Source organism: Antechinus flavipes, chromosome 3 (assembly GCF_016432865.1).
Source record: "Antechinus flavipes isolate AdamAnt ecotype Samford, QLD, Australia chromosome 3, AdamAnt_v2, whole genome shotgun sequence".
NCBI classification, from domain to species: domain Eukaryota; kingdom Metazoa; phylum Chordata; class Mammalia; order Dasyuromorphia; family Dasyuridae; genus Antechinus; species Antechinus flavipes.
Window position 1 is genome coordinate 306,265,941 of NC_067400.1, and position 491,397 is coordinate 306,757,337.

The following is a 491,397-nucleotide window of genomic DNA, read 5'->3' on the forward strand; positions in this document are numbered from 1 at the left end:
TGATTTTTTTTGGTCTTTTTTATCTAATTTCTTAATTACCCCAACATAGCACCTCTCCCCTATAATAGAACCCTTGTTAAAAAAAAAAAAAAAAAAAAGCTAAACAAAACCAACAATGCAATCACATCTGTCACATGTGATTGCAACATATAAGACTATTTTGTTTTAGAAGAGAGCCAGAAGGTTCTAGAATATTAAAAGATGAAGAATATAACATAAGAAATGAACTCAGTATAATTAATAGACAGGAAAATAACTATTAACTCATATGGAAGTCATTCTCAGTATTATCTGTGTCTGAAAAGTTAAAGATTATCAACCAGTTAGAGTTAAACTCAAATTCAGTACTATAAGAAAAGATAAAAATAAGAAGATATTGAATGAAATTATAATAACTCCAACATTTTCCTCCTGAAATTTGGAAATGGATGAAGGTAAAGAAATTATAGACTCCATTATCATTACTTAGAGCAATTTCAGGAAAAGCATTAGACTAGGAAGAGGACATGTGTTAGCTTGTAACATAGACAGGTCCCTTTGATCCTGAGAAAAGACATGATTCAGCACTTAAGGGATTACAACTCTTCTAGGACTGCAGATGGACCTATATGACCCCTGAATGTTGGAATTTACATTGTTTTATAGTGAGGAAAAAATAAAGAGTTGGATGCCTTTCTATATACATCCCTCCTGAGATTAGAAGACTCTTGTCACCATTGATTATACCAGCCAAAAGGCCAGAAACACAGACAAGTCTTTTACAATTACTTTGATATCGGTAGCATCAGCTGTGGCTTTATAAATCACTCTTTCTATTGTTGTGCTCCCTACACCTCTTCCTGTTCTCCCTCTTTGGGAGAAATGACCAAATTTGATCACTCAGCTTCAATACATTTACAAATTATGCTTTGAGGAAAAGTACTTTTGCAGATAGAGATTTCTCAATAGGTCCCATGAACAACTAACTCTCATCTCTATATCATCTCCAAGGAAGCAAGCAACAACAACAATAAAACTCCCATAAATAAAAGTACTGGGTCAAGAGTTTCATCATCCTACCTCAGCTTTGAAATCTGGACTACTGAAGAGCAATTATTCCCAAATTCTTCCTTAGTCATCTAGTGTAAATAAACTTTCCCATATAGTATCTATAATAGTTCTCTGTTTCTTTTTTTCCTTTTCTAGGTTTTTTTTTTTTAATTATAGCTTTTTTATTTACAAGATATATGCATGGTAATTTTTAAGCATTGACAATTGCAAAACCTAGTATGTTAAATATGTTAAAGTATAAATTAAATATAATATATGTATATATGTCCAAGCTGTACAAAAAGAATTGGACTTTTAAATAGTATACAATTAGCCTGAGAAGGAAATCAAAAATGCAGGCAGACAAAAATTGGGAATTCTATGTAATGGTTCATAGTCATCTCCCAGAGTTCTTTCGCTGGGTGTAACTGGTTTAATTCATTACTGCTCTATTGAAACTGATTTTGTTCATTTCATCATTGAAGAGGGCCATGTCTGTCAGAATTGATCTTCATATATCTTCTTGTTGCCATGTATAATGATATCCTGGTCCTGCTCATTTCACTCAGCATCAGTTCATGTAAGTCTATCTAGGCCTTTGTGAAATCATCCTGCTGGTCATTTCTTACAGAACAATAATATTCCATAATATTCATATACACACAATTTGTTCAATCATTCTCCAACTGATGGGCATCCACTCAGTTTCCAGTTTCTGGCCACTACAAAGAGGGCTGCCACAAACATCTTTGCACATACAGATCCCTTTCCCTTCTTTAAAATCTCTTTGGGATATAAGCTCAATAGTAACACACAGTTCTCTTTCAAAGCAAATACTGCAGTTTTTTAAAGTCTTTCCCAGGTTGTTTAAATTACTTTGTTTTGTTTTTGTTTTTGTCCAGACACGTTATTTCAAATTTTCCAACTTAAAAAAACTACCTATCAGTACCAATCTGCAATGGTTCTGTCAGTTATAGGCTTAGAGAGTTCTGTAGGGCACAGAGAGATTGGACAGCTAAATGTTACTATGGAAAAAGTGGATCTTAAAGCATTCAAACCCAAGTTCAAATTGTGCGTTGGATACTTCTAACTATGTAACTAGGCAAGTCACTTAAATTCCATCTTTTATTTCCTTAGTTGTAAAATAGGAATCATAATAGTACCTAACCCATTGGGCTGGGAGGACCAAATGAGATAACAAGCATAAAGGATGTTTTGGGTTTTTTTGTAAACCTTCAATGATTATACAAATGTTAGCAATTATTATTAAGTGGCTTTATTTTTAATATGTTTTAGTAAATATTATTAAATGACAGTAATATGTACTAAAGATAGGACTTAAAACCAGGTCTTTCTAACTCTACCTCCTGTGCTATGTTGCATTTTTGTAGTTTATAAAATGAAAAGAAAGCATTCATATATAAAGTTGTCTAAAATCTTATTAAGTTCCTAAAGTGATGCTTCCTATAAATCATCCCTAGCAATATTATATAGTGAAGCCTAATTTCAGCCCCTCCCTTTTTTTTGCAAACTGAATTTCCTCTCTCCACGATGCTCCTCCCAACACTCTAATAATATCTATTATAGTATGAATATACTGGAAGCTCTGAAAAAAGAGCTCTGACATCTTTTTAAGTATAAACTTAATATGCATTAACATTTTCTCCATCACTTTCCTATGTTTAATCAGAAAAACAAATCAAAACCCAATCTGTAGCATTTCCCAGTTTCTTAAGAGTAAATGTTCACATTAAAAATTTAGCTCTTATAATTCAGCTAGAACTGGCTATAGCCTATCACTGTACTCATCTCCCAGACTGTAAGCATCAAGTGACATAATAAAGTTACATAAAATGCTTTATTAACCTAATACTGTTCAAATGTCATCTAGTAAAAAGAATGTGTGCAAGTATCTCTCAAGAGAACTACAAACTATTAACAAACATATTAAAGAATGCTCCAAATCAAAACAACAAGAGAAATTCAAATTAAACCAACACTGAGGTGTTTTATTATCTCATGCTTAGCAAATTGGAAAAGATAATAAAAGACTGGAAGAATCAATACTGGGAAGATAATGGAAAAATGTATTGTTGGTGGAGCTGTAAATTGGTTCACTATTCTATATAACAATTTGAAATTATGGGAAGAATAAAAATGTTCATACCTTTTACCAGAGATTCCACTTCTAGGCAAATAATCTAACAACAAAAAAACAAGGACTCTAACTATTCTAAAATATAATAGTATAAAACTGGAAACACAAGACAAATTGTGGCACATGGATGTAATAGGATATTATTATGCTATAAGAAATGATGAATATAGAGAAGTTTGGAAGACATCTCTAAATTGAACCAAAATGAAGTAAAGCAGAACCAGGAAACAATAAACATAATGACTTACAATAATTAAAACAACAAAATACCAACTGAATGCTGTCAAATTATAATAACCAATCTTAGCCCCCAAGGAAGAGAGATGATATCTTCTCACTTTTTTGCAAAGGTGGGGAGGTATAAGTATGAAATGCTGCAAAATCAGAATTTTTCATTATGTTGTTTAGTTTGACTAATTTTTTTTCTTAATTTTTCTTCTTTATTTACTATAAGGAAAGACTTTCTGGGAAAGATACAAAAGAATCTCCCAGAGGCACTTTAAAAACAAAAGATATCAATAAAAAAAGTCAATGAAAAATTCTGACTTCAAGAAGAAGGACAGAGAGAGAGAATCTAGAATTCAAAAATTTAAAAAAGAACGTTAAAAGTTTTGGTTTACATGTAACTGAGACAAAAATAAAATAAAAATTGAACATAAGAAAAATAGTCATACTGATTCAGTTTCCCTAACAATACACTAACTGTGTCTATTTTCCCCCAAAATCTCTAACACTGAATATTCTCCACTTTGGTCAGTTATATATTGAACTAAATGGTTTCAGACTCTGGAAAGAGGCTTATGAGATTTGGATGGAGCCAAGATGGTAAAGTAAGTAGTACAATAAGCCCCCTTTCATAAACTTCTCCAAACAAATCTAAAAAAAGCCAAAAGACTGAATCCTGATGGGGAATTCCAGAAAAAGTTACAGTAAATTCTTTGTCGCAGCTAGCTTGACAAGAAACATAGGGAGGGTTACATATACCGGCAACAGTGATAGCCAGTAACACATTAAGGGTGAGTCATTCCAATGCGCAGGCCTGCACAAAGCAGACCCCTACTAGATACTATTTACCCATATCAGATGAATACAGTTGTGTTGCTGGCAACTTTGTCACCAACCACCCAATTTCAGATCACAGATCCAGAGTATACTGAGGAGACCTATACGAGAGAATGATGCTCCTGAGTAAAGAGGCTCTCTCTGGGTTGTAACCGAAGAAAGGAGGAAGTTAAGAAACAAGCAGCAATAGCAGCAACAATGGAGGAGCCCAGATCATAAGCCTGGGGAAGGGTATCACTTAAAGCATCCAACCTAGCTTTCAGGGGAATAACCAAAGGAGCAATCTCAAGCTAAAGGACAATCTACAATTCTGCCATTTTGAATCAACAGAGATTTCCATCTGGCTCTTAGGATTTGAGTTCAACAGGAATCTGCTCTTATACAAATCCAAAAAAAAAAAAATCTTCAAGCAAAGCCTCAGAGAAAAACATAGCATAAACTCAATTAAGAGTTCTAAAAGAAATAAAGTAAAAGGTATTTCAAAAATTTTTTTCATAATAATAACTTTTTATTGACAGAACCCATGACTGGGTAATTTTTTACAACATTATCCTTTGCACTCACTTCTGTTCCGACTTTTCCCCTCCCTCCCTCCACCCCCTTCCCCAGATGGCAAGCAGTCTTATACATGTTAAATATGGCACAGTATATCCTAGATACAATATATATATGCAGAACCGAACAGTTCTCTTGTTGCACAGGAAGAATTGGATTCAGAAGGTAAAAATACCTTCTGAAGAAAGTAAGGGAAGAAAAACAAAAATGCAAACAGTTTACATTCATTTCCCAGTGTTCTTTCTTTGGGTGTAGCTGCTTCTGTCCATCATTGATCAATTGAAACTGAGTTAGATCTCTTTGTCGAAGAAATCCACTTCCATCAGAATACATCCCCATACAGTATCATTGTTGAAGTATATAATGATCTCCTGGTCCTGCTCATTTCACTTAGCATCAGTTCATGTAAGTCTCTCCAAGCCTCTTTGTATTCATCCTGCTGGTCATTTCTTACAGAACAATAATATTCCATAACATTCATATACCACAAGAGCCATTCTCCAATTGATGGGCAGCCATTCATTTTCCAGTTGCCACTACAAAGAGATCTGCCACAAACATTTTGGCACATACAGGTCCCTTTCCCTTCTTTAGTATCTCTTTGGGGTATAAGCCCTCTAGTAACACTGCTGGATCAAAGGGTATGCACAGTTTGATAACTTTTTCAGCATAGTTCCAAATCGCTCTCCAGAATGGCTGGATGTGTTCACAATTCCACCAACAATGTATCAGTGTCCCTGTTTTCCCACACCCCCTCCAACATTCTGCATTATCTTTCCCTGTCATTCTAGCCAATCTGACAGGTGTGTAGTGGTATCTCAGAGTTGTCTTAATTTACATTTCTCTGATTAATAATGATTTGGAACATCTTTTCATATGGCTAGAAATAGTTTCAATTTCTTCATCTGAGAACTGTCTGTTTATATCCTTTGACCATTTATCAATTGGAGAATGGCTTGATTTTTTTATAAATTAGAGTCAGTTCTCTATATATTTTGGAAATGAGGCCTTTATCAGAACCTTTAACTGTAAAAATGTTTTCCCAGTTTATTGCTTCCCTTCTAATCTTGTCTGAATTAGCCAAGAATCATCTTTCAAAAATCACCATGGAAAACCACCCTGATAGTCTAGAATCAGAGGGTAAAATGGATATTGAAAGAAATCCACTGATTACCTCCTGAAAGAGGTTCCAAGTTGAAAAGTCCCAAGAATATTATAGCCAAATTCCAGAGCTCCCAGGTCAAGGACAAAATAGTACAAGTAGACAAAAAACAAACAAACAAAAAAACCCAGTCCAAATATTGTAGAGTTAACATCAGGAACACACAAGATTAAGCAGCTTCTATATTAAAGGGTAATTAGGATATAATATTCCAGGCAACAAAGGAACTAGGATTACAAGCAAGAATCTACTCAGAAAAAAAACAAGAAAAAATAGACATTCAATGAAATAAAGGATTTTCAAGCATAGCTGATGAAAAGACCAGAGCTGAATAAAAAACTTGACTTTTAAATACAAGATTCAAGAGAAGTATAAAAGGATAAACAGGAAAGAGAAATCTTAAGGGATTACTAAATGACATTAAAGTGGGAAGATGTTTACATTCCTACATGAGAAGATGATACTTGTAACTTCTAAGACCTTTCTCATTATCAGAACAGTTAGGAGGAGACAGAGGGTACAAGTGTGAGTTGATTATGCTGAGATAATATAAAAAAATTAGATTGAGGCTAAGAAAGAGCAATGAAATAGGAGAAGTGGGAAGAGAGAGGCACAATGGGTAAATTATCTCATATAAAAGAGGCCAGAAAGAGCTTTTTTAGTGGAGGGGAAAAAGAAGGAGGTGGTGGAAAATATTTGAACTTTACTTTCATCAGAATTGGTTCAAAGAAGAAATAACATACATACATAATTGAGTATAGAAATCTATCTTAGCCCTAGGTAGGGAAAAGGAGAAGAGAAAGGAAGCAAAACGCTTTTGAGATGGACAGGGTAAAAGGGAGAGAGACAGAGAGACAGACAGACAGAGACAGAGAGACAGAGAGGCAGAGGTACAGACAGAGACAGAGACAGATAGAGAGAGAGAAAGAGAGATGGAGGTGGGGGTGATGGGATGAAGGAAAATACAAATTAATAATCATAACTGCAGAAAAAATTACAGCAAATTTCTCTGACAAAGGTCTCATTTCTCAAATATATAGATAACTGAGTCAAATTTGTAAGAACATAAGTTATCCAATTGATAAATGATCACAAGATATGAATAGGCAGCTTTCTGATAAAGTAATCAAAGCTATTTATAGTCATATGGAAAAATGCTCCGAATCACTATTAATTGGAGAAATGCAACTTAAACAGTTCTGAATTACCTACCCCCACATCTATCAGATTAGCTAATATAACAGAAAAGGAAAGGGACAAAGGTTGGAGGGGAAAAATCAAGACAATGTTGATAAAGTTGTGACCTGATTCAATTACTCTGGAGAATAAAGAGTTATAAAACTGTGCATACCCTTTGACCCAGAAATATCACTACTTGGTTTATATCACAAAATATCAAAAATAAAAAAGATAAATTTACAACCAATTAATAAAAAATAAAAGAAATTATTAGGAACTTTTGCCCAAATTATATGCCAACAGAACAGATAATTTAAAAGAAGTGGATATGTATTTACAAAAAGGAAAAGGAATATTCATAGGAACTCTTTTTGTGGTGGCAAAGAACTGGAAATGGAAGGGACTTCCATCAATCAGGGAATGATTGAACAAGTTGTTGATGATTGTGATAGAATATTATTGTGCTGTAAGAAATGACAAGAAGGATGCTCTTAGAAAAACCTGGAAAGACTTACATGAACAAAGTGAAATGAGTAGAAGCAGGGGATCATTGTAACAGTAACCACAATATTAAACAATAAGCAACTGTGACTGACTTAGCCATTCTTAGCAATACAAAGATCCAAGACAATTTTGAAGGAGTTATGAAAAATTCTATTCACCTCCAAGGAAAGAACTAATGGAGGCTGAATATAAATCACACCACACTTTTAAAAATTTTATTTCTTGTTTATTTAGGGATTTTGGTCTCTGTTAATGTGAAAATATGCTAATATGGAAATAAATTTTGCATTGCTATACTTGTATCATCTATATCAAATTACTTGCCTTCTCAAAGGGAGTGGAAGAGAGAATGTTTGGAACTCAAAATTTTAAAAAGACACACCTACTGTTAAAAAGCATTTTTACATGGAATTGGAAAAAAAATAAGATATTAAATCTTTTAAAATAATAAAAAATAATACTCCCAAAAATTATAAGCAGGTTCACTATGAGAGAGTCCAGAGAGACCAAATGACTTGTGGGCTTTAATGGTCAGTATCTCTTTTAAATCTGATACTCATCAAAACATTCTCTCAATGTGGTCTAAACAGTACAGAGAAAAGGGACTACATTTTCCCTTGTTCTGGATAGTACACTTCTATTAATGCACCCTAAGGATTCATGAGGGGCAGCTACGTAGTGCAATGAAGAAAGCACTGGGCCTGAAATCAGGAAGCTTCTTCCTGAGTTCAAATCTGGCCTCAGACACTTAGTACCTTTGTGACCCTGGCCAAGTCATTAACTCTGTTTGCCTCAGTTTCCTCATCTGTAAAATGAGCTGGAGAAGGAAATGACTAGTCACTGAAGTATTTTTTGCCAAAAAAATCTCAATCAAGGTCACAGAAAGTTGTACATGACTGAAAATAACTAAATAATAACCATAAGGAAGGACTCATGGATTTTTTTTTTTAAAGCAAATACATCACAGTGCTGACACACTGAGAAATACCCAACTTTTCTGATTTGGTCCACTACAAATTTATGTTATACGACTTCAGCTGGGTTCTCACAACTCTTAGGCAATCCTTCTATTTTCAACTCTGTTTTCAACTCAATATCTTGCCCTCTTGGCAGATCTTCCAAACCTTTCCAATCTCTTCTCAAAACTCCCATGTTCCCTTTCCCCATGGTCTCGTAGGAATTTTGCCTATTTTGAATAAAAAATTGAGGTCATTTGCCATGAGCTCCCCACATTTTCACCGTTTCATTTTGTTCATTTTTTTTTTTGCCAGAAATTCTCCTTCTTCACCTCTGTCTCACGTAAGAAGGTAGCTTTACTCCTTGCTAAGGCTCATTCATCTACCCACACAAATGATTTCATTCCATTTTGTCTTCTCCAATAGATTACTCCCTATTCTTTCACTTATTTTCAATCTTTCTCTTTCTACTGGCTCCTTCCCTACTCCTACAAACATGTCAATGTCGCTCTCATCCTTAAAAACCCCTCACTTAATCCTTCTATCCCCACTGTGGTTCTATATAGTACCTCCCTCCTCCCCCTGTGTGGCTAAACTCCCTGAAATGGGCATCTACAACAGGAATACACTTCCCCTTTCTCTTCTTAACCCTTTATTGTCTGTCTTCCATCTTTACCATTCCAACAAAACTGCTTTCTTTCATGTTATTAATGTTTTCTTGGTTGTCAAAGCCTTTTTTTCACTCCTCATTCTCCTTGACTTCTTTGTGGCCTTTGATACTTCTTGATAATTTTTTTTTCTCTAGGTTTCTAAACACCATCCACTCTCTTAAATTTTCCCCTACCTATAAGATGTTCCTTCTAAGTCTCCTCTGCTGAATTCTCATGCAGATCATGCTCTCTAACTGTAGGCATCCAAAGGGGACTTTTTTGGGGTCCTCTTCTGCATACATATTACCTCACTTCATGATCTCATTGGCTCTCATAAATTTAATTACCATCTCTATACTTATTATTCACAAAAACACCTATCTTGCCTCAATCTCTCTACTGACCTTCCAATCTTCTATGTCCAAACGCCTTTCAGAAATGTTAAACTGGATGATAGCAGCTATTTTAAATTTGACATATACAAAACTAAACTCATTATCTTTTTCCCTAACCCCAACTTCTAAGTTTTTTAATTAATGTTAAGTGCAATACTATCCTTCCTGTCCCTCAGGCTTGCAACTTAGGGGTCATCCTAGGTTCCTCACTATTTCTCACCTTCCAAATCCAAGTTGCCATCACAGTTTATTAATTTTACTTTGGCAACCTCTCTCAAATATACCCCCTTCTCTCCTGACACTGCCACCATCCTGGTGTATACCTTCACTTCAAGACTATTCAATAGCTCTTCCTGCCTCAAGTGTCTCCCCAATCCCATTCATCCTTCATTCAGCCATCAAGGTGGTGATTTCCCCAAAGTACAAGTTTAACTATTCCCCCTCTTACTCATTAAACTTCAGTGGCTCCCTACTTGGCATTCAAAAGTCTTTCAAAATCCTACTATCTATCCAGTCTTCTTATGTCTTATTCCTCACTATGTACTCTTCAATACAATGACAAAAGCCTTTTTTTGCTGTCCATAAACAAAACACCATCTCTTGGCTCTAGAATTTTTCTCTGTCCTCCATGACTATAATGTTCTTCCTCCTCATCTCAATCTCCTGGCTTCCCAGCGTTCTTTTAAATTCTAACTAAAATTCCATTTTGTTTTATTTTAATTTGGCAATTTTATTTTTTAAGAATGTTTTTATTTTTTCTCAATTACATGTAAAAACGTTATTTTAACATTTTAAAATACTTTATTTCTAAATTCCCTCCCTCTCCTTGCCCCTAAGGAAGCAAGCACTTTAATATATATTATATGCATGTAGTCATTCAAAACACATATCCATATTAGCTATGTTGAAAAAGAGAATGTAGTGCCCCCCCAAAAAAAATCCCAGAAAGATAAAGTAAAAAAAAAAAGTCTGCATCCAGATTCCATCAGTTCTTTCTCTGATAGTAGATAGCATTTTTCCATCCGAAATGGAATTGTCTTCGACCATTATATTTATGAGAATTGTTATGCCTTTACAGATGATCAATGTACAATATTGCTGTTATTATGTACAAAGTTCTCCTGTCTCTGCTCAGTTTACTTTGCATCAGTTCATTTAAGTCTTCCCAAGATTTCTGAAAGCATGCTTGTCATTTCTTATAGCACAATAGTATTCCATCACAATCATGCACCATAACTTATCCAATCATTCCTCAATTGATGGACAGCACTTCGATTTCCAAATCTTTGCCACCATAAAAAGAGCTGCTATAAATATAAAGTCCCATTTTCTATAGGAAGCCTTTACTGCCTTCTCTGATTTCCAATGCCTTCCCTCTTTTAATATTTTCCTAATGACCCTGTATATACTTTGTTTGTATATATTAGTTTGCTTATCTCCTTGATTAGACTGTATTATAGTAGGGACTGTCTTTTGCCTCTTTTTGTACCCTCAGCTTTTAGCACAATACCTGACACATGGTAGGTACTTAATAAAAGTTCATTTGACTGACTGAACAATATCAACAGCACCAGGGACAAGCTATTTATGCAACTTAAAGATTTTTAAATTTCAATTCATATAGAATAAAGGGTTTGAATCTTCATCTTAACACATGCAATCTGAAATCTCAAAATTAACATTTCTGTGCCAATGAATGAATTTTCTGACACTGAAAATGTACCTTTATTTAAAATAAGTTACATGAAAAGCATGCTTTCTTCTACCTCTTGCATGTTTTACCAGTGACTACTTGTCTTATATATAGGTAATTCTAATTTTGAGCAGATCTTTTTTACAAAATTGTCAATAAGATACTTAAGTAGTTGATTTTCTTTAATCAATCAGCAAACATTAGCAGCTATTATGTGAGAGGCACTAAACTAGGTACTAGAGATATGGACAAAAAATAAACAGTCCCTTCCTTCAAAGAGCTTGCAGTCCAATGGAGAAGGGAATTAGCTTGTAAATTATACTTAATATTTCAGGCACTATGCTAAACACTTTACAAATATTTTCTCATTTGAGCCTCACAACAACTCTGCAAGGTAGTTGCACCCATTTTATAGTTGAGGAAACTGAGACAATTCAGAGATTAAGTGACAAGGCTTAGGGCCACATAGCTAGTACTGGTCTAAGGTCAAATTGCCCCTCTCCTGTCTCTAGGCCCAGTGCTCTATATAGTGCACCACCTTGGCTGCGTGGCAATTGTATATAACAAAGTATGCAAAAAGATGTACAAAATAAATGTAATTTTCTACATCGAGCCCATCCTTCTAGTTTGTCCAGAACTTTGGAGGCCCCGATTATGTCACTCAATGTGTTAACTATCATTTGTTACTTTCTGTATACACAAACACACATACTTGTTGGATGTATGAATGAGGAGAGAGAAAGTAGGAGAACATAGAGGGGTGAGTGTATGTGTGTATTCATTCTTGTAAACCAAGAAAAGAGAGGAAGAGGAGGAGGAGGAACGAAGTGGGAGGCTGAAAATTAAGACCAGTGTGAATACGAATCGAGGTTATCTTGCTCTGTTAGATAAAGCAGATGCTGGGGGCCCGGGACTTCAGGGGCTGTGGTACTTACCCAGAGAATCTGGATGCTATCTGGATGCTCTCCCTTCGTTTACTTCCGTAACCGAGGCAACCACGGGCTTTGCTCCCTCTGGCAGGGGAGGTGCTAGAGGAGTGCCTCAACCAAGCCGCAATGCGCATGCTCCATCCCTGGGCGTCTAACAGGTAGGAGCTGGTGGGGCGGTGGGCTGGGACGCCTAAGGTGCCGATGCGCGCCAGCTTCGGGCCGCGGAAACGGCGGCGACTTTCCGTCTACTTCCTCCCAAAACATCGGCTACAAAAACTAACTCAACGCCGCGTCCACCCTCTGCGTTTTACTCCTTGCAGTACAAAACTATGCAGCTGAGTTGCTGCAAAGCAAAAGAGGTACAGAGAAAGCCCAACTTCTCGTAATGTGACATCCACTTGGCAAGGTTAAAACGCACGTCGTCTTCTTGCACCCTCCTGCACACGGCCTGACGAAGCCAGGGTTTTACAGTTGGGACTTAATAAAGGAAGCCTGGTGGAAGCGAAGGGACATGGGACAGAACAAGTTTCCGCATTTACGGGGCTGTTTTTAAATAGCTCTTTAGAGCTGTATTTTTTTTTTAATTGCAGAAGTATCGATAGTTATACTTGAAAATATAACATATTTTGAAGGTGTTAAGTCCATCCTTTTGAAATTGTTTCATAATAACTTGTACAATGTGCTCGTACCCTTCAAATGTATTTCTTTTTCATTCCAGGGAACCAGAAATAAAAGCATCACACTATCACTTAACATTATTGGAGTAATGATTTTACTGGAAAATTGACATTTTCGATTGTTTGTCTTCAGGGAAAAGTTTAAAAAAAAAAGTACATTTATTTTGTTTTTTGAAATAGAACAATTTTGTATTTCAATGCCCAATACTGGGGATTGAAAGCAGTTATCTTGGAACAGGGCCAAAAAGGATTCGTATATGAGGTATCTAGCAGGTTATGGTCGTGATATTGCCCTCCAAAAAGAACACAGTAAAAACAAAAAAAAAAACACACAGCTTAGTTAACGTCACCACATTCACCATATGCTTCCATCATTCTACTAGTTCAATCTCCCTTCTCGCACCTCCAATTCATCTGATGGAGAAAAATCATAGATTTAAATCTAAAATGGATCTTTTGAGACCATTTAATCCAAACTTTGCATTTGCAAATGAAGGGAAGTCCAAAGAGCTTATTCTAAATCTGTTCTTTCCACTATATCTGGTGTGTTCTTAAATTTTTTTTTTTGTCATAGCCCCCTTTTCAGAATGTTTTTAAATGCATAATATAGGATAACAATGGAAATAATTTAAAAATTCCCTAACTCTAAGTTAAGAACCACCACCTATACCATGTTACCAGCAATTTCATGTAACTCTAGCACAGTATTTTTAAATCTTGTTTTAACATAATCTTCATTTGTAAGTAAATCCCTTTTCTTGCTTCCTCTCCAGTCATCATCTATAACAAAGGGATGAAAGGATGAGGAAGAGATGGTAGAGAATAGTGATAGCAAAATGAACCACTACAACAACTACTGGGACAAGTATATGCCAATTTTTCTACATATGTAGTCCCCTACCTCTTCAAAAGATACATTTTCCCACTTTTTTTGGGGGGGAGGGAGAGTCAGATTTTATTATTGTAACTATGCAGAATTCTATTCAACTTTTTCAGGAGGCAGAGGATGAAGGTTCTTTCCATTTACGTTGTAATAATTGTGTACGTTGTTTTTCTGATTTAAGTATTCTCATCTTTGCATCATTGATATTTGTTGATTCTTATGTCACATATTCCATTTCATTCATTTGCCAGTTTGTTTAGCTATCTCCCCACTCAATAGACATTTGCTTTTTTTCCAGTTTTATTACTACAAAAACTACTATATTTGGGTTTGTATAGAACAGCACCTCAAATAAGCCATGATCTACAAAAAGCAAGTGTACAAAGTGTTCATCATCAATCAAAATCCCACTTTTTTTCTGAATTCAGGCATTGGTATAATATATCCAATTAGTTAGTTTTCAATAACTTAGGGGAGACTATATCCTAAAGGTAAGACATCGCAGTATCTACTGAAGATATCAAAATTCCATGGCTTAGAGATGGTATCTTGGTAAAATAAAGTGACCACAAATAAAGGACCCGAGTTTAAATTGGACCTCAGACACTAACTTCCTAGCTGTGACGCTGGGCAAGTCACTTAATTGTCTCAGGAAAAAAAAACCACAATAAAGTGACTATGAAACAAAAACACTTCATGCAATATATGCAGGTGTTATAAAGATCTAGAAAGAGTTGGAATGTGATCCTTGAGACTGAATTCTGTGTGACAGCAAAGAATAAAAGTGGATTACACAAGGTTGAAAAAAATACTGGTTGGATTATTTTCGGCCATAATAAAAATGATTCAGGAAGAGATCAAAGCATAAGGATGAATTCTTCTGTGTTGCTAGCAATGAGTTATACTAATACTTTATAAAAAATAAAAGCTTGCAACTACCCAACATGCATCATTGCATGACAAATGAAGTACATAGTAGAAGTTTGGGGCTACAAATGTATTGGGTTTATAGTGAGGATGTCAGGTGGGCAAAGATGCCAGAATACCAATTGACAATTCCATGGAACCACTGTCTGAATATTAGTATACTTTTATACTATATATGAGGATGATAAAAATTATACTGCTTCACAGGACTGTTATAAGGAAAAGCATTTTGTAAACATCAAAGTGTGACCTAAATGTGATTTATACTATTTACAGATTAGATCTAAAAAGGAATTCAAAATACCAAACCACAACTGAGAAATTAATTTTGTTTTCTTCCAAGCTCTAAGTTGATATTTTCAATGAAGATCAGTTATAGGCAACCAATATTTTTTCTTCCCTTGACAGTATAGTTGCTGGTCATATGGGAGAATTTAATCAACTATCAATAAATGTATATTTTGTTCAAAGAATTGAGCTATCAACTTGAAGTAAAAAAATATAGGACATGGTCTTACCAGGAAGCTTTTGTACAAATAAAAAGGCAATCATTTCCTTTTTGATATTTTGACAAATGCCACAAAAAAATATAAGTTATTTTTAGTCATAAGGTTACAGATACTGAAGGGGACAATTTCTGTATTTCAAGTGTATTAACATTAGGAAAAATATTTTACATAGGAATTATACTCTTTAGAAAAGACAGGTAAACTATAAAAATATACATTGTTGCTGGTAAAAATGCCTCACCCTAGACTGTCCTTTATTAAAGAAATAATTTAACATAATGGATACAGTACCAGGCTTGGTATCAGAAGAATCTTGCTTAAAGTCTAGCCTTTAATACAAACTAGATGTATGACCATAACCAAGTTACTTAAGCTCTAAGTTCTTCAGGAAAAACAAAACAAAATACGAAAAACTTATTTAAAACTTCGAGTTGTTAGATCTGCCTCAGTAGAAGGAATTTCTACAATAGTGTTCTCATACTAATAAACAGATCTGAACCAAAGACATTCAAAAAGTTTTGTTGTTATGCTCAATTTGGTTCCTTTTAATGAATGTTATATGCTATTACAGTATAATATACTTAAGGATAAAGGATTATTCTTTACCTCTTCTTCTAACAGTGCCTGATAGAAGAACATATTAGGCATTTAATGTTTACTAATATTATTAGAATATAAGAAAAATTTTTCTCTGCTGAAAAATTTGTTAAGGAGGCCCATTTGGAAAAGGACCCACATGTGCAAAAATATTTGTGGCTGCCTGTTGGAATACATGGGAGCCACCTGACAGTGGCTACTGGAGATCTAACCTAGAATGGATCTCCAGCAGCCAGTCAGGTGGCTCCCATGTATTCCAACAGTTCTCCCATGTTTGTTACACCACACTGAGCCTGCACTGGCTGTGGGAAAAGTCATCACTGCTAGCCTGTGTATCATTGCTATGTGCTTATGTAATACCTCCCATTCTTATGGGTTTGTGTATACCTGTTTTTACTAAGATCCTTCAGCCCAGAAACCTGCTAATATCTGGCTTGACTCCCCACTTCCCTTTGGTGTTTTTCACCTCCCTTCCTGAGAAGTCAGGGAGGGCGTGATCACCTTCTTTTTAGTGCTTTCATCTCTCTTCCTGAGAAGTCAGGGAGGGCGTAATCACCTCCTTTTTAAGGTTCTCACCTCCCTGAGAAGTCAAGGAAGGCATGATCACCTATGTTCTAAAACAAAAGAAAGAGGGAGATGTAGAGGGCTAAAACTGAAAAGATGCACTGGAATGGGAAAGCAGAGCACTTAAGGCTAATTACCTATTTGATGTGAGATAATGGCTCTATATACATATATTTAGATGTTGTGATAATGTGATGGCTCTCCTCATGATTGGCTTTGCTGAATGTGTAGTGGTGAGGTAATCATAGGCAAGGATTGGAGGGCTGAGAGAAATCAAGCTGAGGAGGGAAGACCCTCCTTCCAGAATGGGGAGGAGAGAGGCTGGAGACTCCAGACTCGAGGATCCAGGATACATCTTTGGCAAGCATCATGGCAGCCAAATATAGAATTGAATAGATTTTCTGCTTTTTAAAATTCAATATTCTTTTTCGGGATGCCACATCCTAGCTTATTTATTAAGTATTTTGTTTTATCACCAATTTGTAAGCTCTCTAAGAGGAAGGATCGTCTCCAACTTTTGTGTTCTTGGTATCTAGTAAATTGTTTAATAGTAAATATTCAATGTAATATATACGTTTATATATATACACTTACATATATAGTAAATATTGAATTCAAATACATATATCAAAGATGGATGCCTATAAGTTTACCCATTGTGAAGGAATTAAAATATCCTTTCACTCTCAATGTTAATAGACTTGGTATTTTTTTTAAAGTATATTGATATTAGCTTAATTTGTACTTAGGACACAATGATCCTTGGAAAGTATTTTTTAAAAATCTGACAATTGAAGGTTGCTATTTGTAACAATAATTTAAGTCTCTGATATGGATCAAATAGCAGGCAGCCTACTCACACATGGATAAGTCAGAAAATAAAAAGATGAACTACCACAATCGTTTCTTATCTATTATTTGTTATTAATTATGAGAACTAGTTCCAAGATTACGCTGGTATAGAAAACTCCTGGATGAAGAAACTCCTTCTACCAATGCAGGTTTGCACATCTCTCCAACTCATCATCTGAGAGTGTTTCTTGAGAAATTAAGCAATTTGACCAGAGTCATATAGCAAGGATTTTTGGCTTTAAGGCTGGCTTTTATGCAGTAAGTCATGTAGTCTCTCATTCTCAAGGATGTATGAATTTTATTTTCATAATTTGTCAGGAGAAAAGTAACATGAATATGGTGGGTAATCCAGAACTCATCATTAACTGGATAAATGTGGAACTGATGGTTACTGTAGAATCTTGGACTTAGAGGAACAACAAACTAAAATTAGACAATGAACACTAGAAAAACAGTAAATAAAAGGAGAATCCATTCATTTATCAAGACAAGTTGTGTGATTCTTCAAAAGTACAAAAAAGGGATGAGACTAAAATGGTTTATGACTCAGACTGGGATAACATTTATTAAAGTATTATTACACACAGTGCAATGCCAGTTAAAACAAAAAACTGAATAAGGATGGAGGACAAACTACACAAATAATTTAATGGAAATACAGTCAGTATTTCTTGAGGAAAAAATTTCCATTTTTACCACTGAGCATGATTAATAAATAAAAGCTTTAAACAAATACAGGCTGAATAAGTCAATATCTACGATAAAAATAACAAATATTTTTAAAATCAAGTTTTCAAGAGAACTCAATGCCCAACCTATTTGGGAAACTGCAAAAGTACTTACTTATACTCCGTTTGCTTACTGTCCCATAATGACCTCTTTTAAGATAACACAGGGAAGGAATAATTTTTGAATCCATAATCCATAATCCCTTTTCAGTTACCAGATCTAGCATTAACTAATTATTATTGCTTTTTGACATATGATACTTATAAAGATGGGTACTGTTACAATAGTTAACATAAAAATTTAAGATGCAAATTACGATGTTTTTTTATTTAAAAATTCATTGCTCACCATTATAGCTAAAAGTTTACATTAAAAAAACATATAAGCACATTCTATAATATACAACTATTCTCATTTACTGAACATACACAAACATACTCACACATCCATTAAAAAAAAAATTAATGTGCTCAAAAAAGTGGGAGAAAGCAGTAACTTCCAAAGGAGTTAGTCTGAGATCATGAAGATGTTAAAAATATTTTCATAAATCAATAATTGTACTCATACCAGAGAGAAAACTTTTATTACAAAGACTGACCTACACCAACTCTGTTCTTTAGAGAAAAAAAAAACTAAAAGATTTTGTCAAAGATAACACTTATTAGGTGACCAAAAAAACAGGAATTCAATAGTTTCAGAAACAAATGTTATAGTTTTTGTTAAAATCAAATAGTGAGAAATTTAAAAGGCTCATTTGTCCTCAACTTGGTTCCACAAAAGAAATAACTGGAATGTTATACTGTAATTCCCTAACTTTCAAATTTCTGTTTGGAAGGGCTGTTTCTTAAATAGGTATTTTTTCAAAAGGTCACCATTCAAAATAAATACAGAAATATGACAAATGTTTTACTTCTAACAGAAGAACTGATGCATAAGTTTTTGTGTGCGAACTAAAGGAATAACAAAAATTGGGGAGAGGGGAGGCTGGGAAATGAAGTTTATGAAGAAAATATTTAAAAATAAAACAAAGTCTGTAAAACAAACTTCACTTATGTCACATGTGTAGAGAGAGCAAACCAGCCTTCTTCTCTTTGCTTCTCAACCTGTTGAATACAGAGGCAGAGAAGATTTAGATAAATTACTTGAAGGATGTTACAATATACAGGAAGCCGCTCAGTTTTCAGAGGTTAGAGTACACAAGTTATATATCATATCAGATTTTATTTTCAATTACTACTGCTCAAAACTTTTATTAGAATAAAATAGCCTAAAGAAGGAAGAGATAATCTCCTCACTTAAGAATCTTGAGAGTTTTTTGGTTTTTAAAGACTGGTCTATGTAACACTATCATGGACACAAACTAACAAGGAGAAAAAGAAGTAATGGTCTGTTAGTACAGGAAACAGAGATAAATTATACTAGTTACACTTAATATTTTGCTAGTACAATAGAAAAAATAAAAACCAATCTTAGTGGTACTAGTCAACTAAGATACACTTAAGTAGCTAATATTTATAAAAGTACTTAATTGTTTTTGGATTGCATCTATGATGTCATCAAAGGGATTTCAGTACAGGGAATTCCTATAGAGGAAAGTTTCTTCTGCCAATGCAAAATTAGTACCTATACAGTAACTTAAGAAGATTGCTGCCTCGGGAATAAAAAAGTTAAACTACTTAACCAGGCATTATATGTCAGAAGTAGAATGTAAGAAGATTCCTAGTAATTCTTCCTCAGAAAGGAATGTCGAAGATACAAAATTTGATTTGTTGACACTGAAAAGTATCTGGTCATAACAGATGACTTTAAATATTTTACAAAATATTAAACTTCTATGTGTTGCTATAGCAGAATTAGATACGTGAAAAACATTCATAAGAAACATCCATCCTTTGTTCCATTATTACTCTAAACATTATTTTTGGATTTGTCATATTAAAAATCTTACGACTTGGGGCAGCTAAGTGGCACAGTGGATAGAGCACCAGTCTTGAAGTCAGGAGGACCTGATTTCAAATCTGGCCTCAAATACTTAATACTGCCTAGCTGTGTGACCTTGGGCAAGTCACTTAACCCTAACTGCATCAACAACAACAAAAAAAGAAAAATCTTACAACTTTATCTTTCCTCTTTAATTCACCACGCTACTATGTATGCCACACTTTCTACACAAAAATGTGCTGCAAGAAATGTTAATAATCTTTATGAGTTGTCATGGCCAAAAATATTCATCACCTGATGGCCAACTTTCTAATGTTGTGCATGTCAAAATGGGTGACTGTAGTTAAGGTTAGGAATCAAAATCCTAAAAGAAAAATAACTCTCTCCCATTAATCTCTGCTCCACCCTCATTCCAAATCCCATAGTAAAAATATGTTAAAAAGGCAAAGCATTGCAGTCATTTTTCCTCATGTACCTTTGCCCTCTGATTGAGAGGTGTAAATCTTCCACTTCCTGAAGTGGTATTTAATGGGGAGCAGGAATAACTGGTGACACCTGAAGATCTAGTTACAAAGAAAACAAAAAGAGAAAGCTGTCATATTTCAACATTCAAAACTTGTGTAAAATTATTAAAATGTTGGAATGTGGCACAAAGATCACAATGAAATTTTAACTCTAAAAAGTTCAGTTGTTTAACTTGTAGTGATTTTAGAAAAAAAAAACAAAACATTTTTCTCCTATTCTACTATTTCTCCTCTAACTCTATCTTCACTGATTTTGTCCATACATACATATCTCCCCTTTGCATCTGTGATATCTTCAGGTTTTAGAGAGGAATTTGGAATTTAGGGTTAGAGTCGGGGGTTAGAGTCGGGAGGCGCGACTCCCGACTCTAACCCTCAAGCACAACGAGATTGACTTGTCCAGTCACACAGTCAAGATGTGTCAGAACCTAGACCAGATTCAAGATAAAATAAATAAGTATTTATTAAGTATCTACCATATGTAGGGCAGGCTTCTAAGTTCTGACAACACAAAGAAAAGAGGTTCCTGCTATCTAGCAACTTACAGTGTAATAAAGACAATTTATAAACAATTCTGTATGATGAAGATGTACAGGATAAACTGCAGATAATCTCAGAAGGAAAGGTACTAATGGTGCTAAATGTAAGAAGATTAACAGGGTCATAAAGCTTTCTGTCCATATGCCACATTGCTTTTTGATTTCATGCAATCAAAGTTATTTATTCTTTCCTGATCTTTTCTTTCCCTTAGTTAAGAATTCTTTTCCAAATTACTGCTATGAAATATGACTGATATCATCCTGTTTTTATTATATAAACTTTTATGTTATTATCATGCATATATTTTAAGCTTCACAAGATATATGACTTAAATTGTCAACCCAAACTTAATTTCTACCAAACTGCTCTTCAGCTATCTCAGCAGTTATCTATTTTAAAATATACTTTGGAGTCTGGAAATGTTATGCCTTTTTAATTCATATGAATTAAAATTAAAATTTTTCGGGAGCCTGGGCTTCTAGAACTTTCTTTGGTTCTAACAAATGAATTTTTTTGTTATTCTGCCTCATTCTAAAAATGAAATTTGATTAAGATTACATTAAATCTGCAAATTAAGATGGTAACATTATTTTTATTATATTAGTATGGCTTAACCACAAGCAGTAAATGTATCTCCAATAATTTAAGACTTTTATTTTTTGTGGAATGTTTTGTAGTTATATAAATCTTGTACACATATTAAGAGATTAATTCCCAGATGTTTTATGGCATTTTGAATTTTTGGAATGAAATTTCTATTGTCATTTCTTCCTGTTTTTATCAATTCATCAGTTATTCATAAAGCAGTGCTAGGCACCATGCTAAGCACAGAAGACACCAAAGACAAAATGAAATATATTTTTTTTTATGATTGATGAGGGCAGAGGAAGGAACTAATTTTTAATCTTATCATATTTAAGTTATCATGTGAGATTTTTTTTTAATTATCTGGCATTTTTTTAAGTATATTGTTATGTCATATGCAATTAGGGATAATTTTGTATCTTCTCCACTAATTATATCTTTTTTTTTTCATTGTATTATTGTGGCTACCATTTTTAGAACCATGATAAATAACATTAGAGAGAAAGGGCATTCATCTTTTATCCTACTTATAGTAGGAAAGTTTCTAGTATTTCTTCAATGAAAAAATGGTAATTCTTGATCTTAAGTATATTCTTTTGGTCTTATAAAAGATGGTTGGATTTTTCCCCCCATGCTTACACTCTAATAATAATTTAAGCATAAATCAATCTCATTTTATTAGAAGTTCTTCCTGCATCTATAGAAATAATTAATAGTTTTCATTATTCTTTTTACTAACATGATTATGTTAATTGTTTTTCTAATGATGAATCATCTTTCTAACACTAGTTTGGATCTTACTTGATCATTGTGAATTATTTTCTGCATCTACTACTGTAGTCTTCTTGCAAGGTTTTTATTTTAAAATTTTTGCATTAGTTAAATTGCCTGATAATTCTTGTTTTCTGCTTTATTTTTTCCAGGTCTAAGTTTGACCATATTTTTCTCCTAAAAAGAAAGTCTGGAAAGATATCTTTTGGCTCTATTTTTGCAAAAAAGTTTTTGAAACATAGATATTACTTGTTCTTTAAAAGTTCAATAGAATTTATGGACAAATAAATACCTTTGGCTCAGGGAATTTTAGAAGAAAATTTTCTGATTTATGATTCATAACTACAGAAAAGAGCCATAGTTTTATTGGTGGATAAGAGAAAAGATGGAAAGAACTACACAGTCAATTCTAACTGTGAATGTGAATAGAATAAACTCACACATGAAACAGAATAGGATAAAGCACTGAACTCAAAGTACAAAAATTCAACAATATGTTATTTATAAAAAACACACTTGAATAAAAAAAGATGTAAAAGAGTTAAAATGAGGGGCTAGAGAAAAATCAATAATATTTCAGCTGAGATTTTTAAAAAAGGCAAAGATAGCAATCATGACCTCAAACAAAGTAACAGAAAAAATATGTCTAATTAAAAGACAAAACAGGTAACTGCATATTTTGGAGTCTATCTGCCAGCATTCATGGGTAGGTTAAGCTAATATAACAAAAATGACAATTCCACCTAATTTATTCAGAGTCATACCAATCAAACTGTTAAAAAAATTTACTTTATAGAACTTTAAGAAATAATAACAAAATTCATCTGGAAGAACAAAAGTTTAAGAATTTCAAGGGAATTAATGAAAAAATGCAAATGAAGGTGGCCTAGCTGTAGCAGACATAAAATTATATTATAAAACTGCAGTCATCTAAACCATTTGGTACCGGCTAAGAAAGAGAGTAGTGGATCAGTGGAATAGATTAGGTTCACAACTCACAATAGTCAATGACTATGGTAATTTATTGTTTGATAAACCCAAAGACTCCAGCTTCTGGGATAAGAACTCACTATTGACAAAAATTGCTGGGAAAACTGTAAAATAGTATGGCAGTAACTAGCCAGCGACCAACATCAAACAATCTATACCAAAATAAAGTCAAAATGGGTTCAAGATTTAAGACATAAAGGGTCATATTGTAAGCAAATTAGGAGAACAAGGGATAATTTACCTCTCTCAGATCTGTGAAGAAGGGAAGAATTTAAGATCAAAGAACTAGAGAACATCATGAAATGCAAAAATGCAAAATGGATGATTTTTATTACATTTAACTTAAAAAGTTTTTATACAAACAAAACCAATGCAGCCCAAGATTAGAAGGGAAGCAGAAAACTGGGAGAAAATTTTTATATCTAGAGTCTCTGATAAAGGTCTCATTTCTAAAACAAATAGAGAATTGACTCAAATTTATAAGAATTCAAGCCATGCCCCAATTGATAAATGGTCAAAGAATATGAACAATTTTCAGATGAAGAAATTAATTTCTAGTCATATGAAAAAAATGTTCTAAATAACTATTGATTAGCGAAAAGAAAATTAAGATAACAATGAGGTACCACTTCACATCTTTCAAATTAACTAAGATGATGGGAAAAGATAATGATAAATGTTGACGGGGATGTGTGAAAACTGGGGACAATGACACATCAGGCTATATGTGAAAAAATGCACCCAAATCACTAAAGATTAGAAAAAAGCAAATTAAACTCTGAGGTATCAACTTCAAACTTTTATTGATTAATATGCCCAAAAAAGAAAATGACTCTAGGAACTATGAGAAAATGGGTACATTAATACACAGCTGGAGAAACTATAAATTAGGTCAATCATTTTAGATAGCAATTCAGAACTATGTTCCAAAAGTTACTAAAGTATGTATATGTCCTTTTACCCAGCAACACAACTACTAATTTTTATCACCAAAGATCAAAGAAAGAGGAAATGAGACCCATATGTGCAAAGATATTTACAGTAGGTCTTTATGTGGTAGCAAAGACTTGGAAACATTCCCATTGGGGAATGGCTGAACAATTTATGATATATGAATACAATGGAATATTACTGTGCTACAAAAAATCCTTAAGAGGAGTATTTTCAAAGAAACTTGGAAATACTGATATGGAGAAAGTGAGCAAACCAGGAAAATAATTTATACAATATCGACAATATTTTAAAAGAAAATTTTAAAAGACTTGATAACTCTGATCAAAACAATGCTCAACTAATAACTCCAGAGGCCCCATGATGAAACATGTTATCTACTACCTGACAGATGTGACAGACCCAAGAGTTCAGAATGAGACATATGTTTTGGATAGGGCCAAAGTAGGAATTTATTTTGCTTTATTGCACGTGTTTATAACAGAGATTTTTCTTGCTTTTTCAATGTGAATGGGAGATGAAAGGGGAAAGAAATAGAAGGTAAATCTTCATTTGAAGAAAAAGTAATTTTAAAAAACTTTAAAGACTGAAAAAGATCATCAATGCTATGATCACCTAAAAAAGAGTAAAACTAAAACTGTAAAACCATCAACAATTCTCAATAGAAACTTTCTAATTATTACAAAATCTTTATAAGAATAGTCTATGCATGCAATTAAGACCATCCCAGATGTAAATACAGAAAGGACACAGGCAGCTTTTTGCAAACTACTTTCTAAAACATACTACAACTTCACAGTTAAACAAGTGACTTAGCCCAAAGAACAAAAGAATTTTTATGTCTACATTTTTTATTACCAATCTGCCCTCCCCCCAACAATAAAAACATTTAATTTAGCAAAAATATCATTTTATCAGTGTTGAAGCACAGAGATTTATGTTTCCTAAAGATGTTTCTTTGTGACTAAGAAGATGATAAAGTTCAAAGGAACCTTTATTTCCTATGGAAGTGACTTTAAGGTTTTCTAGATATGCTTGTTTGCAAATTGTAAGAGTCTTTTCAATTACATCTATATCTATCCAAAAGAAACTAGCTTAGCCAAAAAAAAGTGACTAGAGAATGCATATGGATAGAATTATGACATATGATTGATTGGGCCATTCATTAAATTAAGACAGATATATTGTACAAAGACTATATGTGAATCTAACATTAAATAGGAAGAAGAAAAGAGGTTAGTTTTTATTTGGAAACCTGCCTACCACTTTGACTGATTGCAAACTGTTCCCTGACAAAGAGATCCATCTTTAGTTGACACTTAAATGTTTGCAGGACTAGATTCGAAAAATCTCACAGGATGAGAAGCTACATGCAAACTATGATCTGCATTAGTGTAAGGAGTAGGTTTATCAATGAACTCATAGATATGCTGAAGTATCAAAATATCAACAACAATAAACCTTTCCGGAGAAACTAGTATATACAAAAAGGGAGAAGTATAAATGGAATGACAAGATCCTACCTTCAAGTCACTTTCAATCTAGCTAGGCTGATAGGACCTAATTACATTTGAAAAGATCCATTACAATATAAAATATGCAAGCTAAAAGTAAAGAGAGTTATAGACAAATCTAAAGGAATTCAAAGAAGAGATCAGTCACCAAAGTTGGAGCACTACAAGAAAACCTTATGAAATAGAAAATGGGGTGGGAGGAACTGCATCTCCTTCAGTTCCACTTTTCTCTGGAGCTTCTTGGTCCTCAAGTCCTTTTATATTGAATTGTGGTTTCTTTCTGACCCCTTTACTTCTCTTTATCCAAGCAACCCCTCCCAACTAAAACTAAATCAGATTGCAAATACCTTATTACAGAGTTATGCAAAGTGCCTCTTGTATTTTTGGTGTTGAATAAATATTTATTTACAATAACCCCACCTTCTTGCATTCATCCCATTAGCAGGAGAAATAGCACTGCCTTTCGAGCACTCAGTAGCTTCTGCCCCTGGAACAGACACTTCAATTGTCCTCTTTCCACCTTCTAGAAAAAAAATGTTAGCTCCATTAATCTTCTGTTTAAAGAAATGATCATTCAATTTTGTGTCTTGCTACAATCTACAGATTAGCAATCTTTCTGGCCATTATTTTTTATTTTTTGACAATTATGGGTACAGATAAAAACATACCTAAATTATTAAAAAAAAGGAATTGTGAAACAAAAATAATGTAGCTTTTGTTATTAATAACATAACATCCCAGTAAAGTGACCGATCAGAAACTTTATAGTAACAGATACTATGGTAAACTTTTAAAACTTTTAAAATGGAAAATAGGGAGTACCTATAAGAAACCCAAAGAATTCTTCAATCAAAAATTATGTGTCTGAAGTTTCAGATAAAAGAAAGCTTTCAGATACTTCTTTGAAGAGTTTAACATCTGTTAAATAAAAGGGTTTCTAAGGTAACAGGCAATTAAAAATTTATCCCTCTACTTGAAAGAAACATTGGGTTATCAAAGGCTATGCCAGCAGAATATAAACTCCTCTAGGTAAAAATGCTTCAGGAATGAGCCTAGTGATGTCTGTTGTGCAAAGACCAGGATGGTTAAATTTAGAAAAGCTACTCACCATTCTGACTACAGGGTAATGAGTATTTTATCTGAGTACCCAAATAGACAAGAGCTATCATCTGCAATTAGTGGATAGACTATCCAGACTAACACAATTCTCTACATACTAAAGCACTTAGATTAGATATCTTTCACACAGATATACTAGTACCACAATACTGTACCACAATACAGTAATACTGTACCACAATAGAAGCTTCCAGAGGATAAGGGCTACATATTAGCTAAACTTTATCTTCTTTGGAAGCTGGCACAATACCTTATATATAATCAGTAATTAAAAAAAAAAGTGTACTAAACACAACTTTAATTAAACAGAATACACCACATTAAGGAACTTGGTTGACTTGCTATTCATAAATGTTACATAATTAAAATAAGACTTCCTTTGCCCTAGCATGGTTTTTTATATCAACAAGGGATGCTCTCTTACTCAGATAGGGAGTCACCCTCTCAAACTCAGTAGACCAAAATTAAATTCATCACATTCTTTCCCATCCTTACTCCCATCAAAAAGAAAAAAAAAAATTCAATTTCCATCCTCAACTGACAAGTTACTTCAATAAAACCATCATTCTTCAAGTCCTCCATTTGTCAGACTTTTCCTTCATGTCTGAAACTTAGTCTTGTCACTAAGTCATGTCTTTCATAATCTTCCCTCCCATCTACCTTCTCGTTGTTCCTATTATAAAATTAGCCATAATGATCACATCTAGTGTGGGTTAAGTCTTTGCTTCAAATCTCTTTATTCAATTTTCTTTCACGTGACCAACACACTAATCTTTCTAAAACACAACTTTCTGCACATTAAATATTTTGTTCAAAATTTATAATGAATTCCTATTATCTACTACATTAAATCTATCCTTTTCTATCAGGTTTTCAAGGTGCTCCATAAAATGTTCCCACTCTACCTATCCAAACTTATTTACTACCATGCAGGACTTGCCAGGATTTAGGAGGTTTGGTTACTGCTGCTTCAGCATCTTTGATGATGCTCTTCTTCAACCAAAAATAACGTTGTTCCTTTCCATTACCTATGAACTTTCCATCCTTTTAGATCCAGTTCAAACTATACTTCTTACTCACATACACACATACCCCTAAACAATATATAGATCCTAAAGATAAATATGTATTTTATTTAATTTAAATATAATTGTAAGACTTATAAAATTATAAATCCTAATCCTATAAATATATATAGGCAGACAAAGGTATATAGTTCTATGTTCTTGTCCATAATGAACTCTTATTAGCTGTAACTTCTACACTTGTAATTAACATTAGATAAATAATATATAAATCACAGACATTACTTTTGTTTTCCCAGAGTATAAATTTCTTATAAACAGGATTAAAATATCTGTATTACACTGATTTAACATAAAAATATGACATAAAATATCCCATATATAAAAACAAACAAAACTACAAATATAACCTTGTAACAGTTGCCAAGTTAATTCCCTTATAATAGATAATTTTTTTGAATTGCATCTATTAAAAAACAAATAAATTTTAAATGAACTGAATCACTGCTTAGTTAACTGTTAGATGAAAAGATGAAAATAATTAATTTCCCTTTTTCACTTGTCAAAAATATCCTTTTGGAGCCCACCGAGTGATGTTAGAGATCAAAGCAATTCTATTGCTATGATAACTGAATCTGTAACAGAGATACTTAGAGAAAAGACAGAAAGGAAAACCTTTGTTTTTCAGAGCTGCATTCAGTATAATGTGCAATGTTACCCTAAAGGTTCTCTCCTACCCCACAGAGCCTTGTATTCATGCTAATTAATCCACCTATTGTTCTTATTCCTAAATTTTAAACCATATTACCTACCAGTCCATGCTCTCAAAGGTGAGTGACCAGGGGAACTTGATGGAGGGGAAGAATTCAAACAGACAAGTTTTTGCTGTTCTATTAACTGCAGCAATTTCCCACGAGCTTCTACACTCTGACGATTCAATTCTGCTATTCGTTCCTCCATGCTGTTTGGTATTTGTGTCTGCATTGCTGGAAAAGTCTTTAAAGAAAAATAAGAATTCAAAAACTCAATTATACAATCTTTCACCATTTTATATATAACAGATTTTTTTCTGCCTAAGTACCATTTATACATGCAACCAGCACTCTCTATAAACCTGCATAGACAAACAGAGAAGAATTTCATATGTACAATTAGAAATGTTTGCCTAAAGCTATAGAATATTACTTGTAGTGTTAGCGTTATAGAAGCCCTTTTTCCTTTGAATATATTTTTATGAAACTTTTGAGTTTCTGAAGTCTGCTGGAGTAGAAGGGAAACTGGTAGCATTCTATTCATGACTCTATAGAAAGGGCAAAGATTGCTCCAGGGATCCCCCAAACAGAATTGATTCTCTCTTCCTACTGAAAAAAAAATATAAACTTTATAGTCAGTTCTATTGTAGGTAAACAGGCTTTTATGAGCTAGCCTAGGAACCCAATCACTGTTTATAACAGTTTGTATGGGATAATAACAAATAACTAAAATTAAAATTTTGATAGACCTTTCATGAGTTAAAGACATAGGTACATAGCATCCTTTCTCATGAAATTCAAAAGACAGTCTAGTTTCAGTAAAAAGTAATAATAACCACAAATTATGGCAATTAATTAAAAGAATGTTAAGAATTCCAGGGACAGCTACAAAAGTACCAATTATGGATACTAAGAAGAAATAAATCTACCAATATACTAAACTAATTAAATAAAACCTAAATTCATCCCTAATTAGACAATCTGTGATTGGTACTTACTGTTGTCATGTCATTTATATTTTCTAGTTTGGCTGCATCCTGAGGTCCATCTCCTTGTTCCCCTGAAGGGCCTATAAAATTGTTTAGATGTGCTTTAATAGCAGAATTTTGCAGTGTTAATTCAGCAATTCGTGCCATCAGATCTTTATTATGCAGGAAAGGCTCATTTGTTCTTAGTTGCTGTCCATCTCCAAGTACTGGAGGTTCTTCTGGAAAAGTATGGTTCCCCGAATGCTGAAAATGGGAAGGAGGGCACTCGGCCTGTGACATGCTGGTAAATAAAGGCTGGGTTTTGTTCTCTAAATCTTCATCCATATGAGATACTCTCCATCTCTGGGTGAAGAGACGGTTTTCCTCATTTGAGTTTGGAATTTCTAAAGTGTTAGGCAAGTTCTTCTTTTCCCAATTTTGTTCCTTCTCAGTTATTTCTACATTTGGAAGAATACGTGGGGCAGGACGAGTTTGAACTGTCCTCCTCAACACTACAAATAAGAATAAAGAAACAAGCAATAAAATTTAATCTATAACAAGCCCATGCTAAATTTTTCATATAAAAATTTAAAATAATCTTCATGATAAAACTAATTCAAGCTAAAAAGCATTTTGCCCTTCTTTTATGAACGTTATCTAATTACGTATATATAATAGTTATTTATTCATGTGCTATAGCTTCTCCAACTATACTATAAACTTCATGAGGATTGGAATATCTTTCTATACACCCAGGACATGGCACGGTACTTGGTGTTCTTTGAATTTGTTGAATAGGAGAAAGGTTCACATAAATTAGTGAATTCTTTTAAAGAAATACAATTTTACAACATTCAAGGATATAAAATAATTTAAAGTAGGTTAACAAAGTATCATCTATAAAAGTCCTTGCTTTAATGAACAGATAAAAATAATCTAAATTAAAACATTGTAATAGTAGTTTTAGAAACATTTCAATATGCTTGGGTGTGGTGATTTTCTTCTTTTAAAATATAATATGATGGTTCTCTCTAGGAGAAAGCAGCTTTCTCAAGGGAGGTTTTCAGGAGGCAGCCTTAGTTTCAGTTGAAAGTAATAACCACCCAAATGCAGCCAGGTGCTAAAAGTTCAAATCTTTTATTGTGTCCTTCAATATAGCCTGGTTAGTTTTCTTAGAGGCCTCTCTCTCTCCTTGGTTCTAAGAGCTCTTGCAGCTTTGTCCTTTGCTTCTGCCTCTAACTCCAGCCAGCATCAAGGTAAAAGTTGTAATGAATCTTTCTTGTCTCTGAGAGAGGGCTTCTGGCTCTCCCAGAGTGCTTCTCTCCAATCTAATTCAGTTGAACTCTTTTAACGGGGCCTCTGCTTTCTTCTTATATATCAGAGAGTGGGATTATGGGTTTTCTCCCATAGTGCTCTCTGGCCCTAAGAGCTTCAAGGGAGGTGTGAATTCGGTTATCTCATACTAAACCCTGAAATCTCCCAAACGTGTGAACTCCAATGAGTTCACACCTTTGTGTGAACACAAGCATTGTATCAATTAATTCTACTTAGTACCTTGTTTCAGGTTCTGGCCCAAAACATCTCCTTGTAAGATTAGATCAAGGATACTGAACCATGCTAAATTAGATAATTATTGTCTCTATCAACTCTAATGACTTAACAGTTTGTAAAGATTCCAATACTTGGGAAAATGTTTTCTCTCTTTAAACTTTTTCCCAATATCTATGAAGAAAGGATCAGCTAAATAAAAGTTGTCAAATAATCACAAATTGCGACCAATTAAGGATTTTATTCCATTTTATTTTTTATTGAGAATCTATCCTCATGTCCTCAGTTTTTAAAATCTCTGAAGATTTTATAATAGGGAATGATTTTATAATAGGAGTTATTATCAGAACTGAAATAACTTATATAAATGGATAATTATAGATATTTACCTATTTAGCTAGAAGGATAGGTATACTAAGTATAATAATCAAATTTCATTATCATCTAAAGACTGTAACATCCTATATCTCTTCTCCTTTTCACAAAGTGCCAAAAAAAAAAAGTCGTCAATGCTCAGTGATGCCATTTCTTCATTTGCTTGTCCCTGAAATCAGAGGCTTATTTACTTAAATGAAAATTAATAGAATTTTCTACAATATACTCTAAAGCAATTTAATATTTCTTAACAATTTTTACAATAATAAAAAGTTACCAATTTTTTTTAAACAGCAGTTACCCTTTCTCTAAGAATTTTTAAAGCATTTTTAAAAATTAGAGGAGCTGTTTTTTTTTTAAATTTCCAAATATAATCCAAATACAATAGATACAGTATGCTTCAATTTGTCAAATATTTTCCAGCTAAGTTAGCTGACTCTAAAATTAGTTTTTTTACATTTTACTTCAACACTTCTTCAAAGAAAGAATGAAAAAAAGAGAAAATTTTCATTGATCTAAAATGTCATAAATGTGCCATTCCCTTCAAAAATGTTGATCATAATCTAAGCCTTTTCACCCTGTCTTCCTTGTCTGTATCTTCCAGAAATTCTACATAGAGGATATAACTTGTGCATTGGAGTCCTTCTGCAAGATTCTTTAACATTTACTTTTACATTTTCATCTAAACTCCACTGTAAGATTTGAGCTCTATCTCCTCTTTCACTTTTCAAAACACTTCAATTTTTTTCTAATCATACCACTGAACGTAGCCTAACTGCTGACTCCAATGGCTTTTTCTCAATACTTCTTCTTCTAGACATTTCCACAGCTCTTGCTGACTTTTCCCCCTCCTAAAAATTAATCTCTTCCTCTCTAGTTCCTTTGACAACTGCTATTGTTGAGTTCTGCTCCAATCAGTTTGATCTCTCCTGGACTCCAACTTGAGTTCTAACTTGATGACCTTCTTTTGGGTCATCTTTGGTGTCCTGCCTGAGGGACCTTCTCAAGTTGTTTCAGGTTCTCTTCTTTTCTCTCCCTTGGTGATTTCATTCATTCCCAGGAATTCAACTATTACCTTTATGCAGATGATTCCCAAAAAGGAAATAATATTTCTCCTGAAATAAACTATATCAAAGCCTGCTAGATATTAATTACAGTTTATGACTAGAATTTTCTAAACATCTCAAAAATAGACTTCACTATCTCCCTTATTACATTTGCCTCTCCCTCAGTCCTTCTATTTCTGTTGAACTTCACTCCAATCAATCAGATTCTAATCCTTTGAGTCACTGTTGACTCTTCCTTTTGCCTTTATCCTCCTCTTCCAATTCCTAAGTTTGGCTGGTTCTATGTCCACATCTCTTGAATCCATCCCCTTTTATTATCTTACATGCCTACCACTACTTTAGTTGAGGTTCTCACCACTTTCTACTGGGATGACTGACTCCTATTTGGTCTCCCTCTTTTCAGTCTCTCCCCTCACCAATTATTCATCCGTTACTCATCTGCTCAAAAACCTACAACACTTTTCTATTGCCTTAAGTTAAAATAATAACTCTTCAATGTTGTATTCCCTCTATAGTTCAGTTCCTCCAACCTACCTATCTGGCCTCATTTCTTATTGCTCTTTTTCACATCCTAAATATTTTGGTAATACCAGTTGTCAGCACTTATCATTCTCATTTTCACAAGTGATACAGTAAACCTAGAATGTACTCTGCCTCTTATAATTCTATTTCTTCCTACAAAAAGCTTTTTATAATTTCCCCTCCATTCCCCAAGTAATCAGTATTTTTTTTGTCCCCAAAAATCTTGTACTTATTATTTATGTATATTTATTCCCCCTAGCAGTATGCAAACTCCTTAAGAGTAAGGTTTTTAATTTTTATCTTCATAATCCCAGTATTTAACACCAGGCCTTTAATAAAGTCAGCAGTTAGGAAACGCTTGTTGAGTTGAATTAGACAAGAAGCTTTCTCACCTTCCTGCATTGGAGGGAACTCTGGGTTGCTTTTTTGCCTAGGAGGTGTTAGCATAACAGCTGGCTCAAACATATGGACCGGTAAACTGCTGGCAAGACCCGAACCATCTGGGGGATTTGGCAACTGAGTCAGCTTAACAGGTAGTTCTTCCTGGGGGAATTCAGTCATTTCCCTTCTGAATATCAATGGAACAGAGATGTTATCATTTATAACTGGAGCCTCTGAAGAAAAAAAGAGAGAGAGAGAGAGAAAGAGAGAGAGAGACTCTAATAAAGTACATAAAAGTCAAGAATCATATCACCAATGGGCACATCCACACAAATATCTTCCATTACTTGGCTCCTGACCTTCCCAGCTTGAATAACAAGGCCCCAGTTTTTAACTCCAGAATGTGGCTTTTGAAAAATGGTGGGAAATAGAAGTGCTTTGAGCAGCTATCAAGATATCAAAGCTATCAAGCTTTGAGCAAGATATCAAGCTATCAAACCCTGTTTGGCATTTCAGGAGATTATATTCATCACTATAATGAGTTCTCAAGGTTTGCAAGTTCTCAAGGGTTCACAAGGTCATGATGGATCATGAGAATGATTTTACAAGTTACACATATCAAAATTAGTGTCATTACTTTGTAGTCACACTCAATAGTGTAAGAAAAAACAGAATTTCAAATAGCCAATAAAACCCAAATATGCTTTCCTATAATTCAGTATTATCATACATATACCTTGACTATTGGCAATGCTTCTGATTGCCAATCCCCTTTCGGAGACTGGGTTTTCTTCTCTGTTAGATGCTATTACAGGGATATTTTTAATGGCATGTGCGAGTGAAATTAATTGCTCATCAGTTGTTACCATGTACTGCTGCAGTTTTGCCTATGGGAGATAAAGGAAAAAGAAATATTAAAATAACACACCCCAGATCCTGAAATCAAAGCATCTGAAATAGAAAAGAGGAAAACAAAAGATGTATACTAAGAGAAAAAAATCCAACTCATAATTTAAAGTATTCTAGGAAGAGCAGGATAATTTTATTCTAGTCTAACAGCTTAAAAATGACTCCCTGTGATATTCAACTAAACAGATTATTAAGTGTCTATTATGTGCAAATGCACTATACTAAGTTCTGAGGAAAACAGTTCCTGCCCTAAAGATCTTACAATCTACCTTCCTGCTACTCAACTCCCTAAGCTTTTATGAATGCTATTTCAAGACAAGTAAAGGTTACCAATTACTATGCTTATTTTCTTTATGGCTGATAACTAATGTATAAGGCAGTATGAATCCAAAGACCTATGTTCTAAATTGAATGAAATTAGCAATTGATTCAATATACTGGAATTTAGAGCTAGGTTTCTCTTCTCTACCTATTCCTTTGTCCCCTTCATTCACCAACACAATAACACACAAAAGAAAAAAGAAATGGTAAACATACACACCAACACAAGAAAATAAAAATCCACTTAAAATGCAAAAAAGTAAAGTACCAAAACAATTAGGAGGTAGGGAAAAAAAAAGATTATGCAAGATATCCTGATAAATACTTAGGGTTATAATAGAAATTAAAGCAATTAAGCACAGATGACAGCAAATAAATGACAATAAAATCACAAGATTAATTAAATAAAAGAAGAGCTTAGGGAAAAAAAAGGTTTTCTAGATCACAAGCCCTGAGGTTCTAGAACTGACAGAGCCTTTAAAAATTTTGGAGCCCAAGCCTATCATTTTATAGAAAAGTTAACAAAACAGGGATTCCAACTTAGGCCTTCTGACTCTAATTCATATATTTTTTCAACAACTTTATACTTCTTGCATACTTGGGAATAACAAAGAATTGAGCTTTAAGTCAATTGAATGAAATAATTCTGAATGGGTACTTCCCCATTTCAACACTGCTTTGCAGTGACAATTAGCCTCAATATTAATCTCAACACTAAAAACTGCCTAATTCCTTCCTCCTTGGTGCTCTTTCTAAATTTGGCTTTTGTAATTTTCTGATCTGATAGAATGCCAGACCTGTAATTAGTTTCATCTTCTTGAGACCAAATCTAGTCTCATTCACTTACAAGCTGTATGACCCCGAACAAGTCATTTCACCCTGTCTGCCTCTGTTTCCTCATCTGAAAAATGAGCTTAATAAATGGCAAATAGCTTCAATACTTTGTCAAATACTAAATAAGATCACAAAGAGCCAGACATGACTGAAACCACTGAACAACAAAATATTTTGATTTTATTATCTTTTACGTCTTTCATCACATTTCTCCAAGTACTCTTTTTCTGCCAGCTGCACTATCCTTAATCCTTCCAAAAAATCAAGAAATAACTCATCTCCTGCAGGCAAGATTCTGCCAAAAACTTACTTGTAATAATTCTATTGACCATAGTTTTTCTTCAGAACTTGACTACACTTTCATGGAATCTTGGAGTTGGGCTTCAGAAGCTATTCAAACCAACTCAGATCAGAACAAAAACCCTCAAAAAAGAGTCAGTGAGTCTTCATATGAAGACTTCTAAAATAAGATAGAAAATACCACTATTGTTTGGCTTTTTTTTTTTTTAATACTCTTTACACATAATCAAAGAAACAGATTTATAATGCAATTGGACCACAGGTTTAGAGCAAGATCCATTTGGTCCAAACCTCTTGTTTTACAATAAGGAAACTCAGGCCCAAGATGACTAAATGACTTGTCCAAGATCACACAGGTATTACCCAATACAGAGTAAGATATGAACTCAGGTTCTCTGACTTACAAGCTAGGACTCTTTCCACTGTACTACTTTATAGTACTTATTTTATAGTAACATTCCTAAAGAATCATATCTTGAATTTGTTCATTAAATAAATGAAATCTAAAATTTGAAAACTACTACTCTCAATTATCTCAGTAGGAATTTTTAAACTGTTATAGGAACATATAAATACTTGATACAATTATAAAGGGCACACGATTTAATTACAAAATGCCCTTTGCAGATTATGATGTATTCATTTACAGTAAATAAGTAGTAGTTCAGTATGAGCCAATCAATACTGTTTTAGAGCTTCATCAACTCTTACAGAGGATAAAACCATGTTTATATGCTTCTTTCTACATTCCATATATAGTACAAAATCCAGTACATAGCAAGTGATCAACAAATTTTATCAATGGCAATGAGAATAAATAATTGATAAGTAATTAACTAGTTTCAAATACTGAAACTATACATCAACAGCTGTACTACATAATTCTTTATTAAATCTTTAAAATATCAAAAATAGTCACACATTAAAAGCTTGGAATCTCATTAAAGTACTTGTAAAGCAGTATTTTCATCTCTGAGAAGGAGAATTTCTGCAGTCAGGGCATCAATCAATTCTCGATGATCACCTAATACCACTTCCAGTTGTTGCCTTGTATCAACCTCCTTACGCAGTTGCATCTCACTCTGAAAAAAAAGGTAATGAATTCCCAAGTTAAAAGGGGGAAGGGTAGGGAAAGAAGTGAGGATTAAAAGTAATACATGCCTAAATACATAGAAATACAAATGCCTTACGCTGCTAATCAAAATGTCATAATTTAAAGTTACTTTTAAAATTATTTTAAATGAGGCAGAATTTTAGATAATACAAACCATTCCTAAAGTAACACAATTTGAAGGTTGATTTCCATTGTTAATATCATGAGATCTGGTAAGAGAATAATAGCATGTCCAACTAGTGTTGGACACTATATTAATGACAATTTGGATAGAAATTGAAAGATAAATAACAATGGATTCAAATTATTAAGTATTTTCAAGACTAAGTGTACAAATAAGAGTCAAAAAATTGGTAATCTCTTTTAACTCTGTGATTTTTATTGCTAGAACTTAATTCCCATGAATTTTTTTTAATGTAAAAAGGACTTGATTTTTTTTTATTATAGCTTTTTATTTACAAGATATATGCATGGGTAATTTTTTAGCATTGATAGTTACAAATACTTTTGTTCCAACTTTTTCCCTCCTTACCCCTACCCCTTCCCCCAGATGGCAGACTGACTAATATATGTTAAATATGTTCAAGTATAAGTTAAATACAATATATGTATACATGTCCAAACAATTAATTTGCTGTATAAAAAGTCGGACTTTGAAATAGTGTACAATTAACCTGTGAAAGAAATCAAAAATGCAGGCAGACAAAAACAGAGGGATTGGGAATTCTATGTAGTGGTTCATAGTCATTTCCCAGAGTTCTTTCCCTGGGTGTAGCTGGTTCAGTTCATTACTGCTCTATGGGAACTGATTTGGTTCAACTTCATTATTGAAGAGGGTCACATCCATCAGACTTGATCATCATACAGTATTGCTGTTGAAGTATATAATGATCTTCTGGAAGGACCTAGATTTTTTAAAAAATTCACAGTTGCTTTATTTGTATATCAAAAAGTTGGGAAAAATTGTGTGCAACTGGAACATGATTGAATAAATTATGGTATATTGATGTAAGACTCTTAGGTTGTCACAAAATAATAAATATGACGGATATAAAGAGGTATGGAAAGACCTATGTGAAATGATGCAAAGCAAAATCAAGGGAACCAAAACCGTGAAAACTGATTGCAGTTCTACAGAAAGGAAAACAAAAACAAAGACAAAGCCAGAAGATTATAGAACTTTAAGTTGACATGGAAGATGACAAAGAACAGAAGCATTTCTTTCCTGTTCGTTAATTCATTATTTGAACTTTGTTAAATACTTAGGATGTGATATAAAATTTTAAACTCTACATTTTGAAAGTTTATTTGTTTCTGTTGATAGCTATTGAGTTTATATCAAAAAATTTAATTATGTGAATAATTATTTACTTCAACAGAAGTATGTTGAATCAGTTACGATGAAAATTAAAAATAATATGCGAAGAAAAAGTTTTCTCCCTTATCTGTTCTATGTATTTATGTTCACAACAAAAAACCAGCTATTGTTAATGTCACAATGACACCAAGCCAGATCATTTATCAAGATAAAATAATTAAATTGCAATCAATAAATCAATTATTTTTTAATTAAAGAAGATGGAAAGGGGAAGCAAAAGGTAATAAGATGCTAAAATGTTTAGTCCTGTAATCTCTAAAATGGTGACAAAGAAACTGAATACAGTAAAAATTTTTGTACCTTTATCATAATCATGAAAGAGGAGCAAACTAATTTAAATGTCTAATTTCATTTATGGTCAATTCTCAATTGTGGCAATTTAAAATAACCCAAAATGAAGATGACTATGAACCACTACATCGAATTCCCAATCCCTCTATTTTTGTCCGCCTGCATTTTTGATTTCCTTCACAGGTTAATTGTACATTATTTCAAAGTCTGATTCGTTTTGTACAGCAAAATAACTTTAGTATAGACATGTATACATATATTGCATTTAACTTATACTTTAACATATTTAACATGCATTGGTCAACCTCCTATCTGGGGGAGAGAGTGAGGGGAAGGAGGGGAAAAATTGGAACAAAAGGTTTTGCAATTGTCAATGCTGAAAAATTACCTATGCATATATCTTATAAATAACAAGCTATAATAAAATATTTTAAAAAATAGAATTGAGCAAATGGAAGCTAATGACTTTATGAGAAATCAAGATACAATAAATAAAGCAAAGCTAAAATGAAAAAAATAAAATAAAATAACCCAAAATGGCATACAAGTTAGATATTACTTATATTTGGTCTGGCATATGTTTCATTCTTATGTGAAGTAGATTTGTCTTCCTACTTATATTGTGTTTAGGCTCCAATTAAAACTAGGGTGGATTTCCTTATCTAGCTGACTTTCACTGTACCTGTAAATATCTTTCTGAAGCTAAAATTTTATTGCAGATAATATTTAAAGTACAAAACCCTTTTATATACATTACTAACATATATAGCCAAGTATTTATTGTACTTAGTTTTGTTTAGTTTGGTAGTTCAAACTACTTTTAGGTTGTATAGGGAAGAATAAATTAAAATAAAACACTGAGGTCTGTGTTTTCTCTTACCTCCTTAAGATAGCGCACCAGCCGACAGAGGGAGCTCACTAGGGATAAGGTAAAACCAGTCAAACCTTGATTATTTTTCCATCCCTTGACTTCTCGCCCTGTCCATCGTTCATATTCTTCCATTTCATGCTCCACTTCATGTATCATGTGTTTCAGGGTATCCAGGCTGGAGCTATCACCACTTGGTAAATCTGAGGTGGTTACATTGTTGAAAGAAACATTTTTCTTCATCTTGGAAATATCTGTTTTTTTCTTCACTGAGAGAAAGAAAGCAGCATATTTTAATTAAAAACAAGACAAGGATGCCTATATGAACACATAGACATACACACAGAACTGATTCAGATTTATAAGAATAAGAGCTATTCTCCAATTGATAAATGTTCTAAAGATAGGAACAAGCAGTTTTCAAGAGAAGAAACTCAATCTATTTTTAGCTATATTGGAGGGGAAAAAGTTACCTATCACTACTATCGAGAAACTCAAATGAAAGCAATTTTGAGATTCTACTTCATACCTATAAAATTGGCAAAGATGACAAAAGGGAAAATGACAAATGTTAAAGGGGCTGTGGGAAAAGAGGCAAAATGATGCATTATTGGTACATCTGTGAATGGTTACAACCATTTGGAAAACAATTTGGAATTATACACAAAAAGTTGTTAAATTATGTATGTCTTTTGACCTAGATATACCATTGCCCAATTTATATTCCCCCCCCCCCAAAAAAAAAAAAAACAAAGGAAAAGAAAAAAGTGCCATACATAGAAAATTATTTATAGGTTTTTTTTTTTTTTTTAATGGTGGCAAAAAACTAGACACTACAGAGATGTCCAATAGCTGAATAATTTGTGACATATGAATGTAAGGAATATTATTGTACTATAAAACATAAACAGATGATCTCAAAGAAACATAGAATGATATGAACTGATGTAAAATAAAGTACACAGAATCAGAAGAATAATTTAAACTATAACATGTCAAAATAAGTTATTTTAAAGACTTTAATAAACTAATCAAGAATAAAACAAACAAAATTTTTAAAAATTCATATAATAATGTAAAGGCAAATAAATTTTAAAACTATAAGAATTATGATCACTACAATGACCATGCAAGATTCCAGAGGACCAATTTGATTAAATACATTACCCACCTCCTGACAGAAAGATAATACAGAGTTAGGGTGCAAAATAAAACTTTTAATTTTGTATAAAGCCAATGAATTTATTTTACCTATGTTAGTTGCATGAAACTTGCTTTTCTTTTTTCCCAATGGAGTGGGAAATGGGAGGGAGAAAAACAGAATTTATAAAAAACAATTTAAAAATAGAGAGGTAGCGAATGCTCCAAATGTGGAGTGTAATATACATTTTCAGATGAGATCACCATATTAAGTCTTTTGTTTTGTTTCAAAAGATCTCAAAAGACTTCACCTGGCATGGGGGTAGTCATCTACATCTAAAAACAAAATACATCAATGAAATATAAAAAGATAAAATAAAATACATATTTGATATAGTTTTGTTTTTTGTAGTTTAGAGAGAACACACTATAGCAAATAGAATCAGTTCTCTACAGAGCTACTTGAAACAGAAAAAATTTCCTGGAATCAATAAACTTCTATTTTAGCTTAGAATGTAGCTATATGTTAGGAAGAAAATTCTATTCAGCACCAAAACAGTTCTAATAAATAAAACATATAATCAATCTTTATAAACAAAGAAACTAAACCTTTGGCTAACTGCTGCTTTTGTTTTCTTGAGTTAGGATTCAGCATTTGCCCCGCAGCATAATTTGTATCTACATTCTGTGCAGATTCCTCAAGTGGCAGTCTTGACTGGATCCTCTTGACTGTTTGAGTACCATTCAAAGCTGTGGAAAGGAAACAATTTCACCTCATATGAACAAAATACAAAATTATTTAAATTAACAAAAATATCAGTATCACATTCAATTAGGCTAATGTGGGCAGAAATCAATTTATACTCTTTGCATAATGGCTCAGTTCTATAAAGAAACAGAGTAGCCCCCTTCTTTGATGGATCATGGGACAGTGTACAGTGATGGATTTAGGGCCAGAAAACCTAAATTCAATTCCCATTCTGATGCTTATCTGTAACTCTGGGCAAGCCATTTAATTTCTCTGTTCAGAATTCTGTTTTCTTACCTGTAGAATGGGGACAATACTTCCTCACAGGATTGTTGTGAAGAAAATAATGTAGAAAGTTTAAAGTACTATGTATGTAAATGTGGGCTACTAAGACCAGGATTAAAAATAATGAATTGTAGGAACTAACCTCTATTTTCCAATGATGGAGCAACAACCGTTGGAGTGGTTGGTGGAGTCATTTTTTGTGATGAAGCAATTTTTTGCCGCATATCTGTACATAACTTAGAAATGAATTCAGAATTCTCTTCATTCAGGCGCTGAAGAAGCCTTGAGACCAATTACACATTCATAGTTATTGTTTAAGTGATAATAAAACTCCAACAAGTCTGTTAAAACTGTTCAATTTGGTCACTTTAGAGGAACTTTTAGAATCATGCTATAGCAACATTTCACAATACCTTATGGATTATCCATTCCAGTTCTCTTATTGTATAAATAAGACATTGACTAGCTTAAAAATCAATTTGATCGTTCAAGCAAAGATTTGAATCTAAGTCTCCTGACCTCCAATCCATTATACCAGACTGTCTCTTGGTCCAAACAAAAAATTCATTTTTTTCACTGCCAGTAAGAAAAAATTATTAGAGAAAAAGATATTGACAACTACAGAAAGTAGGTTTTTAAATAATCAATGCTATTGTACAATCTGTTTATTATAAGAATTAACATATGAACTTTTCAGGCAAAGAAAGTTAAATTTGAAAGAAGAAAAAGTCAACATTGTAGAATAAAAACTGAGTAAAAATTTCATTACTATATTCCACAGTAAATTGAAAATTGATATACAATATGAGTTTTAACATTAAAAAGTGAAAGAGAAGCAGAGCATTTCTTAACCTAACAAAAGACAGAGGCAATAATTACATAAAATAAAATAGATGATTTTGATTATATCAATCAATAAATATCAGTTGACTGCTTACTATGTACCAGACAATGTGCAAGATTTGGGGATACAAAAAGGAACAAAAGAAAATTCTTACCCTCAGGGAGCTTGCAATCTAATGTGGGAGACAACATACAAACAAATATATACAAAGCAAGTTAAATATAAACAGGAAATGATCACAGAGGGAAGGCACCAGAATGAAGAGGAGTTAGAATAGGATCCGAGTAGGAGGTGGAATCTCAGGATAAGACTTAAAGCCATAAAGGTCAGTACTCAGAACAGAGGAGGCTAAGTATTACCGGTTTGAGGGACAGCCCAGAGATGAGAGATAATGAGTCTTGTTCATTGAACAGCTAGGACAGCGAACCTGCTCAAGAGTTAGAAAACTAGAAAAGCATGACTGGACTAGATTATGAAGATATAGGACAAATGACAAATTTTGTATTTGATCTTAAAGACAACAGAAAGGCACTGATGTTTACTGAGTAGGGAGGTGACATGGTCAAATTCGTATTTTGGGAAAAGCATTCTGATGGCTGAGTGGAGGACAATGGAGAAGGGGGAGACTTGAGGCAAACAGACCCACCAGCAGGCTCTTGCAATAATCCAGGAATGAGATTATGAAACCCTGCATTAGAGTGTCAGCTGTGGCAAAAGAAAGAAGGTGGACAATTTGAGAGATGCAGAAAAGGAGGAACTGACAGGTCTTGGCTACACCTTGGATAAAAGGGAGTGAGAAATAGTGAGGAATTTAGGATGATTCCCAGATTACAAGCCTGAGGATCTGGGAGAATGGCATTGCCCTCTAAGAGGTAACTGAGATAATGGGGAATATAAAAGGAAAGATACTGAATTCCATTTTGGATATGTTAAACTTTGGAAGTTGGTTTTGGAAGTGTTGGCTACTGGTCCCATAACAGGGTTCAATATACTCTCCTACTGGAGACACAGAAAATATAGCCATTTTCTTCTGTGATCAGTAAAAAATGATTATGGAGAACTAAGCACTTTGCAGTGGTCAAGCCACTTTTTTTTACAGGAGACAACCATCTTTCCTTCATATTGTACTAGTCTAAAGATAGCTAACCATTCTGCCTATAGCTCTCTTTTGTTCCCTTCTCTTATATCACACCTGTGGATATTAGCTTAAGCCACAAGCATTCCTTGGATGAGAAAAAATATGCTTGTAAAGAACAAACTCAACAATAACCAGTGTTTTCAATGTCAGTAGGGAAGTCTGATTTTTTTGGAAAAGCTTCCAATTCTAAAAATGGAATATAGTTCTTAGAAGGTACATTAAATATATGAAATAGTTTTAGAAGCAAAGAATCATAGAGATTTCTTTCACAAACTCTTACCTGTCTGTTCTTATATTAGACGGAAAGTTCAGAGAGCCATCCAATTCACTTTCACTATCTTCTGACTGGCTGATTACAATTTCTTCACCTTCTTCTTCTACTTCATTAAGAGCCTACCTCAGAATACATCATAAAAAATTATCCATTTAAATCAATTCTCCCCTTCTTTACGCAGCAATTAATGAGCTACTAAATCACTTGGAGGATATGTCTTGGTTTACTGCCCCTTTGGGGATCACAGAATCATTGATCTTGATCAGGACTGGGCAAAAAAAAGCCTGCCTGTTTTAATACATCTGCATCTGCACCTGAGAAAATTTTTTCCCTTTTTAAATACATCTTTTAAAATGTTAAAAAAAAAATAATTCTTACAGCTATTTAAGAAAACACAATAACAACTATAACAAGCAGTCTGGGCCATAATTTAAGTGAGCTTTGATCTATACAGCAAGCTAAAAAATCAGATAGTTCAATACTCTTATTTCATAGATAAGAAAACTGAGCTTGGAAATCATAGATATGGAAACTAAGCTTGGAGATTTAGAACTGCCCAGTTTAGGTTCTGTGAATTCCAACCTCAGTACTTTTTTCCACTGTTACATATAATTAAACGAATTAGTCAGGAGAGGCATTAAAAAGTGATTTTTACAGGTTTTTTAGATGAAGAAATGAAAGATCAGACAAATTAAGTGACACAGTTAATAAATAAAAGGCTGGGATTAAATCCCTGCTGGGCAGGAGAGAGAGATTAGAGAGTTTTTAATATTTTATTAATGGGAGAGTAAGATTGACTGGACAAGACTCTCATTTGGAATTATCCAGTCAGACAGAGATAAAGATATACTGGGACCAAGGAATCCATGTTGGTCCCAGGGCTGGAGGAGTCCAGCAGCGAATGGAGGAACCCCAACTTCTTAAATACCTTTTCTCTAAACAAAAGAAGGAGTAAGAAGTGAGGGAAAACCTCTATCAAGATGGGGGAGGCCACGAACTCTAAGAACCCAGAGACAGGATGTCTGAATATAAAGATATCAATGAGATATCTTGGAATATTTTAGAGGGATATTGTAAATTCTTGAGGACACAAAAGAGTCAGGAGGTTTACTCTCTTGTTTATCTTACTAATTTATAACCTTTGAACAAATAGTCTTCAGTCTTACTGGGTCAGAGTGGGATTTACAACTAAAGAGATTGAGACAGAACAGTTAAGGAAACTGAGACACGGGAAACTCGTACCGGGAAACTGAGTCAGGACAGTTAAAGAGAACTGTGGCATAACATTAGGATCAACTGATCAAGATTGAGCAATTTTTGGTAGGCAAATTCCACTGATCAGAAAGAAAATAGTAAACTTTTCTTTTCATTTAATTTCATTTCATACAACACAGAGAATTCTCTCTTGGATCAGGAATAATATTATCAACATAAATTCAAAATTGCAAAAGTTTCAATTTAATCTAATTCTGGACAAAAATAAATGCATATGTAACATTTATCCAACATTGTCAGGGACAATGTTCCAAACAATAAATTTTTTTAAATTAAGTAAAATTCAACCCTTTAGAAATACTAAGTTATTAAACATTCTGATATAATATTCCTAATATATATTCTGTATTTTTCTATCTTCTTAAACAGAAGTTTATACACACACACACATACACACACACACACACATATATGTAATCAATCTTTCATTGAAGACCAAGGGTCATTATTATGAATATCAATTACTCTATTGTAAACTGAATTCCTCAGAAGCTACTCTAATAGCTCCCGACTATGATGCTTTTGTATGTATGTCTTTCCTATGCTGTTTTCTTTTCTTGCTTTTGTATATATATCTTTCCTATGCTGTTTTCTTTTCTTGCTTTTGTATGTATGTCTTTCCTATGCTGTTTTCTTTTCTTATTTTCTTAAGTCTTTCCTAGTTGTCAACTACCACTTTTTGTTAACAGTCTTTCTGGTCCTTACTTTTAATTTAATGTGGGCTAAAAACATTAAAAAATCCACACTATAAAACTTACCTAAAAATAAAGAAGAGCTCTGAATAAGATTTCAGGGCCCTGCCAATGAAGTAAAGTATATAGTCTTCAGCACTGTGACTTTAACATCTGTACAACTCAGAGATGTTTGTCACTTCTGGATTCAGAGCTATTAAGGGCTGAGGTTATTAAAACTCTGACTTCCATATGAGTGGGATGTTAATATATGCTGTATGTACCTTTATATATGCTATAATATTATGTTAACACAAATAAGCTATTTATATGCTACATACAGCATATAATTCTATGTATACTATAAAGTGATAGTTTAGATATAGCAGATTAACAGAATTCCATTTTTAACTATATTAACTCAAAATTGTTTATGTCTAGCTAAATTCCAATATGCTAGCTACTTTAAAAAATTTTTCTAAACAAATAAACAAAAAGAGTCAATATCACTTATCAAGATCCTACTGTATAGTTCTATGCTGAGTGGTAAGGAGAGATTTAAGGTACTTCCTTTATTTGAGTTATATTCTGTAAAGTTTTCAAATAGCCAAATTATAAGACTTTCCTTTAAAGGGAACATGGAAAAGCACCTAGATGGTTAGCACTGGAATTGAGAAATCTAGATTCAATCCTGCCTCTGATATATACTAGCTATGTAAACACAGTCAAAATCATTCCTCTCAGTTTCAGACAACAGTTTTAGGATTATGAATTGCAGATGGCACACATGTACCATCAGTTTCCTATACAGATTGAATGGCCTAAGCAGAAAATTATGCTTTTTTTTAATATTGATATCTTAAGATTACTTTATAAGTAAGAATGATTTATAACAGTTATTTCAACATTTTATTAATTAAATACCCCTGGGTGATAGAGTTAAATCTAAGTTGAAATTTACCATATGCAAGTTTCTATGAATTATATCACTACATCATTAAGTTTCTGTATATTTAACAAAATAAAAAAATGCTAATTTGAAAAATAATGAATCAAGAGAAAGATAAAATCTGTGAGAATGTAAGATATATTTTAAAGAAAAAAATATTTCATTACTTTGAAATGAATTTCAAGTGTTCAAAGAAGAGGTCCTTAAAGAAGCTGCTTTAATAAATAAGAATAAATTATAATTAGTTCATTAGTTGATGATAGGAATGTCTATGATATTTTAAAAGAATTTTCTTTTTTTTAATAATTTCAACTAGAGTTAAACTGCTGTTATAGCACCACTTTTGATATGATATCTAAAGAAGTTATCTATTTACTAAACATGAAAAAAGCATACAAATGGTCACAAATTCTGAATTATTACTGTATGAATTATTTTATTTCCACTCTATTCTATAAAGATTTTTCCCTCTTTGTTTCATAGTTTCTCCCCCTATGTACTTCAGATTTGCAGTGATGTTCTACAAGGGTAAAAGGGAATGTACAGGAATTCTTGATTACTAAAATAAAGCACCTTACTAGATAGTTCTGTAAAACACTACATTGAATAAAATAGTGATTGCATAGAAATATTTAGGTACATGAAACTGTTAAGGGAGTCTTATTGCTGAAAATCTTTCAAAACAATGTTAGTTTACATAACCAATTTAAGAAGTAGGATGTTAAATATAATTTATTATTTGGTAACATAGCTATCTAATACTTAAATGTTTACAACATAGTTTTAATATATTATTTTATTTGATCTTCACAATAACCCTGAAAGACAGAAAGGTTAAGTATTATTATTCCCATCCTATGGCTAAGGAAATGAGTTGAACTGTTAAGGGAACTTGCCCAAGGTCATACAACTAGCCTCAGAGCCAAGACTCCAAGAAAGGTTTTCTGACTCCATGTCCAATGTTCTTTCCACTGTTAGTTCCAGAAGACATCAGTCATTATAAGGTCAATTAGAAGATTAGGCTAAAAATCTACTGCTTCCAGGATAATCTTTAGAGATTGTCCTTATTTTCTCCCGGAATATATTTTGTTATATTTTATTATAAGCTATCCTTGGGATTTGGGTTCCAATTACTAAGTGATATAGCAATATTTTTCTACATAGTAAATTCCTCATTTCTCAAAACCACTATAGTTTAAATGTACTAATAATGTACAGGACATATCATCATAAAAGGATGGTACTGATTTGCATGTTGTTTTGGGAATCAGACCACTTTATGGTTACTTTTTCCAAGCACAGTATTACTAAATAGTACATATAACATTCAGGGCAATTGAGTAATCATCACTATAACAACACTTTCCCTCTCTTAAATTTAATTCCAGCCTTTAATGTACTGTTAAGAGTTGGAACTAGATAACATTACCTGAGGGTCAATAGCAGATTCATTGATTGACTCAGTAAGACAATCTCTTTTTGACACAATAGGGCCAGGGGAGGAACCAATCTCAGAGTCAGGAGCAACTGTTACATTAGGATAGCCTATAGAAGACAAAGAAGTAAGTCAATTATTTGATAAATTTCATCCAGTTGATTTCAATATTGTGATGTAATAGTAAAGCAGAGTTCTCCATTTATATGTAGTCTTTTGTGGAATACTGAGTCCTAAATTAAAATTAAAAATTCTTATATTTTCAGTTAAGATACTTATGTCTTCCCACATGGAAGAGGTTAATTTGATATACTCAAAAGTGGTTGAGTTCCTTTTGTGTTTTCACCATCTGGAGGGAATGGGAGAGAACTGGAACTGTGATTTCACTTGGCTAGAGAAATCCTGATAAAAAAACTTATTCTACCAATTTAAAGTCTCAGAGTGTTATATGTCCAAGGCCAGAGAGAAGTGGGTCTTGGCCCCACACCTTCCATACTCCAAGGCCAACTTCCCATACACAGTACTCCACACTGTCCAAATCATTAACTGTATGTACTTTTAGAGAGAGGACTTTAAGGAAATTTCTAGTTTCAGAATGAGTTTTGTTTTGACAAAATATTTTATCTTTTAGATTAAAATGTAATAATTGGTTGTTATATATTGTGTAACTTATGGTAATTAGTTGTAATGAAAGTTAAATGGGCCACTTCTTGTACCTTATCTACAATTCCTATAAATGTCTTGAAATAAATGTTTCTAAAACCCTAGTGTTAGTCTTACATTAGCTACACTATTTATTGCTAACATAGAAATCGCAGATTTTCAGAGGTCAAATAGTTTAATCCATAAAATTCTTAAAGGACACAAACAAGCTAAATGACAACTAACAGAGATGTGTATATAAATTCATTAATCAACTTGACCTATGGTTTCAGCTGGTAAGAGAAAAGTACTGCATTCAATATTCACTGGTAGTGTTATTAAAAAAAGAACAATTTACCTGTGCGCCTACGAGGGGCATCACCAAACAGATCTTTTGCTACAGCCATCATCTCATCAGATTTTTCCAATGTATCTTGCATCTGGTAGTGATCGGAGAGGATCTTGAGGGAGACAGAGAAACAGAGACAAGAGAGATGATTATTCATCAAAAACTTCAAAGCCTAGACAAATAATTATAAAATATGCAAATAAGGCTCTTATTTTAGCAATCAATTTCTTATAATGAAGCTATTTTCTTGCTTTAACAAGTCATTCCAATGTTCCTATGTTAGAAAGGGAGGGGAAGCCCTTTTGGTTCTAATTAGTTCCTTGTTCTCTATTTATATTCTACATCCAGTCCTGTACTTTAAAACAACATTACCCAATTTTCCTGATCTTGCTCCACTTTCAATACCTTCATCCTCTCTCCTCCTATTCACCACCTCCATTTTATAAATGAACACTTAACTGGTGTATTTTACAGTTGGGGCATATAATTTTTTCTTCTCCCACTATCCCAAGTTTATTATTCTACAGAGACCTGAAATAGGGAAGAGACTTGCCCCTCAAAATTGTCTCTTTTGGTTGACCATCTTGACTCTACATTTGGGGAAGAAGAAAAAAAAAGTCCTTTATTAACAAGAACATATAGAACAAAAATATAAGAAGATGAAGAACATTTTGAGCATCAAACCCTCTATTGGAGGGTCCCCTTCACTTTTTCTTGATTCTAAGAACCTGAACAAGAAGTTCTAACTTCATCTCTCTCGGAGGATGGTAAAGTGACCTGTTGTTCCTCAGGACTTCAACATCAGTAGGATACCTCTTTGTTCCAGTCTTTTCCTTATCCATAATTCATTGTATCCGACCAATCTTTGGCAGTTCTCAGAACTTAGTTTTATCAGAGACAGAGACCATAATTAGAACAACAACAACAACAAAAAAAAGCAGGACAGTTCTCAGTGAAGTGGCCCCGAAGAGAAAGTGAACACTACACTCCATAAAGAAGCTGGTCAGGGGGCAGAGCCCAATAGGAAAGATGCTGAAGAACTTTCAGGAGGTCATAGCCCATTTGCTCCCAGTGGGTCCAAAGTTGGACCCCATCTTCATCAGAGAAGCCTCAAGTATTCCCTTTGTAGTGTATAGAAAAAGATAAACAGCCAAACTTCTGTACTCTCAGTTCTGGCTTGGTGATTACACTGAACCCTGAATTTGGGATACTAAGTGGATGAAAGGAACCTCTCTACTATACGGAAGCCTGGGGACCCAAGGGCCACTTCTGCTCAAGGCTGGTTTGGTGACATTAACTTCTTCACCTATTGTTCTTCTTCACCAATATGCATAAAAGATTATACTTCCCTCCTCCACCTATTATTTACATACTCCCCAAATCCTTAGGATCTGAATCCTATTCCTACCACTTCACCAAAAATAATTTCTCCAAAGTTGTCAATTATCCCCTAATGCCCAAGTTCAGTGGCTAAAGTCCTCCTCCTCCCTCACCTTTTTGCATTATTTGCATATAATAATCATCCCCAACATTACTGTCTTTACTTTGCTTCTCTGACAATACACTACCTTTGGTTCTCCTTTCCATCTTTCTGATTAATTCTTTTCAGCTGTTTTCACTAGATCCTCCTTTTCTTCCCACCTTAAAAGTACTCATATCTCCTCCCCCCTCTTCTTCCATGCTCAACACTCTGCTCTTTTTATACTCTCTCCCAAGGCAGTGATCATCTTTACTTTCAGTGATCATCTCTCTGCAGATGATTAACAAATCTATAATGACAGCTTTCCCTTCTTCAAATTCCAGTTCCACATCAATAGTTGTCTCCTAGACTACAATCCCTGGGTGGTCTATTGGTATTTCATACTTCACATGTTTAAAATTTAACCAGTCATCTTCCTTCTGAAATCCTTCCTCTCTCGCCTCCCCATTTCTTTTGGTAATATCAAACTTTCACCAAGTTTTCACCTTTCACAACTCAAAACCTTAGAGTTAACCTTGAATTTTCCATTACCTTACTCAACATACTCAGTCAAGTACCAAATCCCATTGATTATATTTTTAAAGTATTCATCTCCTCTTTTCTATTACCATTAACACCATTTTGATGCTGGCTCAAACTATTCTAATCACTTTCTAACTAACCTCCCTACTTTTTCATCCATTCTCCTTTTCAAGCCATCCTTTTATATTGCTACAGAAGTAACCTGTTTAATGTAAAATCTAACCATATCACTCCTATTGCTAAAAACTAAAACAAACTAAAAAAAGTTCAGATTAGCCTTTCTAATAAAATACAAGGTTCTAGGCTTGACATAATCTGCTTGTAATATGCTTCAACTCTTATTTTTGTATATTCTCTCTTTTATTCCCCAATATCATTCTGTTAATATTTTTAATATCCATTATTCTCTTTAAAGTGAGTTTAAATACACTCACATATGAGTCTCCTATAATTTCTCCAAAAGTTGTCTGCCCTTCTTTAATCTCTCAAGACACTGTATTATTTTCTATTCACTTAGTCTTTTGTATTATATTCTTTATATGAATCATTTTCTATACTAAATTTCTCCACTGGTGTCTATTCATAGCATGGTAGTGCTGCACATTGGCAGAGTTCAGGTTCTAAACAAAAAGTCTTCAAACAGAGAACCAGTCTCAGGGACAAGCTGTAATATCTGAGGACCAAGATATCTATATATTGAAAAACTTATGACCAATGGGCACAAAGAGAATTTTAGGGCCATGGCAATTCTTTAAGTTACAGAGGAGTACAAGTATGATCTATACATACCAATCACATTAGGTAAGCTTGAAGTACAGAAGTAATATAATTACTTGTATCCAAGTCTCAACTCCCTGTCAACTTGTAAATTCCTTGAAGGCAGGGATTCTATCGTTTTACATGTTTATATTCCTAGCTCTTGGCAATATTTTTCACATAGTATATGCTTGACAAAAGTATATATAACTAAATTGAATGAGGTCTGGCATAATGGTTTTGCCTATTCAGCAGTCAATTTTAAAATGATACCATTTTGACTTGAACATGGACACTATACATACTTACATAATGTAAAAAATTCTTATCAAGTTCTTACTTTTTTCAAAACACATATATTGTGAAGGTTATGATACTTACATATTTAATTGTCAGCAAAGCACCTGACAATTGTTACTTAAGTTGTTAGGCTTGTGAAGGTATTGTGGCAATTCAAAAATAATGAATTGTTATTGGTTTCTTTGAGAAGTTCTCATATTTCAGGTTAAGTAAGCTGTCTGGAGGCCCTTCAAAGCTAGGAATTATTTAAATTACCTAATCATTATTTTATCTTTTCTTAGACAATAGTTAAAAAATAATGCACTCCTATCACACTTTGACAGTTTTCCTCTACTCTAAGAAAATTTGAAATTATCACTTTATGGCTCCCACTTTTAAGTAGTTATTTGCTAAAAGTAAAGTCTTAAAGCAGCAATATAACATGATTTTTAAAATCTAATTATATTTAAAATATATCACATTCACATATGTGTATATGCATTTTTCACCCTGTACTAGTTGACAATATCCTACAGTTGGTTACAATTTACAAATAAAAAGTATAACTATTGTTTGCCTAATGTAAACCAAAAACACAGGTGTGCCCTGCATTCTACATAGATTTCCAATTCAATAAGACTTTAGCACAGTGTCTTGCCCAAAATAAGTGCTAAATAAATGCTTGCTGCCTGACTACAATATACCTAGCTGAGACAGGAAGTCTTTCATAACAGAAAAATTATGGATTTTTGAAAACATACATAATAGAGGTCTACCTGTGTGAGAGGCAAATAATTCAATCTCTACAGGTTATCACTTAGAGATGGAAGTATATAAGGCCTCTTTCAATTCTATTTCCCCTGATACTGTTACATCAAGCTTTTTAAAATTAGATTCTACCTCTATCAATATCGGAAAAATCTGTGCCTAGAAATTTATGCTTCAACAAAAAATAAAACCTATAACTTGGAAGTTACACTGAAAGGTCATATATTAATGCCAGAAAAAATTATGTCAAATGATAGCTACCTAATATTTTTGTTTCAATTAAGAACCTTAATTTTGTTATTATCAACTGGCATTCAATAAGCATCCATATTATCATCAGAAGTCTTTTTTAAATGTATTAAATAACACTGTATTAGAATCCATGTATAGTAAATTAAGCCAGTATAATTCTTGTAAACAAAGACAATCATTAATTAGATGGGCAAATTTTAAATATGAAAATTAAGTTAATCTATTGGGAAGTTCAATATGTCTTAAACAAGTCCACTTTTATGATGAGCTGAGTCCAAAGTTGAAAAGGAGTAGATTAATCTAGATTTCATTTTAGAAAATTCCACAGGGTTTTCAATGTTCCCAAACTGTTTGTTGCTACAAAACTGTTTATAATGAAAATGACAAATATAGAGAAATGAAATGATAAGAAATGAATATTAAGAAAATATAAGAAAAGATAGCATTAAAGTTTTTAAAATTTTAATAATGGCAATATCCTTCAGTTCCAGCAGATGGGGATATTACTCCATGAGAGATTCTAGGTTAGCCATATGAATGGATGATTTTTTTCTTGGAGATCAACAAGGCAAAACACTGCAAAAGTTATATAGAAGATGACCACTTAATCATGCTCTGCCAAAAAACATGCCTGATACCACAATGAGACACAAAATAAAGTGGGGCTAGGAGAAACCACTGGAATACATGTCATGCAGCATTTCATGTATTTTTATGTTAACAAACAATCTATTTAATCCACCCTAAAGCATCTAGTTCTTGTCCTGTTTTCATAAACCATTCTAGACTCGTTTCAAATTATTAGCAGCAGATCAAATATCATTCCTAATGCTTCTCAAACTACTTTAGCCTCATGACTGCTACTCATCCCAACAGGGCTAGGGAACTTGAAGGAATATTCTATGGAATATTCTACCATTCTCATTCATCATCCTCATAACTTCCCCCAACACTGGATGCTTTTCAATGCCCCATTCACTTTTTATGTCCTAGAGAATTAATCCTCATTCTGGGAATGCTATAATCAAATGTCCCATGTGCAAAGTTTCTAAACCTTTACTAATACCATTTCTTACTGCCCACAAATCCTACTCTCCCTCTTCAAAACCCAGAACAAATACAGGCTTCTCCAAGAGCATTTCTTGATTCCCTTCATACCACTCATAAATATCTTTTCATCCTTAAGGTTTTTATTGTGACTTGTACTCATACTTTTATCCTACATTTTACATTAAAATTATTGTCCTGTGAGATTATAACTAATGTATATATTATATAATACTGACTATTCATTTGTATTGTATCCTTCCTCTACACTGCAAGCCCTATGAAGTCAACTGTTTTATTTATCTTTTGTATTTCTTCCAACAGCTACTACTTAATAATTGAGAAAATGAGTAAGTAAATAGTTAGGTAATGGAAATAGTGTGAAATAGTTGACTAGTTCTCTCATTCCACTAGATGAGTAAAAAACTATATATCCTGCTCAGCCATTTCTCATTTTCATATCCACACATTATATGAGATTCTTATAGCAACAATAGAAGCAGAGAGGAGATCATATGATTACAAGACCATATATTTAGAGGAAGGTCCTTAGAAGCCAGACCTACTCATTTATAGAGACATGAACAGAAATTCAGATAGGCTAAGTGACTAGTCTCAAGTCATCTGGAGAGGAAATACAATAACCATACCTCACTTTTTCTGGAGATCCCTTCATTTCCACCACAGTACTAACTTCTACAGAATACCTCTAAAAGAGATCTGCTATAAGATCTTTCCTTACCTGATTCAAGCTTTTTTCTCCCAGCCCTAAGCACAGATATCATAAGAGATGCAGAAGTTCTCTATCTATATCTATTTTAGGAGTACTAGGGCATAAGGAGTTAACCTGATCACTTAAGAAGGACTGTAAATCTCAGTCCTGTGTTGTGGTCAGATTGGTTTAGAAGTTTGGGAGTAAAAGCCTTAATATGGTGCCAGATCCTTATTAAGAACTAAGGAAATGGGAAAAGGAAAACTGACTTTTGGAACTTAAGAGATCCAAAACATCTGGAATGAAAAAAGAAGGGTGTGGTGCTTTGAGGTTTGCTTAAATCTCTATGGGAAGAAATGTTGAATAAAGTAAAAGTGCTTCAATTACAGCTTTTTCAAAAGGTCTAGGTAAATAGCAAAGAGATTGGATCTGGAATATGCTCCAGGCAGTCTTCAGATAAAATCCTACCATTCAGCATAGTACAAACACATTTGCAAAAGACAGAAGACTGAGGTGGCCAACCTACATTATCACACTGTACGGAAGACATCCTTTATATGACCTCCTGTATAATTCTTCACTACTAAGTTCTTCACTTCAAACCATTATATGACTCCTCATTGCTCATGGAATAACCACAAAATGTCATTCTTCAAAGAATGGGATTCAATCATTCAGCATGATGGAAGAAAAATGAAGGGCGTTGGTTCTAGAAGGAAGTTCAGAGTTATTGGAAGCACTATTTACATTCTGAAAGACAATCTGGATAGTTCTCCTCTTCCAAGTCACTTATTGTAGATAAAATTCTCTATCCATCCAAAGTTCTTGTCCAAAATACATCATTCTATGGAATGTCTATCCAAGTAGTCTTCATCCACTTAAATTTTTCTTGTGTGTATAGTTGGAAGAAACTCTTTAGATTATTCACAGATCTCACCGAGGTTTTAAAATGTTCCAGGTTGTGAACATGATGTAATTAACAAAAAGAAAAACTGGAGGACCTGACGACCTGAAAGGAATGTCTCTCCAATTTGCATTCTGTGATGAACATCTTCCATGATGGTGGCAAACACCTTTAGCAAACATACTTCTCTGTATTTTATGTCTCACTTAATATTAACCAGAGATTGTCCAAGTTTTTCATTGTTTCATCTTTCAAAGAATCTCATATGATTTAAATTGATTGGGTGACAGTGCTTTAAAAAACAAAACCTTCAACAATAATTTTTCCTGCATCATCAAATATCCTGCAAATAATCAACTGCTTTCTTAAGACCAACAAACAGTAAGAGTAAGATCATGTATTCTCTTTACCTTTAAGTTAATTTTGTGACCATAAAAATGTAACCAACTGAAGAATAAAATTCATGAAAGCTTTTCTAGTCCTTTCTCATTCATTTACCCACAACACCTTTGTTTTGGTGTATTCTGACTATGCTTCAATCATTTCCTGTCATCTTGGAAAGAGACAAAGAAATTATTGCTTAATGTCAGTTCAGTCAAGGTTCTTGGGTCTCCATCACCAAGGTTTACTAACTCAGATGCCCCTTTAAGTCTCCCTTTTTCCATATTTCCCCATCTTAGTGTTAGCCAACATCCCACTTCTCCATTCATAATATCAGTAATTCAATCATAGACTGCCAAATCAAAAACCTTCTCCCTCCAATACTATTTCCTTCTTTCTCATCCTTACTTCATTTTACTCCAGCACCAACACTCCTGGTTCCCTATTCTACTCAGGCTTTCCAATCCAAGATGCCAAAACACAAATTTGGTTATCCCCACTAACTGCCTCTACTCTTTATAAATATCAGCATTCATCAATGCTGGTGTAAGAAGTACACAAACATGCTCAGTTCATTTTGAATTTAGGTTATCTAATATCAACTGGCAACTCTCTAGGACTGTAATTTGCAAATCAAGTCCTAATCTGAATTGATAAAAGGAATTGACTCACTGGGAATACCCTAACCAATGAAATCAAAGGTCTTGTTCAAAAAAATCTCCAAAGTCCCCACTGCAGCAAGATATCTTTTTATCATTCCCTAATTGATTCTTCCATCAAACTCTGCACAGTAATTTTTCCAAATTTCCTCTTCTCTTTTCAAGTCTAAGTTATATTATTTCACAATCTCTCTCAGCAGAGAACTTATTCTCCTGCTTCATTATGAAAATTGAGGCCATCCATTATGAGCACCAGCTTCTACAAGTCAAAATCCCTCTAAGACATCAGCCATCTAGTCTCCGACAAAGAAGGAATACTTGTCCTTGACAAGTACAAACTTTCTATTAGTAACCTGGATAATCACCCCTCTGATGCCCTATTGGAAACTTGTCCCTTTCATTATCTCATCAACACTAACATTCAGTTTATCCTTATCTACTGATTCCTTCCATATTGTATACAAGTATGTCCTCTATCTTAGAAGGCTTAAATTGCTCTCTTATCCCTTCAAGCTACCATCATGTATCTCTTCTTGCTTTCACAGCCAAATGCTAATAAGAACATTTAAAAATCTAATGACCTTTTCTCAATCCTCACACTTCTCTAAAGCCTTTGGCACTGTCAATCATCTTCTCCTGGATACTCGCTTCTCTCAAGGTTTTTGCAATGTGGCTCTCTTCTTTTATACATAAAAGGTCACACTATAAGCAAATTAGAAGAATAAGAGATAATTTACATCTCACATCGGTGGAGAAAAGGAATTAAAGGCCAAAGAAAAACTAAAGAATATTGTGAAATACAAAATGGATAATTTTTATTACATTAAATTAAAAATGTACTGTGTATACAAAATCAGTGCAGTCAAGATTAGAAGGAAAACAGAAAGCTGGGGGAAAAAATTTTATATCCAGGATTTCTGATAAAAGCCTCATTTCTAAAACATATGGAGAAGTGACTCAAATTTACAAGAATACAAGCCATTCCCCAATTGATAAATGGTCAAAGATATATGAACAAATGCAAAGAAAATTTTCAGACAAAGAAATTAAAGCCATTTCTAGTCATATCAAAAAATGCTCTAAATCATTATTGATTAGAGAAATGCAAATTAAGACAACTCTGAGGTACTACCTCATACCTGTAAAGTTGATTAAGGTAACAGGAAAAAATAATGATAAATGTTGGAGGAGATGTGGGAAAATTGGGACACTAATGCATTACTGGTGGAGCTGTGAAATGATCCAACCATTCCAGAATTATTCTAGAATTCTTGAAATTATGCCCAAAAGGCAATAAAACTGTGCATACCCTTGGATCCAGCAGTGTCTCTATTGGGTCTGTATCCCAAAGAGATCATAAAAAAGGAGAAAGGACTCATATGTATAAAAATGTTTGTACTAGCCTTTTTTGTATTAAGAAGGAACTGGAAAATGAGTGGATGTCCATCAAATGGGGAATGACTGAATAAGTTATGGTATATGAATGTAGTGAAATATTATTATTCTATAAGAAATTAAGAGCAGCCTGATTTCATAAAGGTTTGATGATATACACAATTGACACCTACTTCTCCCTGAGAAAATGGAATAATGACCCAAATAATTTTTAACTCCTCAAAAGAAAGATATATCATACTTTAAAGAAGACTTGAAAAGTTACTTGCCTACACCCTCTACCTGTTGACCTAAACACTAACAGTGCAAAAAGCATCCTGAATAAGGGAAGAACAAGTTTCCCAAATACTGAAAGGCATCAACAAATAAAGTTAAGACACACAACTATCATTCTCCATTTCCCTCATTCTAACTTGAATTCATTCCAAAACAACGTCTAATCCTTGATGTAAATATCTTACTTCTAGTAAAATGTTAGAGTCAGCTGGGGGAGGATTCAATTTTAACTTGATATAAACTTGGAATTGGGATTATAGCCAGCTTCCTTGATTTGGTGAACTAGGAGTAAGTATTTACATAAGACAGTTATTGAGTAATAGGACTCTGTTAATTTATTCAACTGTAAGGAAACAAAAAAGAAAAAAAAATCTCTTTTCTACTCTTTTTTCCTAATCATGTTAAAAAATGTGAACAGAGTTTTAAGCATTACCTCCTTCATGATAGCCAATCTCCTTTTTCCAAGAAGATCAGGAGTATCCTGTTTCTGCTTTTTCCATTTTCTCTTCAAAGCTTTCTCTTGAAGTTCCCAATGGGCAAGTGCTCTATTCTTTGATTTGTGTAGTTCATGACGACGTACCTGATATAGATGAAAAACATGAGCTCAGCCAGCTAATCCATTACCATCCTGCAAAGGTTAGCATCCAAATGACAGCTGCAGCAAGCCACTGAATGAGTAGAACAATTAGTATATTTCGTAGGACTAGCTGCATTCACAATCCAATATAGGTTAAACATAAAATTTTTCTAAACATGTTTCTATATTCATCCTGCTGTGCAAAAAAAAAAAAAAAATCAGATCAAAAAGAAAAAAAAAACACAAGGAAAAAACAACAATAATAAAAAGATGAAAATATTATGCTTTAGTTCACATTCAGTCTCCATAATTTTCTCTCTGGATGTGTATGTAGCTGCATTCTAATCTGTTTGCTTACCTGACAACTGACTACAGTTTTTGTCCTACACTATCCATTATAACATTCCAGTATTTTATGAATTCCATTTTGTAAAACCTGCTGAATTAGTTGTTGAACTTAAACAATACTATGATTTACTAGTGGGAAACAGAGACCACATTCAACTAGTCTACATGGCTGCTTTTCACAATAAACTTTATATAAAAACAGAGAAGTGTTAGTTTAATAGGGAAGAAATGGGTTCCTCAGCCACCCTATAAGCAAAACAAATGTACAGAAAATGGATACTATCCTAAGGGAGGAAGGGAAGAATAAACAATATGAAGACTCTATAGTAATTCCTTGCAAGAAATTGCAAGATATAAGCATTGTTTCACTACAGATTCCTCCTTCCTAATACTCCTCTAGCATCCCCTCCGCCCTGCACACTTTTCATGAATCTATGTAAAAAATTATTCTAGTGACCATAAGCAGCTAAAAGGATACTTCAAAAACAAGAAGTTTATCTTGGAGTCTCCTGTAGAGTCTTTGCACCAACTTTTTGTGGGAAAAGCAGACACATTTAATGTAGCAAGAGTCCCCCTGCCCATAATTCACCTTACTTTAGTCATGCACTACTCAAAAGAACTAATCCACAGATTAAAAACAACTACAGAAAGAATTATTGGCCAATCAGCTTTTGAAGTGTGATGACACTATTTCAAGGGCCTAAGCAATGTCTTCATGTAAGCAAGAAAACATTTCCGGATGATCTACAAAAGGAGCTATCACTATATCCAGTGAGGCTTGATCTTCATACCAATTCTTCATGACTTTAAGGTCAGGAATATCTAGATAAGTTTATAAGAATAGATGAGTCACATGGAATGTGCAGGTAAACAGATTGCAAATTGAGGAACAAGGCCCTGTTGAAAAAACTGAATTGGAGGACTTAGAGAACACCAACTATCCCAAACCCTCCTGCGAGCCAAGAATTTCACAGCCAGTGAGCCACGAATGGATACCAAATATTTCATTGTGTAAGTAGACTTCAAAGTTCCTAGGACATGACAGTGAGAAAAATCTCTTTATTGTTTAACCCATCTTCCCAGAGATAACTTTCACTGCAATTTGCAGCCTCCACTTCTGTTCCCAATATTTTTTCCTTAGTAGATATTTTTTCTCCCTTTCGTGAACTTCAACCTGTTCATCTCCCTTCTCGGTTATTTCTGACTTGATTGTGAGAGATGTGATTTACAAAGAGAAGCTGCCAAAGTTAAGTTCTGAGAAATCTGAGAATTTTGTTTCAATGAACAAGGATATGCATACTGGAATGTGAGCTAAAATTTCCCCAGTTTTATCACTGTTATAATTCTGTTAGGTTACTAAATTTACCTTTCCATTTCTTAATGATCTGTGAGAGTATGAATAATTGGGTACAATTTTCCAAGACACAATATTACCAAAGCTAAAAAATCCCAAGTGTATTAGGCTGTAAAGAATAGGCAAGAATTTAATAGGCTGGGATAGAGTGGTAATATGGCCATTCTAAGGAAGGTGTGCTAGAGGCTGACCTCCCTGGAAAAAGCTAAGACAGTATCCAGCCACATTAGAACACCACAGAACTCTTTATAGGCCAGATCTAATTGTCTACCCATAACCTCTACTCCAGTAGCCACTGAGCAGCTTGGAGGATCATTCCGCTACCTCCCTTGCTGTCATATAAACAGTAAAGTCCTACAGCCTTTCAGTTATTTTCCCCCATTTCATTGCCAATCCATGCAGTAATCCATCATTTATTATTATAAAAGATTCACCTAAACCTTAGAGATTTTTCCAAGTCTTCATCCCTTCCCATTTGATCTGCTGTCACTGTGAGCACACAAGCTCTATAGGCTGGGAAGACCATAGATCAGAAGACCATTTCTTAATGCATGCTAGCCACTTTCATTATCCAAAGCTAGCAAAGAGCACTAGAAAGCCTAGCTAGGCAAAAGGATAGTGCATGGTGTGGGCATAGGCACTTGTACATAAAAGTTATATCTAATCACTACAAACATAAACACAGCTACTTTATGAACTTTGTTCTACCCCATTCATCTGGTAATCAACCATAGTTGCTGTCCTAACTCATTTACCTTCAAACTTGCCTGCAAACTTAGTTTGGGCTCTTGTTCCTCTATTAATGTCATCCATGTGGCTTTGCTCATTTCCACTGGGGTGGTAATTCAACCATCTCTTGAACAACTGGGAAGGCTGGGCTATTCCCTGAGCAGATAACTCAGCTGTGGCAGGGGCCAAAAGGGCCTGGGTCACCACCTCGGCTCTGCGTCAGGCAGCAGCAAGAGGGATGCCTGTACTCTGCCCGTGTGTGGGTGTCTCCCACCCTTTCTCCCACTTTGCCTTATTTTCTCTCAGCACCCACCTCTCATGAGTCCTCCAAAGCAGCTGCCTTTGAGTATTATACCTCCCTGCAGTAGTTCTCACTGAGTCTCAGGGTTAAGGAAAAGGAAACAGCCAGGTAACTCAAAGGATAGTGCTGGGCCTGATCAGAAAGACGTCAGTTGAAATCCAGCCTCAGACACTTATTATCTGTGCGATCCTGGGTAAGTCACTTAAAAACTGCCTTATCTACTGGAGAAGGAAATGGCAAACCACTCCAGTGTGTTTGCCAAGACAGGATGGATCATGAAGAGCAGGACACAACTGAACAATTAAATAACAAAACATATCAATATTTTCAGTAAACAAATCCAGCTTCATTCAAGCCCCTAGCATTTCCCATATAGAACTTGACATAAGTCACTACTTCTGTCTTTCCTATACCTGCCCCTGGGATTCTATACATATGGCTCTGGACTATATCAATATGCAGAAACAAACAATGGACAACATGACATTTCAAGCAGTTGTCTTTCTGTCTTAGTTCAATCGGATGACAGAGGTGTTATACTATAGATACTCATGAATTCCTTTAGTTTAAAACAAGACATCACAAGGAACTTCTAACTATCCATTGAATTCTCAAAAACAGGGGAAACAAAGACCATAGGATCACATCTAGAGTTCAAAGAGGTTTTCCAAGGCCATCTAGTCCAATCTTCCCATTTTTGATTGCAGAAACCAAGACCCACCCACCATTAAATGATCTGCTCAAAGTCATTCAGATAGAAAATATCAAAGGCCGGATTTGAATTAGGTTCTCTGAACTACCCTCCTTCCAAAGGTAAAAAGTTAAGAAGTAAATCTCTACTTCTCTTATATAAGAGTTTACAAATTTAATCAATCTTTGCTAATGGTGAATATATCATTTTAAAAATCATTTGCTACCTTTTTTATTACAGGTATTTAATATAACAATAGTTTCTCATGGGAATGTAAAGAGAGATCTTTGAGTATCTTTGAGTAAATGAAGTCTTTGAGTAAATGAAATAGAAGAATTCACTAATTTGGGAGAAAGAAGAAATTCAAAAATAGTCTGTCTTGACAAAACACCAACAATGTAGAACTATATATATATGAAGAAGATAGATGTTCAACCTTATATAAAGTGCATATTTGTTATTTCTTGATATATCAATAAAGAATCAGCAATAAGGTATTGTGAAAAGTAATTTAAAAAAAAAAAAAAGAGCAGCTAAATGTATGCAGAACACTGTGGTAGGCAGCACACAGAGAGGCAGGAGTAATACAGCCCCTATGCTAAGGGCTGAATGAGTTCTCTAGACTCAAGAGCTACACAAGTTCAGAGGAAGTGATGACTAAGATCACTGGAATTCTCACAGAAGTAGGATATGAACTGGATCTCAAAGGAAAGGTAAGACTTAGAGGAAGGCCAGGAGAGGCATTTAAAGCAGGAAGAATAATCTGAATAAGAGATACTGAGATGGAAATGCATTTGTGGAAAAAGCAGATCTTAGAGTTAGAACAGAGAATTCGCATAAGGGATTACTATGAGTAATAAACTTGAAAAAATAAGGAGGGGACCAAATAGGCAAGGGCAATGTAGAGCTAGACAAAATAAGATTCAGAACCTAATTTAAATCTATATCAGTTATCTTGACTCAAGCCTGGATATTTAAAATAATTGATTTGTTTTATATAGACATATCTCAAGGAATACTTATTAAATAATAGCTAGGAGACAATATATTATCATTTAGTTTTATTTTGTTTTTTGTTTTTTGCTGAGGCAATTGGGGTTAAGCGACTTAGAGTTACACAGCTAGGAAGTGTTAGGTGTCTGAGGCCACATTTGAACTCAGGTTCTGCTGACTTTAGGACTGGTACTCTATCCACTGTGCCACCTAGCTGTCCCCTATCATTTAGTTTTAAAACAAAAACACTTCAACGGAACGTGTAACATATAAATAATTTTAATCACTTTTGATATTAAACTTACCAGGTCTTCAGGAGTTGCTCGATGTACTGTTAAATCATTCACGGTACTCTGTAAAGTTTTTTTTTAAAAAAATGATTAAATATATAAAACTCTAACAAGAATAAATTAGTCAGTGTTAAAGAGAAAACTCTTTTTGGTACTAGGCATCTACTTTCCTCATTTCAAATTAAACACAGGCCCTTTTTGGTATACAAAACCTGTTCAATGAGCTTATAACACAATAAAAATAAGAGTGAAGCGGGCTAGTATTTTATTTAAATTAGTTCATTTAACTAAAATGGCATTTTCAAGCTGAGTTTCATGAAACTGTAGGTCGTAGGAGACAATAAAAGCAAAATGGACTTTCAGACTGAATTCGGTTGCTATACTATATAACAAATTTAGTGAAGTAAAAAGGTATGAACAATATTACTCAGAATTATTAAGGGATTAATATGAGAACAAAACTTCAAAAAAAGTTGATGATGACAAAAGTTTTTTTTCTAAGTTCAGAGAATAAGTTTTATTCTTCCTTGGCTTAAAACTAGTTTATGACTTCCTACTATAAAATGAAAATTCTTTCAAACAGAATTACAAAAGTACAAGGCATAAACTATAATCTAATGAAACTAATTTTGACAATCATGACAGTACTGAAAGATATACATACCCAAGCATATACCATAACACTGAGGTGTACTGAAGTTTTAGAATAAATTAATGCAAAAAAAATTTATATAGATTTTACTTCATAAGCAGTCACCTTGGGAAGCTATCTGTTTATTCCAATAATGCTGCCCATAGTTTGAACATCACTGGAATTCATCTTTTAGAACTGCTGTTAATCACTTTACATGAAAACTGGTTTGATCAACTTGTATTCAATCCCTAAAAAATTACTAGAGTTTGAGTTAAGAAACTCAAACTTTCTACCTCATTCAACAGATTTGTCATCAAACAACTTTTGGCTGTTTCTAAAATTTAAATATACTTTATGTGAGACAGGCTCAGAAAAAAAGAGGGCTTATTCTAATAATGTTTTTAGGAATCACAACATAGAGAAATGTGCATAAAATCTTCTTAGGTAACTATTTTTTTTTTATTTTAATAGTATTTTATTTTTCCAAATGCTTTCAAAGACAGTTTTCAACATTCACCTTTGCAAAACACTGTGTTCCAAACTTTTCTCCCTCTCTTTCCCCCTCCCCAAGACAGCAAACAATTCAATATAGGTTAAATATGTACAATTCTTCTAAACATATTTCCATATTCATTCTGCTGTGCACACACAAAAAAATCAGATCAAAAGCAAACAACAAAGTGAAAATACTCTGCTTTGATCCACATTCAGTCTCCATAGTTCTCTCTCTAGACATAATGGCACCTTTCCATCAATCTATTGGAATTTTTGAATAAGGTGATTATTTAAAGGAGACTATATACACAGTATGTTTTAGGAGTGGGGTTTTTTGGGATTGGTTTGTTTTTTCACACCTAACCTGCAATTTCACTGATTTAGGGAATTGCCCTCCTTCAAGTCCCAGACAAAATCCCTAATTCTATGGAAAGCTTTCTCCGGTCTCCTCTAATGTTTTCCCTCTGCTCGTTATTTCCAATTTATTTTGTTCATAGCCTGTTTGTATATAGTTGCTAACATGCCTTTTTCATGTTAAACAGTAAGCTCTTTGAAAAAGGGGACTGTCTTTCTTTTTTTCCTGTAATTTAGCACAGAGTAGATACTGACTGAAGTTGCCTTATGTGCTTCCCAGGGCCTTTTAGCACCACAGGTTATCCATTTTTTATCACAAAGTACAGTTTATATTCAATAGCATGCTCCATCTCAATGATAATGTCCACTATCCTGAGTAATCCAATGAATGACTGAGGCCATGGAATCACTTCTGATACTCCAAAGTAATGCAATAACACCCCACCTAGACTTACATCCCATTCTTGCTTCAATGGAGTTTTCTTCTTTTTAGCTTTCAGCACTTTTCTTGCATTTCCACGGGGACCAAAGCGGCTCAGCCTCACAAATGACATCTGCAATGAAAAAGATACTGTAAGCTTTAAAAATACAAGATGTTTTTATATTTTTTCAAGTGAAATAAGTATTAAAATTTTCAAGCATATCTATAGAAGAAAAAATTTTCAATTAAAACACATCTGAAAATTAGAAGAAAAAGACACAAAAGGAAACAAACACACACAAAACAGAGAGACAGAGAGAGAGAGAGAGAGAGAGAGAGAGAGAGAGCGAGAGCTTAATAGTGCAGTGGAGATAGTGCTGGCCTAGAGCTGTCTTCAACATCAGCAACAATATGCTGATCTGCATTTTAATGAAGGAGGTTGTAATACTGAGATTTTTACCAAAATTCAAAGGTGTAGACCAAAAAAATTAAAATCTCTACTTCTTCACCCATAGTAAGTGATTTTAAAATTTTGTTTTTGTTACTACTTAAAAAACTAAATTCCATAAAGGCAAAATAATGTGTTCAATATCATAAAAACCAGGGGCAGAACTGGACTAGAGCCTGGTTTTTCAGGACAAGAATATTAACAGAAAACATTCATGGAGGATCACAGAAAGTTCTGCATAAGAAGCTTCAAGTCTTGAAGAGAGTCACAGGTGCTGAGAGGCAGAGGAGAGGAAGAAATGTTCTCCATTTATAAATTACAAACAACACAGTTGCCTGGGACATAGAACATGAAAAATCCTATAAGATAAGGCTAGAAAGAGAAAAGCAATATTGTGGACTATAAGAAATGTCAGATTAAGGTGTTTCTTTTTAATGAAAGGCAACTGACATTTAGATCCAATGTGACATTGAGCAATTCACTTAAACTTTCCAGACTTCAGTTCCTTCATCAGTAAAATTAGGGGCGGTACTAGAGCTAAGGTGGCTCTCTGTTCTACATCTACAATTCTAATATCCTACAAACTGGGAGTCTATGAACAGATCTAAAGACCTTCATCTCTGCAGATGATAGAAGAGAAAGGCCAAGAGCTTCAAAGCACAGGAATCAGAAGGCTATTCACCTGTAGTTCAGACAAGAGACCAGGCCTAAATTAGGACAGTAGCAATATGCAGGAAAAAAAAGGGGGATGGAGGAGAAATAGATTTCAAAAACAGGACTGAGATAAGGTAATAAACTTAAGCAATTCCCACTTTGGAGAGAACACTTTCCCTAGAGTTGGGGATAGGGTGTCACATTGGTCAGCAGCCACATTGCAAGGGGTTACGAATTAAGTAGAAGTTGTTGAGGGAGCCTTTATACTACTTTTTCTAAAAGTCTAGCCATGAAAGCAAAAAGAACAACAGTTTCAGAAGAAAGATTTCCAAGATCTCTTTCAGCTCTGAAAGACTGTTTCTATCCAAATCCACTCCAAAATACACTTCTCAAAAATGTATCATTTAATTCCACTTGAGTTTGCTCCTTTAAGCATTCAAATTATACGCATACACATATTTGTAGATATGTATACATAGGTATGTCTACATATATGTGTACACACTCATACATACACACACTCACAAATACACACATGCTCCTCCAAGAACCTGAGAAAGCCCTCTAACAGGGCAAAATCATGACAACATTCTTCAAATAAAGACGTATTTCCATGGACCTAAAGGGTCTCTCTCTTTTACACAGAATTCTCCTACTTTATCACAATTCTAAGGATCTTAAATTGAAAGAGGAAATGTAGCTAAAGGACAATATAAAAATTGCTGCTGCTATATAAAGTTTCTCACTCTACCAAAATAACTATAAGCATATTAGTAAGGGAGGATTCAGACACTAAAACTATTTTTAAAAAAAAACATAAAAATTACAAGCACAGCAGTTTAATGAAATTTAGTTTATCAGCAAGAAGTTCTACAAATTCTCAAGCCCCAGAAAGCATCTCTGTATTCCTACATAGCATAATAATTGATAACAGGCAGAGAGGTATACTGATAGGATCATAGATTTTGAGCTAAAAAGGGGGTAGCTTGAAGGGACCTAAATAAAACACAAGTTTGACTATGTTACACACTCCCTCACTCAATAAACTCCAAGTTTTCTACTTCTAAGTTTACATAGAAAGTCCTTCGTTATCTGAGCCCATTTTATCTTTCTATTCTTCTTATACTCAAACATCCCCAAGTACTCTGTGTTCCAAAGACACTAACCTCTTTGCTGTTCTTCATACACAGCACTCATTCTCCGCACTTCAGTTGTCCTTCAAGTCTGAATTCTCTCCCTTCTTCATTTGTCTCCTATTAAATTCCAGCTGAATTTCTGCTTTCTTCAAGAAGACTCTCCCTCTTCCCCTTCATATCAGTACCTTCCTTCACCTGATTATCCCTAACTAATCCATATATCCTGTTTATACATGGTTGTTTGCATGTTGTCTCACCCATTAGACTATGAAGTCCTGGAGAGCAAAGGACCTTTTATTTTTCTTTGTATTAAAGAATTCAGCAAAGTGTCCAATAGGTGATCAATAAATACTTGCTGACTAAATGACCTCAGAGGCCAACAAAGGTTCTTAATCTGGAGTTCATGAACTTTTAAAATATAGATAGATAGATGGATAACTGGATTTAAAAAGAATTGATTTCCTTCACATTTCTACATATTTTATAGTTAGAAAAAAAACCACCATTATTCTGATGGGAAAAAAAAAAACATCACAGGCTTCTGTAGACTAACAAAGGGGTCCACAGTGCACAAAAAAAATTTGAAACCCAATCTTTTCATTTTACAGATGTGGAAACTGAGGCCCAGAGAAGTTAAATAAGTTGCCCAGTCACAGAGTTAGTAAGTGAAAGTATGTATCTTCTAACTGCAAATCCAAACCTCAATCCCTTTTATCAAAGGACCTAAGTTAGAACTCTGCTCTAATTACACCTAGATGGACTTCAATTACAAAAATGAAAGGAAGGTCCTGACAGATAAATTTCCAAGGAATCAGTACCTCCACATAGGATCCCTAGGATGCATCTGAATCTCTTCCCTTGAGCATATTATTATGCTCCAAGTCACCCAGAATCTCAAGTAGATTTCGCCCTGAACTCCTCACTCCCCCAATCTAATTTGTTGCCAAGTTCTTCACCTTTCCAATGTTTCTCCTTTAAAACTCCTTATCTCCCTGACACTGCTAGTTTTCCAATAGCTTACAGATTGGTCTCCCAGCCTCAACTCTTCCTAATCAGCCTAAATTGTAATTCTCAAGCCCAGGTTTGATCATATTTCACTTCATCCAATAAACTCTGGTGATTCCCTATCATCTCCAGGATCAAAATAATGCTGTCTGGTGTTCAGAGAGCTTCATAAGCAGTCTTACCTTTCCAGTCTTCTTACACCTTTTATCACCCTTCCTAATATGCAGTTCTGTGACTCTGGCCTTCTCGCTGTTGCTTGCACAAGGCACCCTATCTCAAAGCTGGGCATTTTCACTGGCTGTCCCCCATACCTGGAAGGCTCCTTTTCCTCATCTCCATCTTCTAGCCTCCTCAAGTTCCAGCTAAAATTTCATTGTCTACAGGAAGCTATTCGAAGGATCTTCTTAATCCAAGTACCTTATCTCTGCTGATTATCTCCAATTTATCCTGTGTATAACACATAGTTATTTGCATGTTGTGTCCCATAATTGGACTGCAATACATGCATACATACCCTTACATATCTTGTTACCACAATTAGTGATAGATACATATGCACATGTATAAATATACATCTTATTGGCAAGTTTTCTTCCACTACTTCTGTAATATATGTGTGTATATATATGTACATATATATATATATTTTGAAGTTATTTGCACGTTGTCTCCCACTAGACTGTGATATACATACACATATGTACGTATATATGTATGTGTATATATACATATTTTTTGCTCGTACAGCTATTTGCATGTTGAATGCTATAAAGAGATATGATATGCATACACACACACACACACACACACATATATATATAAATGTGTATCTGTAGATATATGTATAAATATATACGTACACATTGCCTCCCACGATTAGACTGTAAGAACAGAGATCATGTTTTTTCTTTCTTTGCATCCCCTTCCTGGCACACGGTAGGCGTTTAATCAATGCTTGTTGACTCCACTTAATTCCTATCTCCTTCCCCAGCGGTGAAGCGGGAAGTGTGCGACAACAAACACTAGTCTTACACTTAACTCACAAGGGTAGGTGGAGGTAAGAGCCTCGAAAACCTTTCGGCGGGTGATTGGTTTGCGCCTGGCTGCATCCTTCCCCTTTTCCCTCCTCCCCCCACTTTCCCTCATCCTTAACCCCACTTTCCTTCTCCCCACAGGGCAGGGGCGCCCTCGCGCGATGCCCCTCCCCCACGGGGGGGGAGATGTCATCCTCCTTTTTTTCAGCTTGTTCACGGGGACCCGGTGAGCTCCAAAAGAGGAGGAAGCCCTCGCGCCCGCGCGCCCCCAATTTCTGCTTCTCGAACCCCACTAAGTCGTGCTGCAGCAGAGGGATCCCGCCACTTGCCTCGATGTTTCCGCGGCCGTTCAGCTCCGTTAATCTAACCCTGGCGCCTCCCCAGAGGCCCGGCCCCGCCGTAGCTTGGTGCTGTCCCTCAGCTTCCGGTCGAGTCGCCCGGGTTACCGAAGCCCCGCCCCTACCCCGCCTGCGCAGATTCCATCTATCGCCCAGTCCCACCCATTGGGGGCATCTGATGCGCATGCGTAGGCTTTTCTCATAACCCCGCCTTCATGCTGAATAGGCCTGGGAGATAAGTAGCGAAAATTGGGGCGCGAACTAAAATTGGGGTGCAGACAGACTTTAATTCCAGAGTGGATAACGGAATATGAGAAGGGAATTTAATAGGGAAAGCCCCCAAACTCGGGTGTTTTAATCTTCATGGTACGTGAAAAAGGAAGTGCATCTAAGGCACTTGTTCGCAGCGAATTCTGCCTCTACACCTAATTACAAACTGTCCAAAACAAGCCTTAAAAACCATTCCCAGGCCACACAAGACCCCACCCCCACTCCCCAAATAAAGCAAGCAAATATTTCCCGAACGCCAATCTTGTGCAAGACTCCAGAGGGAACAAGGCAATTACAGGAATACATTTTCCTAATCTTCAAGGACCTTAGTAAACGAAGTCTCAGATCTCAGATCCCACCAATTATAAAAACAAACTGAAAGCACTGGCTATCCAAATTGCAAGAAATATTAGCCAGAAATGTTCTAGCAATAGACTAACAATCTACGCTTGTGTTGTCTGCCTCAGGATGTTGTGAAGGAAGTGCTTCATAACTACAAAGGACCTGTGGTTATATGTGTAGCTCCCAGCTGATGCAGATCTGTATCTCCTCTGCAATTTATAGTATTAAAAAATTGTCTACAGAGGAATGATGTCAGGGGAGAGATAGAGGGAGGATTACTTGCCCCTTCTGGCTAAAATGGCTGTGTGAAGGATTGCAAAGAAGGATCCTAACTCATACATGTATTCTTGCAAAGACTCTAGAAGATTAAAAAAAAAAAAAATCAGAATAAAAGATTATCTAGAAATCCAAAGAGAAACTGCAATAAATGACTTCCTTCTATTGAAAGTGGCACAAGGAAAAGGGACCCATTAAAAAAAAAAAAAAGTAAGAAATTAAGGTAAACAAGGGATAAACCCACCACATGGCTTCAAAGAAAGCTGAAACTTGTATCATTCTGTATTCTGGGTACCAAAATGTTCTGATGAAGAAGCTCCAGGAGGATAATATAACTGCAGTCCTCTGAACATGTTTGTAGGGACCTGTACCTTGCAACTCAGAGTGAAATGCCAAGACTCTGGAATTTCACAGCACTCTGACCCCTAGATATTTCATAGAAACTTGAAGAAGGCAGCACTCTTAAACCTATACATATAAGGTACCTGAGTATAGATACACCAGAGAAAATAGAAATCAGTAGCAAAAATTTAGGTAATCCAGATTAAGATCAAACAGGGCTCCAATCACTCTTTCCAAGAATCCAGAAGTCTGATTCTATTGCAAAGTCCATATCAGGAAAAGAAGCTCTAGATATAAATAAACCGAACATGACATCTAACTGTAAAGAAATATTATGAATATAGAGGTAAACAAGAAATAAACTGAGAAGAAGAAAAGAACTCCTTAATTATGGGCAAAATTTCAAAGAAAAAAACTGACTTGTCCAAAAGAGCTACAAAAGTGATTCAAAGAAATAAATGATAATTTATAAATTAAAAAAAAAGCCCTCTGAGGAAAATTGGAAGGAGAACAATAGCTTCTAACAGAAGAAAAGCCTACTCAAATAATAAACTCCCTGAAAATTAGAATGGATTAAATAGCAGCCAATGACACCATGATACAGCAAGAAACACTAGAACAAAATTAAATGATTGGGGGAAAAAAAAGTAGAAGAAAAAGTAACCTATTACCAAAAACAACAGATCTGAAAAACAGTTCAAGGAGAGAAAATATAAAAATCACTGGACTAAAAGCTTGGTATTCTCTTTCACACAATCAACAAAATTCTAGATATTTAAATAAACCAAAAGTGAAAAGTGCCTGGAACTTAGTAAAAAAAAAAAAAAAAAAAAAGTAAAAGTAGAATACAATGATCACTTCCTGAAAGAAAAACCAAAATGAAAATTCCCAAAAATATCATAGCTAATATCTAAAACTTTTAAATCAAAGAAAAATGCTGTGAGCAGCCAGAAAGAAAGATTTTTAAGTACCAAGAGTTCACAATCAGGATCACACAAGATTTGTCAGCTATTGCTTTAAACAAGAAAAAGTTGGGAATCTATTACAAAAAGCAAAAGATAGAGCTTTACCAATAAGAATAAATTACTTTGAAAGATAGTATAAGGTCCATTAATTGAAGAATGGCTGAAAATTTGCTTATATGATTATGCTGGAATAATATTGTATAATAAGAAATGATGAGCAAGATGCTCTCAGAAAAAGCTGGAAAGACTTACGTGAACTGATACAGAGTGAATTGAGCAGAAACAGGAGAACATTGTACATAATTAACAGCAATATTGTATGATGATCTACCATGAACAATTTTGCTATTTTCAGCAATACAATTTAAGACAATTTTGAGGGACTTATGACAAAAGATACTGCCCATGTCCATAAGAAAAAACCACTGGAGTCTGAAAAAAATAGAAAATACTTTTTTTTTACTTTCTCTTTTTCTGGGGGATTGGAGAAAAGGTTATCTGTATTTTCTTTCATCGCAAGATTTACATAGAAATGTGTTTTTATGATTACACGTGATTGTCTTCTCAATGAAAAGTAAAAGGGAAGGAGGGGAAGAATTTATTTGGAAAAAAAGGAAATTAACATTGTTTTTACATGTAACTGGAGAAAATTATTTTTTTTTAAATAGAGTATAACAGAAGTGGGGATGGGGAGAAATGGTTTTTTAATTAAATAGAAAAAAAACTTTGAAGCATTCATGATGAAAAGTCCATAACTGAGTAGAAATTTTGAACTTCAAACAAAAGTCACAAAAATAACATTAGAAGGGGCTAATATATTGATGAAGTATTTGTGTTCAAAGAGATTTAGAAGAAACAAAGGCTGGAGACAGCTAGATGGTGCACTGAATAGAGCACCAGCCCTGAAGGCAAGAGGACATGAGTTCAAATACAGCCTGAGACACTTTCTAGCTGTGTGACCCTGGCTAAGTTATTTAACCCTAATTGCCTTATCGAAAGAAAGAAGGACCCCTTTAAAATCTTAATGTTTTCATGGGTCATAGAGGGTATTAAAGAAGATTAAAAGAGGCCTTAGAGTGGTTTTATTATGTTTTGTGTTTTTAGGGAAAAGGGGAAAGGAAAAAAAATAGGAAAGAAATAAGAAAGGGGATATAAATTGTCATAATTGAGGTACACAAGAAAATTATATAAACACACAAGAAAGAGTGAGGAAAGTATCACATGAAAATCATCTGAATGAAACAAAAGAGTGTTCTACACAAACACATTCAAGAAGATTTGTGTAGAAATTTAATATTAAATTCAACAGGGGAAAAGAGAGAAAATAGAAATCAGTAGCAAAAATTTAGGTAATCCAGATTAAGATCAAACAGGGCTCCATCACTCTTATTAGGACATTGAAAAGCCAGACTGATGATTCTGGAAGAGAGAATAAGGAAAGAGACACAATTGAAATAAGTGAACAACAAAAATTTAAAAATAGAGAAATAGCATTTTTCTCAAGAGCAATGAATAATATATAAGAATAAAATGGCATAACATCTCAGTATGTAAAGAGGAAAAGCCAAATAACAAGGGAAAATAGATGCAAAATTATATTAGTTGGGAACCTTTATGTACCTCAGAATTAAACAAATCTTAAAGAGGAAGAAGAGGGTGATAGTGACAGTGGTGATGATGATGATTTTAAAAAAAAAATAAGGACCTGAATAGAATTTTTAGAAAAGATAGATAAAGCAGCTCTAGGAATTACTAGATGGGAATATGAAAGAGTATAATTATTCTCAGTTATATATGGCAACTTTAGAAAAAAATGACCATTTATTAGGGCATTGAAAACCCAGACTGATGATTCTGGAAAAGAGAATAAGGCCTGCAACACCATGCAAATCTACCTTGCCTAAATTCAATTTATTCAGTAATCAAAATATATCATCCATACTATTTTACCAGATAAAGTTGAGCCAGTTTACAACTGACAATAGTGGAGCAGAAAAGGAGTAGACAGTTTTCAAAGATTTGGTATACAGCATTACATTTGCTAATCTGGGTAAGAGTACTCACAAATATCAAGACTGATTTGACAAAAATGAAGGGGAAATTCAGAAGCTGCTAAATAAAAAATAAGAATTCTATAAGGTTTACCAGCAGGATAGTTGATCCATCTCTGGTTTAGATAATAAGAGGAAGTTATCCCCCCAGAGATCAAGATCCTCCATTGTCCGTCTCTATAAAGGTAAACGAAATAGATCATCCTGTGACAATTGAATAGATCAGTGAATTGATCAGCTATCAGTAAAGAAAAACATAAGAACAAAAAACTCAAAAAGTCCTAATAAGTAAATCAATAATAAATCAATAAGTCCTATTTTTCAGTAAAATAGAAATGGCAACATGGCAGCTTCTATTGAAGACCCTTTCTCTCAAAACCTTATATAACTCTGAGTTCTTATTGGCTCTATGCCTTTGAAAAGAGTACATATTACACTGAAACTAGTAATTCTATATTTCTGACACAATTGTTATGTGGTACTTATTAGATTTTAGAGGCCCCTCCAATAAAATCAAGATAAAGCAAGAATGTAAATTTTCATTTGGATACATTCATTTTGGACTTCTTTCACTTTTTCAACTTCATTCACTTTGGATTTCTTTGACTTCTCCACCAGGGCCCTATGTCTGATATCTTCCCTTTTCCCATTTCCCTGCTTTTATCTTCATTTTGTATATTAACTTTTTCCCATTATATTGTAAGCTCCTTGAGGGCATTAACTGTTTTTATCCCCAATTTTATCCCCAATACTCAACATAGTGCCTGGCACATTTTCAATTGTGTCCAATTCTTTGTGATTTCTGCGGGGTTTTCTTGGCAAAGATAGTAGAATGGTTTGCAATTTCTTTCTCCATTGGATTAAGGCAAACCAAGTTATGTGATTTGACCAAGATCACATAACTACTGAATGTCTGAGGCCAAATTTGAACTCTAATTTTCTTGAATCTAGGCTAAGCATTTTATTCACTGACCTTAACCTAGCTGCTGCCTGGCACATTGTAATCCCTTAATAAATATTTCCTGACTGATGTTTATTGACCATTATTATTTGATGTGGTACTTAAAATTTGAGCTATAGCAATACAATAAGAAATATATATATATGTATATATATACATATATACACACATATATATATGTGTGTATATATGTATATATATACACACATATATATTTTTTTGCAGATGGGGCAAGTCCTGCCAGAAAAAAAAAAAAAGGTATTTTTTTGTTTTTGTTTTTTCTCTTGGAAGTCTTGTGGAAAAAAATACAAAATTTACATAATATAGAGATATGGTGGTAATGTAGGGGTGATTTTTCTGGTCGTGCTTGAGTTTGTCTCAGTACATCAAGATTATTGTTTAATAATAATTAGTGTGGATCCTAAAAGAAATATGTTTGCCTCCCTTAGTTCTGTTCACCTGGTATGCTACAGAGCAAGACTTCTTTTTATGAAGCCATTTCTCCTGTAATATAATTTGAAGTTCATTATATAAATGATTAGTTCTTTCATTATGAGGATCTCTTAGCTATTCCATATCTTCCAAGAGAGAAAGGCTTTATTTCTGTAAGATTTACTTGTCACCCACATCCATATTTTCTTTCTTTCATCTTACTGATGATATATATAAAGTGAAGTGAATCTGTGGTAGATGGAAATTGTGAAATTAAGTACCTTGAATTTATCTTGAATTCAAATGATACTCAAGTGATGGAAAACTATCACTTTGCTCCAGCTAGGGTCTATTTACAAACTTTTCATATTCAAAATCTTCTAAAACCTTTTCCACATCCTGAGTTTCCTTTGAAGAATAATGTGTAAAACTTCACACTTTTCATACATTTCTGGAAAGAAAGTTTTCCTTGGGACATTTTCAATGTGTTATAAATAGGCAGCTATGCTTTTCATTCACATTTCCTTTTTCCTAAATGTTCTTCAATATCTCTATAATAGGCATATCACTATATCTATATCTATACATATCCAGCTGAGGAAAAATATTTAGAGAGAGTGAGACCCTTGATTTCAATCACATATTATATTTGGATGAATCCTTAACATTGCTTTCAACAACACAAAGTTAATATAAATGGAGTATTCCAAAATAATACTTCCTTATATGCACAGCAGAAGTTCCAGAGCATCAGCATGCTGAAAGCAGCTAGAATACAATCAGGATTACAAGCAGTAAAGAGTTTCCATTGTTATTTTGGGAAATCATGGTAAAGCTTCTCTACACTTCAAAAACTACTGGACCTGGATTCAGAATTGTTTCCTCTCCCAAGATTTTCTCTAAGTTAGTTATCTCAGCTTGAGAAAAGTGCCTCAAACTCAGTTTCTCTGCCAATTCCTTTGTATGCTTGTGTTTCCCAGAATATGTTACCATTCAGCTTTTGATTTGCTTCTCTTGATCATTTTCTTCATAGTTCTGTAACCAAATATGTAAGACAGGGGAACATAACTACTGCCTGAACCCCAAGAAGTCTTCAGGAGCGCAACTACCATCTGTCATCATGGCTTGACAGATGGCACTTAAATTGATAGGACAAAAATAGAAAAAGAGGAAACAAAAATATTGGGTTTTGCTCATGATTTTCTTAGAGAACCTTAGAGAATCAGCTAAAAATTTGCCAAAATAACTTAAAACTTTAATAAAGTAGAAAAATACAATCACCCTTTTTTGATATTATATATATGTATACAGCTAGTAAAAGTCCATAAGGAAGAAAGAGAATTTTCATTCAAAATAACTAAATAATTATAAAATATCTGAGAGTCCACCTATGAAGACATACACAAGAAATATAAGACTACAACTACAAGAAACTCTTTAGAGAAGTAAGGCAAATCTTAAAAACTGGAGAAATATTCATTGCTCATCATGATTGGGTCACACCAATCAATTAAAAAATTACTATAATCTAAATTAAATAAATGCTAAAAACCAAAGTACTAAATGGTCAAACTAAAAAAAATCATCTTGAAAAGCAAAAGGTCAAGAATCTCAAAGGAAATAATGAAAAAATGTTAAGGAAAAAGGTTCATCAGTACCATTTTCAAACTATAGTATAAATTAGTAATCATCAATAATTTGGAATAGGACAACTAGATGGTGCAGTAAATAAAGCATTGGTCATGAAGTCAGGAGGACCTAAGTTCAAATCTGGCTTCAGAATTTAATACTTATTAGCTTTGTGACCCTGGACAAATCACTTAATCCCAGTTGCCTTGACAAAACAAATAAATAAATAAAAATAATTATTTCGTACTGGTCACTACTGTGATAAGGACTCACTTTTTGACCAAAAAGTTCAGAAAAGTTGGAAAGCAATCTGGCAGGAGATCGATTCAGATCAACACTTCTCACCATGTACCACAATATGCTACAACTTGATACATAATGTAGCTATGAAGTACCATATCAAAAATAAATTAGGGAATCCGAGGTATTATCTTCTTACCTTTATGCTTAAGGGAAGAGATCTTAACTAAATAAGGGATAAAGAAGGTTACAAAAAATAGTGTGGAAAAAATGTTTTATATAAAATTAAAAAGCATTTACAGAAATAAAATCGGTATAATTAGAATTAGAAGAGAAACAGTTAACTGGGAAGAGTTGGGGGGAATCATATCAATTTCTCTGAGGATGATCTGATATAAAAAATTTACAGGAAACTGACTTAAATATGTAAGACCAAAAGCCATTTCCCCAATCAAAAAGAATTTCAATCTATCAATCAATAAATATTAAGCACTATGTTGAACACTGAGTAAAACACTGAAAATACAGAGACAAAAGACAGTGCCTGCTCTCAACAAGCTTAAAATCTAATGGCAAAAACAATATGCAAATAAATAAATATATACATAACAAGCTATATATAGGACTAATAAGAAATAATTATCACAAGGAAAATGATGGAATTAAGAGGGGAAGAAGAAAATCTATAGTTAGTAGAATTTTAGTTGAAACTTAAAGAAATCCAGGAAAGATCATAGTCAGAACAGAGGAGGGAGAGCATTCCAGGCATGAAGGACAGCCAAAGAGAATACTCAGAGCTGAGAAATGGAGTGTTTTGTTTGTGGCACAGCCAGGGCACCAGTGTCACTGGATCAAAGAATTCATTTTGAGGAGTAAAGTATAAGAAGACTGGAAAAGTAGGAGGTGGCTAAGTTGTGAAGGACTTTGCATTTTGGTTTTGCTCCTAGAGGCACTGGAAAGCTATTGGAATTTTTTGAGGATGAGGTATGACATGATTAGACCTGCATTTTAGAAAAATCACTTTAATGATAGACCCACCAGCAGGCTAATTATTGCAATACTCTGGACATAAGGTGATAAGGGCCTACACTAGAGTGGTAGCAGTGTCAGAGGAAAGAAGGGAATATATTGGAGAGATGCTACAAAGATGATATTGACCTATCTTGGTAAAAATTTGAATATATGGGGAGAGAGAAAGTGAAATCTCCAGGATGACTCCTAAATTGTGGGTCTTAGTTATCAGGAAGATTGTGTAGTCTGCTCCAGTAATAGGGAAGGTAGGAGGAAGGGAGAATTACATAAGTGAGTTTAATATGTCTACTAGACTTCCAGTTTGAGATGTCTAAAAGACAACAGAAAATGTGGCACTGGATGTCAGCAGAAAGATTGGGCAGAAGAAGTAGATCTGAGAATCATCAGCAAAGAGACAGTAATTCAATATGTTAAATTCATGGAAGCTAATGAAATCACCAAGTGAAGTAGTATAGAGAAAGAAAAAAAAAGAAAAGGCCCCAGAACTCTGAAGATTATCTATGTGAGTGAGATACTGTGACTTGGAGGAAGGTCCAGCAAAGATGAAAGAGGAGTGGTCAAAGAAACCAGGAGAAAAATCAGAAGAAAGTGCTATCCTAAAAACTGAAGGAGAAGAGAGTATCAGAGAGGAGAATGACAGTGTTTCAGGGTATAGAGAGGTCAAAGAATAATCGGATTGAGAAAAAGGCCATTGACATTCAATTTGGCAACTGAAAGATCACTGGAGAGAGTAGTTTTGCTGGCATTATAAGGTCAGGAACCAAATTGTAAGGGGTTAAGAGAGTGAGAGGAAAAAAAGTGAGGTACCTATTATAATATTTTCAAGTGAAGTTGCAAAGGTCAGAAGAGAAAGGAAAATAGTTAGTGGGAATGCAAGGATTATTGAGAGGAAGAGATTGAATATGAGCGAAAGAATGGGAATGAGAGAGGGGGCTATCTGTTGAAAGAGATGGGATAGAAAAGGATCAGTTGAACATAGAATTAACCTTAGTAAGGAATAAGGACATTTCATGTGACACTAAAGAAGGAAAAAATAATAGAAGACACCCAAGTGACAGGAAGTAAGAGGGAGTTGATGGTGAATAGTCTCAATTTTTTCTGTAAAATATTAGGTGATATTCTCAATTGAGATGATGAGGGGAGAGAAAACCATGGGAAATTTAAGGAGGGATAAAAGATTTGGAAAAATAACAGTGGAGAATGTGAGAGTAAGTTAATAAGGGAAGTATAATAGGATTTCCTCACAGCAGTAGGAATCTAATTGCAATTATGTAACATAAATTTATAATGGATGAAAATCCACTAACAAGAGAAATGAAAATCAAAGCAATTACAATTTTCTATCTCATATTCACAGACTGTCAAAGATAGCAAAAAAAAAGAAAATGACAGTGGTTGGTGGGACTATTGGAAGACAAACATTAATACATTGTTGGAATGATGAACTGGTACATCTGTACCATTTTGGAAAATAATTTGGAATTCTTTCTTTTTTTTATAATAGTATTCTCATTTTTTATTTTTTTTCCTCCTATACTTTATTTATTTTTTTAAAAATAACTTTTTATTGACAGAACTCATACCAGGGTAATTTTTTACAACATTACCCCTTGCACTCACTTCTGTTCCAATTTTTCCTCTCCCTCCCTCCACCCCCTTCCCCAGATGGCAAGAAGTCCTATATATGTTAGCTATGTCGCAGTATATTCTAGATACAATATATGTGTGCAGAATCAAACACTTCTCTTGTTGCACAGGGAGAATTGGATTCAGAAGGTAGAAATAACCCGGGAAGAGAAACAAAAATGCAAACAGTTTGCATTCATTTCCCAATGTTCTTTCTTTGGGTGTAACTGCTTCTGTCCATCATTGATCAGTTGGAACTGAGTTAGATCTTTTTGTCAAAGAAGTCCACTTCCATCAGAATACATCCTCATACAGTATCGTTGTTGAAGTATATAATGATCTTCTGGTTCTGCTCATTTCACTTAGCATCAGTTCATGTAAGTCTCTCCAAGTCTCTCTGTATTCATCCCGCTGGTCATTTCTTACAGAACAATAATATTCCATAACATTCATATATCACAATTTACCCAACCATTTTCCAATTGATGGGCATCCATGGAATTATTTCTTAAAAGGCACTAAAATGTTTTTGATCAGCGATATACTACAAGGCTTATGTGAAAGAGAGAGAGAGAGAGAGAGAGAGAGAGAAAGGATGTATATGTAGGAAAAATACTTAAAGCTCTTTTTGTTATAGCCAAGAATTAGAAACTAAAGAGTTTTCCATTGATTGGGGAATGACTGAAAAAATTATGTTATAGGAAAATTCAATAGTATTGAGATGTAACTGGAAAAGGAATGGATTGATAGAAATTTCATAAGACTTCTACAAACAGATAGTGTAAAGTGAACTGATTACAACAGGAGAAGAATTTATACAATCGCTATAATTGTTTAAAAAACAAACAAACATAGCCTCAGTGTAGAAAGATATAAGAACACTGATCAATCCAATGCAACTTTCCTGAGAGAAAGGTAAAAGATTAGAGGTACACAATCAGACATGGCCACTAGGTGGTACTAGGTGGCTCCACTAGTGTGGGGCCTGAAATCAGGAAGACATCTTTCTGAGTTCAAATTTGACCTCAGACACTAGCCATCTGACCCTTAGCGAGTCACTTCGCCCGATTTGCCTCAGTTTCCTCATCTGTAAAATGAGCTGGAGAAGAAAATAGCAAACCTTGCCAGAATCTTTACCAAAACAACCTCAAATGGGGTCACAAAGTATTAGATATAACTGAACAATTAAATAGAATCTGATATGTATTTTTAGATATAGCAATTTCATTACATTTTTTTTTTACTTAATTATACTTTTGTCACAAGGTATGTTTTATTGGGTAAGGCAGATGTGGAGAGTTATAATGATTTTCAGAAAGGAAAGAAATAAGTATTAATTTTAAAAATGAGCTCATAGTTGAGTTCAGAGGGAACATAGACAATAAAAACAATATTGTTATTACATTGTTAAGTTTTGAATATGTAGTATTTGTAGTTTTATGTACAGCCCCCATTTTCTGTCCTTCTTTATGGAAAGTTCCCATTTGTTGATAATTTCCTGATTCATAATAAAAACATTTTTTAAAAATTTAAGTTGATACATGCACATATACAGGAAAATGATAACCCTGTTGTACTCTTTCCTGAATAGACTACATCTGGAAATGTATGTGCCATGTTTTTTTTAAATATGTAGGTAAAATGAGCATTAACAATTAAAATGGTGAAGAGTCTTGAAATCATACCATGTAAAGATTGGCTGAAAGAACTAGATATCTTTAAATTGGAGAACAAAAGATTGGGAAAGAGGAAATGTGATAGCTACTTACCATGAGCCAGGCACATAGTAAATGTTAGGAATACAAGTATAAGCAAAAGCTTGCCTTCAAGGAACTTGCTTTCTAAATGGGAGATAAAACATAAAATGAAGCTAAAAAGATTAACAGGGAGACAGAAGATATTCAGAACAAGAATATGATGGAGAAGTCCTGAGTGCAGATAATAGACCTGAATGTCCTCCATAAATGGAGATTCAGGAAAGAGCCAGAAGGCCTCAGGGGCAGCAAATATTTCCAAAGTATAAATTTCACAGCTGGATTTTCCAGTTTGAATAAATTTCTGAGGCATAATGGAGAAGTCTAGAGTATAGCCTGGGGTAAGTGAAATATTATATCCAAATTTTTGAAGGTATGTCATGTAAAAGAAGGATTAGATTTGTATTGCTTGACCCCCATAGATAGTAATATGTGCAATGAGTACAAAGTGAAAAAAGGCCAATATAGTTTAATGTAGGGGAAAACTGCAATGATTAGACCTACTAGAAAGTAGAATGGAAGACCTAGAAAGAAATGTAGTTTCTCTGATATGTAAATGTCTTCAAGCAAAAGACTCCATGGCCCTTTGTTAGATTGGCAATAGAAGGAACAGGTTGGACTGGAAGATTACTAACATTTCTCCCAATTCTGAAATTCTGTGTTTATAGTTTGATGAGGCAAATAGGGCGAAGTGACTTGCTCAGGGTCAGATGGCTAGTGTCTGAGGTCAAATTTGAACTCAGAAAGATGTCTTCCTGATTTCAGGCCCCTCATTAGTGGGACCCCCGAGTATCCCCTAGTACCATTAGTGGCCATGTCTGATTTTGTACCTCTAATCCTTTACCTTTCTCTCAGGAAAGGTGCATTGCATTGATCAGTGTTCTTACATCTTTCTACACTGAGTCTATGTTTTCTTTTTTTTCTTTAACAATGTTTATAGCAATTGTATAAATTCTTCTCCTGTTGTAATCGGTTCATTTTAGACTATCAGTTTATAGAAGTCTTATGAAATTTCTATCAATCCATTCCCTTTTTCAGTTACATCTCAATACTATTGAATTACTTTCCTATATCATAATTTTTTCAGTCATTCCCCAATCAATGGAAAACTCCTTAGTTTCCAATTCTTAGCTATAACAAAAGGAGCTTTAAATATTTTTCCTACATGTACATCCTTTCCTTTCCTCTTTTCTTTTTTTGCTTTTTTTCTTTCTTTCTCCCTTACTCTCTTTGATTTTTTCTGTATTTATATGTTTTGTATTGGGTGGATTTTTAAGAATATTTGTTTGTAAGGACATAGCTGACATAGTCAATCTCTTAAGATCTAGTCATTTGACTGGCCAAAACCATACCACCAATCTCAAAAGTGATAGTTGTCTAATGAAAAGAGAGAATGTTGATAGAATTAACCTGAAAAAGAAATTTTGGACTTCAAAAATCTTTGTGCGTACTGAATATCTGTGCATTACTTGCCAATATTTTGAGTCTTAAAAAGCAACAATTTTAGCAAAATGCTCTAAAAGCCAGATAGCCCCAATTGTTTGATAGCCCCAATATGCCTAAATATCCCTTATTTCTAATATTGTGAACTAGAAATATAGTGGAATACTAGGAAGGACACTGGATTTGATGCCAGAAAAACCTTTAGCTGGGTAGTACAATAGTTAGTCACCTTGGACTCAGGAAGGTCTGACTGAAATTCTGCCTCATAGACTTATTGGCTGTGTGATTTGAGGCAAATTATCCACCAAATAGTATCCTGAGTTTCCTTTAACTGTGAATTGAAATAATACCATCTACCTCACTAGGTTGTAAGAATAAATGAAAACACATATGTAAAGAACTTTATAAAACCTTAAGGTGCTATATAAATGGTATGATAATATTATTATTACTTAATACCTATGTGACCTTGAGCTAATTTTTTCATATTTCTGTGTCTCTGTTCCCTTTTTATCAAGTAAAGATTAGAAGCAGATGACTTCCAAGGTCCCTTCCAACTGCCAATCAATGATCCATCAATTCCATTTTCACCTAGATCAAAACACATAATGCTGCCTATAATTGAGCAGTGTCAGGTACTTCCAGTTTCTACTGTAAGTCCCAGAGTTTATTCTCCCTCCTATTTCCTCCCCCTACCTTGTGTTGAATAGGTTCCCTTGCTGCCAAACCAAAAATCTCCCACACTTCTGAACTAGAGCCTTGTGGTTTTCTTGGAACTCTTATGAGATGAGGTGGGGAAGAAGCTTGGACCATCCTGGGAACCGTAGTGCCCCCTCCCCAGCACCACCCCCAACAGTAACAGGAAATGGACCAGGGCCCAGGGCCAACGAAGTAGCATCACTTAAAGGTTGTGTTGTGTCTGGGCATGGTTTGTGTCCTCTGAACCCATAGTGTAGATGGACGAACCAAGGTGTGTCTGGATCAAATGGAGCTGGAATAACTGACCCTGGCTGGAAGGGAGAGGGGAGGACTGAGGCCTGTGGGGGAGAGTGGAGGAGAGTCTGTTTCATTAGAGTATTCATCCTGAAGGCTAGTGGGTGCATCCAGGACATGGAAATCCCAATCACCCTTTTCCCAAGGATTTGGAGGAAAGGGAGCAGGGAAATCTTTTCCAAGCTAGCAATGGGAGAAAGTGATGGGAATTAGGGGATGGGAAGTGATCGGCCTTTAGTTACTTCAAGCTCTCAGAAAGTGTAGAGGAAGAAAAGATGTCAACAATGGTAGGTGAAAATAAGCTTTGTCACTGAAATCTCTAGAATCATTTTTGCACCTGAAAGATTAAAATTGTAATGGAAAGAGCAGTAGATTTATAGTCAGAGGTCCATGTTCAAATCCTGTATCTGCCATATATATATATATATATATATATATATATATATATATATATATATATATATATTATATATAAAACTTTACTATATCATAGATGCAGGTAAAGATATAGTTATAAATGGTTTGAAAAGTAGGTCTGACTGGCACCTAGGAGATATTCAGAGCTTGAAAAAATTCTTAACATCAGTTTGCTTTTTCTCATAAAGAATGCCTTGCTTTATGACACCTAGGGAAGTATTACATGGCTGTCTTTTTGCAAAATTAACTATTGATTAATAGACAACTGTCTGACTGGTAGTTTAATCACCTTCTATAATATTTTTCTCAATCTTATCACAGAATTACAGATTTTGATATAGCTTTATGGGATCATCTAGTCTAAAATTTGGCTAAAAAACCTCCCTTCCACATCATATTGTTCTCCAGACATTAAATTACCTCATCTGTAAAATATTAAGAGTTGAACTAGATGATCTCAAAACTCTCTTCCAGTCCCTACCACTACCTCTTCCATGCTCATGCTGTCTGCATAAAGGCCTTCAGTAAAAACCCTACCACCTTTTGAGACAACTCATTCCACTTCTGGACAGCTATAATTATTTGGAAGTTTTCCCTAAAATCCAAACTAAACTTAACTCTGTGATTTCCACTCAGTGCTCCTGATTCTTTCCTATAGAATCAATCAGAATGTATTTAATCTCATTTCCACATAACAACAAAATGCCTGAAGGCAGATATATGTCTTATTAAGTCCTCCAGGTATAACATGATCTGTAGTCTTTTCACTACTCAAGTTATACTCCCCCAGATACACTTCCACTTAACAGTCTCTTTCTTAAAATGTAACTAGAACTGAAAACAATGCTCTGTGTTTTGGTTCTGGGGTGTAGGAGTATTATTAGTATCCTTTGACTTGCCAGTTTTATTCAAAACAGTATCTGCTGCTTAGTCTCTTTGTCAGCTTTGACTCATTCTTCATTTGGTACATTCAAATGAGTCTGTGGTTCTGAAATGTTTCTTCTCTATAGGTCCAAATATGTTGAAACTAATTTTTTTAAGTTGGCCATCTTTGAACCCTCTAGGTAAAAGTGTCATGCCTTAGAAAACTCTAAGATAATTATTCAGTCACCATAGATTTATAGGTGTCTACAATATTCTTCTTTAAAATGTATTATTCTCTGTGAACAGGTTTCTTGGGGGGCTTCTGGAGGCAGCCTTAGTTTCAGTTCAGTGTAATCACTCCAAATGCAGCCAGGTATTAAAAGTCTAAATCGTTTATTGTCCCCTTCAAATTCTTGTCTCCTTTACTTGGGGCTCAGCTAGTTTTTCTGGAGGCCTTCTGTAGTCTTGGTTCCAATAGCTTAAGCTGCCTTCTCTGGCTTGTGAATCTCCTCGACTGAATCCTGGCTGAGGCTCTGAGAGCTTCTTTTTTTTTTTTTTTTAAATAACTTTTTATTGACAGAACCCATGCTAGGGTAATTTTTTACAGCATTATCCCTTGCATTCACTTCTGTTCCCATTTTTCCCCTCCCTCCCTCCACCCCCTCCCCCAGATGGCAAACAGTCCTTTACATGTTGAATGGGTTACAGTATATCCTAGATACAATATATGTGTGCAGAACTGAACAATTTTCTTGTTGCACAGGGAGAATTGGATTCAGAAGGTATAAATAACCCGGGAAGAAAAACAAAAAGAAAAAAGTGTTTATATTCATTTCCCAGTGTTCTTTCTTTGGGTGTAGCTGCTTCTGTCCATCTTTGATCAATTGAAACTGAATTAGCTCTCTTTATCGAAGAGATCCACTTCCATCAGAATACATCCTCAAACAGTATCATTGTTGAGGTATATAATGATCTCCTGGTTCTGCTCATTTCACTTAGCATCAGTTCATGTAAGTCTCGCCAGTCCTCTTTGTATTCATCCTACTGGTCATTCCTTACAGAACAATAATATTCCATAACATTCATATACCACAATTTACCCAGCCATTCTCCAATTGATGGGCATCCATTCATTTTCCAGCTTCTAGCCACTACAAACAGGGCTGCCACAAACATTTTGGCACATACAGGCCCCTTTCCCTTCTTTAGTATTTCTTTGGGGTATAAGCCCAGTAGAAACACTGCTGGATCAAAGGGTATGCACAGTTTGATAACTTTTTGGGCATAATTCCAGATTGCTCTCCAGAATGTCTGGATGTGTTCACAATTCCATCAGCAATGTATGTCCCAGTTTTCCCACATCCCCTCCAACATTCCACATTATCTTTCCCTGTCACTCTAGCCAATCTGACAGGTGTATAGTGGTATCTCAGAGTTGTCTTAATTTGCATTTCTCTGATTAATAATGATTTGGAGCATATTTTCATATGTCTATAAATAGTTTCAATTTCTTCATCTGAGAATTGTCTGTTCATATCCTTTGACCATTTATCAATTGGAGAATGGTTTGATTTCTTATAAATTAGAGTCAATTCTCTATATATTTTGGAAATGAAGCCTTTATCTGAGAGCTTCTAATGGGCTTGTCCTTTAGTGGGCTTGTCCTTCTGGCCCTGACCGCTCCTCCTTATATGCCCCACACTGAGTATACACCAATCATTATATCACTAGGAAACCATTTTTTTGTTGTAGCATTAAATCAATTCTAAACTAGATTTAACCATTGTCTCCTCAATTCCACTTAGTACCTTGTTTCAAGTTCTGGCCCATAACATCTTCTTGTAGGATCAGATCAATCATACTGAATCATGCTAAATTAAATAATTATTGTCTCTATCAATTCCACTGACTTAGCACCTTGTAAGAATCCTAACAGGTGTCTATAGAATTAACATATCAAAAACAATCAGCTTGTTAAGATCCTTAAATCTAAGGGAACTTGATTCATTGGTTGTTACCAGGGCAGAACTTTAAAATCACTGTCAAAATAGCCCTGTTTCATCAATATTATATGACAGTTTTAGAGTTAGAACATATTCACAAATGAGCTTGTCATAAACTCATAACAGAATTGTTCTGTGATGTCAGGATTTGATGAAAAATTTTCACCAACAATCTCTAGCTTTCTGATTGTATCTTAATTTGAGGGACTGAAAACAACCTTTTGGAAAATACATGTAGTTGTACTTTGCTTGGAAAGACTTCAGTCTTTTCACTTAATACTAAACAGATATAAAAAGCATTTTCTGATCATTTCACTAAGAACTTTTCATATAAAACAAGAAGTGAATACTATACTCTAACTATATGCCAGGTACATTCATGACTAACAGCTGAATTTGATTTGAAGTTTACAAAATACTTGATTACTTGTTCTTTCTGAGCCATGATGTCATACTGAGAATGACCAGAATTATATCATCAATAATTTTATTTTCTTTTATGGTTAGCCTCAACATTCTTTTTTAAGCTTTTTATTTTCAAAACATATGCATAAATAATTTTTCAACAATGATCTCTGTATAGCCTTGTGTTTCAGATTTACACCTTCCTTTCCCCCATCCTTCCCCCAGATGTCAAGCAATCCAATATATGTTATACATGTTAAATATATTTTAAATCTGATGTATGTAAACATATTTATACAATTCTCTTGCTGCACAAGAAAAATCAGATCAAAAAAGGAAAGAAAATGAGCAAGAAAATAAAATGCAAGCAAACAACAACAAAAAGAGTAAGAATGTTATGTTGTGATCCACATTCAGTTCCCACAGTCCTCTCTCTGGGTGTAGATGGCTGTCTTCACAAAATCATTGGAACTGGCATCAATTATCTCATTGCTTCAACTTATTCATTAAAAAATTACTTTATTTACAATTCAATTCCTTTCTCCCTTTTAAGAAAAAGTTTCATTGATGTCTTTTGTTTTTACATCACAGTTATGCCTTATATACTCCTCTCTTCCCTCTCAATTCTCAATGAGTCTTACCCTGAAAAAATGAAAAACAGTTAAGCAAAACCATAGAAACAGAAAATGACTGATAGCCAAGTCAAATCACTACAACTATAGAATCCAAACATCTTTCTAATGAAGACATTGAAGACTAATAAAGACTGGTCCCCATATTCAGTACCATTCATATAAATCTTCCTCATTTCTCTAAAATCTTCATAGTAATCACTTCTTATGGTACAATAGTTAGTCAAAAAACATTTGAGAGTTTATTATATTGTAGACACTGTACTAAGTAATGAGGGAAATTATAAAGATGTAAAAAGAATGTCAAAAATAAATTTAAAATATTTTAAATTTAAATGTTTTTAAAAAGAACATTAACTTCTTTTTTTTTTAACTATCAGACAGGGAATTTTTATTCTGAAACTCTGAATAAGTCAATGACATAAAACCATCTACTAAAAACTTCTTTTTTTTTTTTAAATAACTTTTTATTGACAGAACTCATGCCAGGGTAATTTTTTTACAGCATTATCTCTTGCATTCACTTCTGTTCCGATTTTTCCCCTCCCTCCCTCCACCACCTCCCCCAGATGGCAAGCAGTCCTTTACATGTTAAATAGGTTACAGTATATCCTAGATACAATATATGTGTGCAGAACCGAACAGTTCTCTTGTTGCACAGGGAGAATTGGATTCAGAAGGTAAAAATAACCCAGAAAGAAAAACAAAAATGCAAACAGTTTATATTCATTTCCCAGTGAAGAACATTAACTTCTTGAGAAGAGAGATGGTATTTTTGCTTACAGTTGTACATGTTGAGTTTTTTTTTTTAACTCTACTTCCCTGTGCATCAATTTATATTGATCTTTACATGCTTCTCTGAAGTGAACATATTCATCATTTATTGTAGCACAATAGTTTTCCATTATATTTGCATACCACAAATTAGATTAAGCATTCTCAAAATCAGTGGATCTCTACATTGTTTCCAACTCTTTGCTATTATGAAACATGATGCTAATAAATATTTGTGTACATATAGGGACTTCCTTCTTAATTCAGTGGCCTCTCAGTAGTAGAATCTCTGGGTCAATGAATATGGACATTTTAGTCACTTTATTTGCATAATTTCAAATTGCTTTCTAAAATTATTGTCCCAGTTTATAGGAGTTCATATTTTATTGGAGGAGAGCCCATACAATTGCACATATACAAGTTATAGAGTATAAATATTTGGAAGGTAGTCTCAACAGGAAAGAGATCAAGAAAGACTTTCTACAAAAGACAGAATTGAAATTTAACCTGAGTCTTGAAGGGTAGGTAGCTAGCTTGTTGTCTTTCATTCTTGAAAAGGACCAAAATGACATCACTATGTTAGAGTCAGGGTACAGAATGTCCAATTGTGGCTGATCAGACCAATGTGTGCCCAGAATGCTCTACCAATAGTATATGGGTACTAGTACACTAGTACAATAGTACACTTTGGGGTGAATTCTCTTATTGTGTGCATCTTCTCGTTTTTTGTGAGTTGGCTTTTTTTGAGCTACTTTAATTCTGCTTTGCTCATAGAGCACAGCATTCTGTCTGAGGAGGGCACATCATGCTAGGTGATCCTGTACCAGTATATCTCATGTTATGCAATCAATTCCAAAGTTCTTAAGAGAGATTTTGAGAGTGTCCATTAATCACTTTTTCTGACCACTATGTGAGCATTCTCCTGTGACAGTTCTCCACAAAATAGTCTTTTAGGAAAGCATATATTTGGCATTTGAACAATGTGGCTAACCATTGAAGTTTTGCACTCTCTTTGGTAGAGTTTGAATGCTTGGCAGTTTAGTTCAAGAAAGAACTTTTTCATTCCACTTTCATAGAATCTAAACACTTTTCCAATGAAAGGAAGCCAGTGTATTTCCATAAAGTTAGTTAATTCTAATACCTTGTCCTGCCAGGTGATCGTCAAAATTTTCCTAAGACAGGTGGAAGTAATTCAGTTTCCTGGCATGGCACTGGTATACTGCCCAGGTTTCATAGACATACAACAATGACCTTTGTAGGCTTCACTTTGGTAGGCAATTTAATACTTCTTTTCTTTAACTCTTTCTTTTGGAGCCTTCTAAACACTAAGATAGCTCTGGCAATGCATTCTTCAACCTCATTATCAATGTGTATGTCTGTGGAAAATATGAAAAGAGGTTTCAGACGCAATGACAGCCAGTGTAAATGCACAATAAAGAGATGGACAATCTTATATGAAAAACATCAAGCAGGCCAGTATTGCTGCATCATAAAAGAAAATAAGAAAAAAGAAAAGTTTTGATTTATATTTTGACTCTTATCAGATTTCTCTCAGGAGATGGAGAGAATATTTCATCATCAATCTTTTGGGATGATGGTTGATTCTACCATTGGCCACTGTCTTGATCAGCATTCCTAAGTCTTTCAAAGTTGATTATATTTACAATATTGTTATCGATAACATGTATTAACTATATGACTTTAGGCTTTAAAAATATGAATCCCTCTAAACTTCAGTTTACACCTCTTCAAAATGAATGATTGAACTAGATGATCTTTTAACATCTCTACCAGCTCTAAAATTATATTTTTTGTACTCTATTTCAGTGAAATATCTATCACTGATCACTACTATATTGTACTGATTGGCATATCTCCAATTTGGCCCTACCTGATTATCATAATATTGAAAATACTAGAGTGAATAGGACTTAGTTTTTCTTTTAACCAAAACTTCCACAAACTGCTTTATTATATTGCTTGGCTTACCTTCAGCAAAGTAGTGCATGTTCTTTTCTGTTCCTCATTGTCACTTCTCACTGCTATCAGTGACTTTCAGAGACTTTGTATCTCACTGTCCTCACTATCACCTATAATCCACTGACATGTCTTCCAATCACTTCCCTCTTTATTTTTGCATCTTATTTTTTTCCTTTTTTTCTTTGTTTCTTGTATTGCCTCGTTCCTTTTTGGGTGTTTTCTCTGATACTTCTAGCAATGGTAGGGCTTGACAAGACTAAGTCACAGCCAACTAATAATTATTATTTATTTTTATGTACTTGTATTTATCTTACACAGTATTTGAACAACAGCCCTAAACATGATAGAACTATGGGCAATTTGGAGGGTGATGGGGGAAGTTTTCTTAAAGTCTCTGCCTCATATTCATTTGGAAGAAATAATAGGACCATCTGTATCTTGCCTAGGTCTCCCATGAAATCTTTTAAATATATATTAAAGCTTTTTATTTGCAAAATATATGCATGAGTAATTTTTCAACACTGACTCTTACAATACTTTCTGTTCCATATTTTCCTTCCTTCTCCCCATCTCCTCCCCTAGATAGCAGGTAGTCCAATACATGTTAAATATGTTAAAAATATATATTAAATCCAATATATATGTATGTATGTATACACATACATATTTATCAGTTATCTTGCTGCACAAGAAAAATCAGATCTAGAAAGAAAAAAAAACCTAAGAAGGAAACCTAAGAAGCAAGCAAACATCAACAGAAAGCATGAAAACGTTCTGCTATGCTCCACACTCAGTTCCCACAGATGTGGATGGCTTTCTTCATTACTGAACAGTTGGAAATGGTTTGAATCATCTCATTGTTGAAGAGAACCACTTCGATCAGAATTGATCATCTATAGTCCTGTTGTTGCATTTATAATGACCTCCTGGTTCTGCTCATTTCACTTAGCATCAGTTCGTGTACGTTTCTCCAAGCCTCTCTGAAATCATCCTGTTGGTCGTTTCTTATAGAACAATAATACTCCATAACATTTATATACCATAATTTATTCAGCCATTCTCAAATTGATGGGCATCCACTCAGTTTTCAGTTTCTAGCTACTACAAAGAGGGCTGCTACAAACATTTTTGCACATGTGGGTCCTTTTCCCTCCTTTAAGATCTCTTTGGGATATAAGCCCAGTAGAAGCACTCCTGGGACAAAGGATATGTGCAGTTTGATAACTTTTTGAGCATAGTTCCAAATTGCTGGATCCAGAATGGCTGGATCTGTTCACAGTTCCACCAACAATGTATCAGTGTCCAGTTTTCCCACATCCCCTCCAACATTCAGCATTATCTTTTCCTGTCATCTTAGCCAATCTGAGAGGTGTAATGGTATCTCAGAGTTGTCTTAATTTGCATTTCTCTGATCAATAATTATTTGGAGCACCTTTTCATATAATTAGAATTTGTTTCAATTTCTTCATCTGAAAATTGACTATTCATATCCTTTGACCATTTATCAATTGGAGAATGGCTAGAATACTCATAAATTTGAATCAATTCTCTCTATATTTTAGAAATGAGCTCTCTATCAGAACCTTTGAATGTAAAAATGTTTTCCCAGTTTATTGTTTCCCTTCTAATCTTGTCTGCATTAGTTTTGTTTGTACAAAAACTTTTCAATTTGATATAATCAAATTTTTCTATTTTGTGATCAGTAACACTCTCTAGTTCTTCTTTGATCATAAATTCTTTGCTCCTCCACAGATCTGAGAGGTAAACTACCCTTTGCTCTTCTAATTTGTTTATAATATTATTCTTTATATCTAGATCATGAACCCATTTCAACCTTATCTTGGTATATGGTGTTAGGTGTGGGTCAATGCCTAGTTTCTACCATACTAGTTTCTAATTTTCCTAGCAGTTTTTGTCAAATGCTAAGTTTTTATCCCAAAAGCTGGGGTCTTTGGGTTTGTCAAACACTAGATTACTATAGTCATTATTTTGTCCTGTGAACCTAATTTGTTCCATTGATCAATTACTCTGTTTCTTAACCAGTACCAAATGGTTTTGATGACCACTGCTTTATAATATAGTTTTAGATCTGGTACAGCTAGGCCACCTTCATTTGCTTTTTTTTTTTATTAATTCATTTGAAATTCTTGACCTTTTGTTCTTCCAGATGAATTTTGTTGTTATTTTTTTCTAGGTCTCTCATGAAAACTTTATAGGTTATCTCCCCATCTCAAAAAATATGGAAATGTAAAGATGTGACATTTTGTTTTCTCAATGAAAGATCCTCTGCTTCTATGGAAGCACTTGGGAGAACAGAAGATTTTATTTAACTGAATGCAAAAAAAGGAAAGAAAAATAGGCTCTTAATTGAATCCTTCAACCATAAAGCAAAACTTTCTTCTCCTTTCTGTTGGGTATCAAATAACCTGGATTTGGTGAGGGTTGAAGAGAATTCCCTCTTTTCCATAGGATACATTCACATGACTGAGTATCAGTGAGGAGATAAGTCAAGGTTACCTCTAGTGTCTGTAATTCCCTGCTGTGCTATTTCTTATTCCCTTGGAGAGTCAATCAAATGGTGAGCCATCTGTCCTTCCTCCAGATTCTCCAAACGAGACTGAGTAATTGTCTTATTTATGTTCTGAACCTATTTCTTCCCTTTTATCACCACTCTGAATCCTCTTCCTCTTAATCTCAACTGAAGGGTCATTTTTGAGGTTTCAACTCACAAGATCTAATAAGATCACAAGTTTAGACCTAGAATGTCTTTTAGAGGTCATTCATCTCAACCCCCTCACTTTATGGACAAAGGCATTAAGAAACAGAGATTAAGGGACTTGTCCAAAATAACATAGGCAGTAAATGGCAGAGTAAGATTTCAGATCCAAGCCTTCTTTTTGCACATTTCATGTATTATTTCCATAGTACCATGCTATTTATCCTTGACCTTGCATTGTAAATAGAGACTATTTGAACATGTAGCGCTCTTACTGGGTCTCTAGTCAGCATGTTATCATTTTTCTCTAATTCCATATATTCCCTTCTATCCAGAAACAATTTCCTATGAATTGGTATACAGGAATTTATTTGTATGTTTGTTACACATTGTTACATAGGTAGCATCTCACAAACTGCTTTCCTCTTAACAAAAGAGTTTGGTAGTTGTAACAAATGTTATTCTCAGTTTTCAAGTAAGTAAACAGATAGCGAAGTTCAGTGATCACTTCGGTCACATGGTTACTGCATCACATAGCTAGAAAGCAATTTTTACTAAGTTCAATGCTGCCTCCCTACCAGCAAAACCATTCCTTTTCTTCTAATCATGCAAACAGAATAATCATATCAACTTTTTGGTAATCTTTGCATCTTTAGCAGTTCTTGGTTATTTTAGACATGGTTTATGCTCAGAGGCTTTTTGGGTTGCATTTGCATTCGTTCCTATTCTGGACTGGTGAGGGGGCTAAGTGACTGACTGCCAAGTAAATGGAATCTTGCAATATGTACTAAAAAACTATTTTCAGTGCATTAAAGCACCTCATTCTTCATCCATTGGTTTTTATGTGCTTAACATACCTTAGAGCAGTGGTTCTCAAAGTATGGTCTAGAGAATCCTGGGGATCTCTGAAACCCGTTTAGAGGGTTTACAAATTCAAAAATAGTTTTTATTTCCAATATGGCAAATGTCTATAAATATAATCCAGATAAACAAAAACTCTTTGGAGAGATCTTCAATAATTTTTAATAGGATAAAGATACTGAAAACAAAAGTTTGAGAACTACTGCCTTAGAGTCTGCTCTGTAGCACTTTTCATTATGTTACCCAATACATAGACTTTTCACCCTCTCATGTAATGGTAAATTCACTATTACTTTGAGCAGTTTTTCTCTCTACCTCACTACCAACCCCCCACTCATAAAGGAAAGGATAGAGCCCATGCATCACAAGAGAAACTAGTTTTTTTTTATCTTTTAAGAGAAAAGTGTTCCTCTCACCATCATAAGTAGTAAGCACTTAAAAATATTTGTTCAATTTAATACAGTCCTATATATGGTCCTCTCTCAGTTAACTTTAATAAGGGTAGGAGAGTTATAGGGAACAAAGTGTAGATCCCCTTTCTTGAGGTAATCCCACCCAGGAGGCTCCTGAAATGAGTATGCCCACCAAGCTTTGGATGCCAAAGGAGAAAGAACCAAAGATTCGTGCACTAAAGTGATGGAGAATGCAATAGCTGTGAATGAGAAAATCAAGGATGAAAAGTAGGAGTGGCAGGTACAAAAGAAGCTTCCCTTCTTAAGCCTGTCCCTTTACTGCACTCCACTAATAATGAGCATGGATCAAAAGTAACCATGATGCTATACTATAATTCCAATAATAGGGCAGCTCTTCTAGGAAGCAGAAGAAAATCAGGATCAGAGATCCCAGCCAGTAAGAATGATGGACAAGGAAAAATATCCAGGGAAGGAATCAGCGTCCTAGGCATCCAGTTTCTCCCCTTGCCTGGACATTAACATCCTGAGAGGCCATGAGTTGAACATTTTTGAGAAGTTGCCATCTTCCAATAAGAGTGGCTCATGTGGAGGTCTGAAACTAAGCCCTTTAATTGTATCCCTGGAATTCTTGAGTATTGGAACAGGAAATGTGGACGTGGGTAAACCAATAGAATAGTTAAAGGCTACTTAGATCTGAAAGAAGCCGTGAGTATACAATCTACATGGTAGTCATTTTAATATATTTGATTCCAACCTTTTTGCTTCTATAGTAATAAAGATGTAGTGTGACTGAATGGAAGTGCACAGAGGGAAGAAAATTAAGTTTTTCCTGGTGGGCAGGGATTGTGTCAAATGTCTGCCTACTTAAATCTAGGTAAATCACACTCTTAGACCAATGATGGTGATCACTCATAAACAGAGTAAATCTAATCTCTCATACACTAATTTTCATATAACATGGTCTTGAAGTTATTTTGCAAACAGTTGCTTTCCTTTAGACTTACTCCATCTTGACAATGTCTTTCTCTGGAGTGAAAGGAACTGGAAGTTATCCTGGATAAGACGGGGAGAATATAATAGTTGTCGCCAAGTATTTGAAAAAAAATCAGATATAAGCGAGATTAGATTTGTTGGCCTGGCCATATTAGGATTAAGAATATTTAGAAGTTCAAGAGAAACAGATCAGTTCAATATAAGGAAAAATTTCTTAATAGAATTATCCCAAAATGAAATGGGCTATGTTGAGAGATAGGTGCAATTCTGCTTATTGGGGAATCTTTGCTTAAAAGTTATTTAGCCAATTGTTGGGAATATGTAAAAGGGAATTCTTGGTAAAGTATGGGATGGGCTAGAGGACTTCTGAGTTCCCTTTCAACTCTGTGCTTCTTTGACTCTCTGGTAATTTTAAAGCTAAATTCCCTAATTCTATTTTAGTAGTGTACTATATTTAAAATCTTTGAATTATGTCCTCCCTCTACAATATTATTTCTTCTGGGTGTATATGACTTGTATATGGGAGAAGTACGATTCAGCTTAAAAGAAATAATTTTGATCATGAAATAACAGAAGAGTGCTATATTGAAGTGAAAGTATCTGGATTCAAATCCCAATTTAGCTACTTGATACTCCTGTATAACTTGGGCAAGTCATTTTGTCTTTCTTAAACTCCAGTTTGCTCATCTGTAAAATGAGGGGGTTTAAACTAGCTAATCTCTAATGTCCCCTCCAGCTCTAAATTTATGGTTCTCTGATGACTGGGACATTTTTTGTTCTATACTCACTCGTGTGTAACCTTTAACTACATAATCTAAAAATATTTCTATTAAAGCCATTTTGTCTCAGGATATATTGGAGATTCATAACAGGGAGGGAAGGAAATCTTTTCTGTAATCATGTTGAGACTCTTCTAAATCTGATGCGTATAATCTTGATAATATTTTCTGCCTATTTTATGCCTTGAAAATGAATATTTATTTATCTACCCCTTTTATTTAAAAACAAAACAAAATTCTCACACTACTGACTAGAAAATTTCAGATGTTCTACCCTCTGGTTAACTTTTTTGTTAATATTTCATAAAAATTTGGTAAATGCATATTACTGTATATTAACATGATATGCAGATTTTCATGGGAATAAACATTTTTTTCAGAGTAGTGGAATTTTGTGTAGTGAATTTGTAGCTTACTGAGCATTAAGTTCCTACCATGGGCCAAGCACTGTGCTAGGTACAAGGGATGCAAAGAGGGACAAAATTACAAAAGAACTTTATATATACATTAAAGTAAGTACAAGACCTATACAAAACAATAGAAATTCAAAGTTATTTCAGGATGGGGAATGCATGTGAAGAACTAATTCCAGATAAAGCAATTAAATAGCAAGTAAAAATAAGTGTTGTAAAACACATTAGGGCAAAGAGTGAGATATCATGTAAACAACTTTATCTCCTTCAAGCCATTGGATATATGTATGCATTTTATTTTGGAAGATGACTCAAAAATTTAGATGGACACTTCTTCCAGGTGTTGCCCATATATGTAAGGAATAGAGAAATGAGTGGATAAAAATAATTGCTGTTTGATGTCAGAAGGGCTCAATTTCAGCTCACTTTTCCTTTTTACCTCTTACAGTTAATTAGCAAAGGAAAATTCTATACCAATATAATTACAAGCACCTATACAAGTACTTTTAATATAACTGAAAAAGCATTAGTTATAGCAGATTATTTGTTGCAGATAATTCAAATGTTACTATTTTGATCTACAACTAGCTTTATTTTACAGAATAATTCTAAGCAAGTCATTTAACCACTCAATGCTCAATACACCTCTCTAAGACTTGTATATTGCAAAGAAAGTACCAGCCTGGATTGGCAGAGAGTGATTTTCCTCACCAGAGAGTTCCTTGTATCAAGTGAGCACACAGGTTCCAGTCCCTATCTTTATAAATAGCAGGGCTGCCTAGGGGGAAAAAGCATTCTTGACTTTAAATATGGGTAAAGCTAATGATCATTTGTGCGGGCTCTAAGTTATTTATCAAAGGAAGATATAGAATGTCCTTCCATTAAATTTTCACAATATCGCATTAGTTTTCATCCATCTGGGATAATTCTATTGTGATCTGGCCAGAAAAGATTCTATAATCCATTATTCAATTTTTTTATGATCTGAGTTAGAAAAAGCAATCACTTAAATCTGTAATGTATGTGCAGAAATAATGCAATGCAGACATCAAGTCAAAAGACCTTGAGTCTTTATTCTCTCATACTAGATTTGTGATTTTATGGTTTTTACTTTAGATGATTGAACTTCATCAATAAAATAAAGACGGAATTAATCTCTTGGTTCTCTTCCAATACTAATAGTTTATGATTTAACTTTGCTCTCAGTTATTCAAATCAGAAGCAGTCTTTTAGAATGTTGTCAATATTATATATGCATAATGTGTCTAACACCCAAATAGCCAGTTAATTCTTTTAGACATGGTATAGAAAAAAAGTTGATTCAGTAACTGATTTTTAAAATTAATATAATTCTTTTGGCATCATGTTATCATTAATACTATTTTATTATGAATAGTCTAAAAAGCTGATACAATTTTGAAAACATAAAATTCAAAGAGATTCTTGCATTTAAAAAACCCCAAAAGAGTAAAAATGTAAAACTCCACTTATTATAGGAATCTAATCAAGCTATGTACAATTAATTTGGAATTAATGTTAACAAAATCTGTGATATATAATTAGGATAAGGAAAAGGATCTGGACCTATGATTGCATTGTTATAGGGAACTCCCAAATAAGGAAACTTCCCCTTCTACTATAGGTCAACGCAATTTCTGCAATTTAGAGTTATAGGATTACTTAAAGCACTGAGTAACTTGCATAAAGTCACATAGTCACTATCTGTCAGAAGTAGGATTTGAATCCAAATCTTTATGGCTCTTAAGCTTTGAATGCTTATTAAATATTAAGAAAAGACCAAAAATTAAAAATCCTATTTTGTATACATGTACTAAATATTTAATATATATACTTTTAAAATAATGTTCAAGATAGATTATGTTTGTATAAAATTATAAATAAGGCTGTGTTCAAAATCCTCCTACTTTGAAGTTTCATTGTGGCATGAAGGTATTCCTGAGTTTTTAAAAGCTATATAGATTCTACCACACTTTACAGACTTCAAGTATAGGCCTAGCAATATGCCAGTTAGTACCAATATAGATAAGTTTAAAGAAATTTATCACTATAGAGAGGCTACTTAGAGCTGGATTTTTGGGCCAAGGGAATTTATGTTACAAATAAAAATACAAAATGGTCCAAAGTCTAGTGCCACTTTCCTTTATTTCTGTAGTAATGGTATCAGAGATATGCTAAGAATCACAAGGTTTTTAGAGCAAATATTAATTTAACTGGGGACACTCTAAATGCTACACAATTATCTAATGTTCAATTTGTGAACTTACTACTGCATTAATTGAATTATATCAATCTCAGTCCTATCAATAAGACCAGAAAACAGAAGGAAGTTTCAGTTAACCTGAAGGATGATTCATAGGTTACCATTTTTTTTAAATAAAGGAGTCAACAAAGATGGTTTTGTTTTACATCCCAAAATAACAAGATATAATATTTCATGAGACATTTGATCATTTTGTATTGCAGTGCTACTACATGCAAAAAGACCATTAATAAAACAATTGCAGGTTATGTCCAAACATCTATTGCAGAAGATGAAAAGATAGAGAAATTATATGAAGACTTAATAATACCTTCCAAATTAAGGCAACAGTACTTTGATATTCATTGACTTCAATAGAAAAGCAAAAATACATGAGAATGTAAAAAATGCATGTATTAGAAAACAGATCAGGAGAAGTGAATAGTAGTGACAAGTGACTTGTAGAATATACAGAAGTTTCACTCCTGTGCATCATGAATACTTTGTTTGAGCAAAAAAATCAGAAGATGCTAGATGTTGAAAGCACCAAATAACATCACAAAAGCTAAAAATTATATTTTAACAGACAGGAAATGACTCATTACTGATGTGGGAGTTATTCCTGAATCAGCCATCTGTGTATAGTCAGACCACTAACTTCATAGAGTAAAGCTCAAAATTATTACAAGGCTAGAAAAATCAGAATGAGGGAAAAAAAGATATGGCATACAATTAAAATGACTAAAATTTGCAGTAAAAACAAGTCATTAATACTTCTTAATTAAAGATTAATGGAAAAGTAACAATTACAGTAATTTCACATAGGAATTTAACCAATGTAGATGAATTGCCATGATGAATTTGAAAAGCACCTTACAAAGCAAACATTGACTTATTTGCCAGAAAGAAAAATATGGCAACCAAGGTCAATTCCAATTTATAATGTAAATTCATTTATAAAATTTTTAGAGAAGGATGTGATTATGAACGAATATTTTTCATCGCATAATAATAATAACTCAAATTACCCCATAAGCAAAGAGAAGTAATCATTTGAAGAAAACTTGGCAAGAAACCTACGTAAACAAAATTTTTGGAAGACAATAAATGGATGAAAGATGAAAATGAGCTGCAAACGTTTTTACAAGTCTCTTTTCTCCCATAGTCCTGGACATGCTTATAAAACTGGAAAAGATGTCTTGAAATGGGACAAATACAAGGAAAGGTCTGAACAAAATCAAATGCACACAGATGAGTTGCATTGTAGGAACCAGCAAAATCGTGTGGGCATCAAGACTTCAATTCTCAGAGAACCAAAAATGTGAGAAAAATATCTGAAACCTTATAATACAAAAAAAGGACATAGAACAATAAAAAATGCTTATGCCTACTTTCCCATCTCTTTGAAATTGTTATGAGACCAATTTGCAAGGGCATCCTTAATGAGAGCAGTAAAACTGCTAGTATGTCACATGTTCACCATTGTGCAATTGACTAGAAGATGCAGAGAACACAAGATTCCACTTTGCTTATAGAAAAGGATTTGATAGAGGAAAAAGTCCGCTATAAATGCTTTCTTCTAACAACATAACTCCCTTTCATGGGGAAAAAATAAATTATGTAAGGTGCCTTGAACGCTCTTAAGAAAGACAGCCTTGCTTGATGACCATCTAATGATCACTATCAAATGAGACACAAAACATGGAATTATATATTCAACAAAGATATTTACTGGTGTCTTGGAGGAATCCAAATTGAAAAGGAATTCCTTATATATGTAAGGTCCTCCAGATGGTCCTGTTTGCTGATTATATTAAGAAACAGAACACTGAAGAGCCCTCCAGATGAGGTCCATAACAATTCAAAAGAATTTGGCCCAAAAAACCAAATAATGAAAAATGCCTATTGTCCAAAACATATTGGACAATTTATAAGACTCATTCATCAGCATATAGATGCCTTGTAGAGACTATGAAAAACAGATATAGTTAAGAATTGATCAAGAGAAATGTGGTGAGTTGGATTGCCATTGAGAATTTTCAGAATTCTTTTAAGTACCTCAAATTTCCCTTGGAAATAATGGTACATCTTTTAAAAATACCAATATTCTTCTGATTATGAGACTTAAAACATTATAATCTATGAGGATTTAAAAATAGGACAATGGAAAGAAAAATGGTAAATATGAACAGACTATCACATAAGTAACTAATAAGGAAGAAGTATAATAAAAAGATGTCCTCAAAGTAATATATTATTAAAAACCAAAATGGGATCATCACATGGCAAAGGGATAATCAGTCTTCATGGTATCTTCATGATATCACTAGAAAGCGAAGAAGCCCTCAGTATACTGTGTTAAATTTATGGAACAGTACAGACATTTGGCACATGAAAGGCATGCATGGATGGGTTGTGATGTACATCACTGGAGAAAATACCATCATTGTTAAGAGCATGAAGCCACTTAAGTATTTGAACAATGTTAGTCATGAATTATTTTGATATTTTGTGTTTTTCCTACTTGATTTCTGCATTAAATAATTGATATTCGCTTCCATCTCTCACAGAACCAAAAAAGGAAACAAGTTTCTGTACTCTAATAACAAATTTTCCCCCTTCTTAATTTAAGAATATTTATATTTAAAATCAGAAAATCTAAATATTATTATTATAGGAATACTCACCTGTCTGCAATTAAAATAAAGCATGGGTAGAAGCAATATTTGTTTTTGTATAGATGAAACAACTGATCAAATGAATTTGCTTTTTCACCTGTTTTAGTGTCATAAAATGATATCTTTCATTGTAGTATTTTACATTGCGTTAGGTACTTTCATACACATTATCTTATTTTATCTTACAATATCCATTCAAAATAGGAAAGTGAATAACATTCCCATTTTATAAATGAAAAAAAACCTCATGTACAAAGAGATTAAGTTATTTATCCAAACAATATGATAGAACTGGGCATAGAAAACAGGTTTTAAAATTTCCATCCAAACATTTAAACTCTTCCTCTGTTCAAGGTACCATGCTTGGCTCTGTTTGTTTTGGGAAACTGTTTGTGATTTCATTAATGTAGTCAACTCCCATTAAGATTTTCTCCATTAAAACAAAATGGCAATTTGTGTTAGGTATGGCCTTACAGAGTTGTCTGAGACACTAAAACATTAAATGATTGCTCAGAGTCTCTCAGCTGGAATGTTCCAGAGACAATATTTGAATTCAGTTCATCCAGACTCTCAGGCCAGCTCAGTTTCATAATGACATGCCTCTTTCTGGGGATACAAAGGCAAAATGTAGAATAACCCCTATGCTAATGTACTTTTAATAAATACAATGAACAATTTTTTAGTACATGAGAAAAGAGAGTGAGCACTAATGACTAAATAACTTTGAAGGATCAGAGGTCTAGAGTTGGAAGGGACCCTGATTTTACATATGAGAAAACTGAAGTGACTTGCTCATGGTCATATAGATAGAAAGTATTCCTGTAGGAGATGGCACATGATTTATGCCTAGTCTTGATATATTGTCCACTATCCCTTTATACTTCACATATAGAATTTTACTTAACTTTACTTATATTCTAAGTTTTATTTTCAATTGTAGCTTTCTCCTAATTATTTCTTACTTAATCAAATTTTATGAGATTCAGAACAAAAGAAAAATTTTAAATCCTTAATGAAATTATTCAAGTTCTGAGTACTTGGTTTGTCCATGTTATGTTTCTCAAAAGTAGAATGATCTGATTCAAGCAAACTTTGTCCTGGAATTCAATTTCAAGTTTAATTCAAGTCTGAGAAATGGCAACCTGATTGTTCATAAATTTACAGCATGTTGCAGATTACTGAAAATACTTCTAAATGTTAGGAAATGCCTATCTTCCTTTAGCATTGTTAGTAGGATGCTCTCTTGGAGAGCTTTCAGCATAAGCAAATACCATGTGGCCTTCACTGTGCACAACATTAATTTTTGGTGTTCAACTGAATATCATGGACTTGAAAAATAATGCTTTAACTTTTAAAGGTTAAGGAATATAATCTAAGAACTCAAGCATTTTGAGCAAAATTTTGTTGGCTTTTGTTTTGTTTTGAATTATCTTACTGAGTCCTCTTAATGGCGTCTTAGCAAATATATGCAACCTGATGTTATTAGAATAAAGTGTCCAAGTTGTATGATCAGATTACCATTTACCAAGTTGGCTAAGGATTTGGAGATTTTGGTAGAGGAGTGTTATTGTTGGGTTCTTTTCCTTTGTATAATACTTGCCTTTCAAAGCTTCCTCCTTTAAATATATAGATATATCCTTAGAGGACCATAACCTAGATTTCTCTACTTTTTTATTACACTGTTCATTTCTTTACCATGCAATGATTTCTGTCTCTCTAAAAGGAAACAAACAAAAAAAGTAGCGTTGACTATTAGTTTCTCAACATCTTGGAAGATATATTTGAGTAGATAAAGGGACATTCCCATTTGAAATATACTTTTGGATTGCTGTTTTTTGACTTTGGTGTCTTAGGAAACTAGAACAACTAGTATTCACTATTGCTCTCTTTACTACATTTATTTTTATGATTACATATATTTATATATGTGCATATATGATGAGATATGACTGATGTGGAGGAAAAAAAGTGGGACAGGTGTGTCTAAAGAAGGCTTTCTTAAAGGAGAAAAGATTTTAGATTAATATTTAAGCTACAAATAATTTTTAATAGGCTTCAGCCGGAGGAAGGGATGGGGAGAGGGTCTGAAAGAATAGTCGAACATTCTACTTGAGGTTAAGGTCTGGAATAAGCTTACTATCCCCTCAGTATTAATTGCTTAATATGTCTACCGCTAATTAGTCCTTCCTTTCCTCTCCCCACCTCGTCTTCTCCCTCCCACCCGTCTCCTCCCCCCAATACACACACACACACACACACACACACACACACACACACGCACGCACGCACAGACACAGTCACAAAATGGACTGAATTTTCTGCGGTAGACAACTAGCTAGTTTGATACTGAACTTCGGGTGCATTCTCTTGTTGATGCTAGAAAATCCACTTTGGGGTGAAGGTGGAAGGTTGGGGAAGAGGGAGGTGAGAGTAGAGGCGAAATATTGGCTGAGTAGGTGAAGGATTTTTGTGGGCTTGAAAGTAGAGAACATGGGTTTCTAATCCAGAAAAAGAAAACAGCACTCGCCCCTGTTCCCTCCCACCTCCTACCCCTCATCCTATGACCTCCCATCAAGACTAGATCAATATTTTATCAGTCTATCTATCGGCAGCAGATTCCTAGCGCAAACCAGCGGGGGAAGTCAGACAGCGCCCAGGCTGTACTGAGTGAAACATTAGCCAGCCCCAGTAGAGGTGGCTTTTAAAAAGGTGATATAGTCTGCCCTTTTCCCCCGTTTTCTTTTTTAAATTCCAGCTACGCTCTAACTCTAAGGCTGCCAGTGAAGGAGACAACGCTCGGTGCCCACCATGCGGTGCTCTTTAGGGCTCTCCTTGATCTATGGACTGCCCTGGCTCCTGGCTGCAGTGCCCCAGCTCCCTCCACCATACGGGGGCCAGCCCAGGAGCTTCCCCCGGGCTCAAACGAGGAGTGGCCGCTCCCAAGATTCTGCCAGGGGAGCGGATTTTGATCGCGTTTACAGCGGGGTGGTGAACCTCAGCACGGAGGAGATCTACTCCTTCAATTACACCAGCAAACCAGGAAAGGTAAGAGGTTTCTCTACTCCACGTCTCTTGGGAACTTGCAAAATCTGTGAGCTTGGCTGAGAACAGAGTTACATCTCCATGTCCTACCTATATCCCCTGGAACTCACTTCCAGCTGGGAGGCTGGGGGGAGATGGGGGGTGGGGGTGGAGGAAGGAGGGGAAAAGAGGATAAAAACCAAGAAAAACCATCCTTTTCTCTACCAAACTCTGGATTTCTTGACATATCAATATTCCCCAAATTACCCGTCAGACCAGAGGTGTAACTCTTCTTAACCTCCCTTCTTCTTGGTACCAGGTCACTGTCATTTTTTTAGTGCTTTGCAGTATTCTCAGTGCTCCAGCTTTTTGCTTTGATCTGCATCTCAGAACCTTTCCTGTGGGTAAATCTCGAATGTTATTATAGGGCTAACCACAGAGAGCACCTCTTTGCCTTGAAGTAATGACATACTAGGACCATCATTTCATTTGTGGTTAATGGCTAATACTGCTCCATCAAATTCCATTGATTTTCATACCATGAGGGGAGATCGGCTGAAAATCAAAACTGAAACTCAGTGTAAGAAAAGATGGAAATAGCAGAATCTATGAAGCTCCATGATATACTAAGAACAGCTTGGATTTGTTGATTAAGACAATCTATGTTCATTTCCTGACTCTGCCATTTACTAGCTCTGTGGCCTTAGGCTAGTCACTTAAACTCTGAAGCTTTGGTACTGTACACGTAAAATAGAAATAATCAAACTTGCATTACTTATATCTGGAGTGGTTGTGTAATTCCTATCAAATACCATCAACAAAGTGCTTTTGGCCTTACAATGATATATAATATATACCTGTTATTCCCTGTTTTCAAATATTACTTTCATATTTTTTATGCTTTAGAAACATCAGCTAATCCAATTTTTAAAAATGGAATCATAGATTACGACTTGATTCTAAGGACTGAGTAAGTAGTGATTGTTAAATTGGTGAAAATTGCAAATATGTTGCTAGCAATAACTAAGATGCAAGTTGTTTCCATGAGGGGAAAACTCATAAAAGTAGCAAATTTATTCTTTACTATAGATATATTTGTATAATGTAATAAAATGCATATATAGAGTTGGAGTCTCCTTTGGAGAGAAACTCTTTGGGGACAAAGAAAGAAGAATATTCTTCTAATATATTCTCTTGCACTGGCCAGAAGGGACAGTACTGATACTATTTGCGTATTTCCTCTCACAAGTACTGTATACAAAAAAGCTTAAAAGTTTTCCACCTTTGAGTGTTTGTGTTAGAAGACAAGAACATTACTGCTGGATCACAGTGATGCTCCCTGACCTAACTTGGCTCAGCCCCAGTTGTAACACACCCCAAGTATGTGAAGTGAGAACATAGATCCATTCAATTTAGGAAAAGTTGGGAGGAGCAGTTGCAATTTTCATTCCATAATCTCATGAAACATCTTACTATCTTTCTAATGTGGCATTATACAAACTGGCTTCCCTCCACTCAGATCATCAACGATAATTCGATGTTTGGTTGCAGATTGAATCAGAGATAGACTTGAAAAACACCCTAATTTTCTCATGTGTGTCTTCTCTACTACTAATTGAGAAAGAAGCTCAAATAACTAGGGTAAAACATCATTGGAGGATAAATTGGCAAGAAATTTTGGACCTTTGTGTGACATGTTGTACCAAGCAAAGAATCATAAATGCACAAGTGCCTTTAAGAAACAATTTTAAATTGATAAAAAAAAATTTAGGCTGGACCTAATTTAAAAGATTAGAAAGTAGTCTAGATACTAAATGCTTCTGAAAGGGACAGTACTATTTCATTGAAGCAATATGATATTGTGGCAAGAGCAATGTACTTAGAATTACAAGACCTGGGTACAAGGCATAGGTTTCCTGCAAGGTATGCATTTACAAGTGAAAGTCATTTAACCTCTGTGGGTCTTTCTTTCCTTGTCTATAAGATAACAGCATTAGATTAGAGTTTTTCCAGTTGTAATGTTCTATACATAAATATTGTTATTTTTATGTTGTTTTATAACAAAATTTCAGTTTCTCTCATTATTTTCCCATACTTATTTGATGTAGAGGAGAAAAAAGGGAGTCTTTCTTCTCCCCTGTTTGTTTACAACCATATGAAGGGAGAAGATGCTTCTGAAGAACTATTTCTTCATCACTTTTCTCTACTGTTTTTTTCCACACAAAAAACACCAACTGAGAGACATATTTAATCAAGCCTGTGTAACCCAATTTAGGCAAATCCAATATCAAAAGTCTTTGTGATGTACAAAATCTTTAGCAACATAAATATATTCAGTGAATAAAAGAAGAAATTGGATGGGAAAAGATTATATTAGGCAAGTTGCAGAATAATAGGGGCTCATTTTCTGAGATCTACTTTGCTATCAGGATATTCCATATTTCTTAGACAAAGTCAAGGGTAATATTGGCAGACCACCAGAGTATATCTGTCTGGAATGGAGAATATAGGGTAAGGTTTATTATAAGATGAGATTAATTAGGTTGGGAGTGACCAGCTGGTGAAAGTTAAAGCCAGCTATTTACATTTGATCAGGAGATAGAAAGTGGCTAGGTGAAAATCTAACTGATTGTGTCATAGAGCTTCTTTCCCTTATATAGAGTTATGTGGTTTCAGAGGTACCAGTTATTCCATAGAGGTTTTTAAGCTTAAGTTGTTTCATTAGATTTTAGAGTTAAAAAGTGTGGAGGAGAGGGAAGGTGAATGATGATTCTTGGGAGAATCCATGAGAAAAAGTGATTGAAGAACATGAGAATTACCCAGAGAGCGGGGGTTCTCTATTATTTCTCCTTTGGGAGTCTGTGGAAGACCCCTCCTCAGAATAAGTTTTTTAAATGCATAAAATAAAATATATAGGATGACAAAAGGAGGTAAAAGATTAATGAAAATAACTTAAGATTTCTATAGAGAAGCTTTGCTTTAGATTCAAGAGATCACTGGTAACAAGAATGGAATGAGGGCATGAAAAGTCACTGGAGTGAGCAGTACAGAGGGACCAGAAGCATAAATTCATATTCAGTGGAGGAGAAAATGTTTGACAAATTCCTGAGGAGAAAAACCTTGTGAGTTAGCCCCAGGGAAGAGGGAATAAGAAAATTATTAAAATGAGAAGGTATGAGGAGCATGGAGAGAAAGAGGACATAAAGATAAAGAGGTTAATAAGGGGAAGCATCACATTGAAAATCAAGAATCAAGATCTTAGATTCAAATCCTACTAAACCACTTGAGTTATGTGAACTTGAGTCAAATCCTTTTATCTTTCCTAGCTTTGATTTCTTCAATATAACAATAATAGAAGCAGCATTTTTATAGCACTTTAAGTTTTACAAAGTACTTTACATATTTCATCTGTTCCTCACCTGGAAAGGAATTGTTATTGTTATCTCCATTTTACAGATAAGAAAATTGAAGCATAAAGTGATTGTGACTTGCCTGGTTCACAGAGCTTGTAGTGTCTGAAACAGGATTTGAATTCCATTCTTCCTGACTCCAAGACAGCACTCCACCACTGTGCTGCCAAGCTGTCTGGTCTCCAAGTTTCTTTCCAGCTCTAACTTCCATGATTTTATGACCTTAGAAATAATCTGGTTCAACCTTTCATTTTACAGATGAGGAAACTGAGGTCCAAAGAGGAGTGACTTATTTGAGGCTACACAATAAGTCCATTGTCTCCCTGGGGAACAGAATTCACTCTCCCAACTTCCCAGTAGTGCTCTTTTCCTTGTGCTACCCCTTCGGTGACAGTATTTTTTTTTATTGTTTATCTATTTGATATATATATTTGATAGTAGCATATTTCACAATAACCTGAAAATGAGTAGCTTTATTAATACTTTAGCTCTGTCTTATCCAAGTTCTAAAATCTATGTTTAGATCTGACTGTACCTGTCTCCTGAGGCTGAATTCTATATTTCCTATTCAGTATTTAATAATAGTATTGGACTATATTGGGTCTATTCAATGTTTGTATTCCAGTGATCATTTATAGCCATATAAATAGCTAATTATATTTGCAACCTATATGCCAATTGAAGATCTTAGGCCTCTCTTCTCAGACTATTTTCTGTATTTAACTCCCATCCAATAAAAATCTACATGGTGCATATCTGTCTCACCCAGGGGACTTGTTCAGTCCCTGGGAATATTTGAATTTGACCTCTTTCAAACTCTCCTTTTGTAATATTCAGTCCTCATTTCTATTCTTGCCCTAACCACCCAAACAATACCAGACTACTAATTGATTTTAAGATAGGATCAGTTTAATACAAGATTTAAAAAAAAAAAAAACAGAAAAATAACTTTTAGCCAGCCCTTTCAGCAAAGGAATAGGGCCACTCTCTTCCTCCATTACCCAGAGGGTCAGCACTCATCATGGCAACCACAATTCATAAAGCTAATTGAGGGTGTCCCAATAGCGAGAGTGAATACCACAGCAAAGGCAGCAGCCACTCCCTGTTCCAGAATGTCCTATTTTCTTGTTTGTTCTGTTTCTGCAGCTACGTTCCATGCATAGTATCTTCAAAATTCTTGATTCTTTATGTAACTTGTTAAGATCCATTTAAGAAAATAAGCACTTATTAAACACCGACTATGTGTCAGCTACTAAATGCTAGAGATAAAAAGAAAGGTAAAAAGAGTGCTTGACCTCAAGTAGCTTACAACCTAATGAGAAAAACAAAATACAAACAACTATGTATAAACAAGTTATTGTTGTTCAGTCATTTCACTTGTGTCTGGCTGTGACTCCATTTTGGTTTTTCTTGGCAAAGAGAGTGATTGCCATTTCCTTCTCTAGCTCATTTTACACATGAGGAAATTGAGGCAAACAGGGTCACATGACTTGTTCAGGAACACAGAGTGTCTGAGGCAAACAAATTATAAACAAGATTAGAGATAATCTCAAGAAGATACCAGCATTATGTTACTACTACTACAAATAGTAGTAGTAGCAGCAGTAGCAGCAGCTAACATTTAAGTGGTACATAGGATGTACTAGGCACAGTGCTAACACTTACGATTATTGTCTTATTTAATCCTATAACGATCCTGCTAGATAAGTTCTATTTACAGATGAAGAATCTGAGGCAAACAGGTTAAGTGACTTGTCCAGGGTCATAGTTTGTAATTATCTAAGCCAGATTTGAGTTCAGGTTCTATCTGCTGTACTATATTATATTGTTATATCATATCATATTATATTATATTATATTATTATAATTATAGCTATCATTTATATAGTCCTTTAAGATTTGCAAAGCATTAAGGATGATCCAGGAAGGCTTCTTAGTTCCAATGATGAGATAGCAGTGTGAAGACGGAATTCTCTGAAACTCTTCCAAATTCCCCCCCAACAACTAAAAAGCTGCCTCAGAATTGATCAGGAGTAGAGAAGCAGCTTTCCAACATGGCAAGAAAGGTCTGTCTTATTGGGTGGGAGAACAGCAATCAGCTTCCCAGCATGGGGCCTGCAGCAGGGCTCCAAGCCTCACCCTCCTGCAAACCACCAGCCTCCTAAAGAAGTGAACAGTCTGTGCAGTGCAGCCAAGTGCCACCGCAGCGACCCCAGCCCCAGCAGAAGCCTGCACCAGCCAGGCTTTGATCCCATGGCTGATCATAGTGAAACCCCACCCCAGGGCCTGCCAACATCAAGACCCCACGCCTGAGGCCTCCCAGCAGAGATGCCTTGTTTTCATAGCAACATGCAGCAGGGCCTCGCCCCTTGGGCGGAGCAGAAGAAGATCTTTCCTCCAGAGCTAGACATCAGAAAGATTCTGTTACCAATAGCAACCCAGCAGTAAGGCCCCACCCAACAGGGAATCCACCTTAGAAGCCAGAAGGAAAGCCTTTCCTCCAGAGAAAACAAGCAGCTGAGCCCTGAAGTCCAGAGAAAGCCAGCAGTAAGATCCAGAACCCCAGCATAAAAAGATTGGGAGAGTACAGGATCAGATCCCCAACTCTCACATAAAAACATTCACCAAAAAAGGCAGAAAAGTAAACAAAGCAACAACAAAAGGAGCTTGACTATAGAAAGTTACTATAGTGATAGGAGCAAAGCATCAACTTGGAAGATGACAGTAGTATCAAAATAGCTAAAGCCTCATGAAGCCTCAAGGAAACTTGTAGTTTGGTTTCAGGATCAAAAAGAATTCCTGGAAAAACTTAAAAGAGATTTCTTTCTTTTTTTTTTTTTTTTTGGCTACTTTTTTTTAAATTTTATTTTATTTAATAAAAGAGATTTCTTTTTAAAAAAATAGAGAAGTAGAAGAAAAATTGAGGAAAGAAATGACAGTAATGCAAGAGAATCATGAAAAAGGAGTCAATAGCATGGGAAAAGATATGCAAAATTTTACCAAGGAAAATAATTCTCTAAAAAATAGAATTGGTCAAATGGAAAAGAAAGTACAAAAGTTCATTAAAGAAAATAATTTCTCAAAAATTAAAATTAGAGAGATGGAAACTAATGACTCTATGGAATATCAAGATACAATCAAACAAAATCAAAAAAGTAAAAAAATAGAAAATTCCTCATTGGAAAAACTGACTTAAAAAATAGATCCAGGAGAGATAATATAAGAATTATTGGACTACCTGAAAGCCACAATTGGAATGGGGAAGAGGGGAGCACATGCACACACATACACACACACATATCAAGGAGAAAGTTATTGCAACCAGCTAAAAATAAATGATTCAAATAGTGTGGAGCTACAGTCAGGATTTGGCAGTTTCCACATTAAATAACTGAAGGACTTGGGTTATGATATACCAAAAAGCAAAGGAATTAGAATTGCAATTAAGAATCACCTAACCAGAAAAATATAATATAATCTTTCAAAAGGAAAAATGGATATTTAATGAAATAGAGGACTTTGAAGCATTTGTAATTAATTCAAGGACTGAATTTTTAAAAATGACTTCCAGTTATGATATTCAAGGGACATATAAAAAGATTAAAAAGAAAAATAAAAGAAACGAGAAAACAGAAATTCAAGAAGATTGAACCGTTTATACGTCTATATGACAAAATAATATTTGTAATTCTTAATAATGTTATTACTATAAAATCAATTAGAAAGAAAATATCCAGGTAGAAGGTATGAATATACAATAACTTTGATGGAATAGAAATGACCAAAAAAATAAGAGATGGGAAAGAAAATTGCATTGGAAGAAAAATAGAGATTGAATGGGTAAATTATCCCACAAAAAAGAGGCTTGAGAAAGTTATTATTATGGAGGGGAACATTGGAGTGGAGGTTGCAGGCTAAACATAAATCTATATCTTATCAAAATTGGCTCAAAGAGAAAATAACATAAATACCCAGCTGGATACAGAAATCTGTCTTACCCTATAAGAAAGTAAAGAGATGGTGATAATAGAAGGGGAAGGGCGGACTGATAGAAGAGAAGGTATATTGGAGAAGGTGGTGATCAGAAGTAAAACATTTTTTAGCAGGGAAAGAGTAGGAGGGTAAGGGGCGGGATAGACAAGTGAAAAATAACATGGAGGGAAATACACAATTGGTTATCATAACTATAAATGTCAATGGGATGAACTCATCCCTATCAAGGAAGCCATTAAGAGAATGGACTAAAACCCAGAATCCTACAATATTTTGCTTACAAGAAACACATTTGAAGCAGATATATATATATGATAAAGATAAGGGATTGGAGCAGAATTTATTATGCTTCAGCTGAAGCAAAGAATGTAGGCATAGCAGTCATGCTCTTAGACAAAGAAAAAGCAAGAATAGATTTAATTCAAAGAGATAAAGAGAAACTATATATTGCTAAAAGGTACCATAAGCAATTAAGTCATATCAATACTAAATATATGTGTGTAGTACCTAATAGTGTAGTACCTAAATTTTTGAAGAAATTGAATGAGTTACAGGAGGAAATAGATAGTAAAACTATACTATTGGAGGACCTCAGTTTTCTCTTCTAAGAACTAGATAAATCTAATCAAAAAAAAAAAAGAAAAAAGAAAAAATTCTTTAAAACTTAGATATAATAAATTTGTGGAGAAATTTGAATGGCAATAGGAAGGATTATACCTTTTACTCAGTGGAACATGGCAGCTATACAAAAATTGGCCATATAGTAGGACATAAAAACTTCACAATAGAATGCAGAAAAGTAGAAATAGTTGACACATGCTTTTAAGATCAGAACACAATAAAAATTACATTCAATAATGAACAATGGAGGAAAAGATATAAAATTCATTGGAAATTAAATTAATACTTAAAAGTGGATCAAATAACAAAATATATAAACAGTTAATATTGTCTTTAAAGAAAATGATACACCACACCAAAATTTATTAGATGCAGCCAAAGTAGTATTTAGGGGAAATTTTTACCTCTAATAGCTTCAGTAAAATAGAGAAAAAGCAGATCAATGAATTGAGCATACAACTAAAAAAAATAGAAAAAGAAAAAATTAAAAATTCCCGTTTATATACCAAATTGGAAATCTTGAAAATCAAAGAGAAATTAATAAAACTAAAAGTTAGAAAACCATTATAAAGAAATTATAGCAATATATCACAAGGATCATATACTATGACTGGATAGGATTTATACCAATAATGCAGGACTGGTTCAATATTAGGAAAACTATTAGCATATTTAATTATTTCAATATCAAAACCAAAGAATAAGTACTTAGAAAATATTCTAAGTTATAACTGATCAGAAAAATGCAAATTAAAATAATTCTGAGATACCACTTCACATCTATCACAGTGGCTAATGACAGAAAAGGAAAATGTTGGATGTTGTGGGGGCATGTGGGAAAACTGGGATACTAATACAATGTTGGAATTGCGAACTGATCCAATCATTCTGGAGATCAATTTGGAACTATGCTTAAAGGGTTATAAAATCATGCATGCTCTTCCATTCAACAATATTACTGCAAGGTTTATATTCCAAAGACAGTCAAAAAAAGAGAAAAGAATCTATTTGTACAAAAACATTTGTAACTGTTCTTTCTATGGTAGCTAAGAATTGGAAATCAAAAGGATGCCCATCAACTGGGGAGCAAGCTGTGGTAGATGATTATAATGGAATATTATTGTGTTGTAAGAAATGACAAACAGGATGATTTAAGAAAAAAATATACTTAACATGAACTGATGCATAGTGAAATGAAAAGAACAGTGTAACAATATTGCTCAAGGAAGTGTGAATGATTTTGTCTCAGCAGTACAATGATTTAAGACAATCCCAAAGGATGAAACGTACTATGCACCTCCAGAAAAAGAACTGTCATTAATTGAATATAGACTGAGGCATGCTATTTTTCATTTTCATTTGAGTTTTCTTGTACAAAATGAATAATATGGAAATGTTTTACATAACAACCCATGTATAACCTATATCTAATTGCTTACTATCTCAGGGATGGAGAGAGGAGGGAGAGAAGAATAGAATTTGGAACCTAACACTTTAAATTAAAATGTTAAAAAAAATTTTTTAAAAGAATGGCTTTTTAGAAAAGGTAGAATTTTATCTGAGACTTAAATAAATGCAGGGGGCATAGAAGGAGAGAGGGAATTCCAGCAAAAGGGGACTGCCAGTGAAAATGCCTAAAATTAGAAAATGGATTATCTTGTTTGAGGAACAACAGGGAGGCCAGTAACACTTGATAAAAGAATACATGGAAGAAAAGGAAGTGTAAGTCTAGAAAAATAAGAGGCCAGGTTATAAAGGGCTTTACAAGCTAAAGGATTTTATTTTGACCCTGGAAGTGACAGGGAGCCACTGGAATTAATTAAATAAAGTGACAGGAGTGGGAGCAGTCAGTGGATATGGTCAGACTTGCACTTTATGTTAGAGATAAGAGACCTAAGAGAAGAAGATGGTGTAGAGATGAACTGGTTTACTTAGGGGCAAGATGAGATAGAGAGGAGAATATAGTCAATGCAGGGATGATGGACTGGGAAAGAACAGAAGGAGGAGGGATTAGTAGTCATGGTGAGGACAAAGAACAGAGATAGGGGTCATAAGACAGAGGGAAAGATGGAAGAATGGTGAAAGATTATAATCAGATAAAGGAATTTCACACAGTTCATGAGCATGGAAGTAGAGCTCTCATAAGTGATTAGTAAGATCAAGGGAAGAGTAGTCATGGGACACAAGTCATCTGAGGAGCTGGGACATTGGGGTGTTGGAGGGAACACATGTCAAAGTCCCCTGGCATGACCTCAGGAGTTGGGGAGGAGAGAAAAGATTGTGATCCTTGAACTCACTGAGCAAGAAAAGAAAATATCCCGGAAGTAGGTAGAAAACAATTATCAGAATCTTGAATGAACCTCCAAAGAGAGGTTACAGCTTTGGTGAGAGAGGCTGCAAGTGAGAATGAAGAGCGTGGAAGTGGTGGCTAATGAGATATGAAGAACAAAAGTACCACCAGGGTTGGAAAGAATGCACAGGAATAAATAGGAGGGAGTCAGGTCTGAATGAACACCAGAAGGTGAAAGGAATGGGAAAGGAAAAGGCTTAAGCTGGAAACAAGTTTATCCTCTATGGAGGAGGTATTCAGAGGCACAGAGGAATGGGTTCTGAGTAGGATGGTAGGTGGAAGTGGATTGAGAGGAGGGGAACAAAGGGGTAAGCGGTGGGAAGACAGGGAAGGAGAGAGTCACTGAGAAAATGACTGAATGGCAGGATGGGGACTTTTTATAGAATGTAGAGTGAGTAGTACTGAGAGGGGTAAGTGAGTGGTGAGCTAAAGTTCCAGGCTGCTATTCACCAATCACTGAATGGGCTTCAGAGTGGAGACCTCCCAGGGCTCGGGCCCCTTATTGCTTAGAGAGCAGCATGTTCATTTTGACCAACCATTTTGCTATTTCTAACCACTGCCGTGATTCCACACAACTGCCAGTCTATTTGGTCATGTTTCTTTTCCTGAACATGTAATTCAGATCTATAGCACAAAAAGAAAGGATTTTCAGAGAGGACATGGTTTCCTTCATAATGCCCTGAGTTCTTTGCCATTGGCGCATGTCTGCTTTACACTATATGAGTTTAAAGCACTTTGAACATAAGCTCATTTCTCCCCTCTTGTTTATGGAGGAAGTCTTAACCTTTTCTGTATTGTGAATTCTTGTGAAAGCCTAATGGAGCCTAAGGACCCCTCAAAATTATATGTTTTGTCTATATTCGTAATTGAAGCAAATGCTATATTTCAGTTAAGGATTAATGAAAATAAAACAGTAATTCTTCCTACCCTACCCTACCTTAGTTCCCTGAAATCTATCCATGTATATGCACTTGGGGACCTATGGACCTCAGATGATGAATGCCTGATTTGGGAAATGTGTATTCCTGAACACAGGGGGGGATATTAATTTTTTTTCTGTCTTCCCCCATCTTCATTCATGTTGTGGAGCTGATCTTGTTTTTGTTTTAGGAGAGTATCATTCTACTTTGACTAGTTTGGGAGAGGTTTACTATCAGCTCCAATAATTTTCTGTTTCTCTGAAAGTGTCATATCACATCAAAACATCTGAGAAATATATGGGGACAGCCCTTTTATAACTAACAAAAGTTATACATATAACTTGTTATGATAACGCCTAGTCCTGGTATGTTCTCCAAGTAGGTGGCTACACAGCTTTACCAAACTGACTCTTTGACTCTATAAATATCTATTATATGGCAGCACTAGATAAAGCATTATATTAATGCTATGGTTCAGCCAAACTGATCTTGTTGATCCTCAAATAGCAGATCCCATCCTATCTAACCTGCTATTTTGCAAAACCTGTAGTCTGAATGCCTAGGAAATGAAATCTCCTTCCCCACCCCTGCCTCTTAGAACCCTGACTTTCCTTCAGATCTCAAACAGTACATGAAGCTTTTCCACCCCACAATATTTCCTTGTATTTGTTTTAAATTAGAACTATATAAACTGATATGTGAACATGTCCAATAGAATATTAGACCTCTGGAAACAGCAATAATTTCACTTTTGTCTTTGTCTCCATAACACCAAGCACAACTCCAGCCATGTTAAATGGTGGCTTAATAAATGCTACTCATTGTGCTTGGAATGAAAAATAAAAGGGTAAGGCGGAAAACTTTCTTGCCCTCAAGGAGTTTCCAATTCAATTATGAGAAGAGTAAAGTATAAAAATAGCAATAAAAGAAAAGAACACAAGTTGAGCTTTAAGAGTTATCCTATCTCTAAATCTTAGAATCTTAAATACACAAGCAAAGTAAAAGGAAAAGGATATTTGAATTCTGGGGGAGTCAAAGAACATTTTCAAATAATCTTTACAAAGTATTTTTCTCACAAAACCCTGTGAAGTAGGAAGTAGGAAGTACAAGTATTATATCCCTATTTTATAAATGAAGAAACAAAGGACCAGAGAGTCTATGCTATGTCCAATGTCAAACAGTTAATTAAATGTCAGGGTCAAAAAGGAACTTGGGTCTTTTGCCTGGCCCTAAACTCATAATGTTCTTACTATTGTATTATATTTTCAATAAAAATAGAACTGGAAAAGGTTAGTAGTGCTAATTGATCTTATGAGATATGTAGAAATCTAACAAGCAGAATTTTAATATGAGGTAGAGGTAGGGAGTGAGATAGAGATAGTTCAGAAATAGGGAATGAATCAATAAAAAGGCTCATGGGAGACAAAGAACATAATTTCTCACTGAAACAAAGGCCCATTTTTTGAACATCAATATTTTTCTTATGGTGCTATACAATAATAATGATAGGCAGTTATATATATATATATGTATGTATATATGGTGTACATATATAATATAAACAATATATATATATATATAATTTTAAAGTTTGTGGAGACCTTTACATGCATGATCTCCACAATAGGCCTTTAAAGTGAGTGCTACAAGTATCTCCATTTTACACACAAGGAAATTCAGACTTGGAGAGTTTCATTGACTTTTGACAGGACAATTTATTAGTATCAAAGATAGGATTTGCAATCTTTAAGTCTATCACTCTATCCACTGTGCCACATTTCTTCCCATGGTGAGTGTATGGAAATCATGGAATATCACAGTTTCTGAAGAATTACAATTGCAAGTCACCCTAAGGACAAAGAAAAGGTGTACTCTGGTTAGGTTGTGACATATTGTCAATGAAGTACTACAGGAGATAGATATAGATGTAGATATATAATGTATAGTGGGATACTAATTAAAATAACTAGCACCAGAAAAATGTTTGAGCCAGTTATATAGTAAAATCAAAGAGTTAGGTGTACACCCCACAAACTCTACTGGCATGTATGAAGTGTCAAGAGATAGAAAAAAAGGTCTCCTGCATGTTAGGTAGATCCACATGGAAGATTTGTTGGAGAACAGGGACATGGATCAGACAGAACGAGAAAACAAAGTCAAGATGATCTCCACTACTGGAGAGCATAATCTCAGATCTGTGCTAGTATCTAAGTAATAAATATAATTAATAAATTTCTTTAATATATGAGGGCACAGTGAGGTTTGCATTTTGATTCAATTCAATTGAACAAATATTTATTAGATTCCTACTATGTGCAGTTCATGGTGCTAAGAACTGGCGATACAAAACATGGTGCTGAAACAGACATAAATGAGATTGTTCTCAATCTTTTGAGAAAAGGGCTTGATGACAGATGATATTAATAAGAGTTAATTTGAGGAGGAAGGAAACCCTAACCTAAAAATGTTTCTGGGAACCTTCACAGAAGAGGTTAACTGGACCTTGAAGAAAAGCCTCTCTGCTGTGACAAATATATTCTAAGCACAATGAATGGTGAGAGATGAAATTTGAATTCCCAAAGCAATTAATATTCCAGTTTGGTAAGTACATAGAGGTTCTTATGTAAAAGGAGGGTGGGAGAGATAAAACAAAATATCTTAAAAGGTAGGATATAGCAGACTTTAAATAATTAAATGGAGGAACTTACTAAGCATTGGGACCACTCAAATTTTTTGAGTAAAGGAATGCTATAGCTAAAACTATTTAACCTTGGTTCCCTCATTATTTCCATTATGCTATAATTAGATATCCATATTACTGCTTTCCTGGACTATTATAGTAGCTTCCTAATGAGTATTCTCACCTTTACAAAATGTTCTGTTTGGTACTCAAAGCCCTTCATAAGCTAGTCCTTCTTGCCTTTTCAGTTTTCCTATCATCATTCCCCACCACAAACTCTTTGATCCATTGACAATGACATCCAGACTGTTCCAAAAATATACTCCATCTCCCAGCCCTAGGTCTTTTCACAGACTGGTCCCCCATCCTGGAATACTCTCTTCAACTCTTTTTCTGAAACCCTGAATTTCCCTGAAGTCCCAACTAAAATCCAATCACAATTCTATAGAAAGCTTTTTTTATGATAGTGCTTTCTTTAAAAACGACTTCCTATTTATCTTACATGAAGCTTATTTGTACATATTTGTTTTCTGGTTGACTCCTCAGTTAAATTGTGAACTAGGAGAGGGCAGGGACTATCCTTTGCCTCTTTTGGTATCCTCAGTACTTCACACTGTAACTAACATGAGTAGGAGCTTGATAAATATTTATTGACTAACTGATTTGACTCTCCTTCCTTCAATCCATACTTCAAACCTATATTAGACTAATCTGCCTCCCATGTAGATATGGTCATGTCATTCTTTTGCTCAAAACTCTTTAATGTCTATTCGATAACTATCAAGGACCACCAAATGCTATTGCTTTTCAAGGACAATCAGTATCCAGCAGCATTCTACCTTTTCAGTCTTATTCAGTCTTATTCCCCACTGCATGCTCCCTCTACAAACTTTTGCTTCTACCATACTAGACTACTTGTCATTTGTTTATGCTCCCCACTGTCCCATCTCCAAGTCTTTGGTTAGTAAATTCTCAATAGCTAGAATGCCCCCCTCATATCCTTATCCTTTTACTCCACTGCATGTTACCTGTTGGATTGCAAATCATATTTTAAGTCCCACTCCAAATCCCACCTCCTCATGAAGTCTTCCCTTACTTCAGTTATAGGAAGAATCTTATTCTTCCCCCCATCCCCCTTGCATATCACTTTGTTTGTAGCTCTTTTATTATGCTTATGATGTATTATAGCTACATATTTTATATTTCCCTCTTCTAAGCTTTGTGCCTTTCCTTGTACCTAACATAGTGCTAAACACACACCAGGCATTTAAAAACGTTTGCTAAATTGAATTGAGTTATTTCAACCATTATTATCTTGGCTTGCTATGTTCTAATTTGTCACTAAGCTTCTTAAATTGAGGCAATAAAAACTAAAATGTTCTGGATGTAGTCCCATCAATTCAGAGTATTCCTTGTTCTGTATGCAATACTCTTATTATTGAAGATTAAGAATGTTCGTATTAAGTTCTTCTTTACCCATTTCATTTTAAATTCAATTATACTGATATAATTGAGTTGAAGAAATGATTTTTTTTAAAAATCTGAAATTCTATCATAATATTCATTTAAGTGTGAAAAAATTTTAAAATTTTATAACACTTAAAATGCATACATGGGCATTTAACAAAAACTTGAAATTAAACTTTAGAAAATAAGATACCAAAAAGGAGTATGTCAAAGTATTACAAACTATTCCCCTAGCATACCTTTAATCCCTCCATACTCTGCAGACTGAAACTAGTGGAGCTATGGCAGAGAGTTTTGAGCTGCAGAGGGCTAAGCTTAACCAATTATCAGCACCAAGTCTAGCACCAATATAAAGAGACCCCTGCCTCCACCAGAAGCCAATATTCACCAGGCCATCTAAAGAAAAATTAAGGCAGATCAGAAAAGGTCAAAATTCTTAAGCCTATCAGTCGTGGGAGAGAAAACTCTCTCCTCACCAAAAAAAACTAGCTTCTTCCTGGGAGTTAAAAAGATCTACATTTAAGTCCCCATATCTGAAATTCAATGTCGTTAGTACTATGAAGAAACCATTTAACCCCTAATTGCCCCAGGCAATTAATCTCTGAGATTGGAAGTAGGATGGGAGAGAAGATATCTATTATAGCCTACTATATGACAGGCATTGTGCCAAGTACTTTGCAAATATTATGTCATTTGATCCTCACAACAACCCTGGGAAGTAAGTATTACCATGATCCCCCTTTTAAAGGTAAGGAAACTGAAGCAGATGGAGGTTGACTGGTTCAGGGGCACACAGCTGATCAATATCTGAAGCCAAATTGGAACTCACATCTTTCCAACTCTAAGCCTGGCATTCTTATTCGCTAAACCAAACTCTTTGTAAGAGCCGGTGCTGTTCTCTACACTGATAAAAGTTTTCTCTATCTGGCACACTTTAATGTCAGCATATTAAAAGCATCTGCTCGTTGAACTAGGGTAGGACAGTTCCTTTTTAATTCTCATCTTGTACCTTAGTTGGGTGCACATTAGCCCCCGGGCAACCCATCTGGTTAGATTGAATGTCCGTGAGTAGGGTTGGTGACTTTGTTCTACTTTTTTTCCATCAATGGCGTCACTATACTCCTACATTGATTTAGTGTACAGTGCCTGGCACATATTAAGTACTTAATAAGTGCTTATTGATTGATTATTTGGTATGATACTGTGCTTAAGAACACAGGAAACCTAGGAATCAGTTTGAGTATATTTACAGAGTCAGTCGTCTGGTCCTTAACCCAATAGGATGAGAGTATAATCAAAAGCCCTTGAGAGAAAATTCTTCTATCTGACAACTCAACAAACATTTTTGTTTGTGCTAATAGCTATGACTTTGAAATTAAATGAACTGGAATGTAAATAAGTAAAGACCATGTTGTTAATTGACTGAAGCTAAACAAACTATCAAAAGTGGAAGTGATACAAAAGCCAGTATCTGGTTCTCATGCTAAGTTTCCCCTACTTTCTGCTGTTTAGTAAGATGATATTGCTATTTTCTTCCACTATTGTCTTCCATCATTAAAAGATTTTTATTAGTATGTTTTGTTTTTATATCACTTTTATTTCCTTAAATATTTAAGGTGATTCAGTGGAAAGAGCTCTAAACCTGTACTCAGGAAGATCTGAATTCAAATTTGACAGCTAAGTGGTCCTGAGCAAGTCACTTAATCCCTGTTTATCTCAATTTCCTCATCTGTAAAATGAGGACAATTAATAGCAACTACCTTGCAAGGTTGTTATGAGGCTCACATGAGATAGTAATTATTAAAAATTTAGGAGAGTGCCTGGTGATTGTATGCACTACATAATTGTTAGGCATTATTATTCCTCTCCCCTATTCTTAGTAGAAAGCCATTCTTATAAGAGACAGAGAGACACACAGATAGATATAGCGAGACACAAAGGGACAGAGAAAGAAAGAGAAAAACAGTTCAACAAAATCAATCACATTTGCTAAGACTGACATATTCAATATTCTAAACTCATAATCTCTTATATTTTTAAAAATCTCATATCATATCTTAAAAGAAGAAAATTTGCATTTTATCAACTTTTATTTGTAGATAACCTTGGACATTATAATTAAATTATGATCAGTTTTAATTTTTTCATTGATTTCCCTTTTTTGTTGTATTCATTGTGTATATTATTTTCCTAGTTCTGCTTAGTTCACTTTGCATCAGTTAATGTTTTCTAATGCCATTTTATAATCCTTCTATTCACTGTTACATTACAATAATATTCCATTGCATTCATATAAAATAGTTTGTACAGCTGTGAGGTATCTACTTTGTTTTCAAACTTTTGCTATTTAAGCTCTATCAATATTAAGACCCTTCTTTCTGTCTTTGATCTCACTGAGGTATATGCCAAGCAATGAAATCTCTGGGTCAAAGGGCAAGAACATTTTAATTCCCTTCTTAGAATAATTTTAAATTCTTTTCCAAAATGGTTGGACCAATTCACAGATACATCAAGAGTGTAATAGTGTGCTTTGTCTTTTTACAACCCCTCCAACATTGACTAGTCCCATTTTTTTATTACCTTTAACTATATGATAAATGTGAAGTGAAATCTCAAAATCATTTTGATTTTCATCCCCTTTATTATCAATGATTTAGAGTAAACCTGTACATGCTCACTAATTGAAAAATTCTTGAAAAAAGTTTATGTTCTTGACTTATCTATTGAAAAATTACTTTTGGTGTTATATATTTGAACTAGTTCTCCATTTATCATGGATATTGGATCTTTATCAGAGACGATTGAAGCAAAAAAAAAAAAAAAATTTGTTGGCCAATAAACTATCTTCCATCTTATCCTACTTGCTTTGTTTGTGTTAATGGGAAAGCTTTTGAATTTCATATAACCAAAATAATCTATTTTATGATTATGCACTGCATTTGGTTAAGAAGTTTTCCCCCAGAACATAGTGGTGAATGATAATGATCTTATCTGTTTTTCACCTAATTGTTTACGGTGTGACTTTTGATATCCAGTTTCTGTGTATGTTTTGAGCTATTTGTAGCAGATAGTATAATATGTTAGACTAATCTAATTTATGCCAAATTGCTTTCTAGTTTTCTCAGCAGTTCTTGTCAATTTTATATTTTACAAATGAATTTGCCAACATTGTAGTTATTCTTGGGAGCAACCTTTTCTACTTGACAAAGAATTTAAATGCTTTCTCTTTCAATCAATGTCTGTATTCTTTGGTGTTCATCCTTCTGGGGACTGTTAAACTTGTACAGAACAGGAGATAGGATCTGAGCTTAAGATTTAATTGATATGGGGAACTCCCAGATGAGGAAAATCCCTCTCACAGAGTAGATCAAAATCTTTTACAACTTATATACTAGAGCTTCCTATTACACCAAAAGGGAGAGTGATTTACTCAGGATCACATATGTATTAGAGATGAGACCTGAATACATGTCTTCTTGGTTCCTTCTAAGAAAAACATTGTGTTATTTTTCTTTTTCACAAGAAATGGTAATACCTAGGGTCGATGTCTTTACATTTTTTTCAATGTTCTATTTTTTTCATTAATGGTTCATTGGAATATGTCAAATTGAATGAATTTCAAATGGTAATGTCATCTAATTGTTATTCTTCTATTTTGATATTAACTTTGATGTCTGTGCTAATGAGTTAATGGTCTTTACCTTATTACTGGCTGTCTCTTGTGTCTGGAATTTACTTCATCATCACTTCTACCTATGAGAATTACTAGTTTCTTTTAATACCCAATTCAACCATCACTTCCTATCTACATGAATCCTTTCCTAATTTTCCCAGTTCCTAGCACTCACTCATCTAATTTGTTTATTTCTAATTTGTATGTAAAGGTAGAAGAGATCTTTGAAGCCATTTCGTCTAGCTTTCCCTCATCCCCATACAGAGGAGAAAACTGAGTCCTAGAGAAGCTAAATAACTTGATTAGTATCACATAAAGTAGATGATAGTGCCAAAATTCTAACCCAGGTCCGCCTCTGACCCCAAATTCTGTGTTTTTTTCACATGCTACATTGTGGTCAATCCTCTCCATTGCCCCATTCCCTGCCCATGTCATCACCTTCATGGAAATAAACTCTGTGAGAAAAGGGACTATTTTAATTGTCTTTTTATTCTCAGCACATTTTGCAATGCCTTAGAACATTAGTAGGTGCTTAATAAACACTTGTAAACTGACTGACTACTGTGACTGAATATCAGCTGCTTATTCCAATAGGAAAGCTATGTCAGTAACTTGTCTTGTTAAGAGATAGCCAATTTCAAATTTTTTATGTCAAAATCTAGCCCATTTTATTCTTTGGTATGAAAGTATTCATTATATAATATAGAGATTTCTTAGTCTGTAAATCTATTGGAACATATTTTTCAACTTTTTTTAGCCATCTTCCCTTATGCCCATATTTAGTAATCAATGTAATATATTAACTTGGTTTGGAGAATATTATTAAATTCTGCATAGAATTTCTCTGACTCTTCATCATCTGCATCTATACCAAATAAAGGCGTGTTTGCTTTAGTTAACTTCCTTTTTTTCTTTTAAGTGTCTCATTAAATTATATAGCTTGTTTCCCTGTCTCCACCAACTCCTTGGGATTCCCAGAGAAAAACCTATAACTATTAATCCATTTGACTGTAACTTCCATGTGTAACTTCCATTATTTTGCTTATTGCAAAAATTTCAATATTAAGGTAATTCAGTTCTTCTAATAATATATCAGTCCTTTAGACATTAAAGAATAGAGCAAATGAGTTTGAACTGAGAGTATAACCCTGTCACTTTTAAAGATCCACTGAGACAACAGCTTTCCCTCTCAACATTGAGTGAGGAGATTGCTTTGTCATTTCCAGTGTTCCTGAGTCCTTCAGCTCTGAACTATGATTAGCCCAAAGTGGTTTGGGTAGCTCTATTCATGTTTCATGGCTATCATTAACCTACAGATAGACTTGTACAGAGAAGAGAAATACAGTATAGTAAAGTGAAAAAATTTCAGACTTGGAGTTGGGATACCGCAGGTGAATTCCTTCTTCTCACACCATGTGACTCTGGATAAATCCTCACATCACACCAAAGTAATCATCCAGCCTTTCTCAAAGACTTTCATTGAGAAAGAACCCGTTTTCTCCTGAGGCAGCCCACTAATTGTCAAGGCTGTGTGTCTTAGATCACATATGCATTAGAAATTTAAGGAAAAGAATGAATGTTTTCAACTGGAATTACCAGAAAAGTTGATATTGAAATAAAAAGTTGATTCTGGATAGGAAGATAAATGGAAAACACAAAAATGGAATCTTCATCAAGAATACCATCCAAATGTTGCCACTGGATTGTGCTGTCAATCATTGTAAGAGAGAAAGTATACTACTTTTATTTATAGAACAATTTGTATCTTTTAAAACATTCTCATAAACAATATCTCATCTTTTCCCCCCAAACAGTCTTTATGATTTTAAAAAATGGCTGTGCCATATTGAACCTGTGTTATAGTTCTCTATAATTTCTTGCTTATATTCTTGTCAAGGATTATAGGAACAAGTTTGGTTTTTGTCTTCTAAATTGTCCTTGTAATCTCACCTGGCAGGCTAGACTGTTTAGAAGAATATGGTATAACTTTATATTCTATATCTCATCGTGATACAGATTTCTCATTATACGTAGTTAACAATGTCATCTCTGATTGTAGGTTAGAATGAAAAAGATCATGGTGGTTGTGATAGTTCTTTACTTATTATTGAATGATGCCAGATTTTGTTTTTTATATTGTCACAATTATGAGTAACTACCTTATGTTGACATTATCTCCCGTTGCCATGAAGCACTCCCAGCAATGCCAGAATGCTCTTCTCTGGCAGTGTTTAATTCTGAGACCAGCAGAAGTTCTATGTCGATATACCAAGACTGTACGTTAATGATTAAAGTCACTCAAATGCAACAGTTGTTTGAATTGGAGATTTAATAATCTATTTTGTTTGCTTGGTGAGAACAATTTCACACATTTCATAATTCTGCCAGAAAATAAAGCAACAGGAAGGTCTTTTTGTTTATTTGTAGACTCAATTGTTTGCTTGTTTCACTTTTGTGAGTGTATGAGAAGAAAAAAAACCCTCAGTTTTAACAGATTTTCATCTTTACTTCTCTAGTCACTCCATACAGCAAGAACCAAAAAACCCAAGACCAATAAATTTCATAGTATTATTATCCTTAAAAATTGTACAATTACCTTTTGTTTTTACGTTGAAATCAAAGACCAAAATTTTTATTTAAGTTTGAAAAACAGTAAATGTAGAAAAATACTATGGTTTATTAGTTTAGGATCTTTTGACTCATTTTAAAAAATCTTATTGGTTTATAGAAGTTCTTTACTTCTCAAGATGATGGTACAATAAAATCTTGATCATCTGGCATCAGAGGGCAGTGAGTCATTTTGTTGAGGAAGAGCATATTCCTAGATAATTCAGAACTCAGCTGTTGAAGTGCTAGAATTTTAAGCTCCCATTAGACACAGGCAGCGCTTTACCCCCAAAGACTCTAGGATGTTTGACTTATGCCTCTTTCTTCCTGAGTCTCTTTTTAATTTCTTCCGAATGTCTGCTGCTATCTTTTCTCCTAGACTGTGTCACTGAAGCCACTGAAGTCTACATTCTGCCATCTGCTTAACTTTTTACTTCTTTGCTTTTCTTCTCTCTTGCTTTATCTGTCTACTACCCCTTTTGCTTCTTTTCTGAAAAGTGGCTAGCCAGTCAGTCAGAATCTGTGCAACTCTTCTTCAGGTCAGCAAACTAACCAAAGCAATGCACTAGATCTGACTTGGAGGTTTTCAGTTCTCTCCTGCTCTTTTTTTCATTTGTTACTTTATGGATGGGCTCCATGGGTCTTCCATGCCAGACACGTCCTTTTTCTTCCCTTTATTTCCAGATTAAGCTCTCATCTATTTTCTTGAGGTTACTGCTCTTCTGATCTGTGTTTTACTGTAATAACAGTAATAAGGATAAAAGGAAGAGTGTGGTAGAAACATTTTTATTTCTCAGTTCTGTGTAGCAATTTTTCATTATCCATTCAACAAAACTATTAAAAATTGAACAATGCTTCTTTTTTTTCTCTGAGGTAATTGGGGTTAAGTAACTTGTCCAGGGTCACTCAGCTAAGATGTATTAGATGGCTGAGACTGGGTTTGAACTCAGGTTCTCTTGACTTCAGGACTGGTGCTCCATCCACTGTGCCACCTAGCTGTCCCTAAATAATGCTTCTTAAGATTCTACTATGAGCAAGGTGTTATGCTAGGTGCTAAGAGATTTTTTTTAAAATAACTAAGATTTAAATAAATAAAGGCAGCTTCACAAATATCTATAATCACCTTAGAATATGATAGGAGCAGTGGGGATAGGAGCTGTAATCAAAGTGTGATAAGAAATCTGAAGAAGGAAGAAAAGAAATCTATGACAGAGGGGGTTTGGAATAGATTATAACTGAAAAGGACTAGTGGCAAAAAAGAAACTAGAATAGGAATTCTGAATCTAGGATCCATGAGCTAGCCTTTTTTTTATATGTAACAATATTTCAATATAATTAATTTCCTTTATAGTCCAGAGTAAAAAACATTACTCTTACATGGGCTCAGTAGACTTCACCAGATTGCTAAAAAGGTCCATGACACAAAAAAGGTTGAGTACTTGAAGTAGAATTATACAATATTAGAGCTAGAAGGAACTTTCAAAATCAAATAGGCCATTTTACAGATGAGAAAAATCGGGCTCAGAAAAGCTGAATTGACTTGATTGGTGTCGCAATCCAGTTTGTGACAGCACCGGGTATAGACTGAAGATTTATTAGTAATGTTAATAATAATTGTTTACCCTTTAACATGATAACCATAGAGTGGGAGATGACTTTAGAGACTAATAATGGAATTTGAGAGCTAGTTAACTCCCAGCCAAAATCACATCTTAGACAGGATGTCCTTCCCAATTCCTTTTAATTCTAGTGCTTTCCCTCTCTTATTTCCTATTTTTCCTATATTATAACTTGTTTTTTTCATATTTATTTGCTTGTTATTTCCCCTATTAGACTGTGAGCTCCTTGAGGGCATTTCAGTTGTTGCTTATATAATTGTTTCATTCATGCCAGATTCTTCATGCCCCATTTGACCTTTTTTTTGACAGAGATCCTGGAATAGTTTGCCATATCTTCCTCTAGCTCATTTTACAAATGAGAAAACTGAGGCAAACAAAATTAAATGACTTGTCTAGAGTCACATAATTAAGTAAATATTTGAGGTCAGATTTGAACTCATGAAAATGAATCTTCCTGATTTCAAGCCTAGTGCTCCATTTACTGCATTACCTATATACCTTTCTTTGAGGGCAGGGACTGTCTTTTGCCTCTTTTTGTATTCCCAATGCCTAGGACAATGCATGGCGCATGGTAGGTGTTAAGAAATGTCTAATTAATGAATAAACTTAATAAATGTTTATTGACTGACTGACCTCAGGACAATCTAGTCCAACTCGTGTGGCCAAAAAATGACCACTGTAAGATAACTAAAAAATGGTTGCCTACCCTCTGCTTGAAGTCTCATTCTCATTTTACAGATAAAGAAACTGAAAACTAATCCAATAAAGTGATTTGTCCAAAGTTACAAAGGAAGTAAGTGACAGTCATGTTTGAAATCCAGGTCTTCTTATTTTCAAATCCATTGATTTTTCCTTTACATCATTCTCACCTTCTTGTCATTTCCTTCTTGGTACAGGTTGGTAGAACCTCATTTGCTCTGCCAACACAATTAAATTTATTTATTTATTAATGTAGCCTCTGATTCAGTCATTTCTGAATTCATATTCATTGTGGAACATATTAGATGATGATTATTTCTTTTTTGCTTGTACTCTCATCCTACTTCAACTGAAAATATCTAAAATAATCTGAACTCAATTTATACTAGTTGACAGACCAGATAATGCATGTGCATTGCTATAATAAAATATTTAATCAAGCAAAGCAAGGCAATAGGAAAATACATATCTAAATATTCATTCCTGAATGCTTACAAACATTTTTAATTCAGAGTGGACTGGGAAATCAGTATTTCTGAAACTTAGGCTTCTAAAATGATGCTGCTCCTCTGTGCTCTCTGTCTGCCCAGCTGTCTCTGTTTCTGTCTGTGTCTGTGTCTGTGTCTGTGTCTGTCTGTCTCTGTCTCTCTCTGTCTCTCTGTTTCTGTCTCTCTCTCTCTGTGTGTGTTTCTGTCTCTCTCTCTCTCTCTCTCTCTCTCTCTCTCTCTCTCTCTCTCTCTCTCTCTCTCCTTTCTGTCTCTCTGTCTCTCTTTCTCTTTCTCTTTTTTCCCCTTCTTTGAAGTTTCCTTCACTCTTCATGGTCATCTTTTCCTTGTCAGGTCTCAAGAATATGCTGGGACCCCCTGGACTCCTGAATGATGCCATAGCAATTTCCTCTTTTCCACACAATTTCATTCCTTCTTTCTCTGATCTCTGTTGACCTCCTGATGCAAGATAAAATGGTTTTATCCGAAATTTAATCCTAGGAACTTTAATCAGGGCCATCATAGAGTCTCAGAGTCTGGCAGAAATTGTAGCCCTCCTCTTAGATGCACTTGTATTACATTTAAATGTCCTTAGAAAATCACAGAATCCCAAAACTGAGAAAAGAATTGAGAGGCCATCTAGTCTAACACACATCTGAGTAAAAATTATCTCTGTAATTCCTTCGGCAAATGGTCATTCAGCATACACTTGATTACTTTTCTCATATCCTGTCTTACCTCTTTTATCTCCCTAATTAACCAAGTTCTCTCAGCTGACTGCCCAGAGTATCCTCCTGCAGCGTCTGACCCAAGCATGCCTCCACTAGGGTCCAAAAAATATTCGTTCCTTTTACTTCTAAATCTCTCAAATTCATATTCCTCTATGATAGGCTTAATGTGGAATAATAAGCCCTGGGTTCAAATTATTAGTCGTGTTACCTAAGATAAATTATTTCATTTTTTTGAGCTTCACTATACTAATTTATAAAACAAGTAAATTAGAGTAGGTGATGTTTAAGGCCATTTCTACATGGAAATCAGAATTTCTTCACAAAACAGCCATATTGATGAGCCATGACAAATAGTACTAGGTGAACTTTGTTCATGCTTGCTTAAACATGAATAGCATTTTTCCTTCCACTCCTAACCAACTATAGTCCTCTATACAGCATTTTACATAATTTTGTATTTGATCCAACATTAGATATATTTTTTTAAAAAATCTTATTTATTTGAACATTTAACTTACTTATCCTTCTAGTTCTGTTTCTGACTCATATTAGTTTTTATGAGAGAAAGTACAAAACCAAAAGCAAAATGGGCTGAAATGCAGTGTTATGAAAAGAATATGAAGGCATAGAGCCAGGGGCAGACAGTTAGGGACAAAGTCATGACAAAGATGGAAAACAGAAGTGCTACACCAGAGGATAAGAATGATAACTCTTGTCTTCATTCTTTTAGAATCATAGAAAATTGACTCTAAGATAGTCCTTTAATTCAATCAAAAATTGTATTAATTGTCTGTAACGCATTTTTCTTGGCAATTCCAAGACCAGTGCTTTGAATATACATATGAATGAATCAATAGTCTGTTCTTGAAGAGCTTATAGTCATTTGGAGAGTGGATACATAAAATATACATTTTATACATATGTTATATATATTCATATATATTTCACATTTGAAAATAATTGTATGTTGATCTCTCATTAGTATAAGAAACTGAAAGAACAAGAGATCTTTCTAGCTTGGGACATGAGGGAAAGGTTTCACCAAATCAATATAAGATGGGAAGGAATAAAAGACAATCCGTCCTAGACATACTCATGGAACTGAGAAAAGACAATACAAGGGTGGGGAATAATAATAGTTCACTTTGGCATAAGTACAGAATATGCGATGGGTGGGAGGGTAGGTAGAGGGTATACAATGAATTATGACTAAAAAGATAGTTTAGAGGCTAATTGTGGCAGAAGCTATTGAATACCAGATAATGAGTTTGTATTTTATTTGCTAGCTTTTGAGATTTGGGGGGTAGAGGAGGAACATGATCATTAGGGAGATTATTTTGTCAATAGTTTGAAGGATTGGTGGGAGAGACAAGAGTCTAGAACCCTAGAAACTAATTAAAGAGCATTTACAAGAGTCCAAGTTAAAAGTACTAAATAAGAAATTAGAGTAGGAATGGTGAGAATAAAAGGGAAGAAGATTGATGTGAGATATTTTAGAGAGAGATGCCAAAACCATGGACAATAGAAGAGAGCCCATCAAACCTTATCTCCCATCCTTTCTGTAGTATCCTATACTAAGTAATGAGGTTTCCATGTAAGATATTTACATGGTAAGGGAACCTATTTCAAAAAGTAGTTAATTAAAAAAAAAACATGAAAAAAAAAGTAGTTAATTATGTTTCTGGACATATATGTATTGTTCTAATTAGTAGAATGGAGGTAGACTCTGGAGTTACTTATAATTCTAGCATTCTATGATTCTAATTTCTTCCTTATACTGAGCTGAAATAAGCCTTTCTCTTAGCTTTGTTGCAATGAAATAAAGAAACTGAGTTTTATCCAGATAAACGATTTATTTATCAAAACATATGGCTTCAGAAACAAATTGGCTTCAAGGCTCTCAGAACTGATTTCTACACAGTTAATATACAATTTGGAAGGAGGGAAAACAGGATTGAGTTTTGAGATACATGGTTTCTTATCGATAGAGGGGATTGGGAAACTGGTGAAAGCGAGAGGGATAATTTTGTTACATTCCGTATGTCAGGTGACAATTGGGAAAGGGAGTAATCTTGTGATCTCTACAAAATCAAATGATTTATATGAAGTTGAGACTTAACTTCTCACTTCTCCCCACTTAACTTCCACTAATGGTGGGAAAAGGACAAAATGGAATAACTCATGATATTTCTTAAATTTCCTCCCATTGATCCTTCTTTTGCCCTCTGGAACTATTAGACTAATATGTTTCTAATTACTTCAATTGAATTTCATAAATCAAAATTTCTAGTTGGCTTTTAGGGCTCCTCTACAAGTGCTCCTGTTTGTAATAATAGCTTAAATTTATGTAGTTAATATAAGCCTCACCATGGCATGAAGGTTATCTGGTGCAGATGATCTGAAATATAGAAATTCTATAGTTTGAAAGCATTCTTCAATTTAAGCCAGCATAGATCTTGATACTTGGTGAATCTTATACAAAGATGGGCACAGAGGAGAATGTCAAAAAAACACATTGAAAATTTTGTTTTAGGATCAAGAAATAAAAGATACAAAGGTTTAAAAGTCTAAAGTTTCATGTGCATATCATGAATACTTTCTTTAGGAGTCAGATGTAGTGAGCAATTGATCACATCTTTTTAAATAAAATTAACTATTTTAATAGGAAATAAATGATGTAATTATTTCTGAATTGATTTACATACTAAGATCATTGATTGCTTAGCAGAAATCAAATATAATAACAAATTAGAAGGAAAAAATGTAACTATAGTATCTCCTGTTTAAATGATTAATTGGGGCTGTATATGATGGTGCAAACCAACAACCCATGCTGCTAGGGAAAGCTGAAACTTGGGAAGATTGCTTGCACTTGGGAAATCAATCCAATGTCCACATGAAGATCAGTTTTAACATGGTGAGCCCCCAGAAATAGGTAATGGGGAATTAGATTGCCTATGGGGGAGGAGGGGGAGAGGAGTGTCCTAGAGTAGCTCAGAAATAGAATTGGTCAACGTTACTTATGCCAATCAATGGTTGGATCTGATCTATGAAGGGCTGCTACCATACAACCTTAAAGCAAAAGAAAAAAGGTGAATTTCAGTAATGGGTAATAGAAAAAGGTAAAGACATTTGCTTTATTATTATTTCTTTAAAAAATTTAACTGACGAAAATGAATGTGAGGGTTGTGAAATTATGATTTATCATCAGTAAATGTTTGATTTGTATGCCTATTTTATAATTCTTTATACCCAGGATTGCATAATAATTTCTTGGGCAAAAAGGGAGCACAAGTGGAAAAAGTTGAAAAAATTCTGGTGTAGAACACTCTTGTCCAATTAAAATGGTGTCATTTGGTTCTGCTCTTTCCAAAAAAAAAAAAAAAAAAAATTTAACTGATACAAAACAATCACTACAAGAAGGACAAAAGAGACAATAAACTGACTCTCCTAAGGATGTACTTGTTCTCATTTCTAAGCAGAGAAACACAACTAAGGGCAATACCAGTTTACACCATAAGCTTAAAAAAAAAAACATTATGGAGGTGGTAGATGGAAGATTAGGAAGAGTATCACTTCACAAAAAAGCAAAAAGCAATCTGGGAGAAATAAAGCTTCAGAGAGTTCCCATGAGATGCAGTTAAAACAGATCATACTGGATGTTCACCATTCATAGATATGACTGGAAGATATTTATATGTTGATCAAATCTAATAGTTCATGGAGACCTGCTGGCATTTCTTTGGCAAACTATTCATACTGGCAATGTTAACTGAAACATCATCACATTTGTAATCCAAATGTGCTATCAAAGTACTTAATCGAAGTACTTAATGTGCTATATGGAAGTCAAGAAAAGTATCTATCCCAAACCAAACATGTCCAGAAGAAATCTCTGGAGCCAATACAATTTTTTAAAGGCTCTTGAGTTGATTTTCAAAACACTTTTTTTGGAGGGAAAGTACCAGGGAAGGGTATAATCATGCCAATGAAATCATGGATTTTTTGAAATAACAACTATATAATCTTTTCAAAGAGGCAGTGTGGCATAAAGACTGGAATGCTGAACTTGGAGCTAAGAAGATCTAAGTTCAAACCCACCACCTCTGACACTTAGTAAAATTGTATTAATAGAGATTCACATTTTCATGTGTGATACTCTTTTTTCATTTCTATTTTTTATATGGAAGTATTTTTATTTGATGTCAGTTTTAAAATTTTAACAATGAAAAGTGAGATAAAGAAAATTAAAAGGATTGCTATGAAGCAGTCAGAGCCTTGTTGATTAGATTACACCAAATTATAGGCTACCCAAACAGCACAGTTGCATGATTTTCTCTAGAACTGCCCTGAAGGACTCAATCCTTTCATCTCTGGAATACCACCCTGGGGCCCCATTGCCTTGATTGGTAATGCCTCAAGTAGCCCACTATACAAGGTCAGGACAGTTCCAGCCATATTTCATTTTATTTTACTGACACTTCTTTGTAAACTACTGTGCCAGGGTTTTACCTTCTCTTTTCTTCCCTCCTTTCACCTGCCTCTACCTACCCAAACCCTTTATCATTTTGGAATCGTGATCAAATTATTGGAAAGAGTGCATCAATTTACTTCCTACGGCTTTCCTCACCATCTAAACCAAATTTCTAAACCAAAATATTCTTCTCTGGCCTTTTGATATCTCTACTTATTAGTGAAACAGAAAAGAAGGCAACCATGGAATGGTGAATCCAGTAAAGGAAAGAGGAAAGGTATGAAATCCATCTGATAAAAGGAGAACTAAGAGAGAGCAGTGCCATGAAGGGAGACTGAATATGTTTTAGATCCCCCTATTAGAATAGAAGCTTTTTGAGGGCAAGGATTCTTTTGTGTCTGCTTCCCCACTTTTATATTTGTATGCCCATCACCAATCACATAATAAAAGGTAAATAGAAGCTTTTTTTTTTCATTTATTCAGCCCGTCAGGAGAAGAGAAGCAAAGAAGATGGACATTAAGGGTGACTTAGGATTAAGGATTGGCAGGACACAAAAAGCAAGATAAGGGGCAAAGATTCCAATGGTGAAAGACAGTGTCTGGTTAAATTGGTTAACTAGCATATCAAGAGTGTGGAGGCAGACAAGTGAAGGAAGTCATGTATTGTCAGACATGGGCAATATGTTGCCTTATTTTTATGCTATACTTCTTTGTTACAAAAGAGGGTTGTATAGAAGCAGAGATGGAAGTCGGCCTCTTTGGGAGCAGCAGTTATTAGAGAAAGAAAAAAGATTTCAAAACATTTACTGTGTATTAATTGGGGAATGTCAATAAATCAGTGATTTGTATAAAATATTATTGCTCCATATAAAATGTACCCAACACTCCATCTCCTGACATTGGGCATTTTCACTTTCTGTCTCCCATGCCTAGAATTCTGTCCCTCTTCACCTTCATTTCCTAGCTTCCCTGACTTCCCTAAAGTCTCAGTTCAACCATGTATAACAAGTTGGTTTCATTCATCCTTAATCTTAATGCTCCCCCTTTGAGACCACTCCCAATTTGTCCCATATTGCTTGTATCAGCATGTTATTTACATCTTGTCTTCCCTATTAGACTGAATTTCTTGAGAGCAGTGACTGGTTTTTGTTTGTTTGTCTTTTTTCATATCACCAACACTTAACACTTTCTTTGGAACATAGTAGTTACTTAATAAATGCTAGGTGACTAACTGATGCAGAATAAAATAGGCAGAATAATGAAAATGGTGAACATAAATCAGTATAATGATATATCTAGACACAGCAACAACAAAAACTGAAGCCTGTGTAATTATGATAAAGTTTGCTCTTGGAGATGAGGAAATTAAATTCTCTTCCTTCTGTGGAGGTGGGGAGTGGGATGAATCTATGGGTGTAGAATATTATTCTCCATATACTATTAGATTCAATCAAGGTTTTGCTTGGTTTTGCTAAGATGCTTTCATTTTTTTCCTTTTAAATTATTTGTTTCTGGGGACTCACACTCTAGATAATGGAAAGAAGAAGAATATATTTGAAAATAGATATGCAAAAGCAAGAAAATATCTACATTAATAACATTTTTAAAAATTTATAAAAGAAAATAGAGCAAGAGTAGAGGTTCAGCATTTTGAAAACAGAAAGGGAAAGACTGAATATAGATGGTAGAGGACAGAGATGAAATCAGTCAGAGGGACAAAGGAAAGAAAGGAGATAATGATCAAGAAGGGAAATTTCAGAATTTAAGGTCATAGAAGTAGAGAAGTTTTGAATGATGAAAAGTTTAGGTGATGCCTATCCTGACAGAAAATAGAGGAGACAGAGATCATAGAACTAAGGGATTTGATAAACTGGTGAATCACGATATTAGAGGCAACAAAATCATTGTTAAAGTCACCAAGAAATTGGGAAGCAAGGCTGTCAGCAAGTCCTGAACTCCTTGAAAAACCAGAAAGAATGGGAGGAGACTTCTAGGTGACAAAATATTGTAGCTAGATGGGGTTAACTTCAAAGAAATTGCTAAAAGATGTGTTAGACTAGATTCTTAACCTAAATAAGCAGAAGACCATCATTTATTAAAAAACAATAACAACAACAACAACAACAACAACTCTTTGTAATCCTATATTTTATTTTATACATTTAAAAACATTATTTTAGTAAGGAATCCATAGGTTTCACCAAAGGAGTCCATGTCACAAAAAACACACAGTAGTAAGGAAATGGAAGTAGCAAAGACTATTCCTATTCATCATCCAGACCAGAGAAAAGCAGCTAGCAAAGAAAAAATTCCACCTCTGCTTCTATACAACCCTCTTTTGTAACAAAGAAGTATAGCAGAAAAATAAAGCAACATATTGCCCATGTCTGACAACACAAGACTTCCTTCACTTGCCTGCCTCCACACTCTTGATATGCTAGTTAACCAATTTAACCAGACACTGTCTTTCACACTTGTCTTCTAGGGAAAAAAAACTAGAATTCTGTGACTACTGGAAATTGAAAGTCATATAGTAGGCAGAGATCTGGGATGAAAAAGAGTGTATTAATGATAAAAAGAAGTTATAAAGGGAACATTGGAAGGGGAAGACCATAGTTAGGAACTAGGACAGGATGGGGCTGAACTAAAGAGGAAGATTTAGGTAAAAAGTAGCAAACAAAAAACATTTTGCCTTAGAATGTGATTGAAACTAATGATTAGGGGATCAAGAAGTTGGAATTTTCTAACTCTAGGACCAAAGCACCAGTTGACTGAAATTGATGAAGGAATGTGGCGAGAGTAGCAGTGAGGGTCAAGACAATAGTGTGATCCCCCAATAACCAACAGCACAAGAGATACAACACAGGAAAACATGACCTTTCCTTAGTGATGCCTCCTCTTTTTTGGTTGTGTAATGAAAGAAGGTGAAAAGGGAAGAGAATTTTGGAAGATAATGACAGCAGATTGGACTGTGCAGTAAAGGAAACCTCATGCCTGGGACCCCACAGCATAGGGTGGGAACACTTAAGGTTAGAGCAGATGATCACCAAAGTGCCTTAAAACTCTAAGATTTTATGACTCATCACATCACTGGGATATTTATAATTACAAACGTACTTAAAAGGGTCTATTAATTGCTAAACAGCAATTCTCTATGCATTATCTACGCATTTCTGTTTCTTATAACATATAAGTTTTTTTTATTGAATGAGATGTATTATGTCACTTTGAAAGTCAGACAAACTATCCTTGATGATCACCAATTGAGTTGATATTTATTAACCACAGTATGCTAAACAATAGAGCTAGGTACTAATTAGTGTGAATAATCACCTGAATTTTTTGCATATATTCATAATCTCACTGTTCAAAATTACAGTATGTAAAATATGGTAATTTGTTTCAGCCTAATGGAAATTTATAGTGTGATTTCAAAGAATGTATCCATAGTAGGAGAATTCATTATTCACACTAATTGGGACCAAATTATAGTGGGCATTCAAAAAATAATTTTTGCATTGGAGAAATTAATTCTGTTGAATAATCTATTATCTATTGATATGTCTGATATCAATATTCTTTTGAAATAGTAGAGGTGAAATAGCATTACTTTGGGGTTTATTAATTTATTATTTTGTTGAAGGGTAGATGGATAGATAGCTAAATAGATTTAGTGTGACTAATTGAGTATATGATTTGGAGTCTGAAATATTTCCCCAGTTATCATTCTTTGGAGGAGTGAAGATAGAGAGAAATTCTACTTATTTGGAGGGGGAAAGCAAAGCAGAAGTACATTTCTGAAAAGTGGAGCTAAAAATTCAAAATTATATTAAAACTCATTATGCTTTATATCTTAGGGGGTTTGCTAATAAAAGAAAAATTCCATTAGCAGTGTGTTTTATTTCTTTTAATTCTTGTTACATGACATTATTCAATGTTTATATGCTATATTGAAGTTTTTATCTAATAGTCCCTTTAACTAGACTACTTGTACTACTATGTAGAATAAACTACTAAAAATTGAAAAGTTGTATATATTTTAAGAACACTCTTTCCTATGTTTATATTAAAATTTCAGATTTAACCTTTATAACACAATCTCATTTCAGGGTTATGAGAGTGAGCTTATATTGTGACCTCTCAATAAATAGGTTCATAGATATAGGGATTGTGAGGAGAGGCTTTTTTTCCCCATTAACACATAAATTTTGACATACAGTTGTCCTTTTTTCCTCTGATCCAGAGGGGAAGTGGAGTTGAATAAATTTTAAATGACCTTACAAATAACTGCAAGAACTCTATGTATTTTAGTAATTGCTTTAAAAAAAATTATTTAATGATTTAAAAGCTGAGTTTCCTACAGTTGTTTTATTTTGTTCTTCCTTTTTCTTTTGAAAGACTGGGTCTTTCTGTGTCTAGAATATGAAGAGGTTACCACAGTGAGAAACTTGGGGTTACCCATAGAATTTGGTTTTACAAATTCCATTTTGATCAGCATGGAAGCGTGATCTTTTTCCATTTCTATCCTGAGCCAGTTTGTACCCTTTTAGACAAAATGGTCTGTCTCCGCCCCACCCCCCTACCTTCCCTGGAGGCTGCCCATATTGTTGCAGAACTTAGTGATATCCTCAATTGACTAGCCCACTACCACTCAGAATTCTTGAACCTCAGCTTAGTCAGAATTATATATATGACCCACCTAGAGTTATTGTAAGTGGTCTGTGAGGAAATGCTTCATAGTAGCTTAACTAATTCAGAGAATTTTATTGTTGTCGATGCTGTCCAGTCATATCTGACTCTTCATGATCCCATTTGAAGTTTGCTTCACAAAGATACTAGAGTGGTTTACCATTTCCTTCTCCAGATCATTTTAATAGATGAGGAAACTGAGGCAAATAGCGTAAAGTTACTTGCCCAGGGTCACACAGCTATAAATTCTTGAGACCAGATTTGAGCTCTGTTCTTCCTGACTCTAGACCTGGCCCTCTATGAACTGTGTTACCTAGTTGACCATATTATTTAAGAAACACCACTCAAAAAGCCACAACTAATGAAAACATATAAGTGACTAGAATTAATTCTAATTGTGAGCTGCCATCATCTTTTTAGAAGAGTTAAATAATGAGAACATTCCTCTTGAGAAGGGCACTGCTAGCTTTACATAGTCCTCAGCCCAGTTTTGAGAAAGAATATGAATGTTGTCTTTTCCTGGTTTATGTGATTAGTTGGAGATAAGCCAACCTCCATAATGATAAATAAACCCTTAGAGGCTTAGCTTTATTTCTAGCATTTCAAAGACTTTCTGACAAGATCCAGAAGTGTGTATTCCTGTTCAGTACTAGATTAGCATCACCTAGGGCCACTGACCATATAAAACATGACCAGAAAAAGGGAGACAATTCATCCTTTGGGTCTGATGATTAGAGTAAACATTTCTCCAAATTATTTGATTTGAATGGATTTACTTCTCTGCTGAGTACAAAGGCTGAGGTAAAAATGGACTGTCTTTTATCTTTCTCTGGATTTGGTTTTAGTTTAATCATTGTCTCTTAATCCTCAAATTTTTTAAAGACTCAGATTTTGTTTCCCTTGGGCAACCTGGTGTTTTTGAGTTTGAAGTCTAAAGTTCAACTTCCAAGTTTGAATCTGGGCTCTGACTCTCAGGAGTTGCTAGTCCTAAGCAAGCTATTATGCTCAGCCTCAGTTTCCTCAGCTGTAAAATGAGAATAGTATGAGTTGTATTAACTCATTTGGTAAAAGGAAAACATTTTATAAAGAGGAAGCCAAGTGGATAGAGTGCTGAACTTGGAATCAAGAAGGCCTGAGTTTAAATGAAAATTTATCTACATACTAGCTGTGAGCCAGAACAAGTTACTTAGCTTCTGTTTGCCTCAATTTCTTTATAAAATGGGGAAAATAGCACATTCCTCACATTGTGAGAACCAAATAGGACAATAATTGTAAAACAATTGACACGGTGCCTTGTCCATAGTAAACACTATATAAATATTAGCTGTCACTGTTGTAAAGCTTAAATTTCTATATGAATGTTAAAGTTATTTTTTTCCTTTGGCAAGTGATACTTTTAGAGTTTAAAAAATTCAACATATGGCTGATTCAACATTTCTGGAGGTATTGTGCAATATTAGAATTACATAAACTCATTGTTAACTTCATAATAAATAATTCTTTGTATTTATATTGCATACTTTTCATCCAAGATCCTGAATGCCCCTTTTTATCCCATTTTTGCCCGTGCTGACCTTAAAGAATATATAAGCATAGCAACACTTTGTATTTTTATACAACCTAAAAGCTATAAAATACTTTCAGATACATCATTTCATATGATCTTCACAGAAATCCTCTGAGATAAGTAGTACTAGTATGATAATATTCTTTTTGTGGTTGTTGTTCAATCATTTTTCAGTCATGTTGCACCCTCCATAACTCCATTTGGGGCCTTCCATTTTGATCTCCAGCTCATTTTGCAGCTGTGCTAATAGGGTCCCACAAATAATCATGTCTGAAGCTAGATTTGAATTTAGAATGATGGGTCTTTTTGACTTCAGGCCCAGCACTCTATCCACTAGGCCACCCACCTGTCCAATATCCATTTTACAGATAAGGAAACCGTGGATCACAAAGTTTAAGTGTTACTCAAAGTGAAATAGCTAATAAGTGGTGGAGGCAAGATTAAAATCCAAATCTGTCTGACTCTATGTCCATCATTCTTTCTCCTTTTCTATTTTGCCCTCCAGAAAATGCAAAAGGGAGAAAACTTTTCCATTCCTATCCCAGATTCTTTCTACAACTCTTTCCCTCCCCTGTCTTTAGAGCTTATTTACAAAACTTTGAAAGCAATTTAGGGAGCTAAGTAAAGATGTGTTATCATGATAGATACCACCATTGGTCATTCTAGTCTTCAGTTTACTAAGTCAAATTCCTTTCTCTAGGAAAAAGTATGTAAATAAAGATTAACACTGAATTAATGCCAGACACACTCTCCCCAGTTGGATATATACTATACCATTACCCTTCTCTCCTAAACACACCTAACACACATATACATTCCAGTACATTTAATTAGACTCATACATTTTACTCTTTGGTGAAATGGGCAGTTAGCAATTATTGCACCTGTTTTACAGATGGTAAAAATAATTTACCTAAGATCATGAAGTGAAACAATGATGCTGCTTAGCAATAGAAAAGTAAGAGTTCTTTCTAGCATCTAATATTAAAATCTCTAGGCCCTGCTACTTTATTATTTTAACAAAAGTAAACTAGATTTTGAATCAAACTCATTTTCTTCTTTCTGCTTATATAACAAAGACAGAAACATTTCATACCACTTGAGATTTTTCCCTTCTCTTTTTATATTGCTGAGTTTTTAAAAATTAAAAAGGGAGCCCCCAAGCTTTAGGATCCCCCATGATAGTTGAGTAAATGAAAAAACTTAAATAAAATTTTCTTTCTCTCTGTCTAGCTCTTGTTCTCTCTCTTCTTTCCCTACCCATAATTCTTTATTTGTAGTAAACACAGAGAAGAGGATTTCTAATAAAATAGCTCTTGTTGTCATGACAACAGGAAAAAGCAACAGGAGGGAATACTTCAACTGCTAAGAAATTGGCTTTTTACAAGGTACTGAGGTCTAGTCATTATAAACTGAGACTATGACTACTTTTTTTTTTTCTTATTCATGTGGTTGGCCTTCGTGCCCCAAATTTAATTGCTTTTTCCCTGCTGCCTATCAACCTTTGGAATGACGAAACAAATTCCATATTCAAACCTTTGTCAGAAACCTTTAATGAACCTTTATTCAACATCCATGACATAAAACAGAAAGAAAACAAAGAACCAAGAAATAAGAAAAAAAAAAAAAAACCCAGCCAAGATAGGGCATCTATTTATACATTTTTAACTCTAGAGTGTTTGAGGCTTCACTTCACTCAGCAACTATTTACTTTATTTTAGACATTAATTCTAATTAGCTTGGGGTTTGGGGTTGGTTTTTCTTTTCCCAGACCCATTAAAGGGAACACTTAGAACAGGAGTCTATAAATTTCTTTTTTAAATGTACTTTGATAACTGTATCTTTGATTCTCTCATAGTAACTAAAATGGTGTTTTAACACATAATAAACACTAAATAAATATTTGTTGAATAAAAGAAGTAATAGTTAAATAAGTGATAGCCACTTCATGGACCTCAGTTTCCTCATCTGTAAAGTGACTGACTTCTAATAAGACAAAAAGCCCAAAAAACACTGAGCAAACTCAAAATCTATTAATTATCTGGAGCTAATTAGTGTACATATAACTAGTTCAATAGATTTTTGTATCCTCTGAGAAAATATATATTATGGTAATTAATGTTCATAGTAATGACCAAAATTTTTAAAAATTATGTTTAATTTACTTTGACTCAGACAAAAATAATATATTTTGTAAAGATTAATTTAAAAATAGATAATATTTTAAAAAATATTTTGACATTTAAAGGATTAAGTTATCTAGAAAATTTCCTCATGTGGAACTCTCTGTTCTCCAGCAATGCCAAATAATGATGTGTTTCTGTGTGTATGTTCATTTTCATATGCGTGTCTGCCTTAGCAAATCTATCAGTAATTTGCAAAGTCTGACTACTGTTTTCCCATGCCCCTTTTTACGCCTCAATCCAGAATGAAAAATATTTCTCCAGCTATTTGAACTCTATCGCTGATGGCAGCCTCTTTTCCTTTTGGTTTTGTGTGTGTGTGTGTGTGTGTGTGTGTTTATGTGTGTGTGTACATATATATCTGTGTGCATATGTACTTCTGTAGTAGGAGAATTAATTTCTAATAAGATTTTTTAAAAGAAATTATTATTCAGTCTAGTATAAATTTTTGTTCATGCTGGAATAGATTTATGATAGTTCTGTGGTCTGGCTCTGTTCGAGCAGTTATATTGACTGGAAATCCACACTCAGAATCTTATGTGGTCTTAGGGGCTTTCTGGTCAAAACCAATCTATACATGAATACTTTCTACAGTATTCCTAACAAGTAATCAAACAGCCTATGCTTAAAGACCTTTATTAGTGGGAAACTCAAGTATAATACCTTCCTTCAGGATCAGAAAGGGCTTTTTTTTGTTTATTTATTATTTTTCCATTCCTATTAACCCACCCTCTTTTCCATCCCCTTTCATCTCCTAAGCCTCTAGGACTTAATCTTTTTCTGAAGACAGTTTTTAATAAAGGAACTGGAGGAGACCATGAGGGTACTTGACATCCTAATAAGCTTATGGTACTAGAAGACAAAATCTATTAGTCTGGACAGGGTAATATTTAATTTTGTGAGACTGAAAGTTACTTGAGGAAAGAGACTGTGATTTTCATCTTTGTGTATTTAGTGCTTAGCACAATGTTTTAGCTATAATAGGTACTTAGTAAATGTTTGTTGACCCAAAATCAAATTTGTATAGTTCACAATTTTGATGCAAAACTGACCATGAAACCTGATTAAGCAAGCTGAAGCCAACAGACAAATAGTTCATTTTTTAGAAAAATGGTCTTTGATGCAATTAAGTATTTACATTAAAACACAAAAATTAGTATATTTTCAAATTGAGCTACAATAATTTCCATTAAAATCCCTCATTTAAATGTGGGTTAATAAGGTCCCTATTCAAAAAGTCCTTGCTTTGATTTAATAATAAACAACATTTGGTCTATTTCAACACACACATAAATGAAATGATAGGACATTCATTTAAGATAGCCAAATGTTTACTGCAAAAAATCATAATTCATTACCTCCTGTTACTTGCTAGTTGGAATATAACATAGATCTTTGCAGGATTTTCTTGTTATTTTCCTTCTTCTAATAAACAAATATTCAGAACTACTCTGAGTCTTAATATGTTAAATGTTTACATCAAAATTTTACCATTTCATTTTTTTCTCCCTTTCTTTTTATTCTTTATAGTGTAGTTAAGTTTGATTCAGGATGGTTCCCTCATAGTTTGAATCTGGTATTGGAAAAAATGAGACCCTCAGACGTCATATAACAGCTAACAAAGAGCAGTTTATGTAGTTATAGTATTAAAAAGGACACTCAACAAGGCTATAGCATTCAGCTCAGGTAGATGTGGGGTAGTGAATGATAGGATGGGAGAGCTCTGCTTCCATTTGGAAATATATCAGGTTAATAGATCAGAGTTGCTTGGTTTTGGGACATCCACCAAATGTGAAAGGCCCCAATTTTAGGCCTTTTTATTCTTTGGGTTAAATAGAAATCTATGTCACTTTGTCCTGGGACCCCAAGATACTGAATCAATAACTAGGTGGCTTGGAACTTGGACCCCTGAGCCATTCTCTGGAAGGCAGAAAAAAAACTAGCCTAACAGAACAAGGAAAACTGGCCTATGATATCCCACCCTTTGGTGGCAAGACCCTACAGGTCTTCTAGAGAACTTTCCAACCTATAAATAACTTTAGACTTCTTATGGACAACTCTAATCTTAGGGATGTAAGAAACATGGTATAGGCAACATATTAGTTGAACTAAGAGGAAAAAGTAGCAAAAACAAAACAAACAAACAAATTGAATGGCTTCCAGACCGAGTGACCAAGTGTGGATGGAATAAAGACCAGAAATCCTAAACTTTATCTCCTTGTTTTAGAATAACTATGTAACAGATTTCAACAGTCTGATCTATGTTGCAGATGATGTCAAATCTTTGTAGTTGATGGATGGGTCTTTCCTGATTTAAAATGGTAATAATTAAAATGAAAAGCCTCAGAAAAATTAGAACTACAGCACAGAAAATAATATTTCTAGCATAGTAACTAATTCTTCATTAAGGGTTCAGGTAATCTGTTCTAAGGTCACTAAAAGATTTTTACAATTCACAATTGTAAATGAGTGGGACTAGCACTAGGAATATCACAGCCACAGTGAAGATAACAATACTTGTGATATAGTCACTGGTTCTTCATTATAAGTCAGGTTTATCTAAATGCAGAATTTCTCCATTATTCCTACTACCAAAGAGGAGCCTTTGATTGCACAGTTCTGTTCTCTGCACGCTAAAGACCACATAGTCAGAGACATGACCAGCACCCTAGAGTCAGTGTAAATAAAGGTCTTTTCCAACTCACCCTTGGAGGGTCTCTAAGATATTATCTATGTAACTTACCACTCAACCCACTGGGAGGACTTATTGGAAACTTTTTTCTCTAAAGTATCAGATTATCAGATTAATTATCAGATTAATGGCAACTGAAGTCAATTAGTGCATCTCTCTTTACATGAAGTTATCAGTAAAGAAGCAGATTCTATAGGTATCAGCTCATTGGACTACAAAAAGTCCAGTCCCAAGTCTGGACTGGAGGAATTAGGCTCTGGCTGAGATGCACCTGTTAGAGGCACGAATGCCCAAGAAATCTGAGGAAGACAATGTTGAATGTACCATTTCCATTTAACAGCAGAGGCCAAATGAATCCTACTCATGTTGTTAGAAGGGCCATCTTTTATTACTCAACTCATTATGGGCAATTCTGGACAATGGGTGACTATGTTGTTTTTGGTCCTTGGTTTTTATATGGCATTGGAGAGGTGATGCCATAATATGTAAGTGAACTGGATTTAAGTGAGGGAAGGCTGAACAATCCATTGTAAGGAGGCAGTACTTAGGTTGGGTAGGAAGCCTTCTTGCCTCCATGTGGAAACATTGCCCTCTCAATTTCCACATGGAACCACATCTAGCCACTAGTACAGACTGCTGAGGCTTTGGAATAACTAGTAAGTCTGAAAGATCCCTCCTTCATATGGGTAGACCTTTTTATGCCCTTAAATAACCAAAAAGTTATGTCCTTATGACTGAAAGCCATCAGAAGACTGTGTCAATAGCTAAGAAGCATGAGCTTTAGCCCCATGAACCAATCAAGTCTTAGCAACACACACAAAAAAATCTAACCTAATCTACATGCCAAAGGCAGAAAACCTTGGCCTATTAAGACTATGTTTTTTACAATATTTTTAAAATGTAAGAGTTTTGTTCCTTCCCAAATCCAACCCAGTACTTAGAACAGAAACCTTAATAAATGAATTGAATGATTGGACTTCTCAAAGTGCCTCCTTCACCTTGAAAATAACAATCCTAGAGTTAAATCCTTAGTGTTCTACTAGGAGAAGGCTAAGATAGGAGTACAATTTATGACAGCATTTGGCTTCTACTCTGAAGCAGTGAAAAGAGAAAAAAATAATCGCTTGATTTTTTTCTCCTGCCAGAACATTATGATTCATTTCAGATGGAGGCAGGGGGACATCTGTTGTGATTTAAAAAGATGTAACTGTAAAAATTACACAATAACATTTTGATTCAGGACAGAATTTACTAAACCTAAATTAGAATTTGCACTCTATACATTAAGGCATTTGCAATTCATTTTAAGGAATTTATGTTATTTATATTGGTTAAAGCTGGAAAATGCACCAATTTTTTTTTCCTTTAGGCTCTTGGCAACCCTTCATTATTTGTAGAATTGCTAATGTTTAAAAATGACTATTATCCTTCATGGCTTTTCCCCCATACTTTTGTTTCCTCATATACAGATTTAGCAATATCACAGCAATATTTTATGGTTTTAGGTGTTAGTGTTAAAATAGCAAATGTCCTCAAAATGTAGTTCACATGTTTAAAGCAATTTTAATCATAACTAGAGCTCAAGGAAAGCTATTTGGGAAACATGCCCAGCCCTAAAGAAGTTTTTATTGTTGATTTACTTAAATTAAGTCGACTATCCTAACAAGTTTTAGCCTGTAGCCTGTTTTATGTCAGTAGAGACAATGTTTGCTTCTCTTTAGAAACAGGTTCTGAGTTTGAGGACAGCCAATGATAAAACTGAGTGTAATAAATGTATTTCTAAAGAAACCTATTTTATGTGATATAAAAAATTTTAATATAAACATAATAAATAACAATAAAGCAGTCAAACAAAACTAGGGACAAAATTCCTACAAATCTATAATCTTGGAAATATGGATATGCTTTCTAATGCAATTTGCGCTTTATGCATGCCTGACTACCCTATACTTCTTTTGCCCATGTCTTCCCCTAAATTCATCACTGGAGGTCCAACCAACTTTCTAAGAGACTCCCAGTTTTCTTTTGAGAATAACAATGGAGCACACAAACTATTTATTGTCTCTCCCTCACATTTGCCACAACTTCCTTCCATCTTCTGTGTTGGTTGAAAGAAAGAATATTGATACTGATATAATTTATTTCTTCAAGAATCATTATCATTGGAAAAGGATCTCACATTTAAAATACCAACAACTAAGTTAAAGTTTATAAATAGTCTAAAAACCATGTGAGTTAATAATAGAATTATATCTATTTTCCCTCCTAAATATTACTGGAATGGAAGATACAATTTTAGGGATTCAAAAGGAAACCCACTTCTCTGGTCATTCTTAAGGGGCAGGGTGTATTCAAACTTATATTGCCTTCTTCACTCCTCATCAAATAAATGCTAGTTACACACACACACACACACACACACACACACACACACAAAACCATTATAAATAGCAAATAGTAAGTAAACTTTATCCAAACAAAACAGTAAATAAAAATTGGAGAAGCTACATAGATTAAAATATAACAGCAAATACACAAGAGTAAATGAGCTCTTTAAATGGGATCAAAGTACACTTCAGTTCAATCAAGAGAATATATTTAATTACCCACACCCACCCCCAAGAAGAAATTCTCTCTTCAAAGTCTTTAGGGAAGCAAGATGGAAATCAGGTCTGCAACTCTCAAAGTTTTTCCCTTTATTCTACCTTGGAGTCTGCCTTAAACCATATACAGCTCTTTTACTGGAAGCTCTCACATCAATTCTAACCCTTACAGGTCCACTGTTTCTCATAAGATTTCTCTTCAACAACGAGAAGGACTCTTTAGCACATAAAATAATAACAATAACAAAAAACAAGCGTAGTTGGAAGCCTAGTTAGAGGTTTCAAAAAGAGTGTACCACTTCATTGCTTCCCTAAGAGTATAATAACATAACTATTTTTTTCACAATCCTGCCAACATTGAATTTTATTGTTTTTAGTTATTATCTTTGCCAACTTGAAAAATGTAATAATAGCTTACAATTATATAGCACTTTAAAGTTTGTTAAAGCATCTTCTTCACAACAATCCAGTACACTTATCCACATTTTACAAATAAAAAAACTAGAGAAGCAACATAAGTATCAGCATCAGAATTCAAACCCAGAGTTCCTGGGTAGTCCCATATTCCTTCTCGTTGTGGAATATAATATATCAACGTTTCTTTCATTTGACTTTCAGTGATTATCAGATAATTGTTATTAATAATCATTTGTGACCTCTACCTTGAGAACTGTTTGTTCATGACTCCTTAGTGTTTATCTACTACAGATTGTTTTATTTCTGTAAGTTTCGTAAAGATTCTGAATGTTGTTTTTATCAGCTGTATGAATATATTACACATACCACTCTGATTTCCCCCAAATATTTCTATTTAAATATATTATTTTTGTTATGAAAAATTCCTTCATCTTTATATAATCCTATGAATTTTGTCACCAATAACTTAATTCATTCATCATAGCAATGGTTTTCTTCTCTGTAGCTGAGATAAATATATTTTTCTTCCATTTTTTAATGGCTCATTTTTTTTTATATCTAGACTCCTTTTTTTGTTTTTTATTTGTTTATTTGTTTGCTGAGGCAGTTGGGGTTAAGTGACTTGCTCAGAGTCACACAGCTAGGAAGTGTTAAGTGTCTGAGATCATATTTGAACTCAGTTCATCCTAACTTCAGGGCTAGTGTTCTAGACACTGCGCCACCTAGCTCCTTGTACCTAGACTCAATCCATTTGGAACTCCTTGGAGCAAATCACATGTGATATGAATATAACCACATATTTTGCTATCCTTATATGCAAGTTTTATTAGATAACAATTCCCATCCCTAATGTTGGTTTTATCCACTAGAAATTTACTGTATGTCTTTGGTGCTCATTCTAAATTGTCTGGTTTTTTTTTTTGGTTTGTTTGTTTTGTCATTGATATATTTTTCTGCTTTTAAAATATAATATTAGAGAATTTTCATAATCCCTGCTTTTATAGCATATTTTGAAATATGCTAAAAAAAAAAGCCTCCTTTCTTCAATTTTAAAAGCATCTCTTAGTATTTGTGCCTTTTTTCCATACATTTTAAATTGTCTTAGTTAATTATATGAAACACTCTCCCTTTTTTTTGAAATAACATTAAATCAATATGCTAATTTAGAAAATATTGACACGTTAACATTTTTACCATATTGCCTCTAATTAGCAAGTTTATATCTGTCAAAATTGTCATATGGTTATTTTTATATGTCTTATGAGTGAGTGCTTTAGTAGGTTAATGCTCAAATATTTGATACATTATCATTATCATCATCCAGATTCTCTAATTCCTAGTACTTATAGGAAAATCTCAAGATAATTCAGGTTGATTTTTTAAAGTAAGTGACATCTTCTAGCATCTTAAAAGATCTCTTTTTTGTCATAATTTTTGAAGGTTGTCAATAATTATCTGAGTGAGTTGAATTTTTAGTTCTTCCTTGTTGGAGGTCAGTCAACAAGCATTTATGAAGTACCAATTCCATGCTAGTCATTTTGCTAGAGACAAAGAAAAATACAAGATGTTTCTACGGTTGAGGAACTCACAGTCAAATGAGAGAGATAATATGCAAACAATGTAAAAATGAGAAGTATAGATAGAGAGAGAGTAAATGGGAAAATATCAAAAGAGGGAAGGACTAATATTAAAGGAAATCAGGAAAGGCTTCCTGTAGAAGGTGAAGTTTTAACTGGGATTTGAAGGCAGCCAAGTGCCGTAGTAGTTGGAGTACCAAACCTGGAGTCAGGAGGATGTTTGATCAAATCCAGCCTTAGACACTTAACCCAAGTAACTCTGGACAAGTCTATTAATTCTGTTTTCCTTAGTTCCTCATCTGCAAAATAAACTGGGGAAGGAAATGGCAAACCATTTGAGTAAATTTGCCAAGAAAATTCCAAATAAAGTCACAGAGCATTGAACATGGCAGAAACAACTCAACATCATGAAAACAACAACAAAAAGGAGAAAAAGGAGTCAGAGATGAGGGGAGAGAGACTTCTTGGCTTGGGGTACAGATTAGCAAGTGAAAATGTCCTGAGATGGAATGTCTAGTGTGAGAAGAAGCAAGAAGGCCAGTCGCAATGGATTGAAGAATCCATTCTTCAATATATTGAAGAATATATGGAGATATAAGTTATTAAAAAAAAAAAACTGTCAAGGTAGGAGGTGGGGCAAGTTACAGAAAGCATTAAAAACCAAAGGATTTTCTTTTGGATCCTCCAAGCAATGGAGAGCCACTGGAGTTAATTGAATAGGAGTTAGCATGTTAAATTAGTGCTTAAGAAGATCAATTTGACATTTGGGTAGAAGAGACAATCAGCAGACTAATGCAGTAGTTATGGCATGAGATAATGAGAGCCTGCATCAGGGCAGTGACCATATCAGGAGAGAGAAAGAGATATATACTAAAGATGTTGTTGAGATAGAAATGACAGAACTTGGCAAATGATTAGATATGGAAGGTGACAGAAAAGTAAAAGATAATACTTAGAACCCATTTGTCAAGGAGAATGGTACTACTCTCTTTAGCAATCGGGAAGTTAGGAGGAAGGTAGAGTTTTTTAGGGAAACCAAAATGAATTCAGATTGGGACGTGAATTTCAGATATCTAAGGGATATCCAGTTCTAATATCTAATATGCTGTTGGAGATATAAGACTGGAGGTTAGAAGAGAAATAAATTTGAGAATTCTCTGTATAGAGATGATAGTTGAACCTATGGAAGCTGGTGAGATTATGAAGTAAAATTGTAAAAATAATTATTTATAGCCCTTACTAGGTAGCACACTGTGATAAATCTTATTTTAATGCATACTCACAACAATCCTGGGAGGTAGGTACTATTGTCATTCATATTTTAAACTTGAAAAAAATTGAGGCATACAGAAATTAAGTAATTTGCCCAATATTGCAGACCCAATAAATGAGGCTAGATTTAAAACTCACCTCTTCCTGAGTCCAGACTTAGGAATCTATTCCTTGCACCACTAGCAAAAAAGGAGAATAGAACCCATCACAGAACATTGTAGGACACCCACTGTTAACAGGTATGACCTAGATGAAAATCCTGTAAAGACTAAGAAGCAATTATCAGACAGGTAGGAGGATAGAAGAAAGCATTGTCTAGAAAACCTAGAAAGAAGAGAATATCAAGGAGAACACAGTGATTGATAACTGTCAGAGGCTACAGAGAGGTCAAAAAGAATGAGGATTGAGAAAAGGCCAGTAGAATTGGTAATTAAGCGATACTGGTAACTTTGGGAAGAGCACTTTCAATTAAAATATCAGGTTGGAAGCCAGAGCAGAGAGTTCAGAAAGGATTGGGAGGAAAGGAAAATGGAGACTTAAGTTGCAAACATTGCCTTCTCAAAGAGTTTCTCTTTTCAAAAAGGTTTTGTACATCTATTTGTAACTTCTTTTCTTTTCAGTGCTTCTGGAAAGTTTTCTTACATCATCTTTAAAAATATAGTTATGTTGGTTGAAATCTTCTAGAAGTCTAATCCTCAGGTGTCTTCTTAATCTGTCGTTTTCCTCTACTTTATTTTCTCAAAATTTTCTAATTTAATAATTTTTGGAGTTTTTCTGTTTCAATTGCTCCTTCCTAAATATGTCATTTATGATTTTTTTATTTCCATAATTCTGACTTACATCATTTTCCCAGAGATTATTCTTGCTTTTTTGTTATTGATTTTATTTCATCCTTTAATTCTTTGTGTATGTTCATTAATTTATAATGTCTTTATGAATTTCTCTCATTGTTTCTGATAAAACTATTGATGCCTATTCAGTATTTCATATTACATCTCTGGAGAAATTGAATTAATTGGGAAATAGCTTAGAAAACTTTATCAAAAGTTACCTAAAATAAGCATTGGATCACTTATGAGTAACATGCCTCCTCTCCAAGTGAAATTAAGAACAATTTACTTACATTTAGAAATGATTGAGTATTGGTTAACATATTGATAGAATTTTCCCCCTCTTTCTGTTTCGTTTCAGAATATTTTTCAGTGGGTTGGATTTTTTCTGTTTTCTCATTATTTTTAGGATTGTTCATTTTCTAGTAAGCTCCATTCATTTTTGTTATTCCTACTGCTATTTTTGATAAGGGATCACTAAAATGTACCTTTGTTATCTCACATGCAAACGTGACATTTCTAACCTATCATTTACGTTGAGTTGCAGTAACACGAAAATATCTATTCTCTTTAACTACAATGCCATGAGGCTATAAAATGACTCACTAGAACAACTTCCCTTTATGATGATTAAGCATGTAATTTTGGTTTCACCAAAATTAAACCAACAAGATTTAACAAGATTTAGACTTTCCATGGAGTCTGATTAATGTTTGCAGAAGTTGAATGAATTAGGAAATACATTTATCAAAATTTATCTAAAATAAGCATTGGGTCACCTATGAGTAGCACATCTCCTATCCAAGTTAAATCAAAAACAATTCATTTAAATTTAGACTAATTCCTAATTAACATATTGTATAGTTGGTGCTTTGGAGTTCAACTTTAAACATCTTTGATTCAGAATCTGTATCTATTCCCTTTATTTGTATATTACATAACAGGACAAAACTTTGCAAAATAAAATACGAGATTATTTTTAAAGATACAAATACTATGTTGATATGATCATTAATTATACAAAGAATGGGACTTTAATAAGGTTGATCAAGATAACTTTTCAGTTTGATAAGGTTCCCCAAATAAGATAATAATAATTATTATAATAATTAGCATCCGTATATCATCTACTGTGGACTTTGGAACATAGGTAGTGTTATCCCCATTTCACAATTGAGGAAATTGAGGAAAACAAAGACTGAATGACTTGTCACATGGCTAATAAGTATTTGAGACGAAGTTTGAACTTAGGTCTTTCTGACTCCAGACCCAGTGCTCTATCCACTAAACCATCAGCTGCCTCAGAATCTGGACAAGATTACAAAACCAGGAGTTTTGTCAGAAAGGGTAGTCTTCCTTTTGCATGTGAGAACAAGGTATAAAAGAGAGACAGTATTTCTTTTAAGAAGCTAACATTCTAATAGAGAGAGATAATAATATGTGGGTATTGATGGCTAGAAAAGGTTTTTTGGTCTGAAAAGTTGAAGGGGTGGTGACTAAAACTCTAGAGTTGAATAGAATGCTCTTTCTGAAGGCAATGCTGATATTGATTTGATTATAATTCCTTGAACAAGAAGGGGAAAGGTAGAACAAGTAGGAATGAACCAAGTAGATAAGAAGCTGATCAGGGTAGTTACCTGGTAGCATGACCTGGTAGTACTTCACTCACTTAAACTTCAGGAGAGCAGAGCCACAGGATGAGAATTCCAAATTTAATTGATTCAGTCCTCCAGGGCATGGCCACTAGGTACACAGACTTCCCTCCCAGAATTCACAGGCTCCTTCAACTACATGCTTGTCTATATTTTGAACAGGGGAAATCAGTCAGGAAAAGAAATCCACAAGACAACAAATTATTAAGTTCTTGTTATGTACTAAGCACTGTGCTAAATATTGGGGATGAAAAAGTCATAACAGTCCCTGTCCTCAGAGAGTTTACTTTCTAATATGGGAGAAAAAAGGAAAGGAGGGACAGAAAGAACAATTTATCATTTAAAAAAAATAAGAAACTAAAGCAATGGAAACATTTGGAACATTCAAACACATACCAAAAAAATTCAAAAGTGAACATAAAATTATAAGATCAAGCATAACTTTTAAAAAAGAGATATAAGAGGACATACTCAGTTCACTATTTCATGGAGAGGGGTAGACCACAGTTGCTGCTCATTGCATAAGACTTTTTCTATATGTTGATCAATCGTGTTGATTTTTCCTTTTCTTTTTCTTTTTTTTCCTCCTGGTCTTGAAAAAATACTATTTGTCGTATAGGATGACTCTCAGGAAAAAGAAGAGATACTAGGAAATTGTTTCATTCTTTGTACTTGTATCCCCAATACTTAGTGCAGTGTCTGGTGATTAATAAATTATTGCCCATTAAATCCACAGGTTCAGCCCCCAATTTCTGTTGAATTTGCCCCTTATGTTTGCTCTCAAAGGACAATGCCCAACTTTTCAACTCTCAAATTTCTGTGTTTGAAGCTTAAAATGCTGTATTTTAAAGGGCATACCTTTGACAAGTATTATCCTTGTTCAGTCATTTTAAAAGAAAAGATCTATTAAATGGAAAAGTTCTTACTAGCTCACATTCAGAAAGCCCTTTAGGGCTTCCCCACATACCCAGCTCTGTGAAGTAGCACAAGTGTTATCTATCATATTACAGATGAGGAAATTATGATATATAAAAATGAAATGAGTTGCCTGTAGTTACACAGCTTTCAGGTGTCAGAATTAGAATGAAGAAGCAGATTTCTAGAGATCAGATACAATGTGCTTCCCACCATTCTAGTCAGTCAGTTATTCTGTCAGTAAACAATTATTAAGCACCAACTATATGCCAAGCACTATGCTAAGCACTGGGGAATCCTTCAAGGAGCTCAGTGACTAATGGGGGGAACCATGTTCAAAAGAGATACACAGAATAAATTGGAACTAATCAGCAAAAAAAAGGCTTTAGTGTTTTAAAAAAAAAAAAAAAAAGGATCAGGGAAGACTTGACTCAAGTCAGAGAAGCCAAAAGGCAGAGATGAGGAAGAAGAGCTAGTAAAAAATGTTTTGTTTGCGAACTCAGATCACCTCAATTTCTAAGCACCAACTAGGAAAGGAATAGTGATTGACTATATTAGAAAATCAAGTCTAGTTTGGCAAAATTCCAACTACTGAACAAACCAAAATTTGTTATATAAAAACTAAAATTATGTCCACCCCCCACCACCACCCCTAATCCATTCTTCATAAAGGACTTTATGTATGTGAGTTAGTAAGAACTTTCCCATTTAAGAGGTCTTTTCTTTTTAAATGACTGAATAAGAGTAATATTTGTCAAAGATATGCCCTGTAAACCTATTGGAAGCTACTCACTGAACATCTGAATATTCAAAAAGATAAAATTCATTCTACAAAGAACTCTTCTTTCTTTTTCTTTTTTCCAGGATGCAAAGGCAAACTGAAAAGTTTCCAAAGAGGGGCAGCTAGGTGGTGCATTGGATAGAGCACCAGCCCTAGAATCAGAAAAACTTATTACTTATTACTATGTACAGAAAAACAAATACTTATTAGCTGTGTGAACTTGAGGAAGTCATTTAACACAACTGCCCAATTAAAAAAAAAGTCTCAAATTAGAGTTAACTTTCTATGTGTACAGCAGAAAAGAACAAATGGGGCAAGATCAATACAGATGAGAAATATTATCATAGCAATCAAAAAGTTTCTAGCTGCAGCTCAGTTACAGAAGAAAAATTCTCCAACAATTATAGTTCTCTAGTTCTATGTAGTTTTAAAGTTTGCCAGGTTTTTTCTTTGTGACAAACCTATGACGCAGGTAGTACAAATATTCATGTTTCCATTCAACAGATAAGTCTGAGAGTCAATCAACAAGATTACATCACTTGCCACTGAACCAGTCATTGTCTGAGGTAGATTTCAAGCGAGGGTCTCCAGACTCCCAGTCTAGGACTCTTTGCACTATACTATACTATACAGACTTAGGAGGAGGTTATGCTTTTCAAATTTTTCTGCCTCTTCTCACAGGTGGATGCTGTGCGAGTGTATGTGAACAGTTCATCTGAGAACCTAAAGTATCCTGTCCTCTTTGTGGTTCGCCAGCAAAAAGGGGTGTTATCCTGGCAGGTGCCTCTACTCTTCCGTGGATTGTAAGTGATTATTCTTCCATGGTTTCCTCCACTGACTCTGAGACCTCAGAATGGAGGTCTCTTGCTTCACAGCAAGGAAAAGTCAGATAGATTTTTTGTGTTGCTACCAGTTTATATATGCTAAATACAAATACACTGGGTAGGCAGAGATCAAAAGAATACATATTTTCTGTGTAACCAACTTCTGATTTTCATTCTATTTGCTTTTCAGACATGCATGAAAGCTATGTGGTTCTGCAAAACTCTGAAAGACATTTCACCCCCCTCCCCAAAATGTTCTGTATCTCAAATCAGGGTAAATGATTCTTTCTCTAGTTGCACCAATAAGAGATCCTGGATCTGTATTCCGTGTGCTGTGTATATGAGGGACCATAGCACTTGACTGTTCTGATATATTATAGATATAACTCAGAAAATAGCCAGAATGTACTGGACAAGCCTGAACAAGACTTATAATCTTAACTTCCTTGAATTTATTTCATGTTAGAAGTCTTTACCCTCATGACACTAGTTTCAAAAAGACATCTTATTTTCAATCAGAAATGTAAAACCTAGTGAAGAAAAAATGCATTTTGGAAGAAGTAAAATTAGATAGAATATTTTCTTACTGTCTGTTTACTGAATCTTACATATTTCTGCTTTTTTTTTTTTCCTCTTGCCATGGGGGCTACAGGAACCAGAGAACCTATAACTACCAGGAAGTGAGCCGAACATTGTGTCCTTCTGAACCTACTAATGAAACAAGACCTTCAGAGCAACTCATATTTGTAGATGTAGCATCCATGGCACCTCTAGGGGCCCAGTACAACTTGCTGGTTACAAAAATCAAGAACTTCCAATTACAGTAAGCAGGATTCACTGTGGTCCTTCTTTCTTTCTCTTCCTGATTAATGTTGTATGTGAGAGTGTAGTATATATAGTTTAGTTTTGATTTTTAATTTCCTGAATGCTTCAATTTCCTGAAAATAAAAAAAAAACCCCTCTTATTAACAAGCTAAGGTTCTGTAGTTGGAGAGCCAGGTCACGTAGAATCAAACATGGTTGCCTTTGCAATGGCACAACATAAAAATTTAATTCTTTGTTTAATAAAACCATAAAAAGTATATGTTCACTAACCAATAACAGCTACATAGTAAATTTATCAAGGCAAAAATATAGAGCGATTTTATTATTTTTATTTTTCCCTAGTTACATTTAAAACAATTTTTTACATTTGTTTTTAAAATTTTGATTTCTAGATTCTCTCCCATATCACTATCCCCAGTCCCTAGTAAGAAAGCACATATAAAGTTATACAAAACATTTCCATAAAAGTCACATTGTGAAAGAAAACATAAACTCCCCAAAAAGCCCTGAAGAAAAATAAAGTGTGTGTGTATGAGAGAAAGAGAAAAAGAGAAACAGACAGAGAGAAACAGAGAGAGAAATAGGGAGGGAAAGAGAGAGGGAAGAAGGGAGGAAGGAAGGAAGGGAAAAAGGGGAAAGGAAAAAAGAGAGAGAATGAGAATTCTTTCTCTGGATATGGATAGAATTTTTCATCATAAGTCCTTCAAAGGACTTATGTATTTTATCATGTATTATGAGAACACATCATTGTATTGCTGAGAATAGCAAAGTTATTTACAACTGATCATCCCAGAACATTACTATTACTTTGTACACAGTACATTTCATTTTGCTTGACTTCATGGGAGACTTTCCAGGGTTTTCTGAGAGCATCCTGTTCCTCATTTCCCATAGAACAGTAATATTCCATCATAATCACTTACCACAGTTTATTCAGCAATTCCCCAATTGATGGGCATGTGAGAAATTTAAAAAATAAAATAAAAACAAGTACATGTTTTGGTGCCATGAAAAACAGAAAAGCCTGAACCCAGTGAGTCAGGAAAACAGCTGGCTTCCATCAACATCCACCTGACAACACCAACTTTCTTCAGACTTCTTTTACTCTTTATTAGCTACCTCCTGTTTCAAATTCTTCCCATTTTTTGTCTTGATATTAACTTTGTTCTGGCTCTCTGGCCACAAAATTATCTGACAAGGCTACAGTTTTACAGCCCTCTGGAATCTCCTTTTCTAGTCCTGAGTTATGTGAAATAGGAGCTGGGATTTACATAGATCCATTTTCCTTAGGGGCTCAAGTTACTCATTCTCGGGATACCTCTCTCTGAGCCATTTTTACTCAGCACCTTGGAGCTTCTCATGCTTTTAGAAAGGAAATGCAAAAGGACTTTTCCCTATCTGGGCCCTAATACTCTATTTCCCCAATCAGGAGTTTTATTTAGTTTTGACTTTCTCACCCTTCCTCTAGATGATATCTATAATTTATTCTCTTTTGAGGCTGTTTGTATGATCTGTTACTTTTATGAATGGTTCCTCAAGGCAAATTTTACTAGTTTAATATATTTGGCTGCTTTAGTACTTGATGGGAAAGTCACTTCTAATCCCAGTTTCAGACAAAATTCAGACCAGCTGATCTGGATGCACAGCTGATGCCTTTGAGCTTTGGTTGCCATGTCCTCATCATATGACTTCTTACTCCAAACTAGCTGGCTCTCCAACCCTGAATTAGGAGCAGCTATGGCACAATAGCTAGACTTACAGTCAATGATACAAAATCCTTGCTCTTCCAGTTACTACCTAAGCAACTTTGGATCACAACCTCTGTGGCTCTCAGTTTCTTCACCTACAAAATGATGAAGTTGGATAAGATCATCTCCAAGTTCTCTTCCACTTGTTCTCTCCCATATTTCTATCTCTACCTCTCTAAGAAAGTTTTGCTGGAGGAAGACAGTGGGAAAGAGAAGGCTGGAAGTAAGAGAAAAGTTATCAGGGTTTGGATCCTGCTTATTGGGCAACTCCTTTCTAGGCATCAAAACTGAGGAGGTTGGACTGAGATTCTTTCCAACTCTAGATAGTAGGATTCTGGGCTAAGTAAGCCCCCAAATAGAATTAAGGATACAGTGCCAGGAGGGATTTTTCATCCAAAATGAAGCATATGAATCAGAAGAGCCCATCATTACTTTCACTTTAAGTCACCTAAAAGAAAGTAAAGCAGAACAATATTATGGTTAAGTGACTGGGAAGAAAAACAATCAGTAAGTATTTATTATGTACTTACTATGTGCCAGGCATTACATTAGGAGTGCAAAGATAAAAATTAAATAGTTCCTAACCCCAAACAACTTCGATCCTGTTAAGAGAGAAGCTGTGTAATAAAATATGCGATTCTGAATGGGTCAGCTCTCAGTTTACCTTTTAGTGCTTTAGACTGCTTCCTACCTTTTAACTCATTCACCCAAGAGAAATGCACAGAGAAATATCTTGGTCACGAAAGAAAAAAGGAAGAAAGAGAATAGGTAAGATAAGAGAATTGGATTAGAGTTGAGACATCAAAGAACACTAAGATATAATAATATTTCAGTGCTACCTAAACATCCTCTCCTGATTATAGTGTTGCAAAAGCAGGATTTTGGAAATTTTTTTCAATAGGAGTAAAGGCACAAATATTAAGACAGTTTTCAGTTCATGGAAAAGATGAGATGCTTTTCTATAATAGAATCATTTCTGAATCAAATAGGTATTTGTATACACACACACACACACACACACACACACACACACATACACCTGGGCTGGGGTCATGAGAAAGGCACCTGGGCGAGGGCCTTCGGCTTCCAACATATATATGTATATATGTATATAGGAGAGACATGGGAACCAAGGGGAGGGGAGGAAGAATAAGTTTTGGAGGGTTGAGATGGGGAGAAAGATATTAAAAAAGGCAAAAACATGGTCCATAATTTCAAGAAGCTCACATTCTAATAGGAGAGACAATATGCAAAAAAAAAAAAAAAAAGTACATATAAGCTCTATATAGTGTAAATAAAAGTTAAGATCAAAAGGAAGGCACTAGGAAGTAGGGGTGGGAATTGAGGGGGGAAGGGAAAATGGCACAGACTAGAAAAGGCCTCTTGCAGAAGTTAGAATTTGAATTGAGTCTTAAAAGAAGTCAGGGAAACCAGGAGCAGGGGGGAAAGAGAAAACTTTCCAGCCAGGAAGAGATAGCAGTAAGAATTGGGGAGTCAGATCATGACATAGAAAGGATAACTGTATTGTGAAGGTAGAAATAAGGCTAGGCAAGAGATTGTTCATGGGGAAAGTGTCACACAGATCATAAATGACAGGACCAGTCTTTGAAGCTGGGTTTCTCTGACTCAATCCACCAGTTTTTTGTACTGTAGCAAGCTACCTTTAATAAGCTAGCATTGTTTTAATAGTTTAGACACTAGAAAAAATCTGGTTCAATGATTTGATTTAGACTGATAGTATAACCCTTTTTTTCTCCCTTCCTTCATCCTTACCTCTTCCCACACTAGCCATCATATGGAATGGACCCAAGAGAACTGAACATTTTATATTTTTCTAAATTAAAAAAATTATATGGGCTTTTTAAGATAGTTTCTCCCCTAACAATGGACCTTATTATAAAAGAAATTTCCTATCTCTATTGAAGAAAAAGATGAGAAGTGGGAAATTTTTACATGCCATCTGCCAAAGTAATAAATTTCTATTTTATGTAATATAATCCATATTGGAGGGCAGAAATAGAGTAGTTGTTTTCTGGATTTATGCATGTTGTGCTTAGGAAAATAATGAAGAAAATGGAACCTCATAATTATATATATATGTTCACAAATAGAAATAATTGGAAATCAAAGGTTGTCAAGCAGAGCTTTAACAAATAAGTTTCTGGCCAAGATAAAACTGCTCCCGGAAATACCAGGGTGATGCAAGCTTGCCAAAAAAATCAGTTTCTCCATCATTCCTACAAGCCTGACAGAGGGGAGTTAAGAGTGTTCTGTTGCCTGGGAAACACCTGCTGACATTACCATCACTGAAAACTCTGTTAAAAAAGCAGAGCTTAGGTGGTTGAGTTGAGTGTTCAAAGAGGGGCAGTCCTGGAGGTTTTCTGAACTCCTGCCATGTAAACACAGGACCATGATCACTGGCTTAGATGTACAAAGTGAATCTGAATGTAGACTTTTCTTTTCATGACAGAGCGCCAAAACTCCCAAGTGCTGTTCATGGTAATTGATGAGGGGTTTTTGACTAGAGAAAATGAACAAGAGAAAACAATCCCATTATCCATGAGCCAATACTAAGAAATGAAGCAAATGTGACATAGTCTACTACTAATTAAAATTTAAAATGTACCATCACCCTTAGAAATAATGCTTGATTTTTTTTTCATTCCTAACTCTACTCCCAAACATAAAAATCTTACTATACACAAATGACCCTTTTACAAAGACTATTCTTTGTAAAAGAATATTTTAACATTTTAATTTCTATTAAAATCCACAAAGACCTGTGATATGGAAGAGATACTGGATTCTTGAAAGCTGTATCATCAGAAAAGCCCTATGTGATTAGACTTGGCTAAAAAGACAGTGAGTCCAGTCCAAAATTAAAATCACAGAATTTCAGAGTTTTGAGATACCTCACCAGTCTTCTAGTCCAATTTGTACCCCAAAACATCCCTATTATAACACACCTAAATGATGATTATTTAGCCTTTGACCAAAGACCTACAATGAGAGAAAATTCACTTATTCTTCTTAAGGTATCTCACTCTACTTTTAGATAATTCTAATTATTATAATGTTTCTCCTGACATTAAACTAAACTTCCCCTTTTGACAAGTTCATCCATTGCTCCTACTTTTACCTTCTGCAGCTAAAAAGAAGTCCAAGTCTTCTACATGACAATCCTTCAAATAAATACTAGAAGATAGTTCTTCTGCCCTGCCTCTTTAAATCTTTCTTCTCCAGGCTTGCAATGCTCACTTCCTTTAATCAATTATTTCATATGCCATGGACCCACAGATAGCTTCTATCCTGATTGGCCTCCTCTGCAAATTCTCTATTTAATAATCCATGTCCTTTCTAATCAGAATTGAATACCACACTGTAGATAACATCTGACTAGGGTAAAGTAATGTAGCTAGACTATTTGTTCTTGAGGCATTCCAGTCCTGTCCAGCTTTTTCAAGAAGAGAAAATCAAATCCATTTGAGGTTTCCTTTAGTAAAGATATGGAAATGGTTTGCCATTTCCTTGTCCAACTCATTTTACAGGTGAGAAAATGGAAGAAAATTGGGTTAAGTGATTCACCCAGGCCATATGGCTTGTAAGTATCTGAAGTTGGATTTCAACTCAGGAAAATGAGTTTTCCTGACTCCAGGCTCAGTGCAGTAGTATATCTATAGGTGGTGTGCCACCTAGCTGACTCAGCTAATGCAGCTTAAAAATCACATTAGCTTTATGGCTCAAATCACATTGCTGACACACAAAATCCTTTTCAACAAATTACTTTCTTTCTTTTTTTTTTTTTTTAACAAATTACTTTCTATATATACTCTTCCCTCTCTCCCCCAAACCTGTGCTTGTGAAATCAATCTTTTGAACCCAAGTGTAAAACTTTCTATTTATTCCTATTAAATTTCATCCTATTAGATTTAGCCTAGTGTTCTCTCCTTTTCTTCCGAGATCCCTTTGCATCATAACTCTGTCATCAGCATGTAAGTTTTCCTTTCTGGCTTTATATCCTCTGAAAATCTGATAAGGATGCTATCTCTAGCTTTATCCATATTATGGACCAATAATAATGAACTGTTAGGCAGTTCAGGGCTAAATGCAGGTGGTAAGGTAGTCCTCTAGATCAGGGCTTCTTAAATTTTTCCCACTTGTGACCCCTTTTCATCCAAGAAATTTGTACATGATCCCACATATATAGATATATCAAATAGGGTACACAAATCAACCATTTAATAATAATAATTATAAAATCTAAATGTATTTTAAAACAATTCTTTGGTATACATATAATTTTATCATTTATTAAAAGACAAAAAACAAATTTGCATACTAATGAAATGCATGTACTTGTTTATTTTTACATAAAGAATTAAATCTTGGAGGAATATTTGATACTTTTTACTGTTGCCAAGTTTTTCATAACCTCCCCACATTCAGTTTCACAACCCCATATACAGTAGCTGCCCACATTTAGAGAAGCTTTGTTCCAGAGACTTTCTTTTAAATTGATATCAGAACTTTATTGTCTACCTACCCTGTAAGTTTGGCTGCAGAACTAGTTCCAAAGCACAGTAATCTAATGATGCTATCGTCTAGCCCCTATGTCCTCCTTCCTCCCCAAGAATAGAAGGAAATATTTCATCTATTGAATACTTTGCTGAAGTTCAGTTCTAGAGCATTCCCCCTGATTTACCAGTTTAGTAACTATCACAAAAGGAAATAAGGTTATTGTGGCATGATCTGTTCCTTTTTTTTTTCTCATTCATTATTTCCTTTGACATTCATGACCTTTTGTTCCTGTAGATGAATCTTATTCTTATTTTGTCTAGTTCTCTCAAGTTAACTCTTTGGTTTCTTTAAAAAGGCGAGAGTAATAGGGTAGTCAGAGAGCTGATCTCTGGGGAGGAAGATTCAGACTCATGTTCTGCCTGTGGGTACATGTTGGCTCCCATGACCATAGAGAAATCATGTAAACTCTCAAGAGCCCAGACAGTTTTCTAACTTAGGCAGTTTCCTCACTGGGAGTTAGCCACATAATTAAAATGACAGCCATCTAAAAAAAAAAAAAAATTGGCAATTTAGTTGGTAGGACACTATATCTATAAATTAATTAAGTTATAGCACCCTCTCTGGGGCTGTGGTCCCAATTCTACATTCATAGATTGCTAAATAGGTTTTTAGGAAGGCAATTACCTCAGATTCAAGGGTACTCGGAGGGGCTGCTTTCCTAAAACTAGAGCTCACAAACTCCACCATTTTGGTCCTCTTTAATAGGCAATAGATACAATTAAACCAAAGTAAAACATTTACTGAAACACTTGTCCCAAGAACAGTAGCTATAAAAATTCCCTTCATGAACCTGCTGCACACTGTCCCACAAACAGCATGAATGGAAGAGTGGACAGAGAGATAGAGAACACTGATACTATTGTCACACATATGCTCAGGACAGCTCATGCCTTTTGGCACTATAGGCCCCCAATATCTTTTTTTTTCTTGTAGTATCTGGACATAGGGTATTCAATGGGCAGGTTGCTTAGTTGGGCTCCCTGAGCCTACTTCTCCCCACATCTTAACCCTTGACTGCCAGAGCTTTCTTGAATCCATAGCAGACTCTCTTCTTAGCTGCCAAGAGTCACTTCTTAGAGAAACTGCCCACTTTCTCTTTTTCTTTCTCTTTTTCTTTTGTCACTCTTATCTTATTTCAGTCTCCTTCACCCATGCAAAGGGCACAGATCACATTCCACAAACCTGCCTCCTGCCTTGACTATCTTGGTTGTAGTTTCCCTCTTTTTTTTTAAACTTTTGAGAAGACTTAATATTGTATACTGCATAGTATTTCTATTGGCTGTCCCCATGCCTGGGATTCTCTCCCTCTTCTTCTCTTATCTCCTGCTTCCATGATTACTATCATATCTTCCACCTTTTACAAGAAGCCTTTTTCTATTTTCCTTAATGTTGGAGCCTTTCCTTAGTTGTTTATCTCCAATTTATCCAGTCTATATCTTGTTTATATGTAAATGTCTTACCAAGAACTCTACTGACTCACTGATGAATGCAGGAAGGATTTATTTTACATTCTTGCAAGAAGTGCCTCAGGGAGTAGACATACCAAAGGTAGCATTTTATTTCTTATCCTGAATCACAAGTTCCTCAACATGAATATCCACCCCTTGTTACATAACCAGTCCCTACCCCCCAGGAGTTTATAATCTAAAAGGGGGAAGATAACCTCCATCTAGATTACTCTTTGATGTCCCTGTAGGTTTCTAATTTGAGTTTCATTTCTCCAATTTAATATTTGTAACTATGGAAACCAATTGCCCATCCATTTCTCACATTAGTTTACTTCAAAACTTAGGTTCAGGTGCCAACACCTATGGAAAACCTCTTCTAATTACCACAGTTGAAAATGTTCTCTACTGAATTATTGTATTTATATTCATTTACTTTTGGATTTATTTCTATTTCCCCCAGTCTTCTAGAATGTGAGACCAGGGATTGTTTTGGTTTGGTTTTGGTATCATTACTGGCTAGCACAATATCTTGCACAAAGTAAGTGCTTAACAAATGTATATTGGATTGAATTCCAAACATGCATACACACAAATCATCTGCCAATATCTATCTTAGCAAGAGGACTAAACATTTCCAGAGAATTCTAAGACAAAAGCAATGGGAAGCTTTTGTATAGGATTGTACATATAATAGAGATCACTGTTATGATTTATATTGGGAAAGGAAAGGGGAAGGAAATAACCATTTATTAATTTCTTACTGTATGCCAGGTACTATGCTAAATACCTTTCATAATTATTATCTCATTAGATCTATACTACAAACCCTATATAATTGATGTTATCATCCCCATGTTAGTTAAGGATACTGAGGCAGACAGAGGTAAAATAACTTTCCCAGGATCATGTAGTTAGCAACTGACTGCAGTTGGATTTGAATTCAGGGCTTCCTGATTCCAGGCACCACTAGCTGCCTCTATCATTTTATTGTGTTTTAGTCCCTGGAGATTTAAAAGACTGCCTTATCTGACCCCTGCCCATATCCTAAATCAAAATGCTCCATGTATGAACAATCAAAAGTGACATTTTATTTCTTCTTTTTATAGTTTAAAGTGATTATCTTTTACATTCAGCCCTACTTAATTTATATTCCTCTTTTTCTTCTTTTCTTCTTTCTGTGTCTCAGGACAAATGTTGCCTTTCATTTCACTGCCAGCCCCTCTCAACCTCAGGTAAGTAACATTTCTGAGGGATACTTATTATTCACTTACTGTTGCAAATTAAGAAAGTTGTACATAATGTCAGAAAGAAATCAATTTGTCCTATATTCACCTTCCGGAATTTTGAACAGAGAATTTAACTTTACATCTGGAACTAATATAAAGTAAAAGAAATGCTACTTATTTGCAGGATATTTCTATATCATGATCTCTGCTGAACCTAAGCATATGGTTTAGCTCGGGTTCAGTCCTGGAAGGAGCCTACCTTTAGTTATGGATATTAGACTCTCTTTTCTCATATTTGTTGGTTCATTAAATCCTCTAATCAAGTGAGCTGGGGGGAAATTACTTAAGAATTAGGTAACTTATATATATATATTTCCCCCAAATCAGGAATACTGTATACAATATTAATCAGCCAGAGAAAAGGTAATTTATTCTTATACATAATAGTAATCCCATTTCTCATTAACAAAATGATGAAAATGAAATTCAGTAACAACTTCAAACTACTGTTACAATTTTCTGGAAAGCTGATATTTAAACCTCATCAAAACATAGAGCAGTCAGGATTGCTAATTAGGTATTTTTGATTTCACCTCTACTTGGTACTATCCTTACAACTCTTGATAGAACAGCCAGTACTTAGATCAACCTCTCAGCTGTGGAATCTTCTCCTGCCTCCAGCTAGCTACAGCTGATGGGACTAGAGTCTCCTGGCCATTCAGACTCACAAGATCACTTCCAAATCTGGACACATTCATTTGGGGTACTCATTTGAAAGGCAACCTGGCACCTATTCAAAAACTCATCTAGTTAGGACCTGACTGTGGCTTCTCAGGAGATTGGGCAAATTGCCCACTCTGCCATATGGCTCTTGGGTAATAGTTTGAAGCAGTCATTATACTTAGCAACCGGAAAGGAAGAGATTGTCTAAAATAGCCAAAGCTCAAAATTTTGTAGCATGATATACTTTAAAACAAATTGGTCCAACAAAGTAGAAAGTGTTTGATATTTATATTTGCCTTTTCTAGTTATTTATCCCCTTATCTATGGAGTTTTCCCAATAGGATTCTGTAAAACCCTGCAAAAATTCTGCAAAAATTCTACAGATCTCAAATTAGAGATTTTATATGACTATTGCAATGTTAATATTTTTCTTCTAAAATATCAAATATAAAAATAAATATCTGAAGAATACTTACAGAACGGCTAGATAGTGCAGTAGATGGAGCACCAGCCTTGAAATCAGGAGGACATGAGTTCAAATTTGGCTTCAAATACTTAATACTCACTAGCTGTGTGACCTGGGCAAGTCATTATAAAGGCAAGTCTTATAAAGACATCTCATGACAAGTCTTTCCATGTAAAATCAATTTCCAACATTCTAGGATAGAATTTAGCCTTTGAAAATCCAGGTCATCATTATCTGAGGATAAGGCTCTCTAGATCATAAATTCCTTGAGGATAGGAAGCCCATATAATCCTAGCACAATTCTAGTATTCCAATTTGACAACTGTTTTCAACAAGTATTTATTAAGTACTTGCTATGTGCTAGGTACTGAAGATTCAAAAAGGAAAAAAAAATCATACTTAGTAGTATTTTATTTTATCCAGTTACATGTAAAGATAATTTCCAACATTCACTTTTATAAGATTTTGAGTTCCAAATATTTTTCTTCTTCCCTCTCCCCCTTCCCCCACAACTGACATTTTGATAGTTTTTTTTTTTTTCCCCTAGCTTCCAGTTTCCTTGTTTAGGGAGTAATTGTTGTCCTCTGTTATAAATTTTTATTACTTTTATTAAAACTCTAATTTGTATTGCTCTCATCTTGTATTTTATAAACCTGACACTTTTTAATAGTGGGTTTATGTGCATTTGGTAGTATGTGGGGGTAATAGGTGAAGAATTTGCAGGAGAATTAGTTATTTCCACTTGTATAGTTTATATGCCCACTTCAGGGGTGGGCAGTGCTTCATGTTCCCAACTCCTCCCCCAAGTGTGACATTCTCTTAAGGCAAAACCATTAGCTCCAACCCTTAAGAACAGTTTCCTTAAACTGCACAGAAAGAACAAGCAATTGATAGTACCTGAAGCAAGTGGCCTTAGTTAAGATGAATCTAGTCCTTCCTCCATAGGGTCTACTATAAAGCTCACTTTACCTGAGGTTTTTGTTTTGTTTTGTTTTGTTTTTTGTCTGCCTCTACTCAATTCTTCTTTATGTTTGGGAAGTTATAAAATATAAATCAATAAAATATCTTTTCAATCATCTCTAAGTCCTTATGCTGGAAATATTTCCATCAATTATCAAAACTCTTATCTACCTTCCTAGATACGTGGCCACCCATTTGCACCCCTCCTCCAAGGATACACATAAATCAGTGCAATAATAACAACCATATGGTCTTAAAAGCCAGTTTCTTTTAAAGGAAGTGGTAAAACAGAAAGACAACAGATTTTTAATTAATAAGGACTGATAAAAACATATTTATCTCTCCCCAGAGATGATAAGAGGAAAAGGCAGAAAGGATGAAAGTTCTATTTGTCCCTATGGCATCAAGGACACAGCATTTACTGTCTGGTTTATGCTCAGGCCAAGTGACACATGAACAGCATTTTTTTCTTATAGCTCCTTTTAATTTAGGCATTGAAGCTGCAAGTACAGAAGCCATAGCATGGGCAGGAACAGATCCAGCCTCTTTGTTTTTGTCATAATGATGCTGAAGCTTCTCTGGTAAAGGAGGTCATGGCAGGAATGGGCAGTAGCTCCTGTCTCCCCACAATATCATATTGACTTGGTGCAGAAGCTTCCTAATATGAGTCTGCCTGAAGCCTTCATGCCTCACCTGTGCTTTCAGCTCTTCTTTCTCCTTTCGGATGAGAAAGTGGGAGTCTTCTAGATAATAGCCTTAGTTCCTAGGGGCTACTAAGTAGTAGGTAATTTATGTCTGCCAATAAACACCCAACCTCCTATGTCTTTTTACATATACAAGTGCTTTATTTATTGACTTATAATAGTTTTGCTACTTTCCTCCTAAAAACTATTTTAAAGACAGGAAGAAGTTTTTCAGTTTTAAATATCTGAATAAAACAAAATGGAGGCATTTCAATTTATCTTATCCAGCACTAAAAAAATACTTTTGTGTCAGTGGCTTGACTTTTTTTTCTTTTTTGGCTATATTGAATTCCTGGAAATTTACTCATCAGACAGATGGTATTTGCCATAGGAACAAAATTATAATTTAGGTTGAATTCTTAAAGACCTAATTTCAAGTAAACTATAAATGCATAATAAAAGTAAAGATACAGCTCTAATTCTCTGCATTAATTTTTTGAGGTACCCATGGCAAGATGGACCTAAGTTATTGTTACCCTGCTCTTGGCTTAAATCTCCCCCCCAAACCTGCAGAAAAAAATCTGTTGACTGGATTACACAATAGGTTATTTGCAAGTACACAGGCTATATTATAGCTAAATAAAGTTTTAATAAAAAAAAATAAGGATCAAAAAAATCTATTTTATGGTAAGTGAGTTGTAGTAGTTAAGTTTCATGACAAGATCCCATGCTGAATGTGTCTTGTGGTCATTTAGAGCCCTAGCACAAGAATCTTGTCATTCTGGTGAATTCTATGAATTAACTCAAAGAGTTTGCTTTCAACATCTTTGTGGACTCCCTGTGGCAGGCTGGTTGTTCTCTGGTTTTGATTGTCATGTGTTGTCTTTGGCATTTAGTGAGCAATTCTTCTGCATGTTCTTTCCAATATCATCTTATTAACCCTCCCCTCATAGAGCTCCTCTAATCTCCTTTGCATGGCTATTCTCATTTATCCTGGATATTCTCCCAATATCTTTTCCCCAGGTCATTTATCTCCCGAGTACATTTGGTGTTGGCAGCTAGATGTCACCGTGGTAGAAGATGCACCTGATCTACTAATTGTATAAACTTCCCTACATAAGATACATAATTACTCAAAAAATAAAACAAAATGAAATAAAACCACAAACCCTCAAACTAGTCAGATTTTGAGTTTAATCCTCACAGAAAAACCCAAGTGGATGAAAAGATGTGTATAGTCCATGTTATGATATGCAGTTGACTGCATTGTCCAAAAAGCTAGCATTTTGGACAGATCCTGTAGAGGGACAAAGAACTTGATGTAGAATCAAACAGGAGGAAATATGCAGGCTAGATTGTATTTGGAAAATTATATAAGGCTTTCAGTGATTACAAAATTTCTCCCTGAAATAAAGAATCACTTTTAATATTACTGTCCTTCTAGTCAGAAAACATTTTTTAAGCACCTACTCTGTGCCAGGCACTGTACTTAAATGTTGGGATACAAAGAAAGGCAAAGTTAGTCCCTGCTTTCAAAGAACTCATGCTCTAATGGGATAGATAATATGAAAGTAATTATATATACAAAATAAATTGGAGATAATCAATAGAGGGAAGGAACTAGCACTAAGGAGAAATCAGGAAGGCTGGTAGAAGTTGGGATTTTTGTTGGGATTTAAAGCAAGGTTGGGAAGGTAGGAGATAGTTGCAAATCATAAAATAGCACAGTTTCTAAAGAATTAAAAGTACAAGTCACCCAAAGATCAGTGAAAAAGAACATGATGAATGCAAATAGCCTTCAGCTTTGATCAAGGAGGAACTGTGCCCTAAAAGTAGAATTATCATTAGGAAGATATAGACAAACAGACAAGGAAGTGAGCTGATGACGAAAGCTAGGGATAACAAAGGAATGTACTTTTGGCTCAGTTGGTGCCCACTTGCTATCAGGATATCTGGAAAGATTTCCCAATATGTTGAAGGGAGTCTGAAAGGGCTTTGGAGAATGTTTAGAGAGGGAATGGATAGCAGTTGCCCAGAATGAGAAGAGGTGTATGGATTGTGCTCTACTCCATGGAGGGAGCACCCATATTGATGAGCTCATCAATCTAGTGAGATATAGCAGTATTCCTAGCACATACTATAAGAAAATATATATTTGGAGGCTGGGAGAATTGTAACAAACTCAAAAAGGTTTGCAACTCACAGTTTACAAGGGAAAAAAGGCCCCAGACCCTGGCCCTGTACCAGCTAAAGAACATTTTCACAATCTCCTTACGTCCCACCTTCCTGAAATCCTTCTCTTTGGTCTGGTCCTTGATATTAATTTGGCTCTTAGTGTATTTCCGGGGAATTGGTTCTCCCAGTAGGGGATACTGCAGCACTAATAAGTGCCAGGTACTATGCTAAGTATTTTACAATTATAATTTCATTTGATTTTCATAACTCTGAGAGGTAGTTGCTATTATCATCCCTAATTTACAGATGAGGAAATTGAGGCAATTGAGGCAAATAGAGGTTAAGAAATAAGCATCACATAGTTAATAAGTATAGGAGGCCAAATACAGAATGCCAGGATTCCTGATTCTAAGCCAGGTGCTCTCTCCTCAACACCACCTGTATGCCCCTGCAGAATTTCTGCAACCCTCTAGAATCCACTTCTTCAGTTGTCATTCAGTATAAAATACCAGGGTCCTGAATCTAAGCAGAAGTTTCCCTTCAGTAGTTCCCTTTGGATAGTTTCACCCTTAATTCACTGGCCAAAATTTAGGAAAATCTATATCAGTCCACTAAACTTTTGGTGAGAAATTATTCTTCTCTCTTTATCCCTAAAGCTTTCCCTTTGGAGTTGGACTTTGTGCTATTTTTCCCTGGATCACTTTATGATCACACTGCTTTGGAAGCTATTGACCTTTCCATCTCATCTTTTATCCTGATAATTTTATATTTACTAAAGTAAAGTCTACAAAACAGATCTTAGAACTTTTTCCACTTGTAATGAACTAGTTGCTTCTTCTATTTATGTTATGCAAGCTGCAGGTTTTGTTGCTTAACCAAGCCAGACTTCCCCCAAGTTCCACCCCACTGAGTTTGGGCCTCGTTCCTTCCTCGTTTCTCAAGACTGACTTGTTCTCTCATTCTAAATGTGTACTCTCAAGTGTTTTTCCCCTACACCCACAAGAGCCAAGCTTTAAGGAAGAAATAAGATACTTATGCCTAATAACTAAAGAAGGCATTTTTATTAAGAGAGATTTTTCATTACACATGAGCTATTTTTGATCTATGCAAAATCCATGAAAGGAGTAGGTAAAAGTGATTAGAAATTGATATTTGTCATTGTTATTAAAGATGCCCCATACAGGATCCAAATGAAAGTAAGTTTTCCTATATATGATGGGGTCCTGATTCCTGATTGTGAATGTAAATGTGTCAATTACATCAATCCCCAAAACATTAAAGGGATGCCTCAGTGTTACTCAAAAGATAGCAACTTAATAATCCATATAGGAAAAACGTCAAATAAATGAAAAATGCCTATTGTCCAAACAATAGCCAGCCTATTGAATTTAATATATCAGAAGAGATGTCTGAGACAGGGGTTGCAGATTCACAATAAATTTGTTCCAGAATTAAATAAGAGGAAAAGATGCAGTGCTTTCAGTGACCTCAATCTACTTCCAATACAAAATCTTATCTTTTCATCACCAGCATTCTCATTTGGATTGTGAGTTTGGGGAACACGGTTCCGTGGGGAACAAATTCCAGTAATGTCCAACTTTTCATGACCTCTTATGGGGCTTTCTTGGAAAAGATGCTGGAGTGATATGCCATGTAGTGAAATACTTCAATCTTCAAAGAACCAAAGTTGCCTATGGTCCCAAAAGCCATGGACAGATTCATGGTATATGCAAATATGCAAATATGCAAATAGGCTATAGTATTTTTCTGATATAGGATGTTTCACAAGCAAAAGGTAGTATAAAGGATATCATGGGCTAAATGTATGAATGGAAAAATAAAAGAACTAGTCACATGTGAGGAGGCAGCAAGAAGAGTCAGTCTCACATTGATATCTGTGTAATATCAAGAGTCCTAAAGAGAAGCTTTCATAAGTTATCTCCTCTAAGGAAGGTACCAAGAGTAGAGATACCAAGAAACCAGTTATTTGAATTTTCCAGTTAATTATATCACAAAAAGTATGAGTTTATAATACTTTGATACACATTCAGATCTTCAATCAGTAGCAATTAAGTGAATAAGATATTTTATTAGAATATATTAACTTTGATTATCATTATTGATAACCAGAAAGTATGATGCAGTAGAAAGAACATTTACTTTAGAATACAAAAACTTAATTCATACCTCACCTTTGATGATAATTGTGTATGATTCTAAGCAAATCACTTAACACCTGAGCCTCAGGTTTCACATAATAAAATGAAGTGGGTTGGATTAGCTGGTACCCCTGAGATACTCCTAGATGTATGATCCAATGATCTATGAACAATGATATTGTTGATTTATAAAGTATTTTCCTTCCTAAGAAGCCAGCATTTTTTCATGTTCTCTGCTCTACAGCACTGACTTACAAAGCAGCCTTGTTTGGTATGTATTAAATAGCATTTCAAAGTGACAGAGTAAAATTAAGTGGATGAGTTTGAAGGTAAAGCATCTGTTTCAAACACACTTTCAGAAAATGAATCACATGTATAAATCCAGAGAGCATTTTTCCCCTACTGAAGAAAAAAAAAAAGATTGAAAATGATTGAAACACACTATTTTCATTGTCCTGTTTCATTGTCCAAAATCAGGTTACTTAAAAGTATGTTGAGTGAAATTTAAATGTGAATATATTTTATATTGTATCTTAAGTATTCATTTTATTGAAGTAGTAGGATATTATTTTTGAGCTGCAAAATTCACTTGTGACAATGGCAGTATTCATAAAATAAGGAAAGCAAATAAAGGTCACAATGACATGAAGGGCTTAAGACAACAAAAGTCTGTGTAAATTATGTTGAATAAACTATACTAATTAAATAGACACATCTCTTCTCATCTGAGTCATTTACATATAATTCAAGTGAAATTTCTTAACCAAACACTTGATTATATAATTGGAAAGTAGTCACATTTTACCCTAAATTTATGATATAATGATATTCAGTCAACAAAGTTTAGAATTTTATTAAATAAGTTCCACTGAATAGAGTCACATTCTAAATTACATGGAAATCATTCATCATTCTATCCATTTTCAGATTTTAGTTCCTTTTGTAAAAAAAAAAAAAATTTGTAAATATTTTTATTTAAAGCTTTGAGTTCCAAATTCTGTTCTCCCCTTCTCTTCCCTCCCCTTCAGAAAATAAGCAATCAATATAGATTATATATGTCAAGTTACGTAAAACATTTCCATGTTAGTCATTTTATACAAGAAGACTCAAACAAAAGAAAGTAAAAAATAGAATGCTTCCATCTGTAGACAAATAATATCAGTTTTTCCTCTGGAGATGGATAAGATACTTCATCCTCAGTCCTTTGGGAGACATGCCTTTCCTGCCATGCAAGTAAACTGCTTCTCTGTTCCTAGATCAATTCTAAAATACTTTTCAAGTTGTTTAGAGAAGAAGGGGGAGGGTGGTAGGAGTGGCCTGGTTTGAAGGTTCCCTTCCTAACTCCGACTTCTTGGCACCAGAAGGCAGTTTACCTCCTTCCTAAATTACATTACATTTATTACATCTTACCATTGGCAGATCACTTCAGTTTTCGAAGTCTTATCTATAAGATGAGGAAGTGCACTAGGTGACCTTTACAATCCCTTCCATCTCTAAAACCTATTGTCCTGTGAAACAGTTTTGTGAAAAAAATATAAGTTGTTGCTGCAAACCAACCAAAAGAGATTGTGTCCGTGAAATATGTTAGAATAACAATAACATTTGGCACAGGTGAAAGAAATTATTAAAGATTCTAGAAGAACAGGCTTAACTGGTCTAAAGCATGTTTCTTTTGTAACATTGATTATAAAATTGTAAAGAAGTGAGAAGTAAGAAAAAATTATTTCTTAGAATGCTTGTTAGTTGATTTCTTAGTTGATGAGAAATGTCCTATACATGTAAGAATGAAATGACTATATGAAATCTCATTTGCTTGACACGTGATAAGGTTTTAAAAAAACCGAGTAATTGCTAGTTTAGATGAAAAATAATAGAAAGTTATTTGAGTTTTTGGCAGATGGAGATGGTTATTGAATTTCCTTCCTGATAGCATGAGATAATCCTTAGCATTCTTAGGATCTTTCTTATTCAGAGACATTACTAGAACAGAGCAAATGGAGTTTTGCTCTGAAGTATTAAACTTAAGGGGTGCTGCTAGCATCTCCTACCACTTTGAAAGAACAGGTATTAGCACCTAGTTAGCAAGGAATATTAGTTAAACTAAAAAGCGAACAAATGGTAGGCTAGCATTGAACTTCTCCCAGAGCTATTCCCACAATTCCACCTACTGTCATCATGTAATGCTCCAGATCTTTTCCTTCCAAGGCCATGTTGCAGCCTCTAAGTCCCTCCCTCTCATTCTAACTGAAGATAATCAAAGCACTTGTCCTGGGCACAAAACTTCTAGTTATGACATCTGATTAGCAAAGATGACAAAAAAGAGAAAATAATAAATATTGGAGAATCATGGGGCAACATATACATTGATGCATTGTTAATTGATTTTTGAATGGGCACACTCATTCTGAAAAGCAATTTGGAATTACATGTAATTACCAAACAGTATATATAGTTGGTCTTTTGACCCAATGAAGCCACTGCTAGACTTGTACCAAAAAGAGATCATAAAAATAGAAAAAATTCCTATGTCTACAGAAATACTGATAGCAACTCTTTTATGGAGAAAAAAACTTTGTAAACTGAAGATCATCAGCTGAAGAATGTCTGAGAAAGCTATATATGAATGGGATAGGAGGCTATTATACATAATCCATACTACAGCAGCCATATTATAAATGAGAATAATTTTAAAGACTTTTATAAATCAATTAAGAATGAAATGAACAGAATCAATAGAAAAATTTACACAGCAAACACATTATCAAAAAGACAAGTTTGAAAGTTTTAGAAACTTGGATCAATACAATGACCATCCATGATTCCAGAGTGCCAATGATGAAACATATTTTGTTTCTGACAGAGAAGTGAGGTGTGTGTGTATCACAGTATTCTATTCACACTCAAACAATACCTATGGAGGGTGTATACAGGCAGTCAGAAAATTTGCTGTCCTTCACTTGTATATTTGTTACAAATAATTTTTCTTTTCTTCCCTTCCCCACCCCAATGAGATAGGAAGTAAGAAGAAAATAAAATAAATTTGTTAATTTTTTTAATAGAAAAGTCAGAAATGTTTCATGTACTTTCAGATGAGGTCCTATATTATCAGTTTTACTTAATTATATTACTTTGTTACAAGATACCTCTTATAGAGTGAAGATAATCTGTAAATATTTGTATTTTAAAAACAAAAAACATACCAATAAATTTTTAATAGAAATTTAAATATTTAGCATTAGGAAAAAATGTGAACATTTATGAATTATCTTGTACTCTTTTTCTCAGTATTTTCTATACAAGTTTCCTAAAGATCTGGACTCTGTTATCATCAAAGTGGTATCTGAAATGGTCTACCCATGTTCGGTTGTATCAGTTCAGGATATTGTGGTAAGTCCAAGTAATTTAACCTGTTTAGATGTTAGTATAGATAAATAAATTATGTGTATGTATCTATCTATACACACATAGATACTATAAACATATTTTATATTTATGAAAGTATATGTGCATGATATACTATAAATATTATATATAAAACATCTTGAAAATTAGGAGGGGAATATATTTTATAAAGTGAAAAGGGAGAAGAATGGAAATCATGTCTTATAATTTATTCCCTCTCCCAATTTTCAGGTATCCAATATAATAACTTGTACAATTTGTACACAATGGACATTTCGTGATTTTTAATTAGCAGTATTATGAAGATAAGATAAAGAGCCTTTAAATTAAAAGAGAAGAGAATATGAGAAACAAAGGTCTGTAGGGGAGAAGCAAGACCAAATGAGATGGAAGCTCCACAAGGAAATTGGGTGTATATATAAATATATATATATATATATATATACACTTTTTTGAAAGTTTCATTGGGTTGTGTTAAGCAATTAATGGAGTATATTATGTTATACAATATTATAAATTATATTTTTGCAGTTGTCTGTGATATAAAAAATGATCTTAGAGGAGACATCATGTATTATATAAGTGGGAGAAATCTAAGAGTGTTGTATTTTCTTTCCAAGGAGAAACCATATAAATAGTTCCACAATAGGAAATTCTTGTGTTTGTGTAATATCTAGACCTTTATAAGTATATGCACCAAAGCAACTGTGGCAATGTTTCATGTGGTCTTTTCTTTTCCCCCAAACCTTTCATAGTGCCCAGTGTATGATCTTGACCATAATGTGGAATTTAATGGTGTTTATCAGTCTATGACCAAGAAAGCAGCTATCACTGTACAGGTAAGATATTTTCCCCTTGTTATAACTTCCTTTTTCTATGACTATCAAACAACATGGCTTACAATAAATTATCTGCAATACTCTGACATCCCTGAATGATAGCTTCCTGCTTTTGAAATCAGTTTAAGGCTGAAGGACTCTGAATGTAGATTGAAGCATACTATTTTAATTTTTTCATGTTTTTTTCCTTTTGGTTTGTTTCTTTTTTCATAACTGTGGCTACTATGGAAATTTATTTTACATGATTATACATATATAACCTATATCAAATTGCTTACCATTTTAGGAAGAGGGGATGAGATGGAGAGAAAGAATTCAGAACTCAAAATCTTATCAAAATGAATGCTAAAAATTTTCTTTACATATAATTAAAAAAGTAAAAGTACTATTTTTGAAATAATTTTAAAGTAATAAAAGACTATTCTTTGAAAAAAAGATTAGTTTAAGGGTCAGTGTCTCTAAGCTCTGAGATCAGAACAGAGATGTGAGGAAGGAGGTATTGACTCTAGAAGTTTCTTAGTTAAGTAAAGAAAAGTATTAACACTGCCAGCTTTGCTCCCCTCCCACTTAGCATCCTAGCAACCTTTGAGAGTAAAGTAGGATGTGAAGAAACAAGTCAAAGGGTGTGGAAATTTGCTAGATAAGGTTTCAGGTTCTTCCAGTTGACTAGATTCTAATCTACTAGTTGGGGATTACTGCTTTTTTCAATTCATGAAACTTTACGGTAATTAATCAAAATCAAGTAATGGATAGAGTTGGTCTTTACCTCAACAAAACCTGGATTCATATCCTATCTCTACTATATACTGGCTTTGTGATCTTAGACAAATATCTTACCTTCTAAGTAAATGCTCTAGACAATTCTCTGTGGGTCTCTTTAAATTACAGCAAAGATGTTGACCAGAATTGGGAGAAGGCATTAACTCCCTTGGGAATTCCTTATACTAAAAAAATCAAAGGTCTACCAGTCCCTTTCCCTCTAAAGGTATTCTAACACTTTGATCTACTGGCAACAACCAAACTGAAGCTAGGATTGTTCTTTTATCAACATATACCATTTGTTTGATACCAATTAATACCAATAATGTGCATAGATTTTGCATTGGATATGCAAAGATGAATTCCCAGTTCTAACAGAGTTTAACTTCTTTGCACTTGCTTTCTCTGAAGAGTGCTAGATGCAAATAGAAACACTTGAACTGGCTTTAGACTACTGGTAGAAATGGAGAAATTTCTTGAACAGCAGAAAAAGAGTAAAAAAAAAATTAATTATCAATTAGGAAGCAGACTTTATTCTTTCCTTTTCTCCCTTTTTCATTTTCCAAAACCTCAGATTTAATACACAAAATCTCTATTCTTGTCTCTATTATTGTTTATTTTTTGCTGAAGGTCTCTACAATTACATTGACAATCCTAAATGGGTAATGACAGAAATGATAAAAAATGAAAACAGTAGAATACTTCTGTTTTTACAAGATTTTAGATGCCAAATAATTAAGATACTACAAATTATATTCAGTGCTTCACTTTGGAAGTATTTAGTAGGATATTCCCTTTGGGAGGAAAACATTTAGTCTTGAGTCCCTTTCTCTAGTGCTAATGGTATATCCATGTTTTGTTATTTTGAATCAATGTGCTAAATGTTAAGCTCAAAACTCAAGTAATAAAGAATTTCAAAATGGACTTGAAAGAGCAACTTGCCCAAGCTCCTATTTTATAAAGGAAACTGAGGCTCAGAGATGGAATATCACACAGTAGCAAAACTAGGTCTCAAACCCACTTAAGTCTAGTACTGCTTCTACTTCATCACAATGGTAGATGATAGATGGGGCAGCTAAGTGATGCAATAGTGTCCTGGGCTTAGAATCACATCTTCTTGAATTCAAATCTGGCCTCAGACACTAACTAGCTATGTGACACTGGGCAAGACATTTAACTCTGCCTCGGTTTCCTCATCTGTAAAATGAGCTGGAGAAAGAAATGGCAAACTACACCAGTGTCTTTGCTAAGAAAACCCCAAATAGAATCACAAAGATCAAACATAACTGAACAACAATGATAACAGAGAATAAAGTGGAAATATTTGTAATATAAAAAACAAAACACATGGAATAAAACTAAGAAAATTTCATTCTTAGCAATTATTGATTATGTGTTCTTAAGTTATTTAGCTTAAGTTAAAAAATTTTTTTAAAAATTCAGAAAGGTTACTAATAGTCATTAAGGCCTTTCCAACGCATTACATTTTGCTTGTTGATTGATTAGTTTATATAATTCCTATTATGACATCTAGGAACAAGACAGAAGTCTTGAGTAAGTCATGAGAGTGATTTTCACCTTCCAACCCAGGAAATAGCAAATTATATCAAGATTTGGTGTGGGTATGCAAATAAAATTAATTATGAAGGGATTTCGGGTAGGAGTGAACTCTACTTTCCTCTTTCTTTCTTTACTTTTCCCATCTCCCCCTGCTTCTCTTTTTCTCTCTTTCTTTTTATTCTCTATCTATCCTAAGGTTGTTATATCTTATACAGAAGAAGGATTTCCCAGGAGAGCAATTCTTTGTGGTGTTCGTGATAAAGCCTGAAGATTATGCTTGTGGAGGATCCTTCTTCATCCAGGGTAAGGCACAGTGACAGACATTGACCTGTGAGAGGAGCCACGGGGGAGGCAAACTGGCCTGTGAGACTATCTCTAGCTCTCTGTAAATAATCTCTCATCAGAAGGGAAGAATTAGGAGAGATCATGACTGTTACCTTGCAAGACAGTCTCAGAGACAAGACAATGCAAGGCAAAGAGAGAAAATAAGAGATTATAAATATATTCCTTTGACAGAAGAGTTTTTAGTATAATACAGCTTTTTAAATCCTTGCACTTTTGCAGATTATGAAAGGTATATCAAGGAATAGAGCTTTTATATAGTAAATCAAGAAATCAACATTTTTTTCCTTTGATAGGTGATAGAAACAGACCACAGAACATTTATCATTGTACATTTCAGTTTGGGGTAGGGAAGGAAAATTCAGTTTTCAATTCTTGTTGCCAAAGATATGCTTTCACAGACAGTAAAAAATCAACAGTGTCTATCATAGTGTGGTAACTCACCCTGAATGATAACAGGTGTATGAAATATTGAATCCAGTAAATAAAATTATGGATTCCTCTTCCCTGGCTTTTGCAATAGGCACTCATTGGTCCCATTACCTAGATTCTCACTGCATTTGAATCCCTCTTCCACATATCTTCCAAAGTCATTTTTCTTAGATTAAACTATGTCATTCCCCTATCCAATTAACTCTGGGTCATTACTCCCCTCCTGTATTGTATGATCTAGCCTAAAGCTTCTTAAAATGTGGGTCATAGTGTCACAAAATTATGATTAATTATCAGTAAATATTGATTTGTATGCCTTTTTATATACCTATATACTTGAGACTACATAAAAATTTCTCTGTCAAAAAGGAGTCTTGAGTAGAAAAAGTTTAAGAAGCCCTGATCTAGCCCAAGTGGCCTTCTTTCAGGTCCTCACCTACGGTTTTCTTTCTCTTGTCTCCCTGCCTTCCCTCATGCCAGAAAGGCTCATCTTCAACACCCAATCTCAAAGAATTTTTCTTTTCTTTTGAGACAAAGCTCTACTACCATCTACAGGAAGCCTTTCCTAGCCCTATCAATTTCCTTTTTTTTTTTTAATAGCTTTTTATTTACAAATTATATGCGTGGTTAATTTACAGCATTGACAATTGCCAAACCTTTTGTTCCAATTTTTCCCCTCCTTCCCCTCACCTCCTCCCCTAGATGGCAGGATGACCAATACATGTTAAATATGTTAAAGTATAAATTAAATACAAAATAAGTATACATGTCCAAACTGTTATATTGCTGTACAAAAAGAATCAGACTCTGAAATAGTGTACAATTAGCCTGTGAAGTAAATAAAAAATGCAGGTGGACAAAAATAGAGGGATAGGGAATTCTATGAAATGATTCTTAGTCATCTCCCAGAATTCTTTCTCTGGGTGTAGCTGGTTCAATTCATTACTGCTCCATTGGAACTGATTTGGTTCATCTCATTGCTGAAGATGGCCAGGTCCATCAGAATTGATCATCATAGCCCTATCAATTTCTAGTGTCTTCTCTTAAACTACCTCTTATTTGATAACTTAGTATTTATTTCTGGTTAATCTGTATATGCATTACAAAAGACCCTGCTGTCTCTGTTGTTAGGATATAAGATCTTTGTTTTTTTGTTCATTAAATGAAAACTGTATCCTAGCACTCAGCACAGTGCTTGGCACAGAGCAGTTATCTCCTTGTTGACTGATGGAGTAAGAAAGCAAACCAATAGAGATTATCCTTTGAGCAGTTATTAATGCAAGAGACCAAAACTCAGTTTCTGATGAATTTGTCTATAATTCTCTTTCCAGAAAAGGAAAACCACACTTGGAATCTTCAGCGAACAAAGAATCTTAAAGTGACCATTGTTCCCTCTATTAAAGGTCAGTTCTGTCTCTGACTCAGAATTCCTGCCTGAGGGGACACAGTAGTAATTTCAGTTACATCTTCCCCTTTCCTCAGCCTAGTTCTATCTTTTCTCAGCTGGAATGCCAAATATATCATGAAATTAGAGATACAAAGAATAGTGGTTTTGTGGGGTTTGGTTTTGCCAGTCAATGTAATTTAACATCAGATTTATTAAGCACATGCTAACAGCTGATTGGTGAGTTGCATCATACTATTTCTTCCAAGGGAAAGGAGCAAGAATTGTGGAATTGTTTATAGTGATTCTAGACCCAGTTTCCTACAGAAAGAGTTCCTAAAGATGGTTTGTTATGTCTGTGTATGAGCTCGAGGAATTTTGTGTCTCCTAACAGAAATCACTGTTAGGCTATTTAAATGGAAGTAATAAAATTTAGAACCAACAGTTACCCCTCTCATTATAAAGTATTTCCCATTCCTTTCTGTCTTCCCAAACCTAACTATATTTCTTTTTTCTTCAGAATCTGTTTATGTGAAAGCCATATTACTGAGCTTCCTAATATTCTTCTCCTTCTACTTGGGGTCGCTACTTGTTGCTTTTGTGCACTATGCCAGGTAAGTAAAAGTCACACCTTGGTCCCTTTCTCTACTTGGTACTCCTTCACACTGATGGACTCTTCTATGCCACCAAGATTTCAAATACATTCATATCAGAAGACTGCTGCAATTCACCAAAGACCAAGCCAGTAGTATAAAGAACCACTCATCATCAGTAGACTAGCTGCTTGACACTAAATTTTTTGGCCGTGGCAAACCAAATACAATTATTAATATGATTGTTTATATAGTAACAGAAATTGTTAAAACCAAATGTACTGTAATGCCCTTAAATGTTCCTTATAATATCAGAATTTCAGTAATGTTGCATTTCTACTCAAAATATTTATTCTTTTTTAATAGCATTTTATTTTTCAAAATACATATAAAGTTTTCACCATTCTCCCTTGCAAAACTTTGTGTCCCAAATTTTTCTTCCTTCCTCCTCCCTTCCCCCTTCCCCTAGACTGCAAGTAATTTAATATAGATGAAACATGGGCAATTCTTCTAAGCATATTTCCACATTTATCATGCTGCACAAGAAAAATCAGATCAAAAAGGGAAAAAAATGAGAAAGAAAAAAACAAGCAAGCAAACAACAGCATTTTTTAAAAGGTGAGAATACTATGTTGTGATCCCCATTCACTCCTCAGAGTCCTCTCTCTATATGCAGATGGCTCTCTCCATCACAAGTCTTTTGGAATTGGTCTGAATCAGCTCAGTATTGAAAACAGCCAAATCCATCACAGTTGATCAAGATTTTTATTTTTGATTAGACTGAGCTGAACTATATCTACTAGATCCTCCCCATCCAGGGAGTTTGTCTTGTGGGAGATCCAATTCAAGCTGGATTTCAACTTCTAGTGTCCTCTACCTTTTCCATTGGGATTCATGACAAGAAGGGCAAAACAGCTAGAATGAAGTGGCTTTCCTTGCCTGGATTACCAAGAGCTACTAGGATTTCTTGAACAGGCCTTTCTTCTTCATACTATCTCCTATTCCTCTCCTCCAAAAACTATAAAAAAAATTTTCATGGATATCTAGTGGGGAAATCCCAGAGTGGCAGATTTGCTACCTTGTACTGTCAACTAAAGACTCTTTATACCACAAACTCATGGTTTGATCTATTTCAATATTGACAATGCAAAGAAAAATTCAGAGATACTCTCAGTCCTATGGGACCCTTTTCACTTGTGTAATAACTGTGACAAAGGAAATAGAAAGTACCAAAAAATAGTTTTTAGATTGTCTGTAAACATTAGCTCAATTATTGATACTCTAAATATAAAATGATCAGTGAGGGAATATACTGCAGAGGAAACTGAATCCTGTCATTCTTGACTTTCTTGTGAAACCAAAATACAAAAGGAAGTTACTGTAAAACTGAAAATTTATTTACAGGTTCTCCCTAGAGAGGCAAATAAAAGAATGGGCATAGTTGATTTTATCATGTATCCAAAAGCAAAAACAAACATCATTTCATGGGACTGTTGGTCAGTTCAGATTCCAGTGCTCACACACACAAAAAAATTTATATAATTCTTCAAATTCTATAGGACTCTATAGGATTTAAAAGTAATCTTAGAAATCATTGTGTCTAACCCTACCATTTTACAGATAAAGAAACTCAGCATAGATTATATGACTGACTTGCTTAGAGTCACACTGTTCAAGATAGAATCTGAATTCTAAAATCCAATCTAATACCAAAATCTAATACACGTCTTACTACACTCTACCAATAAAGCCCATGGTTTAAGACCCTCCAAATTCAATTACCTCATACTTTCATAAATATTTTTCAGATTCCAAGAAAATTTAAAATAATTTTAAAAAACTGATAGCTTTAATACAAAGATGGGCATAGTAGAGGGTGGACAAAAAAAGTGAAAACATGACTCAGGAATAATAAGTAAGAGAGACTTAGAGACTTTATCGAAGTTTCATGCTTATTTATCATGAATACTTTCTTCAAGAAGAAAAGTAAGTGGTGTTAGACTCAGCAAGTACCAAATAAAATAAAATTAGTTATATTTTAATAGACAAGAAATAATTGGTGACTATGGTAGGCTTTGTTTTAGCTTTTAGCTATATCTATATCATCAAAATCATCAACTTGTTAGAGCCAAGATCAAAATAAATATCAAACTGGAAGAAAGAATACAAATAAAAATATATAGAATGCAATACTAATAAAAAGATAAAAGCCTATGTTAACACAATCTGTTATCATTTCCTAATGAATTCTAACTTGTATGCATGAAAAGAAAATGGCCCAAGCTCTTCTTCATCTTTTTGATCTTGATCAAATTCTTAATCACCCTGCTGACAGATATGGCAGCAAAAAGTACCATTCATTTTTACCAAGAGTTCTGCACTTTTTTTTAAATCATGGACTACTTTGGCTATTTGGTGAGACTTGTTGTCCCCTTTTCAAAATAATGTTTTCAAATGCATAAAATAAAATGTATAAGGTTACCAAAGAAGCCAATTATATTAAATTATGTTTGTCAAAATATTTTAAACAGATAAGTCCATTAAAAACCTCTGATTTAGACCATAAATTTGTATATAAATCTTAGAGAAAATGGTAGAAGAGAAAGAACAGTAGCAATTTTTTAAATGTACAAAAGAATAGTGAATGAAACAAGTTCATATTAAGTATGTTTAGAGACTCAATTAAACCAGATTATCTTAAAGTGGCTTAAGAATAAATTACTGAATGCTGAAAAATGAAAGAGGATTGTAAAGATTTTTATAATGAGCCATTTTATCCATCTGTGATAAAAGAACTATAACATTTGAATTGTCATTAATATTTCTCATGCATGATATGTGTTTATAGAATTGCTCTAGCACCAATATAATTTTGAGGGTATTGAGGAGTTGATTCTAAAGACATTTGAAACAAAGGAGAATATCAAACATTTGGAAAATATCACAAAATTTATTATCACCAAAAATAAAAGTTGGCCAAAAATATATCAATAACTGACTCATACATACTTTTCTCTCATCTCTATAAAGTCTTTAGGAAACTAATCTGCACATGTGTCAAAGGCATCCTTAATAAAGACAAAAGGGAATGGGCAGGCTTTTGCAAAAGATATTCTATAGTAGATCACATCTTACAATCACAGAATTGATTAGGATTAGAAAATACAAGTTCAATTGTGTGTGGTGTTTATGACTATTAAAAAGCATTTAATTCAATAGAAGAAAAATATTGTCTCCAAGGTTTTCCTATAATGATGAAAAATTATATAATAATATTAATATTAATAATAATATGATTTTATATGCTAAAATCATATAAGATCCTTTAGAAGGTATGTATGCTCTGATTTTAATCATAAGAGAAAATATTTATATAGCCTTTATTATGTGGCAGGCATTATACTAAACACTTTACAATTATTATCTTTAGTTGATCCTCACAACTCTGGGAGGTAGGGGCTATTATTATCTCCATTTTATAGGTGAAGAAACTGAGGCAAACAGGACTTAAATGATTTTCCCAGAGTCAGAAATTGCTCTCATCTTCCTAATTCCTAGGCTGGCACCCTGTTCATTCTGCCTCCTATAGATAAGTCTCATAAAGATTTTGTGTGTGTGTGTGTGTGTGCATGCACATCTGTGTGTATGTATATAAAATCAAATTCATATATATATAGGCATATGCATATAAATAGATGAATCAAATATAGGGGAGAGAGAGAGTGAGACTGAGAAAGAGATAGAGAAGTGTAGATGCATAGGTTGGTCCAAGTTGAGGTTTTCTTGGTCACTTTTTTTTTGGGGGGGTGGGAATTAATAAGGTCTGAGATCATTTTCTCATCTTTTCCAAAGATGCCTTTGGTATCTACCCCTCCTTTACATACTTTGTAAATTTATCCCTCCAGCTCGGTTCTTCTTTCTTTCTCTCTCTCAAATTCAATATAGATATATATATATATAGATATATATATATACATACATACACATCTTTATATCTGTATGTACACACATATACACATACTCACATATATGCATTTTCTCACCTATGTTCTTAGTGATGATTCCATGTTTTATGTAAGCTCTTCAAGACCTGTGATATTAAGTCCCAAGTGTGGTGATTCTACTATTCTTGATGGAGAAAACAATGATTTTTGCAAATCTTTTTCATTTTTCTTCCATTTGTGTACCCTTCCTTTTTTGTTTCATCCTAATATGCCCTTGGGATGAGTTTGCTTTGTTGGATATATTACCAGGCTTTCTTTAAACTATACTGCTTCCCTCTGCTTTTTGAGAAGATCTTGTTCATAATCATCTTTCATCTTCCTTCACAAGATTTTATAAATTAGTTTATATTCCTATTCCTTTTTGTCTTTGGTAGCCATCTTTTTCTAACAAGTATGTCAAAAATTTGCTGACTAAAGTGATTTTTGGACTCTTTAATCTCTTGGTTGTAACAGTTAATTTATATTAGTTTAATTTCTGGATAAAATTGAGCCAATATTGATGTCATTCTGATAACCATTTCCCATTTTCTCTTTTCAGTAGTTTGTTTTAAATAATTTGGAGCTAAATCTTCTTTATTAAATATAATTTATTTTTTATCACTATTCTTGTTGATTATAAAGTTGAATATTATTCATAGTAGGTTCTTTAAAAGTGCTTCTTGAAATTTTATATTGAACTACTAAAGAATGCCTATTGTTTTATGTTATTCAATTAATGGGCAGTTATTATTCTGTTATTCAGTTAATGGTATAACTAGTCCTTTAATAATTATATTTTGGATATACATTGAAGATGGAAAGGAATATAGATTAAAATTTAATATTAATTAAACTGATTACCTTCAGGAAATTATACACTTTTTTAATGATCTCAAGATTTCCACTAAAACAAAATCACTTCTACTAGAAAATTAGTAATTTTTCTAGTGATGATATATAGTTGAAAGTCTTGGAATACCACAGTCTCTGAAGAATTAGAGTTCCATTCAAAGGACAATGAGAAGGATGTTGTGGGTATGAGTAAGTTTCAATGCATTATCAATGAAGAATTGTACCAGAAAGATATATGATTGGAAAAAAAAGTAGGATAGATAACAAGAAGGAGAGATAATTGATGTATGGCCTGTGCTCCTTTGATATTTATCCAGTGTGAAGAAATCAAGAGAAAGACCAAAAGAGTGATGGAACGGATTCCTTGTAGGGGAATTACAGAAAACATGGACACAAGTCACCCTAGGTCAGAAATCTTGAATTGTTTATGAATTGTAATATTGGAAGAAGAACCCCTACTGGGGGTCAAACTATCATGTTTATTAAGTAGACCATAGAGATTAAAGCAGCAGAAAAAAATTAAAATGGAAGCTTAAATAGATCATGAGGAACAATAGCAGGACAAATTATTTCTAATGGTCTTCTCATTCTCTTTATGGCAAATGCTATACAACCAATATTCCACTGCAAGCTCCATAAACAGTGAGGAGAAAAGCAGGGATGGAAGAACATTTTTCCAAAAGCCACAGGCATTTTCTCTTCCCACAATTTCTAGAAAAGAAGTTAAAATTTCTTATAACCCATCCCACTATAGCTGAAGCTTGAATTTTCAAAGAAAAAGTTCCAGTCTTAGAACTTTGAATATATTCCCTTTCAGAAACAATTGCAAAAAAGCAGCAGAGAATTTCACGATAAGCAAATGATACTACTTCTTTTGAACATGCAAAAAGAAATAGATTAAAAACAATTCTATTACTGATGAACTGGGCTAGCACCCATGGGCCCAAAATTAGTGTCTGCCTATGTGATAGAATCTAAGAAGTGACTTAGATCCCTTGCCTCAAAATATCACAATTAATTTATCTGGTAGGTTATCTCTGGGGAGTCTTTGAATGCCTTCAGAAGAAGTTCCTGGATAAATGAAACTCTGAAAAGGAAAAAAACAACAATATTTTTCAGATGAGAAATTGATAAACTTGGGTTCTAGTCCAAGCTCTAATGTTTTGTTCTCTTGGGCAAATCAAATAAAATTTTTGATCCTCACTTTCCTTATCTGAAAAATAGGAGTAATCATCCCTGTCCTACCTGCCTCACAAAGGTAACTGTCTTGAAGATTAAATGAGAGAATGGACATGAAAGCATTATATGTATGTAGGTGAAATTGTTGTTGCCATTATAATTGTCATTCTGATAATGGCCACCTGAAAGAGATAACAGATTAACCCAACATTTTATCAGTTATATGAATTAATCAGATCATCAAAAAAGAAAAACGAATCCTGAGGGGCTAATGACTTTGAAGGAGATGGAAAGGAAAAAAATAAATTGGATTGCTACATTTTAGGCACTCTGAGCAAACTATTTGTGAGGACACAGTGTGAAGACTGTGAATATGAAGGGGGAAAGTACAAAAGAAGCAAAAAGAATGCCAAGGATAAACCTGGCCTGCCTCACAGTTTCATCTTCAATGGACTTTGTCAGATTCTCAAGAAAAATTCTGGAAACCTAGCTCTAAAAAAAGTGTTTTTGTCTTAAATTTTTCATTTGTAATGGATATGATTTCATCATATGGATTCATCAGTATTATCTTTACAGGAAGACAAAAATTAATATAATTATTATATGAAAATTCATTGGTTGGTGTTGGACCTACTAAATAACATAATTTTTAAAAATTGTGTTGTAGGGCCCTATACTGAAAGTTCAAGATGCCAGATTGTTACTGCAGCTAAATGCACAAGCAGAGATTCTTGCCAAATATAGAGAAACTGAAAATAGAAATTTAGAAACATAAGGTCTTTTGGCAAACTAAATAGGAAAATAGAATGAGGGAAAAAAATGGTAACAGGAGGAAAATTTTTGCTTCGCTGCATCAAATGGAAATAGTGCAAAGTTTTCTAAAGTTTCTGAACTAAAGACCTCTAGATCTAATAGCATTTGTTCTTTATTTGGTCTTTATTTATAACCTATGACTCTTGTAGCTGAGGTTTTAATGCCAAAGTAAAATGTGTGTGTGTGTGTGTGTGTATGTGTGTGTGTGTAGTGTATTGGGGGATGGAAGAGGTGCTAGTTATATCTTTACATTATATAGATTCCTTTCTGTATAGACGTAATGATATAAATACATACATATGTATGCATTTCCATATATTACATGTATATACAGAATATGTCAACATACATACATATCCATAGAGATTCTTCCATTTATCTATCCTTGCCTCTCTCTCTCTCTCTCTTTCTCTCTCTCTCTCTTTCTCTCTCTCTCTCTCTCTCTCTCTCTCTTTCTCTCTCTCTCTCTCACACACACACACAAACATAAACACAAACATAAACACACTTTTTCTTTCTAAATTCTCCTCATTTTAAGATATTTATAACCCCCAAATCCTTTTGTAATATCCTAAGGATCTTTTTCCTGTACCCTAACTGTGATACCATTTTCTTTTGTGGCCTATAGAACCAAAGAGAGAAAGATTTCAATGGCTGTCTTCCAGTTTTATGATCCCATAAGTTGAATGGGTCTCAAACTTTTTGGTCTCAAGATCCCTTTACACTCTTGAAAATTGTTGCGGACTTTCCAAAGAACTTTTGTTTCTATGGGGGTGTATCTATCACAATTTTCTATATTAGCAATAGGATGAGTCAGACCTCTCACAGTTCTGAAGTATTATGTGAAAATCCATTAGTTGGTATTGAACCTACTGAGGAACATTTTTTAAAATTGGGTTGTATTATGAAAATCGTTTTAATCTTGTAAACTCCCAAATGGGTCTCAAAGACTTCTATACATTCTTGGACCATACCTTGAGAATTGCTGATCTTTTTGAACTAGTCTAACCTTGTCTTCTCAAAATGTTCTGTGTTCAGTTTTCTCTAAGATGATAATTGAGTTGTATTTCAGAGATCCATGATTTCACCAAAAGAGTATTTTCTGACTTAACAGACAGTTGTGAATTACTGTAGCAAAATATTTCATTTCCATCATCCAGTCTTCCAAAGGCAAACTTCTCTGATGTTAAGTTGATCAACTTTTAGACAATAGAACCACATTCAGTACCGAGCTTTATTCTTGAAGCTTTTTTGTTACTGTTGTTAAGATCTACAAAAGTTTATGGTCCTTTTGTCTACTAAGGGAAAGGGGAAAGAGAATATATGTTTTATAGTACTTCCCTATGTGCCAGGTACTGTATTGAACATTTTACAAGTCTTATGTCATTTGATCCTCAAAACAACTTGTGAGGTATGTGTAATTATTGTCTGTTTTTTTGAGTTGAGGAAACTGAGGTGACATGTCCAAGATCACATAATTAGTAAGTGTTGGAGGTCTTAGGACTTCCTGATCCCCTGTGCCCCACAACTAACATGATAAACCTAAAATTAACTTCATGGCTCAGTAAAGCATCATGATAGGATTTAGGTGAAATATTCTGCTTCCTTAAGGAGCTGGGGGGAGGGAATGAAATAAGCATCTAAGACAACAGCTGACTCAGTCAATGAGTAATTAGGCTCTGCATTGTTTCCTAATGTTAAATTTTAGATCACAGAATCTCAAGAGTTGTACCATCAAAACGCCAACCTGCATATAAAAAAAAAAAAAAAAATCTCTCATATAGTGTGGCCACCAAGTGGCCATCCAGTGTTTTTTGATGATTTGGGGGGAATAAGAGTCTGCTTTCTACTGAGGCAGCACATTTCACTTTGGTACAGCTCTCTACTCATTAGGAAATTGTGTCTTAAAAGTCTTCATCTCAATAAAGTGCACCTATTGCTTCTAGTACTTCTCCTTTTAGGACAAGCTAAGCAGATCTCATCCCTTTTATATATAATAGTCCTTGATATACTTAAAAACAATTACATTCTGCCCTAACACTTCTCTGCTTCAAGTTAAACATCTTTCATTTCTTCAAACAGTTATTATAAAGCATGATTTGGAAACCTTTCATTATCTTGTATTCTGGATTCTCTGGCGTATCTCTGGACTCTATAGTATATAAATTGTCCTTCTAAAAATGTCCATCACAAAATAAATCCACATAAATCATCAGCATTTTTATATGTTACCAACAAAGCCCAGCAGCAAGAGATAAAAAGAGAAATTCTACTTAAAATAATTTTTGACAGTATAAAATATTTGGGAATCTATCTGCCAAGGGAAAGTAGGAACTTTATGAACATAATTACAAAACACTTTCCATACAAATAAAGTCATATCTAATCAATTGGGAAAATATCAAGTGCTCATGGGTAGGCCCAAGCAAATTTTTTAAATGACAATATTATCTAAATTAATCTATTTATTTAGTGCCATACCAACTAAACTCCCAAGAAATTATTTTACAGATCTGGAAAAAATAATAATAAAGTTCATCTGGAAAAAAGGTCAAGAATTTCAAGGGAATTAATGAAAAAAATGCCAATTGTTTGCCTAGATGTACCAGACTTAAAATTATGTTATAAAGCAGAAGTCATCAAAACCATTTTTTTAAATAACTTTTTATTGACAGAACCCATTCCAGGGTAATTTTTACAACATTATCCCTTGCACTCACTTCTGTTCTGATTTTTCCCCTCCCTCCCTCCACCCCCTCCCCCAGATGGCAAGCAGTCCTATACATGTAAAATAGGTTACAGTACATCCGAGATACAATATATGTGTGCAGAACCGAACAGTTTTCTTGTTGCACAGGGAGAATTGGATTCAGAAAGTAAAAATAACCTGGAAAGAAAAACAAAAATGCAAGCAGTTTATATTCATTTCCCAGTGTTCTTTCTTTGGGTCTAACAGCTTCTGTCCATCCTTGATCAATTGAAACTGAGTTAGATCTCTTTGTGGAAGAGATCCACTTCCATCAGAATACATCCTCATACAGTATCATTGTTGAGGTATATAATGATCTCCTGTTCTGCTCATTTCACTTAGCATCAGTTTATGTAAGTCTTACCAGTTCTCTCTCTATTCATCCTGCTGGTCATTCCTTACAGAACAATAATATTCCATAATGTTCATATGCCACAATTTACTCAACCATTCTCCAATTGATGGGCATCCATTCATTTTCCAGCTTCTAGCCACTACATACAGGGCTGCCACAAACATTTTGGCACATACAGGTCCCTTTCCCTTCTTTAGTATCTCTTTGGGGTATAAGCCCAGTAGCAACACTGCTGGATCAAAGGGTATGCACACTTTGATAACTTTTCATCAAAACCATTTAGTAATGGCTAAGAAATAGAGTAGTTGATCAGTGGAATAGGTTAGGTTTATAGGACAAAATAGTCAATGACTATAGCAATCTAGTGTTTAACAAACCCCAAAACCCCAGTTTTTGGGATAAGAACTCTCAGATCTCTAGAGAAAGAAGGAAGGAATTCATGACCAAAGAAGAACAAGAACTCATTATTGAACAAAAAAATAGATAATTCTGATTATATTAATTTAAAAAAGTTAAGTTTTGCTTATACAAAACTAATGCAGACAAGATTAGAAAGGAAGCAATAAATTAGGAAAAATATTTTTACATTTAAGAGTTTTGATAAAGACCTCATTTCTAAAATATATAGAGAATTGAGTCAAATTTATAAGAATTCAAGCCATTCTTATCAATTGGTAAATAGTCAAAGGATGTGAACAGACAATTTTTAGATGAAGAAATTGAAACCATTTCTACTCATATAGAAAGGTGTTCCAAATCACTATTGATCAGAGAAATGCAAAGTAAGACAACTCTGAGATAACACTACATACCTCTCAGATTGACTAAGATGACAGGAAACAACCATGATGAATTTTGGAGGGGATGTGGGAAAACTGGGACACTAATACATTATTGATGGGATTGTGAAAGCATCCAGCCATTCTGGAGAGCAATTGGAACCCTGCTCAAAAGGTTATCAAACTGTGCATACCCTTTGATCCAGCAGTGGTTCTACTGCGTTTATATCCCAAAGAGATCTTGAAAGAGAGAAAGGGACCCACATGTGCAAAAATGTTTGTGGCAGCCCTCTTTGTAGTAACAAGAAACTGGAAACTGAGTGGATGCCCATCAGCTGGAGAATGGCTGAATAAGTTATGGTATATGAATGTTATGGAATGTTATTGTTCTGTAAGAAATAATAGCAGGATGATTTCAGAGAGGTTTGGAGAGACTTACATGAACTGATGCTAAGTGAAAAGAGCAGAACCAAGATTTCATTGTACATGGCAATGGCAAGATTATACAATGATCAATTCTGATGGATGTGATTCTTTTCAACAATGAGAAGATTCAGGCCAGTTCCAATAATCTTGTAATGATGGGAGCCATCTACACCCAGAGAGAGGACTGTGGGAACTAAACATTTTCAATTCTTCTGTTGCTGTCTGCTTAAATTTTATTTTCTTTCTCATTTTTTCCCTTTTTGAACTGATTCTTTTTGTGCAGCCAGATAATTATGTAAATACGTATGCCTAAAAAAATTTAAATAAATAAAAAAAATTTTTTTAAATAATAAATGTCCATCAGTTTTAACATAAAGGAGAGGATAGAACATCAAACTGAAATGCAAGATCTGGATTCAAATTCCAGCTTTGCTGTTTGCTACCTGTATGATCTTAGACTTCTGCTCTGTGTGCTTTAGTCTCCTTTTCCCTTTGTCTGCAAAAATGGACCAAAAGACCTCTAAGATCCCTTCCTGCTCTAAATTTAAATTACCCTAATGTAATAAGATCCTTAAATGCCTTATCCCAAAGCAGATTAAGACATATGGGCTTATCTACAGGTCATTTTCTTTTTTAATCTCCCTTTTTCAAAACCCTTTTGTTCAGTTGGTCACCCAAGCATTGTGATAATAAATATCTCATATTTGCATAATGATTTAAATTTTACAGAATGCTCATTAAGACAGATATTCTAGTTATTACAAAGATCATGACAGATAAAATAAATCTAAATTCTTTTCAGAAAAGATTTCCATCTGTTAATGTGTTGTAACTGAATAAACATATTAGTGCCAAGGAGCAAACAGGTATAGATATTTATGTCTCATGGATTAATTAATGATATAAAGTGAATTAATTTCTTTTTAACACCTTTAAAGATGAAATGAGATGGGATAAATATTAAGTATCCTTTTATTCTGGAAGCTTATCACAACAATTTTAAGACTGAGCATAAATAGAGTGGGCTATACAGAATCTTTTGGAAGTCAATAAGAAAAAGAGTTCTCCTTAGCTGCAGGCATGGTTATCATATGCAATTTTACATATCCAGTGAAAAGTTCTTAGAGTTAGGGACACTTCACTTTGAATCCTCCCTCTACTGTTTTCTAGTTGTGTGACTCTAGGACAACTAATTTGACCTCTGGAATCCTCAGTTTATTTATTTGTAAAATAAAAATAATAATAGACATAGTTGTTATATTGTAGTTCTGTAACATCCAGCTCTTTGTGACTTCATTTGAAGCTTTTTTGGTAAATATACTAGAATTGTTTGCCATTTCTTTTTCCAGCTCTTTTTATAGATAAGGCAAACAGGGTTAAATGACTTGCTTATAGCTACACTGCTGAGGTCAGATTTGAACTCAGGAAGAGGAGTCTTGCTCACTTCAGGCCTGACATTATTCACTGCACCACCTACCTAGCCAATGGCCATGGTAACTTCTCAGAGGGTTGTTGTGTGACTCAAATAAGATAATTCAAGGTACTAAGCAAACTTTATATCTTTATGTCAGTTATTATAATCATTACCAACAAATTTGTCATGAATTTGAGTTTTTTCCAGGACCCTCACTAGAATTAAATGATGTAGATAAATATTAATGTATTGATTGGTCTCCACTTACCTCCTCAGCACTGCTGATCCTATCAGACAAACATGGGAAAGAATTCTTAATAATGGTAAAATTCTGTGGTTTTCTCTGTCCTTAAAAATATTTGTATGTATCTCTTTGCAGATTTCGGGGAAAATCCGTAGATGGGAGATATTGTTCAAGTGATGGTAAGAAGAAACTTTGATTTAAAAAAAAGTTTCTGTAGAACTTAGAATGATAGTAAATATTGTATCAACAACCCTAGCTCAGAGAAAAGAAAGGAAATGACAAATACCTTGTGCTTTTTTAACCTCTCTAGCTTTGACAAGCTTCAAACCTTCCTTTGGGTGATAAATCACAAGTTAGTTTGACATGGTAGAATACTTTCTGAGCCAACTAAAGCCAATAGGAATCATGAAACCCACCTTGATTAGGTTTATATTCCAATAATCTGTTGATTATGGAGACACTGAATGCATTAGCTAAAGAGGTTATATGGTACAATGGATATACTGGTCTGGACTTTGAGGATCTGGTTCAAATCCCACCTATGATGTTTACTACATGTGTGACTCTTGGCAAGTCAATAACCTCCTTGGATCTGAGATTCCTCATTTATAAGATGAGTATGTTGAATTCAGTGGTCTCTAAGATCCTTTCTAGTTCTAGATCTCTCAACTGTGAACTAACCATGAATTTTGCTTATAAGGATAATATATTTAGAAGAATAAATAATGAGGAGCAGGGATTATATCATTTCCAGAGGAGCAGAATGTATTGTGTTTGCCCTTAGAAAGAACTATATTCAATGGCCAGTAATACAGAATTTAGTCCATGCAAAAGCCAGTTTAATTCTACCTTACTTTTTTGTTGAACTAAAAATAATGTTAACAAAAAACCATCTAAAGGATTTGACATAGAGCAAGACCACTGTCCTGGGGGGAAAAAATCTTATTTTACTTACCCTACTTCAATCTATACTTGTAAACAGAACATAAAAGAAATCAAAATAAAAAACTAGAGAAAATTTTGAGTTTTTCTAGAATCTATTTCCTAATATATGAATTTGAAAAATAAAGGTATAGTGGTGTTGTTTGGATCTTTTGGGTAGTAAACATAAAATTTCTGAAGTCTAAACTGATTCCTCCAAACTGCTAATGTAGGAGGCAGCATCAAGGACAGGTGAGTCATAGCTACAGGACCTTCTTTTTGACATCATCGGTAATTTCCTCTGCTTACTAGCCCCAGAATTTGGCCTCCTTATTTTTCATGTGTTTAATTGATTTTTTAGATAAAAATATTTATTACAAAGATTTTTTGCAACAAAGTAAGTCACATGGTCATATTGTAAGAAAAGAAAAAAGGAAAAGCTTAAACATTTATTTAACTGATTTCTTTATATTATTGATTCCTTTACCTCATGGTGTCTTTCCTCAGTTTCAGATTCTTTACCCTTTACAGAGTGTGGTTTGTATCTGTTAGACTGTAAGCTCTTTGAGGGCAGAAAAATTATATGTAGATCCAGGTATTCACTACATACTATGTGTGTTTGTTTTTAAGTCAACACAAGTCACCTTTAAACTGACAGAGGAAATTTATTTTATTTGTTAAATATATTTTAAATGAAAATTAGTAAAATATGCTTAATAAGATTTTGAGTATGACTAGATCTTAATACATTTGGATATAAGAGTAAACCTGGTCTCCAGTAAGTAGATATCTATTCAGTGGAAGTTGGATAACCATGGCAATGTTATAAAAGGTCTTCCCATTCATTTGTTTTACCTATAGATCCCTTCTTACCCTAAGATTTTCTTCCTTAGTATCTAACATGAAAAGTATTGTCTTTCTCTTATTGACTACCCCTACCATATATCAAAGAAAAGTTTGAGAAATTGATTGAGCTGGTTAGCTTAAGTTTGATCATTCATAGAATTTTGGGCCTGTTAATTATTTCTGCTGAGCACATTAGCTGGTGGTAGATATATCTCTCCAAAAAAATATTTTTTAAGTCCTTAGTAGGCTTAAAAAGGGAATTTCTTTAATAGAAAGAGAAAAGGAATCTGATTTTTGAGCATTAGAAGTTGGCACAATGAAAACAGGCTCCAAGGAAAGGTAGTTTACTCCTAGTCCTCATGCCCCATTAAGCCATGTGGCCACTGCTGAGATTAGCCTGAAATACTATTTTACAGTAATAATCAAAGATATCCCTTATCAAAGTATAGCAAATATGAATTAGTTAAACTGAACTAAGAAAATGGATTATGGGATAAGATTCCAGAGAAAGCTTTAGGAAAAGAATGAAGGAAATGTCTGTAAGATGGCCTGAGGTCTTGGAATAAAAATTAGTGTGGTAGGGAAAGGGGTGTCAAGGACCAGGGTAGGATCTCATAATTCAAGTGGGTCTAGTTCAGAATTTTAATGTAATCTGAGGCTGGCAGCTATGAGACATGGTGAATGGAGTGCCAGGTATAGATTCAGGAAGACATGAGTTAAATTTAGCCTCAGGACACTTAAAAGCTATCTGACCTTGGGCTCATCACTTACTCCTATTTTCTTCACTTTCCTCATCTGTAAAATGAACTGAAGAAAATGGCGCATATGAGAGTAAGGATCATTTGGAGACTCAGTCCAGTATCTTTGCCAAGAAAATTTCAAATGGGGTCCCCAAGAATCACACACTCCTAAAGTGAGCAAACAACAACCATCAAGACTTAACAAGACAAACTTAGGGGTCTGGATAATAGAATGGGAAAGGAACTGAAAATCCTATCATACTTGGTCAGAATTTCAAATGAAATTAATCTAAATCTGATTAGAAGGTTTTCTTTTTCAAACTCAGGTCAAATTATAGGATCTCTGAAGTTCTTCTTAACTCTGAGTAACCTGGTCCATCTTCCACCCTCTCCAGAGAAAAATAAAAAAGAAAAGAAATGAAGGCTGTGTGTATTCTAAACTATGACATTCAAACAAACAGTGCCTAAATTTAACCTAGTTATGATAAGCAATCTGTATTCTATAAACTCATTTCTTTCTGTGCTTTTTTATTTCCTTCCTTCCATCTCACCCTCACTCTTAGTTATTTAATAAAGTTGAAAAACTTCAATTCACTCAGGTATTTTCTCTTACCTCAGTCAGGTTACATAAAGGGCTCAGTATACTCTTAGAAAGCAGGTAGTGTTGGCATTAGGAGCTCCAGATGGAAGCACAGAACCTGGGACTGATAGAGATGATGAGAGGGATTACTTCCTACCTGAATTAACCTCTCATAAATTCCAATCTTTGATTGAAGCACTGTCTTTGGCACATCTTCATTGAGGTGGATGTTCCTTGACATGAGACTAAAACTATTGCTGTAGTTTTCAAGCAGCAATTCCTTGATTAGTCCTTAGAAACACTTATTTGTCTTTTTTTCCCTCTCCTGGACTCATTTTTATTACAATGAGATTTCACTTATAAGATGACTAAACAAATATGTTTATGAAAATAACACTTGTTACCTAAATTTTTCTGCAATCAGGAGAGCCCGAGTCCCTTATCTAAATGAATAAATGAAGCATTTTTTACATATTTACTATGTGCAAAGCACTTTACTAAGTGCTAGATATTAAAATAGAAAATGAGGATGGTCCTTGATCTCAAGGAAAGATAGCGATGAAGAAGTACTAAAAGGAAAGGTGGCTTAGAAATAGAAAGCTACTATTTCCCAATATGCTTATGAATTCCTAATTGAGGTAGCTATTCTGAGTTATCCTATGAAATTTATATCCATGATAATGCAAAGCATTACATCCGTTTTCAAATATTCCAATGAATCTGTGACCTTTCATGAGTGTGGATATTCTCTCCAATAATGCAGATTGCAGCCCTCATCTATACCGACCCATTCTGGATGATTCTTGTCCAAATCATATCATTAGTTCCCCACAGGGAATCCACCCAGCCTTGGACCTTCCTTCCTCTCTCTTGACATCACAAGTTTGTCAGGATAGCACAAGATTGCCTATCAGTTAGCTCTTGCTCTCACCCATTGGCCAGCCCACTTTTTTTCACATATATTTCTTTGTATAAGGTCCTTTATCCCACTTCTCTCTCTCATTGAGGGAATCTGAGATGAGATTGATTCTGCTCACTTTATACCTCTTCCTTGCCTTTTGTGCAGTCTTTAATTTCAGTTCTTTTCAGACATTAGTGTTCCCTGATTAATTGTCATACAACAACCATGAAACAAAGAGATTATTAAATCTTATTAAATATTTCGTGTTTCCTCATACCAGTTTCCCACCCTCTCTCTCATCCTTGCTTTACTTTGAATCAATTAGGTCTATTGATAACTGAAACTGTCTGGTTTCAGTCTGTAGAATTGGAAGGGAACTCTTTGTAAAAAATATCTTCTGATTTCCAAAACACATAAATTTCCCTGAAATAATTTCTATTTTCTTCCTGAATTTTTTCACACCATATGTGAAAGGAGTTGCTTAAAATAAGACTGGAAATATAGGTAAGAACCATATTATGAAAGCTCTGAAATGCTAGGCTAAGAAGTACTTATTTATCTAAGTGAAATGGGGAGCCATTGGAGATTTTTGAGTAAAAGTGAAACCACTAGGATTAGGGATCCAAGTGGTATGAATCTATCAATTACAGGATTATGGAAATACCCATTTATTTGAATCACTATTCTTCAGATGGACTTTGGAAATGGAGATTGGAGCTATGGTGGATTACTGTCTTATCCTGAAATGTAACAGAAAGGGGTAGGGGTGAGATGAAGATATCAGGGCATTCGAATGAGAGCTTTGGCCATATCTAGAGATCTAGTCCCCAACAAATGGACTGAACTCACACTGAGTGTCTGTTAAATAACTTCAGCCCCAATAGTATGGGTTAAGCTATTCCCAGAATATAGTTCATATATGGAACATACATAGCTTTATCTCAGATCTGATTTCCGCAAGCCATAGGTTTTCAGTGTGAGGCTTATGGCGGCAAACCCAAATATAGGCATTTAATCTGAACCAGAGGACCTAGGAAAGAAAATTATCTGTCTTTTGTTGAGATTGAAAGAAGGCAAGTAGAGTTCTCCCTAAAGACAGAAGAAAGCATGAAGGCCATCAAGCTGGCAATTGAGTGATACGTTACTAGAATAATAGTTAATAAGGGCAGCTAGATAGCATATTGGACAGAACACTTGCCTGAAGTTAGGAAAACCTGAATTCAAATTCAGTCTCAGACATTTAATACTCACTGTGTGACTAGGCAAGTCACTTATTCCCATTTGCCCAGCCAATAATAATAATAACAGTTAATATTTTACTATGTTTTATCATCTTCTCATTTAGTCCTCTCAGCTACGATAGGAGGCAGATACTATTAGGATCCTCATTTTACTGATGAGGAAACTGAGGCAAAAGGAGATTAAGTGATTTCCTCAGAGTCACACAGCCAGGGACCATTTTGAACATAGGTCTTCCTGACTCTATATTCTAACCATTGTGATACCCAGCTGCCCTAGAAGGAGATTATAGAACAAAATTAAGAGCAAGTTTTAAAGATTATTTTATTAATTGAGGTCTTTGGACAAGTAATTCATTAAGGAAGTGATAAAAAAAATTATTGAAGAGATATATATGTATATGTTAGAGTTTATTCATTTAAAAAAAAAAAGAATTGCTCCCAAAATATTAGTTGTTTTTGTTATTTCATGAATGTTTGACTAAATTTAGTTCTTTTAATAGAGGGACTTTACTTTGAACAAAGTAACAAAACTTTGAACAAAATTGGACAATTCAAGGTAGAACTTGAATTAGGTCCCAAAAATGACCTTTCAGGTTTGGAAAGTGATAAATGACTGCCCCCCGGTGGCAATATACTAAAATTCAGATGCAATTTTTTGAATGTAAATAAGGTTGAAACTGCAAAATTAAAGCCTTAATGTGACAGCTTCCTAAACTCAACCTTGCCTTTCACTTGCTTTGTATAGCCATGCATTTTATGGAGATATTTAGATTTTGCTTTGTTCCACTCAAAAGGACTGAACATTAGCATTCTGAAAATTACTTTTATACATATTTGATATTTTGTATTTAGAACTAGAAGCAACCGTTTAGGTTATTCCCTCTTTGTATTTCTTCTACGTATGGAAACTGAGGTCCAAGAAAGAATATTACTTATTCAAAGACACATTGGTAATAAATAGAACAGATGTAATTCTAACCTAAGTCAATCTTTTGACTCCAAATTGAGTGTTCTTGCTATTATACCAAGGAAGGAGCTGCAGTACAATTCACAAGACGATTTGAGAGGGCAGAATATATATAATGCCTCTCATTCAAAGTCGCAAAATCTCAGAGTTGAAAAGGATCTCAAAGACCATCTGTTGTTGTCCACTTGAGTCCAACTCTTTAGGCCCCACTTTGGATTTTCTCTTGGCAAAGATACTGGAGTGCTTTGCCTTTCCCTTCTCCAGTTCATTTTATGGATAAATGACTTGCTCAGGGTTACACCTCTAGTATTTGAGGCTAGATTTAAATTTAGGATCTCTTGACTCCAAGTCCAGCACTCTATCCACTGAGCCACCTAGCTGCCCTAGAGGATATCCAGCTAAATCCATAATTGAATAAGAATTCCCCTTTACAAACTGAGTTCTTTAGTGACTCCTAAATTCTCCAGTGAAAGGAAATTTCTACTTACTGGGACAACCCATTCCACTTTTTTTTAAATTATAGCATCAATATTTTCATTGTTTTTATTATGAAAATTAAGTAAAAGTGATTCATTGGCCCTTTTTCTTCTTATCTCCACCCAGTACAAATGCTTACATCTCTTAATGGCCAATATCCTCCAAGATCTGCAACTGACCTCAACATAATCCTCTTGGTGGTTTTGGTCTTTATTTGAAATATTAGCTTTGTTTGATCACCAGCTTGATCTCTGCTTCTAGGTCTAGGGACTTTCCCCCGACCACACAGGGAGTATTTTTAACCCATCTTATACTGGGTCACTATGTGAAGCTTTTGCTTAGCATGCTTTTTTTTTTTTTTAGGCAATCAGGATTAAGTGACTTGCCCAAAGTCATATAGTACATGTCTAAAGCTGGATTTGAATTAGGTGCTTCTGACCATGTCATCAACATCATTATCAGCACAAAGAGAACCTTTGAAAGAATTTTTTAAAAGAATAATTAAGAGTTGCCTTCACTTCAAGACTAAATCTACTTCCAGGCAGTTTCACCTTTTAAATGTCCTATCAGAAAGCTCCTGTATGTTTTCGTTAGAGGTCACAAACAACTTTCAGTTCATAAAAAGAACAATTATATTCCCTTTGTACTATCTTCTTGTTCCTTCAAACTCTCCTTTTTAATGTGACATTATGGAGGACTTTTATTACTCTGTTTGATCTTTAACCTATCAATATCTCTAGTAAAATGTGATACCCAGAACTGCACAAATATTCCAGATCTGCTTGTTTGTTGATTTGAACAGGATAGGATACAAAAGATTATCATCTCTCTTATAGACAACATGATCTCTTAATGAAGCCTAAGACTGAATTGCCTGCCATGTTATATTATTGATTGATAGTGAGTTTACAATCTACTAAAACCACTAGATCTTTTTCAGACTATTATATAGCGAGGATTTTTCCTCTCCTATTTTGAATTTGTAAGATTGATTTTGCATCTCTTCAGCAGAGAGAAAAAAAATTAGTAAAATTTAAGACCTGTTTCCTTCATAAATCATCCGGATCCAATCACAATGCCTCAGTCCTACCTCAGGGCTTTTTCACATAATATGTACTTGGTAAATGTTTGTTGAATCTGAAATATCTTCCTCTGTTCCAGAGTAAGACAGAATGACCCAGTCTGAAATATAGAAATAGGTGAACACCGAGGAGGAAAAATTTAGGATGAAGTCAAGTAAGATCATTCCTGTCCTAGAAAGACTGTACAATATATAAGGAAACTGAGAAAAGTTTTACAGTTTCACTAACCAAGATGAAGTCTCATCCGTCAAATGTGATTTACTTATAAGCCTGCCTTACGAAAAGGAGGATGAAGTGAATAGCCTCTTCAGGCCCTTTTCAACTTGCCTTCTCTTAACAGCTGTCAGCTAACAAAGATATTGGATATTAAGTAGTCATGGTGAATCGTACAATATCAGAATTAGAAGGGATGAGCTAGTCCAAGCCCCTCAGAACATGCCCATAACCCTTCCAAAAGAATATTTATTCTACATGAGTCCATGAGTGTGAAATATAACCAAATCAACCCCATTCCACGGGACGTGCTTCTGGAGCCAAACTTGCCCTTGGAAACAGCATAACACATTTGCCAGCTGTTTGCTGGCTGACATTCACCTCAAATATGTCTCTCGGCAGAATTTATAGACTCCCATGGAAACACAGAAAACTAATTTAGCTTGCCACTGTCTTTTGGGCTTTTTCCCATATTCTCAACTCTTTTTCTCAATTCACTATTTAAGTTAGCAATCAGTATGTTATGAACTAGCTTGAGAGGCTTTAATAGTTTTTTTGGTTAATATAAGACAAAAACAAGAGCAAGAGTGAGAGCAAGAAAAGAGCAACAACAATATTTCAAATGAATTTCTATTTTTTCAGTCAAATAAACATGTGTTTGTTTTTTTAATATTTACATTTACTATGTTTAACATTTGGTCAACTTGTACTTATTTTCTGCTATTACAAATCACTGTTACATGTTAGCTAACTGCAATGTTTTAATAAATATGGAGTCACTGTTCATATAGAACTTACATTTTAATGAGTAGAATGATGAAAACAAATAATAGCACACAGAATTTTATATGATAAGCACATATATTTACTTATTCACCATTATTTATTGTTTTTTAAATCAAAGTATGGCAAAAGATCATTTTAGGTAGAATATTATTACAGTAAATTAGAGAAGATTTCATATGGATAAACTGACAATTGAGTTTATTTTTTATGGGATAGTTATCAATTTAACAGCAAAGAAGTAAGGACTGATGTAAAGAAGCATAGAGGATAAAGTAGTCAGAGACATAGAGGTGAGAAATTGCATGGCAAGTCCTCAGAGACACTAGACTCTATCTTTTTGACTAGAGCACAGTATATGATGATGACAGAAATGTAAATTAAGACAGAAAAGATTCCATGATGCTAGATATAGACAGGAGTGGAATAGAAAGAATACTAGAGGTGGAACCAAGAGAAAAGGCATTGGCCCCTTAGCTCTCCCCATACCTCTCCAAATACTTCTAAATCATACCATAAAACAAATCCTGAAGTGGCAGAACATACATAAGGATGGGATCAAATAATTTCCAGCAAAGACAACTTAGAAGATCAGCAGCACTCCACTCTTGGAGCACAGTCCAGCACAGACTGGACCTGGCAAACCAGGATCAGGTCTTGAGAGCCACTGAATCAGTAGCTGCAGCAACTGCTTCCAGTGATCTCAGCTCCAGATATTAAGAGTGTCAACCAATTAATTAGAAAGAAATTATAGGAGTCTCTTTGCTATCCCTACGATAGAACTATGTTGCTTTTCCCATACATAGATCTACTTCCCAGTTCTAGATGGCAGTACCAGGGGAGGAAAAGCACTAGCACAAGAGAGCTCGCAACCACAATGAAGCAGATACCTCCTCACAGTTTCAGGATAGTAAAAAGTATTTGGTCTCACAGGTCAGAGAACAGGCTAGGAGAATTGTAAATTCACCTCTTCTTAGATCATAACATTTTGGAAGAACTAAAAACTTACAGGTCCCTAAAAATGTCTCTGAGAACAACTGCACAAAACCCCTGAAGTTTGGGACACTACCCCTTCCACCCTGGAAGCAGAGCCCCACTTCATCAAAGAGTAAAAAGTCAAGAAATAGACTGAGAAAATAAGTAAGCAAAGCTGAAGGGTAGGTATTCTGATCATAGAAAGATTTTGAGGACATTCAGCAGATAAAATCAAAACTCCAATATTCAAAACCTCCAAGGCAAATATGAGTTGGTCTCGGACCATGAAAGAGCTTAAAAAGAATTTTGAAACTCAAGTAAGAGAGGTAGAAGAAAAATTGAGAAAAGAAATAAGAGTGATTCAGGAAAATCATGAAAAAAAAATGAACAATTTGGTAAAGAGACACAAAAAATATTAAGAAAATAACACCTTAAGAAACAGAATAAGCCAAATGATAAAAAAAGAGGTACCAAAAAAACAATAAGAAGAATGCCTTGAAAAGCAAGATTGGGCAAATAAAAAAGAGACATAAAAATTCACTGAAGGAAAAAAAATTGCTCAAATTGGCTAAATAATGGTGAACAAATAAATGTATATGCTTATGATATAAGATTGTATAGTGCTTAGAACTGGCCAAATGGGAAAGGAGGTACAAAAACTCATTGATGAAAATAATTCCTGAAAAATTAGAATTGAGCAAATGGAAGCTAATGGCTTTATGGGAAAGTAAAAGAATAAAACAAAACCAAAAGAATTTTAAAATAGAAGACAGTGTAAAATATCTCATTGGAAAAACCAGACATAGAAAAAAAAAACCCAAGAGAGATAACTGTGAAATTATTGGATTATCTGAATGCCATGATCAAAAAAGGAGTGTAGATAACATCTTTTAAGAAATTGTCAACAAAAGTTGCTCTGATATTCTAGAATCACAAGATAAAATAAAAATTGAAAAAATCTATGAAGAACTTCCTGAAAAAGATTCCCAAATGAAAACTCCTAGAAATATTATAGTCAAATTCCAGAGCTCCCATGTCAAGGAGAGAATATTACAAGTAATCAGAAAGAAACAATTCAAGTATTGTGGAACTATATTCATGATAATACAAGGTAAAGGGCTTGGAATATAATATTCCAAGAGGTAAAGGAGTTAGGATTACAACCAACAGTCACCTTCACAGCAAAATTAAGTATAATCCTTCAGGAAAAAAAAATAGAAAATCAGTGAAATTGAAAAATGTTAAATATTATTGATGAAAAGATTAGAACTGAATAGAAAATTTGACTTTCAAATGCAAGACTCAAGAGAAGCATAAAAAGTTAAATAGTAAAAGAAATTCACAAGGGACTTAATAAGATTTACATTCCTACCTGGGAAGGAAGATTGAACTTGTAACTCCTAAGAACATCTCATTATTAGGACAGTTAGAATGAATATACATAGGTAAAGATATGAATGGAATATGAAGGGATGATATCTTTTTAAAAATAAAATGAAGAAGTGAGAAAAAGTAATGCACTAGGAAAAGGGAAAGGGAAAAGTATGAGGTAAGTTCTCTCCCATAAAAGAAGCAAGAAAAAGTTTTTACAGTAGAGGGGAAGCTAGAAAAAGTGGAGGGAGAAGAGTATGTGAACCTTACTCTCAGCATTGGCTCAAAGATGGAATAACATACATGCACAATTAGATATAGAGATCTAATCCAACAGGAATGTAGAGTGGAAAGGGATAAGGAAAGAGGGGAAGGAGTATGACAGAAGAAAGGGCAAAACACTTTTTGAGGAGGAATAGAGTAAAAGAAAAGACAGAGACTGAGAGAGAATTGAAAAATTGGGGTGTGGGAGAATAGGATGGAGGAAAATATATTTACAGTAATAACTGTGAAAAAAATGTGAAGCAAATTTCACTGATAAAGATCTCATTTCTCAAATATATAGAGAATTGAGTCAAATTTATAAAATTACTTGCCATTTCCTAAATGATAAATGAGCAAAAGCTATGAACAGCTTTTAGATGAAATAAAGCTATTTATATCCATATTTAAAAATGTACTAAATTACTATTAGCTAGAAAAATGCATATTCAAACAATTCTGAGGTACTACCTCATACATAGTAAACTAGTTACCTAATAGGAAGGAAAAGAAAAATGACAGAGGCTGGAGGGGATGTAGTAAAAATGAAACACTAATCCATTGTTGGTGGAATTGTGAACTGATTTAATCATTCTGTAGATCAATTTGAAAGGGATATATGTCCAAAAAGACTATATTCTTTAACCTAGCAATATTACTACTTGGTCTGTATCCTAAAAGAGATTTTTAAAAAGGAAATATATGTATAAAATGTTTATAATACCTCTTTTCTTGTAGCAAAAAATTGGAAACTGAGGGGTTGGCCATCAATTAGGGAATGGCTAAACAAATTATACTACGTAATTGTGATGGGATACTATTTTATTATAAGAAATGATGAGCAGTATGGTTTCAGAAAAACCTGAAAGACTAATATAAACGAATGCAAAGTAAAATGTACAAGTACACAAGTACAAAGTAATAACAATATTGTAAAATGATCAACTGTGAATAAATTATTCTCAGCAGTACAATGATCCACGACAGCTCTGAAGGACTTATGATGAAAAACGCTATCCATCCTCAGAAAAAGAACTGATGCTATCAAAATACAAGCATACTTTTAAAATTTTCTTTATTTCTCTTGAAAAAATTTTTGGTCTATGTTTTCTTTCACAACATAACTAATATGGAAATATGTTTTGCATGGCTATCTATGTGTAACCTATATTGAATTGCTTTCATTTTCAATGGGAAGGGAGAAAGGGAGAGAATTTGGAACTCAAAGTTTTAAAAATGAATGTTGAAATTTTTTTATTTGCATTGGGAGAGAAATAAATACTAAATATTAAAAAATCAAAAGTATATTGGTTTTTCTTTTTTGTAAATACTATTTTTCCAATTAAATATAAAGATCATTTCTAACATTCCCTTTTTATGAGATTTTGAGTTTCATAATTTTTTTCTCTTCTTTCCTCCAAATGGCAAGCAATCTGATATAGATTATGCATGTGTAATCAGGTAAACATATTTCCACATTAGTCATATTGTGAAAGAAAAACACAGAACAAAAGGGAAAAGCTATCAAAAAAATGAAAATAGTTTTAGTTTCCATTTAGACCCTATATTTTTTTCTCTGGATATGGATAGCATTTTCCATCAGGAGTTTTTTGGGATTGTCTCAAATCATTGTATTGTTGAGAAAACCTAAGTCAATTATAACTGATCATCACACAAGTTGTTTTTGCTATGTACAATGTTCTTCTGCTTCTGCTCACTTCACTCAGTATTAGTTAATGTTAAGTCTTTCTGCCTGCTCATCATTTCTTAGAGCACAATAGTATTCCATTACATTAATATACCACCACCTGTTCAACTATTCTCCAACTGATGAACATTCCCTCAATTTCCAGTTCTTTGCCACCACAAAAAGAATTGCTATAAGTATTTTTGTACATGTAAGTCCTTTTCCCTTTTTTATGAACTCTTTGAGATGCAAACTTACTAGTTGTGTATTGCTAAATCAAAAAGTATGCATTATTTGATTGTTCTTTGGGCACAGTTCCAATTTGTTCATAGATCAGTTAGAATAGTTAAATCAGTTCACAATTCCACACAATGCATTAGTGTCCCAATTTTCCCACATCTCCATCATTTTTCTTTTCTTTCATATTATTCAATCTAATAGGTGAGGTAGTACCTCAGAGTTGTTTTAATTTGCTTTTCTCTAATCAGTATACCCTTTCCTAGCTGAAGCATTTGAACTAAATATGGATTAATGACTCAATTTTATTGCTAATTCCAAAAAAAGTTTCCAAGATGCCATAATTTGCCATAAATGCTATAATAGTTGCCAAGATTACAAGGTAAATTGATGGCAGAACCCAAAAGTCCTTCTTTTCTGGCCTAACTAGTGCTCTGTTTCCTCCTAAGTTTGGTTTTATAAGACTTAATGGCAATTTATAAGACAACAAGGCAATGCCAGTAGAGGTTGACATGTTCTAGCATTTGGGGAAGACTTTAAATATACATTTAATAGACTATATCTGTTTTCTAAATTTTAACCTACATAAAGTTGGAGCCCATTATTCATGGGCTGTTTACCAACTTGATAACTTGTAGAACAAAGAGAACTACAAAATTATCTTCATTTCTGTGAGCCCCTCTTCTGCTTCTGCAAACTTTGTTAGAAGGTTGGAAAAGAGAAGATGATATTAAAATCCTGAGAGTTTTTAAATTATCTATACATGCTGACTTAACTAATGACACCCAGAATGTGAGATCCTTGTACAATGATCAGCAAGTGAGAATTCTTTGAGGACCTGAATTACATTATTTATATTACATTACATTAATTAACATTAACATTGACATTTTTGGTGTGAATGAATCCTAAAGATATGAGGTAGTTATATGAAAGTGGAAGAAGGCTTATAGTTCTCCTTGGAGAAGCAAATAAAAGAGTTGGCAGATTTCATTTTATCATGCCTCCAAAGACAATAAGAAACATCTTTTCATGGAACATGATCGCCTTATAACTAAAGTGCTTATACTAAGCATTTGTAAAAAAGACTAATTTTCAGGATACTGCATCATATGTACAAACATTTGTTACAGAGAATGAGAGGGAGAATGTGTACAACTAAAACTCTCTAACAAATCAACAAATCCGTTAACATTCAACAACTTCCATAGAAATATTGGCATAGTTAACAAATATTTATTAGAAAATATGGATCAAGATTAAGAAATAGATAAGATCCCCAATGGAGAGTTAATATAAAGAAAAGGAAAATACCATGTCATTGCCTGGATTGGGATATGGAGAAGCAACCATACTAAGAAGATTGAGAAGAAATAGTCAGCCAGAGAATGATCAGATGAAGTCAGTCATAAAAGTCAAGAAAGAAGAGTATGTGGTCACACATATCAAAAATTACAGATAAGTCAAGGGGAATAAATAGAAAGAAAAGACCATTGAATTTGGTATCAAAAGAGTACTTTGCAACCTTAGAGCAGTGGGTCATTTGAAGCTATATTACAAAAGATTGAGAAATGATTGGGTGGGGAGACAGTAAATATAAGTAATTGCTCATGTCTACTTGGTCTGATCTACTTGCTCTTCCAATCTTTATCTTCTTTAGTGACATTCTGGTTCTTTATATAGTCCACATTAAAGTCTAAATGTTTTTCTGTGTTTTCACTGATGGAAATAGTTTTTATAGAAATACATGCTGATGAATCCGTTCTACTTTTTCATGTATTTGTTGTTCTCCTTTTTTTCATTCACAAATGCTTTGAGAGTAATCTGACTTATCTATAGACTTATTTTTCTCTTTATTATTCTTTGCCTGTTTTGTGAGATAATATGACCTGTTAAGTTTTGCAAGTAAATTTATGTCCTAAAACAGTATTGCTTTTGGCCACTGTGTTTCTCTGGTTGGCAAGAAATTTACCAAGTATCCTCTGAAATGTTTCCTGAAGACTTTAAGTACATAATGAAATCAAACTTGCCAACTCTTTTATTTGTTTTCTCCAGAGAGAATCTATGAACCATCCTTTCACTTAGCTGAAAATTTTCTAATGTTTTATGGTTTCACTTATAATGAGAATGCTTAGACTGATATGGTTTAATGCCTCTAGTCAAACAGCCATTTGTTGGTTTCAGATGGGGTCTTACATTTTAGCGTATCAACAGTCAAATTAATGTTGCATTCTAAAAACTATTTATTTTTTACACTTTCCACTGCCTTTTCTGAAATTCAGTGGCCAATGAGAGCTAAGTAGGACTGCAGATTACTTTGCATTTTTTGTTTCATGTGTTGCCATGATTAAAAAATTCATTGTTTAGGGGCCAACCTACTAATAATGAGTGTCTCTTCAGTGAGTATACTTAATGAAATAACTTGACGGTTTTCTCCTCAAACAGTAACATAGTCCAGCTCCACAGAACCTCTCAGAGATTTTGTTCCACTCTATCCTCAAAGAACCCAAGATCTACTCCATGCTCTTTGAGGAGGCCTTTATTGAATTGAATTAATTAGTTATTGAATTGATTTGAATTATTGAAATGAATAAAACTGAATTAGTTGATTTTACTTGTAGTTAAGAGCCTTTGGCTTCAAGTGACAGGGCAACCTTTAAGTAGAATAATTATGGGAGACAGAAACAGAATGTCCTTTATAGAAAGTTGCCACTCCTAAATATTGAGCAACCAAATTATAAACTTATGGGATGACTGGCAAGACAGGTGACCTAAACTAGCTATAGAATGTAAGTTTCCATAGAAATTGAATAACACTATAGTTTAATTTTTCTGTACCTATCTATGGCCAGAATTTGAAAATAGTTATTCTTTTGGCCTTTTCATCTTGTTTGCCATGAAATATGAAGAAGAATTTATACCATCTAGTTAAACTGAATAAATTATATATAATAATTCTTTAATTATTGAATCCTCTGGAAGCTTCTTTATAATGAAGTTTTCAGTGGAAAAAATTCATAAATCCTGAGAAATAATGTTGGTATAGAGACATATAGCAATAAAAAGTCTGATTGCTTTTTGCTACTTTCTTTTAAGAACCCTGTGAGATGACTAGGATGTTTTCAGGGAAAAAAAAAAAAACAAACAATCTGGAACATCCTCCATGAACCCAAGCAAAATAAAATGGGCTGTATACAAAATAATAGCAATATTCTGGGATGACCAGCTGTAAATGATTTTGCTATTCTCAGTAATAAAATCCATCTATGACTACTCTGAAGAATTTATGATGAAAAATCCTGTCCATACCCAGAGAAGGAACTGATTATGTCTGTATACAGACATTCTCTTTTTCTTTATCTCTTTTTTTTAACTTAATTTTTCTTAATTTTATTAAAATAAATTTTTCTCATTTATTTTTATTGGGTGGAAGATATCTGCTTTCTTTTACAACTTGACTTTTATAGAAATGTCTTGCATAATTTTATATGGGTTTCTTAATTGTGGGTGGGGATAAGGGAAAGAACCTAAAATTCCCAAATTTTAAAAACAAATGTAAAAAAAATTGTTTTTTGAATATAAATGGGGGAAAACATTAAATAAGTAAAAAAGAAAGAAAGAAAGAAAGAAACCTGAGGGAACCCAGGATAGAGGTATCTCAATCAAATCAGTACAAACTGGTGAAGTTTTGTTGTTTTTTTGTTTTGTTTTGTTTTGATGGGGGAGGAATGGTGCTATTGTTATTGTTAATAAAGGTGTACTTCAAAAAACCAGAGAGTTGAGAAAAAAAGTAGTCAAGTCGAAGAGAACTGTATTTGCTATTTCCTAACTCTTCCCTCCCATCTATGTAGTTTTTGAGGACATGAGTCAAATCTTGTTATTCTTTTATTCCCAACAGTGCCTAGTAAAGTGTATTGCACTTAATAGTCACTCAATAAATGTTTGTTGAATAAATGAGTAAAGTCATTTGGCTGCTCTGGACTTCTATAAAGTGAGGAAATTGGATTAAATTATCTGCCGGTTCTAATATTCTATGATTTTATAATTATGCTGAAATTTAGATAACCAGGACCAATGGGCAGAATTTATAAGGAGACTTATTTTGTTTCAATAAAAGAAAAAAATTCTAATAATTAGAACCAATGAAAATTAGAATGACAGCTTCACAAAGTTCACACAGTAGTGAGAGTGAGAAGTGTTCAAGAAGTTGAATAACCATCTTTCGAGGTTTTATAGAAGAGATTCCCATATTGGAAATGACTTTTAAAGTCTCTTCCAAATCTGAATTTCTATTAGCTTGATCACATTATTTTTATTTTATTTTATTTTTTTTTAATTTTTTTTTAATTTTTTATTTAATAATTACATTATATTGACACTCGTTTCTGTTCCGATTTTTTTTCCCCCTCCCTCCCTCCACCCCCTCCCCTAGATGGCAAGCAGTCCTTTATATGTTGGATATGTTGCAGTATATTTGATCACATTATTATGTCCTATTTTGAACAATAAACCATAGCAGGAGACTGTGGAGTTCTATCTATACCTTCTTCTTTTGAGCTACACCTAATGTAAACCTCTCTCCTCCTTTTAAAGATATTCTGGAGGTCAATAACCCTTCTCAGTCTCAGTTTTCCTTCAGAAATCATATAAGGTCAGCAAAGCACTCATTTGGTGTCATTTTTCTGATGTAGTCATATCATCTTGTTCAGTCTGCCTCTGACCAAGTTTATGCATTTATGAATCAGTTGACTGGGCCTTGATGTTCAGACCATGGCTCTAGAGGGGAATGAATCTAACCAGATCACACAGAAATTGCAATCCTAATGAACGTGGTCTCCTAATACTTATGCTCTAGCCAATTGAGCTACTCATAGAAAAAAGCACTTAATTCCCTCAATCCCTAGTATTTTTTTTTTTGGACCAATCTAGTATAGTAGAAAGACTACTTGATCTGAAATCAAAAGACTGGATAGAAAACTGCTAGTACTGCCACTTACTGCTTGTGTTAACATAGACAGGTGGCACAGTGGATAGAGTATTGGTCTTGGAGTTAGGAAGTTCTGAACTGTTCAATGTTATGGTGTCAGGTAAGGGTGATATCAAGCCAGCTGGGTAGAATGTAGAGAAACAAATCATTCTGCTATGAAAAATGCTTGGAATGCTAGATAATCCTGGAAGAATTCTAAAAGAGAAGTCACTTCAGGAAAGAGTTTCTTTAATCTTTGGATCAGTCCAAAATCCAAACAAACAAAAGAAGAGGATCAGAAAATGGATGGTGAGATAAGGGATTTAACACTTAAAGGAAGCAACATTCTGTGTTTAAAAGCCATCAACATAAAGAGTCTCCTTGATTTTGATGGTTACTCTCCTAAAGACCTTTGTTTGGGAAAGTCATTTCATAAATTCTGGCCTCAGTTTCTTCAGGATTATAATGAGAGTCAGTTTAAATGTCACTGAATCCTATAATTTCACTTACATATGGGTGAAGCTGCTAAGGAACACTTCTAATGTATGTGACCCAAGGATATTTGGGCCAGAGAGCTGAAAATGACAAAAACGTGGATATCCAAAGTCAAGAGAAGAAACACATCCTACCTAGTTAATCATATCCTGAGATGCAGTAGGAAAATTTTGTTATCAGTTAAAAGCAGAACCAGTTCCTTAAACAATCTCCTCCAAGCTTTATTTTTTTTTGCAATTCTTTTAAACATATTTCCACATTTATCATGCTGCTCAAAAAAAATCAGATCAAAAAGGAAAAAAAAAAAACTTGCTTCTTATTTTAAAGATCTATGATGTTATCAATGGAGCTACTTTTTCAATTGATGTGGATCTCAACTCCTCTATACTTTAGTGGATGACCTATATTAGTTTTTGTGTCAGAAAATTCATCACACCCTCCCCCCAAGGTTAACTTTCTAGTGATGAAAGTTTAGCCAGGCTTATAGAAAATACAATTATCAGTCAGCATATTTGTGTCTATGTCTTTCAGGTTAGTAGAACCTGCTTGCAATCTATGACCATAATTTTCAAGAAACCAGGGTCACCTCTGCACCATGATGATGCATTAGAGCAGGAATTTGATGAAATCTAAAAATTATTAATGGTAAAAAAAAAAAAACTATTAATGGCTTACATACATCAACTCAAAGAAATCTTAGAGACAACTCACTGGCCCAGTAGATACATGTTAGTCCCAGAGTCAGGAAGACCTCAATTCAAACCTAGCTTCAAAAAGTATTAGCTGTTTCACCCTGGAAGATACTTAACCTTTCTCAGCCCCAATGTACATATAAATGCTTATTCTTTTTGCTTTAAAGATCATTTAATCTAACACCTTAACTTTAAAAATGAAGCTGAATCCCAGAGAGGGCTTCAAGAAACTCCTTTGATATTTGGGACAATAGTATGAGTCCTGCTGGATTCTCATAGACAGCTAATTTGTAAGTGTAGGTCATATGGTAATGAGAATTATAGGCACTAATATGAATTACCAGAAAATTTAAGAAGTTTTTTTTTCCTTTTTGATCTGATTTTTTTTGAGCAGCATGATAAATGTGGAAATATGTTTAAAAGAATTGCAAAAAAAAATAATAATAAAGCTTGGAGGAGATTGTTTAAGGAACTGATTCTGCTTTTAACTGATAACAAAATGCCTTTAAATTCATCTAGATATATGCCATCACTAAAGTGGCAGTCTAATAAAACATTGTTTTATCCTTGGATTAAAACAGATGTAGATAGAGTTTAAGAAGTGGGGTAGCTAGGTGGTGCAGGAGATAGAGCACAAGCCCAAACTCAGAAAGACCCGAGTTCAAATTTGATCTCAGACACTTAATACTTCCTAATTGTATGACCTAAATTGCCTCACGGGGAAAAAAAAGAGTTTAAAAAGTACCATATTTTAAATTCCTTAGTTAGAACTAAAGGAGATTTCTGTGAGTTCTGAGAAATAATGAAGATAGTAAAGAAGTTGGAAATGAAGAGAATGACAGCTAGAAATGATAAAGATGTATAAGATTTGAAAATTGAAAGATTAGAATTTGTTTAAAAAAATTTCCTATTATAAATGTATTTCAGATATGCAATTGATATATTGTGTATATAACATTTGTGTAGGGATAATACTAAATTGAAGGTTGTCATCCTTTTGGGTTAATGTGGTCATTTCAGTGCTTTGTGTATTACATTCTCTTGTAATTTTTTTTTAAATGTTGGCAAACCATATATGACATATGGGAATATCCTGATTATTAGCCAGGATATTTGGTGTTCTATAGATAGATTCTAAACAGAATTCATAGCATAGGTTGTAAATTTCAATAAGAAAAAGAGCTGACAAATGAAGTATATATTTGAAATATACTTATGCTACATTGAAGACTTGAGATAGATCAATAAGATAAATAGGAAGATGATAAAAATGTACATGTGTATAGTATATATATATATATATATATATATATTCAAGGATTGATATATCTAAAAATATATGTATGAATAAATATACATATGTATATGTATTATATATGTATATATGCATACATATGCAGGTAATGTATATGTATATTTGTTTAGATTTAGTTTTCTAAAGCTGTCACTCTGTTGGCTCTAGTCTCTCAAATCTTTTGAAAATAAGTAGAGAGAACAAATGGATCATTAAAATCACTCCTGAAACATGGACGATTGTCCATGACCAGGTCTCATTGTTGAATAAAGATTTTTGGAATCTTTATCCTTCATCCTGAAGAAATATGTTGTAGAGAAAGCAGTGACTTTAGAATCAGAAGTCTAAAGTTTGGATCTACCACTCATTAGTATGACCTTGGATAAATGGTTTAATTGCTTAAAAATCTTAAATGTCCTCTTCTGTAAAGCAAGAATAATTATACTTGCATAATTATACTTGCTCTTCCTAGGATTGTTTTGAAGACAGCCCCATGTAAATGAGTGCTCTTCTTATGTGGAAGTCCTGTTCTTAGAATATGATTTGTCCTTTCCATTGGTCATTAGAGGTCTGGCACAGGATGCAAAAAAGGAGAGGGAAGAAAAAACTAGTGGAGTTATGAATATAAACACCCTCCTCTATCCCCCCAAAAAACAACAACAACAAAAAAAACTAAATTAAAAAACTTCTGGTTTGATAAGTTGAGCTTTTTGACATGCCTTTTAGCCAACCAGAAGTAAACTTTTTGCGTCTTTGCTTCCTTTACAGGATCTAGGAATGTAACTGATTCCCACCCCATTGCCACCAGTACACCTGAAGGGAGCAGCTATGGGGCAATAGGTATATACTGAGTCCTCTGTTGGAAGTGTTTCCTGGGGCCCCGTGGGATGAAGACACATTTTCTGCCATTGACTAACTGTGTGACCTTGGATTTTTGGACAAGTGGCTTATCCAGTCTAGAACTCAGTTTCGTCATCTGTAAAACAAAGGGTTGGACTAGATCATCTTTTTGATTCCTTATGGTTCTAATCCTCTAAAATTCTACTTCTTGGTGTTGTGTGTTTTATGTTAGTAGGATTTCCTGGATTGCTTTGTCTTCCACCCTAAAATCCAATGAGGGCTTTTCCTAATTCAATCTGTGTGCTTAGGTAATAGCATGTCTGGTGCTAGGTTATTGATGGACAAGTTTGCTTATTCTCACACTTCAGAAGAGAAAGAGCATATCAGAGGAGTAGCTGTAAATTATTCTAGGCATTCTGGGCCATGAACAAAACCAATCCATTCTTTTTGGTTATCTTCATGATTGACCCCAATCACTATGGTCAAATCAATCATGTGATAATACGCCTAATTTATTATTATTATAGCTGGTTCAGTAATTGTCTCAAGGGTACAAACACAACCTTTGGACAAGTGGGTGCACAATAGATAGAGCACCAGGTCTGCGATCAGAAAGATCTGATTTCCAATCCAGCCTCATTCACTTACTAGCTGGGTAATTCTGGGCAAGTGGCTTAATCTCTGTTTGCCATAATCCACTGAAGAAGGAAATGGTAAACCACTCCAGCATCCCTGCCAAGACAGTATGTATGGTCCATGAGGTCATGAAAATTCAGAAACAATTGAGTAACAACAAGCAACACAGCTTTTATGAAAACTTCTCTTGTTGGAGCTTGGAGAAATAAAGAGATTGGGAGGAGGGTTGTATAAATTAAACTGCCTCTTCAAGGAAACTTATCTATACACAAGGGGAATACTATTCAAAATGTCCATATAGTAAGAGATGAAGTCCCATGATAGAGCTCTATTTCCCTGCAACAGTTAGAGGCATGTGAGCACCAGACTGCTTATTTTTGATGCTGCAGAAACAGAATTTTAAAAACCATCTGAGCAGAGGAGGTAGCCAAACCTCCACAAGCTAAACAAATTACCATCTGCTACAAGACACATTCATGGGAACAGGAGGTATCTTCTTCCCGAAAAGGTTGATTTCATTATATAAATGTAGGTATGGCATGTGTGACTTTTACTGTAGGCAAATATTCTGTGCAGATAGATGTGTTTGTGCTTATATACATATATGATAGAATCACAACTGTGTATAAAAAATTACATTATTTATGTGAAACATGTACTGGAAAATTTGAAATATATAATATAAGCATGATTTATTTTTTCTAACCAAAAAATTCTGTTGTTTTTAAAAGGATTAATATAATAGCCTATTAAAATAGCCAGAAGGAAACAATATTAAACAAAGGTCCAGTGAGAAGAAATTTGGAGGAGAGAATATGTGTCTTGAGTATACAGTCAGCATATAAGCTGATTACAAGATTATACACACACACACACACACACACACACACACACACACACACATGATTATAAGCTGGAAAAGCAACATTTATAGAAACTCAAGCTTGGACCTTTTGAAAAAAGTTAGTTCTGTGGTTTATGATCATGTAGTTTTCTTAGTTTGAGGATTTCTATGAGTTTCCTGCTTCAGTACCATTTTCTTTGCTTCCAGATGAGTCAGTCTCCAGTGGTGGCAGGCAGATGTCTTCATCAGATGGTGGGGGACAATACCAATCAGACACAGATAGCTCAGTGGAAGAGGAGAGTGATTTTGACACTATGCCAGATATCGAGAGTGATAAAAATGTCATCCGAACCAAGGTATGGCTGCCTGGCCTTGTTCACTTGAAATGAATTTAGAACTTCAGAGATTACTTGTTTTTTTCTCCATGAAAAGAAGTTAAAAGTCTCCTGTGGTTCCAATATTGCTTAGAGAAAAAACAACTATGGACTTAAGTAAATCTACCTATTAAAGAGCACATCCTTCTCAAAGTTAGAAGGAAAAAAAAAGAACAATAGGGAGAATTTTATGGAAAGAGAATAAAGATAGAGGATCACATTAATATCATAAAAGAAAGTATTTATGCCAGTGAGAGTATAAGGGATTTATAGCAATAAAAGAATTACATGAACAAAGAGTACAGACAACCAAATTATCTAATAATATAAAGAAAATGTACTTTCAAGGGGAAAGTCTTTTTATCTACTATGTTAGATTCTATGAGAGATTTAAAAAACGAACTAGACATGGCTTTTGTCTTATTGTGATTCTCAAAAAATAGAAAAGTTAATTCTAATGATTGTAATTGTTTTTTGTTTTGTTTTGTGCCTTTTTTTTATTCTTAATCATTTAATAAAACATTTCAGACACTTTAATAGACATTTTACTTCAATCTATCCCCCAATAGACAGAAAGAAAAAGGTTTGTTTTTTTTTTTTTCATTAAGAAAGTGTTCTTTAAAACAGGAGAAATGAAATAAAAGGGAAAGCTATTATCAAAACCTTAGCTCTTAAAGTAAAATCATACTGTAATATATATAACATGTGAAATCCAGATTATTGTATTTGTTTAGTTTTTAATTAATAGTAAGATAGGAATCTCAGTATCAGCAACTTTGTTTTCCTAAATGAGCTTCCTACAAATCTAATCCTAATTAAATTACAAAAAATTCCTTTGCAATGACATATTCCCTCTCCACCCAGATGTTCCTCTACCTGTCGGACCTGTCTAGGAAGGACCGAAGAATTGTCAGCAAGAAATATAAAATTTATTTTTGGTAAGTGAAAGGCAGGTAAAACCATGGGAAAAAAAAAAAATCACAGCTAGGAAAATCACTTTCATTGTCTAAATTAGAGTTTGAGGAAGGGCTTATTGGGTTTTCTTTGAAACAATCACCTTACTGTAACACAAGGGTCAGTCTTTATCAGACAGTAATACTATTCTCTGAAGATGCTTTCCTAGGAAGAAAATATTCTGTATTTTTCTACAGAAATGAAAAGTAAGAATAATAGTGATAATTATATCCCTCAAGTTAGGGTGATAACAAACACCTAACCCCAGAGCACAATATACAGCAACAATAACATATCTTGATGAAATAATTTACAGTTAATACCATCCCAGTAGTATACTAGAAAAAGTAGTGAACTTTCCCACTAAAACTGGAATTGTGGGACTTAAGTTCAAATTTCAGGCCAACATTTTGCTACCTGGGAAAGTAATTTTATTTCTGGGCCTCAGTTTTCATATCTGTAAAATATGGGGGTAGATGACATCTGAAACTCTTTCTAGCTTGAAACTTATGATCCAATGACCCTGAAATAGGGTAAATTAGAGACCATCATCTTTAACTATTAGCTTTGGAAGGGGAGGGTTCCCTAATAAGAAAAGGAATAGTGGCATTATTTGGGGTAAAGAGGACCTAATGGAGTTAGGAGGAAGAAAAAGCTAAGGATAGAATTCTTCTCCCTCAAAAAAAGTTACATGTTGAATTTATTATATACTTAAAAGACATAATGTGCATGTGCATAATAGAGATTTGCAATTTCAAGTAAAATAAACTCCTGTTGCATAATATATAAGGAAGTGCTCATTTCATTTGCTGCTTGTTAAATTCTGAATAAAAAGAAAAAATGGGAAAAAATTTTAATAAAAAATAAAAAACACCTGAAATGTTTAGCTATCATATCATTTAGTCATTTAATGTTCAGGGCTCTGAGACTGGCTACACTGTAAGAATTCTTTACCCTTTCACATGTATAATGCTTTTCCTCTGGTTCCTCCCTACCAACTCTCCCTCTCAAACTCAAGCTGCCATTTGTGATATCTCCTTCTCTTTTCTTCTTCATGAATGCCCTTAATGTTCATTTTAACTATATTTCTCTCATACAAAAGTGTTAAATAGAGGACCACAAGTCTCATAGTAATATAATTTTCCCCACTTGCACATACCCTAAGAATGCCCCTTTAATTAGTTCATAACTTCTCAAAAACTCAAAACATTTCTAACATTATCCCACAAGACAGGGATGAAATAGGGAAAAAGTCAGTGGTGTTAATCCCATTTTACAGCTATGAGAACATAAGTAGAAGTTTAGTCATCCCCAGAGAACATAAAAGGAGGCATTAGCAAAGACAGGATTCAACCAAGTGTTCTACAACCTGGAGATTGTTTTGCTAGAGGTTATTTCATTATGGAGTTAGTTTAAGTTGCTTTTAATAACTAGCATCACTTCTATGGAACAGTAAAGAATGTGAGGGAAATTGCATATCTGAAAAATTAGAAAACTTTGATGATGAGAGCTGAAGCTAGAATGAATAAATGATGTTCCCAAATAATCCAAACTCTCCTTTTAGCTGATAACTGAATCACTTTCTTCCTTATTTAAATGTTTTGTCAGGGCTGTCAATAATTAGTGGCCAATTTGAATTTCTTCTGTACTTTTCTCCAACTCCTCTTTCAGTGAAAGTGTTAATGAACAAAATGTTTTAGAAATGACCACAATGAGGGGGGAAGGAGGCCAGAAAAAAACAGAGGCTAAATAGTTGACTCCTAAAATAACTTTAAGATTTGACTGACAAAATAAGGTAGCTAATGATGGCTAAATATCTCTTTTAATTTTTATTTGAAAATTTTCCCATCTTCTTTTCTTTTTATTTTGAATTTAACAAGCATCAAATGAAATGAGTATTTCTAATACATTATGAAACAGAAGGAGCAAACCTTATATGAAACTGGGAATCTCTATTATATACAAATGTTGCATAGTTCTGATAATTGCTTTTTTGTCATTATGGAATTAAATAGTTTCCAATTCCTTCTCATCTCACAGGAACATCACAACTATTGCCGTGTTTTATGCCCTTCCTGTGATCCAGCTGGTTATCACTTACCAGACTGTAAGTTGGTCCATCAGTGAGAGAAGACTATTATTGGCTCTTAGTTTGCCTTTACATGTAGAGATGGACACGTGGATCTGTAAACTTAACAATGGGGGTGTTTTCTCCAGCAATACAGATCATACCACCCACCTATGTTCATTTTTCTGACCGTGATCCATGGTCTCCCATAAGTTGGATACAAATGGAACAATTCAATAAGATTAAGGCTATCATGACAAATTCAAGATATGTCTCCTGAAGACTCTAGTTATTTTTGGAGGGTTGGTTTTTTTTTTTTTTTTTTTTTTTTTTTTTTTTGGCTAGAGAAGACTTCAGTAGTCTTTCCCGGAATTTAAATGTACCATAAAAGAGATTGTTTTTCCCTCACTTGCAACAAAATATAAAATGGAAAGGCCAATGTCTGGTAATGAGAATTGGCAATAAGTAGGTTTGTTAGGAGCTCAGAAGATTCAACATTCTACTGTGTGCTCAACAGAAGTGCAACATTTACCTTCTCATTAGAGAGTTTTCTCACTTTTTTCTCATTAAAGAGTACAATAGATAGATCAGTAGAATTGGAATCAGGAAAACCTGAGCTAAAGTCTAGCCTTAGACCCATGTTACCTAGAGAACCTGGACAAATCATTTTACTTCTTCCAACTACAAACAGGAATAATAATAGCACCTACCACACAGGATTATTTCAAAGATCAAATGAGATAATATTTGTTAAGTGTTTTGTACAGTCCCTACCACATAGTAGATGCTTAATAAATTCTTATTTCCTCCCTCTCTTCCTTCCCTCCTTCCTTTCCTTTCCTTCTTGCCTCTTTCCCTCCCTTCCTTTGTTTCTTCTTTTCCTTCCTTCTTTCCTTCCTGTCTTCCTTTCTCTTCCTTCCTTTCTTCCTCCTTTTCCTCTCTTTTCCTCCCTCTCTTCCTTCCTCCCTCCCTTCCTTCCTTTCTTCCATCTTCCCTTCTTTCCTTTTCTCTTTCCTTTCTTCCCTGTTGATTTGGTTACCTATTAAAATAAAGTTAGGGCTTGAGGCAGCTAAGTGTTACAGTGGATAGAGCATAACTCTATCAAAATGTCAAAAGAACCTAAATTCAAGTCTGACCTCAGGCACTTGACACTTACAAGCTGTGTGACTTTGGGCAAATCACTTAACCCTAAATGCCTTTTAAAAAAAGGATAAAGTCAGGGCCTATTTCATATGTACTTCAGAAGTGTATATGTGAGGGGAGGAAGGAATCATATTTAATCAAATGCTCACAAAGATGATAGTGAACTGACAGTTATTGAATATATGCAGAACGCAAAGGAAAGAACATTGGACTGGAGATAGGAGAACTGAGTTTGAATCTTGACTCTTCGCCTTACTCCTTATATATGTTTGAGGAAGTCACAAACTGTCAGCCTCAGAAGCCTCATTCTGTAAATGACAAAGTTAGATGGAACTCTGAGGGATATTCCAGATCTAAATCTGGTGATACTGCATTTACTAGCCTAATGGTTTTTATTTCAGCTCAGGGTATACAGTCAGCTCTCCCTTCCTGAACAGAAGAGAAAAACATATTAGCCTTAAAACCCTGTTGCCAATCTCAACAATCTCAATTTTTATTGGCTATTTTTATTATGAAATAATGATAATAATGGCATATTACAGCAGAGGGAAAACTGTGCTAGTCATGAATTCTATCTTATGGAAGTGGGGTAGAGCATATAAATAATATTTCACTTCAATATGATACTGCAAAATATAATAAGAAATTTGCCTCTGCCCTATAAAGCTGTACAGCATAATGATATGTCCCCTGCTGCTCCTGGGAGCTGGCATGACTGTAAATCATTCACCTTCGGTCTTTGTAAGCTATCCCAGCTCTGCATGGTTCCGGGCTTAACTTGAGGGACTGAGCACAATTGAATTTCATTTTCTGTTTCTTCATCTTATAGGTTGTGAATGTGACTGGCAATCAGGACATCTGCTACTACAACTTTCTCTGTGCTCACCCTTTGGGGTCCTTAGGTAAACATAGTTTCCTCTAGATTACTGGTGACATTTTGGGACATGCTCGTATTTAATCTCAGTGACTCACATTTCTCTGAATACTCAGAACAGCTGTGGAAAACTATATATAAGGCAACAGTGGATGATGGAAAAGGGCTCTAGCATTGACATAATTGAATCTAGAAGATAGGATCAGAAAGTTCCTTTCATATCTAAGCATTTTTTAAAAACTGTCCTAGGAAATTATAAACAGAGAATAGTGTAATGTTTTAAAAACATCAGATAAAGATGGTACAGTGAAAAGAAAGATCATCAGCTGTGACATCAAAGGACCTGGGTTCTGTTAGAATTAATTCCTCAGTTTCCCATCACAAAATGAGGGGTTTGATCTAGATATCCCTTTCAGCCCCAAATAGCTGTTGAATAACATTCAAACTTCATTGCCTAGCCCTCTAAAATCTGGCCCCAATTCATCTTCCTGCCTCTGGGAAGTAACAATGATTTTGATTACTATGGAGAAGTAGGACAAAAGTTTGATGTTTAATCTCTATTCCATCAAAACCTCCACCCAGCTTCTTCAACACTGGGACTTCCTGGTTTTGCATTTTCAAGAAATACATGAGATCAAAAGCAGAACCACTAAGGCTTTCTGTCAACTGTCCTATGTCCCTTGTACATTATTGTAGTGTCATATTCCAACTAGGATTCAAGGCATTCCTTGTGTAATGAGCAAGGAATGTCCCCTAAGAAAATTTCTCATAGTGAGTCTCTTCTATTTGTAATAATATCTGTTCTTCATCCACCCAGTGCAGGTATTATCTTACCTTCTAACAAGTACTTTAAAATTTTTTCTGTCAAACTTTTTCTTTTCAGAACTGTTTAAAGGCTTCTCACTATCCCCTCTTTTGTGGTATCTATGTGTTGAGGATAGAATTAGGGGCTGACTAGTAACTGAGTTCTAGAAATCCCCTTTATCTCTTTAAGGATTATGGAACATCAGGGCACTAAATGGCTTTGGATAGAGCACCAACCCTGAAGTCAGGAGTTCAAATCTGACTTCAGACACTTGACAAGTCCTAGCTGTGTGACCCTGGGCAAGTCACTTAACCCCAATTGCCTCAGCAAAGGGAAAAAAAAGGATTATGGAATATCACATTGTTTCAGACACTTTGCATAATAGGAGAAATCTCTCAAAGTTACTATTCCATCAGGAGCTGGAATATGTATAAATGAAAACGTGATTATGAAGCCCATATGGCAAAGAGGGATACACCTCTCTGGTGCTATTGTAGCTCTCTACTGAGCATCTCTACAATCTCAGCTCCATTGCTTTCTACTGCCATCTGCTGAACTGTAGCCACCTCCTGAGCAAGGAGAGGCTTCAGGCCTTTTAGGCATTAATACACAGAGGCTGCTGCAGACAGCATCTAGTCAGCCAGCCAGCCAGACAACAAAAGCCAATGAAAGCCTTCAGGCTTAGATTAAATCTGTCTTTTTGAAGTTATTTTCTTTTGCTGCCTGGTCTCTCAAAATTCTTATCTACATTATGGTCTACTATTCTCTTAAAATCATCCTGGTTATTTCATTGAGCACAACAGCAAAGGAGGGTAGTAGAACTAGGGGGAACAGATTCTTCTCAATTTCTACCATGCTTTTGGTTGCCACATTAATCAACAAAGAAGCAAGACTGAAAAGGACTACGTGGAGCCAAGGAAACTGGACATTTTTGCTTTACCAAGCAAAATTGCTATCTTTCTTACACAACCTTAGCTCCTCTTTGTATTCTGTAATCTAGCCAAACTGGTCTAATCCTTGTCCTCCTGAACCTGCTCTAGGCTTGCTCATATGCATGTTTTCACGTAATTTCCATCTGCATGGAATATCATTCCCTCCTTCCTTCCTTCATCTGCTAACTTCTTGTACTTTGAAGTCCAATTCCATGTCACCTCCAACATGAAGCCTTCCATTGATTAAATAATGGTAATAAATTTCATCCTCCAACTTAACAAAGCATGTTGTTTTGAACCTATCCAATGCACTTTTATCTTGTTTGTTTTTTTTTTTCTGAATTTGGGATTGATCTCCCACCAGACTATAAACTCGATGAAAGCAAGAAACTATGTAATTATTTAAACTTCATATCTTCCTCAACACTTAGTATATCACCATAGGTTAGCAAAAATGTTTTCTGAATAACTGAATAAATAAATATTGTTGTGATATCTGTACATTGTGATAAACTGGGAACCATGACTGCCCATGTCAACTATGATTAGCTAATTCTTATGACTTGAATAGATAAAATGGAAGCTATATTTTAGTATAATAGAAGCAGGAATAGACTGGGAATCAAAATATCTGGGTTCTAGTTTTGATTCTGCTACTAAATAATGATGTAAATTTAGACAAGTTAATTCATTATTCTGGCCCTCAGTTTCCTCATCTGTAAAATAAGGAGTTTGTCCTTGGTGATTTCTTAAATTGCCATGAAGCTCTCAAATACTAATAAAATGCTATAATAGAAATTCTGGGATTGGTCATTTATTCATTGATTGAATTCTTTGTTTTTGTATTAACACTTCCTCTTCCCTATAGTGCCTTCAACAACATCCTCAGTAACCTTGGTCATGTACTTCTGGGTTTCCTCTTCCTCCTGATAGTCTTGCGTAGGGACATCCTCCACCGAAGATCATTGGAAGCTAAAGACATCTTTGCAATGGTAAAGGAACAGTGCCTGAACTAGCGTTGGGGCTGGTTGGGAGGATCAAAGGATCAAGTATAGGGAATAGCTAAAGAAAGGACATCATATATTATGGATTCATTACAGTATGAAATAATGGGCTCCATGATGCCTTGAATATAGGAATATAACATTCTAAAGACAGATAAGTGATTGTGGGTATTTTTTCTATTTACCACATTTTCTCTTCTTTTAGGAATATGGGATTCCCAAACACTTTGGACTTTTCTATGCTATGGGCATTGCTCTGATGATGGAAGGAGTACTCAGTGCTTGCTACCATGTCTGCCCTAATTATTCCAACTTCCAATTTGGTAATCAAAATTTGTAACAGTCACATAAAATTTAAGTCTAGGAGAGTTAGCCTAGGGCCAACAAAAAGGAGCACTAGAGTCACTTATAAAAAAAAGTAATGTCTTTTTTGTGGATCATCTGTTGCAGAAATTATAAAATGAAGTTAATCCATTTAGTCCATCAGTGCAAAAATAAACATATATGTAGATTGTTTGCTTATATGTGTATATATACATGCATATCTAAATATGTATGTGTGTGTATATACATATATATCCTGGTGGATTAAATGGATTTGCTTCATTTGAAATTCCAGCAATACATAACCCATAAAGGATCACTATATTCACACACAAACATATACATACATAAATCTTAGACAGGCCAGAATTAAAACAAAAATTTTACTGGCTCATTTTTGGGATTTCCTCATTCCTTTGGATGATTATCCCCCAAGCTGTGACTTTTTAACACTATTTTCCCAGTGTTGCTATATGGCTGCATATCCTGGAATATCTTGATCTCAGAAGAATGAAAATTCTAAGTGGACTAAAGGGAGATCAAAAGATGCACACTGGATGTAAGCAGATTATTTCTTATAAAAACTTATGAGTCAGAAATGGCATTAAAAAAAACCATCACAAAAGCAGCTACACCCAAAGAAAGAACACTGGGAAACGAATGTGAACTATCTGCATTTTTGTTTTTCTTCCCGGGTTATTTATACCTTCTGAATCCAATTCTCCCTATGCAACAAGAGAACTGTTCGGTTCTGCAAACATATATTGTATCTAGGATATACTGCAACATATCCAACATACAAAGGACTGCTTGCCATCTAGGGGAGGGGGTGGAGGGAGGGAGGGGAAAAAAATCGGAACAGAAACGAGTGCAAGGGATAATGTTGTAAAAAAAATTACCCTGGCATGGATTCTGTCAATATAAAGTAATTATTAAATAAAAATTAGAAAAAAAAAAACATCAAAGGCACTTGTGACCTAGTGATGAATAGACCTTTCTCTAAGAATGTGGAATAACAGATAGGCAGCTGAAGTGCTCTGCTGGTCAATCTAGGAAATATTAAAAGACCTCTAGAACATCATAAGGTCTAGAACATGGTAAGTGCTTAATAAATATTAATTAATTGATTGACATTTAGAATATCCTCACCAAAAGTCACAAATAAAAATCACATGGTATGATTAGTTGGGGGATAGAGAGAAAGAGAGAGAGGAAGGAAATTATTGTCTGCATCTGTGTAGGTGATAGTCACAAATGAAATCATGGATCTGTCAAAAGATTTAATGTTATCCTTTCAATGAAGAAGGAACCTAAGAGGACCATCCTTCTCCTATATAGCTACTTCTCCTAGTCTCTACATGCTTACTCTGAGATAGTACTAAACAAATACTATTGGTTCTACTAATTGACTGTTTCAGTTGATTAACATGAATTAAGTGCTGGGACAGAAGTCAGGGTATGAGTAATTTTGAGGGACTGCATGATGGAAGTAGGATTAACACTCTGGTTCTTTGGCCATGTTCTGTTTGTTATGTAGGAAATGGCTTCTTGATGGGATTTAAATAAGAAAATCCTTGAATCTGAAAAAGATTCCCCAGATACTACCTGAAATTCATTTCACCTTCATATACTGCGTGAAATTTAGTCATTAGAGATTCATTCTTTTAGATTAATAAAAACCCATTTTAAATGTGAAGTCATATGAAAAATGCTCAGAATCACTAACAATTAGAGAAATACAAATTAAAACAACTTCAAGGTTCCATCACATACCTTAAATAGGTAAAGTTGACAAAAAAAAGAAATATGACAAATGCCATTGGAAGTATATTAGTACACTATTTATAGAGCTATGAATTGGTCCTGCCATTCTGGAAAACAATTTGGAGCTATTTCCAAAAAGTTGTTAATGTGTGCACATCAGTTGATGTGAAATTGCCATTAGGTTTATACTTAAAGAAATTTTTAAAAAAGAACAAAAGGACCTATATATACAAAAATATTTATGATGACTTTTTTAGGATAGCAAAGAATTGGAATACCTAGCTGGGGAATGACTGAATAAGTTGTGGAATATGAATGTGATGGAATACTGTTGTGCTATAATAAATGATAAAAAGGGGATAGTGTAAAAAAAAACAAGAAATCAAACAACTTGAGAAGATGTATATGAATCAATGGTGAAATGAGCAGAACCAGAACAATTGTACAATAATAATAATATTGTAAAGACAAATAACTTTGAAAGACTTAAGAACTCTGATCAACATAATGATCAATCATGATTCCATGCTGCTCACACCTGAACAGAGAAGATAATGGATTCAGAGTACAGATTGAAATTTTATATATATATATATATATATATATATATATATATATATGTATATATATATATATATATATATATATATATATATAACATGATCAATAAAGGAATTTGTTTCTAATAGGGTTTTTTCCTTTCTTTCTCAATTTTGGGGGTAAAGAGAGGAAGAAGATAAAACATTTTAATTAAAAAATAAATGAAAACATACCTGGAAAGAACTAACATTAAATGGGAGTGATCAGTTATTGTGAATTAGTCTAGCTGAGATGTGTCCCCTAAAGGAATTGGAAATTTTTGGCTGGACCAGAGAAAAAAGCGAATTTATGGTAGAGAAGAAAATTTAATTTGAAATATAAGGGTCTGTCAGGAGGCAGATGGAGATGGGGAAGAAGAAAAGTCTTATTAGCCAAAGCCTAGCATGAAGATACCAAGTGGTGCCCATGGGTAAAAGTAAGGGGCCATGTAGAGGCAGGATAGTAATGAAGAAAGAGAAGTCTCTATGTGAAAGAATACTATCTGCCTCACCTTGTTTCCCCAGACACTTCCTTCATGTATATGATTGCGGGACTCTGCATGCTGAAGCTCTATCAGACCCGCCACCCAGACATCAATGCCAGTGCCTATTCTGCCTATGCGTCCTTTGCTGTGGTCATCTGTCTGACTGTCCTTGGAGTGGTACGTCTATCTGAATCGCATTTTTTGAAAAGGAGGCTCACGACATTAGGCCGGGGTGAAATAGTGATTTACACACAGATTGGGGAACTGGACCAGGATACTCTCTAATCAGAAAATGTAATACTTCAGTCAAGTCACTTATCATTCTGGACTTCAGTTTCCTTATTTGCAATGTAAGAGACTTGTACTAGACAGAAAAGGGATCATCTTGCCCATCTTCCTCTTTTTACAACTGAAGAAATTTAAGTTCAAAGGAATTAAAGGATTTGACTAAATTCACACCAGCAAGAAGTAGGAGAGTTATGTTTTTAAACTTCAATCCTGTGTTATTTCTACTGCACTAACTGTCTTCTTATGATTCAGTGATTCTGAATGAGAAGAGTCATCATCAACCTACTTGTAAACTCTACTTAGCCAGACTGCTCCTTGGAAAGCAGATTTAGTCTGTGGCCAAGTCGATATTTTAAGCTTTTAGAGCATGCTGGACCCTGCTAGAGCTTACTCTTTGATGGCATAACCTTTGAGAACCCAGAGGTCACCTCCAGGCCAAAAAGACACATGGGATTCAGACTTTGTGAGTAACCAGAATAATATATATATATATAAAAACAACGCTAAGAGAGAGTGTGACTACTTCCTGTAGGATCTTGGGCAAACACAGATTACTAGCAGTGACCAGTCTTAGTTCCGGAGGCCAGAGGTTGAGACACACTCCCCCCTCTCAGGAGAAAGATAGAACATTATGGAGGGTAGACTGTGAGAAGTTGAGAGGATGTTAAGAGAAAGTTATTTTCTTAGTTAATTTTATCAGAATGACATTTTCTTTCTCTCTCTTTTTCTCTTTCTTCATAACATGCTGCAAAAGTTTAAAATATTGACCTGACAGACTAAATCTGCTTTCCAAAGAGTAGCCTAGCTAAGTACATAGTTTCATCATCAGTAGACTGGCCACTTGGTAGTGAATTCTTAGGCTATGGCAACCCATGAAACAAATACAAATACAAAATGGTCTGCAAACCTGCATGACTCATTTCCACTTCTGCAGGGAAGTTGAAAAGGAGATAAAAAGCTAAGAATCACACAAATTTTAGAATATTTATAAACTTTAATTCAGCTGTTGGTTTTGTAAATGTGAGATCTTAATACAATGACTGACCATTCAGCTACCTTATTCATTTCCCTCTAAGATTAACTCCCATTTACCTTGCATATGTTGCATGTGTGTGCTTACACACATGTAACTTATGCAAAATACCAAGTGGAACATGTATACATATATGCATATGCATGTAAAGTTGTTTGTATGTTGTCTCCCCATTAGAATTGTATTTCCTTGAGAGCAAGAATCATGATTTTGTCTTTCTATCATCAATGTTCACTTAGTCAGTGCTGAACATACAGTAAGAAATAATAATAATGAGAAGGTATGACATGCAATCAAAACAACTCCAACCTATTTAAAATCTATTTAAAAGAAATGTTTCTTAATGATGATATTGAAGAAGCATATCATATCAATTTTTAAAATCTTGCCAAAAGTAAAACAAGAAGAAAGAAGGAAATTTTAACTAAATGGAATAATGGTTTATAGGGATTCCCTGGAAGCAAAAAAAAGGCATTAACAGAGTTAGTTGTGCCATTTACCCAAAGATAACCAAAAATTATTCATGGGATAATTAGTCATCTCATATTGCAGTGGTCATAATTGTAGCTTACAGTTGCAGAGGATAAACTGGCAAAGAAATTCTGGAACAAACTTGTTAAGACCTTCCAAATTAAACTAAATCAACCTGCACTTCAATACTTTTATATCTTCATTGAAATGGTGGGAATAGAGAAGAAAAACATTTTAGAAAGCATCAATTAGGAAGAAGGAATGAGGAAGGTCAAAGACTTATAGAAGCCTCACACCCCTGTCATGACTACTTTATTCAAGAAGAATTAGTAGGTGCTTACTATTATGATAGGTGCTAACTATAGCAGACACTAAATAATATAACAAAAAAAATTTAAATGACTATATTTTAATAGACTGGGAGGATTTATTCATTGTTGTGAGAATGATTCTTAAATCAGCTATCTTTGTATAACCAAACTACCATCTTGTTAGAGAAAATATCAGAATTAGAAGCTAGAAGAAATAATAATAATGAAAAGATATGACATGCAATTGAAACAACTTCAACCTATTTAAAATTTATTTAAACAAGTAATATCAGAAATAGATAATGGATAGGATTAAGCACATTGATGCCAATTAAAATTTTATATATATATACAGAAATTTAACTATTATAAATCAATTGCCATAATAAGGAAAATCAAAACAGCTTAAATCAGCCTATTCTGAGAACATTTGATTTATTTGCCAAGAAGAGAGATGATGACCAAAGGCAACACTGGTTTAAAATGTAAACTTGTTTGCAAATCTTATAATGAAAGATGATAGAAGTGTATAAGCAGTATTACCTCAAAGAGCAGAGAAATTTAGTGGAGGGTAAAATCAATTAAAAGAAAGTTTGGCAAGAGACTCAAGTAAGCAACATCTTAAGAATATTTAAATGAAAAAGAAAGGAAAATAATAACAGTGAAAAAAAGAGAGAAATGGAAGAAGATAAAAAGATTTCACAATAAATTGTTTTCACCATCAAGTAGAATAACTGCAGTTAAATTTTAACATCATATTATAAGTGAAGTAAAAATGACACTTTTTAAAAGAATGGGGAAAGAAGCCAAATAAGACCATGTATAAATAGAGGAGATCCATGTTAAAGGTGACACAATTTTGAGGTCATTAAAGATTGACTCACAAAGCATAAAAAAGTTGTTGTTAAGGAGAATGATACCATAGGGGTGGGGAAATTTTCATATTAATAATACCCAAAAAAAGAGATAGCAAAAGAAAATTAACAACTATTATCTCTGTACCTATTTCCTGTCTATAAAAAATTTAAATGAGACCCATCTCCATACAACATCAAGAACATCCTTGATGAGAATATTGGTAGGGAACAAGCAGATTTTCACAAATAATACTCTACAGTAGACCACATCTTTACCATCACATAGTTAATCAAAAGATGTAAAGAATACAAGTTCCCACTGTGCTTATTTTTGGATAATGATTTTAGTTTTTAAAACTTTGTTTAGAACAATATGAAGTATTGCATAAGGAAACTCCAAAATGGGGTCATGAAGAGTTGGACATAACTGAAACAGTTCAACAACAATATAGTACCATTGCATTCAAATGTCATATGTTATTTAGCCATTTCTTAATTGATAGGAACCTATATTGATTCCAGTTCTTTATTATCACAGAGTATCATTGCAAATATTTTACTATATGTGGGACTTTTTGTCCTGTCTGATCTTTTTGGAGTCCAATAGTGAGACATCTCACTGTGTCAGAGTTATTTATTCACATCTTTGGTAAAAACTTGAAACTCAGATAGAGGTATCTTTCCTTTTTATTTATAGTTGTTTGGGAAAAATGACATGTGGTTCTGGGTTATCTTCTCAGCAATCCACATTCTGGCATCACTTGCACTCAGCACACAGATATATTATATGGGCCGCTTCAAAATAGGTAAGTCACTTCTCTTTTTTCCTAAAGAAATTAATGTTTTTCTTTGTCATATACCTCATTCATTTGTACCAAGTGAAATCATAATTGAAAGTAATTAATAAGTTCAATGAACTAGTTCTGTGTTGTAATATGAGAGTTTATTTTCTTTAGGACTTTAGGGTTTTTTGTCACACATGGACATTTGTTAATATTTCACAAATATATTTTCTTAGTTCTTTAAATCAATGGTCTCCCAGTCTTTTTGATGGTAATTGCCTTTTATTAAAAAATTTTTGAGCATTCCCTCTCAGTGTGTGTATATAAACATATATTCATATATCTCTATACATACACACATAGTTACACATAAACACATATGTAAATATGTATTTGCCTGTTTACATATGTGTGTATATTTACTTATCCATATTCTACATGCATTATAGACATGTACTACTGTATAATAATTATATACATTAGAACATCTGGTTCTAAGTTTAGTTTAGTGTTATATTTGGTTTTAATGATTGTCTTAGTTTAAAAAGGAACCTCACAAGACACATAGATCCCAAGAAATGCATTGTCAGCTGCACTTACTAAATTATGATTCATTTTTCAATCCCATCCACCAATTTGGCACAGGAACTTCACAAGACACATAGATCCCGAGAAATGCATTGTCAGCCACACTTACTAAATTACGATTCATTTTTCAATCCCATCCATCAATTTTGCACAGGCTTTTATGGAAGTATTTTCCCAGTTTGTTCTTGCAACTAATCAGAATGTGTTTTAACAAATGGGTTCAAAAGTCACTGAAACTCTTCATTTGGAAGAAAAAAGTTTAAGCATTTTAGAAAATGCTATCTCTGTGTTTCTTAAGTGTGCAGTTGTGAGAGCTTGTGGCACACTTACATGATTCTCAACAACCTTGAAAGAAGAGATCAAGGATCCAGGAGGCTGGGATGTTCGTGGTGTCAGACACCACTGACAAAAAGATTGAGAAAGACCATCAGGTGTAATGATTAAGAAATCACTGGTAAATTTGAAGTGGGCAGTTTCAGTTCAGTGAGGAGACAAGGATAAGGAGACTGAGAAACCAAGATAATTGAAGGATAAGTTGTGATAGAAATAGAGAAGTTGAGAGAAGAGAATGAGTTTAGAGAGAAAAATAATGTAATGAGATCTGGGATGCAGACTGAAGCCCGTTTATCTCTGCTTATCTCATGTGGCTCACTTTTTCCCCACTAGAAATAAAAAGGCTAGGTGAGGCAGGGCACTTACTATCTCCTAGAAAGCAGATCCTGCCCCAACCCAGGGAAGCCTACTGGAGACATCATATGGAAAGAGGAGGTGGGGGGCATGTGGTGAGGATTTCCCCACCAGCATCTGCCCACCTGCTTCCAGTGCCAGTGTGTTGGCTCGAGCTGAGAGGCCAGTACCTGGCACAGAAAGGGAGGAGGGAGATTTGGAATTTACACCACTGTGGGAGGCCAGCTTCACACAGCAGGAAAGTGTAGTACAATAATGGATAGAGGCAGTTGTACATTTGCATTGGAGATAAGCCACTTATGGCTTGCACACTACTCAGGTAAGGTATTCCTTGGAGTCGTGCCATTGCCCACTGTAGGTTCACTGTAGGTACATACAGCTCTCTCTTTGCAGACAACGGCTTTAAATCCCTAGGTTCGGATCCATACAGAAACTTTTCTTCAATCAAAAAGAGGTAATTTTATCCCTGCCAGCATATAGCCTTTACTTTCAGTAGCCATTCTACCTACAAAGCTGTCCCTTGGAAGCTGGTGCTGTCAGTCATTGGAGGTACTTGTTACATAGTCAACCTGTGTGCTGGAATAAATCCAGACCATTTCTGCAGGTTCTGTTTCCCCTAGTCTTACCTCCAAGACATTTTGTGATGTGGTAGGCACCATTGCCTCATGTATATGGCTGTTGAAGTGAATTCCCCCACCCTTTAAAGTGGAGTGGATTGAGCTATTTATATCAGGATCACACCCTATTTGGCCAAATATTACTCATTTTTATTATTATGGGATTTTTCCAGATGGATAAAGATATGGAAAAGTTAAAAAAAAAAAAAAAGGAAATTCTGAGTGTTTTGCAGCACAAGATTGATTTCATCTGAATTCAGTCCAAGGTCAAGAAAATGTTGATTGGGTCATAGATGCTCAGGCAAATCTTGTAACTTAGTTAGCTTTGCTTTCAGTTCAAATGCTCCTTCCTCTGGGTAGATATTCAAAATGGAAACAGGCAGGCCATGAGAGAAATAATAGAGAAAATAATAGGTAGGAAGTTTTTTGTGTTTTGATTTTTGGTTCATGAAGATATGCAGCCTTCCATGGAAAGCACTGCTAAGGCTCTGAATTCACTACCAAGGTATGGCATTGACAAAAGATTGTGAGGGCCACTGTATCATCTGATTCTGTGTAAGTGGGAGAACACAGAGACAAGTCTTTACTCACTACATGGGAATAATAAAAACTAGGGGGTTTATGTGTCAAATGTGTCAAACTTGGATGCATTCTTACAAACCATTTTTTCCTTCCCTCCACTGCTTTCCCTAATTCAGAAGTGTCTGACTCAGGTAATGATAAGCTGTTCTCTCTTTATGGGATTCTTAGAAAATGTTTGTAACAAAAGTGCCCCTGCTTTTGCCATTAGCAATATTTTTGAATGCACTTGGGTTGGATTTGGTGGGGATGAATGTCTACTAGATACACTTGAGACAGATGGACTGAAATGAGAGAGAGAGACATAGAGAGAAAGGAAGACAGAGATAGAGAGACACACATACACATATATAGAGCAGACAAAAGGCCAGAGAGAGACAAACACAGAGAAAAAGACAGACACTGAGACAGAGATAGACACACACAAACAGAAAGACAGACACAGAGACACAGAGATATAAAGAGACAGACACACAGAGAGAGACAGACAGAAAGACAGAGACAGAAACACACATAGAGACAAAGACAAAAGGCCAGAGAGAAACAAAGACAGAGAAAAAGACAGACACCAAGACAGAGATAGGCACACACAAATAGAAAAACAGGAAGACAGACACAGGGACAGACAGACAGAGACACAGATATATAAAAAGAGACAGCCAGACATAGAGAGACTTAGAGATAGACAGAAAGACAGAAACAGAGAACAAGTTTTATTGCTGAAAGAACAGTAATGAGGCTGAGGTCTCGAAGGTCTGATGTATGTACCACTTCTGTGTTTATTTTGCTATTCTTGTTTTCATTCCAAATTCCACTTTTATAGGATCATAGGTAGAAGATATTAAGGAAAATATTAAGATATTAAGTCCTAGAGGGGAAATATTACTTCTCCAAAGTTATTCAAGTCCTCCTACTCCATATCCATCACACCACGCTGCTTTTCATCAATGCTAATATAACTGGTATTTCACCCAAGTCTACTGCATTTAGCACACTGCTGCTATGGATCAGGGTTGAATGCTGGAGACTCAACTATAGCTCTGCATGAAGGGCAGATTTAGGGCAAGAGCTTTAGAGAGATCTTGAATAAGTAATTCTGAAATATTGCTCATTCCTTTCCAAAAAAGACTTTGATTCCTCCTTTGAGAACAGCCATGAGGCTGGTTGTTCTTTTGTCCAAACCCTGAAAAGATTTGTCTCCTAAATATTGCTAGTCTAGCAATATGATTTTGGTTCAAAACAAAAAGCAGCTAATCTGGACATTTTTTTTACATTTCTTTTTAAATTTTTTTGAATTTTAGATTCTCTTTTTTTATCCTCACATACAAGGAAGAAACCACATATGAAGTTATGCAGAATATTTCCAAAAAAGTCAAGTTGTAGTTGTATGAAACCTTCGGGTCTTTTTTTTTTTAACTCTACTTGACAAGCTCTATTTCTTGACAGCATCTCCTGACTGTTTGGCTTTAGTTGTTTGGCCCCTGCAGCAGCACAAGTCTCAGCACAATGGTCCTAAAGTGCCATGCTCTAAAGATGGCCCTAGTCCACATAATGCCAACAAAATGATTAGAAACATGAAAGTAAGGTAATGTCAGTCAGCTGTAGGAAAACTACTCTATGAATCTGCTTAGCATTTGAATTCAGTGTCTGACCAAAATGGTTCAGTCAACTAAATTGACTAACTTTCTAGCAGAACAAAGTTTTTCTGAACAGAAAAGTTTTGTGTTCCAAAACTTGATTGGCAGTGAGTGGTTCTGTTCCTATCCTGCCTTATATTTAATACTTTTTCTAGCTCAATAAGGTAGGTGATGAGGCACAGTGATACAGCCATGGACTTAGAGTCAGGAAGATCTGGTCTCAAACTCTTAGGGACTGTATAACTTCGTGAAAGTTGCTTATCCCTATTTGCCTCAGTTTCCTTATCTATAAAATGATCTGGAGAAAGAAATGGCAAAATTCTCCAATATTCATGCCAAGAAAACCTTAAATGGGGTTATGAAGAGTCAAATATGACTTAACAAGAAAAACTAGCTCACTAAGACAGACAACAGAATATATGCCCTGTGAGGTAAAGTTGTTGAAATGCTTGTCATTTAGACCCAACCTTCTTTTCTTTGATTTTTTAAAAATGGTGAAGAGCTATAAGAAGCCATCCAGATTTCTGTGCATAATTTCACTTCTATGCCTCCTTGTTTCTACATTTTACTTTAAATTCCCTCTGCTTTGGTAAAATTTTTGGATATTCCTACTGTAATTACTAATGGTGGTAAAAATAATAATTAACACTCATCTGATATTTCACAGTCATACATCATCTTAGTAAAGTCTCAGTATTCTGGGATAGGAAGTACAATAAAGAATGATTACACTTTGCAGATAAGGCACTTTTTTTTTTTGAACACTTATCATGGTCCTTAGGGTTTTTTTTAATAATAGCTTTTTATTTTCAAAATACATGCAAAGATAGTTTTCAACATTCACCTTTGCAAAATCTTGTGTTCGAAATTTTTCTCTTTCCCTTTTCCCTACTCCTTTCCTCTAAGTCAGCGAGTAATCCAACACATGGTAAACATATGCAGTTTTTCTCCATCTTTTTCCACATTTACCATGCTGCACAAGAAAAATCAAATCAAAAAAGAAAGAAAACAAAAAGCAATTAAACAACAAAAAAGGTAAAAACATTATGTTGTGATCCACATTTAATCCCTACAGTCCTCTCCCAGATACAGATGGCTCTCTCATTGCAAGTCTATTGGAATTGTCCTAAATCACCTCATTGTAAAAAGCCATTTCCATCATATAATCTTGTTGTTGCCATGTACAATGTTCTCTTGGTTCTACTCACTTCATTTAGCATCAGTTCATATAAGTCTCTCCAAGCCTCTCTAAAATCATCCTGCTGGTCGTTTCTTATAGAACATTAATATTCCATAACATTCATATACTACAATTTATTCAGCCATTCCCCAGCTGATAGGCATTCACTCAGTTTCCAGTTCCTTGCCACTACAAAAAGGATAAGGCAACTTCTAATTCAATTCAATAAACATTTATTAAACAGATACTGGAGATACAAAGACAAAAATAGAGTATTCATCCTCCCTTAAAGAGCTTCACTTGGCTGAGAGAAAACATCTACTCAGATTCACTTTTGTAGACTATATAAAGGGATCATTATCTTTCTTTGACTAATTTTTGGAGTTACCCCAGAAAAATCTCTCATATACAACTTGCTTTTTTTTGAGGCAATCAAGGTTAAGCGACTTCCCAGGATCACATAGATAAGAAATATCTGAGGCCAAATTTGAACTCAGGAAGTTAAGTGTTCCTGACTTCAGACCTGGTGTTCTATCTTCTGCACCACCCAGCTGCTCATCTAAGTCTATGATCCAATAAAATTTTTGTTTTAAATCAAAACCAATTGACTGGTAAGTTTAGACTTTTTTCTACATGATCTATTCAGTTTTCTAAACTTATGTGAATAAACTTTTACCAAGAACAATGACCACTACAAAAAAGACAGGCTAAATTCTCTCCTACCCCAAATAGGTGGAAAAATTAGATTAGATTGGCATGAAAACAAGATCAGTTTTATGGATTAAGGAAGAAGGTGCCCTCTTCCTTTCCTGAAAGTAGAAAAAAAAACCCACCAGCTAAATAAACTTTAAAATTATGGGACATCAGAATAAAGAAAACAATTGGACAAAACCATCTTGTGCCTTGGCTACCTCCTGTTTACAAGAAGAGAAAGTTTCCTTCTCTTCTATTTGGTCTTTTATATTGCACAATATGAGATGCCCTCATTTGCCTTGTCCTAAGGGCAGCCCAATGACTAGTATATTTTAACTACTCTCTAATCCTCTACTATGTGTAGATATAGTACTGTTCCAAATATTATATATGGAAGATGCCATTTTTTTCCTTATAGAACTAACATAATCATATATATATAAATTTTATATATATATACACATATACATATGTATATATATATATATATATGTATATATATATATATATATATATATATATATATATATATATACACATACACACACATATATACACACATATTATGCCTGCTAGAAAGGTTCCCTACTACCACGTCTGCCATCAGGGGTATAACCCATTGCCTGAATAAGTGCTACTTTTGGATGTGACTGTTTGGGTGTCTTCTTGTCATTAGCAGATTTGGGAATTTTCCGCCGGATTGCAATGGTATTCTACACTGACTGTTTCCACCAGTGTAGCCGACCACTATACATGGTAGGTGGAGTCTTCGTGTCCCCTGAACTTACAGCATCAGCCACCTGGAAGGGAGGGAGGAAAAAAGGTCCATAGAGTTCTGAAAGGTTTCTGCTGTTATACCAATATAAAGGACCCACGGCAGCTGAGGTCCCATCAATTGGGTAACTGAGCAAGAGCCATTGCTTATTCCCTCTAGCTTTTCTTTCGTGTTTTTGAGGGTTTTTAAGGCTATCAAATCAGGACTTGACAAGTCAAGTGTAGACAATAAGCATTTATTAAGTCCCTCTATGTGCCAGGGTCTAAGTTTTAGTACACAAAGAAAGGCCAATGGAACCCTCACCCCCTGTTCTTGTCAAGGAGCTCAAAATCTAATGACAGTTTAATATTCTCTGATGGTTCTCACAGGACTCAATGCACAAAGCTTTAGAAACAAAAAGAGGATACAAGTAGAGGGTATTGAGGCTAGTACTTGCTTTGTATGAGAGGAATAAGGAAAACAGCATCAAAAAGAGTGATGAACATTTTGGGATTTGGTTCATTTATGATTTATATCATGTCTGCTTCCAAAAAGAATCTGAGGGCACCCACAGAGTTCACAAACTTTGGAGAGAAGGAAAAATCCTGAATGTAGAGTGCAAGAGGAAAAAACTCAGATAAAAATGAAAAGCATTTCCTTTAGATAAAGACAGGTCCCCCTGGATGGGGAGGGGTTTTCCTGGTAAGGAAGAGTCACTGCTCTAAGCTATAAAGGAGTGTCCATGAAACTCTTCATTTGTAGTAATTTTTACATGCTTTACAACTTATAAAAGCACTCAGATCCAAGATGATCTGGGGACATGTCAAAGTTTCAAGAAATGACCTTTGGTAAAGAGATGAGGAATTACAAATGTTGAATGGTGCATACACTCTCAACCCTAGTCACTATGTTGATTGGGTTTGCTTGACTATTTTTTCTGTTTTAAGGGAGGATTCATTTGGCAGAAGTTGGGAGCAGAGATATTTGGAAAGGACTATGGGGTAAAAATGAAAATTATCAATAAAATACCTTTTAATGAGTATACAGAGAGTTATGAGACTTTTCTTTTCCTCTCCCTCCCCCCACAATAAACTATATTAGAAGAAGGAAAAATATTTTCTCTGACCACAAGATACTGCTACCTGGAGCCAAGGTCCAAAATATAGGAGTCGGAAAGAGCCACCATGAAATAAGAATACAAATTAGGGTGTATTCTGGAAGATATGGAGTCAGGAAGATCTGAATTCAAGTTCTTCCTTTAACACACATTGGCTAGGTACTGATCAGTAAGCCATCTGATCTCTCAGAGTCCTAGACACACTTTTTGATACTCTATTTGTTTTTTTTTTTAACAATAGCTTTTTATTTTCAAAATAGAAGCAAAGATAGTTTTCAACATTCACCCTTGCAAAATCTTGTGTTCCAAATTTTTCTCTCTTCCTTCTCCCCATCTCCCTCCCCTAAACAGCAAGTAATCCAAAATATGTTAAACATGTGCAATTCTTCTATACATATTTCCACATTTATCATACTGCATAAGAAAAATCAGTTGATACTCTATTTTGTGAAGCACTTGCACAGTGCCTGGCACATAGTAGCACCATATAAATGCTTACTTCCTTCTCTTTCCCTTCCCCAATTCATTAGTAGATGAATCCTTCTCTAGTTCCCATTGCAATGAAATTACAGGTACAGACTAAAGAAAGATTATCTTTAAATACTTCAGATGTGTTCTGAGGACCATTTAATAAGATCTCAGGAAAATTTTCATTCTGTATAGTAACTTACTACATAATAATGGTGGTAACTGGAGAATTTTGTACTATATTAGATACCTGTCACTCATCACATAATACCAAGAAAGTTGTAGGACCAGCCATCTCCCTGGTCACTGCTTGAGTTTTGTTTTTTGATCATATTTGCATCTTCAGTGATGCAAAAAATCTTTGTTTGGTCTGACAAAAGCCATCAAACTAATCTTTATCAGTATTAGAATTGTCACCTTGAGAATTTGGGGAAGAATATGTTTGCTTGTTTAGTGGGTGTTCTCCAGAGATACTTATAGCTTTGCCTTCCTTATATTATGGCAGAAAACAGAAAGATAATGATGTCCTTTTCTATCCCCCAGGACAGAATGGTACTGCTCATTGTTGGAAATCTTGTTAACTGGTCCTTGTAAGTAGTTTGAGAACACTGTGATTTCCTTATTACTGATTGTTGTGATATTAAGATTTGTGGACAAAATTGTCTGGACTCCGATTCTATTAAGGAAACAGAAATTAAGCAGGAAAGGACAGGTCTATATTGGCTTGATGGAAGATGAGCCGAGTATGCTAGCATATTCAGCCTATGTTTTTTTATCAATGTCCCAAGACATAGGGGAGACACTTCAAAAAGCCATGATTTTTCCAATATAGGTTTTTCTTCCAGAACTGTAGGTCTGAACATTCTATGGTATCATAAATTGCTATGGTCAAAGTACATATTGCCTAATGGCCAAGCCTTTGGTGATAAGTCTCTGACCCCAGTGAAATTGAGTAACTGAATGAATACTGCAAGTCTTTCTAGCTTTAATGCCTGTTAGAATTTACATTCTACTGAAATAATTTTCCTGAAAACAGCCTCCTCCATGACTCAGCAATGCATCACAATAGTATTTTAATGGATTTCCCTCTACTTCAATACCTGTTATGTAGGAAAAGGGGTCTCTTCTGCTTGATTCTCAATATGTCATCTGATCTTTATGGCAAGTCCCAAAAGGTGATAGCCCTGTTTGTACGTCTTTATTCGAGTATATATTTCTTTATATGTTTACGCATCTCATATTCTGTATCTGAAAGGCCCATCTCTATTTTCCCTTCTTTTCCATCTATAATTACCTATAATCTTTCTCAGTCTCTTTTCTACACTCTTTTCTTTCCTCCTTACTCTGTCTATTCCTTTAATTGCAATAATGAAATTGTAGAATTAATGTATTTTCTTAATTGTATTAATTTGATTGAGTTCTATGTTCTTTGTTCTTAAAATTAAATGAGTAGAAAGAGTTTGTTTGGTGGGGTTTTTTTATTCTTTCTGAAAAGAAAAGGAACAAAGGAAAGTCCTAAATTAATTTGCTGTTTGTCTTTTGAACCTTACTGGATTTATTGCCTATGAAATAGAGGCAGTATGGTATTGTGGACAGAGAGCTGGCCTTGGAACCAGGAACTAAGTTTTAAATCCTTCACATACTCTAAGACCCTGAGCAATTTACTTAACTTTTTGGCAGGGTAGGCAACTTTGAAAGATTATGTGTTGTAGAGAAAATGCTGACTTCAAATAGGGAATTCTCTTTACCAATAAAATCACAGATCCGCTCTTCATCCTATTCCTAAATTTCCTATTCTTGTTCTACAGTGACCTATGCAAGGAAATAGGGAAAATCATAATCCAGTCTTTGAGAACTACTCTGGCAACTTAAATCTTGGAGTCAGACAACCTGGGTTCAAATTAACCTTCTTGATCCTTAGTGATCTCAGCTATAAAATGAGGGTGTTGGACTCAAGGGTCTCTAAAGCATCTTCTAATTCTAGATCTATGAAGTTAAGGTCCTATGAACTGGATTCCTATTTGGGAGCTATATGTTTTTGGGGGGAACCTTGTAGTAATGTCGCTTAGTCAGAATAAAATTGTTTGTCCAAAAGAGCTCTGTCCCTTTGATTTCTGATGCCTCAGATACCAAGAGATAATTCTTTAAAGACAATTGTCTTCCCTTGATCTCTGTTACTATTTATTAATTAATCATTTCAAGATAGGGTTAACTTCAGTATAGCTGTTATTAACCTGCCATTTGCTTGGGAATATAGCAACCTAAAAAGGAGAATGGGACTTCCCCAGGGAAGTCTTTCTTACTAATATGTACCATTGAAAGATCATAACCATACAGTCTCTTGCTCTTTCCCCTCTATGCTGCTACTAATACAAGCATATCAGAGCTATGGGTAGAGTGAGAAGTGGAGTAATTATAGTTTTCTTTTGACTAGACAAACCCATGTAGTTTTATTAATTGAATCAAAGAGGATGATGATGGTTAGAGATGCAGAACTGTGAAACACTGTGGTAAATGCCCAGAAAGACTGATGTATCTTCAGGGTAGGTATTTCTCTCTACAGAGATTCACCTGAAAACCATACTGAATGAAAATGGCATGATTCTTGAAATGATGTTATCATAAATCTACTTTTCTAGGTTTAAAAAAAAAGTAAAACAACCTTGTCTTCTCCCCCTTGCATCCTTTAGTGCCCTATTTGGATTGGTATATCGACCCAGGGACTTTGCCTCTTACATGTTGGGGATTTTTATCTGTAACCTGCTGCTGTACCTAGCCTTTTATATTATTATGAAGGTAAGAGTTTGCATGGGAGCAGAACTGATTTCTTAGACACCCAGCCTTCCAGGCAGAAACTAGGCTAATAACCTAGATATTGCCATGTGCCCTAACCCTTTGACTCACTTCTCTTACCATAGCTCCGCAGTTCTGAGAAGGTCCTCCCCATCCCACTGTTCTGCATCATTGCCACAGCTGTGGTGTGGGCAGCAGCCCTTTACTTTTTCTTCCAGAATCTTAGCAGCTGGGAGGTAAGAGAACATCTTTATAAGAAATCATTCTTTCTCCATGTTTATGATTAATTCTGTTTGCTTCTGGTTTCTGCACTTTGTATGTAAGTTGCAAAAGGGAAATTTAAGCTTGATCTTAGAGAAAACTTCCTAACAATTCAAGCTGTCTATAAGAAGAATGAGCTGCCTTAGGACATAGTGAGATTTCCCGCATTGGAAATTTTTAAGCAAAAGCTGGATGACCCTTTGTTAAATATATTTGCAATGGGAATTCCTTTTTTATATCTGCAATGAAAGAGATGGCCACCAGGATCCTTTCCATCTCTAAAAATTTATGATTCAGGGATCTTATCTTTTTACCTTTTTCTTTTATATCCCCTACTTTGTTTTGTTTGTTGCTATATCCATTTGTCTTTGAAATTTTGAGGAAGAAAGTTTCTTTTGAATCAGAGTTGTTTCATTCATATAATAATAGCTTGCTGCATAGAATTCTTCACATGAATAATCTCATTTGCTGCTCACAGTCAGTTATTTTATTCAACAGTAATGTAACACCTATTTTGTACAATATACTGTTTATAGCTTGTGAGAAATACAGAGATCAAACCATACAATGTGTTTGTATATGTATGCTATGTATATGTATATGTGCCTTAATCCTTATATGTTGTAGAGATATAGCTATCACCTCATTTGATTCTCACAAGAACCTTGCAAAGTAGGTACTATTGTTAACTCCATTTTATAGACAAAGAAATTAATGAAAGAAATTATATGATATGCTCAAGATGACATAGCTAGTAATTAGGCAAGGCAGATTTGAACTCTTCTTCAGATTCTAAGCCTAGCACTTCATCTGATACACCAGAGATGACAGACATGCTTCCCATATGGCCCATCATATTTCTAAATATAGATAAACCCAATTAAAACATAATTGGGATAACCCAAACTCAGAAAAGGAAATAGATCTTATTGTAAAAGAATTACCAAAATTAGGGGGGAGAAGGGGAGAAATCCTGATTTTGATGAATTTTCCTGATGGAGAATTATCATATTTTTAGAAAATAGTATCATATTCCAAAATTATTCTCCAAAATTGAGAGAGAACACACCCAACCAGAATCCTTTTATTTTTTCACTTAATAGTATTTTTTCCAGTTACATGTAACGATAGTTTTCAGTATTCACTTTTGTAACATTCTAAATTTGTTTTTCCTTTTCCCTCCCTTACCTCCCCTTCCCCAAGACAGCAAACAATCTGATAATAGGTTTTACACATACAATCATTTTAAACATATTTATATATTAGTCATGTTATAAAAGAAAAATTAAAACAAAAGGGGAAAACTACAAGAAATAAAAAAGTGAAAATAGTATGCTTCAATCTGTACTCAGTTTCTATGGTCCTTTCTCTGGATGCAGATGGCATTTTTCATCCCAAGTCTATCCCAAAACATTCAATGAGCATTTTAATAGATTGGGGGGGGGGGGAAATCTTTAACAAAGTACAAATAAAAATCCTATAAAATAGATTTATACAGGAATCTTTTTAATATTTTAAAAAGTTTTTATCTAAAACTAAAAGCATCATTTGCAATGGGGACACACTAGAAACTTTTCCAATAAATACAAGAGTGAATCAAAGATGCTCTCCCCACTATTGTTTGATATATTTCTTGTGGTGATCTTTTTCTTCTTTAAAATATAATATGAGAAGGTTCTCTTTGGGAGCGAGTTGGTTTCTTGGGGAGGTTTTCCTGGAGGCAGCCTTAGTTGCAGTTGAAAGTAATAATCACCCAAAACACAGCCAGGTGATAAAAGTTTAGATCTTTTATTGCCTCCAATATATCCCGGTTAGCTTAGAGGCCTATCTCTCTGCTTGGTTCTAAGAGCTCTTGCAGCTTTGTCCTTTGCTTCTGCCTCTGCTTTCTTCAGCCTCCAGAGCCAGCACCAAGTTGAATCTGTCTTGCCTCTGAGAGAGGGCTTCTGGCTCTCAATCTCCCAGAGTGCTCCTCTCCGACCCCAGTCAATGTTCCGAAGTAAAACTCCTCACTCAGAGAGGGCTTCTGGCTGAACTTGCTCTAACCCAAAGTAACTATTCACCCGAAGCTAAGAGCCTCTTTATAAATGATTTCCCAAAGGCTGACTCCTCCTTCTGGAGGCACACCCAAGGGAGGTGTGAATTCACAAAGTTACAAAGTTTACTTTGTGATTCTCCCATACTTGTGAACTCCACTGAGTAAAGGTGTGAATACAAACATTGTATCAATTAGTTCTACTTAGTATCTTGTTTCAGGTTCTGGTCCAAAACATCAACTCTAATGAGTTAGCAGTTTGTAAAGATTCCAACAATTTCTGAAGATACTAATAACAACAATAGATAAAAGAAAGAAATTTAGGTAAGAAATGATCCTTACCTAAAGATAGGTAAAGAGGAGATTAAAAATATCCCTGTGTGCTGATGATATGATAGCTTATTTGGAAAATTTAAAGGAATCAGCAAAAATATTAATTGAGGCAATAGCTTCAGCAAAGTGGCAGATTATAAAATAAAATCTCAAAAAATAGCATTTCTATAGAATAACAAAACAGAAAAAACAATATAGAAGGAAAATCACACCCCAAATAACTACAAAATACATAAAATATCTGGAGGTCATCCTATCAAATTATATGAAAGACTTGTATAGATTCAATTGCAAGGCATTCCTTAAAGAACAACTTAAATAGTTGGAGGAAGATACAGGAGTGAGGAGACTGGGACAAGGGAGTTACCATGGCAGAGCAATAAGTGTGTTTCTGTGTTTGGGAAAGCAAAGGCTGGAGGAGGCAGAACTGGCTGAAAGTGGCAGCTCAAGGCTCAAGACTCTTTTCATTTCCCCATAAAGGATTATATGAAGATTTTGGCACAGGAGTCATTCCCTCAGTTTTCTTTCAAAAGTATAAACTTCATCCAAGACTTGATAAATCAGGAGCTCAGAATCAATCTCCAGCCAATAAAATATTCTAAGAAGGGTAGGTTACTTACCCAGACCCTGTGCATTGAAAATGTATTCAATGACCTCAGCAACTGCCCAGATGCCATGTTGCAGCTGTTGGAGTATCCCCAAGAGCTGACTTGGATTAACTTGTTCTTCAGTGATCTTTCCAGTACCGACCACATGCTGACCACTGTCTTTAATTTTGCTGTACTTTCTCTGCAGTGCAACTACATTCAGCACATAACAGAAATAGATATACTATCAAAACTTCACAAGCATTGATATTTGATCCTCCATGGGAACCCCATAGAGGAAAAGAAGGGATACAGGCAATGCGTGCTATCCATTATATCACCATCTTTTATTTCACTGGTATCACCAAGCAGATAGGGTCATGGCCACTGTTTGGAGAAGAATGAATATCAAGCTAAAAAGGCTATAATCAAACTGGATAGTTTCTAATTCATTCCTGTCTGTGCTATAGTCCCAAAGTCCTCAGCCTCTATAGGACTCTTTCTTCCAGTCCTTATTCCTTAGTGGGGCTTAAACATCTCCACTTCAAAGTCTAAGCAGAATAGGCACTAACCAGGCCAACATGGCACAAACCAGCCCCAAGCATAATTCAAATAGGCAAAACCTGCCCTATATCCCATCCTGACATCTTGAAACCTGAATCTTGCTTGACAGATCCCTAGAAACTTCTCAAAGGGTCTCATCCAGTCCTATACCACCCCCCCATACTTTATATGTGAGAAAGGAATATCAAGACCTCAGCTGGAGCTTGTTCAGTCCTCATGAGTCCCACTGCTGTCCCAGGAATGACATAATTGATTTTCAAGCCCTAAGAGAAGTGAGAAGCTTATGAGAAGGGAGGGTAAGCATAAGGACAGAAGGGCTTGAGTTAGGATGGATAGTTGTCCTTTTTGAAAGGTAAAAAAAAAAAAAAAAACTAAGAGGCTAAACATATAAAAAATGTGGTCATGGCTAGGCCATGTCAATATAACAAAAATGACAATACTACCAAAATCTATAATTTTAATGCTATACCAATCAAATTACCAAGGAGAGACATCATAGAACTCAATAAAATCATAACAAATTCTATTTGAAAAACACAAGATCTAGAATGAAGATAAATGGTGAAAAGATTTATGGTTAAAGGGGAAATAGTACCTCAAATCTTCAAACTATAAAACCACTGGGAAAACAGTTTGTCATATTAAACTTACACCAACATCTTACACTATATTTCTACAAAGCATTCTACATGAATATGCAACCTTAATACTCAATATTATATCATTAAAAAATAAGAAGAAAAATAAATCACATGCCCCTCATAGCTATGGGTAGAAAATGGATTCTTAACCAAATGAAATAGAGACAATGACAAAATGAAATATTTCTGCACTGACTAAATTAATGCACCAAGGATTTTTTTTTAAATGAAGTAGTCTATTAGGTAAAAAAAAATTATTTGTATCAAATTTCTTTGATATCCAAGATATATAAATAATAAATCTAAGTAAGGCTAATAACTATTCCCCAATAGAGAAATGATCAAAGGATATAAACATACAATTATCTTTAAAATTTTTTTTTATTTACAAAACATATGATTTTTCAACATTGACCCTTGCAAAACCTTGTATTCCAAATTTTCTCCTCTTTCCCCCCACTCCCTCTCCTAAATGGCAGGTAATCCAATACATGTTAAATATGTTAAAATATATGTTAAATCCAAAATACTTATATATATTTATACACTTAACTTGCTGCACAAGAAAAATCAGATCAAGAAGGAAAAAAATGAGAAAGAAAACAAAATCCAAGTAAACAACAACAGAAAGAGTGAAAATGCTTTGTTGGTGATCCACACTCACTTCCCCAAATCCTCCCTCTGGTGTAAATGGCTCTCTTCATCACAAGGTTATTGTATCTGATCTGAATCATCTCATTGTTGGAAAGAGTCATGTCCATCAGAACTGAACATCATATAATCTTGTTGTTGCCATATCCAATGATCTCCTGGTTCTGCTCATTTCACTTAGCATTGGTTGATGTAAGTCTCCCCAGGCCTCTCTAAAATCATCCTGCTGATTGTTTCTTATAGAACAATAATATTCCATAACATTCATATACCATAACCTATTCAGTCATTCTCTAATTGATGGGCATCCACTCAGTTTCCAGTTTCTTGCCACTACAAAAAGGGCTGCCACAAACATTTTTGCATAAAACATACAATTCTCAAAAGAATAGAATAGCAAAGTACTCACAACCTTATTAAAGAAAGAATACTCTAACAATAAGAGAAATGCAAATCATAATAACAGAGGTTTTACCTCACAACCTAAAAATTGAGAAAAAATGACCAAAAAATGGGAGAGATAAACATCAATCAGGACACAAAGAGACATGAGCCCCAACCTACCTCTTTGTGAATGCAAGAGGTTACATGTTGCAGATGTTTTCTGTCTTTTTTCAATGTATTGATTAGTTGTATTGATTTTTTTCTTTTCTTGTAAAAATATTTTTTTATATGAAGTGATTCTCTTGGAAAGGGATACTTGGGATAGAGATGATGTAAGAAATAGAATATATCAATAAAATTTTTGTTAACATGTAATATACAGGGATCCTTATCTACAGATCAATGACTCCCCTTTTCAATTGAAATGGAAGATAGCTTTTTTGACAGCCTCTTCCTTGGCCCATTCCAACTCTAGCCTACTGTCTCAATTTATCTTACCATATGAAACTCTACCAGCACCAGTACTTTCTCAACAATTGTTTTTAGGTGCGTTATCAACATCCTTTTGTGTTATTTTTGCCACTTTCATACATGAAATTACTATTGCTATTACTTAGACATATTATGTAGAAACTGTATAGCAATTAGTACTTCTTTTAAATCCTATTTTGTGTCAAAGTAATTTATGCTTGTGTTGCATCCCCAACCTGCTACTAGAAAGGGATAGCTATAAACATAAACACTGTCTTCTGTACTTTTCTTCATGCCTAGGAAATCACCTCCCTTATCAGTGGGCATTTAATAAGTAATCAAGTAAATTTATTGGAATCTTGTCTGGCTTTATCTCCTCCCAGGAAACTCCAGCAGAATCCCGGGAAAAGAATCGCGATTGTATCCTGCTGGGTTTCTTTGATGACCACGATGTCTGGCATTTCCTTTCTGCTACTGCCCTGTTTTTCTCATTCTTGGTGAGTTTTGCAGCTATTTCTTTATTACTATCCTCTTCTCTAGTATCCTCCAAACCTCTCAATACCTTCTGTATCTTTTTTAAATTTTTATTTCTACCTCTCCCCTTTCTCCCTTTCCTTGAGTTTTATCTCCCTTCTCTTTTGGTTCTCCAGCAGCAATTTGTCCTGAGCACAAAAATTGCTGATTATATCTCTTTGGTGCTACTTTTATCTTTCCCTTTTCCACTTTCAGACCCTCAGGTATAGAAAGACTAAATGTTTTACAAAGCCGCACAGCACATGTGGACAAAGGTCAAGATTCATGTTGTTTTCCATGTTAGATTTATTTTTACTAAGTAACATTAGACTATCTTTCTAGAAGATGCCCCAATCCTCTCTTGGGCTTATAGGATTTACAACAGAAAAGAGAGAGGTCATTTCTCCCAAACATTTTATATTCCCACTACTTTGTTTTATTAACCAACTGGTAGACTCAAAAAGGCAGGTGGGTCCTGTTATTTCCCCACTTCTCAATATAGAATCTTTTCTTCTGGAATCTTTCTAAATTAGCTTCATTTTTTATCTAAACTTTTCTGACCTTCTTAGCAGTGATACTGAGAGATCACATGTATATTTGCAATAGTCCTATGTTATAAACAGACAGTCTCACAATCTTCCAATTTTATCTTAGATTATTTGTCCTAAACAGTGGAACTATATGTGTGTGTGTGTGTGTGTGTATGTGTGTGTGTGTGTGTGTGTGTGTGTGTATTCCTAGAGTCTAATTTGGGGAATTTAAGCAATACCAATTCCTATAGAAAAGGCAGCCTCAAATGGCTCACTTTCCCTTGGGGTATTTTGTTCAGATAAATTGACAACTTTCAATAACATTCAGTCAAATTACCAAAATAGAAGCAAGAATTGTGAGGAGGGATCATGGAGGAAAGATAGAAAACCATTTCTTTTACATAACAGGATCTGTCATATTTTGTTCAGTATCACATTGAACAAAAGGATTCAGTCCTTTGGATTATAAAATGAAGAATAGATACTAAATAAGGCTCTCTGTTTCTCCCTATCTCTGTCTCTCATTTCAGGTATTATTAACTCTAGATGATGATCTGGATGTTGTGCGGAGAGACCAGATCCCTGTCTTCTGAGTGAGAGGAAGTGGTCACTCTTGATACTGCCCCCTAGATCATGCAGTGACTGCATCAGAGCTGCTATTGCTAGAGATTCTCTGATCATCTGCCAAGACGACAGACCTAAATGCATCCATATAGTGAGCATGTGAGAAGAGGAGAAGGAACTGGAAAGATCCTACCCTATGTCCCTTTGGACATAATGCATCATGGCCAAGGCCGAAGGCCAGCGACACACCTTGAATTCTTCTATTTGCCACCGTGCAAGTGAGAAGTGAACAAGACCTATAGATAGCATTTATAAGGCATTGTCTTGCAATCCCTCCTCCCAAAATTGCTTAGCAGTGGCAAACTGATGGTGCCCGGTTTTATGTAATCTCAGTGCCCAGTAGAACTAAAAACTGACATCACCTGAGAAATTTTAGCTACAGTCACTTGTTTCTGTAAGCTCTTCTGCTCCTGAACAAGCCAAAGCATCAGTTTGCATCTTCTGGGCTCTGGTGGTGATGGTCACCCTTTCAGCGTGCAGTATATAAACTAGATAGCCCATGTCAAAGTCTCCCCTCAGCCAGGGGATGGTGTCATGAATCCAGGATGGCACACTTTTTGAAAGAAAAGCTAAATATTTTTGAATAGATTCCTGAGTCCATTAAGAGGATTTGTAATAGGACTTTTGCTGGCTGTTCCTTATGACAGAGCCCTTTTCTCATGATGGTCAACTGGTTCAGAATACTCATCTTCTTAACTCTCCTTCTGCCTATCAAGCACACTTTTCAAATGTCTGCATCTCACTGCTCTCTCTTGACTCCATACTTCAACTTATCTTCCTAGGAAGGCTCTGCTCCTTGATCCTCCCACTAGCTCCTAGTGGGACAGATACCCTCTCAAAGCATGTGTCAGGGCAGGAAAATCCCAACACCAGCATAATAATATGCAGCAAGTGAAGTCAACCCAACATTCCAGTTGACAAGATCATCAGCAACTTCAGGATTAAATGTAATCTGCCTCACCTTAGGGGCCTAATCTTAGAAGATTCTAGACTTTTGGTGCAAATGCCCCACTCTGTTCTTCTACCCAAATAGCTAAATGGTGCACCTAAAACATCAATGGGAGAGAGGGAGGCAAACAAGTCAGAGCCAGAACACTTGGCAACATATTCAGATGAGCTCTAACAATAACAGGAGGCCTGCCTCTTAGTTCCCCCTTTCTTCAATAGACTCAGATCATCCTGCCTTGAGCTGTTTTTAAGCACCTTTTCCTAGCTCTAATTGGACTTTTGCTGGCTGTTCCTTTAATGATCCCTTTTGGCAATACTTGATAGTCTTTTTTTTTTTTTCCCAAAAAAAAAAAAAGTGTGGAAAAGCTTAGAATCTTACTGTGTGACAGGCCTGCCTCTGTGAGGCTAGGAGGCTCCATTTTAAGAAGGTGTTTGATATGAAAAGAAAACTGAATTTTGGGTGAAATATAATTTGAATATATTTCTTTGACCAGGACCAAGACCAAGAGATGAGTTTTGCATTTTTTTAAAGTACTTTTTAGCATTATCCTTACTCTAACATATTTGCATAGCATTAAAAAAATACATTTTGGAAGTTTTAACTTGGCAAACCTTTTCTTGCTTTCAAAACATGTGCACATGTACAAAAATGCTTGCAGTGAAATATTTTGTGAAACATTTCTGAACAGCCAAAATGGATTTAATAGCATTCTGTTTTTCTTCATTCTTAAAAAGGCTCATTTTTATAGTTATAGCCACATGGAGGCCATCAATTACATACTCATCTTAAATCATAAAACCAAGTCCAAAGCCTGTTTAACAGCACCTGGCACTCTTCTAGACTATAATCCATGAATTTTTTTTATTTTTTTAATTAATTTTTTGTTTATAGTCCCCACTAAGGAAAAATAAGACCAATAAAAATCCATCCAACCAGCACCATCCAACCAACCTAATCAGAGCAAGCTGTAAGATCCATTACCAATTCTGCATCTTCCTTGGAAAATAAGTCAGTAGAACCAAAGGGTGGGAAGTGATATGGAGAGATCAGGATGCTATTACAACATTGTATTTTTTATCATTACTCTGATGTCTACTTTGTGCTGTAAAGTCCCTGATTGTTGTGAATTTTGTTCTGTGCAGCAGGATTGTAAACCCAAATCAACCCTGCCATGATAAATATCAATACTGAGATGCAAGTGATTGTTTCTTAAATCTTATACAACTATATCCAGAAAGATGAAGTATAAATTCTTGGGAGCACCCCAAGAGTAAGGTGTAGCACCCAGTTAACTTAGAACAGTTCTTGGTCTGCAGTTACTAAAGTAAAAATTATGCACTTGTGGTGGAGAAGCTGAAATCTAAAATAATCCCCAACCTTGTTCTTTAAATGAAAAGAAGGTCACTCTGAAAATGATGAATTCGGTGGATGGGAAAGCCAAAGGAAAATTCAGATACTTGTCTGACAGCAGGAGCAGTTAAACTGGGATACGGTATTAACCTCCAACAGGGACAAAATTGCAATTGGACATCAAAATGGCCTATTTGGGCACTTGATAAAATTGCAAACGGGACCCCCCCACCTGTTTCCTGGGGATTGTTAAAAGATTAGGTCCAGTTTTATTTTAGCCATGAGAGACTCAATAGGAAAGGCTCTACTCATTTGAAGACGGGACTGTGCAAGATTCATGAAAATAAACAGGTCATTCACAGAAAGGATTATCCTATCTTCTATGATGCTATAATACTTATACCATGACCACAGAAAGACATGGGCTGTCTAGAAAGCCATTATTATCTAATAGGGCTTTATTAAATTTAAAATATCTAATTTTTTTTTATTAGATAAAGCAACTGTTATTTTCTTCAGGGAAGAAGATTGAGCCTTAGAATGTTAACATTTCTTCCCACAAAACTCATAGGAAATAACAAAGATTTCATAAACTAGGTTTCCTGATCCTCACTCAAATATCATGCCCAGCATCAAGAAAGGTTGGGCCTGAGAGCTGGAATAGCTCTCCCATGAGAGCCCATTACTTCCAACAGTTTAGATAGGGGCTGCCTGATTCCCTAATGGTTTGGCCACGATTAGCCCATTGAAAAGACCTGACCCTGCTTCCCAGCCCCAGCCAGAACTCAGACAAATACAACTGTGGAAATCAGAGTTGTTGAAGTTGAAAAACTGCCTGGGGAGTATCACACCTAATTATTCCTTTCTCCTTGGAAATCTCCAGGAGAAAGGCCAACCCCAGAAGCCCTTCCACAAGGAATGCTTTTTGCATGGTCACAACATGGAATCTTCTGGAGGGAAATGTTTAATGATGGGATCTTAGACTGAAAATGAAGGGAAAGGAAAAGCCATCCAGTTCAATCTGTCTTCTCTCCTTTGATAATTGAGGAAATTGGGGCCTGGAGAGAAATGATTTGCCCAAAATGATCTATCTAATAAGTGTCAGAATCAAGATTTGAACTCAAATCCTCTGAATACCAATCCAGCACATATTCCCCACTCCAGCACATATTCCCCACTCCCTTCCTCTTGAATGACTGGATATTCAAAGTTTGTGATGATAGGGAGAAAACCCTCGGGAAAAAAATGATGAAACAGGCTGCAGCAAGAGGAGGCATAACACTTGGCCTTGAACCTGATGACCCTGGTAAAATGGGCTACAAAAGAATACTAAGGAAAAAAATGCCATTCATTTCAGCAACTTAAAAATCTGTTGCTGCATAATAAATCTCATGATAAAAATGAGATAAATAAATGTCTCATGTCTGAGACACGGTCTGTTGCTTTAATGCAATTTATAGTCCCTCCAGGGTAAAGAGTAGGTACTGGGAAAGCCTCAAGATTCAGTGGGTAAGTCGGGGAAAGGTCACAGTTCCAATGCATCATCATTAAACCCATATCCCATGACCAGAGTTAAGACAGCCTTTGCTCTTAGAAATTAAGCATTTTTATAAGTTTGAATTTATTAAATTACACAATGCTTCTCTTGCCCTGTCCTCAGGAGTAAGGCATTGCTTTTCTAATGTTTATATAAAGAAATTGGGACTGAATCATTATTTTCACTCTTAATCACTCTTGATTTCAGTGTTCTAGTTCCTTAGGGAAAAAAAAAAACACTCCATGATTTTATGTGTGTGGCTTTTTACCAAAAGTTCAGATGCCTTCATAGCTTAATAGATGGCTTAAATGAGTTGCTCTAATAAAAACAAAAAATCCCCCACTCACCCATCCCCAAAAATCCTATGTTAGCTAACCTTCAGGTTATGAGCCTCTCTGAATTTAATTAAGCCAATCCTCACACAGAGGCTGTCAGGCCATACTGAAAGTTCTGGGACTAACAAGGAGCTTCTGCTTTCTTCCCCAAAGTTCAAAAACCTCCACAATAAGACATTAAAATAGGATTAAGGGCTAATGTAGCTACATCCTCATCCTCATCCTCATTCTTATCATTACTAGAATTTATGTAGTACTTTTAAGTCTTATGAAACACTTTATATATGTTATCTCAATTGTTCCTCATAACAATCCTGGGAAGTAGATGTGTCCCCGTTGAAGAGATGAAAAAACTGAGGCTGAGAGAGTGATGTGCCCAGCTGGGAAGCATCTGAGACAGAATTTGAACTCAAGTTTTCTGACTCCAAGTCTAGCACTACATGTCACCTAACACAGAAAAGTGGAAATTTGCTTCTTTGTAAAGATATCTTAGAAGAGGGTTTCTCTGAAACCCATATTAGTTGTTTGATATGCTTTTGGCAGATCTTTAATCCTTACCCTTATTTCCTCTCTTCTTGCCTTCATTAAAGATGGACAATAACTAATTGCTATCTTTTAAACAGCAAAACCTTTAAAAAAAAATTTCAACCTCTATAAATGTACACCAAAATTCTAATATCAATAAAATAAGACCCCAGTGTAAGATATTCTGTTCTAACATTGATCTGATACATCTCTGACTACTTAAAAGTGATAGGCAGAACATTCATTTTACTTTGAGTAGAGTTTCTGCTTCTAGTGTTTCTAAAAGAAGCCACAATCTATGTATGGACAAATCATTTCATTTCTCTGTGCCTCACTTTTCTTATCTGTAAAGGAAAGGAGATTAAAGATTCAAGTCCTTTTCAGCTTTGTAATTTGGAAAAAGGACAGGGATGATTCCATAGGCCAGGATTCTACAGAATCTAGCTTCTTAAACTGCAGGTTGCAACCTCATATGGGTTCTCATAACTGAATGTCGAGATCATGAAATTATAATCTATTATTAGTAAATGTCTAATTTGCATGCCTATCTTATATACCTATATACCAGGGTCACTTAAAAAATTTCTTGGGCAAAAAGGGGTCATGAGTGGAAAAAATATTAAGAAATTCCTTTAATATAAGGGAAATTAGGAACAATGGAAAGCTCTTATAAATAAAATGCTAAAAAGAAACATCATTTTAATGAGATAGGGGAAATGGAATTGTCCAGAGCAATGGCCTCCAAAGTGGAATGATGGCCTGATCAGAAAAGATATATGATCAGTCAGTGGGAAAAGGTGAAGACAGGTAGCATCCTGCTCTAGTCATAGAGACCTATCTCCAACAAGACATAACTCATCTACTGTTATACTCCAACATTCCTTCAATCGCCCATGTCCTTTCTGTGCTAAGCAAACTCCCTTCTAAGCTAGGTATTGACTTCTCGGGGCAGCTTCAGCAGCTGAGTAGGTTTCATTAATAAAATTCTGCTCCTACTTTCTACCCCTAGATCATCTCCTGACTGTGACAGACAAGCCACACCTCTCAGAAGACAGGTCTGTATCTGGGGTCAAAAAGCAGTAAGATAAGGTCCCATATTCCACTTTTCATTTTGGGTAGAATAGAGCAAAACACACAAGATGAACAGATGTGGCCAGATTGTGATCTGGGGCACAGATATCCCCCCCCAAAACCTACTCATCTTCCAAACTTCCCTGCTACTACATCCTCTTCACAATCTCAGTATCATTTTCAGTTTCTCACTTTCTTTCACCCAACATATCCAATCAGTTGCCACATCATGTCAGTTCAACTTCCAATTGGATTGGAGATCACAGAATTGTATATCTCCCATCTATACTTTTCCCTCCACTCACATGGCAATGATTTCTGAAAAGTTCCATATCAGCTCTTGCCTAGACCATTACAGTAGTTTTTTAAATAGTCTCTTTGCTTCAAGGCTCTTCCCTACTCCAATCCATATTCACACAGCTAGTAATTTTCCTAAAGTGCAGAACTAACCAAGTCACTCTCCTATTCAATAAATTCCACTGTCTCCCTTTCTATTTATTGACTCTAAGATCAAGTATTATTTTATCTTTATCTTTTTCTTTTAAAATCTCTATTTATGTACAATTTTTATAAAGCAAAATAATTATCAGTGTAGTTATATATATATAATCTATAAATAAGTATATGTGTGTGTGTGTGTGTGTGTGTGTGTGTGTGTGTGTTCAAAATGTCTTTACCGTTAGGAGTATGTGATCAACAAAGTATAGATACCAACCACGGATCTAAAGAGAACAATAGGAAGAAAACAGGGAATTTATCAAATGACATGGACATCTTTTTAAAATTCCTAAATAGTATTTTATCTTTTTCTATTATTTGTAATGACAATTTTCAACATTTTTTTTATTTTGAACTACAAAATTTTCTCCCTCTCTTCCTTCCCCCTTGCTTCCTAAATGGTAAGTGATTTAATATAGATATATATGTACAATCATATAAAACATATTTCCATAATAGTCATAATAAAAGAAGAAACAGATCAAAAAGAAACATATACATTCACACTTACACATACACAATAAAGTGGAAATCCCATACTAAAGGAAACACACACACACACACATACACACATACATATACAATAAAGTGGAAATCACATACTTTAATCTGCATTCAGAGTCCATCAGTTCTTTCTCTGAATGTGGATAACATTTCCATTGTGAGTCCTTTGTAATTTTCTTGGATCATTGTATTTCTGAGAAGAGCTAAGGCATTCATATTTGATCATTGCACAATGTTGCTGTTATTATGTACAATGTTCTCCTGGTTCTATTTATTTCACTTTGTATCAGTTCATGTAAGTCTTTTGAGATTTTTCCAAAATCCACCTGCTCTCATTTCTTACAGCACAGTAGTATTCTATTATATTCATATTCTGCAGCTTTCAACTTGGACTTCTAAAAAATGTGTAGAAAATGAAAACAAGGGAACTAATGGAAAAAAATACAAAAATGTGACATAAGAATAGGTCAGATTGCCAAAGTTCAGAAGGAACCAAAGCTGATGAGAGAAGATAAGAATGATCAACCATTTGTCAGGCATCTTGGAGAAAGGATTCTTTTTTGGGCAGGGACTAGATTCATTCTTTGAATGAATATACAGTGGGATGAGCCAGGGAGAGGAGATGGAGTTAAGGTACTTACAAGCAGGAGGACAGAAATGTGCCCAACAGGGATAAATTTTTAAAATTATCTTCCAACTCTAAACCCTATGATCTTAATTACCAAAGGTTAGGAATTCCTGCCCTTCTGATATACTGTCTTCATATTTCATCAGAGAGGTTAAAATTAACTTTCCTTCTCCTCTACCATGAGAATTCTAGTAATTGCGGTTTTATTTCTACAATGCTTTGCACATATCATCTCATTTGATTCTCACAGTAGCTCTGTGAGGTGGTGAAACATTATTTTCCTCATTTTATAGGAAAAACTTAGGCTTAGGCAGGGAAAGCCACTTAGTTAATAAATGGCAAAGTGGAGCCTAGAAGCTAGATCTTCTCACAAACTCAGTGCTGACTTTCAAATGACTGGCATATCCCATTTCAGCCTCAGAAAGGATAAATGTTGGGTACTTCAACTTCTGTTCCATTCTTATAATCATGACTGAGAAAATAACTTGGGCTTAAATAGTAGAGAGTCTTTAAGAAGGTGCAAGAGTTATGAAAGTGACACTTATCCCCCCTTCCCTGACACTGTTAGGTTTTTGGGTTTGGTTTTGGTTAGCTTTTTTTTTTTCTTTTTATAGGATTTTGCTTTAATCCAGGGTATTTTTGACAAAGCTGCATTCAGTTATCGCCTCTGGTCCATATAGGCTGTGGGGTTCTGGGCAAGACATTTAATTCCTCAGCACCACCAGCAAATCTCTAAAACCACAGGCTCAATAAATTGCAAAAGAGTTGCTTCTCTGTATTGGAAGGAGTTTCATTTCCCAGTATGCCCAACACAAATGAAATAAGTTTATACACACACACACACATACACACACACACACACACACACACACACACACACACATCTCCCTAATTTAAAAAAAAATGAGATTGGAAAAGGCAGTCTCTTAAAGGCTTCTTTCTATAGCAGTCTTTATGGTCATATAACTGATGATAATACAGAGTACATCAAATTTTGACATATTGTCTTTATTTTTTTAAAACATCAGTCTTTGTAGAGCAAAATGCAGTTTCCATAGCTGGTCTCAAATGTTCCATATATGAAAATTATACAAGTCTCTATAACAGATATGATTATGGTTATAACTTTGTTCACAAGAGTACCGTCATTCAAATTCAAATTGAAAATACATGCTCACCTAAGGCATTAATCCATGTGATGGAAGGTGTCCTGTTCAAAGTCCAAATAAAAGATTGGATTCCCTGTTGATGAAGTTTTTCAAATGCTCCTATTTATAGATGACACCATATTTAATTGTAACCCTTGACTGTCTGAAGGCAAGATTGCATGACTTTATCAAAGAGGGATGTACTATCCCCTCAATCTAGACATGAGTAACACACAGGCCAAGCTATTACCCCCAGTCCCATTGAGTCAGGGAAACAAAACTGATAGTGAGAAAGTAAAAGAAACTTGTTTTGTTAAAGATGATATATTTGAAGAGTAACAATTCTGGACTAGGATTCTTATAATTGAATTGTGTCCAACTCTATGTAGACTTTGTCTATCAGGTTTTCTTGGCTAAGACACTGGAGTGTTTTGCCATTATTTTCTCCAGTGTGTCTCCATTTTGCAGATGAGAAACTGAGGCTAGGAGTTGTGACTTGCCCAGGGAGACACAGTTAAGTGTATGAGCTTAAAACTGAACTCAAATCTTTCTGACTCCAAATCTGGTTCTCTACTACACCACCTAGCTGGCTGGACCAAGCTTAACTAAAGCCGTTGTATGATTTAGGTTCAGGAGTAGAGGCACTTAGAAATCATAAAATACAAAATAAGAAAAATAACAAAAGCCCTTCTATTGTTGACAAAGGATACAATTCCTTAAGTTTAAAAGGCAAAGTTTAACACTAAGTTAAAGTAAAGTAGTGTTCTCCTCCATCCCCATCTTTAGAGGGCTGAAACTCTTGACTTGTTGCACTAAGGTTGCTTCAAGCACTTGAGGCTAATTACCGATTAGACGATACTCTATGGGCATATGCTTGGAAAATGGCCCTTCCCACAATCCTGTGCTGACTCAATGATTGGTGTATACAGAGGATTGTAGGAGGGACTAAGGGATGGAGTAAAACTAGCCTGGGTCACTCTTTGGCGGTAGATGAGGGAGAAGGAGGTTGTGGAGATTCTGCTTCCATACTGTTCAATCTTGCGTCTAAAGCCCAAGAATAAAGACTAGGGACTTTTGCTTATCCAGACTCCGGCTGATTCTGGGGTGTCCTGGGTGCTAGCGCAGTTGCCATACCCATCCTTATTGCTCACATAGCAATAAGTAGAATAATCATGAAGGCAGTTGCTGGCCCCAATACCCTCAATTTATCTTAAGACTTTCATGCCTCAGGAAAACAAGGAAACATAGTTAATCTCAAGAATGGCTTCACCACATTGTCCACAGTAACAGCAACACTGTGCAATGATGTACTATGATAAACTTAGCTCTTCTCAGCAATGCAATGATTCAAAACAATTCTAAAAAACTGATAATGGAAAATCCTATCCACATCCAGAGAAAGAACTATGGAGTCTGAAAAGAGATGAAACCTTACTATTTTCATGTTTTAAAATTATTTTCGTTTCTTTTTTGTGGTTTTTCCCTCTTGTTCTGATTCTTCTTTCACAACATGACTAATATTGGAAAATATTTAACCTGATTGTACACATATAATCTTGAGATTGCTTGCTGTCTTGGAAAGGGGAAGGCAAGGAAAGTAGGGAGAAAAATTTGGAATTCAAAATCTTACAAAAATGAATGTTGAAAACTTTACATATAATTGGAAAAAATATTATTAAATGAAGGGGGAGGAGAGAATGGCTTTTTCATCTTCTTAGAAGGAAACCAGTCCAGGCCCCATAAAAGGTACTTCTACTACTACATCAAATTATTGCTAAGTATGTAATATTTCTTTAAAGATGAATCACAGTTATGGCTGAACCAGCTGTTACAGAAATTCTGAGCAGTAATATTTTAGTAAATGCATGGGGTAGAACCAACTGACCATGAGCTATTGCGACTCCCCTTCCTCCAGGAGAATAAAATGTAACTTTATATGGCAAGGGAAGTTAGGTACACTTGAGTTTTTCTGAATAATACCTTCAATAAATAAGGAATTGAGTTACATGAAGATTATAATAGTAGTCAGTCCTGCAGAAAGAACATTATAAAAATAGGTAGAATCCATTGGATTCCATCTGAGGGTATTCTTCTGTTAAAAAGGGAAGGCTGTACTGAGAGGAAGACTTTGCAAAAGGAAAAGAAGAAAATAGAAATTTGAGGTATTATGCAACAATAGGAAAAAAACTAAGAGATAGAAAAAAATATACTCTATCCTGTACAGTGATGGAGAGAGGTGAGTCAGAGGAGAGCATGAAGCCAGGAATCTATTTGACTGTTTTTTATTTGGATTTAAAGGTTCCAATGGTTATAGGATACCTGGAGAACACCCACTCGAGAAGGACCAGTAATGTTCTTCTCCAGATACAATATAAGAGAATAGGAAATAAAAGAAAACTAAGCAACCAAAAGAGGCTTGGATTTCCCAACTGAAAAAAGAAAGGGAAAGAAGACTAGATCATGCTTAAGCAATACCTGGAACTTAATGGAAGAGTGTCATTTTTCCATTTGGGGACTTGCCAAAAGAATGTTTGCTGTTGGGAAGAAAAGATGAGATGAGACTATAATTTTAACCCACCTTTGAAGAGACATGGAAGCAGCTCCTTATCCCAGAGTAATAATTTCTACCTTTTCCTCCCAAGTTGCAACAACATTTTACAAAGAAAACATTATTTGGAAAAAAGGGTTGGGTAGATCAGAGCTAGTAAGAAATAACAGTTGGAGGGTCCACGTACTGCACAAATGAACTGTTATAAGACTCAAAGGAGGGCCACTTTGTGGTTTGCTTCTCCTTATCATTCACCACAGCAATGGATACTGTAAATTAAGAAGGGATTTGCCAGTCCCACAATGTCAATTTGCCAGGCCTCAGGAAATCTTCTGTGGATTCCCTGTATTGAATTTATGAGGAGATTTGGATTAGAATTGCCCAGTATGATCAGGAATAAATGGACTATGTTGGAGAGAGAACCCACATTGAAATCTAGTGAAATATTGAACAAATGACCAGTTCTTTTTGATGATACTACTGCACCCACCTCTAGTCTCTAGGACATTGATTATGGATGCTAGACATTCTTCTTTTTGGATTGAGGAAGCGTAAGCCCCACACAGTGGCTAAGGGGATCCCCTACCCCAGCTGGCAAACATATACTTCATTCAGAGAGTAAACTAAGCCTGTCTGGGGCTGTAAGTCTACATGTAAAAAGCACAGCCTAGAATTATAAAAATTCCTTAAACATGTGCATTCACAATTTTAAAGCCATCAAATCAAAACCTTTTGTTTTAGAGATGAGGAAACAAAGAAATGAAATGAGTTGCCAAGGTCACACAGTTTATGGCAGTGTTGATATCCATCCATTCCTGAATCTAGGTACCCTTTCCACTGCTCTTTGGTAACACAAGGTTCCTTGCTTGCTGTTAATGGAAAAAATGGAGCTTTCTAAAAATTAAGAAGAGGTGTGGCTATTTTATCAGTCCAGAGTAACAATAAAACTTACTGTGTTCAATGAAAAGCCAACCAATAAGAGAGCAGCTAAGTAAACTCTGGCATCTAAGCAGAAACAGCTGGATTCCAATGAAAACTGTTCCATCAGACTCAAAGCCTGTAAAATAAAAAGCCAAGGCCTTTTACACAGATTCAATTATTGCTCTTGGCAGTGGCTAAGGAATCAGATTCATTTTTAAAATTAAAACATGCACAGCATAAGGTGTCAGATTTCCTCTGCACAGAAAGCAAAGGAAAAGGTGGAGGGAAGGCAGTGGGCACTACTATGTTTTTAATTTCTAAAGAATATTCCCAGACTTGAGACACTATCAATAGTCAGAGACATTTAGTTTTTTCTTTCAGTTTTTACTCCAGGCTTCTTTCCAACATACCTTTGAGACTCTGGCTATGCCACTGAGATGGATAAAACAGGATCAACCACTCAAAGACAGAACAGTCATTGATTGTCCTTCCTCACTTATGCCATAAGACCCAACCTTTCTAATGGGTAGTGATTTCATTCTCAGGAAAATTCAGACATAACTTATACTGAAACATTAACCTGAATCCCTCATTTGGGGAACATGGAGATAATGGTAATAAATGTTTGGAAGTTTGCTTCTCTCTATGAAAACAAGTTCTCGAGAGAAGCAAGTGAGACACAAGCAAAATAGCCCATTTTAAAAAAATTACATCCTATGAAATTTTTCCTTCTATATAACAGCGCTGTTCAAGGAACTCTTTGGTTTAATACTTAAATACAAGGTTTAAATATTAAACCAACAAGTCCATTAAACACTTATAAAGTATTCAATCTGTACATTAAATGTACAATATCCACAAAATGATATTTAGACAGTTAAGTAGTGCAGTAGGTGAAAGTGCTGGGCCTAAAATTAGGAAGACCAAGTTTGATGTGTCCTGCCTTAGACTGCTATTCGTCATCATTGTTGTTCTTTGTCCTTCATTCTGGAAGACCAGTGACATCAGGAGGGTGACATCTTGACTTACAGGTGATTTGGATTTAAGGGAGGCAAGACTGTGCAAAGTCATCAGACTCATTCTCTCTCCAGTCATCTTGGTGCAGTGGCAAGACATAGTACAGGAAGATTGACAATGGGCCCAGATGCAGTGAGGGAGTTTTTTTAAGCTAAAGTCTTTCCCAGGTCTGTTTGCCTGCCTCAGACATTTACTAGCTGTGTAAATCTGAGCTTGTCACTTGACCTCTACTAGTGTTTCCCTCTCTGTAAAATGGTGATAATTATAGCACCTATTCTATAGGGCTGTTGTGGGAATCAAATGAGGTCATCCATATAATAGTGGTTTGCAAATCCTAACATGATATACACATGTTTTAGCCTCATGAAGTATATGAATACTTAATCGACCTTTATTCACTGAAGCAGGAATTCTTCACCACCTCAAGTTGCCTATTAGGAAGCTAATCAGAACCGGCTTTGCTTAAGGTCTTTCCAAACTGCTGATCTGAATCAGATTAAGCAATTTAAGAAAGACACCCACAAACATCACATACAGCAGACTTGGTTAAAAAACCTGGGTTTACAAAATATCCCACCATAAATTTCTTAGCTTATTTTCTCTTGGTTTTCTTGACTCCAAGTCACTTTGAAAGATGAGGTATAGCAAAGTCAATACATTACCTAGACCAATGTTCTATGTCTTTAGGTTAATATCTGAGTTCAAAATGTAGTATTGTGTTATGGGCCAGAATTCTGAACTGGAAACAAAGGATTCAGAGACAATAGTTATCTAATTTAGCATGGTGCTTAACAGTTCTCCAGTTCAGTACATGTACTTAGGACTTACTATAGTTCTACAAGATTCACACTTTTGATAAAAGACCATATAAGCTAGGAGCCTCAGCCAAGATTCGATGGGGCAGATTCAGAAGCCAGAGAAAGGCAGGCGGGAGCTCAAGCTCTCGGAACCAAGGAGAGAGATAGGCCTCCAGAAAAACTAGCCGAACCCCAAGTGAAGGAGATAAGACTTTGAAGGAGACAATAAAGAATTTGGACTTTAAATCCTGGCTACTCGTGTAGTGATTACTGAACTGAAAGGAAGGCTGCTCCCAGAAACCCCCAAAAAACCGCAACAGAGAACATTACCTTTTAAAGAGAAAATATTACAGTACTGAAGTTTTTCAAAGCCCTGGAAGTTCATATTGTCTTCATTTTCTTTGAAAATCTAAGAGTTTAAATGGGTCCAGAGACCCATGATGAAATATGATAAACATCTCCTGACAGAAAGTTAATATATTCAAGATGCAGACTGAGTTATATGTTTTTCAGACATGACCAATGAAAAAATGTTTTTCTTTTCTGTGCATATTTGTTAAAAAGGTTTTGTTTTTGTTTTTAAATGTTGGAAGAAGAGGAAATTAATTTTTTCTATACTTAAAAAAATAAATTAAAATATGTATACATATATATGTATGTTTATATGTGTGTGTATGTGTATACATACATATATATGGACATATAGATATAGATATATGTAAAGAAAAATAGCTGCTGATCTTTGGTAATAGATACCAGGTCATTCTATGAGTCTAAGTTTTGGGGGTGAAAATGATGGAGGATTGATGTATAAAGAATTTGAACTAGAGACCTAAATCAAGGCACATTCACTTGAAACCCTTTCAGCTAAAAACCCAATCACAGAAAATACCTTAGCAATCATCTTATCCAAGGGCTTCATTTTACAAATGAGTAAAATGTGACCCAGAAGTAAAAGGACATGTTTAAGGACACAATTCTAGTCAGCACCAAATCCAGCCTTGGAACTCTGGTGTTCTGACTCCCAGAAAGACTCCCTCTCTACTACAAGGTACTTTAATGGTTATTCCTGAAAAGTAAATCAATAGCATGGTTCTGAATGCCTTTCCTTGCCAGTCAAGTCAATAAGCATTTAAGTGCTTACGCCATTATTAAGTAATGGGGATTGAAAGAAAAGCAAAAATAAAAGGAGCTCACACATGAATGAAGAAGACGACATGAAAACTATGTACAGACAAGATGAATATGGGGAACTAGAGACCATTACTGATCACAAAATAGAAAATTTCGATTACATCAAATTAAAAAGCCTTTGTACAAATAAAACTAATGCAAACAAGATTAGAAGGGAAGCAACAAACTGGGAAAACATTTTCACAGTTAAAGGTTCTGATAAAGGCCTCATTTCCAAAATATATAGAGAACTGACTCAAATTTATAAGAAATCAAGCCATTCTCCAATTGATAAATGGTCAAAGGATATGAACAGACAATTTTCAGAGGATGAAATTGAAACTATTACCACTCATATGAAAGAGTGTTCCAAATCATTATTGATCAGAGAAATGCAAATTAAGACAACTCTGAGATACCACTACACACCTGTCAGATTGGCTAAGATGACAGGAAAAAATAGTGATGAATGTTGGAGGGGATGCGGGAAAACTGGGACACTATTGCATTGTTGGTGGAGTTGTGAACGAATCCAACCATTCTGGAGAGCAATCTGGAATTATGCCCAAAAAATTATCAAATTGTGCATACCCTTTGATCCAGCAGTGTTTCTATTGGGCTTATACCCCAAAGAAATACTAAAGAAGGGAAAGGGACCTGTATGTGCCAAAATGTTTGTAGCAGCCCTGTTTGTAGTGGCTAGAAACTGGAAAATGAATGGATGCCCATCAATTGGAGAATGGCTGGGTAAATTATGGTATATGAATGTTATGGAATATTATTGTTCTGTAAGAAATGACCAGCAGGATGAATACAGAGAGGACTGGCGAGACTTACATGAACTGATGCTAAGTGAAATGAGCAGAACCAGGAGATCATTATACACTTCGACAACGATATTGTATGAGGACATATTTTGATGGAAGGGGATTTCTTTGACAAAGAGACCTGAGTTTCAATTGATAAATGACGGACAAAAGTAGCTACACCCAAAGAAAGAACACTGGGAAACGAATGTGAACTATCTGCATTTTTGTTTTTCTTCCCGGGTTATTTATACCTTCTGAATCCAATTCTCCCTATGAAACAAGAGAACTGTTCGGTTCTGCAAACATATATTGTATCTAGGATATACTGCAACATATCCAACATATAAAGGACTGCTTGCCATCTAGGGGAGGGGGTGGAGGGAGGGAGGGAAAAAAAATTGGAACAGAAACGAGCGTCAATATAAAGTAATTATTAAATAAAAATTTAAAAAAAAACATATATTGTATCTAGGATATACTGCAACATATCCAACATATAAAGGACTGCTTGCCATCTAGGGGAGGGGGTGGAGGGAGGGAGGGAAAAAAAATTGGAACAGAAACGAGTGTCAATATAAAGTAATTATTAAATAAAAATTAAAAAAAAAAAAAAGATGAATATGGGGTAAATTAAAGATAATCTCAAAGGAAAAGAGTTCTGGTGTTAAAAAAGACCCAGATCTGAACCAAGGATCAAACACATGGACTCTCAATAAAACACAAACTGACACCCTAGGCCCTTCCATTTTCCCAGTGCTGGGACATCTCAGCTCTGGGTTCTGGAAGTTTGCTCAGGCCTCAATAGACAGCCAGCACTGCCTCAACTGCACGGGCAGTCTTGCTAAATCAGGGGAATACTGGGGGGAGATCTGCACTATAAAAGATCTCTGCAGGGGAGGCAGGAACAGAAGAAAAGGGGCAGGACTCCTTTTGGCCTTGAAATAGAATCCAATTACCACCCCGCCCCAACATCCCAACCTACTCAGGGAGCCCTCAAGCCCCAAACTACAAAAATCAAACTACAGCATCAAGGCAGCAATTCTCTGCCCTGCCGACACTAAGCCAGAAAACTGAGGAACAGAGGGAATCAGCCAGGATAGTGTCCCTACCATAGTGATTAGGAGGAAGGGCATCAAGGAAGAGCTATGCAGCACTCACTAAGCCCCTGACAAAGAACTTAGCATCTAGCCAAAACCAGGCCAGTCCCTGGAAAAAGTCAGAAGCAACAGGGACCCAGGTTGGTGAATTATAAATTACCCAGTGTGGAAAGTGACTGAAAAGTTTTAGGATTCGTGCCCCAAGGAAACCACCACCAAAGGGGAAGGAATCAAATGTGAATAATAGGGGAAAACAAAGGGGGAAAGCCGGAAATCACCAAAGCTCTCAAGAAGAAAAAAAGTCAGAGGACCTTAAATGTAAGCAGATAAATCAATCAATAGGGAAAATACAAACAGCAGAAAGAAAGATGGTAAGACACTTTAGAAAAGGTTGAGTTCAAGATGTCCAACAACCAGTTGGGGATGCTAGATTAGAAATCAGAAGAAAGGGCAAATCTCAGAATTATCTGCATATAAAAAGTAGAACATATAGAAGCTGATGGTACCATGTTATTACTGGGGAAATCTAAAAGAAAGATATCAGTTCAAAATTCCATTTTTAAAGATACATGGACCATCTAAAAAAAAAAATCTAATTCTGTTTCTCCAAATCTTAAGAGCAAAGATATTTGTAGCTAGTAGTTATGTGAAATCTATGACATCACTTTTTTATGTTATATGCACATTTTGTATTACTGCTAGAGCCCCTTTTGTACATATATAAGGAAAATATCTATTAAATTACCTACTACTGTGTGGCAGAACACTTTGCTAGGTGCTAGTTTAGCTAAATCATAAACTTTACTTTCCTGGAATAGAGATGGCTAAGAAAACAGAAATAAAATGGAAAATATAAGTATGCAATAGAATCATTTTTATAGGAATTGGACTAGAATAGAAAGCACACCAGTCTGGGTTTGAAGCTAGGCCTCCAACCCAGCTTTATCTTCAAATAGCTGGTATGACCTTGGGCCAGACCCAGTAACTTTCCAGGCTTCTGTTTCTTTAGGAGAACAGGTGGACTAGATGGTCTTTTAAGTTTTACAACTGTAAAATTCTGTTAACAGAATATAATGTTGCTCTTAATTTGCTACAGCATGTGGTTATCTCACCTTTGCTTTTATGACACGTTGTTGGCCTTATCTATGATTTATATGATGCCAGGCACACGTTATAACATGGTCTACAACAGCTTCCAAGAACAGAGTGTGATAAAATGCAGGGCCTGCCTATAAGTAAACTTCAAGGACAATTTCAGTTTGGGAGACAAAAGTAATCAGAATCAAAGAGACTTTACAATGCAAAAATGCAAAGTTTATTTTCTTAAATAAAATACTATATTCATATCTATACAAATAATTATTACAACCATTAAAGTGTTACATTTAACAATAAAAATTTCAAAACTTTAAACAAGAGCATGGTTTAGAATATTCACACCCTAATGCAATGTATCTATAAAAAGATGTCAAAATAAACAGGACACAATCTTATTTACAACTGTATGACGTTCCTGATATGATACATTTCTGTTCTGGATTCCATTACAAAAAGGAAACTAGAATTTCCATTAGAATTATAAATCAGGTAATTTACAATTATAAGACATGTTGCACAGCAGATTCTGCTGGCTTTGTATAGATACAAATAATTACACTATTGAAAGAAACGCATTTAATTTCTCTTCGTGACTGCCATGTAAGTAATCTTCTCAGGCAGTATATGTAAAAATCTGTGAAGATAATTATTATTTCTACCTCACTGTCCTCCACCCTGTTATCAAAATGAAATATTTTATGTGTGAAAAGTGGAAGTCAAGCCATTCTCCTTCACACTAAAAGAGCAGCAGCATCTTAAACAACACTGTATGGTCCCATCCTACTTGGAAAAGAAATAATTCAACTTCCCCTAAAGAGAATTCACCATAGTATAGTCCAGTGCCTTAATGACCCTACATAAGAAGAATGACTTATAAGACTTGAGGAAACAATGGGATCTTTAAAAGCAAAGTAGTGAAAACTTCAAGTTTCTAGGACACAGTCAAAAGTGTCCCATTATATAGAACAAAAGGATCTAGAAAATAAAGGCCACCTGTTTTGGAGTATGTGTTAAAACTATAAATGGAGATAGCCCTCCAAATTCTCCATTTGTAAGATCACATCATCTACAATGATACATTATACATTATGCAGTAATCCAAAAATGACATTTCCATATTATACAATTTATTTTTTTTTTAAAGTTTGATTAGTTGGATAAGATGTATCTGACTACTCCCACCTTCTTCACACAGGATCCATGGGCCACAGAAAGAGAAAGATCAATATTGATGGGGTTCTTTAAACCTAAAGCCACTAATTTGAAATGCCATCACAAACAAGTTCCCAGTTTAAAGTTTTGCAATTATTAACTGTTTCTGACAAGATCAGTATCAAAGATGGCTCAGTAAGATAAGGCAACAGTGAAAAACAAGAGCTGGACTTCTTTTGGTGGGGGGGGGAAGCACTCAATGATATGGTAGATATAACTTTGGCTGTTCCTTTGCTTTTTTTTTTTTTTGAATGACTGGGTGGGTGATATGTTCCAATATATAGAGGCACAGTTTCAGTTAAAGTGCAGTACTATCGCAAGAGGATACCGGTACAGAATTAGACATTGGAAAGATCTTCACTTTCTATAAATTTAACTGGATTGCCTCAGATTGATCTTGGAATCACCCTGCAAATAAGCTCCAGTATTCTTTCAGGATCCACATACGTTTAGAAGACAGAAAGGAAGGCATCCAAAAAAGGAAAATGGTTGTTTTAACTTTGGACAGGAAAGGGAAAGCAACATTCAATGGATGTCATGAAATTCATCAGAAATATTAAATCCAGTAGTCTCAAATGGCCATTGGATGTCACTGTTGCCCCCCAGAGCCACAGAGCCCTAATACATTTCAACTGGAGGCAAATATGAGATTTACCTGTGCTTGTAAATCAATAAACTCGAAAAAAGATTCCTAACTTTTTGGAATTGCATTCAAAAGCTGCTATTGAATTTGTGGCCTCCCTTCCCCACTTTTTCTACCCTTTGCTCTCCCTACTCAATTCTACTACCTCTAAAACAAATTTAATGCAAGGTGACACTTTTTAAAAAATGAAATCCATTTTAATTTGGTTTTGAGAATTTCTTTACAACCCTTTGAAATAACTGAGTCAAGTTGGTTCAACAAAACCAGATACTGGAAATCACTAATCTAGGAATATAGCACACCACTTCTATAAACTATCAGGCCAATGGCCTTTTCATGGCAAAAGAAAGCTTCATTCTGCTAAGAGAATGCCCAGGCTAACTGATTGCCATTCACATGACATGGAATGGTAAGGGAGGAAACATATGCATACCCATGTATCAGGACAGAAAGGGGAAAGATGGAAACATTTTTGGAGTTCCTGTTTTTGCCAATGTTTTAAACTGCACTCAAATTTCATTACATTATCACATTATTAAAGCTGGGTTTTAGTCTTACCCCCTTTATAACAACTAAGAAGGCATATGTAAATAGTTAAAATATTGAAGACAAATAGTAATTCCCTTAAAATGCATAATTGTTTTGTATATTTCAAGTAAGATGACTTAAAGAGTTAATTTTGGTTCCAGTTCAGCATAAGCATTGTTACATGACTGAGATTTGTTGGCAAAGGAATGTTTTGCCTTTCCCCAAACCCAGCTTCCAATTCTCTTTTTTTTCACAGTTCAGTTATATTACATTTTACAAAACAAATTCATCACTGACTTTTCACTCATTATTTTGAAAATTAGGGACAGGTCTCATACTTCCAAATATTCCAACAAAAAAGAAAAGCATAATCATCATAAAAGACCATCTTCCCTGCACCTTCATTAACTTGTTGTGTGACAAAGCCAAGGATGGTATCAAACATGAGTACTTTCATCTTTGACAATTACATAAAAATTACACACAAACCAAAATCTCAACTTTTCATTCCATTAAAAGGCAATTATACTTAAGAAAAATCAAATGTTTCAATGTTAATTTTTCTATCAGCAATTTCTAAACCAATACTGAAACAAAGACAAAAAAATCCATGAGTTAATGGATAATCATCTCCCTGGGCAACTACTGACTTGGAGTTAGTTAACCTTGAATAATAAAGAGATTATAAAATCATCTTCAGAATTGGGTTCAATCTCCAACTATGAATTAATAAACCAATTGTTAACTTATAATTTTTTTCCAGAAAAATAACCCATACATGTTTCCTTGCCCCCAAAATTTCAACAATTAGCTAATACCAAATCACTCATTATTACAGAATCAATTGCCAAAATTTGTATATCACATATTTAATACTGCTTCAATACATCACCATAGGCACTGATGTTTTAAATCCAAATAAGAACACGTATATTAATATATGTTAAATACACAATTTACTTTTAGATTTAAGCCCTCAATCAGAATGTTCCCCATAGAATCGAGATAAATGTAAGGACATAAACATAAGTAAAACAGCTCATAACAGGGAAAACCCCTCCCCTCCATTTGTGGTCACATCATTTTTGAGATAATTGGGGAAAGGACCGGCCTTGACCAAATAGATTTAGGGTCACTCAAAAATCAAAATAGCTACGTACCTAAAGCTAAATGTAATGCAAATAAATAAGTGCCTCTGGCCAGACCTGAGCTGAATAAAGCAATAAGCTTGTTAGAAGGTACTTGGGAACATTTATGGATTTTGAGGACTTTTTAGGAAAAAAAGCAGCTTAATTAGTTGCTCTTAAATTTATAACTATTCTGCTTATCTTTCAGGCTTTGAATAGTCCTAAATGATTGTAGAGAAGTGCATATATATTCACATGTAGTCTATATTTCAAAACCTGCTCACTTTTTGAATTGGCAAATGGAAGCTGTTAAGTTTGATTTTAAGGATTTATATCTGAAAATAAGTTCAAAAACATATCTTGTCCTCCTTCCTGTTAGTTTACTATATTCATCATCTATCCATTGCCCTTAAGTTCACACATACCCCAATCCATCCCTGTATTATGGAGAAAATATAGGATTGAGGAGATGGAAAATAATAGCTTGCGTTTAGGTAAGTTTACAGAAAGTTTCACAACCTTATCTCATTTAACTTTCACAACAACTACAACCTCCCTCATGTCCAGGAGGCTGCTTTCCCTTGTGGCAAAAGCAATTGAGTTTGGCCAGAGCAGCTAAAGAGGCACAAATGACCCTACTGATGAAAGAGTCTTTAGAAGAGGTATTAACAGGGATAAACTGCCCTGACCAAAACTTCAGATAATCTATTAAGGGGAGAAAAATATTCTGTAGAAGCTGTGGTCCTTTAGGTTTACCCCATTACCATAGCAGTGGGAATAATTTATCACAAGCCACTCCCCATCACCAATTCACTTTGTTGTAGCATTAAAATACCTGCTAAAAAGGCCAGGGAAATTATGAGGGAACATGGTAATTTCTTTGTTAATTAGCCATACTAAATTATGTTTCTGAAATAGGCATTTTTTTAATCCAATAAACTTTTTAAAAGCTTTTTCTCATTCCTTTAGCAGGTTCCAACCAATAGATTTTTACAGAGGCAAACCTATTAATTATCCAGGTTCTGCATATAAGCCTCTGTGTGTATGTACCTTTGTATGTATTTTCTTTCCAAATACAAAGATAATGGTCTTTCCAAATAAGGATTAAACTCCTTAACATCCACAGCAGGAAAAAAATAGTAAATTCCCAAAAGAGAATTCTGTGTAGTTCTACTGTGAAGTGCATCATTTTTTAGAGAAACCAAAAAGGGAAAGGGGTAGGCTATGAATCAATAAGGACAGATTGGACCTGTGATTTTAATCATATAAGGTACAAAGAGATGAGGTAACTCCCTCTTCCAGTGAGGATCAGTAACTTCAACAACTTATAGTCTTAAGAGAGTTGCCTAGAATACTGAGAGGTTAAATGACTTGTCAATGGTCATATAGTATATGTCAGAGGCGAAACCTGGAATCCAGATCCTCCTACTTTCAGAGCTGGCTCTCTATTTTTATGTAATGTGAAAATATTTCTCAAATGAGAAATGAAAAATTCAACCAATCATATGAAATTCAATATATTATCATTAACAAGAACTAATGATCAACAAATACAAAGGAAATTAGTTCAAACAGAATGATGAGCCTAATTAATCAAGCATTTACTGAGTATTTATGCCTTTATGGAATAGCACTACTTTACAAAAAGAAGGAAGAATAATTAGCAAATTCAAACATGGATTTTTTAAAAATCTATCTGGGAAAATTAGTGGCCCTTAGTCTCCTCTGGTGTAAATGAGAGGGTTGGTTTAGATACAAACTATAAGGTTCCTTCTAGCTCTAATTCTATTCTATTGCTGAGGCTAATAACATCTAAATAAAGGCTTTTGACTGCAGGAGTAAACATTTTTAAGTGTCTATTGAATTTGGCTCCCTGTTTTGAAATGCAAGACTTATGAAATCAAATTATTTTTAATTTCCTGGAGCTTTTATAAATCAAGGCAATAACATTTTTCTTAAACAAACCAATTATTGAGTGAGGAAGAAATTAATTAAGTACAATTCACATATTTGTTCATGGTTCTTTCATTATGGACATCAGCCAGAATTTGATCACTAGCCATAATGTTTTTACTATCTATGGATTATCTATAAAAATAGTTTTTGACAATGGGCTCCCTTTTACCCACTACCCAATACAGGGCTAACCTATGTCTAATATCAGTTGATTTATACCCAAGAAATAAAAAGCACTCTAATTGAAACTTGAGAAATCCACTGGGGGGAAAAGTCATAGTGCATTTCAAGATTAAGTGTAATTTCTTTCAATAAGTCACTTTTCTTTTTTGGATTATCTCTGTTGCTTCCCTATTGTGGATAACAGAAAATGAACTACACACACATGCACACATGAATATATACACACATAGATACATATAAACAAATATATAATCTCACCCATCACATTTAGTTTTTATCAGTGTTTAGACTGCTGAACTGCAATCATGACCTAGAATATGGCTTATGTTGTGGGCAGGTCTGTTTGAGGTCTGCTTGGAAGAGTCAGACGCTGAGGAATTTGCTATTGTAAGCAAAGGAGACATTGCTGAGCCATCAGGAAGAGCAGTGGCTATCTCTGGAAACAAAGATGTCATGTTAAAATTGGACAAGTGAGAGTTGGTCATGTGCATCGGTGGCATATCAGGGAGAAGAGGAAAACTTGGTTGAGCAAATCCAACAGGCCGGGGAGGAGATAATATTGTTCCAAATCGGTTATTTAAACCTCCACTGTTTACTTTTTCTGTGCTAGGATTTGAGAACATCTGATTGGGAAAATAAGGGATTGAAATATCATTGGACAGCGTAGGGTGAGCCGGTGAATAAGGTGGATAGAAAGAAGGCAATGTATTCTGGGGATCTACCGGGATGAGTGCTGGAGTCCTAGTGGCACTGGGCTGAGTAACCTGTGGAATGAAAGAAGTATTGGCATTTATTGGTGGATTCATACCACCCTCTGGAATAAATGGGAATCCAAAATTTTGGGACAAAGTGTGTTGATCTGGGGCCGCACTCTCATTAGACACTTGGGGACTATCAGGCATAAAACGAACAATACTTCCTCTCTTCTCTGTAGAGGATTGCTGACGTCCAATAATCATACTGCCACTGGTAGACAGAGGGAGGTGGGGAAGACTAGGATCAAAGACATTATTATGTCTTTGGTTTCCAGAACGATTCCTTTCAGCTTGACGGATTTTGGAACCACTACTGCTGTCCTGTAGGGGATGCCTTGATCTCTGGGTAACTGAAGAATTAGGTTGGCGAATTGAAGGAGGTCCTTGATCAGCACTCCCATGAGACACAGATGGATGAGGCAGACTTGGCCGTGCTACCCCATGAATATTAGTAGTAACTGGGGGATTCATGTGGCTTTTGGTTCCATGACTTTCAGTCATTCTCATGGGATTAGACTTTTGTACAGAAACATTGGGGCTTGTGTTTCGACCCTGAATATCCCCTGAGGAAGAAGAGCTTGAAAAAGGAATAGTCAAAGAACTGTTTCTGGTATTAATAGCACCCAAAGACATATCACAGCTTTCTCTATTCTGAGTTTCACTTTCTCTTCGAATATGGATGCTTTCGTGGGCCGGGGGACAATTATATTCAATTGTAGAAGATGGGCCACACTGTGTATTCCTCTGATGTTCTGAGATTGATCGTTGGCTCCCAATGACTTGATCACCAAGGTGAGGAGCAAGCAAACTCTGCATAAAGCTCTGGTGACAAGCATTTTCATTGTCTCTTGGAGGAATGGTGTTTCCAGCTGGAAGGCTCTGAACTGGTGGATAAGGTAATCTCTTTTGTCGGTCAATAGGTGGCCCATTATTTTGACTAATTCGAAAGGCCTGGGATTGCATGCCTCTCAGTGATGACACAGGGTTACCTATTTCATTATTTCTTGAGGACTGGACTTCAAAATTGCTCTGGGGCTGTTGGCTAGCTCCACTCGGTTTAAATGTCTGACAATCAGAAAGACGAACTTCTGAGGCAACTGTATGATCTACACGACTCTGCATATTATGAATGGCTAAACCCTTATTTCTTGGAACATCAAGGTAACTCCTCATTTCAAGCTGATCTGAAACCCTAGGACCCTGAATTGATATGCCCATTCTCTGCTCTGAATTAGATGAAGTTTTCCCAATGAGTGCCTCTGCAGAATAACTTGAAACTCTATTTCTTTCTGGCCTATGTGGCGTACAGGTCATATCTGAAGACCTCGTTACAATACTTGGCTGGGATACCATTTGTTGCTCTAACCCTCTAGGTGGCATAAGTCTTTGCATTGGATTGTGTGCAGTTACATGCTCAGAAGAAACTCCTGAACTTTGCTGCCTACTTCCAACATCTTGTTGCTGATGCATAATGTCTTGATTTAGATGGTTTTGTGGGTGGTTATGATGAGTTCGGCTTGTTGAAGGGTTCTCGCAGCTTTTTTCTGATTGGGAATTTCCAAAATGCTGCTGCATCTGTTGCTGCATCTGCTGATGGTGGGGGTGAGGTTGCCCACCCTTGGGTCGTGACTGGTCACTTCCATGATGCTTCTGCTGTAGGGAAAGTTGAGGGGCTTGAGTTCCCTGGACAAGATTCCTCTTCTTTTGCATTTGAACTTCCTGCTGTATAGTCCTCTGTTGATGCACACTATGAGACTGGGAATGAATGGAGCTGTCTGCATGAGGTACATGATGCTGCAGCTGGTATAAGTGATGTCTTTCTCTTAACTGCCCTGCTTGCTGTTGCTGCTTTAAGTATGGATGATTATTATGAAGGTGAGATATGCCTTGAGCAGGAGGTACATGTTGCTGCTGCAAGGGCTGCAAATGTTGACTTCCTGCCTGGCTTTGTTGCTGCTCAGTCATTGAAGGCTGTGAATTGCACTGAACTTCAGGTTGTCTCAAAGCAGATGTGACAAAGTTGTTGTTGGGTGGGAATAATCGAGAAAGGTCATCCACATGCCCTGGGTTGCTAACAGGTACCACTGAATTTGAAGAGTTAGGAGGGATTTGACCAACCATCATTTGAGTTTGATCAGCAATGTTGTCAGGTGTCCGGCTCATTAGAGACATACCTTCAAGTCTGAGGGATGCTGGCTGACAATGTTTTTGCCTTTTAGCTGTAGAAAGTAAAAGATCATCTTGAACAGGACGCTTGGCAGGATCCTTACGACTTTCATGACTTGATTTTAAGTGTGATTCTTGAATTTGTGAATTTGGTATGTTAGTCATGGTATTTAACTGGTCTTGAGAATATTCAGTCATTAGAGATGGTTCAGGAGGTTGAGTGGCATAGGAACTAGATGAAACTGAGAGATTCACTGTTGCAGGAATAGCTGGTTGCTCTGAGCAGCTAACTAAAGGATGGTTGATGCTACTCTGATGAATAAGATTATTAACACTTAAACTAGAAATGCTTGGTGACTGAGAAGTTGAAACCTGTATAGAAGCATGTGATGTTTCAGTTGACACTGAACAACTTGATTTTTCAAGAGATCTATCCACATTTGCTTGAACGGAATCCTGGGAACTAAATTCATTTGCTGTTGCTTCTACCTGTCCTGTAGTATTTTCCTTTGCTGCCTGGGTTTTGAAAGGCTGCTCTCCCTCTAAAGATGAAGCTTCAGATGGCTTGGAAGTAGTTTCCTGTATATCAGTCTGGACACCAACTCTTCCCTTCTCAAGGTTCTCTTGATCAAAAATAGCTCTTGCGGCAAGTGCTACTATATCAGTTTGTTCTGCAAAGGTACAACTGTCACATGTACTAGCTGATGTACTGTTGGTAACATCTTCTCTTGTGGTATCAGGAAGCATGGATGCAACCGAGAAACCACGACTACTCCCAGAGCTGGTTGACATGGGGGAATCTGTCTGCCTGCTGGCAAGCAAAGAGCTATTAATGGCCTCTTGATCAGGAATACAGGAATGATGCTGTGATAAATTCCCACCTTCACCATTCATTAGTAATAGCTCCTGTTTCTGAGGCAATTCAATACTTGATCCAACAATTTTAGAGTTCTCTGAAGGAAAGTTCGGATGGTCCACTTGAGCTGAAAGAGGGGTTTTCTGACCCTCTTTTTCCTTTGTAAGGTCAGAGAGCAATGCAGTCAAACCATGTCCCTTTAATAAGCTTGTGGCTTGCACTGCAGCTGACGAATCCTGTCTACATGGCTCAGAAATAATTTCCATTCCTGAAGCACCACTGGTACTTGTGGTGCTTTGGGTGGATGAGGATCCAGGAATCTGAGAAACCAAAATATGTGGATCACTTGGAGAGGGAATCAAGAGACTAGATGAAATACAGGACTTGGAAGAGTCTGATACCTCAGGACTAGTTGCTGGCTTACTTTGAGATCTTCCCGATTGCAAAGTGGACACAGAATCTCGAGGATCTGGTGAGGTCAAAACAAAATGTTCACTTGTAATGGGTTCTTGGGAGGGCGAATGTGACACCTCTAATGAATGAGACTCTGACACTACAGGTTCAGAATTGACACCCTCAAAGGAGTGAGAATCAGAGGCATTGACACTGTTTGCTTGAGATTCAGTAGCAGGAGTTAATGCCACAGGTAGGCTTTCTAGCAGCCCATCAGCACATGATTGCGGAGTTGATCCTTCTGTGTTGGCACAATCTAATTTCCCTGAATCCCTAGTGGGATTCACTGGGCATGCTGATTTGTTAGCTAGATGTTTTTTGGGGCCTGGCTTTTTGATCACTCTTTTTGATTTCACATTAGAAGGCAAACTAGCTAAAGCTTTCACTGGAGAAGTGTTCATATGATTAGCAGTGTTGGATAGAACTGTTGTGTTATCAGTAGTTAGAGGAGATGCTGCAGTAGTTGATAATGAAACACAGTTAACTGAGGTGACCCGACTAGTAGCAGCAGGTGGAGGATTGGCAGGCTGGCCGATAGCCAGTTGTACACAGCTTTGCCCAGCCATCTGTGAAATGCTTTGATTGAGGCTGGCCAAAGCACCAAATGTATTCAGGGCAACATTGGTATTTGGATCTTCGCTGGTGGTGGGTTGAATGATTTGCATAGGGGTTTGATTCGTAGCTCCTGATGAGGACATTACAGGCTGCAAAGCAAATAATTGTCCATTTAAAGAAATAGTCTGAGGCTGCTGTTGATTTGACATTGTAACAGAAAAAGTTTGTGTAGAATTAGATGATGATGATGAAGGCCTCGGTAATATATGGACGAGGTGTTTTCCTCCAAATGTCTGTGGAGCCGAAACATTTTGCACTGAATTATTAGACACTACTACAGGATTGGCTCCATTAACAGAGACACGAACAGAACCAGGAGGTGGAGCAGAGAGAAGTGGCAAAGAATTCTGATTAGCTGCCTGTATAATCACTATCTGTTGACCAACTGTTTGATTGGGAACTTCGGCTCTCATAACTCCTGGGCACGGTGTGGTACTGGGTGGCTGAAGAATGATAACATTCTGATTAGCTGAACCTGCATTAACAGCTGACCCAACTGGCTGAGCCATCTGAATTACTTGCATTGTTGAATTATATGGAAGGATATTTGTGGGAGGTTGAGTTTTAATTGGTGGTTGAGCAATTAGTGGCTGCATAGGTAAAGATGGACAAGAAGGCAAAGTCACAACTACTTGCTCAACCTGCTGCCCATCTGAAGGATATGAGCCATTCAAGCCATTCAAGACACATGTAGCCATGTGTCTATTGTGGTTGGTAGCTGAAGTACTATTGCCCGGCTCATTTAATATTGGGGTGACAACAGTGGATGGTGTCTGGCTTAATGGCTGAACAGTGTTTCCCGCTAGTTGCAATGTAGTCCATGTTGTCTGTGTGTTTCCAGATGAGGGGATGCGAGTAAGGCTGCTTATGTTTTTCAAATCAGAAGCATTAACACTTGAAGAAGGCAAAGAGCAAGAAAGAGACCAACCACTGTCTAAATGGCTTGCAGAGACTGTGCTTATAGCAGTTGTAGCCTTGACTGCTAGAGCCACAGAAGGTGGCTCTACACCAGCACTGCTTGTTAAATCTGTGTTCTTACTAATGTTCACTGGAGAGGAATTCCTAGGGACTGAAGGTCTCAGAGGTTGGGAGCAAGCTGTATCAGCAACTGGTACCACAAAGTTGTCCTGACAATCACTTCTAAAATCCTGTAAGCTTAGACAGGATTTGTTTCCAGGTTGCACTTGAAAGGAAAGTATGGAAGTGCTGGGGGGAATGCTGGTAGCACAGGACACGGGTCTCTTGGGTAACTTGGGGCTCTCTTGTCCATTTTTGCTTTCAGAAGCATTCTGCCCACTTAGTGGCATACTTGATGAACTTTGTTGGTTGGGTTCAGATCCAGATGGAACAGTAATCTGCGAGCTGTTAGAACTAAGCACACTTGACTCATTTTCTGAGGTGGAAATGTCAAGAATGTTCTGAGCAGGAATGGTAGCAGGAAGACAAAGGGGAACAGACTGATTAGCAGTCAAGGAAGAAACTGGAGTCTGATGCCATGGCTTATTTTCAGGGGGATAAACTCCAGAAAGGGACACAGGAGTCACCAGATTGCAAGACCTTTGAACTGGCACAACATTAGCTGTCTGTTTTTGTAAATTATGACCAACATTAAATGTAATTCCCTGAACAGCTGTCGCTTGGTTGTTTCCACCAGGTTGACTTCCATTTGAATACACAATGATGTTCTTCTGAATCTGGTCACTAGGAATAACAACAGAAACTTTGGCATTTTTGAGATTTCCTTTCCAATGGATTGTAGGATCATCATACAGGCAAATGTCATTTGCTTTCAGTAATTCAATGTATCGACCATTTTCCCTTTGGGTTTCTTCAAGCTGTTTCCGTAGTTTTTTAATTTCTTCAGCTACAAAATTTTAAAAAAATTATAAGAATAAATTATGAATGTCAATTTAGGATAATCTTAGGAATACAAATTACAATTTAGTAAAACTGCCAATGTGAATTGTTCTGAATTCCTACTACAGTACTGGGAATCTTAAGTTCTCTTCTTATATAAATTAGAGGGCTAGATTTGTCCAGCAGAGGACTAGGATCCAACTCAGCCTCTGCCACTTATTACTTGCCACAGAACTTTTAGGAGGCTGTATTTCTTCACCTATAAAATGAGGACATTGAATGAGATGAGCATATAAGGTTCCTTCCAGCTCTAAATCTATGTTCCTATGATCCTACCATGGGCAAATACAAGGCAAGTCACTTACCACTTCAGAAAAATGCCAATTTCTCTTAGTCTGCCTCTGTGAGGCTTAATTTTTGACAAGAAAACAACTTGTCACAGTTTAGAGGCTATCATTATGGCTTAATTTGCTCTAGGTTCAAATTCTGCTTAATACTTCATAACTGTATGAAGAGGAACAAGTCACTTGACCTCTCTGAGTTTCAGTACCTACATCTGAAAATAGTAATAATGACACTTCACTCATAGTTGTAAGGAAGCTAAAAGCAAACATTGGTTACAAAGAATTCTGCAAACTTGAAAGTGCTATAGGTTAGCTATTATGTTTATATCTGCTCTATGAAATTTTCTTGGTAATATTTTCCCCAATATATTTAAAATAACTTTTAACATTCATTTTTACAAAATTCTGAATTCTTAATTTTTCTCTCTTCCTTCCTCCCCTCTTCTTGTAAGTCCTTTCCCCTGTTTTGTGATCTTTTGGGGACACAAAACAATTACTGGCATAGCTGTGTTCATTGGATTTCAATACTCGTTTCTACACAGATGATTCCTGAATCTCAATGTCTATCTGTATCTTTCTTTCTATGTCTGTCTGTCTGTCTCTCCTTCACCTTTCTATCCCCCAGCCCTAATCTCTCTCTTGACATGATCATCTATTTCACATATATGCAATTATCCCCAATTCTTTCTCCCCTCATCCTCCTTATCTAATCAATTACTAAGACTTAAAGCTTCTACTGCCCTCCTATCTCTTACAATTGTCTCCATTTCTTTAACAATATCTCAGTACTCTCAGCCTCTCTCTGCCAATATCTCAGGCTCTCACCATCTTAGGCTATTTAATAACCTCCTACTTGGTCTCTTTCTTTCTAATTTCCCTCCTCTTCAAACAATCTTCCATAAAGCTATTGTTCAATGGAAATCATACAAATTCCTTAGCCTGGCATTTAAAGTTCTACCTTCTTTTTTCATCTTCTTTCACATAATTTCCCTTGACACAATCTAGAATCTAGTCAAATTATAATAGGAACTGCTTCCTGATCAAAACCTTGATGTATCTACACATACTTGGCACTGATTCCCCCACTACCACCTCCTTCCCTCTCTCCCTCTCTATTTCTGTCACTCTCTCTATTTCTCTCTCCATCTCTGTCTCTGTCTCTCTCTGTTTCTCTTTCTCTCTCTCTTTGAAGCCTTGTCTTTGAGACAAAAATATTGTAGTCTCAGAGCCTAATCCAATACCTTATACACAACAGGCATTTAGTAATCGTTTGCTCAACTGAATTTTCTGATTACTAAAGTAATGTTTTTGGAATTAAAAATAAAATGGTCCTTGGTACTGAAGAGTTTAATTCTTTAGGATTGGTGCAGTTAAGTAAATACAAGGTCAATTGAGGAGTGAGAAAAAGAAATAACTTATAAGGAATACAGATAAGGCTCTTTTAAGGAAGTGGCACCTCAGCTGAGTCTCAAAGACAAGGCTGGTTAAGTAGGTAATAGTATTTATTACTGTTAAATATACTGTAAATCAATTTGAAAACACTTCTCTTTAGCAGTAACCAGCACAAAAAAAAAAAAGAAAGCTACATAGTATTAGAGAAATTTTCACTAACTGCCCATAAGGAGTCAATATATGGATATTTATGGAAGTTTAATTGGTTTCTGGCTGACAACATAGGCATACATTAAGATATAATCGTAATCAAGGGCTTCTCTTCCTTGTTTCTACCTCTATCTTTATCACATACTATACTAACTTTGATGATTTTCCACCTTTATATATACATCAAATGAAATTCCTAGAGTGTGTGTTGTATATATAGCTAAAAGGAGATATCCCAGTGAAGGGATAATAGACAACCTAACTGCTGAACTGGTATACATGAAACAGTAAAAGAACCAAAAAAGTTATTCTAATATCCTAGTCCATTGCACAAATGCTATATAGAAGACTTACAAAAAGAAAGGAATAAATTGTTAATCAAATTAAAAATGGAATATGAAATATAAGCAAAATGTTTTGCTGTTTGTAAAATGTGCATAACTATATTTACTATCTTACAGGGTTGGTGCAAAGATAGACACTTTGTAAACTGGAAGGTTCCATGTAAATTCTACCTTTTATAGATGATTGGTTTGCTGGAAGAACTTAAAAAAAAAAAAAAAAAAAAAGGCAACACCACCACTACATTTGATACTTCCTATTCACCACTTCACAATTGACCTCTTGTAAATTTGGAGTTTGATCTCACTTTCCTGTAGGAGAGTTACTAAAACTTGTTTAAAAGTCCAACATCACATTTACCACAATGGATAAATTTTCCTTCCTGTTCCCACCAAAATTGATAGCTGGCCAACTGGACTGTTTGCAACCACATCAGGCTTCCTTTTTGTTCTCATCAAAGCTACAAATGCAGATCCAATCTACTTATCTGCCAGGTTAATCTTCCCATTTCTAGGCAAGTTGTTTTAGCAATCATTAAAATTTTTTTTTTCTCTGTGGAAAAATTGAAATTGTTTTGTAATAGTAAAAATCACCTCTATTTCAAAAACCAGAAAGTATCACATTTTTTATAAACACAATAATTACATCATTTAATAAGTTCCTTCCACTGACACAGATAGCAACATAATTTTTTTATGCTCTTATAGATGGTTTCCATGAGTTACTATAACCCAAAAAAGACATCCCTTGTGGATATCCCTTTTGATAAGGAGCCGAATCACACTTTGTGATGTTGGTCTTTTAAGAATCACATAACCCACGGTCAGGCTCAAATTTGAAGCTTTTGCAAATTGTATAAGTATAAAAATGGGCAGGTAGAGCTTGGGCTCTGCTAGTGTGGTCTCCAAAAACTGCTGGCCATTTCTACAGCATCACAAGGTATCAGTTATTTCTGTCCTTAAGAGTCATGTGAGGAGATATGAGTAGGCAGAGTCATAATAACTGATCTTGGTTTCAACTTAAACTAAGCAGAATCTGTCCTACAACCTTCTGGAATTGCCCTAACTGGAAGATATACAATAATAAGAAGAAATAAGTATTCCTAGTTTATTACTATTTAAGAAAATTTGCAAAAACCTGGAGAATATTCAGTACCCATCTGATTATATAAAAATGATGAAACCGTGATAGGTATAAAGTGGAAAAGAGGTGAAAATTATTGGCTGAATGTATATACATTTGAAAGAAATGTATATATTTACCTTGTTCATGGTTTCCTCCATTAAGTAAGAGTTCATCATTTTGCCTTTTTAATTCTGTTATGTACTTAAAGGCTTGATCCAGGATCATGTTCTTGCTCTGCCAGAGAAACCCAAATTTAAAAAAATTGTCACAAAAAAATACCAGTAAATGTTAAGAAATAGTCACAAAATTCTAAAAGTAGGCTTACATTTGTTCTAAACAAGCATGTCAGAAACTGCAGTCTATTCTTAGCTTTAAAACAATGCCATCTTCAAACACGTTTCATGTTGTTCTATCTGTGTAACCACCATTATAAATTTATTATCCAACACACTAAAAAAAAATTTTCTCTAAAGAAAGTTAGTGTCAAACCCTAACTTTCTCTATGCCTAGATTATCTCAGGACAATTATGTCTTACATCAAAATATCTTGAAGTGTTGAGATACTCTGATATTCAACACTTCAACGCCATTACAAAAACCTCTCCATAAGAATAACTATGTCTTTTTTTTATCTTTATATCCCAAAGGCTTAACACAATATATAGTACATAGTAGGTGATTCGTAATCATTAAAGACTTCACAACGTGGTAGAAAAAACACTGAGCACCATCAGACTGTAAAGTTTTAAGTTCTGACTCAGATAAATCAGATAAGTGATTTTGGACAAATTATCTAGCTTCACTGGGCTCCAATTTCATTATTTGTGAAAAAGAAAAAAAAAAGCAGTAATATCTGTAATATGGTCTCAGTGAAGTTTTAAGTAATTAAAACTACTAAGCTTAAAAATGCACCAAGACTTTTGTGATACCCTGATTATTTATCTTTTTTTTTTTTGAGGGGGGAGGGGAGGGTGAGGCAATTGGGATTATGTGACTTGCCCAGGGCCAAGTATATCTAGTGAGTGTTAAGTGTCTGAGGCTGGATTTGAACTCAGGTCCACCTGAAAACAGGGCCAGCACTCTATCTACTGCACCATCTAGCTGCCTCCCCTGTATTATTTATTTCGAAGTGATTGTGATGATCTAATGCAATAATGTATTCAAATGTTACATAAGTGAAAAGCACTTTCCTATTACTGCCCTAGCTCACTTATAGTAGAGTCTTGGACTTTAGGAAAATGTATGACACAGTAAGTACTCAAGGGTAAAGAGGGATTTTTCTTAACTCAAGCCAAGTACACTAAAATTTTAATAATTAGCCCTAGCAGAGATTTGCTATATAATCCTAAGCAATCCTTTTAATATAAAATGGGGAAAATCATGCTATTTTATTTTACAAGGCTGCTATGCAAATAGGCGCACAAACAATTAATGAAGTTTACCTGCCAATGCCCTCTGGTTGACTGCCCACAAGTTTCTACATCACAAATAAGTTTGCAAGAACTGTCTGCATGTAGCAGTAGTGAAGAGTCCAAAATGGAGAAAAGGAGTCATCTGGAAGGCATCTACAGCTCTTCTCCATAATGATTCCAGAATTTTATCCACTCTTGCTTTCAGGTGCCAAAGACTGGGTTCCATTTGGAATTTAGAGGAATGGGGGTGGGAAGGGAGAGAGAAGCGGGGCCATAGTTCCTCCCTTGCACCTGTCCTTGGGGACAGCCAAGAGGTGAATACCTAGACCAGGACCTGACAGGACAGAAACCATATGAGGGAGCTTTCAACAAATTCACTGTGTATTTTGTAGAGAAAAAAAGGAATGAGAACATATTGCTTTCTCTCGAACATATTTAGGGAGACAATATATACATCAAACAACTAAAAACAATTGTCAACAATGTGTACAAGTTCAAATTAATAGAAGACAAAGTATTTAGGTGGTGAAGAAGGGCACAGTCATGAAAATTAGTTAACAAGACAAAATTCTGGGTGTTTTGTTTCTATAAGTGGTAAAGAATAATCACAACTACTCAAATATCTCAAACATCATGATCTTTAAGAGAGGAGAACCTATTCTAATGATAAGAAACGGTCCAAAGTGTAAAGGAACAATTGAAGCATTTCCTGAGCAATGAATGTAAGCATAAGTGACTGTTTACCTGCTTCAGTGCAGGTGAACATGGTACAAGTTCTCCGATTCGGTTGATTCCCGCATTAATTTTCTTCTTTCGATGTCTCTCCACTAAACAGAAAGAAAGGTAACCACAGAACTAATGAAATGTCACATCTATTCAACATATAAGTACTGTCTAACCTTATTTCCTATCTAGATAAGGAAATTTTGAAGAAATGACTATTAAGACATGTTTGTACTAGTCAAAGATTTATAAAAAGTTTTTCTGTCATTTTGAGCTTATGAAATAGGTAGTAACAAGTATGATTATCCCCAATTTTTTTTTTATACCCATGAGAAAACTGGGGCTTTGGGAGATTAATTAGCAGAGCTGCCGAGAGCCACCCAATTAGTATCAGTCAGAATGCAAACCCAAGTCTCTGAAATTCAAGTCTGGTATTCTTAATACTATCCACACAAAAGGCATTCTTGAACAGGCACTAGTTGGGATATAGTCTCTTTAAACTCTTTTAAAGAGTATGTGTTGGATAAACAGAAGAACAGCTATCTTTTTTTATGTGATCTTTAAGAAAATCATGCATATCAAGGCATAATAGAAGTCTGAAATGACAAATAAAAATTACAAAAAGAAAGAATGGTTGTGTTGATATTCTACATTCACTAGTCTATTTATTATGTGGCATTTTCTTTCAAAACTAACAATTAATAAACACCTTAACAAATGATGACTCTCAGGAGCCCATAATCAAAGCAAGACATCAGGAACTTATACAGCTTTAGAAACTGTGTAACTTTACACAAGGAACACAAACTTTAAAACCTCTTTACTGTTAGCTGCCATGCTAGACATAACAACCTGGTTAAAAAAGATATTTAACTAGACAGCCAATTAAGTGGAAGAATGCTTATTGCACATGGCTTAAACCAACCAAATGATTTCTGCTTCTAGAATTGTCCCTTCTCCATGAGATCAGTATTGCCTGCCCACTTTAGGCCTGTAGAATTCTCATCACTTCTATATAAAATTCTGTGGTGTTATTTCTGTAACTGATTTAAGAAACCATCATATGAGAATACAGCAAAATCTGGCTGTCCAAGATTGGAGGAAAATATACAATACTCATTCCTATATGATAATGAAAACCGTGAATTTCTTTAATTGCATGAAAATTTAGATAAGTAACATCACAAATATCAGTTTTTGTCAACACCTTAAATAAAATCTACCTCTTTAGTAATAATGTTTCTAAGAACTTCTAAGTCTGAGAGGCTACACCAGGAAAGCAGACACCAATCCAGCTAAATGGAAGGAAAAAGTCAATGAAGTCAGTGAAGTCAGAGAACTCTAACAATGAATCAAGAAAATATGGATCCTATCATAACAGGTAACTGTGTCTGTCTTACAGTAGATATCTTTGTTGCCTCCTGATCTATAGTTGAGAACATCAAGCTATTAACTAGCCTCTAATAACTTCCCCATAATAAGTTGCTATTAGAGTAAGGCAGCTCCACAGTATCCCTACCAACTGGAATAAATTTACATAGTTGGAAATCAAAGCAACACAATATAAATGAAGCATTCTCTTGATTTTTCCCTGAATTCCCTGGCAATGGATGTACAGAAGATATTTAGGAAAAGATTTTTTTTTAAGGGATAAGGATAAGAACTAGACAACAATTTCGATAGTGCAGGGAACTCCCATTTGAGGAAAACTCCCTCTAAGAAAGTAGGTTGGCATCCAACTCTGACCTCTCACTTGCAGTTTCCTATTTCCAATTGCTTATTGGACATTCTGATCTAAAAACTCAACTGTTGAAAAACTGAACTTTTCAGAAAAGCCTAGAAAGACTTACATTAATTGATGCTAAGTGAGGTGAGTAGAACCAAAAGAACATTGTACAGAGCAACAGGAAGATTATGTGATGATAGATTCTGATGGATTGTGGCTCTTTTCAACAATGAGCTGACTTGGGCCAATTCCAACAGAATTATGATGGTGAGAGCCATCTGCATCCTGAGAGGGGATTATGGAGATTGAATGTGGATCACAGAATAACATTTTCACCTTTTGTTGTTGTTTGCTTGTTTCTTTTTTTTTATTCTCATTTTTTCCCTTTTGATCTGATTTTTCTTGCACAGTATGATAAAGGTGGAAATATGTTTAGAAGAACTGTACATGTTTACCTTATACTGGGATTACTTGCTGTCCAGAGGACGGGAGGAAAGAGGGAGGAAGGGAGAAAAATTTGGAACACAAGATTTTGCAAGAGTCAATGTTGAAAACTATCTTTGCATGTACTATGGAAAGATAAAAAGCTATTAAAAGAAAGAAAAGAAAGAAAAAAAGAAAACCAAACTCATCTTTCTCCCAAAACCCTCCTTTCTTCCAAACTTCCCTTTTACCACTACCCTGCTCCTAGTTACAAAGGCTCACAATTTGGCTATTACCCTCAGCTCTTTACTCTCACCCTCTCATCATCAGTTACCAATTCAAAATCCTTTGAATTCTCTCCCCTGATGCTCCCACTATGCTGGCTCAGGATTTCATCCTCTCAAATAGCATGCTGACTGTTCTTCTCACTTCAAGTCTCTCTTCATTCCATGCCATCCTCCATTCAGTTGGCAAGGTGAACTGCCACGTTGAGGATGCTTTTTCAACTTTGCTAGGTGGCAAGGTGAGCAGAGTGCTATCAGGAGGAAGACCTGACTTTAAATCTGATCTCCAACACTAGCTATGTAATTCTGGGCAAGTCACTTAATGTAGTTGCCTCAATTTCCTCAACTATAAAATGGGAATAATGACAAAATCTATCTCCCAGGGTAATGGTGAGCATCAAATGGAACAATACTTGTAAATTACTTAACACAATGTCTAATACACAGGAGATGCTTAGTTTCCAGAGATGCCCATACAGATTATGAATTTGACACGTACATTTCCAGAGCCACTTCAGTGTCTGGGAGGTTGCAAATAGACGCATGGGAGACAAGAGCTATTAGGTGATCCACCAAAACTGAAGGTCTGTAGAGCCATGGGGCTAACCTCATTGTTCAATGGCTGGGAAACCTGGACAGTTTACCAGCACCATGCTAGGAAATGAGTTGCTTCTATCTGAAGTGTCTTAGGAAGATACTGAAGATCACCAGGCAAGATCAGGTACAGACCCTGAGATCTCTCCTGAGCTGAACTGCCAAGCACTCAGCCCCTGCTGCAGTGCGCACAACAGACATGGGCTGGCCACAGGCCCAAATGCCAAATGTACCTACAATTCAGAGAACTCCCAGAAAGATCAGAAAAAACTGGACAAGGACCCTCTCAAGGTCTCTCTCTAAAGAAATTCAGTATCAATTCTAAGACACTGGAGATCCCAGCCCAGGACTGCCCGACATGACATGCCCAATCAAAGAAGGTGCTGTTATCTGTGAGCAAAACACAGAGGAAACATGAGGTGCGCAAATCTGGAGACATCTCCTCCCTATTGTTCAAATAGACCACTTGGGCCAGACATGCGGGAGAGCCTTCTGAGCTTGTAATGGTTTGATCAACCACAGCTGAACATACAAAATGCTGACTCCAACATCATACATCTTTGAGTACAAAGGAAAAACAATTACAGAGATTATACAAGTGCTTATTCCTTCTCCCACTTCATAACATGCAGGTCTGACCCTATTTAAAAGATTCCACTGGCTTCTTATGAGCTAGAAAATCCTTTATTTAGTGTTAATGTATCCATATATATATATATATTGTATGTATACAGTTGTTTTAATGTTACTTGCCCCCTTAAAGGCAGAGACTATCTTTGGCCTTTCTTTGTATTCCCAGAGATTAGCACAGTACTTGACACACAGAAGGTGTTCAATAAATCCTTGCTGGCTCACTGATTAGAGATGCTGGAGGCACTAAAATATTAAGTCACAGAACCAGGAGAGGACTTAGACCCTGGTTTTCTGGTTTCAACGTTGGTTCTCTATCTACCACACATTCTTTTTTTTTTTTTTTTTTTTTGATGAAGATGAAGGGAAATAATGAGCGATCTTTATTTCTCTCCCTAGCCTCTAGTTTCAAACATTGTTGTTGTTGTTGTTTTTAAGCAATAACAGAACATATAATTGAAGTCCAAAGTCTTTAACACTAAAGATATTTCTCTGCTTGGAGAGGAGTAATCTCCTATTGGGCTATTCACACATTTCCCTATAACAGTAGGGTTTTCCTGGGTCTTCAATGGAATGATGAGAGGACCCTTAAGAAAAAAAAAGTTTCTTCTGGCTCTGTACAATGATATAAATAAAGGGTTACTTAGCTTAGCTTGAAACATTTTAAGTATAAGCACAATAAACTCAGAAATCTCCATTTAAGATCTAAAGAAATCTTTAAGGTATACATTTTGTAAAACTCTTTTCCCTCCATATATATATATATATATATATGTAGGCCTTTCAATTACTGTGGGATTTTTTCAATTGATGCTATTCATCTAAGTCATTGGAAATGAAGGATTGCAGGGCTTCATGAGCCTTCGGATTTCAGTATTTAAAGAAATAGTGAATCAGAAATAGGTTAAGCACTTCAACACTTGACACTTTAAAGTCATTTATAATAGTTGTTATAAAGGAACATCTTCTAATAATTTAATTATTATAAGGGGTTTATTATAGATCTCTCATAATAACTAAATAAAGTAAAATTGTACTTTTTTTATGATTAAATGAATAATTCTCCTAGATTTCAGAGTATAAAAACTTGCCTTCCAAACTCAATAACTTGATTCAGAGGATGAAAATAACAAATATAAAAGTGCAACTCTTATATTCTTACCTGCATTGTGTGTCTCCCGGTTTTTCTTTCTGTAAGAAAAAATATAAAATAGGGTTGCATATAAATAATAGGCAAAGATTTTTAGCAAATCACATAAATAAACATCTGATTTGTCAAGTAAGGAACAAGTCAAAATGAAGATAAATTTCTTTCCAAAGAGTAGATATTTCAAAATGAAATATATGTCACAATGTTGTGGGAAGGGGGAGGGATTCTCATGCCCCAAAAATTCACAGGAATTGAGGGATTTCTCATAAATTCATAATGTCTGTTCTTAGGGTAAGCCTTAGGCAAGAATGAGTGTATTCATGTGTGTATAAGCATCTAACCTTTTGGGGGGCTGAGGTGGGAGGGGAATGAGGAGGAATAGGATGCACACAAGTGACAAGAGCACAATAGAAACAACCAATTTATGTGCCACTCATAAAAGATCCTTATGTCTCCTCAACATCAATATCACAAGTTACCATTCTATGTTTGAAGCCGAATAACTTAAGGACTAGATTCCTCCTTTTGCTATACAATATATATATTATTATATTATAATATATAATGTAATACACATAATTATATATTATAATATAATAATAATATAATAAACACATCTTGCTAGTTGATCAAAAAAGAGAAAAATAATAGTAACATCATCTCTGTCTTAATTCTAGGCAGAAAAATGGCACAGGGGGCTCAAAGCCAAAAAAGGTCTAAGAAAAATATGCTAAAGAAGCAAAAATTGGCTGCAATAAGATAAAATATCTATATAAACTATTTAAATCAGCACATGTTGCCTCAGAAGTAAAAAGAAATCAGACAAACAGCTTGTTCTATGCATAAGTAAAGACTTAAAAATTAAACATGAGATATAGTACTGTTATACTAATGTTCACTATCATTTGATACAAAAACAAGGCTATGAATAAAAATAAAGTAGGTAAAAATATGGCCATCTATCCATTTTTGTTATTCCACTTGTGTTCATAAAAATTTCAAAAGAAAAATAATGGTTTTCATGTCATCAAAACTAACAGTTTCACGTTATAAAAATCAACATCTACATGAGAATTCTAAAATAATCTATATTTCCCCTAAACTGGACTTTCCTGCTTTTCTGTCCCAAGTGATCTCAATCTGATTCTAAGGATTCAATTATCACTCATATGTAGATGGCAATCAAATCAACAAATCAATTGTGATCTCCCTCTCAAATCCTAGTCCTGGAACTATTTTCGGGATATTTCCACCTAGAAATTTCATCGGCATCTCAAACTCAGCATGTTCAAAACTAAATCTATCATCTTCCTGAAAATTCCTTCCTTGAAGTGTCCAGGTTCAAAATCTCAGGGCCAACCCCCATACCCAATCTTGCCAAGTGCTGCTGGTTCTACTGTGATACTTTTTTCTGCTTTTCGTCACTCACATGGCCCCCTAAATAGGTCAGGCTCTTTGACTCCTTTGCCTGAGTTTGCTCAAGTTGCTCTGGGGCTCAAAAACCTTCAGTGGCTCTCTATTTCTTTTAGAATAAAAACCAAACTCTCCTGTTTGATCTCTCAGGCTCTCTACGACCTATTTTTTTAGTCCTTAGTTTAGGATACATCACTTCACAAATCTGTATTATAGTCAAACTGGAAGACTACTATGTTCCCTGAACTAGACCTTCCTTCTGTCTCTCCTCCCCCATGTATTTACACAAACTATCTATCTCCCATGCTGGTGATGTGCTCTCTCCTAATCTTTCTCTCTGAAATCTTATCTTTAGTCAAAGTTTAGTTGAGGTGCAATCTTCTTTATGAAACTTTCTCTGCCACCTCTAAATGTTAGTATTCTCTATTATTTAATATTATTCTCCATTACTCAATGTTTACTTATTTTTGTGCACATTATAAAATTTCTTTAAAAAGGTAAGTTCTTTCAATATGAGCTGTCTTGCTTTTGTCTTTGTCACTAGTACCTAGCACAGAGCAAACTGAATTAATTAAAAAATTAAATGAAAACTTAAGCAAATATTTGCAATTAAGCAAAAGTTAATTTCTCAACACCTTGTATATTTTCTTAGGGATGATACAGATGTGAAGAACTATGGAGACAGAATGTGGTATATACTATCAGATAAAATTACGTTGGCAGTTTAGTTTTGCTTAAATATTTTTCTTTGTCACAAGCAAGAATTCAGCATCTCAGAGAGGTAAATACAAAGGGAAAATGATTGGTACACAAACAAATGATAAGAATAAAAAAGAATTTGAAGAGAAAAATAAAATAAGTGGTTTATGAAAAGAACCAAATTGCTAGCCTGGCTACCCGATATGTTGTCTCCGTACTAGTTCCTTACCGGTGCTGCTTCTTTGTAGGAGTTTCATTTTCTGTCATCTCTGGCATGGTTACAGAGAGGAGGACCTGGAAGGATGTGAAAAGATATAATGACAATTAAAAACTTTCCAGAATTTTCCAACTCAGAAAACCAAGTTGAATTGGAATAGACTGTTTACTGCACATCTCTTGTAGGGAAGGAACTATGCCAAGTGCTTCAAAAAGAGTCATAAGGCAATAATATCTTTAAGGAGCTTATGCTTAGTTGAAAAAAAATAGGATATAAACAGAAAAATATAAGGTAGCATATGCTAAGTGTGAAATGAAAAATAAAGGCAACAAGTACCAGAAGAGCTCAGAAGTAGAGATTTCTATAAAATAGATCAGTTGAATAAAGTTTCATAGAATGGGTGAAATTGAGCCTTGAAAGACAAGTAGTTTTTAGGGATAGAGACAGAGACAGAGAGAGACAGAAAGACAGACAGAGGAGACAGAGAAATAGAGAGAGGAGACAGACACAGAGGCAGAGACAGAGAGACAGAGAGAAACAGAGAAAGGAGACAGAGAGAGGAGACAGACAGAGAGATAAAGAGAGACAGAGAGACAGAGAAACAGAGACAGAGAGAGAGAGAAACAGAGACAGAGAGAGAGAAAGAAAGAGACAGAGAGACAGAGAGTGAGAAGGCACTACATTCCTTGTGACATTCTCCTGGGTACTGCATAAGTTAAAATAGCAGTCCCCTTTCTACTAAGGTTTAAATTTTCCAAGTACAGATAATAATAATAATAATAATAAACTTTTCTATGGTTCATTTCAAGTAGTGCCTTAGATTTATAGAATAAAACAAGAATAAAGCAGGATGTATTTAAAGGAGGAAAACAATCATAAAAGCAAAAAAAATGACTGAAGTTCTACTCCCCAATTAAGTATCCAGAATGAAGTACCATTAAGTCATAGAAGAATTCAGAAAAAGGAGAAATTTCTTTGAGTTGAACATTTAAAAAAAGCTGGAAGGAGAGCCCTGCCTGAAGGCTAAATAGGGAAACTAGTTGGTGCAGTGGATAATGTTGGGTCAAATGTGAGGAAAACTCATCTTCCTGAATTCAAATCTGGCCTTAGACATTTACTAGCTGTATGACTCTGGGCAAATCACTAAAACTCCATTTGCCTCAATTTCCTCATCTGTACAATGAGCCAGAGAAGGAAATGGCAAACCCACATATTTAAACCTATATCAGATTGCTTACTGTCTTGGAGAAGGGAGATAAGCAAAAGACAGAGGGAGAAAAATTAACAACACAAAGTTATACAAAAATGTATGATGAAAACTATCTTTACAGGTATTTGGAAAAACAAAATATTATTGGGGGGAAAGTAAACAGCAAGCTACTCTGATACCTTTGTCAAGAAAATTCCAAATGGGCATGAAGAGTTGGACACAACTGAAAATGACTGAATAACAAAGTTAAACAAATAAATCAGACCCAAGGAGAAGAATGTGCTCAAGAACCATTTCTAGAAGCTTGTTACAGCTTCTGCCAGATATCTGTGAAGATAATAATCACCTAAAAACAATGCATCTGAGAATCATAATGCCTAGTATTTAAGGCTATTCGATCACCTTTCTCATCCAAAGGCTCACAGAATTTCTTCACTTTGGATTCCTGGTTTCCAACTTCTTACTTCTGTTTCTGATCCATATGTATCATCTTCTATCAGGAGATTATCTATATATTATAATTTCTTCTTACTATCAAGAGAAAAAAAAAGAATATTTACAGTTCCTGGGTCTCTGAGAAGAAACTATAGGATAAGGATAAATATGGGTGTGCCAAGAGGGGCAGTGCCAAGGCTTCTTCCTTACTACTTGGGAGACATTGCTGCTCTTTGAGTAATATCATCCCTCTTCAGAAACAAGGTCAAAGTTCTTCTCAGGTACTTATGCTACTAAAGAAATTTTTGGAAAACTCTCATTATATCCTTTCCATAATCTTTTTCTGAACGGCATTCTTTCCTGTTCCACAGGCACCTACTCTTCTCAAGACTTTCTAATCCCACTCACAATTTAAACCAACTTCTCAGTGAAAATAAATTCAGATGAAATGGTTGGAAGAAAAAAAATAAAAAGACAAACAAAATTACATACTGTCCACAGTGAAGTTTCTTGAGGGTATATCTACATCTTTTTATTTTTTCCTTGAAAGGAGCTAATATAGCTAGCACAGAACATACACTGTACAGAATAGATATTAAATAAATGACTATTAAATCTTTAAATGAAAGTCTTCCCCAGAAACAGCTGCATTTTAAAAAGGCCTTTTGAAAACTCAATTCTCAAATTGGTGAGATTTTGGGCAGTATAGCAAAGAAAAAAAGAGAATTATAGGCAGAATAGGCTGTGAAACTTTCCAAAGACTTTCGCCCCACAAATCATATTTCTCTCTCTAGGGCTAAAACAGGACGTTAGTTTACCACTATACCACCATTCCCTAACAACAGTGTACATATTATTCTATATTTTCTGGAAATTGGTATCTATTCACTGATATCTCCCAAACAAGCTGTAATAAAAAGATTCAGAATCTTAATAGGTCATTTGTGGAAAACTGACAAATTTCAATTAAGGATGTTACAATTGTGACAGAAGTCCTAAGTTCTAATTTCTATAAAACTTCAAAGTTAAACTAAAAGGTTGAAGAGGCCTACAGAGAAAACAGGCATGTTATACACTCACTAAACACCACAAAAGAAGTAAAGGGGTTGAGCTAAAGGATGAAATCACTTTGTAAACCTTCAAGTACTTATTACACCATTAACCAAACATTTTAATTAATACTATTTAATCTTCAGATTAATTCAATAAGGTAAAGACAAAATGATAAATCACAGAGATATACCGCATTCTACAAAATACTTTGATTTTTCATTCCATCTATGATAGAGCTTATATATTCCATTCAAAATACAGCTCTTAAGTCATTCATGATAATTCATCCAAAGACTCTGACCCATGATAATCTCTATATCCATCACTGAGATTCCACTTGGATCCTTTTTCTAGGTCACTTGATAATATATGCACATCAAGCTATTATCTTGTTCTTGCTATATGACCCACCAACTTGCTTTTCTGATCATATAGCTTCTTTATGTAACTATTACATCATGTCTTGTGAGCAATTATCCCCAGGTAATATACTGCTGCCTACTTAGATTCTGAATTACCATCCAGATGACTCGCATTATGATACTCAATAGTTCAAAGCCATATAAAAATGAATGCTTGTTGATAAGGCATCAGAATATTGGTGCAGAAAAGATGGCTCTTAGTTTTAGAAAGAATCTTATGATCATTAAAAGTACAGTATATTATGCTAAGTGAAATGAGCAGAACCAGGAGATCATTATATACCTCAACAATGATACTGTTTGAGGATGTATTCTGATGGAAGTGGATCTCTTTGATAAAGAGAGCTAATTCAGTTTCAATTGTTCAAGGATGGACAGAAGCAGCTACACCCAAAGAAAGAAATGAATATAAACTGCTTGCATTTTTGTTTTTCTTCCTGGGTTATTTATATCTTCTGAATCCAATTCTCCCTGTGCAACAAGAGAACTGTTCAGTTCTGCACATATATATTATATCTAGGATATACTATAACCTATTTAACATGTAAAGGACTGCTTGCCATCTGGGGGAGGGGGTGGAGGGAAGGAGGAGAAAAATCGGAACAGAAGTGAGTGCAAGGGTGAGTGCTGTAAAAAATTACCCTGGCATGGGTTCTATCAATAAAAAGTTATTAAAAAAAAAAAAGTACAGTATATTAAAGCAATTCCATCCATTCTCTAACTTCTATTCACTCCTCAGTCCAGTTCACTCTCCTGTAGCACCTGTTCAGAAGCTATGTATTGACTGACCAGCTCTATGAGTTAATCTGGACAACAGGACAATCCCATCTGATTGGGAGTCTTCCTGTGAAAATAGGCCAAACTCTTCTGAGTGTTAATTTGCTACTGACTAATTTGGTCAAGTTAGTTTCTCTTAGCCAGAATTCTACCACTTGGCTTTGGTACCTTTTTATATTTTCTCATTGACCATTAAGAACTAGTATGATAGCATTATTTGGAGAACTGGGCTGCGAATGATTGCTAACTAAACATAGTGCTGTTGGTGTGCATACTTTTTTTTTTTTTAATTATATAAACCAGTACTGGATAAATGGGGGCAAGAGGCAGAAAGATTTTTAATTAACAAAAGATTCTTTCCTTTACAAAAAGAGTTAATTTAGTTAATCTGTGAAGTATCTAAATACAGATTATTGAGTACTACTTAAAATGAGGTGAGGATGTGGAAGACTGAGATTTAGAGGACAGAGAATTTGAAGTTGGACATCCCAGAGTTCTTTACCTAGGGTTTCTGGATAGATTTCAAGGAGGTCCATGAACTTGCATAAGGAAAAAAAAAAGTCCAGTTTATTTTCACTTACCCTAGGTTTCTTTTGTAATCCTATGTCTTTTATTTTATGCACTTAAAAATCTTATCTGGATATGGGCTTCATCAGACTCAAAAGCATCCATGACACAAAAAAGGTTAAGGAGCCCTGGTCTAAACCTAATATTACAGATGAGCAAACTGAAATTTAAATAAGGAAAGTAGTTGCCTAAAGTCAAGAAGAGGATGAATTCTTCTTCCCTTATGGTTTTTTGGTTTGAGCATATGAGAATTTTTCTTTTTTAAGACATTCCTAAGGATCACTGCTTTGTTATCTAAACATTAGGAATCATAGCAGTACTCTGCTTCTAAACGTAAAGAACAAAAGCTGAGCTATCTTCAGCAGGAGGGTATATATGTCAGAACAATATAGATGTTAATTTGGCAAACCCTTAAAATCACAGGTACAGTTCAAGGTCCTCTCTATCACTCACCAGCCATATGGCCTACAGCAAATCCTCCCCTGCTGCCAACACTATTCCTTTATTTAAAAATGAGGAAGTTGCACCAAATGGTCTTGAATGTCCATTCCAACTTGAATAGTTGGTGATTCTACAACTTTAAAAAATTAACCTGATTACCTTTAATTTCAAATATCATATAGGCTGCTAATTTTACTTTACATGATTTTTTCCATAGCTTAAGGAAGGCTTTCTAATATCATTATGTGTAATTTTTTTATTAGGTGCTTATGAGGATTGTTTTTTGTAAAGTCTGAAATTTTCACAATTATTGGCAATAGCTTTATAAAAGAGTGATGTTATTTTAGATTACATCTATCTACCAGTTTTCTGTATGTGCTATTTCTTCATTAATAAACTTTAATGTACTACCAATCTTCCCAAAATTAATGCATCAATCAAGCATTTATTAAGGCCAATTATATTCTGGTTTTGTGGTAGACACTAGGAATACAAAGACAAAAATTAAACAGTCTCTCCCCTTAAGATGCTTATATCCTATTGAGGCAAAAGAGTACACATATGAGTAGTTATGAAATGCGTACAAAGCCAATTACAATGTAAATTCAAGGTTCTACTGCAAGATCAGGAAAGAGCTGATCTAGAACCTTCAAGTATTTTTTTTTGTTAAAACTCCTTAATGTCTCACATTCAGTCCATTAGCAAGTCCTGACACTAATTTCTCTGTAACATTTTTCAGGTCAGTTCTATTTTTAAAATCACAACCTAATCTATAACTCTAACTGATCAAGTAAATACTGAAATTATATCGCAACTAAACTAAAAATTCTAGTCCAAGCTCAATCTAATTGCAAGCATGCCACTGTTTCATAACTGATTTTCCCACCTCCAATTTATCTTACACTTAGAAAATCATTTTGCTCAAAACATTTTGATCATATAATTTGCTTCTCAAAAGATCTCAAACATAATTGAAACTCTCTAATTCTTGGTTGCAAGCCTCTTTACCACCAAGCTCCCCTTTTGCTTATGCCTTCCAGTTTCTACTACAACCCAGTGCATATTCTGTTTCTAAGTCTTACAATCACCACAAATTATTGGCTTGATTTTCCCTTGTGAAATTTTGATCATTTTCCCATTAAAAATTCCCACTCTGACAAATCAAATCCCTCTTCTTCTGCAAAACACTAATCAAGTTTCCTTTCTAAGAAACTCCATTTGGCTTATCACAATCACCTGGGCAATCCCAACACTTCTGCAGAGTTCTCCTTGGTTACATGTACCCAACCTGAGTAGTATTTGTCACTATAAAGTCATTCTTTTTCACCCCTAAGACAACTGGGGTTATATGATTTGCCCAGGGTCACACAGCTAGGAAGTGTTAAGTGTCTGAGGCCACATTTGAACTCAGGTCTCCTGACTTCAGCACTGGTGCTCTATCCACTGCATCATCTACCTGTGCCTATAAAGACATTCTTAAAAGTCTTAGCCAGAAGATTGCTACAAGTGAGCCCATAAAGTTTAAAAGGAGGGGGGGGGGGGGGGGGGGGAAGAGGCCCTTTCATTATACTTTTTAGCATAGAGCTAAGCCATGATAGAACTGGAAAAAAATAACTTTAAATAAATCTGTAATTCTTTCTGATTCCAAACCTATATTACAATTCTTTCAAATTCAAAAACTACAACTCAAATAACATTGGATTTTTATGAATTTTTGCCCCCAGCAAATAACTGAACAGATCCTCTGTATAATTATATGTACATATATATGTATCTGTATACAAATAACTATATATGATCCCTCTACAGAACAAAAAATAAAAAGTGGGCCTGTGATTTGATGGGTAAAAGAATCTTAAGATACTATGAAGTTTAACCTCATCAATCTTGCTAAATTTATTACTATTACAGGCTGAATGGACAGGTGGGTGCTAAGCCTTGTATCAGGAAGACCTATCAAAATCCAGCCTCTGACATTTATTAGTTGTATGACCTTAAGTCAAACCCTGTTGGCTTTATTTGTAAAATAAAGAAAGGGCAAGCCACTCTAGTATCTTTGCCAAGAAAATCCCAAACTAAACAGAAATGAGTTGTAAACTGCATATTATAAGCACTCAATGGGGCAGCTAGGTGGCTAGTAGACTGAATGCTAGACCTGGAATAAAAAAAGATTTAAGTTCAGATCCTGACATTTACTAGTTATATGACCCTGAGAAAATCATATTATCTAACTGCTTCAGCACCCTCATTTATAAAATAAGGGGGTTACACTCACAACCCTCTAAGGTCCTTTACAACTCTAAAGCTATAATCCTGTTAAATATTTGTTAACTGATTACATTGATTCAATCTATTAATCAACAAGTCTTTATTAAGCTCCTACTATGTGCCAGGTGCTATGTTAAGCACTGGGGATACAGAGAAAAACAAAAACAGTCCCTGTACTCAATAAAGATAATATATAATGGAGAAAGAGAACACAGATAAGCAGAAAAGAGATGAGAAGAAAGGGTATCCAGCACAGATCCAAGAGGAAGACCACAGAGGAAAAAAAAAAAAAAAAATGAACAGATGGCTGCACTGAGCCCTTCCTTAAATGGAAGAGCCTAAATGAGCTCTTCAATGTCCACATGCCAACTCCTTTAGTCAAAGACAAGAGAAAGATCGCAGGATCAGGAAATATAGAAGTAATGTCAATTTCAGAGTTGATATATTTTTGCAGGAAGATGAGTTACAGCAGACAATGATAAAAACCAGACCTTATTTTAGCTTCCACCAATCACATATATTAAATATGGTTATGGTTAAAGATAAAAGTCTCATAGAAATCTGAATCAATTTTGTTAAAAGATATATACTGCTATCTTGTTTTTATATTGTCTTCATTTTCCAAAACAACCCCTTTTCCCCCCAAACAGAGTTACACCCCATAAATAAAAGACAAGCAGTCCAGCAAAATCAAGCAATGCAACTATTGAATCCAGCAGCAATGCAGAGTTGTACACATCAACACTTCACCTCTGCAAAGAAGGAAGGTATGTTCTCATATCTCTTTTTCAGGGTCAAGCTTGGTCATTATAATTACACAGCATTAGGTTTCAATTGTGTTGTTGCTGTATTTATACTGCTATTGTCATTGTGTCCATCATTTATTGGTTTTGCTGCCCATATTCTGCAAACTCATCATTTGTTACAATACAGTAATATTCCATTACAATTTCACTATTCCCCCCAAATGAATATCTTTTCCATTTTTTGCCACAAGTTGTTATGAATATTTTAGTATCTCTGAGATCTTTCCTTCTTTAACTTTCTTAGAATATATTCTTAACAATGTGACCAGTGGGTTAAAAGGTGTAAACATCCTCACTTTCTTAACAAAATTCCACACTGCTTTCCAAAACAGATGGAGCAATTCACAGTTCTTCCCAAAGAACATTAATATGGCTATCTTTCTATACAACCCTTTCAACATCATCATTTCTGGCATCTTGGCCATTTTTCTGACCATGAAGGAAAACCTCAGAATTATTCTAATTTGAATTCTTTTTCTTATAAGAGATTAGAAGCAAACTTTTATAGGGCTGTTAACAGCCAGTCACTATTCTTTCTTTTGACAAATATTTGTGCATATCCTTAAACTATCATACACTGTACAATGATATAGGGCATCTGATACTTATGAATATACAATATAGATAATTAACACATGTCATTCATATACATATGTATATACTGTGATAGCTAGAGATATGTATAAGTTTCTTGGCATCAGCTCCTTATGAGAGATATTTGATATAAAGGTCTTTTTCCCCAACTGAACACTTCTCTTCTTAACCTAATTGTGTTGATTTTTTTTAGTACAAAGCTTTTCAATTTCAACTATAGCTAATATTAGTTCACATATATACATACATATGGGCAAATACTCATATGAGATACCTAGGTGGCAGAATGGATGGAGTGCCAGGCCAGGAGTCAGAAGATTCCTCTTTCTAAATTCCAAATCTGACCTCAGACATTTACTAACAATGTAACCCTGAACAAGTCACTTAACCCTGTTTGCCTCAGTTTTCCTCAACTATGAAATGAGCTGGAGAAGGAAATGGTAAACTACTCTGGAATCATTTCCAAGAAAACCCCAAATGGGGTCACAAAGAATTGTACATGACTGAACACTGAACAACATATACACACATACATATGTATATAGATATATATACATATATAGTGCTAAAAGTTACAAAATGAAGTAAAAAGAATATTTCTTTACCATTAATGAATTTGAATTAAGTATCAGTAGCTAAATGCTTATTTATTTTGAAAACTGGCAGAACCAAATTCCATTGCAATAAATTGTGGTTTTGATTTCTTAAGTTTCAACAAAAAGTCTAAAATCCCCTAAATGCATATAACAAAATGGGCAATAAATGACAAATGTTAACAAAGCCTTAGAAAGCTGGTCTCAGTACAACCCTGGAATATTCTCTTTGTGACAGCTCAATTATACATCGTCTCCTAAATGGCATGGCTCTATAGGGAGCCACATTATTAGGAGGCAATTGTAAGAGATGTCTACCTTGATATTAACTTCTCTAACAATAACATTTTACCCAGACCCATTTTAGAAGCTTTCTGTTTCAACCCTTCCTATCATTTCATTTATGACATCATAAATGTTTTCCTAGCTGTCCTAAGAGGATCACTTATCCTCATATTCACTTTTTAACATATTTCTGACTCTACACTTATCTCATCTTCTTCAGTCTTAAATGAATATACATTTTTTTTAAACACTAAATGCTCTCCTCTATAGTAACCTATTTCCCTTACTATCACCCTCAATTGCTTAACAGGTTTTCATGCCACTCCTCATCCTTGGATCACCTTCATCATCTTTTTCTTCTCAGGTTCTAGACTGCTGTAAGAACTATACAGATTTAGCCAACTATGTAATGAAGTGTTCTAAACCATCAATTAGTAAGGCTGATTGAGTATTAGCAAGGATTTGCTAATTTGATTACAGTATACTGAAAAGCTTGAAGTTAGGAGGCTTGGTTTATAATCCGGGTCCTGCCACTTATTATCTGTAGGAACATGGAGAAGTCATATCTCCAGCTGTCACATCTCTCATTTGTAAAATTAAACCATATAACTAAATTATGTCTATGGTCCTTTTAAATCCAATGAACTTCTTAACCCAAGAAACTTCATAAAATAACTGTTGTGCAGGCCCAGCAAGCTCCCTAATTTCTCTTCCTTCTCATTCTCAAAAGATGATCTGTGTCGAAGGGAGTTGTATGCCTTCTTGTTCATTTTTACACATTTGCTTCCATCTATTTCTTCATTCTTCCTTATCGTCTTAGAATAAATGAATCTCTGCTACTTTCTAACATTTACCTCTCCACTTGTGCCCTCTGTCCCACATTTTTCTTCTACCTCTCCAATAGCTCTCTTCTGTTCTCAAAATATACAGGCTTCTTCAAACCAGTAGTTAACTCAATTACCTTCTTTAGCTATTATCCTTTCTTCCTCACTGACAGATTTCTCAAAGGCATACTTTTTATATAAATATATAAACATAATGTCTGTATGTGTGTGTGTACCTCACACAATCTATAAAACAGTTGTCTTATTTTTCTTTTCTACAAAAACTTTTCTAACCTCTCTTTTCAGTTCTGTTATGTACTACACAAGATTTCCTATATCTAACCACTCTATGATTCTGCTTTCTTCTATCTACTTCTATACATATTCAACATTTCCCTTAGAAATAGCATGATGAAGAAAAAAATTTGGAACCAAAGACCTAAATTTAAACCCTGGTCCACTGCTACCTGCATGACCTTGATCACATATAAGAAGTGGGTTGGATTTCTGTTGTTAAGGAAGGGCCTTAACAAGTAACTGCTGAATACATACTGATATCTGATGGTCCCTCATTGTCTTTCGCTTTCATTGGTCCCTTCTTCAAAGGCTCTACTCAGCATCTCCCTAATCTGTCTTCTTCCTCCTCTCACAGCCAAACTCCTGGCCTTGCAGTTCTAGGACCTGGGCTCAAATCCCTATTTCTTATTCGGTGTGTAGCCCTGGGCAAGTCACTTGATCTTAGTGTTTCTTCATCTGAAAAATGAGACTTTCACCACTCCCCTAACTGAAGCCCATCTGCCTGGTCAATTAAAATCTAACTAGTCTTCCCTGCTTCCAGCCTACAACACTACCATAAACTTCCTGGTGACTTTACCACATGACTCCTCTGCTCAAAAACCTCCCACAGTTCTCTTTTGTTTCTGGGATAAAACCCAAACTCCTTGGTTGGGCATCTCAGTCACCCATAATCTGAATCTTTGCCTATCTTTTCGGTCTCTCTTCACATCAACCTTCCTAGGCACTCTATGGCTTAACCATATTTTACTCTTAACTGTTCTCTGGATTTGACTCTCCTCGTCTTACTTCTATGTATTTGCATGTAGTACATCTGGAGCCTAGAATGAATTCCTTCAAATCACTTTTCAGAATCCCTATCTTCCCTCAAGGGTTAGTTGAGATGCTACTTCCTCTATGAAAACCTTTCTCTCTTTCAATCTAAAGCTATTAGAATTCTCTCTCTTTTCAATTTATCTTACATTTATGCACACAACCCAGGAATAGTTTCATTTTTATCTTTTTCTCCCAAAAGCCTATCATGGTAGTTTTTAAATAGTATTTAAATAATATCTGTTCAATGACATCCAAATCTATATCTCTACTTCTGGTCTCATACAACTCAACTCAAGTCAATTTTGTCTCCAGCACATTTCCACTTGAACGTCATCCAATTGTTTCAAACTTAATATGCCCCAAATTGAGATTATTCTCCCTTCTAAACCAATCTAACTCTCAATTTCTCCATTTTAGTCAACACCCCATTTTCTGATTTACTGAGATAAGAGTTAATCTTCAGTTTCTCTCTCACCAATTCCTGACAATTCTTCCTTCCCAATCATCCTTCATCTTTTCCATCCAATTCCATTAACTTAGTCCAGGCTTTATTTATTTCATGTCTAAATTATGAAAATACTTCAATATCTCTGCTTCAGAAGTTTCTTCTCTCTTCCTTTCTTGAAAAAAAAAAAAAAATCCTAGACTCCATTCCCACAATTTTCCTAAAATACAATATCCCATCATTATACTACCCTTGCTTAAAAAAAAAAAAAAACTATAATTCTTCCCTTCCTACTACCTGTTGGATAAAACCTGATGATACTCATCTTAGAGGGAAAAAATGCTATATCAACTGGCCCCCCATTTCCAATCTTACAACCGAAATTTCCCACTAAGTATCCTCTTCTTCACTAAGAGCAGTATCCTTATAAACCTGTTCTGTTCTTATATTTGTTTTATGTTTCCCAATTAGAATGCTCTTTCTACTACAGTTTATTCAAATCCTATTAAGAATCATCCTAAATTCCATCTCCTTACTAAGCGCTCTCTTTAACAACTCTTAATTTATACTGATCTATTATTTCTCTCAATATCTATACCTTACTACACACTTGGGTGACTATCCTGTGCAGATACATATTATTCTTTTCATTGTTTCATGCGTATCTTATTTACCTCTGTGATAAGCTTGTAAATGCCTTGAAACACAGGGTCTCTTGCCTACTTTTTCCCCGTCTACAGCAACTAACAGTTCTAAATATGTGCTCCATAAATAATTGCTGAATTGAACTTAAAACATACAATATATAGGCATTAATAGCAGCTATTTATCACAGCCTACCATTATAATTAGAAGATTAGGCCTTCTGAGGCAATGCAACTGCAACCATATGTAAAATTTAATGAGAAAAGGAATAATCATCCAACTGGACAGTTAATAGCCCTACTCTTAGGAGACATTTCACAAGCTCTTTATTGATTACAAGAACCAACCTTTGGAACTCTGGATGAAAGATTCAAGGTGCACAAATAGGTAGAGTGGGAAAAGACAAGGCAGACCTAAGGGTATCTGTCATTTTCCTAGGGCTTAATCCCCTAATAAGGCACACTGGAAATAAGGGACAGCATAAGATTATTTCATTGCCGAAGCCAGCTAACATTAAGCTATCTTCCTATTAACTTATATCAGAGGGCAGGAATGTGGTTTGTTTGTTTTTTGAAGTCTTTTTTGTACACTTAGTTCAGCATATCTTACACTTCTGTGACCTGCCAGGACCCTGGGACTCCAAAGATCCCTTCCTTTAAGAAGGAGCAGACTGCTCTGCCACTGGTTCATTCCTTATTCTTCACCCTACAAATCTTTCTCAAGGATAATCAAATTAACATCATCACTACCCTTCTGTTATACTTGGACTTGTGTGATTGGGGTACTAGGCTGTCTCTGGCAAAATACCCTTCCCCTGCCACTATTCCCCATTCATTCATTTACAACTATCCATGTGAGTGCCATCCCTCCCATGTCCCAATCCTACTTTATTGTATCCTTCCATTGTGATGTCAGGTATGGACTTCCCTCTATCTCCTCACCTCCATTGTTAACAAACTGCCCTCCATATTAGACATATGCCTTTTCCTTAGAAATTACTAAGTATTTCTTTTGTCTTTAACTTTTTTTGTACAAGTTGCTTCTGAATAGACTCAAATTCTGTGGGGGTTGGTGCTGTTTTATTCGTTTTTTAATTCTCAAAATCTAGTACAGTGCCAAACATTTAGATGGTATGTGATACAGCTTTTCTCAATTGAATTCAAAACTAAAGAATTAAACAAAGACCATTAAGGACACTTGAAATACACTAAGTCAAAAGTGCAATTTCAACTAAAACATCCCAAAAATGGCAAATAGGCTCAAAATGAAACAAAATCCGCATACTGATAAAACTACTGAACCTGAACAGAAAAATAGAGTATCAAAGATATATTTAAACCAAACTGAATATTTCAAATAACCAAAAAAATAAGGACTGAGCACCATCAGCAAAGAATGTGCTAAAAGCTGTGGACAAGTTGAAAAAATTTAGATGTGTTCCTTTCTCTCTTTCAATCTAGTTATAGACTCATAATCTAGTTAGAGAATTTAAAAGTTACATACATGAAGAGTTAATAATGTTCAAGAAAAAAAATGGTACAGACAATGGCTAGAGAAATACTTGTGGACTAAAAGTAATCTAGTTATAGACTCATAATCTAGTTAGAGAATTAAAAAGTTACATATGTGAAAAGTTAAAAAATAATGTTCAAGAAAGAAAATGGTACAGAATGGCTAGAGAAATACTTGTGGACTAAAAGTCAAGAAAATTCAATTTTAATTCCAATTCTTCCAATACCTATCTGTGGGACACTTTACTTTTCAGAGTTTCAGCAACTCTATTTGCAAAATTAGGGGGGTGTTCTTTATAATTTCTAAAATCTCTGTTAGCTCTAAAATTCTATTGTCTAAATTTTGAGAAGAAATGACTGTGGACTCCAGGAATGTAGAAGAATTTCTCAAAAGAAAAGGACAGATTTGAAGGATAAGCCTTCAAAGAAAAAGCATTCCAAAAAAAAGGGAAATGATATAAATAAGGTTGGGAGAACAGTTTAAAAAACAATTTGGGAACTAAGTTTAAGCCCTCTATATTCAGTCATTACTAAAATAGTTAACTTTAATATTCTTCTCTTATATGAAAAGGTTTTTTCTCCTTATCTAAATTATACTGCCTTTCAGTTCTGTGACAGACTACTAAACTACACTAACTAAAGTTGTATTGGCCAACCACCAATCCATTTAGTTAAACTTGAAAAAGTACATACGTAGAAGGCTGGCTACCAGTTGATAAATTAGGGAAGCGGGGGGAAGAAGGAGGTATCTCAAGAGGAGCATCAACTCATGTCATCTCCTGTGTGTGAGGGCTGTAATCTTCATCATCTTTAGAAATATTTGAAATACAGAAAACAATGCTAAGCTTTGGGAACAGGGGGAAAAAAAGTGTCAATTCTTTTTACATGATTGGTTCACTGATTGCATAGTGTACAATTTCAGAATTGCTATTTTCAAGGCATCTCTTTTGACAAGTAAGAGAAAATTGCTATTTCCGAACTATGGTGAACACCATTTGTCAGTGATTTTCCTATACTGTAAACAAGCATGAATCAAACATACATAAAAGTCTAGTTTTTAACTGATTCCTTTAAATACTGAGAAAACTTAGTATTCTGGATGCATGTTCCTTGCCTAGAGTATGGGATCTATAAATCCACTCCAATAAGCATTTAAAGTCATTCAACAAGCCTATTATTAAGGGGTGAACTATGATTTTTAAAAAATTTTTAAAGCATTTTACAAAAATAAACAGATACTCTTGTTTGTGTGCTCTTGTTTGTGACCTCTCTCATTTTACAACTTCTCATTATATAAATCATGCAATCTAACTGAAACAATTCAACAGGACATGTGGCATTCAAGCCATACTGCTGAATTTATCATTCAAGAAATGGGGAGTTTTTCTTCTTAAAATAAAATTGTACTGACAGTTATTTCGGCTATGTTTTTAGTATAAAATTTAAATTTATGAACTCTGTATTCTTGTTTTACTTACTGTACAAAAGAACCAATCCACTTTGTCCTTCAGATAATATACTGGCCATGTTTGCCTGTCTTGAGTTCTATATGGCACTTAGGAAGCTGTGGATGCTTACTAATAATATGGTAAATAATAGATAAGGATGGATATAGGGAGTCCCAGAGGATAAGGTGACAGGAGCATGAGTCGAAAGAAAACAGCCACATTTATGAGATCAGAGATCCGTTTGAGTAATCCAGTGGAATGAATTAGAATTCAATTTTGGAATTTTTCTTGTTTTGCCTTTCTTTATATCTCCAAAACTCAGCATAGTACCTGGCACATGCTAAGTGCTTCATGAATGCCTGTTGACTGAGTTACACAGGAGTTCCGTTTCAGGAGCTTGATAACTCTCGGGAGCAAGGGACCCCGGAGTAAAAGAGCAAACCCGAATCGCAAAGTCGGAGAAAGAGGGTGTACAGAAAATTAGGAAATTGAGGAAAGACTGCAAAGTAGGATGCCAGAAAAGCTAAGGCGGTTCACAGTCGGTCTCAAAGCGACTGGGCAGGTTAGTGAAAGGGGGAGAGGGAAGGGAAATGGGAAGGAGGAAGGGGAGGGGGAGAGATAACCAGCCCATCTGAAAGAAAGGCAAGCTGGGTGCGGTAGGGCCGAGAGATGGAGAGGGGGTGGGGGACGTCAACAGGGTGGCTGAAATTTATCTTTCTCCCGGAAAGGAAAGCAGGGTATGGGGAGAAATGGGATGCAAAAAAGGAAGAGGGGCAGTAGAGGAAGAAAAAGGCGCCCCAGTGCTCTCCCCTTCCCGCGCCCTGCCCCCCCCCCGCCAGCCCCAGAAGCCAGGGGTCTCCTCCCCTGCCCCCGCCCCCACGCCCCGGGAAGGATCACACTTTCCTTCTCCCCTCCACTCTCCAGCAGCGCGGGGAGGTAGGGAGGGAGGGGTGGTCTGGGGACCAGAGCCTCCCAGCGCTGCCCTGGGGGCGGCGGCAGCTGACAGCGGTGCCTCCCCTCGCACACTCACCGGCCGGCAGGGAGCTCCTGGCCGCAGCGGCAGCTGCCCCAGCCCCGGCCATGATCCCCGGCGGACGACGGGGTGAGGGGGTGTGTGTAGGGGGGGGGGGGTGTCCGGTCGCCGGGATGGGTCCGTCCGTTTGTCCTTTCCTTTGCCTCGGCCTCCTCCGGGGCTGGGGGAGCGCGGGCCCCGGCCCCTCTCCCCCCGCCCCCAGCCGCTTCTTCTAGCGGCCGCTAAGAGGCCCCAAGGCCGGAGACCCCGGCGGCAGCGCAGCCTCAACTCTCCCAGCCCCCCCTCCCCTTTTCCCTCCCCCCTCCCCTTTCCCCCCTCCCGCGGCAACCACTCGGCATGTGCGGAATCTAACTTGATGGTTTGGGTTCCCGCCCCCACCATTCATCCGACCAATCCGCCGGCAGTGAATCAACTGTTCTGACCAATAGAAGACTAGAATACCTTGAGGAGTAGGTGGAGGGAAGACTGAGGAGTCAACGAACCCTGGTTGGCCCAATGAGTGAACCGAAGAGGCGGAGCCGTTCAAGTTGAGTTGCAGTACACAGGAAATATTCTAAAGACAAGGTGATTGGCAGAAAGCAGAGCCAGCGGGCAAACGGGGAAGAGGTGGGACCAAATCCTTTAAAGGGGACTCTCAAAGAATGTAGTGTAAGAAACTTCCCAGATTCTTTTTTTTTTTTTTTTTTTTTAAGCACAGTATATGCACTAAAAAGTAAAGCATTCATTAATGAAAATGGACCAGACTAGGGTGCAGATGGTAAGCAGTACATTTGGAACGAGATGGTGGAAATAGTGTTTTCGTAAAGTTGGTTAGGGTTGGAGGCAGAGGCTGCTATCTTTCATCCCTATCCCGAAAGGAAAAGACTTCTGGGAAAATCTTCCGGCTCCTAATGCTACTTATGATAGCATCCAGCTGTGGCCTCTGTCAGTCCTGTGTCTAAATCACTGCGAAAACTGGCTTTGAGCCATGAGACCCCGCCGAGTTCGGACGGGTCACATGTGGAAGATAACTCATCCATTTCCTGAACCAGGTAGATTTGCCCCAGCAAGCATTTGGATCAAGGCAACGCATACAACAGGCATGCACAACTTTTTTTTCTTAAACGGGAAAATATATACATAGATGTGGGTGCGTGAGCATCAACCATTCTGGGTCTGCCACTCCAGTGAGTGTACAATCGTCGTGAGCAGAGAATCCAATTAATAAATGCCGATTGGATTGAATTGGGGAGAGAGGCGTGTCTTCGAGTAGTTGTGCAGGGACTAGAGATCATGAAAGACCCGAGTTTAAGTTCTGCCTCTGCTTACGTGGTGACCCTTGCCAAATCATTTAATCTTTATCTGCCATAGGCCCCACTAAAGTTTTAAAACTGCAGAAAAAGTGCAGAGGTTCGAACGTTGAGGAAATTTCTGCACATTAACCTCTCAGGTGCTAGACCTTTTTTGACTCATTTCAATGATGTCGGCCTAATTTGGAGAGGGAATTTGTTCATCTTGAAATAATGTAAACCAATGAAATCACAGGTCCAGTCCCTATTCCTTGTATATAGTTTAGTGTATTATACTCACTATATAAGGGCAGATGGATGGATGTAGCTTGTGCATAGAGGAAAATTGTTATAAACTCAAGGTGTAGGGTTTGTTTCTTTATAGTTTTAGCTCTACTGTCCAATGAGTAGCAGCTTTAAATGTTTGAATAGTAGATTTGAACCTTCAATCTGAGGCAATTAACTAATCCTTTAGCCTAAATTTACAAATTCCCCATCTGTAATCATCCAGTGCTGAATCTTAAATGTCAGGATTCTAATTTTTTGCATTCTGTATATCTCATCTACATCTATGGGTATTATAGACCTTCTCCTAGCCAACTAGGGTTACACTGGAACCCTGAGGGGGTACAGTAGCCAGTCGCTATCAAATTCATCTCATATAAAAGTTGATTGGAAATTAAACATACGCTATAGGCATTTGGATATGGGATCTTAAGGAATATTTGATTTTTTTTCCCCTGAGGCAATTGGGGTTAAGTGACTTGCCCAGGTTCACACAGCTAGGAAGTGTTAGGTATCTTGAGTCAAATTTGAACTCAAGTCCTCTTGACTTCAGGGCTGGCGCTTTATCCATTGTGCCACCTAGCTGCCCCTGAGTATTTCATTTTTTCATGTCTTGATTGCCTGTCGAGACAAAGGAACATAGCATCTTTCATACAATATTGACTGAAATCATGTTTGTGTGTATATCATAAACACATGTGTATATATATACACACACACAAAATCTCCATTCCTGTTCCCCTTCATTTTTTTTACCTTATTTTACTATATTTACATTCTAACTAGTATCTCTTATCAAGTATCTCAATCTCTAATCCTTCATAATGCTAAAATATTACTAATCCATGGTTTCCCCTTGCTCATAGGAAATCTTTTCTACCCAGTATTCAAGGCCTGTTGCACTTTTGGTGAACAGCTTTATTTCACTCTTCCTAGTCTAATAGGTTTGGTCTCTTCCTACCAATACCACCTCCCATACAGGCAGGCTACCATTCCTTAGAAATTGTTCCACGTTACAGATTTAAATCCAAATGCCATTTTTCTTTTAAACAAATGAGGAACCAAGCTAGTGAAGTTACTTACTTCACAGGTGGGATCCACAGCCAGAATTTGAATGCAGTATCAGAAAATAATCTCAACTAATACAATCTTTTTTTTTTTTTTAAAGCTCTTAAAGGTATTACTATACCAAGTATTTAGTAGAAGATAAAAGTATTGTGGTTTACTAGAATGCTGTATTTGAGAAAGGGAAGCAAGAGTTTGAATCTGGCCTCAGCTCTTCCCTGGTTGGGAAAGTCAGTTTTCAGCCTCAATATTCTTAATATATAAATGAGGACAGCTAGATTTTATTGGATTAGGGAAATCCCAGATAAGACTTCCTCTCCCAATACAGGATAACAACAAATGACTTGCCCAGTGATAGCTAGGATGTGTTAGCATGGAAGAACTTGAGCCTGGATCTTCCAGAATTCAAAGGCAGCTGCCTTTTAGTTTCAAGTTGTTACACTACATAGCCTGACAATTTTAAGAAAAAAAAAAAAACAGCAATGATAAAACCTTACTGCACATAACTGGTATGTAGAAGGGGAGGGATTTTTAATGGTCAGGGTCATTACCTCTAGGTGATTATATTGAGTTTACCAGACAATCTCTATTTCTAATTGAAACAATATATTGATCTTATTTTCTCCTTACTTCCTTAAGCACAAACCTTTGTTAAGGACAGTTGCTTCTTTATGCCCAGGAAATGACTGACCAATCTTTGCACTAGTCTGAATTTCATACTAACATTATCTCTTCAAATTTTGTTAGCAAGGTTATGAAAACAATCTCAAGAAATGGTCTTTCTGGCTTTATCCAAAGAAAATGACATTTTGTTGAAATCATATCCTGCATTGAGAAGTACAGAAATTATATTCTGGTGTAAGAGTCCCTTTGGAGATCCCAGGCCCTAGTCCCAATTGTCAGATAATGTTAACTGTGACATCTCAGGCCAAATCATAATTTCTCGGGGCACAATCATCTTTGAAATGAAGTCAAATTTTGTTCCTTTTACATCTATTGGGTCTTTGATTCCCTTTTATTCTAAATAGGTAAGCATTCCTTTCCTCCTAAATTCCTTTCCTTAAAATTCCAAATAATCAGTTAACATAAATATTAGTCCTAGTGTTTAAATCTCAGCCCCAGTCCCTTCAACAAGCCATTATTCTAACAGGATGACTAATAATGCAGATATATCAAGTCTAATCTTTTCTATTAAGGGCAATTTAATCAAATTAGGCAACCCAACAGTTCTGAATTCTATTCCAAACTGCCCAAAAGATATCTAGGATTTGAATATTGAGCAATACAATTCAACAGAATTTTTAAGAGAATGGCAACAGGCAATAACAAAAAGGCCTATCAACTTGGAAACATCCAGTGTTTTATTGAGGTAACTTCTGATCCACTTTTCTTAGCCAATGGCCTAAATCTCTTTTCTTACATTGTTACGGAAATTATTAGCATAGTGTAGATATGTACTAAACAGTTAAGAGGATGCTTAAGAAATTTGGCCTCTTAGTATCAGGAAGTCATGGAAGTCTTCCATTTCTTCCAATTCTTAGGAAGAAATCAATTGCTTCACTGCACAGCATTGAAAACTATGCCAAGTAGGTGGCTCAGTAGATAAAGCACATGGCCTAAAGTCAGCAAGACCTGGATTCAAGATTTCATGCTACAGTTTCTTGACCCTGAACAAAGTGAACAAAAGTTAAGGTCTGCTTCATCTACAGGAAAGAGAAATGGCAAACCACTTCACTATCACTGTCAAGAAAACACTTATGAGGTCACAAAGAGTTGCACTGACTGAAAAATAGCAATGTTTTTGCATATTCAAATCATTTACTTTAAACATTTACAGCAAATTGCTATCAAGTTGAATTTAGTTCATTATGGATTAAATTCTACAAGTTTTAAAGGAAGGCCTATAAAAATAAGTTTGTTCCAATGTTTAAAATAAGCAAGCAATTAACTGGGGATTTGAAAGTGTTTTTGCTTAAGTTTTATACTCTTGGGATTTAATATGTATTTATAGTCTCAGAGAAATCAGTTGCCACTACTAGCAAACCTAGAGAGTAAAAAACTAAGAACTAGAAATTATAGGCAGTCTTTAACTCTGCTTTGATTTCTATTAACATCTCTAGTTTCCTTATATTCCAAAGGTGTGAGGAATAAAGAACCACCTTCCACATATTTAAAACATTCTAATTATTTCCCCTAAAGTATTACTAAACTTATCATTGAATTAATCTATTACTAAATTTAAGATGAAGCTTGGTCATAACTCAAAATGAAACAAACCAGTGAACATTCCTATCTTGTGTATTAGTATCCCAAGACTAACAATTAAATTTCCATCAAAAACTGATAGTCCACTACCTGATTCTTCAGGTTTTTCCAGTGCCAACAACTTCTGGTTCTTATCTAATTCTATAACAAATCATTTCACAGTGATGTAAAATCACATCAGTCACCCCAGAATTTCAAGTAAATTTAAATTTGTATAGGTCCACATTTCCAGGAAAAAAATACTTTGAAAATAACTTTTGTGTACTAGATTTTCCCAGGAGATTTTGGTCTTTAATATGGTTATTCTGACCAATTCTTTGGACTTCAGAGCAGGTCATTTTAAAACACCGAGACAGTATAAAATAAAACACATCAAGCAAAGCAATCTTTTTCTCATCTTTGCTAAAGAGATTCAAGTATTAATAGCAAGTTGATGGGACTTTTAACCAATTATGCTCCATTTTTCAATATTTTAAATATCTTCCTCCTGTTCTACAATATCCATTCCTTTCCACATGGCTCACTTATATTTCATGGCATGATAAAGATGATTTAATTCGTCAAACCTAAACTTGCAGAGAAAAAGCACGGGACTTCCTGGCTATGTGATCTTAAGCAAGTCACCTCAGGGACGATATAAAATTGATCCTCAGGTCTCTTTCCCTATTACCTCAAATACCTCTCCTCCACAGCTCAAAATCCAGAATCTTTTTGCCTGTTTACCTTTTTGAAAGCCAAATGCAATATAGATTCCTTAAGAAATGGCCATTTTAATAACTGAACTTGGAAATTTTCGTTTGGGTTTGAGAAGATAAAGGCTATCTTACGTTCCTTTCTTGTGGTGATATTAAGTTCAGATTTTGCCTTATAAAACTAAAAAGGAAAGTTAAATGTAGGATATTATTCCAGCTATCTATAAAGTGTAGTCAACAATGTGAAATTAATACCTAATCCAAATTCTGTGCTGATAAAAATCAATTTTCTACCTAATTGTTAATCAAAGGGCCTATATTGTTAGGAGCCAAGTTTTCTCTCTGAAAATACACACCAAAAAACCTTTCTACAACAGTCCTGTGCCAGCTTTTTTTTTCTCTTTTTTACTGAGGTAATTGGGGCTAAATGACTTAACCAGGATCACACAGCTAGGAAGTGTTAAGTGTGAGACCAGATTTCAATTGGGGTCCTCCTTGACTTTAAGACTGGTGCTGTAGCTATTGCAGCACCTAGCTGCCTCCTTCCCCTCACAAGCATCTTATAGTATTAACCACTATCTTAACTCAAAGAGCTCACATAAAAGTGCAAAAATTCTAAGCAATGGCTCATATTTATATAGTGCATTATGATACTCAAGTTAATTGAGGGATGCTAATACCAACCAATCAATAATCCATCCTTACTCTGAATTTTTACTGCCTTTGCAATTCTCAAATTAGAATTTCTTGCTTATTTCGTGAAATTTTTGAAAAAATAAGCACCTAAAATCACCTGGATAATTTGTCCATAAGAAATAGCAGGCTATTTAAAATGGTCTACATTCTAAATTAATTTTTTTTATCATTTTACTCCTAAATATTTTCTAATATTTAGAATCCTCCTCCAGACCAAGAATTGTCTTTTGTGTTCCCAGCACTTAATACCGAGCCTAGGACACAGAAGGCATTTAAAAAATTGTATCGAGTTCCATTTTTTATTGTATAAAAAATGAGGTAGAATTCCAATTAGACTGACTTTGAATACTACACTAGGTTATGAGAATGTAAGATTTTACCAACAATAGGTAGGAGGAAGAAACTTTTTTTAAAAATCAAGTATTTGAAAAGTAGTCTTTTTAAAGCAAGAAAAATATTACCTTCACATTTATTCATTAAGTTAGAAGACCTGACTTTATCAAGTTTGGAATAAAACTGATGTTATCTAGAGTTTTTTTTCCCTTTCATCTTTAGATCTGTATTTCTACATAAACAAAATAGCAACCCTGATCATTAAGTGCATCAAGTCCCTGTACTCTCCCAACCTGAACATTTGCAATCATACTCATCACGACTAATTTTAATTCAACAAGAAACTAAGTCCCAATGCAGAGTGAAAACTTCTAGTTAAGGGGCCACCTAAAAGCCAAAAAACTTTAGAGTAGCATAAAACTCCACAAACAACATACTAGAGCTTAAATCAAATTTTTTTCACTGAAACTGCACATTAGGTATATATTCTTTTAAAATGGCATACTTGGAAAGGGAAAAGCTACACATAGCAAAACATGACTAACTCAGAATACATTTACTCTGACCTAAGTTTGGTGGTTTGAATTCCAAAGGGGAAGGAGCTATGAAAAACATGCTTGATGAAAAAATTTTATAGTAACTTGCAATACGGTGATCTTTTAATAAATGTTTATCTCAACAAGATGTTCTAGATAATGATTCCATGTTATATGTACACTCCCTACCCAACTTTAAATTTTATATGTACATACACATATATTGTAATAAATCTGAGTTAGGAATTCACAATAAAATGAAGAGGAGTGTCTCTAGTTGAAATTTTAAAGGAACAAGAAAGTCAAGAAATTGGTTACAAAACACTTAATGGGCATACCTATGAACTTCATAATGTAGTGGAAGAGTTTCAATTTAGTTTATCAGACATCACAGGGCACTACCAGAACAAAACATCACTTAAGTTTATTTCAGATGTAACAGCAATGTCATGTTAAAATTGACAGATTTAATCCTTAACTGCACCAAGTAAACTCAGCCACTTAAGTATTTTTAAAAAGTTATTCCCTCCCCAAAAATGAGGGAGCTTTTCTTTCCCACTGCCCTGCAGCACAGTTTCCTGGTATTTGTGTGTATGACAACATATTCTTTATTGTTTCAACTGGTGACCAAGTTGCTGGGAAAATTTGACAGCAATTTTCCTCACAATCTCTATCTGGATGAATGTTATTTGCATAGATTTTTCTTTGCATGCTCTTCCCCCTGGAAACTTTGATTAAGATCCTATATAAATTTGTAACTGTTAAAGCACTAATGGATGTTTTTTGGTGGTTTTCCAATTAATGGGATTCCTCCTTTCTTACTAAATGCCAGAGGTAATATTTTATTACGTACCCAAATAATAGTTCCATACTGGACACTGCATTTCAAGCTTCTGTTGACCTCACTAAGAAGAACCATTCTTCACTTACTTTTCTCTCAAATTGCCCTCTCCCTCAGTGGACAAATTTAATATCAATACCAATTTCACGACCAATACTGCCTTTTACTTCCCTCAAAATTTTCTATTATGAAAGCTTTCAAATTAAACTGGGAGGGAGGGGGGAAGAGGGAGGAAGCAGAGGGAAACTGTGTCCCTACAAGAGGTTACTTATATATTAAACTTGGGTTTTTTCTTTCCCCTTTATATATGTACTTGGGGTTCACAGTGAGACAGCTCCTCTTTCATGTAGTTTGTCAATAACCACTTTTAGAGACACATTCACATAAGTAATGATGATTCACTGTAAATGGTTTTAGAAATGAGGAGTAAAATGATCTCAGATTAGTCATATACATGTTACAATCTATACTGAATTCTGGAAGCTTCTGTGATCTGAATGTTTTACAGCTCAGTTTTCTTAATAACCACAATCTGAATTTTATCTACATATGAATATTAGGGCCTCTTTTATGCACAACTTAGGCTTTAAGTTGCTGTAGACTGGATCAGGAACTCATTTGTAGATATCCAGTGTGTGGTCAATGACTAGAATCAGTACTCTCATTAAGGATCTTCCTTTTTTGGTAGCGTTTAATTATGGCACCCAAGATGATCCTAGGTGAATAAAGTTATGATTTCATACAGTATCTCTTGAAAAGATGGCTATGAAATGTGTGACAAAGGACCTGTGGAATCTGTCACCTCTTCAAATGTGTAAAAACTTTACATAAAAGGACAAAAATATAATTCGACTGTATCCTTAAAAACAAAGGACAAACAGTTCAAACCCTATGTATTATATCTCCAAGAGTCTAAATAATAACATTTGCATTATTAAGCATCAACATTGGCAACTCAAAATTAAAATATATAGGGAGTAGGATCATGAGGGAAGCATGAAATCATGTGCAAATATTCTAATTTTCATAGACCTATTTCCCATAGTTCTTGGTTAGCACAAAAATAATGTATTATAGTCAACCAGTCAATACTCTCTTTTTACATGCCATAAAATGATATGGCATAAAACCAGTTCAGTGGGCAGAGGCAGTCACAGTGACATTTGCATTATTTAACACCTTCTAGGAGAACAATTTTCAAGAGTAGAAACATGTTTAACACCTCCATTCCCTAATGTCCTGTAACAAAAACAAGGCAGGCACATGGTGTAAGCAAATTTGGGATGTTTCCTGGTAGGTTATGGGTAAGCATAGGATTCCTGTGATATAATTCTCAGAACAATTATTCGCACACATTCTTTGCCCTGCACCTCAAATCCCAGTGGCCACAGGTTTAGGAGTTTGCATCAGCTGAATTTTAAGGAGGGGGTAAAAAGCTGACAAATGCACAGATCATCATGCATAAGCCCATCTAAACCTCACTTCAGATATTGTGAATAAGTGATGAGCAGTCCCTTAATAACCCAAGTATGTGCACATCCAGGTTAATTTAGGAGGGTTGACTTATATAAGGGTGTTCGCTCAATTCCAAGGCTGGGACTGACCACTGTCAAGGATTCCAAAAGCAGACGAGGTGTTTGCAGAAAATAGGAAAGTGAGTCACACCAAACCTTTTAGGTTAATTAAGGAAAACGTATTTAGCTGGGATGTAAGAACTTCATTAACATCTTACCAGCCCACATACACCAAAAATAATTAATGCCACTAGCAACAATCAGCAGCAGGTAGGATAAGCCTGCAAGACAACCAGTCCACTCATCAGCAAAAGCAGAGAAGCTTAACTCAAAAATACTGAGACCAAAGGACTTAACACTTTTCACCCCCTTTCAAAGATTAGGGGAAAATATTTGCTTTTTAAAAAAAAAAAAAAAAAAAAAAAAAAAAAGGATCAAGCTTAAGATTTCTTACAGGGTTAACAATGCTCCAAACTCCTGAGAAATATCTCAGAAGGGTTGAAAGGTGGAGTGCAAGGCAATGTTTCAGGGGATTAAGTATCCCACAGATTTTTTTTTTTTTTAAATCCCAAACACCACAAACACACAAAACTTGTCTGTGAATTAGAGGACAAGATATTGCTATTTTGGGAGGAAGGAGGAGAAAAGAGAAATACACAAACAATTTGTTAATATCTGCCCTTCAATGTGAAAGCAGGACATAAAAATCACTCAAAAGTAAATCTGAAATTATGACATCCAATTTTTTTTAAGGACCATCTATCCCCTCCAACTGTAAAACTAAGAGATAAGATACCTCTTCCACCCTTTACCCACCCAACCCTCAAAAAAAAAAAAAAAGAAAAAAGAAAAAAAGAAAAAAAAAAAAAGGAAAAGAAAAGAAAGAAAAGAAAAAACCCAAACAAACAAAAAACCCAAACATGATTAATTTTACAGTCCTTGGAAGAAGTATTAAAATTTTTGGAGGGAAAGGAACAAAGGAGAGAAAGAGAAATAAGGTTAAGAAGGGGGGGAAAAAAAGATTTTAAAAGGGGGAAGAGGGAAGAGAAATCAAAGGGCCTCTCTTTTATTTGGCGACAAGCAAGTGCAAGAAAGTTCATTCGTAATTTGTTCAGTTGTCGGTCTTTTGCACATCTGCATTCTGGCCAAGAGAAGGAACTTTGAGGTTTTTCTGTAGCACATGAGCATCCGCCGGTTCTATCCTCTTGTAATAGTTTTTCTTCGTCTCAATGATCTCAAAGCCAAATTTCCTGTAGAAGTCAATTGCTGACTCATTGCTGATCTGGACATGTCTAAAGTGTAAAAAGATATCATGAAGAATATTCGTAAATATAGATTTCATGAACAGCTGAATCTGCCAGCCCATAGGTGTCTACATAGCTGTCTCAAAATCAAATAGGTAAAAATGGGAGTTGGCACTTAACTAGAATCTTATAAATTAATACGTATTTATACAATATTACACAATTAGTAAGGTTTAAGTTTACAATTTTTATGATAGTGATGGTAAAATCTACACTTACCACCTTTACAGGCTTGCTGAGGTTATTAGGGGTTACAATAAAATTTCTCTATTCTTAAGTTACAAAAGTCAAGGAAAATTTGAGTTAAAGAAGGGGGCCTAGAATTCAGCCTGGACACAGACTACGGCAGCTATACCAATCTATAACAGAGTCATAGTAGAGCTGTGAATTTGACCAACCATTGTGGGAAGTATTTTGTAGTTGTGGGTTTAAAAAAAGAAAAAAAGATTATAATGTCCCAGAATACCCAGAACATTTAATTCAAGGAAGTCAAAAAGAAAAAACATAATATCTAACAAAAGTATCATAGCAACACTTTTCAAAGTACTAAGATACCCAATGACAAAGGAATTACTAAAATTGAATACAGAACTACATAAGAATATTACTTAACTATTAAGAAAAGGTAATGATAAATTCAAAGAATTCTGGTTAAGATTTATATGAACTGATGCAAAGTGGCATAAGCAGAACCAGGAAAACTACATGTACCTCCAAAGGAAAAACAAAAAACAAAATATAACTCCCTCACTTTGTAGCATACACTATCAGATTTGGCCTGATAGCGTTTCCCTACTTTGCTTTTAAAAAAATATATTTTTTAAATGATTTTGCTTATAGGGGGGGATGGGAGAGGAATATATTCTAAAATAAAAGTGATACAAAAAGTTTTAAAATGACATTTATAAAACCTTCATCACAAAGGAAGGGTATTGGGAAGTGATAGCAATTTTTTCAAGAATGAACACACACACACACACACACACACAAACAGTCATGGAAAAGGACAGAACTAGATAGCTCACAAAAGAATAAGAACACTACAAGCTGGGAAAGAAGTAAATTGATTCCTCAAGCTCTTCAATCTTTATTCTTTGATAAATATCTATCTCTTCAGAGAAGCAGGAGGGACTACAGGGGGTAGGTGGGGAAGAAGGCAGGGGAAGCCCACTGTTTCCATTCTCTTTTCCCTATTGAATATACATTAAATAGTTTCGCAATTAAAGAGTTGGAAGAGAGGAAATTTTTATTTCACCAACAGGCTTTGACAGGTCTCTGGGCAAGTTTCATCTACACTTGACTTCCTTTAACATGTTAATAAGCAGTTCCATCCAGTCTTAACTTTCTAAAAACATGATAACCCTTAAGAACAAAATATCCCATCAGCTGAATATCTTCAAATCTTTGATCATTAATATCTCCAAAGTCAGTGATAATCCTAAATGAAAAATATAATATGCCATTCTAGCATAATCTATAAAGAGCTTTTTCATTGTCTCAGTTTTCTCATCTATTAAGGAGTGATAACAGATAACCTATGTAAAAGAACGTTTAAGATATGAAAATCATTCCACAAATACTAAGCTATTATTTATTTCCAACATGATGGTTCTTGATGGTATACAAAGATGTATAATTTACTTACAGATAGATGTTATCAAAAGTGCCATCTTTTTCACAGATGTTTAAGACATGATTCAACATTTTAGTTCCTGTAAACAAATAAAATACATTTAAGAACTATATTGAAACAAAACCACAATTTCAAACCTTGTACTTGTACCCTACACCTGGATGCACAGAGCTTCATTTTGGGAAATTGGAAGTATGACTGATATTTATCCCAAACAGATTTTCAGAGCTCACAAGTTCTATTCTCAACTTTTCCTCTTAAATGTTTTAACTACTTATTGTTTACAATCCCCAAACCCTGAAGAGTATTAATCTTAAGAATTTCAAGAGATCAGTAAATGGTTCTCCAGTTTTTCTACTATAGAGGCATCTAACAAAATTGGCAAGACAAATACCTATATTCATTAAGAAAAATGCCATATATTACATTTCAGGATCTTAGATCTGAATTCATGGGGACTAAATAAATTAAAGAGCTGGGAGTGCAACTTTCTACAGGTCTCTCTACTAATGAAGAAGCTTCAGAAAAAGAAATAAAGGAAAAAGAAGTAACATAAGCCAACTGATGTTTAAGATATTGTAGCCAATCCTCCAAAAGCAAAATTTCCATTTAGGATTAAATGAAATGTGTAATCAACTGACCAATTAAGCCACAATTTCAAATGAGATCCTATGAATGTGAATTTTTAGAGCATAAGAGAAATCAGTTAGCCTTAGTTTTATATTAATACTAATTATATCTCACTCTGACCTATAACACTGGCCAGTATTCTCTTTGAAAATCTGTACAGTGTATCCCCAGATCTAGATGGATTTACATGTGAATTCTACCAAACATTTAAAGAACAATGAACTCCAATGTTATTTAAAACTATTTGAAAAAATAGGGATTGAAGGAGTCCTATCAAATTACTTTTATGACATAGACATGGTACACATATCTCTAAATCAGAGAAAGAAAATTATAGAGCAATCTCCCTTAGAGAGCTCCCTATAGAGCAAAAATCTTAAATTATTAGCAAAAAGATTACAGAAAATCATCTCTAAGATAATACACCATGACCAAGTAGGATTTACACCAGGAATGCAAGACTGGTTCAATATTAGGAAAACTATTAGCATAACTGACTATATCAATAACCAAATTAACAAAAACCATACGATCATCTCAATAGATGCAGAAAAAGCATTTGATAAAATCCAACTTCCAATCCTAATAAAAACACTTGAGTATACTCTCAAGGAATAAATGGACTTTTCCTTAAAATAATCAGGAGCAGCTATTTAAAACCATCAGTAAGCATCATATGTAATGAGGATAAACTGGAACCATTCCCAGTTAAAACCAGGAGTGAAACAAGATTGCCAAATAGCACCATTACTATTCAATATTGTATTAGAAATGCTAGCTTTGGCAATAAGAATTGAGAAAGAGATTAAAGGAATTGGAGTAGGTAATGAGGAAACCAAATTATTACTCTTTGCAGATGATATGATGGTATACTTAGAGAACCTCAGAGATTCTACTAAAAAGTTTTAGAAATAATATATAACTTTAGCAAAGTTGCAGGATACAAAACAAATCCACATAAATACTTAGCATTTTTATACATCACCAACAAAATCCAACAGCAAGAGATACAAAGAGAAATTCCATTTAAAATAACTGTCAACAGCATAAAATATGTGGGAATCTATCTGCCAAAGGAAAGTCAGGAATTATATGAGCAAAACTACAAAACACTTTCCACACAAATAAATCAAATTAAACAACTGGAAAAATATTAAGTGTTCTTGGATAGGTCGAGTGAACATAATAAAGATGACAATACTCCCTAATCTATTTATTTAGTGTTATACCAATAAGACTCCCAAGAAAATATTTGAATGATCTAGAAAAAATAACAACAAAATTCATCTGGAAAAAACAAAAGATCAAGAATTTCAAGGGAATTAATGAAGAGAAAAGCAAATGAAGGTGGCCTAGCTATACCTGATCTAAAACTATATTATAAAGCGGCTGTCACAAACTAGTTGAGCAGTAGAATTTTTTTAGGTTCACAGGAAAAATAGTCACTCTAATATTTGACAGACCCAAAGATCCCAACTTTTGGGATAAGAATTCACTATTTCACAAAAACTGCTGGGAAAACTGGAAATTAGTATGGCAGAAACTAGGCATGGATGCACACTTGGTGTACGGTGTACACCAAGGTACGATCAAAATGGGTTCATGATTCAGGCATAAAGAACGAGATTATAAATACATTAAAGGAATATAGAATAGTTTACCTCTCAGACTTGTGGAAGAGGAAGGGATTTGTGACCAAAGAAGAACTAGAGATCATTATTGATCACAAAATAGAAAATTTTGATGATATCAAGTTAAAAAAAGCTTCTGTACAAACAAAACTAATGCAAACAAGATTAGAAGGGAAGCAAAAAACTGGGAAAACATTTTTAGAGATAGAGATTCTGATAGTCTTCATTTCCAAAATAAATAGAGAATTGACTCTAATTTATAAGAAATCAAGTCATTCTCCAATTGATAAATGGCCAAAGAATATGAAGACAATTTTCAGATGATGAAATTGAAACTATTTCTATTCATATGAAAGAGTGTCCCAAATCACTACTGATCAAAGAAATGCAAATTAAGACAACTCTTGAGATACCACTATACACTTGTCAGATTGGCTAAAATGACAAGAAAAGATAGTGATGAATGTTGGCAGGGATTCAAGAAAACTGAACACTGAAGCATTGTTGGTGGAATTGTCAACAGCTCCAACCACTCTGGAAAGGAATTATGCTCAAAATGTTGTCAAAACTGTGCATACCCTTTGATCCAGCAGTGTTACTACTGGGCTTTTATCCCAAAGAGATTAAAAGAAGGGAAAGGGACCTGATGTGCCAAAATGTTTGTGGCACCCTTTTTCACAGTGGCTAGAAACTGGAAATTGAATGGATGCCCATCAATTGGAGAATGGTTGGGTAAACTGTGATATATGAATGTTATAGACTATTACTGTTCTGTAAGAAATGACCAATAGGATAAATACAGAGAGGCTTGGAGAGACTTACATCAACTAATGCTAAGTGAAATGAGCAGAACCAGGAGATCATTATATATTTCAAAAACAATACTATATGAGGATGTATTCTGATGGAAGTGGGTATCTTCGACAAAGAGAAGATACAATTCAATCTCAATTGATCAATGATGGACAGAATCAGCTACAGCCAGAGAAAGAACACTGGGAAATGAATGTGGACTACTTGTATTTTTCTTTTTTTTCCCAGGTTATTTTTACCTTCTGAATCCAATTTTTCTTGTGCAACGAGAAGTGTACAGATCTGCACACATATATTGTACCTCAGATATACTTTAACATGTTTAACATGTATGAGACTGCCAGAGTGCCTGCCCTCTAGGAGAGGGGGTGGAGGGAGGAAAGGTAAAAACTGGAACAGAAGTACAAGGGACAATGTTGAAAAATTACCCATGCATATAATCTATCAAGAAAAAGCTATATTTAAAAAAATAAAGAAAGAAAGAAAATCTGCACAAAAGGGAAGAAAAAAATGTATTTACACATACCATCCCACCCCCTTACAAGATATGTCAGCCAAAGAGGCAATATGTTCAAGTTTCTTTCAGGAGAATGAAAAAAAAATTTTTTTTTTTTTTTTTTTTACCTATTCCTAGCCTTCGGTAAGGTGCCAGACATCCTAGTGTCATGATGTAAAGTCTTTTCTGATTCTGTGAATGATCCACCCTACAGCATACTGCGCCCACTGCAATATCATTGAAATAAGCTGCATGAAAGAATACAAAATAAAGATATGAGGTTCAACAGACAATTTTAAGTAAATATTAATTGGTCCCCTTCCTCCCATCAGTAGTTCTTTGGTTTTCTTGGTTAGAACAAAAAATTTCATATTATTATAGGGAATTCTTGTGTGGACAAGTAACATGCCCACAGTGACTAATGATATCAAAGAAGATCTGAAGCAAGATTTTCTTTGATTCTTAAGGTCCTCCCTAATAAACCACATTGCTTCATTGTTATCAAAATTAATCTTTGCCAAACTAAATTGCAATAGTTTTATTTGTACAAAAGTACACAACTCTAAGATTTCAATGTCAGAAACATCAATTAAACACAAACAACATACCAAGTTTTGCTAGTTCGCCAACCTCCAGCACATCCTTGTAGAATTTGTCATTGTAGCTGACTGGAAAGATGACCTGGTTTAACCTCTTCAACTGCTTAATGTTGTGTGGTGTCACGTCTCCCAGCTCGATCCGGCTACTGGAACAAACCAAAATGTGCTCAATACCCCACAATGACAGTTATTGGTACCATTTTAGTACCAAGCCAAATGAATTAACAGCTTCCATATGAATAATGAACTTATATTGCTATGTGAGAATTAAAAAATTCAACATAAACTTTTTTCAAGTAGTCATAGTAAGTAACAATTACAGAAAAGCATAATTATGTTATTGGCTATTATAAGACAAATATTGTTCAGAGCACATTGAATTAAAATGACAACCTGGTAATAGTTTATATTTAATGAAACAACTTTTTCAGCCTAATTTTAAATCCAAGATTAAACGACAAAATATTCATTTACTTTAAAAGGCTGTCGTAGGACAACCCATCTAAAAGAAATGAACAAAATAATCAACAAAGTTGAAAGCATAAGGCAGAAGTTGCTGAATAAAGCTGCAGCTTTCAGGTATTAAGTGAACACAAAAGTTAGGGAAGCAATATTTTAATATTTTATGGATGTGTGGCACAGACTCTCTAACACTTTTGATCATAATCTCTCTTCAATTTAGCAGATAGACATGGTCAAAAAAAAAAAAAAAAAAAAAAAAAAAAAAAAAAAAAAAGGCTACCTGGCAGCCAACTGGGTTGATTAGCCTAAGAAAAGAATATTACTGAAATACTGAATTTTGTTGTTTCACTGTCTAACTGACATTGAATTAACCCCCTTTGAGGGTTTTCTTGGAAAGTACTGGAGAGTGGTTTGCTCTTTCCTTCTCCAGTTCATTTTAGAGTTGAGGAAACCAAGGCAAACAGAGTTAAGTGACCCACTTAGAATCACAGAGCTAGTAAGTGTCTAAGGAGGGATTTGAACCTTGGTCTTTCTAACTCCAGGCTTTGTACTCTACCACTGTCATTAAGCTATTCTAAATATCGACTTAAAATATGAATAAACAGACACCAATAATGCAATATTTACCAATAGGCTTTACCAAAAATGTAAGATGACAACTCTTTTAAGGGCTTTTAGATTAGTGGACTTAGGCATCTAGAAGTACCAATGGATGATAAGTTCAGAAAAATGTCAACTTTATGTTAATCAGACCCACCTAATAGGGGATTGGACAAGAGACTGCTTAGCCACAGGCAAAACAGGACAGATGAACAAAGGCTGTGGTAAAAGAAATTCTTGAATTTAGAAGATTTGGTTTAGATGACCTCTCAGGTCCCTTCCACTCAAAAGAGTTTATGCTTTTTTGGTATCAAAAATTGCCTTTTATGGCAAATAATGCTTGGTGGTTGTCCTTCATTCTTGAAGTGGACAAAAATTATCTCACTATATTGAGTCAAGTTATAGTGTTTCTGACTATGGTTGATCAGATCAGTATGCTCTGAAATATTCTGCCACGGTCGGACAGGAATAGTCCATATGAATATTTGGGATGGCTTCTCTAACTGGTGCCTCTCACATTTCTTTTGTGCTGCCTACTTCAGTTCTGGGTCACTCACAGCTCCTTCTCTGATGAGGGCAAGCCATGCTGGCTAGTCTTGTGCCATGTCTTTCATGTCATACAATCAATTCTAAAATTCTTAAGAAAGACCTTGAGAGTGCCCTTCTATCACTTTTTTTTTCTGAACACCAACTGAGTGCTTACCCCAAGTTCTCCATAAAATAGTCTTTTATGCAAGCACTTGTTTGACATTTTAACAATGTGGCCAACCCAATGGAATTTGAATGCTTGGCAGTTGAGTTTAAGAAAGGACCTCAGTGTCTGGTATTTTCTCCTGCCAGACGATCTTCAGAATCTTCCTAAGACAATTCAAATGGAAGCAATTCAATTTCCTGAGATGGCATCGATATACTGCTCCTTCCAGTTTAATAGCACAACAATGTTCACAAAAAAGTGAACATATTTCAAATTTCACAATGAAATAACCTTTCCAAGGAAAATAAACTTTGGACAACTTTTAGCTCTACAAAAAATTCTGAATGGATCCCAAATGAACAAATTTTGATTAAAAAAAATTCCTTTCAGACAAAAAAATAAATAAATAAAACAAAACTGAATGGATCCCAAATGAACAAATTTTGATTAAAAAAAATTCCTTTCACACACACACAAAAAAAATAAATAAAAAACAAAAAACTCAATGGCCTAAGACTTATGATTAACCATTATCCCCTCTCACCATCCCTATCTGATTTCAGTGGTAGTACCATTACCCAAATTCCCAATACCTTAATATCAGCATCTTAGTATTTCCTTTCCCCTCATAATTTAAATATTATGAAAATCTGCTTATGCTATCTTTTCAAATACTTCGTATCTTTAAATTCTTGACAATACTCTACTGTAGGCACTCTCCTGTACAACTCTTCTATATTACTGCAATTAACTTAAAAGGTGTTCACACTTTTATCCTTCAGTATTTTAACTAATCTGCCTTATTGTCATTCTTGTCCTCATAAATCTTTTAAAGGCTATCAAGATTAGGTAATATTAAACAAATGAGGTGGCCAAATGTGGAAGATATCTATATGCTTAATAAGCTTAGAATTCACATAACCTGTGTCTGATTCATCTATCATAAAATGTGACAAAGAGTTTGAACTAGATAACCTCTAAAATCCTTTCCTAGGCTGTTATACAACATCTAACACAAATTACAATAAAACATACTTTAAAAAAAAAAAATCTAAGGATTGTATATTTTTGTTTCTCTTAAAACTGTTCAAACTTTAAACCTGTTTTATTTTTCTCTACTCCCCCCCCCCCCCCCGGTTAAACAAATTACCTTTTACATAGTTTTTAAACACTAAAGATAAAGGGGGGGAAGGAGGAGGGAAGGGGAGGAGAGAAACCATCTTTCTTGAAGCAATTCCAAAAGACCAGCCAAAAGCATTTCAAAATAAAAATTATAATATATTAAATTCTTTTAAGATTAATATCATGAAAGTTCATCAAGAAGCTTAATAAGCCCAGTATATTTAAAATGAGTTTCTTATATATTAATTCATTCAACCCATCATCATTGAAGAAACAATAATTGCATTGAATATGACAGTATTTTATAGTTTTTTGAGTATCATGACCAAAAAATAAATCATCAAATGGTCTCTCCACACTTCACTAAGACATTTTTCTAAAAGCAGAAAAAGGACTATTAGGATTATAATCAAAGCTTTTCTATCGTACAACAGAGCCTGCTACAGCCGGTGATCCTCTGGCAAATACTCTTGACAAACTGAAGGTCACCAAAGAGAATGACTGTTATGTACAGGCATAACATAACAAAATGTTGCCTCATACCAGTAACATGAACACACTGCAACAAATCCTTGTTGTACTCACCTTTTCTTTCTTCCCCCCATAACTTTCTACAAGAGGCAGATCTGGTCAGAAAATGATTGTTGGGCAAAGGTTAAGGAAGGAAGTGATTCCCTTCTTTCAGAAAAATAAAAATTTCTAACCTGACACTCCTTATTTTTAAGCATTTCTTCTGGTGGGCTACCAAATAGAATATGATTTATAACACTGCTTTTTTATTAATCAAATACTGTGTCTTTAAGTAATCTATTCCACTTCTGAATAATTCCAATTTAGTTATTCCTATTAAATTTCACCTTATGTCAAGATCTTGGATCCTGATTTTGTGAACTAATATTAATTATCTACCTAGTCTCAGACACTAGATATCCTGGCCAAGTCACTTAACTATGTCTGCCTCAGTTTTCTAGGGTTGTGGCAAAACAAGATAATTATAAAGCCCTTCGAAAAACTTAAAAGTGACTCGTAAATGTTGGCCATTGTTTTTTTTTTTTTTTTCTAATTAATAATTTGATAACAATGTCATATTTGTATCTTTATCTGGAATATTCTTTGACAGACCAATAGTCACCAAAGCAAGATGACTTTGTTTTGTATGGGCATATCATACAATAATGTTGCCCCACCAAAATTGTACTCACTGATAAAAAGATTAACTATAACAGAGCCCTGAAAGAGCATTCTGAAGGAGATACCCGTCCATTAATGACTATTCTTTCCTTGGCTCACTTTTCACTATTTTATTAAAAACATTTTTTTTTAACTTACATATACATAGACTTGTAATCCTCTGAGTTTTGTAATTTACAGGATGAAATAAATTCGAAGATCACTTATGTGATCCATATCACCATGGTCCATGATCACCAAGCTAAGAGATCCCCTAGATTTCTTCTAATAAAAAATATATTATTTTGTGTCCGTAGTTTTCTTACCATTAAGATCCAAAATAAGCAAGTCATAGTCTAATTTATTTAGTTGATCATTATACTCCTAACTAATCTTTAAGTAGACGAACTATTACATAAAAGGAACAGACTTGCTATCCCTCATTTTTACCAAGAGAGATGGGGAAGGGTAAAGAGTTTATATTACAATAAGAATATTTTAGTTTTAGTTTTAGAACTTCTTGACAAGGCAGCATGATTAAAAACAGCAGTAGAGGCTAGCCAGGAAGTTGAGCAGAAAGGATAATGAAAATAAGACAATGTTTAACTGCTATAGAATAGATTTCTGTGGAAGGTGTCAACATTAAAGCTTTATCACCACTAGAATACCAGAGTTTGAATAGACATGCTTATTAAACAGAATCCTCATCAGCAAAATACTAACTTCAAATATAGTTCCCTTAGAGAGAGGTCTGATTGAAATAGATACTTCTGTAACTGATCACTTGGCTCAAATTTAAGGCTGTGGGTATTTTAAATATAGCAGAGCAGTATCATCAACTTGTAAAATATATCTTAGCAAACAGATCATGCTACATTAAAGGCACAAACCAGGAATAAACAACGCACAAAGCATTAGATTATGCCAGCAAATGTATCTTTAAAATGACTTTACATAAGCTTATCCTCTAAAGATGTTTGTGAAAACAACAGAAGTTATTTTAGAACACTGAAAACCTGTAAATAAAAACTTCTAGATTAGGATTACCAAATTGTGTTTAAATTTACTGTATAGGGTTAAAAAGTCCAAAAAAGTGAAAATATCGCTATCCCCAATGAAAAGTAAATGAGAAAAATTAGAAAGCATGGGTTGCCTCCCACTGGCTCTCTTCTCTTGCGGTTCTGCTGTTATTATGAACAGCAGATATAATCTATTTAGAAACCTGACTCTTCATAGTGAAGTCTGTTGAATTCAGGTCTACCATTTCCCCAAAGCTATTTATTTAGTATAGGTGTAAGTAACTGTGATAGCTGAATACTTCACAAAATTCTACTTTGATGTTTACAGGATAGAGGTTGATGGTTTCTATGATTATTATAAGTCAAATTCAAGCACTGTTGGGTTCTACACCACTAGCAAAGTTTTATTCCAGTATGAGAATTTTATCAACACAAGACAGGTCAGTAAATAATGAATTCTTTGGCCATGACAACCCTAGCTACAAACATTTATATATAGATATAGATAGACATTTATATATAGATAGATAGAGATATAGACTTTCATTCTGGATCTCTCTCTCTCTGTATGTGTATATATATAGTCTTTCGTTCTGGATTAATCCTCATCCAAATCTGAATTAACTGGTCAAGTTAAAGAAAAGGGGCAGGAAGTGCTTAAAAATCAGTTTTTAGACTATCACAAACATTTCCTTAACTGTTGGTACTTTTTATAAACCTCAAATCTTGAGCAATGACCAAGGGAACATTTTATTGGAGGGGCTAAATCAACTGTGTCATTCATGCTATTAAGAAAAAGAAGTTGCAGCTAGAAAGTTTGCTGATTTTCCATGAAGAAACATAAAAGAAGTCAGTTGGAATAGGTTTTAATATGCTTTCAAAGACAATGAAAAACATTTCATGAGATTCTTTACCACCTCATATTGAAGTACTACTCAAAATGTTCACTGCTAAAAAAAAAAAAACAAACAAACAAAAAAAAAAAAAAACAAAAACAAAACCAAATCACCATGAGGATAATTCTAGTTTATAATCAAGTATTTGTTACAGAGATAAAAGAAGTAAACAAATTCCAAAAATAATTCATTAAGACACTCCAAACAAAAATCCACAAAAACTTTGATTCTCAGTAACTGAAATGCTAAAGGTGGGCAAAGGAAGGAATAGCAAAAAATTATATACCGTTTAGGAGAAAGAAAAGCAAACATTTGAAAATTATGAGTTTCAGCAAAACAAGCAACAAATAACATTGTACAAAATAAAAAAACTGACACTACCTCAAGACAGAAATGCTAGGCTACTGATGTAAAATAGCTATGTGTATATGTAGCACACACATACATCCTCTGCTAATTTGTTAAAATCAAGATTAAACAATATCAAACTAGAATGGAAAAACAAATTTGTAGAAAGTCTGATTAGAAACACAATTAAGATCAGTAAGAGGATAGTAAAGATGAAAGTGACAGGAAAACAGACAAAAATGTCAATAATTTCTTTCTATCACATATGAATTTTAAGGTCATATTTCCTGAAATGCTATCAATTAAACCAATAAATAAAGCACTAAATTAAATGCTGGGGATACAAAGAAAAAAAGAAGGCAACTAGTCCCTACTCTTAAGGAATGCACATTCTAATGAGGAAGACACAGATGGAAGTTATTAAGCAGCAAGTCTGACAGAAAGAGTACTACAGTGGCAAAGCAGATGGTAATCTCTTCTTTGATGTCATTTCAACTACTAAAATAACATCAGTTGAACCATTAAATAGGGCTAAGGACTTTGGTAACAAAAACTGTCTTGAGTCTTTGGTAGCTCTGGCTGGAGCACCAACAAGAACAGCAGTTGCCAGGCTGCAGCTCCCCAGAGGTTGTTTCCCAAGATGATGGCTGAGCTAGAAGTACTAGTATTCCCAAGTCTCTTGGGTTTAGGTCTTTTACTGTCTCCATCAGACTTCCAGAGGAGCAAGCAGTCAAGGTGGTTGTGGTGGCCTGAATTGCCTAAAATCTGCTGCCTTTAGTCTCTCTCAAGATACTCTAAAGCTTCATTGAGGCTGGCTTGCCTGTCTCATAGATGACAATTGGTGAGGATGGCTAGTTCCTTCCCCTTAGGAGCTGACTCCCCGGGAGAATAACTGTGAAGTTTAGGGTTGGAAGCAGGAACAGTGATATGAGTGTGCTGTCATTCTCAAAGCTCTTGTGCCTATTTACAAGGAAGGACAAATGGCATTCAAGAAAACCACTCAGGAAGAATGGTTGCCTTTATACACAGAAAACTCTACTGGAGAAGACAACTGGAAGGATAATGAAAGATCAATTTTCAGCATACCTAACTGAATGACATGTTTGGGAGGAAAATGATAATGTCCATCAAAACAGAAAAACAACAACTACCAATCAATATAATGCACCTTTTCCAATTTTTATAAAATATTGCACTCTTAAATGAGATCTATAATTACTCAAGACAAAAGTAATATAAAAAGCTAGGAAGCCACAGGGGTAGTATTCTTGTCTATACACAGGAAGAACCAAATTTACTATATAAATAACCTGTTCAGGAACTATAAAGAACATACCTATACTCCACAGTGGGGCAAGAATTATTTCTGCATGGAATTACTACATATCCCATTTTCTGATAAGGTTATTTTCTTATTTCTTTTACATATTGCCTCCAACTCTCAAAGCTATTTATTTCTTCAATTTAAGAGATACAACAAGCATTTTCACAAAGAATCATATGTTCGTAATGTCATATATATGGGACTGTATATATGGAATTGATCTTTTAAATTCTAGGACATGCTTAAATATTTAAAGTGTTTACATAAGAAAAAGGAGTAGGCTTTTAAAGTGTGTGGTTTATACTTAAATTAAGAATATAATCCATTTGCTAACAATTACTTTTAGTAGGTTCTTCAATTTGTTCTATTCTTAACTAGCACTCGCACATTTGGATTTTTTCCTGATGAAAGATTTCTGCATACAATACTGTGTAGTGTCCAACTACATTATATTAGGAACCAAGAGAATGGTTCTAATTAAGCCCCATAATTAAATTACTCTGTGACCTACTACATGGTACAACTCTTTATTTCACTTTCCTTAGTATAATGGTCAGTCTCCTTTTAACTCAACATTCTATGGCATAAGAAAAACTGAGTTATAATGAAAAAAGTAGCAGTAAAGAGAGCAGCCATAGTGATTTGGTTCTGAAACCCTAAGAATGTAAAAAGTAGCATGCAGATTACAGAGGATCTGTTTTGTTTATAGAAAACTTGTCTGTATTTACGGCAATTCCTGTCCTGAAGAGCAGTCTTATTATATCAGTTCAGGTCAATCTTAGAAAAACACTATATACCATAGAATGCTGATTAATGAAATTACCAAAAACCAGAAACACAATTTACAGTTACAAGACTGTAAAATCTAACAACTTTGAAAGAACTCAGATGAATGCAATGTTCAACCATAACACCAAAAACTAATGGGATGAAAGCTATACACTCTGTATCTCAGTGTTGGTACGTGAATCAAAATGCAATTGTACATAAAATAGTATACAAATATCACTTATTATCAATATTATTATTACTTAAGTAAATGAAGTCCCAGAAGTTAAGTAACTGGCCACACAAAAATTAGAAACAGAGTAAATATTCTAATAGCAGTGTACAGAGTAGACTGAAAAGAGGTATGGAGAAGGGATGGGAATCAAGGTGGTTAATTCTAAGTTGAGAAGTGGAAAGGTCCAATAGGCAAGTAGTATCAAACCCAAATAGAAAAGGGGGCCACTTAAACTTCACACAAAGATCTCTGTGTGCTGCATATTAACAGAAAATTATACATTTATCTATTTCCCTTTCTTAATGACACTAACACATTAAAATCAGATTAATATCCATTTCAGGTTACACTTGGGAGTGTTGTGGCCAGAATGCTTTTCCTGGCTACACATTTACCACTTCTGCAGCAGGAGATCCAGAATCTAAGATCAGAATGCAAGAAGAGGCATAAAATATAGGGATGCAAGTTATCAGCAGAGATGAATACCAGTTAAATATTGTTTTAGTGCTTACTGTGTTCTATCAGTTGTGAAACCAAACCTTGGGATATCTATCCACCACACCAAGGCTCATTTAGGAGTAAAAGAATACTAGATAAGAGGTTGGGGGAAGGCTTAAAATTAATGCAAGTATCAAACGAAGAGTTTTTAAATCAAATCCTTGATTTCTAAAGAGAAAAAGTAATTAAAATAGAAATGACTAAAGGTAAGGTTAGCCAAATTTCAATGATCTTCAAACATAAAATGATGAGAACCTAGAAAAAAGCACTATAGGACTTGCGATTTCTAGGAAAACTGAACAAGTTTTGAAGTTATAAAAGAAAAGCTGCCAGAAAAAATTTGAAAATATATCAAAGGATGTCCATAATGAAAGAGAATAAGGGACAAATGTCTGCTTACACTTCCCAAAATGGCAGGGATTGTGACACAAAGGTAACTTGGTCAAAGTTGAAAGATAAATATTAGAAGATTCTGTTTTTTATGTTTCACAGTAACAATTCCAAGAAACTTGGAAGCAAAATTTTGGGATCATTAAGTAAAAAAAGAAAAGCTATACAACATGCTAGATAGCCAGATACTTTTAAATTTAAGCCTTGCTTTGGACATATATTAGTAGTCAGATTGTAGGCAAGTCAATTAAAGTGTTTCACACAACCTCCCTAAAACTAAATTAGCAGAACTGTCAATCTGCATTATAGGAGTTTCCTAAACCAATAAAATCCCAGTCTGACTTAAAATAAAAACAAAAAACAAACTACATTGGTGTTGTTAACCACCTCCCCCAAAAGGATCCACTGAGTAATATACTTGGAAAACAAATTAGTATTATCCATATGTATTTTATTTTCATTTATTTTGGTTTACATTTTTGTAATGGCCCAAGACCATGAGTTTGACACCTCTGCGTTACATATAGTAGTCATGTAACCCCGGAAATCTATTATATAATTCAGAAATTAGAATTTTATTAGTATTATAGATTTATGGAAAAGGATCTACAAAGATTTTAAAAGCTCTTAACTCAGAGTTACAGATTAGTATTATACTTCACAATATCATAACTTCTCAGTAAATGGTGAACCTCATTACTCTTCATGGCAAATATTGATATATAAATACCAATAAGTTAACATTACTACTTGGTAAATGGTGAATCAGATTGTTCTTCAGTGTAAACATAGATGTATAAGTACCAAGTCCAAACAAAATTCTTTATAAAGAATGCTTTGTTATAGTTTGCATATATATAATACCGTAGACACTTAAGTTTGATGTAATCCACCTAAATAACCTGAAATAAGACTAAAATGACTTATGAAAGCAACACAATTTTATTTTATTCAAATTCAATTACAATTATGCAAACTAAGTTAGATTTATTTAAAAAAAAACAATTAATTTTATCATTAGTTTTGGTTTTTTTATACTGGTAATATTAAGCAGAAATAACTTTTCTTTTTTTTTTTTTTTTTTTTTTCCAGAGGCAATTGGAGTTAAATAAGTTACCCAGGGTCACACAGCTAGGAAGTGGTAAGTGTCTGTGGCTACATTAGAATTCAGGTCCTCTTTTAACTTAAGGGCCAGTGCTCTAACCACTGTGACATCTAGCTGCCCCTCAGAAATAACTTTTATAAGAAATTTTAGTTCTAAACTGAACTTGTTGGAAAATTTTTCAGTTCCCTAAGATTGTAACAACACTCAAAGAATGATCCTGAAACTTTAAAATCTCTTACACGCGATGCTTTTCTTCAATATATACTATAGTTGACAACATTTCTATCTGAAAAAAGGCAATCAACATAAACATAACTTTTTTTTCGTATTCAAAATTTGTTTTTAAGTTTTTATAAAAGAAGCTGAGATCCTTTAATTATTAACAAGGTCGACATACTCTATTTATCTGAATAATATTTTCCCAACTTTGTCCTCCCTTTTCTACTCACTGGCAGATGGAAAAATAAAGTATTTGTCCTGCCTGATCTGATTTCACATTCTCTGGCTGTATCTATTATTCTGATAAAAGGTGATAATCTGCAAGTCACTCAAAGGTGTCAAAATCATATTTCCTCATTTGGAGCTTAAACAATGAATGTTCAAGTTATAAAAACATATCTTAAATATTTATGGTATGTTAAATGCTTGTCATAAATAACAACAATAAATTCCCTGACCTGAAATGAATTTGTTTTATACTTATTAGGTGCACGTATGATGTACAGTGCACTGTGCTAGGCACTAAATATACAAAGATAAATAAGAAGGGCTAGCCTCAAGAAGCTTATAATCTAATAAATTGAGACAAAAACATATACATAGTAAGTTAAAAATATAAGTACACGCAAATATCACAGTATGCCATCTAAGAAGGCACAGGTCAGAAATGAGTAACAAAGTCACCTGGGTCCAAAAGATCTCTTCCTCCAGATTAGAATCTCTGACTTGGTGTACATTCCCCTTCTTAAACTGGTTCTAGACTCTATATATGGTCTAATAACTGAATGTGTATACTGGGGGGGATGGGGAGATGTCACAAAATTACAATTATCAGTTAGTATTTTATTTGTATACCTATTTAATATATCTATACACTCAGGATCACATAAAAATTTCTCAAGCAAAAAAGGGGTCACAAGTGGAAAACGTTTAATAAGTCCTGGACTAGATGACCAAAACTATTTCAGACTCAATTCCTTTAATAGGCCTAAGAAAGCAATTTCAAGTTTTCCTTCTCCATCTTCTTAACTGCCTTTCTTTCTCCCCCTCTCTCTCCCTTTCCCTTGGCTCCCATTTAACAACTCCTGGTCTAAATTCAGTTCACCACATGAGGTTAAATAGGCAACAACATAGCTAGCTAGGTTTGACATTCAAGGAAAAAAAAAGATCTGATGCCCAGCAGATCAAAACCAGATTTGAGACTAGTTCTAAAAAGATGTTATAGAAATAAACATGCATTACCAACAATGGCTTCAAACTTACCACTAGAGTATCTAGCATAAGAAAAACAAGTGATTAGTTGCTAATGTGCTTGATATTCCATTCTGGCATTTTGAAGGGCAAATCAGTGGCCATCTGCTTTTTTGGTTTTGGCCAATCCACATTTTTCATCAAGGAATTACAGATCTTTTATGTTTACCTACTACATATTCCCTTGCTTAAAATTAATTTAAAGTCATTTTAACACTAACAAAAAATATGTAAGCGATAGTGTGACACAATGGGGGAAAAATGGCTTTGGAGTCAGACTCAACTTCTGCCTCTGACTTACCTGTGGAGTCTTGGGCAAGTCATTTCTGGGCTCCAGTATTGTCACTGGCAAAATGAGAAGACTGGACCAGATCTAGATCTGGGAGATCTCTTCTAGCTCTAATTTTATGATCCTATGACAAAATTCAAGAATAGTATATACTGTCCAGGAAATAAGCTGTTCCATAAAGTGAAATATGATGTAACAGTAAGACTGTATCCAAAGCAATCCCAATAAGACTTTATACAGAAAATGCCATCTGCATCCAGAAAAAGAACCATGGAGATTGAATGTAAATCAACACATACTATATTCAGTTTTGTTTTATTTTTCCTCCTCTCCCAAGGTTTTTCCCTTTTGCTCTGATTTTTCTCTCTCAACATGATTCATGTATTCATATAAGCAATGTATATTAAAAATTAAAAAACAAAAACAGTAAGACTCTAGCATTTGTGGGTACTAAAGTATGAAACAAGCTAGTGATGTTCATGTATTTTACTTATAAGAAGTCACCTTATCTCCCTAGATTACTTTGAATTTGATTCAGTCATTTGAACTATTTGATCCGATTTGATCAATATCAGTAGTGTCATACACTGTACACACTGTCTCCTAAGAGACAGTAACAGAAATAACAAAATCATGGTGGCAACAGCATAAATTGTCACACTCTAAGTGCTCAGCACTTAGAATTTCTTTCTCACGAGCAAAATCTGGATGTATCATTTAACAAATAAAGATAATCTCCCCAATTATGCCAAAGGAATAGAATTAGTTGAAATACTTTCCCACCTTACTTGTCCAAGCATTTGTTATTTCTCTCCCTCACATGTCCCCTCCATAAAAATCAAAATAAAAAGCAAGTCTCTTGCCTTTCACTAATCTCATCTATAAATGACCTGAATTTCTAAGGTCTTTTCCACTCCAACTCCTACAATCCAATTCTTAAATTTAGTAGAGATGAAGCATAGTTTCAGTACCTCATGGGTGTCCCTAAAATTAGGGTAAAAAAACTCAAGCGAATAAGTTTTCTTAGAGACATCCAAGAAATGTTTCTTTATATTTACTTTGCGATAAAACAAAAAGAACTTTATACCTTTGCTCCTCTCCACTATGGATATTCCAAAAGTTAAAGCTAAATGAGTCAAGAAAATTAGTTCTTTCAGCATATGAAAAGTGATAAGCATGAACATATTGATAAAGCACTTTCTTAGCTTTTGCTAACAATGTAAATTTTCTTTATCTGTCCAATTTTCCTTAGTCTATGTGAAAATTATAATCATATTCTTTTAAAATCTAACATGTAAACCTCTGCTTTAACTTGCTTTTAACAATTTTTCCCATAAAGAAGTTTTAAATTTTATGACCTACTATTCTTAGATTTCAATGAAATGCAATAAGGGATAGAAGAAAAATTAATATTCTATGCTAACCTTTCCCACTATATCCCCTCTACCCAATTTTCAAAACTGAAATTTCCCAAGAATGATTCAGCAGGGGTCAACAGCCTTATATAGTAAAATAGATTTTCAGCCACACTAAGACAAGGAAAAGAAACTACAAGAACTATATCTATTTATGAACATTAGAATAGACAAAAAATGAGTCATAAATATGTCCAAGAAAAAAATAAAGATAGCTTCCATACTAATGCACCTTAGTTAGATGAGTGCCAAATATTGAACTATTTATTATTCTCTCCAGTCTTTTCTGTTCATCTTTTTCTCAAATATCTATTTCGGAATATTTTCTAAAAAGGGAGAGGGGGGGAAAAGAGGAAGACCTCTTTGACAAAACAAACATTTTCTTGAACTTCACTGCAAGGTTTAGGCATATGGAGATCACATTTATGTCACTTCATATTTAGGAATTGTGGTCTGCACTGAATTAAATCATATACTTCAAAAAGTTTTTTTTTCCTAGATTATTGAAACAGCAACATAAAGGTGGGGACACATATATGCTGACCTGCATTTCTGTATATTTTGTTTGGGGTGGTATTAGAAGATGGCAACTATGTTCCAAAAAGTTTACCATTAATCTGAGATTTTTTATTACAATTCACCAATATCAAGTGAACTCTCAATCTAGTCTTTCTCCCCTTAGCAAAAGTTTTATAAATGTTTTTGTAAAATAGACACAAACACAAGAACATGCTAAGTGATAGAAAGGGGATTTTTCATGTTAGGAATCTGAAATTTCAGTCAAAATTCAGTCAAGCTTACTTCTCAAGTCTGAAGAGAAGAAAGAGAAACACAGAACACAGTGAAGAGGACAGAAGAATGCTGACTGGTTCTCAACTTTCCCACTGAGACCTACTTCTTTAACTTAACCCTTTTTGCTCTAATAAAAAAGAAAGTATGTTCTGCTTAGAAAAGTCTCTGATGGCATTAAGGTTCTTTGATGAGGAATTAAATGCGCTGAGGTGAAAATAACATTCTCCTTATTTTAGCCTCAAATAGCATAGGCAAAAGGGTAGGCACAAAGATATGCAAACACGTGAATACTACAAAGATACCCATTTCTTTTACTGTATCCAAAACAAAACATCTATTTAACAGCATGTTTTTAAAATAAATAACACTGCTTCCCTAGTCATTAGGTAGGGCATAGCATAAGGGATTGGTTTGGGTGAATTATACATACTCCTTTTCAATAAATGATATTATTTCAATTCTTTTTACTAGAATTATCACTGAAATTCCACAATTACTAAATCCCCATATGCATATTGGCAGAAACTATGCTATATAGATGTTATTTTACTCTTACTTCATAAATTAGTTAACACTAATAGCCAACTATGATCAGTTTTGAGAGTTCCAGAAGTGAAATACTAGCTTAGGAAAGAACTGACCTAAAGTGACTAAGAGCTTTGTGTATGAACCATTATTCTATTGGGTATATCAGGTTTAGGGAATTTATGTGGTGCAACAGATAGTTTTGACCCTGGAGGACCTGAGTTCAAATCCACCTCCCTAACTGTTCCAACCCTGGGAAAGTCACTCAAATTTATTTGCCTCCATTTCCTTACCTGTAAAATGAACTAGTGAAGGAAATGGCAAACCAACAGCTAAATGATCAGGGACAGAGCACTGGGCCAAGAATCAGGATGTCTTGATTTGAGTTCAAATCAGGCTTCAGACACTCACCGTGGACAAATTACTTAACTAGTATGCTTTTGTGCTTTTATCCAGTGGAGAAGAAAATGACAAACCACTCCAGTATGTTTGCCAAGAATACCCATATGGGGGCCATAAAGAGAAAGGATGGAAACGACGACAAAACAGATTTGCAGCACAGGTTACATTCAGCATTTTTCCAGAACTAGGGTTAGGTGATAGGTTGCTAAGAAAGGGCACAGATGAAGTGGAAGAAAAAGGAAAGTATTAGAAAGTGTATGCAGTATGTGTTTATCAAGATTAAGCACAAATTTGACATGAAAAATCTAAGAATCTTGAAATACTTCTCCCATGTATTTATTTAATTGGAGACACTTTTATTAAAGTCTGGATATTTCAGATATCTAAACTCTTACTCTATGTAAAATTGTAAATTATTCCTTTTAAGCAATTAAAATTTTTTTTGGGCATTATTCCTAAGAAGTTCCTAAAAGAGCACATTCTGACACTGAAATTAGTGTCAAAGTACTTTGGTTCACATCCCCACTGTCACTACTTGGTGGGCTGAAGTCACTTAAGGTCCATAGGGCCTTAGTTCAAGTGCTATCTCTTACAAGAAGCTTTTCCAGTTAGTACCCAATTACTACTTGAAAGCAGAAACTTTCATTTTTTTCTTTAATTCCCAACGCCTAGGACTGCAGGGTCATAACAAACACTTGTTGAATTGAATGCCATCAATCAACAAGCATTTATTAAGTATCTACTATCCACCAGAAAGGTAGGTAATGTTTGAGACTTGGACACACAGATAATATTGAAACCTAAAAGAGTTTATGAGAATGGAAAAAAGAACACAAACACATACACAAAAGCAGCACTGGCAGCTGGAAGAAATCCAGTAAGCAAGGTTGGACTAAATTAGGGCATCTTAAACTGGGATTCTACAAATAAATAGATCTATTTCAAAGGATCTGTGAACTTTGTTGGGTATTAAAAAAAATCTTTATTTTTACTAACCTCTAAATTTAGGGTTTCCATCAATTATGTTTATGCAACAAACTTTATTCTGAAGGGGACCAAACTGCCAAAGAGGTCCATGACACACAAAAAATTTTAGAACATAAAGCAGGTGATTTTTCAGATTCCCCCTCTCCTGGTATAAATCTATGATCCTAAATGGAAAAACAAGAAAAATTTAAAGAGTGAAAGATTTGGAGTCAAGAGTTCATATCCTTTTTCTGAAAGACAACTTTTCTAGGTCTACCTGCTCATCTAAAAAATGAGAAAGTTGAACTAGAAGGCCAAGATCTGTCCCAGCTCTCAATCTAAGATGGTATGATATTAATCAAAATAAGATTGATGACCATCTACTGTTCCTTAGTCACTCAAGGAACTACTTAAAAGAAATTCAAGTGCCAAAGAATATACAAAGTTCGTCACCTTTCCCACATTTTTCATGCTAATTAGTGGTTCCCAAGTAATTAAAAAAAATCTAAACACCTTTTGGGATAAAAGACATTAATAATCCCACTTCACCTTCCAGTTCTTTCGTTAAATTTTTATGGGCAACAATAAATGTGCAGTTAAGCCAACTCAAAGAGGAAGTTGCAGATCAATCCTAACAGTTAACAACTTTAAAGTTTGAAAAATGTTTTAAATCTATTTCACCTCATCTGACCTCTTGCTGAAGATACTGACAACAGCAGGAGGCTAGGTGTAGAACACCCTAGGAAAAATTTGTCTGGACAAAATTTTTTTTTAACTTATAAAAGTTGATTAGAAATCAATAAATCACCATCATAACCATAATTTTAGAATTAAATTTTTTAAAAAGAAAAAAGTTTAACAAAACTAAAGCTAAATCAAATTACCTAAACTTTTGATAATCCCACTTAAAGGTTAGCAACTCATTCCAACTATAAATTTTGACTAGCCTGCTTATATTACAAAAAAAGAAAGTTTAGTAACTCGTCTTAACCATAGATTGTGAACAATCTGCTTAATTACTATCCAAAAACCAGAGGTCCACAACTTTAAACGGAAAAATGAGAACTTTCATTTTACTAAAGCCTATTTGAGCATTTTATTTCCAAAGGACTTCACTCAACAATTTAAAATTTTAAACCTCTTCTAGATACAAGTATATTCTGGTTTATCTTGTTGTTTTGAAATAACCATATCAATCAGGATGTTTTAATCAGGATGAAGGAAGAAGAAACATTTTGTCCAAGTGCAATTACTGGAGCTATCGCAGGTCCGGACGCATGAAACTCCCGAGTTCGAAGTTTGCTTCGTGCCCAGACAAAGCCGGTGTCCGGCCCGCGTCCGGTACGCGTCAGCTAAGTGGTCAGACCCAGAAAGAGGGAAGAGCTCCACCTACTGAAGCGCCCGCTCCACTTCCTCAAGCACTTGGCACTCCTCCTCCGGCTCCGGGCTCTCCTCCCCCCGCTCGCCTGACACCCGAATCTCCGGTCAAACCACGAGCTCCCCTTCCTGCCCAACTTCTTTACCGGGTGGGCCATTGCCCACAACTGCCTCTCGGCTCCCCGGAGTCTGGATACACACGGGGCGGCAAGGCCGGCCGTTCCAGGACCCACAACGAGGAAGCAGCCCCTCTTTGGTCACTCGTTCCCTCCTCCAGAAGAGCTCCCTCTGCTCCCGGGACGCCCCCTCAGCGCGCCCTCAAGGGCCTTATCCCAGGCCCAGGCCCTGCTCCCTGCCTCGGCCTCCAGTCTCCCTTCGCCCCGCGCCCGGGGTTTCTCTGGCCGCTGGGACCAGGCCTCCTTCCCCGCCATGGAGGCTGCCTCCCTCAGGCCGGAGGCAGAGCGAAGCATGTCTCGCACTCGCCACTCTCTTCTTCCTCCTGGCCGTCGTCCCACCCAAGGGTTGCCGGGTGCCCCTGCCTCACCCTTTCATCTTCCCCGCCTGCCGTGGCCGTCTTTACCGCCGATCCCGCCGCCGTCGCCGCCGCCGCGCCCCGAGCCCGGGAGCGACCCTACTCCACACACCGGCCTCCGCCTCCTCAGCCGTTGCCGCCACCGCCTCCGGGCTGGAGGCCGGGCACGATTCGCTAGGGACCACCGCGGCCTTAGAGGGCGTCTCAGGCCGCTGCCCTGGGGCTGGGGCTGCCGCCGCTCCTCCACATGTGCACACGGGGCCGCTCGCAGCGCTCCAGCCCGCCTGCCCGCCAGCCAGCCAAGACCCGCCGCCGCGCCGTCGTGACCTTTCACCCCGCCCCCTCCGCGCGCGCCGACGCTCACGCAGCTTCGCAGCTCCCTGCTCCCTTCGCTCGCTCGCTCGCACGCTCGCCTTCCTCTCCCCGCCCCTGCCTAGATCTCTTAGGAAACCGTCCACCTCCTGGACCGTACCATCTGTCATTCCACCTTCCTTTTACCCCCTCTCACGAGTTTCATTGGATTGGCCCGCCGTGCTCAAAGCAGTAAAATCCGGATTTTTCTACCCCTCCCTCTACTGTTCCTTCTTTCAGCTCCTGAGACTGGATCCAGCCCACCCACCCCTGCTTTTCTCGGGCTTTTGGATTATTCCGCCTGCTTCTAGGGTGACCTTCGAACTTTATAATAACGAATGACTTATTTGCCTCTGTTCTTCCATTATAAGGTTATAGTTAACGCGAAATAATGACCTTTAAAAAAAAGTTAATTAAAAACATTACATTCTGATACCTTGTCTACCCCCAACCCGAACCTTTTCGGTCACGTGGTCTGTGCACACTCTAAGAACCGGGGTTATTAAAACCAGAATCAGCGGGATGGAATCCCCGTCTCCATTTCCGTTCAGCTCAGAAAAACGTCATTTCCTTAGCAATACCCTTTAACCCCGTCCCTCCTCGCGCTCAAATTGTATAAATGGAAAGCGGTTGTTTTCCTTTCCTCACAACGTGTATGTTTCTGAATGACTGAAAACTATAACAAGAGAGCCACATACGAAGAGAATGACTTTCTAAAAATAATGCCAAATAAAAGAGAAATTCCCGAGATGCAATGCGCGGGGGGGGCGGGTTGGGAGAAGGGGTGGGGCTTAGCGGAATCATTTGACTCGCGAGGCTCCGCCCCCTCTGCTGCTGCTCTTAGAGTCGCCGAGGTCCGCAGTGACAGAGCTGAAGGGCTTTTTCTCCCCTGCCGTTCGCTCTCTTCTCGGCAGCTCGCGCCCCAGTAGGTGAGCACCAGATGGAGGGAGGGACGGACGGGTGTGTCGTACAGGGCCTTGGCGGGGTCGGCACTGGAGAAAGATGCCGTTCCGCACCTGCTTAGGGATTATCTCTTAGCTGCTCAGTGAGACCTCTCCCTGGCCGCCGCAGCCCTGTTCGGGCCGGTCACGACATCGGGCTCTCCCCAGAGGCGGAGGCGAGCGCGGCCGGCCGTTATGACTTCGTTGGGGACCCGCAGACCCTGGGAGAGTGAGACTGGCCGGGGCCTGGCCCTCCTGGGGAGCTCCATTCCGGGCTGCAGCTCTGCGGCTGGGGCGGGGGGTGGGGCGGGGGGGGTGGGGAGTCACCTGGCTTGGGGAGCGGCTGTCCTCGGCTTGGAGGCTGCATCCAAAAAGTATTTAGGTATTTTCAACTTCCCGAACTACAAGGAAAAGCTGAAGTGGGGTCATTTGAAATGCAAATCTTTTATTTCCCTGCCTTGAAAACAAGAGGATCATGTCACATTATATGTGTTTACGGATGTGTGTATATATACACATAACTACATATATGCATATATGTGACTACATGTGTATACGTGTATATGTATATTTACATAAATATTAAACTGCATGCTTAAATAGGAGATAGTGATGCGTCAGTCCAGATGGGATGGGGAGGAGTTGAAGAACATGGTATTGCCGCATCTTGGTCTGTAGGAGGCCCCATGAAATGAGTTGCCATTGATTTATCTCGGATCATAAAAGAAAGACAATATTAATTTGCTGGATCAAGGATTATGTTTATTAAACCCTTCTTTATCTTAATTTTAGATTATACACCTATGTTTCTTCCTGTCTTGGACCTTTCTGGTGTGTTGGTCTGTGTTTTTAAGTTTTTAAATATTTTTTACTGGGTTGGTTTGTTGGTTTTTTTTTTTTTTTAACCCTCCTCCCTGTATCCATTCCCTATTTGATTCAGACCTTAGTAGCTGCTCCTAGCTACTAAGAAATAATGATAAAGGAATCAGGCTTGTTACTTTTTTTTTTTTTTTTTTTTTTTTGGTAATTTGTAGATAACCTCAGTCACCTTTCTTTTAAATTTCCTAGCTGTAAAATTCCAAATAACCTAGCTAAGGTTGTCAGGAGTGGTATTTTATAAAGCTACAGAATTCAAAGCATTTTATTTACAAAACACAAGCCTCCGTCATTCCTGAACAACTAGGCATTTTGTACTGCTGTAGGTACTTACTGATACTTCAAATGAAATATGTGTTATTCCCCAAACAGCACTGCCTTAGAGATGGGTATATTTTAGTTTGGGGATAAACTATGTCCATTATGCAAAACAAACTTAAACAATACCTTTAATTCCCCTCTCCCTTCTCTTCATAAACTATGCTATGAAAATACTGATTTGATTTTCAAATTTAAGAAGATTCATTTTTCTTGCTATAACTATGATGATTGGATTAGTAAAGTCTTATCAAAAAATGTAATTTAAGGATAGATGTTCAAGAAAACAGAAATTATATAAAATTTAGTTTGGGTAAATAATTTTATTAAATCCAAAAGAAGAAAAGATTTGCCATGTTGAATAATAGGGTTCCACAAGAAAGTTGAAAGGTCTGATTCAACTCCTCTTTCCTCCTCCCACAAGTTTTCATTCTTTGTATTCTCTGTGCTGACACATTGTTAGATTAGATCTATAATCTGGAAAGGAATCTTCCTTCACTACCAGGAGTAGACAGCTCTCAGCCAGAAATATGTTTCAGGCACCATGCTAAGCATTGAGGATACAAAATTTTTTAGACTGTTGCTGTCCTCCAGAAACTCACAGTGTAATGGAAGAGATGCCAATCAAACAAATATATAGAAATAAACTGTATACAAGATAAATAGGAAATAATTTATGAGGTTAGATACTAGAATTAAGAGAATCTGGGAAATAAATACTTCCTATGGAGTGAGGCATTTTAGTTGATTTAGTAGTGAAGGAAGTCAGGAGGCTGAAATGAGGGTGAGCACTAGCATACCAGGCATTTGAGGAAAGCTAGAGAAACTATTGGGGGACTGAGAGATAGAATGTTTTGAGGAATAGGTAAAAAACTATTCTTAATGGATCAGAGTTCATTCATGAGGAGTGGTTACAGTTTAAGAAGACTAGAATGGTAGAGGGAGGCTAGGTTTTGATGGGCTTAGAATGTCAAACATAGAATTTTTGTGTTTGAGCCTTGAGATGATTGGAGTTTGTTGATTAGGCAATGACATGGTCAACCTTTACTAGGCAAGATTTACTTGGAGAACAGATTGAATTGGGCAAAAACACGTGATAGCCAGATCCACCAGCAGGCCATTATTGCAGTTGTCGGGTCTGAGATGTCAGGAGATCAAGACCTGCAGTAGATTGGTGGTAAAGTCAGAGAAGAGAAAGGAAGATAATAGAGAGATGTTGCAAAGGTGAAAGCAACTGACCTGTGAGGAGTGACAAGAGAGAATGATGACTCCAATATAACACTTAGGTTATGAGCAGGGCTTGCCTGACAGTGATAGGGAAATTCGAAAGGAGGAGTGTTTAGGGGGGAAATGATGAGCTTAGTTGTAGATATGTTGAATTTAAGATATTTGCTGGACATTCAGTTCAAGATGTCTGAAAGATAGTTGGAGATGACTCCACATCAGTGGAGAGAGAAAGTCTGGATTAAAAAAGATTCTGCTTAAATCCATGGGAGCAGAAATCATCAAAGGAAGCTAATATGGATGGGATTTTAGAGTTGCCTGGGATTCCAAAAGATTAAGTGATTTGACTGTATCCATATTGTCAAATAAGTGTCATGAATAGAACTTGAACATAGGTGTTGTTCACTTTTAATAGCAGTCCCTCTATCCATTATGGCAAACTCCTTTTCAGCTTGTTGACTTGTACTGACAAGTGCCCTAACCTAACTTTTATAACTAAACTCCCGGAAGGTATGGAAAGAGCTTTTCTGATGTGTGTAAGAGATAGCACCTACCAATTAGAGAATCTCTCCTCTGACCTCTAAATAGAGGACAAAAAAAAAAAAAAAAAATTCAGGAAAGTATTACTTCATTGCCCAGTTGAATCTTCACCAAATAAGGATTATTTCCTCAAGGTTTCTGAAAGATCTGAGACAAAAATAGTATAATCAGGAAAGCCATTTCAATCTGGCTGATATCATTAGCATATATATAATGTTTGTTGTGTTAAATTTAATTAAAGAAATAAGGGAAAGAATTTTAGTATAAGAAACGTGGCCATAAAGAAAAGGGTGAATAATTAATTATTCAATTTAATTTCTGGAGCATCCCCAAATTCTATTGAACTTATGAAACTGGAGAAATCATTTTACATTCATTCTCACAAGGCTTTCCTGGAATAAACCCCTTTATCTCTGCCTCAGAATCCTTTTCTTACTGGGAAACAACTTGAGGGCCATTTATTCCCTGTATCTCTCCCTTCCACTAATTGAAAGTAAATTCCTTTGAAGGAAAGGGACGGAAAAAAAGGGAAAGATTTTTTTTTTCTGTGTATCTCTGAAGGCCTTTGAACATTTTTTTTTTTTTTTATCTTGTCTCCGATTTCATTGGTGTAGGGAACTTGTGGTAAAGCAATTCCCCTTTCTACCAATGGAGATGAGTAGGTGTTCTGCAATTTAGAATATTAGAAAGTTGTCTTGCTTTTACTAGGTCCTAAATTAATGTTAGTCTAATTGAATTAAATTGAAATATTTGAAGCAGGAAAATAGTTGACTAGTTACTTTCCAGAGATGACTATTAAAGGAGCTCATTCATTTATCTTCCACTTCTTCCCTCAAGTAATTGATTTGAGTATTTGAAGATTCTTTACTGGAAAGGACATTATTAATATATCATTAATTTGTTTCATTGAAGTTTTATACCAGATAGTCCATTTAAGAGGAACTGGTTTATTTGCCAAAACAGGGATTGCCCTAGCAAGTGAAAGCACACTGCCAGCCTACTTCATATGAACAACTATCTAGTTTATTATTTGTTTTTAAAAGACTGTATCATATTGATCAGATTGAAAGTGCTGGTGCCACAGTCATTCTGATCTGCAGGAGCACTGAACTAATCCATTTCCAACCTGGGTATATTCAATTCTATAAACATCAACTTGGTTCTGATCACATTAATTATGTAGAGTCCTAATTAAGGGACTCTCTACATAAAAGTGGAATTTACAACAGACCCCTAATCTGATGATTAGCCCAACCTGCATTTGAGAACTCCTTGAGTTAAAGAGATTCACCACATTTGGCCTCCAGGCTAGCAGAGATTCCAGGTGTGCAGCAGATGTACACCACACCAATTCATACAACTATTTTTATAAACCAGTATTTATGTTACCTGAGCCCCTGCGGATATGGATACCTAAACCCCATGGCTACATGGTTTTTTATTGCTGACTGAAAGGTGCATTTCAGCTGATAAGCATTTTACTAGAAGTATTTAGATAGGTACATACAAGCACACACCAAAATCTCTCTTCCAGTGAAATTCAGACTGGTCTAATTGTGATCCACGTGAGTAGTTTTCTATGAGCCAGTTCTATAAGAAATGTTTTATTCATTATTATTGAAAGTATCTTTTATTTAAAGTTTGTTTTAGTTTAGTCAGTTTGTCGTGTCTGAATCCTTGGGATTTAGAGTTTGAAGATACTTTCTCCCTCCTTGATTTACAGATGAAGTAATTAAGGAATTATCACTTGGTCACATAGGTCATGTACTAAATGTCAGGGTAAAAGAATTTGTTTAATACTTATGAGATGAACAAGCAAGTATTAGGATTAATATTAACTAGTGCTAAAGATTTCCTATGTAAAGTACAGCCGTGCTGACTGTATCTTTGGGTGGGGTAGCTTGACTTGATTTTCTAGAAGTGTTCACTAGAGCCATCTACCATTTGTCTCCTTGTAATAAATAGCTTGCTTTGTAAAACAATTCATTGGCATTAAGGGTGTGGTCTGAAAAACAACCTGAATTTTTCTTTGTGATAAAACTATGCCCCAACTAAATTAACTGAATTGTCCAAGTGCTTAAAATTACCATATCTTTTCTAATTAACATTCAAAACACTTTTATTATTCAGTTTCTTAAGGCTTCACTATATTTCTGCAAAGTTAATTGTATAAGAGAATCCAATTGGTTATTTCTAACAATAATGGTAATCATGTATGTGCTGTTTTTAAAAATTGGTTCCGGAAATGTATAATAAATAAAACAATTGCACATATAATTGGAGCATAAAACACCAAGAACTATTACTAGCTATTAGCTCACAAATATATAAGCTTCAACCTGAATGTTTTAGGGGGAAAAAAATCTAAAATATATAGGGTCAGAGCTATTAGAACTTTCTGGTGTTTTGCTATTGATTTTTAACCCAGAATACTGTCAAATGTTGATTTGGCTATTCCACAAAACATTTTGAAAATCTACAATACTGTCTCTGCTACTGTTTGAAATAAGGTAAGGAAATTAATCAAAAAATGAAAATTTTTCTACATATTATTCAAACAATAATAACCTCATCAAAATATTTCAAATTACCAAGGAAGTAGATTGCTAATCAGTGGAAAGAACATATAGGACTTAAAAATCAAGAAACTCCAGCTTGAATCCCAGCCATACTTGCATGTAATATTAGACAATTCACTTTTATCTCTGTAAGCATATCTCTTCATCTCTAAAAGGGAGAAGACTATATTTGGGGATCAAATCAAATAATGTGTGTGAAGCCCTTTTTAAACTTTGAAATGTTGTAGTAATGTTGGTTACTATTACTTGGAAGTAGTGAGACGCCTATACTGAAGTATACTTGAAGCATTTTAATATTTTCTGAAGCTGAAAAATGGACATGGTCTCCAAGGGAAATTTCATGGCCTTTAAGCTCTTATTAGTTTTAATCTTTTCTTTGAACACTGAGTGGAATTTGTATTAAACCACTGGGGAAGGTGGAGAGAAGATTCATATATATGTTCATACATTCATATATATGTTGATGTGTTTTAATTCCCTGGTATGTGTTCGTGCATTCATATGTATATTGATATGTTTTAAACATCTTTTTATCCTCAAAACCACTATATGAGTTAGACACACGAGGAAAATGAACTACTTGAACCCAAGTAGATTTTTCCATTTCCTGAAAAGGGATGAGTCTTTTTGGGATTGGGAGAGAGAGAAACGGTTAGAAAATTGTTGAATTTAGATCAAATGTTAGTTTGCACTGTCACATGTTTGTGTTTCACTGTACTCCTGAGGAAAGTGTTAGTAATTTATTCTAATAAAAAAATGATTTTGTTACTATTCTCTTTAGTGTTGGTACCTTTTCAACAAACATTTATTAAGCATCTACTCTAGTAGGCCAAAAAAAAAAAAAAAAAAAGAGGGAGGAAGGGAACAACCTGCTCTTAAGGTGTTTACCTTAAGGAAGATACATAAGGATAAGGAAATACATAATAATAGATTAAAATAATATATTGGAGGGGAGATCCTGACAACTGAGTCTCAAAAAAGGCGTTGTGTAAAAATTGGCACCTAAATTGAGCCTTTCTGGAAACTGAGCAATTTAAAAATCTATTGGATAAGAACACTCTAGCTTTCTATGAGGGACAGGGGAAAGGAGGCAAGGTTTGGGGTCAGTTGATCTAGGCAAATGAGCTTAGACACATCTCCATCTTTGTTATTTATTTTGTTAAACATTTCTTCATTACTTTTTAACCCAGCAGTTTTACAACTTTAAGATTTCTCCCAGCTGTACATTGGATCCTGTGATATACTCAAGACATATATGTGGATACATATATGTTTGTATGTATTCAGAATTTCTGGACACAGAGGCAGAGTATAGTATATATTTTCATAATAATAAAATCTACCATTCATTGGCAGCTTCAAAAATTATGGTCAAATAAAGTGTGATTAATAATCTCTAATCTTTTCTATAAATGCTTTGAAATGATAAGTAACTACTTATTGGTGTATGTATTGAAAATTTTTTTCTATGTAGAATTTATTTCCTAACTTGGACATATTCATTCCTAATAATGGAACATTTCAAAATTACTCTTTAGCCTTAGGAATATGCCCCTTTTTCACTGTAAACTAACTTTGATGAATAGCATTAAAATAAATATTACAAGTACATCTAGACTACTTCATGTGGTCTAGATTTTTCCCAGATTTTTCTTGAGTTCTGTATTTGAATCTCTATTTTTTCTTCCCTTTGGTCTCTCAGCTTTATATTGTTTTTATGTTAAGACTCTACCACCATCCTCAAGAAAGTATAAGCTCCTTAAAGGCAGGAACTATCTTTTAAACATCTTTGTTCCCCAAAGAATAACCCATTGCATTTATGTTATGGGAACTTGAACTTTTATTGATTTAAATTATTTGCATTCTAAAATGTTTTTAAATGACCACAGTCTTATTATTTTATAATCATAACTTTTATGAAACCAATATGCAGCTGTTATCAGACTAATCTTCCCTATGTATCACTTTCATCATAACACTCCTCTTTTAGGATTTCTAAAATAATAGCTGGCATTTGGTGTTTTAAAAGTGACAAAATGCTTTTGTACAGTATCTCATTTGATCCTCAAAACAAAACCTTATCAAGTTAGTACAAGTATTATACCCATTTTACACATAAAATAAGAGAGAGATAGGTAAAAAGCAGAGAATCTAGCATTCTTTTAATTGTACCAGGTATTTGATTTCCTAGATTTCCAGACTCTGTAATTTACTCCCAGAAAACTGATCTATTGCTACTCCCTTATATTTTCCAACACATAGCATCTTTGCCAATGACCTGTTCTGTTCACTTGTCCCTTGCCAGACTATAGGCCCTAGCTGTTGATTTTGTAATTCTATGTGTCTAAAATGTCTTCTTTCTTTTTCTCTGTCTCCAAATTCTCTTCATTTTTCTAACTACAATTCTGCTTCATGTCCCTAAGAAGCATTTTGGCTACAGCAACCTTCTTTTTAACAAGTGCCATACATTGAGAATTATAAAATGTCCAAATCAAAAGAGAATCTTAGCCTGATTTTTTTACACAGGAAGAAACTGAGGTACCCAGAGGCAGGTGGAGACACAGTAGATAAAGGCACTATCTTTGCCTCCAGAGGCAAAGGAGGTAGACCTTGTTTGATTCTTCTTTCAGATCCTCATTAACTGTGTGACCTCAGAAGTCGTTGGACCCTGTCAGCTTCATCTCCTTATCTATGAATTCAGGGCTTAGTCTCAATAGCCTCCAAGGCTTCTTCCAGCCCTAAACTAGCCTTTTCAACTTGCTCTCTCTAATTTTCCCATTTATAAAAGAGAGATAATCATTCCATTGATGAGAATGTAGATTAATTGGGAATGTTGAATGTTTGTTAAATTTCAAATCTTTTTTCCCCCCAACAAATAATATAATTATGTTAAAAAAAATTTAAACACTGCTTATTGAGAGGCAAATAAGTGCAGGGAGTTGCCCCTGATACATAATGAGCTTATAATTTTGCCTTTCTCCTTAAGATTCCAAGTTGTAGGGAAGAAGTGGACCTTCTTTAAGTGAGGGCATTTTCTCCTTGGATTGAGCTCCGTGTTATTATTTCTTAGTTCCAGTTTTAGTCCTCCATATTGGTACATCTCATTTAAATTATTTTGGAATTATCTTTGGAATATCACATCAATGTTTGTTTCTTAAGTTCCCATAACTTAGACAACTATGTTAGGAACTACAGAGTAGAGTAGAATAAGAAAGCCTTTTTTTTTTTGCATCATGGAGCTTATGTCTAGTTGGAGAGAAGACTGAAAGATAGCTAAGTAGGCTAAATCACTGTCCCCATCCCATGTCATTCACTACTTTTCACTGGCTTTTCACAGTGTGGATTGCACTGTGCCTTGTAGTTAGAAAGTGTGAGAGCTCTAGGCCTAGTTCATATCTGACTTTTACTGGCTGCATGACTATGGGTGAGACATTTAACTGGTCCACCTCAGTTTCCCCAACTCTAAAATAAGAAAAATAGCATCCCCTAGAGTTATTGTGAAGATCAGCTATTTATAAAGCCTTTAGTGCAGTGCCAGACACATTGTTGGTTCTTTATAAATGCTATTATTATAATTATGAAACATAGACTAAGTTATAAAACTTAGTCTGGGGAAACAAGCACATAAATAACGCTACAAGGTAACAGACACTATTTCCTACCTGTGTGGCAGTGTACAAGTGATGGAGTCTCCTTAAGCCTCAGTTACCTTTTCTGGAAAGTGTGGGGTTAGACTAGAGCAAAGATTCTTTTTCTTTTTTTAATTTATTTTATCATAACTTTTTATTTACAAAACATGTGCATGGGTAATTTTTCAACATCGACCCTTGCAAAACCTTCTGTTCCAAATTTTCCCCTCCTTCCTCTAGATGGCAAATAGTCCGATACATGTTAAATAGGTTAAAATATATGTTAAATCCAACATGTATACATATTTATACAATTATCTTGCTGCACAAGAAAAATCGGATTTAGAAAGAAAAAAACAGAAGGAAAACAAAAATGAAGTAAACAAACAAAAAACCAGAAAGAGTGAAAATGCTATGTTATAGGCTGCACTGTGTTCCTATAGTTCTCTCTGAGCGTACATGGCTCTCTTCATTACTGAACAATTGGAACTAGTTTGAACCATCTCATTGTTGAAGAGAGCCAAGTCCATCAGAATTGGTTATTGTATAATCTTGTTGACATGTATAATGATCTCCTGGTTTTACAGTTCATGTAGGTCTCTCCAAGTCTCTCTGACATCATCCTGCTGTTTATTTCTTACAGAACAATTGTATTCCATAACATTCATGTACCATAATTTATTCAGCCATTCTCTAATTGATGGGCATTCATTCAGTTTCTAGTTTCTTGTCACTACGAAAAGGGCTGCCACAAACAATTTTGCATATGTGGGTCCCTTTCCCTCCTTTAAGATCTCTTTGGGATATAAGCCCAGTAGTTACACTGCTGGATCAAAGAGTATGCACAGTTTGATAACTTTTTGAACATAGTTCCAAATTAGAGCAAAGATTCTTAAGCTTTTTTGTGACCCAAGGCAGTCAGATGAAGTCTGTGGGAACTCTTTCTCAGGGGGAAAAAAATGTCTTTCACTGCATTAAATACTTAGAATTTATAAAGGAAACATTTGTTAAAGTATAATTGTTAACTATTTTAATTAAGTAATATATAAATTAATTTATTAGACAATAAAATACAGTTCACTCAAAAAGCATTTGCTAAAGTAGCAGCTAGATGTTGCAATGGATAGTGATAGCCCTGAATTCAGGAAGACCTGAGTTCACATTCAGCCTCAGACACTTAATACTTCCTAGCTGTATGACCCTGAGCAAGTCACTTAACCCCAATTGCCTGAGGGGGTGGGAGGAAGCATTTGCTAAGTGACTTGTGTGCTATTCCTATTGAAAACCTTAATAGAGATTACAAAGATTAATCATCATCTTTATGATTTAAGATTTGCCTTAATCATAGGATCATTTTAACCTTCCCTCTATTCTAGGAGCTAGGAATTGCATTCCCATTTTACTGATGAAGAAAGTGAAGCACTTAAGAGTTTAAAGAAGTTAGCCCCAGGTCACACAACTGATACATATCTAAAGCATGATTTGAATTGAGGTCTGCCTGATTACTGGTTCAGCATTGTGTGCATTGTGCCATTCAGCTAGGAGGAGAAACCAGCTACTACCTGATAATAGCATTTAACTCTAATTCTAAAAAAATTTTCCTTGGCATGAAGGTGAAATTTGCCCCAACTTCGAACCATTACTTGTAGTTCTGCTCAGTATGGACAGCATGAAAAGATCCCTACTTCTATGTGACAACTATTTTTATGAACACATAATTCTGATCCAAGGTATATACCCTAATTTCTCTACATCAGGGGCCCTCAAACTTTTTAAATAGGGGGCCAGTTCACTGTCCCTCAGACTGTTGGAGGGCCAGACTATAGTAAAAACAAAAACTTTGTTTTGTGGGCCTTTAAATAAAGAAACTTCATAGCCCTGGGTGAGGGGGATAATCGTCCTCAGTTGCCGCATCTGGCCGGCAGCCGTAGTTTGAGGACCCTTGCAGTCTACATGCTTCTCTGTCATGGCTGCTCTCCTCTAGATGCACTCACGGTACCTCATTATTTTCCTTAAAATTGTGCTGCCCAGAACAGAATATAATACTTGCTATGGAGTGACCAGGGCAAGGTACAAAGGGAGCATCACTTCTCTATTCCTGGACTCTATTCCAGTGAATACCTAAACAGGATTTTTGGTTGTGACATCACATTGCTAACTTGATTTGTGTACATTAAAACCCTCAGATCTTTTTCTGAGAAACTAACGATTCTATACCCATCCTATACTTGTGGAATCGGTTTTTTTGTTTTTGTTTTTTAGCCACGTGTAAGACTTTACATTATTTTGTTAGGATCAACAGAGTGTTCTAAGCTACTTAAATTCTTTTGGATCCTAGATATGTCTTCTCAGGTATTAGTTGTTCCCAGCATTGTGTCCATCTGCAGATTTGTTGCGCAGTCACCCTATGTATTATCTCTTTGGATATTGATAAATGTTAACCAGTTTAGATCCTGGAACATACAGCTGGAACTTTTCAATAAAGGTAACCTTGAAGCATTAAGGACAAATGAGACAAATTCAATCAGTTTTAAATCTATCTAATTGTATTATTATCTAGGCATTCTCTGTCTATCTTCATTACAAGAATAGTATAAAGTTTTTTATCTAACTTGCTGAAATCAAAGTAAATCTCTATAGAGATCCTCTGATATATGACAGATTCTGAGAGAATTTAATGCCAATGTGAATGATTAAAGAAAAAGCTTTGGAGTATATATTAAGAATTTGTGTTGATTCTGCCAGTAATTCACTCAAATTACATTATACGAGTAATATTTCCTCACTGGATTTCATTTTCCTCTGGTAAAAAAATGAGGAATTCAAATTCTTTGAAAACTATTTTTGGGACTGGTCAAAGAATGATAAGTTCATAAACCATATGGATTTTGTTTCTTTAAATCTAGACCTATAGTTTCAGAATTCTTTTATAACTTGACTTTAAAAAATCATTTTCCTGGGAAATGATTTACCTCACCTTGGTCAATTTCATCTCTAGCTTAGAAATTTTTGGCAAGTAAAATATTGTTTCATTTATTGTATTTATAATCACCCTCTGACATAGTAGATTAACAGTAAATATTTGTTGATTGAATAATTTATTAGTAGCAAGACAAACTCAGATCTTTCTTTCATACTCCAAAATCAGCCTGACCACATGCTTGAACATATAAAATTAGACACTTGAATCATCTCAGTTTTTACAGTTATTTGGTTATTACAAGTTGGTGGGTTTTTTTAAAAGGTCATCCAGATAATTATGTGGATTCTCTACTTCATTTTGTATAGTAAAAACTAAGTTTAGATTAGTAGGATATTAACATTTAAAAAGCCAAAAGAAACTGAAATATAAATGCCAGTTTGTTTTTTAAGTTGGTGGTTCTGGTAAACCTTTGAGAAATGGTTTCTTGCCCTTGAGGCAAACTGTTGCACAAGTTTGGCTTGGGTCACATGACTCCTAATCATATGACAGCATTCACATCAGGAAATATGAAGGTTTGGAATGAGTAAAATTTCTATAAAGTTTAAAAAGTGCATTTTAAGTTTATTTCCCTCAAATTAAGTATTAAGCCTGGTTTCCAATAGAAATATATATATGAGAAAGGGAAAGCAAAATTATTTAATACACGATTTTAAGCTTCTTTTAAAAGCCTTGCAAAATTAAGAGTTTAAGGGTAATAACTGTACTTCTAAATAACTTTTTTTTAGATTACTATTTACCATGCACCCTATGGAAGCCCAGTAAACATTAATTCATTCTGATATAATGATTTTGTTAAAAGATGATACTGGTAATTAATAGTTTCTCTTTATTCAATGAAATCTACAGCTAAAGATCTTAAGACTCAGGAGTTTCTGCTTGCATTGAAATATATAGGATTTTTTGGATAGAATCCTTTTTTCGTATTGTCCTTTAACTAGTTTCCTTGCTAAATATTCTTTTACAATAAAAAAAAATGTTTTCTTAAATTGATTGACTATGCCTCTCAAATATATGGCAGCCTCAAAGGTAATATTTAACCCATTAATTTCCTAACTCATTTCTCTTTCCCCACTTGAGAACTGCATTTTTTGGCATTTTTATTAATATTGAAAAAGTCTTTTTTTTTTCTCTCTATAAATGTACTCTTTATGATCTATCATGATAAGTTCTGGTCTATTTGACATTACCCTTTGTGTTATGGTAAAAATTAAAGCAGTCTACTTTAAGAAACAAAACCTTTTCTGTCAGAGAAACTTTTTTTTTTTAAGGGGGTGAAGGGAGAGACTGGGTCTTACCACCAAGTACACAGAAATAGCTCCATTTAGGCCTTGGACCTATTCACCCCTTATTTGGAAGCAGCCTTCTCTTCATGTGACTGGCAATGATATATTTCCTCTTTAATATCTATTAGACTACTGACTGTTCCACAAATTGTTCCTGGAAATATTCTGCAGGTCACTTTGAGCCACCATTGGCACAGCCCTGATTCCATTATAATGTTACTTGGACAATATTTGCATTTAAGAGATCTTTTTTGATGCAAGGATCATTAAAATCACTCCAAGGTTTCACAAATGCAATCCAGGCTACTTTCTTTGATATTCCCTGAAGAAAAAAGCTAAGTGTCAAGAAAATATCAATAGGCTTTCAAGTACAAACTATGAAGAGTAGTTGGATTTGGAACTGTGTGCCAGAAAGAGACATAGCCTAAAAGCTAGGGGGGGAAATCTGTCAATATAAAGTAATTATTAAATAAAAATTAAACTAAAAAACAAAAAAACAAACTCTCTTTTAAGACATATTATTTGTAGAACTCTAGACATACCACTTTAACCTCTCAATGCTCTGGGTAATAGAAACTCAGAAGGCTCTGAATTACAGAGTCCAATATTGTAGTAGAGGAAGCTTCATCAGGAACTCACTTTGCCAGTAAAATCACAGATCCAGTTCTACTTTCTTTCCTCTCCTCTTTATCCTATATTTAGGACAGGCAATAAAAGTAGAGTGTATGTTATTATTGTAGAAAATTAAAATATATTCTCTTTAAAACATTCATTAAGGGTAAATGTCAGCATTGCTCTAAATCAGATTTTTAGATAATTGATAACCCTCAAAAATGTCATCTCAGAATTCCACGTGTTTAATTTATATCAGATTACTTGCTATTTGGGCTTTGGGAGAGGTTAGGAAGGGAGAAATTTAGAACACAAAGTTTTATAAGGGTGAATGTTAAAAAATTATGTTTGCATGTATTTTGAAAAATAAAAAGCTATTATTTAAAAAATAAATCATCATAACTTGTGAAATTGTCAAGCTACTGAGAATAGGAATTGTTTGTTACTTTTTTTAAAAATGTGTATCCCCAACTCATGATGTGGTTGCTGGCTCATAGTAGACTTAAGAAATGCTTATTAAATTCAGTTACTTATAGAAAGTAGCCTTTACCTAAGCCAGGTGGCATCATCCATAACTTAACACAGTAGATGTTTGGTCATAGTCTTGAAAGACTGTACAGAACTTTTTTTAAGCATAATTTTACCAAGAAGATGGGGGTAAGATGATACTATGAGAAAGAATCCAAGTAGCCTACAAATTAGAGGGTACTCATTGTAATTTAGTGAGTGTGGCCTGATGCAGATTACAATGTATTGGGTAAATGTTTAAACTAAATAGATTAAAAATTCAATACAGTGGAGATAATGTTTTTTTTTGTGGTTTTCTAAGTCAACATGCCTAAATTTTAAGACCATTGTCTTAAAGTATCTGGGATATGAACAAAAACTGGCTTTAGGTTATTATTATTAACTATTAGGTTAGATTTCAAGGTAGGTATCAAAGACTTCTGAAATACTTATGATTTCTCCTCTCTCTTACCAACTTGGTATTCTATATGTTAAATGATAGTGCATTTCGTATATTTGGTTTCCATAAAAGAGAGTTAATTAACTTTTAATACACAAAGATTCTAACAAGGGATTAATCAATCTTTGTATAAATGTACATATATGCCCAAGGCAAACAATATTGAATCATTTATACTCCTCAAGGTGACAGTAGCATTTGCAGTTACAGAATTTTTAAAAAGCAAATAAAGCCTTAAAAATACATAAGAAGGAAAATCATAGAGACCACAAATCAAGACAGTACAAAGGGAAATAAAACAAGCAGTCTTAACAGACCCCTACAACCTAAGTCTCCTGACTGGAGTCCAGTTTGAATTTCTCTGTAGATGGTTTTTAATCATTTAAATAAATGAATAAATAAATAAATCATTAGCAGATCACTTTTCCAGCCTAAGTTTTCTGTAAAATACATCCTACTGCTTCTTTACCTCCCAAGAATTTTAGATATCTAGAAAGCATTTTGAGTTATTTGTGATAAAGCACCATTATTGTTCATTTATTTTCTATAAATATATTTCCCTGAGTAACTTTTCTGTTGCTCAATTTTTAATTGAAATATATATTTATATTTTAAATCATAAACACATATATATGGTAGGAGAAAGAGTATGTCCTTAAAATCAATCACTCACATATTCCTCTAGAGTCAGAATTTTTATAGTTATTGAAAAAGGAAGTTCAGAGTTCGGAAATTCACCATCTGAATGACTTGCAATTTCTGTCTCTAGTCATGAGGTACTGATGATACATCCTGTTTTTCTTCAGCTACAGCCTTAAGAGGGTTATAGATTTAGCTTGAGAAAGGGATCTTTAGGTCCTCTGGTCTACAGGCCTCAAAACTAGAGGCCCACAAAACTCAGCAGCAGGGTTTTTACATTTTCTGAAGGGGAAAATAACACTATTGAAAATAATTGGACTAATTGGAATCTAAGTTGATGTTTTTTGTTGTTGGGTTTTGTTTGTTTGTTTTTCAAAACTGAATTTTTTTTTTCTCCTAACAATCATTTTGCTGCTTGTTAGAGCAAAAGATTTTAAAGAGATAACAGTTTGTTTTTTTTTTAATTGAAAGTCTCAAGTACCTGCCTATCAAGTAGAAGTTATTCAGTACCGTACATATATACGTGCATGTGCGCCAGAAGCTGTGCTAAGTGCATTACAAATATCTTTTTTTGATCCTCGAAACAACCTTGAAAGTTAGATAACCTAGGAAGTTATCCCCATTTTATACTTGAGGAAACTGAGGCAGTTAGAATTTTAAGGGACATCGCTAATGTCTGAAGCTACTATAGCTGCTAGTATCTTTCTCTGTTCTCCCTGCTGAAAGTACCTGGTATTTATTTGTTTATGCTGGTTATGTGAATGTTACCATTCTTTTTTCCTCCTTCCCTTTTGGCACATGATAAGTACCTATTTGGTATCACTTAATTGAAATACTTGATAATATTGAGTAAATTGATTCAGAATAGATTTGAGTGAGGTATTTCAAAATTGTTCCTGTATAAAATTAACACATAACAGTGTTTTATACCTTATAGATTTTTCAGTGTTGTTGATTATTTTGAAGCCTTATTTTTAACAGCATATACAGATCCTGAATTTAAATCTTTCTCTTTTTTGTCATGTCATCATCTGGATTAGCCAAAATAGCACCAGTGATCTGGGATTTGCTTATTTGTTTTTTTTTGAGGGTCCCATGTTGTCAGGGAGTAGGTTAAACTCTGAAACTAAAGAATCCCCTGCATAAATAAATTTGAAGATTGTTTTGTGAATTGTCACATATATGTAAGTGTGAGTTGAGAGCAGCAACTTGAACAGTCAGGAAAGAAACGTGTAGATGGAATGGTTTCTTTTCCCATTTTTATGTTTGAGGGATTCTTGGGGAATTACCATGAAACTAACTACTTATTCCCTGAAGTAAGGCTACAGCTATATAGGGAAGGCTGGTAATAAGGGAAAGGAATATGAGCCTTGGATCCCTCTTTCTCTCTTCTATACCCTAACTTCCCAGGTAATTAGCCACATTATTGGATTTAGAGAAGGAAATAAGGCCAGAAATTGGATGACTCCCCTAAGAGAAAAGCAAAATAAGTTAAAGCAAATAAGTTAAAACGATGATATAATAGTTTTAGTTAATAATTCAAAGACTTGAACCCTAGTGATGTGACCAATTTTGTGAAGGTGCCATGTGATTCTGAAAAAAATATGTATTTTCTCAGATTCTTAGCAAATAGGTCCTCATGTTTGTCTTGCCATTATTACTTCAAAGTCACTATCTTAAGACCATACTTCATCAGTTCTTTTAACTGGTCGTGCTTCCTTTGGTCTCTTCCCTTACCACCAACTACTTAATCCATTCATACATTACCAATCAACAACGAACATTAATTAGAATCACACTGTGTTAACTAGAAACTCTGCTGAATACATATTGGGGAAGCAAATACAAAAATAGGCCCTATAGATCCTCAAGGAACTTCTACTGGTAGGTATCAACAGATGTATAGAAAATAAATGCTTTGTAATTTGGAACTGGGGAAGGAAGGTCTTTTGAAAGGAGATGGTTACTTGAGTTTGCCATTGAAAGAAGCAAGGGTTTTGAGAGCTGGAGATGAGAAAGGAGACCATGGAGGCAGCCTCTGGAAAGAAAGACAGGAAGTGGAATACTGGAGGAAGGGTGAGTGGAGAGAAGATGGTAATGATAGGAACAAAATTGGAAAATAGATTGAAAAAGAAAGTGACTAGAGATACAAAAACTAATTAGGAGCTATCGAAGTAGTACAAATAGAAAAAAAAATTATGAGGTTCTGAAATACTGAGTTTGTGGTATAAGTAGAATGGAAAAGAATATTTGTGGAAGATGATGAGATAGAATAAACAAGACTTGATTAACTGTTTGGTAAGGGAAGGAGAGGGCAAATAAAAATAAGGAAGATTGAGTTTTTGAACCTATCCTATTTATGTTTGTCTTGCCATTATTACTTCAAAGTCACTGTCTTAAGACCAAACTTCAACTTTATCAGTTCTTTTAACTGGTCATGCTTCCTTTGCTCTCTTCTCTTACCACCAGCTACTGAATCCATCCATACATTACCAATCAACAACAAACATTAATTAGAATCACTGTGTACTAGAAACTCTGCTGAATACATATTGGGTGGTGACACAAATGGTGACAAAAATGGTAGTGTCTTGAATAGAATAGAAGTACTTAGGAGAGGTACAATTAGGGGGAAAGATAATGAATTTTCTTTTGGACCTATTGATTTTGAAATATATATGCAACACAGAGGTAGAGATAACTAGTTGGTAGTTTGAATTATGAAAATGACCACAAGAAAGGTAAGTGCTAGGGGTGTACATTTTACACCTGTGAGATCTGATCAGATCATCTGGAGTAAAGTGAAGACTTAGAATGGAGCCCTGGAGTACATACAATACTTTTAGAACTGAGGTGAGAAGTGTTTGCCCTCAACTATAAAATAGGGATAATAATAGCCCAGGTGATAAAAATCTTAGGGTTTTTATTAAGGGTCAAATGAAGAAATGTTCATAAAAATTCTAGCTAATTATTGTTATGTGACTCAGGAAAACTGTTGCCATATCCTAAATGCCTAAGATAGAGAAGTGGTCAATAATGTCAAGAATTTACAGAGAGATTATGAAAACTGATAAAGGACCATTAGATTTATTAATACAGATAATTGGTGATTTCAAAAATAGAGAAGTTTCTGTTGCAATTCTTTGAGAAATGATTCAAGAAGGTGGAGCTAGCAAGTTTTAGTTGTTTTTAAGAAATTTGCTTGATCCTGAAATACTGCTTGAAAGGCTTATAGATGTTTTTTAAGCAATGGTGAGAAGATGTGGGTAGGGTGGTAGACAATAGAAAAGGAACCAGTAAATAAAGAGAGAAAAAGGAGATGGGAGATAATAAATCCAAAGGGGTAAAGTTCATCATTGAGATGCTTAAAGGGAGGAGTGGGGAGACCAGGGTTGCAGCTAGAAGAATTGGTGTTGCAGGAGATGTGCCACTGTATCCTTTGGAGAGCAGAACAAAGGAAAGAATAAGGTATGAAATATCTTGGAGAAAGCATATAGTAGGATTAATCTCATGTGGAAATTTAGAAAGGAATAAAACAGTGAGGCCAGAGATTTGAAGGTGGAAGGACAGTGTGTAGCTGAAATGGCTAAATGGCTACCTTAAAATTTAGGATTATGAAGGAAGGAAAATGAGGCCAGGCCAGGGGTGATGGCTTAGGAAAGCATGGGGAAGGGCACAGGGTCTATTTGCTGTAGGGTTAGCAGAGAGTTAGAACAGAACAGGAAGTTATGGCCCAAGGGAATTTTGAAGCTATGCATTGTGACTGTGGAACCTAATAACTATCAATAAGTTTAGATAGAATGATGAGATGAAATGGAGTGATTAACTCAGGGGAAAAAACTGATCAAAATTACATGGAACAAGGAGAGGGGATCAAGAGAGTGGCATCTCCCTCTTTATCTCAAGTAGTCAAAGGAAGAAAGAATATAAAACATACATATACTGTTTTCATGCAGAAATACATTTTACATTAAATAGGATAGAAAAAAAAAGGAAGAAGAATAAAATAGATTAAAAAAAGATTAGTCCTAAACATAGCAAACTGCTAAGATTGTTCAAATAAGTTTAAAGCTCTTTCCATTGGAAATTGAGAGGCTGCCTATTAATTGAGGAATGACTGAACAAGTTAAGGAATATAAATGTGATAGAATGCTACTGTACTCTTAGAGCATAGATGAAGAAAGTGGGAACAATTGAGTGAAGTGAACAGAATCAGGAAAACAGTTTGTACAATAACAACAATGTTGAAAGACTTAAGAATTCTGATGGATTAGTGACCAACCAGAAGACTCATGATGAAACAACATTCAAGCTACCTGTTAATAGAGAATTGAAGAAATAAATGAAGATTGATACATATAGAGAGAAATATGCCAAGATAGGGGGAAAAACATTTTCTGTTTATGAACGTGCATAGTCAAGCACAACTAATTTACACATTGATCAAAATTTGCATCCCTTTGGGCAGAGCACCCACAGATAAGGGTAGGATAGCCTATGTAGACAGAAAGAAAGGGAAAGAAGAAAAGAGCTGTCTTGCCCAATTAGTCATTTCCAGTTGGGTCCCCAGTAGGGCATCTCCTACCCATAGAGGCTCTTGTTTGTCCTTAGTTTTCCAAGAGGAAAGGGGATACCGTGACATTCAAGTGAATTGGATTTAAATGAGGAAGAGCTGTGCAAAGTCACTGGCCTCACTTTCTCCTCCAGAATTGTTTTGAGTTCAGTGGCAAAATATAGATTAGGACAATTGCAGGTGGTCCTGTATGCAGTGAGAGACCTTGGCCTTTTTAAGCTAAGGTCTTTAACAAGTCTCAGATTAAGGCAGTGCCCAACCAATAATGAAATCTTAAGAAATGAGGCAGAGAATGCCCCCTTTTGCCCAGGAAAAAAAAAATCAGTCTGAAAGGGAGAGACCTTTATGGTTTCTGGCCAAAACAGCAATGATTGCTACTTAGATTCACTCTGAGCCAATCAAGGCCCAAACTATGACCAAGTGGGACTTGGCCTGGGATCTACTGTTGGTCAATCAACAAGAGTCTGGTAATGTGGATTTAAATGATAAGACCCTGGTCCCAGCCAGTCAACCTGAAGGTATCTTGTAAGTTTTATGAATAAGAATTTACAGATTTCTTTGGGCAGAACTACCACATTGTATCTTTACTTCTCTAATGGTCTTGGGCCAAGTGACTTCACTTCTATGAGCTTTAATTTTCCATCTATGAAATGAGTTTAAGTGGGTAGTATCCCAGAACCTTTCAACTCTAAATCCTATTTGATTTTTTGCTTTGTTTCTGTATAGGTAAATTAGTAAGATGGATTTTTCCCGACTACCCAAAATCCGTGATGAAGAGCAAGAAAATGTATTTGGCTACGTGTATGGAGTCTCAGGACCTGGTAAGGATTGCTTCTTTATTTCATTGTTGAGTTTGTTCTTTTATCAGTATATAGACCACTCACAGGATGCCTATTTGGCATCCTCTCTACATATCCAAATTCCATCTGCCTTTCAAGAACCAGCTCAACTTTACTTTGTCAGTTTTTCCCTGACCACCTTATCCTATGTATCTTAAATAGTGATTCAGAATTTGTCTGGGCATTTTTAGGGTCATTGTGATGAGATGCTGCTTTAATCAAAAGGAACTATTTCACATCAAATGTTGGTAATAGAATAATCTAGCATCCTCAACTAGACCTCTGTTGAATAGCTTCAATTTCTGTTTTTATCATTTTATTTCTTTCAAAACTGGCCATCTTTGCTCTAATTCATCTCTATTAAGTAGATATAGCATTAGAAGGTGGTCATTATAATAATATTAATTATAATTACATAAATAGTATCATTTACTTTTTACTTTTCAAAGTATTTTCATATACATTATCTAAAAGATCTTTCAACAATATCTATTTGTCTCTTGTGTTTCTGAAAGTAAATTGTTATATCCACTTATTATAAATAAATATTCCTTAGTCCACAGTTGCTACTTTGCTTTAAACACAAGGAATAAAATTTTATCATGTTTAGCTTTAATTTTAATTACAACTTTTAATTTTAAATAAAAGTACATGACAGTTGTTTTTTTATTACAGTGGTCACTGCCTGTAACATGGCTGGTGCAGCTATGTATGAACTGGTAAGAGTAGGTCATAGTGAACTGGTTGGAGAAATCATTCGGTTGGAAGGTGATATGGCCACTATTCAAGTGTATGAAGAAACCTGTATCCTTCTTTTTAATGGAAAAACGTTGTCCTTTTGACAATATTAACATTTTTATACCAAAGGCAGAAGCAACATAGATGTTTTTCAGATTTTAATTTACAGAATCAGAAGCATGGTATTTAAAAATATACACAAATGTAAACACACAAAACCCTCTTCTGGTGTGTGACAAAAATAGGTTGAGGGAACTGAAAAAGGGAAATAAACTACTAGAAATATAATGATTCTTCTCCAGAAAGATTTGTAAGAAATATTTCTTAAAATGAAAAAATTTTGGTTTTAGGTTGTGTACTAAACTTAGATGTAACATGATAAGTCAAACTAAAAACCATGCAAATGAATGTTAATAATATACAATAATAACCTTTGAGAATCATAATTTTAATAACCTAAATATATGTTTGCAATTTTCAAATTGAAAAAAGGAAATAAAGGCTTGAAAGAAATTTTTACTTATTTTTGTGTTTAGAAGTGTTAAGTGTCTGAGACCAGATTTGAACTCAGGTCCTCCTGACTTCAGGGCTGGTGTTCTATCCACTGCGTCATCTAGCTGCCCTAATTTTTTCATCTTCTTTAAGTTAGTTGGTATGTAAATGGTGGTCTGTTTGCATATACCTATAATAAGCACTTTAGCTTAGAGTCACCATAAACTGATGTTTCTCGTTGTCTTTAGTCATCACTAACTAAAATTTCACCTGGAACTTACTCCATTGCAGAGAGAGCAGATTAGTAGCATAAAAGATGATGGAGTAAGGAGCAGTTTGGAGAACAGCAATGTAGAGACTGGTGGGAGGCAATGACAGTACAAAAAGTCTGTTGGGAGGGGAGGACAGTCTTGTGGAACTAAGGACTGCTATCCATCAACGTGTCTGTTCTTCAAGATAGTTGTTCTCACATCTCCAAAGGACTATGCAGCAAATTGTAGAAACAACATTCACAGAAATCTTGAGAAGGAGATTAACCTCCCTTCCCTTTAAGTATCTGTGGAAAAATCTCATTCATCCTGTGCTACTCCCTATAGTTTGGTTACATGAAAAATTTAACTATTAGTTTCTCTGCATCTTCTAAGAAGTTTCTTGTCTTAAAAAAAAAATTATTCTTGCAAGGCCTACCTTGTATGCTATATTTGTTTTGTCTTTGCAACCCTAGTGCACAAGCACTGGGCTTATAAAAAACTTATTAAAAAGCCTTGCAAATAGTCTACATTTAATAATTTTTTAGGAATTTTAGGAAACTATAGCTCAAAGTATTATGATTCAGAAAATGTACCATAGAAATAGCTATGAAACTAGGCATTGTAAAGTCTGTAAATTTTCTCATCGGTTTTCACTCACTTTCTGAATTTTTTACCTCTTTAGTTCCATTTTTCTGTGGTTTTTATTTTTTCTCCTCATATAAATCATTTTCCAATTCTTAAGATTTTTCAGTATAATTTTAATTTATGAGTTTTGAACTTACTGCTAAGAATTGGACTTGACTGCAGGCCCTAATATTAAATATTAAAGTATATATCCATCATTCATGATTTTGTTTCTGCTGTAATCCGGTTCTTCTTCATTTCAGAATATGTATGTATGTATGTATACAATGTGTAGTGCCTTTATTTCTGCTAAAACTTAAAATATCAAGTTTTTCCTTAGCTTATTGTTTTCAGCTGGTGTATCTGTTGGTGATCCAGTCCTCCGGACTGGCAAACCCCTCTCCGTGGAGCTAGGCCCTGGTATAATGGGAGCCATTTTTGATGGTATTCAGAGGCCTTTGTCAGACATCAGCCATCAAACACAAAGCATTTATATTCCCAGAGGAGTCAATGTATCTGCTCTTAGCAGAGATATCAAATGGGAATTTATACCTTCTAAAAACCTTCGGGTATGTTGTGGTTCAGTGACCAAGATCTTTTAATGTTTTGGCAAAGATGATCAAAGGTTTAGAGTTAGAAGGCATGAGAGGTTAGATTGAAGGAAATGACACTAGAAAATTCCGCATAATTATAATGTAATCCCAAATAAACTACAAAGCATCTTTTGAATTTTTCTATGTTTTATATAGCAATCATATTAAGTGAAATGATTAGCAGTAACATACTTACAATCAAGTAAGATCACAGAATTATTCCAGTGGAGGTAAATTAATTGCCATTTATTTTAAAACAACTATGTGTTCCTTAGGTTGGCAGTCATATCACTGGTGGCGATATTTATGGATTAGTAAATGAGAACTCCCTCATCAAACACAAATTAATGCTGCCACCCCGCAACCGAGGGACAGTGACATATATTGCTCCACCTGGCAACTATGACACCTCAGTAAGTATCTTTCAAACATTTTGGACAATGTAATTCTTATCCTGATACTGTCTTTGTCTTTAGCTACAATTAATATTCAATGAGTAAAACTTAACTTTGGAAAGAATTCTTGTAATTTTTATTTTAATCAGAATTATTTAACAGAGTAAGTCTTGGACAGGGGACTGCACAATCTTTTTTGGTTTGGTTAAGAAACAGGAGAAATTTCTTGTTCATTTTTCCCTCTTAAACAGCCTTTTTGAAGTTCTGCTCCTGTAGGAATCCAGCAGACCCTTTTCTTCTCTCGTCTGTCTAGATTTGTATACCTAAGTAATGATGATATACAAGGATGAAACTTTTCCAAAAAATTACAGTTTAATGTTATTCAAATTGTTCTTGGTTCTCTTATTGAGATATATCATATACTTAGTTTAAAAGTTACAATTTATCATTTTGTTACAATTAGAATAAGAAACAATCGATTTGATAGCAAATATTGTCCTTTTACAGGATGTTGTCTTGGAACTTGAATTTGAGGGGATAAAAGAGAAGTTCACCATGATCCAAGTGTGGCCTGTCCGTCAAGTTCGACCTGTCACTGAGAAGTTGCCTGCCAATCACCCTTTATTAACTGGCCAGCGAGTTCTTGATGCCCTTTTCCCGTAAGCATACTGGGTTTTATTTGTTTGTTTGGTTTTTAATGCACATTGCTTTATGAATCATGTTGGGAAAGAAAAATTGGAGCAAAAGGGGAAAACCATGGGAGAGATTTAAAAAGAAAAGAAAAAGAAATGAACATAGTGTCGGTTTACATTTAATCTCCTTAGTTCATTTTCTGGATGCAGATGGCTTTTTCTATCCAAAGTTTATTTAGGATTGCCTTGGATCACTGAACCATTGAAAAGAACCAAGTCTTTCAAAGTTGATCATCACACAGTCTTGTTGTTACTGTGTACAATGTATACCTGGGTCTGCTTGTTTCACTCAGCATCAGTTCATGTAAATCTTTCCAGGCCTTTCCAAAATCAGCTTGTTCTTCATTTTTTATAGAACAATGATATTTCATTACCTTCATATATCACAACTTGTTTAGCCATTCCCCAATTGATGGGCCTTTACTCATTTTCCAATTCTTTGTTACCATAAAAAGAGCTACTACGAACATTTTTGCACATGTGGGTTCTTTTCCTGCTTTTATGATGTCCTTGGGATACAGAGCAGAACTTCTGGGTCAAAGGATATGCACAGTTTTATAGCCCTTTGAGCATAGTTCCAAATAAGCATACTGTTGTTGATTAATGCTGAATTGTGGTTTGTGGTAATCTTGCCATAGGTTATCCATATGCCATTGCTAACAGAGCGCAGACCCTTAGATAGCAGTTTTAAGTTTTCTAAATGTTTGTGTATTTTCATGTGATCCTCGTATGTACTTAGGGAGGTGGATGATGATGAGGTTACCCATTTTACAGGTTAAGAAACTGAGACTAAGAAAGATAAAAACATTTAATATAATATTTAATTATTATTTTATTTAATATTTTTTATTTTTATTTTATTATTATTATATAATATATAAATATAATATAATATTATTTTATTATTATAAATAATTTAAAAATATTTAATATAATACAATACCATCTTGGTATTATAGCCAATAATTCCAACTTGGAATTCCAAATCCAAGTCTCCTATCCAAATGGTAGAACTTTTTCTTACCTGTAGAAAAGTTTGCAATAATCTATAGTCAGATACATTGTTTTTAAGATTCAAAAGAAGAGTATTTTGTAAAATTTCCAGGGAAAAAAAGTTGTCTAAAAAACATTGCAATTCTCTTTTTAAAGTTCCTTCAAACTGTCTAGAAAATATGATTTATTTATTTAATATTTTTGTTTTTCCTCAATTACATTTAAAACATTTTTTCATATTCGTTTTTTAAACTTTTGAGTTCTAGATTCTCTCCCTTTCCTAGCCCCCACTAAGAAACCACATGTGAAGTTAGGTAAAACATTTCCATAGAAATCATTTTATAAAAGAAAACACAGATCCCCCTAAAATAAAAACCCTCAAGAAAAATAAAATTAGAGAGAAAGAGAGAGGCTTAAATCTCTATTCAGAAACAATTGGTTCTTTCTCTGAGTATGGATAGGATTTTTCATTGTAACTCTTTGAGAGTTGTTATGAATCATTGTATTGCTGAGAATAGCAAAGTCATTCATAGCTGATCATCCAGATCATTGCTGTTACTTTGCACACAGTACATTTCACTTTGTTTGAGTTCATGGAGGACTTTCCAGATTTTCTGAGAGCATTCTGCTCATTATTTCTCACAGAAAATAATATTCCATCATAATCACATGCCACAATTTATTCGATTATTATTATGCCCCAATTGATGGGCATCTCCTCAATTTCCAATTTTTTGTTTTGAGAATAGAGCTGCTGTAAATATTTTTGTACATGTAGGTCCTTAAGTTCCGTTTTTGTTTGAGAAATAGGATCTTATCAGAAAAAATTGCTTCAAAATTCCTTGTACAACTACTATTGCTAACTATATCCTCCTCCCACCCCCAATTTCTTTTGTTTTCTCTCACCTTTCACTTGATAAGTATTTTGCTACTGATCATTCCCTCCTCCAGTATGCCCTCTCTTTTATCATTCTTCCCCATTCCCCTTCTACTTTGCTTTAGGGTAAGATAGATTTCTATACCCATATTGAGTATGTATGTTATTTCTACTTTGAGCCAGTTCTAATAAGAGTAAGATTCATTCATTCACCCTCTTTTCCCCCTTTTCTTTTTCACTATAAAACTTTTTCTTGCCTCATTTTATGGCAGATAATTTATACCATTCCACTTCTTACTTTCCCTGTCTTCTAGTACATTCCTCTTACCTCTTAATTTTATTTTTTTAAAGATAATATTCCTTCATATTCAATTCACACCTGTGCCCTCTGTCTATATATACTTCTTCAAAGTGCCATGATAATAAGTTACAAGTATCATCCATGTAGGAAAATCTTATTAAGTACCTTATAATAAAAAATGATTCCTTTTATAAATATAGATTTAAAAAAATAACAAAACAAAAGGGATAGGCTTTCTTCATTATTTAGATATTTTTAATTTCTTAGGAATAGAAGTTTTATGTTGAAATAATATGGTTTTCTTATTTCACTAGAAAGCAAAGCAAACAGTCTAAAAACCATTGTGGTTTTTTGTTGTTGTTGTTGTTTGTTTTGTTTTGTTTTTGTCCAGGTGTGTACAAGGAGGAACTACTGCTATCCCTGGGGCCTTTGGCTGTGGAAAAACTGTGATATCACAGTCTTTATCAAAGTATTCCAACAGTGATGTGATCATCTATGTGGGTTGTGGAGAAAGAGGAAATGAAATGTCAGAAGTACTCAGAGACTTCCCAGAGGTTAGTATCAACCAAGCAGAGCATCGCATAGTGCTTGGGAGAAACCACACTGATGCATGGTCATTGTGTGGCCACTAGCGCCCCAAAGACTAGAAATTACCTCTTACCTTTTAGTGCAGTGAAGAATTTCCATGTAAGAAATAAGTTCAAATGAAAATTTATATTTTTTACAATTTTATACAAAAAAAAAAACATTGGAGTTTGTGATGGTTTTTAATTCTTGGGAAAAAAATAAAGGAAGTGAGCTGCAAATTTTTTATTTGTAATCCTGATGTTAAGTATTCTTTTAATATGTGACACTTAGTAGATTTATTTTCAAGTAAATAATTCATTTTAAAAATTAAGTTGTATTTTTCACATCAGTAGCGTGAAGAGGCTGTTGATATGACTATACTGTGACTGGGTGGGGATAGGATGTTTTTAAGAGTGAATCTTACGGTTAATTGCCAGTTCAATTCAGTAAACATTTATTAAGTGCAGACTGTCTGCTAGACTCTGTGCTAAGTGCTAGGGATAAAAATAAGAAAAAGAAACACATTCCTTACCCTTGAAGAATTTACAGTGGAATGGGAGAGTCAAAATAAAAAAAGAAACTGAGAAGTAGGGATTTTCAGTAGAGTCAAATCAAGCAGAGATACTAATGGAAAATAGTTACCATGAAAGTTCTGAGCCCTCTATAAAGGAAGGCTTTAGAAGCCATCAGATATTTATCTCATTAATAAGATTACATTGTCAGCATCCCCTTTGTCAGACTATGTTATAACAGAGGCTGTTGTGACTTCAGTTCTTCTAGCTTTCCAAGGACTGTACTACCTTGTACTAAATCTATGACAGTCCTGTTAGGGCCTTATACCCAGCACTGTTCTTGACTCTCCAGTCATATCCTACAAAGTAAATAAATTACTGCTTGCTGTTATTGCTGGACAACTTGAAAAGACCATTAGTTTCCTGCTGACACAGCTGGTAGTATAGCATGTACTACTCCAGTATAGAATTTAATGGGTAATACTTTGTTGTGAAAATCACAGGATTTAGTTTAGAGTAGGACTTAGAAGTCCTACTTTTATAGAAAAGGATGCTGAGGCTTAGAAGAGAGACTTAAGAATGCCCAGATGGGAGCAGATTGGAAAATTAAGATGCAGAGCTTAAAGAGACATAAGCATTAGTGATTACATTTTATGATCCATCCCTCTCATTTCACAGAGCGGGAAATTAGGACCCAAAAAATTGCAAGTGGCACTGCTCCATGTTCACCCAGGTTGGCAAGCTGGGATTGAAACCCAGGTCCTCAGAATGAGTGAATGATATTAATGTATGAAATTTTCTAAGATAAAACCTGTTTCAATGAGTGACTCAATCTGACTTAGAAATTAGGGGAATTCTAAACAGATTCTTTCTTTGTAGCTAACAATGGAAGTTGATGGGAAAGTGGAATCTATAATGAAAAGAACAGCTTTGGTGGCTAACACCTCCAATATGCCTGTGGCTGCTAGAGAAGCTTCTATTTACACTGGTGAGTCTAAAAACATTCTTTATCTGTTTTCTAAAGATTTTGTGCTAGGTTTTAACCTTACTTCTCTTTTTGATTTTCTTTTATCCTTCCAAGTCTTAATTCTATTAAAATGGTTTATTTGTTTTTGTTTTTTAATTTATAAAATTGAGTTTACATTTTCATCATGTGCATGATTTTACTTAACATTTTTGGCTTATGGGCATACATGTAGCACAACATTGGTGACATATCATCAAAAGTCATATGTAAGAGCTCTTAGCAAATTAATAATTACCTTTTTTGTATGTGTGTGTTTCTAATCATTTAAAACAGGATTTCTTAAATTAATTTAATTAAATTCAAGTTTTTTGATAGTATATTTGGTAGCCAAAAGACATTTTTGCTATTCTAAAAAGCTATCAAAGTATCAAAATAAATATTAATGGGGTGAAAATTTAGAAGAGAGATAAATAACAGAGTAGCTAGCACTTTTTATCTTTTTGAGTTTTACTTTGAAACTTCATTCAAAATATTTGTGGTTGTTATTTTTTCCAAAAGTATCTAATTTAGTATGCATACTATTAGAGAAAGCGTTAGTTTATCTTAAATGTTTGTGGCTAAAATCCTTTTTAATACATGGTTCAGTAGCTTTTTTGAAAATAGTTATATTGCCTTTTTTACTCTTATGTAATCTTTTGGTATTCAGCCACTGATTGCTTTCAAATTTTTTTAGTATAATTTAATATTTGGGGGGGAAATTGTATGAACACTTGTCAACTGTGGTAGATGTTTTCATTTCTATCCATTTAGCTATTGAAATAATTTCTTAAAAATAAGCAAATCACAATTTTATTGTGTGCCCTTCCTATTTAATTTAATTCATTTATTTGTTTGTTTGTTTGTTTGCTGAGGCAATTGGGGTTAAGTGACTTGCCCAGGGTCCCACAGCTAGGAAGTGTTAAGTGTCTCAGGCTAGACTCAGGTCCTCCTGACTTCAGAGCTGGTGCTCTATCCACTGCTCCACCTAGCTGCCCCTTCCCCTCCCCTCCCCCCCCCCCCCCATTCCTATTTAATTTAGAAGTGAAACAAAAATAAAATGTCTTTGATCTTTGGTTACCTTGTGTTAAAAAATATATATATATTAGGAATTTAACTACCTTATGTTCAAAGATTTTAGGAACTTAGCTGCCTTATATACAAAAATTCTACAAAATTAACTTTCTTAAAATTTTATATAGTGTTATAATAGGAAATATAACACATGACCTACTGTTTAGTTTTTATAGAAACTTTGGTGCCTTACACATAATGCTGAACATCTTGAGTGGTTTTCCCTAAATTCCTCTTTGGGCCCTTTTTATAACATGCTGCCAGGATGTGGTATTACCAAATTATTTTCCAAAATATATTTTTCCTTGTTATTAGCTACCTGTACTTAGCCATGTATGGTTTTGAAGTTAGCCATTTGAGAGGATGCAAAAAGAATGTGTTTTCTTTAGGTTGAATTAGCTATAGGGCATAATGGAGACATTGGCTAAGTTCAAAATCATCTAAGTTTGGTTTGATTTCTGATTCTAGTTTTGTGTCAGTTCACTCAGTTTCCTCATCTGTAAAATGGGAAAAATAATAATTAGCTTTTGCAGGGTTTATGGAGGAAATCACTTTACCAGCTCGAAAACATGCTATAAATGTGAGCTATTAATATTCTGAGTTATACCTCAATTTCCTCCTGTATTAGCATAGGCATTCTTGAAGCCTTTCATTTTGTGTGTGTGTGTGTGTGTGTGTGTGTGTGTGTGTGTGTGTGTGTGTGTGTGTTTATAAGCTGTTATAAAATACAAGAATTAATTCAATGTCTACTGAACAAATTTTCAGTTATTTTATAATATAGCCTATATAACTATATGAATTAGAACACTCACAATCTGGGTATTCAAAAATAAGGTTACCAAGTACAAGCCTCCCACACAATACAAAATATTAGTATGTAAACTGATAAACTGAGACTTTTTTCATAGAAAGGTAGTCTTTTAGATGGTCTCTGAAGAAATAGCAGATTTTTTATCATACTGTTAGTGGTTTCATTTCATATAAACTCTCATATAATTCTCCCAGAATGCTGGCAAAAAAGAAAGAATTTGTATACCATCAATTATGTGCCAGATGCTAAGTGTTCTACAAATATTATCCCATTTGATACTCATAATAACCCTGAAAGGTAGGTGCTGTTATTATTCCCCTTTTTACAGTTGAGGAAACTGAAATAGACAAGTGACATGCCCAAGATCACACATTTAGTGTCTGAGGTTGGATTTGAACTTTGATCTTCCTGACTCCAGACCCTGTCCTCTATCCACTGAACTACCTACCTGCCTCTGGAAGTATTACCTTTATCAGCATACTCATTGTGGTAATAGAAGAATCATTGTATTATTTTTCAAGTACCTGGTTCTGAAAGTCACTAACTCTGTGATCTTGAGTGAGTCAATTTAACTGGAAGGGTCTCACATATATGAAGTGTAGATCCTCTCTGCTTTGCTTAGAATCAAGATGGTTCTGAAAATCCTATGAGATAATATCTGGAAAAATACTCCATCCGTTTTAAAGTACAATACAGATTTAAGATGACATTTTTTATAATTACTATTTCATAGACGGGAAAACCAAAACTCATAAAAATTAATTTTTCTGTGATGTGCAGATAATATGTGACAAAGCCAGTGGTTTCTGGCTCTTAGCTCACTATTCTTTCCATTAGTTTGTAACCTCATCCGAGCATTTAAATATATATAAATCTGCAGAAGAGTAACTATTACATAATAGAACTTATTCAAGTGAATGAGGTCAGGTGATAATTTAACAGTTAATATGTTTCTCATTAAGAGGGAAAAAATGTTAATAGACAAGATTTGTATAGGAAATAGAACCTTTGGCCTTGAGTCAGGAAGACCTGAATTCAGATGTGGACTCATACACATAACTGTATTGCCTTGGCCAAGTCACTTAACCTATCTACCTCAGTTTCTTCAACTGTCAGTAAAGATAATAATAATACTTCTTTCACAAGGTTGTTGTAATAATCAAATGAGATAGTATTTGTTAGCAGCAATAGTGCCTAATAAATACATCATAGATTTTTATAAATGTTTGTTTCCTTCCTTCCTAAATAAAAATCATTTCAGATTCTCGATGAGTTTTATTATAAAGAATATGGAAAGGTTTGACCATGTTCTTAATTTGTATTTGTTGCTTTAAATTTTTTGTACTCTTCTGAATAAAAGGACTTTGGTTATATTTCATTAGCCTTACAATTTTTTTCTCCATTATCCCCCAAATCCAGGAATTACTCTGTCTGAATACTTCCGTGACATGGGTTATAATGTCAGTATGATGGCTGACTCTACCTCTAGATGGGCTGAAGCCCTTAGAGAAATCTCAGGTCGCTTAGCTGAAATGCCTGCTGGTGAGTTTTCATATCACTTTTTAATCTAATTCAAGTACTTTGGTGTATGTGTTTCAGGTTTTTTGTTTGTTTGTTTTTTGTTTTTTTAACTGACACTCTTTGCTCATTTTTGCAGACAGTGGTTATCCTGCATATCTTGGTGCCCGTTTGGCCTCTTTTTATGAGCGAGCTGGGCGAGTAAAATGTCTTGGGAACCCAGAAAGGGAAGGAAGTGTCAGCATTGTAGGAGCGTAAGTGTACAAAATCTGTTTTTCAATTGAAAAAGCTTTTTTTTGTTTTTTAAATAATCATTAACATTTAAATTCTATGATGTTTTATTACTGCCTTATAACTTTTGGAACTTGTACATGTCATGGGACTAATTGCTGAAATAAAAGTGTACTAAGTTTTTCAGCTTTTGGTTTTGTTTAAAATACTCAGCTAGTTGGTGCACTTGATAGAGCACTAGCCCTAAAGTCAGGAGGATTTGAGTTCAAAACCGACCTCAGACACTTAACACTTATTAGCTGTGTACCCCTGAGGAAGTCATTTGCTTCCCAGAAAATGAAATAAAATAAAATGCTCTGTCTTAATCAGTTGGGTGTACATATTGTCCCATTCAGTGTTTGTTTCATTCTGTTTTGACTTGTCTTTGTTAATACTCCAAGTGACTTATAATGTTTTCCAAGATGCCCTTAGGGGAAAAATCATGAAATCTGAATATTATTATTTTTTCAAATACTTAAGATTTTCTAACTTTTGTCCTATATCTTTGTCTTAAGTAATTTTTCTGTCTTCAAAAAATATATGCATACATATTTGTACATATGTCTCAGTAAAAATGTCAAATAAGGAATTCAGTTATATGTAAAAACAATTTATTGGTTTCCAGTGGGAAAAATAGACATTATTCATATGTATAGTCTTATCATAATTGTTTTATAAAGTATTTTTATCAGATTTTCTAACCTTTACTTTTATGTAGTTTGTGGTTTTTTTTCTATTATTCAGCCTGCCTTTCTATATATGCCTTCATTTTTGTCATTTTTATGATACAGTAATATTCCCTTATAGTGATGCAGAACAATTTATCCATTCTCCAATCATTGAATATATAAACTTTTTCTAGTTTTTCCAGAAAATAAAAATATTATTAATATTTTGGAACATAATTTTTTTCCTTTTAATAACATTCTTAAGTTAGAATCCTAGTGCCTACCATGATCTCAAAAGCATGCATCTAATATTTCTGCTTTTTTTTTGCATTCGTGAGGTTTTTATGCCCTAATATGTGGTTAGTTTTTGTGTAGGTGCCATATACTGCAAAAAGATATCAAAATCAGCTTATATTCATATACATTGAATCCTACCCTACAATAATGTTTCCATTTCTAACAGTATTTCTGGATTGTTTTTTCTGAGTGTGTGTGATTTCTTCCTCATGGGTGTTTGTAATAACTAGTTTTTCTCTTTGGCTTTTCCCCTTAGTGTTTCTCCTCCTGGTGGTGATTTCTCCGATCCTGTAACATCTGCCACTCTTGGTATTGTTCAGGTACGTTCTTCTTTGGTAAAATCAACATTTGAACATTTTCTTTAAGCTCTTAATTTTGAGTGTTATTTAAATTCAGCTATAAAATATGAACGTTAGTAAATAACCAGATTTATTCTAAATATGCTTCAGAAGCATATCTTGTATTGAACATAGATAATACTCAGAATAAAGTATGTGTTGAAAAAATTTGTATCTGCTACCTAAAGGCTTTTAGAGTTGTATTTTATGAATATATGTAAAATGTTTGCAAAGAGTCTTCTTCCGTGTAGTGTAGCTAGTCAGCTAAATACTTTGACACCAGTGGCAATAACAATAATTACTGTTGCAAATGTAAAGTATGCTCGTGTGTCTACATCTAAACCAACAGTAAACATATGGCGAGCTCATACAGTAAAGCCTAGGAAGCTGATGAATATTATTGCTCACACTATTCCCATATAGCCTGCATTGTAAGTGACGATGTGGGAGATAATTCTGAAGCCTAGTAGAATTAGAATGTAGAATTGACTGCTCTTATCACATGGATCTTGGTTATTGCCTAAATGTGATTGGACTGTGTTGAATGTTTTCAGATAGGGCAACTGATAATCTTATACAAATGTGACCATACTGTACAATTTATAATTCATGATAGAACCATTAGGGTAGGATTCAGTGTATATGAATATAAGCTGATTTTGATATCTTTTTGCAGTACATGGCACCTACACAAAAACTAACCACATATTAGGCCATAAAAACCTCATGAATGCAAAGAAAGCAGAAATATTAGATGCATGCTTTTCAGATCATGGTGTAATAAAAATTATGTGTAATAAAGGGCCAAGGAAAAATAGACCAAAAATCAATTGGAGACTAATTATTCTAATCCTAAAGAATGGGTGGGTAAGACAAGTCATAGGGACATCTTTTTTAAAAATGGTTTAAATATCGTTTGTTCTTTTGAACAGGTGTTTTGGGGCTTAGATAAGAAATTAGCTCAGCGAAAGCACTTCCCTTCAGTAAATTGGCTGATCAGCTACAGCAAGTACATGCGTGCCCTGGATGAATACTACGACAAACATTTTACAGAGTTTGTCCCTCTGAGGACCAAAGCCAAGGAGATCCTGCAGGAAGAAGAGGATTTGGCAGAGATTGTACAGCTTGTGGGGAAGGTATGTTATTAACACCTACGTTTAGAAAGTGGGTGAGATTTTGATAGTGATATTAGGATAAGTGGGAATTAATATATGTGATCCCAGTCATCATTTACCTGCTATAGATTTCCACGTTGCCAGTTCATTTATTAATTCAGCACATAATTACTTAATGCTTGTCACTCTTCAAGAGATGACAAAATGTGGAATATAAATACCACATGTTCTTACAATCTATACTGATGTGAGAGTCATGCTTTTTTCTCCTTCTAAGAAAGGAAAAATGAAAGGGAAGAGGATTAGCAATAGGATTGCCAAAAAGAAAAGAAGAGCATTGAATCCTAAGAAAGGCAAAAAGGAACTCAAAGCAGAGCAGTTTTGAAAATTCTGTGTCAATTCATCATATATTTGAAAGGAAAAGCAAGCTGTACATAACAGAAATTCAGAATTTCATATAGAATCTTCAGTTTTTTATATGGAAGTGCTTATTTTATTTGGCTTTTGTTAAGCTCAGAATAAAAATAATCCAAAACTTTTCTTAGACAATTAGGAACCTGCTATATTAGTAAGTTTTTATTGAAAGGATAAGAACATGGTTAAAAGAAAAACTCAAATTGGTAGACTGTTATCACTATAATTTGGAACTTTTATTTGGGTACCTGTAAAATAGATAAATATTCCAGATTCAAAAAATGTTTATCTAATAAATAAGTATGCCAAGATATAGTGATACTAAAGGGTTTTTTTACCTTAATCTTAAAGCATTTTTGAGTGCCTAATACCCATGTTGTTGTATTAAGAGCTATGAAGTTTCAACTAAAATGATATCTTTACTTACAGTTATCTGTTCTATAATTTAAAATATTATGGGCCTTGTATTTTATAGGCTTCTTTAGCAGAAACAGATAAAATTACCTTGGAGGTAGCAAAACTTATCAAAGATGACTTCCTGCAGCAAAATGGATATACTCCTTATGACAGGTAAGTCACTGTAATTTCTATTCTTTTGTTGTTATTTTAGAACAGTAAGATTAAGAGCCTTTCTGTTCATCAGTTAACCAGTAACTAGTGGTTACTATCACAGGAAAAGTAAAAAGAATACCTTCCTACTATTTAACTAGCATTTTTTAATTGTCCATTTATCCAGTCTCAAGGACCTTAGCTGCTCAGGGAATACTCACTGAGGAGACATTGCACAAACTTAAAAGATAATTTTGAAATCATTTATTGTTCCTTTCCTCCCCTTCTTTCCCAAAGACTTTTCCTCACCCTAAACTAACTTACCTCTCTACCTCATTAATTTAAAGGTCTTTGTTTTTCACCTTCCTTAGTCATAACAATTAAACAATAAAAAAAAAAGAATTTACAAAAATCCTGTTACTCATTCTTCTTCTATACCAAATACTCTTGAGAGCTTCAAACCTCTTATTCTCTCTATGCAAACATATAAGCATACATATACATGAACACATGCACTCGTGTGTACACATACAGTTTTTTATTCGTCATTATCTCTGCTGCACCTTTGGCTTACTGTAACCAATTTTTTCTTTCTTAATTCTAAGAGATAAAGCCTTTAAAGCCTTAAATTTGCCTTCCCTAATTCCAACCAAGTATATAACTAAAGAGGGTAGCCGCAGAAAAATTGCTGGGCAAGGAAGTTGTTTTCAACAACAAAAATAATAGAAAATTTGTTTGTACAAATTTAAGAATATGCTTCCTATTTTGCCTTAGTAGGAAAAAGTTGAAGATCTGGTAAATACTTAGTATTTGGGTGACTATGGGTAGATTACTTATCTACTCTAAAATAGAAAATAGTGACCTCTGTGTGTAGTGTACATCAATATGTGACTCATAGATGTCAGAATGGGTTGATTATATGAATATTTTGTGCCAATTAGTGTGGCATAGGTCCTCCACTCACATAAGTCACAGCCCATAGATGTGATCTTATCCTGTGTATTTTTGTTAATGTCATTCCATAATTTCTATCAGCCATATATTTATATCACATTTTACAATTTTTAAAGTTGCCTTTTTGAAACAACTAGCCTATAGGAGCTAGTTTTATTTTTTTAAAGCCTGAATTGCTTGTTTATTACTCATTAGGTTTTGTCCAGCTATCTCAAGGGAGTCCTTAATACTTATTATCCTTTGAATTGCTTCTTAAACATCAGAGCACCAGAACAAGACTCCAGAGAGTAATTAAATTTTACCAGTAATATTCCATCTCTCTTTCTATTTGACTCTCTAACTCTGAAAAATAAATATGTTAGTATGATTCTACCATACTATATAGAAAACAAACGAAAGTCATTCATTTGAGTTTTTACCTTGAAAAGGCATTAGTCAAAATTCTCTTTTTTTTTTCTAATTTACCTCATCATTGAAAAGAATGTACCTTTACTATTTTATAGATTTAAATGATGAAACATAACTTTCTGATAGCTTTTGGATTAAGTTTCTTGCCATACTAACTTTAAGCCCATCATCTTGGGATTTAAATTTTTTAAATCATGTTATTCCATTTGCCTTAGGTTCTGCCCATTCTACAAGACTGTAGGCATGCTCTCCAATATGATCGCTTTTTATGATATGGCACGCAGAGCAATCGAGACAACTGCCCAGAGTGATAATAAAATCACATGGTCCATTATCCGAGAACACATGGGGGAGGTTCTCTATAAACTCTCCTCCATGAAGTTCAAGGTATGTTATATTGTTAGATGGCATTCTTGAGAGTTTTCCCAGTATTCTTTACTAGGAAATTTCTTTTCTTTTCTTTTCTTTTTTTTTTTTTTTTTGGGGGGGGGTCTTAAGTCCTAAATACTGTGTCTGAGATATACAAATTTTCCCATATCTTTATACCCAGGTTCTGAAAAACTAGTCCAGCCCTAAAAATTATGCAGCAATTGGCATTTCAATTATTAAATTTAAAATCTATGTTTGTACAAATTTAAGAATATGCTTCCCATTTTGCCTTAGTAGGAAAAAGTAAAAGATCTGGTAAATACTTAGTATTTGGGTGACTATGGGTAGATTACTTATCTACTCTATGCCCCAGGCAACTTTCTTAAGGTAAAGTGCAGCTAAATTACTGATCTATTTCTAGAGAAAGAAATTCCACACCCAGATCTCCTTGCACTGATAAAAATCACATGTCCAAATTTTTTAAAAATAGAATTAACTTAAGTTTTATCAGAACTAACTTTAAGACCAAATTTTGGGGTTTAAATTTATTAATCATGTTATTCCATTTGCTCTGGGTTCTGCCCATTCTATAAAACTATAGTCATACTGTCCAATACTATAGCCCTATTATATGGTCTTTACTTCATTTTATACAATTGCAAGATTAAGAGCATTCTCTCTGATTAGGTAAGATTCTTGTAAATCTTGCATAAATAAATGAAATAGATGTAAATTACTAGTAGGATTTTATATATAAGATCCTTTTTAAATTATTTGATCAGTTTAATTGTTTTACATACTTCATCTCCATAATTATTTCTAGAGAGAATAACTCACATTTATATAGCACTTTAAAGTTTATCAAGTGTAGCAACCTAATGATATGGGTTTTGGTATATGTATTCTAGTGCTATGCCTGCCCTATACTAAAGATTTGGGATACAGAGACAAAAATGAACAGTGAGTTTACATTTGAATAGCTGCAATGATATGTACATACATAAATTTGGATGAGACAGAACTGGTAGTTGAGGGGATCCAAAAAAAGCCATCCTATAGAAGATTGCATTTGAGTTGAGTCTCAAAGGGAAACCAAAGATCTCAAGAGGGAAATGAAGAAGAAAACACTGAGTATTTCAGATATAGTAGAGAGCCAGTGTAAATAAAGGTATGGAGACTAGTATGAGACCTAATGGCTAAGTAGTAAAAAGCTTTAATTGCCAAACAGAGGGAATAGATTTGATCTTAGAGATAATATAAAGGTACTAGGGCCTTGATTAGGAAGATATGACATGTTCAAAACTAGGGTTTAGGAAAATCAGGTTGATGGCTATTTAAAGGATGGTTTCTAATGGAGAGACACATAAGACTAGCATCAACTGCTAAGTGCCTCTTGTATACAGAATAAGCTGATAAAGTAATTTCAGTAAGGACTTCAGTTTTTTTTTTACTTATTTATTACTTATATTTACTTATAAATGATAGACAAGAACTGAAATAAAAATAAATATGATTCTGGAGTTTTTTAGGTCCAGGAAGGTGTCATGATCAGATCTACACTTTAGGTCAGTCACTTGCTAGCTGTGTGGAGGAAAGTTAAGAGAGACATGGGTCAGAAAAACCAGTTTGGAGACTTGGAGGAGACAGAAGGCCGTTGTTGAGGGTGGTGATTGATGCAAGAGATATTTCGGAGGTAGAGTCTACAGATTTAGCAGGTACTTGGATGAATGCAGTAAAAAGTTGAAGATAACACAAAGATTGTGGATTTGGGTGATTTGGCACTCTTAATAGATATAGGAAAGTTTACAAGAAGGGTGAATTTCAGAGAGAAGTTGTCATAAGATCTGTGGTTAAGATCCATCCATATTTGTTCCTTCTGAGCAACTCGTTAAGTTCCACCCAAAACAAAAAAGAATGGAGGTTCCTTTCATCTCTAGGGGTATGGGGGTGGAGTGGGGTGGGTTATAGGTATACTGAAAATAGAAGAATTGCCATTATCATAAACTTTAATTTCCCTGAGGACTGGAGCATAAGAGGTTGTGCTGGGCTGGGAGGTTATAAAACTATAGGAGGCTTGTAGATGGAGTAGATAGCATGTTGATATATTGAATAGTAATGGGTAAAAGAGATGAGAAGTTTTTTGGAGCTGTTTCATTTAACATAGGGAAGCTTTAGATGTTTTATTCCACTAAAGGTAGAAAGGGGAGATACTGATTAGTAATAGTAGTAATAGTGATACAAAAATAAAAGACCATCAATGAAATATTTTTTAAAAACAAAGAAAAGGGTAGACAAACAGGACAATTTTGTTGTGTTAAAGTGTGTGTGTGTTTTAAAACATCTTAAGTCCACATTACCTTTACAATCCTTTTTTCTGTTCTTTGTTATTGAAATACTCATAGGGATTTTCAAAGTTCATAATAAAATAATTATGGTTCATGATAAAAAGTAATCATAAAATATATAGTAATATAGATATATTAACAATATAAATAAAATAATAGCATAATAATTTTCAGTGTAAATCACTCTTAGAAATAAGGAATTGCATAATAGTGGACTAGCATCAACTGCTAAGTGCCTCTTGTATACAGAATTTCTTTTAAACTCTGATTGTATAGTTCTAGATTACAACCTTTGTTGAAGAATCTGTTTTACAACCCCATCTTTAAATTCATTACTGCTTTTTTGATAGACATTGACACCCAATGTTCCCTGCCCTTGTAGTTAGGGATACTTTCCAGTAGTGTCAAGAATATGACTTCATAATTGTGTGTATATATATAGTTAGAAGCCAAGATCAAAATGAGGTGTTTTTCTTTCTCTTCAATTAAACACATTTCCTGTTATGTATCAATGTCAGTCAGCCACTGCAGATGATAATTATATGACTTTTGCTGACTTTATTCAAAATGTTATGAAATACATGTAACTTAGCAAGAAAATACAGTGTTGTTTAAATTAATATATCTTAATTTCAGGATCCAATAAAAGATGGAGAAGCCAAGATCAAGGCTGAATATGCTCAACTTTTTGAAGATATGCAGAATGCATTCCGAAGCCTGGAAGACTAAAACTGTACTTCTCTCCTCCTCTCCCTCGACCAGCTCTCATGTGTTCTTATCTCTTTAAATTCCACATCTCTTCCCCTTTGCTTCTTCATTGTGCATCATTGAGACCAGTACGTGTGTGTGTCTGTGTGTGTGTGTGTGTGTGTGTGTGATCATTTGTTTTCCTGTTCATATTTGATAGGTCTTACATAAAACAAAACATTCCTTGGTTTGAATGGGCTTCCCTGATTCTTTGTCTGAAGTGTCAAATATAATGACTGGACTATCTCTGGTACAAAGTGGGAATGACTACACGAAAATTAATTTGGATAGAGGATGATTTAATGACTTTTCCCCTTTCTCCTAATTTTTCCTTTTCCCCAAGTTCCAGACAGGAGTGATACAGGTATTTTTTTTTTTTTAAAGCAAATGTTTTGGTATGAAAGGCCTTGCCCCTGTTACCTTTTGGCAGGGAGTCAGTACATGGAATGACTCATTGTTCTCTGTGGTGAGGGTATTTGCAGCTTAGCTTTTTGCTAGGTGCCTTCTATGCAGAAAATTGTGGTTTCTGTTTTTTAGTAATGAGATTGATTAATGTATTGTTCCAATTATGGGTTGCTTCTACTAATAAAAAATCAGGAATATTTGTAGAAAATTGTGGAGAATTACTCTGTTTCTCCAGTTGTGCCTGAAGCAGGGTGAATGCATTAAAAGGCAGTTGTAGGGCTCAGCAAAATATTTGAATCAGTACCAAAAAGGCGAGGGGAGCCAAGTTGCCAGCTTTACCTTAACATATTTTGAAAGCATATTGTTTTTCTATAAGTAAATATAGCGTATCAAGAACTATTGTACTGTACTGGTGTTTTTTAAAAGTGTGCTTCAAATTATCATCAGGGTCATGTGCTACCCTTGCTCCCTTTCTTTCCTCAACAACCATTTTAGAGACCTAAGCTCTTTTTAAGTTTTGTAGAGTACATATGAGTAGTAAGATGCAGAGAGAATGGTGGATCAGTGGCTATTTGGGACCATTAAGGAAAAATTTGACTGTAAAAATTCTACCCTGGCCCCAAGAATCACGTTTTCTTTGGAATGGATTACCTGTATACTATATTGTGTGCATGTGTGTGGTTTTGTTTTTTTTTTTTTTTTTTTTTTTTTTAATGTATCAAATTTGCCAGTTTGTGAACAAAAAAACTTATTTGAGAGCATTTTTCTTCTTGTGGCCAGTGACACTGGCTCTGGTTTTCCCCATTACTGGCACAAGAGATTCCCCAGATTGTCTGCTTGTAGCCATAGAGACATGACTTTAAACATTCCCCTCCATTTTATAGGGCTGAGGGAAATAGTAGCTTCTTGTGTTTCTTACTAATCCCTAAAGGTGTTAGTGACAGTGGCCTTTACATTCCACTCTATAGAGAAACAAGTCATCTTAAAAAGAAGGTGATTTCATCCTGTCTCTTATTATACATTTTTAAATGTGCTTGTTGTGGGGTACGTAAGGAAGGAAAACTACAGAACAACTCTTGAGAATAGCATTTTCCCATTAATTATTACTTGCCAAAAGTTCTGGCATGAATGCTTCAGAATGAATAAATTTTAGGAGGAAAAGGGGCAATTTCTTTGAAGGGAGCACTTGTAGGGAGCACTTATAGCTATCTCAAGTAGTTGTAAGAGCCCAGATAAAGTAATATTTATTTTATGCCACAATAGATCATTTGATTTCAATGTCTTTTTGTTGGCCTATTAAGGGTAGGTGCAATCATTTGAAGTTTTACCTGTAGTTTTGTTTATCCATTACAGATTGCATATTCTTGTGGCGGCCTGCTGCTCAAGAAAGGTGTTCTTTTCATAAAACTTTTCTGAAACCTTTTCAGTGTACTGCCAGATAAAAGAAATTATGCATTGGATTGTTGTTGACCTGTCAACTTCATGGTGCTGCTTAATCAGTTTGCTTCTAATATGACCTCCTACCCATTGACCCTAAGACCAACAGAAATTTTAAAAAAAAATTTCCATACATCAAAAATTTTTCTTATTCCACCATAAACCAACAGGCAAACTGAAATTGTGCCAGTAATCAATGGTCTGATGAAGGAGGAGTGACCAAGATTGTACTGTTACTAAACTTCCAGTGTATGCATGCATCTCCTTTTAAGAATGTTGATGTATGAGTATGAGAAGTTCTCGTGGAAACCATTCTCCTTCATAGCTTGGTGCCCCTTCACTACTGTACCATGTCATAGAATTTCAGATTAGGGAACTGATCTTATTTCTTTAATAGGGTTGTGGTTAACTTAAAACAATCTTTTTTCAAAAAAGACGATGCAGTTCTATATTTATTGTGCTGTATGTGGCCCAAATGGAGCCAGTTTAACCAGTTTAATTTGTATTTTTTCCAGTGTTAACTCTCACATTGTGCCCATTAAGAAATTATCTCCCCACCTCAGGAATGAGGCAATATTGCCCTTTTTCTCCTTGAGATTTCACTACTTTTACGTTGTAAGTTGTGTATAATTGTTCATCTATGAGAGAATAAAAAGTAGATTTAAAATAAGCTGGGTTTTCCTTTTTTGTGTGATCAGATCTACTAAAGTTATACTATACAAAATGTTTAAATTTATAGTCAATTTTTAATGATAATTTTTAGAATTAGCTTACAGGTGAATTGTATCTTCTGTTGTAAGAAAATAAGAATACAACTTGTTGCTTATGGCTAAGTATTAGAAGAGTGGGCTCCAGAGTCCCAAAATAGCTTCCCCCCCCCACCCAAGGGGAAAAAAAAAATGTGTTCCTTTGGTTTTAAAAATAGCACCTAAACCCGCCCAAATCTTAGCATTTGCTGTTCTCAGTGTTGTGTCTTAATGGGAAAATCTAAACAGTCTCTAAAATTGTACTTATATTTCAGAAGAGGTCTATGAAACAAGTAAAAAAAAACCTTATAAATAATGTAGTTTCTAAGTAATTAAGGAAGCATAGGAAATTACATGGATGTTTATTTAAATACTATTTTGTTATTTATTCTTCCAATTACCAAACACCTCTTGGAAGAAAAATCTTAATTTTTCTAGAGAGTAAACATTAAATAAAAGCAACTCATGGGAAGGAACAGTAGGTCTTTATAAATGGCCCTTAACTTGGTCTCTTAGTCCTTTGAAAATACTTTGAGAACATTTGGTAATGCCATAGTATGAGAGTATCTTAGTCTAAACCTGCTAAAAGAAAGCATCAAAGATAAAGTGATGAAATAGGTTAGAACAAGGCTTCTTAAAACTTTTTCTATTTGTCTTTTCACCTGAAACCTCAGGTATACAAAATAGATATATAAATCAAACATTTACTGATAATTTTGCAACACCCTCTCCCCATTCAGTTATGTGACCCACAGTTTAAGAAGTTTTGGGTTAGAACATAAGGTACTTATGTGATTTAAAAACAGAAAATTAGTTTTTCAACAATTTTAAAAAACAAAACAGGGGGTACAAAAGTCAGATGTGGGATTTACTTTACTTGTAAAGGAAGTGACACCTGTAGAAGCGGGCACTTTTAGAACTAGGAGAGATCTTACAAATCATCTTGCCCAACAGCCTCATTTTGCAAACTGCACATACATAGGCCCCAAATATTTAATAACTTATCCAAGATTTCAGAGTTAAAATTAGAGAATAGAGGTCTGGACCTGGAGTCAGGAGCACCAGTTCAACTATAGTCTCAGATGCATTCTAACTTTGTGACCTGGTGAAGTCACTTCACCTTGATCTGCCTCAGTTTCCTCTCTGTTAAATAAGAGTAATATCATTCATCTCCCAGAATTATGAAGAGAAAATGAAATATTTAGAAATTACTTTGAAGCCTTAAGGTTCTTTAATTATTTTAAACCTCTTAATTCCAAGCCCAGTAGTTCTTCTATTCCTTTTTTAGCTTTTTAAAATTAGAAACCAGAGAAAACTCCTTGTCTGACAAATGAAGAAGATAAAGTAAAGAGGCAATTTCCAAAGAAAATCTACATGATGAACAGCTCTGTGGGGCAAAAAATGTTCCAAGCACTCATTATTAAAGAAATGCAAATTCAAGCAATTGTAAATTTCTACCTTACAGCTATCAGATTAAAAACAATGACAAAAAAAAAAAAAAAATGACAGGTTATGGAGGGACTGTGGGAAAAAAAAGTACATCATAGGGTTGGTAGAACTGAATTATTCTAGCAATTCTGGACGATTTGGAAATATGTTCAAAAACAGTCATTAAATGTGTGTGCCCTTTCACCCAAAAGTACCACTGCTAAACCTATGTCCCATAGAGAGCTAAGAAAAAGGAAGAGATTGCATAAGTATAACAATTTATAGCACCTCTTTGTGTAGTAACAACTAGAAATTAAGGGAGAATGACTTGTTACAGCATATGAATGTAATGGAATATTTTTGTAATAACTATAAAAATTGGCAAATGGTTTCAGAGAAGCCTGAAAAGACTTGTATGATGTAGTGTAGCAGAACAGTTTCTACAACAGCTATAACATTATAAAATAATAGTGGTTAAAATAATGCCCAAGCATGATTTTGGAGGATTGCTGATTAAGTATGCTGCCCACCTCCTGAAATAGAAGTAATACAATCAAGGTGCACGAGATGTATATTTTTGGACATAGCTAATGCAGGATTTTTTTTTTTTTTTTTTTTTTTGGCACAGAGGGAGTGGGAAGAGGAGATAGGACAGAAAACAAAATGTTCATTATGAAAAATTTTGTTCAATTTTAAAGAATAAGATAAAGTAAAAAAAAATTGGATAAGAATTAAAACTAGTTTTCTCTTGCTAATTATATAAGAATACTCAAGAGTGTCACGGAAATCATTACCTCTGAAAAAGGTAAGAAGTAATGAGAAACTGCCAAGAATTTGAAATCAAGTTAATGGCAGAATGATCTGTAGATTGCTTTTCTCTATACAGGCATGTCTTAGTCTCAAATTTAAAAGATATATAAAATTTAATCACTGGATATTTTGTCAGATTGTAACTTCAATGTGACTTATAAGATTTTTTTCAAGAGAATTGCTATGGCTGAAAAATTAACCACGGTTTTCCATGAAATGACAAACATACTGGGCCTGTCATGTCACTCAAGGTCTTTTTAACTTAGCAGTACCTGCCAGTGAGAAGCCAGGGTCCCCTTAACGCCTTGATAAAGTCCTGGAGTAGGTCTTTATTAGAGGTCTGAAGGAAAGATGGTATAGAGAAGAAACTGGGAGCCGAGTGTTAAGTCGTCCCTCAAACTTCTGGTTTTACCTCTGCTGGACTGTTTTCTCTGTAAGAGATTTAAACAATGATCATTGAGATTTAAGGTATTTTCCAGCTCTTAAGACTGAATGACATTTTAAAAATAACATGTAGGAAAGATATCTAAGCAGAGAATTTCTGTAATTTTAAAGATGATCTTATCTAATTGCTGGGCTTTTTTTTTGTTTTAAAAGTTTGGTATCTGTCCTGCTATTCAATTATTAGAAAGAAACAAATAGCAACAGCAGCAAAAACCCCAGAGATGGGACACACATTGAGAAAGCACACTGTCAATCTTTGTAACAAACTCAGAATAGGCAATTTAGACGGCTCCATTACTAAAGCCAAACTGACCTACGTGGATGTCTTAATCCAGAATCTAGCTCTTAAAGGGTTCACAAGTGGCTGACAGTTTTAAGTATATGTATAATAAAATGATCACTGCAGACAGTATGATATCATTACAGAAGCCTAGAGAATTCATTATAAAACTAGTTAAAGAAAACAACCTGCATATAAAAGCCATATAAATCATCAGTACTTTTATACATTATTTAAAATTCAGTAGTAAAAAATAGAAATGAAATTTTATAACATGATAATGTAATAGAAATTCCAAAACAAAACATTTAGGAGTCTACCTGGCAAGACAAACCCAGAAACTATATAAATACAATTATAAAATACTTTTTACATGAATAAAGACATCTAAACAATTCAAGAAATATTAATTACTCGTGGGTAGGTTGAGCAAACATAAAAAAATGAAAATTTTACCTAAATTAATTTACTTGTTTAGTTCTATATAAACTAAACTTATCAAAAAATTAAGGAAGTAGAAAAAAATTTATCTGGAAGAACAAAAGAGCAAGAATTTCAAGGGAATTAGCAAAAATAAAATGAAGGCAGTTTAATTTTAGTTTTCAAAGCAGTAATCATGAAATCTGGTATTGGCTAAGAAACAGAGGGGTGGATCAGTGAAAGAGATTAGGTACACAAAACATAGACGTGAATGTTGGTAAGACATCTAGTATTTGATAAACCCAAATTTTGGGACAAGAACTCACTAATTTGACAAAAATTACTGGAAAACTAGAAAGCAATTTTGTAGAAAAGTATAGAACAACATTTCATACTGTATAACAAATTAAGGGCAAAATGGGTTCATGGTTTAGTCATAAAAAGTAATAAAGGAAAATATGAAAATAGTTTCTGTTGAATTTATGGATAAGAAAAGAATTTATGACCCAACAAAAGATTTAGAGGGTCACAGGAAGGAAAATAAGATTATTTTAATTACATTAAAAGGGTTTTACACAAACGGAATCAAAAAAAAATTTAAGTAAGTTTCTACGATAAAGGCCACATTTCTCAAATTTGTCCAGGGAAGTGAGCCAAATTTATAAAAATATGATTCATTCCCCAGTGATAAATGGGCAAAGATATAAACAGGCAATTTTCACAAGATATCAAAGCTATCATCACATAAAAAAAAAAAGCTCCAAATCATTTATTAGATAAATACAGATTTAACTGAGGTATACTACCTCATCTAGAATTAGATTGGCTAATATGACAGAAAAGAAATATGATAAATTGAAGGGGATATGAAAAAATTGGGACACTAATATATCTTAAAGTCAATGAATCTTTCACAAAGTTTTACACAGTGGAAAAATTGTGTTGGAGTTTGTATAGTTGGGGCTGGAGCAATGATGGGCAAAAATGTTATATGTAGCAAAATTTAAAGCTGGTGTCAATAAACATATCATTTTTATTCACTGTATGGTATATCAAGAAGCACTCATAGCCAAAAATAACAATTCACCAGAATTATGTGCTTCTCAATGCTATCAAAAGTTGTTTGTTTTCACACCTTTGCAAAGACATAGATTCTGATTATGAAACCTTATTACTACATGCAGAGTCAAGATGGCTCTCAAGAGTGAAATTTAAATAGATTACTAGAACTGAAAGATGTAGTTATATTTTTGACTGAGCAGAAATCCAATTTTATCAATTTTTTTTATAATGACTTATGGCTTTCACACTTATTTGTCAGATATTTTTGAAAAACAATTATTTAACATGTTGCTTCAAGGACAAAATTGTAATATATTTATGTTACAAGATAAAATTGAAAGTTTTATGTTAAAAGTTAACATATGGAAGAATAAGATGGAAAATGGTTCTTTAATTGAAATAACTTTCCCAAAACTTTAATTGTAAAAGTTATAATTGATCATTTGAAGTGCTCAGAGACAAAGTTTCAAAAATATTTCCCTTCAAATTTTGATTTAAAAAAAATTGGGTTACATAAACCAAAGTTGATTAAAATCAAAAACATCAGTTCTCTGCCGTTAAAAGTTCAAAAATCTGCCAAGTTATCAAGTGACACAGCTTTAAAACTTGAGTTTCCTTTTTAAAAGTCATTAAATGAATTTTGGTTTAGGATAAGGACAGAATTTCCAATAATTTCTGAAATGGTTGTTCTTAGTACTGATGATTATAAGATCAAAATATCAACTTTAAAAAATGTTGAAGATGCTATGTCCTGCAGATCAAATATTCTGCCAAAATTTATGTTTATAAAAATAAACAAGCACATCCATCTCAGTATGCAAATTTGCTTTCACCTTTAATAAATGGTTAAATTATATGTGTACTAAAGAATTGTTTTAAAATAAATTTCTTTATGATTTATTGTCAGTAAATATTTGATTTGTATACCTGTATATCCAGGGTCTTATAAAAATTTCTCAGGCAAAGAAGAGTTGCAAGTAGAAAAAGTTTAAGAAGCCTGATTTAGAGCATTTTTAAGACTGTATAATTTTGATTTCTTCATCAAAAACCTGCCTGGTCATATTCCTTAACCATTTATCAATTGGAGAAATGACTTAAATTATTAAAAACTTGACAAATTTCTCTATATATTTGAAATACTAGTCCTTTACCTGAGAAGTTTGTTTATATTTTTTTTTCTCCCAGCTTCAAAGTTTTTATGCCCTAATATATGGTCAGTTTTTATATAGGTATCATATACTATTGTAAAAAAGATGTATATTTCTATTTTCATTCAATTCTCTACATATATATATTTATTTATTTGTTTGTTTGTTTGTTTATTTATTTATTTATAATATCTAGCTTGTCTAAGATTCTATTTACCTCCTTAACCTTTTTCTGATTTATTTTTGGTTAGATTTATCTAGTTCTGAAAGAGGAAAGTTCAAGTCCCCCAGTTGTAGTATTAGTCTATTTTGAGCCAGAACTTGAAACAAGGTGTTAACTCATTAGTGTTAATGGAAACAATGCTTGTGTGCTTAGGATTTACACCTTTGGGAGAATTCACACATTAGAGCTTTCACCTTTTAGAGTTCACAATTAGCTCACATATTGGAGTTCACAAGTTCGGGAGATTCACAAGTCAGAAACCCACAATCCCACTCTCTCAGAGGAGGAGTCAGCCTTTGAGTTCACCTTTAAGAGATCATATTTAAGAAGCTCTTAGAGCTTCAGTCAGTCAGTTCAGGAGATTGACAAGCTAGAGACTGCAGTTGGGCAGAATGAAGGATTTGGAGGAGTAGAACCAAGATTCAGAGAGAGCTGGAGGCAGAAGCTGGCAGACTAGCAACAAGAGCTGTTGAAACCAAGGAAAGCTTACTGGGTTATTTTGGAAGAGACAACAAAAGACTGTACTTTAATCCCTGGCTGCATTTGAGGTGATTATTACTTTGAACTGAAACTAAGGCTGCCTCCAGAGAACCTCCCCAAGAAACCTGCTCCCAGAGAACCATCATATATTATAAAAAAGAGAACACCACATGTCTATTTCCACATGTGTTTTATTTATTCATTTCATCCATTTTCCTTTAAAAATGTAAGTGCTACAGTATTTCATATATATAGATTTAGTTCCAATATTACTTCATTTTCTATCATTCATTTTATCATAATATAGTTTCCCTATTTATTTCTTTTAATTTAGTCTATTTTAGCTTTAACTTTGTCTGAGGTCATGATTGGTGCTTATGTGATTTTTTTTTTTACATCAGCTGAAGCATAATAAATTCTACTCCAGCCCTTTATTTTTACTCTATATGTGTCTCTCAGTTTTAAATGTGTTTCTTGTAAACAACATATGGTCTGATTTTTTACCCATTCTGTTATCCATTTTCATTTCATGAGTGAGTTCATCTTATTCACTTTCAAAGTTATAATTACTAGTTTTGTATTTCTCTCCATCTTATTTTTGGTCTCTATTTTCCTTCTCACCTTGTTTTTTTTTTTTTTTTCCTCTATCTTTCCTCATACACCTGATTTACTTCTAATCGCTATCTCCAATCAACATCCTTTTTAAAAATCTCTCCTTTAGATATTAATAATTTTCAGATGAAGAAATTAAGGCCATTTATACTCAGTCATGTGAAAAAATGCTCTAAGTTACTGGATTAGAGAAATGCAAATTAAGACCACTTTGTGATACTACTTCACACCTCTCAGGTTGGTTAAGATGTCAGGAAAAGAAAATAATGAATGTTGGAAGGCATGTGGTAAAACTAGGACACCAATGCTTTGTTGGTGGAGTTGTGAAGGTGTGCAATCATTCTGGAGAGCAATTTGAAACTATGCCCAAAGGGCTATGGAACTGTGCATACCCTTTGATCCAGCAGTGTCACTACTGGATCTGTATCCATCAAAGAGATCACAGAAGAAGGAAAAGGACTCATATGTGCAAGGATGCTTGTAGCAGCTCTTTTTGTAGTGGCAAGATACTGGGAATTAAGTGGATGCCCATCAGTTGGATACTGGTTGAATAAGTTCTGATATGTGAATGTAATATTGTTCTATAAGCCATGATGATTTCAGAAAAGCCTGGAAAGACTTTCATAAACTGATGCTGAGTGAGTCCAAGAGGACATTGTACACACTAATGGCAAAATTATGAGATGATCAACAGTGCTGGACTTGACTTTTCTCAGCAATTTGGTTATTCAAGAGAATTCCAATAGATGTGGGATGGAGGGTCCATTTGCATCCAGAGAGAGAACTATGGAGACTGGGTATGAATTGAGGCATAGTATTCTCACCTTTTTGTTTGTTTGCTCTTTCTTTCTTGTGTTTTTTTTCCCCTTTTGGTCTGATTTTACTTGCACAACATGACCAATATGTTTGAAAGGATTGTACATGTTTAACTTATATTGGATTGTTTGCTGTTTTGGGGAGGAGAGAGATTGCAGAGGGAGAGAGAAAAATTTGGAACATTAAGTCTTGCAAGGGGTGAATGTTAGACTGTTTTTACATGTGTTTGGAGAGATAAAATACTATTTTTTTTGGTCTTTTTTTAATTTTTAAAGCTTTTATTTTCAAAATATATGCACCAATAACTTGACATTGACCCTTGCATAGCCTTGTGTTTCAGATTTTCTCCTCCCATCCCCTCCCCTAGATGGCAAGCAGATAAAATATTATTAAGAAAAAAAATTCCTACTTTATTCTCTCCCCTTACCATCCTATTCTTTAACACCCCTCTAAGAATCCCTCCTATTTTTTTAAATGAATTTAGAAGACTTTTAAATTCTTCTAGATATTTATACTATTTCCCCTTTAACACAGTTCCAATGAAAATAAGCTTCCAACATTACCAGCCTTCCATCCCTCTCTGCTTCCACTGTAACAATTCTTCCAACAATGTTTCATTTGTATGAGATGATTTCTTCATTTTACCTCTCCCTACCCAATTTTACTTTTTAGAATCATTCTATCATAATCAATCCCAAGCCTTTTGTCTTTTTATGTTCTTCCAAATTACCAAAGCAAGGAGAGATAACATTCTTAAAAGTATAGAAGACATTTTCCCATATAAGAAGACTATATAAGAGTTGGGCCTTATTGAATTCCTTATAATCTTTAATATTTATCTTAAGTTTTACCTTAAAAACTTAAATTCTGGTTCTTTTTGTCACAAATACATGAAAAAAACTTTCAATTAATTAAATATTCTTTTTTCCATTCAGGATTATACTCAACTTTACTGGGCAAGTTATTCTTAGTTGTAAACCCAGCTCCTTTGCTCTTTAAAATATAATCTTCCAAGCACTTCAGCCTTTTAATATAGAAGCTGTTAGCTCTTATGTTATTCTAATTGCAGCACAATATTTAATTTTTTTCCCTTTGTTACTTGTATTTTCTCCTTAATCCAGGAAATTCAAACTTGGCTATGAAATTCCTAAGACTTTTTATCTTAGGATCTCTTTAAGGCTGATTGATAGATTTCTATTTCTATTTTACCCTCTCATTCTAGAACTTTGGGGCAGTTTTCCTTAATGATTGCCTTATAACATCATATCTAAATTCTTTTTTTTATCATAGCTTTTAGATAATCCAACAGTGTTGTGTCTCCTTGATCTGCTCTTTTTCTAATGAGATGTTTAACCTATTTTTCATTCTTTTGATTTTGTTTTATTATAGTGTAGAGTATATTCAGGAAAAACTAGTACCTCAAGTTTGAGGACTATTGAACCCTTTTCAGAGCTGCTTTCTACCTTTGGTGTCCAACTGATCCACCCAGCTTTCACCTGGATTCCAAGAAGCTGCAGTATGCATAATGGTCATACCCCAGATGAGCTAGACCAGGTTGAGGGAAACTGAAAGGCCTAAAATCCTTCAGTAATATAAGAAGGTATACCCCAAGTATGAGAAGACTTCCTCAATGGAGTGGATAGATGAGAGCAATTTGTTCCAATGACCACAAAAGTGGTTAAGCATTTAGAACTTGGTTAGACATTGAGGACAGTAAGGTAATGCACTGCATCCTGACTCATCACCAATCGTCTTGGCTTTGTCTTGCCACTAGAATGTGATGACTCTGGAAGAGAGAGTTAGGCCTAAACTTCACACAATTCTGTCTTACTTAAATCCAATTTATGCATGAGTCAAAAGATATCACCCCTACCATTTTACCATTTTTACCTATCTCAAATTCCTGTGGCAACAGGCAAATATTAAAACAACAGATGTAGATGCACCAAGAACTGTAATCACAACTTTGCACATGGGTGACCTGGGCCATAGAGTCATCTTCTCACTGGAAGCATCAGTGGGATTCAATTGTCCTTTGGGTATTGGAGAAGTCTTTTAAGGACCATCCTGCTCACCTCCTATTATAAGGAAGGGGCTAGAAAAGTTGCCCTAAAAATTATCTGCTTTCTTGCTTTCTTTAACCTGAGGCCCTGCCTGTTACCTATGTAGGGCCCTCCTTTTGAGGACTTTGTAAGGAAGCAGAATTCAAAGTCAAGTATTTACTCCCCATTCCTCACCTAGATGTTAATTGAAACTTTCCATCTCACTATACAGAGCCTCTCTTCCATACAACTCCCCTTGGAGTCTCTGGATTCGGATAAGCTTTCTTTCTGCAACAAGAGAGTCTTCTATCTATGAGCTTTTATTAGAGCATTTTTCAGAGAACTCATCCAACATTTGACCCCCACAAAGGGTCCAGGTCTGCAAAGAATAACATTGGCACTCCTGACCCAGCACACTCAGACTTAGGACTTGAAGGTTTTCTTCCCTAGAGCCCTTTTGTATTTTTTTAAAATAGGAAATAAATATACCCCTTTTATCATAAAAAAAAAATTGTCTGCTGGGCATATAGGTGGCACAGTGGATAGAGTACCAGCCCTAATGCCAGGAGGAAATGAGTTCAAATCTGACCTCCAGACACTTAACACTTCCTAGCTGTGTGATGCTGGACAAATTACTTAACCCCAATTGCCTCAGCAAAAAATAAATAAATAAATAAAAATAAAAATTGTCTGCTTTACCTAACTAACCCTGGCCTAATTATTGTGGCAGGTGGGAACCCACTCTGTGGTCAAAACATAAGAAAAATGTACAAAAACTTCTGCAAAGATGATTTCACTCACTGTCAGTGCATGGAATATGTACTAACAACATGAAAAACCAGTAGACCTAAAAATTTAACAACTCTTGTTACAAGAGAACTCGGCAGATATCATATCCAAATAACATCCTTGAATGAAATAAGGCTAACAAATGAAGGTCAGCTTACAAAGAAGGAACATGGATACACGGAGTGGCCACAGTGAAGAGGATCATTGTGAAACTGGTGTAGGTTTTGCAATCAAAACTAATCTAGTCAACAAGTTTTCGTGCCTACCAAAAGAATGATCGGCTCATAACAATGTGTTTACCACCTGCTGGAAAGTACCATGGTACTATCATCAGTACATGTGCTCTCTCACCATGAACAACCCTGATAAGGTCAACGAAAAATCTTATGAAGACCTGGAGACTCTCATCATCACTGATGAAAAAAGATAAGTTTATAATTCTGGGTGAGTTTAATGCTAGAGTAGACACAGACTATCAGACATGTTAGGGAGTCCTTGGGAGGATTGAGTTGCAAACACCAATAGCAATGATAACTTACTACTGAATATTTGTGCATCTCATGAAGTTCTCATCACTAACACACTGTCTTTTCTCTGCAAATAAAACTTTAGGAAGTCACTTTTGCAGCAAATATTGGTATTTAATTGACTATGTCATTTTAAGGAGAAGAGACAGGCAGCATGTGAAAGTGACAAAGGCAATGCATGAGGCAGGGTATTGGACGATCATTGACTTATCCTAACTTAAATATTCATACTTATTGCAGCAGATGACTACTTAATGTCAGTAGATGAGAGCAATTCTCTGAATGGGAATGGGTTTTTGCTAATTTGGAGGGAAAGCTGAACTAAAACACTGTTGGCAACAGTAGAGCAGAAAAGGACTGGGCAGTTTTTTGAGATTTGGTGTAAAGGGTTGCATTTATTCATCTGCATCAGAACAATTGTAAACACCAAGATTGGTTTGATAAAAATGATGAGGAAATACATTTAAGTCCATCAAAAGTAAAGTACAGAAAAATTCAGGATTCAGTTTACACTGGTAGTAACAATCCAAAACATTTTTGTGATGTCCTGAGGGCATTTTAGCATAAAACTTTGCCTCTGATAACTAAACTGACTTTTGATTTCTTAGATACAAATGGAAATAGAGCTTTTTAGATTGGAATGAATGTTTTACTGAGCCATAATACCATAAAATACCATATCCCAAATAGTTTTCTGATGTTAAAAACATGACTATAAAGAAACCGTCTGTTAGTAGTGAGGGTGCTATTACTCTATGACTCATATTAAATAGTTACTTAAAAATCTCATTTGGACTGGCCTGTATCCAGCTTTGAAAGTGAGAAATTTTAACAATCTAATATGTGAGAGTAAAGATGGTGATTGTCAATAGAAAAAAAAGATTCAAGGTAGATAGTTGAGATAAAAATCAGAAAAGGTTATGATGGAAATACCAAAAAAGCAGTAAAACTAACAGGAATCCTCAAAAGGAATGTTTTAAAATTTCTGAGACTGAATAAACTAAAGATCAAAACAATTTCTAAAAACATTACTGTTTAGAAGAAGCCTACATAAAAATTTATTTCAGTACTTGAAGGTTTTGTAATTTCATCAATGTGAGAAAATTACAGTGATAAAATCTCACAAAAATTCAATCACAACCGCTCTTTAACTTAATAAAATATCTGAGAGTTGCTGTGCTCCAAAAATTTATGCCAGCATTTCACATGATCCCTATACATATTCAATGGTATAACCAAGATCAATTACTTATTTGTTCCCTTGCTCCCATACTGTCCTACTGAAGGGGGAAGGAAACTATGTTCCCTTTAAAATTATCACTCTAAACTGTATTCCTTTTAAAATTATCACTCTGAAACTGTGTTCCCTTTTGATCTCAAGCCCTCCTGGGAAGACATATCTCCCCTCCTCCCCCAATAAGTTAAAGCACCTCATTGATCTTTTTAGGATGCCAGACCCTTTCAATTCCAATTGGAGATCTGGGCCAGAAACCAATAAGCATCTAGGCCTGGGAACTTTGGCTTTCTTTCAACCTGAAATCTGAAGTCTCTAGACTCCTTTTAAAGGACAATTTCTGAACTCACTCTTTGCAGAAGGTCCAAAGCACTTGCTCTGCTTCTAGAATCCTGCCCAGGCATTCTCTTCTCAGTGCCAGCCTCCATTTCCCTAATAGGACTTTGCCACTAAAGAAGTCAATCTCTTAGCAAAACTGGCTTTCTGTCCAACAATAAACTTTCATTTTTGCCAATTAATATTTTGGGTTTCATGAATTCTTTCATGAAGAACCTGTGCATCAACCAAAAGGGGATTTTAACAACTCTCTGACTGGCACTAACCTTATCACCACAAACCTCATCACTATGACTTTATTGTACTTTCCCCCAAAATTCCCCAGAGCCCTCAGTTGCTGCCTATTGAAATCCTGCCCATTCTTCAGAAGCCAGTTTGGTTATTCCTATATCATAAATCCTTCAAAGAATTTGCTTTTCTAAATTTCTTCATCACTCTGTACTTCTCATGTATATTTTGCATGCATCCTTACAAAGAATAGGTATTTACCTTTTTATCTCTTTTATTGCATACAATTCAATTCAACTAATAAAGCATTTTTTACTTGCCTGTTATGAGCAAAGCACTCAACAATACAAAGACAAAAATTGTTTCTGCTTTCACATTCTCCAAAGGAGATAAAAGACCTTTGTAGATAATTTCTGGAGTGAAAAAGAATACTAACACATGGAAACATAGAAAATTTGCTGGTAGAGAAAATATCTGAACTGAGCCTGAGATAGGGCAGAAAGGAGGTGATAGAGGGCAGGGAAATAATTTGAGAATAGATCACCTTTTCCAAAGGAAGGATCAGAGGGCTGTTCAAGTTCCTTTCCTTTGTGTCTACAGCTTTCCTGGGTATCACCACTTAATAAACCACATGACTTTCTCTCTAGGGCTTTCCCTTAGTAAATAAAAGGGCCTATTTCATTTATTGTTGTTCAGTCGTGTCTGACTCTATATTATCCTATGGATAAAGTTCATGGCAAAGATGCTGACATAGTTTGCTATTTCCTTCTCCAATGTGTCCCCATTGTACAAATAAAGAACTGTGTGGGGCAAATAGGGGTTAAGTGACTTGCCCAGAGTTACATAAGAAATAAATGTGTGAATCTAATTTTTTTAGCATTGACTAATTTATCTAAATCCTTTGTGAAGCCCTATTGTAGTCCCAGCAGTATATAGGCTCCCCAAAATGTTAGTGAAACACTGTCATAGTATAGAAACCAATTATATAATTCAACACATAAAAAAGAGAACTTAGTACAACATCCTTCATCCATATAATAGGCACTTCACAGATGTTTATTGAATTTGTTAAATTTTGACCCTTCAGCCTTGTCCAAAAATGAATTTTAACCTTCATTTGACCTTCCTATGTATCAAAAATCTTGAGTTGGCATTACTTTGAACAAATATGAGCATACCTGGAACTTAATGCTTCTTAGAAAAGCATCTGCCTCTTTACCACATATCAACAATGCTCTTTTTGAGTCCAGTAATAATAATAATAAGAAGAAAAAAAAAAAACTAGTTGAAGCAAATGAAAATTAGGTTGATTTTGGTTTTATTTTCATTTCATAACTTTGATGTATTTTTATCCTCAAAATTACTCATTTGTAGAAAATCTGGATCATTTTAATATGAAGTAATGTGCCTTAACTGTAATGTCTCTGTTACTACCTCAAAGGATTGTTGTAAGATTAAATATATTTTTCTGGATACAAAGAACTTCCTGACATCAGACCCCCTAAGTTACTATTGTCACTACCCTAATGATTTGTCAGTGGAGTTTCCTAATCAAAGAATCTTAGGCAAGAATAAAGTATAGAAAGCAGGTGTTCTGTATGATATGCTTTACCTATTAAGAAGTTACTTATGAAGGTTGTTAAGACATAATCTTGATATAGTGAATATGCTCTTACTAGCTCTCAGAGCCAAGCTAGCTATGTCACTCTCAGACTTCTAAGGGTATCCTGAAGAGTTTGGGGTTTATTTCTTCTCTTGTCATCGACCAAAGTCCCTACTGGCTATTTCTCCCACTCCTACCTCGCCCGCAGTTCCACTTACCTATTTTATATCAATTATCTTTTTTTTAAGGGACATTTATTTCAAAGTTATAGAGATAACAAATGTACAAACATTCCCTCCCCGGAACCCCAGGGGTATACTCTTCCCTATCCCACCTCAATCTTTGGGGAAAGTGAGCACAGTTTAGCTCATTGGTGCCCAAGTCCATGTCCAAATGACTTGCTCAGGGTTGCACAGTCAGTATCTGTGTTCACATTTGAACCCAGGTCTTCCTAACACTAGACCTTGCTGCTCTATCCACTGAACTAACTAGCTGCCCAATTAATATCTCCCAAATGTCACTGACATTTAACATTTAATCATCAACTAAATCTAATTTTTCTTCAATATTAATTATCTAATTAGCAATAAGCTTTCATAAATATTTACTAAAAACTCAGAGCAAAAATCAAAGTATAAAAATATCTCAAACAAGAGTGCTCTGAAACAATAAAATGATTATTACAAATTTATTTCTGAATGTGGCATGGACCAGGGAAGGAGTTTCTATTTGTGGGGAATGGTATCTCAGGTTGATCCAAAGTTGGGCTAGATCAAGCAGATTGTTTCTCAAATGGATACATGACCTAATATAAAAGTTCCCATCTTAAATAATTATTGGAGCAACAACAACAACAAAAGCTACCTTTTAGATCTATGGATAAGAGTTCATGCCTAACAAGGGATTGTAAGATTCACTTAAGATAAGTTAGAAAATTTTTGAATATATAAAATTTAAAATAAAACTAATATAAAAATTAGAAGGAAAATGGGTTATAGAAAAAAAAAAATCTTTGCAACAGACTACTCGTATCCAAGAAATGTAAGGAACTGACTCAAATTTATAATACTAAAAACAATTTCCCAATAGATAAATGGTCAAAAGGTATGAACTGTCAGTTTGCAAAAGAAGAGATATAAGGTATTAGTAATCATATAATAATTATCTAAATCACTATTAATTGCAGAAATGTAAATTAAAACAAATCTGAAAATTAAAGTAAAATTAAGTATGCATTAAAGCACTCACACCTAGCAGACTAGCAAAGGTGACAGGGGAAAAAAAAGACAAATAGAGGGACTGTGACAAAATATACACTAGAGCACTGTTGTTGAATCTGAGAATTGATCCAACCATTCTTCAAATTAATTAATACAATTGGCGCCCAAGCGTGGGAACCAAGGATCCTACTTTCACTGAAGAAGTCTCCCGTGACCAGGAACTTAGGTGAGTATAAGACAAACAGGGAACTTATTTTCTTAAAGACTAAATTAGTAACCTTTTTTTGGCTGAAATGGGACAGATCTTAGGTAAAGATTCTCCATCCCCCACCCCAACCCCCCCAACCCCAGCCCCACCCAGGAGTGGTGCTATAGAAAGCCTGCTTAAGCTGATAGAAGATCAAGGGCTACTTGTAACTTGGGAACAGGCAGCTAGACTTCTGGCTACATTAAAATGCACCTCCCCTTGGTTCTTAGAGGAAGAGCAAATCTCTCTAGATAACTGGGCATTGGTTGGTCAACAGCTCTCCGCTTATTACAATGAAAACGGTCCTCATTCAATTTCCATCGAGGCATTCTATTTATACAATATGATACAGTTGGCCTTAAGATACCGCATAAGTTCTAGGAGAAAAGGAAAAAACTCTAGGAATAGCCAAATGGGGAAGCCTGAGATAAAGGAGGAAGACAAAGAACAGATTAATGGCCATATCCCCACAGGGCAGGGAGACTTAAGTGAGGCTCTAGGGTGGGGTGAATCTGAGGCAGCTTCAGCCCCACCTAAGGAGCAGGTAATTGACTCTCCTCCATCAACCCCACCCTCCGGGATGGAGGGAGGAGGGGTATTGGGGGGGAGGGGGGGAGCAGTGACAGCACCAGCACCTCCCCCCCAGCATCCAGCACCTCCCCCAGCATCCAGCTGCTCCTATGTGTAGATTGCAAAAGGGACTAATTAAGGCCAAAGAAGAAGGGAAAATGATCAGAATTTTAACACCACATTTTTCCTGTAATTCAACAGTTTAATTCTTCAGGTCAAGAAAGTAGAAGATACTCACCTTTTGATATAGAAATCCTCAAAGACCTGAAAAAAGCTTGCACTTGTTATGGAGCTACATCAGCTTATGTTAAGATGCTATTACAGAATTTGGCTTTTGAAATCTTGACCCCTAATGACTGGAAATCTATAGCAAGGATATGCCTAGAACCTGGACAAAACTACTTGTGGCTTTCTGAATATAGTGAGCTCTGTAGGATACAAGCCCAACAAAATAGTCAAAGTGGAGTTCATACTGCAATCACCTGTGACCTACTAACAGCTACTAACTAGGTCCTTATGCAGATGTCGCAGTACAGATTAATTATTCTATAGCAGCACATGAGCAAATTGCTGCTAATGCTATCAAAGAGTGGGCTTCTCTCCACAATGAAGACGACAAGGGTGGGGCCTTCACAAAAATAACACAAGGGCCAAATGAATCCTTTACTGACTTTGTGGGACGTTTGCAGACAGCTATCACAAGAACAAATGGAGAAAATGCAATAACAGACATTTTGATAAGGCATCTTGCTAACGAAAATGCTAATGAGGTTTGCAGAAGAATTATACTAGGACTGCGCAAGGATGTTCCTTTAGAGGAGCTCATAAGATGCTGTGCCACAGTGGGCACAGGTGCCTTTTATAGCCAGGCTATGATGCAGACTTCCCAAAATCCAAACATGGGAAGACAGAGTCCCTCCTGGAAAGGTACTTCCAGAGAGACTCGTAGATGCTTTCAGTGTGGAAAAGTAGGACATCTGAAAGCTCAATGTTGGTATAGAGATAGAATGGGAAAACAGGGTGGGAGAACAAGATCCAATACCCCATGTCCAAAATGCAACAGAGGCTTCCATTGGGCCTCAGAATGCAGACAGATTCAGAGAAACGGGATGAGGGGCCCAGCCCCAGGGCCCAAGGCAAAAAACACTTGGGGCATGATGGCAGCCAATGGTGCACCCAGAGAGTGCCTAGAAGTCCAGTACCCAGACATGACCAATTAGCCAGAAAGCCATATGATGGGAGAAGGGGATTACACAGTCAACCAGCCAGGAACCAACCTAATGGCAGAAAGGAATTACAATTAAGGAGAATAGAGCTGTATACAGCTGGGACAACTGAGATACCCCCTGGAGAGGTGAAATCTGTTCCTCTCCAGCCTATGGATCCCCTACCTCCAGGCACAGTAGGCTTGACCATTTCACCTCCTTTTTGTACGTACAAAACAGTGTCCATCCACACACTGATGTGGGAAACTGGGGAATGTGTAGATAATATCCCAGTCACTAATACAGGTAGACAATGTGTGACTTATCACCCAGGAGAAGTAGTAGCATCAGGTTTACTCATACAGAATCCTAATAAGCAACCTGGTGATAGTCACCCAGATTCTGACTCCAGACCACAAAATCCAGAAATATACTGGACAGCAGCTGTAACAGCTGACCGACCTATGCTCACGATCTATATAAATGGCTTACCATTGGAAGGATTGGTAGACACAGGTGTGGATCGTACAGTTATTAGAAGTGCCAGTTGGCCCAGTCACTGGCCAAAGATTAAAGCAGACACCTACATGTCTGGAGTAGGAGGATCAATAGCAGCTGAAGTTAGTGCTGCCCCTATGAGATGGACTTTTGAAGGCAAAACAGGAGTTTTTACTCCTTTTATAGTTGAAAAAATCCCCATCAATCTGTGGGGAAGAGACGTTTTACAACAATTAGGGTTAAAAATGAGTACTTCGGTTTTTTAAGCAGGGCTGCTGTTGAAGGCCTGCCAACACTTTCACCTGTTCCTATCCAATGGAAAACTGATACACCAGTGTGGATAGAACAGTGGCCCTTAAGTAGTGATAAAATTCAGGCCTTATTAGATATAGTACAGGAGCAGCTTGAACAAGGGCATTTACAACCTTCTCTAAGTCTTTGGAATTCCCCAGTGTTCACTGTAAAAAAGAAATCGGGAAAATGGAGGATGCTCACTGATTTAAGAAAAGTGAATGAACAGATGGAAACTATGGGAACTCTTCAGCCTGGACTTCCATCTCCTACTCAATTGCCTAGAGAGTGGCCTCTTTGGGTCATCGATATTAAGGACTGTTTCTATTCTCTCCCTCTGGATAAGGAGGATATGAAAAGATTTGCCTTTTCAGTGCCCAGTGTTAACTTAGCTGAGCCTTATAAAAGATATGAATGGACAGTTTTGCCACAGGGAATGAAAAACAGCCCCACTATGTGTCAAATGTATGTTGCTACTGCTCTTGCTCCAATAAGAAAAGCATTTCTAAAAGTTATGCTATAACATTATATGGATGATATATTGGGATGTGCACCTGAGGAACAAATGCTAGAAGCATGTCTACAAAAGACGATAGAAACACTAAGATACTACAAATTATACATAGCTGAAGAGAAAATTCAAAGACATGCTCCTTTTTAATATTTAGGATATGAAGTATACCCTAAGGTGCTTACAGTACAAAAACTGTCCTTAAGAACAGAGAAGCTAAACACCTTAAATGATTTTCAGAAATTGATAGGAGATATCCAATGGATGCGACCAGTGTTAGGCTTGACTACCTATCAGTTACAAGCATTATATGATATTTTAAGGGGAGACAGTGCTTTAAATTCACCACGCCAGCTTACAAAAGAAGCTCAAGAGGCTTTGAGAGAAGTTGAACTGGCTTTATCCAATGTGGTTGAAAGAGTCACCCAAAAACCTTTGGAAATATCAATTTTTGCCACACAAGAGGCACCCACAGCAGTCCTTCATCAAGGAGACAGTGTGATAGAGTGGGCGAACCTCCCAGCACAACCAGAACAAAGCCTTACTCCTTACCCAGTGCTTGTGGCTAGAATTTTGTTAAAGGCCATTAAGCGAGGAGTACAATTATCTGGGGCAAGACCTGATAAGATATACACCTTTTATACCAATACACAAATTAATGTGTGTTGTGAGACCATCCCAGAATGGCAAATTTTATTAGCCATGGCTCCAAATTTTACACATGGGTCTCCATTAAAGATAACCAGACTTTTACATAATTGGCGATGGATTCTTGAAGAAAAAGTTTCTAAAGTTCCTCTCAAAGGACCAACTATCTTTACAGATGCATCCAAACACAATATTTGTGCTGTATACTCTCATGACTTAACGATAAGGAGAGTAGTCAGAACTCCTTTTCAGTCCACTCAGCAGAACGAATTATATGCAATCATGTTAGCTCTCACTTATTACCCAGGAGACATAAATATAATATCTGATTCAGCCTATTCGGTAGGTGTGGTACAAAGAATTGCCACAGCCCAAATAAAATTTGCAGCTTCTAATATATATCAGCTCTTTAAGGAACTTCAGGAGCAAGTGAGAAAACATCCAGGTAAGATTTATATGTTGCATGTCCACTCACATAGTGGACTCCCAGGTCCTATTTTTGATGGGAATTCAAAGGCAGATAGCCTTTTAACTATGTTAGCCATTACACCTTTATTTCAGGAGGCCCAGGAATCCCATTCTAAATACCATCAGGCTGCTCGAGCTTTGCGTTTACAATTTGGGATTACAAAAGAGGAAGCTAGGAGCATAGTAAAAAGCTGTACAGCTTGCCTTCCTTTCCACGCTCCTACACTGCCTCCAGGGAAGAACCCTTGTGGTTTGAGACCCAATGAAATCTGGCAAATGGATGTGACCCATTATAAATCTTTCAGTCGTCTGTCTTTTATCCATGTTGAGGTAGATACCTTTTCTGGATTCACTTTTGCAATACCAGCAGCAAAAGAGACAGCCCGAGTGGTCACTGAATTCCTCATGCAAGCATTTGCCATTATGGGTGTGCCACAAGCAATAAAAACAGACAATGGTCCTGCATACACTTCCAAACATTTTGCACACTTTTGTGCACAGTATAAGATTTTACACACCACTGGCATACCCTTTAATCCTCAAGGACAGGCAATAGTAGAGAGGAGAAACAGAGACATTAAGATGCTGCTCCAAAAACAAAAGAAAGGGGGAGCCACAAGTAACCCTAGAGAGCTTCTAAATCTAGCTCTTTATACTATTAACTTCTTGATTTTTGACAAAGATGCACTGGCTCCGGCAGACAGATTTTATAACCCACTGGAAGGGCAGTGTCCAGTGCAAGCAGCTCCACTATCTTTAGATAATCGCCAGGTGATGTGGAGAGACCCAGAAAGTGGTGAATGGAAGGGACCAGATAGGCTAACTGCTTGGGGGAGAAGGTTTGCTTGTATCTCTACAGGAGGAGAAGGAATCAGATGGGTGCCAACGAGCCATATTCGCCTTGTCCATCGCAGAGAGACGGAGCAGACCCTTGAAACAAAGGAGAAGACCCAAGAAACATCCGGTGGTTCTGTTGCTGATTGTGCTCACCATTGAAAGAGTGTGGCAGTTATGGCGTTTGACTCATGGACATAAAAAATCATTGGACTTCAAAATCCTCAGAAATCATTGGATTCTCTGAGACATTAGATTGTTGTAGGACTTTAAATCCCTCAGGAATCATTGGATTCTTTAAGACATAAGACTTGAAAGCCCTTAGGAATCATTGGATTTTCTGAGAAATGATAAGACTGTTACAGGACTTCAAAATCTGCTGGAATTATTGGATTCCCTAAGACATAAAAAGACTTTTGCTGGACTTCAAAAACTTGGGGGGGATCATTGGATTCCCTGACATGTGAAGCAATGGACAATAGATTGGTTTTCAACTATTTCTTGACTGCTAAAGAAGGTATATGCGTGACTGCTGTTTACATACTCTCCTTCTAGGACTTCTGGCAATCTTTTACAACACAATGTTGATTTATATTGTTTGTTATACCATTACTTGCGTATACAATTCATGTTTGTTACACCACATCAAGCCTGCACTGACTGTGGGGAGAGTCATCACTAATAGCCTCTGCATTGTTGCTATGTGCTTGTGTAATACTTCCCATGCTGATGGGTTTGTGCATAATAAGACCCTTGAGCCCAGAAACCTGCTAGCAACCCCCACTTCCCTTTGGTGCTTTTCATCTCCCTTCCTGAGTTGTCAGGGAGGGCGTGATTATCTCCTTTTTAGTGCTTTCACCTCCCTTCCTGAGAAGTCAGGGGGGTCGTGATCACCTCCTTTTTGGTGCTTTCACCTCCTTTCCTGGAGGTGTCAGGAGAAGTCAGGGAGGGTGTGATCATCTCCCCTTGGGGGCTCTGACCTCCCTGAGGAGTCAGCGATGGCATGACCACCTGTGTTCTAAAACAAAAGAAAGCGGGAGATGTAATGGGCTGAGGCTTGAGTTGATGCACTGAGGTTCCAAGCACATGAGACTAAATAGTAATTGGACCATACTCTATTAATATATATATATAAATGACGATCTTGGTGGGTGGAGGCCAATTGTAATGACCGCGTATTTAAAATCAGCCGGAGTCAGGAACTCAGGTTAAGGGAAAAATCTTCAGTCTTTATTGAAGTGAAGAGGTGAAAAAAGATTGCGATAGCAATATGGGCAAGAAGGATTGCAATAGCAGTATGGGCAGCTGCGACACGAAGCCAGCTAGCAGAGAGAGAGATCTGAGCTGAAAAGCCTTCCCAATTGCAATTGCAAAAATGCTAGCAGTCTCTCCTTCCCCTTCCTTTTCCACTCCCCTGCTTCTACCCACCAAAATCGTCATTTCCTATACAACACATCAGCACTTGCACAAAGAGTAGGCGGGGGGCCATTCTTTCTCCAAGCTTATATATTAATAGAGTATGGTCCAATTACTATTTAGCCTCATGTGCTTGGGACCTCAGTACATCAACTCAAGCCTCAGCCCATTACATGGACCTATGCCCAGAAAGTTACTAAATTGAGTATGCCATTTGACCAAGCAATATCACTTTTTAAGCTTATAGCTCAAATAAATAAATGAAAGAGGAAAAGAAACTAATGTATAAAAATATTTATAGGAGTTCTTTTCGTGGTAGCCCAAAATTGAAAAGTTAGGAGGTTTTTCCTTACTTTCTTTTTCCTATTGGGGAATGGCTAAACAAACTATGATATATTAATGTAATACAATATTACTGTGCCATAAGAAATTATCAAACACAGTTTTAGAGGAAATTAGAAAGACTTTTAACTGATGTAGAGTGGAATAAACAAAACTAAGAACGATTTAATAGTAGAGAGCATTTATATGGTGTTTTAGCTTCTTTTCACATGTTAGTAAACTCATTTGAGTCTCATAACAATCCTGTAAAATCCTCATTTTACAGATAAGAAAACTGAGTATACAGTTACACAGTGATTAAACAACTTGCTCATATCACAGAGATAAAAGGAGTAACTGAGGCAGTATTCAAATTCAAGTCTTTCTAACTGAAGTCTTTTTGAAAGCCTTTCATTCTCTGATCAATGCAATGATAAATCACAAGTTCAAAAGACTGAAGATAAAACTTTACTCACCTCCTGACAGAAAGACTTAAAAAAAAAAAAGTGAAGTGTATTTTTGTACTTAGCTATATGGGAATTTGTTTTGCTGGACTTAGCAGCCATATATTGAGGGATTTGTTTTGCAATTTTTTTTTTTTTTAATTTGCACAATGGCGGGGCTAAGGGTAGTGGTGGTGCAGGTTAATTTTTTAAATGCTTGTTATTTGAAAAAAATTATTAAAAAAAAAAACAAAACAAAAAAAAAAGCAGGTTGCTCCTTATTTCTGTTGCTGATGCACTAGGCTCAGAAACAGGCACACTCCAGTATATAGGTTTCAGCTGTTGAACTCCTGATGGCTCTATCAACCTTTCAAAGCCCACCATAGCTTGGTCCATTCTGTCTCTAATACTTCTTTCCCTGTGAGCAAAAAAGAACAGTTACCATATGATCAGAAGAAGCACAGGACCATGTGTTCTTGTGCCAAAGCGGGGAGTGTTAGCTACTAATCCCTAGCTCTTTCTCCCCCTACTAAAAGGCTTACAGAAGTCCTTGTTCAGTCACCATTAGGAAAAGAGACTTCAGTTTGGCTTGATTAGGGCTTTTTGTATGCACAGTCAGTTTTGGCTCAGCAAGGGATGAAAAGATTTTTCTTCCCTCAGTAAGCAGATGGGTAACAGTCACTGTGACAAAATACCTTCTTGTGTTCTAAAGTGGAGAGCTGGGCCTCTATTTCATAGTTTCACAAACTTCCAGAAAGAAGCAAGCTCCTTAAGTATCCTCACAGATTGCCTGCAAATAGAGCCTTTCATTTGCTTCTGGGACTGGGTTGCATAATTTATTTACTCTCAATTACATTATTATAATTTGTTATGTTAATTATTTCCCTAATATTAAACTATCTTAAATTAAATTTGACAATTATGAAAAATTTTTATATTGCTGTATTCTATTCAAAAGTATTTTATCTTATTTTTGCATCAGTAGTATCAATATTATATTTAATATTTAATAATTTTATAATATTTAAATTGACATTAAAGCAAGTTTTCAAAGTAAGATAATAGGTTATTAACAATGACTTGCTATAATTATTGAAGGGGGGGAGTTCAACCACCTCAGCAAGGCCAAGGACCATATGGGATGGAAAAAAAATATTTTTTATTGAGACCTGTAGAAAGTGGGTTCACCTTGAAGGATGACATCAGGCCCTCTCTGACATTTAAGAAGTGTTCATTGATTTATGGGCCTCAATTGCTTCTAGTGATCTTGGCTAGAAAATTAAAACCATCCCAATCAGAATTGTGCCCATGAAAAGAGGAAACCACTTCTAATTTTGACCAGGAGAGATAAGGCTAGGAAAGCTATCTGGGGACCCAGATTAATCTGGTTTTTTGTTTACAGGTAAATAAAGTAGAAGCCCCAGGTTAAACTGTTTAGCAAAGAAGTTGGGGGGGCGGGGTAGGCTAGTTGAAAGCTATAATAAATACTCCTTTCTTTCTTTTTTTTTTTTTAATTAAAGCTTTTTATTTTCAAAATATATACATGGATAATAATGGTTTTGCAAACCATTTGCAAAACCTTGGTTCCAAATTTTCCTGTCCTCCCCCATCCCTAGAAGTCAAGTAATCTAATAAACATGTTAAAATGTTAAATGTATGTATATCTATATATATTTTTTACTGCCCAAGAAAAATCAGATTAAAAAGGAAAAAAAAAAAATGAGAAAGAAAACAAAATGCAAGCAAACAACAAAGAATGGAAATGCTATGTTGTGATCCACACTCAGTTCCCACAGTCCTCTTGAAATAGTCCAGGCAATAAAATTCAAGACAGCCGCAATGAGGAAGATTTAGAATTTATTTGGTACCGAGCTCGGGATGGAGTTCTAATCGAATCCCGTCCCTTACAGAACTAAAGACAGCCTTATAAACATTTTTTATTCGAGCTTGTTACATTTTAATCTGTGATTCGCATTTTACAACAGGAAGATAGGGGGTTTTACAGGATAAGAGGAGAAATCCCACCAGGGCATCGGGTACCACCCTCTCAGTACCACCCTCCCGGAACAGACATCCTAAAGAGCATTGTTGAGCCGGCCCTTTGAAGCGAAAAAGAAATCCCCCAATCTAGCTGAGCAAACTTTCTTCTGCTGGCCAGAGGTGGAAAGGAGGGATTTGTCCATTTCACTCTCTCTAGGTGAAATACTGCCTTTCAATCATGCCTTTTAACCCAAATTCAGATAGTAGGGATACACAGCATTTTTAAGGCAGATACTGATATTTCTAAAAATAAATGCAGCATACATAATAATTATATTATAAAATAAATACAAGAGAGGTCAGAAGTAATATTAATTTTTATCTCTAATAATACTTTATAGGAAGAATTGGGTCAAATGTTATCTTTATTTTTGAAAGCTATTTACATAGCATCAAAATTAATTTTTTTAACTATGTAGAATTCATTCCTGAACACATATGGTCCTGAACATGCTTTTTTTTTTTTTTTTTTTAAACAGTGGTTTATTGATAACATGTTTATTTTTTTCTGAAATAGCTTTACTTTTATCTATTTTTTATTTTGTCAGTTTGGATACTTTATATATGTAGATATGTGTCTGTGTGTATTCATATGTATTATATGCATACATACTATTTTATATCTCTAGTTTTGTTGTTATATAACTGATAACTGTGATGTTTAAAATTTTTTTATCACTATTCATTGTGATTGTATATTTGAAAATTTTCAATTTTCAATTGGTTTTCCTAACTTTCCTTTTCAGTTTATTACTTTATAGGTTTTTTTAAATAGCTCTTTATTTTGTGTATTAATTATATTTATTTTTCAACCTCTTTTGAATTTCTTAATCTATTCTTTTATAACTATTTTGAGAATATTACTTATTTTTAGCTCCTTAAACTGCAAGCAACTCTTATTAAGATATACATTTAGAGAAAAAGTTACATTTAAGAATTTATTTAGTTGCATACTTTACAGTTTGATATCAATTAATCAAGTGTTTATAAAGCAACTACTATGAACCAGGCATTGTACAAGGTACTAAAAATGCAAAAAACAAAAATAAAACAGCCCCAGCCTTCAAGGAACTTACATTTTATTTTATTTATTTATTTATTTATTTATTTTTAATAATTTTTCATTGATAGAACACATGCCAGGGTAATTTTTTACAGCATTATCCCTTGCATTCACTTCTGTTCCGATTTTTCCCCTCCCTCCCCCCACCCCTTCTCCCAGATGGCAAGCAGTCCTTTACATGTTGAATGGGTTGCAGTATATCCTAGATACAATATATGTGTGCAGAACCGAACAGTTTTCTTGTTGCACAGGGAGAATTGAATTCAGAAGGTATAAATAACCCGGGAGGAAAAACATAAATGCAAGCAGTTTATATTCATTTCCCAGTGTTCTTTCTCTGGGTGTAGCTGCTTCTGTCCATCTTTGATCAATTAAGGCTCTCTTTATCAAAGAGGTCCACTTCCATCAGAATACATCCTCAAACAGTATCGTTGTTGAGATATATAATGATCTCCTGGTTCTGCTCATTTCACTCAGCATCAGTTCATGTAAGTTTCGCCAGTCCTCTCTGTATTCATCCTGCTGGTCGAGGAACTTACATTTTATCAGAAGAGAAAACTGTGGGGAAAAAACTTGGTTGCGATTGAACCTAGTCCTAAATGGTTGAAAAACCAGATCCCCTGGAAACCAGATGGGTTTAATGCTTAACTTAGATCCTGGGTCATGCTGGCCAGAAGCCCAGTTAGATCTGAAGATTGGTGCTTCAAGGAATGTAAGGAATTTTCATAAATATCTCAAGCAACTCGTGTCATCTGGAAACTGCCTCTGTGTTACCCAATCATTTACTATTTCCTTATTCCTTTGGTTCAATCCTCTATCTTGTGTAACTTACAGTCACTGAAGTGGGTCATCCTTTTTCTGACTCTTCTGGACTCTTTAATAAACATCTTTCTAAATTATGTCGGTTGTGGATTTTGTTCTCAGCTAACAGTTGGTGCCATTGTCTGAAGGATGATCCTAGAGTTGGACTTTGACCCAGATGAGATTACTCCGCAAAACAAGAAATGGGTGAGTACCCCAGTGGTTCAGGTAGAACACAGTTGAGCTGTCTCTAATTCCGGGCTAGGTTCTTGGACTGAGAACTTTTCATGTCCTGGGAAATTACTCAAGGAAGGTTACAACTAGCATGATTATCCTTATAAGCCAATGAATAGTTCTCTTGGGCCCATCAATCAAGAGCCACCATTTGTTAACTGAGCCAGTCCTTCAGTATTTCTTTCTCTTTTCTTTCTCCTTTTCTTCTTCCTGTACTTCTACCCTTTTGTGACTATTAGAAAATAAGCTAAACATTGGGTCTGTAATTGTACTAGAGACAACAAACACAAGGCCATCAGCTGAACCACATGATCTCTAGGGAGGGAATCTTTATCTATTAAGTTGATTGAGCAAACTAGAAGAGGTGACCTAACATTAAGTAACACTCATTCACTCAGAATGACCCTAGATTAATGAGAGAAACTCATTCTTGTATTAGTTAAATGAACTGTTATCCAAAATTGAATCATTAGAGAACCTGATGCTCATATCCTAATAGTAGGGAATCCCTCTTTTCCCTTTTATATTCTCCCTATAAGCATCTCAGGAAAATCTTTGTCTTGTATTATGTCTAGTATTATTTGCAGATTATGTATCTCGGAAGATTTTTAAGAGGAAAATGCAGCCAGCCCCAAAGTTGCTGTAAAAAAAAATTTCAGTGAGAGTTTAGAATACTGGGGAAGATTAATGAAGTTTCTTCTCGCTATCTGTAATCTGATGCTAAACTCTCTGTCCCAATAAGAATTTCAGTAGGAGATAAGTTTTTGGAAGAGAAAAAAAAGAAAAGAAAAAACTTGTAAGATACTTTCTGTCACGTCAGCTCTGAGGATTATGGAGATAAAATCAGACAAGCAAGGAAAGAAAACTCTTCCCTGGTTTGTAAAATTGTATGCCATTATAAACTAATTAGAGGGTAACTTTGTAATTGAAGTGTAATATCTCTGCTGCAAATTTCTAAATTATGGTTTGAAGATTTTTATAAATGCTGAAATATTTTTAGAAGGAGAATGTGAGACTCCCACTAGAAATCTTAGGAATAGAGCTAACTGAAAGCAGTGAGTGGGCTCTATAATTTGAGGTGCTGACAGCTAATGGTCTTTGGGAAAACTGAGGTTTTGAATGCTACCATTTGTAATTGGAGGTCCAGATTGAAATTGATTTGAGTTTGTCCTAAAACTAACTTATAATGTAGTCTCATTTGTAGTGAGATAATTATGGTGTTTGACCCTCTATTGGTAGATCAGATCTCAGACCTTAATGAAAAACACACTTGCTAATTGGCACTAAGGTGATATGTATGAAATAAGAATTAAACGTATAATTACTCTATACTAGTTTTTTAATGTGATTAGTATAGAGTGACAAATTAATAGTTGGATGAAATGATTTACTTTGTGAAATGATTTGGACATGTATTCAACCAAATTAATGTTATTTAATAGGCTTTTAGTGCCAAACCTGGAGTCAGACTCATTTTTATAAGTTCAAAATCTGGCTTCAGATACTTACTAGCTGTATGAACCTAAGCAAATCACTTTTTCCAACTTGCTTCTATTACTTCATGTGTAAAATGAACTGAAAAAAGAAATGGCAAACTACTTTAGTTTCTTTGCTAAGAAAACTTTAAAGGAGGTCCCAAAGAGTTAGACATGATTGAAAAACAACTGAACAACAAAAAACAATTGGCAAAAACTTCTATCGTATGTTTAAAAATTTATAATATGTATGCTTTTGTTAGGCTTCTAATTTTTCTTATATTATGATTTTGGGAAAATCATTGTATAAGAAATGCTGTTAATTTGAAAATTGATACTCAGAGGATAGTACAATTGTATTGCTGGAAAACTAACACCTTTTTGATAGAAACTATTATATTTTTTTAAAAGATTACTGTCAAGTATTTGTGTATATTTTCCTTAACATGAATAACAATTACTTAGATCTTGAGAAAGTACTGCACACTTTGTGAATTATCTGAATTCTTTAAGGACTTTCCAGATTTTTTTTCCTCTGAATCTTCAGCTTTTGCAAGGTTACAGATTCTGATTAGCACTTTGAGAGAAGTTACTGAAAGAATGTTGTGAAGTTCTGATGAGAACCAGGATCTCTCACAATTGAAGTAAAGATGTTCACAAATTTATTTTATAAAGAATAAATTTTATCTGATAAATTGCTTGGCCGTTGCTTATAAAATGTATGCAAGTACACCTGGACTTGAACTTTCTACTCTACTGAAGTTAAAATTTTGAAACAAATAAGGATTGATAGATCCAAGTTTTTAAAATCTTATTTTGGCCTTTTGGGGTCAATATGCAATACCATTAAATATGTATATCCGTCAGTTTCAAGACTTATTGTAGCCAGTGTCTTTCTGGGTTTTGTATGAATTATCATGTATTTACTATATATGTGTAATCACAGAATATGATTATTTTCTTAATTTCTGATGAATAATGTTTGATTTGAGATGAATTTAAACAAGAAAGCATATATAAGGATTTTAGGTATTTATTGTTAACTTAGGACACAGTACATAAAGCATGAGGCCTGGATTTAATCTGCCCTCAGACATTTATTGGCTCTGTCACTTAACCCTGTTTGCTTTGATTTCCTCATCTGTAAAGGAGAAGAAAATGGTAAACCACTATAGTATCTTTGTCAAGAAAACCCCAAACAGTCTGGTTTTCCCGCCATGTTAGGTTCTAACAATGGAATAATGTTTTGTCATGATTTCCCTTTTTGGGGAGCTTACAGCCCAACATCCTTATATTATAAATTGAAAACAACTGAACAACAATTGCAATAATCTGATTTGAGTTTCTAAAGGAAAATGTTTCCAACTATCTGATAGTTACACGGGACAGCTGAGACTCAAGATGAAATAAATTGATTAAACATAGTTTAATGTATAACCTGAGTTAGTTTCCTTAGGGGATCAATGAAATTATGATTCTACTTAACTAAGTTTGTTCAATTTTTATGACACCAAACTAAAAATGGGGAAATGAGCAGTGACTCAGGTTATTTAAAATCTTACATTAGCTATCCATTTCTGTAATTGTGCTTCTGCACAATATAAGAATATTGTTGAATAAGAATAACTGCCCAAAGCGGGAAATTGTGGCAAAACATTATTCTATTGTTAGAACCTAGCATGGTTGGGAAATCATATCTGTTATTTAGGGACCAATTGTGTTTAATATTTAACTCAGCATCTAACTTATTGACCAGATCTGAAGCTTGATTGAAGGACTCTAAGGAGTTTTCTCCTATTGTATCTCTCAAGTAATCCACCTATCTTATCTGGAAACTGCCTTTTTGCGGGTCAGTCATCTATTGTTTCCTTATTCCTTTGAATCCTTAACTTACAGATAATTTAGGGAGAGTGGGCCACTTTTTCTAACTCTTTTCTCTGCTTTCTTTCTGAATTAATTTCAATTCTGGATTTTTTTTCTTATAAACATAATATTATATAAGTATATGCAAAATAAATACAAAATATAAGGTAATTAAGAAGGAAGGGCATTAGTCTTTGAAGGGATCAGGAAAAGTTTCACAAAAAGTGCACAAGTATTTCTGGAGCCTTAAATATTGGATTCTGAGAGGCCGAGGTAAGGAAGGGAAGGTTTTCCAAGCAGTTACAAAGATGGAAAACAGAGTATTGCATGTAAGAAAAAAAAAGGGAAAAAATCCTATTTCAGTTTGATTGTAGTGAATAGGATTTTAGAAGTAATGTTTAATGAAGCTGGAATAAAGATTGGAACCATACTGTAAAGGACTTTAAATGCTATACAGAGGAGTTTATATTAGATCCAACTGGTAATAGGAAGCCACTCACTAGCGCTTATTAAATAACAGAGTGAAATGGTCACATCTGCAATTAATCTACATTGAAGGAGTGAGGTGAGTATAGGACTCTTTTATTTTTCACCTGGCTGCCCTACTCTGGGACATCTCTGAGCTCATCTTGCTTCAGAAGCTCATTATCAGGAAAACCTCATTATTGCCCAAGATCCAATCAGCCCTGGTACTCCACTTCATCACTTCCCTTTGTGCCTCTGAAGTGTAGAGCCTAGAACACCAAAACTTCCATAGAAACAGTGAGCTCAGCTCACAACTCATTTCTTACCTGGATGCATTGGAACTTCTCTGACTTAATATTGGAGTACCTCCCTTCCTACTTTTCAGCTTCTGTCTGTGTGTAGCCTTTCATTAAATTGTAAGCTTCTTGAAGGCAGAAGCCATTTTTTTTTTTTTTTATTTGTGTCCTCAGCACTTAGTATAGTGTCTGGCTTGTAGTATGTGTTTAATAAATATTAAGTGACATATATAAATTAAATATTAAATGATAAGGCTCAGGAGAGAGACTGGGAATAGATAGGTATTTCTGGGATATATCTGCACAAGAGACTTGATTAAACCCATGTGACAGTCATCAAGTGAGAGAGTATACAGTGAAAAGAGAAGAGGATCAAGAATAGAACTTTAGGGTTCTATATGCATCTATATAGATGGTGATCCAGCAAAAAAGACTATGGGGTAGTTAGATGGGTAGGAGGAGAACCAGAAGCAGTTAATAGAATCTTCTAATAGAATTATCAGCCAAGAGGAAGAATGTATTTGTCATTATCCTTTTTAGCTTAGAGGCCAAGGACCTAATACTAAGAGTTTTAGGAAGGTAGACCCTTCAAAATATAAGAGTCAAATATAAGGAGAAACTTTTCACCTGCTTTTCTACCTATAAAAGAAGGAAAAATATGTCAGTTCTCAGATCACTGGCTATGGCCAACTTTTTCTCTTCAGGAAAGTCATCATTTCTTGGCACTGATATGTTTTAGAACATAGAACAGTCAGCCAGATAATTAGCAGCCACTGGCATTTAATTTGTCTTTGGAACTTACTCCTTTTCACCATAAAGTATACCTCTTTGTCAAAGTCTTTATCTGACTTAGAAAGAAAAAGTCCTTGAAAATTAGTTACTTACATTATGGGGAATCTGTGCCCTAAAACATTTCAAGAGGGAGTCTACCAAAAAAAAATCTCCATAAAAGTTATCAGGATCTCAGGGTTCTCAGTTTTTCCTAAATCTGAAAATGATTTGGAACTCCCATGCAAAGGAATTGGAGATCGATTGGGGAAACAAAACTCTAGAACTACCTTATCTTCTTTGATCTTAATTCTCTCTTCCAGGATTTTATCATGTGTTTATAGCCAGAAATAAACCTCCTCAACTTTGAGTCACATTACAAATAACTCTTATTAGATACATTCTATTCCTGATCTGTCATCTTGATCTTTTAATAAAAAATAAAACAGTAGGAAATTACATTTATTTGTGGGATAAAATAGAACATCCAGGAATTTTTAAAAAATATGTATGTGTGTGTGTTGTCAACTGGGCGAAGTCCACTTCTCAGAATGCAGAGGAATTCAGCTGAGTTGAAAGCAGAAAAGTTTTATTAGGAGGAATATCAAACACAAGTATCAAGGTACCTTAGTATAAAGTATAAGGGAACTCATAGTCTAGGAGAGGCAGAAGAAATTTATTCTTGAAAACCACAAAGGAGTTTGAGGAGGAGTTGGGGAAAAGAATGGACAATCTTTTCTAGGAATAGGTGGGACACAGAAGCAGAATATTTTGTAGGAATAGTGGACCACAAATGGGCTACTTGTGGGGTACAAGCTCATATTAGTGAATAAACACCAGCAAAGATATCTGTGAGTGAACAAGACTGACTCTCTGCAAGCTCCTGACTGGCTCCTTTTGGCAAACCTTTACTCTGTCCAGACCTCTTACTGTGGTAAGATAACTCATAGAAAATAGGCATATTAATCTGAAGAATATTTCCATATTCCCCCTTTTTGGTCAAGATGGCTATAGAATCCAGTGCTGAACAAGGAGACATGATCTGTTACCCTGTGTGGTTTCCTTCTGAACAGATCTAACAAGGTATGAGGTTTCCAATTTTTTCTAGGACTAGAAGCAGAGTGTTGAGCAGTGTTGGGATTCCTCCCCTACCTTGTCAGTGAGGAAAGCAGAAAGAAAGAAAAAAGCACAAGGCAAGCAATAAGAATCAGGAACAAAAGAAAATACAAAGTGACTGTTTGGTAGTCAGGTGTGCCATATACTCAACCCATGCTGGAGTCTTAGGGAAGCAGTGTCCTCAAGATGTCACAAGCTTCAGGGCCACTTGAAGTGGACCTTAAGGTCCTCGACAGGTTTGATGGTCCACTTAGGAACTGGAGGTTTATTTAGATGATCCAGGATTCTACATCCTCAAATTTTGCAGCTGGGAATACTCAGAAGAACCTGATCAAAAGGTCCTTAGATTGAAGAGGAGTGGACAGTTGTAATTTCTTGAATTCAGAAAACTGTCTCACTCTCCAGATATCTGTAAGATGGTAACAAGAATCAATTGATCAGTATTGGGCCAGATTAGATATGATTTGCTTAAGATGTACAATTGTAAAAAAATTCTTTGCATCCATACTTTGGATCTGACTAAAAGTCTCTGATTAGTATAATTTAGGTCTTTGGTTAAGACCTTCTAAACATCATACAGAGATGATCCAGTTTGCTAGCCACATAGGGCAAGATTCAAACAATACAACAAAAATTTCCCACAATTCCCAGTTGAATACAATTTTCTTCCAAGACAAAAGTTGGATTAAACCTATAATTGAATAGATACTAAGCTAGTTCCAGGATTGAGTCACAAGATGAAGTCAGTATGGTTTACTCAGTTTCTACTATTAACTACTTGCTGTCCTAATCCCTTAAATTCATTCAATTTTCTCTTTTTTTTCTTTTTGGAGAAGTGGACAACCCATTCCCTCCATGGATCACTTATTCTATATGCCAATTCTATAAGACTTATCATAAATTCATAATCATAATTACATTAAGCCAGGTTACATTAATGTCAGGTTATAGATCAAACTGCTTCAAGGATCACAATGGACTAGTTTTGAGAAGAGAGATTCACATATCACCAAGGTAGCCAAAAAATCTGAAATGCACACCTCATGAAACAAAAGAACAAAGCAATACAATTATGATCAATGTTAATTATATCAAGTATCCTTATAGTCTAGTAACTCATTCTCAATGTCCATTTAGTCAACACATTTTGAGTTCCAGATGTCTCAAGTAATCAATCATCTGGTCTTTTCTTGGACTTCATTGGCTATATTCTGAGTACAGCTTTAAGTGGGGGAGAGAGGGGAAGAGATTTATTGTTTGCTTTGTGCTTCATCTTTTCACACCTGTTTTTGTGGATCCTGCTAATTCTGTCATGGCTCTTCCCCTCCCTCCCTCCCTCTTTCTGCTTTCCTCATTGACAAGGTAGGGGAGGGAATCCAAGTGCTCAGGGCTCTTTCAAGTCCTAGAAAAAACTGGAAGCCTTACACCTTGTTAGAGCTGTGTGAAGGGAAATGGCATAGGGTAGCAACAGACTAAGCAAATTGCCTCTCTGGTTCCAAATCTAGGGGTTCCTATATAATTCTACTAGTAACAAACCTTAATACAATTTAGTACAATCATTTAAATCTGGTTCTCCAGTCTTGAAACTTCGAGAATTTCAGTTTATATTATCATTTGTTGTTTCTACCCTTAGAAATTTCTTTTTCAGAAAAAAAAAAAATAACAAAAAATAACGGAGAAGTAGAGTCAAGAAGATCCTACCTTAGGCTATGGCAAGGCTATTTCTAAAACTTTTTCCAGACACAGACATCCACTTTTAGTCAATCCCACACTGCAGCACATGTCCTTTATTGGCTTCATGACAATTCAGATAATTGTCCCTATTATCAAAATTGAAAACAATACTAAATTACAATTCCTGGAATTTTTGCCTCAAATAGCAAAATTTCACTAACCGCAATTTAGGGCTTGAATAACTTTACCTATGTTCCCCTAACACTTAACATTTCATTCATTCTTTACTTATAAATTAAAACCAAACATATTTTGGGGCTTCAAACTGTTATGCCACAGTTTTCTTTAACTGTCCTGACTCAGTTTCCCTGTCTCAGTTACCTTAACTGTTCTGTCTCTGACCCAGTAAAACTAAGGATTATTCGCTCTCGGGTTATGAATTAGCAAGATAAAAGAGTAGATCTCCTGATTCTTTTATGGATTTACAATATTCCTTTAGAATATTCCAAGACCAACCCATGATATCTTTACTTCTTTGTCTCTGGAATTTTTAGGTTTTTTGGCTTCCCCTCCCTGATTAAAAAAACTTTCCCTCCCTTTCTCTTCTTTGTCTCCAAAAAGGTATTTAAGAAGTTGGGGTTCCTCCATTCATTGCTGGAGAATGGCGGCTGGCAGCTGTATGCTGGACGCTGGATTCTTTGGGTCCTCCAGCCCTGGGACCAATATGGATTCCTTGGTCCCAGTATACTTATCTCTGTCTGACTGGATAATCTGAGACATGAGTCCTGTCCAGTCAATCTTACTCTCCCATTAATAAAATATTAAAAACTCTCTAATCTCTCTCCTGCCTCAGTTTCTCCGGCATTACAAAACATACAGCAAATACCTGATAATTGGTTCATTTTTAATACATTGAAGCTACATTTTTAACTATCCTAAATATTTTCACAATAGCCAATTTTTTCCAAATAGAAATTTATTTATGTAATAAAATTGTTTTTATGTTCAAAACAAAATATCTCATTGAATATTTAACATAACATTTTAAAAGTATTTATTTTATCACATCCTTTTAAAAAAAACATAATTTAACTGCATCCAGATTAAAAATGAAGTTGTTTTGTCTAACAGCACTTTCACAGCATAAGAGAATTTATAAATAAGTAATATCACGTATTTAAAACATGAAACAAAGCTTCATATGATATAAATTCAATTAATTGCATTTCCAAATTATCCCACATAAAAATCATTAACCTTATTACCTTTTGCATTTTAAACCCACTTTAGAAATATCAGACATGGAACAATTACATTTAATGAAAGAAATAATAAAATAGTGCTTATCATAGGTCAATCACTACATTAAGAACTTTACAGTCATATTATTTTGATCTTCACAACAATGGTGGGTAGATACATTGTTATTTCTATCTATACAGATCAGGAAACTGAGGCAAACAGAGGTAAGAAAACTCAAAATTCCACAGATAATAAATTTCTGCAACTGAAATGTGACTCGTTTGCCTGCATTTTTCCAACATCTTTATTTGGGAACCTGGTCTGGTTAAGAGAGATCAGAGAAAGAAGATTCTGAATAAGGGAGTCACAGGATATCTTTGGTTTAAATACTCTTTTCTCTTTCATGGTCAAGGAAGAGGCTATAAAGTGCAAACCTTCTATCTTTGGAATCACTGCTTCATTTGTTATCTTACTTCCTTATCCTAAAACAATGAGGCTAGTAGTCTTCTGATGGCAATTAGTTAGGTGCCATTTACTATTATAGAAATTATTTTTCCTTAAACCAATTTCTACAGAGTGGTACCCTAATACTCACTCAGATATTTCAGAATTTAAAAGTCAGTTTAATTACCCAAAGTCCAGGCATTTTCCCTTGAATTCTTAAAATGATTCTTTAAACCTGCAAAATTTTCTAAGACATTTGTAGCAGTTCTACAATTTCGATTATCAGATTTTATTTCTGTAATTCCAAAGTGGCTAAGGCTGAAATGACAGAAAAAGGAGTTCTGCGGCATTTTGTTTTTGTTTTTCTTATTACTTCCATCACTCATGGAAAGTCTAAAATGGGAGTTTGCCCTGCTTGCTGGGACAATTGCTTCAAGTATTGAAAGTTCATTAACCTTTCTCAGTATTTTAAACTTTGCACCTTCTTAATTTTTTTTTTTTCCCTTACTGGCTAAATTTTCTCTTTTTAGAAATTTTTCAAGATAACAGAAACTACAAGTAATAAAAACATAATGCAATACAAAGATTTTCTTACATTTTACAAAGATACAAACACAGGCAAAACAAGACAGACACAGACAACAAGGACACAGAGGTCCTACAATCTTGGGAGATTAATTTCTCTAAGTTTTTCCTTAAAAGAATCCAAATTTTAAAAAAGCCTTCTGACTTGATGGTTTTGAATAGTCACTTATTAAAAACATTTCATTCAGGGTATTTACTTTTCTTGTCATTAAAGCATTTCTTAAAAGTGATGTATTTTATCCTAATCAAATATGCTAGCCAACAATGATGTCAATCTCTTAAAAGTCTTAATTCTCTTTTAGGACATCTCCCCTGCATTAACCTTCTTCCCAGCTTGACTCCTTAATTTACCAATTTAACTCTACACTGCTCTCTCAAATTCCTAGCCACCTTATCATTTTACTGATCATGCTCAACTACTCTTCTCAGTCTTGGATCACTTCCACCATTCATCAACTTCATGCCTACACATGTGCTGCTACATGAAATGGGGAAAATCATACATTTTGATGTGGTCCACTCTAAATTTTTACACACCTTTGATTGGGTCTCTCACTGCTGCTGTGCAATTCTACTATATGTCCTTTATCAAATCACTATCCCACTCTCCAAGTGGCTCTTTTAAACTTTTTCATCTTCCCTTAAACCTCTCATGCCTCCCCTTCTTTTCATTAAGAACTCACTTTATATTTTATAGAAAAAAAAATTGAGGTTCTTTGCAATGAACTCTCTCTTCAGCTTTTCCTGTCACGTGCCTTCTCCTACTCTTCTCTTTCACTCCTGTCTCACCTGATAAAGTGGCCTTATTGCCTACCAGGATTAACCCTTCACTTGTTCAAGTGAAGTACTTGATTAGGGGCATGGCATTTACAACCAGGAAAATCCAATTAAATTTTTTGACTCTCCTTTTCAGAGAATTCTGAACTTCCTTTTTTTGTTGTTTTTGTTTGTTTGTTTGTTTTTTACCTTTATGAGATATTTACAATATCTTATTAAAATTTGGATTGACACAATACAGTACTAAACATATATTTTATTCGTTTCTGAGTTTCTAATTTTTTTCTGTGTCATCTCTTGGCCTTTGTGTGACAGCTTCACAAAATTTCCCCAAATCCCTACTGCATTTTTTATGCCGATCAGCAATATAGTGAAACTACAATATAACCATACTTATTGATGCAGTGACATTGACTTCTTCATGTTCCATAAACAGAACACTACATCTCTGGGCATTTTAACTGGCTATTCTCCATGCCTGGAAAATTCTCCTCCTCCTTTTAGACTATTGACCTCTCTATCTTCTTTAAGTCCCAACTAAAATCCCACCTTCTACTTAATTTCAGTGTTTCTCTTTTAATTACTTCCTACTTATCCTGATATAGTTTATTTTGTTATGTATTTTTTAAAATTACGTTTTCTTGACCATTAGACTTTCAGTTGTATCCTCACTTCTTAACACAGTGCCTGTTGCATGGTAGGCACTTATTGTGTAATGATCTAGTTCAAATTGCCTCAGATACTTACCTGCTGTGTGATCCTGGGCAAGTTATTTAAATTCTGTTTGCTTCAGTTTCTTCAACTGTTTAGATCTGACTTTATTTGTGTGGAAATGTTTTGTAACTTTGCTCATATAGTTCCTGACTTTCTCTTGGCAGATCGATTCCCAAATAATTTATACTATCAACAGTTATTTTAAATGGAATTTCTTTGTGTATCTCGTCATTGGGTTTTATTAGTGATGTATAAAAATGTTGATGATTTATGTGTATTAGTCCCTTTTCTTTCACCTTTATCATACTTTTTCTGGGGAGAAAATCTTTTCTCCAAACTCATAGTACACAAAGTTTTATCCAGTTTCTACAAACACACATATGTACACATATATACATACCTGTAAGCACATATGTATATATTCATACATAAATTTGTATATATATGAGATTAGCATTTGCTAACTTAAGAAGACAATTAAAAAAATTTCAATAGTATTTTATTTTTCCAATCATATGTAAAGATAATTTTCAACATTCCATTTATGTAAGATTATGAATTCTAAACTTTTTTCTCCTTTCCTCCTCTACCTCCCCCTTCCCTAAGACAAAAAAAAAGGAAAAAAAAAAAGGTGAAAATATATGTTCATTCTGCATTCATTCTCCATAAATCTCTCTGGGGATGCAGATGGTATTTTCTATCCCAAGTCTATTGGAATTGAAGAAAACAAATTTTGAAAGAAAGATCTTATCATCTGGTAAAAATTGTTGGAAAAACTAAAAAATAGTATGATTAAAAATATGCTGAAATTAATACATAATAAAATATATAACAACAAATGCCAACTTGATCAATGATCAATCATTTTTTTAAATAATAAAAAAGGTAGGTATGTTATTTCATTGTTGGAAGGACTATAAAAAGGTGTAAAATATTATGAGGACTATCTGGCAATGTATATAGATTACAGAACTCACTGTACCCTTTAACATAATAATATTACTACTATATCTTTAGGTGGTTATTGAAAGATCAAAAAGGACCTCTCTGTAAACAAATAAATAAATATTTTTATCTTTTATTTATAGATAAATGAAAATTGATTTAAAAATTTAAATCTTTGTCTAATAACTAGGAAATAGCTGAATAAATTATAATATTATGCTGTCAAAAATGCCAAATTAGAAGAATATAAAGATATATGGAAAGATCAGTATTTTTTTTTAAACTAAAACAAAGATAGCAACATGTACACTGATTGAAATTATCAGCAGCAAAATTTAAAACTTTATAGGCAATCTTATGGAAAAGAACAAAGAACCAATATATTATTATTTGTCAAAGTTCACATTGTAACATTAGTATTTTTTTGGTCTCTTAAAAGTAAAGTAAATATTTCACTTTTTAGTGTTTTATTTGGTGAAAGCCTAATTAAATTAATAAACTTATTTGAAAAAGAAAAAACTGTCTAAAGAAGGATCAGATAGCTACTTTTTGCTCTCTCTTCCTTAAGCATTGCATCCAGGACAATAAAATTTAGTGAAAAGAGAATGAAAAAGGTATACTTTATACCAAATTCTGCTCTATTGCCATAGTGAAGTGAATATTTTCATTTATAATATACCAAATCTCTGTGAGAAAATAATTTCAGTTGTTGGGTTTGTTTTTTTTTTTTTTTGGGGGGGGGGAGGAATTGTATTGTATTTTTCCTTTCATCAATCTTGAAAATTACACAGAGGAAAGAAATGATCTGTAACAAGAAAAACACAATGCTTTTCAGACATAATATAGATGAGTAAAAAGTTCTTTTTTTCTTTTAACTGAGTTCTCACCATATCCATGTCTTAATTGGTCATATCTTATAGATGACCTTGGAAAGAATTTATAATTGATGTCATAGTAGTTGCTGAATCAATCAATAAACATTTATTAAGCACCTACTTTGTTCTTGATAGCAAAATAATAAAAACAAAGGAAAATCAACTCTGAACAATCATCTTTTAACAATTGCAATATTTTGAGAAAAAAAATAAAAGTATTTACATATTCTCTTCATTGGTGGAATGACTCAGTCCTTTATGCCTATCAGAGGGATGTAATTAGCTAGTACTTAAGAAAGCATGTTCTGGTTTTACATTCTGACAGAAGAGAACTGAGGTTTTCTTTTGGTCCTTAATAACTGTGGAGGAACACCCATAGAAACAATTGCTAGTTTTATGAATGCAATCAAGGGTCTAAGACCCCCCCAAAATAACTTTTTGTTGTGAATGAAGGAATGTTTATTGTATTTCCGCAGGAAGCATATGCATCCTCATGGTGGAAGAGTGGGCTATTACAGAAGTGAGAGAGTGCTTTTATTAACTAAACTCCTTTTATATACCACCCAGTTCCTGATTGGTCAACACACTGCTGAATAACAGTATTTCCCTCTCCTCCTCCTCCTCATGTCTCCTAAATATGTCCCCCCTTCCTTGTCATGTACACTATGTTCAAATATGGTGGAAAACTTATCCAATGGGGTAAGTTGGTTAATACACAATTGGTCTATTAAGCATTGCTCATTCCCCATTTGCCTTTGCCATGTCTTTGACCCTGACTAGCTTGGGCCAGATTGTGGTTTGTAGAGGATCTATGGACCCATTTCTGATTGGTTGGATCCACTTGTTAAATAACCTTGTTAATTATTATCATAATTCTCAGAATTGTAGCTCTCTATGGAAAACAAACTGTTTTGTTACCCCATCCTGGTATTCATCAATTATTACATTAGGAAGCATTTCCCCAGGGCTTGCTTTCTGGGATGATGGTGGGACACAGGGCTGAAGAATTGATCTTTCTTTTTGGGTTCAGGGTTCTGGGCTATTTCTTTCAAGATCTGAGGGAAGGTGGAGTTCATGGTGATTATGGTGATTTGACTTCCCTGGCACATGCAGTCTGTCTCTGCCTCAGAGTGCCTTGCTTCAGAACTAAGCTGGCTTTCCTGCCTACAAGTGGCAGTTATTTGGCAGTTGATGAGTTGGCTATCTTCTCTACAGGAGGTGCTCCCCTGATTGAGGACTGTTAAGTGCTGGGCTGGAAGCAGGTCTATATGGGTTTGATGAAGTACCAATGGTCTAGCAATTATTGCTGGTACTGACAAAGAGGATGTTGGGTCCCTTCTCCCCAATGATTACTCTCCTTAATGATGACTGCCAATGATGATCCCCTTCAATGGGGCCAGAAATAGGTCTGGTGATTGTTAAACACTGCCATTCCCCAGGTTCTTGGGTTCAGGGTCAACACCTTAAATTCAACATATTCATTCAATAATGAACTCATTATTTTCCCTGACAGAGCCTTCACTCTTCTTAAATTCCTTCATACTGTTCAGGATACTACTGCCTTCCCGTGTGGGACAATGGTCCTTACCTAAATTAAAATCAGAGACTTTCAAGGTAAAAAATAAAAAGAATTTATTATAATCTTGAGAGAAAGGGCAGCTCCCAACAACAGCAGTATCAGTATAGGAGTGCAAAGCTTGCAAAACACAGGATTATAAAGACCCTGATGAGGAAGACCCCACTCCCTTCTGACCTTTTATCCCATTGGCTGGAAGTCCAGGCTTACATTCTAAAATGTGGAAATCTACTGAGACATTAAAAATCTACTAGAGACAAAGAATACTAGCCAGTGACACACTCTACCATATTAGGAACTTGTTGCTAATTGTGGTGAAAAGGGCAGGGGGAACAATAGGGAAATTGTTTAAGATAAGTGACTATAGCTTTTGGCTATAGCAAAACTTGTTATTGCAAAGTTTCACGTTATAATTAGGGTATAGGTTGAGGACACATTCTTATGAGAGGTCTTTACTCAGTTTATCCTATTCATTCCCAGCCACCTAGACTCATATAACTCCTTCTCACCCCATCCCCATCCCCCTCCATAACTAATCTGTTGGCGACTTTGGCAGCATTTTTCATTCTATCCTTCCTGGTTTGAGATTTCTCTTTCTTGTTTGCCTTACCATCTACCATGGCATTAAATTTGTAATTCACTTAGTTTTACATAAAATCATTCATGTCTCAAATGAATGTTCTTATCAATCTTTAGGGTTGTCCCACCCTTTTCATTAAAAGGAGGGAATTTTTATAATTATCAAGATATATGTAATGAATATACTAATTTAGAATTCTCAAAGTTGCCTCTTCTGGTCTGGGAGTCAAAGACTTATAGTATAGCTTGAAATGATCAATCAATTCTTGACAATGTTGTCCTATGTATGTTAAGTGAAGTGAATCAATGATTGTAGAACCTGTTCCCATTATAAAACTCTGCTCCCCGTACCAAGCAATAACCCCCATGATTTGAAATAATCACTTATGAACTGTTCCCACAAATTGGAGAACACTCATGTTTCTCTTGCATTATTCAGGGGCTTGTCATGAGAAATTACTCCACCTTCTTCTTATCTTCCCATTTATGATTTGTATATACAGTTTCTACCTTTCCTATAACAAGAGGTCTCCTGCCCAGGAGAATTTCGTTTTCAAACTATTCCTCACTCTGAACATGTTTTATTCAACTGTTACTTGATCTCTAAAACCTGTCTTTGCTTTGTGCAGCTCCAGTTACCTACAGTTTGGAAACCAATAGAGCAAAATTCAATAAACAATCCTTGCAATAACATTGAGAAGCAGATATTGTTGAGGTTGGGGAAGGGATCCCAAAAATGTTGGAGTCACAAATCAGTACCTTGAGGTATTCCAAAAGAATTTGCAGGCTTGAACCCATATCCAAGTCAAGGGGCAAAGTTTATTGTAATTGTAATCAATTGAAGTGAGCCAAAGTCTAGAAGATTTAGCAAGGAACCTGAAAGCAAGGAGATACATTTATCTAATTCTTCATATTATTGATATGCTAATTTTATGCCTAGGGGTACAACCAAGGAGTGGTATCAAGAATTTGGTTATCACTGACCCACAGACAGTAATGGCCATAAGACTTGAAATCATTGACAGATTGTTGGAACAATAGTCTCAGGATTACTAATATATCTTCACTAAAGTCTAAAGAAAGAAATATTATTATATTCCTAGGCCAGAGGACTTTTATAATCATTGACAGAACAATAGCATTCTTAAATCAGAGATTCTCAGGATCACAGATTCAAAAGCCAGAATATTTAGAATCACAGATTGTTAGAACAGAAGCACCCTAAGGTCAGGGACTTTAAAATTATTGCTGTCTTCCCTAGAGGCTATCTTACATCAATACTGTTATTATAATACTCATTTTACAGATGAGGAAATGCAGACTGAGGTTAAGGATCTTGTCTAGGTTTACACAGCTAGTAAGTTTCTAAGAGTGAATTAGAATTTAGATCTTCTTGACTCTAGCTCTCTTTCTCTCTTCCTCCCTTCCTCTCAGTTCTCTCTCTCTTCCAATTCTATTTGCCAGCTAGTGAAGGTATTGTGAAACTGTTCCCTTTAAAATTATCTCTGAAACTCTGTCTCCTTTGATTCCTCACCCCAGACTTCAGAGAGTCTATGAGAGCATATCCTCTTGGCTGGCCGTTTCTAAGGCAAATCACCCACATTGATAGCCTGATAGATCCCCATTCAAATTCTTTTGAATTTGGGGCTGAATATTGATAAACATCTAGGCTGGGGACTTTGGCTTTCTTTTCAGCCTGAAACCTGAGCCTCAAGATTCCTTTTTAAAGGGCAATTTCTAAACTCATTCTTTGCAGAATGTCCAAAACAGGACTATACCTTGTCCCTTGGTAGAGCTGCCTATTGGGTCCCTACCCACTGAGAAGGCATTTTCTTCTCAGTGCCAGCCTCCATTTCCTTATTAGGACTTTGCCACTGAAGAAGTCAGTTTTTCTAGCAAAGTTGACTTCTCATCCAACAATAAACTTCCATTTTTGCCACTTAATATTTTGGGTTCATGAATTCTTTCACAAAAGACCTGTATCAACCAAAAGGGGTTTTCCACAACTCTCTGACTACCACTAATCACATCACTAATATGCAATGAGATCTCTATCCAGAGTTGATGAGGATTCCAAACTACTAATGAATTTCATTATTCACTTGATAACTTGAATTGGAAAATTTCATCTTTACATATTTTATTATGAGAAAGGAAGCATAAGTCTCTCTTTCATCCCTTTATTACATCACAAGCACATTTTAATCTAGGATGACAATTTGTCTTATACTCTCTTAGAGCCAGCTCCATTAGACTTTGATTCAAACCTTGTAAAAAAGTTTTTAAAAATCTAAATAAAGTTTGTTGAGGTTTAAAAGGATCTTTTAAGAGGTTGGGGTTGCAGACTGGTGCCAGAGGGGTCTCAAAAGAATTTGCAAGCTTGAACTCACATCCAAGTCAAGGGATAAGGTTTATTAAAATTGTGACCCAAGTGAAGCAGGCTAAGTTCCAAAAGGATTTAGGAAAGAACCAGGAGCAAAGAGACAAATTTATCCAGTTCTTATATCACTTTTATGCTAATTTTATGGCCCAGAGATTGAATTGAGAAATGGACTGATTGGATGAAGTATTTCTCAGTATTGTGTCACATGATTCCTGTTCCCAGAACTGGGACCCTGGAGAGGTCATTTGATCTCTGGAGGGATGAACTTTGAACCTGGAGATACAGGAAGTTGCTGGAAGTGACATGATCTGTGGAGGCAGCCAACATTGGTGACCATTGGTCAAGGATTGTTACTTCCTTTTAGGTTTGGAATCCTTAGTTATGCTTCTAGCTCTTCCTCCCTTTCTTTCTTGTCTTCAGACTTTCCCCATCCTGTCATGATTAGGGGAGGCGGGAAGGTGGGAGGGCAATCCAGTATTTACATCCATCACAGCAGTGAAGAAGAAACAAGGAGAATTTCAGTCATACTATGGGCACTCCAGTTTTTTTTTTTTTGTTTGTTTGTTTAAAATTACTAAATTTGGAGTAAAGCCTCCCTAAGCTCTAGAATTGTCAAATTTATTTGAAGTTCAGGTATTTCTGGCACTTTAGGTGTTTTTAATCAATCTAATAATGATAGTCCTATTCATTTAGGACATGTGGGACATTTACTCCATCCAATGAGAATAATGATAGTCCTATTCAGTTAGGACATGTGGGACATTTACTCCATCCAATGAGAAGGCTCGAGTCTTGCTTTTAAACCCTGGACAAGCTGGAAGCTGACCAGGTACCAGGAGCACATGGTGGAGTTGGGATATCTGGGCCTCTCCCTGCAGGAATTAAATAAATGCTTTCTCTTTGTACTTGATGTTTTTTCTGATTAGTTAATTGTGAAGGGGGTCTTGCACCTGACCTGTCCCACTATTGTCCCACTATTCCCTATTGTCTCAGGAATTTGGTTATCACTAATTAGCAGATTATCTATCTGACAGTCAGCAATGTTTGTAGAAATATCCTAAAGCCAGAAGACTTTATAATCATTGACAGATTGTTAGAACAAAAGAATACTAAGGTCAGGGGAACTCATCAATGCTATGTTTCCTCTAGAAGCTGTACCCCATCAAGTTCACTGGTAGTTTCCCTTTATATATACTTATTTACCTCCTTAAAGAATGACAGTTATGATTTCTCTTTCCTATAATAGAAACAAGGTTGATCTCCCCAAAATATATTACACTATTTGGTAATAAACTATGGTTTGCCAGGTTTTTTAAATTAACTTATCTCTTACTTAGTTTGGATCAAATTTTGTAAATTATAAATTCGAAAATAACATGATATTGGACATCTAATTTTTAAAAATATCATGATCCCTGGAGCTTATAGAGGCAGCTAAGTAGCTGAATGGATAGAGCTCTGGCTCTGAAGTCAGAAAAACTTGAATTTAAATTCAGCTTCAGATAACCAGTCACTTAGTTTCTGTTTGATTCAATTTCCTCAAATATAAAGTGGGAATAAAATTGTTGATGTTCAAAGGAAACTCCAAAAATGTTGGGAGTTCTAGATCAGTGTCATGAGGTGTCTCAAAAGAATTTGCAGGCTTGGAGCCATTTCCAAGTCAAGAAGCACAATTTATTATAATTGTGACATTAATTGAGGCAGGCTAAATTCCAAAGGAATTTAGCAAAGAGCTAGAAGCAAGAAGATAATTCTATAGGAAAGAGGAATAAAGATCAGGTTCAAATAACTGATATGCTAAAATTTGCTTAGAATTACAATTGTGGAGTGCTAGAATAGAAATGGGGTTGTACCTTAACTGAATTCTATGGCTAGAAGAATATTAAATAGAATTGGAGCAGCTCCCATCATTGAATTCTATGGCTTACTGACCAACGGATTGTTCTCTGACAGCCAGCATTAGTTGTGTCACTCCTAAAATCAGGTAGCCTCAGGGTTTCTCAAAAATTACTACATTCTCCTTAAAACTATACCTCATCAATATGAGCATCTATCTCTCAGGGATGTTTTGAGGATCAAATAAGATATTTGTAAAAAATTTTGTTTTTTTAAAGGTACATGGTAGATGTTATGTAAATGTCAACTATTATTATTATAAAAGCTCTAAATTCAAAAGACATTGTTAAAGATATTAAGGAAGAAATATAAATTAGAAATAAAGAGAAGTGGGGTTGAGAAACATAGTAGAGTCAGGAGAGATACTGTTGAGGTTAAGAAGAGGGACCCCAAAAGATTGGGGTTACAGACTGGCTTCTCAAGGTATCTCAAGAATTTGCAAGGCTTGAACCTATTTCCTTGTCAAGGGGCAAAGTTTATTGTAATTGAAATGCCAATTACAAGTGGACTAAATTCCAAAAGAAATTAGCAAAATCCTAAAAAAGAGGACACCCCGCCTTTATTCAGCTTTTTATCCTTGACACGCTAGTTCTAGGGCTAGAAGTAGTCTCCAGAATTTGAATCTCATTGACCAGATTACCACTGATCAGATTATCAGTCAGCAATGAATTGAGGAGTAGTCTATTCAGAATCAGACAGATTGGGCGTGGAAGCTTCCTGAGGCAGACTCCAAAATCAGAAGATTTAGGATTTACTGACATTGTTAAGAACAGTAGCCCCACCCGAATTCAGGGGATTTCAAATGCTATATTACATCAGTACCACATGACAAGGGGAGGAGGTAAGGAAAAAGACATACATAGGGGACTGACCCAAAGGAAGGCACTGAGTATGGCAGTGAGTAACAGGAAAATTTAATCTCAGGGTCATAACTGGAATTTCTCACAGTGATGTGGGGAATGACAGTGCTCAAAGGGAGGATGTAATAATAACCGTGCAGCCTAGGGAGTGTCAGAAATAATGCTGGCTATCAGATAACAATCTGTTGGTCAATAATAACAGTTTACAATATGAGACATGAAATTCATTAATGGAGGGCAACTCCACCTCTAAGCCCTAGGTTCAGTACTCCTCAATTCTACCTCTACAACCACTCCTCAATTCAATTATAGGTGCACCTCTACCACTCAATTTACCTATACAATTAGCATATCGGTGACTTGAAGCACCTCATCTTTCTATCTTTTTCTATAAATTTATCTTCTTTCTCCTTGTTCTTTGCTAAATTCTATTGGAAATTAGCCCCATTAGCAGCATAATAAATCTTTGCCCCTTAACTTGGAGACAAACTGAATTTGCAAATTCTTTCTTCATATTGGATTCACCAAGCTAGGGACCCTAACACTGCAGGGGTGTCTTCTATCTCAACAATGAGACAGGGAAAGGTGAGGCTGCCTAAGACCGGTATAGAGAATGGGCCTTAGAGTGTGACATAACAGATTTCTGACTACGATTTCCCCAGAAAATGCGACCATTGAGCTACACTAATCTCTCTATCAGTGCATTCTCCCAGCTTGCCTCATCAATCAAATGAAATATTTGTAATCTGCATTAGTATAATGCCCAACACATAGTAAGCACTATAAATGTTAGCTATTATCTGAATATTCAGACAGGAGCTGTGTGACCTTAGGCAAGTTAGTTTCACCTGTCTCACTCAGTTCTCTCTTTTATGAAATGGGGCTAATATCAGAGTTGTGAGGATCAAATGAGCTAACATCTAAAAGTGCTACATAACTGCTACATAATTGCTAGCTACTATTATATGGCTTTTCAGTCATGACTTTAACCTGAGTCCTATCATGATTCTACTCATTGCTGTTAAAAAAAAAAAACAAAAACCACATCATCCCTGTCGTATTTGTCTCTATACAGAATGTTCCAAAAGTCTCAGTGGTGCTGTTTTAAAAACTATTAAAACCTTTCATTGTGTCCCACTCCATCTTGGTTCCTTGGCCTAACAGCTATCTCTCCCTTCCACTAGCTCTTCCAATGAACAAACATTTCCTTTTCTTCCCAGTTGAGGGGGGAAAAAAACCCCCCACACCCTTGGAGCCATTTAAGTATAATCAAAGAATTAATTTTCCCCCAACGAACAAGTATTTTCTCTTCTTCCCATTGGAGGAGAAACACCAAACCAAATTCTTGTGATAAATATGCAGTCAAGCACGTATTCTCCCTCTCCCCATGAACATTTTTTCCCTTCTTTCCATTGGAGCAACGTCCCCCTCTCACAAAAAATTCTTTTAACATATATATGCATAGTCAAAGTAACATCCCACCCCCAAACCCCCATGGACAGGCATTTATTTCTCTTCTAAAGGGAGGTAACACTCCCCGCCCCCCCCCCCAAAAAAAATCCTCGTAACAAATATGCAGAGTCAAAAAAAGGAATTTTTCTCCCTAAGGACGAGCATTTATTTTCTCTGGATAAGAAAAAGCAAACCAAACCAAATTCTTCTCCCAAACATACAAGCAAGCAAACAAGTCCCTGCGAAGAGCGGCTTCTGTGAGGGTGACAAGATTCGCCCTCCAGCTTTAGAGAGGAAAACACCTAAGGGGTGGGGATGGAATTCCGCAGGAGTCCTGTCATAGAGCGACAGGGATTCTCAGGCGGGTGAGGAAATAGTCCCTGAGAAGCGCTAAGGGCAGAAGGAATAAAGTAGACGCTCAGAGGCGGCGGAACTCTGTGACTTTCCCCACGTGGCGCCAGACTGGTTCTCAACCGCCGCCGCTAGGGGAGCGCGAGAGCCCACGTGCTCCGCGAGGGGCAATCGGGGGGCCAGGCTCTACTAGGCAAGTTGAGGAGAAGGAGGGGTGGGAGAAGGAAAGCGGTAGAGATGCGCGTGCGCACACGCTCGGCTCCTTCCCCCTCCCCTTCCCCCTTTTCCACCGCTTTCCCAATTGGAAGGTCACCTATGTGTCTTGCGTGTGGTGTGAGTGCATGGGAGGTAGGGAGGGTGGTAGTAGTGGTGGGAAGCGTCTCAGGACAGGTGCGCCTGCGCAGTACCGCCCAGGCAAGAGGAGGGCAGAGATGGAGGGAGCTTTGACAGCTCAGCAGGTAAGACGGGGCTCTGGCCCTCTGAGGAACCAAAGGCGTGGAACCAGTGGGGAGCAGGGGCTTATTTCATTAAGTTAGTAAATTACTCTCTGGCTTTGAGTTTCCCCTTTGCCCTTCTTTTTTCTTCCGTTTTGTGATTCACCGACTCCGCGCCCGTCTCCCCCTTCTTCCCCCTTCTGTTTTCCAAGTTTTCGTTTTGAAGAAGTGAAAAGTGATTTCCAAGGAAGCAGCTGTTTTTCTGCCCCAACTGACTGCCTTCCTCTCCCTTCTCTGTCTGTCTTTCTACGTCGGGCTGCCCTGATTTAGTTCTGATGTGACCCTTGCACTATATACACCGTGTTTTGATTGAAGAAGAAGTTTTAATCCTGAAACACTGCTATTCTTAGATTTCATTTAAAAAGCATTTATCTAAATGTCTGCTGTGTGCCGAGTACCGTGCTAGGTGCTAGAAAGTGATAAGCCGGCTGGTGTTCAAAGTGATGTGGGTTTTAAAAAAGAGATTCCAAAAAATATCTCGTTAAAGTGCGCACTATGTTAAGTGTAGATAGGTGTCGAAGATGAGTTCAGATTCGACCCCAGTTACTTATAAGCAGTGAGGAGACCCTGGATAAATCAACCATTTTTGCCTCAGTTTTCCTCATCTGTAAAATGAGTGAGATGGAAATGGCAAAACCACGCCAATATCTTCCAAGAAAACCCCAAATGGGGTTATGAAAAATCGAATTTGATTGAACAACAAGTATGCTAGCTTGGGGTGGAAAGAGCAATAAAAAACAAAATAGAATCCTCAAAGCATTTAAGTGCTATACTATATCTAAAGTCTTATGTTAAATGTGTAGGAAACGCTAGTTTTTTTTTTTTTTTTTTTTTGATAACTTTTTATTGACAGAACCCATGCCAGGGTAATTTTTTACAACATTATCCCTTGCACTCACTTCTGTTCCCATTTTTCCCCTCCCTCCCTCCACCCTCTCCCCTAGATGGCAAGTAGTCCTATACATGTTAAATATATCACAGTATATCCTAGATACAATATATGTGTGCAGAACCAAACAGTTTTCTTGTTGCACAGGGAGAACTGGATTCAGAAGGTATAAATAACCTGGGAAGAAAAACAAAAATGCAAGCAGTTTATATTCATTTCCCAGTGTTCTTTCTTTGGGTGTAGCTGCTTCTGTCCATCCTTGATCAATTAAGGCTCTCTTTATCGAAGAGATCCACTTCCATCAGAATACATCCTCGAACAGTATCATTGTTGAGGTATATAATGATCTCCTGGTTCTGCTCATTTCACTTAGCATCAGTTCATGTAAGTCTCTCCAATCCTCTCTCTATTCATCCTGCTGGTCATTTCTTACAGAACAATAATATTCCATAACATTCATATACCACAATTTATTCAACCATTCTCCAATTGATGGGCATCCATTCATTTTCCACCTTCTAGCCACTACAAACAGGGCTGCCACAAACATTTTGGCACATACAGGTCCCTTTCCCTTCTTTAGTATCTCTTTGGGGTATAAGCCCAGTAGAAACACTGCTGGATCAAAGGGTATGCACAGAGAAACGATAGTTTTAAAAACAATTCAAAAAATGTTTAAATAGGCCAACAAATTAAATGTGTCTAAAAAACGAAGTTATTCATCTTTTTACCAATGCTGGTGCTCCCTTTGGATTTTCTTCTTTCTAATAGTTCTCCATAATCCTCTCAGTTATCCAGAAGAAATGAGTATACTACATTGATGAAATCCCAAGTCTGGATCATTAAGATTAATTGATAATTTCACATGTTCTTCTTTCACTAGGGCTACAGCAGTACACTCTGAACTATTCTCTGTATCTAACATCTACCTAGATTCTGTCTGCTCCGTATATACTGCTTTGTTGCCCATTGTCCAAAACTTCATGATTTGCCAATGATTTGTCTGTGATTCATACTTCACACAAATCCTCTGTTTTAGAATAAAGGTTTGTGGGTCAGGACCCCATTTGTGGAGTTGAAAAACTGAATGTGGGGATCCAGAAAAATTTGACAACAGTAAAAAGCTTCAAATATTCCAAGATGTAGTTCTTTGTGTAAAAATAAACAAGCACACCCATCTCATTAGTATGCAAATTTGTGTTAATCTTTAGTAAATGGTAAAATTATATGTATATCAAAGAATTGTTTTAGAATACATTTCTTTATTATTTATTATCAGTAAACATTTGCTTTATATACTCATTTTATATGCCTACATATCCTGAGGAGACAAACATTTCTCTGGTGAACATTTCCACAACTGGAAAAAGTAAAAAAAAAAAAAAAAACCTATTATATACAATTGTAGCATTCATTGAATATGTTTTGCCCTTTTCTAACTCCTCGACTTTATTTTGCTTTTCTGTATTACTCATCTAAAAAGTTGTAGACCAAGTTTTACCTTCACAAAGCCTTTCCCACAGAGCTTAGCTTCTGAAGGCTATTCTTTCCTTCAAACTCTATCATCTTTATATGGCAATTAGTATGTTACTTTGTATTGTTTTTATATGTATGTATATATTATATACATATTATATGTATAAATATCTTTATTATTTCTCCATAACTAAATTGTACATCAATTGGATAAAGACTTATGTGTGTGTATTTGAGAACAATTTCTTCCTAACTAAATTGTAAGTCCATTTACTTGGTTAAAGTTATGGGTAGCCTGCTTAATCAGATCTGGAGATGACACTAAGCTGAAATGGATTGCTAACTCACTTGGTGACAGGATCCAAAATCATCTTGAATATGAGATTATTGAGTCTTCCTCTCCACCTCCACTCTTCTTTCACACAAGCTGAATTCAGTATACATGTGAATATTCTCTCAAATACTCAAACTTCCAGGTTATTCAATTTATTCAACTCCCATGACCTACTTCTCTCTTCTACCTCACCTTCATGCAATGATAGTCAGGATAGTTATGCAATGATCATGATCAGGGTAACATGTTGTTACCCACAGGTGTTATCCTTCCATGTTCATAAACTCCAGAATCTCTGAATCTGATTGTAACTTTTTTCTTCTGAAGTATAGTAATATGAAAGTTGAGAAGAGAGGAGGATTTTGGAGAAAATATAATGTTTTCTATTTTGAAGATTTCTAAATTCACAAGCATTTCAAGCTGTTCAGAGGCAGTTGGTGATACAGGTCTAGAGCAGAGGAGAATTATTACGATTAGCTAGATCAGTACGAGAATCATCTTCAGACAGATGATAATTGAGCCCATAGTAGTTGTTGATGAGTTCACCAAGTAGGATAATATAGAGGGAAAAGAGAAAAGGGCCTAAAACAGAGCCTGGAGGAACACCTAGCAGGGGTCCTCAAATTTTTTAAATTAGGGGGCCAGTTCACTGTCCCTCAGACTGTTGGAAGGCCAGACTATAGTAAAAACAAAAACTTTGTTTTGTAGGCCTTTAAATAAAGACACTTCATAGCCCTGGGTGAGGGGGGTAATCGTCCTCAGCTGCCGCATCTAGCCGGCTGGCCATAGTTTGAGGACTCCTGACTGGTCCTAGAGGATTGTGACCTAGATAAAAATCTAGCAAAATAGCCTGAGGAGTGGTCAGACAAATAGGAGCAGAGAGTATCTAAGAACATATATTTAAGTTGAAAGGTTGCTGTGATGTCAACAAAATCAGGATTTCATCAGTTGGTCAGTAAACATTTTATGCAATGCCAGTTATATGCCTGCCATTGTGCTAAGTACTGGGGATAGAAAGAGAAGTCAGAGACAAAACCTGCTTTTAAAGAGTTCACAGTCCAGTGGTGGAGATAACATGTAAACAACTATCTACCAATAATTTACAGGATAAATTGGAATTAATCAACAAAGGAAAGACACTAGATTAAGTAAGAGGGATCAGATCCCTTCATATAGAAGATGGGATTTTAAACTAGCTGGGATTTAAAGGAAGCCAGGGAATCCCAAGAAAGCTGATTTGTTTTCCTTTGTTACAAACATATGTAATCAAACTTGATAAAATCTGCCCTTGGCTATATCTAGGAACAAATATCTCATTCTGCAACTTGAGTTCATCATTTTTCTATTAAGAGATGGGTGCCTCATCACCAGTCTTCTAGAATCATGCATTGATCAGGCTTCACAAGTCTTTCAGAAGTGTTTGTCTATTATAAATTGTATAAATTTATTTTCCTGTTCTTACTTGATACAGCCATCAGTTCATAAAGTCTTTTTAGGTTTCTCTGAAAACAACCCTAGTATCATTTCTTTCTTTCTCCCCCTGCCCCAAAGACAGAATAGGTAAAACCTTATTTGAAGATTAACAATCATTTAAGATATTAAATTGAATTAAAGAATCATAGAATTGCCTGTAATCTATATCTAATTCAAAATGAACAAATTAGATTTAAAAATCTGTAAAGAAACTTGCTACTTGTTTTTTAAATTCTTTCTACTGTGTGTTTGAGAGTATAAAATCCTACAAATGATAGTTTCAGTTATCTTCCAAAGATTTCACTGTACTAGCTTTTTTAAAATTATGAATCTATTGCAAGGAAAGCTTCAGAGAGAAAGCTACATATAGACTTTTAACAATGTATGACGATACAGGAAAAATACCATAAATTTAATTCATATATAACATTTCACGATCTAGAAGTATTTTTAAAGGATTTTTATCTTATAACAGATTTACTAAATGAAAGAATCATAACCTCTAAAAAGCTACCTAAACATATTACTTCCACTTCCTCTTCTCTTTTATCCTGGCCTGTGATCCCATTACTTAACTGAAATGACTCTCTCCAGTGTTGCTAGTAATCATGTTAATTGCTACATCTGATTTTTTTTTTTTTCCCCTCAGTGGTCATCCTTTTTTCCTCCAATCATTAATGAATTCTTATTGTCAAAGATCTTGACTGAAATGAATGAATATTTTTCAAAATGTAAAATACTCAGATTGACACGATAAGAAATAGTGAATTTAAATAGTCCATTCTCAGGAAAAAAACATTTGAATGAGACATAAATGACTTCCTAAAGAAAATACATTAGACTAAATGGATTTATAGGTAAATCCTATAAAACTTATAAAGAACAACTAGTTCAAGAATTATATAAGTTGTTTGCAAAAATAGGAAAAGAAAGATCCTATCAAACTTTTTCTTATAGCAAATATGGTTTTGTAATCTAAGCAAGGAAAGAAAAGCAGAGAAAGAAAACATTAGAATATCTCTAATGCATGGTTATATAATTTAAAAAAAAATAGAAAAAGACAGCAGCAATGTATCAGTATAATAAATACATTAGCAATGTATTTATAATTATAAATTATGACCAGATTGGATTTATTCTAGGAATTCAGGGTTGGTTTAGTGTTAGAAAAACTGTAAATATGATAGACCATATTGGCAATAAAGAATAATTGGTTTTATAATTATATCAGTAGATGCAGAAAAAACTTCACAAAATGTAACACTTATTTCTATTAAAAACATTACATAGCTTCAGAAGAATTGGATGTATTGATTGCTTAAGTTTAGATTTTTGAACTACAGTGGGAATAGCCAAGTGTCTGCACTAAGTTTGGCACCAATTTGATGACACCATTCTCTGGGAATGACTATAAGGATATGTGAGATGGGATAAACCAGCTCAGATTGGAAACCTTTGCTGCCAACCAAAACCTTTGTGTTGCTCAATAATGGGATTAAACCAATATGTGGTTGCTGCACCTTTAGCTTGAGCTGAAACTGAGAGGCCCACTCTCAAAATAAACAAACTCATTTCCCAAAACATAGGAATAATGAATTGTTCCTTAATATGGTAAGTAGCGTCCTATCCAAAACCAGGAATTAGCTAAAGTAGAGAAACTGGTCTCTCCAATAAGATAAAAGGTGGAATAAAGATGTTTATTCTTGCCCTTATTATTTATAGTACTAGAAATGCTAGGTTAAATAATTAAATAAGATATATTGGATATACTTATATATATTTACCAAAAAGCCCCAAAAAACCAAAAAAACCCAAAATCCAAAACCTCCCCAACAATAAAAAATAGAAAACCAATTCCATTAAAAATAGTGTATACACACACACACACACACACACACACACACACACACATATATATATAAAAATATATGTTTGGGATTCTACTTTCCAAGACACATAGGAGTTAAAAGAATACAATTACAAAACAATCTTGATAGAAATAAATCAGACCTAGATAATTGGAGAGAAGTTAGTTGCTTATAATTTTACCATGCCAATAATAACATTATCTAAATTCATTTACAAATTCAATTATATATTAATCATACCATCAAAAGGTTGTTTTATATAACTAGAAAAAATAATACACTTCATTTGAAAGAACAAAAGATTTTGAAACTCAAGGGAAATGATGAAAACGATTAGAAAGTAAACAGGCCTGCCATTACCAAATCTTAAACTAATAAGCAGTATTTATTAAAACTGGTACTGTTTTAAAAAACAGCAGAGTTTGTTAATAGAATAGAATAGGCATATCTTGGAGCAAAAGAGCATAGTAGCATAATTTTTGTTAAGCCTCAGGTTAGGGCTCACTGACAAAAAGTCTTAGACTGGAAAGTGTTCTGACAGAAATGAGCATTAGTTTTTTTTTTTTTTTTTTTTTTTTTTTTTAATAACTTTTTATTGACAGAATCCATGCCAGGGTAATTTTTTACAACATTATCCCTTGCACTCATTTCTGTTCCCATTTTTCCCCTCCCTCCCTCCACCCCCTCCCTGAGATGGCAAGCAGTCCTATACATGTTAAATAGAGCATTAGTTTAAAATCTCACATATTACACCATAGTAAGTTCCAAATGGATATTTGACCTGGATCTAAAGGATCATGTCATAAATAATTTAGAGGAGCAGGAAAGGCAATACCCCTCTGTATTATCCTTTATGGATCAGGGAAGAGTTCTTGATCAAAGGATAGCAAAAGTGTGACAGGAGATAAAATGAAAATTGAAATATTTTTGTATTTATAAAGTATTTTATATAAGAACAAGAACCATTTCTTAGTAGAGAAATGGTGTAATACATAACTAGACAAAATAATACATTTCATAATATATTTGAGCACTTTTCAAAAGAAGAAAGATAGCAATCAAGAACCATATAAAAAAAATGCTACTATCAGATTAAAAGAATTCAATCTTATTTATCAGATTGACAAAAATCACAACAGAAAAAAATATCAGTTGTTGGAGGGGTTGTGGGAACACTAAAATGCTATGAATTGCTCCAGCCATTTTGAAAAGCAATTTAGAACTATACCCTGAACTTTACTAAACCATGTATAATTGAAACATAATAGGCTTTATATAAATGGTAACTATTATTATTAATTATTACATGCTTTACCTTAGTGATGCCATTGCTAGGGATTTACTCATAAGAGATCAAAGAAAGTAAAAGATGTACAAAGCAAAAATGTACAAATTTTCCATAATAATATTTTTAGTTGTAACAAAGAAATTGAAATAAAGTATCTGCCAATCACTTGGGAAATTACTGGACAAATTATGATATGTAAATCAACTAGAATATGAAATGAACAGCTTCATAGAAATATAGAAAGACTTATATAAATTAATTTAGAATGAAATGGACAAAACCAGAACAATTTGTATTTTTTAAAGAAAACAATTTTGAATGACTTAAGAATTAAGAGCAATACAATCTGACCACAATCCCAGAATACCAGTAGTGAAATATAATCCTTCTTTAACAGTGAGGCAGTGGATTAGAGATGCAGAAGAAAGCTTACATTTTCAGACATGGCCAATGTGGTACAAATTCATTTTGTTTGTTCAATATACAGGAAAGCCTGTGGGTTTTTTTTTTTTGTTGTTGTTGTTGTTGTTGTTTTTTTTTGGTGAAGTTGAAAGGGGGATGGGGGTTGGGAAATGAAGTGACTAGTTTTAGTGATGCCAAAAAGAGAAGAAAAGGAAAAAAAAATCATCGAAACATTTTTAAAATGCACAGAAGAGAATAGAAAGTTCAGTGTAAGATGCAGATAAGCAGGACTGCTTTGAACCTAAAGTATTCAACTTGTAATGTACTTTAATTTTTTTACTTAATAGTATTTTATTTTTTCCAATTACATATAAAGATCATTTTCAACATTTTCACTTGTAAGATTAAATTCTAATTTTTTTTCTCTTTCTCTTTCCTCCCTCCTCCCTTTTCTGTCCCCAAGATAGCAAGCAAACTGAAATAGGTTATATACATACAATCATTTTAAACATTTTTCCATGTTAGTCATGTTATGAAAGAAAAATTAAAACAAAAGAGAAAAACCATGAGAAAGAAAAAACAATAAAAAAAGGAATGCTTTGATCCTCATTCAGTCTCCGTAGTTATCTATGTCGATGTGGATGGCATTTGTTCTATAAGAAAACATGTACAGGCTGATTTCAGAAAAGCCTGGAAAGATTTAAATGAACTGATGCTGAATGAAGTAAGCAGAAGCATGAGAACAAAGTATATAATAAGAGCAAGATTATGTGATAATCTACTATAACAGACTTAGCTCTTTTCTGCAATATAGTGATCCAAAACAATTCCAATAGGCTTGGGATGAAAAAAGCCATCTGTTGGCAAAAGGAGAAAAGGATGGGAAAGGATAAGATAAGACATGGTATCATTGGAAGCAATAAATATAAGCATGGACAGACTTTATGAGATAGTGAAGGACAGAAAGGCTTAGAGTGCTACAATTCATTGAGGGCACAAAAAATTGAACATCACTGAACAACAACCCCATAGAATTGTGAGGAAATATGAAATTTGTGTATTGTACAAAATCATATAAATATGAGTATTATGAGCTGATGCTCATAGTGATGAATTTTGATTACTAAGAATAGTTTACACGATACTTAGCATTTTTTCTTAAAAATGGTGGGGGAGTAGTTACCTGTTTTAAGAGTATCATAAAAATGTTTGAAATACAAATGTCGTTTGAAGGTAAGTATCTTCAAGTTTTAAGTTAATCTAGAGCATTCACTTATGTGAAGTGCCTTATTCTCTAATAGTGTTGGATGAGCACTAGAATTTATGATGCTTAAATAAAAAACATAATAGAAATTTAAGTATACCGATTTTAATAATGGGTTTTCAAATCTAATATGTTACTGACTCTACTTCAGTTTATTCTTTTCAAAGGACAGCAGCAAATGTTCTGTACTCTGGTGGGGAAGTAGATAAAGTAGTGGTGGTAGTGCCAGAACCCTTGCTTTTGTATCCTATAAGTGGACAGAGTTTCTGGGATTAGGGCACATAGCAGCACATGGTCTGAAAATTAATCCCTTCTATTCTTAATCTTGAAGGAAAAGAGAAGCAATTCTTAAACAACTCTATTTTTGTTTTATTTTGGTAATACCTTTGTTGTTTTTTATTATAATGTTTTAAATTTTGTATTTTATCATCATAGGTAAGTAGAATAAGTACAACAATGAGACTGTTTTTAATTCTTAAGAATAAAGATGGTATTCTTTTTAAATTAATTTTTTTCAATTAACCAAAATCTATCTTTTCTCCTACCCACCACATCCAACAAAAACTGAAAAAAAAAAAAAAAAAGAATAACAAATCCTCATAACAAATATATATCAAGTAAAACAAATTTCTACATTAGCAGTGTGATGGTGTCCTTCTAAAAGCAATTTGTTTTTGGAAATTGATTTTTTTTTTTAAACACATGAAATGAACTAATTTTTTTTAATTTTTATTTTTTTACTTTTGCTATGTTACATTAAGTACTTATTTTTGGTTCTTGTTCACAGGCAATACAAGAAGATACTGTCTTTATCAGTGAGCTACTAGAAGATGTGGAAGAAAAACTCAGTCCAGCTGTAGAAGAAAATAGTATAACGGCAGTTAAGAAACAAGGGACTAATTTATACAATCGGAGCACTGACTGGAGTTTTTGGGTAACTCAGCAGGTTTTTCTCCATCTTATTATTAGTTTTTCATAATTTGTTATCTTTAGACAGAAATTTATTTAATATTCCTCTGTGGATATGGTGCCATAATTTTATAATTAGGTTTTAAAGTAACTTGTATGTGGTTGTCAAGATAGTTCTCAGAATGATAATCTTTACTATTATTCTTTGGCCACTAGACTGTGCTGTTGTCTACTTTGATGTTATGGGAAATCATCTGCTTAATTTTCCTCCCAAGGAAACTATATACCACAGAGCAGTAATCTTGATATGTTGTCATTTTCTGCATGTACCAGAAATGAAATTTATATACAAAATCTATTTCTCTGTAATATTAGTAAGAAACTTATTTTAAATAGTCCTTTTGACTTTAAAAGATTTCCTAAAAGAGAATGTAGAACTTTAATTATAACATTATAAAAAATAAATTTGGAATTAAGAGTTTCAGATTCTATTTGTATGGCACTGATGAAGATACATAACCTAGAAGCGCCTCTGGTTTCTTTCTCAGGGGTAAAATGAGAATATAGTCTGTTGGTCAGGAACATTGAAATCCTTCCCTATTCTGTGGGCAGGAATAAAACATGATTGCTATTCATATAACTTTTTGTTATAATGGAGTCATTATTTTTCTCCACCAACATTTTTGGTAGTTACAAAATAGTCTGTTAAAAACTTGTTTCAACACATTTATGATGCCAAAACAAATTATATGTCATTATGAAGAAAACTTTTTGTGTGTGTTAAAGAATAAAGGGAACATTGTTGTTCAGTCATTCAGTTGTCTGTGACTCTTCATGACTCCATGGGCCAAAATGTGCCAGACCTTCCGTCTTTCATTGTCTCCCAAAATCTGTCCAAGCTTATCTTTGTTGCTTCCATTATACTAACTGTCCATATCACCTGAAGTCTGTCCAAGCTTATATTCGTTGCTTCCATTATACTACCTATCCATATCACCTTCTACCATTCCCTTTTCCTTTTGCCTTCAAACTTTCCCATCACCAAAGTCTTTTCCAATGAGTACTGTCTTCTCATTATGTGACTAAAGTATTTCAGCTTTACTTTTTGTCCTTCCAGTGAATAATTAATTTCTATGCTACTGTTAAATTTTTTTTTGTTTTTTTGTATCTACCTCCTAGAGGTGTACCTTGTGCATTGTAGTCACTTAATAAATGTTGAATTGAGTCAGAGATAGTCTTTCAGGGATAATGTATATTTAATGATATGATTTATTTTATAATTTGGAAAGATTAAGAAAGTGAAAATATTCATAATATGAATAGGACTAAAAAGTAAAGATTGGTTCATATCTATGCAGTTGTAACTTCAATTTATTGAAGTATCATTATGATGTTTAACCTTTAAATGACTGTAAGCTTAACTCTTCATTCCCCGTGAGGTTCCCAATTATGAGGTAAAATTTTAAGTTCTATAAGTATGATGTAAAATAGTAACTGATCTTAAAAGTCATCTCAACTATCTTTTTAATTATTTTTTTTGTTTTTAGAATAACTAGCTTACTATTTTGTCCCTTGTCTTAGGAATTGTTGATGCTTTTAATAGCTTTTATTTCATTTTAATTGTTTATAATTATATTTTACTTTAAAATTCATTAAAAAAATTTTGAGTTCCCAATTCTGTCCTCCCCCTCTCCTCCCATCTATTAACAAGACAGGAAATATGATACCAGTTATTCATTTGAAATCATCTAAAATATTTCCATATTAGTCACATTGCAAAAACAACAACAACAAAAAAAATAAACATGAAAATTTAAGTGAAAAAAGTATGCTTTAACCTGTCCTCAGTGCATCAGTTCTCTCTCTGTATGTAGACAGCTTTTTTATGAGTCCTTTGGAATGTTCTTAGATCCTTGTATTGATTAAAGTGTCTAAGTTCTTTACAGCTGATCATCATTACACTATTTACAGCCTATATATATACATATATATTGTGTGAGTTTTAGTGGTATTTTTATTTTTTAATAATATAATAGCCTTTTACTTTTCAAAATACATGCCCAAATACACTCTTGTAACACCTTGTGTTCCATCTTTCCATCTCTCCCCTCCCCTAGATAGCAAGTAATCCAGTATAGGTTACATATGTGCAGTTCTTCAAAATATATCCACATTTATCATGTTGCACAAGAAAAATAAAATCAAAAAGAAAAAAATGAGAAAGAAAAAAAAGAAGCAAACAACTACAACAACAAAGGTGAAAGTACTATGTTGTGATGCACATTCAGTTCCCAAAATCCTCTCTCTGGATGCGGATGGCACTTTCTATCACAAGTCTTTTGGAATTGGCCTGAATCACCTCATTGTTGAAAAAAGCCATGTCCATTATAGTTGATCATCACATAATCTTGTTGTGCTGTGTACGAGGTTCTTTTGATAGTACTCTTTTTTTCCTAGTAAATTTATTTATTTTTAATGCACATTTTATGAATCATATGGGAAGGAAAAATCAGAGCAAAAGGGAAAAACCATGGGAAAGAGAAAAAAAGAAAAAAAAAGTGGATAAGGCATGTGTTGATTTACATTCAGTCTGTCAAAAAAGTTCTTTTTCTGGATGCAGATGGCATTTTCTGTCCAAAGTCTATTGGGATTGCATTGTAGGTTCTTCTGACTTCACTTAGCATCAGTTCATGTAAGTCTCTTCAGGCCTTTCTGAAATCAACCTGTACAGCCTAATTTTTTTTTTAAATGTGTAATAACAACTTGAATTTTGAGGGCTGCCAGCAGGACTAAGCAATGTCTGTGGATGCTGCTACTGGAACTAAGCAAGAAGAAAAAAAAAATGTGGAAAGGAAGAAGCAAATGCCTGGCACATTGTTTTGATAGGGAATTGAGAGGAATGAGGCCAATCTCTTGGGAGATGCAGACCAGTCATCAGAAGTCTGATAACTGTGAATGAAGGATAGGAGGTCAAATGGAAAGCACAGAAATTTTTAGCATACTAAGGAAGAGTGTTCTTAATAATAGCTTTAGCTTCCTAGGGTACAGATTTGGTTTTTATAACTTTTCATACTCACTTAGAGGCCATAGTGAATCAGAATTTAGCAATAACTTAGGATTGATAAATAAAACATTTCACAAGAGACATAGAGATAGAGAAAGCAGGATCATTCAAGGGAGAGATTATCATCAGATTGAGAAAACATTCCCTGTTAAAGGGAAGATGACTAAACACTTTTAGAATTGTGAAAAAGTCCTTTAAGACAAAACTGTAGGTTGAAGTAGCCATTTACTTGAAGTTACAGATATCCCTTTTTTTTGTTTTTGTTTTTGTTTTTGCTGAGGCATTTGAGTTAAGTGACTTGCCCAGGTTCACACAGCTAGGAAATGTTAAGTGTCTGAGGTCAGATTTGAACTCAGGTCCTCCTGACTAAAGGGCTAGTGCTCTATCTACTGCACCAGCTAGCTGCCCCTACAAATGTCTCTTCATCATTTAAAGACTAGTATTTGTTACATCAATAGATTAATTCATCTGTTTTACTCTGTCCCCGTATGATGAGATTCTATTTCTCCTTCAGTAGTGGTTTGGTACTTTCCAATATTAGGCTGCCAGCTAGTTGGGGAATTTATACATTGTTAATTCATCAAGATGATTGTATTTGAGGGGGTGGGGGGGTGGAGCCAAGATGGTGGAGAAGGCACACACGACTCTCTAAGCTCCTCTCATTCCCCTCATAACCAACTATTTAATTCAATCTCAAAAAAAGCTCTTCACTGCTTAAATTCATGAAGATTAGAAACACTACAACTTACCAGCCGAAGTCAATCTGGAAGATCGCCAGGAAAGGTTTGTCCTGAGGGGCCAGGAACAGATTAGCACAGGCAGCGAGAGGCTACCATCCTGAGCAGACCAGGGGCGGGGGTGATCTCTGTAGCTAGAGAAGTTATAGAGACAACTCTGCTATAGGCTAACTGCTCTGCCTTGACTACAAAGCAGTAAACTGGCAAAGAGATTAAAGCCTGAAACAGAAGGTCCTCTAAAAAACGCCAGAACCTAATGAGATCTGGCTGTAACCCTTTAAACCCGGAAGTGACTCAGGCAGACTGTAACACAGCCTTGCAACCACATCCTGAAGTTCGGGGCTTTAGCGGGAGGCACTTATAAATCAGCACCGCAGGGGGGCACAGCCTGGGCAGTCTCTAATCAGCACAGTGGGGGGGCTTGGCCTGGGGCAATAGAACTTCCCCAGCAGACTGCTTCCCAGGCAGACACTTCCAGTCCTTGCAAATCCACTCACTGCTCAGCTGCTAATACCCACAGCCCCAGGGCGGGATTTGGCTTGGGGTAGTGAAACTCTCCGTGCTCAGCATCTAGCCCCAGGGAAGTCGGCCCTGCAGGCCTGAGTTATTCCTGTCTGGGGAACTCTTGCCCAGAGCACTCCAGTACCTCACTGCTTTTTGTAGCCGGTTGGCAGGACAGCTATCTGTCCATATACCTTTCACTGCTCTGCAGAGGAAGCTGGTAACCTCCTGGCTCTGAAGGCAGACCTTACAGGCTCTAACAAAATGAGTAAAAAAATCAAAAGAACAATTGATAGTTTCTATACAGAAAAAGAACAGCTTTTCAACCCTGAAGAGACTAATAGCAGACAGTCTCCAGACAATTGTTGGTCTCCAATACAAAAGGCTCTCCTAGAAGAGACTATTAAAAACCTTAAAAGAGAACTAGAATAAAAATGGGGAAAGGAAAGAGAAGCTATGCAAGAGAGCAACAACTTCTTAAAATGTGAATTGGAAAAGATAAAAAACTCCCAAGAAGTGCAGGGAAACAGAATTTGCAAATTGGAAAAAGAAAATAACTCACTAAAAAAAAAAATTAGTGAAATGGAAAAAAATTACATAGAGCAAAGCAACTCAATTGGACATATACACAAGGAAGTAAAAAAAGCTAATGAAGAAAATAACTCACTAAAAATCAGAACTGAACAAATAGAAATGACTGATTCATTGAGACATCAAGAATCAGTCAAGCAAAACCCAAAAAATGAAAAATTGGAAAAAAAATGTCAAATATTTACTTGGAAAAACAACAGACCTGGAAAATAGATGTAGGAGAGATAACCTGAGGATCATTGGACTACTCAAAAACTATAATGAAAAAAAGAGCCTAGATACTATTTTACAGGAAATCATCAAAGAGAACTGCCCAGAAGTAATAGAACCAGAAGGGAAAATGAGCGTTGAAAGAATTCATTGAACATCTTCTGAAAAAGACCCTAAAATAAAGACTCTGAGGAATATTGTGGCCAAACTTCAGAATTTTCAGACTAAAGAAAAAATTTTACAAGCAGCCAGGAAAAAACAGTTCAAATACCGAGATAACCACAATAAGGGTCACGCAAGATCTGGCTGCCTCAACATTAAAGGATCGAAGGGCCTGGGAATCAGATATTCCGAAAGGCAGAAGAACCTGGAATGCAGCCAAGAATAAACTACCCAGCTAAGTTGAGTATTTTTTTCCATGGAAGAAGATGGACATTTAATGAAATAGAGGAATTCCATCTGTTTCTAAGGAAAAAACCAGACTTAAACAAAAAATTTGATCTCCAACAACAGGACTCTAGAGAAGTAGAAAAAGGTAAAAAGAACTCTTGAGAACTGTATTTCTGTTGTAGATATACATAAAAACCATATGTATAAATTTGATTTTACCAATATAACATAAAAAAGGGAAGTAGAAATGGAAAGGGGATAGTGTCAGAAAAAGGGAAGAGGGGAGATAAAAAGCGGGAAACCACATGCGACGATGAGGCAAAGGAAACCTATCATATATGAAGGAACTTAGAGAGGGGGAGGAACATTGTGTGAATCCTACTCTCATCAGAATTGGCTCAAAGAGGAAATAATTAAGATATTTGTTTTACAGAGATTCTTCTCTCACTTCATTAAAAAGTGTGAGAGGAAAAGGGAGAAGGAAAAAAGAGTAATAAGGGAAGGGTACAAGAAAGGGGAAGGGATTCAAAGGGAGGAGGGAGGAATACTAAAGAGGGAGAGCTGCGTGACGTAAGTGGGAACAATAAGTTTAATACTAGGGAAGAAGGGAAGGAGGGCAAGAAAAAGAAAAGCATAATCTGGGGATATTAGGATGGCAGAAATAACAGAATTAGTAATTTTAACCGTAAATGTGAATGGGATGAAGTCTCCCATAAAGAGGAGGCGGATAGCAGACTGGATCAAAAGTCAGAACCCTACAATCTGTTGTTTACAGGAAACACATTTAAAACAGTGAGATGCATACAGAGTAAAGGTAAAAGACTGGAGCAGAATCTATTATGCTTCAGGGGAAGTCAAAAAAGCAGGGGTAGCCATCCTTATCTCAGATCAAGCAAAAGCAAAGATTGATCTAATTAAAAGAGATAAGGAAGGAAACTATATCTTGCTTAAGGGTACTATAGACAATGAAGCAATATCAATATTAAAAATATATGCACCAAGTGGTATAGCATCTAACTTCCTAAAGGAGAAGTTAAAAGAGTTGTGAGAAGAAATAGACAGCAAAACTATAATAGTGGGAGATCTCAATCTTGCACTCTCAGATTTAGATAAATCACAAAACAAATAAGAAAGAAATTAAAGAGGTAAATAGAATATTAGAAAAATTAGGTATGATAAATCTCTGGAGAAAACTGAATGGTGACAGAAAGGAGTATACTTTCTTCTCAGCAGTTCATGGAACCTACACAAAAATTGACCATATATTAGGACATAAAGACCTCAAAATTAAATGCAGGAAGGCAGAAATAGTAAATGCTTTCTTTTCAGATCACAATGCAATAAAAACTACATTCAACAAAAATTTAGGTGTAAATAGACCAAGAAGTAATTGGAAACTAAATAATCTCATCTTAAAGAATGATTGGGTGAAACAACAGATTATAGACACAATAATTTCTTTTCTTTTCTTTTTTTTTTTGGAATCAAAGCATTTAATTTTTTTTCTAATTTTTATTTAATAATTATTTTATATTGACACTCGTTTCTGTTCCGATTTTTTTTTCCCTCCCTCCCTCCACCCCCTCCCCTAGATGGCAAGCAGTTCTTTATATGTTGGATATGTTGCAGTATATCCTAGATACAATATATGTTTGCAGAACCGAACAGTTCTCTTGTTGCATAGGGAGAATTGGATTCAGAAGGTATAAATAACCCGGGAAGAAAAACAAAAATGCAGATAGTTCACATTTGTTTCCCAGTGTTCTTTCTTTGGGTAGACACAATAATTTCACTCAAGATAATGACAACGGTGAGACAAAATTTATGGGATGCAGCCAAAGCAGTAATAAGAGGAAATTTTATATCCTTAGAGGCTTACTTGAATAAAATAGAGAAAGAGAAGATCAATGAATTGGGCCTACAACTTAAAAAGCTAGAAAAAGACCAAATTAAAAACCCCCCCAAAATTACTAAACTTGAAATTCTAAAATTAAAAGGAGAAATTAATAATATAGAAAGTAAAAAAAAAAAACAAAAACTATGGCACTAATAAATAAAACTAAGAGTTGGTTTTATGAAAAAACCAATAAAATTGATAAACCTTTGGTAAATCTGATCAGAAAAAGGAGATAGGGAAATCAAATTAGTAGTTTTAAAAATGAAAAGGAAGAACTTTCCACAGATGAAGAGGAAATTAAAGAAATAATAAGGGGGGTTACTTTGCCCAACTTTATGCCAGTAAATTTGATAACCTAAGCGAAATGGATGACTACCTCCAAAAATACAGCCTTCCCAGATTATTAGAGGAGGAAGTAAATTGCTTAAATAGTCCCTTTCAGAAAAAGAAATAGAACAAGCTATTAATCAACTCCCTAAAAAAAAAATCCCCAGGACCAGATGGATTCACATGTGAATTCTACCAAACATTCAAAGAACAATTAGCCCTAGTGCTTTATAAACTATTTGAAAAATAGGGAATGAAGGAGTCCTACCAAATTCCTTTTATGACATAGACATGGTACTGATACCTAAACTAGGTAGGTTGAAAATAAAGAAAGAAAATTATAGACCAATCTCCTTAATGAATATTGATGCTAAAATCTTTTTTTTTTTTTTTGGAACTTTTAAAAATATAATTTAAAACTATTTTGTACCAGTACAATATATTAATTTTTACAAATGTAAAATTTTATCAGCTGTTAAAGCATTTGCAAAAACCACACATCCTACTTCAGCTTTTATTGCAGAATATGATGCTAAAATCTTAAATAAGATATTAGCAAAAAGACTACAGAAAATCATCCCCAGGATAATACACCACGATCAAGTAGGATTTATACCAGGAATGCAGGGCTGGTTCAATATTAGGAAAACTATCAGTATAACTGGCCATATTAATAATCAAATTAACAAAAACCATATGATCATCTCAATAGATGCAGAAAAAGCATTTGATAAAATCCAACATCCATTCCTATTAAAAACTCTTGAGAGTATAGGAATAAATAGACTTTTCCTTAAACTAATCAGTAGCATCTATTTAAAACTAGCAATAAACATCATATGTAACGGGGACCAACTGCAACCATTCCCAGTAAGATCAGGAGTGAAACAAGGTTGCCCACTATCACCGTTACTATTTAATATTGTATTAGAAATGCTAGCTTTGGCAATAAGAGTTGAGAAAGAGATTAAAGGAATTAGAGTAGTCAATGAGAAAACCAAATTATCATTCTTTGCTGATGATATGATGGTATACTTAGAGAACCCCAGAGACTCTACTAAAGTTATTAGAAACAATCCACATCTTCAGCAAAGTTGCAGAATACAAAATAAACCCACATAAGTCATCAGCATTCTTATATATTACTAACAAAACCCAACAGTTAGAGTTACAAAAAGAAATTCTATTTAAAGTAACTATTGATTGTATAAAATATTTAGGAATCTATCTACCAAGGGAAAATCAGAAACTTTATGAGCAAAACTACAAAACACTCCATACAAATTAAGTCTGGTCTAACCAACTGGAAAAATATCAAATGCTCTTGGATAGAGCGAGCAAATATAATAAAGATGACAATACTATGTAAATGAATGTATTTATTTAGTGCTATACCAATCAGACTCCCAAAAAAACTATTTTAAGGACCTACGAAAAATAACAACAAAGTTCATATAGAAAAACGAAAGGTCAAGAATTTCAAGGGAATTAATGAAAAAAAAAAGTCAAATGAAGGTGGCCTAGCTGTACTAGATCTTAAATTATATTATAAAGCAATTATTACCAAAACCATTTGGTATTGGCTAAGAAATAGACTAGTTGATCAATGGAATAGGTTAAGTTCAAAGGACAAAACAGCCAATAACTTTAATAATCTAGTGTTTGACAAACCCAAAGACCCCACTTTTGGGGATAAGAACTCATTGTTTGACAAAAATTGCTGGGAAAATGAGAAATTAATATGGCAGTAATAAGGCATTGACCCACATTTAACACCGTATACCAAGATAAGGTCAAAATGGGTTCATGACCTAGGCATAAAAAATGAGATTATAAATAAATTAGAAGAACATAGGATAGTTTACCTCTCAGACTTGTGGAAGAGAAAGGAATTTATGACCAAAGAAGAACTAGAGATCATCATTAATCACAAAATAGAAAATTTTGATTATATTAAATTGAAAAGTTTTTGTACAAACAAAACAAATGCAGACAAGATTAGAAGGGAAACAATAAACTGGGAAAACATTTTTACAGTCAAAGGTTTTGATAAAGGCCTCATTTCCAAAATATATAGAGAATTGACTCTAATTTATAAGAAATCAAACCATTCTCCAATTGATAAATGGTCAAAGGATATGAAAAGACAATTCTCAGCTGAAGAAATTAAAACTATTTCTAGCCATATGAAAATATGCTCCAAATCATTATTAATCAGAGAAATGCAAATTAAGACAACTCTGAGATACCACAACACACTTGTCAGATTGGCTAGAGTGACAGGGAAAGATAATGTGGAATGTTGGAGGGGATGTGGGAAAACAGGGACACTGATACATTGTTGGAATTGTGAATACATCCAGCCATTCTGGAGAGCAATTTGGAACTGTGCTCAAAAAGTTATCAAACTGTGCATACCCTTTGATCCAGCAGTGTTTCTACTGGGCTTATACCCCAAAGAGATACTAAAGAAGGGAAAGGGACCTGTATGTGCCAAAATGTTTGTGGCAGCCCTGTCTGTAGTGGCTAGAAGCTGGAAAATGAATGGATGCCCATCAACTGGAGAATGATTGAGTAGATTGTGGCATATGAACGTTATGGAATATTATTGTTCTGTAAGGAATGACCAGCAGGATGAATACAGAGAGGACTGGTGAGACTTACATGAACTGATGCTAAGTGAAATGAGCAGAACCAGGAGATCATTATATACCTCAACAATGATACTGTTTGAGGATGTATTCTGATGGAAGTGGATCTCTTCGATAAAGAGAGCCTTAATTGATCAAGGATGGACAGAAGCAGCTACACCCAGAGAAAGAACACTGGGAAATGAATATAAACTGCTTGCATTTTTGTTTTTCTTCCTGGGTTATTTATATCTTCTGAATCCAATTCTCCCTGTGCAACAAGAAAACTGTTCGGTTCTGCACACATATATTATATCTAGGATATACTGTGATATATTTAACATGTATAGGACTACTTGCCATCTGGGGGAGGGGGTGGAGGGAGGGAGGGGAAAAATGGGAACAGAAGTGAGTGCAAGGGATAATGCTGTAAAAAATTACCCTGCCATGGGTTCTGTCAATAAAAAGTTATTTAAAGAATTAAAAAAAAAAAAAGATGATTGTATTTATTTTCTGTGTTAGGCACTTAATGAGCAAAAGGAGAGAAGGAAAAAAGAAAACATTCCCTTTGTTGGATGATAATTTAATTTTACCAATATTTTTCTTAGGTGCCACTCAGTTGTAATACCTTCAGTGATTGTGCTTGTGTTTGTTTGTCTTTGGAGTAGCAGCCTTCTGCTCCATTTTTGTATTCGTTGTTATTGTTTTACTTTGAAAAAATTCACATTTATTGTTGCATTTTGAGGTTTACACTTTTTTTCCTACACCTTCTGAGCAGGTAGTGCAAGTTTACTGATTAGGAAACTGAAGCTCCAAGGAGTTAAATGACTTGTCTAAGGTCATATAACTAGAAAGTGTAGGAGTTAGAATCTAAGTTGTGGTCTGTTGATTCTGAAGTCTTTTCACTACTCCACCATGCTGGACAGAAACACTTGGACAGAGGTTTCTTATTTAGTAAACTCTTGTGTGGCATATATTTGGGAACTCTTCAAACAACTTTATAAAGGTCTTTATCAGTTAAAGTAGATCTTACAATTATCTGTTGATGTTCTTGTTATTTACTCCTAAGAAAGCCTCTTAGAATTATTTCCTCATATTTACATATGTTAATTATGATTTTAGATATTTTATTTCTTACACTATAGCAGAAGAAAAGCAAGTTACTATTGGGAGGAGAAAGAAGAAACTGCTGGAAGCAGTTGCAATGATAGCAACAAGAAACGACCATTTACAGCAAGGGAGAACATGCATACTAAACAATAAAAAGCAGACATAACATAAAAAGAGCAGCAACCTGAATTTGAGCTAGAATAGGAATTCAACAAGTAAATGAAGAGTACATTCTATGCATAGGAAGTAGTGTGAATAAAGTCAAGGAAGTGTGAAAATGTGTTTGGGGAGAATAAGAATAATTCCATTTGGTTAGAATAGTTTAATTTTTTCTACATGATCTGAGTTGGAAGGGTCCTGATAGGGCTATCAACCACTTGTCTAACCCAAAGAGGGGCAAATGGAAGCAAGAAGCACTGAGGTTGGGAAAATTGGATGATACCAAATTGTCGAGGGCCTTGAATGCCAGACTGAAAAATTTTAACTTTACATGATAGGTAGTGGTGGTGGTTCTTCATTCTTAAAGAGGACCAAAATTAAGTTACAATGTGTCTGACTCTGGCTGATCAGATCAATACAAGTTCAGAATGCTCCATCACAGGTCAGGCTCAAATAGTACGTGTGAACAATTCTCTAAATTTGCACATCTCAAGTTTCTTTAGAGCTACTTCAAATCTGCTTTGCTCATGGAGCACACTACCTTTGACGAGGGTATGCTATGCTGGGTGATCCTGTGCCAGTGTTTCCCATATTGCACAATCAATTCCAGAGTTCTTCAGAGCAACTTTGAAAGTGTCCTTGAATTGCCTTTTCTGATCACCATGTGAGTGCTTATCCTGTGTGAATGTTCTATAAAGTAGTCTTTGACAAGTGCACAGTTAGCATTGACAACATGGCCTTCTTATCAAAGTTGTACTCTTTCAGTAGAGCTGGAATGCTTGGTAATTTAGTTCAAGAAAGAAACTCAGTGTCTGTTACCTTCTCTTGACAGATGATCTTCAGAATCTTCCTAAGACAATTCAAATGTAAGCAGTTCAATTCCCTGGCATGGCACTGGTAGGCTGTTCAAGGTCCACAGTAATATAACAATGAGGTCAGAATAACAGATTTGTCAATCTTCAGTTTGGTAGGCAGTCTAATCCCTTTTCTCTTCCTCGCTTGCCTTTGTAGTCTCCTAAACGCTGAGCTAGCTGTGTATTAATCTCATTTTCAGTGTATACATCCCTGGAAAGTATGCTGCCATGGTAAGTGAACTTATCTTCTGCATTCAAAACTTCTACATTTTCTGTATCTGATGGCTCTACATATGGATGATGTAGTGCTGGCTGATGGAGCACCTGTGTTTTTAAAATTAGCATAAGCAGCAGAGAATCAAGCTCTATTTTGTTGCATCTCAGCTTCAGAGGCTGCATTTAGTGCATAATCATCTGTAAACAAAAAATCATGCACCAGCACTCCCTCTACTCTAGGTTTAGTTTATAACTTTTTTTTAAATAACTTTTTATTGATAGAACTTATGCCAGGGTAATTTTTTACAACATTATCCCTTGCATTCACTTCTGTTCCGATTTTTCCCCTCCCTCCCTCCACCCCCTCCCCTAGATGGCAAGCAATCCTTTGCATGTTGAATAGGTTACAGTATATCCTGGATACAATATACGTGTGCAGAACTGAACAGTTTTCTTGTTGCACAGGGAGAATTGAATTCAGAAGGTATAAATAACCCAGGAAGAAAAACAAAAATGCAAGCAGTTTATATTCATTTCCCAGTGTTCTTTCTCTGGGTGTAGCTGCTTCTGTCCATCTTTGATCAATTAAGGCTCTCTTTATCGAAGAGATCCACTTCCATCAGAATACATCCTCAAACAGTATCGTTGTTGAGGTATATAATGATCTCCTGGTTCTGCTCATTTCACTCAGCATCAGTTCATGTAAGTCTCGCCAGTCCTCTCTGTATTCATCCTGCTGGTCATTCCTTACAGAACAATAATATTCCATAACATTCATATACCACAATTTACTCAACCATTCTCCAATTGATGGACATCCTTTCATTTTCCAGCTTCTAGCCATTACAAACAGGGCTGCCACAAACATTTTGGCACATACAGGTCCCTTTCCTTTCTTTAGTATCTCTTTGGGATATAAGCCCAGTAGAAACACTGCTGGATCAAAGGGTATGCACAGTTTGATAACTTTTTGAGCACAGTTCCAAATTGCTCTCCAGAATGGTTGGATGTATTCACAATTCCAACAATGTATCAGTGTCCCTGTTTTCCCACATCCCCTCCAATATTCCACATTATCTTTCCCTGTCACTCTAGCCAATCTGACAGGTGTGTTGTGGTATCTCAGAGTTGTCTTAATTTGCATTTCTCTGATTAATAATGATTTGGAGCATATTTTCATATGGCTAGAAATAGTTTTAATTTCTTCAGCTGAGAATTGTCTTTTCATATCCTTTGACCATTTATCAATTGGAGAATGGTTTGATTTCTTATAAATTAGAGTCAATTCTCTATATATTTTGGAAATGAGGCCTTTATCAGAACCTTTGACTGTAAAAATGTTTTCCCAGTTTATTGTTTCCCTTCTAATCTTGTCTGCATTTGTTTTGTTTGTACAAAAACTTTTCAATTTAATATAATCAAAATTTTCTATTTTGTGGTCACTAGTGATCTCTAGTTCTTCTTTGGTCATAAATTCCTCCCTCTTCCACAGGTCTGAGAGGTAAACTATCCTATGCTCTTCCAATTTATTTATAATCTCATTCTTTATGCCTAGGTCATGAACCCATTTTGACCTTATCTTGGTGTACGGTGTTAAGTTATAACTTTTTTAAGTTAAAAAATTTACCATCAGTGCAGTAGCTGACCTTGATGCTGTGCTCATTGTCATTGAAGGCATTTGACAACATGGCTGAAAATGGTCATGCTAAAAAAAAAGCATGGGAGCAAGCACACAGCTTTCTTTCACTCCATTGGAGACTGGGAAAGTGCAAGAGTATTGTCCATTATTTAGAATCCTGGGCAAGCATGCCATCATGAAATTAGTGTATAATACTGATGAACTATTCTGGGCAATAAAATTTTGACATAATTCTCCATCAGTCTTTGCAATGTACAGTTTCACAGATAGGCAGTAAGAAACTAGTAAAGATTTTTTTGAGCAAAGGAGTTTGACATGATCAGATCTTTGCCTGAAAGATTACTCTGGCAGCACTCTAAAGTGGGCAGAGAATGAAGGCAGGGAATGAAGGCAGGAGGAGGCAGTTGTGATAGTAGGTAGTAAAAAAAGCAATAAAGGATGGTCATAAACTGAAATAAAGTGAAGGAGACATATATGAGAGATGTTTCAGAGATGGAATTGTCAGGACTTGATAAGGGATTAGGTATAGATTATTTTGGATTTTTTTTTTTTGTTGTTTTAATATGTTTTTCCCCCAGTTACATGTAAAAATAGTTTTTAACATTTGTTTTTTAAAATTTTGAATTCTAAAGTCTTTCCCTCCTTTCTTCTCCTTCCCTCTCATTGAAAAGGCAAGCATTTGATATAGGTTATATATGTATAGTCATGCAAAACATTACAAAACAATACTATGAAAGAAAATACAGACAAGTCACCTCAAGAAAAATAAAGTTTAAAAAAGTATGCTTTGACCTGCTTTCAGAAATCATCAATTTTTTTTTGTCTGGAGATTTATAGTATTTTTCATCAAAAGTTCTTTAGAATTGTCTTGGATCATTCTATTTGCAGAGAATAGCTGAATCATTCACATAGTTGATCATTATGCAATATTTCTGTTATTATGGTCAATGTTCTCCTGATTTTATTCATTTCATTTTGCATCAGTCTATGTGATTTCTTTCCAGTCTTTTCTGAGAGCATCCTGCTCATTATTTCTTTTTTTTTCCTTCTTTTTTTATAGCTTTTTATTTACAAAACATATACATGGGTAATTTTTTCAACATTGACCCTTGCAAAACCTCCTGTTCCAAATTTTCCTCTCCTCCCATCCCCTTCTCTAGATAACAGGTAGTCCAATACATGTTAAATATGTTAAAATATATGTTAAATCCAATATATGCATACACATTTATACAGTTATCTTGCTGCACAAGAAAAATCAGATCAAGAAGAAAGAAAAAAAAACTGTGAAAGAAAATAAAATGTAAGCAAACAATAACAGAAAGAGTGAAAATGGAATGTTGTGGTCCACATTCAGTTCCCATAGTCCTCTTTCTGGGTGTAGATGGCTTTCTTCATCATTCCACAATTGGAACTGGTTTGAATCATCTCATTGTTGAAGAGAGCCATGTCCATCAGAATTGATCATTGTATATAGTCTTCTTGTTGCTGTGTATTAATGATCTCCTGGTTCTGCTCATTTCACTTATCATTAGTTCATGTAAGTCTCTCTAGGCCTCTCTGAAATCATCTTGCTGAGTGTTTCTTACAGAACAATAATATTTCATAACGTTTATATACCATAATTTATTCAGCCTTTCTCCAATTGTTGGGCAGCCATTCAGTTTTCAGTTTCTTTCTACCACAAAAAGGGCTGTCACAAACATTTTTGCACATATGGGTCTCTTTCCCTCCTTTAAAATCTCTTTGGCATATAAGCCCAGTAACACTTCTGGGTCAAAGAGTATGCATAGTTTGATAACTTTTTTCTGCTCATCATTTGTTACAGTACAGCAATATTCCATTACAATCTTGTACCACAACTTGTTCAGCCATCCTTAAATTGCTGGATATTCCCTTAATTTCCAATTCTTTGGTACTACAAAAAGAGCTGAAATAAATATTTTTGTGGGTATTTTTCCTTTTTGCTTATTATAGATTATTATTAGATCTATGGGGTACAGACTTAGTAGTGGTCTATATTGCTGGGTGAAAGTGTGGGATTTTTTTTTAGCCCTTTGGGCATTGTTACAAATTGTTTTCCAGAATGCTTGGATCAATTCTCAGCTCTATTAATAGAGAATTAGTGTCTCAATTTTCTCATACTCCCTCCAATATTTGTCATTTCCCTTTTCTATCATATTAGTCAATCTAATAGATATGGGGCGTTACCCCAGAGCTATTTTAATTTGCTTTTCTCTAATCAATAATAATTTAGAGCAGTCTTTCATATGACTATAGATTGCTTTGATTACTTTGAAAACTGCCTGTTTATATCACTTAATTATTTATTACTGGGGTGGATCTTATTATTATAAATTTGACTCAGTTCTTGGCGTAGGAGGCCTTTTATCAGAGAAATTTGGTGTAAATTTTTTTTCAGTTGATTACTGTGTATTTTCCTCCATTCTATTTCTCCCACATTTATTCTAATATCTTTCCTTTCACTCTGTCTATCCTCAAAAATGTTTTGCATCTGACTTTTACCTCTCCCAATCTGCCCTCCCATTTCTTAGTATTCTTCCCTTCTCTTATTCTCTCCCTACTTTCCTATAGGGTAAGATAGAATTCTATACCCAATTGAGTGTATGTGTTATTCCCTCTTTGAGCCAATTCCAATGAGAGTTAAGGTTCAAGCATTTCACCTCACCTTCTCCATCTTCCCCTTCATTGTAAAAGCCCTTTTGTACCTCTTTTATGTGAGATAATTTATCCCATTCTACCTCTGTCTTTCCTCCTCTCCCAGTGCATTCCTCTTTTTTACAACTTAATTTAATTTTTTTAGACATTACCCCATCATATTCAACTCACACTCATGCTCTGTATGTATGCTTCTTCCAATTGTCCTAAATAAAGAGAAAGTTCATAGGTATTACAAGTATCATCTTTCCATGTAGGAATGTAAATACTTTAACCTTATTGAATCTTTCACCTTATGATTTCTCTTTCCTGATTACCTTTTTATGTTTGAATCTTGTTTTTGAAAGTTAAAGTTTCTCTTCAGTTCTGGCCTTTTCATCATGAATTCTTGAAAATCCTCTATTTCATTAAATATCTACCTTTTCCCCTGAAGAATTATACTCAGTTTTTCTGAATAAGTAATTATTGGTTATTATTTTTATTATATTATCATACATAACATACTATGTCATATTATATTATATTTTATTAAATAATCCTACTTTCTTTGCCTTTTGGAATATTATATTCTAAGTTCTTCAGTCCTTTAATGTAGAAGCTGTTAAATCTTGTGTTATACTGACTGTGGTTCCGTGATATTTGAATTGTTTCTTTGTATGTACTTGTAATGTTTTCTTCTTGATTTGGGGAGATCTAGAACTTGGCTATAATATTCCTAGATATTTTCGTTTTTGGATATTTTCAGATATCTTTTTTATCGTCTGGTGCCAGAATAGTAGGGCAATTTTCCTTGATAATTTCTTGAAAGATGATGTCAAGCCTTTATTTTGATCATGACTTTCAGATAGACTATTAATTTTAAAATTACTTCTTTTTGATTTGTTTTCCAGGTCTATTATTTTTTCATTGAAGTATTTCATATTTTTTTCAATTTTTTTTCATTCTTTTCATTTTATTTGAGTATTTCTTGATGTCTCATGGATTTATTAGCTTCCACTTGCCCAATTCTAATTTTTAAAGAATTATTTTTTAAAATGAGTTTTGTACCTTCTTTCCCATATGGCTAACTCTACTTTTTAAGTCCTTCATTTTAGTGGGGATTTTTGAGCCTCTTTTACCATTTGGCTTGTTTTGCTTTTATTAAGATATCATTTTAAAAATATTTTTGGTGCCTCCTTTATCAAATTGTTGACTTATTTTCCATGATTTTCTTGTTTTACTCTCATTTCTTTACTCAACTTTAACTCTCTTTCTTATTTGATTTTTAAAATCCCTTTTGAATTCTTCCAAAATTCTTTTTTTAATGGTCTGAGACCAATTCACATTTTTCTTTGAGGTTTTGGCTATATCAATTTTGATTTTATCTTTTTTTGAATTTGTGTTTTGATCTTCTCTATCACTATAATAACTTTCTATGGCCAGCTTATTTTTTGTTGTTTGCTCATTTTCCCAGTTTATTTCTTGATTTTCAACATTATGGTAAAGTTGGGCTCTGCTCCTGGGACAAAGGGGTCACTGTCCCAAGCTTCAGGTTTTTTGTGCAGTTGTTTTCAAAGCTAGTTCTGGGAGTCTTCCCCCCAGTTCTTCCAAATAGTGTGATCTGAAGATATGTGTGTTTACTATTCTTCTGACCTATCTTCTGGTCTGTACATTCTCTTCTGCTTTGGAACTGTGGCCAGGGTCTCCACTTCCCTGCAGTTGTAAGTTGTGGGTACTGTTGCTTCTCCTCACCTTGGGACTGTGACCCAGGACAGAAATCTAAAACAATGTATAGGCAATGGAAGTGAGTCCTACCCTCAGTGCTAGCAAAGCTATAGCTATACCTTTTGACCAGTTGCCCAACCCTTTAAACCTGTGGATTGAACTTATTTCTGCTGGTTCAGTTGCCTTTTAGGCCTGCTGCAGTATTGTCTACACTGGACTGTGCTCCACTCTCACTCTGAAATGACAGACCTTTCCCGTCAGCCTTCCAAGTTGTCTTGGGCTAGAAAATTGTTTCACTGTATCTTTTTTTTTTTTTTTTACTTGCTCCTCAGGAATTTGTTTTGAGGCATTATTTAAGGTTGTTTGGAGGGAAATTTAGGAGATCCTAGGCTAATGCCTGCTCTTTTTTCCCTGCCATATTCAGGGATTAGATATGTGAAGTGATTGCTTTAGTAGCACATATACTAAAATGGGAACAATACAGAGAAAATTAGCGTGGCCCCCGTGCAAGGATGATAATGCAGATTTGTGAAGCATTTCATATTTTTAGGGGAGGGAGAAAAATTTGGAATACAAAGTTTTGCAAAGGTGAATCTTGAAAACTATCTTTGCATGTATTTAGAAAAATAGAATCATATTTAAAAATAAATGAAAGTATGATTCTTCTTTTTGAAACAATGAGATGATTCAAACCAGTTCCAACTATTCAGTGTTGAAGAAAGCCATCTGCACCTAGACAGAGGACTGTGGGAATTGAGTGTGGAACACAACATAGTACTCTCACTCTTCCTGTTGTTGTTTGCTTGCATTTTGTTTTCTTTCTCAGTTTTTTTTTTTTCCCTTCTTGATCAGATTTTTCTTGTGCAGCAAGACAGCTGTATAAATTTGTATGCATATATTGGATTTAACATATATTTTAACATATTTAAAATGTATGGACTACCTGCCATCTAGGAGAGGAGTGGGGGAAAGAAGGGGAAAATTTGGAACAGAAGGTTTTGCAAGGTCAATGTTGAAAAATTACCCATGCATATGTTTTGTAAATAAAAAGCTATAATAAAAATTTTAAAAACCGCTCCTACAGATGATAGTAATAATAATAATAAAAAAGAAAGTGAGATAAGCAGGTTTAGATTTTGAATTTCAGTATTATTAGTGTTACACAAAAATCAGAAATATATTCCTTTCAAGTTTTTTCTTTTAAATTTTCTCATATAATTAGGGAAAGATTTCTTTTTAAAAAAAATCTTTGGATCATTCTGAAACAACCAAGGAATTGTTTAGTTAGTTGAATGAAAATTTTTTTTAGTAAAGTTTAAAAGCTTATACTATTTGGTTTCAATTATATAATCATGGATCATAGTTCTAGATAGTTGGAAGGTAATTAAAAAGTCATCCAACTCCTCCAGCCCCCATTTAACTTGGTTAATAAAACACACCACCTTTTTTTCTTTTAAAAGCAAAACAAAGACAATATCTCTTTTTCCCCTGTTGAAATAATGGTTTATTCCAGGTGAGCTAAGATCTCATGGGAGGACACACAATAAACATTGATCTGTAGCAATATATTTGTATAATGTTACTTCTCTTAGTGACTAAGTTAGCAACTTAAGCAACTACTGGGAGTAGAAAAAGCCTTTGAGATTTTCAGCCCTTGTGTTTAGACTTTAGATTTAAGCGTGTTTTTTTTTTAATACCATAATTGGTTTTTTTTTTTTTTGTTTAAAATCTAATTATTTGAAAGTTTCATTTAAGATATGGAAGGGTACAGTATATCTTTTAAATTGGCTAGCTAAAGTTCACTTCTTTCAATTAGGGACTCAGGATTGGTTCCTTAGATGTTTTCTGGTTGAATGTGTTTGAGAACCTCATTAGTGAAATAAATATAAAGAAACTGATGATTATAAAATCTTATATTGTGAATCTGGAAAGAAAAGAAAGAGGAAAATTATTCATTTCTAGAAGAAGTTGAAGATGAACTTTATATTTTCTGAAGTTTTCTGTTAAAATGAAATTTTATGTTTAATGTTTAAACATTATGAAAATGTTTAAAAATGAAATAGTTAAGTTGCCATTAGAATGTCTTCTCTCTGTACAAAATTAAAATTAACTAGTAGATATTTCTAGATAAGACATTTGGATCTAGATTTTTTTTTTGTGATATGAAAATTCTGGCTCTATGCTGTGTCTTTGGCTTATTGTCTTACCTCACTACTTACCTTTTTTTATAGGTAAGTTCTTGGACTTTTAAATAGTAATGATAATACTTGCCATTAGCCTCATTTACAAGGATGTCATGAGGATTAATTAATGTTGGCCCTGCCAAATTTTTAAAAATAAACTCAGGAGTATTCATTAGTGAGTTTATAGGCACATTGGCAATTTAAGATAAAAAGTTTTATATGTTCATTATATTGTCTTTTAACATAAACATGAAAGGCATGTTTTCTTTGGGCTCCTGCAAAAAGCAAACACATTTCAGATTAAAAGTTTATTTAGTTCATTTCTTTCTTTTTAAGCATTTTTATCTAATTATGCTTTCTCTTCTCCTCCTCCCTCTCCCCTATTTGGATTTAAAGTATTAAAATTTATGTCAGAAAAGAAATTAAGGTTTAAGAATCAGAAAAGATGTTGGATACAATTCCACATGAATTATTTGCCCAGTTATTGACATATAATCTTCCTCTGTGAAATCTCACTGGTACTTACCAAAGAAGGAATAATAATAATAAAAATTTTTTTTGAATTTTACCAGAAACAGGAACAGAAAACTATAACACCACCAGAAAAATATAATTATGGTGTGTTTGTTTTTTTTTTTTGGTTTGTTTTGCAAAAGGCCGTTGGGATTAATTGACTTGACCAAGGTCACACAGCTAGGAAGTTTTAAGTGTCAAAAGTTGGATTTGAAGTCAGGTACTCCTGAATCCAGGACTAGATAGAGTATCCACTGTACCATCTTGCTGCTCTGAAGAGTAATGATGATAGTGAAAAAAAGATGATCACAAAGATATGTAAAAATCATTTGAAAATAACATATCTAGAAAAACATCTAGAAGACCAACAATTAAAAAAGTCTTTAGAAAAGATCTACTAAGTTATCATTTACTTCAGTAGTAAAAAAGGACTTATTTCCTTTTGTTTATCCACACTGATAGATAAATTGAGGACCATGGCTCATAAGATCACAGTTTGAGGACTAGCAGAGGCTTCCAAGAGCACTCTGACTAAGCCCATTTATGACTAAGGAAAGTTAGGACTATCTAAGGTTATACTCAGAGACAGGCCTACCCAGAATTCAAATCAAGAACCTCCACCTCCACAGCTGTAGTAGACTTTCTACTGTGTTACAATGGATGAATCAAGTGCAGGATAGTAATGGGTTAGTTACTGGAGAGTTGATGCTGGACTTAGTGCAGCTACTTGACTTAGCCCTTGAGTCAAGAAATCTGTTTGCAGACCTTAGACTTCTCAATGCCAGGGATTATGGGAGTATGCTGCCACAGTTGGTCTCTCAATTCAATTCATCACCTATAAGTTAGTCACTGTGGTTGTCTGAAGATATAAAGATACAATTTAAATAGTCCCTGTCCTCAAGGAGCCTACATTCTACTTTTCGTATGTGTGTTATAGCATGTATGATGGATAAGTAAATATAAGGTGATTTGAGGAAAGAGAAAATATTAATCAGAGGCAGCCAGATAGCACAGAAGATAGAATGCTGGAGTTAGTCAGAAAGATCTGTGTTCAAATGCTTTCTCAGCTACATACTAGCGGTTTGTCCCTGAGCCAAGCTTTTAACCTGGAGTCTTCTCTTTAGTCCTTATTTCTCTCTTTACATAGAAGAAAAAAGTGGGAGAAAGAAAAAGAATGTTATCAACACCAATAATCTGTCATTGAAGTGTTTACTTAGTTCCATCCCTCTATTTCTCCTTCTTGGCCAATCTGAGTCCTAATCTTTGTTCTTTTATAGGTTTGTTTTTTTTCTTTTTTGCTTTTGATTCCCCTCTTTGTGGTTGAAATTTTTTTGCCTGTGACTATTCACTTTCTGATTTTGCCCTCCTTCTTAAATCCCTTCTTTCTTCTCCCTCATCCTAGCCTCGATCTTGTCAAATATAATTTATTTTTGATATCAAGTTTTTTTCTTTTTCTTGTTCTCTTTTTTAATATCAAACATTTTGTATATGAACTCAATCTCCTTTTTACTGGTTCAAATAAGGGCAAGGTACATAAGATACTTGTTTCCCCTGTATGTGTTTATATACTATTTTTGTGAATTCTAATTATGTGTGATGGAAGTTGTTTTTTCTTCCTCACTTATTTACTACTATGCTCCATTTTCCTTCCTTTTCTTTCCTTTCAACATAATCAACATAACAAAAACCAATCCTAGGCCCTCTGTTTGTTTTTCTTTACTCCTGTCTGTGATTTTGAAGATAGTGAGTGCTGAAGGAACATTTATCTCTTCTCCATCATGAAGAGTATAAGCACTGTTGTATTTTATTTGCCTAACAGAGATTCTATCCAGATTTTATTAAAGGTCCATTTTTTTTTCCTACAGTAGAATCATTATACTAAGATTTATAAAGCAAATTATATTTGTTTTTAACTAATTCCTTGCCCCACCTCCCCCCCCCCTTTTTTTTTTAACCTTTTGGAATGTAATGTTCAAAAATTTTCTATCTTTTAAAATAGGTTACATCATCTTATGTGATTTTACCTATAGTTCCTTGGTAGAGTTTGGCATGATTGTTCCTAAGAATTATTTTCAATTTGAGGAGTGTTTTTTGGAGTAGAACATCAAATTTTTTCAGTGTTCACTTTGCCTTCTGGTTCTAATAGATCCCATGCCCCAGGGGTAGTTTAATCACTTTATTAATAAGACCAGCTCGTTTTAAAAAATAAAAGGATGGTCATTTGACCATTTCTATTAGACCAAAGACTTAATTTTTTATTTTTGTTTTTTTAATTTGGTCATAGTGTTTAACATTTTTCTCTCCTTGAACCTATTTCCTATTAGTTGTTTTTAACAATAGAGATCTTATATATTCTTCTGATTTTTCAGTCTTTTGATTTGGTTCTAATATTTTTTTTACCTTGTATTCCTTCACTGAATTTCTTTACTCTTCTACTTTTTAGAGAGTCTACTACTATTTTTTTAAAATTTTTTTAATTTTAAAAATCTTCCCTTTTAAGCTATTTATTCTCCTAATTTCCCCTTTCTCCATCCCAGGCTCTCATTTTATTTTTAATTTAATTTTTTATGTTTTGATTCATTTCTTTAGATATTCCTCAAATCCAAATTACTCTTTCTCTAAGGTGCTACTTGTATGTATTTTGGAGTTCCAAAATGAGTACCCTTCAAACCTCATTTTGAAGAGCTTTCCTCCCTTTCTTTCCCTGCCATCTGGGTTCTGTCTCTTGGCATGGCATTGAGAGGAGTATTGACTTCAGGACTCTTTGGAAGGCCCCTGTTGTCCATGGGCTTGTCTTAATTCATGCTGCTGAACCAACTCATGCTGAGTTCTGGACTTAGTAGTTTATTGGTGTCATTAGTATTCTTGCTCATTTTTCTATCCAGTGATCTTTTATTTATTGGCTTGATTTTGGGGGGGGGGGGGGGAGTTGAGGTTCTCTATGATCTTTTATGTTGCTTCCTTACTTGACATCTCAACAAGATTTAGCAAAAATGTAGACTTGCCAAAGGGCAGCTAGATGGTGAGGTAGATACAGTGCTGGGCCGGGAGTCGGAAAGAGTCTTCTTCCTGAGGTTAATCTGTCCTCAAAGACATTTAGCTGTGTGACTTTGGGCAAGTCCCTTAAAACTGTTTGCTTCAGTTTCCTCATCTGTAAAACATGAGCTAGAGAAAAAAGATGACAAATTATTCCAATATCTTTGCCAAGAAAAACCCAAACGGGGTCACAGAGTATTGGACAGGACTAACTGAAGAACAGTAACGCAGGAGACCCAGAGGTGGAACATTCTATAGGAGGAGAGTCAAATAAAACATTTTGGCTTGAACATTGATTGTGTAAAGAAGGGTTCAGTAATCTTGAAAAGTAGGCTCTACAATATATTATATTCCAATATTCAGAAATATTTCAACTATATATTATTAAAATATTATTTTATAATAGAAAAATCATAGCCTCCTAAATAGATTTTCAGATTTGCTAGAATGATCTTGCAAACATGAGAAAAATTTTCTTCATATGTAGAAGATTGGGAAGAAAATCAGTCAAATAACAAAAATTTATTAAGTACTTATTATATGTCAGTCACTAGGGTTATAAAATGCAAAAATTAATACTACCTCTGATCACAAAAAATTCAAAGGTAAGTTATAGTCCTGAGTCTGGTTTCTGTTTGAGTGAATCAAGAAAGGTCTCTGGAGGAGGTAGCACTTTAGCGGAACTTTTAAAAGTGATAGGGATTTGGAAGAAAAAAACTGGATTCTGTGTTTTAGGCACAATTTTTTGGGGGAAGGGCAGGTAATTGGGTTTAAGTGGCTTGCCCAAGATCATACAGCTAGGAAGTATTAAGTATCCGAGGTCAAATTTGAACTCAAATCCTCCTGATTCCAGCACCAGTGTTCTATCCACTTTGCAATCTAGCTGCCCCCTTTAGGCATAAATCTATCAGAAGCAATTTTGTTTTTAATATTAATCTAATATCTAAGCTATTTCTCTCCTTGAGAGAAAAAGATGTCCAAACTGGTATAATTCCCCAATATTTTCTTGCATGTTTCTCTAAGATAATTTTAGGAGTCTTGAACTAGGAAGAAGTTATATTAAAATATAGTTAGGATTTAATATTCCAAAACAGTCCTCACTACTCCTTGTAAAAAGGAGTAAGAAGTACACAGACTTCCTGTGATCAGTATCTTAACCTTGAATAGAAAAAAGAAAACTGTTTTTTTTGTGTGGATTTGTGGTACCTATACCTTCTGGTGAAGGTGGGGAAGAGGCAAAAATTTTACTTTTGTTCTACTCACTTTGCTAAAAAGAATAGTTTGGAAAGCATTTTAGGCTAGAGAAAATATTATTTAATATTTTCAGTTGAGCTTAAAAAGCAGTATTTAATATACTTCTATAGGGAAATAAAGTGTAATCAACTAGAACTTGAAGGGTTTTAAATTCCAGAGGAATTGTATTTTATCTTCAAAGAGAGGGAGAATTCCTGAAGATTCTTGAACAAAGGAGTAACACAGATAGACCTATGTTTTGGAAATATGGATAAATGGATAAATGTGGTTAAGTAAAGAGACTTATGAATCTTGTAAATGTGGTGAGCTAGGAAACAAATGAACAAGTACTATGTATGCTGTTCATAGGATTTAGGGAGGTAAGGGATCTTTAACTACACTATCTAATTGATGACATGTATTATGCTCTCCTTAGTGAGAGCTGATTTTTTCCTTACCTGAGGTAAGATCTAACTTTATTTATGTGAAAAGTGTTTTGTAGTTGTATTCATGTAGTTCCTGGCTTTGTCTGTAATATTCTCCTCTAAAATGTAATGTTCTCTGAGAGCAGGTTTCTTGGGGGGCTTCTGGAGGCAGCCTTCGTTTCAGTTCAGTAATCACAAGTGCAGCCAGGGATTAAAGTCCAAATCTTTTATTGTCTCTTTCCAAGTCTTGTCTCCTTTCCTGGGGCCTGGTTAGTTTTCTTAGAGTCCTATCTCTCTCCTTGTTTCTGAGAGTTAAGCTCCTGTTGCCAGTCCTTTGTCTTCTCTGCTTCTGCCAGCTTCTTACGGTCCTCTTGTGTCTTTGTTTCTGTGGGGGAGATAGGAAGACTGACACCACTTCTCTGCTCTTCCCTAGTTCTCCTTGACTGAATCCTGGCTGAGGATTCGAGAGCTTCTAGTGCTCTTTTCCTTTTTTCTGGCCCTGAGAGCTCCTTGCTTATATGCTGTACATGAGTATACACCAATCATAATATCACTAGGAAACCATTATTTGTTGTAGGATTAAATCAATGCCAAACTAGATTTAACCATTGTCTCCTCAATTCCACTTAGTACCTTGTTTCAAGTTCTGGCCCATAACATCTCCTTGTAGGATTAAATTAATCATACTGAACCATGCTAAATTAGATAACTATTGTCTCTATCAATTCCACTGACTTAGTACTTTGTTTCATACTTTGTTTCAAGTTCAGAGTTCTGGCCCATAACATCTGTCTTGGCAGGTAGACTCCCAAATATATTATTATCTACAGTTATTTTAAATGGAATTGCTCTTTCTATCTCTTGCTGCTGGACTTTGTTGGTAACATGTTGAAATGCCAATGATTTTTGTAGATATATTTTGTATTTTGAAACTTTGTTAAAGTTATTGTTTCTAGGAATTTTTTAGTTGGTCCTCTAAGATTCTTTAAGCATGTCATCATATCATCTTCAAGAATGATAATTGTTTTCTTATTACCTACTCTTATTTCTTCAATTTCTTTTTCTTCTCATTGCTAAAATTAACATTTTTAATACGATCACTTTTTATAGCCCTTTCCCTTTTCTTATCCCTTTCTCCTTTTACTTCTGTTCTCCTTTCTGTTACCTCCTCTTTTCCTTTTCCCTTTCTCCTCCTACTTCCCTACAGGATGAGACAGCTTTCTATATCAAACTAAATGTGTCTGATAATTTTTCTTTGAGCCAAATCCAATGAGATTAAAGTTCACACAAAGCTCACTCCCCTCCTTTCTTTCCCTCAACTGTAATAGGTCTTTTTTTGCCTCTTCATCTGATGTAATTCACTCCATTTTATCTTCCCTTTCCTCTTCCAGTACAATCTCTTTTCTGCTCCTAGTTTCTTTTTTTATATCATCACAGTAAAGTCAAATTATAACCACATTCTCTAAGTATACTCCTAACAAAGATATTCTCAAGAGTTAAACATATCATCTTCCCAAATAGGGATGTAAACATTTTAACCTTTAAAAAACATAATGTTATTTTTTCTTTCCTTTTCCCCTTTTTATGCTTCTCTTCTGTATTTTCTCTTCAGCTCTGGTCTTTTCATCAAAAAACAACAACCAAAAAACCCCCTAATTCTCCGTTTCATTGAATGTCCATCTTTTTCCTGAAAAATAATGCTTACTTTTGCTGCATAATTGATTCTTGGCTGCAGTCCAAATTCCTTTGTCCTCTGGAATATCATATTCTAGGCCATTTGATCCTTTAAAGTGGAAGCTGCTAGGTCCTGGGCAATCCTCATTGTGGCTCTTTGATATCTGAATTGTTTCTTTCTGGCTGCTTGTAGTATTTTCTCCTTGATCTGATAATTCTGAAATTTAGCTACAATATTCCTTGGACTTTTCATTTTGGGGTCTCTTTCAGGAGGTGATTGGTGGATTCTTTCAATGGCTATTTTACCCTCTGGTTTTAGGACATTTAGGCAGTTTTCCTTGATGATTTGTTTATTTGTTTGTTTTTACATCATTGGAATTATTCACCATATACATTCCTTTCCCCCATCAGAGAGCCATTACAATTAGCAAATAATTTTAGAGAAAAAAGAAAAAATACATATAAGTAAAACAAATCAAAATAGTGAAAACTTTTGGAAATGGATATAATGTTTCACACTAATAAACCTTCCACTTCTCCAAAGGAGTAGTATGGGAATATTTTCTTGTACGTCTTCTTTTAGGCTATTGTTCTTTGTAATTTTTAAACAATTTTAAAAAGAATAAAAGTTTTTTTTTTTTATTTTCAAAATACATGCAAAGATGTTTTTCAACTTTCACCCTTGTAAAACATTGTTTCAAATTTTTTCTCCCTCCTTCCCCCACTCCCTCCCCTAGATAGTAAGTAATCCAATATATGCATTACTTATGTATAATTCTATGCATATTTCTACATTCTACATGTTGCACAAGAAAAATCATATCAAAAGGGAACAAAATGAGAAAGAAAAATAAACAAGCAAACAACAACAACAAAAGGTGAAAATATTATCTTGTGATCCATACTCAGTCCCCACAGTCCTCTCTGGGGGCAGATGACTGTCTCTATCACAAGCTTCATACAGACTACAGTGGCTTTATGCTGCTCTGGGACTGGAGCTGACTTCCTTCTTGCACTAGGTAAGTGTGGCTAAGTGCTACTTGTTTTGTTGGAATTCAAGGGCTCACTATTTGTTTTCTGTAGCTGTGTTGGAGGTCTCACAACTAGTCTGCTGATCCACTGGCTTCTGAACCAGGACAGAGTAGCAAATGTTGCTGTATTTTGGCAAAAAACCTCCCATTATCCCCACTCTGTGCCATAGTGGCTTTTTCAACCTTGGTCTCTCTCACTGGGTCTGTGCTGGGCTGCACCCTCCACGCTTTTCTGTCCATTGAGATACACTTTTCCTGAAGTTCTTCCTAAACATCTTCTGCTGGAAATTTGTTACACTCCAAATATTTGTGGGTTCTCTCATTCTAAAACCTGGTCAGAGGCTTGATATGGTGTTGATCTGAGGAAAGACAAAAAGAGCTCAAAGACCTGTCTGCTTTCTGACATCTTGGCTCCACCTCCAACTGAGCCATTTTTAAACAAAAATTCTTTGATGTCTAATCTAACCTGGTTTTCCATCAAAGCATATTTTCCCCCTAGTAGTAGCTTAGATTTATCAGTCTAATACTAGCATTCTCTCTATAATACAAAATCGTTATCTCTTAATATTGAAAGGTTATTAAGTTGAATCATTAACTGAAATGTGAGTCCTTTCTACAATATGTGGGACAAATAGTTAGCTGGTCTCTATTTGATACACTCAGTATTGAGGTACTTCCTGAGACATTCTGTAAAAGGCTGAAACTCTGAGTTGATGCACTAAGGTCAAACAACAGAGCACTTAAGGCTAATTACTAATTGGACAATACTCTTTTAGCATATGCTTGGAAAATGGCCCTTCCCACTATTCTGTGCTGATTCAATCTTTTGGTATATACAGAGAATTGTGAGAAGGATTAGGGGATGGAGTAAGACAAGCCAGTGTCACTTTTGGCGGTAGATGAAGAGAAGAAAGATTGTGGAAATCCTGTGATCATTCTGTTCACTTCTACCCCTAAAGATGAAGACTAAAGACCAAGGACTTTTGCTTATCCTGACTCTGGCTGATTCTAAGGCATCCAGAGTGCTAACTCGGTCTTTGCATTTGGTGCCCAATGTGTGGACCAAGGATCCTAATTTCACTGAAGAATACCTGGTGACCAGGAAATAAGGTGAGTATTTTAATAGACAAACAGGGAATTTACTTTGTTAAGGGCTAAACTAGTAACCTTTTCTAGCTGAAATGGGGCAGATATTAGGAAAAGATTCTCCCCCTTCCCCAGCCCCAGCCCCAGCCCTACGCCTACCCCCGCCCCAAGGGTGTGCTATAGAAAGCATATTTAAGTTGATCAAGGGACAAGGCTTAATTGTAACTTGGGAACAAATTGCTAGACTCTTGGGTACAATAGAACGCATGTCCCCTTGCTTCTTAAAGGGAGAAGATATAGGGCCAGATAATTGAAACTAGTAGGAGATCAACTATGTGAATACTACAATGATAAAGGTCCTGGTTCAATTTCCAAGGAAACATTTTATATATACAACATAATACAATTGGCCTTAGAGAACCCTGCAAGTTATAGAAAAAAGAAAAATTTTAAGAACAGCCAGATGAGGAAGTGTGAGGAAAAAGAGGAAGACAAAAGACAGATTAGTGGCAATATTACCAGAGGGCATGAGGAGTTGGGTGAACCTGAAGGGCATGGTGATTCTAGCCCTCACAAGGCAGCTTCAACCCTGCCTAAACCAGAACTGGTTCTTGACATGCCCCCATCAACTTCACCTTCCAGGATGGAGGGAGGAGGAGGAGTAGGAGGGGCAGTGATATACCAGTACCTCCTGTGACTAGATTGCAAAAGGTACTAATTAAAACCACAGAAAAAGGGCAGGATATAGCTGATTTGAAAATAGGAATGTATCCTGTGACTCAACAGTTTAACTCTTCAGGTCAAGAAAGTAGAAGATACACTCTTTTTGATATAGAAATCCTCAAAGACCTGAAAAGGGCTTGCACTATTTATGGTGCTACATCAGCTTATGTTAAGATATTATTACAGAATTTGACTTAGGAAGTCTTAATCCCTAGGGACTGGAAATCTATAGCAAGGACATGCTTAGAACCTAGACAAAACTTGTAGCTTTCTGAATATAGTGAGCTCTGTAGGATACAAGCCCAACAAAATAGTCATAGTGGAGTTAATCCTCCAATCACCTATGACCAGCTAACAGGTATAGGTTCTTATGCAGACATTTCAGTACAGATTAATTACCCCATAGCAGCATATGAGCAAATTGCTGCTGCTGCTATCAAAGCATGGGCTTTTCTCCCTTGTAAAAATGACAAGGGTGAAGCCTCACAAAAATTGCACAAGGGCCAAATGAACCCTTTGCTGATTTTGTGGGACGTTTGCAGACAGCTGTCATACGAACTAATGGTGAAAATGCAGTAACAGAAATTATGCTAAGGCAACTTGCCAAAGAAAATGCTAATGAGGTTTGTAGGAAGAATTATAATAGGACTACACAAGGATGTTCCTTTAGAGATCATAACATAAAATAATGCCTCAGTGGACACAAATACTTTTTATAGCAAGGCTATGATGCAGACTTTCCAAAATCCAGACATGGGAAGACAGAGTCCCTTTTGGCAAAGGACTTCTAGAGAGACTCATCAATGCTTTCAATGTGGTAAAGTAGGGCATCTGAAAGCTCAATGTTGGCATAGAGACAGAGTGAGAAAACAGGGTGGGAGAACAAGACCCAATACCTCATGTCCAAAATGCAACAGAGGCTTCCATTGGGCCTCAGAATGTAGACTGATTCAGGGAAACAGGATGAGGGGCCCAGCCCCAGGGCCCAAGGCAAAAAATACTTGGGGCATGATGGCAGCTGATGCTACACCCAGAGAGTACCTAGAAATTCAGTACTCAGATATGACCAATCAGCCAGGAAGCAATCTGATGGGAGAAAGGGATTACACAATCAATTAGCTAGGAAGCAACCTGATGGAAGGAAGGGATTACAATTGGGGAGAATAGAGTTGTATGCAGCTTGGACAACTGAGATACCTCCTAGAGAGATACTTCCTCTACAGCCTATGGATCTCTTGCCTCCAGGCACAGTAGGCTTGAGCATTTCACCTCCTAAAAGTACTTACAAAACAGTGTTCATTCATATACTGATGTGGGAAACTGGGGAATGTATAGATAATATCCCAGTCACTAATACAGGTAGACAATATGACTTATCAACCAGGAGAAATAGTAGCATCAGGTTTATTAATACAGACTCCTAATAAGCAATCTGGTGATAGTCACCCAGATTCTGACTCCAAGCGACAAAATCCAGGAATATACTGGACAGTAGCTGTGACAGCTGACTGACCTATGCTCACTATCTATATAAATGGCATATTATTAAAAGGATTGGTAGACACTGGTGCAGATCATACAGTCATTAGAGGTGCCAACTGGCCCAGTCATTGGCCAAATACTAAGGCAGACATCTACATGTCTGGCATAGGATCATTAGCAGCTAAAGTTAGTGCTACCCCTTTGAGATGGTCTTTTGAAGGTGAAACAGGAGTTTTTACTCCTTTTCTAGTTGAAAAAATCCCTTTCAATCTGTGGGGAAGAGACATTTTACAACAATTAGGATAACAAATGAATACTTCATCTTTTTAGGCAGGGCTGCTATTGAAGGCCTGCCAACACTTTCACCTGTTCCTATCCAATGGAAAACTGATATACCAGTGTGAATAGAACAGTGGCCCTTAGTTAGCGATAAAATTCAGGCCTTATTAGATATAGTACAGGAGCAACTTGATCAAAGACACTTACAATCTTCTCTAAGTTCTTGGAATTTCCCAGTATTTGTTGTAAGAAAGAAATCTGAAAAATGGAGGATATTGACTGGTTTAAGAAAGGTAAATAAAGAGATGTAAACTATGGGAACTCTTCAGCCTGGACTTCCATCTCCTACTCAATTGCCTAGAGAATGGCCTCTTTGGGTTATAGACATTAGGGATTGTTTCTATTCTATCCCTCTAGATAAGGAGGATATGAAAAGATTTGCCTTTTCAGGGCCCAACATTAACTTAGTTGAGCCTTATAAAAGATATGAATGGACAGTTTTGCCACAGGGAATGAAAAACAGCCCTACTATGTGTCAAATGTATGTTGCTGTTGCTTTTACTCCAGTAAGAAAAGCATTTCCAAAAGTAATGTTATTACATTACATGGATGATATATTGGGATGTGCATCCAAGGAACAAATGTTAGAAGCATGTCTACAAAGGACCATAGAAACACTAAGGAACTACAAATTGCACATAGCTCCAGAAAAAATTCAAAGACATGTTTCCTTTCAATGTTTAGAATATGGAGTATACCCTAAGGTGCTTACAGTAATAAAACTTTTCTTAAGAACAGAGAAGCCAAACACCTTAAATTGACTTTCAGAAATTGATAGGAAATATCCAATGATTGCGCCCAGTGTTAGGCTTGACTACCTATCAATTGTAACCATTATATGACATTTTAAGGGGAGACAGTGCTTTAAACTCACCACATCAGCTTACAAAAGAAGCTCAAGAGGCTTTGAGAGAAGTTGAACTGACTTTATCCAATATGGTTGAAAGAGTCACTCAAAAACCCTTGGAAATATCAGTTTTTGCTCAGAAGAGGCACCCACAGCAGTTCTTCATCAAGGAGACAGTGTGATAGAGTGGGTGAACCTCCCAGCATAACCAGAACAAAGCCTTACTCCTTACCCAGTGCTTGTGGCTAGAATTTTATTAAAGGTCATTAAGTGAGCAGTACAATTATCTGGGATATGACCTGACAAGATATACACGTTTTATACTAATGCACAAATTAATGTATGTTGTGAAACCATCCCAGAGTGGCAAATTTTATTGACCACAGCTTCAAATTTTACACACGGGTCTCCATTAAAGATAACCAGACTATTACATAATTGACAATGGATTCTTGAAGAAAAAGTTTCTAAAGTTCTTAAAGGACCAACTATCTTTACAGATGCATCAAAACATAATATTTGTGCTGTATACTCTCATGACTTAACTATAAAGAGAGTAGTCAGAATTCCTTTTCAGTCCACTCAGCAGAATGAATTGTATGCAATTATTCTAGCTCTTACTTATTATCCAGGAGATATAAATATAATATCTGATTCTGCCTATTCAGTAGGTGTGGTACAAAGAATTGTCACAGCCCCAAATAAAATTTGTAGCCTCTGATATATATCATCTCTTTAAGGAACTTCAAGAGCAAGTGAAAAAGCATCCAGGTAAGATTTATATCTTGCATGTCCACTCTCATAGTGGACTTCCAGGTCCTATTTTTGATGGTCATTCAAGGCAGATAGCCTTCTAACTATGCTGGCCAATACTCCTTTATTTCAAGAAGCCCAAGAATCTCATTTTAAATATCATCAGGCTGCTTGAGCTTTATGTTTACAATTTGGAATAACAAGAGGAGCTTAGTAAAAGCCTGTACAGCTTGCCTTCCTTTCCACTTTTCTACACTGCTTCCAAGGAAGAACCCTCATAGTTTGAGACCCAATGAAATTTGGCAAATGGATGTGACTCATTACAAATCTTTTGGTTGTCTATCTTTTATCCATGTTGTGGTAGACACCTTTTCAGGATTCACTTTTGCAATACCAGCAGCAAAGGAGACAGCCCGAGTGGTCACTGAATTCCTTATATAAGCATTTGCAATTATGGATGTGCCACAAGAAATAAAAAAGATAATGGACCTGCATATATTTCTAAACATTTTGAACACTTTTGTGCACAGTATAAGATTTTACACACTACTGGTATACCCTTTAATCCTCAAGGACATGCAATAGTTGAGAGGAGAAACAGAGATTTTTTTTTTTTTATTATTGTAACTTTTTATTGACAAAGCCCATGCCTGGGTAATTTTTTTACAACATTGAAACAGAGACATTAAGATGCTCTTCCAAAAACAAAAGAAAGGGGGAGCCACAGGTAACCCTAGAGAACTTCTAAATCTAGCTCTTTATACTATTAACTTCTTGATTTTTGACAAAGATGCACTGACTCTGGCAGACAGGTTTTATAACCCACTGGAAGGGCACTGTCCAGTGCAAGCATCTCTACCATCTTTAGGTAATCGCCAGGTAATGTGGAGAGAGTCAGAAAGTGGTGAATGGAAGGGACCAGATAGATTAACTGCTTGGAGGAGAGGGTTTGCTTGTATTTCTGCAGATGGAGAAGGAATCAGATGGGTGCCAATGAGCCATATTCACCTTATCCATCAGAGAGAGATGGAACAGACTCTTTAAATGAAGGAGAAGACCCAAGAAACATTGGGTGGTTCCATCGCTGACTGTGTCCACCACTGAAAGAGCATGGCAGTTATGGCATTTGATTCATGGACATCAAAAATTGTTGGACTTCCCCAAAAAGTTATCAAACTGTGCATACCTTTTGAGACAGCAGTGCTACTACTGGGCTTATATCCCAAAGAGATACTAAAGAAGGGAAAGGGACCTGTTTGTGCCAAAATATTTGTGGCAGCCCTGTTTGTAGTGGCTAGAAACGGGAAAATGAATGGATGCCCATCAATTGGAGAATGGTTTGGTAAATTGTGATATATGAATGTCATGGAATATTATTATTCTGTAAGAAATGGCCAGCAGGATGAATACAGAGAGGCTTGGAGAGATTTACATGAACTGATGCTAAGTGAAATGGGGAGAACCAGGAGATCATTATATATCTCAACAACGATATTGTATGAGGATATATTCTGATGGAAGTGGATTTCTTTGACAAAGAGAAGATCTAACTTAGTTTCAGTTGATCAATGATGGACAGAAGCAGCTACACTTAAAGAATACTGGGAAATGAATATTTACATTTTTGTTTTTCTTCCCGGGTTATTTTTATCTTCTGAATCCAATTCTTCCTGTGAAACAAGAGAACTGTTCAGTTCTGCACACAAATATTATATCTAGGATATACTGTGACATATTTAACATGTATAGGACTGCTTGCCATCTGGGGGAGGGGGTGAAGGGAGGGAAGGGAAAAGTTGGAACAGAAGTGAGAATGTTGTAAAAATTACCCAAGCATGAGTTCTGTCAATAAAAAGTTATAATTATTAAAAAATAAATAAATAAATTGTTGGACTTCAAAATCCTCAGGAATCATTGGATTCTCTGAGACATGATAAGACTGTTGTAGAACTTGACAATCCTCAGGAATCATTGGATTTTCTGAGAAGTGATAAAATTGTTGCAGGACTTCAAAAACTTGTGGGGATCATTGGATTACCCAATGCATGAAGCAATAGACAACAAACTGGTTTTGGACTATCTCTTGGCTGCTGAAGAAGGAGTATGTGTGACTATTGTTTACATACCCTTCTTCTAGGACTTCTGGAAATCTTTTACAACACCATGTGATTTATATTGTTTGTTATACCACCACTTGCATATATAATTCATGTTTGTCACACCACATTGAGCCTGCATCTGTTGTGGGGAGAGTCATCACTAATAGCCTGTGCGTTATTGCTATGTGTTTGTGTAATACCTCCCATGCTGATGGGTTTGTGTATACCTGTTTCTAATAATATCCTTCAGCCCAGAAACCCGCTAGCAATCCCTACTTCCCTTTGGTGCTTTTCATCTCCCTTCCTGAAATGTCAGGGAGGGTATGATCATCTCCTTTTTAGTGCTTTCACCTCCCTTCCTGAGAAGTCAGGAGTGGGGTGTGATTGCCTCCTTTTTGGGTTTCTCACCTCCCTGAGAAGTCAGGGATGATGCAACCACTTCTGTTCTAAAACAAAAGAAAGTGGGAGATGTAAAGGACTGAAACTCTGAGTTGATGCACTGAGGTCAGACGACTGAGCACTTAAGGCTAGTTACCGATTAGACAATACTCTATTAACATATGCTTGGAAAATGGCCCTTCCCATTATTCTGTGCTGGTTTGATCTTTTGGTATATATAGAGAATTGTGGGAAGGATTAGGGGATGGAGTAAGACAAACCAGGGTCACTTTGGTAGTAGAGGAAGAGAAGGAAGATCCTGTGTCCATCCTGTTTACTTCTATCCCTAAAGATCAAGAATAAAGACCAAGGACTTTTGCTTATCCTAACTCTGGCTGATTCTAAGGCATCCAGTATGTCTTCACTTGGTCTTCACAACATTTCACTCCATTTTTGGACAGTCCTAATTATTAGGAAATTCTTCCTTTCAACAAACTAAAAATCCATTTCATACTGGTATTAATTATGTACTTGGGGACTTTTTTTTTTTTTAATAACTTTTTATTGATAGAACGCATGCCAGGGTAATTTTTTACAGCATTATCCCTTGCATTCACTTCTGTTCCAATTTTTCCCCTCCCTCCTTCCACCCCTTCCCCCAGATGGCAAGCAGTCCTTTACGTGTTGAATGGGACAATTCACAATTCCTAGAGCTCTTCTTTAAGTGACTTGCTGGACAACCCATTTAACCTCTTACTGCCTGCCCTAAGTGACACTTTAAGATTGCATGTTATAGAATAATTCCTAGGATAGAGGAACTTCCTTACCAGAAGCTCCTTATTTTAGTAAAATTATAGGCCTTATTTTAAAAAAATAGTGATTTGTTTATTGATAGTATTTACCCAAAGTGATCAAAGTAGGCATTTAAGTTGCTTTGTTTAAATGAAATCAACAAAATTATATATTTTGAAAATTTTTCTTCAGGAACAAATATATTTATTTTAATAAGCAAATTACTAGTTACAAATACAAAATATATGGTTATGTTCATTAATTAGTTGACTTCAGTTCATATAAGGAATTTAAAATATTAGGTTACACACTAAATCCAGCCTATGCTTTTCTTTTCATGTGATTATAGATTTAGAGCTGGAAAGCATTTTAGAGATACTCCCTTTCCATTATTATGCAATTGAGGAGATTGAGATTGACTGCCCAAAACTATACAAGTTACAAATATCTGAGACAAGATTTGAATTCAGATCTTTCTAAATCCAACTCCAGTACCAACTTCTTTACATAAATACAAAAGAAAGATGACTTCTTATATTTTCTCCATTTTTTTCACTTCCCAAATGATTCTTATGAGAATTGAAAATGATTCTGTAGAAAAGTATGATGTGAGACATCCTTCCATCAATAGCAGAGTAGTTTGTAACCAATTTAAAATAGCAAGTAAGACCTCAGATTGAGGAAAGACAAAGAAATTAGGGTGTTCATATGATGGAAAGAATGCTAGATTTTTAATCAGAGGATTCAGATTTAAATGTTTCTTTGGTCATTGACTATATTTGAACTATATATTTATATATATATATATATATTTTAATAACTTTTTATTGATAGAACCCATGCCAGGGTAATTTTTTACAGCATTATCCCTTGCATTCACTTCTGTTCCCATTTTTCCCCTCCCTCCCTCCACCCCCTCCCCCAGATGGCAAA

General features: G+C 35.0%; 6 protein-coding genes, 1 long non-coding RNA gene and 1 other non-coding gene across 9 annotated transcripts; 5 read left to right on the forward strand and 3 right to left on the reverse strand.

Annotated features, from left to right (window-relative positions):
- Positions 1-17,819: 17,819 nt before the first annotated feature.
- Positions 17,820-70,689, reverse strand: SPICE1 (spindle and centriole associated protein 1). Its single transcript, XM_051985304.1, has 18 exons — positions 70,573-70,689; positions 66,001-66,099; positions 64,078-64,125; positions 59,213-59,359; positions 49,358-49,460; positions 48,352-48,467; positions 44,034-44,146; positions 41,914-42,053; positions 41,348-41,488; positions 39,611-39,867; positions 36,898-37,029; positions 34,320-34,470; positions 33,595-33,816; positions 29,721-30,202; positions 28,783-28,966; positions 26,247-26,349; positions 20,427-20,514; positions 17,820-19,113 (listed from the first exon to the last, which is right to left on the reverse strand). Exons 2-18 carry the CDS (start codon positions 66,097-66,099, stop codon positions 19,060-19,062), a joined length of 2,580 nt encoding a protein of 859 aa, XP_051841264.1. The 5' UTR covers positions 70,573-70,689; the 3' UTR covers positions 17,820-19,059.
- Positions 70,690-105,434: 34,745 nt separating this feature from the next.
- Positions 105,435-255,920, forward strand: SIDT1 (SID1 transmembrane family member 1). The gene is made up of 25 exons (XM_051985305.1): positions 105,435-106,170; positions 157,735-157,856; positions 158,530-158,700; positions 167,663-167,708; positions 178,154-178,255; positions 179,026-179,109; positions 181,644-181,731; positions 183,534-183,605; positions 184,107-184,200; positions 197,109-197,152; positions 218,471-218,542; positions 220,230-220,378; positions 221,261-221,334; positions 223,391-223,457; positions 225,391-225,462; positions 228,039-228,164; positions 228,382-228,499; positions 231,368-231,504; positions 234,985-235,093; positions 241,730-241,806; positions 243,933-243,979; positions 246,080-246,185; positions 246,308-246,418; positions 252,490-252,603; positions 253,680-255,920. Exons 1-25 carry the CDS (start codon positions 105,934-105,936, stop codon positions 253,740-253,742), a joined length of 2,502 nt encoding a protein of 833 aa, XP_051841265.1. The 5' UTR covers positions 105,435-105,933; the 3' UTR covers positions 253,743-255,920.
- A 16,049-nt stretch (positions 255,921-271,969) lies between these two features.
- USF3 (upstream transcription factor family member 3) lies at positions 271,970-323,616 on the reverse strand. Its single transcript, XM_051985310.1, has 7 exons — positions 313,278-323,616; positions 298,426-298,554; positions 296,826-296,890; positions 294,497-294,525; positions 289,699-289,781; positions 287,680-287,776; positions 271,970-284,136 (listed from the first exon to the last, which is right to left on the reverse strand). The coding sequence occupies exons 2-7, from the start codon at positions 298,432-298,434 to the stop codon at positions 277,712-277,714; spliced, it is 6,708 nt and encodes a 2,235-aa protein (XP_051841270.1). The 5' UTR covers positions 298,435-298,554; positions 313,278-323,616; the 3' UTR covers positions 271,970-277,711.
- An 83-nt stretch (positions 323,617-323,699) lies between these two features.
- On the reverse strand, positions 323,700-348,536 carry NAA50 (N-alpha-acetyltransferase 50, NatE catalytic subunit). Of its 2 annotated transcripts, none has more exons than XM_051985309.1 (5): positions 348,293-348,536; positions 329,891-330,024; positions 329,411-329,530; positions 325,725-325,791; positions 323,700-324,067 (listed from the first exon to the last, which is right to left on the reverse strand). In XM_051985309.1, exons 1-5 carry the CDS (start codon positions 348,298-348,300, stop codon positions 323,887-323,889), a joined length of 510 nt encoding a protein of 169 aa, XP_051841269.1. In that variant the 5' UTR covers positions 348,301-348,536; the 3' UTR covers positions 323,700-323,886. The 2 variants fall into 2 exon arrangements, with proteins under 2 accessions (XP_051841269.1, XP_051841267.1); XM_051985307.1 differs by having other exon boundaries at positions 329,891-330,027.
- Positions 348,537-349,435: 899 nt separating this feature from the next.
- Positions 349,436-393,061, forward strand: ATP6V1A (ATPase H+ transporting V1 subunit A). Its single transcript, XM_051985306.1, has 15 exons — positions 349,436-349,560; positions 370,522-370,616; positions 371,310-371,438; positions 373,094-373,308; positions 373,608-373,745; positions 374,235-374,386; positions 376,982-377,144; positions 378,549-378,657; positions 381,977-382,099; positions 382,215-382,329; positions 383,567-383,630; positions 384,581-384,784; positions 385,653-385,747; positions 387,304-387,475; positions 390,439-393,061. The coding sequence occupies exons 2-15, from the start codon at positions 370,535-370,537 to the stop codon at positions 390,529-390,531; spliced, it is 1,854 nt and encodes a 617-aa protein (XP_051841266.1). The 5' UTR covers positions 349,436-349,560; positions 370,522-370,534; the 3' UTR covers positions 390,532-393,061.
- Positions 393,062-420,163: 27,102 nt separating this feature from the next.
- LOC127557937 (uncharacterized) lies at positions 420,164-428,918 on the forward strand. Its single transcript, XR_007952668.1, has 2 exons — positions 420,164-420,402; positions 428,708-428,918. It is a non-coding gene; the product is annotated as an uncharacterized LOC127557937 (long non-coding RNA).
- A 14,050-nt stretch (positions 428,919-442,968) lies between these two features.
- Positions 442,969-454,193, forward strand: LOC127554079 (protein Aster-C-like). The gene is made up of 2 exons (XM_051985315.1): positions 442,969-443,223; positions 453,041-454,193. Exons 1-2 carry the CDS (start codon positions 443,107-443,109, stop codon positions 453,230-453,232), a joined length of 309 nt encoding a protein of 102 aa, XP_051841275.1. The 5' UTR covers positions 442,969-443,106; the 3' UTR covers positions 453,233-454,193.
- Positions 454,194-472,314: 18,121 nt separating this feature from the next.
- On the forward strand, positions 472,315-472,418 carry LOC127558427 (U6 spliceosomal RNA). Its single transcript, XR_007952820.1, has one exon. It is a non-coding gene; the product is annotated as a U6 spliceosomal RNA (small nuclear RNA).
- The last annotated feature ends 18,979 nt before the right edge of the window (positions 472,419-491,397 follow it).

What these genes read in the sequence shown, in the direction of transcription:
- SPICE1 (XM_051985304.1), bottom strand. Translation starts at nt 66,099, where the DNA reads ATGTCATTTGTGAGGCTGAGCCGCTTTGGTCCCCGTGGAAATGCAAGA. An exon ending in TGCCCCTCGTAGGCGCACAG is followed by an intron (nt 48,468 to 49,357) that starts GTAAATTGTTCT and finishes TGTCTTCTATAG; the next exon opens with GCTATCCTAATGTAACAGTT. An exon ending in CTCTCAATCAGAGGGCAAAG is followed by an intron (nt 19,114 to 20,426) that starts GTACATGAGGAA and finishes TGTATTCAACAG; the next exon opens with GTTGAGAAGCAAAGAGAAGA.
- SIDT1 (XM_051985305.1), top strand. Translation starts at nt 105,934, where the DNA reads ATGCGGTGCTCTTTAGGGCTCTCCTTGATCTATGGACTGCCCTGGCTC. An exon ending in CCAGCCCCTCTCAACCTCAG is followed by an intron (nt 167,709 to 178,153) that starts GTAAGTAACATT and finishes TCTTTTTCTCAG; the next exon opens with TATTTTCTATACAAGTTTCC. An exon ending in GTCTGACTGTCCTTGGAGTG is followed by an intron (nt 231,505 to 234,984) that starts GTACGTCTATCT and finishes TTTTATTTATAG; the next exon opens with TTGTTTGGGAAAAATGACAT.
- USF3 (XM_051985310.1), bottom strand. An exon ending in CCTACAAAGAAGCAGCACCG is followed by an intron (nt 294,526 to 296,825) that starts GTAAGGAACTAG and finishes TTTTTCTTACAG; the next exon opens with AAAGAAAAACCGGGAGACAC. An exon ending in GTTCACCTGCACTGAAGCAG is followed by an intron (nt 287,777 to 289,698) that starts GTAAACAGTCAC and finishes TTTCTCTGGCAG; the next exon opens with AGCAAGAACATGATCCTGGA.
- NAA50 (XM_051985307.1), bottom strand. An exon ending in TTACCGAAGGCTAGGAATAG is followed by an intron (nt 325,792 to 329,410) that starts GTAAAAAAAAAA and finishes ATTTGTTTACAG; the next exon opens with GAACTAAAATGTTGAATCAT. An exon ending in ACTTTTGATAACATCTATCT is followed by an intron (nt 324,068 to 325,724) that starts GTAAGTAAATTA and finishes TTTACACTTTAG; the next exon opens with ACATGTCCAGATCAGCAATG.
- ATP6V1A (XM_051985306.1), top strand. Translation starts at nt 370,535, where the DNA reads ATGGATTTTTCCCGACTACCCAAAATCCGTGATGAAGAGCAAGAAAAT. An exon ending in GTTCTTGATGCCCTTTTCCC is followed by an intron (nt 374,387 to 376,981) that starts GTAAGCATACTG and finishes GTTTTTGTCCAG; the next exon opens with GTGTGTACAAGGAGGAACTA. An exon ending in AGAAGCTTCTATTTACACTG is followed by an intron (nt 378,658 to 381,976) that starts GTGAGTCTAAAA and finishes CCCCAAATCCAG; the next exon opens with GAATTACTCTGTCTGAATAC.
- LOC127554079 (XM_051985315.1), top strand. Translation starts at nt 443,107, where the DNA reads ATGGGAGGTAGGGAGGGTGGTAGTAGTGGTGGGAAGCGTCTCAGGACA. An exon ending in GAGCTTTGACAGCTCAGCAG is followed by an intron (nt 443,224 to 453,040) that starts GTAAGACGGGGC and finishes TCTTGTTCACAG; the next exon opens with GCAATACAAGAAGATACTGT.